The sequence below is a fragment of the Pteronotus mesoamericanus genome, unplaced genomic scaffold, assembly GCF_021234165.1.
Source record: "Pteronotus mesoamericanus isolate MK-2021 breed Mesoamerican mustached bat unplaced genomic scaffold, CSHL_Meso_final scaffold_36, whole genome shotgun sequence".
Taxonomy (NCBI): Eukaryota; Metazoa; Chordata; class Mammalia; order Chiroptera; family Mormoopidae; genus Pteronotus; species Pteronotus mesoamericanus.
The window spans coordinates 21,269,681-21,781,937 of NW_026555313.1; the positions used below are offsets into that span (position 1 = coordinate 21,269,681).

General features: G+C 39.6%; 8 protein-coding genes and 3 pseudogenes across 15 annotated transcripts; 2 read left to right on the forward strand and 9 right to left on the reverse strand.

Annotated features, from left to right (window-relative positions):
- Nucleotides 1-23,070: 23,070 nt before the first annotated feature.
- On the reverse strand, nt 23,071-54,948 carry BUD13 (BUD13 homolog). Its single transcript, XM_054592287.1, has 10 exons — nt 54,763-54,948; nt 52,517-52,610; nt 49,105-49,189; nt 44,365-45,129; nt 42,579-42,883; nt 40,210-40,315; nt 39,720-39,858; nt 39,219-39,403; nt 38,896-38,977; nt 23,071-23,452 (listed from the first exon to the last, which is right to left on the reverse strand). The coding sequence occupies exons 1-10, from the start codon at nt 54,903-54,905 to the stop codon at nt 23,359-23,361; spliced, it is 1,998 nt and encodes a 665-aa protein (XP_054448262.1). The 5' UTR covers nt 54,906-54,948; the 3' UTR covers nt 23,071-23,358.
- Nucleotides 54,949-59,137: 4,189 nt separating this feature from the next.
- ZPR1 (ZPR1 zinc finger) lies at nt 59,138-70,093 on the reverse strand. Of its 2 annotated transcripts, XM_054592288.1 has the most exons (14): nt 69,879-70,093; nt 69,536-69,697; nt 69,029-69,119; nt 66,382-66,452; nt 65,469-65,555; nt 65,199-65,321; nt 64,825-64,872; nt 64,575-64,641; nt 64,103-64,173; nt 63,343-63,432; nt 62,758-62,868; nt 62,005-62,091; nt 60,422-60,487; nt 59,138-59,748 (listed from the first exon to the last, which is right to left on the reverse strand). In XM_054592288.1, the coding sequence occupies exons 1-14, from the start codon at nt 70,047-70,049 to the stop codon at nt 59,614-59,616; spliced, it is 1,380 nt and encodes a 459-aa protein (XP_054448263.1). In that variant the 5' UTR covers nt 70,050-70,093; the 3' UTR covers nt 59,138-59,613. The 2 variants fall into 2 exon arrangements, with proteins under 2 accessions (XP_054448263.1, XP_054448264.1); XM_054592289.1 differs by lacking the exon at nt 62,005-62,091.
- Nucleotides 70,094-71,253: 1,160 nt separating this feature from the next.
- Nucleotides 71,254-74,285, reverse strand: APOA5 (apolipoprotein A5). Its single transcript, XM_054592301.1, has 3 exons — nt 73,725-74,285; nt 73,503-73,614; nt 71,254-72,977 (listed from the first exon to the last, which is right to left on the reverse strand). The coding sequence occupies exons 1-3, from the start codon at nt 73,762-73,764 to the stop codon at nt 72,023-72,025; spliced, it is 1,107 nt and encodes a 368-aa protein (XP_054448276.1). The 5' UTR covers nt 73,765-74,285; the 3' UTR covers nt 71,254-72,022.
- Nucleotides 74,286-77,284: 2,999 nt separating this feature from the next.
- LOC129086149 (emopamil-binding protein-like) lies at nt 77,285-81,313 on the reverse strand (annotated as a pseudogene).
- Nucleotides 81,314-99,436: 18,123 nt separating this feature from the next.
- Nucleotides 99,437-102,126, reverse strand: APOA4 (apolipoprotein A4). The gene is made up of 3 exons (XM_054592559.1): nt 101,888-102,126; nt 101,430-101,556; nt 99,437-100,567 (listed from the first exon to the last, which is right to left on the reverse strand). Exons 1-3 carry the CDS (start codon nt 102,072-102,074, stop codon nt 99,595-99,597), a joined length of 1,287 nt encoding a protein of 428 aa, XP_054448534.1. The 5' UTR covers nt 102,075-102,126; the 3' UTR covers nt 99,437-99,594.
- Nucleotides 102,127-111,915: 9,789 nt separating this feature from the next.
- APOA1 (apolipoprotein A1) lies at nt 111,916-113,967 on the reverse strand. The gene is made up of 4 exons (XM_054592545.1): nt 113,814-113,967; nt 113,559-113,611; nt 113,213-113,366; nt 111,916-112,587 (listed from the first exon to the last, which is right to left on the reverse strand). The coding sequence occupies exons 2-4, from the start codon at nt 113,599-113,601 to the stop codon at nt 112,011-112,013; spliced, it is 774 nt and encodes a 257-aa protein (XP_054448520.1). The 5' UTR covers nt 113,602-113,611; nt 113,814-113,967; the 3' UTR covers nt 111,916-112,010.
- A 6,412-nt stretch (nt 113,968-120,379) lies between these two features.
- SIK3 (SIK family kinase 3) lies at nt 120,380-393,028 on the reverse strand. 7 transcript variants are annotated; one of them, XM_054592293.1, is made up of 26 exons: nt 392,720-393,028; nt 255,134-255,250; nt 251,767-251,830; nt 206,900-207,061; nt 177,452-177,576; nt 176,812-176,935; nt 152,657-152,775; nt 151,987-152,097; nt 151,284-151,427; nt 150,772-150,849; nt 150,534-150,643; nt 149,035-149,188; nt 148,618-148,773; nt 145,696-145,766; nt 143,322-143,465; nt 139,466-139,616; nt 138,698-138,823; nt 138,349-138,434; nt 137,776-137,885; nt 136,437-136,776; nt 134,923-135,623; nt 134,576-134,635; nt 124,086-124,249; nt 123,033-123,165; nt 122,063-122,229; nt 120,380-120,792 (listed from the first exon to the last, which is right to left on the reverse strand). In XM_054592293.1, the coding sequence occupies exons 1-25, from the start codon at nt 392,990-392,992 to the stop codon at nt 122,075-122,077; spliced, it is 3,978 nt and encodes a 1,325-aa protein (XP_054448268.1). In that variant the 5' UTR covers nt 392,993-393,028; the 3' UTR covers nt 120,380-120,792; nt 122,063-122,074. The 7 variants fall into 7 exon arrangements, 6 of the variants coding, with proteins under 6 accessions (XP_054448268.1, XP_054448266.1, XP_054448270.1 ...); XM_054592291.1 differs by having other exon boundaries at nt 134,923-135,803; XM_054592295.1 differs by lacking the exon at nt 134,576-134,635.
- LOC129086080 (40S ribosomal protein S24-like) lies at nt 185,538-186,013 on the forward strand (annotated as a pseudogene).
- LOC129085907 (peptidyl-prolyl cis-trans isomerase A-like) lies at nt 261,539-262,033 on the reverse strand (annotated as a pseudogene).
- A 47,699-nt stretch (nt 393,029-440,727) lies between the features above and the next one.
- Nucleotides 440,728-441,862, reverse strand: LOC129085847 (transformer-2 protein homolog beta-like). Its single transcript, XM_054592209.1, is given in 2 exon segments — nt 440,728-441,587; nt 441,589-441,862. Coding segments are annotated over 2 exon segments (864 nt in total). The 5' UTR covers nt 441,819-441,862; the 3' UTR covers nt 440,728-440,953.
- A 53,887-nt stretch (nt 441,863-495,749) lies between these two features.
- On the forward strand, nt 495,750-497,899 carry LOC129086150 (prothymosin alpha-like). Its single transcript, XM_054592618.1, has 2 exons — nt 495,750-495,770; nt 497,627-497,899. The coding sequence occupies exons 1-2, from the start codon at nt 495,750-495,752 to the stop codon at nt 497,897-497,899; spliced, it is 294 nt and encodes a 97-aa protein (XP_054448593.1).
- Nucleotides 497,900-512,257: the final 14,358 nt, after the last annotated feature.

Below are 512,257 nucleotides of genomic sequence, written 5' to 3' on the forward strand. Positions count from 1 at the left end.
GAGTGGCCTTCTTCCCCATGGTTGTAGCACAGAAGAGAGGCAACAGCAACCAAGTCCATACTTGGGTCATATGTGGGTACTCTCTGTCTCACAGGATCTTGTGGGGGAGGTGATGGAAAGGAAGACACAATTGAGTAGCAAAAGCACAAATCTCATAAAGTCCTGCTACAAGCACACACGCAGTACACATATCCACTAACCAAAAGGTCCAAAGGTGGAAAGTCAGAGTCAAGCTCCAGGAAAGGGCCAGTAGCTTTTTCAAGATCTGGATATGGTCAGAGGGAGACGGAAAAAAGACAAGACACATAAAGGCCTGAACTAGAGAATGTTCAGCATCAACTAGGAGGTATTCAGTACCTACTATATGCCAAGTGACTCCACTCAGTTAAGCCTTCATCCCCTAGGCATGTCCCTAGGCAAAGTCATCATCTCTCCTTCCCCATATGCCTCTTCTCAGGGAACAGCACACCTCCATCCCAGAAATCTGGGTGTCATCCTAGACCCCACCCTCTCCCTCACCCCTCATGGGCTCTCACAGGCCAGACCCTGCCTTTTCTTCCTCATGACGAACCTCTCACCTCCTATTGTGGTTCTTGGGCCAAACACCACAACCACAGTGCAACACCTTTCATGCAGATTGCTGCAACAGCTTCTGGGCTGGAACCCTTCTCATGTCCACACTGCTGTCGAAATGGTCCTTCTCAAACATAATTGTAATCATTTAAGCCTGCATCCTCCTTAAAGCCCTTTCAGGTCTCCTTGGAACACACAAAATGATATCAAAATTCCATGGAATAAAAGGCCCGTCAGCCTTATGGCCCCCCAACCCAATCTCTCTTCCAGGCATCCCAAACTCCTTGCCAGTCGCTAAACTTCTATTCCTCTCCCTCCTCTGGGTCTCTGCACAGGTTGTTCCCTTGTCTATCTCCCATGAGTCCTTGAGACTGCAGCTTAGCATCCCCAGCACTTGGTACAAAGAAGTGCCATCTCATTTGAATGAATAGATGGAAGACTATGGGAAAGGATAAGCTAAAAATTTCATGAGGCTGCAGTATTTTCCCCATTATAACAAGGAAACCATGTGAAGCCACTTGCCAAGGTCACATTGAATCAGTGCTCATCGCTGGAAGACCCAAGACAAGACAAAGAATGGAACAAGAACACAAGATGAGTTTAGGGCAACACAGGGCAGGAGTGAGTAGTGGTCAAAGACAGTTAGGTGGGGAATGAGGACTGTGGAAGGTAAGTGTCTATGGTTAAATAGCTCACAAAAGGCAGAGGCTTCAGAAACTGAGAGGTTTCAGGCAGATATCACTGAGGTACTAGTAGGGAAAAAATCCACCTCCTCTAGAAATCAGAAGGGGACTAGAGAAAACCCTGGGGCTAGAGAGAAGACAGTACACCACAACAGGGGAACACTAGGCTGTGCTGGGTATGACGACAAGGCTGTGTGCAGGTTATGAAGCCTGGACTAATGGGGTGAGTCCTGGAACAGAAGTAACTCTTCTTCATTCCCAAACCCCTATCATGGAGCAAATATAACTGTGTCCCATTCTCAGGAAGAAAAATTGGGGACACACAGGCTGGACCTTTGTCCTATGGAAACCTCAACTTCTTAGCCCTTGGTGGTAGTGCTATTAGGAAACCCAAGATCCTTGTGGAAAAGAAAATGGCTTGAATAACCTACTGTTCCTATTCCCCACTCCTATCCTCTTTTCTGAGTCACCCTACCTCCACCCTTCCCAGAAGCCTTTCCCGTTTCCAGCACTACTGGCTCCTTCGAATTGCAGCTTCTTCTGTGGTCTCTAGCTGCGTAAAACCACCCCCCTAACCCATTGTGAGTGGGAAGAGTCGCCTCAACCTAGGCCTGGCCCTGGCCCTACGTGTGCCTGGTCAGGTCTCCAGGGCCTACTAGAGGCAGCTATGCCCTCCAGCAGATGGGCTCCAGGATCACCACACGCCCTGGGAAGCAAGAATGGTGCTGCTGGGCCAGAGGAGCCGGGCCATCTCTGTTCCCAGCCTGGGGCAACTAAGTCAACTCGAGTCAAAGCAGCTCCTAAGCATGCCCTCTCTGGGGGAAGCTCGGACTCGGGTTGGACATGGAGAAGGCAAGTCACTCAGCTCAGGACATTGACTGAGTTCTTCTCTGCCCCCTCCCCTCCCAAAGTCAGGGAAAACTTGGAACCAGGGTAACAACATGTGTCCGCCCTCTCTGCGAATTTCCAGCACTGTAGTACGCCCCTTGTGTCCCTTCACTAGATCTGAGGAATGAGTGGCTGAACCAGGATGTGCCCACCAGTGCCCCACCCAGAGACCTCCTCCTCCTCATCACCCTTGGCCCAGTGGAAGACAACAGAGATTTGCACGTCACCCATCCCTTTGGGGAGGCTGGCCTGCCTTTCCCCTCCACTCCTGCTCAGTCAGCCCAGCCTGGGCCACCCACACCCCACCCCCTGGCAGCATTGGGCCCCATCATCAAGTGCTAATTAAATCCCCTAATGAGGAAATAAGGATGCAGAAACAGCTCCACCATGGCCTCCCCAGCCCACCGCCCTCGTCTCTCCATTGGACTTATCACTCGTCACAGGATGTTTACAATAATTTTTAATTTGTGCAATTATTAATCACTTTTCTATCTGCCTTATTTGCATAATAATTAGTCATCTCACTGTTTGGCATTCCTGTGAATGACAGTGTTTTAAATTGAATTAAGGTTTTAATATTCTATTTTCCTGCTTTCTTCCCCTTCTACACGCTAATCAAAGTCAGATTTGGCAGCCAGTGGGAGGGTGCAGAGGAGGCTGGCAGGCACTGGACCTGGCCTGCTCTGTGCTCCTGAAAACTGTGCTGGGACGGGGGCCTCTGTGGAGGAGGAAAGAGCAACCCCCCACCACCACCCAAAACCTGGTACTTGAGGGGTTACCCAGCTTTGCATAATGAGTAGAAGAGATGAGTGAGGAAGGGGCAAAGAACTGGGGCAGGGGTGACCATAGTAGCTCAGTGGGCCAGAGATCAAGAAAAGCATTTCTGTTTTTGTTTTTTGTTTTCCCCCAAACAAGCTGCTTTTTGCAAGAGGAAGTTGGAAAACACATTGCAGGCCAGCAATTGATCACTGGTAACTAGTCTAGGTTAACTTTGATGGCTCAGTGGTCCCAGGCAGGGAAGCAGGCTGGTGTAGTCTAAAACCCATGGACATTCTTCAGACAGACCAAGAAAACAAATCTGCCCCCCTCTTGAGACACCACCTCTCCACACACCAGCAAACCCTCTACCCAGGCTAGGGTCCTCACAGACCCTGCCAGAATACAGGACATGTTGCCCTCTATCAGGATAGCGGCAAGTTTCTGTCTCCCTTCCCTACCCTCAAGCCCCTCTCTGACCAGTACAGGAATCAGCTCTAGCCTGGAAGAGGTAGTGCTGCATCCCGGCCTTTCCACCTCTATTGCTTGCCTCTGTGTTGCCATGGCAATCCCAGTGACTGCCCTGGATACTCAGTGCTGCTCCAGAATTCTCTTCATAGGCAGGGCAGCTCTTTCTGCAGCCTGCTTAGAACATTTCCCCTTTTATGATCATCAACCCGTGCTCTGCAAAGTCAGATACTGGCCTCTCCCATGACATGAGTAGGGAGAGAAAGGGTGGGAGGGAGACTGGTGAGAGCCAGCTGCCCTGGGCCAGTTGGGGGCAGAGGAACCAGACTCCACTCTGCACCACAGGGTCTCCCCAGGGAAGGACCCCATCCTACCACAGAAATCCCTTCCTCCCAAAGAGAGCAAGGTCTCCCAGCTGTGCACTTAGGGGTCAAGGAGGGAAGTCTGCTGCATGAGAAAGAAAGAAATGAGGTCTGGCTGCCAGAGTTAGAGTAGGTGAGAGGAGAGCCTTTCTCCTTTACAGGACCCCATGCCTGCTCTGCATTCCCCACCTGCCAGTCAGTCAGCAAGGTCAGGCAGAGATGGTTCCAGGCATTCCTGGTGTCCACTCTGGCCCCAGGGTGTCCCTGGGCTGACCCACGAGCCCTTCGCCCAGCTAGGCAGGTATCAGCCTCCGGAGCTGACAGGACCAGGAACCCACTTGCCAGTCTTTGCCTGAAGGGGCAGGACAGAAATTGCCAGGATTCAGGAAAAGCACAGTTCAAGCCAGGAATTATAGGGATCATTTGTGAAACTGGGCCCCAGGGCTTTGGGCTGTGTCCCCAACCCCAACGAGAGGGAGCACACAGCCTTCTTCTCACATAGTAAACCAGGCCCAGGTGAGCTGACTTGACTTCTCTTACCTCCTCGCTCAGGGGACCCCAACCCTTACCACACCCAGCTTCACCCACCACATCCAGCTCTCTGCTCCCAGGCCTCTGAATGGCAAAGGGAGCTCTTCAGACAGTGAGACCTGCATACATAGCTAGTGTCACAGCAGCCTCTGCTGGCCACCTGAGCCTTCCATGCCTCACCTAGGGATGAAGGGGAGGCCAGCAGACCCTCAGAATTATGATCACCAGGAGTTTCAGTAACTGACCTGGGTCATTCCTGGTTTACACCTGTTGTCTCAGCATAATTACTAACAAATAGCCCACACAGTTGTATGCACACACCATTCATTCTCAAAAGTGTCCTGGTCTGGGGTAGTAAGTTAAATGGTATCCTCATGATCCCAGAGAAACCAGGGAGAAGTGGGAGAAACTCCAAGCATGGAGACAGGCCTTTCCCATGGGGAAAAATACTTAACAGAAGCAACAGAAAGAAGATAGAAGAGCAGACCCAGCAAAAGGGTAAGAAGCCTAAAGGGAATAAAGTGCTACCTCTACATATGTCCAGCAGATGGCAAAACAGAGCACTCCTTCTGGACTCAGGCCCATTGCCCCAAAACAGCCCCACACCGCTGGTTGTCTTGTGTGGCTCTGGGTGTGACCTCGGTCCTTGCACAAAACCCACCTCGTCTACAAAGCTTCTCTCTTCCCTTTACCCAACCCTTCACTCACTTTTGCCCAGCTGGCTTCCTAGCCTAGGTCGCAAAATCAATAAATTAAGACATTTCATTACCATTTAATACCATTATTAAAAAATACATTTTTTAAAAAAAAAGACATTTCAAAAGCTCCACCTTCCTCCCCATCTCCCACCCTACCTGAAGGCAGAAAAAAGAGGTCAGAGCAATCAGACCCAGGGTAGTGGGGCTCTTGTATCCCTTCTTTGCACGCTGTAGCCTGGTTAGGGAACCCCTTTATCTCCACCCATGTGGGCTGGAATCCCTCAATACAAAGGTATAGAGACCACTGTATTTCTTTGTGTGATGGAAATGAAGCCATAGAAATCAGGGAATATCTATATATTCTGTCATCTTGAGAAGTGAATGCAAATTAGCTGCCAAGTAATATACAAATGCACACTGTCTACATCAAATACCAGTAACTGGTATTTTGGGGGACTCAGACAGCAGTAACAGTCCCACTCCACAGACCCTCGTCAGATGAGTGGGAAGAGAGAATCCGAGCTGGTACATACAAGTTTCCTGCACTGCCTTCCCACTCCCAAGGGCCCCTCTCAGGTGAAGCGTGCAGCCAGGCCCTGCTGGAGGCAGAGGAAGTCATGCCCCTCACTGAAGCAGCTTGGGATCTGGCTGGTCGGCCCTTGGGCCTCAGTCCCATGCCTCCCCCATTTTCCCTCCAGCCTAATGCCAAGACTTCCTAGGCATGTGGCTGGGGCCAAAATGGGGTTTTTATTCCCATTTTCTCCCATGCAGGAGAGGATTCTTGTGAAAAGGAAAAATAAGTATCACGAAATCCTTAGAAAAATGTCAAAGATGCCCTCTCTACACTTGCACATCACTTGCTGAGTTCTGTAAGTTCACACTTGCCCAGTTCTTACCTGAAATGAGTTCTTACCTCAACCTAGCATTTAGGTGAATTCAACAAATATTTATTGAGTATCTCCTAGAGCCCAGGCTTTGTGTCAGGTACTTGAGATTGTGGTCTCTGCCTTTATTAAGTTCAAAGTTGGACGGAATGAGTGTACACACCACAAATTACTATAATATAAAGAAATTTATACTACAGTCAGGTATGTACAAGTATTACGGGAGCAAGCTCAAAGAGGAAGCATTTAATTCTGCCATTCTACAGGTAGCAAGGGAGCCAGGGAAAACTGCACAAAGGAAACATTTGAGTGGGGCCCTGAAGGATGAGTAAGGCTCTGCTAGGGAGAGGAAGAACAAAGTAGAAGCAACAGTTTAGAAAACTGGAGGCCTGAACCAGTGGCATTTGACTAAGGGAAGTGAGAAGTCCTGAGGGTGCTGGGAAGGGGCCGGCTGGTCAAGTCAAAAGGGACCCAGAGGGAATGTTGAGGTGATCTGACACATACTGTACACAGGGCTTCATCTTCCATCTGCCTCCTACATGCCCGTGGAGGATGGTCCTGTCCTCATTCTCCCCTGTCAATACTGGGATAATCATGCTTCCTCACTTTCTTCCCATGAGGACTGGGTTGGCTGGCAGAGCCACTCCATGAATACCTAAGGGGCAGTCCATGTGTTAATGAAGCATTCACCTCATTGGGGCATTGTGGCCACGACGATCAGTCCAGCTGATTAGAGATCTCCATCAAGATGCTTTGGGGGGCATCATGAAGACACTGAACCCACCTGAGCCTCCTCTCATCCAAAGTAATCCCCTCAAAAATCATAGGCTTTGGTAGCTCTGGTCTTTAGCCACAGTTTTCTCACCTGCAAAATGGAAATATTAGCATCAAATTTGTTGGGGTTTTATGAGATTGATGTATGGAGAGTGCCTGACCCATAGCAACTCTCAATAAATGACAGCTATTAGTTCTGCTGTGTAATGAATGCCTCGGGCGAGGAGCTGGGGACTTGAAAATGAACAGGAGACCTGAATGAGAAAATAGTAAGAATAAGAAAATAAGAGTCCTGGTCATAGGACCTCACAATCCACAAAATAGCATGATGAATATCGAGTGCAAAGTGCCATGAAAACGCAGACAGGCTTAACTGAAAACAGAACCCACACGGAGAGAAGTAGCACAGGTCTGCATTCTGAGCTCTTGAGTTCCGGAAGGGCACGCAGGCCCTTCTAGCCCCTGCCACACAACCTGGGGTCTCCCAGCACCTCAGGTGGCTGCTCTAGTTTCTCCTTGCCAACACTTTCTCTTCAGTCAATATCCAAAGACTTTCCAAACTGTGACTCAGAAGTGAAGTCCTCTCCAGCATGAGACCACTAATAGGAACTTCAGGAACAGGAATGGGTCCCGAGAATCCCCACTCCAGTCCCCTCCTCTCCTGCACCTACAAAAACCACACCTCCCACCACCCTCATGTTGAGAAAACATAGAACAAGAAAGTGGGGTCTCTAGAGGCTGAAGGTAATTATATTGGGTCCAAAACACTCTACTACACAAGTAGGCAATGGAGGCAGTGGGGCTCCACTTGCTCCATTTCCTCCTACAATATGTGTAAAAGAGCCACGGAAACTTCTGACGTTAGTTCAGTGGACACAAATGGTGGGATGTGGTCACCATGAAAGGTAATCCAATCTGAAATATTTTGTTTACAATATAATATCTAGATGGAGGCAAGTGATAGTTCTATTGTACTCTGATCAGAATGTCCTGCGTGTTAGGACCCAAGGCAGGTGCTATACTTTAAAACTGGCAGCAGCAAACTGGAATCAGTTCAGAGAAGATAGTATGGGACTCAAAATGATACATTCAAAAGATGGTTGAAGGAACTGGAAAAATGTCAGATGGGCTCAACAGTTTTCTTCTAATGTCAATATAACTGTGACACTACTGCCTGATCATAAAGGAAATGCCACCATTAAGGGGTGAAATGTCTTTCTGTTGGCTACTCAAGCACAATGAATCCCCGAGATCATTCCCTCAGTCCCTGCTTTCAGGTTGCAGTGTATCCCAACCCACACTGCACCTGCAGGACAGTAGAGTTCAGGAATAGCTCCTGCAGCCTATTCACTGTCCTTGAGCTTTATTTGTGATTCTGAGACCACCCTCCAAGATTCACTTATGGGCATGCCTCCAGACCCTCTCCGCTGACCATCTTGGTCATCTCCTATGGTCCTTCATCCTTTCTCTCACCTTGTCCTCTCATGTCAGAACCCAGCTGGGCATGCTTGGTTCTGTCGCTGCATAGGGAGTGGAGGAGAGGAATGAGACCCTATGTGAATTGTCTATAAACACAATTGAACCCTCTATGTCTGAAGATTAATTTCCTACTACCTTATTATGCAAAAACTGTCCACTTACGTTCTAGTCTAAAAGTTTCAGTACAAAAGTCTCCTCCTGTTACCTTAACTTTGTGACTTCAGGAATGGAAGAAAGTAGGGCATGGGGGGGAAAAAAGTATCCCAACACATCCAAAATGTTGTCAGGTAAAAGAGGGATCACTAGTCTGTTTTTATAAGTTCCAAGATGGATAGTTCAGGCAAATGTTAAAGCCAAAGGAAAACAACTAAAAATAGCTACTGTTGGCCAAAAGTGGAATACATATGTCTCAGGAGGTAGTGAGAGGGTAGAAAGTGTTCAAGCATGGGTGGGAGCTGCACTTCCTGGAAATGAGACTTGCCGGGGGATCTGGCACTGGTGTAGGTATGAGGATTAGATCTCTTTAAGACCCTGTCCAACTTTGATTCCAAGGTTAATTTAATTAGCACTGAAGGTTAGGGCAGCAGTTCAGCTAGAAAACTGATGGAAAATACTTTAGAATTAACTGGTGTGGGAAAAGCGTAGTGAATTGAAGTCCTTTAAGGTATCTGCCAGCTGAGATTCCTGTTCTGTGATTTGAGGTTCTGAAAGTGCGTCAGCTACTAGCAAACCTATACAGCTGACAAGATGTAGCTCAACCTCGTGTCTCCATACAAAATCTGGTGTCTGTGCGAGCGCATGTGCGCGTGTGTGTATGTGTTGAGTGGAGATAAGGGCAGGAAAAGACAGACATCTGAAGGGCCAGGGCTTGGGCTCACACACACACGCATGCGCACTTCTCACAGGCACAGTGAAGATCCAGGGTTAACCTTGATGCCTGAGCAATTCCACAGTCACCCTCACCTAGCTTAGCTGGTCACAGAAGTCTGCCGTGAGGGACACAGCTGCCTCCACCTCCTCTCCCAAAGCCAGGGAGTAGCTTTCACATTCAGTGAGGAAGACCATGGTAACCTAAGTCACCAGATCTCAGAACCAATGCCAATATGCCAAAGCACAGGCACCCAGTCAGAAGCTGGGGGATGGAGGATGGGGCCGAGCAGCTACTGCCAACATGACCCTGACTGCCAGTGGGCCAAAGTGCCCACCTTCAGCCATCTCTGTGGGCTCTGTGACTTTGGGTGAGTGTTCTCTACTCACCCCACTGCGTGGCATCCCGCTTCTTACTCTCCTACCTGTCCCCGAAGCCTCCATTCTCTGCTTCTATCCCTCTAATGCAGGTTGACAGGCAGAGGACACAGGAAACTTCCTGTCCTGGGTACTGCTCCAGATCCGGGTGTGCTCGGCCCTCAGTGGTTCAAAGACAGTCCTCTCCATAGAGATCTCATCACCCTCTCCTCAGTATAGCTGCAGCCTCCCAAAATCAACTGTAGATACAATGGCCCTTGACAGCTGCTTTCTCCATCCTGTAGGACACCACAGCCCCTACCCTGACTCCTCTACTTTATACTGGCCAGTCAAAAATCTCCTTTCTTCACCAGCCAAAAAGCTGCTTCCTAAAGGGCAGCAGCCCATCCTTTTCCAGTCCCCCACCCCTGAACCTCAAATGCTGAATCTAAGCTTGGCCAGTGCAGGAAGCCATCCCTCCTCCCTCTCCCTGAGGCACTGCAACAGCTTCCACAGGTCCCATGGGTTTGTCCTGGCAACTCAGGGAACAGAGGCCCTGGCTATTCTCTAGCCCTTTTCTGCTCCTAGAGCCAACTCTTTCCTCTGCCCCTTAGGAAACACAGACCCCAGAGCAACTGCTCCAAACCCTCGGCCTTTCTATCAGTGAGTATACAACCATCCTCACTGTAAGTCACTCCTTCAACTGATACTACTTTTAAGGCAAAAAAAAAAACAAAAACAAAAACAAAAAACAAAAAAAAAAAACCACAATTACTGTTTTTATTTAAGTATATTTTATTATGCATTTACAGTTGTCCCATTTGTTTTCTCCCTTTTTCCCCTTTGCCTGTACCTACCCTCCCACCAGCATTTTCCCCTCCGTTAGTTCATGTCCATGGCCATACATATAAGTTCTTTGGCTTCTCCATTTCCTATATACTATTCTTTACCTTCACCTGTCTATTTTGAGCCTACCATTTATGCTTCTTATTCTCTGTACCTTTTCCCCCATTCTCCCCACTCCCCCTCCCCACTGATAACCCTCCATGTGATCTCCATTTCTGTGATTCTGTTTCTATTCTAGTTCTTTGCTGTTTTTTTGTTTTAAGTTCAGATGTTGATATTTGCAAGTTTGTTGTCATTTTATTGTTCATAGTTTTGATCTTTTTCTTAGATAAGTCCCTTTAACATTTCATATAATAAGCGCTTGATGATGACAAACTACTTTAACTTGATCTTAACTGGGAGGCACTGCATATGCCCTTCCATCCTAAATGACAGCGTTGCTGGACAGAGGAATCTTGAATGTAGGTCCTTGCTTGTCATGACTTTGAATACTTCTTGCCAGCCCCTTTTTGCTTGAAAGGTTTCTTTTGAGAAATCAGCTGATAGTCTAATGGGAATGCCTTTGTAGGTAACTCTCTGCTTTTCTTTTGCTGCTTTTAAGAGTCTCTCATCTTTAATCTTGGGTAATGTAATTATGATGTGCCTTGGTGTGTGATTCCTTGGGTCCAACTTCTTTAGGACTCTCTGAGCTTCCTGGAGCTCCTGAAAGTCTATTTCCTTGGCCAGATTGGAGTTCTCCTTCCTTATTTGTTCAAGTAAGTTTCCAACTTCTTGATCTTCCTCTTCTCCTTCTGGCATCTCTATTTTTCGGATATTGGAATGTTTAAAGTTGTCTGGGAGATTCCTAGGCCTCTCCTCACTTTTTTGAATTTTTGTTTCTTTGTTCTGTTCCGATTGAATGTTAATTTCTTCCTTCTACTCCAAATAGTTGATATGAGTCTTGGTTTCCTTCCCTTCACTGTTGGTCCCCTGTATATTTTTATTTCACTTTACATAGCCTTCACTTTTTCCTCTATTTTGTGACTATACTCAACCATTTCTGTGGACATTCTGATCACCCAGTGTTTTGAACTCTGCATCTGATAGGTTGGCTATCTCTTCATCACTTAGTTATATTTTTCTGGAGCTTTGATCTGTTGTCATATTTGTCTTGGTGCACCTGTTATGTTATAAGGGGTGGAGCCTTAGGTATTCACCAGGGCAGGGCAACCCACTTTGCTGTGTTGTGGCACTGTATGTGGGGGAGGTCTCACAGAGGGAACAGTGCCTCTTGCTCGGCTCTTAGCTACCTTTCATTCACTTCCCCCATTATCCACAAGCAAATTGTCCCTTCTGGTGCTGATTCCCAGGTGGGCGTGTTTGTGTATATCCTAGGACCCTGTGGGTCTCTCCAGTGAACTCTCCTGTGAGGTTGGAAGTTTCTCCCACTGCCGCAACCCCCACAGGTTTAACTACCAGAGGTTTTGAGGCTTTCTTTCCCCACGCTAGGTTGTGTGGACTTTCTCACTCCGCTTTGCTCCTCCTGGTTTGTCCACACACAAATGTGGGACCACCAGCCACCTTGCAGTGACTCCTCGCTGCCCTGACTGCCCATCTCCGCCCCTCCTACTGATCTGAATGAATGCTTCTTCTTTAATTCCTTGGTTGTCAGACTTCCATGTAGTTCGATTTTCTGGCTGTTCTGGTTGTTTTCTGTTTTTAAATCTGTTGTTGTCCTTCTTTTGGTTGTGTGAGGCGGCAAAGCATATCTACCTACACCTCCATCTTGACCGGCAGTCCTAATACCTGCTTTTGAAATGCCCTTAAATTCAAAGAAAGCCTCCCTACCCCCAGCCAGTTCTTACTGACCCAAATAACCTCAATTTGTGTTCTATCTGGACTGCACCACCTCCAATAACATCCCACATCCCCTCTTTATAAGGGAATGGGCTGCCATAAGGTGGATGGAGAAGAATCACTGAACAAACCAATCACTACTCTTCCCACTGTTCTAGACAACCCCTCTCCTGGGGATAGGAGTCCCAACCCACTTATCTACCCTTCTTCGAATAGCACAGCACTCAATCCCACCCAGCATGAGACACTCGCTCTCCAAACACAGTCAGAGAACAGCATTCCTAGTGTTCAGGTAAGGTCCAGAGTGAGGATAGAGTGGAATCAACAGTGACACATGACATCGATGCAGCAGACAAGCTCTTAAAACATCTTAACATTTTAAGAGAATATACTATTTATTAAGCACCTACTCATGCCAGATACTAGGCTACATACTTCATTTCAAATGCTCTCAATAACCCAGTAAGCAATGTATTATCCAGAATTTTAAGTACATGGTGGCTCAGAGAAATTACGTAATTTGCTAGAATGTAGCATCTGCCTAATTTTTGATGACCTCTCACTCTAGGAGACTGACCTCCACTGACTCTCCCTATTAGGAAGGGGAAGATAAGAAGAACTGCTCTGCACAAAGGGGCAAAAGTGAACGTCCCACTATGGGGAAGCAGCACAGGGGGTTGCTTTGCAGGAGCCTGGAGCCTCTTCCCAAGGCTCCACTCTCTATACAGCCCTCTAACTACTTCAGCCAGCACCGCAGAACTCAATGGCTCCCTTTCAATACAACACAGGAAGAGCGTTACAAGCCCTGAAGATAGAGACTGTGACATACCATGGGGAGAGGTCATCGCATTCAGGTGAGACTGAGCCCGGTGGGGTGCAGGGTAATGGAATCGAGTAGAACTCTACATAAAACAGGGACTAAACCTTCTGTTCCCAACCCACCCACTTCACCCTACCCAGAGGCACTCCTGTCCCCCAGGAAGATCCCAGGGGTGGGAAACCCAGGCATGGTTTTCTCCAACACAGGAGAAAACAATAAGCAGCAAAGCCCAGGCACGGTCTATTTAAGAGCACTTCGGGCAACGTTTGGCTACCTGGTAGCCCAGGATCCCTCCGGGAAGACATCATACCAACAACCCCATCCCAGCCTGCCCTCCTCCTTGTTTGGGCTGCATCAGCTGTCAGCCTTGTAGTCTAGGTTTTCAGTGCTGAGATGATCCAAAAGTGGTTGGGAGGCCATACAGGGATTCCAAACCAAGGACCCTTTAGTTCTGGTCTCAGGGAGACAACTCTGAAGGTCAGAGTGGTAGAAGAGGCAATGCTGATATATTTTGGGTGTGCTGTTCCCATTATAAAAGGCTTGGTTGAGTAGAGGCAGCCACACAGGAGCAAAGGCCAGGGTCCTAACACACACCTTTAATCTCATGACTTTCCCACAAAAAGGTGGCTCTCTGCATCCTTTCTTGCTACACTTAGGAGAGCATGACCTGACCACTATTCATCAAATTTCCTTCCAGAACCCTCTTCTTGGTCAACTGATGTTCCCAGTTCATGTTCAGGGCAGAAAAATAGCACCAGTAGTGTATCTGGGCTACACGGAGTACATGAGCCAGTATCAGAGTGACTTCCAAGCACTAGGGTTGAGTCAAGTCCTCAACCTGACCAGGAGAAGAGCAGCCAGAAGATAAGTGAGTAACCAGAGCTGTTGGCAAAATGCCACGTAGCCATGGGCCAAGGGGCCAGAAGGGCCCCATTCCCCAGTGTAGTAACTTCAGAACTCAGTCCCATTCATTTCAGAGTCATAGCTATAGAAGGTAACAGAGCAAAGGGCTAATTGTTTTAGAATCCTGGACCTCCATCTAGTTCAGATTTACTTAGTCCTCTCATCACACCTACGTTTTAATCAAGGACAGACTACATGTACCCTGGCTGGTGTGGCTCAGTGGATTGAGCACCAGCCTGTGAACTGATTGAGCACCAGTTTGATTCCCAGGCAGGATACATGCCTTGGTTGCAGGCCAGGTACCCAGTTAGGGGCGTGAGAGAGGCAACCAATTGACGTTTTTTTCCCTCTTTCACCCCCGCCCCTTTCCCCTCTGTTCTCTAAAAATAAACAAATAAAATCTTTTAAAAAAGACAAGACTACATGCTTTTCCATCAGCCTCTTCCCCTGTGCATCCCTGGGAGACATAACTCTAATTGCAAGCCAGGAGGTAAAGGAACCAGGTTTCTCTAGAACCAGGCATTCCACTTGCCTGTTCTTATCCTGGCTTCTCCCGTTTTAAAGTCTGCTTCCCTTGGGGCTCAGAATGGCCCTCTACATCCCTCTATATCCGGCTGACTACTCATCCCTGAAAGGTTGAGGCCCAGCTCAAACCCAAAGCCATTCATATGTGCACAATGTTACAGAAACCACAGTCCTACTCCAAAGTGGTAGATGAAAAAAACACCTTCACCCCTAAATGATCAGGGACAACAGCCTGGCAACAAGATCAGCTCTTCTCCCCCCAGCAAATATATGTCCAAGCTCATGTTTTCCAAGACCACCTTCTTTGGGCTATAGCCTCAAGCTGCTTAACAGGGTGTTTGAGAAATGCTCTCCTTTGCCCTAGCCTTTGGCTGCAGGTGTTGCATCCTTTCCACTGGGTCTTAGCATGATAACTGGGGAGTGTGAAAAGAAACAGAGATAAAGTAAATTAAAATTTCATTTTCAGAGAAAAATAAAAACATTTTCATTTGAAATTACCTGAAAATATACTCTCTAGTTTAAGCAGATACACAAATGAAAGGCAAAGCAAGCATGCAGATGGCAGAGTGCCCTTCTCCCTGGCATGCCTCAGTGGCTCACAGGTACAGATTCCAATTTGTAGAAATATTTTTACATTGTGCAGCAAATATATATCCAGAAGGTGCAGGACACTGCCCCTGGCTGGCAGCCCATTACCTATCAGCACCAGAAGCCAAGCTGGCCAAAGCAGATGACCACCCTGGGCAGGAAGAGCACTGCCAAGTTTGAGGGAGACACAGTGACCAAGGTGAAGTGCCCAAGCTTTCTGTCTAGATAGGTAATCAGTATGGAGGTCCTAACGACTTCCTCCAATCAAAATGGTGGAGGCAGGGAACAAGAGAAAGATTACCTTGACAGGACACTCCTACTCCACTTTTCTTGGGAAATCTAGAAATCTGGCTTTCCCAAATCTGCAGCCACTTACAGACTCTCATGTCTCCCTGACCACAGAGGTGAGGTACGTAAGCATTTAACATATGTTTGACACATAGTAAGCAGGTAACAAAAAATAGCAATTAAAAATCATTATTATTATTTCCGCAGACACACATTCCTCTCTTCGCAGATTCTACCTCCTCCCAAGTCCCTGGTAAAGAGTCAAAGGTAAGTGCCTCTCAGGCATACTCAGGGTCTTGAAAGCCAAGTTCCAAACTGAAACTCCCAGCAAGCTATTCTTCCAGGACTGCAGAACTCAGGCCTGCATACACTATGGAGACTCTCATTACAGAGGCTGTGAGAAGACCTGGAAAGAACTCCCGCTGAGGCAGGGGGCAGTCTCCTGGGCTCTTGCTTTACTTCTCACCTTGCCACCAGGGTGAGGATGGGTGGAGAAGAACTGCAGGGAGAGAAGTCTGTTTAAATCCTGGCTCTTTTCCAACTCAGAACAATTCTGAGCAAGTTGCATAAATGTTTGCCAAAAGACAAAGACAAGAAAGAAAAGGGGCCCTGCTTACTAAGCTCTAGTTTACCTGTGCCTCCTTGTAATTCCTTAGCTGACAGAGGGTGCCAAAGGCAATGTGCAGGAAAGGGAAGATTTACTCCTGTTTCATCTGATGACTCTTGACCCCCTTTCAGGGTTTGTGTTCACAGGCACCAGTTGAGGCTCAAACTACCGTCAGACCACCTACATGCCCTTTTTTTCCTGAAAGGGTGAAACTGTAAGTCCAAGGTCAACAGCATCGAATGTGAGGCAAAAACAATTTGTCTACTGAGCTAAGGGAAATATTCAAGTACAAAGGAGAGATTTAGTCATTCCCAGGTACAATAACATATATAGCAATTAAAGCCAGTGTCATAGAAGAGAGATGACTCAGCTCCAGCCTGGCCCATAATCTCTCTGCCCATTCGTACAGGCCAGTCCAGCTGCCTGAAAGCAAGCTCCAAAAGTACTTATTCCAACAACAGGACTCAAAACTCAAAACTCAAAAAAAAAAAAAAAAAAAATCAGGAGAAACAGATCAAATGATCTACACAAAAATGTACAGGTCAGGACATACATCTCCTAACCAACTCAATCTTAAAACCCAGTTTTCCAGATAGCTACTTCACAGCCCAGACTCAGCTTTCTTACTGGATTTCCCAACCACACTCTGATCCTTAATCCAGCCCTTCGACTGAGTAATGGTAAGTAACCTCTTTAGAAAGGAGCGATGCACTCTGTGTCCTGCAAACCTAAAGTTAAAAAGGTCAGAGTATTTCCCTTTTACTAAAGAGTCAATGGCAAAACATTAAGGCTTCTCACGTCAGTACCATCAATTAATTATATTCGATTTGAGCAACATGTCTGCTTACTGCTGCTTTTTTCCTTTACATTTTAAATTGAGATATAATCCACATACCACAAAACTCATCCTTTAAAAGTGTACAATTCAGTAGTTTTTAGTATTACTCACTGCTTTGTTAAGTCTAAATTTCAGAGTGGAGAAGGCATAGGAAAGGAAGGGGAGCAAGAGCATCTGAATTTGATTGAAAGGACAAAAAGAAAAAAGGTCTTCTATGCAGAGAGGTTTCCAAGGCCCAAGTAAGGAGGATTATACTCAAAATATAAGTACCAGGTCTGTCTTGAAAATTGTTGCCATATGGATGGCAGAATTATGTTTCTGGATATAAAGGAGGGATAAGAAATGGAGAAATACACAACTAAATTTAGTCACCTATATTCTTGAGAAATTCCGTCTTATTACTTTGAAAAATGTGCCTAGACCCTAGGCCCTTTTTTGCTCAATCCAGAAAAAGAATATCACATTGCCCTCTAGTAGCCAGCCTAGGAAATAACAGCTACCAGCTGAAGAGGCTTGGAGGTATCTGCCCTACAGGGTAGGCTAGGCTCACACACATAAAAGCAGAGAAATCAGAGGAAAGAGAAATTTATAAATTTTTCACCAATGACTACTAAACACAGAGCTCACCTGGAATAGGCTCTGTTTTCCCTCCACCACAGCCTCTGCTTGTAAATATATAATACATTCCTTTGTTAAAAGAAACAACTGTGGTTTACAATTTCCAAACCCTCTGGGCCTCTGTCTTCTTAGTCTGCTTGGGCTGCTATAACAAAAATACCACAGGCTGGGTGACTTAAACACCAAATATTTCTCACTGTTCTGGAGGCTGGAAAGTCCAAGATCAAGGCACCAGCAGATTTGGTGTCTGGTGACAGCCAACTTCCTGGTTCACAAATGGCCAACTTCTAGCTGTCCTCACATGACAGAAAGAGCAAGAGAGGTCTCTGGGTCTCTTTTATTAGGGCACTAATCCCATTCATCAGGGCTCCATCATGAAGTCCAAATTACTCCCAAAGGCCTCACCTCCTAATACCATCACAGTGGGGGCTGGATTTCAACATATGAACTTTGAGGGGATACAACATTCAGTCTGTAACAGCCTCTTAAAGCGAGTTGTTCCTATGAAACAGAGTGGTGCCCACAAAAATGAAGTTAAAAGCTGCACCCACATGAAAATGAAACCCAGCTTTGTTCAAGAGGTGTGACAATGGACCAGCAGTCAAATGTACTCACTGCCACCTCTGGCTAGGGAAAGGATATAGCTTACAAAATAACTTACAAAAGCATAAACTCAAAGGCAATAACTTAGAGTGGAATCCAGTGTCTATAGTCTATATTCCCTGGAGACTTTAAGTTAGTTTTTTATTTTGGAAAAATTTTAGATGTATATAAAGTCAGGAAGACAATACAGAGAGTCTCATTACTCTTCACCCAAATTCCTCATCTGTTAACTCTAAGAACATAACTATGGTGCATTTGTTAAAACCAAGAAATTAACATTGGCATATTTCTATAAACTAAACTCCAGACTTTATTCTAATTTCATCAGTTTTGGGCCATTTTAAAAGTTTACAGCAATGAGCCAAGGGGCAAGACAAATAGTGTGGAACCCAGTAGCACACTGGGTTTTAGTCCCATCTCTGGCACATGCTGATGCACAACCTTACAATTTATTTTCTGAGCTTGTTTCCTCACTAAAAATACCTCCATTTCACACGTGCTGATTCTAGATGTGATTCTAGTTTACCCTTTATCTCTCTGCCTAAGCTCCTCTCTGACAGCAGCTAGCCAAAGCTGGGGAACAGGCATCCCTGTCTTGGTAGTGACTCCAGCTGAGAATCTCCCCGTAGAGAATGGAGTACCTCTGGAATTTCCAGATCTCAAAATTATTTCAAAACCCATGTAAGTCTCAAATGGCTGGAAATCTAACTGCATTCTGCAGCAGAGAAGATAGTTTCTTCCTGGGTGTGCATTACATTTCTCAGGCTTACCTGAATTAAGGGCAGCCATGCAACAGAAAGTGAGTAGAACTGTGTGCCACTTCTACAGCTGGCCTGTAACACCTGCCAAACCTCCAAGCTCTGCTCAATTCACTAAAATGGCAATGCCCAAAGCAACCTTGGAGGCCATGTTAATGCTGGCATCAGCTTGGTCTCTAAATGACTACACAGAGCAGAATATCCCCCTCCCCCTACTACCCCAACATGAAACTACCCTGGACATTACATGAGTAAGGAAGGAGAAAAAAAAAAAAACTTTTTGTAGTAAACCAGTCCACTGGGAGGCTCTCATAGCACTTTAGTCCACCCTAACTAATAAAGGTACCAAATTTCAATTCCACTAGTACAAGATCTTTTTTTAGAGCTGTGCTTAGGGACTCAGGGGTTGAGAGCTGAGTTTATCATGTGCCTGAGGTCAGGACATACTATCATATTCATCCATGCAATGCCACTCTCTCGTTTCCCTTTCTCTTCTTTCCCGTTCTAGTCCCATTCTCTTCCTTCCCACAGACCCTAGTCTAGTGTGTGAGATACATGTATATCCTCCTTAAAAAATAATGCTGTTCTCATTATTTACAACAGCCAAGATATAGAAGGAACCCAAGTGCTCATCAATAGACAAGTGGATAAAAAAGCTGTGGGGGAGACATATATATAGAGATACATAAAATCATGGAATATTTGGCCATAAAAAAGAACAAAATCTTACCATTTGCAAAGGCATGGATGGATCTAGAAGGTATTATGCTAAGTGAAATAAATCAGAGAAAGACAAATACCATACAATTTCACTTATGTGGAATCTAAATAATAAACAAAATAGAAACAGACTCATAGATACAGAGATCAGACTGATGGTTGGCAGCGGGGAGTTGGGACACAGGTGAAAAAGGTGAAGGGATGCAGAGCTACGAATTGGTAGTCACAGTATAGCCACAGGGATGTAAAACACAGCATAGGAAATATAGTCAATAATATCGTAATAACTATATATGGTGCCAGGTGGGTACTGGAAATATCAGAGGGAACACTTTGTAAGGAATATGACTGTCTAGGCAGTATGCTGCACACCTGAAACTAAGACAAGATAATGCTGAATGTAAAGTGTAATTGAAAATAAAAATAAAAATAAATAAATAAATAAATGCTGCTCTGTGTGTTTAATTTACTTAGCTAGTTTTGCTGTAAATTTGTTATTTACCTCACCTGGCGTCTTTCATGTCACTAATCCTTAACTGCTTGCTTCTGACTGCTTCCTACAATATAATGTTCTATCATAGACATACACCACATTTTATTTATCATTTCCTGTAAAGACAAACATCTAACTTGTTTCCAATATCTTGCTACCCAAATTAGACACAGATAAACATCTTTACATGTAACTCCTTGTGGATTTGTAGAAATTCTCTGAAGGATATAGCCAGGATGGAACTGCTTTGAAGTAAGGTATGTACATACATAATACATCAGTTGTCTATTGCTGTATAACAAATTACATCAGATCAGCAGCTTAAAACAGTAAACCCACAAAATGAGAGAAAATATTTACAAATCATGTATCAGATTAGACTTACAACCTAGATTATATAAAGGATTCTACATAAATGTGTATAGGTCAAATAACCCAACTGAAAAGAGGAAAGGATTTGAATAAACATTTCTCTAAAGAAAATACATAAAAATAGTGAATATGATTTATCTTTAGGGAAATGTAAATCAAAACCACAATGAGACACCATTTCACACCCACCAGGATGACTATAATCAATAAGAGATAATAGCAAGTGTTAGCAAGGATGTGAAGAAACTGGAACTCTCATACACTGGTTTGGAAGTTTGGTAGTTCCTCAAAAAGTTAAATGTGGAGTTACCATATGACCCAGAGGCAATTCTACTCCAAGAAAAATAAAAACATATGTCCATACAAAAACTTGTCCATAAATGTTCATAGCAGCAGTATTCACAATAGGCAAAAAGGGGAACCACCTCAAACATCCATCAACTGACACAGGAATAAAATGTGGTATATCCATACAAGGGAATATTAATCAGCCATAAAAAGAAATGAAGTGCTGATACATACTACGACATGGATGAACCCTGAAAACATTATACTAAGTCAAAGTAGCCATACACAAAAGGCTATCTATCGTGTGACAGTCCTGTTCACATATTATATGAAATGTCTAGAATAGGTAAATCTATACAGACAAAGTAAATTAGTGGTTGCCTATGACTAGGGGAGTTAGGGACAGGTGGAGAGTGACTGCTAATGAAAACAAAGTTTCTTGTATCTACAGGGTAATCAAAATGGTTCAAAATTAATTGTGGTGATGGTTGCACAACTCTGTGATACCTTAAAACCACTGAACTGTATGTTTTAAAAGGATAAAATCTATAGTATATGAATTGTATCTCAATAAAGCTGTTTTTAACAAAATAATAAACACCTATAATCTCACAGTTTCTTTGGGTTAAGAATTTGGAACTGGGTGATTCTGACTCGGGACCTCTCATCAGGTTGTTATCACACAGTTGATCGGGGCCGCATGCATCTTCAAGCTTGAATGGAGCTAGAAGATCCACTTCCGAGGTAGTTCACTTACAGGGCTGGGAACATGGTGCTCTCAACTGGTGAGAGGCCTCAGTTCTTCTCTACATGGGCCTCTCCAGAGGGATGGCTTGAGTGTCCTAAAGGCAAATGTCTTTTATGACCTAGTCTCAGAAGTCATACATCCTATCAGTTACGTACCATAGTGAAAGGGGACTACACAGGGCTTGAGTACCAGGAATCAGGGGTCACTGGGGGCCACCTTGGAAGATGCCTAGGAATACTTGAAAAGGAAGACATGATAATAAACACTAACAATTCTGTGACACATACTATGTGCCAGGCACTGTTTTAAGCTCACAATAGACCTATGAGTTAAGTACTATTATCTCCATTTCACTGATGAAGAAACTAAGGCACAGAGAAATTAAGTGGCTCATCATGGTCATGCACTTAGAAAAAGCATAGCTGGGATTCAAACTCAAGCAGTATAGTGCCAAAGCACACTCTTTAAAACTACACAATACTGCATCCCAAATATTACTTATTTCAATTAAGTGTTGCCCATTTATCTCCAGAATGGATGAACCCAGTTGAAACCCCCATGAGTTTTCATTCCCTGTGAGAGTTCAGTCTTGTTTACTTTAGCCAAACAAATAAAATAAAAACTCATTAATGTTTTCATTTGCATTTCTCTAGTTACTGATGAGGCAACATATTTATTAGCCACTCTGTTCTTCCCTTTAGAGTTTACCTATTCATATTCTTTGTGCATTTTTATTTTTTCTTCCCAATTTGCAATGATTATTTCTATATTCAATCCCTATATAATGTAATTTCCTGTCAGTTTCAGACACTGCAAATATTTTCTTCTAAATTATGTCCATCTGTAGCCTTGACTACAGGATGCTTTGCTGACTAGAAATCTTTCATTCTGAAGTAGTCAAAGCTATCAAATCTTAAGGATTGTGCTTTGGGGATCTTAACAAATATATCCTTACCACAAGGTCACAAAGACATTCTCTGTTTTCTCTTACTGGCTTTAGCACTTTACCTTTCATTTTGGTCTTTAACCACTGTAGAATTTGTTTTTATATGTTTTGAGGTAGGGATTCAACTTTATTTTGTCCATATAATAAGCCAATTTTCTGAGCACCATTATCCATCTCTTCCCCACTAATTTCTAATACTCCCTTTATCGTATCTCCAAATAGCCATGTCTATTCCTAAGTCCAGTCTAGCACTAACTCTTATTTTCTAAGTGAAAAATGCTACCACTATGAACGTTCTCACTGACACAGCACCCCTCCCTCCATCTGCAGGGAATGCATTCCAGCACCCCCAATGGACACCTGATATCACAGATAGTACTAAATCCCATATATACCATATTTTTCCCTATACATACATACCTTTCACTTAAAAAAAGCATTTTACAACTTCTGTTTAGCATGTCCAAACTGCCAGCATTACTACTCCTGTGCTTTGGTGCCATTAGTAAAATACGGGTTAGTTGAACACAATCACTCCAATACCATGGCAGTTGATCCGATAACCGAGATGGCTATGAGGTGACTCACAGATGGGTAACACATACAGCACAGAGACGCTGGACAAAGGAATGATTCACATCATGGGCAAGATGGAGTGGGACAGAGCAAGATTTCATTATGCTACTCAAATGCTGGGCAATTTAAAACTTATTTCTGGAATTTTCCACTTAGTATTTTCAGACACACTGACTACATGTAACTGAAACCACAGAAAAGTGAAACCCGAGATAAGATGGGGAAACTAGTATATTGCTTTCTATAGTAATACAAAAATCCAAATCTAGTCATTATCCTCTGTGATCCCTGGGGGTTCAATATTATTAGCTTGTATTCTTACCCAAAACAGAATACCCAATTAAGGAAGTGATGTTAGAAAAATAAATTGTACGTTTATTAAAAAAATCTAACCAAGAACAAACCCTGGGACACTAAGAAATCAATGTTTCTTCTGAAAGCCAGCAACAACAGCCAGTGTCAGCACACTTGAGAAATTACAGGTGCTTCAGTCCAAACATGAGGTCTCAAATATTCTTCCTCTCAAATGCTAGTGGTCAAAACTAGCATTCAAAGAGCTGCTGGTTGTGTGGGCCTTACTATTAGCGTGGACAACTGTTACAGCTGGATACCTTGCTGTCCTATGACTACTACAAGCCACAGCCAGGCCCACAGCCTCAGAAAAGTTACATATCCTCAACACTCCACTTGTAGGCAAGTTCCTCCACCGCCTTCTTGCTGGCAAGCCTGGCAAAGCGCTTCTGTTCAAATCCATTGGATCTGCAATCAAGAGATACTAATTAGCCAGAACCTGAATCAGATATTCATTTTTGAAAAAAAGAAAAGAGTTCACAATGCAATGAATTATAAAATAAGGCATGCGAAAATATTTAAGGCATATACTATAGAATCAGAAGGGGAAAATATACAATTCATCCTTTTATTAGTACTTGTTCAGATCATTTTCCCAGTATTTGACAACTGTTTCAAACACTTACCACTCTCTAAAGGCCCAATTCACTCTCAGCTGATTCCTACACCTTATACTTTTTTCATTCATTACATAAACATTTAGTGAATTCTTTACATACTAGGCACTGTGTCATGAAAATGAGTATGACACAGCACCTGTCCTGATCAACTCAGATTAGTGGAGGATATTGACATTTAAACAAATAATTAAAATAAAAAGCATAAACTATGGTAGATGTATATATTGTGTATCACAGAAACAGAATGGAGATCTTACCCAACTTGGGAGGGAGATGGACAAGAATAGTCAGGAAAGGCTGCTTGGAGGTGGCCCCTAAGCTAAGTCTAAAAGAGAGAATTAACCAGAAGGTTGGAGGTGGGGAGAGACAGAAGTATCAGAAGGGCATTTCCAGACAGAGCAAAGCATGAGCAACAAGAGCAAAGGCACAAAAATAAGAAATAGCCTGCTGTAGGCAGGGAATCAAAGGCAAACTGGTATGGCTAGAGCCTAAAGTATGACAGACAGAGTAGCACAAGACAAAGTTAGAAAGGTAGGCAGAGGCAAAATCATAATGAGCTTCGTAGGCCATAGTAAAAAGCTTAGATTTAACCAGTAAGGAATTAAAGCAGGAGTATAAACTGCATTTCAAAGAGAACACTCTGGAAGAGATCAGAAGCAGAAAAGTTACTGCAGTGGTACAGACAACAGATGATGAAAGCAATGACAAAGAAGAGGGAGAGAGAGACAGAAGACATAGCAGGACTTAGTTACTGACTAGGTATATAAAAACAAAGGAGAGAGAGGCAAGTTTGATCCCTAGGCTAATAATTTTAGTGACTAGATGAATGGGGCTACTACTAACCAGAAGAGAATACAAGAGTTGGAGCAGGTTTAGAGTAGGGAGAGCTGATGAGTTGTTTTGAATACATTCTGTTTAAGGTGCTTTAAGTACATATCAATAGAGAAATATAAAATGCAGTGAGATATACTAGAATGAGCTGCAAATACATATTTGAGAGGTACATAATGAAGGTGTGACTTGATAAGATTCAGCCAGAGAGGGCACATAAAGTGAGGACAGCTAAGGGTTATGGATGGAACCCTGAGAAACATGTAAGGGACGCACAGAGGAAAAGAAAACTCTTAAAGGTGGCCAGAAGAAATGGTAAAAGACTGAGAGGTAAGGTGTTACAAAAGACAAATTCAGGAGTGAGTTTCAAGGAGCGGACGTCAGCTCCCTTCTAATATTATGCATCTCTCTGTTGTATATAAACTTCTTAAAAGACCCTGTATTCACTGTCTGTACTTCCTCACTTTTCATTCACTCCTTAACACATTAGAACCTAGCTTGGTTTCATTATGCCACAGTTACTTCTCTTTAAGGTCATCAGTGATTTCCCTTATTGCCAAATCCAGTGATTTCTCCCTCTCCACAAACCAGTCACCAAGTCCTGCCATCTTCTCCCCTAAACACGTCTCTACATCCTCCTCTTCTCCATTCTTAATATCACTGCCACAGTACAAACCTTCATCCCTGTAGCTTGATCTACTGCAACAACCTTGTATCTTGTCTTTCTGCTTTCCAGCTGTGCCTTTCAAATGTTTCAGATTACTGCCATAATGATTTGTTCATCTAAAATAGTGAAATGGCCCTGGCTTGTGTGGCTCAGTGGACTGAGCGCCAGCCTGCAAACCAAAGGGTCGCTAGTTTGACTCCCAGTCAGGGCACATGCCTGGGTTGCAGGCCACATCCCTAGCTGGGGACATGCAAGAGGCAACTGATTGATGTCTCTCTCACAAATCGATGCTTCTCTCCCTCTCCTTCTCCCTCCGTTCCCCTCTCTAAAAATAAATTAAAATAAAAAAATAAGATAAAGTAAAGTAGAGGAATGCTGTTAATCCTTCAATGGCTCCCCTTTGTCTCTAATGGGATGACCAAGCTCCTCAGAAATGTTCCCATGGCCTTCTGTGACCAGGCCCTGCTTACCTTTACAGTCCATCTCATAAGACTCCATTCCACATTTAATGCTATCCCCCCATAACACTATGACATTCCATATGCTTAGATATAATCCTCTTCCTAAACATCCTTCCTTTCCTTCTTATCTTGGCTAGTAACTAACATCACTAACGGCTAAGCCATACTCTCCCAAGGCTGAATTCAACGTGCTCCCAAAGCATATGGAAAATTCTCTTTTCATACTTATCAAGTAGCACTGAATTTATTTACTCTTTGTCTTCCCCTCTAGATAGAAAATGAATTACTGGGCTCAGGGACCATCTCTCACTAATTGTAAGACCCTGGCATCTAGCATGTAGCTAGCATGTAGTTATAACATGTATGCTAAGTGTTAGTGAACTAATTGGTATAACAGGCTTCCCTCTTTCCTAAGGCCTTCCCTAAGGGATAAGTAGGATGAGTAATAGAACGATTTAGGAAGAAGGGAAGCTTATTATGAATGGCACCATCTGCATCCTTAGAAGCATGCGTGGTATTCTGGAGCACCAAAGAAACTACTGTTCTTTGCCTTGGGGAGTAAGTACTTAGGAACATCAACAATAATATGATCATAGACACAAAGGACATATGAATAACAAACAAAACTCTAAGCAAAATTTTAAAAAGCAAATTGCAAGAGAACTCACAATAGGAAGAGCTTTGGATTAGAGAATTAGGAGCCCAGAGTTCTAATTCCAGCTTTATCAGGTGAGGTGAATGATTCTAGGTAAGTTGTTAAATCATCTGGGCCTCAGTTTCTCTTTTAAATAATGGGAATTAGACTAATTAACCTTATGGGTTTTTCCAACTGTAACATACTATAGATCTGTTCTAGAAATATTCTTTTTCAGTGGGCCAAAAACTAGAAAAGATGATGAAAGAATAATCAGAAAGAAAGGATGAGAAAGGGAACTAAAAGGAAAAATCTAAGAGAAAACAAGAATGAGAAGTGTAGAAAAATTCCTGGGAGAGATGTAGACAAATCAGACAGCAGTACAAAACTAGGTCAGGGAGAGTTCTACCTTTTGGGTCCAGAAATTTAGAAAAGAGAAAAAACAAGACTCAGTATAGCAGGAAACATCTTTAGGGTTGTGGCTACAAAAATTCTACTTCTGGCTATACAGCAAATTAGCATTTGGGAAAATCCTCCTGCTATCAAACAAAGGGCCAGTACAAAGTAAGCTTCAAACCAAAGTAGTAAGCTAGCCTGAAACCATGGCCACCCTAAGGATACCTGTGAATATGAGGAACTACAGCCTTGAACTTTGATGGCAACTTCAAGAACAGTAAATAATGACTTAGGCCCATATAAGGTAGAGTGCTATTTTCTAGTTATAGCAAAGGAGCTTGGGTAGACTAACCTACCATGAGATAGCAATTACTAAAAATAGGTAAAATATAAAAACACAAGTATCTGAACATGTTTAAAGGCATGAGAGAGTGACCAAAAGCAGGTAGAATCAGGATGGGAGTTTATGTGTGAAGAGAGATTTGTGAGGCTTTTTCCAGATGGTACTTCCCAATCTGCACAGCTCATAGAGAAAGAAAAAACTACAAGCTTATTGGCTTGAGGTGTCAGTGTAAAGTGTGCAGAGCAGCTGAAAATCCTGAAAGAGGGAAGCTGCAAAAGGGATAAGCCCCAAAATCTACATATAAACTGCCCCCAAATCCTTGGCTAACAGCTAAGTTTTGCTTGTACAAGGGAAATCCCACTGGACTCAATGAAAAAGCAGCAGGTAGAAATTTAAAAAACTGAGCAGAAATTTTAGCTGCTGCCCACCGTGAAGGAGACAGTTTGTAGTTCAAAAATAGTCAAGTTAACTGTCTGTTAAAATAAAAAATCAACACACATCAGTGGAATATAACAGAACTGAAAGTCTCTATAATGTTTCTTTCATAACATCCAGAATATGAAAGAAAAGAGAGACTTCCAAAAAAGATGGCAGCAATAAGTAAATGTGGTACTTGAATCCTCCCACAACCACATCCAAATTACAACTAAACTGCAAAACCATCATCATTCAGAACCACCTAAAATATGGCTAAATAGAAGTCCTACAACTAAGGAATTAAAGCAGCAGCCATATCCAGACTGATAGGAGGCGCGGAGACGTGCAACAGGGTGGTCTCACACCCACATGTGGCGGATAAAAATCGGGAAGGGCACTGGGTAGTATTACTCGGTTGATTGGAGTGTCATCCTATAAACCAAAAGGTCTCAGGTTCAATTCCAAGACAGAGTACATACCTAGGTCACAGAATCCATCCTTGGTTGCGGTGCGTGAGAGAGGCAACCAATCGATGTCTCTTTCTACCATCCATGTTTCTCTCCCTTCTCTCTCCCTCCCTTCCCCCTCTTTAAATCAATAGGCACGTCCTCGGGTGAGGATTTAAAAAAAAAAAATCAGGAGGGATATCTTAACTGCGGAGGTATTCCCTGAAGAGTAAGGGGTCCCAGCTCCACACCAGGCCCCCAAGCTCATTCCAGTGTCAGGGAGAAAAGTCCCCATAACTTCTGGCTGTAAAAACCAGCAGGGATTGAGGCTGAGGGAGATGGAGGGCTACTAGAGGCCCAGGCAGTTCCTCTTAAAGGGCCCATGCACAGACTTACTCCCCACTCCCTCTGAGCTCCACCACTGGGGAAAAAGCTTGAAAGGCCACAGAGACATATGAGGACACACTGAATTGCCTGGCATCAGGGCAAGAGCTAGGAGAGCAGCTATCTCCTAGATAGAAGTGACGATAGACGCCACTGTTCTTTCTCTGAGCACTCCCTGCACAGCGCCAGCAGGCAGGTGCCATATATGAGACTCCATCAACCTGGCTCACACTTTTTGCCCCACCCTGCCACACCCAAATTTGAAGTCCAAGCCATTTTCAGTGGCTTTTCCATACAAAAGGCCTATCTTATATCATCCTTCAGATTTTCCTAAAATCTCTCAAACAAGCAGCATCTGACCTCGGCATGCCCCATACCTCTTGCTAAGTGGCCCCAGGGATGGCACTAGTGGCAGCCAGCCTTGGTTCACAGCTTGGCCTCAAGTGGGCACCTCCAAGTTCAGCACAAGTAGTAGCCATCTGCAGACTGATCTGTAGGTCATGCAGGGTGGCCCCAGCTAGAACACATGTGGCAGCTGACCTTGGCCTGCATTTGTTCCCAAAGCCAGCACTTCCATTTAACAGCTTTAGACCACACTGAAGCATCACCACCCAACCACCTCCACAAGCAATACATTCAAGGGGCAGACTGAGCAGGCACCAGAGCCCCACTGAAGTCAGTCCTGCTCCATGAGGTGGGCCCCTGCACAGCTGATTCTCAACGATGATTGGTGGTCAGTGGTCACATGTAGTCCTTGCAGCTGATTAGCCTGGGAGTAAATCCCTCCCATTGATGTGCCAACAGCAATCAAGGCTCAATTACAATAGGAGGGTATACACAGCCCACACAGGGGGCTCACCTGGAGGGCCCAACTTGGGTGACTGGTGAAGCTGTGCCACTGAACCCTTATAGGATGCCTATTACATAAGGCCATTCTACCAAGCCCAGAAGACACAGCAGCTCTACCTAATACACAGAAAGAAATACAGGAAGGAAGCCAAAATGAGGACACAAACATGTCCCAAATGAAATAGAACTCGAGAATAAGAACAAAATGGAGACAAGCAATCTACTAGATGCAGAGTTCAAAACACTGCTTATAAGAATGATCAATGAACTTAGTGAGAAACTCAACCGCATAAAAAAGGACTAGTCATAAATGAAAAATACAATAACTAGAATGAATAATTTACAGGCAATCGACAGTAGAGTAGATGAAGCTAAGAATCAAAACAGCAATTTGAAATATAAGGAAGCAAAAAAAACACCTAATCAAAACAGCAAAAAGAAAAAAGAATCCAAAAAAAATGAAAATGATGTAAGAAGCCTCTGGGACAACCTCAAGCATACCAACATTCACATCATGAGGGTGCCAGAAAGAAAAAAGGAGAGCAAGAAATTGAAAACCTATTTGGAAAAACAATGACAGAAAACTTGCCTAACTTAGTGAAAGAAATGGACACACAAGTCCAGGAAATGCAGAGTCCCCAATCAGCCGAACGCAAAGAGGCCACACCAAGAAATATAACAAATACAATGCCATAGGTTAAAGACAAAGAGAATGAGTTAGTTATCTACATGGGCATTCCCATAAGACTGTCATATGATTTCTCAACAGAAACCTTGCAGTACAGAAAGAGGGTGAAAGAAATATTCAAAGTGATGAAAAGCTGAGACCTACAGCCAAGATTACTCTATCCAGCAAAGGTATCATTTAGAATCAAAGGACATACAAAGAGTTTCCCAGACTAGAAAAAGCTGAAGGACTTCATCATCACCAGACCAGGATAATATGAAATGTTAAAGGGTCTTCTTTAAGAAGGAGAAAAAAAGATTAAAAAATATGAACATTAAATGGTAATAAATACATATCTATCAATTGAACATAAAAAACAAAATAAATGAACAAGCAGAACAAAAACACACTCATCTATACAGAGAACATTTTGACAACTGCAAGATGGCATACGGATTGGGAAATGGAGAAAAAGGTGAAGGGATTAAGAAGTACAAATTGGTAGTTACAGAACAGTCATGGGGATGTAAAGTACAGTATAGGGAATAGTGTCAGTAATATCCTAATAACTATGTATAGTTTGATGAGTGGGAGATTTATCAGGATGATCACTTATTAAGTTATGTAATGTCTATTCACTGAGATGCACACCTGAAACTAATGTAATAAGACATGTCAACAATAAATGAAAATAAAAATGATTAAAACGGGGGGAAAATTAAAAATAAAAAAATGATTTCTCAGCAGAGAAATATAAACTGTCAAATGGAAATTCTAGAGTTGAAAATACAATGAACTAGCTTATATGAAAAATTCATTGTATAGGCCTAACAGAGTAGAGATGGCAGATGAAAGCGTAAATGAACATGAAAATGGATCAAGAGAAATTATCCCATATTAAGAATAGAGAAAAATGATAAAGACTTCAGAGATCCATTGGAGACTATTAAGTGGTAAAAAAAAAAAAAAAAAAAAAAAAAAACAGTATAATTGGAGGAGAAAAAAGAGTGGTTCAAGAAAAATAATAACTAAAAAAAAAAAAGCCAAATATTTCCAAATGTGAAAAATATAAACTCAGATCCAGAAAGTTTAACAAACCCAAATCAGGATAAACACAAAGAAAACTACACCTAGATACATCATAGTCAAATTGTTGAAAACCAAAGACAAGAAAATTTTGAAAGCTGACAGAAAAAATATATATTACAATATGCGTGTGTTAATAATAAAAGAAATGAGGACTGAGGGTTGACTTCTAATCAGAAAAAATGGAGGCTAGAAAATGATAAAAACATCTTTAAAGCGCTGACAAAACTGTCAGAACTTGTACTGCCAACCAAGTTCTATGTATGAGACTGCAACCTAAGAAGTTCCCAAGGTGAAACTTGAAATTGGCCCCTGTATGCAGAGGGCAAGCAGAGACCACAGAAAAAGGCAGACCACTCCAGATTAGAGTATTAACAAACAAGGAACATTACATTGTAAGGCTTGTCTTAGGCACCTGCCCACCAGGATTTTAGATGTTTATAGAGAGGCTTTAACTTTCAGTCATATATTCAGTAGAGATGATCTCAACATGTTACTCTCTAAAGAATACATGCTTCCAATTGGCTGCCAGCATGGGATAAGCATGTGGGACATACACTCCAAGGACAGGGCAGGGGATAAGGAGCTTCTGATTGCCCTGGTAGAGCTCATGGGTCAACAGACAGTCATGTCAGTGAAACTATCTTTCAGAAATGAAGGCAAGAAAAAGGTTACTAATTTAATTAATAGAATTGTGCCAATGTCGATTTCCTTATTTTGATAATGTACTGTGGTTACATATCATCACTGGGGGAAGTTGGGTAAAGGGATACACTGTGACACACTGCAATATTTTTTCAACTTCTTGTGAGCCTATAATTACTTCCTAAGTCACACTTTAAAAATATAAAGATGACACAGACATTTTCCTATCAACAAAAATTGAGAAAATTTGTTGCCACTAGACCTGCACTGAAGAAATGTTAAAAGAAGTTCTTTAGGAAACAAGGAAGAACACCAGAAATGATAAATATGTGAGTAAATATTAACACCTAAAGAGTATTTCCTTTTGTTTTCTTAGTTTCTTTAAAAAATGTAACTGAAAAGTAAAAATTGTAGAACCGTATTATGGTACTTTATACCATTTTTTAATATAATAGCTATGACAACAGTAGCATAAGAACAGAGGGTAAGAACTACAATGTTGTAGGATTCTTGTATTTTATGTGTAATAGTACAATTATAACCCTCAGTAGACTTGATAAGTTACATCTTGTAACTTACATTGTCCATAAGATATGTATTGTGATCCTTAGAGCAAACACCAAAACCAAAATGCAGAGAGGTAAAACTAAAAAGATAATAGAGCAATTAAAATTGAATACTAACTTACACACCTAAAATCCAAAACACTGGCAATACTAATGATGGCAAGGATATGGATAATAGGAATCCCCATTCTTTGCTGTAAAGCCACTTTTGAGGACATGTGGCAGTTTCTTATACAGTTAAACATTGTCTCACCATACAATCCTGCAATTGCTGAGTATTTATGAGTAAACTGAAAACTATGTCTACATAAAAACCTACACACAAATGTTTATTGCAACTTTATTCACAATCGCTAAAAATTAGGAGTAACCAAGATATCTGTAATATGTCCATACAATGGAATACCGCTCAAGGGTAAAAAGGAATAAAGCACTGATCCATGCAAGAACATTAATAAATCTTAAATGCATTTTGCAGGAAGTTAGACTAATAGGCTACATGTTGTTTGATTCCATTCACATGACATTCTGGAAAAGAAAAAACCATAGGCACAGAAAAAGAGCAATGATTACAAGGGACTGGTGGAAGGGGTACAGCTGACTAAAAGGGACTTACATGAAAAATTTTAGGATGATGGATCTGTTCGATATAGTACTGGAGTACTAGATGAATGACTCTGCATTTGTCAAACCTCAAAGAACTATACACCATCATAAAGAGTAAACATCAATATAAGCAAACTACAAAAGAACAAAAATCACCCAGAATGTCAGGAGACACCAGGAAGAGAATGAAGGCTATGACAAATGAATCTACCTATATTACAAATGTATGGCATAACAGCAGTGGAGGGAGCAGGGAACAGGGAGATGACCCTTTATGTTGAAAATGGTATTTTGACTAAACTATAAGGGAAATAACAAAAGGAAATGCACACAAATGGCGTACTCCAGTTGGTAAATTTGTTTCTCATTTCTGAATTTTTAAATTCTGAAACTATTTTACAGGTATTTTGGGACGAGCAAAATGAAGGGTAGATGGGGAGTGCCAGATTTCTAAATGTTGGAGAGGGAACTTCTGGATAAGCAAGAAGGAAAGGTATTACTTGATTCGAGTTAGTTAAATCAGTATGAACTCATAGAGAGAGAGAGAGAGAGAGAGAGAGGGAGGGAGAGAGAGAGTGTATGTACACACAGATACATACAGATGGATAGATACAGAAATAGAGATATATGGGTATATGAAGATTACTATACATGCATTACCTAGCTTTGTCTGCTAAGAGGGCCTAGAAGCAATGACAACCAGCAACATCAAGCACTTCTAGCAGTCAGATCTTGGTTTCTTACACTGCTCTCCACAAAAGCAGCCAGGGCTCCTTGGAGAAATGGCTGATTCTAGGGTTGGGACTGGGAAAATAGAAGATGAGCCTGGAGCATCTTACATTATCAAAAACAAAGTACTCAAAAATAAAATGGAGGCATGTGAAAGGGACACCTCAAAGAATTCCCAATTCTTAGTGGCTAAAGAATGGAACAATTTAAATTAAAAAATAAATTAACGTACTACTGGATTACAATCCAAAGTATAAAATATACATGAGCCCATATCAATATAAATAAATGATTGTATAAATGGGAAAATGAAAACTCTGCCTTACAGAAAAAGTCCAAATAATGTAAGTAGCTATCACCCCACTGGTCCTCTTTGGAATGTAAGCTGAACTCAAGTTACTCACTTCCACAGAACAGAGTACAGAAGGGGGAAAGTCGTAACTTTAAAGTGGAGAAACCCAGCAAACATTACCTTAACCATGTGACTGAGGTTAACATCACTATTGATGTGATATACCCACTAAAATAATGTGATGAAAAGGGTACTCCACCACCATGGTATTTTTCCAAAACCCCATAACCTCAGTCTAACCATGAGAAAAACATCAGAAAAACCCAATTTGAGGGACATTCTACAAAATACCTGACCACACTCCAAAAACTAAGAAGGTTACAATAAGCAAAGACTGAGAAGAAGATCGATGAGAGGAGACTAAAGAGACCTGATAACTAAATGCAATGTGGTATCCTGGACTGGATCCTTAGACAGAAAAAAGATATTTATGGAAAACCTGGTGAAATCCAAATAAAATCGGGTACATTAATAACAACATACCAATGTTGGTTTCTTAGTCTTGATAAACGCACCATGGTGATGAAATGAATGGTAATGAAATTAAGCGAATGTATGGGAATTCTTAATGCAAATTTTCCATAAATGTAAAATTATTCCAAAACAAACATTTTATTTAAAAAAAAAAAAGTTTTCAAAACACTGCGCAAAAGAACTGCAGAATACACATCCTTTAAGCGCAAATGGACTACTCACCAAGGTAAAGTGTTTTTGGGCCATAAAACATGTCTTAACAAATTTCAAAAGATCAAAATACTACAGAGCATATTCTCCGACCTTAGTGGAATTAAATCAGAACTCAGTAACAGTGAGATATCTAGAAAAGTTTGAATATTTCGAATTAAACATGCCCTCCTAAGTAACTCATAAATCAAAGAATGAACCAAAAGAAAAACTAGAAGTTGTTTTAAACAAAATCCAACCTACATTCCTGAAAAAAAGCCTCAGCAAACTAGGAATAGAAAGGAACTTTCTTAACTCAATAAAGGGAACCAATAAAAAAGCTACAACTTAAAATATATTTAATAGTAAAAAATGGAATGTTCTCCTTTTAAGATTAGGAACAATGCAATATTTTTTTCTAAGATTAGGAACAAGGATCTTACTACTTTTATTCTACATCTGCACTGGAAGTTCTAGCTAGTGCAGTAAGACAAGAAAGAGAAACAAAAAGGATAAGTGTTGGGAAGGAAGATGTAAAACTATTCACACAGGACATGATCCTGTTAGTACAAAATTTTATGGAATCTACATAAAAGCTATTGTGCTTTTCTTCAAACACAAAAACTTGATAATGTTGCCAATGATAAATTTGAACTTTCAAGTGTAAATAAGAATTTTGAAAAATCTGTATTTGCCACCATGAACTATTTAGCTTTCTATTATTTAAAGATTTTTGTGATGAAATCAGAGGCAATGTTAACAAATGATTATTTGATATTGTATAATGATGTATGCCAATATTTGGAAGGTCTGAAAAACCAGCAAAAGTATTTTCCAAATGACCAGTGCACGATGTTATAAAATCATGGAGGGGTGAAATCTCCATCCCAAAGTTAGCGTGGAGGGAACCCTAATGGATTTTAATTTAACAGTATTAAAGTTTTTTTGATATAGTTTTAATTTTTTTTTTAGGATTTTATTTACTTAATTTTTAGAGAGAGGGGTAGGGAGGGAAAAATAGAGGGAGAGAAACATCAACATGTGGTTGCCTCTCACGGGCCCCCTAACTGGGGACCTGGCCTGCAACCCAGGCTTGTGCCCTGACTGGGACTCCAACAGGCAACCCTTTGGTTCACAGGCCGGCACTCAATCCACTGAACCACACCAGCCAGAGTTATAGTTTTAAATTTTTTAAAGATTTAAAAAGACTTCCGGCCAAGATGGAGGCATAGGTAGATACACTTTGCTTCCTCGCACAACCAAAAGAACAAATTTAAAACAACAGATAACCAGAACTGCCAGAAAATCGAACAGTATGGAAGTCTGACAACCAAGGAGTTAAAGGAGAAACATTCATCCAGGCTGGTAGGAAGGGCAGAGACAGGCAGCCAGGGCGGAGTGGACACAAGGCAAAGCAGCAGCTGACAAACAAAGTGGTCCCAATTTGCATACGGATAAACCAGGGGAACACCTGGGGAGCAAGACAGACTGCGCAATTAGGGTTCCAGTGCAGGAAAAGAAAGCCTCAAAACCTCTGGAGGTAAAAAGCTGTGGGGGTTGTGGTGGCAGGAGAAACTCCCAGCCTCACAGGAGAGTCCATTGGAGAGACCCACAGGGTCCTAGAATGTACGCAAACCCCCCGCCTGGGAATAAGCACCAGAAGGGCCCAATTTGCTTGTGGGGGAAGTGACTGAAAGCCAGTGGAACAGAGCACGTGGCACTGTTTCCTCTTGTACCCCTCCCCCAAAGACAGCGGGTACAACTCAGCAACCTGGGTTGCCCCCGCTCTCACAAATACCTAAGGCTCCACCCATTCCAATGTAACAGGCGCACAGAGACAAAGAAATATGGCCTAAATGAAAGGACAGATCAAAGCTCCAAAAATAGAACTAGGGGAAAAAGAGATAGCCAACCTATCAGATGCACAGTTGAAAACACTGGTAATCTGGATGCTCATGGAATTGGTTGCATATGGTCACAAAACAGAGGAAAAAGTGAAGGCTACGCGAAGTGAAATAAAGGAAAATATACAGGGAACCAACAATACAGGGAAGGAAATGAGGACTCAAATCAATGAGTGGGACAAGGAAGAGATAAACATTCAAAGAGAACAGAATGAAGAAACAAGAATTCAAAAAAGTGAAGGGAGGCTTAGGAACCTCTGGGACAAATTTAAACGTACCAACATCCAAATCATAGGGGTGCCAAAAGAAAAGGAAGAGCAAGAAATTGAAAACTTATTTTAACAAATAATGAAGGAGAACTTCCCCAATCTGGCTAAGGAAATAGACTTCCAGGAGATCCAGGAAGCCCAGAGAGTCCCAAAGAAGTTGGACCCAAGGAAGCACACACCAAGGCACATCATCATTAAGTTACCCAAGATTAAAGTAAGGAGAGACTCTTAAAAGCAGCAAGAGCAAAGGAGACAGTTACCTACAAAGAAGTTCCCCATAAGACTAACAGCCAATTTCTCAAAAGAAACCTTGCAGGCAAAAAGGGGCTGGCTAGTTTTCAAAGTCATGAAAAGCAAGGACTTACATCCAAGATTCCTCTATCCAGCAAAGCTCTCATTAAGAATGGAGGGGCAGATAAAGTGCTTCCCAGATAAGGTCAAGTTAAAGGAGTTCATCATCACCAAGCCCTTATTATATGAAATGTTAAAGGGACTTATCTAAGAAAAAGAAAAAGATCAAAAACTATGAACAGTAAAACAGGGGTGGGGGGAGAAAGGGGGAAAGGTACAGGGAATAAGAAGCATAAATAGTAGGTACCAAATAGGCAGGGGGTAGTTAAGAATAGTATAGGAAATGGAGAAGCCAAAGAACTTATACGTATAACCCATGGACATGAACTAAGAGGGGGAGGGAGGGAATGTTGGGGGGTGGGGTAGTGCAGGTGGAGGGGAATAAAGGAGAGGAAAACATGGGACAACTGTAATAGCGTAATCAATAAAATATATATTAAAACCAAAATAAATATAATTTTTTAAAGATTTATTTATTTATTTTGGAAGAGAGGGGGAGGCGGAGAGGGAGAAAGAGAGGGAAAGAAACATCAATGTGTGAGAGAAATATCAATCAGTTGTCTCTTACACGCACCCCAAACAGGGACCTGGCCTTCAACCCAAGCATGTGCTTCAACCAGGAACTGAACACGTAACCTTTCATTGTGTGGGATGATGCCCAACCAACTAAGCCACACCAGTAAGGGCTTGATATAGTTTTAAATTTCACATTACAAATAACCTTTGAGAAACTGAGGTTTTTGTGCAGTATCAAAAAATATAACACACTCTCGTTTTCTAACTACCTCTGTATAAGGCTCTATTTTCTTCCTATTCTTCAACTAAAGATATTGCAACAGACTAAATACAGAATCCGGTCTACTATTAAGCCACAGGTGAATGAGATTTTCAAAATGTAAACCAATTCCTTGCCCTGACTGGTGCAGCTCAGTTGACTGGGCGTCATCCTGCAAAGTGAGGGGTTGCTGGTTGTTCAATTCCCAGTCAGGGCACATGCCTGCATTGAGGGTTTGGTCCCAGGTGGGAGCACACGCAAGAGGCAACAAATCAACGTTTCCCTCTCACACTGATGTTTCTCTCCTCTCTCTCTCCCTCCCTTCCCCTCTCTCTAGAAATAAAAAAAAAAATCATTTTTAAAAATCTAAACTAATCCCATTCTTCTATTTTTTGTTTGAAAAATATAATTATTTTTCTTTGCAAATAATGTAATGGCCTCATTATTTTTTAGTGAATAAATGCTTTTTAAATTTCTCAGTTTAATTTTTTAATGTGGTAAATATTAAAATATTAATAGATATAACCAACACAAACAAAAGTTTTTCGAGGTCTTCAATAATTTTTAAGAGTGTAAAAAGGGTCTTGGGATCAAAAAGTTTGAGAATCATTGTATTGGATGGTTGAACAACAATGTCTTTTAGTAGAAAAAAGGAGACAAGGATCCAACACTTAAGTAGAGGGACTGATTTGGATAGGAGCACACAGAGTTCATCCATGGTAACAGACAGGAAGTTAGCACATATGGGTTCAGATGCAGGCAGGTGAAAAGATAAGGTGGTAGGCGTCACTGAGGTATTACAAGCAACTCACTCCTAAGACAGTGAAGAGATGGTTCAAGGTCTACATTTTAGATACAACATACAGAAGGCTCCGGACTACCACCCGTGACTCATCCCCTAAACCTTAGAAAATATTATTAAAAGTGACCAATTTCAAAAACAAAGGGTAATATCTGGACCACCTGAGTTCTCTGTCCAGAGCTTTTTAAGCTTTGAAAAGGAATACAGGAGGAGGAGTGTTCTAAGCATGGGAAATGGGATTTGAGGACCTCAGAAATAGAAGCAGGCAAACTGCAAATCATTAACCTTGCCATTAGAGCAGAGGATGAGGCAGAGTGTAGTGATTTGCAGTTAGAGGTTAGAGTCAGATGGAAGAAAAAACAAAAGTATAGGAAATATTCAGGCTTACCTATCCACTCCATCCCAGCGATATCCAGGCCAGATATTGAATCTGTTGGGAGGAGGTGCTGGGCCACTGTAGCGAGGTCTCACTAATGAGAGAAGAAAGAGAAAACAAGTCGGTTATCTATGCAATTCAATTCAGAGGTAGATGCCAGTGGGGGAAAATAATATTACACAGAAATCTCTATTAAGTTGAACCTGAACTCCCAAAGACAAGGAATCTAGGATTCAATGGGAAAGCCTTCTTTGCACATAGCTATGTATCATCACCCTAATGATTCTCTCATCACCTAAGTCATCTCCATCCCTGATGATTTCCAGATGGCTCACCTTTCTTATTCTTGTTCTCCTTGGCCTTATTCTTCTTGATAAAGTTGGCCATGGGGTCCCCCTCTCTTTCTTGTTCTCTCAGCATCCGATCCAGATCTTCATCATCAATATAGCGAGCCAGAGGCTTTTGCATTTCCTTTATTGCATCCTCCACATTTTGTTGCTGCTGCCGGCTCTGGACAAGCCTGGGCAAAAAGAACCAAGAGTATCTGCTATAGAGTTTAGCATTTCTACTTTTACACTAACATGAGCCACACCACTACATTTGGAGAACCTCCTCTTTCTAGCAGCCTGGGCCAAATATTGAAAAGGGTAAATAATTCCTAGAATACCAACTAGCAGTGGAGAGTGTATCAGTATTTAGAAAGGAGACTGAACACCATGAGTTTCCAATTCCTGAAAACAGTGTTAAAGACAACATACACTAACTGGTCAGAAGAGTAGAGAAATACCTCCCTCCAGTCACTGAAGCCTTGTTTTACCTTTCAGTGGTTTCCTTACCCTTTTCCCCATTGGGCGTACAGCTCGTCTCTCTCTGAGTCCTTCTCTGCTTTTCTCCTTTGCTCTAAACGTTCCAGTTTCAAATCCCTCTTACGACCAGACTTATCTCGAAATACGGTTTCAGCATGTTGGAATTCAGCTGCAAAGGAAAATTATGCTTTTAAAGATAAACATCAGGTATCAAAATCAGAAATAATATTTTAATAACTGTAATCAACCAGTTGGGATTCTGATACTAAATAAGAACTGCTGCAGCTACAAGTAGTTCCTAGTAATACCTAAGTGCACGTTGGTGATGATGCTGAAAACTAATATATTTCAAGGAAAAGAACCACTTGGACCCACTGAGAAGTTAAAATAATGCATAAAACCAGAGCTGAAATTTGATAGCGATTAAAAGCTTAAAATATCAAGTACAATGAGCTGCATTTAAAAAAGAAAAGCAAAGCTACATGAACCTCAATTGATCTCTGCACTTTCACAGTTTTACCTTCAAATGCCATGGTTTCTTGGTCCCGTTTCTTGAGTTCCTGCTGCTCTCGCTGTATGTCAGTTAACACCAACCCAGTTTTAGCCCCAGAATACATGTGTGCAGCCTATGCAATGGAAAAGGGAGCATCCAACATTAATGAGACAAGGCAGCAGTAGGCTCTATGGATACATGCAGTTAAGTGCATTTTTGTCTGAAGATTAGCAATAACCAAATCAAAAACTCTAACTTTGTATTCTTATTATTAGCCACAGGATTCACAAAATAGAAAAGAAATAAAATTGAATTTGATGGAAAATTAATAGTACTATCAAATTTAGGAGTAAACAAACACACAAACTAAGAAGATATGAAAGAGCAGGCTAAGCATCTGTATTTCTGATTTTTCAGCATATAAACTGCACACATGAGGACTCACTCTCAGGCCACTTGACCAGAAACCTGTATCAAGCTCCACACCCTCCAGTAGAGACCCACACTGATAAAATATTCCATTTTAAATACGAACTCAAACCTAACGGCCTGCCGGTCCCATGTGGCCCAGGATGGCTATGAATGCAGCCCAACACAAAATCGTAAATTTACTTAAAACCTTTTTTTTTTTTTTTTTTGCTCATCAGTTTTCATTAGTGTTTGCGTATTTATGTGTGGCCCAAGACAACTCTTCTTCTTCCAGTGTGGCCCAGAGACACAAAGGCTGGACACCCATTAGGCTAAGCCCTCCAGTAAAAACCCACACTGATAAAATACTCCATTTAAAATACAAACTCAAACCTAAGATCCTTAAATTGTGGATATATTTCAGGATAATGAAAAGATATGACCAAATAAAAACTTTTTACCTAACTCCACCTTGTATCTAGATAATAAACCAACCTACAAATAGAACGTAAGAGTATATCCAGATATACTTGAGCCATGCCCTAAATCTTGATCAATAATAAACTGTCCATGGACTAAATAGATACATAAAATGTCAAGGGGTCCAGCAGAAACATAGCCCTTTTACTTTGTGATCCTCAAGAGAGGAAGCCCACTTCCTGGGTTAGGAACAGGCTAGTCTATCCCGCCAGGCAGGACCTCATGGGCTACAGGGGACACTTATATAAAAAAGTCTCTGTTGGAGGAGGATGTACACTTCACAGGTTCTGTCATTCTCTTTCTTCACCAACTCACTAGAATAAGATTCTTCTACTAGTACTAGTGCTCTTTACAACACAATTACTCAGGGTTCACGTGGATTTTTTTCCCCCTAACTCAGTCTTCATCATAGACATCAAATAAAACAAAACACTGACTTACCAGATGATATGATTTCTCAAAGTAGTTTTATATTTTAAGTGCCACTCTTTAAGCTCTGAATACAGTGACCTGCACTCCAATTTATAACAATAAGAACAATAATAAGCTTGCACGGAATGCTTACTTTGTCCCAGGCACTGTGCTGAAAGTTTCACTTACACCAACTCATTTAATTTTCACAAAAACCTTATGAAGTACATACTATTATCCACATTTTACCAATGAAGAAGCTGAGGCTTACAGAGATGATGTATCTTGCTCAAATTCCAGAGATAAAGTGGAAAAAGGATTCGATTATGTGCTACGTTTGACACAAGCTTTGCGTCCCTAACTCCACTCTGTAAACTACAGTTCTCAGTTGATGCCTAAGAAAATAGAAAGTTTTCCTAGACCTATTAAAATGGAATACTATGCAGCAGAAAGAGAGAAGGAGCTCCTATCCTTCGCAACAGCATGGATGGAACTGCAGAGCATTATGCTAAGTGAAATAAGCCAGGTGGTGAAAGACAGGTACCATATGATCTCACCTATAAGTGGAACCTAATCAACAAAACAAGCAAGCAAGAAAAATATAACCAGAGATATTGAAATAAAGAACAAACTGACAGTAGTAACAAGAGGGGAGGGAGGAGGGGGATAATGGGGAAAGAAGGGAAGCATCAAGGAACATATATAAAGGGCACATGGACAAAGCCAAAGGTGGGTAGGGTTAAGGGGCTGGGTGGGTACGGTGGGGGAAAGTGGTGACAGGAAAATGGAGACGACGGTACTTGAACAATTAAAAAACAAGAAAACAGAAAAGAAATAAAGTGAGATTTATGGAAATAAGATGAGCCAAAGGCAGAAGCTACTTAGGGACTCTAGTATCTGCAAGTTCATCTGGACTGGGTTATAGGTAGTCCTGCCTTCAGAGAAAAAGAAAGATCCTTAGAGGTTCTTTGAACTAGATTTACTATATACCACCAAGATCTACCTTCTCCTCCTCTGGCTTGGATCTCTGGGGCTTGTATAGAGCTGGAAGATAGGAGTCACTGTAAGAGGAAAATATGGGTCCTGAAAATTCCTACCTTTGTTCCCAAAGGCTGAGTCCTGCGAGGTGGAGAGAGATCGGAATCAGAAGATTTGGCCCTCTGTTTCCTCCTTGGTGGAGAGAGGTCAGAATCAGAGCTCTGGTGTCTAGGTCTATTACGTGGAGGTGACAGATCTGAATCGGAATCCTGCTGCCCTGACCTTTGTTTATTCCGTGGAGGAGAAAGATCTGAATCAGAGGCTTTCCGACTGTCACTTGGGTAGGAAGAAGAGTCCAACGTGTGACTCTGATGTCTTCTAGGTGAAGAGCTTGTATGAAACTTTCTATGGCTGGGTGAAAAGCCTAGGAATTAAAGAACAAAGACTTTAATCTGCTTGTCAGAATCTTAAAAAAGAACTTACCAGATTAATGTTCAACATTCATTTAGTCCTCCTGTATCACTAACCTAAACACAAGTACAGATGACATCGGAGAAAAGCAAAGTCAGAGACAATTTTTAAAACCAATAGGCAGAATATGAGGTTCTATTCCCAAATTACTAGTGACTGTGATTAGTGTATGAGATGGCAACGTATTCATCTTTGTATATTCATCCACACACAGAATAGGCAAAATAACCTGTACTGAGATATTAGTGGTGTGGTAAAAGTTAAAACTACCTATAATATATTCTGAAGTCCTCAGACTAAAGGATAACAATGTATTTGAATTTAAAAATTAAAATAGTAACTAGGGACAAAAGATATAGTAAAAAAAATTTCACCACACAGGCCCAAAATGTAGACATAAAAATCACAAATTACCTCCCAAAAAAGCCATCGGCAGTATGTACCAGTGATCATTAAACACACAACCCTCTATTCTGGTAAATCAATTTCTATTTAGTTTCTTAGGAAACATATTTCATTTCCAAGAAATCTATCTAGTAGTAGAGAAGGAAATAATCGAGAATGGACAACAGTTTATGTACACAGATGTTCATTATAGTACTAAAGCAAAATTTAGAAATAACCTAAAATATGCAGTATTAGGAAAATGGTTATGTAAAATTATGTAATACACCACCAATAAAAATTATGTTAACAAAGAGATGTTTTTTATGACATGGAGAAGAAAGTGAAAAAAACAGGCAAGATGATACATGTAATATATAGATAATACATAGAGAGAGAGCTCAACAACATCAAAATGAATAGAGAAAAGACTAAAAGAACCCTGGCTACAACATTAACAGAGATTGCTTCTGAATGACATAATTTTGTGTGACCTTTTCTCTGCTTCTTTATATATTTCTAGACATTCTGAAGCTTCTACAACAAACATAGTACTTTTACATGGGGTGGGGAGGATAAACAAAGGATATATAAAAATTTCTTCCTGCCCTGGCCCGGTGGCTCAGTTGCTTGGAACATCATCCCATACACCAAAAGGCTGAGGATTCAATCCCAGGTCAGGGCACATACCTAGGTTGGAGGTTTGATCCCCATTTGGGGCAAGTATGGGAGGCAACCAACTGATGTCTGTCTGTCCGTCTTTCCCTCCTCCCCCCGCCCCCCATCTTCCTCTCTCTCTAAAAAAATCAATAAATACATTCTCGGGTAAGGATTAAAAAACAAAACAAAAAAAAACTCTTTCCCTCCTACTGTAAATATTTACCTCTCACTCCCTATGAGTCCACTCCTTAACATTTCCCTATAATTTTTAAAACATGCCCAAAGAAACTCCATTTTCATTTCTAAAGACATAAATACCTAACAAAGCAAGTAAGATCCAAAATAAAGCACCTGGAGAGTAAGTTGCTCACATGGATAATCAATGCTCACCTTTAGAATCATGCTCTTTATTTCTGAAATGGAATTTTGCTTGCTTTTTTCGTGGAGGAGAGAGGTCCAAGTCATATTCATATTTGCTGTTCTTCAGGACTGAGGGATGAGAGGGTCCTGGCCCTTTCCAATGTGGAGAGCTTTTGCTAGAGGCTTTTTCTAGGGCTTTACTGCTTTTGGTTCTAGGCAGTGAATGAGGAACATCAGGTGCCAAATCAGGGTTGTCATGATGGGCCCTCCTAAGCTGCGATGAATCCAAGGAATCAAGAGTCCTTTTAGGTTGAGAAGTGTCAGGGGAACTGTTGCAGGCCCTTCTGCGGGGAGAGAGATCTGAGGAACCGTAATGGACCCTCCTAGGAGATACACCTGAAGGACGATAATGCTTCCTGAGAGCAGAGGGATCCGGTGAACCATGCCGGGGCCTTCGAGGGGGAGAAGAATCTGGAGTATCATGACGAACCCTCCTAGGAGGAGAAGGATCCGGGGTGTCCTGTCGGACCCTTCTAGGAGGAGAAGGATCTGGGGTGTCGTGACGGACCCTCCTAGGAGGAGAAGGATCCGGGGTGTCGTGACGGACCCTCCTAGGAGGAGAAGGATCCGGGGTGTCGTGACAGACCCTCCTAGGAGGAGAAGGATCTGGGGTGTCGTGACGGACCCTCCTAGGAGGAGAAGGATCCGGGGTGTCATGACGGACCCTCCTTGGAGGAGATGAATCTGGGCAGTCATGATGGAAATGTCTGAGTGAAGGCAGATCCTCATTTTGGCCTAAACACAAATGGCAGAGTCAGATTCCCACAATGCTGTGTTCGCCATCCGTACATAAAGTTTCAAAAGATGCCCAGGCAGCCTACATCTCGAAACTACTCAGAAAGCCCAAAGCTACTTTGCATAGCTCCTTTTCTTAGGGGCAGCAAACCAGCACCTAGAAATATCTTAAAAATAATCCCTTTTATTTGCCTAACAAGTCACAAATTTGCAAAGCATTTTAAATACATTTCTCATATTATACCTTGTAAGGCAAGCAGGGCAGGCATCTTGGTTTACAATCATGAAAATAGAGGTTCCAAGGAGCTGAATGGTTTTTACCTAAGATCACAGCTCCAAGATGAAGAGACAGACTAGAACCCCAGTCTTCTGACTCCCAACCTAACACACTTCCCAAAACTTTATTTGTGCAGAGTTCCCAGTCAGAAGCTCCTACTGAAATTTAGCCTAGGTAACTTACAGTTTGTATTCACTCTCCTTTGAAAAGACAAGTTAATTAAACCTGTGCCACAGCAAAATGAATACTGTCCACTATTTAATCCATGCCACTGTGATCCTTATTAGAGGTGGAGAGATCACAAGAAAAAAAGGATCAGCATTTACTGATGCCCTACTGCATGCCAATATTTTATATAGATTACCTCATTTCATTCTCACAAGCCTAGGAGATAAATATTATCCCCATGTTATAGATAAGAAAGTTGATACCCAGAAAGATTAAGTAATTTGCCAGTCATACTGCTAATAACTGGTGGAGTATATATCCAATCCCAGATCCATTGGACTTGAGTTCATATGTACTCTTTAAAGATATATAGTTGAATACTCTAGAACAGAAGCTAGGATGGTAGAAGCAGAGTATAGGAGGGGAAAAGTGGGAAATTGGAGGTCATAGGCAACAGGATGCCAAACTGTGTAGGGACTCAAGGCATTGTGAGGACTTAGTGAGAAGGGAAGCTATTGAAAGGTTTTGAGGAAAGAAGTGAGATGATTTGACTACTACTTTTAAAGAATCACTTTAGCTTCTATTTTGACAATAGATTGTAGGGGAGCAAAAGAAGGGTGACTTAGGAGGCTGCTGCAATCCTCCAAGTGAGAAATGGTGGGGGTGGCTAAGGGAAAGTGCAAGCCAGGAGTGAGGTATCTATATATATTCAGATAAGATGGTACACAGGGTGTGAAGTAATTGATGTAGGGGGTTGGAAAAAGAAGAGAGCTAGGGAGACTCCAGGATTTTGGCCTGAGCCATTTAAAGAATGGAGTTGCCATTTACTAAAATGGGAAAGACTGTAAAGAATGGGAAGAGATAAATTTAATTTTGGAGATGTTAAGTGTGAAATGCCTATTAAATTAACACATGGAATATCAAGAAGACAGGTATATGAGCCTGGAATTCAGATTTAAAGTCAGATTAAAGGCTGGATATATAAATTTGGGAGACATCAGCACAGAGAGAGTATTTAATGCCATGAGATCACCTAGATATTCAATGTATATGGAAATTTTAAAAAGTTATATAAGAATCCTTGGAACACTCAAGCATTTAGGGATTGAGATGGTAATGAAACAGAGACAGAGAGAGCAGCCACTGAAATAAGAGGAAACCAGGAAAGGAAATCAGGAGAAGCAACCAATTCAATTGACAAAGGGCTACAAGCGACCACTGGCCGTAACCCTGGAGCAGTGAGAATGAAAGCCTTATTGGAATGGGTTCAAAAAAGAATGGTGAGATCAGCAATGGAGAGAGGGGAGACAGGTAATTTGGAGAAGGAATTTGGTTTTAAGAGTGGGGTGGCATTAAAGTAGAGTGATGCTTTGGGGTCATGAGAGTAATTTTTAAATTATTTCATCCATAAATATAGTATTTCTACAAGTTAACATTTCTTTCATAAATATAACCTCAATACCACTACCTCACATAAAAAATTAACAGTAATTCTAAAAAACTAAAAGTCATCATCTCTCCTATCCTGTCCATCTTCATTATTTCCCTAATTGTCTCATTTATTTCTGCTACCAGATTGACATAATTCAAATAACATACAACTCACTCATTTAAAGTACACAACTTAATAAATTTCTAGTATCATCAAAAAAAAAATGTAGTTGAAGAAAGAGTTTGAAACTTTCAATTTTCAAAAGCACAGGAGAAAGAATGTAGCAACTAAGGACATTTCCAAAATCTAGTTTCTCCTTTCCCTCTGGTTACTTATCATTGAGATCTACGGCCCAAATACAAATAAAAGCAGGGTAGGACCCAATGAATACTTGTTAAATGGATGAATTAAACCAATTCAATTCCTTTACTTTGGAGAATAGGTCTAATTAGAATCCACCCCCTCAGAGAACAGTACTGATAACTGTAGGAGACCTGACAGTATTCTAATCCACAAGGTTGATAAATTCCAAGATTTTATTAAAAAGAAAGAAAGGGTCAGAGATCAGTAAGGATATTTCCAGCAACAAATGAGGATGGAGCAGTAAGAATGAGGCAAAACAAAAAGAATTACTTGCGTGTGTGTGTGTGTGTGTGTGTGTGTGTACATGTTTTGTGTGTTTTACTTCCTAGACCTACACATATGGAGACCAAAAGACTGTCTCTAAAAAAGGGATCATGGAAAAGACCAAAACACTACTACAGGATAAGGCAGGAAATGATGATTAAAACAGTCTAACCACCATGTTGTACACCTGAAACAAATATAATATTGAATGTCAGCTGTAATTGAAAAATTTTTTAAAAATAGAGTAAAACAGGATTCTAATGAAAGAATACTAGTAAAGTTTTCATTCATAAAACATAAAAATAATACACTGAAAATTAACTGAGAAAATAATAATCACTAACCTACAGTCAACTATCACTTTTGCTGTTCAATATTTTTCAAATCAGAACTGCAGGATAATTAACCTGAAGGCACAGTGTATAACACATCCTGTTTAGCAGTTAACTCTTCAATCATTCATGTGTGAAAAAGGAATTAGCATTAAGGATAAACTAGAGTTAAACAACTATCAAGGAGCAAGATACTCATTTATGAAGGAATGAACACAAGGGATAAAAAGACAACACACTTCCACTGGCCACAGAGAGCTCGAACGACTGCTGCATCCAGGGCTGTGGCTCACTGGGGCTATTTCTTAGTCTGTGTCCCACAGTTTAAAAAAAGAAACAAAAAACGGCTACTATGTTGTTAAAAAAGAGGAAATGATTTCTAAGACTCAAGTGATGATTTACCAAGGACCAGTAGGCTACAAGAATCAAATACCTTTTAGCAATTCAACAAGTCAACAAATATTTATCAATGGCACTTCCTTATGCCAGGCTAGAGGAATAGCAAGGTAAATAAGACTTGGTCTCATCTCTGCTCAGGCATGACAGACAAATGCCCTTTGTCTAACTCCAGAGCTAAAAATTTTGTTAAATAGGGAATTAAATTATTGGCTTAGGGAGATGGTGTAGAATGGGCATGTGGAGGATAATGCACTGAAAATTCCAATATTTAAGAGAAGAACAAATAAAGCTTTACTAATACAAAGGACAGAAAACATTGGTCCTTGATCCATACATGAGTTGCTTCATTCAGAGAGATGACAGAAGTTGTTAAAGTCTTCAAACTCTGTTCCTCAGATACTTGTCAACTCCTCCAAAGTCTTGCCTGTATACTCAGTGCTCACCTATTCTGGGCCAGAGAAGAATGGGTGCTGAAAGGCTCTCAAAATGATTCACTTCCTCACCTCAGTAAACCTCATACCAAAATATAAGAAAAAGTGGGATACCTGCTCTTTCAGTTCCCATGTCTTACTACCTCTGAAAAAGTTCTGAATTCTACTTTGTACTGTATTTTTCAGGATCAATGACAAATTAAAACAAACTATGCATTCCTCAATAAAAAGTATAGAAAAGAAAAATGGCTTCCCCTATGGGAAATTTCCCAGATGGGAAATTTAGATTTATCTACTATTTGAACCCACCTCCCAGAAGCTTCCATTTGGCACTGGAACGAAAGGTTTCCATCTGCTTTACCTCTTCTGGTCTTTCATCCACAAATTCAGCCACCTGTGGCAGTGAGGACACTATGTTGAGGAAACACACAGGATACAGCCAAGGCGCACTGTTGTCTCAAGGATCTGAAGTTATAACCATTCCCATTCCTAATGCACATGGCACATAGAGACCCAAAACAGCCATGAAGAGAGATGTAGTGGTCCTCAGTTATGTTTACTCCATAAACATCTGACTGTCACTGGATCGTTTAATTCTAGATCTTTGTCTGACTAATCAATTTCCCTCCAAAGGTTAATTTCATTCACTACAAGCCTTTTTATCAACTTGCCAGGGACATTACTGCCACTTTCAAGATAAAAACTAAATTTCCTTTACCATTTTACTTTTACCTCTTTATCATATTGCATTCAAAGTGAAAACACTAGCAGGCTCCTTGTGATGCCTCTCACTCATCAAGGGCTTTGGGTTCCTTATAAAACTTTTCTTGTTATAGGTAGTCACAATGATAGGTATTCTTTAACCCAACCAAAATAAGTCATGAAGATGTACACGGAATCATAGAATCTTCAAGAGAGAAAACCACATTTCATATCATCCAAACTCCCAAACAGATGTGGAATCTTCTTTATAGTATCCTTGATAAATGACTACTTACCCAGTCCCTCCCTGTCAGGGAATCAATTCACTAACAAGGAACTCATTATGTTAAAAGGCAGCCCACTACATTTTGAGGGCAGTGCTACAAAGTTCTTAGTTTCATTGGACCGGTATCTACCTTCCTGTAATTTCTTTTCATTGACCATAGTTCTGACGTCTGACAACTGATCCTCCTTCCACATAACAGACTTTCAAAGATGGCTGGTGTTAATAAATTCTAGTCAGAGTGGCAACTATGTGCAAGGCACTGTGTTTTGGACTTTACTATCTCACTCAATCCTCACCATAGCCCTGCAAAAAAAAAGTTCAACACTACTAAAGGGCAGCTATGACTCTCATAAATTATGTAACTTTATCAGTGTCACAAAGTAGCAAGTGGCAGAACTGGAAATCAAACCCAGGCCATAATTCCTTTCTATTTATCTTCTCCCAAGAGCCTACCATCATTCCTCATATAGCCTAGTTTTGAGACATCTCAGTGGACATTAAAGACACAGGCTTTCAAGCAAGGTGAACACGGTGAACTGAGATCTAAATCCACCGCTGTACCAGTTGGTATTTGTCTAATCTTTGGCAAGTTATTTTCTCTAAGCTTCAATTTCCTCATTTGTAAAAGTAGGTTTCAAAGGACTGCTATCAGGACTCAATGAGATAATCCATATGAGCGTAGCAGTACTTGTACATGGTAAATGCTCAGTAAATTATACCTATTATTCTTTTCTGCTACTGCCATTGTGGTTGTCCTAGTTATTTTGTCATTATTACTGGTGGTGGTGATGGTTCTGCAGTAATAAAAATGCATTCAATGACTAAGATCTGTTTTAATCAGTGTAGAGGGCAGTGGGGCTAAAGCCTCTCTTATTTTGGTTTTGGGGCCATCATAGGAGCAAAAGACAGTATTATAAAGAAAAATTAATAGAGGACCACGTAAAAATTACAATTTTTAAATGCCAAAACTATTACAAATAAAAAGGCAAATGATAAAATATACCTATGACACATAAAACAGACAATATACTTACTGTATAAATATCTAATCAATGGAAAAAATTGAAATCCCCATTAAAAATGGACAAAATACAAAGAAATTCATAAACTAGATGCCCAACAAACACATGAAAACTTATTTATTTCACTATTTTTCAGACACTGGATACCATTGTTCACCTGCCAAGCTGGCATAGGTTTGCCATGGGTTTTGTTGTTGTTAATAACTTCAAGTATTGATGAAGAAATGGAAAAACTGACATTCTGATACCAGTTTTTACACTGAGGTGGTTACCAGGAGTATAAACTGGTACCACCTTTTGAAAAGCAATATGGGACTATCGCTCAAAAGGACCATAATTTCACTTCATGGGAATAAAGAAATAATGGATTCCTACAATGATTTATGTACAAGATTTTATCAAAGCATTTTGATATTTTAGGTCAGGAAACAATCCAACGATTAAAACATTTTAAATTAATATGTATACTGAACTACTACACAACCATTAAAAATCACATTCTCAAAGAATATTTTGAAGTCGTACAAAAGTATTCACAATGTATTATTAAGTGAAAGAGCAGGCTCAAAAACTATTTCTACAGTACTGTTGGGAAACGCCCAGCCTGGTTTCAGGAGCTGTAACCCTGACAACATTTTTGAAAAGAATAAATACAATAAAAGTATGTAAAATTTATGAATTAAAAAGATATCCATCCAAATGTTAGGAGTTGTTACCTCTGGATAGTCACAGTGTGACTATTATACTCTTTTTAAAACTTTAAAGTTTCTTAAAATTCCTAAATATTCTATAAGAATACTGCTTTACATTTGTTATACTGCTTTAAAACAAATGTTGTAAACATTAATTTGGTTTAAGTGATTCTGACTGAAACTAACTGGTTCCTTATGATCACTATTTTCCTTTTAATTACCAACAAACCATCCTTTAAATAATCAAGTGCAGAATATGCTGGGGATTAACCTATACTCACCTGGAATTCATCTTTACAACTTTACCATAATATAGCCTATCAACAGCTCTCCTTTTCACCTGTTTCTCATTTGTTCTCAGCAAAGATTCCATGACTATACCAATGCTAGACTATTTGCCTATACTTTAGCCTACCTGGCTTTTTATCCTTCAAAACTCATGTCAGATATTTACATCCTTCATGGGATTTACCAAGGGAATAAAAGGTGTGCTACTTTCCCTATGCTTTAATAGCACTTGATACATAATATAGCTCCAATATTTATCATATTGCTGAAATAATTTGAAATTCAGTCTGCCATTTTAGGGTATGGCCTCCAGAATACAGATACGATGCTCTATTAATCAACATATCTCTATCACTTAGACAAGAGTATACAAATTTTAAAGTTTAGTTGAATCAATGAATAAAAGAAACAAAGAGAAAGTTCCCTACAATTGAACCTAATCATCGTTTTTAATATAGCTTCCAAAAAATCGAATCTGGCTAAGTCTAATCATAGCTCTGTCACTGATGTTGGTGACTCCTGCCTCTCTCTACGATTAGTTCCCTTTTCTATTTTGATGGGCCCCTTCAAAACAAAGAAGATAGTGTATAGGCATCATCAAAGAAGACTATTTTAAAAGAGCTCTTTGAAAGTATTCTGTGTCCTCAATTTACCCTCTTACTAATCTACCCTGCAGTGGAAGACTGAAAGGCTTGAATTTCAAAGTCCTCACAGCCTCAAAAGATACATACCACAGGCAAATCTCCATCATCTTCCTCTTCCTCTTTTTCTGGCTTAGTGGTGGAGATAGATGTCCAGCTCACATCATCATCCACAATGCGCATTCTAAATATGAAAAAAAAAGATCAAAAAGGATTTATATTCTTATTTGTTTAAGATTTTATTTACTTTTAGAGAGGGGGGAAGGGAGGGAGAGAAACAGTGATGTGTGAGAGAAACATCAATCAGCTGCCTCTTATATGCCAACTGGGGATCTGGCTCGCAACTCAGGCACATGCCCTGACTGTGAGTTGAACCCTTGACATTTCGGTTTGCAGGCCAGCGCTCAGCCCACTGAGCCACACCGGCCAGGGCAACATTCTTAGATGACAGCTTATGAACACTTATCTATTGGTTTTAGGATAAAACTCAAAATCCCACAAATCCTACATGGTCTACCACATCAGTTTTCACATACTCAGCTCCTTCCCCTCTGCCTAACTTACTCTTCTCATTCTCTACTGGGAAACTCTTACTCACTCTTAGGATCCTAGCATACACACATATCTAACTTCCATGAGCACACCTTCCTAACTACTCTTCCTTAACTCCCCCATCTAAGAACCCCTGTTATACATTCTTGGAATACTTTCACTGCACGTATCACAAAGGACATAAATTAATTAGTTGAATAATTAGCTGTTTAAAGCTTGTATCCTCATTAAACTATAAGCCCATCAGAGTAGGGTATGTGACTTTCTCATTCAGTGGTATCGTCAATACCCTGCAGTAACTGGCATAAGAAGTATTCAATAAATGTTTGTTATATAGATAAACGATGAATGATTGTAAATAACTGCCATGATGTGAAGTTATTATCTGAAAAGCCAACATCACTTTATACATCTCTAATCACAACCACCACCATTTAATATGTGACATCACTCAGTATTACTCTCTTTATAAAGAAAACTAAGGCTTAGACGATAAAAATATCTTGCCCAAAGTCACACGGATCATAAAGTGGCATAGCTAGGACTCAAACTCTGATCAGTGATGCTCCAAAGCTCCAGATATGTTCACTACATGGCCCTGCTTCCAAAGAATCCACACAAGTCAGAGGGGCAGGAAGACACAGGGCAAGAATAAGGCAAGAACCTAACCAGGAAAGAAAATGGATCACTTTGGAATATTTTACTTTACTGAGTAAATTAGTTTCCTAGGGCAAAGAGAGTGGCTTAAAACAACAGAAATGTCTCTCACAGTTCTGGAGGCTTGAAGTCCGAAATTGCAAAATATCTGTAAGGCAATTGCCCACTGAGCTCTAGAGTACAACCTTTCCTTAATTCTTTCAACTTCTGGCAGCCCCAGGCATACCTTGCAGCCAGTCTAATCTCAGCCTCCACCTTCACAAAGCTGTTTTCCCTCTATGGCAGTTTCTGTATCCAAATTTCTCTCTTCTTAAAAGGACACCAGTCATATTCGATTTCGTGTCCATTCTAATCCACTATGCCCTCATACACTTACTTCAAGCGTCGGTAGTAGTGTAAAGTTTAAATAAGTCATGTCTAAAATACCTAGAATAGTGCCAAGCATATGACAAGAACTGTATAGATGTTAGTTACTGTTAGCAGTAGTAGTAGTAGTAAGTAGTAGTAGTAGTAGTACTAAGTAACCTGAAGTGAAATAGGAACCAGTTAGTTTACAGCTTTTACCCTGTATCTTTAGGGTAATCTTTAGGGTATAGCTGTTGATAGGCTATATTATGGTAAAGTTGTAAAGATGAATTCCAGGTAAGTATATGTTAATCCCCAGCATATTCTACACTTGATTATTTAAAGGATGGTTTGTTGGTAATTAAAAGGAAAATAGTGATCATAAGGAACCAGTTGGTTTACACCTTTTACCCTGACTCAAGACCAGAGTCCTGGGGACAGAACCCCACAGGCAGGTTCTGTGCCCTAAATACCCAGACACAGAGGCTTTCAATTAGCTCCACCATTATTCTCAACACAATGTTCATTCTCTACGGGAGCAAACTAAAGGCTGCAAAGGCGAGAAACGAGTAATGCAGGTTACAGCCTAGCTTGAACAGAAGACGACAGTGCCCAGGAGCGCGAGCGCGGTCTGCACGGGGTCTGTGCAGGGTCTGGGCTCCAGCAGGCTCCAACGAGCCCGCAGGAGAGCGAGGCCGAACCGTGTGTATGAGGAAGAGCCGAGGGCCGAGGGAGGCGTTGGAGAGGTGAGGGGGGACGAGCCGCCGCCAGGCCCAACTCACCCCTTGCCGCCGGCACCGCCAGGCTTAAGCCGCTTTTTGCGACGCTTGAGCATGGACTCGGAGCCCCCGTGGACGCCGGCATCTGCCCTAGACAAGTAACGCTTCAGATACTCGGCCTTGGAGAGTGGCGGAGCTGCCGCCATGGCAGCGGCAAGGGCGGAGCGACGGCTCCGCGCTGGGGACAAAATTCTCTACAGTTGCGGTGGGAGAGGTGGGGCCAGAACCGGAAGTTGGCGGGTGGCGTTTGAAACTGCGGAGGCTGACAAATAAGCGCATTCACAGGCTTGAGAATGTGCGTGCTTCCGGGGCCTACTTTACAACCTTCCGTGGGCGCAATCACATTTCTTCCGTTTGTCCATCGATCTACTAATTCAACACATTATGCAGCAAGCGCTGTTGTGACCATGAGGCTACAGCCACGGCCCAAACAAGATCTTTGCCCCCAGCACCTTCAGGAGGACCATAGTGCAGTGGTTAGAAATAGGCTCCCAATGTAAGTTTGAGTTCTGGTCCCATAACTTCCTAGCTCTACGACCTTGGGCAAATTATTTAACAAATTGGAGATAATAAAGGCACCTAATTAATTGGTTGTGAGGACTGAGAATATTACTGTGTAATGTGCTTGGAATTGTGTCTGGCACATAGTACTACTTTTATTAGTGTAAGTATGTCTAGGTGGAGAGGAGTCTGCTCTAATCAGCTTCCAAGTACCACTCGAGACAGGAAATTAAGAATTCCAAACCAAATATAATTATGAAAAAATGTAGAGGCTTCTAACCTGTGTAATTTCCCCACGTTTGATATTGATAGTCCCCAGCTATCTCTTTTAGAGAACCTTTCCAGTGAAAAGGACCTGGATCTATTTCAGCATAGCAAATGAGGGGAAGCTACAGAGATTGAATCCTAACACTGAAGTTTTGGGGAAAAGGGCTTTCCTTCTTTTGGTCATTAAAAGTTTTACTTGGATTATCTCGTTTAACCCTCACAATCCTCAAATAGTCTTATTAGCCTTATTTCTACAGAAGAGAAACCTGAAGTTTGGCGACATTAAGGAAGTTGTCCAACTTCACACAGCTGGTCCTTGGGAGCAGAAATTAGCGAAGAGGGGTGCAAGAGGTAACCCAATATGTTTGAAATAAATATATTTTTATTATATAATTTTTGTCACTGTTTTAAAGTATGTTAGTCAAAAAGGTATTGTTATACTTTAAAAATACACATCTTAGGATACATGTTCAAAAATATACAAAACAGGTTTGAAGATCACTGCACTGAAACATGAACTTTTAACCACTGGGCTATAGTGAGTGGTCAGGGCACAGGCCCAGGGAGAAAGCAGGCTTGTGAGAAAGGAACACTGGACCAATATAGGACTTCACTAGCCAGAGGGCACCAAAGGTACCCCATACGCAACCATGCATTGGCTACTAGTCCACTTTGGTATATCTAAAATTGAACTTCAGTTTGGAAAGCCTCGCATTTCTGCTCCAGTGAACATCAGCAGTATAGTCCTCTCAGCCCTATCAGCCTATTTCTATGATTAGTTCCACCGCTATTCAGTACCCAACCTTTGCTAGGTAAGACCCAAGCTCATGCCCCAACCCTGTCTACCTCACAGGGCAGTGAAGCAGGATCAAATGAATTTATGTGCAGTGGCATGATTATGGGCTTTGCCCTCTCCCTGCTTGCATCTAATAAAGCAAATGCAGTGACTGTGGACTTGGCTTCCAAATGCTCAGATGTCTGACTGGCTTGGGTTTGAAGCCTGCCTCTTAGAAGCTTTGCTTCTTTCAACAAAGTACCTAACCTCTCTGAGGCTGTTTCTTCACCTGTAAAACGGGGGTAATTTTATTTATAGGTGCTTTTAACCAGAAAGGGTTTAAAGCAGAAAGAGACACTTAATACATCTAAAAGCACTTCACAATTACTAACTCACTAATCCTTACAAAAACCCTATGAAGTAGATGCTTTTATTACCCCATTTTACAGACTAGGAAACTGAAACATTAGAGGTGCCAGCACTACAGGGCTTGCTGATCCTAACCTGGGCACACAGAACCAACACTAGCTCTTCTCTGTTCACAGTTGAAAACACTTGCATTTTTCTGTAAAGAGAAGTGTGCAAACATTTTTTAAAATAATAAAGCCAAGTGTCTTAAACACCACTGCCCTAAATGTAAGGAGTGACCACTCCCTGAAATGTGCTACAGGTAACTGACATGCCACAGATATACAAAGGAAACATACTGAAAATGTCATAACGTCTTACTGAATCCACCAATACTTTCATCTAGCAGTCCATTATCTTTCATATTTATCCCACGTTCACCTTATCATGACACAGACGTACACTCTACCTTTGTGTTCACAGCTCTAATGGCTAAATATGACTATTTAATATGCTTGAAATATGTAGAAGTACCCTCACAAATGAACTCCTTTCCCCTTTTAATATAATCACAAAACTTAAGTTTATCCAGATGGTTGTGAAACTGAATCTACATGTTCTTGGGCTGGCACTTTGACTGTTTCACCTCCCCTGGCCTTAGAGCATGACCCTTCTCATACCTGTTATCCCTGTGCTACCTCCAGCACCCCCACAAGGCTCAATCCAGGATGGAAGATTTGTGAGCATCTGCTGAGGATTATCATGTAACAGATTTTATTAACAATATGCCAAATGCTAGAGGCTGTAGGAGAGGCCACTGTTAGATGTAAGCACCCACCTCCATCAGGCTGTATGAAGTGAAACAGGAGTTGAGTGTGAAACTGAAGGCTGCCATTCCTTGGCCCTGTCAAAGGAGGAAGTACCTTGGCTGGGTTATCGCAGTCTGACACCTCCTCCTCACTCATTCTTTACAAGTTCAGAAACTCAGGTTATTATTTCCCAATAACTGATTGGAATCCAGGAGATTGCCTCATCCCAAACTCACAAGACTCGGTAATGAACCAGAGTGCCATTTTCCCCCCTTCACACTGGGAAATGAAGCTGACATCAGGATCCATCTTCCAAACACAACCATCCCATAGGGAGAATCATTCAAGACACCAAATGATCAATTAGGTGGCCTGGTGAACTCTGATCCCCAAGTCATTTGGAAATACATCTGTGGGCAATCTATTAGGGCAGAACACTTGCTTAGAAGACTATTCAAAGTACTGTAACTTTAGTTTGTAAGTCATTGCTACCTTTAGTCTCCAAATTCTTAAAACACCTTACTCTTGCCCTCGCTTACAGAAATTTGAGATAAAGGTATGGGAGTCAGTCCCACATCATAGTAGTAAGGTGCAAAAGAATTCAATATGGAGAAGTGTCTGAAAACAGAACCTTTGGAAACAAGTACATTTAAGAAAGAGGGAGGAGGGAGAGATTCCACATAAGGAATATTCAAAGTAAAGGGGAAGGAAGGGATGCAGTATCACAGAAGCCAAGAGAAGGAGAGAGAGAAATCGTCCACTGTCAAATGTGACAGAAATAAAGACAATGAGAACATTTTCCAAGTGGAAAACCCCATTTGTGTGACCTTTGAGAACAGTTTAATAGAGCAGTGAAAATAGATGAGTGTGATTACTAAGTTATCTCTAACTAGGCAATTCTTCAAAGTTAAGTTTGCAGCACAAACCACTAAGGTTTGCCATTGCACCTCAACCAGCAGATCTTCATTGAACAAATTACCTCACAGCAGCCATGGCAGAAATCATCAAGGGTTAATGCAGTGCAAAGAGCACTAGCTGGGTAATTCAGGCCGCAGGCTGCGCAGTGCTGACTCATATAACTGTAAGCAGCCCCCTCCCTCTCCGGTTGAACCTGTTTATCCATTTGTAATTGAGAGTGGGACTAAAGGATCTCAAATACCCTCAACTGGCTCTAACATTTTCCAATCTCAGAGCTTTTGCATTTGCAGTTTCCTCTGCCTAGAAATCTCTTCTCTCAGGTATTCACATGGCTTACGCCCTTGCCGCCTCCTCAGCTTTGCCTAAATGTCAAACTGTCACCCTCTTGTTAAGACCTTCCCTGACTACTCTATTTGAAACACCTGTCCCCACCTTCCCTGGCACTATCCATATCCCTTCCCTCCTTTTACATGCTTCCATAACACTAACCACCATCTTACAGTTTTACTTACGGTTCATTTTCAATCCCACCCCGATTCCCACCATCACTTTCCCCACAAGACTTCACAAAAGCAGAGCTCTGTTTTGTCCACTGTTCAGTAGTGTGCCTGGCACAAAGCACTCACACAGCTATGCAGGAATGAATGAAATGCCAGCTCCAATCTCCAAATTACAGTGGCCATGCTGAAGAAAAACAACTTCAGGAGGTTGAATTCTGCTAGCATATCAAACAAGGACAGTGAATTGAGGCCAGTGCTGTTTGAAAGCCATCATTTTAATGAGAACTTCTCCACCTGTGCAGGACTCCCTCCCCTCAGAAGACTCCTTTCATGTTGAAAGTCAGTATTTTTTATACCCCAAAATCAATACCTAAACTCCAGCTGTAGCTGTCTTCCACCTTCCTCACCCTCGGAGTTCCAACTCTAGAGGAGAGAGCACTGTGTAGACTGAGGGTAAAGACTTGTTGGAAGAAAGTGCTCGTGACATTCCTCGAGGTCTGCTTCTGGGTCTCTTCCCAAGCTGATTTGCAACCTCCACAGTAAGGTCAAATAGCCCAACAGGTTGGCACTTGCATCACAAACAGTTTAGAAAGTGTGCCAACATCTCTGATTTGGACCAGGTGCCCTCCCACATGAGCAAGGCCTGGTAGGGAGGACACTCACAGCCTTTTCAAATAGTAACAAATAACCCCGTGGTCTGAGTAGTGCTGGAGGTTGGCCAGGAAACAATCCACTGCTACCGCTGAGGGGCCAGGCCTGCCTCATAGCCCTCGGTCCTCATGTCATTGAGCCCTAGCTCCTCATTTTGTTCAAACGTGCGCTCATAACGTTCCACCTTCATCTCGGGATCATCTTCAGGTGCATATACATTCTGAAAGGCCAAGGAGACAAGATCAGTGCCTATACCATCCTGCTATCCTCCCACTTTCTCAAAAACTCAATGAGTTCTTTACTCTCTAAACACCACCAATTCCCTATGACTAGGCTCAACTAGTGGGAAGCACAGAGATCACATGGGTCAGGAGTTAAGACCAATAAGCCCCAAGCAGAATTAGGAAACAATCCACCTAAACTTTCTATCTGCACCTTCTTATAAACAGCATAGCAATAGTCTCAATCATGGACAGACCTTAGGACAGTTTTGCCTGACCCTTAATGACTGCTCAATAAATGCTATTATCAATCACCAGAATATCTCCCCAGTCAGCCTAAAGCCTTTCAGTTTTCCTATCTTGGCCTTTGGACAAGGCATCATTTCTCCCCACTTCACAATCAGATTTGAAGAATGAAAATTTCATTGCTGAACTCAGAGCTGGGGACAAGAACTACACTGTAGGAAGAAGGAGCCTAGGACTATCCTTTTTCCCTCTTGATACACACAATCCTTCCCATCTTCCTCTTTCTCTCTTATATTCTACTTCTGCTAAGAGGTTCCTTCATAAAGAGCAGTTCATTTGGAACCAGGTCTGTGTTTCTAAAGAAATGATACTGAAGAAAGCTGAGAAAATATATTCCCATGAAATATCAGGGAAGGTCTACTATACCTGCAAGTAGCTGTTTCCTGCTGGATCGTTCATAATAAAGTGGGCCTTCATTTTACCCTCGATGATCTAAAGGAGAATATAGTATGTAAATTTTACATAGTAGGAAGAAGCTATCTCTGCCAGATGAGAAATCAAGCCAATTTACATTGCAATATGCCCAAATTTCATGAACTGGTGAGAAGAATCTAAAATAAGAACTGTTTGAAATTATTTAAGAAATAATTTTACATCCCCAATTTCATCTCCCACTCCAAAGAGCCAAACAACTGTCCTTTCTCTACCCCAGCAAGAGGGCTGAAGGATTCTGTGAAGTTACCACAACACACTATGGACTGGGTCCACTGACCCCAGTTGAGGATGGAAGGAAGAGAATCAAGACAGGAGATTAAATGAATATACTCTATTGGAAACAGACATACACACACCCCAGTCCTCTTCCCACACTCACCTCTCACCAGCCTAAGAAGAAACACCTAAAGACTCTTGCACTGGTGCTACCTCAATAAAATGGCCAAGCTAAATCTGCCTACAATGAGCCTAATGTCAGTAAGACTCACCCCAACTCAGGTTTTTTAGCTGTCTACTTTTAAATAGACAATCAATGATTATCAGACATCTGAGCAAAGCCCCTAACACAAAAATACAGAAAATTAAATGCAAAAAACAAAGAACAACCCAGAGGAAATGGAAACAATGCAAGGAAAATAAAGCACGAAAAAAAACCCCAGAACATTAATATTCTCAAGAGGAAGAAATAACAACAGGATGCTATTTTTTAAAAAAAGGCAGGGGGAGAATATTCAAAGACCAAAAAAGCTCTTGGAAAATAAAACTACGTTAGTGGAAATGAAAACCTCAACTGAAGGGCTGGGAAAAAAGTTGAGATCATCTAAAGTAGAACATACACAAAGAAACTAAAAACTGGACAAATAATAAGTAAATTACGGAAGACCAGAAAGTTAGCCTAATAGTCCAAACACGGGGTTTTCAGAGAGAGAGAACAGAAAGGAAGCAACTCTCAACAGAATAATTTTTAAAAGCTTCCTGTAACTGAGCCTCATGAGTTTCCAGATTCAAAGGACCCACCAAGTGCTTAGCACAGTGGTTTAAAATTGACCCCACACCAAAGCACATCCTGAAATTTCACATCACAAGGGACAAAAGTATCACAATAGGTCACAAAACATGAGGAATCAAAATGCCTTAAGACTTTTTGATAGCCAAAATGGAGCGTGGAAGACACTTGTGCAATATCTTTGAAATTCTGATGAAAAATTATTTTCATCCTAGAATTCTATTCCCAGCCATTAATCAATCTCTTATGAGGGCAGAGCAAAGAAATTTCCAGCACGTAAGGCCCCAGAAGTCTTACTTCCCATGCATTTTCTCAGGAAGCTACTGGAGAACATGCTCCAACAATATTAAGGGAAGAAACCGAGAAGGAAGATGACATGGGATATAGGAAGCGAGGAGAATCCCCAACATGATGGTTAAGTGTTTAAAAGGTAGCAAGACAGGAGATGTATTCTCTTGTTCACTGGAGACCAGGACCACACAGGTACTGACCAGCCAGATCCTCTCACCTGGTCCAACTTCTGGCTAAATTCCTGCAGTTTGTTCATCTGGCCAGGATTGGAACTGTCACCCAGTGTAAAAGGGTTCTTGGTCACCTGCAACAAATGTCATCCAAACTGCTAGTATGCTGGCTCTATGTTTGATAGGTTTGACCATAAACCTGGCAGGGGTGGAAGTTAATCCAACTCCTGGCTAAACTCCTGCAGTTTGTCCAGTTGGGAAAGCTTGATCTTCACTTATCCCATACGACCTGTCTGACCTAGGCAGCCACTCCTAAGGGTGTATGGATTAATCTGCCAAGATGACAACTGGCAATATGAAACAAACTATAAAAATACTCTTAAAATATGAGCTCTAGTCCTAATTTGAAGAAGAAATGTGGAGTATAATTTACAAAGACATAATGCCTAATAACTGAGAATTATGTGAAATGATTCATCAAGAGAATAAATATATGGGCTAAGTCAACACACATGTATCTATGTTGGGGAGTTTTAGGTGCTAAAAGGGCCCTTATCCCTCATTTTACATTGAAAATGAAAACCACACAATATTTCTACAGTGTTTCAGAGTTATGGCCTGGGAATTTCTACTCAGAATTTCCCATATACTTTCTTCACAATCCAACATAATATTTAAGTCTCTTAACTCAGTTTTAGGGCAAAGAAACCCCATTATCCGCCCCCAAAACTAGGGCATTTGAGGCCTGCTTGCCCCTTCCCCATAGCTGCACTGTTGAAGCAACCATGCACTATGCTCACCAGTTCCCGGATGTCTTTCAGCAGCCCCTCCAGTGTGGTAAACTTGCCCCCGAGGACAGCCATTCCCAGTTCAAATTCCAGCTCTGGGATTTCCACGCTGCATGTCTCAGACTGAGATGAGAGATCAACTTAAGCTTTGTATCAGGAGCCACTAGAGAAAGCTAACCAGAGTCCTTCTGCCAAATTAATACTACCATTGACAGTTTGGGGGCAAAGTCAACTATCCAAATTTTCTAACTTTCTAGTTAAAGCTAGACTCGCTACTATCCATATGAACCATAGGAATGGAACCAAGCGAATAAAGGGATCCCGAGCCATGACTCCAAGCTATCAGGTATCCTAACATCAGAGGCCAGAGCCAAGAGCCCTAACAGATATTGCAGGTAAAAAGCTGCCAAGTCATCAGAAAGAGCTTACGGGTTGCCCTCTAAATCTGTACTTCCTACCATGGATAAACTCTGCTCAGGAAGCCTCAAACCCACAGAAGTAAGGAGGTACCACACAGTCCCAGGACATAATTTAAAAAGACAATTTCCCCTACAAGTCATGTGAGGAAGACAGTCACATTCCCAAGCAAGTTGTTACCTTGAGCAGGTCTCTGGTCATATCGGAGGGATCTGTAATATGAAGACTGATCCTGGTGCCCAGGGGCTCTACTGCCCCTCCAGACTTCACCTGTGCAAACAGCAGTCAGGAGCAGCAGCAAAGACCTGATCCTCACCTGGTGCCCAGGAGACCTCAGGGGGTAGGCTTGGACCTCCAATCAGGCCCACTAATGACTCCCATGCACAGAGTCTTCTAAATCAATAGTAGCAGCAGTCACTCAAACCAAAACCAAGAGCTGGCCAGCAGCAAAGTGCCCAGCACCAGTAGCCTTCCCAAACTTACCCCAACTTGCCAAGAAACTCTGAATTTACCTTTTAAAAAAGTGATTATTGGGACTGAAAGGGGCTTTCAACTGCATCCAACATGTAGGTCCCCTTTATAATATTCTGGTTTAAGAGTTTAAAAGCTTATGCTTGAATACACTCAAGGAAAGGGAATTTACAACCCTCCAAGGTGGCCCATTTATTTTAACAGACCCCTTTGAGGGATGAATCAAAAAGTGGGTCTCCCTCCCCCTTAAAACCAAACTTTAAAATGTGTTAAACAAGTTAGGACATCTCTAACTTTTCTTCTCTATGCCAATTCCCAGTTCCTTCAATGGCTCCTTAGCCTACACTAAACTTAAGAGAAACACCCAACCCCAATGTGGCTCCCTCATCCCAAAGCAGATTTAGGGAGGACGAGAGTCAGACAGAGGTTACCCTCAAGCTAGTCTTCCCAAACAATGGAGACCACTCACCTCGTTGGTCCGATGGCCACAGTACTCGCAGTTGGTGGCCATAATGATAACCTCCTTAAAGTGAGGGATTTCTGAAGATGGAGTTAAGGGAATCTGCTTCCACAATAGCAAGACCACCCTCTGTCTGGGAAAGAACAAATCCAAACCCCAAACACAATCGCTGGTCCCAGGACTGCAGGAAATAAGATCACAAGAAGCAAGCTAACTAGTCTTCCAGAAGAGGGCAAAGTCGCAACCCATGGTGATCCCTGTTCATAAGTGTTGGCACCCATGGCTCAATCTACACACAGGAGCCTAGAGACTATAGCCTAATTCTCCCTGTAAACCCAAAAGCCAAGGTGCAATCTCATCAAAAGCTTATCACTAAGAATAAAACCTGGGCTGTCCATGAAGGGAGCAGTATTCTCCAGACTGAAGATAATCTTCACACCTGAGTCAGATGTGAGCAACCCAACTGCCTGACAAAAGATACGAACTAGCTTCATGTTGGTCTGAGCTGGAGCGTTGCATTCCGGGCAGTTTGTGTTGAACTGTAGCACCTGGAACACAACATGGGGATGAGGGAGTGAGCCCTCCCATGCAGGTGAGTGCTGTCAAGCTAAAGACATTCAGCTGGTATGCTGGTGGTCACCCATGTTGGTGGAGAGGAAGAGAGCCACCAAACAGCTTCAGTCTCGGCCCACAACTCTGCTCATTCCTCTACAGTAGCCAACATGACTCACTTCATTTCTGAGATCTTCCTCTTCCGGCTTCTCTTCTGGTGCCTCTGCCTGAAGTAAAAGAGATGCAAATCACATGTTGGCTCATATATCTCAGCCTCCCAAAACCCTGCCCTGAAGTGAGGGAAAATGCGGTGACTTGCTTTTGTCAGCTGCCACCCCATGAGTTTAACAGAGAAGCCAGAAAGCCCCAATCAAGAGGAGAACAAAGCTTAAGATAAGGTCACAGCCAATGCCGTCCTTTATTGTAAAGTTTAGCCTAAGTCCTTGACATGAGCTGGATGAGAAACACAAACATGCTGATATAGTGTACACAGGGCAGCGGCAGCAAAGTAAGTTTCCCCTAACTCCTCTTCTGGCTTCTTCAGTCCACTTACCTGGAGCCCCAGCATCCCTTCCTGCTGTGGAGTCCGGTTATAATGTGTGATAACCAGGGCATCATCTTTCTGAGGAGCGTGTGGGTTTTCCACAAAGCTGTTCCCTGAGGGATCATCTATGATCTAACAGATGGGTGAAGAGTAATCCCAAGTCAGGTACAGTCCTCCACCTACCATGAGAACACTCAGGCACCACAGTGGGAAAATCCCAGAGTCTTGATGGTTTCTCCTCCCCTAAATCTAAGGCACCTAGATTCCCTCAATACTCACCAGCGTGAAAGGAGAGGCCACATGCTTCAGCTCTTTCAATTTGACAATGAACTCATCAATTCTTTCAGCTATGGCTTCTTCATTTGCCTGATGCAAACAGAGTAAAAGCATCAGCCCTGGTGATAGACCATATGCCTCCACTCATTGTCAGTCCCAAGTCATCTGCACCAGGAAATCAGCACCTTGGCATGACTGGGAACAGGGAGACTCAGACCTCACAACAAGATATAGCATAGAGTTTAACTTTTATGGGTGGCGCCAGGTGAGCTTCATTTTCTCACTCATTCAACCATTTAGCCCAGGCACTCATGTCAAGTTAAATATCAGCATCCCTTCGTGGGGCTCCCCAGCCAGTCAGGAAGACTGATGACTAAGTATGTAATTACATTATTTCTGTTATAGTAAGTATAATACAGGGTCTGGCACAAATAATGTCCCTTTTTTATTACAAAATCATAAGCATGTAATTCTGTAACATAACAATGTCACATTCAAGCACACCATGTGATATTTTAGATGAAATGTTCAAAGTGCTGTCAATCTCATGTGAGAAATTCACACACACACCCTACCAACCACACTCAAGCAAGCCTCACTTCTGCTGGACCCTGTAGATACTGGAACACTCAGAAAGCAGATAAATCCAGGGGAAATGGAAAGGCTCTTCAAAAGTAATGTTACATTGTATGTCAGAGATGAAACCTGAATATACATTGGCGAAAGGAAGTAGAGAGAACAGAGGCTATTCCACATGCAACATCCTGGAAGTTATAGCATCACCATATGCTTCCCCTAAAAGTCCTCCAACATTCAGCCAAGAGACATTTCACCTACATGGAAAGCTGAATACTCTATTCAGATGCATATAAGTAATTATTCCTTCAGCTGCTCCAATCAGAAAATCCCAGCTTACCCTTCGTGTGGGCTGGTCCTGCTCCAGGCCAGAGATAGCACGGCTGATCAATCCTTCAACAGTGGTCAGAGCTGGTGAATACAAACAAAAGACAGGTAACTCTGTAGGCTTTGCTATCAGGTACCTGTATGACCCTGGGTGATACCTGAACTACCGTATTTTGCTGTGTATAATATGTTCTCTTGTATAATGTGTACCCACGTTTTTGGCCCAAACTTTCAGGAAAAAATCTTTCATTTTAATTTTTTAATTCAATTTTTTATTTATTTATATTTAGAAACAAAATCAATTATCATATTCCAGGGTACTGTTTTGCAAACAGATAGCGTTATTGCTTTCTACAGTTATTCTTTTAATGCATAAACAGAAATAAAAGAATTAGGACTCCCGGCCAAGATGGAGTTGTAGATAGATACACTTTGCCTTCTCGCACAACCAAAAGGACAACAAACTTAAAAACAAAAAACAACCAGAACTGCCAGAAAATTGAACTGTATGGAGGACCAACAACCAAGGAGTTAAAGAAGAAACATTCATCTACACTAGTAGGAGGGGCGGAGAGAACACATGGCAAGGTGGTAGCTGGCAAACCAGGCATTCCCACATATGTATATGCAGATAAACCAGGAGGAACAACAGGAGAGTGAGACGGTGCAACCCAGGGTTCCACCACAGGAAAAGAAAGCCTCAAGACCTCTCGCTATAAAAACCTGTGGGGGTTGCAGCAGCAGGAGAAAACTCTCAGTCTCACAACGGAGTTCTTTGGAGAGACTCACAGTGTCCCAGAACATACCCTAACCCACCCACCCAGGAATTGGCACCAGAAGGGCCCAATTTGCTTGTGGGTAGCTGGGAAGAGACTGAAAGTGGGGCGAGAGCTGAGCAAGTGGCATTTGTCCCTCTCTGACCCCTCCAGCCACATATAGCACCACACCACAGCCAAGTGGGTTGCCCCACCCTGGTGAATTCCTAAGGCTCTGCCCCTTACAACATAACAGGTACGCCGAGACAAATATGGCCCAAATAAAAGAACAGATCAAAACTCCAGAAAAAATACAACTAAGTGATGAAGAGAAAACCAACCAATCAGATGCAGAGATCAAAACACTGTCATCAGGATGCTCACAGAAATGGTTGAGTATGGTCACAAAACTGAGGAAAAAGTGAAGGCTATGTAAAGTGAAGTAAATAAAAATATACAGGGAACCAACAGTAAAGGGAAGGAAACTGGGACTAAATCAGTGATTTGGAACAGCAGGAAGAAATAAACATTCAACTGGAACAAAATGAAGAAACAAGAATTCAAAAAAATGAGGAGAGGCTTAGGAACCTCTGTGACACTGTAAACGTCCCAACATCCAAATCATAGGGGTGCCAGAGGAGAAGAGGAAGAGCAAGAAATTGAAAACTTATTTAAGCGAATAATGAAGGAGAACATCCACAATCTGGCCAAGGAAATAAGACTTCCAGGAGATCCAGGAAGCTCAGAGAGTCCCAGAGAAGTTGGACCCAAGGAAGCACACACCAAGGCACATCATCATTAAGTTACCCAAGATTAAAGTAAGGAGAGAATCTTAAAAGCACCAAGAGAAAAGGAGACAGTTACCTACAAAGGAGTTCCCATAAGACTGTTAGCTGATTTATCAAAAGAAATCTTGCAGGCGAGAAGGGGCTGGCAAGAAGTATTCAAAGGCATGAAAGGCAAGGGCCTACATCCAAGATTACTCTGTCCAGCAAAGCTCTCATTTAGAATGGAAGGGCAGATAAAGTGCTTCCCAGCTGAGGTCAAGTTAAAGGGGTTCATCATCACCAAGCCCTATTACATGAAACGTTAAAGGGACTTATTTAAGAAAAAAAAGATCAAAACTATGAACAGTAAAATGACAACAAACTCACAACTATCAACAACTGAACCAAAAAACAAACTAAGCAAACAAGTAGAACAGGAACAGACTCACAGATCACATGGAGGGTTATCAGGAAGGAAAGGGAGATGGGAGAATGGGGGAAAAGGTATAGGGAATAAGCAGCGTAAAGAGTAGGTACAAAACAGGCAGAGGGAGGTTTAGAATAATATAGGAATTAGAGAAGCCAAAGAACTTATATGTATGACCCATGGGAATAAACTAAGGGGCAGGAATGTTGGAGGGAGGTGGGGGTGCAGGGCAGAGGAGAGAAAGGGGAGAAAAAAATGGGACAACTGTAACAGCAAAATCAATAAAATACACTTTAAAAAATAATTAAAAACATTTACATAGATAGGGAATTAGTACTACTGATGTATGATGCACATTCTTAATTTTCCCCTTAAAATTTTGGGCAAGAAAGGTGAGCATTATACACGACAAAATACAGTATATGGGTGTTGCATTCATCTGTAAAATGAGGCTGGGAACAAGGTTCCATTCAGCTCTGATAACAGTAATGATAAAATTCCAGGAATAAGCACATCAGTCTTCCTATCACTGTCCACTATCCCAAACGGTTTCATCTAAGTTCTCTGCTTATGTTAAAACAATGATGATCACAGTGTTTACATGGCCAAACCCATACACAGCCACTAGATTTGGCCCCAAGGATTTTACAAGAAAGTGAGTAAGATTCCAGCTAGGCATACACAGCTCAAATACCCTGACCTTAAACTTACCTCCCTTCTGGCTGAAGGCAGGAATTTCAAAATCTAACTCTGGGATCCTTGTGGTGGCAGAATCAGTCTTTACTACTTCTCTGTTCATGTCCTGGGCAGAAAAAAACACTTGCAGTCCAGAGAGGTCAGCAGTACAGCTTCTCCTCAGTAAATACCAGACTGCCCCCTCCATCAGACCCCAGCCCAGCTTCTCTCCTCCTCTCTCCTCTTAGGAGTCCAGGCTACCAGTGCAGAACAGTGCATGTGGTGTGAGCCAAGCTGCCCAAATGGTAAGAGTATCTTTCCTAACAGCTACTACTCATTTGATACCCTTTCACAAAATTTAAATTGCACTTCCACAAGTCTCACCTGATCAGTTAACAGGACCAACACCATTTTATAAAGGAGGAAGTGAGGCTTGGACACTTGGGGTATTTATTACAAGTCCAACCTCCTGAACCAGAGCTCTGGCTCCAACCCCCAAACCTTCTCTAGGACACTAAGGTACCTGCTCTGGACTCCTCTCACCTCCGGCGCCCTGACCGTCAAAGTGTAGCGTACTCCCTGGTCCTGGATCCTGCCTGCCGACTGGATCTCCGTATTGTTCCAGCCACAGTGCTCGCAGGAAAAGGAGCTCACGATTATTTCTCTGAAGAAGGGGATCTTGGTGAGCAGGAGGCGCGTCATGCCCTGGGAAAGGAGAACGCCAAGTCAAGAACCAATGAAACTCCAGTTCCTTGTCTAATGACCTCCGGGGGCGCCCCAACCCCGGGTCCCCAACCAGGCGCATTCAGGGGGGTGGCCAACCCCCACTCCTCTCGCCTCTTCAGCACAGGCCTACTCCCACCCAGAGGCCGCGCCCCCATCTCACGTTGCGGTAACAGTTCATGCACAGCGACTCAATCTCGGTGGGCTGCTGCTCCTCATCCTCGGCGCTAATAGGCCGGAACAAGCGTCCCGGCACGGGAGCCCGGCCTGGGGTGGGCGAGGGGGCGGCAGCAACCCCCGGGCGCCCCGGTTCCACGGCCCCACTGGCCGACATCGCCTCCACGCGCAGTTCTCCGCACGCGTTCCGGCTTCCTCTCCTCTCCTGGCCACACCCCTTCCTCCAGCACTTCCGCCTGCTGCCTCCCGGCCCTTTCTTAAAGAGGCCGCAGACTCTAGGCCCTTAACGGTGCTAAGTTGCAAATGATCCAAACTTCCACAGCCAGATTCAAGCTTTGCTTTGCCTCTACCTTAATTCAGGCGTCACTTCCCCGTGGACGTCCTCCCAGACCCAGGGCAGTGCCTTTGAGTTTCGCAATATCTCCATTGCACAGGGTTCTAACTATTGACCATAAGTCTGATTACAAGAGGCTTGACATCTAGAGGCCAGGTTTGCCCATTGGTATTCCTGGGGACGTGCGCTCCCACCTGGGCTTCCTTTGAGCCACTTTTGGACCAGACTCTGTTTCAAATCTAGTCCCTTAATCCCTCAATAATGTTCTCCCTTTCTGTTTTTCCCACTTCCTGTTTCTGTCCTCATAAACATCTGGCCAAATTCCAGCCTCAAGTACACAACCCTTGGTTTTATTTCCAACCCTTCACCCCCACCACCTCCAACCCCAGCTGACTCACATCTCCTAGATTCCTAACAACAGAAACACCTTTTTATTGGGGGAGGAGATTTCCTTTCCAGTATCTTCTCTCCCTGGGTACTTCTCTCCCAGTTCTGTTACTAAATCGAGGGTGTCAGGATAGAAATTCAGCCTGTGAGCACAATGAAGCCAGATTCATGTGGGGTCTGTGTTATGAGGGAGTGCAGAGGTGCTGAGAACCCTGTGCAGGGAGGGCTGAGCTAGGAGGAAAGGGTGCTGGACAAGATATTAGAAGAGTGGTGGAAAGGATGTGCTTACCCTTCCCACTCCCCCTCCTCCACTTCACTCACCTCCAATTTCAGAGTTCCCAGAGGATCTATAAGGAGCTTTATTGTCCCTAAGTGAATCTGTATATGGGGACTGGGGAGTTTAAGAGTTTGGGGGTCCTAAAAAGAGGGTCAGTGTCATAAAAAGGGACCATTCGAAATCTGGAACAGCAAGGGCAAAGGGGAGAGGCCAGCTCAGGAGCCTGCACTTCGTGCACACCATCCTGTGGTGAGTAGGCATTACAGTGAGGGACTGTGGTATCTGATGGGCATGATTTGCAGATATGGTGAGGGTACTGCTTTCAGACATGGCCCAAATGAGAGTCACACGAGGCAAATAAGCTTGCATTATAAGCATCTATTTTATTTGAGTCAGAAGTCTGGACTTCAGCCTGAGAGTCAGAAGAGAGGACCCAAAGATGGGGAGGGCACACAGTATGCTCCCCAGAGAGTTTAAGAAGCCTCCACAGTTCAGAGGGCTTGGTAAGCCGTTTAAATGTAGAGCTGTGTAAGAAATGCAAGCTCTGCTCTCTCCCATTAAAACTCCCACCATTTGTACCCTCCAGCTTCAGAGCCAGAAGGGATATACATACACATAATCCCATGCTCTCCTCATCACATTTTCCTCCTTTCTCCCTCTCTTCCCCCAACAGAAGCTGTCACAGCAGCCCTGGAGAAAAAAGAGCTGCTTTCTGTGGGCCGGCTGTAGGAGAGGCCACCAGGGGGCCAGAAGTGATCACAGTCAAGCCCAGGCTTGGAGAGGCACAGGCTTCCAGCTTCATGGGAACAAGCTTGCCCATAATTACCTGCTCATGATGTGCCTTTCTCCCTTCCCACTCCCGCCTTCACGGAATGGAGCAATTCATGAGGATTTCCAAATGAGCACGGGCAGCCGGGTTGCAAATCCTGGTGAGTGTAATGCATCCAGATTGGGGAATCACAGGAGGCTGGATATGCAGGGACAACAGCCCCTTCGGTGGCGTCACCTATCCTGTGCAGGGCCCTCCACCCTCTGCCCAATAGGCCACTGGCCAGGACTGAACCGTGCTTGGGGCTCAGGTCCTGGGCTCTCCAAATAAGGAGCTGGGAAGTGGGCCTAGGCAAATAGACCCTCAGGGCTCCCCTAGATGGCCGAGATCATGGTCACGAAGGCTGTAGTTTATGTCTTCCCACAGGTCGTCGAGACGGGCCTGCAGCTTGCTCCAGGCCTTGCTGCTGTCGTCCTGGAGGAATTCTGGGGCGAAAGCGCTGTGGCCAGGTGGGGGCGGCGCCAACTGCTGCTGGACCTCCTCAGTCTCCTGGTCAATCGCGCGGGTGAAGGCAGCGATCTCCTGGAAGGTGTCGTGGCGGAAAGCCTGGAGTCTCTGGCGCACCTCCTGGGACAGCAGCTGGGGGTCCGGGTGGGCCCCTTCCTGCGCGCGGTCCGCGCCCGTGCGGGCAAAGGTGCTGAGCTCTTCCCGCAGGTCGTCCAAGTTCTGTTGAATGCGCGCGTGCAGGGCCTTGGCCTTGAGCGTGAGCTTGCGCGAAAGCACCTGCACGCAGCGGCTGAGGCGTGCTGGGCTGGCGGCGGCGGTGTGCGGTGCCACGCTGCGGTGCAGCTCTTGCACGTGGTGCTGGATGCCGGTCACCAGGCGCTCGGCGTAGGGGTGGAACAACACCTTGACGCGGCCGGTGTGGTGCACCACGCGGTTCTGCAGTTCCTGCAGCAGGCCCTGCGCCTGGTCCACGCCCCCCATCAGCTGGGCCTTGGTATCCTCGCCGACCATGTGCAACTGCTCCTGTAACTCCTGTACCCGCAGGGCCACCTGCTCCATCAGGTCTGTGGTGTAGGGCTTCAGCTGCCGTCGCAGAGCCTCCAGGTTCCAGCCCACGCGCTGGTGCACCTCAGCCATGTAGGGCTCCAGGCGCGCCCTCACCTTCTCAAGTTCCTCCTGCAGCTGCTGCCGCATTCCCTCTGGGTTGGAGGGGATCCTGGGAGGCTCCTTCCCCTGCGCACTCAGAGAACCTAGCTTTTCCAGGAACTTATCCGTATTGTTGAGGTCTAGCTCCAGACTGTCTTTCAGGCGCCTGGGGAAGGAGTCACACATTCAGGCCGTCAGACTGCTAGCCCCCATCATCTGCTTTGCCCCCAGAGACATCGCTCACTGATCATCTGGGGACACCAAGGATGTAGGGGGGTGATCCCAGAGGGGATCTCTAGTCCTAGCCTCGGGCCAGACGCACGTCCTCACACACTAAGTACAAAAACATGGCACGTGCCAGTCCAGACCAACACCGTTCATGGAAGCACATATGCACCTGGACTGTCCCACAATCCTTTTATTCTGGGGGACGGAGTGGGGGTCCTCTGCACGGCTCTCAGGTCCCACGCCTCACGGCGAGCAGGGGTAGTGAAGTCAAAGGGGGTTGTGGGGATACTGCCGGTAGAGGGCACAGCACCGCCCAGGAAGGCCAGGAAAGCTGCAGAACCAGCACCGCTTGGTTCCTCTGCCTCGGTGCAGACCTCGGAGGATGAGGAGCCAGAGGCAGTGCAACACCTCACGGCCTGCGTACCTCCTCCCTTCCCCCGCACCCCTTGCCCTGGCCACTCACGCGTGCTCCCGTGCCATCTTCTGCTGCTGGACCTGCTCGACCCTGCCTTTGTCCCCACTGCTCTGGCTAAAGGCATCCCAGAAGCCTTTCCGTGCCTGGGCAGACGAGAATGCTGTGGGAAGGGATGGGGTGATTAGTGGCTGGGGACCCCCACAGGTGGACCGCCCCCTCAGTCTAGCCCCCACCCTCACCTCCACATTGAAGTCAGGATTAGAGACCCACCTGAGAGGAGAGCCAGAGCCCAGGTCAGAACTGCAGCCATGCCTGCTGTCACCTACTCAGAAGGAAGGCCAATGGAGGCCGAGGTAAGATGAAGAAGCCAAGGAGAGACTTGTCCCAGAGGACCCTGCTCCAGGGACAGCCTACCCAAAATCTGCGAACACTTCCTCGGGGTGTAGGGAGCACAGTGCTGTTGGGGCTCAAGAGCACTGACCTGGGGGAGTGTGGCTGTGAAGAAAAGGGTGTCTTCCTGGGATAGGAGGACTCCTTTTTCACCTTAATCACATAACATGGATTATGGAGCTCAAACTGCTTTGTGAAGGTTACCCCACCACCACCCTCCCCAGACCCCGAGGGAGCTCCCTAGGCCACATCTGCCCTCACTCCCTTGTTCCCCTCTCTTCCTGCCTCCCATTTCATGGCTGGGAAAACTGAAGTGCTCCCAAGGGGGAAGAAGCAACTCTGCCAAAGTGTTCCGCAAGGATGCTCTGAGCTCCCAGCCCAGTTCTCTGCTGAGCTCCCTGTCATCCCCTCCCTCAGGACTCCCTGTGCCCCAGCGGCTCACCTGCTCAGTCTGGGTACAGAGAGCAAGCATTCTGCTTTATACTCCAGGGGCCTGGGCCGCTGGCAACAATTGCTTTGAGTAAATACTATGTGGCCGTTCAAAGAAGGATGACCTCAGCTGCCTCCCAGTGCTCAACTCCTGCCCTTTCCTGGCACCCGCAGTGTTAATGAGTGCCCTCCTATCAGGAAGCTGTTCCAGTAGAAAAGGGCTTCCTGGAAAGTTTTACAAGGAGTGGGGCTGAACTCACCCAGTTCACTCCAAGCCCCATGACCTTCAACCTTCCCATTCACCTGATGGCTGGCCCACCGGTACAGACAAGCCTGTTTGTCTGCTGAGGGCCCCTCTCTTACTCAATGGCCCAGAGACACTGTGCTCCAACCAGATAGAGACAGCGTCCAGCTGCCTGCCTGAACCTGAGCAGCCCTTGACAGCTCCACTACAGGCAGAAAAGGAGAGTCAGCATTTACAGGGTTAAAGATTCTCCCACACCCCCCTATCAAATAATCCTGGGACAAGCAGGAAGTCAGATGAGGTGAAGAGAGATGGTGACAGGCAGAATCTGGACCAGGGTCTCCAGACCCCAAGAATTCGGGTAAGAGTAGGATTCTCCTCATGGAGAAAGGCTGAACAGGACCTCTGAGGAGGGGAAGCCAAAGAGCCCAGACCTTTCTCTGATGACATGCCCATTCCATATATTTAAACACAAACATTTATAAACTCCTGATTTTTGCTCCTAAATATATCTTCAATCAATCCCTTCTTCCTATTTCCACCACCGGTCACATCACAGCCCTACTTGTCTCTCACCTTGATCACCGTCATAGCTTCCAAAAAGAGGTCTCTCTGCTGCAGCCCTGCCTATTTGGTCCAGATTCTGCTATGGCTCATCCCAACTCACTTCCAGTTTCATCTCCCATCACACAAAACCCTTGACATTCCCTGAGCATACCGCCTCTTCAGAACTCTGAGCTTTTGTACATGCTGTTCCTATGTGAAATGTTCTATTCCTTGGTGAACTTATATTCGCTTTTTTAGACTTAGTTTATATTACTCAGGATTAGGCTCGGCTACAAGTGACAAAAAAGGGGGAGGGAAGTGGGAGAGAATAGCCTGAACAAAATGGAATTATATTCCTCATGTAAACTTAGTGCACTGTCGTCTATAACAAGAGGCTCATGTCCAAGTTTCAGCTGCTCCAGCTCCAGCCATCAAGTCTTATCTCCCAGGAAAAAGGAAAAGAAGGGCATGTTTATTCCTTTAACAGCACATCTCAGAAATTTTTCTTACCACTTTTACTGACATCCCATTGTCCAGAACCTAGTCATATGGATGCACTTAGCTGGAAAGGAGGCTGGAAAATTGTAGTCTTTATTCTCAAAGACTATATTCCCAGCTTGAAAAGAGCTATATTACTCCAGAAGAAGAGAGGAATGGATGCAGAGAGAATAAGAGGCTATTCTGCACAGTTCCAACATTACTCTGAATGTTCTCTACTACCTTCACCCTTCTCTGCTCTGGACACAGACTGATTCCGTATTAATCAGTCTTCTCTATAATTAGGTTGGGGCCACATGGCTACAATAATTATGTGAGCTTCCCATTTGCAGCCACTTACAAGTGAGCTTTTGAGAATGACCCCTTCAAGTACAAGCTGAGATCCCACTCCTCCAGCCCTTGCAACAGTTTTTATAAACATTTAATTTTCTTTTAAAGCCTTTCACTCTTGAAGTATATAGAGTGGCTTCTGTTCTTCTGACAGAACCAGGATTAAAAAAATAGGCAGATACAATACACACTCATGCTTCCCTAACTCATGATATCGTATTGTTTTAGGGTTTTTTGTTTTTAAATCACTTTTTATTCTTTCAATTAGTTGACATGAAATATTAGATTAGTTTCAGGTGTACACCCCAGTGATTAGACATACAATTTACTAAGAGATCATCCCAATAAAACTTATACCTATCTGACATCACACATAGTTATTAGTAAATTATTGACTATATTCCCTATATTGTATTTTACATCTGCATAACTATTCTGTAACTACCAATTTGTACTTCTTAATCCTTTCAGCTTTTTCACCCATCCCCCTAATCCTCCTCCCCTCTGGCAACTCTCAGTCTATTCTCTGTATCTATGAGTCTGTTTCTGTTCTGCTTGTTTTTTTATTTTGATTTTTAGATTCAATTGTTGATAGATATGTATTTCTTGCCACTTTATTCCTAATATTGTCTTATCTTCTTTTTCTTCTTTATCTTAAAGAAGACCCTTTAACATTTTATGTAATACTGGTTTGGTGGTGATAAACTCCTTTAGCTTCTTTTTTTGTCTGGGAAGCTCTTAGTATGTCTTTCAATTCTACATGATAGCTTTGCTGAGTAAGACAATCTTATTTGTAGGTCCTTGCTTTTCATGACTTTGAATATTTCTTGCCAATCCCTTCTTGCTTGCAGAGTTTCTGCTGAGAAATCAGCTGACAATCTTATGGAGCTCCATTGTAGGTAACTAATTACTTTTCTCTTGTTGCTTTTAAGATTCATATTGTCTTTAACCTTTGGCATTTTAATTATGATGTGTCTTTGTATAGGCCCTTTTTTAGTCATCTTGTTTGGGATTTTCTGCACTTCCTGGATTTGCATATCTATTTCCTTCACCAGGTTAGGGAAGTTTTCTGTCATTATTTTTTTAATTAATTAATTAATTAATTGTGCTCATTGGCTATATTAATATGGAACAATTAATCTTAGCCATAAAAATCATAATTAAATGTATGAGTATTACCAGTTAAAATTTATTCTTTGTTCCCTATATTGCCATTTAAGTAGAAAAATAAACCAAAAACAAAATCTTGCCACCTTACAGTCAATTCGAAGTAGGTTGTTCAGGAATAACAATATAAAAGAAAATGTAGACTGGAACGTATTTAGTTTTGGCCAAAAGGGTTTGATCCATTTTGGCTCATAAAGCAGAAAATAATGTTTATCGTTTTGAAAATTCACTGGAATTTTTTCCCTAAATTGGTTCCTTTGTGATACATTTTCTTCAGTTCTACCCTTAACTGCCACAGTAACAGTCCTGGGATCAGAACCAACATCCTATTGAAAAATACCAGAGACCCAAAACGAGAGCCAATTGTTGGTGTTGAGGTTGGGGCTTCATATAAGCCAGTCTAGGGAGTGGGTCATCCATCTGCCAAAAAATTCACACACACACAGAGTAATCTGTATGAAATGCCAATAATATTTCTCTTTGACTATGGCATAAATGAGGACCAATTCCAGAGATCCATCCAGGATAATAGTTGGAATTTCCAAAGACACGATAGTTGGGTCAAAATGAAGCCATCTTGCATCAGCTTTGCCATATTCTCTTCCAGTGTGAAGTGCACCAAAGCATCATAGAAGAGCCAGGTGAGCACCTCGCAGTCTACTGCCCCACCATCCATGGCCCAGGTGCAGACCCAGACCACAGCCCACACCCAGCAGAATAGTGCACAGCAGCAGTGAACCATCCACTGTGGCCCCCAGCTCCACCTTTGCTCCTATGCTTCCTTTTCCCAATGCCAGAGGCTTGTACAGCCGCCATCATCATTTTTTTAAAATATATTTTCAATTTCTTGCTCTCTCTTTTCTCCTTCCAGCACTACCATGATGTGAATGTTGGTACTTTGACATTGTCCCAGAGGCACCTTACACTATTCTCTCTCTCTCTCTTTTTTTTTTTTTTGGATTCTTTCTTCTTTTTCTGATCTAATTGGGTGTTGTTTGCTTCCTTATATTCCAAATTGCTGTTTTGATTCTCAGCTACATCTACTCTATTATTGATTCCCTGTAAGTTATTTTTCATTTCAGTTAGTGTATCCTTCATTTCTGACTGGTTCTTTTGTATGGTTTCCATGTTGTTGTTGTTGTTGTTTTTAATGCTGCTGATATTCTCTCTAAGTTCACCTATCTTCTAAGTTCATTAAACATTCTTATAGCCCCACCTACCAGTGTTTTAAACTCTGCATCTAGTAGATTGTCTCCATTTTGTTTAGATCTTTTTCTGGAGATTTGTTCTATTCTTTCATTTGGGACATATTTCTTTGTCTCCTCATTTTGGCAGCCTCCTTCTGTTTATTTCTATGTATTAGGCAGAGCTACTATGTCTCCCAGGCATGGTAGAGTAGTTTAATGTAGTAATGTAGTAGGTGTCCTGTAGGGTTCAGTAACACAGTCTCCCCATTCACCTGAGCTGGGCATTCCAGCCCCATCCCCTAAACCATGAACTGTGTACACCCTCCCATTGTAGTTGAGTCTTGATTGCTGTTGGCACACCAATGGTGAGGGGGTGGGAGATTTACCCCAAGGGCCATCAGCTGCAAGGACTGGCTGCAACCATGGTGTAGCATCAGCTGTGCAGGGGCCCACCCCATGGGGCAGGACTTACTTCACTGGGGCTCTGGTGCCTGCTCAGTGTGCCCCTTGAGTGTATTGTTTGTGGAGGAGGCTGGGTGGTGCTTAGATGAGGTCTAGAGCTGTCCACTGAGTGTTCTGGCTCTGGGGCCTCCAGAGAGGTGCAGGTCAAGGTCAGCCACTGACTGTCCCTGGGGCTACTCAGCATGAGCTACAGAGTGATCTGCAGACAGCTATTACTTGTGCTAGGCTTTGAAGTGCCCAGGAGAGGCCAAGCTGTGTACTAAGGCCAGCTGCTGCTAGTACTGGGTCTGGGGCTACTTAGCAAAAGGTACAGGGCATGCTGAGGTTAGATGCTGCTTGTTTGAGAGATTTTTAGGAAAGTCTGAATCATGAGCCAAATAGGCCATTCTTATGGAAAAGACACTGGAAACAGCTTGGGTGGGCCCACAAATTGGTGGGGCGGGGCTTCAGGGAATCACCAGGGCAGGGGAACAGTGTTAGCCAGGTTGATGGAGACTCAGATATGGCTCCCACCTGCCAGGTCTGTGGCTCTGTGAGGGGAGGGTTCAGAGAAATAACAGTGGCCTCTACCTACACTTTTGTCTGGCAGAAAGCTGCCCTCTAGCTCTTGCCCTGATGCCAGACACTTCAGTTTCACCCTGTATGTCTCTGAAACTTTTGAGCTGCTGCACCAGCACTGGAACTCAGAGGAGATGAGTCTGAGTAAGTGCATGTGCAGGCCCTTTAAGAGGGGTTGCCTGGGTCCCCAGAAGCTCTACATCTCCCTCAACCACAATCCCTGCTGGTTTTTACAACCAGAAGTTATGGGGACTTCTCTTCCTGGCACCGGAACCCTGGGCTGGGTGGCCTTATATGGGGTTGGGACCTCTGTTCTTCAGGCGAAACCTCCATAGTCAAGATCTCACTCACGATTTTTATCTGCCACACTTGGATGTGGGATGAGTCTGTTCCACGTCTCTGCCCCTCCTACCAGTGTCAATGTGGCTTCTTCTGTATATCCTTAGTTGTAGGACTTCATTCAGCCAGATTTCAAGCTCTTCTGAATGATGGATGTTCTGCAGTTTAGCTGTATGTTTTTATGTGTTTGTGGGAGGATGCAAGTACCACATTCACCTATGCTGCCATCTTGACCAGAAGCCCACTCTACTTTTAAAAAACATTAGTTTTTTAAATGTTTGAGTTGGTTGGCAGTATGTGTATATGTGTATATGTTATGTACTTTGTGTGTGGAACCATTTGAAATAACTGTAGACAGCATGACATTTCATCCTAAATACTTCAACATATATGTCCTAAGAATAAGGACACTTCTACATAAACACAATACTATTATCACACCTATGAAAATCAAGATAATTCTTTAAAATTATCTAATATGTACTACATATTCAAATTGCCCCAGTTTTCCCAAAATGCCTTTTATAGCTATTTTTTCTTCTTAAATTAAGTATCCAATATTTTACATCAGGTTGCCTCTGTTTCTCTTTTCAGTTAGAAGAGTACTCCTCAACCCTCAACCCTCCTCAACATTGACTTTTTTTGAAGAGTCCAGGGAAGATGTCTTGTAAAGTGTTCTGGATTTGACCATTTCCTCATCATTATATTCAGGATAAATATTTTTGACTCAAGTATTTGGACTGGAAAACAAAATCCCTAAAGGTTTGTATTTAACAGAAGAAATAAGCTTATACATGCAGATGGATTTTTTTTTAAATTACTATCTTGCAATCCTCAGGTCATATTTGATTCATGCTAGGATCATCAATGAATGATAAACCCATTAGGTGAATAATTATTAGGAAAGGATGCTTCAAAATATTACCCTCCAGATTACTTACCAGTTACTAAACTGAATAAATAAACAAACTGAGAATATAAACAATGGAGAAATCTGGTGGATCATTTGTTAAAATGATCAAACTTAACATCACCATCCCTGGCTCATGAGGCTCAGTTGGTTGTAGTGTTGTCCAGTAACTGAAGGGTTTCAGAGTTGATTCCCAGCCTGGACACATACCTAAGTTGCAGGTTTGATCCCCAGTCTGGGTGCAGGTGATCCTCAGTTCTTGTGTGTACATCCAGGTGTCTATGGGAAGCAACCAATCCATGTTTCTTTCACATCAATGTTTCTTTCCCTTCCTCTCTCTCTAAAAGCAATAGGAAAAAATGTTCTCAGGTGAGAATAAAAAAAAAACAACAACTTAGCCCTGGCTAGTGTGGCTCAGTGGATTGAGTGCTGGCCTATGAACTGAGGAGTTGCTTGTTCAACTCCCAGTCAGGGCACATGCCTGGGTTGTGGGCCAGATTTCTGGTTGCGGGTATGCAAGAGGCAACCAACTGATGTTTCTCTGCCTGCCTTCCTCTCTCTAAAAATAAATAAACACAATATTTAAAAAAATAAAATAAACTTAGAATCACCAAATAAAGGGGCAACTCAATATTTTGTACCTCCAGATATGATGCAATAAGAAGGGCCAGCTAGTACCTGCGAAGTACTTTGAGCCAGTAACATAACTTGTTGGGGCTTCCCTTTTCTTCACTAGATCTCTGTCACTTAGTATCATGGTATTCTCAGACAACTGCATGCTTAATAGAGTGTTACCCATTTAGGCTTTTTTTTTTTTAATCCAAGAATTGCTAATATAATCTGGATGTAGAGTAAAAAGAATTTTAATGTGTGTTTGTAAAGATTAAACGGTATCTTACTCTCTAATGAAAAGGTAGCAGTGGTTTTGCTTTAAACATATAAATTAAACAAGCACATGGACCTCAAATAAGAACTCAATATGCACCAAATGAGACGGGCTCATAGGCAGTCTTTCTCTTGTTGTAAATGTTCTTTAGAGGAACATTAGGGACTCCTCATTCTAAATAGTAAGTAAAACTTTTTGGAAATTCTTCTCTGTCAGTCTAACCTGCCAATAACTCTAGTGTAAATCATGATGCAGCAGTCTTCCCTCAGTGTGGCAACAGTTTCCATATTCCCTCTCAGGACATATCAGCAACAATGGTAGAATGTAGTCACTGGTTACTATGGACCTATTCTAGACGGCTTATATCAGCAGTCCTTAGTAGAAGTTCATTTGTTTTCTTTTCTTTTCTTTTTTTTTTTTTTGTTATTGTTCAGTTACAGTGGTCTCTATTTTTCTATTAAAAAATGTGTACATCTCAAATATATTTTAAAAAGAAAGGTATTTATACTTGACACAGCATTAAAATAGTGAAGCAAGTTAAGTAGTTACCTGTGTAATCATTTTTGTTTGTTTTTAAATGCAATCTGTTTACATTATTTGTCCCAAAAGATAATTAAATCAAAATCTAGAAGTGAAAAGTATAGTCATTAAAATAAAATAAAAACTCATTTAGCTACAGTTGGAGAGAGAATTAGTAAACTAGAAGGTCTATCTGAGAAAATCACCCAGAAAGAATCATAGAAATAAAGGGAAGGCAAGCATGAAATGGAAGGTAAGAGACATGGAAGATAGAATGGGAAGGTCTAATATATGCCTACTAGGATTTCACCAAAGAATGGAGAGACTTTGGAAGAGCAATAGTCAAAAGATGATGGGTGAGAAGTTTTGAAAATTGAAGAAAGATATGATCTGAATCCTCATTTGCAGGAAGCATCCTGAGTGTTGAGTAGGCTATATTAAAACAAACACAAATCAAGACACATCATCATGAATCTGCAGAACATCCAAGACAGAATATCTTAACTGAAGAGACTGATCATCTACATGTGAAAATAATTAAACTGACAGCTGACTTATCAGCAATATATCATTTTCAAAAGGCTGGAGGTAAATTAATGGCAAACCAAGAATTATATTCAGGTAAACTATTATTCAATAGTAACAAGTTAATTTTAAAGAAAGACTGAAAGAGTGTATCATTCTCAGATGCTCACTGAAAGAACTAAGGGTCTGAAAAGGAAACAGAACTCAGAGAAGAGTGGAATACAAATAGACTCAGAAGCAGCAAACAATAAAATTAGTGAATGTTTAGGTGAAATGAAAACACATTCATAATTTTATATGTATTTATGTAAATATGTGTATACATATTTAAATACACATATATTTAGACCATATGAGATTAGCTTTTTCATAACTAAAACTTAGTCAAACATTTGCAACTTCATATTATTCAACCTAACATAAAATATTTTTATATTTAATTTAGTCTGTCTTATTCACCCCTGTATTTCCAGTGCTTAAAACATTGCTTGTCATATGGCAAGGGGCCTCAGTAAATATATATTGATGAAGAGACTTCTTTGGAGGAAGTGTTATAAATAAGGAATTAAGATAGTAGATCAAAGTAGCATGGAAAATGGGAAAGGAGAGATTAAAATTAAAGCATTCTTCAGAATTTGCATTATTTGGGAAGGAGATAGGAATATTGATTATCTTTAGACTTCGGTAAGCCAAGCAAGACTATTCAAGATTTTAAGGATAACCTATTAAAAAAAATACAAAGAATGGATAACTTGCAAACTAGTATAGGGAGGAAAAGACTAAAGAACAATAGGTTGGCTTCTAGTAAAGGATGATGGGTTGATTGCATGCATTAACTTCTACTCGTTTCTGAAATCCCAATAAGATGACATTAAAGTGCAGTTTACTTAAAAAAGAAAAAAAACAACCCATAAAGAGAAGAGAAGAGGAGACAAAAGACATTGTGGAAGCTGGAAATATTTCTGTAGTAGCAACTGGACACACCAAAAAAGATTAATTTTGAAGCAACAATGGAGAAAGGCAAAAAAAACCCTAGTTTGTACTACTGAACTCCCTGAACTCTCCAAAAGCTCAGACATCAGCAGCGATTGATTCTTCTGGAAGTGTGGTTAACAGACTAAAAATGTGTCAATTGTTTCAACATCAGTTTGAGAAGCAGATGTCCCCTCCAGCTCCACTCAGCTGGATGACTGTCCTTCCTCCAAAACATCAGAAAACCAGAAGTTTATTCTCTGGAGAGGATAAAAAAGAAAAAAGGGTCTCTAGCCTGGGGGAAAACAAGATGTTGCTGAGGGCTATGGTTCTTGTACTCAGAAAATGAGGATTTAAGTAAAACTTTACATATTAAATTAGAAGACTCCTCTCTCCACACACCATCTTTTCCTTTGGCCAAAATGTTGGCCAGTTAGACTTTACCCTCCAGGAAAGTGACTGGAGCATTCTTCCTGAGAAATCTGACTAACCCATGAAAGTAGACCTAAAGAAACACTTTTAGGGTTTTTTTTGTGGTCGAGATAGCCCACCCTAAAGTGACTCATGGACTCAAGGCTTCACACCAACTTTTTTTCATCAAAATTTACTCCAAAAATTTTCAAACATACAGAAAAGTTGAAAGACCAGTGCCATGATCACCCTTGTGCTCAACATCTAGGTTCAATAACTGTTAATATTATTTTGCTATGTTTTCTTCCTCTCTCTGTATATGTGTTTTACATATTTGGAAGTTGCAGATAGCATGCATTTTTTCTCTAAATAACTTCAGTTTTATATTCTAAAAATTAAGGACACTCTTGTACAAAACCATAATACTCTTCTCATACCTAGGAAAGTCAAAAATAATTCAATAATGTCATTGCATATACAGTCAGTCCATGCTCAAATTTCTCCATTTATCCTTTAAAAAGCTTTTCATTATTGTTTCATTTTTTTTCTGTAAGATCCAGTAAAGTTCTGTGCATTACCCTGGTTTGTTAAGTACTCTTTCAACTCTACTAAACTGTTCCTATATATTTTTTAAAAAGATGTTAACATTTTTAAAAGACCAAAGCAGTTGTTTTGTACAATCTCCCATAACTCGTCTGATTGTGTCTTTGTAACATTATTCACCTTTTTCCTCTTGTCTTCTGTATTTCCCATAAACTGGAATCTAGGTCTAAAGGCTCAGTTATGTTCAGGTTATGTTTAAAGTATTTCTGGCAAAAAGTAAAGGTGAAGCACGAACTTCCTGTTACATCACATCAGGAGATGTGTAATGTCCAGTTGTCCCCTATTAGTGATCCTAAACTTATTCTCTTTGCAAGGTGGTAACTACCAGATCTCTTCTCTGTAAAGAGACATCATTTCTCTTTGTAAATAAATAAACTCCAAAAGTCTTATCAAAAATCTGGAACGCTATTTAATGCACTCTAAGAAACTGACATCTTTCTTAGTAAATCAACCTAATCTTCCAGCATTGAGATTCTCCATATGGGGAGAGGTTACTACACCTTCCAATACAAGTGCTCATCTCCCAGATTTCCCTTCACTCCTCACCTCCTGCAGTCTGGCTGTTAGATTCCTAAGAGATGTTGACTAGTGGAAGCCGTGGGAGGAGGTTTACAAGGGTAATGAGCTAGCCAGATTCTATAAACTAGGTTGTCTGGATCAGCAACCTGCCTGAGAATAATCAGCACCATGAAAGAGGGCTGCAGGAGAAACAAGGGAGCAGGCATCCTGAGCCAGAGCCAGGTTCCACTGAGGATCAGATTCCAGCGAAGCCTGGGAAGTGGAGGGAACACTCTAGGCAAGGCTGAAGGCACAGAGGCATTTGTTCCAGAGAGCAGTATGAAAATTGGGAGAAAATAGAATTTTGAGGTGTTGGGTAGGGAGAATAATCAAAGAACAATGCAGGAAATAGATTGGAGAGTTCACCTTGGCAGAGAGCATTATGTTTTGGGCTAGGAGCAGGAACGACAGAGATGTGAGGCATGGTGGGTTTAGAAGAGAAGTTAGCATTGCATCAGAAATACCCGAAGCCTTGATGAAGGCAGCAGTTGACACTGAAACCAACAAGATTGGGACCTGGAAGGGTGGGACCACTTACTGTATCCCAGACATCCCACCAGGTCCTAGAGAGGAAGTCAGCAACATTTAATACCCAACAAGATTACTCTGTGAGTCCAGGGACATTCCAAGTGCTATATAGCAAATAAGAGTTCTCCGGTGGCCAAGGGAAGAATCAGTATGCACAGCCTGAGGAAAGGTGTGGAGACAGGAAGCTATGCAATCCACACCATGTTGGGGAAACACCAAGGGGCAAAGTATGGCTAGGGTATGGTGGTAGGAAGCAACCTGGGAAGGTACATGGGCATACCTGCAAGTCTCTCTGCCTATTGGAGTCTGACCCAATAGGATTTTAAAAGACTGGTAACAATAACCCCTCTATTGGGCACCAACCATGTTCCCAGTATTTATCTTTATTGTCTGTGATGCTCTAGTTAATACTCCAAGGTAGGTACTGTTATCCTGTTATACTCATTTTACTTACAGAGAAACTGAGTCTCAGAGAGATGTGGTAACCTGCTCAGGGTCTTGCTCTGGGCTAGTCCTGAGTCTGTCTGATAGGACAACTTTGCTCCTCGGATCAGAACCAAGTAGAGCCCCTATACTCCTTACTGGCAGAAGCCAGGGACCTACAGTGCTCAGTAGAAAGCCAGGTCCTATTCCCCTCAAGCCAAAGCATTTATGATTTGGGAGAAAGGGGGCTATTGAAATGCAGGGAAGCCAGGGTCCTTCTGGGCACAGGAGCAGTAGTAGCGCAGGGCCAGATGCGGAAAGGCCAGCTGGCCATGGACAGCTGTTGAGTCATCATGGAGAATGGAGTCCACCTCTCCCTCCTAGTCCCATCCCACATTTAAATGTTACCCCCTCAGTTCTCCTCTCCTGTCCCCTTTAAAAGTAGAACCAAAGCTATGGCCAGAACATCACGTCCTTAGGCCTTTAGCCTTGTCACTGTGACTTGTTTACCCTCCACAGACCATGACCTATCATGTCTGAGAAATGCCCCACAGCTAGATGTTTGTGTCAGAAACACCTGCCGGTGGTGCAACAGCTAGGTGGGACTAGTGACGTTGGCGCTAATACCACGAAATGTACTGAGCACATTCTGTGTCAACAAAGATAAGGATTTTCATTGTTTATTTGTTTGGATTTTGTTTACATATACCATTCTTCATCGTTAAAGATTTGAGGCTCCCGTCAACAAAAACTGAAATGATAATGATGACAATGGTGATTATGAGAGAGGGAGAGACCCTCCGGAAAAATGAAAAGAATAGCAGAAAATCATGACCTGATAAAGCACAAGACCTGAAGGACAAATCACAGAGGCAATAAGAGAAGAGAAACTCGCAATAGTTGACTTTCACATTGGCTTTGGGTTTCCTGGAAGCCCATGAAGAGATAAATTCAGTCAGTTATATAATTGTCATAATTGGAAACAGAAAGTATACCAAACTCACAGGGAAAATAAAGCTTTTCCAAACATTGAACTGCAAAATAAATATCTCCATGAGACTTTATATACAAGGGCCTTTGAATTGTGTTAAAATCTTTGAGGGATGGCAATTTTGCTTAAGATCAAGCGGCGGTAGCCCAAGTATCTAAGCCTCTGGTGACCTGAAAAAGATCTATGAAAATAGAATTAAAAGTGCCTGATATTTTTGAGTAGGAAGTCCTGTCTATTAAAATATTTAATATTGATAAATAGCTTTTTATTTTGTTAATATTTAAAAGAGTACAATGCACAAAAAATATAAAATATAGACAAGCAAAAAATATATATAATTATAATTTTTCTACCATCATCATTTGTATATTCTTTCATTATTTTTGTCTAGGCATATGTTTACACAATTTCACATAATTTGTTTACAAATTTATTTTTATTGAGATCAACCTATTTGTTTAGAAACCTGATTTATCACTCAGAGTACATCATATGTGTACATCTATGTCAATAAATGTTCATCACAATATGATTTTTAATGGAGATTAACATGGACATATCGTAATTTAACAATCTCCTCTCATCGCACATTTTTTTTTGTTTGTTTTTTAATTGATTTTTAGAGAGAGAGAGAGGAAGGGGGAGGAGGAGAGAGAGACACATAAACACACATTGATTTGTTGTTCCACTTATTTATGCATTCATAAATTGGTTGATTCTTGTATGTGCCTTAACTGGGGATCAAAGCCACAACCTTGGTGCATCAGAACAACACTCTAACAAACTGAGCTACCAAGCCAGGGAATGTTGGTTTGTTTTTCATTTTAAAAATTACAACAGCACTGCAATGAACATCTCTATAGCTAAATGCATGCATTCCATGGTTATTAACATGAGTTTTTTAATGAAAGAATATTTTCTAGATGGTTTCATTACTATTCACAACCCCTTATAATAATAGTGAAGACCGCTAGGTGTATTGGCACCAGTGGCTTTGACTCTAGAGGAATGAATGTACCACAAGGCTTGAGTCTATGCTACTTTTGTGGACTTCCAGGTACCCATAACAAATTGAGTGCATATATCTAATTTCGCTTTTTTTCTGAAACCGCTCTCAAACTATAAGGAAGAGATCTTTTTCAAAAAGATGTAGACATATAGGGACAACAGGAATGGAAGAAAGACCAAAGGTAAATTTTGAAAACTAGAAAGCAGGACTTTCAGCCAAGATGGAGGTATAGGTAGTTACACTTTGCTTCCTCACACAACCAAAGAAGGACGACAACAAATTTAAAAATAGAAAACAACCACAACTGCCAGAAAATTCAACTGTATGGAAGACCAACAACCAAGAAGTTAAAGAAGAAACATTCATCCAGACTGGTAGGAGGGGCAGAGACGGGCAACCGGGGTGGAGAGGACACCTGGCAAGGTGGTTGACTGGGAGGGGGAGGCAGTTGGTGGACCCAGTGGTCCCACATTCACATGTGGATAAGTCAGAAGGAACAACTGGGGAGCAAGGCAGACCACACAACCCAGGGTTCCAGCACAAGCAAAGAAAGACTCAAAACCTCTGGCTGTAAAAACCTATGGGGGTTGCAGTGGTGGGAGAAACTCTCAGCCTCACAGGAGGGTTCACTGGAGAGACCATGGGGTTCTTGAACGTACACAAACCCACCCACCTGGGAATCAGCACCAGAAGGGCCCAATTTGCTGATGGGTAGCAAGGGAACTGACTGAAAGCCTGCCGAGGGCTAAGCAAGTGGCATTGATCCCTCCCTGACCCCTCCCTCACATACAGCATCACAACACACTGACATACCACCCTGGGGAATACCATAGCCTCTGCCTCTTACAACATAAAATGTGTGCCAAGGCAATGAAAGGACAGATCAAAACTCCAAAAATAGAACTAAGCAATGAGGAGATAGCCAACCTTTCGGGTGCAGAGTTCAAAACACTGGTAATCAGGATGCTCACAGAAATGGTGGCATACGGACACAAAATAGAGGAAAAAGTGAAGGCTATGCAAAGTCAAATAAAGAAAAATATACAGGGAACCAAGAGTGAAAAGAAGGGAACTGGGATTCAGATCAATGGTATGGAACAGAAGGAAGAAATAAACATTCGACCAGAACAGAATGATGGAACAAGAATTCAAAAAAATGAGGAGAGACCTAGGAACCTCTGGGACAACTTTAAACATTCCAACATCTGACTCATACTAATGCCAGAAGGAGAAGAGGAAGAGCAAGAAATTGAAAACTTATTTGAAAAAATAATGAAGGGGGCCCTGGCTGACATGGCTTAGTGGATTGAGCACCGGCCCATGAACCAAAAGATTGCTGGTTGGATTCCCAGTCAGGGTACACGGCTGGGTTACAGGCTAGGTCCCCAGTAGGGGGCATATGAGAGGCAACCACACATTGATGTTTTTCTTCCTCTCTTTCTCCCTCCCTTTCCCTCTCTAAAAATAAATAAATAAATCTTTTAAAAAAATAATAATGCAGGGAAACTTCTCCAGTCTGGTGAAGGAACTAGACATGCAAGTCCAGGAAGCTCAGAGAGTCCCAAAGGAGTTGGATCGAAGGAGAATCACACCCAGACACATCATAATTAAATTACCGAAGATTAAAGATAAGGAGAGAATCTTAAAAGCACCAAGAGAAAAGGAGACAGTTACCTACAAAGGAGTTCCCATAAGACTGTCAGCTGATTTATCAAAATAAACCTTAAAGGCAAGAAGGGGCTGGCAAGAAGTATTCAAAGGCATGAAAGACAAGGACCTACATCCAAGATTACTCTATCCAGCAAAGCTCTCATTTAGAATGGAAGGGCAGATAAAGTGCTTCCCAACTGAGGTCTAGTTAAAGGAGTTCATCATCACCAAGCCCATGTTATATGAAATGTTAAAGGCACTTATCTAAGAAAAAGAAGATCAAGACTATGAACAATAAAATGACAACAAACTCACAACTATCAACAACTGAAATGAAAAACAAACTAAACAAACAAGTAGAACAGGAACAGAATCACAGAAATGGAGATTGCATGGAGGGTTGTCAGTAGGGAAGGGAGGAGGAGAGAATGGGTGAAAAAATACAGAGAATAAGAAGCATAAATGGTAGGCATAAAATAGACAGGGGAAGGTTAATAATAGTGTAAGAAATGGAGAAGCCAAAAAACTTATATGTATGAGTCCATGGACATGAACTCAGGGGTGGGGAATGCTGATGGGAGGCAGGCTGGAGGGGAAAAAAGAGGAGGAAAAAAAGGAACAACTGTAATAGCATAATCAGAAAGAAAGAAAGGAAAGGAAGAAAGGAAGGAAGGAAGAAAGGAAGGAAGGAAGGAAGAAAGAAAGAAAGAAAGAAAGAAAGAAAGAAAGAAAGAAAGAAAGAAAGAAAGAAAGAAAGAAAGAAAGAAAGAAAGAAAGAAAGAAAGAAAGAAAGAAAGAAAGAAAGAAAGAAAGAAAGAAGAAAGAAAGAAGAAAGAAAGAAAGAAAGAAAGAAAGAAAGAAGAAAGAAAGAAAGAAAGAAGAAAGAAAGAAGAAAGAAAGAAAGAAAGAAAGAAAGAAAGAGAAAGAAAAAAGGAAGGAAAGAAAGAAGAAAGGAAGGAAGGAAGAGAGAGAGAGAAAGAGAGAGAGAGAAAAAGAAAGAGAGAGAGACAGGAAGGAAGGAAGGAAGGAAGGAAGGAAGGAAGGAAGGAAGGAAGGAAGAGAAAGAAAGAAAGAAAGAAAGAAAGAAAGAAAGAAAGAAAGAAAGAAAGAAAGAAAGAAGAAAGGAAGGAAAGAAAGAAAGAAGAAAGGAAGGAAGGAAGAGAGAGAAAAAGAAAGAGAGAGAGAAAGAAAGGAAGGAAGGAAATGGAAGGGAAAGGAAGGAAGGGAAGGGAAGGGAAGGGAAGGGAAGGGAAGGGAAGGGAAGGGAAGGGAAGAAAAACTAGAAAGCAGACAGACCAGTTGCAATTAATTTAGCAGGCCTGAGAATGCTAATTGTAAGTTGGCAGTGGGAAAAGATGAGCTCCAATCTCATTTACTGCACTGAACTTGCAAAAGGCTAATAACTGCAATAAACCTGGTGCTTGCCCACGTCACAACTGTGTATGACTTAGAAAGAGCTCCCCCTTTCTCAAAACCCTCTGCCAGAAGTTTGTTGTAAATAATACACAATTCTATAAAGTCTACAGGTGAGAAAGATTCCCTCAGAATTGTGTGCTGCACAGCCTGTGCATTCATATATAACCATTCTGACCTGGAAGCAGCAGGCACCCCTGAAAGTGGAGGTGAATGAGGAAGCTGCTGTAAACCATGAAAGACTCGTTGAAACTACTTTAAGAACAGGCCATGTTTTAGCTTCTGTTTCTCATCTTGGCAGAAGACTGGAGGTTTATTCTCTGAAAAGGGAAAGACCAAAGATCTGTGGAAGGAAAATGGTAGGCAAGTTGGGGATAGATATACTGTACTAGACACTGTGGAATTAAATCAGAGTCTGCCCTCTGAATGCTAAGTCCCACTCGGCCTTTTTTTATTATTATTGTATTATTTTATTTTGTTTAAAGAGAGGAAAGGAGGAAGAAGGAGAGAGGGAAAAACAGATCAGTTGCCTCTCACACACCTCTAACCAGAGACCTAGCCTGCAACCCAAGCATGTGCCCTGACTGGGAATCAAACCAGCAACCTTTTGGTTTGCAGGCTGGCGCTCAATTCACAGAGCCACACAAGCCAGGTCCCATCCTGCTTTTTCTACTTGGCCCCAAGAACACTGGTATTCAGGCTTCACCCTCCATCAGGGAGGTGGGAGAAACTGCTTAGGGAAACATGACCAGCTGAAAAGGGAAGACCTAAATATTTTTACTTCAGGCATTCCCCAACTAAACATTCCAGTGGATCACCCAACAGTGAAGCTCATAGTTAGCAACTACTATGCACGTACTGTGACCTTCCAATAGTCTTTAAAATCCACACTCTTAAATTTAAGCGGACAAGCAAAATTCATTGGAGAAAAGACACAAACATGCAAGACAGAAACCAAAACCAGCAAACACACTTTAAAAGGAACTTGAAGAAAACTGAGACTATACAGCAAAAACACTTAAAAATACCATTAATATCATCAGAGAGTTAAAGGAATATATAAACATATATAAAGGAATATATAAATATATATAACACTGATAAAATAAGAACAAGATACTGTAAAAAAAAATTCACAGAATTTTTTAAAAGCTCCTGCAAATTAAAAACATGTTTTAAAAGTAAAAAAACTAAATAGAGGATGAAGGCCTCTTTCAGAAAGAAAAGCATGCAAAGGTGGGAGAAATGAGAGAGCAAAATAAGAAAATTAGAAAACCTGTCCAGGAAGATCCTATTATTGAAAGAGATTAAGAAAAAATGGTGTAATCACTTGGGAAAACAATTCAGCATTGGCTGGTAAAGATGAACATACATTTACTGTACAACTGAGCAAGAAAAAAACATGTCAAGTTCATTTATTTTTTAAACAAATATTTATTGAGCACCTAAGATGTCCTAGTCATTGTGCTATGTGCTGATGATACAAAAATAAACAAGATATACAAGGCCTCTGCCTTCTCCGAAGCCACCTAGATTCTGCATCTGTGGCAGCTGTGAAGCATGGCACCTCCTGGGCTCAATTTTGTCCATAAGGTTTGGGGTTCCATACAGGGAGCCCCTGGGCACATTTCCTTCGGGCAGAATATATATAAAATAAATTATAATTATACTGTGGTTCAAAAGAGGAGTAAAAATAATACCAAAGCTATATTGAGAAAGAACCAGTTTAATTTTAATAATCTTTAACAGAATTGTCCAAAGATATAATCAATTATTTGAAGAGACGGTAAGTCACCTGTCAATGGAAGGGTTGAATACTAAGGAAGATTCATTCACTGAACAATTGAGTGGTGACCATTTGCCAGGCACCACATTAGAGGATGTGTATTGCTGCATAACAGACTGCCCCCAAATGTAGTGATCTCTCATAATTTCTATGGGTCACTGGCTTGGCTATGTGGTTCTGGCTCTAGGACTGTCATGAGGTTGCAAACAGGATATTGACCAGGGAGACAGTCATCTGAAAGCTTGACCGAAGCTGGAGAACCTGTTTCCAAGATGGCTCAACACATGGCTGGCAAGTTGGTGCTGCCTGTGGAGGAGGGGCTGCAGTTTGTCCACGTGTGGACCCCTCCACAGAGCTGCTTGAGTGTCCTCACAGCACAGTGTTTGTCTTGTTGGAAGCATCAATTACCCAAGCATTGATGAAGCATCAATGCTCGTCTTTCCTCAGCATTACTGATCCAAGAAAAAGCAAAGCAAAAGTCACAATGCCCTTTATATGACCTGTTCTTGCAAGTCACACACCATGACTTCCACAATAGCCTATTGACCACATCGGCCAGCCTCTTCGATGTGAGGTAGACTACACAAGGGTGTGAGTACTCAAAGTGAGGATCTATCTTGGAGCCATCTTGGAGGTTGGTTACCGCACTCTGTAAATGCAATGATGAAAGGACAAATGGGGTGCCTGACCTCAAGAGGTTATTAGTGTAGAGTTATGATCATTTGTTAAAGATGATGGCAAGAGAATTGGACTGAGAAACAGTCCCAATGTCCTACAATTTTTGTGTTTCTATGCCCTGGCTCTTTAGTCACTGTATCACCAAGCTACCACCTCAGACCCAGCAGCTCCAATCCTCATTCCTCTGACATGGGCAATGCTGGGGTCTCTAATTGGGCTCCCCCATAATTAGCTGCTTGTCATCTCACAGCAAAATAACCATGGTCCCACTCTTCCTGCTCTCAGACACAGAAATACTTAGATAATCCCACCCTTGTTTTCTCTCCAGAACATTCTTCCGCCTGGGCTCCACCTCCTGGGAGCATAGGGAGTCCTCTGATAATACCCAGAGGACACAGTGTCCCAATGCAGGAGGTGATTTTGACCCGGCTGGGACCAGCCTTCAACAGCAGCAAGGCCCTGTGGGTACAACAGAAGGTCGGGCCCCAGACCCTTCTTTTTGCCCTGTTGTGCTCTTCCCTCTCCCTAATCAGGATCATTTCATACACCACAGATATCAGAGGTAAAGACCCCACTCATTCTCAGAAGACTCTAACCTTGAGGCTTGAGGACTGGTGCAGGGGTGTGGTTAGCATTCAGGTCTGGCCCACACCCGTGCTGGTTGAGAGTCTCTTTGGGGCACTAACCCATGCCCACAAGAAGTTCGATATCTCTCGGTCACCTGAAAAGCCAAAGGTAACCCAAGAAGCTTCAGGACTGAAACTGTGCTGAGCTCTGGGGAAACCGTTGGGAGATATTGATGTGGGCTGCCCCGGAGTCCAGAAGAACGCCCTTCCCTCACACTTGTTGAGGATTCTAAGTGTGTGCTTCTCCTGTGTGCAAGTGCTTCAGTCTTGCCAGAGGGTAGTGACTAGATCTTGGAGAAACTCTGGTGAATATTTACTTACTTGTTCATTCATTTCTAGTTTTTAAAGTAATGCTGATAGAATGGCTAGTATTAAAAAAACAAAACAAAACAGGAAATACCAAGTGTTGAAGTGGATGGGGAGAAATGAATCCTTGTGCACTGTTGGTGGGAATTGTAAAATGGTGCAGCTGCTATAAAAAATAATATGGTGATTTTTCAAAAAATTAAACATAAAATGACCATCCAATCCAGCAATCCTGCTCCTGAATATCTACACAGAAGAATGGAAAGCAGGGGCCTGAGGAGATATCTCTACACCAATATGCATAGCACCAGTATTCACAACAGCCCAAAGGTGTAAGCAACCCAAGTGCCTGTGGACAGATGAATGAAAAAACAGAATGTGGTATACACACACAATGGAATATTATTCAGCCTTTAACAGGGGTGTCCAACCTGCGGCCTGTGGGCCACATGCGGCCCAGGATGGCTATGAATTCAGCCCAATACAAAATTGTAAATTTTAAAACGTTATGTTTTTTGTGATTACATGTCACAGTGAATTTAATGTGTGGCTCAAGATAACTCTTCTTCCAGTGTGGCTCAGAGATGCCCAAATGTTGGGCACACCTGCTAAAAGGAAGGAAATTCTGAAACATCATGAAACATGGATAAAACTTAATAACATGCTAACTGAAAGAAGCCAGACACAAAAAACAAAACAAAACAAACAACTCTTACCTGAACTGTGTAGAAGTGGCAAACTCATGGAGACAGAAAGTAGATTAGAGATTAAAAGAGGTTGGAGTCGAGCAGTGATAATGGGGAATCACTTAATGGATACACAGTTTCTATTTGGCACCATGAAGAAATTTAGGAAATAGTAATAATGGTCATACAACATTGTGAATGTAATTAATTGTCACCATATTGTACACTTAAACATTCTTAAAATGGCAAATTTTATATTACATATGTTTTCCCATGGTAAAAAGTAGTATTAAATATTATCTTAAAGTCTCTATCCATGTAAACAAGATACTGGGATACAAATGTGTTTGGGCAGAACCCACCTGACCTTCTGTGGTGGGCATTCCTCCTTCTCTTAGGGGGTCTTTTCAGGGCTCACACTTCTCATTAAGCTGGGCTCACCCTAGAGGCACCACAGCCTGGTAGCTGAAGTTCTACCAGGCTGGATGGCCCAGGTTCCAACCTTAATTCCGCTACTTGTTAGATAATGTACCTCACCAAGGGGAACTGCCTTCCTCTCACTCACTGCATCTTTGATGTCACAGTGTGTTGTGAGGATTACATGAGAAGATATGGTACATATACCATAGTTTTTTAAAAAGCACTTATCATAAAGTGTCAGCTTTATTGCCTGTCCTACATTTGAAAGTTCTACAACATTCTGCCCTGGCTGGCATGACTCAGCTGACTGAGTGCCAGCCTGCAAAACAAAAGGTTGCCAGTTCAATTCCCTGTTAGGGCACATGCCCGGGTTGCATGCTGAGTCCCCAGTGGTGGGTGCGCGAGAGGTAACCGCACATTGATGTTTCCCTCCCTCTCTTTCTCCTTCCCTTCCTCTCTCTAAAAATAAATTTTTTTAAAAAATCTTTTTTAAAAAAAGCTCTACAAACTTCTGCCACTAGACGGTTTTTGTTGGCCATCATTTGGTGGTGGGTGGGGGGCAATACTTAAGCCTGCTCTCTTATTTCCTGTTTTCCCTTCTGTGACCTCCCCTCACTCCCCACTATGTGTTACCACTCAGGGGAAGCACAGAGCAGTGGCAACCATCTCTGTTTCACAGACTCCTTCCAGCCAGTCCCTCAGGGTCTCCACTTCAGCAGCTAGCATGGACTGCCAGCACAGTTCTGTCTCCAGGTGGAACTCTAGGTCTGCTGACTTTTCACCTCCTAAACATTCTCATACAAATAAGCAGGTGTGTTTCTTAATGGGGTTGTATAATGCATAGTATTCAGGACCTTGCTTTTCTTCATCGTTTAAGATATGTTGGACATCTCATAAATAGGTTCTCCAATTTTTTTAAATATTTTTTTATTAATTTAGAAAGAAAGAAGACGGGAGAGAGAGAGAGAGAGATAAAAACACCGATTTGTTGTTCCACTCATTCACGCACTCATTAGTTGATTCTAGTATGTGCCCTAACTGGTGATTGAAACCCCGACCTCGGTGCATCAGGACAATGATCTAACGACCTGAGCTCCCAGGCCAGGGCCTAGAGCATTTTTCTTGAACTCAGGTCCTTAGGGGAGACCTCAGCGCAGTTGCCAGAGCACCTCTAGGAAGGGTGAACAGATCTGGCTGACCAAGCTGAGCACAACACAGTCATTTCCACATCTCAGCTGTCCACTTTTGTTAGGTGCTAGAGACGTCCCCTGTGTCAACTGACACACAGGAGACACAGCCCAAAGAATAGCTTAGGAAAAAAGAGAAGACTGACTTCCCTGAAGGATGGAACCAGCCCTAATGAAGACTAATAAGTATAACTCAGACCAATCAACAGGACTGACTGGAACAGGTAAGGGATGGGGTGCAACTTCCAAAGGCCACAGCAGGAGAGCCCACCGCAAGAGAGAAGGGGCACGTCAAGGCTCTGAACTTCTAGCCACAGAAGCCTATTCTGGAAGGTACAAGCAAAAAACAAAAAAAAACAACAAAAAAAACCAGTTTATTCAAGTATTTCTGGAAATTTTGAGAAAAGTTGGAGTACTTGGTTTAAAAAATAGACAAGAATAAGGGAAGCTAAAGGAGAAACATGGCCATGTTCACTCTATAAAACTAGACCTGTGGGGACCACACTGCTGCCACCAGTGAGTCAGGAGAGCCCTGGACTGAGCCTCTGGCCCGCTGCAAACTGGCTGCTGTTGTGCCGCTGTCCTGCCCGACCCAGGAAGAACTCTGCATGCTCTGTTTCTGTGCACCATCTCCTCATTCATGGTCTGGGGCATTCTGTCCGGTCTGCTGAGCCAAGGCCTGAGGCCACATCTAGAGGAAGGGAGGCTAGGAAGCAAGAGGCTGGCACTTTTGTGTTTCTCATGGGTGGCAGACTTTGACACCCATCAAGAATCCTAAGTAGGAAGTTCCACAAATAAACCAAGGGAGGTTCAGAGGCTGGACAGCCAGAAGTGATACAAGTGCCTGCGGACTCCTGCCAGCTCAGAGCCCAGGACACTGGAGACCAGGGAGGAAATCTTGGTGTAGGGAAGAGAAGGCAGTCTTCATCCAGTGGGACAAGGGTCATGGTAGGATCCTCGCAAGACCGCAAGAGGGCTCTTATGGGGGAAACTATCAAAGACTCATACTCTGGACCAGGCTCTGGGAGACACTGAGGCACCAGAGATCCTGGAAGTAGGGCTCAACCTGATGTTCCTCAGGTGAGGTCTGAGAACATCTCTGAAGCTTCCAGGCCCACTCAGAAACCTGCTTACCCTCTGTCCCACTTCCTTTTAGTGCCTTATTCTGTTTGGTCTTTTCCTAAAGCCAGCCAGTAGACCTCCAGTTGCCTAGTGGTTTGTCAAGGTGTTTTCACAGGTAGGTTCCTGCCGTCCTAGTGGGTCTAGTGGGCAGGTGGCAGCAGCAGCCTTACTGACCCAAAGTGTGGGAGTGACAGCAGCCAGAGCTAGGAAGGCCCAGGGGTCTGCCCTTGGCCAGCTCTAGTGACCTTATGTGACCTGGCGCCAGTGGGGCATAAGGAATATGTAAATAAAATCACACTTATTGGGCATCTATCTGCTATAGCAGTGGCAGCATCAACATGGAAACCGTTAATGCATGCTTACTCTGCCCGATATTGTGCTAAGCTCTTCACATGCACCATCCCAACAAACCCTCACAGCAATTCTGTGAGCTGAGCATTACCAGTCCTATCTTCCAAAAGAGGCCAGGTATTCTGCCTCAAATCACCCTGCAGTCAGCGGAAAAGCCAGGATTCAAAATCAGGTTTGCCTGACTCTCAAGTGGAATGCCTCCCAATAAGCAGATGCTCAGGCTGGCAGCAGGGCCAGAGCAGGATAGGTGTGGGCCAGACCCTGCTTGTGGGGCCACTGGCCTGAGAGCACCTTGAGGGGAGGGCTGGAGAGAGGTGACCCCAGAAAACTCTCCCAGGACCCTGCCCGCAGGGTGTGTTCTGTGTGTCTTTGTGAACAGCCCTGAAAGGCCTGTACTCCACTCTGGGGAGGAAACGGGTGTCGCGCTGGACTTGCAGACCTGGGGTCAGAGGTAACAGCCAGGCTGTAAGTCATCTGGGACAAAGGCATGGATGGTTCTTCTCTGAGGCTCCAAGGGAAAGCCCACTCCAGAGGCTGCACCTGCCCACAAATGGCTGTGCTGACGAGACTGCCTGAGGCCCAACTCAGTTCCCCTGACCTCCACCCCACGGCTGGCACACCCTGCCCCTGAGGCAGGCCCCTGTGCAGGAGGCACCGGGGCCAAGCACAGGAGGACCACAGGCCCCAGGCACCTGCTCCACCCCACCCCCAAGGATTCATCCATATCTCTAGGCCTCATTCCTCAACCCTGGAGACCATGGGTTAATCAGTCAAGAAATTTCTGAAGTAAGCACGAATTGATTTTATAACGGGAGCACGTAAGTTAAAGGCATAGAAGAACTAATGCAAGGACGGGCAGTCTCCCCCAGTGTGTCGTGAGCGCTCCAAAGTCAGGGACCATGTCCTGCTTACGTCGGTGGACCCCTTAGAGTGAGGCACGGTGTCAGACTCACACTCCACAAAGCTGTTTTTCTCATTGTCAGAGACCTAAAACACTGACTGGCACATCGCAGGCACTAAATACGTATTTGTTGGCTAAGGGACTAGAAGTGGATTGCCTATTTCATCTTTAGGTAATGCGAGACATCTTTTTCCACTTTTCCCTTAGTGCACTCTCCACATCCTGCCCTCTCGCCTTCCACAGTCTCCTCTCCCCAGCCCTGGTATCCCCCAAAGTATCCCCAGCCGCACCTGCTAAGCTTTGGCGAGCAGTGGTCTCGTCCCCACCTCAGGCCCAGCAACACCAAGAAATCACACTGCGACCACACTGGGTTAGTTTTTTAGCACTTTTATTGAGTAACGAGAGAGAGTGTCACTTTCCACAGGACATGTGTCCTCAAGCTCGTAGAAGAATTGCTTTGGGACAGACAGACAGACAGGTGGCAGGGCAGGGCAGGTGGCAGTGGTGGGGTGTGAGCACCAGGGGCAGCTCAGCTCTCCAGAGGGGCCACTGTCGGCTCCCGCTCCGGGAGGGCCAGGGGCTTGTCCTGGCTCTCTTCCTCCTTGAGGGTGCTGAAGAAGGAGTTGACCTTGTCCCTCAGATCCTTCTCCAGAAAGCTCAAGTGGTCTTCCACGTCCCCCGCTTGGGGGCCCAGCTTCTGCTTGAGCTCCTGCACCTGCTGCACCAAGGCTTTGTTGAAGTTCTCACCATAGGACCCCACGGCGCGGCGGAACTCCTCCACCTGCCGATCCAAGTGGCCGCTCAGCTGGGCCAGCGACTTCTGCACCCCCTCGGTGTTGCCGCTCAGCTTACCACGCAGGTCCTCGGCCACCGGCGCCAGCCTCCGCCGCAGCTCCTCGACGTCGGCCGACATCTTGGCCTTCAGCCCCTCTGCGTTCTTCTTCATCTGAAAGGCCAGGCCCTCCAGCTGGTGGTTGAGGTTGTCCTGGACGTCCTGTGCATAGGGTGCCAGGCTGCGGCGGAGCTCCTCCATGTTCTGGTCGATCTTGACCTTGAGTTCGTCAGCGTAGGGTGTGAGGTGCCCCTTGAGCTCCTCCATGTTCTGGTCAATCTTGACCTTGAACTCATCAACAAAGGGCGTCAGCGAGGCTGGCAGGTCGCCTACGTTCTCACGTAGCACCCTCTCCATGCGCTGCGCGTAGGGAGTCAGCTGGCTCCGCAGGTGCTCGGCCTGCGTGTTGACCTTGGCGCGCAGCTCATCCCCGTAGGGCCCCAGACGCTGCTGCAGCTCGCGGACGTTGTCCCCGATCTTCTGGCTCACCTCGTTGGCGTGGGGCAGCAGCCGGGCCCGCAGCTCCTCCAGCTCCTTCCGAATCTCCTCCTTCAGCTTCTCAGAATCCTTGGCCAGGCGTTCGTGCAGCTCCGTGGCAAAGGGCACCAGCTTCTTCTGCAGGTCAGCGGCATAGTCATTCACTTCCCCAACTTTGTCCTGGAAGAGGGAGCTGCCGGGGTAGATTGCAAGGGGGCTACGGTTACATTTGGCATTACACCCTAGGACCTTGTTTCCTGATACAGCACTCACCTTATACACACCTGCCTAGGACAGGCGAGTGTTCAGGGCTACCGGGTTCACCCATCTTTTCCCTGTGGTTTTTCCTATGGTGGTGGGTCATGATTTGAGAGAAGGGATGTAGAAGACCAAGTTACTACATTGAATCTGTGCCTCTGAATCTCCCCTGAGTCTGTCATAGAATCACGTGACCTTGAGCAGCTTGCTTTCCTTTCCTTGTCTGTAAAGTGTGGACTTTGAGGTCCTTCCCCACTGAGGTGTTCTCTGACATAGATTGCATTCTCTAATAGAATGTTATGTTCTGGACTTCTTCCAGTGTCTTTCAGTGACATAAGGTGCTGGTTTCCTTGCATCTGCCCACCCTCAGAGCTTCCCAAATATCCTGACCTCCCTTCCTATGACTTCCCAGGAACCTTCCCAGGAAGCTGTCTAGTGCATTAGAACCCAGCTCACATGACATTTCCCCCCTTCCCTTTCTTCCATGAGCCTTGGTGTTAAGAGGTGGCCATTTGTCACATTCTGAAAGTTCAATCAGGAAGACACCTTAGGGATTATTCAGTTCAACCTTCCTGTTTCTATATGTGGATACCAGCTCCAGAGACCTCAGGGTCACCCAATGAGTTATGGCCTACGTTCTCACGCAGCACCCTCTCCATACGCTGCGCGTAGGGAGTCAGCTGGTCCACCTGACCACCTCAGGGTCACCCAATGAGTTATGGCAGAGCAGCTCAGCCCTTACCAACACATTGCATGGTCTTTAGGCAGCCCTGCCCTGCAAGCTGTGCCCCTCTTACTTGAGCTGCTGGGTGAGCTCAGACTTCTGGAGATGTTCCACAGCCTCCTTGGCATTGTTGCCCAACTGGCTGAAATAGTTCCACACCACAGTGGCCACCTGGTCGGGATTGACCTCAGCCTGAGTACCTGGGCAAGAAACAGAGAACAAGTCATAAGAATCAGTCTCTTTCTTTGTCCTTCCACACTAGCCCTGTGCTGCAGACTGGATGATAGTGGGGGAGCCAAGTTCCCTCTCCGCTTGGCTGGAGACCACAGGGGCATGTGGAATTGGTGTAGCACCAATGCCAGTGGGCCTACAGCTGCAAATGGGCCAGCTCTCCTGTGAGCCAGGTGGCAACTGGGCAGCCCTCACATCTAGCTGGGGGCCGACAGGCACTTGGAACTGTCCTCTTGCCTGGGCCTCAGACTTTTCCCCCTGCCCCACTTGATGCAGCATCCGAAGGCAGCTCCTACTCACCAGTGATGGCCACCAGGGCCAGGGTCAGGACCACAGCCCTCAGGGACATCCTGGGCTCCCTGCTGGGCTGGAGGAGTCTCGCACCACACAGGACCCTTCCCGGAATCAGGGAGCCAGAAGAGAGGTTCTCAGGTGGCTCACCTGTGCTGGTGTTCGAACTGACTGAAGCTTGGAGCCAGCCAGACATTTAAACCCCTACCAGGCTACCCTCCCCATGTCCCCTCCCAGTGTGACTCCACGCTGGAAGCTGACACATTCCCAGGAGGCCTCTTGGACTTTTGTGACCCTATGACGATGTGGAAGCTGACAGCAGACTGGGACTTGTGCCCCTCCCAGTATGGAAGGGAAGGCGAGTGAACTTTGAGCTGCAGAAGAAATGAAGCCCAGGTAATGCCTGAGCCCAAAACTGATGCCCCAGAGGCCCTGCTGGCAGCTCTGGGTCTGTGCCAGGTTTGGGACAAAGTTCACACTCCTCTGTCTACCTCTACCCCAGGGGAGAGAGCACCCCATTTCCAAACCCCTCATTTCTGACTCCATCTCAGAGCACTAGGCACTGGACCAGGACACCCAGGGACACAGACCAGGGCAGCGAGCTGAGATCCAGGGCTCTGGGCAAGGTAAACTGATGGGGATGGGCCCTTGAGAGGCTTTGGGCAGGACCCTGTATTGAAGGGATTAAGTGTAAATTTGTTTCCTGTCCCACTGCTGCCAGTATGTGTCACCTTGGTCCAGTGATTCAACTTGGCCTGGCTCTGAGCCTGTTTCTCCTTTGAAAAATGGGGTTGTTGGGTATATTAAATGAGCTGTTTCTTGTGAAGTGAATAGTACAGTGCCTGGCACAGAGTAAGCACTAAAAAATTGTTGTTGTTGTTGTTAAAAATATTGTTTTCCTGACTTGGACCAAAAAAGGGAGTACGGTAAAATGCTCCCCCATCCAGTGAGTGTGGCAGAGTCAGGCTCGGCCCTCTGCTGGTTGCCAGGGTGGTTACAATGCAAGGTGATGGGGGAGCGGCTCCAAGGCCTGATTCCTGTCCACCTGCCCCTGCTACACTCCTTGGACGGGAGTGGTCAGCTTAGGGTGAATCTCAGACCTGGGGTTCTCGGGGGTTTCTCACCAGGAGGTGGCAGGATGGTGCGGATGCCCAAGAGGTCTTCTACTTGGACTTCTAACATTCTCTCCCAATGAGGTCACATGCACAAACACAAAAAGGTGGACCATGCCACCTTGAGTGCCTAGGAGACAGAATCCATTGTACTGCATTGTTGGCTTCCCTCCATGAGCACAGTGCCCGGCATGTAGGTGGCTCCCGGTTACCTGCCATTAGAATAAACGGATCCTGATTTACCATGTCTCCATTTTTCATATTCCAGAAGTGGCTTATGTCCCATGAGATGAAGGCAGCTAAAAGGCCTTTTGTTGCTCATACCCCTTCTGCAGGGTGCCCACATGGTCACCTCCAATGTCAGGAAGTTTCTCCTCCTTGAAGCAGCCCATGCACTGTTATACTAGTTGTTAAGGGTTCAGATTCTGGAATCAGACTCCCTGGTTATATAGCTGGGCTCCCCACTTACTGTGTGTGTGACCTCGGGCAAGTCTTTTAACCTCTCTGAGCCTCAGCTGCCTCCTGGGCTGTGAGGATTCCATGAGGTAGTCTGTGTGATACTGGGAACAGTGCCTGGTATGTAGTCAGTGCCCATCAGGCATTAGCCACACGTTACCCCTGAAAGGCTGATTTCCTGCAACACTGACCCTTCGGCCCTGGTCCTGCTCCTGGGTCAGTGCTGAGTACCCCTATCCTATTCCCCCACCCCTCCCCAGGCCAGAGATTAGGAGGGCAGTGAGTCATGAAGGACACCTCAGCTGCAGTTTGACCTCCTGGATTTACAGTCCAAGCAGCAGGTGCCCTCAGCCTGTAACAGGTTCAAAGTTTGTCCATCCCCTTCACCCGGGCAGACACACACTGGGAGCATCTGTGCCTGTTTGAACATGTCTGAGCATGTCTGCCAGGATGTATACGGATTCACATAAGTGTGCAGACATATTAGCCATCTATGGAACAAAGCTAAGGCCTGGAGCATAGGGACTGGCACAGACTGCCACGTGCACCCGCAGTCATGGAAGGCTGTGCTGCCTCCTGACCTGTGAAGTGTTCCCGGGACGCCGTTCATGTGCATGTGTCTCCCGCAGTTGTGGGCATGTCGTAGCCGTGTGTGAGTGGAGTGGTGCTGGGGCGGGGGGGGAGGGGGCAGGATGAGAGCTCCATGCCCAGTTTTAGAGGGTGCAAGTGCTGCTGGACTGGGAAGAGTCTGCCTCTGCTGGGCCTCTGTTTCTCTTTGGATCTGGCCTTATGAATCAGGGGGTGGCCACCCTGGTGGGCGCAAAGGGGCCTGTGTAATGTCAGGAAAATCTCATTCTCCTCTGAGCTTCAATCTTCCTTGTCTGTACAATAGACAGACAAGTTTGGTGAGGTGATCAGGCTGATAGTCTAGCATTACCTATACCTACCCCCAGTCTACCCACTGGAGTCAAACCAGGAGTCAGCTCAGACACAGGAGTCAGTAGGGGATGTCTCAGGCCCAGTCAGACACAGGCTTCAGCCAGGGACAGGCCGAGCCAGCAACAGGCAAAGTCACATGGACATGTGTGCCCACATATGCTCCTCATTGGCCCTTGTCTCAGGGCAGAACTGAGACAAGACAGATAGATTCTGTTGTAATAGGAAGGACCTGGGTGAGATACTAAGAGGAACTTCCAGCGTGGAGAGGCATGGTGAACCAGGGCCTCTGGCTGGCAGGCTGAATCAAGGCTGCCCAGTCCAGCCTAGTGGCAGGGGCAAGGATCACAGAGGCTCATGTATGAAGCCTCAGTTGGACACAAGTGGAAGCAGAGAGAGCCCTACACCAGAGGACCATTAATGGTCCCAAATGGTCAAGCCTACTTCCTGAACCGCGCCCCACCCCCGCCTCCACACACACATGGGTTACTCCCCAGAGCTGGTCTGTGGGCCAAGCCCAAATTAGTCTCTTGTTCTGGGGGAACCAGGTGTGAGAGAGAGGGACCCAAAGGGAGAGAGAGGCAGCTTAGGCTGGCTGCTGAGAGGGCCCCGGCCGAGATAGCCCCTGTGCCTACAGAGGTCCCAGCTAGGGCTGCTTAAAGCATGCAGACACTCACAGACACCAAGCCCTTTAAAAAGATAGGCCCCAGGTTTCGGGGCAGGCCGTGACAAGCTGCATGGGCCCATACACCTGGCTTGTCTGCCCAGCTCAGCACTACCCTGCTGGGTCTCTCTGCCTGCACCTTCCCATCTGCCTAGGCTCAGTGGGCCCACTGATATGCAGGAGAGGGAATAGCCGCCTCCAGACCTCCAGACATGTGGGAAGGGAGTGAGAGGACCCGGGGCTAAGGGATCCAGCCATCCCATTCTAGCTTACCCAGGGGTGAGGATGTTGTACCCCAGCCCAGCCTGGACTCCGGATTTCAACTGTGGCTCTCACCTTCTGGGACGAGAAACAGGCCAGGACAGAAAGGGGAAGTGGGCAAAGTTGCCCTCCACCTTCCCCGATGCCCAAATCCTTCAGTGACCTTCTAATCATCTTTCTTCCCTCCCTACTCCGTCACCAAAATCTGTGCTCAGAAAGAGATCTAAAATGGATTTACTCTGAGGTATGAGTGATTGGTAAACCTCAAGGGCCTCATCTCTCCAAGCTGTTTGGTGCCAGTGTGGATGTTCGAAGCGCAGGATTCTGCTTCCCAGCTCTACCACTGATAGGCCCCATGCACTTCAGTACATCTCTAACCATTTGAGCCTTAGGTTTCTTACTATAAAATGGGATTAATAATGTCTACTTCATGGGAATCTGAATAATTGCATTTTAACAGAAAACGAGGTGTAAGCCAAAGGAGTGAGTCTCTAACAGAGGAATTTCAAGCCTCAGCCATGCATAAAGAATTCTGATGGTAGGGCCAGGCCATTTCTCAGGCTTCTGATTTCACACCGTGGGGTAGTTACTTCTTCCTAAGAGGATGGCTGCCTGCCAAAAGCCCAGTTTCTACATTGGAAGCACTCCCGCTTCTAGACTCTTCTGTCAGGGGAAGGGCAAAGTGTTTGGAGGAAGGGAGAGAGACTTACTGAGTCCGTTCATGGATCAGCTGCTTTGTATACATCTCCCGTACTTTTCACTATAGCTCAGGCATATCAGTGTTCTATCCCCATTTTACAGAGGAGAAATTTGAGTCTCTGAGACGTTAGATCTCTGACCCTGGGTCATATGCGTAAATGCCAAAGGCATCATTTAAACCTAGGATTCCTTAGTTCCAAAGTCTTAGCATACAGAACTCAAAAACCTCCCAATTTTGCCATCCATGCCACGGTTCCCACACATGGGCCCAGGGGACACTCCCCTGACAAGGGCCTGAGGTCTCTCCCTAGACAGCCAACTGCGCCTACAGAGCTTCCCTATGCCTTCTCCCCACCAGAATGGCCACTCCACAGCCTTGGCTTCTTTCAGTTGCCCACCCAGCCAGCACTGCTATTTCCAAGCTGAGGAATCTGCGGTAAGAGGTACTCCGAGCTCTGAATTGAACCCAGCCACCACAGTTTGGGCAGGGCCCAGCTCTTGCCCCAAGGAATGTTATCAGTGGGTCTAGAGGGCAAGGTGAGGAGAGAGGAGGAGGGGCAGGGCAAAGGCCTTGGGCTCCGAGTGGCCTTGGCCCTTCTCCCACCAGCCCCTGCCCTAGGCGAGCTCAGAGAAGCTTCTGGGTAAGCAGCGCTGGGACTGAAGCCAAAGATGGAGATGCTGGCGAGAGAGGCTTGGTGAGCTCAACTCCCACCCTCTCCACACAAGCCTCTGCCCATAGGTCTTCAGTAACTTCCTCCAGGCACACCCATCCCAATGCCCTGAGTTATTTCCAAGTATGAAACTTCTTCAGAAGCCCATAATCCTCTCACGCCCTCCCTACACCCCAGCCAGGCTATTTTCAGGGCTGAGGGGTCGGGGAGGGGGGACCAAGTGTGAAAGGCTAAGGTGGGCTCAGAGGCCCCTGGCTTATCCCCCAAGACTTTCTCCCGTCTCACCAGCCTCCCCCTGGGGAGCCAGGCGGCTAGGAAGGAATGGGGTCTTTCCAGGCTCCGTTCAGCCCTAGTTCCTGAATCCACCTGGGTAACAGGAGAGTGGTATGGCACCCACAGTCTTCTAGAGATTTCCCAAGTCTCCCGGCAGGCCGGGCTGCATCTGGCCATCCTGCCTTAGGCCCTGGTCTAGACTGGTCAGCAGGTGACCTTTGTCCAGCTCACCAGATCCTCAGTTCCCACTGCCCTAGGGACAATATAAAACAGGTCAGAACCCTCTTGTCTGCCTGCTCAATTCCTCCCAAGAAGCTGCTGCTCCACGTACTGCCCCTGGGGAGGAGGGTGTGGACAGGAGAGCAGGGTGAAGAGGGGCAGAGGACGGTCCCTGCCAGCCCAGCCAGCAAAGCCTGGAGAGGAGCTTGCTAGAGCCAAGGAAGACACAGGGCTCGATGAGTGGTCCCCCCTCCAATTGCACACTGGGGGAAACTGAGGCCCATGGAAAGGAGGTCACTTACCCAAAACTACAAAGAGTGTAGTGACAGAGCTGGGACTGGCAGTAGCTCCTGATCTGCTCACTTTCCCCTCATCCTGCACGTGTAGGACCAGGAGAAGCCTAAGACACTCCAGTCGTATCGCAGACAGAAAAACTGAGGCCTGGAGAGGGGCCGAAACCCATCTTGCGTCGCACAGTTTTCCAGAGGCAGGAGTCAGGCCAGGGCCCAGGGGTCCTGCTCCCTACCTAGTCTGGCAGGTTTTCTGCTGCAGCCTGCACCTCCCTCGCTCTGGGCTGTGGCGCCCTGAGTGTCCTATCCGAAAACCCTCCATCTCCCCATGTCAGCTGGTAGCATGGGAGCAGGCTCTCTCTCCGCCTGGCTGCACCCAGCTCCGGCGTCACCGCAGGGGCCACGCCACTTCCCCAGGGACCTGGAGGACACTTCCTAAGACACGACCCTGTAGGAACAAAGGTGCCAGGCAGCCCCAGATCCTCCTCGTGGCTGCCCTCCTGGCGCTTCTGGCCTCTGCCCTTAAGCAGTTTGTGGAGACTGGGCGAGGGACAGGTAGGGGTAGGTTTCTGCCTGGGGGACCCTTGGGAGGTGGCTTGGTGATCCCAGGTCATGATGAGTGGCTGGCCAGGAGCCAAGGGCGCCCCCCAGAGGCTGATCCACCCTCCTCAGCCCTGCTTTCTTTGCAGGAGCTGTGGAGGCGGAGGATGCCTCCCTTCTGGGCTTCATGTGTGACTATGTGCAGCAAGCTAGCGAGAGAGGCCAGGACGCGCTGACCAGTGTACAGGAGTCCCAGGCGACCCAGCAGGCCAGGTACACCCTCACTTCCTGTCCTGGGCGCCAGCTCCCTCGGCTCCTACCTGCCCCTGACTTGGTGACAGCCCTGGTAGTGCGGCTGTGGCTCTCCCGCGCCCGGCCAGGGCCTGCACCTCTGAGCCTCCGTGCCGTGGTCTACCAAACAGGGTCCCTCACAGGGCTGTTTCAGGTTGCTGGGGAGAGACAATGGACGCCTCTGTCCCTTCCTGGCCTCTTCTCCCTTTGCTGTCTCCCCTTTCTCCCTCAGGTGCCCTACATGGCTCCAAGGAAGGTCATTTGAGCCCTCACATCCATTTTCCTTTTCTGACAGCCTGGCCAGCCATTTGACTGGGACACTCCCCCAACCTCATTTCGGGGGTGTGTGTGTGTGTGTGTGTGTGTGTGTGTGTGTGTGTGTTTCTATCTAGCTCCAAGCGCTGGGCCAGTCCTTCCTCTACCACCTTGCCCTGCCCTCCAGTCCCCTCCTCGCACCTCCATGCCACCGGCGTTGGCTGGCATTTAGGTAGCAGAGGTATGTTCACAAACATTCTCTGTCCTCAGAGCCAGCTGTGGAGTAGGTATTGTTTTCTCCATTGTGAAGATGAGAAAATCGAGGCTCAGAGAGGTTAAGTGACCCTCCCCAGATCACATTGCTAATAAATCCTGTGATGACTTTGCAAATGAGACACTGTTTCCCCTCTGCCGCATCCTACTCAGAGCTACTGGGCTGTATAATGCTAGGGGGCAACATTTGCCTAGAACAGAATGGCAGACCTGACCTTACACAGCTTCCCGCCCAGTCGCTCCTCTCCAGCTTACCTCAGGACAATGGGGGCACAAGCATCTGTCCCAACTCGGAGAGCAAGCCTGGGGAGAGCTGTAGGGGATGCTGCCTGAGGTCTTAGGCGTGTTGCTGGGTGAGATTGAGAGGTTTGGGGAAGAGGTGGGGGGATCTATGGAGGCCCGCTTTCATCCTCACCTCTATTACTTCCCCTTAATGAGTTACCTGCCAGGGGCTGGATGACAGACAGCTTCAGCTCCTGAAAAGACTGACTAATGGAGCACACCTAGGGGTGAGTTCTCCAGCTTCTGGGATTCAACTCCTGCCACCACACCAACTCCAGCCCCTTAGGCCACTTGAGACCTCAGCACCCCAAGTCTGCGTGCCCACCCATGCTCCCGGCTCCTTGGGTCCTGCAGCCTCCAGGGCTGCCCCTGAAGTTCGCCTGAAAAGGACAGCATTCTCAGTGTCCTCCCATCCTGTCCCCCAGACCTGGCCCACCCCCAGGCATGCTGTCTTCCCAATAAAGCCAGACAAAAAGCCGCATGTGCCACGTATGTTTGGCTTGGGCACGGGCGGGCTGTTCTGTAGGTGGGCGCTGGGCTGAGCAGGCCTAGGGCTGGTATGCTTCTCACCTCGTAGCATCTGGGCCTGAGTTTCTTCATCTGTAAGGTAGGATTAACGCTACTTACACTGCCTGCCTTGATAGGTTTGTGTGGAGGAGCAAACAAGATAATAGGTTTGACGACACTTTGATAAACTAACTGTCAAATGCTGTGCAATGTGACTTGAATGTGTGCTCTATATCAAGTACTGTGCCTGGCATTTTTATGTCATCATCAGAGTTGAGACTGTGTATTCATCAAAATTAAGGAACTGACTTATGCTGTCTGGGCCACCTGGCCTCTAAACCACACTTCAGGGAAAGAGGCCACTGGGGCAGTAGTTGGAATAAGGTACAATTTGACTCTAATCTTGGCTCTGTCAAGCTATATCAGCCTCAGTTTCTTATCTGTAAAGTGGGCACAATAATACCGCTTCCACTGTAGGTTTTTTGAATGAATGAATGAAATGAGACAGTGCATGGCACCTGGCACATCAACAGTACCTGGTAAATGGTTGTTATTGTTGCTATAGGCAGAGCTGATTGTCCCCTTGGGACCACCCAAGGGGACAGCTTTTTGGAGTGGGAGGGCCAGGGTCCTAGGAACTAAGAAGTAATCCAAAGTCACCCACAGAGGGTGCTTTGTTTGTGTCCTCATCACCCAACAGATACTCTCATCAGAGAGTTCAAGAACCACATTCTACTTGAGCAGTGCTCCCCTCTCTTCCAGTGAAAAAATTGAGGCTGAGTAAATGTTGCAGAGCCAGCACGTGGTAGAGCCGGACCTCAAGCCCAGGTCAACTGTCCATATTCAGCTCAGCTGACACAGGAAGAAAAGCTTAGTTAGTCCCACGCCAGGTGTCGGAGGGCTTCCTGACAAATTTTTGTGGTGTCTGTACATCCAGCCCCACTTGGAGATAATCGGCTGTCTCTTTGAAAATCTACCTGGGCTTCTTTCCCAGCCCAACTGGGCCAGGCATCCTAGCACCCACACCTGAGAAATGTTCTCACCCAAATCTGGGTTTGATACCTATTGTTGTAGGTGGTTAGGAACTACAAAGCCTGCTGCTTTATCCAAGAGACAGAGGAGGGGCAATTATCCAGTGGCCTGTGCTAGGGGGGCAAAAAGGCCCTGAGGGGAGAAAGTAGGAAAGGCTCCATGAAGGCACTGCCCAGATCCTGGAAGGTCTATGAATCCTTGTGCGTGCACAGCAGGCTATGTGTGCCTGAGTGTGAAGAGGGGCAGGGTGTGAATAGGGATGTACGCACGAGAGCACATATACATGTATCTGCACCCAGATGAACTTGAGTGCCTGGCTGAGCACTTGCTTTTTCAAAATAGCCACGGATGCCCAGCGCAAATGGGTCTGAAAAGGGCAATCTCTCCCATCCTGCTCTTCAACCTTGGCCGGTGACTTCCCATCTCCAAGCTTCACTTTTCTCCTCTGTACCATGGATTTAATGGCTGTCTACCCAAACTTCAGGAAGGATGCAGTGAGATTATAGTTATGAAGGCATCTTGAAAATAAAAATGTGCTAACTCCCTGAAAAAGGTAGTGATTGTTTTTCTGACTCAGAGCTGGCAGAAAGATGGGGTGGCAATGCTTGGAGCCCCGTCAGTGGGCTGGCTGGCTTGCACTGCTGTGCCTGAGGACACAGTGGCTGCTTCGGGATAGGGCAGGAGTGAGGAGTGGCAGGCTGCCCTTGTGAAGAAAGAAAAGGGAAGCATTTGATTAAGTGTTGTTTAATTAAGAAAGGAGGAAGAAGCAAAGGCCAAGCTCTTCATTTGAACCTGCCCAAATCCTTCAAGCGCCCTCACGCTCCCAGAGCCAGAGAGCTGGGGAGAGGCTCCTGTCCTCCGACCAAGGACACAGGGCGCCCCCTTCTCCCGGCACAGTCAGTGCTGCCCCCGTTCCCTCCTCAGACTCAGCTGCAGTACTTATTGTTGAGGCTCTTTCGGGGCACTTAGCCTTGGATTTTTACCTGGGCCTCTACTTCCTTTCTGCTTGATCCTCCCTAGAAAAGGGACTCAAAGGACCTCGCTCCCAAGCAGCAGACACCTGGCAGTTCCTCCAACATTAAGGCCCTGAGAGGCTGAGGTTCCAGAGTTGATGAGCTCTGACTGTCCCTGGCCGCAGGCCCTGCCACAACTCCCCAGAGTCCCTTGCAGAGGCCCACACCCCCATCTTTACTCTCTCAAGAGAGAATATTTTGAGAACTTTTTATTATTTAAAAATCATAGTTGAATCTTCAAAAAGCATAAAACCCAGAACATGTGTCCCACTTTGTAAACGTTTATTCTAAGAAACTAAGCAACTGAAAGGGAAACCTGAGAAGAGGGGCCAGGAGGAGTCCCAGCAGCAACGGCATCTCACTGGGTGGTCAGCTTCTTGTTGGCATCATCAATGGCAGCCATGATGGTCGCAAGGTTGGTCTTCAAGTTATCCCATACGGGCAGCAGGGCCTCCTGGAGATCCTCCAGCACGGGCGTGGCCTTCTCACGGAGCTCTTGCAGCTGCTTGCTGGCCTTGCTTTGGAGCTCGGACAGGCTGGCGCTGCTCTCCTTGAGTGCCTCCAGCCTGGCGCTGAAGCGCTGGCGCAGCTGGTCATGGAAGGGCTCCAGCTTCTTGCGTAGGTCCTGGCTGAGCTCGGTCAGCTTCACTTGCAGCTCCTGCAGCTTCTGGCGCGTGGCCTCGCGGAACTCCTGGGCCAGTGGTGTCACCTTTTCGTAGTAAATGTCCACCTCCTGCTGCCACTTCTTCTCGAAGTCCTCCAGGTGGGGCTTCACCATCTGCTTCACATCCTCCAGATCCTTGTTCATCTCCTGTGCCAGCGCTGTTGTCATCTTTTCCAGGTCACCCCAGATCTCCAGGGTAACCGGGCTGAGCTTTTCACGCAGCTTGGTGGCTGTGGAGCCCAAACTGTCCCAATTCTCCAGGAGTTTCAGGCTGGAGGAGGGGAGAGAGAAGGTCTCAAGGGGGGACTTTCCAGGCACGCGGGACACCTCCAGAGCTGCAGGCCCAGTGCCCAAGCTTACTTGTGGTGAGACCTGGGTGATGCCTGTTCCTGAACGTACGGTAGTCGTGGGTCAGACCTGGGCCTGGCTTGTCCCATGCAGTGTCTCACCCAGCTCATTCCCACCTCCCCACCCCCCACCACATTCCATAGAGTGAAGAGCTAGTGGGAGACAGAGCTGAGTTTGTGTTCAGTCTTGTCTGCCTCCAAAGCTGGGCCTTTTGAGGACCTCATCTCTATACTTTGGACCATTCTCTTCTCTGGAGACAGCCATCCTTATTGCTGGGCGGGAGCAGATCTGCAAGATGCTTGTTGCACTTGCAGACAGGAGTGTGATGCTGTGATTACTAATCGGGCAGCACTGGTCTGTCCCTTGCTAGGAGGCTGTGACCCTGCTTGGGGATCCCATTCTCGTCTGTCCGTCCAGCTATGGAGCCCATCAAATAGTGGGTGGGGATTCAGCCAGTCTGGTTACATCTTCCCACAGGCCTGGCATCTGCCCCTCAGGACCAGCAGCCCCTGCCCCCCGCCCCCCCAAACCGCAGGCTGGGTCCTTACTTTAAGTGTTTTCCCAAGGCGGAGGCTTCAAACTGGGCCACATAGTCTCTGCTACTGTCTTTGACTGAGTCCACGTACACGGAGGCTAAATCCTTCACGCGATCCCATTGTGACTGGGGGTCATCTTGCTGCCACACATGCTGAGCCTGGCTCCCTGGGGTGGGAGAGGAGGCTCGCTCAGTTCAGGCCAGCTCCGGGCAGGGCCTGAGCTGGAAGACCAGGCTTGGGGGCAGGAGAGAAGGGTCTAGTGAGACATTTTGCTCCCTGTGCCCCAGAGGGTGGTCCACAGGGATTCAGGGAGAAGAGTCCTTCTGATGGGCGGCTTCATAAGTTGGGGGACACTTACCCGTGAGGAAGAACACGGCCAAGGTCAACACCACCACTTTCATCCTGGGTGACCTGGAGGAGAAGAGGGGCCTGGCTGCAGGTAGGCCTGTGGTGTAAGGAAGCTCTGTATCCCCCCAACCTGCTCCAGGCAGGAGAGGAGAAGGGGGTCACGAGTGGGAGAAGGCCTCAGGTATCCGGAGCCCCAGCACGGAGCAGAGCCTGAGCCTCAGGGCTGGGGAAGCCAGAGGAGCCTGGAGCATGTAGCAGCACTTACCTGGAGCGAGCACTTCAGCAGTCTCTGAGCAGCAGCTTTCCCTGGGCCTATTTATGTCTCCAGCAGGGGCTGGGCTGGGAGGCTGATAAGCTCAGCCCAGGCCTTGCCACTGCTCACTGGTCCCAGTGGAGATGTGGAACTTAGAGTTCAAGGATCAGCTCTGCCCCTGGAGCTGGGCAAATAGAGTGGGCAAACAGAGAGCTAGGGGGGCTGCAGGGCCAGGGATCAAGGGTTCAGGAGGGGGCGGTTGCAGGCTTGCAGGGGTGGGGTCAGCTCTACCCATCCCTTTCTCATTGGTAGGATATGTGTTCCCCACCACTGTCCGCTGTGCCAGCGCAGCAGGGGAGAGGAGGGAGAAAAGAAAATAGCAACTGGCTGGCCACGAACAGCAGGCACTCTCCTGAATTTCGAGGAGATGACACCCATCTCTGGCCCTCCCTCACCTTCACAAGGGCACAACAGCCCTCCCACTCGCACTCTCATGCCAGCAGGTTTGGCACACCTCTTTCCAGGCCCTCGTAGACCCCCTAAGCCCTTAACTGAAGGGAACTTGCGGTGCTAGCGATCGGCCTGGAGAGAGAGTGGAAAGTGTTCGGTGGATCCCAGACTTTGAGATTTCAGAGACCTCTAATATTTCCAAACAAATTCTAGAGACCCGCAATAGAGTTGCCGACTTTTAATTCTGTCATGTAAAAATCCGACCTACCACCCATCCCCCAAGCCCTACTGTGTACCATGACTAGCACTTGAAAAGAGAAAAGATTTTTAACATAAAATAAGGCATAATCTCAGAATAAAGGAAAATTATTTCAATTGAAAACATATGTCTTTGCATGGTTCATATTTATATTTGATCACACACTGGATGCTAGCCCTCCGGGATCACTGGTGTGGGAGAAAGACCTCTGGCCTTTCTCTGGTAGCAGAACTGCTTTCTCACTTAATTTGCCTTCAACTTGCAAAGGCCTGAAGGAGAATGCTGAACCAGTTAGGTGATCTCCTGAGCCTCAGTCTTCTACCGGTAAAATGCAGGCGAGAACGGTCGGGGTTATTGGAGGCCAGTGCGAATCCTGAAAATGTAAGGTGCTTGCAGTGCCGGTTTGTAAGTTTTCTCTTGGAAGGCTCAGGACCTCCAAGACCAGGTCACTGGCAGGATCTGAGTCATAGAACCTCTGAATGTCCAAGCTGAAAGGAACACTGAGACAATCTACTCCAGCCTCCCTCCACCTCCTGCCATCTTACAGACGAGAAAACTGGAGACAGTGAAAGAAATTTGCCCAGCGTCTCTGGTCTCCCAGGGAGTTGGAGGAAGGACTGGACTTAGAACTCCAGGCAGGAATGTGCCCTACAGCATTTGTCCAAGAAACTCCCTCATAGTCTAAACACCAGCCTGGTGCTGCTCTCTGCCAGATTCTGGAGGTGGGGGGCGGGGGGGCAGGGCTTGGAGCCTTTCCCACTGTAGCCATTCCCCTATCTTTCACCTCAGAGAGACAGGCTTTGGAGCTGGGCAAGGTTTGAAGCTCCTCTTAGGTTTGAATCTCAGCTATGCCACTTACTATCTGCGTGACCCTGGGCAAATTACAGAACCTTCCCACACATCAGTTTCTTAGACTAAGGCAAAATAATACACAATAATACCGCCCCCCCCCCGCCCCCACAAAGATGTCCATGTCCTGCTCTTTGGAACCTGTGACTGTTATCGCAAAAGGGGCTTGGTGCAGATGTAATTATAAGGCCCCGGAGGATGGCGTGGTTATCCTGGATAATCTAGGTGAGTTCCATGTCATCACAGCCATCCTTAAATATACAAGAGGGAGGCAGGAGAGATGGAATCAGAGTAGGAGATGGGAGGATGGGAGCAGAGGTCAGTGACGCACTGTGATTGATGGTAGGGTACATGAACCAAGGAACTTGGGTAGCCTCCAGAAGCTGGAAGAGGCAAAGAAATGGATGTCCCCCTGGAGCCTTCCGAAGAAATACAGTTCTGCTGGCACCATGGTTTTAGCCTCATGTGACCCATTTTGGACTTTTGACCTGCAGAACTGTACTGTCAGGTAATAAATTTGTGTTGTTTTAAGCACTAAATTTGAACGTGTATGGCAAAACTGAAAGGCACCTGGCATATAGTAAACAGTAACTATATGGTGTTCCAGAATCCCAATTTCTGGCATCTTTCCCCCTTGCTCTCACTGATCACCCTTGATCACAGTCAGACCAGAGCTAAGGCCTTGGCTTCAGGCAGCAGAGGTGGGGGGAAGTCAGGGAATCTCATTTTCTCCGTGTGGTCCTGACTTGCAGAAGCTGCGATGTGGGGTCTCCATTCCGACTGACCCAGCGCCAGAGGCCTGTGGGAGTATAGCCTCAGGGACCAGCCGCCTGGACTGCCAGCTGGCCAGCCCAGCTTTCTGCCTGTTTGGGGAGGGGAAGGCAGGGGTAGGCTGTGGGCTGGGTCAGCTCACAGGTAGTTGTCTCAGGCCAAGAGAGGTTATTCTCTTTCTGGAGGGGAGAGTTCATCCCAGCCAGCACATGAGAGCTCTCAGAATCTTACAGGTTGGGCTCCAAGCTACTTGTCACTGTTTTACCCTCCTCTTTGGTTTATTACTGAAATGATTATTATGGCTAAACCCAGTATCCAACATTTGCGTAGTTCTTTAGTGGCCAAAGCACTTTCACGATTAACTTAGCAAGTAACTGTGAGGCTGGCAGGCCAGATGTTCTCGTTAGCTTGTCTGTGAGAAGACTGCAGCTCAGAGCTGCCAAGAGCTGCCCTGCCTCCTTGAGCCATTAGCATTTGGTGTTGGCAGGCCTGAGTACCAGGAGGCCTGGCTTTTACTTCCTTGGTGGCTGCCTGTTGGCCAGCAGCAGCAGCAGCAGCAACAGGGCCCCAGATCCCCACAGTCCCGGTGCTCTGTGCAGGAACTCTAAGGCCTGGCTTGGGGACTTCAAGACCCTGGGCTGGAGAGTGCTTTCAACAGCATCTTCCTGAGCATGGAGATTCCTTTTTTACTGAACTTATTCAGTAGTGTATCTACTCCATTTCACCGTAAGACTTTAGGCTTAAACTAGCCCAAGCCCCTCATTACTAATATTTTGGAGGAAGGAATCTTTCTGGATAGAGGCCAATGGGAACCGCCACCACGAATCTCACTTGGGGGCCAGCCAGCCATTGTTAGGGGCATCAAGTGGAATAGACAAGCTGTTTAGTGGGTGCAGGGCTCACCAATACAGGCCCTTCGTACTACCACGCTTTTCTCCTGATCTTGGGAGTCTTCAGAGTGACTGTTTCTGAAGTGGGTCACCAAATGGCTGGCCCTGGATCCTCTGACGCATGTGTGAGTTCTGCTAGCTGGCTACAGAAGTGGATTTTGCTCATTTCACAATTTATGACCTAGTGTCACACTGGTCAGTCTACATGGGGAGGACTCTGGCCCTTCCTAGGCCTGGCACATAACAAGACACTCAAACAATATTTGTTCATTGAATGGCACTAGTGCACTAAAGGAAGCATCACCAGGATGATAAAGGGTCAGTTAAAGGAAAAGGCCTTGGGAGGAGACTCAAGGAACTCTTGATACAGCCCTGTATCATGGACTCTGTTCAGAACATTTAACTGGAGAGCATGTGGTGGATCAAGATGGGGTTTAGAGTTTGTACTGAGCAGTGGAGAGAGGAACACCCCTGCAAATATTTCCTGTAGGGCAATTCTGTTGCAGCTTTTGGTGACAGAACCTCAATTTAGACCCTAGGGCAGGGCATTGTAACCAACCACATGCAAGCTCCTCTTGGGTCTTGCTGCTTAGGGGATGAGGGGAGGAGGGGACGATGGCATTGGTATGACCAGCATGAGTGGAGGTCTGGCTCCTTGGAAGGCACCCAGGCCTTCCCAATTCTTGATCTTTGCAGTTGGAGCGGAGTGGGGACTCTGACAAAGTCAGAAAGATCAGTAAGGCTCTGTGAGCATGGCTTCTGTTCTCTAGAGCTCAGATCTTTGGATCTACATCCAGAAGGCTATGCCCCAACTCCTCTGCGTTCACCCAAGTCGCCCTGGTTGACTTTAGGAAGGACTGGCACCCATTTCAAAAGGTTGTGACAAGTTGTTGGAAGGCATCTAGGGTAAATCACTGGCTTCAGAGACACTCGCCCAGCTTTCCATGGGAGTGTGCACAGACTTGGGTGACTGCTGGAAGACCCTCCTTCAGAAGGCACTCTTCTATTCTAAACAGTCCCACTGCAATTTTCTAGTCCACCAGGCATTTGAAAGCTTTTGTTAAGTTCCTTTCTCTCACCCTTCTTCCCACACTCAGTCAATGGTTCCCACTTCAGTGACCTTTCTCCATAGAAGAACTTCAATCAGCTCTTGGCCAAACCTGGGGCTTTGCTGGAAATACTGTCCTGCCCTTGGGAGTCCAGGTGTGGAAAATGGGGAAAATTAGAGAAGTCCCCTGTTGTCCTAATGCTGGGCTGACTGGAATCACCTCATAAAGGCCCAGCCTTGAGACCCTAGGATCTGGCCTTCCTGCTATTCCTTCTCAAGTACCCTCTGAAGGAATCCGTTTTCCACCTGATTCAGCAAATTCAAATACTCCCCTCTGAGGTGTCAGAGTGCAAGCTGAATGCAGGGGGCCACAGTGTGGAGCCACGTTCAGAATTCTAGAGAATGCTGGTTTTACAAGGTGGAGTGAGATAATGCGTTGCTCAAAGCTCCACCCTAGGCTTGGTAGACTTTTTCTGCTTCCACCCACCTGGATGCTTCTCCCAACTAGACTCTGAACCACAGGGTAAATAATATATCAATATAAGATGACAATCAGTTCTTTATTTTCACAATCCCCTACTGTCCAATTAAGTTACTAAGTTGTAAGTGCCCACAAAAAAGGGGCTAATGGGCTTACTGAAACTTGAGTCTGGAGACTTTTAAAATCCTTTTTAAGTTCAACATAAATGAGGAAGAAAAAAAATACTTCTGACATTTTCAAAGAACAGATATAGGAAAGTATATTAATATACATTCAACATATACTGCGCACATTGGTTACTATAATACAAAGCGATGATTTTTAAAAAGTGTAGTTCGCAAGATGGCACGGTTCATAGGCTCACGGGCCTCCACTGGGTGGTCACTGGAGGGTGGCAGCCTGCTCTCCCGTCAGCTCAGTTCCATGTAAACAGAACAGAGAAGTCAAACAGCAGCTGTTTGGCCTTTCATGGTGGCCTCCTTCTGGTGAGTAGCTGGTGGCCCCACCAAATGGAGGGGCGATTGGGGACCATGAAAACAGTGTAGTGCTGAGAAAGGCTCTGTACTACAGAAATCCATCGAGGACTCCTGGGTTCAGGAGCGGAGCTGCTGATACTAGAAGAACAAGCTTCATGGGGACCCTGACAGCAACATCAGGAGGGCCATGTTGGACACACACTTTCTTCTGTGCAAATTCAGGATGAAAGACTAGTGGGGGACTGGGGACTATTTACTCTCCTAGAAAAAAAGGATCAAGAGTCAGAATCGTTAATATTTCTTTCTTGTTTTGAAGATCAAAGGAGACAACCCAGATCCTCTGTCAGTCCCCAGGCAGCATAAGAGACTTTGGTTTCTAACAGTGAAGAGAAATAAAGATAATGACACAAACAATAGCTATTGTATATGCACTGCTTCAAATGGGGACATCTGTCACTGGCACAAGTAAGAACTGTTCACAATTACAATGTCTAAATAAAATACTTTGAACAAAAGGTGCAAGTCACAAGTCAAATAGAACAGAATCTGGTTAAACATTTCTCTTTTAAACAAAAATTCCTTTTGTTTTTATTAATAACGATAATAATATCAACATTTCCCAAACAATTCCTACATGATCAAGAATTAAAATAGGGAATGAGGATGTCCAGGGAGAAGGTAAGGAAAGAGGGAGGGCCCAAGAGAGCCCCCTAGTCTTCTTGCCTGTGACAAACAGGCTGAAAGAGAAAAGTATGTGTGTGTGCGTGCGTGCGTGTGTGTACGTACATATGGAATATGGAGAAACAGTCCTCTTTCTAGCACAATATAAAATGAGAATGTAAGATGACACAAAAACATAGGTACCACTGTAGGGTGTTTAGTCCATGGGTAGAGCCAGCAGGATGGTCAGGGCAACCAACTTTCCAGGTTATAAGAGGGAAACCGAGTTATACACCAAAGAAAAGTCTCATACTGGGGCATTTTAACCAGCATTCCATCAACACCAAGTCACTCCCAGCCTCCATGCTAACATTCTAATATGATTTTGGCTGTACCAGACATGTTTTTCAGCAGATCACAGCAGTAAAGGTGTCCCCAGGTTCCAGGACGGGAGTCTCTCTTTTCGCTCTCCACATGCCAAAGGCCATCACTCCCTCTCTCCCCTTTTTGCAGCCACTAAGATTCCAAAAGATGTTATCCTTTAGTTTTTGCTCCTGTGGAAGAGCAATGCAGAGCACTGAAGGGTGCTCTGAGCATGCAGGAGAGCAAAGGAGTGGCTCTGGGTCCCCTGTCCTCTAACTACTTTGCTCTTCTGTCTCAAAAAAAGAGGCGGCAGGGCGGGGGTGGGGGGGTGGGAAGGAAAAGCAAAATTAAAAAAAGAAGAAGAGGAAGAAGAAGAAGAAGAAGAAGAAGAAGAAGAAGAAGAAGAAGAAGAAGAAGAAGAAGAAGAAGAAGAAGAAGAAGATCAGCTCCAAAAGAAAACATACCAAAAAACCAAAACCAAACCCACAACTGCAATACATCAAATACACTTTCACAAAAGGTGGCAAATGTGGATTTCCTGTTTATTTCCTGGGTGACTTGGTCATACAAGCAAATGTGGCAAAACCCCCTCAAAACCCCATAGAACAACACATGGATAAACTAAATGCGAGGAAAGGAGCCACGACATTCTGGCTGGAGAGAAACACAATGGCAATTTGGTGCAATGCTGCTAGATACTGTTGGTTTAAAGTCCATTATTTTATTCCCGAGCTGTACACAAACCTGCAACAGAGCAGACACAGGGGAATTAGTTTGAAAAGAGAAAGCCTCAAATATTCAACTGAGAACTTAAAAAAAAATTCAACTGCGTAGCATAAGCATGATTCTTTTTTTCTTTTTGTAATGCAAGTACTTGACTTAAACTTTGACTATCCAGGCATCCAATTCAATGAAAGCCAATCCTGAGTAAACACACTGGCGGCCAGGAGACTAAGTAAGGAGCCAGGCCTCCTCCCTCCACTGAAGCCACTTTTTGTTTTAGAGATCTTGGTTGATTTCAGTAACTGACCATTTGGGATCCTTATTTTCACTTTCCACATTTTAAATTCCTGCTCTTACATGTTTTAAATCCACCAACAAAGAGTGAGCCCACAAAACCCCAGGGCCCCACCCTGAACCCCAGTAAAAGCAGAGCACCAGGCCTATTTTCTAATCGCCCACCCACCCCTGCCCCCCCGCCCCTCAAGAGCTTGCTTTGTGGCCCTAGGTGTGCCGTGTAATTTGTGTAATTTCCAGGTCTTGTAAATAATAAATCTCCGTCTTTTCTGGGTTTCCCCATGGTTACTGCTGAAGGGCGCCTCACAGCCATAGTAAGAACCACAAGAATGGTCCAGCAACAACACTGGTTTTCAACAGGCTGAAATCAATAAAAAACAGACTGGTTCACCTTACCTCCGGTTTCTAAAGAGGTCTGCCACATTGAGGCTCTAATGTGGATTTGCCGCATGGCTTAACTTTCATCAAATCTTTTCTATCAGAGTTTTCAAAGAACCAATACTACCTACTATGTTAGTTTACGCATTACTACAACCAGGCCAATTTATCCCTTTTCTACCACTGGTCTCTGATCACCTATTGCCTCCATCTAGAATATGCTGCCACTTGCAGTGCAGCCTAAAATATTAAGGCTGGATGTGTTTTCTTGCTGGGCTTCATCTGTCAGGACCGAGTGTAAGGACCACCTCCTTTCCTTATTACCCTGTACAGAGGTGCCCTGTCCTCCACAGCTGCAGCTCACTCACTGTCTCTGTGAAGGCTGCTACAGCACTTGCAGTTACCACCTGTGTCTTATCCCCATAAGGCTGGACTATGGCCAGCATTTCTTCTGTCTGTACCTAGCCACACCACAAAACTAGCACAGTGCTTAATGACAGACCAGGAGGGAAAGAGCGGTATTGTGGAGTTTATGTGGAAGGACTCTCCTCTCCTGACAGGATCAGGAGCTTGCACTGGGCCAAAGGGCGGGTTTGGCCCTGGCCCAGGTGATACTCACTCTTGGTTCCTGTTACACGCCTGCCTGTTCCATGCTGAAGGAGACCTCGGGGTGCTTATAGCTGAGTAGTATGTCTGTTATACATGTTGATGGATAGCAAGAGTTCAAATGCTGGCTGCCATCAGTTAGGTCTAGGTGCTCATGATCTCCTAGACTCTCCTCGCATTCTGAAGACCAGAAAGAACATGTGAGATGTGCTGGAAGCAGTAAGTGGGGGTAGGTGGACAGCCGGGTGAGAGAAGAGGAAGAGAAGCCTGAGTACCCACAGCCTGACTCCAAACCTGAGCCCTAGCTCATAGCAGGCCATCACTGTGTTTAGTGACTCAGGATTCTTCTAAGTGTTACTGCTCCTTCAGAAAGACTTCCCTCTTCAAGGGAGAAGGCAATTTTACTGCTAGTAGACACTGATTACTGAGAACTCTCTACGCTCTAGGAATAATTCTAAGCATTTTAAATTCACTAGGACAGTTGATGCTCACAGCACAATCTAGGATACATGCTCTATTGCTTCTGCCACTTTACAGAGGATGCTGGGGCTGAGAAAGGCAGAAAGGCAGAGCCCCTTGCCGATGTAGCCTGTAAAGGGCAGCCAGGACTTCTTCCTGCAGACCTGTCCATTCCAAGGCCTGTACTTTATTATGATACCTTCCCTTTACTGATTCTAATGGGAGGCAGACATATTCTATTCTATTAGAGTGCCCTCTAATCAGAACCAGAAAAAGTTATTAAAGGAGCATCTTAACAAAGCATTAAAAACAGAAATGTGGTACTTCTGCACTCAACCAGAAGACGTGCTCCTTTACACAGGCACGCTCAGTAAAAGAGAAATGGAAAAGAATTATGCACCCAGAACCCCTCAGGGATGCTGTGGCATTGCAGGAACTCTTTATACTGAAGAGTCACTGGTGAAGATGGAAGGGGAGAGTTCTAGGAGTTTCTCTTGGAGCAACCCATGTGTAAGGCTCCTTACCCTCATTTTCCCCATCTTGAAACTGCTGGCTCCCCATAAGTGAGGACTGACTGAGGACAGCATCTGACATCCGGGCAGAACTAAGTGCTTTCCCAGCCACGAGACTCATTCCTGGCAAGTTATCCAGCTGTACCTGCAGAAAAAAAATTAAGCCAATAGACAGACACCAAACAATATGCAACATATAGATGACCCTTAGAGATAGCTGTTCCCTCTGAAAGAGCTCAGGCACCACTCCCAAGAAGTACTCCCAGACATCCCTTCTCTGCAGTGCCATCCAAAGGGCCTGCAACAGGGACAGTGTGGGAAGCTGCTGTAGCTTCTGCCCCTGGAGTGGATGAGGTGGGGGAGGGCACGGCGAACCTCAGCTGGTGGACAGATGCCCCTGACACCTACAGGACCTTCCAAACCAGGTTTCTGACCTATCCCGATCACCATGAAGGGTCTAATGGAACTCCCTGTGAGGATGGAAATGTCCTACTGTGTTGTCTAATATGGAATCACGAGCCACAAGAGGCTACTGAACATTTGAAATGTGACTAGAGTGACTGAGGAACTACATTTTTAACTTAATTACATCTAAATTTGAATAGCTGATTATGGCTACTTGCTACAGCATTTATCAGTCCTGCTCTAGAAGCCTGCCCCAGGAAAACAAAGTCTTGCTGAGCAAGGTTAGCTCCCTCTATCTGAGGAAGTTCAATGTATTTGCCAGAAAACCAACCAAGAGCCTAAGTGTTCATTTGCTAGGGCCTGACTTTAGACTATTTGGCCAGAAGTTTGATAACTAAGACTAGAGGGAACAAATGGCAACTACTCTTGATTCCCCAGTCTAAAATTTGAGTGTAGATCCCACTGAGATTCTACTGGAGTTAAAGGCTAGTCCGTCCAGGTGATTCAAAGACACGCTTCCTTAGTTCACAGGGTGAACTTAGGTGCTGGACTCTGGTTGAGAAGGCTGCAGGAGTTCATGCTACCCAACATTACTAAATTCTGTTTCCAAGGTTGGATTGGTACGATCCCACTTCTGAGAAGCAGGAGGGACCAACATACATAAGCATCGTCGCTATTCTGGATTGTGTGGTGTCTCTGGAGGGTCCGAGGCCTGTGGTGCTCACTGACTGAGGGGCGAGCTGGGTACCCAAGTCCATTATGATCTGGCAGCTCCATTGCTTGTCCTGGAGAACTTCTATCCAGGCAATTCCCTATGACAGATTCTGAGGAGAAAGAGCAAAGTAAGGTTGGTCAGCAGACCTAGAGTTCCTCTCAACACTGTCAATACCCATCAAAGAAATGTCCTGCAAAGGACAATCAACAATGGCGAGGATCACATGTGCACTACTTACTAATCCTCAACTGGCTGGTGATAGTGCTTAGAGGAGCCTGGACCAGCCTTCTAACCCTATGTCCTATAGTAAACACGAGCCTCTTTATGGAGGGACCATACCCTTAGGAGAAAAACCCCACATACTAGTGCATGATCACATGGAACATTTTCTTTTTTCCTTCATCTCTCTGTTGACTTGACAGTGCTGTGTTCTCAAATCCAGATGCACATAAGAACCATTCTTGAGGCTTTTGGGAACCAACTGCCTGGGAGGACGGCCTCCATTCTATGGACATCTTCTCTCTCCTTTCTTGACTTCCACCTCAGTGTACCACCCCAGTCCTCTCTTCTGTTTATCAAACTGCTGTTTCCAACTCTGTCCATAGCTCCTCCACTCTTTACATTTCTATCCTTTACCTCCCTCTTTCCCTACACTCACTTTGGCAATATCATCTGTTTTCACGGCTTCAACTATATTGCCTCTATGTAAAGAACTACTGTAATGCTCTTTTAAGCTCCAGGTCCATAGCTCCAACTACTTATTAGGTATCTTTTTCTGGATATTTAACATGCCTAATTCCAAACTCATTAACTTCCCCCAAAACCAGCTCCTCTCTCAGAAATCCTTGTTTTGGTGCCTGTTTTCCTATCTGGGTGTGAGTTCGTAAGGTACCTTACTCCTTACTTCCTTACTCCTGGTTCCACATCAGTTTAAGTGTAAAGAATCTACCTCTGCAATATTGGTCACTCCAGCCCTTTTCTTTCCAATCTCACTGTTTCCATTGCAGCCCTATTGCCTCTATGCCTGGATTACTACAATAGCCTCTTAACCATCCCCCTGCCACTAGCCTACAAAGACTAATCTTTCTCCTGGGTAGGCCAAACACCTCCCAGCCTATCTTCCAATGAAGATTACTCACTATTTTCCCCTACATCCTACACTCTGGGCAAATGGGACCACTTAACTCTTCCCTACCCATTCACAACTCTATGTAAATATTTGCTCTCGCTGTTCCCTCTCCCTGGAAATGCTTGCTTCTTCTTCCATTCCTGCCAATCCAAATCAACTCATCCTTCTAGGTCCATCTCAAATGTGAACATCTTTATGAAAATTTCCCTTTCAAACAAAAATAGATCTTTTCTTCCTTTAAGTGTCAGAAGACTTTATTGAACTCTAATTACTCTACCATTAATCCTGGCACCATGTTCAATTGTGTACTTGTCTTAATCATTCCTCTAAGACTAAGTTCTCTGAGGAGAATTGTATCTTATGCATGTCTGTGAGCCTTTTGTACTCTAGAACACTGTCCTATATCCAGTATTTGGTAATTCCCTCCTTAACTGATATTAATATTGGTTCAGAGAATCATTTGTTCTCTTAACATCCTGTCAGTCATGCAACCCTAAGAACTAAATTTTGTAAAGAAAGAGTAGTTCAACGGGAATGAATTATTTCTTCTTGACTAGCATGGTCAAGAACACCAGGGCCACAGGGAAGTTGCTGGATCCTCCTGGTTGCACTTTTGGCTCCATTCCTTAAGAGCCTGGCATTTGAACATGTTTTGTTTGCTTGGCTGTTTTCTTGGGGGTGTTAAAGCTTGTTGGCAAATATTGGGCCTATCCCCTGATGAACTATACCTTGCCGAGACCAGGTTTTTAAAAAGTTTTTAACAGGAAACATAGCCCTAATGCCAATAGTTACTTGAATAATCAAAAGAAAACATATTGGCCAAGTGCTGGATAAATAAAGGGTTTCAGGTCTCTATATTGAAATGGTCCCCTATAACCATCAAGATTAGGCCTGGGCTTGGGGGCTGAGGGCAAAATGGGAAGGGAGGGGAGCTGACTGACATGCATATATTACTGGTGATATAAAACATTCTGGAGAAAAAAAGAGGAGGGAGGAGCTTCCCAACTACCAAAGATTAAAGAGAGAAACCTTTTGAAAGTTCTGTGAGCAAAAGAGGTCAAAGGAACAGCCTTAAGTCAACTCTTTTGCTATTACTGAAAGCTAAAAGCCAGCAGAGAGAGGAAGATAAAAGGAAGCTTACTTGCTCAGTGGGATTAGCTCACCCATCGTACCTATCCAGCCCAATTCCTCTCAGTGGGCACAGCTCATGTGCTAGCCCCGGGCCCAAACAAAAACCACTAGCAGGAAGTGGTGCAACAATGGCTTTGTGGAGTGCGGAACTGGCTCTCTGGTCTCCACTGCCAAGAAACAACATAAAAGCTGCTTCTTTTCCAAAGTATTTTCTAATGCCTATATTCTCTTCTTTGAAAGCTGGCACCATCCTTTTCAATTCCTTGAGGTGTTTTTTTCTCCCTGGATTATAGAATTGGACGCAAATCTCATCAGTTGCACCTCCTTGCTCCCCCAAAGACAAACACAAGAGCTCTCCTGTTTTAAGATTTTTAAAGGATCATTATCGAACATGAGGAAATGGCAAAACAAACAAAACATGTAAGGCCTGGTTCTTGATAGTTCTTTCTTAACTCTTCTAGTGGCCTCAATGTGTGTGTTTAATATGTATGTTGTCTCCTTTCTCTCCCTCCCCCTTTTTAAATTTATTTTTATTCCTAAAAATGAGATTTCTCCAAACCCAAACACTCACCATCCTTTTGGCCCTGCCTTTAGGGAGGTCACACGGACACTGTCCTCCTTCTCCACTCTCTTCCTGGGCTTCAGATCTGGTGCCAACATACCTGAGTGCTACCAGGACAGAGCAAGCTACTGCTTGACAAACCATATGATGGGCCTGATTGACTCCCCCGCCCAGAGATCATAAGCACATCTCGGGGGTCAGGAAGACGTGGGCTTGAATGTCGGCTTCAGAAGGATTTCTGGGAGTGGGCAAGTTACCTGACTTCATGGGGTCTTGGTTTCTTTGTAATATAGGACTTACTCCACAGGTACGCAAAGTGCTTATTAGGGCTCGGTGCAGTGTAAAGACTGGTATTACTCATATTCATTTCAGAGATGTTAGTTCTGAGGGGACAAGGACCTACTGAGCCAGCTAAAAAAGCTGTTTTTATCAAAAAGGACCTTACTTCTAGAATTATGGAGATAATTTCCCTATATTGAACCAATGAATTAATGATATTTTACTTTTCAGAGAAGAAGCCTCTGATTTAGGAAAGAAAAATATAAGTTAAAAACTAGATGAAAGAGGAATTAGGTAACAAACCAGGGTTTTGACTGCCCAAGTTACAATATAATCCAGAGGTCAAAGATCTGTAAGGGCTAGCAGCTATTGCCTGACAGATATGTTTGAGATGTATAGAATTGAAGGTGAGAAGGCGTAATGGAAGGAATATTAGGCTAGGGAATCAGAAAACTTGAAGTCAGGATCTAACTCAATCACCAACAGAATGCACAAAATTCGGTAAGCCATTTAATCTCAGTTCTCTATCTCGAAAATGACAGTTGCTTGAGGGCTCAAAAGATAACACATGTGAAAGGTTTAATAAATTATTAAGGACTGCACAAACATGAATTTTAGAAAGAACACTGAATCCTGAGTCTAGAAGTCCTTTGTGACATTCTAAGATGAGACCTACTGACCAGTTGGGGGTGGGGTGAAGTGTACATAGAATAACCCACTAACCAAGGGACATGAAATTTAGGTTAAAATCTTTGGCATCCTTTATGCCAATTATGCAACAAGAGTAACTGTCAAGCTCACCAAAGGGCATAATCAATAGTAGGGGAAAGAGAACTTCTAAGAGCAGCATTCTCACGCATTTACCAAAGTAAAGCCCTCAGTACAGAGGAGAGAATGACTGTCTGATTGTGCAAGGTAAAGAATACACAAATGGACACAATGCACACCACCCACCTGCTCGGGGAACTTTGGGGCAGCTTGCACAACTCTCTATTGAATCTGTCAATGTTGACTTGTCCTTACTCATTTACTAGGTTTTCAGAAAAATGAAATGACATGTGCACATATTCTTCTTAAAGGTTCTGAGGGGAACCCTCCACGTCTGTCATTTGACCTCACTCTGAGGCCTGACGTCCATTAATATTGCCGACACTGACTAGGCTCAGGGAAGAGGATGTGGTTTTCTTTGTGAGTTCAAGTTGGTAACCTCAGAGTTATGATGCTGTACTTATTTATTTGCAAAGTACGGAAAAAAAATCAAGTAGAGAAATAACCCTTAATTCTACTTCTACAGTGACAGTTAGGGGGATCACAGGTAGCACGGGGCACGTATTGCCCTGAAACTTCTACACATCTCAAACAAACCTTTAGCATGCTGCCTGCTCAGTGCCCTGACAGCACCTGGCTTCATACTGAGTGGTAGCAAAGAGCCATAAAGGAAATAGGTAACCACAAACAATGATATGATGGCATCTAATTTTCCTTGGTTAACACCAGCGATCCCTGTTCATCTTCACTTAAGAAGTTTCAGAAAGACCACACTAGATCTGCTTTTTATAATCATAGTCTTGCATTGCTTAACGGGAATACATCTGAGAAATTTGTCGTTAGGTGATTTTGTCATGCGAACATCCCAGAGTGTACTTACACAAACCATAGATAGTACGGCCTATTCTACACCTGGGCTGTATGTTGTAGCCTATTGCTTGTGGGTACACACCTGTACAGCATGTTACCGTACAGAATACTGCAGGCAATTGTAAGGCATTATGCTAAGCCACTATGACAGCTATGACATGACTAGGCAATAGGAATTTTCCAGCTCCATTATAATCTTGTGAAACCACCATCATATATGCAGTCCATCATTGACCAAAACATCCTCATGCAGTACATGACTGCATACCTCTTTTAACAGCACTTGAAGGTGGCACTTCAGGTTAAAGCTGTTCATGACCTTGCCTTCCTTTCCCCCTATAGCTATAAGCTCCCCAAGGGCCGGTTCTTTAGCTCTTCATCCCTACATTCCACATAGTACCTACAACAGAGTCTGTGACACATAGTCATTCAATAAATTTTGTTGAATTTGCTCTTCCATGGATATAACAAGCAAGTGTTTTGGGAAGAGTGTGTAACAACAGAGGTTGAGGTATCGTTAAAGGAAACATCAAGCATCTTCCCCATCGAGAAAGAGCTAAGTGTGAGCTTCCCCAACTGGCCTGCAGGGTGGTGGAAGTAGAACACCTGCAATTCCTTCTTAAAAGTGACAGCAGATTATCTGATTCTTGGTAATGTAAAACTCTTGGTAATGTGAGCTCTCAGGTTTTTAAAAGAATAGAAAGAATCATGTCAGGTTGAAGAAGGGAGATAGTGGAGTCGGTTTCTACTGTGAAAGGGATCATATAACATATTCATCCCAAGATGGTTGTGAAAAGAAATGAGTAACTGAGTTGAAAGCAGCATGCATGGAGCAGACTTACTACAAACATTAATTCCATCCTCCTTCTCTTAGAGGCATTTAGCTTAACATCCGTAAGTACACAGATGAAAAAAAGGAGAAGATAGAGCCAGGCCCACTGTCAGGCCTTCTGTCAGAATAAGCTACTGTTGTTTATGTAAGAACAATGGGGACTCCCAGGATAAGAAATCATTTTAAACACACAGATATGTATCTTCAAAGGGATTTTAACTCTTGAGCAGCATCAGGGTTCCTTAGACCATTAGTTTCTCTATTGCATTACTTCACTATACGGTATTCTAAATACACATAGTTTGTGGCTTTATTCATTAAAGATAATTGTATGTGTGTTTCCGAAAGTCATTAGGAAAAGGTAAGCAGTATTCAACTGAGAACGGGCATAGTCTGTAGCTAAGTTAAAGAGTAAGCTTAGAGTAAACTGGGTAGAAAGAAGGAAGAATAATCTCTATGATATGTTGACAGGAGCTAAGACTACAGCTTCTAGAAAAGCTCATACCAAAGATAAAAGAAAAAATATTTAAGAAAAAAAAGGGCTTAAGAAAAAAAAGCACAAAGCTAATAATGACGCAACAAAGACAGGGAGTGTTGAGCTGACCTTCAGAAATACACTTACTCTGGTTTCTTCCAAAAAGCAGAAGAGATATTTGCAAGGGATAATGGTGGTGATGGAGGTAGATGTAAGAAGACAGGGAAAAAGAGGGAGGAGAGAGGTAATGATAGTAACTCAGCTAGAGAAAGGAGAGACTTGTCAGAAGAACTATAACCATGAAGTTCTGGCCTGAAATCAAGGCCTTAAATTTACAAGAGGTATAACTGACAGAATTGTGTATTGATTTAAAACTGGCAGGAAAATTGAGTACTGTGCCACTACTGTCCTGGCACATTGTAGCTGTACCTACACCATGCTCTAGACTTTAGAAAAGCTCTCCCTTAACTTATACTAGTTCCTTCATGTACACTGCTCTTCAAACCAACCAAGTCTGCTTGTTATCCCCTCAAAACATCCCCGATATATTCTTACCCACTGGTCTTTTCTCATACTTCTCCCCAGAATCCAAACAGTGAAATCATCTTCATTCATTACACCCAGTTCAAATGCCACTGACTGCTGGCTAAGAACTAATTCTTCTGATTGAGAACTAATGTCTCCCACCTTTGGTACGCCCACACTTGTATCAAACTCATTCTGTCTTAGTTTAGGTACCAAGTAGATTGGCAAGCCCACTGAAAGGTTTCTCTGACGGTTACAGGATACAGGTGAATTTAAGCCCTCCAGCCTTTCTGTAGAGAAGAGTCAGGCCAGAGGGGGGAAATGAAGAGGAATTAGAATAATTTCTGAACAAAAACATTTCAAAAATTGTTTTAATACATGGCAATCCAGGGTGGGGGAATGGGGAGTGTGCACTATTTGCTCCAACTTTGCTCTTTCCTTGGTGTCCTGCACACCAAGGATATGCTCAGCAGGCATCCGCCAGAGTGAACTGAATGACCCTTGCATTCAGATGCCACTTACTAGCTGTGGACCTTGGGAGCAAATTACTCTGCGCCTCAGTTGTCTCACTGGTAAGATTGGGATAGTAAGAGCTATTGCCACATAGCGTTGTTAGGAAGATTAAATAAATTTATATATGAATAGCATTTGGTGCCCAGCACTCGGAAAACCCTATACAAAAGTTCATTTTTTACAATTATAGTATGCTAAGCTCATGAAAGCTTTCATTCACACAAGGAGTTCTCCCACAGCATCTCTATTACCACCATCTTGACTCTGCTAGAACAGACAAAAGTTCCCAGGCTCCTCAAGCAGCCTATGCTAGAATCGTTTTTTCCCCCTTTAAATATATTTTATTGACTATGCTACCACAGTTGTACCCATTTTTCTCCCCTTTGCCCTCCTCCGCCAGGTACCCTCATTCTTTCCAGCAATCCCCTCCTTCGTTCATGTCCGTGAGTCACGTAAGTTCTTTGGCTACTCCATTACCTACACTGCTCTTAACATCCCCCTATTTTGTGCTTCTTAATCCCTGCAAACCCCCCCACCCCCAATTTCCCCCTTCTTCCTCCCAACTGATAACCCTCAGAATGATCTGCATATCTATGATTCTGTTCTTGTTCTGGTTGTTTGCTTAGTGTGTTATTTGGGTTCAATTATTGATAGTTGTGAATTTATTGCCATTTTAATGTTTATAGTTTTGATCTTCTTTTTCTTGTATACTTCCCCTTAGCATTTCATATAGTAATGGCTTAGTGATGATCAACTCCTTTAATTTTACCTTGTCTGGGAAGCCCTTTATCTGCCCTTCCATTCTAAATGATAGCTTTGCTGGATACAGTAATCCGGGATGTAGGTCCTTGCTTTTCATCACTTTGAATACTTCTTGCCAGTCCCTTCTTGCCTGCAAGGTTTCTTTTGAGAAATCAGCCAACGGTCTTACGGAAATGCCTTTGTGGTAACTATCTGCTTTTCTCTTCCTGCTTTTAAGATTATCTTTAACGTCTGGCATTTTAATTATGAGGTGTCTTGGTGTGGTCCTGTTTGGGTCCATCTTGTTTGGGACTCTGTGCTTCCTGGACTTGTATGTCTCCTTCTTTCACCCAATTAGGGAAGTTTCCTTTCCTTTTTTTCAAGTAAGTTTTCAATTTTTTGCTCTTCCTCTTCTCCTTCTGGCACTTCCATGATTTGGATGTTGGTACATTTAGAGATGTCCCAGGGGTTCCTAAGCCTACCCTCATTTTCTCGAATTCTTTTTTCTTCCTGTGGTACTGATTCAATGATTTTTCCTTGTTTTCCAAATCATTGATTTGATACTCGACTTCATCCCCTCCACTTGGTTCCCTGTAGGTTTTTCTTTACTTCACTTAATGAAGGCTTCATTTCTGCCTGGGTCTTTTTCATGCTGTTGCAGTGCCCCGTGAGTTCCTGGAGCACCCTGATATCCAGTGTTTGGAACTGTGCATCTGATAGGTTGCTTATCTCCATTTCATTTTGTTATTTTTCTGGAGTTTTGTTCTTTCATTTGGGCCATATTTCTTTGACTCCTCATTTGGGCATCTTCCCTTTGTTTGTTTCTGTGTATTAGGTAGAGCTGCTTTGACCCCATCTTAGAAGCTTGGCCTATTGTGGAAAAGCACACCTGTTACGTTGTATGGGGCAGAGCCTTAGCTAACCCGAGCCACCACTCTGTTGCTCTGTGTGGGGGAGGGCTCGCAGAGGTGACAATGCCGCTATGTGGCCTCTGGCGTTTTGCCCAAGAGGAAGCTGTCTCCTGGCACCTGCACTTCACTTTCTCCCCGTATGTCACTGGTACCTTTCCAGCTGTTGCTCTGGTGCTGAATCCAAGAGGGGGTGGATCTGCTTGAGTCCTGAGACCGTTGTGGGCCCTGTAAGAGGAGTCTCTTGAGAATCCCTCAGTGTCTTCCACTGCCCCAACCCTCACTGGTTTTTACAGCTAGAAGTTATGGAGACTTATCTTCCTGACACTGGAGCCCTGGGCTGAGGGGGGTCTCGACTGGGGCTGGGATCCCTTGTCTCCAAGGTAACCCTCTCGTATTTTATCCACTACACGTGGATGTGGGGCTGCCCATTCTGTCTCCATACCTCTCTGTGCCATTCCACTTTCTCTGCCCTTTCCACCTATCTGGATGAATGTGGTTTCTTATACCCTTGGTTTTTGGACTTTGACACAGCTCAATTTTCTGACAAATCTGGGTGATACTTTTTTTTTGTAGTCTAGTTGCATTTTTTGCTACAGTTGTCGTAGAGATGTTTACCTACACCTCCATCTTGACTGGAAGTCTAGGATCGCTCTTTTTATAAAAGTATTTAGGGAGTTGATATATGCTGCTATTTCTCTTCTGATCTTGGTTCTGCTCAAAATAAGAACTCAGAAAAGTCAAATCCATTCTTCCATCTAAGTGGTATGATGATTCTCCTTAGTTTACTTTCCCCAATACAAAACATCCCCAGGTCTGTCAGCCATTCCACATATGACTTGATTCTGAAACTTCTCACAACACACCGGACTGGTGCACATCTCTAACTGGGATGGCTTCCCACTGTTAAAAAACCCAGGAATTAACAGGTGTTCTATGCAACCAGATGTCTCTCCCTGTCAGTGCATAGTGAGCACAACCTTAAAGCACCAAGTCTTTCTCACATAAACTGATTTAGAGCAAAGCTTTCTGTGCTGCCCTGCACCATGGGACTTAGCAGCTGAGTTCTGTGTGTTGACTTTAAAAGACAGAGCAGGAGGTGCAGGTAGCTCTAAGAAGGGAAGGATATAAGAAATGCTCAGTTTCAGGGTTGTACATTTATGGACACACTCGTTTTTCAAGATCTGTGAAAATGGGATAGATATTAGTCCATGTTTTGTTTAGGATGAATGTTATGATGTTAATGGAACACATTTTCTGAGTATAACCTACTGATGGTAATATTAATCTCTCTCAGAAGGAAAATGAATGTACTCACTTATTATAAAGACAAAATGAAATGGCATGGGGCCCCTTACGATGCTGTAATAGTTTGCACTTAGTTTATTAATGAAGTGATCAGAGTAATAATAATAATAGTACCTCACATTTATAATTTCAGATTACACTTCTTCCTCTTTTACTCTCATACACACATACACATACATTACATACAGAGACAAACACATATATGCATGCTTTAATCTTCCCAGATATTCTGCAAAGCACCATCACTCCTCCTGCCTCTTTTTCACAGGTGAGGAAAATAAGAACCTGAAGGTTTAAGTGACAAGGTTATCGCATTCATGACAGAGTCAAGTTCAGAACTGAGATGCTTTGACTTTTTGTCCAATGCTATTTATTCTAAATTATATTTCCTTACCATTGGTTGACTTTTTTCTATTGCAGAAGTTAAAGTTGGCTATTCTGATGTCAAGAAATTCTGTATTGTAAAAAACATGGTATGAATAAGGGAAATAGATAATACATCTTACTGACTGTATTTTCTAAGTGTTAATTTTCTATCACTAGCTTTTAATTTTGAAAACAGACCCCTTACCCACCAATACCCACTTCCTACATGCTTCTCCCTCAAAAGGTCCTGAAGGTCTTCTCGGGAATTCTTTTTCTCTTAGGAACACAAAGTACTAGCTGAAAAAAGATAACATTACTAAGTTAATTGAATTGGGGCAGACTGGCCCAGGACTTTTACTGTGAAGGGACTCTTACCTCGGCTGGACACCTTATTTCTATTGAATGCAGCAGGTGGCTGATGTCGGTATGGATGTATCCCCAATTCCTGTGCATGACTCACAGTTCCTAGTAAAGATTCAGGGTCCCCAGGTCTGCCAGTACTCAGGAGTAGGGGACTGTCATGGCAACCTTTGGTCAATGCATTTGAACTCTTCCTGTCTGGAAAGCCATCCTTGGCCCCCTCGCATGAGCACTCCTCTTCCATGCTCTCCGAAGGCAGGAGTGCCGGCTGGTGAGCATAACCATGGGTCGGGCTGGGTGAGGAAACCTGTGAGATACATTCTTGTGCTCTGATTTGTAGAAGATGCTGGGGGCTGGTGTGGTGGTGGTGGTATGAGTCAGTATTTTGATATGGTAAAGCCTGGTGCTCTGTCATACTCTGTCCCCCAAGATTGGGAGCCAGACTCCCAGCATCTCCCTGGTTCATATGCCTAAACAATTCTTGGTACTCTTGCTGCTGCTGCTGTTGTCGCTGCTGCTGTTGCCTTTTAATGAGCTGTGCAAACTCTGCTGGGGGCAGTCGAATGTCCGAGTGGCCGGTGAGCGAATGCCGGGGAGAAAGCAGTCCTTGGAGGATGTGGGGTACCTGCTGGTGTCTTGTATAGTCTGGCGGCGTGGGAGACAGCAGGGCCTGCTGCAGTGCTGACGTGGTATAGTGAGGTGGCTGCTGATGTGCACTGGGAGGGAAGGTGGGGAATTGGTCAAGTGGAGGGACTTTCAGGGCTTGGGTTGGAGGGAACCCCACTCCTGTTGAAGGGCTGTAGCTGCTGGGGGAACCCCGGGACTGGTCCGAAAACAGGTAGGGGTGTAAATGCGCCTGGTCGTAGTTAGCAGGGGAGAACCGATTCACGTTCAAGCTGCAGACACAAAAGGGAGTGAGTACCAGGCATCCACGTAACAAGTGCACTGTGCTCCCCTGGAGAATAGCTGCTACTCCTCTTTCTCAGTAGGGAGCTCCAGTGATACAGAGAACTGTGGTGTGACAGGGAAGATGGATGTATGCATCATCCCAACTCATCCCTGCACTCACCTACCCAGTAACGTCTAAGGGATTTAGGGCACTGTGTGTAACAGACCCAGCTCTAGGTTAAAGGTAGCAACTATCTTACAGCATCATTTAAGCCACTAAGAAGCACCAATTTCTTGGAATACAAGTGACAAGAGAGGGAAAGAATCCTCAAAGAATACACAAGGGAAACTGGCAATTTTACCAGCTTCTCTAATAGGCCATTTTCTTCTTTGCAGAAAAATAGTAGGATAGCTTTGTAATTTTCCTCTCCTGTCTCATTAGCATTTTTATCCCTTATTTGGTCAATAAATAGGTTTCATGTTCACCCCGAACCTACCACTCCGATTTAGAAAGGGTCAAACAAGCATAGCTCAGTCAAACCCATTCTTCTTCCCTCCTCCTTTCTTGCCCTGCTAAGAGGCTTCCTCCCTCCCAGATCGCCTGGCTGGCTGGCGGGCCGGCTGGCTTTAAGTAGCCTTACCTGTGGGCCTCTGCACTGTCAGCACTCAGCTGCTTGGACAAGGGCCGGTGGCCGTAGCTGAAGGTGGCCATCAGGTTGGCACGGTGCTGCATCTGAATCTGACTGGCAGTGGGGCTCACGGAGACGCCCCGCCCAGCAGAGCCCGCAGCTGTCCCCGGCATGTTGCTAAGCATGTCAACAGGCTCCTGTACTTGGATGGTCACCTGCTGTGACTGGGCAGGCTGCTGTATGCCCAAGCAGGTCAGTGCCACGTTGGGAGGAGGAGAACAGTTCTCAGGTGGCTGCTGGAAGATTGCACTGCGGGAGGGTAAGCCTTGAAACTGGGAGGGAGATGCTGCACCTAGAGAGAAAGGCACCTCAGAGTGACTGAATGCTCACAGTACCTGGCAGCTGGAGGTAATGGGAGCCAATGAGGATAACAAACCAAGTACCACCTAGAGCAGTGCTTCTCACACATTTCTTAGTGTGCATAAGGCTCATGTGGAGGACTTGTCAAAACACACATTCCTGGGCACTACCCACAGAATTCTGATTCAGTAGGTAAGGCTAGGGCCCCATGGATTTGCAATTCTAAGAAGTTGCCATGAAAGTTGGTCCATGGATTATTCCATGACTTGGAACAGTGTTTTTCAAACTCTACTGTGCATACAAATGGCCTGGGGATACTGCTAAAATGCAGATTTTGATTTAACAGGTCTGAGATTCTAATTTTCCTGCTCACGTTGTTGGTCAGGGAACCCTACCTTGAGTAGGAAAAATACAGAGACCAATTCAGACCGTCCAGGGGATCTAGACTGTGTGGCGTTATGTAAGAGATTACCAGTTTTTGAATGCTAAGTCCTCATACTGCTGGTCTCGAAAGACCCACACTAATTAGAGTATACTCATCTTCACCTTCATCTGAACACCCACAAGAGAGGATCCACATGCACAATGGATAACCAAACAGAGGCGCGACAATAAGGAAGGTTCTGGTAGCAGCTTTTTATTTGATAGAGTTGGAGGATGTTTTATTAAAAATATTAATAGATAACTTTTATTGAGAACTATTGGGTGCCAGAGACTGTTTCAAGTGCATATATTTATTCATTAAATACTATTATTATCCCTATTTTACATTTGAGAAAGCTGAGGTGAACTGAAATTAAGTAGGTAATTCGAGGTTCAGAGTTAAGGAGTTGGTAGAAACAGGATTCAAACCAAGGCAGTCTAAACTAAAGCCCACACCCTTAAATACTATATTATTCTGCCATTCAAATCAATTGCCTGTGGCATTCAAAGCGATGACTCATTTTTTTCATGTGGCATACTATGGATCAGCCTAAACCTCTCCACTCACCGTGAGACTGGATCATGGCACTGTTCATGGGCGGAGGACTGTTACTGGGTTGTCTGAAGAGATGGTTGTTGGGGTGGTTGGGGGGTGGGCTTGAAGGCTGAATCCTTAACCTTCAAAAACAACAAAACCAGATAAATAAATTTCCTGAGGCAACATTATAGCCTTGAAATTAGCTTCAGCCATTTGATACACATAAGCAGCAGCTATTTTTTTCAGTTTTGATAAGCCTCCAGGCTAGGAAAACATACATAATCCACTCACCACCGTCTACTTAAAATCCATTCACATATTATTTTACTGGAATTTCCCAAAGAGGCAGAGGTCGTTGTGGGCCAGTATCTGACCTTCTGTATTAGATGTCAGATTACTTTATTCATGTGGCTAAGAAAATGAAGTGGCATAGGAAGTCAGGATTTCAAGGGAGGCTGCTGAAATTTAAATTGGTTTCTCTACTTTTCAAGTAAGTTTTCCAAGATGAAAGCTAAAGTTAGTCAGTATCTCCCACAGGAGTCAGGCCAAGGACACCAAACTATAAAGACAATGGCTTAGGCACAAAACAAAATGACTCATTACCTCTGGAGCTGGTGAGTGAGGAGGGCAGGCTGATTTTCACATGCAGCCTGAAGAGGCGGAGAAGGCTGAGGAGGACAGATAGAATCCTAAAACATATGGGGGAAAGGAGAAAAGTAATTGTGAGCTTGAAGATTAACACGAGTTATTCTCAGGAAGGGAAAGAATGGAAAGAACTGTCACTGAGATGTATGCTTTTGTCGTTCATCAAAAAAAGTCTACCTTTACCTGAACATGTCAACCATAAACATAACTCCAATTGGTCTCACATGATCTCCTCCAAAAATCACAGGCAAATTGGCCTGAAAGCAAACTCCAAACAAGTTGGGGAGAGCAAAGAACGAAGGCCTACTTGAATCTGTTGCTGGAGAATTTGATGGTGTTGCTCCTGCTGGTATAACATATGCTGCTGCTGGGTCTTCTCCAGGGTTCTTTCATCAATCTGCCCCCCATACATCTTCTGCAGCTGCTCACACTCCTGAAGGGAAAGCAGTTAATACAGATGGGATGCAGCCAGGCCCACCCCATGCCGTGATGTCGGCAGATGCAGATCTGCCCCGAGGTTTCATGGAGATAAAGAGCCAACACAGTATCCTCGATGAGCAACTCATCCACTTATATAGGTATTTATGTATTAAGTACATATTCACACTCTGTTTTGCATGAACTAATGGGAAACACCAAGGATGGTCTGTGTACAAGTGAAAATGTCCAGTGTGAAGTCTGGATACAAAGAATATGCCACCTGAAACTTGGTCATCAGGAAGGCAGAAAGGAAGCTGGTTTAGAAGACTGACGGTACACATCCTTCCTCTGGGAGCACCATTCCATACCAACTGGTGAGTATGCCAGGTGGTAGCAATGCACAGCAAGCTCCCACAAGACCCACTGCCCATTCTGAGAGCAATGCCAGGGTTGCTTACAAGTACCTTTCCTGGTGCTTCCCACTGAAAGCCAAGCACAGAAATTCCTCTCTAATGAACTACAGAGACAGGAGGAAAACTTAGTCCCTTCATGGGGTTAGCATTAGATGGCTGTATGGCTTTGAATCTGTAAAACTGCCATACTGCTGATGTGAAGGGGATGGAAGTGGTCTCTGTTACCCATGCTTCTCCATTACCTGCTGCAACTGTTTGATGCTGCTGTTGTTGCCCATTTTTTCCAGGTGAGCTTTGAAGGCCTGGATGCTTGCAGCCCCATCTGAGAACCGGCGCACAGGAGAGAAACGCTCTGTAGGGAGGTGCAGGGTGTTGGAGTCCTTGTAAGTAGAGCTGCATATATGGGAAGAGAAGGTTAGGGGCTGGGACTCAGGGGTTTTGACCACATCACCTAAGAAGTGCTATTCCAGATGGACACAAAGATGGGTGGCTGCCCCCTGTGCCCCTGCATATGATGCCATGTCCATGCCATCTCCAGAAGCCAGTTGTTTCCCTAGCCTGCTCCCCTGTTAGAGGGCTCCAGGTACACAGCTTCCTTTTCTACTTACCTTAGGTTGTCTTAATTGCCAAACCTGGTGAGGTCCTGTCCTGGGATCAAATATATCCAGTTCTTACAAATATACCAGGTCGGAGAGAAGAGCTTCTAGATATCCCTCAGGCCAAGCTGTTATAAAAAACTTCTTTTTTCTTCTTTTTTTACTCATCATGTCTCTATCTAGTGCCTTTTGAAATCTAAATTCACTGTTTGACTCAAAGTTTTCCTTGAGCAGTAAGCACGTATGACCAGGAGGAAGCTACAGTTAGCTTTGTGGTCAACGGTCTGGCCTGGAATTAACAGGTTCTGTGCTAGAAAATGAAGGGCAAGGGGGACTTCTAATCCCCAGACAGAGAGAGCACATTCTTAAGGAATGTGGGCCTCAAAACTGTGCAACACAGATAAGGATACCTACTGTGAAATCTGGCCAGTGCAAACAAGGCTACCTACTATGAAAATTAACCTCCAACGTCCTCATGAAAGATCATTCGTGTGAATTACCATCCAAAACCCCACTGATCAATCAGAACACAGCCAGTCAGTATCTTACAGAAAGAAAGAACAAGTTATTGGTAAAGAATGCCTGAGATAGCATCAGGGTTAGAAGCTAACACCTATACCTGTGACATCATCAGACACAGATGTTTGTGGGTTAAGCAGATAAAAGACTGCCAAAGAAGCATCCCAGAAGCTGATGGAAAGCATCAGGGTTTTGTGTCCAGGCAGAGGTGATATCACAGTGAACTATGGATGAAATGAGGTGCCACCTTGCCAATTACTCATTCTGGACTGAAGCAGAACCAAGGCTAAGGAAGCAAGCGAACAAGCAAGTGATAATGCAGACAGGGAGGGAGAAGAGTCTGATGACTGTGCAGAGGCCAAAAGAGTGCTCTGGCAGCAGGAGAAAAGCCCTTTATGCCCTCCCTTCTAATGACGACTTTTGTTTCAGACTCTACCTGAAGCTTGACAGAGTAGTGAGCTAATGAAATGAGCATGAACATATATGTATTTGTTTCAGTAACACAAAAGACAAATGATTTTGGCAGACACACTCCAGACACAGTGATCATGAAAGCTGCTTTTAGAGGCATTTCCTCAATATTTCTTACTTCTGCTTTAACTTGAAGTTAAAGCAAGCATATATTGTTTTCTCTTCGAATCTGATTCTTATACTTTTAATTTTTCCTGATAACAGACACATTTCTGATTCACTCAGAAAGCTGTGTTCTTCAAGTAGTTAATGGAGTCTATCTGCACAAAACCCATTCTCTCCCATCAGAGCAATACTCCCAGGCCCAGGTAGTTCATGACTTTTCCAGAAGCTCAGGTCATGAACAGACTGCCACCCAGGTCAGCCCAGCACAGTAACTTCGGGGGAATAGTTCTGATGCAGTTGCTCATTTTGGAAGCACTGACAGTATCAACCGTTTTTATTTTTATTAGGAATCATATTTAAACTCAAGAGAGCTTCATATTAGGCTGATATTCCCACTATACTTTTCAAACAGGGATTGGGTCCCCACCTAGATTAGATCCATCCTATGTTAGATTTTTTTTTTTTTTAAATCACACTTAAAATCTTTAAAAATTTCACACTACACACTTCCAAGATTAAAAAGGTTGATCAGACTCCTCTCTTGTCTCAATGCTGGTGTTCATCTATTATTCTCCAGAAGAATATATATATTTGCTGTTGTTGAGTCATTTCCTCTGGAAGATAAAAGAAATTCAATAATCTCTCTAGGCCACCAATTTTCAGTGTTTTACAGCCTTGGAAAGTATCTTTTTTCCACTGCAGACTATCTTCAGTCTCGTGTTGCCATATGTGCTGGGTTTGCATAAATGTCCCACCTTACACAATCTGACACTCATAAAGCATTTATTTCAATTCAAACTTTCTTGACCACAGGAAAACAGACAGCAGACAGATTTCTAGCAGGCAAGGCCCTGACAATGACTGTGGGCAGGGTGGAAACCACATACACACAGTTAAGAGCCAACGTAGTTTTCCTTTAGTAACAAATGTAAACAGGATATAGAGTCTGTGAAAAAGGCTAACTGTGGAGATGTGCCGATCTTCATGTTTCTCTGATAACAATACCTCCTGAGGAACACTTTGAATTAAGCAAGGATACCCAAAGGTTTTCAGCTAAACAACAGATCCTGACAACGGCTGAAAAATTAAGTGCCAGGTTGTAGAGGACAGAAAGATCAAAACAAGGAGAAATAAAATGGTCAAGGGTCTATTAGGTAATAATGTAAAGCTTAGAGTTATTAAGAAATCATAGAAAACTTATGGGGTAGAAAGGCAGTTTCTAATAATCAAAGTACCTTTTGATGCAGTACCCTAACAATGTGGGTGCTGAGGGATTTTCCTTAGAAAAATACTCTTTGTGCCATCAGAATTTTATTTGAGAATCATCATTCCTCACAGTAACAGACCATTTTTTACTGAGTTATTCATGGTCATTTATAAAAGCTTATCTTCCTTCTTTCGGAGTTCCAACGTGGCATTAATTATGTCTCAGTCTGCTCAGAGTTCACCTCTCTCTGCTGATTACATCAATGCCCAATGGGTAACCAGTCACAATAAAAAACACTGTCAAGCTTGCCAGTGTGAGCTCGTCGCAAGATTTAACAAGAGTACATTTATAAACTTAATTTTCTTGAAATCTGACTGCTCTTCAACATTCTTAAGTAAGAATGCTCTTCATTGTCCTCCAAAAAAGATTAAAATAAAATAAGCTCTAGCAATCGGTGGTGGCTTTGAAAGTGTGACCCATGAGCTTGGGGATGTTTTCAGAATGGAGAGAGCTAAGATTTGTAGTCATCAAGGTATTCACAGAAGATAACCATCTTAATCTAGCGAAGTGTCACTCCTCTTTGCTTCTAGGTTTACTGGGATTCAATTTTGTGAAGTTTCGCTTGCCAGGTATGGTTACATTTTTTATTTCTTCAAGAGAATGAAGTATAAATGTGACAGAGTCCTAGTTAAAGAATTTGCCATCAGAATATTGCAAGAATGACTTTTCAAGCACAACATTCAAGAAGATGCAGTATCTCTGCTCTACCATTCACAAAGAGATGTATCTTCCTCTATATCCTAGCTCATTGTTCAGTGGTAACATGATAAAAAAATGCTCATTCTTTTGAAGGTGATGGGTTATTAAAGGTCAAGTCTACTAATATGGCCAGAAATCCTCTTATTTCCAGTTGGCCCTTTGAGAGCTTCACTTCCTTGCAGGTTTCAAGTTCGATTTCATCTATGAGTCGACATCTAGAATCACGAGAATCAAGTGCAGAAAATAAACATGCCTACGAACTAATGCGAAAGAAGAATCTTAAACTGCTCTGTGTACAGCTTAGTGCAAGGAGCTGAGAAGATATAAGTTCAGGATGCGAGTTAAAGGCTTGATGCTGGTCACCATCACTGTTAAGACTAGCCAGAGGAGTGCCTGTCTGATGAACCTCAAGGAGCTCACATAGCTCATGTGGCTACTCACCGATGCTGATCAGGTACCAGGTGAGGAGGCCAGACCCGGGAACGGAAAGGCTGCTGTCCTAGCTGCCGTTGTAGGTCCGGTGGGATCTCGGCTGTAGGGTTGGTCATGGCCAGTGTATGTCTTTTGGACCTATTTGCCAAGTACCTGCAACAAGCAGGAGCACATTTCATAGTAAAAAAGACAGACAAGAATATTCCTCAGCAAGAAGCATTAGAAGTTCATCTAAAGCACTCAGAATGAAACAGTGCCAGAGCTCAAAAAGGGCTCTGTGGCAAACAGATCCCTGACTGGATGAGAGTGAAGCCTATTCAACTGGCCAACAGAAGCTGGCTTACCACTGAAGTGGCTAAATTTTGGACCTAAGAGCAGCCACTGAAGACAAGAGGGAAAACAGATGTAGTTAATAAAGACTGATTTTCCTTACTTCAGTCCAACTAACAGAAGAATTTATTTCCTACCTGTTAATTTTATTCTTCTCTTTTCTCTCCAAATATCAAAAAATATTAAGTTGGAGAAAATGAGCCCTAAGGATTATTCCTAGAGATGAGCCAAGGGAGATATTAAGAAGGGTTCCACCTATGTCTCTGGACCCCACTGGTCCCCAGGTTTTGAGCATGTCCTCACTACAAGTCTCAGAAAAACAGATCCTGCCATTCAGGGATAGTAAATTCCAAAATCACCCTTTCCCTCATGCCCCAGATTGTAACTCAATCATCAGAGAAGACAAAATGATACTGTTCCGTGGCAACCAACATTGTCTAGAAGATGAACAAATGAAACCACATGAAATGTTTAGAATTGTTTTTAAGGGGGGAAAAAAGCCAAGGCAACAACAAGGTACAAGTTTCAGAAGCTGAAGAGTAGACAAGCTGATGCCTTTAATCTGAAGATCTTTCATATCTGCCATGTGGTCAATACCACTGAGAAGACACTGGACGCCTTTCATCTTGTTGATTCTTTCCTCCACCACTGCTGCTCTACTTGAGCATGCATGAAACAAGCACTATTCCTCTTCACTGCCACAAAACTAACGGGCATTGTTTTACTCTTTAAATGCTGGTCTAAAGAAGAAAGAAGATGGAGCTCAAGGAAGTAAAGTCCAAGACAAAGAAGATAATATGAAATATTGCTGTCTAATTAAAGTAGGGAGGCAGTTTTCTAATTTCTCTTCATTTGCAACTTCACATACCTTGTTACCAGCAAACTATAGAAAAAACCAGCATCAAAAGAAAAAGTCACCACAATTTTTCTTCTACCAGCTAAGCTATAGGAGCTGACCCACCTGCCAACATCCCTGTTTTCCACTCTTCTTTCCACTTGGGATCAGCTTCTCTTTGAACAGTAGCTCTCATACAGAGCTACTGGGGGTAGGAAGAGAGCTGGCTAGCAACCATTAGGTTCTTAAAAAGTGGTCTTGTTTCATTCATAACTACTTTGCCCCTTTAAGCTAAAAGTTATCAGACTCTAGAGTAATTAATGGTATATAAACTTGAAAAAGAGTAAACCATTAGCACTTTAATATCCATCTGATTAAGACACTCAAAGTTTCCCCAAGAGCCCATGAAAACCATTTTATTTCAACTCCCCTCAAGATATAAGAAAAACATATATCTTAATGAACACCTGTATTTCTGGGAAAGTACATGCTGGATTCCGGTCAAACACCCCTCCCCAGAAAATAAGAATGACTACTCCACAGGGGCCATGCATAGAGCTGAGGACCACAGCTAATGGAACTGAGGTGAAATGAATAGTATGCCAAGCCTGGTGGTCACTGCTGTTTTCTGTGTAATCAGGCATTGCTCAATGAGGTCCTGCAAACCATGGATATCTGTATCCGCCCCGAGCCCAAATCCCATATTCTTTGTCAGTATCTCTTTGTTGGTACAAGTACAGGGGGATGCAAGAAGCACAGAGCAAACAGTACAAAAGGTATTCATTCTTCTGGAAAGGAAGAGTCCATGCCAGAGGTCCATGGCCAGACTAGCTAGGATCACTGTCATATACCAAACCTCCAATTTCTTTTCAGTAAGCAGTTCTTGGTAGGTAGGAGTGGGCTTTGTGCCTTGTGAATACTATCAGAGTTGCAATATGAAGGCAGGGGGCAAGAAAGGTAGGAGGGAGGAGAGAAAAGTTTCTTATGGTTAATGCTGTCACACAGGGGACTTCCAATGGCGCTTACAGAAATGAAATTTTCTGGGTAGTCTTCTGTTACTTCCATGTAGGGAGGAACATGCCATCTGCCTTGGGCAAAGAGACCACACAAATGTTGTAGCTGCACCGTACCACCTCCTTGGGCAGACGTGACCTTTCGTTGGTTGCAGAAGGAGCCTGCCCAAGAACACTCTGCAAGCACTGCCAGATGCCACATTACCTCTGCACAGCTTCCTGATCAGGCTCCCCATCCGAGCTTTCCTCGTCCACAGGGGTAACTGCTGGCACTGCCTGAAAAGGGACAGAAGGAAAAAGCTCAAGGTGGTGCTTTCTTTGGAAACTGGACTTGGTGCAGGTCTTTCTGTTAATTTTTTTATTTATAAAACTATTCTTAGGACCCCTGAGCTATAGAGAACTTTCATACACCTTTCTATTTTTCCATTTTTACCTTGTTCAGGTTATTTTAAATTTTTAATTGGATTTCTTCCTCTGATTCATCTTCATTCGTTCATTTATCAACAAATAGCTGAATACCTACTGTGTTCCGGGATAAAATGTGAGTTAACAGATGTAGTTCTTACCCTTATTTTACAGTGTAGTGCAGGATAGAGACAAGTAAACAGACAATTTAAAAACAGCATAACCAAGTCCTCTATAGGTCACATGGGAATCAAGGAAGGCACCTTGGAAGAGGTGACACCTATCCTGAGACCTGAAAAATAAACAGGAGCTAGCAAAGATAAGAGGAAAAGGGGCCATAAGCCTTTGAGGTTTCCAGGCTGAGGGAAAAGGCCTGCAGGTATTTGAGGACCTGAAAATAAAGCAGAGGCCTGTTTACCTGAACTGTCTAGAAGTGACCTGTTTTTGCATATTAATGCTATTTCCAGAGTTCAGCTGTCTTTAACTCCAGAAAGTCAGGATAGTTTTTTAAAAGTATACAATATATAATTGTGCAGTTGCAATTCAATGCTTTAAAATTGCTGTTACCCACCTATACATGTAAATGAAGTGAGAACCACCACAATGCATGCATTAATGTGACTCTTCCTACTGCTTATGCCCTGGAATGCTCTGCATTCTCGACAGCTACTCACAGCCTCATGGCTCACATAATCACCATGCTTCAGGCACCAGAGCAAAAATCGTACTTCCATGATTTTGAAAGAGCATTTTTTAAATGGATAACAATTATAAAACAAAAAACTTTTTGGACTAATTTATTGTTCCAATGTTTCTAGGATTTCCAGATCCCTTACTACAATTCTGTAAGGCCTGGCGTAAACAGGATTAGGCAGAAAGAGGCTATAAATGATGCAGGAGAGGAGCACTGTGGCCAGTTATAAATGGCCTTTCATTTCACATTAATAGCTTTATTTTGAGGAAGGGGCAGTGGTAAACCACTGAAGGATTTCAAGCAGGGGCATGGTGATACAAGATTTATATTTTAGAAAGCAAGCTTACTCTAGCTGCAGAGTGAAAAGTATTGGTGGATGGCCATTAGGAGGTCATCGCATTAATCTAGGCAAAGGATGACAGTGGCTTAAGGAAGGGCAGTGAAGATGGGCTTTATAGGCATTGGGTGAATAATTTGATATGGGGAATAAGGGGGAGAGAATAGTTAAAGATAAAATCCGCATTCCCAGCTTGTGTAACCAGGAGAATGACAGTGCTATTCACTGTCACTCTAGAAGAGAAACAGGTTTCATCAAGTCAAGATAAGCTCATTTTGGACCACGCTGAATTAAAATTGTGAGTACTTGTGGGATAACCAACTAAATCTGTGGGATATCTGTCTGTCTGTCTATCTATCTATCTATCTATCTATCTATCTATCTATCTATCTCCCAGAAGAGCGTGCTATGCTGCAGAATCTCCTGGTAACTTAAATTATGAGTAGACAAGGTCGCCCAAAGAATGTAAAAAGAGATGGAAATAGGGCCTAAGATAAAAATTCTGGGTTTCACCAACTTCAAGAACACGCAGAAAGGGAACATGAAGAGAACAAAAGAAAATATTTCAAAGAGACAATGGTCAACAGTGACTGATACAGTTGGGAGGTCCAAAATGACAAAGATTAAAAATGTCCACTGGGTTTATCAATAAAAGCTTGTTACTGACCTTGGCAAAAACAGTTACAGTGGGCAGAGTAAGTCACTCCACCTCCTATAAAAGTGTTCCTGAGCCTTTGTAACCTGCACTGATCTGGCTGTTCCCTGAATGCTTCTGCCACCTACTTACTAGTCCATGGTATTCACTCTGGCACTTAACTGCACATGGCCTTTTGCTATTATTCCAATATTTCACATATGTTGATCTTGTCTTCCCATACCATAAACTCAGTGAGGCTAAGAACTACAAATCCAATTCTTTCCTTTTTCTGATAGCAATGCTACAGAAGGCATGGCCCATGGACCTGAGCCAATCCACAAACTGTTGCATTACTAATCCATTATAAGGTTAAGTACATAAATAGAGTAAGATTTTAAAAATCTTAAAAAATAGAAAGATTTTAAAGAGCTATAGATACAGGTACTACCCGATCTTAGTGTACTATGAGATTGAATGAACAAACGAATAAATGAATGACTTTACCTATGACAGGAAAATAACCAGAAATAAACAGAGCCCAGGGGCAGGGGTTTGAGTGTAACCACCACATAAAAAAGACAGCATTGAGAGACACCAACTGACAAGGTTAGAACTTATGAAAGTCAATCATGTGATCCAGGTTGTACCAAAAATGCAAGGTAGTGTTAATCAAAGGAGAAAGGGGTGATGAGAAGGTAACTTTGGAAACCAATCTAAAAAGTAATTTATTACAGAGAAAACTGTTAGATTCCACTGCCCTGAGGCAGGGTGGCAGAGATACTTAACAAAGGTATAAATGGCCCACTGAGGATGAGGATATTCTGGAGCAGGCTTCAGTGTAGAAATTATTTGGTTAAGAAAAGTAGTCAGTCAAAAATAAAGACTGGAAAATTCTTCTAGCCTGCGGAAAATGGGGATACACTCAGCACCTTAGGTTTAGAGAAAAACAAAATTCACACATTTAAGTTGGAGATTCTGGTTTACCAAATGTGGGCCCACAACTTCTTCATCCAAAGCCTCTGAGAAAATACGTTGGCTCTGTGCTGCTACTCACTGGTGTCATGGTGACGAGTGGAGAGGGTCCCCGTGGGCGCTTCAGCAGCTGCTGAGCATGGAGCTGGATGTTGGCTCCTCCATCTGATGCCCTCCGGCCAAGGGGGCCCATTCCATTCAGCAGCTGTAGTGGGGGCGGCTGTAACAGGGACTGCTCCTGTCAAGAACGCAGTGGTGAAGAATAGACTCGTGAGGTGGTGGCAAGGAGGAGAGAAAACAGCAGGACTCTTATCTACTGAAATAAAGGGATCTTTTGATTGTGACAGAGACTGATCCTCCCTCTTATCCAAGATGCTTTGCAAGAGAAATTGTCCTTCTCTACAAGGAAACACGTAAATCCTGGGGATGGTCTCTCAGTCTCTCAAAGGAAGTTCAAATGTGTTTCCTCTGGGGCAAGCCTTCTCCCATATTGAGGTACCTTGTACTCAAGCTGCCCAGCTGGTTGCAAATTTTGCATGGGCAACAGGTTGTGCATGAAGTTCACGTTAGGGGCCACCTGTAGGAAAGGAGCCTGTGGGTTGACTCCAGGAAAGCCAGGTAGGAGCTTCTGCAGATCATCCATAACTTCCGTGCTGATAAGAAACAGGATGAGACAGAAGTTTCATTAATATCCTTACTCAAAAGTACTATATCCCAAAACTGATAAAACTGGTAAGTTCAGGACAATTTATTTTATTACATATTTTTTACTTTCCTCCTAAATTTCCCAAAGCAATAGAAGCCTCACGTGTGGCATCTGGCTCTCTGCCACTTTACTATTTGGACCTGGGGGATGCTATTCTTTACTGGCCACTCACATAAAACCGACAGATCTGAGCCAAGAGGAAATACTGGCACCAGGCCAGTTCAGGTCTGCAGAGTCTAGAGCAGAAGAACAGCAAGTTTCTGGAGCACAGAGGCCACCCACTAAAGCAATGGCTGCCTGAAGCAGCAACTGATTCACCAGGCAAAGAATGCAATTACTCCTGCCAGTGCTGATAGGACTGATAAGTAAGTAGTGGATGGGCAGGGCTGTCCTACTACGACAGTAGGATTTACAGCATACTTTAAAACAAGAGATCTTTCCACTAGCAGAGCAACACTGCTGACATAGTCTTTGGAGCCAGAATGTTTCCTTACTGCCTGTTTGAACGTAGGCCAAGAATGAGAAACATAAAGCAAGCAAATCAGCAGGCCTGAGGAAGGTTTTTGGAAATCACTCAGAGAAAAGAGGTATTTGTTAGAAAACCAGCTTTGCCCCTAGTTGAACTCCCAAGAGAACTCTTGACACAACTTCTTCTTTCAATAAAGGAAACGTTCAGAAAAGAGGTAAGGACATTTTTAACATTGAGAGTCTTCAAGTGTAAAATGAAAAAAGGAAAAGCTGGCTTTCAGGACATTTCCCCAGTGTGAGGGCATCAGGAATATACTAAAGGATTATTTTGGGAAAATACTCTTCAACTTCTTCAGTTTGTTTTTCAAGTCTTGTTTACTTAATTTAATTTGTAAATCACATTGCATCATTTGTCCTCATTTCCTAGATAAGTCTTCCATTAGAGCATGTAGCAAACATCTCTAGAAACTGTCAAAGTCAGATGAATTTTGAATTTTAAGGGGTACTTTCATGTGACTTAATATGAGGAGACCTCAATCTTTGTGGGCAGAGACTATCATACTCCTCACCAAAGGACTGTGATTAATTGGCATGATTTTGGCTACCGGTCCACTATCCATTAGGGAGAGCTCTGTAATTTTTTTACAAATCTAGTCTGCTCTAACCAGGGACTCTGGACTGGGTTAAAAACATGTCTTGGCCACTGGATTAGATTTCATCTGGAAGACACAATGAAGTAGGAAAAATGTACCATGGCAGGAACTCATAGTCAGATGGGAATTCTTTGCTCGGGTGTTAATTAGGGCTGCTGGCCAGATACTCACCGTGGGTCAGCCACACCCACTGTGTGCCTCCTCATTGACAAATAACGAACCAATGCTTCAGGGGAAGGCTCTTCACCTTCATCACTGTCCAAGTTCACTGTCCCATCCGGCTGAGATGCAGGAAAACACAATTAAATTAGAAATGGGAAGTAATCAAAAATAAGAAATAAGGAAAGGAAGCAAAGATATGGTAAAGAAAGTGATTTCAGCTGAAAACTATTCAGAGGTTGCTACTTGCCTCCACAATTTGATTCTCTGGGTTGATCAGCTGCACCTGCGGAACGCTGATGTTCATGGTGGTACCAGCCTGCTCTGACTGGAAAGCAGTACATACAGATACACACATTACTTAAACACTAGAGGGAGACGATAGTCTTTCAAAGAATTCTTGATTGCTAAAGTCTATGTTTCTACCTCTGAGTCTTTGGTTCCTCTGCCCTTAAAAGCAGTATTAAAAAAGCATTTTTTAGAGATGACAGTCTTTCTCAATGATTTGTTGTTTCTTCAAAACAAAAACAAAACAAAGACTGTAACTACTGTCCACCTCAAGTACTTGAATACCCTTCCATCCACTGTAAGAAAAGCTCAGATCTTTGCTTGATCTGACAAAGGAAAAGAGGATAGGTGGATGGGACAGAGGTAAGGAAGAACAAGAAACTCTTAAGAGTTTGTGAGCAATGGCTAACCACCTTCTGCCCCCTTCCCCCAATATTATTTGTCCCAAATCCAGTCACTAGAGTTATTGCCCACCTGGATATTGATTGGTGCTTGAAATGCCATGGCTCGAGGCATGCTAGAAGGCGCTCCGACACGCAGGGTTTTATGTCTCTTGTGTCGATCACACAGCAGACTGTAGATTGCACTATAGTGATCATAGGCATCTGATCTTAATGACTTCCAACAGAAAAAAAGGGAAAGAGTAAAAAACCCTGGTGAAACAGCATGTCAATGACCAAATGACAGTAGAAGACCAAAGCACGTTCTTTCTAAGGCCCAGACAGGGGTATGAGGAAGAACTGGAGGCAAATAAAAAGACCCAAGTTCCTGATGGTGGCCAGATGCGATGGGGGCTGGGGAGGATGGGTGAAAAAGGTGAAGGGATTTAGAAGTACAAATTGTCAGATACAGAACAGTCACAGGGATGTAAAATACAGCATAGAGAATTTAGTTGGTAATATTGTAATAACTATGTATGGTGTCAGCTGGGTATTAGACTTATTGGGGTGATCACTTTGTAAGTTATATAAATGTCTAAACTCTATGTTGTACACCTGAAACTAATATACTATTGTATGTCAACTATAATTGAAAAATTAAAAAATTATTTTAAAATTACTAAAATTATTTTTTTATTTAAATAAAAAAAGCCCCAAGATCCCAGAAAGGAAAAATGAGAAAAGGCTGGATACAGGGAGTATGACTACATCTTTGTTCTCCATTCCTTTAGAGATACCTGTAGTGTCCGCTCTTTGTCCAGTCCCATGTCTTCCATGGCCAAAAGGACATCCTCATTCAAAGAATCTGTCTGTCTTTCTTCCTTTAGCTGTTGGCATTCAGCTATTAACTGTAACATTTAAAAAAAAAAAGTAAGCTATCAAATCCCTAATTAGCCACATTAAGAAGACATCACATATGTATATCATCACATATCAAGCTGTTCCATGTCCCCTAGCTTGGGATATTTTCTGGCCTCAGACAAAGCCTAAGCAACAAAGTCATGGGTACTCAGCTGTGGACAGACAAGATTCTAATTTTCCTGAGCGACTCTGGGGGTACCAAAGATGGCCGCAATGGTTTAAATAAAGGTATGCTATCAGTGCCACTGAATAAGCACACTAAGTAAGACAAGAGGAAGGAGACGTCTCCATGGTGGGTAAGCTGCAGAATTGCAGGTACTGTCTCAAAAGCCAAGAAGAGATTGATTTGGGGATAAGTAGTAGGGAACTGGTAGCACTATTCTCCAACAACTCTGCTGGTTCAAAATTCCTACTTTCACTCCTTCCTTAAGTATCACACAAGAGTTTGTTCCCAGTGCTGCCTGTTCACATCCTGGTCTGATCACAATCTCATCCAAAAGAGATTCCAGTCATTCTGAGGAGAGCTCCCTAAAGCTCCCTGCTCACCCTGTCAAAGTTGGGATCGGTGTCCCCCAGCTTCATCCATTTGTGCTTGCAGATCTGCTCCATGGAGAGGCGCTTACTCGGGTCCAACACCAGCATGTGACGGATCAAGTGCTCACACTCTGCAACAGACAAAGAGCCCACCCTTCATCTTGGGGAGGGAGATGCAAGCGGTGCCTCTAGTGAGGCAAGGTGAGCAGGGAGACTTTCTAGGTCCTTGCTTCTCATTTGTCTGTCCTGTTCCTTGATCCTTACCTATGTCACTGCTTGCCCCAGATGGGACTGGGCAAAGGCAGAAAGAGATGAAGAAAAGAGAAATTCAAATCTGGTAGTCTGGTTAATACCTTTACTAACAGTCTGATTAGAAAAAGTTGGGATAATCCTTAGATTTCATTTATTTATATTACATATGGCCCTATTTAACACAACAGATGAAGAACTCAATGTCCTCAGAAGAGATTCAGTATCTTATAAGGACCTCAGAACGGTGAGTTCTTTCCTCCTAAATGTATTACTATGTGCACACTAATACTTTTGGCTTAGGTGACCAAAAGCTCTCTTAAAAATTCAGGGAATTAACATTTCTAATGGTTCAAGGTCAAGGGAGAGTGGCACAAGCACAAGATGCCTCCCTACCACACACTGAGACTCTCTGACAGCCTTATTTTTTATTTTCTCAGTGTTGTTTAAACATTCACAGGTGCATACAACTGGACTCTGAGCTAGAGATTCAGATCAATAGATATTTCTCTCTAGGAGCTCATACCATATAATATATTGCTGAAAGAATAATGGATTCAAAATTAAGAGGCTTATATTTTGATTTTAAAACCACTCTCTATGTTCTCTGTAAATTGAGGGTATTGAGGATGATGTCAGAGTAGTGAGTGCTTGTGATAAAGGTGGTGGTGATGACGATAAAAACAGCATTATTAAGACTCCTCTGAGCACTTTACAATTATGATTATCTCATTTGATCCGGATAGCAATCCTAGGAGAAGGGTACTATCATCATTCTCATCTCAGAAATGGCAAAAATTAGGCGCAGAGAAGTCACAAAGCTTGTCCAAGTCCACATGGTAAGTCAGATTTCAAACCAGACACTCTGACTCTGGCTGGTGCTCTTCGGCCCGTGCTATTCTGCCTCTGTAATGCACACAGCTGTGGGCAGAATCCAAACTTCTGAACCATTCTTGCAAAATCTTCACCCAAGCCACCTTCATCTGTCACTTAGACGATTGCACAAATCTCCTAAATGTTTTTCCTGCTTCCACTCTTGCCCAACAGAGAAGCAAACGGGCTATTTCTAAAACATAAATCTGACCATAAACTACCTTGCCTACAATTCTCCAAACTTCTCACAGCCCTCAGAATAAACTCCGAAGTCCTGGGCCTACACTCTCGAGCCTCCATCTCTGACCTCATCTCCAACCCCTCTCCCCTTGGCTCGCTGAGCTCCATCCAGCCGCACTGGCATTCTTCCTAGCCTGTGCACATGTGTTACACACTCCCACCGAAGGCCTTTACACTTTCTGTTTCCTTTAGTTGCAATGGCTGCTCCTCTGACCTTCTTCACATGGTTAGCTCCTTGTCATTCCAGTAACAGCTTAAATGTCATTTTCTGAGAAAGCTGTTCCCTGGCCACCTCAAGTAGGCCTCCTGTCACTCTCTTTTATATCACACACTAACTAGTTTTCTTAACACTAATGATTTCTCTGTGAAATCATATTATTTATTTATTTACTTGTTATCATCTAACTCCCCGACCACAATTTAAGGTCCATGTCTTTCCTACTGCTGTTTCCAGTACCAAACCTCCAAAAGCAAAGATGGTTATTATACCTGTAGGAGCAGAATAAATATCTACTGACTATATGAACAAATAAATACTTATTGAACACTTACTCCAACCAAACAAGATTGTATTTGTTAAAATGCTTTTTAAAACTATAAAATTCTGTAAGATATAGGTTTAAAATCTTTCTGTTTCTATTTCATAAAAGCTGTCCTCAAAACTGGTCAGTAATAACAATAAATTATTACTAATTTTAAAAAGCTTTATATACAAGGCATAGTGATTACCAACTTTATTTCATTTAATCTTCACAACAACTTTAAACTAGATACTATTATCAGCACCACTTATAAAAGAAGAAACAAGTTAACAAACTCAACATTTCAAAGTAATCCCAGAGCTGAGACTTGAGAGCTATGCTCTTGTCTACCCTGTTATACATCTTCACATGGACATAAGTTCTGCTTGATCTATTTTTCCAGAGTGAATTCAACTGTGTAACTCCACAATTTATGCATCATTTGGCAAACACTATTCTACATTGTCATCTTGAAAGGAATACTAAGAATAATTAAGGCAAATTACTCTTAAGTTTTAATTTATTCTGACTTAGGAAATACAACAAAACAAAGTCCCTATATTAAAATGATTTTTAGGAGGCATTAAGTTGGTCTTGCTTTACAGCTCAAAGCATATTCAAATGCAGCATATATCCCAAAGTCTTAAATTCCTATCTCCCTTAAAAACAGAGGAAATGCTATCTAAACTTTAAGCATCTATTAAAATCATGTTTCCAGAGTAGCCAGAATAGACCCCACACTTGTAGCACCTGAATAGGCTATAAATATCACTGACACACACCTTTATGGTCTGCAATTACCTGAGGAGAAAAATATTCTTAATTTAGAAAGTTACTAAAGCTAAAGACCCCTGTGTAGGGAGCAGGCCTGGGCCTGATTCCAAAGATGTGGAATTGTCATTAGGACCCCTAGATGGCACTCTTCTGTTTTCTTTTGCTTTCCATATATCCTCGGGGGGAGGGGTGGGAGGGAGCCAATTAGTCCTGATTCAAATAAGGTCGAATGACATTCAGTTTACAGGCCTGATTTAAAACAGAGATTTTTAAAGAAATTGCCTTAAATACAAAATAAATCAACACCACCATAATATATTATGATTAGAAAACATATCTAGTTCAATTTCAGGATCTTGAAACTCCTATCTAGTCATTTGTAACCATTTTTTAGTCTCAGATGCCTTGAAAAATCTCCAGAAAAATGCCAACAAGAATTTATACACACAAATTTGCATGCAATTTTAGGCTGTTTAAGGAGCCACAAAGCATGCCAAAGATCCCCTAGGTGTTCTACAAGTTCCAGGTTAAGAATTCCCGGCGCAGTGTCAGTACCTAAAGACGGCAAGCAGCTCTCACCTTGTGTGCCCTCCATAATTTCCAGCAGACAAAGGGACAGAAATCTTCATATGTTGCACAGATGGTAAAACACAACAAAATGCAGAAAGCCAGAGTACTATCATCCACTCTTACTTCCTAAGTGCCATATTTAGCTCATGAAATTAAATTCAAACTAGATTTGAATACACCATTCTACACAAGATATGGAAAGAGGGTGAAAACAAAGGGAATAAAATGCTCTCAAACCTAACAGAATCAACCACAGAACAGTCAACTCAAATGAGTAAAAAGAAGATGGGGCTTTAGATCAACTGTTCCAGACACCAAGACATACTGCATTCTCATGTCAAAAATGGCTCTATCATTTATTTCCCCCCAAAAGGCAGTCTTTGATGATGAATGAAACTGAAGCACTTTAGGCAATGCAGGAATCTGCTGCTCTGCCCTTCACAGGCCGCTTCCATTTGCTTGGTGCCCATACCACGCCAAGTGGTCTCTGGTATGGGCAGGGAAAAGTCACTGTGGGCCTGTGAAACTTGATCCAACAGCAGCATGTTAACTAGAGGATGTACAGCTCAGGGCCTGCCCTGTGATGCTGACAGACATCTGGTTGACTGTGGAGAGAGATGCTGTGTGGGCAGGGAACTAAAATGGGAATTAAGTTGAGGCTGCCAGTATAATTCCATCTAAGAAAGCCAGGTCTTCAGTATCTTTTTTTCTTTTTTGACCTTGATAATAAACAACTCTTTCTAAGAGGCTGAAAATATTTGGACTCGGTGGTAAAAAATAAAGGATAGGGAAAGGGAATTAAAAATCAACCTCAAATTCACCAGAGAGAGAAGTTCTGTCTTTAGTTTCCAAGCTGGAAGAAGAAATAGAATAACTTAAAAAAAAAATTTCCTGACTAAAGCTTTAAAAACATGTCCCCTGAAGAAAGGTTAAAGGTTAGAGGCTGATTTATCTTGGAGAAGGGAAGGTGTAGGCAGGAAGGAGCATACTGGTTATTCAAGTATCAAAGGAGTTTTATAAAAGACAAAGTAAATTTATACTGTGCTGCTCCAGGGGCCTGAATTTGGAAAAATCAGAAAGTAACAAGTTCAATTTAGGAAAAATCTTTCTAATTATTAGAGTTGATCCAAATTATTAGGCTAGGGTCCTAAGTGAGTGGGGCCTCTTAAGGAAGGAGAGGGGGCAGTCAACTGGGCAGGGCCACACCTGGAGCACAGCTAATTTTATCTATTTTACAGACTAGTGTTCTGAGCAAGATTTCATGTAAAAAATTGAGTCAAGGAATAACTGGATATTCCTTGGTCCCCTCCAACTCTGTAAACTGTGTTAAAAAGGAATGACTTGTCCTGTGAAACAGTGCACTTATTATCACTAGGAATGTCTAACCAGAGGCTGGCATTTGTTGCTAGAAGGGCTTCTAGGAGTAGGTGTGAGGAAAACTGGGGGTCCTTACAAGAGGGAGACTGTTTTACTTTGTTGCAGATCCCCGGTGCCCACTATGACATCTGATACGTAACAGGCCCTTAATAACGCCAGGGTAAAGAAATACTGGACTGGATGACTGCTACAGTCCCTTCAAATAACTTTAATAATCAGATTCCACGCCACAATTTAGTAAGCATTCCCCAGACAACTATCATTTTACAGAAGATTTGAGATGTGGCACTGTTTTAGGATGAAAGTCTGGATCAGAATTTTTCAAGCCTTCCCCATGTAACTTTAGAATTGTCTCACACAGGGTACTTCCTTACTGATCTTTTCTCAGGCTATACAGAATAATCTGTGAATCAGATCGCCACTTGAGGAGACAGCTACATGTAGGCATAGCCATAGCATCAAGGTCATGACATAACAAACAAAAACAACTCTTGGCAAGTAATTCTCCTGTGGATTTAACTGAAAGTGTTAATAGTATATCTTTAACATGTTCGGAGAGTAAGAATGAAAAACACACAGAAAAAAATAAAAAGCAACATAGAGAAGGAGGGGCTGAAAGATTAAAAGAACAATTCTTCAAAAATATTGTTTAATAATTACTAAATTTATTGAGCACTTATATGCTAGACAGAGTGCTAAACTCTTTTAAGTTCATTTAATTTAAAACATTTAACTTATACACCAACTCCTTTAACTTATTAAATCAATTTTATAGCAAAAGAAATTCAAAAATCAGAGAAGTGAAGAAACTTGACCAGATAGTAAGAGGCAAAGCCAGGCTACAAATTCTGGTCAGTCTTACTCCAAAGCCAGAGTTCTTAACTCATACAGTACCTAAAAAAATTAATTATTGATGTTTTGAGTAGTAGCCAGCATATCTTAATAAAAACAAGTCAAATCAATTTCATTCATCTTTTGACAGATTAAATGCCAGGTAATTGGCATAGGTTTCATCATGACAGAGTCCCCTGCAAGCCAAATTCATAAAAAATGGACCAAGTAAATTCATGGTCAGAAGACTGTGAAAGAGTTGGAAAACAATGTCAAGAGAGAGCAGCAAGTTGGATTAAAATGAATCGAGAAGGTTTAGGAAAATGGTGAGGATTAAATGCACTACAGAAGAGAGAAGTTAAGTTTTTATACTGTGCTTGTTGCATGGTGATAAAGATTGTGATGGAAGGTTAGAAACAACAGGCTTCCCCAATCAAAGAATCATGGAAAAGGAGAAGGGAGGGATAAGTGAAAATTTAGGGACGAGGGTCCTCAGAATCTTCAGGCTGATCCTATAATGAGGAGAATGCCAACTATCCCCTACACTCTTCATGTGATGGCAAAGTATGGGACATGACAAAGCAGTCATTTTCAGCAACAAGGGCAGAGCAGTGGTCTGAAAGAAATTGAGTCACAGATTCTTTCTGACCACATAAAACTGCTGGGGAAACAGAAGACATCTGTGTGCCAGAAGACATGGGAAGAATGCAAAGAAGCAGCAATTACCCAGGAAATTCATGTTTCTTACAGGTACCTGGAAGAAGAGTATGGTCTGGTTTCTCACATACTAATTTTAATAAGTACTAGGTGTTCAAAAGTAATTTCAAAGCACTTAGCCCAAGAGTTATCTCCAATACTTTAAACAAAATTCTTAATAATAATTAATTCTCGAGAACAATTCAAATTTCAAAGAGGGCTCTATTTTTCTGAAATCTCAAAATCCAAAAAGGGAACAAAACAAATTGGTTATTAAATCTCTAAAACATGTTTTCCTGGAAAATGAATAATTTTTTAAAAAAGTTAAATGGCACTGAGGTCTTAAGCTTCTCAGAACAAGGATATTGCCTGAATCTGTCATCCATTCACTTTGTCCAGCTCAGGTACCAGTCTTGCGGACAACTGATGCTAGTCTAGCAGACAAATAGAACGAGACGGATACATGGTCTATGATGACAGTCTCTGGAAAAAGCAACATAGCTTTTTTAACAGTCTGTGCCTTACTTTATGTGTTCTAGATTTACAAATGTTTGTGACCCAGAGCTCCTCTTTAATACTATCCTGCTTTTATCAAAAAAGAAAAACCACGCACAAAACATACTGTTTTTCCTAATGAAAAGAAAATCTGCCATAATGTTCTGATCCTGTCATAAACATAGTTAAAATAGTGTGACTATCTTGCTATGTCATGACCCCTACAGAAATAATTAAAAAGTAAATCATTAAGAAATCATAGGTGTTTCTGCCAAGATACTTCCTTTTGGTAAGAAGCTGACAAGAGTTAGAATCCTTACTCTGCTTGTGGACTAAACCCTTGAAATGACAGCTTTTAATATGCCCAAGGAAATCCTGTCATTGTCAGCTGTCAGCTGAGGTCAAACCTATTTTACATAGTGACTATTTTAAAATCTAAACAACGCAGACAAATGGTCTTGAAATAAAATATTTCTACATATAAATAACATACACTGAATCTGCTACCCTGTAGATGAATTTGGAGATTGCGTAAATGTTAAATACAAAAATACACAAAGTAATGTTTTTTTGTTGTTGTTGTTCCAACAAAATTTTGTTATATTAGATATTGTTAGAATGACAGTGCAGTAAGGATTGGAAGATTTTTACTCAATAAATTACACTTTGATAACATTATTGTCACAATAGAACCATATAAAGCATTTCTAACTTGCAAGGTAAAGAGACTTTACTTGCAGTAACAGTCAATACCACAGCTTTACCCAACTCAAGAAAATACATAATCTTGGAATTAATCATAATGGAACTTAATCTATAATAGTGTTGGTTATAATAAGATTTGGCTCACAGAAAATAAGCACTGAGATCAGGTCCTCTAACACAATGGTACTGAGGAATAAAATTCTTTATTTTGAAACCATTTGCTTTCAGTACTTTTGGGGAAACAAAAATAGGAGTCCTAGGAATGAAGTAGCGAAATTCCCAGAAGGATAATCTGACAACAAGAGATCAGACAAGAAAGTGGAGAGTTCTTAATTTAAATACAAATCCTAACACTACTGTTTCTGCAAATTATTATCAGAATGTTCTGGAATAGAAATAAAGGTACTTATAACTACATCCTGTGAGACACTCTCTGTGGTTGAACAGAGGCCAAAGGGGGATGGCTTGGAACAATTTAGCAAGTAAAGATAGAGCTGGTAAGAAAAGCTTCTATGTGAATCAATAAATACACTGAGAGGCTTTCCTCTTTGATTGTAACAATTTATCAGCTTGAGACAGACTGAGGAGAAAACAAATGTTTGACTCATATATCTCCCTTTATTAGGAAATAACACCTATTCTTGAACTTTCCTTATTTTCTAGGTGGCTGTGATGCTGCTCAAATTAAGATTCAGAATTAGGAGATGCTGGCTTAAAGGCTGGCGATGCCCACAATTACCTCTAGCCTGAGCTACACTGTTATACTAGAGGCTGTCTAATTTGCAGTTTACATTTTTTTAAATATAAGTTTGTTGCTTATACTATCACAATATTATTCAACTATATTTTAAGTCAATATCAATCACTATGGGACAAAATTATGGCTCAGTTTTACTTGATACTGATTCTTTTCTCAATAAATAATCCAGCTGTAGATGGGCAAAATGTCTATTCCAGGACTCTCTCAAGATACTTGAAATGACTTGGCAGATACGGATTGATTTAAAATTAAATTATAATCAAAGACAGATAGTTTCTGAAACCAGACTATCAGGATTCAAATTTTACCCCTGCCACTTAGTAGCTGTGTGATTCTGTTTTATGTTATTTAACCTTACGTTGCCTCAATTATCTTGTCTATCACATGGCAACAGTGGCCTGCCTCATAGGTTTGTTTTGGATAAAAAATAAGTTAATGCAACAGTCTATGGTATGTAGACAGTGTTTAATGAATGTGAGCTAGTACCCAAATCTCTGGAGTCCTTCCAGTTAAGTTTCTTCCTTTTCTCTGTTTAGTCAGAAAACAATTTGCTTCAAAGGGATAATAACAAACAGTTCAGTAGCAGTATTCATCCATTGGTTTCCATAGGTAAAATGATGGAGATGGTCAGGAAGGCCTGCCTAACTCTGAATTACAAAGATCTAGCCTCTTTGCTAACATCATCTGTTATTTCTGCATTCCCTAACACAAAAGCACTACACAGGTTTTCTCCCTGTGGTACAGTATGCCTTAGAAAGGTATGAGAGAAATGCTTTGAGGACTCTGAGCCCCTTAGGATATAGAGACTGATGGGTGAGCTACTTATTTTAACCTCCCATCCCATTTCCACTAACAAAATGCTTTTAGCCAAGCAAGATTCTGTGAGGTTCTTGATGAGTGAGCCAATCAGAGCAGAGTTGTTTGAGTCTAAGTAGAAGCTTTTTGGCAGGAGCTGCACAGTACAATTTCCATCAGAAGCATTATGTAAGTCTAGGTCTTCCATTCCCAGCAATAAAATGCTTATGCAGTATTACAGTTAATTAAATCACAATCAAGTCTAATCAATAAGGACTCAAAAATACTGTCCCACAAGAGATCTCTATGTACTCACTGTCACTGCAGTTTTTTTCACTGTAAATTAATGTTCCTTCAGTTAAATCAATGACTGATCTTAATACATCCTCTAGCAGTTAGTATGAATGGTAAATAGGACAAATCAGGCTTTAAGAAGTAGGCCTCTGATGATTTTCAAATACATATTTATTAGTAGTAAACTTCTGGTCAAGATAGCAACGTAAGTAAATGTGGTACTCAAATCCTCCCACAAACACATAAAAATTACAACTAAATTACAGAACAACCATCACTCAGAACCACCTGAAATCTAGCTTAATATAACCAAGGATATAAAGAAGAAGCCACATGGGGACGGATAGGAGGATCAGAAACACAGAACAGGCTTGTCGCACACCCACGTGTGGCAGATAAAAACTGAGAGGGGTATCTTGCTATAGAGGTCCCAACTGAGGAGCGAGGGGTCCCAGCCCCACACCGGTCTCCCCAGCCCAGAGTTCAGGTGTCAGGAAGAGAAGTCCCCGTAAGTTCTGAGTATAAAAACCAGCAGGGATTGTGGCTGAGGGAGATAGAGAGCTTTCGGAGACCCCGGCAGTTCCTCTTAAAGGGCCTGCGCATGGACTCACTGAGCCTTATTTCCCTCTGAGTTCCAGCGCTGGGGCAGCAATGCAAAAGGTGCCAGAGACAGAGACTTAAGGAGAGAAAATAAATTGTCTGGCATCAGGGAGAGAGCTGGGGAAAGAGTTTTCTCCCAGACAAGTGCTGGCAGGGGCCACTTGTTCCTACATTGAGCCCTCCCCCCACGTATGTGCTCACAGGCTGGTGCCATATCTGAGTCTCCATCAACCTGGCTATCACTGTTCCCCTGCCCTGGTGATTCCTTGAGGCCTCAACCCATCCAACTTGCAGCCCGACCTGCCATTTCCAGTGGCTTTTCCATATGAATGGCCTGTCCTGGCTCATGCTTGACTTTCCTAAAATCCCCCTAACAAGCAGAACCTGGCCTCAGTGTGCCCCAGACCTAGCACTACCAGCAGCAGCCTTGGTTCACAGCTTGGCCTCACCTGGGCACCTTCAAGCCCAGCACAAGTAGCAACCATGTGCAGATTGCTCTGTAGCTCATAGCTCATGCTAGTGGACACAGGCACAACACAGATGGTGGCTGACCTTGGCCTGCACCTCCCAGGAGGCCCCAGTGCTAGTGCACTCCGTGGACAGCTTTAGACCACCTCTAAGCACCACCCCACCACCTCCACAAGCAACACACTCAAGGGACAGACTGAGCAGGCACCAGAGCCCCACTGAAGTTAAGTCCTGCTCCATGGGGTGGGCCCATGCACAGCTGATGCTCCATGGTGGTTGGAGGTCAGCAGTCACTGCCAGTCCTTACAGCTGATCAGCTTGGTGGGGTAAATCTCTCCCACTGAGGTGCCAACAGCAATTAAGGCTCAACTACAATAGGGGGGGTGTACACAGCCCACATGAGAGGTGTACCTCAAGTGCCCAGCTTGGGTGATTGGGGAGGCTGTGTTACTGGACCCTATGGAACACCTAAACATTAAGGCACTCTAAAAGCCTGAGAAACATAGAAGACCTACCTAATACAGAGAAACAAACACAGGGAGGCTACCAAAATGAGGAGACAAAGAAATATGTCCCACATGAAAAAACAGAACAAATCTCAAGAAGAAGAACTAAGAAAAATGGAGACAAGCAATCTACTAGATGCAGAGTTCAAAACACTGGTTATAAGGATGCTCAATGATTTTAGGGGAAGACAAGTGAACTTAGAACTTCAACAAAGAGATAGAAAACATGGCAAAGGACAGAAAACATAACAAACCAGCCAGAAATAAAGAACACATGAACTGAAATGAAGACTACATTACAGGAAATCAACAGTGGAAGAGATAACACTAAGGATCAAATCACAGATTTGGAAAATAAGGAAGCAAAAAAACAAAAAAACAAAAAAAAAACCAACAACAACCAAAAACCAAAAAATGAAAACAAAACCCCAATCAGAAAAGCAAAAAGAAAAAAAGAATCCCCCCCCAAAAAAATGAGGATAGTGTAAGGAGTCTCTGGGACAACATCAAGCGTACCAACATTTGTATCATGGGGGTGCTGAAAAGGAGGAGAGAAAGAGCAAAATGAAAACTTATTTGGAAAAAAAGAAAAAGAAAAAGAAAAGTTCCCTAATTTGGTAAAGGAAATAGATATTCAAGTCCAGGAAGCAGAGAGAGTCCTAAACAAGATAAACCCAAAAATGCCCACACCAAGACACCCCATAATTAAAATGCAAAAGCTTAGCCCTGGCCAGGTTGCTCAGTTGGTTGGAGTGCATTGTTCCATACTCCAAAAAGGTTGCAGGTTTGATCACTGGTTAGGGAACATAAGGGAGAAAACTGATTAATGTTTCTCTCTCACATCAATGTTTCTATCTCCCTGCTTGTTTTCTTAAAAAAAAAAAAAAAAACAACAACAAAAAAGAATCAATAGCTGTATTGTCGGGTAAGGATTTTTTTAAAAAGGCAAAAGGTTAAAGACAAAGAGAATTTTAAAAGTAGCAAGAAAAAAAACAGTTAACTACAATGGAGCTCCTTTAAGACTGTCAGTTGATTTCTCAAAAGAAACTTTGCAGGCCAGAAGGGAGTAGCAAGAAAAATTCAAAGTGATGAAAAACAAGGACCTACAGCCAACATTACTTGACTCAACAAAACTATCATGTTTTAGATGTAGTCATTCTTCAGTCTGATGATCACAGAAACACAATCTTCATGAGTTTTTTTGGTTAAATTACTAATTACCTGATTAAAATCAGTTACCTTACACTTTCTGGTCCAAAGCTGAAGGTGCAGATACTTTAAAATTTGCATATTTGAATTCATTTGCTAATTGGAATGGTTGAATCTCTCCACCTCTAGTCTGAATATACCCTTTAGGCTATAATTAAATTTAAAAAATCTGATGATTTCTGGAGACTTTTATAGGCTTGATGGTGGTGGTGGTGGTAAAAATAAGAAAGAATTACAGTAAAATCCTGCCTAGTGAGCCAGCGGTCACCATGATTTGTGGCATAAATCACTGTGGGAAACAGTTTTTGTGAGGAAAAAAGCAGCCCTTCAATACTTCTGTTACTATCAGAAATATATAATAAAAATTAAGGTTGTCTGATTGGAACATGAAACAACTCATGTCTCTACTAGTAACATCATAAAATAGTTACATTAATGTGCTGTGCTGTTAGGAAATAGTTATGTTGATTTTTATCAGACTTTTAATGTTTTGATTTGTGGCTGTTTCCAATTTTTCTTTTTCTTTTTAGTATGTTTATTGATTTTAGAGAGAGAAGGAGGGAGGAGAAAGGGAGGGGGAGGAGAGAGACAGACATCGATTGGTTGCCTCCCATACACACCCCAACTGGGGATCGAACCTACAATCTAGGCACATACCCTGACTGGAAATGAAACCCGCAGCCTTTTGGTGTACAGGACGACACTCCAACCAACTAAGCCACATTGGCCACAGCTGCTACTGATTTGTCATTTCTGGAAACATAACTACCTCTTGTTGGAAAGAACATTTAAAATTAAATAAATTTTAATGAAAAAAAGAAAAAAAGAATCTAGGGCCAGATAAAGAGCTTCCCAGAAAAGAAAAAGCTAAAAGAAAAAAAAGAGTCCATCACCAGCAAACCAGTATTATACAAAATGTGAAATGGTCTTCTTTAAGGAGGAGGAGAAAAAAAAAGACCAAAATATGAACAATAAAATGGCAATAAATACATACCTGTCAACAACTGAATCTAAAAAACCAACAAACAAGCAGAACAGAAACAGACTCATAGATACAGAGAACATTTCGACGATTGCCAGATTGCGGGGCGGGGCGGGGGGAAATGGGTAAAAAAGGTAAAGGATTAAGAAGTACAAATTGGTAGTACCAGAATAGTCATGATGATATACAGTACAGAATAGGGGATATAGTCAATAGTATTCTATTAACTATGTATGCTGTCAGATGAGTCCAAGATTTATCAGGATGATCACTTAGTAAGTTATGTGATGTCTAATCACATAACTAGTATGATAATGCTAGTATGATAACTAGTATGAAACTAGTATGATAATGCATATCAACTGTACTTGAAAAATTAAAAAAAAAACGATTCAAATATATTAGTAGTGAATGAGTCTGGTGCTCAAAAAATTTAAGTTTTTGGCTTTCCTTAGTGGGAGGGGGGAGTTAGAGAAAGCATCTGCTAACACATGTGGCCAGGCCAAGTCTCATCTTCTGCAACAGCTCAAAAAACCAGCGAGCTTCAACTTTTAATCCTCCTATAATTTAGGCTCAGGGTTTTACCTAACTGCTCTCTGAGATGCTCTGAGAAGTTTTATCCAAAAATACTGGGCTAGATCAAACTTATTTTGCTTGAGGCATAGTTGACTTTACATGTCTCAAGCAAAATAAGTTTATAGTAGATCAAAAAGAAAGTCTATAGTAGATATAGTTTTTTAATCTAGTTTTTAAAACTAGATGTCACTTAACCTGGTCAGTTACATAACTACCCACATAACAAATGTACATAAAACAACTAAGATAATTCAGCTCATCAGTGAGTTACCTAACAAAATAATAAAACAACACAAGGCTGATGTAAAAGTCTATAGGTGATTGATGATGATTCAGTTTGTCATGAAAAATTGTTTTCTGAGTGTTTATACCATACCAGCTGCTGTCAGGTTTTATGGAAAATGATGATCTGTGAAACACAGCTCTGATATAAAGGAGTTACATTCTAGGAGAGAAAGGAGGAAGACATATACATAATTATAAAACTAGGTATAAAATCAATTCAGCCTTGAATAAATCCTCTTGTAAATTTATTCTATTGTTCCAACTTGAAGTTATGTCTTCAGTTTATGTCAGGATGCTCACGAAGGGAAGTTTGTTATCAAACAAATGAGAACCCAGCATAGAAATATTCACTAAGTGAGAGGATACTTCATTCCACACATTACTGACAACAAATAAGACGCGCAGAATTCTTGAACTAACTATATCCATTTGCATTGGATGGCCTCCTACACAGCTGTAGATACTGGAATTCAACTTGGTTAGAAGTCACATTATAAGGCCTTCCCCACTTTGCCTCCCAAATGCTAATTTAGAAAACTGTACCAGCTCTGCTGGAGTTTCTAGATCCTTTTAGCAAAAAAATGGATAAACTCAGCTCAAGTCTATGACAACAGCCTGAGAAAGGAAAGGATCTCGTTCTTCAGGACTTTCTTCAACCACATTACCTTCTGTAGTACAGTGATAATGGACTTAACAGGAAGGAAAGGAGCTGGCCCTGGCCTCCACATAAAGAACTGACTCTAGGTCTAGTGAAGTGCAACTGTGTCCTGAAATTAGATGTATATGCAGAAAAAGGACTCTAAGGACAGACTCTAGGTTTCCTTCACATAAACCTGAAACTTTATGTATTTGAAAGATGTCTGAGCTAAGGAAAGACTAAACCAACTTATGAATTTTGTCCTATGCCTTTTCCTTTTGACAGCATTCTTTGGGCTTCAGGCCTACAATGTTAGGCAAGGTCCAGCACATGTATATCCCTGAGGGCAGGAGAGATCATACTGGTAACATAGCAGGCATCTGCTCATTTCCTAGACTGGGTTGTTTCTTATTTTCTGTACTTAATTACAAATTTTTTTATTCCTGTTTAGGGAATACTTGTCTGGGATTTAAAAATGACCACATTTAGGATAATTACGTTGGTGTTCTGAGTTTTTAAACTTTCATGTTAAACTTCTATCATATTATAAATACTAATTTTTTTCTAAATAGTTAAATGCTACAGAGTTTATTTCTAAGCACTAACAGAGAATGTGGCTGACAGCATGATTAGCTATTTTACCGGCATCTGCTACCTGAAGCCAGCAGCTCTACGAAGGCTTGAGTCTTCTGCCATGATGCAAAGGGGTGGGGGTGCAGGGTGGAGGGGACCCAAGTTGCTCACAGGAGATAACTGTGGGCACTGGAAAAGCAGAGGAAGTGGTCTGTTTATCTTGTCCTTTCTACTACAGTTTGGTGTAGTAGAACAAACACTGAAATGAGTACCAACTTAGGAGGCATTTTATTACCTGTGTGGCTTTAGGCATATAAACTAATTTCTTTAAACTTCAGCTTCTTAACCCTGCAGAGGTTGTCGCTGATTTGAGAGATACAAACAAACTCTTTACTTAAATATTGTTACATATATCAGTGCCTAGGTCCAAGGTCATGACTAGCTTAAATGTTATGGCTTAACATTAATCATGTACAAACTGCCTATGTACCCAATATATGTAACAATATTCAGGAGTTTGCTGTATTTTTCAAAGCAGCTGTGACCTCAGCTGAGTTAAACTTCATTAGCAAAATGATAAAATAACAGGTGTCAATACCAATTCCATGGTATGGTTATATAGCTCGAATTAGATCAAGTATAGGAAATACTGTGTCAACTCAAAAGCCATAAAGATGTTATTAATATTATTATTCAAATACAAGTGTACACTCTGGAGGAGTTTTGGTAGTTAGCACTTTAACAAACCTATGCAGCATGCATTCATTTAACAAATATTTTGTCCTAAGCCTTGGGTATATGGCAATAAACAAAACCAAAATGCTATTACAGTCCGGAGATAGTGGGGATGGAGTGTGGGGACACAATAAACAAACAATGTCAGATAATGGAAAGTGCTATAAAAAACAATAAAGCCAAGTTATGGAGAAAGGGAGGTGGGGGTAGCCAGGAAAGGCCTCTCTGAGGGACACTTAACTAGAAACCTCAAGGACGGCCAGGAAGCAAGCCATGCAGATATCTGAGGGAACAGCAGTGTGTGCCTGGCAAGTCCAAGAATCAGCAAGGGTACTTGTGTGAGCGGAGCTCACAATCTAAGGTGAAGAGCAGTAGGAAATGAGATTTGGCGGGGGAAGGGCAGGCCATAGTTGTGCCTTGTGGGCCATAATGATAATAACTTTTTGAATTTTATTCTAAGTGTAAATGAAAGCCACTGGAGGGCTTAAAGCTGTATTCCATTTACTCTCTACTTATTATTTGCTAAGTCCTGCCACCTGCCAGACACTGTGCTAGGCTATAGACAACTGTGAAAAACACCCCTACCATCTTTTCTTTCTCTAAGCTCAGTCTAGTGTGAAAGATACATAATCAAAGAAATAATTACAATAAAAAGTTTGGTAAGTCCCATGATAAAAGGCCAGACACCCGAAGAATGGTAGAAATTATCTAGATTCTTATTCCTACCACATCTAACTTCTTATTTTAGAATACAGGAGTGGGTGGGGTGGTGTAGGGTAGGGGAAGGGAGAGGTAGTCTAGGCAGAGCAAATTATTCCAGATAATATCCCTTGTTCAGGGAACCAGAAGGAAATTAGGGTGACTAGATGTAGGATGGGAGCTGGGGTTGAAGAGATAGGAGTCAGATCATAAAGGTATTTCTCTGCCACTGTTTTGTTAAATAGTAGTCATGAGATCAATTTAATTAAGTTATAATAAGCATTTTTAATGTAACAGAATAAAATATATACTGTACATAGTAAGGGTAAGTTTTGCTTTTTAAAAAACTTTTGTTCAATTGTGTATGTAGGGGATGTCTTCAGTCACAGTATACCACAAATTTTTTACTATGGTCATGATCAAAAATGTTTGAAAGTTGAGTGAACGTCAGCCTACAACCAATGGTAAACCACTGAAAAGTTTAAGTGGGAAAATGATATGATCAGATTTGTACGTGTGTGTCATTTTTATATATGTGCTTTAGAAAGATTACTCATGCAGCAGCATGGAGAACAGATTAGAGAGGGACAAGACTTGGAGCCACAAATTCATTTAATTGGCTATCATTTAATCTAGGTTAGAGCCACTACAGAAGGTGTTGCAGGATTTGGTAATCTATTGGCTGTGGTAACGGTGAAAGAGGAGGAGAAATCTGCCTTGGTCAGACGGTGATGTCAGTAATTAAAATAGGGAACACAAAATGGGACAAATTTGGGCAGGTGGAGGACATTAAATTCACTTTTGAATTTTTCCATTGATGTGACTTCAAGGCATGAAAGTGAAGCTGATCACTAGCTACTGGGATCAGCAGCTACTGGGTGGATATACAGCTTCTTCATTCTGGAGGAGAGGACTGGGCAAGAGAGTTAGTTGAGTGTGAATTAGGGACTGAACACCACAGAGACCACTGAAGCCATGGCAGTAAGCTCAGAAAGATGGTGTAAATAAGACAAGAGTTAATGGATGAACAGAGAAAGAGGAATCTGGTAGAGAAGACTGAGACACCCAGAGAGACAGTAGGAAAACTGGAGAATGTGGTATCTGAGTAGCAATGAGAAAAAAAAGTTTTAAAAGAGTGACTCAACAATAAGAAAACAGACAATTTGATTAAAACATGGGCAAAATACTTGGATTGGCACATGATCAAAGAAGATACATTGATGGTAAATGTGCATGTAAAAATGCTCATCATCATCACCCATCATTATGGAATTGCAAATAAAATAAGATACCACTACACACATTAAAATGGCAAAGTCCAAAGCACTGATAACATCAAATGCTGATAAGGACGTGGAACAGGAACTCTCAGTGCTGGTGGAAATATTGCTTTCTCAGTGACATTTCACTTATTTAACCACACTTTTACAAATAACCTCCCACTCACCGTCCCCAAACTTCCTTTGCTATTTATTTTTGTCATGGCACTTATCATTATCTGACATACTATTTATTAAGGCATTAACTCTAAGAAGACTTCAAGTTAGTTATTCTACAATGCAATTTCCATGTGCCCATATTTTGTTGCCAATCCAGGTGGACATACACTCCATATTTGTTCCTTAAAATGAAAACATGATTAAGCAAAATAAAAATTTGCTTACTGCATTATCTCTAAATGTTATTTGCTTAGTGTGCATATTAATGGTGACAAAATGCTATAGATTCTGGACAGGTGGTATTTCTTTCCAGTGGTAAATTTTTCTGAGAGCTGCTTATCCTACCCAAGCGCTCATTTAAAAAACGAAAAAATTGTGTCTAAGGGATAAAAAGTAGGAAATGTATTAGATTGGCCAAAAAGTCTGTTTAGCTTTTTTTCCATAAAATAAAAGACACATTTTTTACTTTTTACCAATAACTTTCTTGATTTGGATATTTTGAGTATGTCAACTATCTTCCACATGGTAAAACACTGATTGTTCTCAATTAATGTCACGATTTGATCGCTGTGAACTTCAACTGGTGACCTGACCATGGAGTATCGTCCAGCAAGAAAAACTTCACAAACCACTTCTGACATGTTCAATCAGTCACAGTACGTTTTCCATACACTGCACTAATCTTTTTTTGCATTTTTACCTTCCTTGAAAAAAGCATAAGATGCCGAAAAATGTTGCATATTTTCTTCCATCTTCAATATTAAACTGGCTACACAAAAACTCTTCAATCTTGGTAAATTTAAATTCTTTTTTTAAATTTAATCTGTATTGTATTTTCCCCATTATAATCAGCCCCGTTTTACCTCCCTGCCCCCAGCAATCCCCACACTGTTGTCCATATCCATGAATCCTTTTGCCTTTGTGCTCAATCCCTCCACCCTCTAACCTCCTCCCCACCACTAGCTGTCATCCAGCTCTCCATCTATGAGTCTGTCCCCATTGTGCCAGTTCAATTTGTTCATTAGATTCCACATGTAAGTGAAATCATATGGCATTTGTCTTTCTCTGACTGGCTTATTTCACTTAGCATAATGTTCTCCAGGTCCATCCATACTGTCGCAAAGGGTAAAATTTTCTTTTTTATGGCTGAATAGCATTCCATTGTGTAAATGTCCCACAGTTGTTTTATCCACTCACCTACTGATAGACACTTGGGCAGCTTCCATATCTTGGCCAATTGTAAATGATGCTGCAATGAACATAGGGGGTGCTTATATTCCTTCAAATTAGTGTTCTGGGTTCCTTTGGATATGTTCCCAGAAGTGGTATAGCTGGCTGAAAGATCTGTTTTTAATATTTGGAGGTATCTCCATACTGCTTTCCACAGCAGCTGTACCAGTCTGCATTCCTACCAACAGTGCAAAAGAGTTCCCCTTTCTCCACATCCTCATCACCATTTGTTGTTTATTGACCTATTGATCGCCATTCTGACAGATATGAGATGATACCTCACTGTAGTTTTATTTTATCCTTTATTGATTATGTGATTTCAGTTGTCCTGATTTTTCCCCTTTTGCACCCCTCTACCCTGCACCCCCTACTCCCTCGGGCAATGTCCCAAGCACTATTCATGCCCACGGGTCACGCGTGCAAGCTCTTTGGTTATTGCATTTCCTATAATGTATGTTACATCCCCATGGCTATTCTGTAGCTGCCTATTTGTACTTCTCAATCCCCTAGCCTTTTCACCCATTCCCCTACACCTCCTCCCATCTAGCAACCATCAAAGTGCCCTCTGTATCCATGATTCTTTGTCTTCTTGTTTGCTTAGTTTGTTTTTAGATTCAATGGTGATAGATTTTTATTTATTGCCATTTTATTGTTCCTAGTTTTCATCTTCTTCTTTTTCTTAAATAAGTCCCTTTGACATTTCATATAATAATGGTTTGGTGATGATGAACTCCTTTAGTCTTTTCTTGTCTGGGAAGCTCTTTATCTGTCCTTCGATTCTAAATAATAGCTTTGCTGGGTAGAGCAATCTTGGCTATAGGTCCCTGCTTTTCATGACTGTGAGTACTTCTTTCCAATCCCCTCTAGCCTGCTAAGTTTCTTTTGAGAAATCAGCCGACAGTATTATGGGAACTCCTCTGTAGGTAATACTGCTTTTCTCTTGCTGCTTTTAAGATTCTCTCTTGAGCTTTACCCTTTGGCATTTTAATTATGACGTGTCTTGGAGTGGTCCTCTGTACATCAGTCTTGTTTGGAACTCTTTGTGCTTCCTGGACTTGCATGTCTATTTCTTTCACCAAATTAGGGAAGTTTTCTTTCATTATTTTTTCAAATAGATTTCCAATTTCTTGCTCTTTCTCTTCTTCTTCTGGCACCCCTATGATGTGAATGTTGGAAAGCCTGCAGTTGTCCCAGAGGCTGTTTACACTGTCCTCATTTTTTTTGATATTCTTTCTCCTTCCTGTTCTGATAGGTTTTTTGTTTCCTTATGTTCCAAATAATTGATTGGATGCATGACGTCAACCACTACACTACTGTTTCCCTATAAATTGTTCTTTATTTCAAGTAGTGTATCCTTCATTTCTGACTGGATCTTTTTTATGCTACTGAGGTCCTCACTAAGTTCCTTGAGCATCCTTATAACTAGTGTTTTGAACTCTCCATCTGACAGATTGCTTATCTCCATTTCATCTAGCTCTTTTTCTGGAGTTTTGATCTGTTCTTTCATTTGGGCCATACTGCTTTGTCTCCTAGTTTTGGCAGCCTCCCTGTGTTTGTTTCTATGTATTAGGTACAGCTGCTCTGACACTGTGTCTTGGTAATGTGGCCTACTGTAGTTAAGCGTCCTGTAGGGTCTGGTGGTACATCCTCCCCTATCACCCAAGCAGAGTACTCTAAGTGTGCCCTTCATGTGGGCTGAGTACACCTTCCTCTTGTAGTTGAGCCTTGGTTGCTGGTGATAGGTCAATGGGAGAAATTTATCCAGACCAATCAGTTGCAAGAATTGGCTACAACCACGTACCACCAACCTCCAACCTCCATCCTCTGTGGTGGATCAGCTGTGCAGGGGCAGGGTGGTGGTGCTCCAACATGGTCTGTAGCCGGCTAATGGTTATACTGGCTCTGGGTTTTCCCAGGTGTTGCAGGCCAAGGTCAGCCCCCATCTGTGTTTTGCCCGGGTCACCCTTCCTGAGCTATAAAGCAATCTGAGATAGCTGCTACTTCTGCAGGACTTGGAGATTCCCAGGTGAAGCAAAGCTGTAAAACTAGGCTGGTTGCTCCCAGTGGAGGGTCAAGGGTTCACTAAGGCCAGCTGTGGCTTGTTTGATGGGATTTAGGAAGTTGTGAAGTGTGAGCCAAGACTAGTCATTCATATGGAAAAGAAGCTTGGGTGGGCCAGTAAGCTGGGTGGCAGGCCAGAGTCTGGGGATCTTCAAAGCTTGTCAAACAGCATTAGCCAGGTTGACCGAGTCTCAGGTAAGGCACCAGCTGGTAGTCTCCGTGGGCGGAAAGTTTAGAAAATGGACAATGGCTTCTGCTCACCTTCATCTCCGACAGTTCAGTTTCTCCATGTATACCACTGGTGCTTTTCAAGCTGCTACCTGGGTGCTGGAGCTCAGAGGGAGTGAGTCTGAGTAGGTGAGTCCATTTGTGGGTTCTTTAAGAAGAACTGCTTGGGCTTCAAAAGTTTCTTCCACCGACTCAATTCCCATTGGTGTTTGCAGCCAGAATTTGTGAGGACTTATTTTCCTGGTTCTGGAACCCCGGGCTGTGGTACCCAGCAAGGGGGGGGTACCCCCCCCCACAAGAAGTGGGGGGTACCGAGCAAGGGGCTGGGACTCCCCACTTCTGATATATCCCTCCCAAATTTTTATCCACCTCCTGTGGGTGAGGTTTCTTTAATTCTGTGATTGTCAAACATCCACTCAACTCTATTTCTGAGGGTCCTGAGTGATGGCTGTTCTATATTTTAGTTGTAACTTTGCTGTGGTTGTGTGAAGAGGCCAGCCATGCCTGCCTATGCCTCCATCTTGACCACAAGTCCCTCACTGGGGTTTTAATTTGCATTTCTCTGATGATTAGTGACATTGAGCATCTTAAAATATGTCTATTGGCCATTTGTATGTCCTCTTTGGAGAAGTGTCTATGCAGGTCATTTGCTCATTTTTTTATTTGGGTTGTTTGTTTCTTTGTTGTCGGTTTGTAAGTTCTTCATAAATTTTGGGTATTAACCCTTTATCAGGTTTATCAGTGAATATGTTCTCCTATTCCGTGGGCTTTTTATTTTGTTGATGATTTCCTTTGCTGTGCAAGATCTTTTTAGTTTTATTTAGTCCCATTTGTTTATTCTTCCTTTTTCTCCCCCTTGCCTGGGGAGGTATTCTGATAAAATATTGCTATAAGCAGTGTCCATGATTTTTCTTCTATGTTTCTCTCTGTTTTCTCCTATCATTTTTACGGTTTTGGGTCTAACATTTAAGTCTTTGTTCCATTTTGAATTTATTCTTGTGTGTGGTGTAACAAAGTGGTCCAGTTTCATTTTTCTGTATGTTATCTGTCCAATTTTCCCAGCACCATTTACTGAATGAACTATCTTTAGGCCATTGTATGTGATTGCTTCCTCTGTGTAACATTAATTGACTATGAAGGTGTGGGTTTAACTTCTGGGCTCTTTAGTCTGTTCCACTGATCTACGTGTGTTTTCATGACAGTACTACGTTGTTTTGATTACTATGGCCTTATAGTATAGTTTGATATTAAGCAGCGTCATTCCTTCAACAACCTTTCTCAAGATCGGTGTTGCTATTCAGGGCCTTTTGTGGTTCCACATAAATTTTTGAAATATTTGTTCTAGTTCTATGAAATATGTCATTGGAATCTTGATAGGAGTTGTGTTAAATCTATAGATTGCTTTAGGAAGTATGGACATTTTAATGTTAATTCTTCCTATCCATAAACACAGTATATGCTTCCACTTATTTGCAGCTTCTTCTGTCTCTTTCTCCGGTGTCTTAAAATTTTCTGAGTACAGGTCTTTTACATCTTTGGTTAGGTTTATTCATAGGTATTTTATTCTTTTTGAAGCAACTGTGAATGGGACTGCTTTCTTAGTTTCCCTTTGTGTTAGTTCTTTATTGATATATAAAAATGCAACTGATTTCTGGATATTAATTTTGTATCCTGCTACTTTGCTGAATTCATTTATCAGTTCTAGTAGTTTCTTAGTGGAATCTTTGGCATTCTCTATGTATATAGTATCATGTCATCTGCAAATAATGACAGTTTTACTTCTTCCTTTTCAGTTTGGATGCCTTTTATTATTTCTTCATGTCTGATTGCTGTGGCTATCTTCAGCAATACTACATCTTCAATATTAAAATGGTTACAGAAAAATTAATACATTTTGATTATTTTTAAATGCACGCTGATATGACACCTGTCACAATGTAATCTTACAAAATTGTTTCGAATGAAGTTCAAGACAACTAAGGACTACTCGAGCCATCCTACGGAAAAATCCAAATGAACTTTTTGGCCAACCCAATAGTAGCAGCAATACTAAGATGCAAATACTGCTTTATTCTTGGCATGTATTACCAGATTTCACTGGGCCCCAGGAAATGGAAATATTATCCTGAAAAAGGGTGAAAGAGATGGTGAAAGATGCGATGAAACAGGAATATTTATTGCCTTGCTACTATGTGATGTGCTTACTGACTTTTTACAATATATTATTTAGTTTAGTCCTCATAGTAACAATCCTCACAAAATTGCCAACCATTTATTGATGAAGAAACTAAAGCTCAGACAGACAGTAATGTGGCACACAATGCTAGCTGCTAGGTGCACAGCCCAGAGCCAAATTCAGACAAACTCTGTAGTGCCTTCTGACACCAAAGCCTGCATGTACACTGTTCCTACAGAACCCTGCCTCCGGAGGTACACATTCAGCAAACTGGAGCTAGGAAAGGCTGTTAGCCCTGGCTGGGTCACTCGGTTGGTTGGAGCATTGTCCCATAAGCCAAAAGGCTGCAGGTTTGATCCCTGGTTGGGGCGCATATGGGGGGCGACCGATCAATGTTTCTCTTACACTGATGTTTCTCTCTCCCTAAAAATCAGTAAACATATCCTTGGGTAAGGATTTAAAGAAAAAGAAAGAAAGGTTGTTAAATGGGCCATTTATACTTCATCACTTAACTCCTAGGATAACTTAACATGTCTAACTTTCCATGAACCCAGTCACAGCTGTGTGCTGACAACACTCTTACCTGTGGACATAAAAAATGGGATGCGGAACTTTCCACTCAACACCCGGGCCCGCAGATTCTGCAGTGTGCTCCCATCAAATGGCAGGGCACCACACACAAGCACGTAGAGGACAACTCCAAGGCTCTGCATCCCAAGCAGAGAGTACATACAATTAATCACATCAGAGGAAACAAAAGAGGCCATTATAGTATGCACCTGAAGATGATGTGAGTCATGCACAAGATAATGGAACAGACTTTTTCTTCTTTTTTTTAAATGAGAAATAATACGGGACATCATCAAGGCCAATCATCTTTAGAATAGTGAACATTCTTCTCTGCTTCCACATATTAATTTTGGGGAACAGATCTAGAATTTCTCCCAGTAGTCATCCTCTAGGAAGAAGGCAACAACAGAAAATAATCTGTTCTTGACAAGGGCATCACCCAAGCTTGCCCTTAGTGTTTTCTTTCTGCACGTGGCAAAGCGGGAGTTTGAAATCTGTGTCTCAATCTGTAAGACAAATGCTGGGGGAAAGACTGCACAAAAAACTGGAAATTCAAAGAACAGGTGAGCGAGATCTCAATTCACAAGAGCATACTGGGTTGTTCAGGATGAGGTGACTACTTCTATGAGGCCTGAGAGAAGGCAGTCGCATACCCAGATGTCCACTTTGGGCCCATCATACTCCTTTCCTTCAAAGAGCTCAGGGGCAGCATAGGGAGGACTGCCGCACCACGTCTTCAGCAGCTGTCCAGGAGTGAAATGGTTGCTGAAGCCAAAATCTAGAAAGGAAATGGACAGAACTCACGTTAGCTTACCTTAGCAAATACTTGTTTGTAGTCACAAGAATAAAGGTTCTGGGTCATTAAGTTTGAATATCCAATGGGAAAAGACAACATTTGGACAGTATACAATCAGCTCCTTAAACTTAAAATAATAGTGAAACACAGATATAGATGAGCTGGAATGCAAAAGACATCTGGTTAAGTAAAAGTAAACATAATTGGTCTATGTTAGCAAAATAAGCACTGTTCCTTTCGAAAACCTAGGCTTAGTGAGGCAAGTGGTACTTGTTCCTTGTAAGAAAAATAAAATTGGATAATGACTGATGTTAAGACCACATCAGAATCATAAATACATATAAGCCTACTCAACTGGACCCAAATTTTCATATTACTCTTATTTCTTATGGTAAATGTATTAATGACACTGACTAAAAAAAAATCAAAGTGACATTATTACCATTAAGGTTGTTTATTCAAAATAAATAGAGTTGCTGATTTACTGGTATTTTTATGTGTATAAATATTTATATGAACTCATATGTACGACAGGCTGGAACTCCCTCCTGCCCCAGATCTACCACATTCCCTGTGTATGTTATAGCATCTGAAAATACTCAGCACCTCCCTACTGTCTGAAATTCTTTTCTCCCATTCCCAGTTTTACTCTTATTGACAACTGTCTCCTTTTTCTATTTGCTTTTCTTCTTTCTACGATCTACAGAAGGTGTTTTCTAGTAAGGCTGTGCTGATTTTCACTGTCTCCTTGCTTCTAGTCCCACTATCATTTGCTTGGTTATAATTCTACAAATTTCTATCTCTCACTCTAGTCCCAGCTGTTAAGTTCTTGACATGAAATTCTAATACTTGTCTGGAAAGGAACACCTCAAACTCACCATTTTCCAAAATCAAACCTGCTCTTCCAGTGATAGTCCCATGGTCATTAATGGCATCACCATCTCAGTTACTAGAAACATCTAAGAGTCATCTTTCCTGTACTCCTCACTTCCCATTTCCAACTGGTGAAACTTTACTGCTTCTACCCTGTCAATGTGCCCTGCAACTATCTCCTCCTTTCTCTTTATATTCCTACCATCTCAGTTCATACTCTTACCGTCTCTGACATAGGCTGATGCTATTGCTTATTACCCGTACCTATTATTTCTCTCTGAGCCATCCATTCATTGCCTAGTGAATGTTACACAAATTGCATTGTGTTACCACCTTGCTCAAAAACATCTGGGGGCTCCCTTCTGCTTACAGAACAGTCTAAACCTCTTAGCACTGTCATTTACAGTCCCTCATAACTCAGCTCCACCCTACCTTTCCAACTTATCCCTGGCCACTCTAGCATTACTGGACTACTCATATCCTGTATGTATGTGCCTGACTGATGCTATTTCCTTTCTGGGCCATGCCCTCTCCTTTCTTCTCCACATATGAAACACCACTCTGTTTCAAAGACTAAGTCAAATATTACTTCCTGTATGAAACCTAAACTGATTTCCATCACAAAATACCATGTCAATGGTTTCCTCCTCTGTGCTTCCACAGTCCTTTGTTTATACCTCTACATCCTGATCAGCACTCTGCCTTATATTATACTTAGTTATATTATGTGTTTATTCCCTCTACTAGTCAATAAATGGGAGGAACATAATTTTATTTATCCTAACCTCCACACAATATTCCCAAACATAGCAAGAACTCAAGAAAGCGTCACTGAATTAAAACTATAATAAAATCACTGGGCCAATCCTCTCATCACCTCCTGGTTACTGGAACCTTCCTCATACTGACAATGGCAGCTGGCCAGCTACTAGAGCCTCTACCTCCTAACCATCATTCCTTAGGTTCTAAAATTAATGGTCATGAGAGGCTTAGAGGTCAGGACCATCATTAGAATCTCATAATAGCTACTTTGAGAAATCAATGTTGTCATTCCTCAATGGAAAATATATGCCTCTTCTGTCGAGGAGGGGCCAAACAATGAATTAAAACCAGCTGACTTTAAATATTCCTAATAAGCAACTTAAAATATATAGGAAGTTTCTCATTTTGAATCACAAATGCTCTATCTACAATTAAGAACCTTTATAACTTTTTATGCTGCTGGGGAGGGGACAGCACAAAGTTAAAGACTAGCCAAATCATGACTAGTCAAAGCATGAGCCTGTTTATTCTATCTACCCAACAGGAAATCTTTACAAAGAAAACATTATCAAAAGGATCTATCATCAGCTATGGCTACAGGCTCAGACTGCCATTAGGTGTTTATATGAGAAATGCGTATGCAAGAATGAATGATATGAGTAGGGCCTGACAATTAAGAGAGAGCCATATCTGGGAAGCACCTGCTTTCACAGCATGTCACAGCCAAACACTTGGCTTCCACAACTAGACCCAATGGAATGACCAACAGCAAAATTTCAATTTCATAAGTTTCAACGACAAAACTCCTATCCCCTTTGCTCTTATTTCCTATTACATACCAAGCAAAAATAATCTAATCCTGCAAACCTGTCCACGGGTCTCCTATAATCATTCCAAGTATTGTTCTTACTCCTGACTCTAAAGTTGTTGCACATATAAGCAAAATTTGTTTCTCCCTGCCTACTACGATATTTTTTTCATTAAAGCAAGCTTCCTCCAATGAATGATCCTGGGATATCCCAATTCATTCTTTAACGTACTAAACCTAAGAGGATCTTACCCTACCCTCCTGCTTCAATATACCTATTACTATGAATTGACAATGTCATTAAAAGCATACTCCTCTTTTATCTTTACTACTACTGCCTCTTCACCAGTATTTCACATTTATTTTCAATATTTCTGTGCAAGGCTTGTTAAAATTCTGGCTAAATCATTGTCAATTCAGCTACAACATAATTTATTTCCTCAAAATTTAAATTATGGATGTAGGAGAAACCTCAAGTTATTAACACATACTAAATCTGGAATTCATTTTGCAAGTTCAGCTCCTTCTAATCAACACTCTGAGGACTGAATAACCAGGATGGGAAGAATATCTCCTTTTTATCCTCTCAACCTCCTTGCACTCGGGATCATTTTGCTACACACTTTAAAAAGACTGGAAGGAAAAATATAAGCAGTTAAAAGTCACACCAGGATATTTTGGGTTTTGTTGGTACTTTAGGGAAGTACTAGGGGAATGCTGCCAGGATACGTGGTAGGAAGTGAGGTGGAATGGAGCAAGCGGGGAATAGACAGACGTGGAACAGAATTATTAAGACTTTTGTTGGTTTTTAGTTATCTACACATATAGACAACTGAAATAACTGCAAGATGACCCAACTTGGAAGAGAAAATGATTACAAAAAAATTTAAAGCAATGAGTAAAATGAATAAGGAAGAATTCTTGCTGGCTTGGATCAGAAATGCCAAAGCAGCAGGAAAACAAGAGCTTTTAGAACTGATGTTTGCTCAGTTACCTTGAACCTAGAACACCATAATTCTATTCATCTTATTTTGGCTCTGGAGCTATTCTTATTCATAAAGTCTTTCATTACCTACTAAAGCTTTTTATTCCTAATGTCTATTTTATAATCCCTTAACAGGTTCCTCCCTTTCCTTCACTCAATATAAAACATGTATATATGGAAGCATTCCAATTGACATAGCAATATGTTGATTTCTATGAAAGAACCAAAGGCAGAAAATATATGTTCCTATGGGAGGACTCAAAAAGGAAGTAGAACTTAATTGAATAACTAGGATTTGAGAAGGCGGGGTGGGGGGAAAGAGAAAACCGTATTCTGAACAATGGCTAGGGGACAGCACCACAAAGGCTATCACTTGGAACTACTGTGCTAACTTCAAGCAACAATAACTAGGCTGCCCTGGGTATGATGTGGGGTTTGCAGAGGTTTGTATGTGACAAGAAATAAGATTACATAGTAGCATCAACCAGACAAACTACAGCTTTAAATTACGGAACAAGAGCCTTAGACTTCATTCTGTGAACCACTGTTTTTCTTTCTTTCTGTTTCTTCTTTATTTCAAAAAATTCAAAAATTTTATTATAGACTGGTGTAAATTTTATTACACCCTGACTGGTGTGGCTCAGGGGGTTGGGAGTTGTCCCGCAAATGGAAAGGTTTCTAGTTCGGTTCCCAGTCAGGACACATGCGTGGGTTGTGGGCTGGGTTCCCAGTTGGGGGCATGTGAGAGGCAACAGATCGATGGTCCTCTTGCACATTGATGTTTCTGTTCCTCTTTCCCTTCCTTACCCTCTCTCTAAAAAAATAAATAAATAAAATAAATCTTAAAAAAATTTTTATTAGACTTCAGATACAAAAACTGATTATGAATGATCATCTTTGGTTCATGACACAGCCTCACCATTGCTTTACTCATGGCCTGCTTTTTATTTAGATTTTTTTTTTCCTACGGCCTTATTGACATACATTTCACATCCCATAAAATTCACCCATTTAAAGTACACGGTTCAGTGGTGTTTAGTATATTCGTAGAGTTCTACAACAATTACCACAATTATTTTTAGAACATTTTCCTCACCCCCGCAAAAAACTCCAAACCAATTAGCAGTCACTATTTTCCCTTCTCAACTTTTCCACAAATGCCCAGCCCTCGGCAATCACTAGTTAACTTTCTGTCTCTATGAATTTCTCTATTTTGAACATTTCATATACAAGAAATTATACGTGATCTTTTGTGATTGGCTTCTTTCACTTAGCATGTTTCCACTACATTGTAGCATGTATCGGTATTACATTTTTATTGCTGAATAATATTCCATGATATGGATATACCACTTTTTTTAATCCATTCATCAGCTGATGAACATTTAGATTGTTTCCACTTTTCAATATTATGAGTAATGCTGCTATGAACATTCATGTAAGTTTTTTTGTGGATATATGTTTTAAATTCTCAGGTATATATCTCGGAGTGAAACTGCTGGATCATATGGTACGGTACTCCATCTTTAACTATTTGAGGAACTGCCAAAACCGTTAGCCACAGTGCGTGTGCCACTTTACACTCCCACTAACAATGTACAAAGGTTCCAGTTCCTCCTTTGTTTGGTGGCTAACGATATTATTGGTTGTTTGTTTTTTTTTAAATTATAGTCATCTTAACAGGGTAATGTGGTATCTTACTATGGATTTGATTTGCATTCTCTGATGGTTAATGATGTTGATCATCAATGAATGTGCTCACTGGCCATTTGTATATCTTCTTCAGATAAATGTTTATTCAAATATTTTGTCATTTAAAAACTGGGTTGCCTTATCATTGAGTTGTAATTCCTTATATATTTTGGATACAGGTCTATTGATACCATTTGCAAATATTTTCTCCTATTCTGTGGATTATTTTTTCACTTTCTTGTTGGTGTCCTTTGATATACAGAAGCTTTTAATTTTGATAAAGTTCCATTTAGTTAGATATTCTTTCATCATTTATGCTTTTGGTGTCATATCTAAGAAACCACTACCTAAACCAAGGTTACAAAGATCCACCCCTATGTCTTCTTCTAGTAGTTATTTCTTAGTAATGCAATAAGCATTCCTGAACTTACCACCTAAATAAAAAAACAAAAAACAAAAAAAACTACTATTCTGATAACTACTTACATCTAATCATTAGTACCACCCATCCCATCCCCTTGTTCTCTCTCCAACCATTGATTTTTCAACCCTGTCTGTACATCAGAATCACTGGGGTCATTTGAAAAATGAGTTTAGAATGATCCACAAACCACTGAACTACTGAATCTCCTGCAAATAATTTCTTTCTAAATAATGCTCACTTTTTTTTTTCTTTTTAATCCTCACTCAAGGATATGCTTACTGATTTGAGAGAGAGAAAAGGGGTAGGGGAGAGAGAGAGAGAGAGAGAGAGAGAGAGAGAAACATTGATGTGAGACAGAAATATCAACTGGTTGCCTCCCATATGATCCCTGACTGGGGATCAAACCTGCAACCCAGGTATGTGCCCTGACTGGGAATCAAATTCACAACTTTTTGATGTACAAAACAATGCTCCAACCAACTGAGCCACCTGGCCAGGGCTCCTGGAAATAATTTAGACGTGAATATAAAAAAGCAAACAGGACATAATTCTTTCTGAAGAGGTTTGAGAACCACTCTTACAGGCAATGAGGAGCCGTCAAACCTTTCAGAGAATGCAGGTGATGTAGTAAAATTAACCTGAAAGCAAGACTAGATTACATGTGCAGTGAAGTTGAAGGCCTGTGATAAAGTTGGGATAATTAAAATGAGAAAGACAATTTGAAGAAAGATCAAACAATACATGAGGACAGACTGAACACATGGGATGGAAAAAAGGGGACAGGGAGTATGACGACGCAGGTCTACATATATGAAAGACTCAGGAAGGCAGAAGTTGGTTTGGAAAGGAAAAAAGAATTGTTATGCCTTGAATTGAAGAAAATAAGAAGAAATTCAAGTGAAGATATTCTGTGGAGCTGAATAATGAATAAATAAAAAAATTTATTTTGAAAAAATTAAGAAGAGAAAAAGAAATGGCTGGGACTTAAGGCTTCGCAAACACCCGTAGGTACTTCCTATTTCACAGGTGCAGGAATAGAAAGAGAATGTGGCAAAAAAGGAGAAAGACAGGGTGATTTTCTTCTTAAAGAAAGAAAATCAGAAAAATATAATTATCATAAGGAAAGTAAGGGAAGAGAAAAGCATTTCAAAGAAGGAAAAGATGGTCTGCAATAGTCACAGAATGTTATCCAAGTACAATACTATACAACTTTTATCTCGGGTAAAATTATGATATAATTAACTCTAGATGAGAAATGGTGTAATTTCCCCCTATAATTTTTGTTAATTTGCTATAAAAACATGATAAGTCATAGGAATGGACTATGAACATAATCCAGATTTATTCTGATTCATGTAGAATGTAAACACTGTGATAAAACTAGGCATTTCCTACCATGTCTGATGACACCCAATAAATAATAATTCTGAAGCATTAGTAAACTCATTCAAGGCACTTAGAAATGAACAACATGGTTATGTAGCTGAGTAGCAAGAATGCTGAAGGGAGCCAGGTATTCTGGTAGGACCAAGAAATGGATTATCCTTGATTCATCTCTATCAGTGCAGCAATGTTCCCATCTGTGCAGTACTTTGAATGTCTATTTACTGTTCTTGCATGCCTTTCTCTGTTTTCTTTAGGTCTTCTTCTCATACAGGTCATATCTTGCAAGTCTCTGTTTGGGTTCATTTTTCTTGGCATAATCCAAGGAATCATATCATGCCAAAGCCAGTGCAATACAGTAAATAGACATTCAAGTGCTGTGTTTTTGTACTTTGTATGTATTACCTCATTGAGATACACATTGTTTTTATTTTATATCTGGAAAAAGTGAGGTTCATTAAGTAATATGCACAATATGATTTTAAAAATATGACTAAGAGCAAAGTCCAGCCTATAATGTCAGCCTGGATGCTCTGAAGGCCATATCCATACTGCGGTTTTAGCATCATGTATGTGTTTATAATGAGGTAAGGGTAGATCCCGTAACTAATTTTATACAACTTCTAAATTCCTGAATTATTATAGTCTACTGTTTTTCATTTTGTTCTTGACTGTGAACCTTCTGTCCTGCTTATGTAATTCCCAAAGGCATATAGTATTTGAGGGATACTATGTGTTTACATGTTTCTTTAAAAACAGTGCATTGAGAAGAATGGTAAGCACTGTATATCAGTGGGAAAAGAATAAATTTTTTAAGAAATGGCATAGGGGCAACTGGTTTTCCACAGGAAAAAAATTAAATAGGACACATTCCTCACATTATACCCTAAAATCAATTCCAGGTAGATCACAGACTTAATGTAAAAGGTGAAACTATAAAGTTTTCATAAAATAGTAAATGAGAGTCTTTATAGCCTCAAGGGATGGAAGGAATTCTTAAACAAGAAATGCAAGGCACTGCTATTTTCCTCCCTCGCTGCCTGAAGATCAGCCACCATGATGAATTACACAGTAATTATCTGGACCAGGAAGTTCATGACCAACAGACTACTTCAGTGGAAACAAATGGTCATTGATATCCTTCACCCTGAGAAGGCAACAATACCGAAGTCAGAAAATCATGAAAAACTATCCAAAATATATAAGACCACACCAGATGTCATCTTTGTGTTTGGATTCAGAACCCATTTTGGTGGTGGCAAGACAACTGGCTTTGGCATGATATGATTCCTTGGATTATGCCAAGAAAAATGAACCCAAACAGAGACTTGCAAGACATGACCTGTATGAGAAGAAGACCTCAAGAAAACAGAGAAAGGCATGCAAGAACAAAAGGAAGAAAGTACAGGGGACAGCAAAGGAAAATGTTGTGCTAGCAAAAAGAAAGGAAGTATCTGGAGACTGCCTAACATCAGACAGGGTCAACATCTGATATCATCAGAGGCAGATCCAGAAAGAAAAAACAGCAGTCTCCTACCATAGAACTTCACTCTGCAGTCAGGAAATCAAGACAGATCAATCTAAGAAGCAGAAGCAAAACACAAGAGTCTCACAAATAATAAGAAGACAAAGAAACACCCCTCTAGTCGAAGGGAAAGGAGGAATCCCCACAAAGAGAACTAAATGAAAGAGAGGCAAGTAAATTATCAGATACTGAATTCAAAACAACAGTTCTAAGGAAGCTCAATGAGCTCAGTGAGCTCAGAAAGAATTACAATAAACTACAGGGAAACTATGAGGAACTTACTGCAAACTATATCAGCATGAAAAAGGACATAGAATTATCAATAAGAGGCAATAGGAAATGAAGGATACAATTTCTGAACTGAAGAACACAGTAGAAAGTATCCAAAGCAGGCTAGATTAGCAGAGGATCAAATCAGTGAGCTGGAAGATAGGGTAGAAAAAAGCTCCCAGAAAGGGCAAGAAAATGAAAAAAGACTCCAAAAGCACGAAGAAGCATTGAGGGAAATGCAGGACAACATGAAACTTAATAATATCCATATAATAGGAATACCAGAAGGAGAAGAGGAGCAAGGGATAGAAAACCTGTTTGAAAAAGTAATGAGGGAAAACTTCCCCAATTGGAGGAAAGAAAAAGTCATTCAAGTCCAGGAAGCACAGAGGATCCCATTCAAAAGGAACCCAATGAGGCCCACACCAAGGCACATCATCATTAAAATGGCAAATATCTCAGACAATCAGAGAATCCTAAAGGAAGCAAGGGAGAAAGAGATAGTAACATATAAGGGAGCTCCAGGACGGCTGGCAGCTGACTTCTCAGCAGAAACACTACAAGCCAGGAGGTAATGGCAAGAAGTATTACAAGTCATGAAAAGCAAAAGCCTGCAACCAAGACTGCTCTACCCTGCAAGGCTCTCAATTAAAATGGAAGGCAAAATAAGGAGTTTCCCAGACAAAAGAAGGCTAAAAGAATTCACCTCCACCAAACCAGCACTGCAAGATATGCTAAAGGGACTGCTTTAAGAAGATGAAGAAAAAGAGCCTATGAATACTCAGTTCCTTTCACAGTCACCAATCCTTGATATTACCAATATTTTTAATACTTATTAATCTCATTGTGACAATGATGTTATTTTGTTACTTTATTATCTGTTGAAACTAAACCTGTTTTTGTACATTTCTTGCCTATTTCTATTATTTTTAAAAAGCCTTGCATGACTTTTTGGTATTCTTTATCCATTTTTTGATTAAATGTTTACAGAATCTTTTCCCTTAAAAAAAAAGAAAACCTACTAACCCTTTTTTAGATGTGTTGCAAATACTTTCCTATTCTGTTACTTGTCCTTTAACTTTTTTCATATGTATATTACTATATAGTCTTAAGTGTTTAATACAGTCATATTGTCAATATTTTACTTTATAGCTTCTGGGTTTGAATATTTGACTTCAGGATAGGAAAAATATTATTTTGTATTTTCTCCTAAAACTCCTTCAATTTTTACATATTGATCTTTAACTCACTGGAATATTTTTTGTATAATGTGTGAAGTAGGGCTCTATATTGGTTTTATTTCAAGTTTACAGTGGTCCATGCGCCTTATTTGTTGAATAAGCTTTATTTTTCCCATTGATTTGAATTATCAATTTAATAATATATTACATTGTTAGATATATATGTTTGTTTCTAGAATGCTCATTTTATTTCATTGATTTACTTGATTATTTCTCTGCTGGTGTCATGTTGTTTTAATTGTGGAGACTTTATAATGGATTTAAATTTTTTAGTATTTTATTATGGATTTTGACATTAAAAAAGATAAATAAGTCAATCTGCACTTTAAAAAAAAAAAAGAAGAAATAAAGAAGGAACTCCTACTTTTTGTGACAACATAGATGGAACTGGAAAATATTATGCTAAGTGAAATAAGCCAGTCGGTGAAAGACAAATATCGTATGATCTCACCTATTAAGTGGAATCTATTCAACAAAATAAACCACAGGCATGGAAACATGGAGCAGACTGAAAGTGACCACAGGGTATGAGAAGGAGGACAATGGTGGAAAGGAGAAGGGACTAAACAAAGAACATGTATGAATGACCCATGGACATGGACAACAGTGTGGAAATTTACTGTGTAAGCGGGGGGTAAGGAAGGAAGGCAAAGGGGGAAAAATTGAGACAACTGTAATAGAATAAACATGATTAAAAAATGATGATAAAAAAAAAAAGAAATGAAGTGTCTGGCAATGACCTGAAGATTGACCAACAGAAGGAGTAAAATTCTTCATAGACTTGATCTGTGGTGGTTATACAGATTTTTCATGAAAGGATTAATAAGCTAAGAACTTTAAAAGAATGCAAAGCACTAACTATAAAGAAAAAGTGGTAACTTTGGCTACATTAAACTTACACCAAAATGTCTATTCATTTAAAGACATTTTTTTCATTTCATTTAGAGAGAGGGGAAGGGAAAGAAAGAGACATTGATGAGAATGAGAAGCACTGACTGGCTGCTTCCCATATGCACCTGGACTGGGGACTGAACCCACAACCCAGGTATGTGTCCTGACCGGGAATCAAACCCTCAACTTTTCGGTTACAGGATGATGCTCCAACGAATTCAGTCACACTGGTCAGTACCATTTAAAGACATTTCAAAAGTGTGAAATGAGAAACCACAATCAGAGAAATATTTATATACTTAAATCAAAAGATTCATATCTTTACTATTAAAACAAAACTCCTATAAATCAGCAAGACATACAAAAGAGTAGGAAAACAGGCAAAAGACTTATTTAAGCAGACACTTCACACAAAAAAAGGCCAACAGGCATGAAAAGCTCATCAACCTCATTATTAAAGAGAATAAGAGAAAAACTAAACCACAGTAAGATAACCATTACAAACTCACCAGATTGACAAAAATCCCAAAGTATAATAATACACAGCACTGGGGAAGACATGCAGAAATGGGAACACAGGCCAGACACTAGGTTTGGAATTCTCAAGTAAAAGCTGAAAACAGACATTACAGTATGAACCGCAAATTTACTCCTAGGTTTACACTCTTAAATGTTTAAGAATCAATATTAATGTTCAAGAATGTAACAGGATAAACACTTAAGAATGTTCTGCAGCTGTCTGCGAGAGCTCCAAACTGAAAGCAATCCAAACAGCCATCAACAGAGACAATGAATAAATAACTTGTGGTATATTCGTATCATGGAATAGTATATAGAATTAAAAGTGAATAAATCAGTTACACAAACATGGATAAAGCTCACATAGTGCTGTCTGAAATAAGACACAAAATAATATATTTAGCATGATTTCATTCATATATAGTTCAAAAACAAACTATATTAAATATGGGCCACTGCACATTATGTTCAATATAAATGGCAATCTTTGGAACACTCCTGAGGGATGCATTAGACAGGTGGTAAAACTATTTTTAAAAAACCCCTTTAGGTAAGGCAAGTAAGTAATTAATATGAAAACCAAGACAGTGATTACCTCTTGGGAGAAGGATGAAGTTGTGATTGGGGTGCAGCTGCAGTCTGGGCTGATGAAATTACTATCTATTTCCTGATGTAAGTGGTAACTGCACAGGTGCTTGCCCTATAGCCATTCACTAAAGTATGCATATACAGTTAAAGTACATTTCTGTGTATATACATTATATCCCATAATAAGCGATGGCAGAAAGCAAAAAGAATAGGTTTCTTTTTCTCTCCCCTTCCTTCTATTTCTTGCTGTTCTGAAACATTCACTGAGATCTAAGCCTCATTATCATACAGATTGGAAGGGCAGGTATCAGGCTGTTTCTCTCATCACTGACTTCCTAATGCTTAGAAAAATGCTTTGTAGACGAGAAGGCATTCAATAGGTATCTTACAAATGACTCACTGATTAAAAACAGAAAAAGAGGCAGAAAAAGAGAAAAGACAGGTGAGTATTTCCAAAAAGGAAATAAATGTATGAGAACTCAGAGCAGCCCTTAGTGAACAGTTAAGAGGGTAGGAACTAGGAGCTTCTTGCTAAAACAGGGGTCCCCCTGAACTTTTAGTTGAAAACAGCAAAAATTCTATTAAAAAACAACAAACTAAAGATGTTATATACAATGATAAAGTCTACTTTTAAATTGTAAGTAAATTATAATTAAAAGAAGAGGTATATATTTTAATGATGTATAAGTACTGTCTAATGTAATGGCAATTATTTATAAATCATAAATAGTTCACATCATTAGAAATATTAATATTATTCTCATAATAAAATGACCATGTCTTAATAACTCATATTAAGGACACAGACAGCATATATTATGTTATGGTCTGAATGTCTGTATCCCCCCCAAATTCATATGTTGAAATCCTAGTACCCAAAATGATATTAGAAGATGGGACCTTTGGCAGGCACTTAGGTCAAGAGAGTGTAGCTCTCACAAATTAAATTTAGTGCCCTTATAGAAGTGCCTCTAGAGAGATCTCTAGTTTTTTTCTACTGTATGAGGCCACAGTAAGCAGGTGCTGGCCATGAACCAGGAAGACAGCCCTAACCAGAAGGCAAGTATGCTGGAGTCATAATCTTGAAATTCCCAGCCTCTAGAACTGTAAGCAATAAATTTCTGCTGTTTATAAGCTACCCAGTCTGTGGTATTTTGTTATAGCAGCCTAACTGGACTGAGACACATTACTTTAAGTAATTTAATAAGTTAATTTTTGTGTATAATGTCACTGTCTCCCCTAGTTGAACAAAAGCTGCTAACAAAAAAATTTAGATTTCCCTTCCTCTTTAGTATGTCCATCTTAAGATAAATAGGCTTGATAAACTAGCATATCAAAAAACATGGATGGCAAGAAAAAGGAGGAAAAATATCCAAATCCTGGATAGTAAAACAACAACAACAACAACAACAAACCTGGGTAACTAACAGTTGATACAATTTTGGTAAACTTTTCAAATAAATAATATTAACTCTACCCTAACTTCTTATAAGACATTTTTATTATATCTTTTGATTATTTGAATCTGATAGGTAACAAGCCAGTGAATGAACAAAGCCTAATCAATTCTTTAAAACCTTAAACACTTTGTATTCAATAACTACTACCTTTTAGTTTTCCAGAGCTAATATCATCCAAAGGAATACTAGAATGCCGTGTTACATCAGCTCATGTCAACCAGGGATCATTCTAATTACGGGACACAAGTTAAACAAACTACATGATCATAAGCTAAAGTTTAAGTTCACAGGGATCACAATGAAGAACACTATTAGGCTGGACACTGGTGCAATATAAAAGATAAAACAGAACAGTGACAACTTCAGCGTAAGTAAAAAACAAGGAAAAACTCCAGAAACTTACGGCAAAGAACAGATTCAGTGTATGTTCAAAAGGTTAAATAAATATACTTTGTAGTTCTAAAGTGCATTAATAAATGTCAAAGAAAAGAGGGGAGAGTTGATAACACCAAAGCCCTATAAAGACGTTTCTGTGTTCTTATAACATTATGTTGTATCTGATAAGGAGTTAATATCCAAAAAAATTATAAAAAGCTTATACAACTCAACATCAAAACAACAATCCAACAAAAAGATGGGCAGAGGACCTAAAGAGACATTTCTCCAAAGAGGACATACAGATGGCCAATAGCCATATGAAAAGATGCTCAACATCACTAGACATCAGAGAGATGCAAATTAAAACAACAATGAGATATCATCTCACACCTGTCAGAATTGCTACCATTAATAAATCAACAAACAAGTGCTGGCAGGGATGTGGAGAAAAGGCAACACTCATGCAACTGTTGTTGGGAATGCAGAGGGGTGCAAAACTGTCGAAAACAGTATGGAGGTTCCTGAAAAAATTAAAAATCAAACTGCCTTATGACCTAGCAATTCCACTTCTGGGAATGTATCTGAAGAAACACAAAAAACTAATTCGAAAGAATATATGCATCCCTCTGTTCATTGCAACATTATTTACAACAGTCAAGATACGGAAGCAACCCAGTGACCATCAACAGACGAACAACTGGATAAAAAAGCTGGGTTACCTGTATACAATGAAATAGTGTTCAACCATAAAAAAAGAAAGAATGGAATCTTACCATTTGCAACAGCATGGATGAACCTAGAGGGTATTATGCTAAGTGAACTAACTAAGAGAAAAACAAATACCATATGATTTCACTTATATGTGAAATCTAAAGGACAAAGTCAATGAACAAACAAATTAGAAACAGACTCGTATTTACAGAGAACAGAGTGAGAGTTGTTAGAGTGTGGGAGGGTGAGGTTTAGGGACTGATGAAAGAGGTAAAAGGAATCCTGGCTGGTGTAGTTCAGTGGGTTGTGTGTCATCCTGCAAAGCAAGAAGGTCACTGGTTTGATTCCTGGTCAGGGCCCATGCCTGGTTTGTATGCCAGGTCCCAGTTGGTGGCATGTGAGAGGCAGATGATCAATGCTTCTCTCACACATAGATGTTTCTCTCCCCCCTTTTCTCCCTTCCTTCCTCTCTCTCTAAAAAGTAAATAGAATTAATACAATCTTAAAAAAAAAGGTGAAAGGACTGAGAAGTACAGATTGGTAATTACAAAACAGTCACAGAATATAAATACAGGACAGGGAATAGAGTCAATATATTTTAATAATTATGTATAGTGCCAGGTTGGTAACTTGAAATGTTGAGAGGATCACTTTGAAAAGTATATGATTATCTAACCATTCTGTAATAAACCTGAAATTAATACAAAATAATATTGAATATAAACTATCTGAAAAATAAAAAAGTCATTAGGGTGTAAAGTACAGGATAGGAAATATCGTCAATAATAATGTAATGAACTATATATGGTGTCGGATGGGTACTAGACTTATCAGGGTAATCACTCCAAAAGGTATATAAAGGTCTAATTACTATGTTGTACACCTGAAACTAATATTGTAGTCAACTATACATGAAAAATAAATTTAAAAAACCATGGGATACAAAGTAAATTATAGCATATCTACTTGATATGCAATCATTAAAAATAATTATATGGAGCAGCATGGGGGAAATATTTGATATAATATAAAAAATAAAAACTGCACATAAAATTATATATATACTGACAAGAATTACGGGAAACTACAAAAAAAAAAGAAATGCATTCAAAATGATTAAATTTTGGATGTGAGATTCCAGTTTGAATATTTTGTTTAAATTTCCTATTCTATGTTTATGTTATTCTATAATTAAAATTTTAATTTAAAGACATTAAAATACCATCTCAAATAAAAAGAACTAAAATACTGTGCAGTTAGTTTCAGAAAATTCTCAGGTAGGAAGATGCCCAAAAAGATACTTTATATCCCTTATTGTTTATTTATTTTCAAAGGAAAGATTTATGACCTACAGATTCAACAAGAAATGATGAATATTCTAAAGCTTACAGGAAAAAAAAGGAGAAACAACAGAACTGGTTAAGATGGATAGTCACACCCATACTACAGAAGCCAGATGGGTGGAATTGTTCTCTTTGTGAGGCTTATGGTCATTTATTTCTCCACTCATAATTGGCTCCTCCCTTTTCCAGCCCCCATTACTATGGTTGGTTGCTTAGCATTCATCTACAGGCTGAAACGGTATCTTATACCCGTTTTCTCTTAATATAGAGCAGCAGACTCTAATTTGAACCACATGTCTGTCTTCTAGTGACAGTTTAAATATCAGAGCTTTACTATCAATTTTGAGAGTTGGAATTCCTTGCTCTAAGCAAGATCAGGAGTCTGAGGCTAGACAGGGTAGTGAGTGATACTGTATCTCTGAAAGAAAGTATATCACCAATTGGGCACATGCATGTGGTCAGGGGAAACAGAAGGGTGTGTGGCACTAATTTAAAAATCAGGACAATTGCAACAGGACGTTTTCTTATTTGCCCCACCACTTCAGAGTGGTACCCCTGACTTCTTTTTGGCTGACCAAGAAGCAATCCAAAACAGATGGAAAAAGATTACGCACAGCCTGAAGCCAATTCCAACATTCACAGTATCTGTGTTACAGATACAAATGGTGGCTAATCCCTCAAGAGTAATTTATGCGTCACTTCATTGTTGTTACAAGTAAAGACCTTGTAAGTAGGGGAGCAGAAGAAAAACGTGAAGTGGAAAAATATTTCTGTATTGTAAACAAACAAACTCACCAGAAAACACTGTGACAAGATCCTTCACATTTTAAAATCTGGAAACTTCTGATTTTAAATAACTGCAGTTGCAATTAGACAAAGACGAACATCCAGCCAAGATGAAGGCAGAGGTAGATATATTTTGCCTCCTCGCACAACCAAGAAAAGGACAACAAATTTAAAAACAAAAAATAACCAGATTGCCAGAAAATTGAACTGTATAGAAGTCCCACAACCAAGGATCTAAAGAAGAAACATTCACCCAGACCAGTAGGAGGGACAGAAAGGGGCAGCTGCAGTGGAGAGGACTCACAGAAAGCTGGTGGCTGGTGGTCTGGGCAGTCCCACATTTGCCTGTGGATAAACTGGAGGAACAGCTGGGGAGCGAGACAGACCGCGCAATCCACGGTTCCAGTACAGGAAAAGAAAGCCTCAAAATCTCAGGCTGCAAACACTTGTGGGGGATGTGTCAGCAGGAGAAGCTCCCAGCCTCACAGGAGAGTTTCTTGGAGAGACTCACAGGGTCCTAGAATGTACACAAACCACCCACCTGGGAATCAGCACCCAAAGGGCTCAATTTGATTGCGGGTATCAGGGGAAGTGACTGAAAGCCAGCCAGGAGCCTCGCAAGCAGCATTGTTCCCTCTTGGACCCCACCCCCACATACGGCGCCACAACACAGACAAATGGGTTACCCTGTCCTGGTGAATACCTAAGGCACCACCCCTTCCAATGTAACAGGCACTCTGAGATAAAGAAATTGGCGCAAATGAAAACAGATCAAAGCTCCAAAAACAGAACTAAGAGATGAAGAGATAGCCAACCTATCAGATGCACAGTTCAAAACACTGGTAATCTGGATGCTCACAGAAATGGTTGAGTATGGTCACAAAATGGAGGAAAAAGTGAAGGCTATGCAAAGTGAAAGAAAGAAAAATAGACAGGGAAACAACTGTAAAGGGAAGGAAACCGGGACTCCAATCAAAGATTGGGAGCAGAAGGAAGAGATGAACATTCAACCAGATCAGGATGAAGAAACAAGAATTCAAAAAATCGAGGAGAGGCTCAGGAACCTTTGGGACAACTTTAAATGTTCCAACATCTGAAAAATAAGGGTGCCAGAAGGAGAAGAGGAAGAGCAAGAAATTGAAAACTTATTTGAACAAATAATGAAGGAGAACTTCCCCAATCTGGCAAAGGAAATAGACTTCCAAGAAGTCCAGGAAGCTCACAGAGTCCCAAAGAAGCTGGACCCAAGGAAGCACACACCAAAGCACATCGTAATTACATTACCCAAGATTAAAGATAAGGAAAGAATCTTAAAAGCAGCAAGAGAAAAGGAGAGAGTTACCTACGAAGGAGTTCCCATAAGACTATCAGCTGATTTCTTAAAAGAAACCTTGCCGGCAGGAAGGGGCTGGAAAGAAATCTTCAAAGTCATGAAAGCCAAGTACCTACATCCAAGATTGCTCTATCCAGCAAAGCTATCCTTTAGAATGGAAGGACAGATAAAGCACTTCCCAGATAAGGTCAAGTTAAAGGAGTTCCTCATCACCAAGCCCTTATTATATGAAATGAGAGAGGGACTTATCTAAGAAAAAAAGGAGGATCAGAAACTATGAACAGTAAAGTGATAACAAACTCACAACTATCAACAACTGAACATAAAAAACAAAAACAAACACAAAAACAAAGTAAGCAAACAAGTAGAACAGGAACAGAATCACAGAAATGGAGACCAAAGGGGAATGGGAGAGGGGAGAATGGGGAAAATGGTACAGGGAATAAGAAACATAAAAAGTAGGTACAAAATAGACAGGGGGAGATTAAGAACAGTTTAGGAAATGGAGAAGCCAAAGAGCTTACATGTACGACCCATGGACATGAACTAAGAGGGGAGGGGAGAATGCTGGGCGGGGGTGGGGAGTGGTGCAGGGCAGAGAAGAAGAAAGGGGAGAAAAAATGGGACAACTGTAATAGCATAATCAATAAAATATATATTTAAAAAAAGAGACAAAGATCAAGAACAGAAATAATTTTGGCCATTGATTAATTTTTCAGTAGACTAAGTGTTGGGGTGGGGGGGGGGGGAGACAAGCTGTCAGGTGTTCTTGCTAGAAATGACTGAAAGAAGCAAAAATTGACATCCATGTAAGAACACTATATAAATAGAATTTAAATTGTTATAGGGGATTCTTAAAATGTAATATGACAAAGATAAGGAACTAATCTTCCTTTTCTTATACAATATTATCAGTCTTGAAATCATGTAATCCAAAAGCTTTATTTTGAATTGTACAAAACAAGAGTCTACTGTGTGGGTCTCAAGATTATGCTAGCAATGACGGACGAATTTCAAACTTCCCAGGAGTCACTGCGTTAGTTCACTCTTAAAAATGGGTCTAACAAAGTCCTCAGCATTTAGCAATCACTTCAACCCCTGGCTGAATTTCCTGCTAGGAGCTAATAGAGCAGTAATGCTAAAAACTACTGACTCATAGCCTGAGCATTTATACACAAGAGAAAATTCCTTTGGGAGGAAAATAATCAAGTAATCAGCGTATTTGATGGGGGTGGGGGGGGCGGGAGGGGAGGTATTTGGTGTAGTTTAAGAAACCAGGGGAGGTCAGTTTGGAGGAGGGGAGAGGGTAATATTTATGAAACTGAAAGGATATTACTACCTTTTTGGAAAGGTACGTCAAGAAGTATTATACTACTATTTTCTTGCTGCTTTTACACCATATATGGGGCTGCTCCACATCTGTCACTTAATGTTAGCAATCTGACCCTCTCCAACACCCAAGCACTATATATCTATGTAGTATGATCACTGTTTCTGTGGAAAATAAAAGTTTAAAAACAAAAATGCTGGATCAGCATTACACTGGCATTTCAATAAATGACGTGTTTTCTCCCAAAGCTTTAAAAAAATACTTTAGCAGTTAAGATCACTGAATTCAGCTATTTTTAACTGAGGTAATAAACCCATTCCTTCCACTCTACTACAGACAGCACTACTCAAACGCTTCTCATAGAAATAAAAAACTCCCCAACACAGGATCTTTTCATCAAACTCACTATTGAGTAAATGTATAGGGAAATGGTTGTAATGACGTATTTCCTGTAACACCTGCAAACAATATTCATTGGAATTCTTGAAAACATTATAGTCATGATTCTAAATCTTATCAGAGCAATAAAATTCAATCATTCAATCATGTCAATTTCTAATATTGATGTGACAGTACTATATAAAATTTTTCAGCACCTCTTTAGACCATGATAAATCAAAGTCCCCTTAAATTCTCAATAGAAATTGAAGATAACAAATAGAAATATAGTATATAGGTATAATACCAATAGTTTCCAAATTAAAAATTGATACTTACAGTCTTAGGACATAACCTGCTTATCAAAAAGTAAGCAGAGCCTACTTTTGGATCAAAGAAGGTATGATTACCGTGTATGAAGTTCTAAGGTATCACCCAGAAATTAAAAGCAGCTAAGAAAACAAAAGCCTCTTAGGTTAAAGCTAATAAAATAAACATAACTCAAATGAGAGCTAACAGTGAAAAGTAATCTACCTAAAAGGTCAACTGTAAATGTAGTAATAGGAGTAAGTACTCCCTAAGTATTTGAGGTATCATTAATGCGTTCTTAGCACGAAGTGAACTAGACACACGTGGTCCCTGCTCCCACGGAGCAGTCCGTCCCATGGGGACACAATCACACACCTAACTATATAATTACAAGCATTGAATGAGTTTTAGAGAAGTTTGGGGCAACAGGTATAGAACAGAGGGGCTTTCCTGAAGAAGAATCTACCAAGAGCTGGAGAATTTCTCAGTCAAGGCTATATTTGAACCAGAATGTAAAGAAACTATAACCTATTTAATTGTACTAACCTCCCCAAAAGGAAATTTTTAAAATAATTTTATTCTTGCATGATTTATGATAAAGATGTAACTTTAAGATTTTATTTTACATTAGTATGTTGTTAAAGATTGACTTAAAAGTGTTATAAACATTTAAGAAAAATTCATTTTTCCCACTTTACAAGTGACTCACTAATTTATTTAAATTACGTAAGAAAAAGTATTAATTTAAAATTGATATGTCATGTTTAGTTTGGAAGCCACATATATATTAAGATTATAATACCTAAAATAGCCAAAAACTTTTCATAACCTGGTATTTGGAATGCTTACATTTTTAAATTAAAAAAACTGTTTATCTAAATTATTTTCATGTTCTCTTTTTAAATGATGTATGGATAAGCAAGTTTACTTTGCAAACATTACACTAGAAGTGTAGACAGACTTTATTCCCAATATAGCAAACTGGACTTCATATGTGCACGTGTGTGTGTGTATAAAATTTTGGTTTCTGAAGCCCTGGAAACATCAAATGCAGGTAAATCATGGATTTCGTAAAGCTTGTTTTGAGGCATTGTAGAACCATGATTTTTACCTCATTAACTTGAATTTTAACATCAGTTTTCCTTATGCTTTTTGTTGTCCAATGATCTATTAATGATGTAAATTTAACAAAATATGGTGAAAAACTGCATACTGGTTGATACTATCATTGTAACAAACTACTCCAACTGAGCAATAAGTAGAATGATTCCGTCCTGTGCATGCTTATTAGCTCCCTGCTAGTAGGTGGACTCTCTTGATTTACACGCAGAGGCTCTCACACTATTCGATTCAAGTTCATTACTTCATTTGCTGACTTCTACAAAATAGAAAAGGTGAGCAAGGTCATCACTTCTTATGACATCAATCTCCTAAAATAGCAATTTTCAACCAGTGTGCCACAAGAAGCACACTGGTGTGCTACAAAGACTTCAAAAACATGCAATATCTGACTATTTAGTCAGGGGCACTGACCTCTTTTCCCGTGGATTATAAAAAAAAAAAAAAAAAAAAAATGACAACAGCCAACACAACAATAGCTGTCTGGTGTCACACCCATCAAAATTATACCTTTTTTTATTTTTTGTCATACCGGCCAAAAACATATTTTTTGGTGTGCTGCGGAATTTTAGTAATTAGTTTATGCGTGCCAAGGGATCAAAAAGGTTGAAAATCGCTTTCCTAAAACACAGAAAACTTCTAATTATTCAGAAATCACTGGCTGGGAAAAGAGACTATTAACTATTTTAGGTGTTAAATTAAGAGCGGTCTGTGTGAAGCCTGAGCAAGAAGTAGTCAAAGATCACACATAACAGGATGTTTTCAAAAGACTAGATGAAATACTTCTTAGGATCCTGCAACTCCTTTTGTTTTGAGTCTTTGCCTACTACCAGCTAAATGAGTTTTTTTCCTCTTATGACTTTAAGAGAACTGATAAAAGTTAAGTCTCAGGATTTATAAAAATGAGAACTAAATTCTGGACTAATGGGGCCTCTTACTAATTCTGTCACCTAGGGAAGACCTGCCTAAGAAATGAGTCTTGGCTGTGGTGATCATTTTGCAATATATACAAATACCAAATCATTATGCTGTATGCCTGAAACTAGTATGTTGCATGTCAATATATGTCAAAATCCAAAAAAAGGAAAAAAAGGAAAAAAATTTTTGATATACTCAAAAAGAAACCAGTCTCACTCTTTTTGACATCTCCTTCATCTTAACAGTTTCTATCACACTTTACAGAACACAACAGACACTTCTTCAGAGTCTGAGTGAAAAAGTACCCTAGTGATTTGTTTGTCCCTCCCCAACATCAACTAGCAACTGAAGAGCTTTAACACCCTTTAGAAAAATGGAGTTGGGGAAATTTGGCCTTAGGCACACTTATGAAAGTTCTTAAAGTTTTTATCTGTCCATTAATAAAATTTAAAACACTCTAAGTAGAATATCAATTTCCTTTAAAAACATCTTAAAATAGAAACCACTGGAAGGTCTGCACCTAATTTCCTTCTGCCATCCCTTGCTTGCTAGAGATCTTTCAAAACTGTCATTTTTTGCAGCTTCAATAAGATATTGGTAAATTAATTTTTCTTGTCCCGGGTATTATATAGATTAAGATGTGGCTTTTGTTTTTAATGATCACTTACCCACATTTTATCAAACACTGTGCCCAATATGGTCCCAAAGACAAAGAGCAATTTGACATTTTGAGATGCTCTGGTAGTCCAAAACATATGCCCTCAGGCCCTCTCTCACTCAGCTCAGCTCCTGTCTCCCAGCAGATGGAGGAGGCAAGCTTTGAGGCTCAGGTTTCCTTTCCCTCAGTTTCTCTTCTTTTCCCCCAGGCCTCAAAGCAAGAGCTTCTATTTCTTTTCTGCCTCCTGTTCCCTCTGATTTTCTATTGTCAACCTCCAACTCCTCCCCCCTACCCAAATTATCCCCCAAATAAATGATCTGCAATTAATAGAGACCTACAGGGAAACCCTTGAGTTGAAAAGAAGTAAAGAGAAGTCAATGTGCACAATCTAGGTTTTTGTGTAAGAGAAATCTATGGTTGGGGGAAGAAATTCTTTATTCTCAGTTTCTCTGATGTATGTTTACATATCTTCAGGCATAATGCTGCAGTGTGCCAAGAGTTATGTGAAACTATAGGCTAAATAAAATGCAACAATTTTTTCTACGTTAAAGTTGAATAATTTTAATAATAAAACATATAGACATGACATTGAGGAGAACACAAAATGTGCATGAATTTGAAAGATAAAGCATGTTATTAAAAATGTATTTAAAGTGAGCCATTTCAGACTATGTGATCAACCCTCTTCTCTCTGACCTTGTGTGAGTTCATCCCATGTGTTAGGGGAACTGAAGTGGGAAAGGCTGAGAAGCAATGCTTCTGTACTGGTAGCACAGCTACTCCAAGCAAGGTCCTAGAGATAGAAAATTGTTCTTGATCCTAGCAAGGTACTATGGTTTTTCAAGAGAAATAAGGCCTCACTTGTAACACAGAATCATGAATGGCAATAAATCTGCTCATTTGAATTGAAGGTACATTGAATTTTCATTTGTAAAACTCCAGTCTTAGGAATAGCATTTAACAAGGAATTTTACAAATTATATTTTCCCAAGGCTCAACATAGATTAACTTTTCTTAGCACCTTCTAATTGAAGGTCATATACCATTTCAGGGCAAGAACCCATGTTGAGGCATTGTGATTCATAGACTCTATTATGACCTGAATTCAGGAAAGTCAGATGGTCTCTGTGGGTCTCAATTTACTGATTTGTCGATGAGGAAGTGTACTGAGTGATTCCCTAAATGAAAGGTGTTAGGATCATGACATTAAATTTGGGATTCATATGATAAATATTGCATAACTACTTTCTTGACCAGTCAGAGATATTCTCAATCACCACATTGTAGAAGGATTCTCAGAAATCCAAGGTTTCCAACCTTTTTTTTCCTTAAATAATTACATCTCATTATATTGATTCTGGTGGTCAAAAGACAAAATATTTTAGCTTCTCACTTTGAAAAAATGAAATAGTCTAAAATCTCTAGAGTTCACCACATTAATGTCAAAAATTTCCACAGTACCTTAAGTATATGCACTCTGGAAATTCTTTCCAAAATATTGCCTTTGCTGTAGTTGTACTTTGGATCTTTGCTGTCTACAGATTGCCAACTAAAACAATAACACCGGAGTGGAAACTCTCACGGAGACCATTCTGGGAGTCGACACTTAAAGAGAAAAGTTTCCAACTTCCTTAGGTTGAAAGAGAAAAGTTTCCATAATTTTCAATACATTCTCATAACATCTTAGTATTTCAAATAACTTTGCTTTAGGGAATAAGACAACTAGTGTAAGTTTTTTTCTTGAGCAATCTTTAAATTATAGAAATTTCTCCATTTAATCTTTGGGGACAAGAATTAAAGTTACTTTCAAAGAGAATGCATTAATTAAAAATAAGACACCACTAGTTTTCTTCGATGGCTTACTATTCCATCAATAAGAAAACCTGACTTCTCTATTTCTAAACATATCTTTAGAAGTCCTTCTTTATCTCCCCCGTCCCTGCCCCATCCATATCCACATCTCGCCCCCACCTCTCCCCACACCCACCGCCCTTGACTTTTTCTTCCTTTCCAGGTCTACTACCATACCCTTATGCGGGATTTTACCATTTCACAGCCTTTTAACTGGTCTTTCTATTGCCTTTCTGTCCCTTCTCCCATTCCCATCATTTCTTCTTATCTACCTTGTATCTGATTTATTAAGCCTAGCATTCAAATAATTTTACAATCTAGTATTGATATAGACCTCTCTCGCCTCCTCAGACATGACTCTCCCACTTAAGCCTCTCTTCCAGCCAAGCTGTTTTACCTTTTCTGCAAATATGCCATATGCATTCTACTGCTGCTCATGCTTCATCAATGCAGCTTCCCATTGTAATCAAAATAAAACCCAAATCCTCACCATGTGCATAAGGACCCACATAAACCGACTCTGGCCGGTTCTCTCACCCCACCTCCTTCCACTTCTCCCCCTTATTTATTATCTCCAGCCATGTTAACCTTTCTCCAACCATCTGAAATATGCTAAATTCATCTCTGTCAGGCCCTTACATTGCTCTTCCTTCTGTCTGAAAGGCTCTGACTATCCTGGTGAAAAACAATGTCTCTCCTACAAGTGATTCTATCACTTTACTCAATTTTATCATCTTCTTTTGAGAGCTTACTTATGTGTTTTACTATCTCCCCTCATCAGAGTATTAGCTCTATGGGACTATTTTATCGGCTGCCATATCCCCAGAGCCTCCAATAGTATTTGCACAAAGCAGATGCTTTCTTAACATTTGCTGACTGACCTCCTACTAGAACTCTCTCCTCTATACCTACAGCTTAAAGAATCCTACTTATCCTTTAAAACTCACCCACAATGTTATGTCCTCAACAGGATGTGTAAGTCCTTATCACCAATGTCTAAGGTTCAGATCAATGAAGTTACCGAGTACCTGCTATAGGACACATAGGTACTAGGATAGTGGTGGTAAAACAATCAGCAGGATATGGTTACAGACCCTGTGGCATTTACAATCTAATGGAATTTTATAAACTGAAGCAGTTTCTGCATCCGCTAAACTCCTGTAGTAATTAGACTGTACAATTAATGTGATAATGAATCACGATGTGCCTTGTAGCATTTATGCTATCCTATCAAACCATAATTTGGTAGCTGTTGAACATGCTGTCACCCAGGAATGCAGACTGTATTATGCTGAGAGAGCCATGTTGTGCCTCCCCAGTCCTTCATGTGCTCCTCTGTGGATCCTCACACATTTGAGGCATAAAAAGTAAGAGGCTAGAGGCCAAGAATCCAAGAGTGAATTCTACATGAAAGACATTTACATGAATGTCTTTTATTTAAAAAAAAAAAAAATCTAAGTTTTAGAAAGTTAAAGGTGTGTATTTTGATAACTCTAATGTTTTCTGAATAAGCTACATCTGCATGCTAAGTATGATGAAATTAAATGATATATGTGAAAACACTTAGCAAAGTTCTTTATACATGTAAAACATGATTTCAGTGTTATTTGACTTTTCAAAGGTCTAAGCATTTGCTGCCCAAAGAGACTGTAAAGTTCTGAGGATAGCAGTAATACCTCACACTTCTTTTTTCTCTTCCATGACACCTGAGAAAAGAAACTTTACCTTTAAGAAATAAAAGTTTTTATTCTGAAAATGATCAATGCTTATTCTGGATTGCTAATGCTGGAAACATCTTTTAAATAATTGTACAGAGGTCAGATTTGCTACTGCCATTAAGAAGAATTTTTTTATCCTAAAACCAGAAGGAAAACAAAGTTATTTATCTATGTTTTATTCTCTCCAGAAATAACAATGGAACAAAGATTCATATATAAGAATTTAAGCACAAAAACTCTTAAATCATAGAGTGATCTTGGATTTTTTAATACCTGTAACTCAAGTTTACTTCTCATGTCCAGAAAACACCTATTCTCTTGGATAGTTTTTAATAATATCGAGTATTGAATGTAAATTGCCACATTATTCATAGAAAAATAAAAATAAATTAATGTAAACACAAGCATTCCCAGAAGAACTTATTCATCTTCTGCATTTGAACAGGATGCATAATCTTTTCATCCAAACCACTTAGGTAAACACTGGCATAAGGAAAACATGAATTCCTTAAATTTCCTAATCTGAATTTTTATTAATTTAAAATTTGCTACTGTTAACATAAGTAAAACAAAAAAACCTCTTCTCGCTTATGTGTTTCTTTCATAGGTTCCTTCCCACTGAGATTTATAATAATTCATCAGTAAGCTCACTGACAAGATCAGGGATCTTAAAGTTATTTTTGGCTTTTAGAATAAAAAGTTGATTTCATTACTTATCTAACCATATCCTATCAGAACCATCCAACCTAGCTCTCTCCAAAATCATTTATGCTGTAGTCAGCTTCAATTAAAAATGTTTCTTCTACTGGTCCATTAAGTTCAAAGAAGACTTGGCAGACGACAATAAGAATTCTGTCTAATACAAGTGTAGGAAAGGAAGTTCACACAACAATTTAAAGACTGAATGATGGTGGTATGTAGGAAAGAACGCATAAGCAAAGACAATGTTAGGTATTATAGTAGGGCACAAAACTAGGGGTGTTCATTTATTTTTTCCTTTTCTCTAAAAACAATAAAAATACAGACTTTGGATTAATGAATTTAAAAATCTTACCAAAGTATATGTGTTAACACAGAGTAATGAGCCCAAGGCTGGCTGCCAACACCCCAGGAGTCTGTAACTACACATCAGTAGGTATAAACTTATTGTGACGTCAAGGGTTTGTTTTAACTATTAACAGAGAAAAGCACTGAAAAATCTCCTTACCCAAATATTTTTCAGTAGAATTTCTAATTTCGATTACCGCTGGCCAGTGCTTTTACATTTGCTTTCTCAATGCAAAACCTAAAAGCTATACAAATTTCCTGAACCAAATCAAGATGACTCTAAATCCAAAATCAAGAACCAAGAAAGCATTAAAACATTCTTAACCTTTGGTCATTGGAGGCAGAACAGAACTGTAGAAGAAACAGAGGGCCTTCTTTTAACTCACTATCCTAATCAATAGTCTGAAGAACCCAACACTAACATCTGTAGTAGGCTAATAGCACCCCTTGTCCGCCCTCACCAAGACATCCATGTTCTAATCCATGGAACTTGTGAATGAATGTGTTCCCAAAGTAGTAAAAGAGACTTCTGCAGACATGTTAGGTTAAGGATCTTAAGATGGGGAGAAGGCCCTGGATTATTCAGGAGGGCCCAATGTAATCATGAGAGACCTCCTAAGAGTAAAGTAGGAGGGTATTATGAGTGGGAAACGTGACATTGGAAGCAAGAGGTGGAGTGATGTGAGGAAGAGCTAAAGGTAAGGAATGCAGAAGCCGGTAAGAGCTAAAAAAGCAAAAAGGTGGATTCTCTAGAACCTCCAGAATGAACCAGTTCTCTAACTAGTATCTTAATTTTAGCCTCATAAGACTCATTTCAGATTTCTGACCTCCAGAACTGTAAGAAAATAAAGTTGTATTGTTTCAAGCCATTAAGTTTGTGGTAATCTGTTATAGCAACAATAGGAAATTAAATAATAACAAAGTTGGAGATTGGTAACCTGTCCATGCTCCCCTCTTCTGTGGGAACTGCCAGCATCTACAGAGTTGTGGAGAATACAAAACCGACAGAAAAGCAAAGAAAACACGTGATTTTATGTAAGATCAGAAAGAATCAATACCTACCTACTATATACTGAGCAAGTGCAGGGCTCAAAGAGCTTAGAATTCTGTAAAAGTTTTAAACAAGAGTGAGTGCATCCGCCAACCTGACTTAAAGAAATAAAAAGCAAAAATAATGTTCCAAGAGTGTAAAAGTAGAGCCAGGAGAGGGAACAGACTTTTCCACACAAAAATAACTGACAGAAGGATCACCAGCCTGCAAGGGTACATGTAGGTACTTTGACCTGTAATATAATATAAACTGAACTCTCACTTCCTGCTCTCTTAAGGAGGGAATTCAAAATCGCTTTTCACCTTGGCTTTTCAAGGCAATTATAGTCTAGCTATATGTCAGTACTCTATATGAGACTACCTCCATTTTTATCTGGGAGAAGGGAGACATGCAATGCAATACTAAAATCCATCAGACAACAAAAATGGTTTCTCTTCTTTAAATGGCACCTATTTTTATTTTGTTTTTTCTTTACTTTTACTCTTGACACTTTTACAGATATCCCCACTTCCCCTCCCAAAAGTGGTTTATTTTCATATTTATAGTTTCAATATTGTCTGCAGTTACTTCCTAAATTATCATAAAACTGAAGTCTTTAGAATAAGCATGCTCTCCATTAACAGTGAAATAAATCAACCATCTCAAGTGAAGCTGAGAGGGTATACAATTTTGGCAGTTTTTCTTACTCCTTTTTCTACATCTTATTCCTTATCATTTAAAAGACACCTGTCAACCAAAATGAGAACTTTAAATATCATCCTTTTCCTTCTTTCCTCCCAGCCAATAACATAAGTGTATTTTGAAGATTTATCAGTTTTTCAAGCCACACACATACAAAACCTTTATTTTCACGTATTTCATTCTAAATAGATAGAAACAGGCAATCCCTTGCTGTAAGAACCTTGAAGGAAAAGCTCTTTCATTCTTATTTCACATCCTCAACATGCCTCTCACCTGCTATTTTGATATTCAGATTGGCGTCCAGAAGCAAATTTTCAGCTTTTAGATCACGATGAACAATGTTCCGGCAGTGACAAAAAAAGACAGCTGCAACAATCTGTTTGAACTTCCTACGGGCCTCCTTTTCTGCCATTCTACCATGAGCCACCAGGTGGTCTGTGATAAAGAAGAACACAGTCAGTTCTCATTTTGGATGCTGGTATAATTTCAAATGGTAGATGTAAGGAGGGATGCAAGGGGACCCATCAAATGAATGAATTAAAAGACATGAAATAAAAAATAGAAAAACACAATTACAGTCCTGGTTTGAATCAATAAAAATTCATTAGCAATCAGTACCCAGATTACGTTAAGTAGAAATCCTGTTACACATACATATGCATACACTTGCCCTTCCACAATTAAAAAAAAAAAAAAAAAAGTTCTGAGGGACACAGTGGTATTTTTCAAGGATTATAACACTTAACACCTTCCTTTTCATATTTCCATTGCAAAAGTTTACACTTGAAGTATCAGCAAATTTTCCTGTGCTAAAGAGTGAGTCAAGAAGCAGTGCCACAATAAACTTTAGGCTAATATCTCTTCTGCTTTCTCAAAGCTTTATAATTTGACATAAAGTGGTAGTGGGAAGGTGGAGACAAATGTTTTTGAACAAAAAATTAATTAATTTAAAAAAATTAAAATTAAAAGTTTAAAAAATTTATTTGGTGACTATTCTCTGTAATACATAATAATATGCCTATATCTTTACATCTGCGTTTGCTGTGCTTACCATATCTTTTTATAACTATATTATTAATTTTTATAGATAACAATAGAAAACCAGGTGAATTCTCTACTACTTTAAATGATGTAATTTCATTGGCTATTTTGCTAACTAAGGTATACAGCAAAAGAATTTACACATTATAAACTTTGTAATACTATGAATCAAGCTATCTTCTATACTTAAAAATGAAATGTTTCACCCATAATCAATACCATTAAGTTCTTTATGTACTTTTTTTCCTAACAGTGGCGGTAGGTTTATACTGAAGCAACAACATACATATCCTTAACCCAGTTCTTCATATAACCAACAAGTTAGATAAAGGTCACGACAGCTGATGGGGTTAGAAATGATGCCATTTTCTCTGTTTGCAATTTCTAATAGTTTCATTAGCATTATCCTTAAACCAGCTGCTTTAGCTGGGAAAAGGACACATTTGCCATCACAAGCATCCTGAGAGAGTGGAAAAGTAAAAAATTAGAACACTAGAAATAAATGTATTATTGTATAACAATAGCTGTTTTAGTATTACTACCCAATTGTTTTGGTGCCATCTCAATCATCAATAGGACCAGTCAGGTACATTTTTTCTTCATCACAAAGAGAAGTCTGGGATAAAACATTATGTACTAGTGATAACTGCTCAGACTAAAAGCTCAGGACAATGAAATAGAAGGGGGCACATAAAGAAGAGGAACTAAATGGAAAAAAATCCATCTTCACAGTGGATTTTCAAATCATTTAAACTAAATTCTGACCACAAAGAACATAACGTTTTTGAGACCAAAAATATAGTAATTTTAATTACAATGTCTTATAAGTAGATAATTTAAATTATTAAGAAAAACCTCTCAAAGGAATTGTTATCATTGTTAGGGTTATCAACAACCCACACACAAGACCTTTGAAACATTTCCCGCAAAAACAATCATTATTATGGCCAAGATTACCAATCTAGTAATGAAAAAAGAATATATGAAGCCTTTACCTTAGAATTTAAGAGGGATAGAATACAGCTTTTTATGGGAGTGTAGAGGGGGTGATAAATGAGCTCACACTCTGGTGTGTTTAGACTTCTGGTGAGATCTGTCATATGAACATTTAAACAACAAAAAGTCCTAACTAGGGCCAGTAACAATATAAGCTATAACTGGACATCCATCAGATGTACAACACTATGCTTTATTTCAAAAGACCATTTTCTAACAGTACCTGCTCCTTTGACTCCCCTATTTCTCTTAACCCAAGGCCTAATTATTCTAATAATATGTTTTAGCTGCTAAACTTTGTCTAATTAAAGAGCTTTGAAGAGACAGCTATTCTTGAGAAACATAAAAATAAACCCTTATGAAGGTTTACCATCAGAAGCTCATTTGGCCGAGCCAACCATTAATTAAAATGTCCAAGAGACATTTGTCTGGCAGTAAATACTAATTACCACAACACATCAAAGAACATCTAAATACAACAAAATGATTAATTTAGTAATTTGCAAAATAAGTGATTTTCATTTATTAAAAAAACTTTTTATTTTCTAAGTTCTTTGTTTTCTTAAAATGATTGGAAAGTTCTCAAAATTGTACACAGGCCAGAAGCTGGTGGAATGTAGCCCAATTCTGTTTTATCTCTACAATGACACACTGGTTGTCCTTGGACAAATCATTTATACTTGATCTGCCCAAAAGAAAAAATCTGTTATGTGCTATAACAAAGAAAAAATAGTGTATTGGGACAAAAACTTGTATTATGATTAAGAGTTATCACATATAACATAACTTGAAAGACTTAAAAAGCTATTTTTTTCAAGGTCTACTCAATATTATACAGAGAATACTTAAGAATTTTGGTTAATAGATCATAAGGTTTTTCAGGATTCTGAAGCTCTTGAAAAGTGATTATTATATAAATCACTTGTCACTGTGACATGATTCTGGTTAAAAGGTATTTATGATAGCATAGTGGGTAAAGAGCTTCAAGTATATAGTATTTTTTCTAAAGGTACCTACAGAATCCCTAGTTATAAAAATAAAGAAAATAATACAAATCACTTTTTAAAAAGTGTTGGCTGCAAACAAATGTTTTCTCCTAGCCATTGTATTTGATTATTTAAGTTTTCTCCTCTTTGGGAGAACTATGCTCCTTTCCAAACACAGGACCATCTTAAACTTTAGGCTCTGCTTTTATTTTTTCCCATCTTATAACCACTCCCTCCCTCACCCCCTATCCTGTTAGTTTGCTTCCAGTGTAAATCTACAGTCTTGTGGGTGTGCCCGGAGGCCAGCAGCCTGCAGTGGTTTTCAGTCTCTCCTGAAATTGCCTTCCAGCTGTCTGTAGACAAATGGCTGTTTTATGTTCATGTGTATGCTACAGGCAGTGAGCAAAAATTCTTCAAGCTCAAATGTGGTATTTTACTTTCAGTGAAAATACCCAGCGCTGTAGCCCAGACTGGACTTAACACCAAGTCACAGCATTTGAATAAATACTGGGGGTCTCAGAAAGGCAAATGAAACAAAATGGTTTCTGAACCACTCAATATTTAAAGGAAAATATATTCTGAAATTTTGTCAGAATAAACTCCAGCTGCAAGTATTCTAAAGAATTTTTCTGCTTCTTATAGGCAATTCAATGAGCTAGCTCTCCTCAATGCTGGGCAAGGTGCCACCCACATCTTCAGTCCCAAACAACCCACACTGTACTGAGGACCCTAGCTTCCTGTGTGCCCATATTCCTCCCTACCCCAGTCTAGACAATCTTCAATTACCCCCTGCTGCATAAACTCCCTCACGGTTAAGTTCTTTTTCACTATCAATTAGATACTTGCCTATTTAGTTGCCAGTGTATGTCTTAGGCAAACTGTAAGTTTTTCTGTCACAACTTCAGTACAGCCATTTCACCTGAGATGAGGATGAGGTAACTCTCAGTTAAAAGGAGAAAATGGTTTCGTTGTTTCAAGCTCTTATCTAAAGTAAGGAGTCTAAGTTCTCTTTCTCGTTTTCCAATTATCATAAACCACTTGGCACTAAATTTATTTATTCTTTTTGATCTGCTTTTCCTCACAAAATAAAAAAAGTTAGTAACACTAAGGTATTTCTGTATCTCATGAGGAATACTATTAGAAGTGGAGAAAATGAATTCTTAAGTTTCAAAACTAATAAGAGCACCAGCATGTATAAAGTCTGCTTCAGAATTCACTGTTTGTAACTTTGTCCCAATCTGGCTCAGGAAGAAACAGCTTGTGATACATTTAGATTCTAACCTCTCAAAGAGTGAAAATATACCTCACAGGCAGTCTTAACTTCCCTAGCCCAGTTTCACTGGAGTGTCAGAGACATGCCACTAATGGGAAAGAAGTAGGGAGCCAACATTTCTTTAAGTCAGTCTTCCACTATAAACAGACAGCATCTCCATTTGTCTGCGAAGTCTACAACTCCTAACTGATTCAAAAACACTAGTATAAAACGAAAATACCCTGACAGGAGGTCAAGCAACAGGGCAGAAACTTTTCATTTTTCACCATGAAGAAACAACCTAGTCTAGACTAGGGAAAGGTGGCATATGTGCTAAACTCAAGTTCAAGATAATCACAGCCAGTGGTTCTTTGCTTTGCCACTCTGTTCTATCATTTCTTCTTTCTACACCTTTGGAGATGAAATTTCTGTTTATCAAACAAATGCTTCTTTCCAAAAGAGCCAGAACAAGACCAAGATAACTAAGCTGCCCAGGAACAAGTCAAAAAGAGTTGCACTCACTTCAATATCATACTGTCCCTAACTCTTATAGGCCCCAAGATGCTAGACTACAGTAAGAGGGTTTGTTATTTTGTTTCCCTTGCCAAGAATCCAACTACCTCACATACCAACCTTCTACTTGTTGCTGTTTCTTGTTACTACCTATTTTCTTCATTCTCTAGGTGTCCAGGAGAAAATCTTGGTATAATCATTCTCTCTCTCACACATCACACATCCAATCACTTCAGCAAATTTTATTAACTCTCAAAACATCCAGATTTCAACTATTCCTTACCCCATCCCCATCCCACTGTTGTGCTCCCCACACATCTAGTCCAAGAGCCATTATTTTTCCTCCTGCATTATTGTTAATCGCCTCCTAGTATTACTAACTAGTATCCCTGTTCCTGCCCTTCGACTCATGTAATCTATTCTCAAAACAACAGCCACTACTAGTAATAATCCTTTTTAAAAAATCTTGTATTTTGATATAATTACAGATTCATAGGAAGTTGCAAACATAATGCAGAGATACCATGTAACCTTCACCCAATTTCTCCCAATAGTTAAATCTTACATAATTATCAAACAATTATTAGCCCTGACCTGTTTGACTCAGTTGATTGGGCATCGTCCCACACAGCGCAAGGTCACTGGTTCAATTCCCAGTCAGAGCATTGCAGGCAGGGTCCCCGGTTGGGGTGTGCAAGAGGCAACAGATTGACGTTTCTCTCACACATCAGTGTTTCTCTCCCTCTTTTTCTCCTTCCATCCCCCTCACTCTAAGAATAAATCAATAAAACCTTTAAAAAAATCAAAACCTAGAATTTAGTATGGTACAATGTGTGAATTTGTATGTCATTTTATCACATGTATACATCTGTGGAACAACCACTGCAATCAAGATACAGAATTATTTGGAATTACTCATTACTGAGTTTTCCTGCAGCTATTTTTTTTAAAAAAGATTTTACTGATTTATTTTTAGAGTGAGGGGGAGGGAGGGAGAAAGAGAGGGAGAGAAACATCAATGTGCGGTTGTCTCTCATGTGCTCTCTACCAGGGACCTGGCCTCCAACCCAAGCATGTGTCCTGACTGGGAATCGAACCGGCAACGCTTTGGGTCACAGGCCTGACTCAATCCCCACTCAACCACACCAGCCAGGGCCCTATAGGTATTAAACTCTCTCTCTCTCTCTCTCTCTCTCTCTCCCCCCCCCTTCCTCCCTCTTCCCCTCCCTCCTATTTTCTTGTTTATTCCAAAAAATTTAACCTTTCCCCTTAAGGGTTTTGAGGAAACACAATTTCTTTGTTAAATACTTACAGTAACAAAATATGCTTTAGTTCTGAAAATTTTTAACTGGAACTATTGCTATTTTTTCCTATGTTTCCTACTGCATGCAGAAGAGAGCTCTGCATATGACTGATGCTTAATTACAGATTAACTAAAGGAGTATCAATCAGAGAAAAGACTATAAACTTTTACAAAAACATTTTTTATTTATTTTTCCACTAAACAAAGTTTCTAAACTAAGCACTGCTTGTGTTATCTTCACTAAAAACCATGCTATTCTTTTAAAGTTCATTCCTAAATATATGTAATAATATTAGTATTGCTTTGAACCAATCTTGCCCTCATTCTCTCATAGTAAGTATGTAATTATGGTGATGTCACTTGGAACCACAATTTTCAGCTAGAGGAAAAAAACAGAAATACAGGGTGGGGCAAAAGTAGGTTTGCAATTGTGAGTATGCAAAACAGTTTATTCTTCTATTATTAATTATTGTATTACTTTCCATACAAACAACTATAAACTTACCTTTTTCCCACCCTGTATATAATATTGAGTAGGTAATTAAAAGCACTGGAATCTTAAATTTCAATTGGGATGTTAGTTCAAACTCATCTTTTATTTTTATTTTTTTAATTTTTATTTTTAAGGATTTTACTTATTTATATTTAGAGAGGGAAAGGGAAGGAGAAGGAGAGGGAGAGAAACATCAGTGTATGGTTGCCTCTCATGTACGCCCTGCTGGGGACCTGGCCTGCAACCCAGGCATGTGCCCTGACTAGGAATCAAACTGGCAACCCTTTGATTCACAGGCCTACACCCAATCCACTGAACCACACCAGCCACGGCTACAATTCTCTAGATAAAAAACACATTTCCTACCTCTGTGCCTTGAAAAGGCCTCTGAGTGATGACAACCCAGGAGCAAAAATGAGCATCCATAAGGCTTCTAAATACTGTTTTCCACTTGAAGGAAACAAATACTAGGAGAAATGTTTGATGCTAGGTCTGGGACAGGGATGTTCAAGATCGCCTGGGACATCTCACCTAAAAGCAAGGAAGCTATCAAAGACTTGTGACCATGTGGAAAGGACACAGGAGCCAACTTGAAAAGGCTCCCACTAGCTAAGTGAGCATCAAAATAATTTGAGCATCAAAAGAATAATGACTCAGTTGACTGAAACACATCAAATGTACTAAATTCATTAAGTTCATAATGATATTGCAAAATAAGCAAATAAAATCAACTTAACTGGTCACAACTAGAGACTGATAGGGTGACAATTTATTATTCTGAAATTAATAAATGAAGGAAAATAATCAAGTATTTATTTTGCCTCTACTATAGTTTCTACATAGTTTATAGGCAAAGTTCTTTACAGAGGAATTATAACTAATAAATGTAGGAAAAATGAGAGAATTAGAAAACTGCCATTTTGCAACTTGTAATGAAATAATGTATCTAGGAAACTAAATAATAAAAATGGCTAAAAAATTAGATCGAAGGTTGTTGGGAAACTTTGTTAAGAACCTTATAAAACTTTTTTTTAAAAGATTTTATTTATTTACTTTTAGAGAGAGGGGAAGAAAGGGAGAAAGAAAGGGAGAGAAACATCAATGTGTGAGAGATACATTGATCAGTTGCCTCTCGTATACCCCCAACTGGGGACCTGGCCTGCAACCCAGGCATATGCCCTGACTGGGAATTGAACCAGTGACCTTTCAGTTCACAGGCTGGTGCTCAGTCCTCTGAGCCACACCAGCCAGTGCAAAACTTTGTACATCACTGAAAGTGGAGAAATCAGACATCATACAACTCCTAAAAGCATGTAATAAGAAGGTTGTGAAATATTCCTGCCCTCGCTCTGCCAAAACTGACCTGTATTTAACCAAACCACTTCACAAAAAAGTTAGCTAGAGAAACATGTTAAATGATACAATAAGGACATAAACGTAGAATGTGAAAAATATGTTAGATAACCCAGTTTCTCTAACAAATAAATGCCATAGAAAAGAGGTGTGTTTGCAGAAGGAAGGAGTTATTGCGATTTATTAAAAAACTTAAGCCCCGAATCAACTCAATGGAAATATGTGCTCTGCTGCATCATGATTTAAACTAAAAAGGTGTTTTTGGACAACTGGAGAAGGCTTAAACATGCTTTGTCTTTTTTGTTTTTGTTTTTGTTCTAGATTTCATGTATTTATTTTCAGAGAGCGGAGAAGGGAGGGAGAAAGGGAGAGGGAGAAAATCGATGTGTGAGAAAAACGGTTGCCTCTCGCATGCCCCAACTGGGGGACATGGCCCCGCACCCCAGGCATGTGCCCTGACAGGGAATTGAACTGGCGACCTTTCAGTTTGCAGACTAGCACTCAATCCACTGAGCTACACCAGCCAAAGCTGTCCTATCTTTTAGTAAAAAAAAAAGTTGTTAATTTTGTAGGGTGTAAGAATGGTATTGTTAACTTTAATTTTAATTATGAAACAGTAACTGATACTGGATTTACTCTCCCACTTTAATCAACTATAAAAGTTGGACTGTTTGCAGACAATGGACAATAACCAACAAAAGGCTTGATTCTTCAGAGAAAGAAAGCATGAGAGGTGAGGCCCGTATGAGCCCCAACCACAACCTAGGGAAACAGAGTTCCACCAAAAAGAAGTAGGTCAAGGAAGAGGAAACAGATTAGAATTAGGGGTTACAAAGAAAGGTAGACTTTGGGTGGCAAGATTGCAGAGGAGAAAGAAGCAGAAAAGGAACAGCAAAAATTAACAGAAATTCCACTTGGGTCCTTGGCCAACCCCACAGTGAACATGTACAAAGCAAGACTATGGGAGGCTTAGAAGAAAAGATATCTGGGAGAATGGAAGCTACAAAGAAGTTTTTAGAAGTTACCCAGTACTCACGAGACGGTGAAGGTCAGAGTCATCTTACAAGGAAAGACCTTGGTGAATATTCTAGGCACTCAAATGAGACCCCAAAAGACAAGACGCGAGGAATGAGGGCTGTGCCACTGGAATAAGGGCAAAACTAAAATAAAATCCCCCTTATAATAAAGCCTAAAAATCAAGCCTCAGTATAATCAAGTCAACCCAAAACAATCTCAGTACTAAAGAAAATGGCATAATCCAGAATCTCTACAACATATCACACTGAATATCCAGCATGTAATGAAAAATTACGAGATGTGGGAAGAAGCAGGACAGGGGACGAATTATCTAGAGATTAAAGTCAACAGAAGCAGAACCAGAAATGACTCTGATAGTAGAGTTAGCAAGCATGGATTTCAAAATGATTATGACTAGTATGTTAAAGAAAACACAGGAAAAAATGTACAAAAAGGATGAAAAGATAGAATATGTCAAAGAAGAATCAGAATCTCTGAATTATGTGATCTATAAATGTGTATTCTAAAATGACAAAACACCTGAATTTGAGAATTTATTGGGTAGATTTAACAGGTGACAGAGGAATAGATAGAACTAATGACCCTGAGATACATATTATGGTTAAGTTTTTTAAAAAATCCTTATATATGAGAAGAAATTGTAAGTATGTGTAAGTAAAATGATATGATTTTGTAAATGTGCCTTAAAATACTTTTAAAACAGGAAAGTTGGATGGAAGGATAAGACCAAAACAGTAAAATGTTGGTAATTATTAAAACTTGGTGATGAATATCATCAGAGTTCATTATGCTATTTTCTTTCCTTATACATATTTGAAAAAGCCTGTAATAAAGTTTTAAAAAATGAAATTTGTCATTTGTACACCAACATTCATAACATCAGTATGTGCAATAGCCGAAATGTGGAGACAAACCATGTGTCCATCTACAGATGAATAAAAATATGGTATATACCTAAAATGGAATATTAGCCTTAAACAGGCAAGAAAATTTGACACACGAAACATGGATAGGCCCTGGCTGGTGCGGCTCAGTGGACTGAGTGCTGGCCTGCGAACCAAAGGGTCACCGGTTCGATTCCCAGTCAGGGCACATGCCTGGGTTGTGGGCCAGGTCCCCAGTCGGGGGCAAGCGAGAGGCAACCACACATTGATTGATATTTCTCTCCCTTTCTCCCTCCCATCCTCTCTCTCGAAAAATAAATAAAGTCTTTCAGAAAAGGGAAAAAAAAAAAAAAGGAAACAACATGGATAATCCTTGAGGACATTATGCTAAGTGCAATAAGCCAGTCACAAAAGGATGAATACTATATGATTCCACTTAAATGAAGTACCTAGAGTAGTCAAATTCATAGAGCCAAAAAGGCAGAATGGTGGTTGCCAAGGTATAGGAAAGAGGTAAATTGGGAGTTTTCATTTAATAGGTACAGAGTTTCAGTTTTGCAAGATGAAAAGAGTTCTGTGGATGGATGGTAATGATGGCAGCACAATAATGTGAATGGAATTCATGTCACTAGACTATATACTTAAAAATGATTAAGAGAGTGCATTTTATGTTATGTATATTTCACCATAACGTATTTAGAAAAATAGAATCAATCAATTCCCCCCCACCCCCTCATACACACACACACACACACCAACACCAGTCCAGGAAATATCTTTAGGACATCTAAGTTTGAAGGCACACTGAAATAGAATGCACAAATTCCAAATGTCAGTTAAAATCTCTACATAAATATTTATAAATATTATGATCAAAATATCTTACTTTTATTTTCTTTTTTTAAGCCATTGTATTGTGTCACGGAATCTATGTTTTCCAGAGAGGGTTAAAAAAAGTTCAGGAAAAAAATTACTGTAAGAGTCAGTCAAAAATATCCCTTTGGGACTCATATATACTCAATGTAGCAAAACTATTTTACTTTTTCTCTGGGGCATTTATTTTTCTGTCATGGTAGAACTAGCAGGGTGGTCAGACATCTATGAATGGATGTTTAGCAATACACTGAGATCATCAAACTATCTTTTTAAGCACTAGGCACAGATGGTTTCCTCACACCTGTTGAGCAGGTTGCAAATATAAATGTCAAGTTATACCTGACATTAAGAATATAAAACAAAAGAATGAAGAATAATGAATGGGAAATTAATTGGGGGAGATGAAAAGTTAATTGTTTTGATTTCAAAGCCACTAAATGAATTCAATAATATGGTTATTTGCTTCTGTTAGTAAAGCCTTAGAAAGCAGCTAGTTTTTATAGCCAAAAGTAGTAAATAATTTAGTAGAAAAATAGTATTTTAGTTGTAAAGATATGTAGGATGTTGAGGATATTAAGAAAAACGTTATTTTTAAAAAATATTTTTTAAAAATATTGTTTATGCTATTACAGTTGTCCCAGTTTTTCACCCTTCGCCCCCCTCCACCCAGCCCGCCCCCGACTCCCACTGTCAGTCCCCTCACCATTGCCCATGTCCATGGGTCATTCATGTACGTTCTTTGTCTAATCCCTTCACCACCTTTCAACCAGTTCCCTCTTAGAGCTTTAAATCTGTTCCATGTTTCTACGCCTCTGATTCTTTATCATTAAATTTTGTTCATTAAATTCCACTTATAAGTGAGATTGTATGTTATTTGTCTAAGAAAAATGTTTTAAAAAAATACACCTAGCACATAGTAGTGTATTCAAATAAACCAACGTGATAGTGTTCTCAAACATCTAGAAGGATGTAAGATAAAATATATGAAGCACTTAACAAAATATCTGGTACAGAATGGTCATGCAATTCAGTCTTTCCCACTTTCTCTCTTACTAGTCACTGAGTATCTCATAGCACAAATAAATGACTCTGAAAGAAGTTCTGGGTTCCATTGATGTTGGTTGGCACCATTAGGAAATATTATTTTCAATATACTGAGGATGTCCATAATAAATCATACACATTTCAACAAACTAGTGTTAACTTAGTAATTTATTTTAAATGCCCATGAGTTCTGCCTGGTATTCAGGAAACTTTTCTTGATAAAGTGCTGGATTTATGACTTCATGGTCTCAAATAGGAAGTTTGAGGATGTACAATTAAATGAATCATACTGTGGATGTTTTAAATTATGAGTTTAGTGGTTTACAAAACTAACCAGTCTCTCAAATCTGTTTGTAAAATTAAACATGCCCATATTGTCATGGTTGACCCTTTATGATATAGTGCTAACCAGTATGCAATAATCATCTCAATAAATCAGCAAAATGAGTAACAAACACTCATTCATAATCTTCAATCTGTCTTGCTCTGAAGTTATCCAGAAAACAAGTGGGTGTCCCTCTACATATCAAAAACTCACTTGACTAAAATGTTATGGAATAACATAAAAATTTCATGCTTTACTTGGTTAATTTTACTGTGACACAATGAAATATTAATAAATTTACTCAGTGCCTCCCATGTTAGACAACTGCATTAAAAAATGAAAACACAGGTGAATAAGATTTAAATGTGACAATCTGCAATCCAGTGACATTCTTTCACTTACTCCTTCATTCTACTGATCAATATATATTTACTGAGCATGCATTAACTGTGAGAACTAGTCTAAGTATATACTAGACAAAATTTAGCAAGACTCTAAAACAAACAACTCCTTACTTTCTTGATGCTTATATTTTAGTGAGGTGAGACAACAGCAAATAAATAAATGGTACTAAGAACCAAGAAAAAAGTAGTGGGAAAGTAGGAAGAGTAAGATTTTATTTTTTAATTTAAAAAATATATATATAAACATATACATATACACGTATATATACATGTACACATAAGTACATATATACATATATATAAATGTATATATTTTAGATGAAAAGGGAAAGGAAAAGAAAGAGAGCAAGGGAAATGTTGAAGCAAGAGAGAAACATCGATTGGCTGCCTTTTGGATGTGCCCTGACAAGGGACCGAACATGCAACCTAGGCTTATGTCCTGACTTGGAATTGAAATGGCCATCTTTGCTGGACAATGCCCAACCAACTACATCACATCGGTAAGGATAGAAGAGTGGAATTTTAGACAGCATGTCTACAAAGACCTCCCTAATAAGATAACATTGATAAAGGACCTGAAAGGAATGGGAAAGGGAGCCATGTAAATATCTCGAAAAAGAATATTTCAGGAAGAAGAAATGGTATATATAGAGGCCTGAAAATGGGACTGTGTTGGAGACTTAAGAAAGAGATGCCAATGTAAAAATGGGGGGAGAACTCAGAACTGAGGTCACAGATACAGCTAGATAGAGTTTTACAGATCACAGAAAGGACCATACATTTATTTCAAACACCTGGGGACCTCCAGTCAGGATGGCAGCACAGATAAACATGGTTTGCCTCCCCATACAACCACAATAAAATTACAACTAAAATATAGAACCACCATCACTCAGAACTGTCAGAAATCGAGTTGAATGAAAGTTTGACAACTACAGAATTAAAGAAACCACATCCATCCATACTGGAAGGAGGGTCTGAGAGGTGGAACAGGCTGGTCCCACATCCATGTGTGGTGGATTAAAATTCAGGAGGGATGTCTCAGAGTGAGGAGTCCCAACCTCACACCAGGTCCCCCATCCCAGCGTTCTAGTGCCAAGGAATTAAGTCCCCACAAGTTCTGGCTGCAAAAAGGAGTGAGGGCTGAGTCTGTGGAAGAAACTTCTGGAGCTCCAAGCAGTTCCTCCTACATAACCCACACACAGACTTATTCAGACTCAGTCCCTCTGAGCACCAGTGTAGCAGGTTGAAAGGCACCAGTGGCATACAGCAAGAAACTGAAGAGCATGGTATCAAGGCAAGGGCTAGGGGACAGCTTTCTCCCAGACAGGAAGGCAGGTGGAGGCCGCTGTCCCTTTTCTGAACCCTCCCCCCACAGACCAAAGACCCACAGAGACAGCAGGTTGGTGCCATATCTGAGACTCCATCAACATGGCTAACACTATTTGCCCCACCCTATAGATTCCCAGAGACTCAGCCCCATTCAACTTACAGGCCCACCCAAGCTGCTTTTCCATATGAATGGCTGGTCTTGGCTAATGAAGGGGCCAAACTTTAACACTAGGTCAAGCCTGGGCCGAAACAAGAAACTAGAACAAACAATACCCCAAGATGAAGGGAAGAATTAGAGCCCCCCCCTTAGTAACAAGATAGGACAACGGCTGAGCCTTGACTCAGACAAATAGCCCATAAAAGCAGGGTCAGAGCTGAGGATAAGGGAGAAACAAATACCAAGAAAAACATATCAGGGTGCAGCCCCCATGCAGCTGGGCCAGAGTCGACAAGAATGAGGAGGAGGCATAGGGCGAGGGTTGAGCCTTGCCTCAGATACCACATCCTGACCAGAGAAAGAGTAGGGGGCCCAGTAACAGCCTTGAACCTAATCAGCAAAAAAAAAAAAGAAAGAAAGAAGCTGCCTATTGCTAACTGCCACTTCTCGCCCTTGTATCTTGCTTGCTTGCTCTGCTTATAAAAACCCGTGTACCCTTACAGCGGTGCGCCTTTTTCCTTTCGAGGGAAAGGTGGCCCCTGCGCAGGTAAAACTTGGCCAAATAATAAAGAGTGTGTGATCAAACTCTAATTTCTGAGCTCATACTTGTGGGGATCGTAACAGCTAATGCTTCACAACTTACTAAATCCTCACAAATAAGGAACAGTTAGCCTCAGTGAACCCCCAGTCCCTGTACTTCTTACTAAATGGCCACAGGCCTGGCACTAGCAACAGTGAGTCTAAAGTCACAGCTTGGCTTCACCTGGGACCAAGCTCAGCACAAGTAGAAGCCATATCAAATTGCTTATGGCTCAGGTAGGGTGGTCCCAGGCAGAACACAGGTACCTTGGCCTGCACCACTCAGGGAACACCAAAGCCTACACACTCAGGGGACAGGTAATGACCGCATAGGAGCACTACCAGTCTTCCCTGGCACAGCTGATCCTCTATGAATGGTGGAGGTTGGTGGACAGTGGTCACAGCTCATCCTTGTAGCTGACTGGCCTGGGTAAATCCCTCCCACTGACCTGCCAACAGCAATCATGCTCAACTATAAGAGGAGGGTATATTAGGCTCACATGAAGGGCATACCTCAAGTACCCAACCTGAGTGACAGGGGAGGCTGTACCATTGGACCCTATAAGACACCTACTATATAGTAGCCCATGCCACCAAGAAACAGAGTCATAGCAGCTCTACCTAATACATAGAAACAAACACAGGGAAGCTGCCAAAACGAGGAGACAAAGACATGTGGCCCAAATGAAAGAACAGACCAAAACTCCAGAGAAAGAGCTAAACAAAATGGAGATAAGCAATCTGTCAGATGCAGAGTTCAAAATATTGGTTATAAGGATGCTCGAGGAACTTATTGAGGACCTCTTATTGAGCAGCATGAGAAAGACCCAGTCAGAAATGAAGGATACGCTCACTGAAATAAAGAACAATTTACAGGGCAACAACAGTAGAGTGGATGATGTCACACACCAAATCAATGATCTGGAACATAAGGAAGCAAAAAACAACCAATGAGAACAAGATAAGAAAAAAAAATTTTTTTTAAACAAAAAAAACAAAAAACAAGGATAGTGTAAGCAACCTCTGGGACAACTTCAAGCATTCCAACATTCACATCACAGGGGTGCCAGAAGAAGAGAAAGAGCAAGAAATTGGAAATCTATTTGAAAAAATGAAAGAAAACTTCCGTAAATTCATGAAGGACACAGACATGCAAGTCCGGGAAGCTCAGGGAGTCCCAGACAAGATGGATGCAAAGAGGCCCATGCCAAGACACATCATATTTAAAATGCCAAAGGTTAAAGATAAAGAGAAAATCTTAAAAGAAGCAAAAGTGAAGACATTAGTTACCTACAGGGGAGTTTCCACAAGACTATCAGCTGATTTCTCAAAAAAAACCTTTGCAGGCTGGAGGGGATTGGAAAGAAGTATTCAAAGTCATGAAAAGCAGGGACCTACAGCCAAGCTTGCTCTATCCAGCATAAAATATCATTGAGAATCAAAGGGCAGATAAAGAGCCTCCCAGACAAGAAAAGACTAAAGTAGTTCATCATCACCAAACCATTATTCTGTGAAATGATAAAGGGACTTATTTAAGAAAAAGACGAACATCAAAACTAGGAATGATAAAATGGCAATAAACACATATCTATCAACAACTGAATCTAAAAAACAAACTAAGCAAACAAGAAGGACCGATACAGAATCATGGATATGGAGAGCACTTTGATGGTTGCCAAAGGGGTGTGGGGGGGGATGGGTGAAGAGGTTAGGAGATTAAGAAGTACAAATAGGTAGTTATAGAATAACCACGTGGATGTAAAATACAGTATAGTAAATGGAGTAGCCAAAGAACCTATACACATGACCCATGGACATGAACAATGGTGTGGGAACTGCCTGAGGGAGTGGGGGTTACTGGGTGGAGGAGGGCAAAGGGGAAAAATTGGGACAACTGTAGTAGCATAATTGATTAAATATAATTGAAAAAAAATAAATAAAATCTTTTTTAAAAGAAATCCAAATAGATGAGAAAGCCAGTAGAAGTATTAAATAGTGATATTCCACCTTAATTAAAAAAAAAAAAAAAAAAAGGACTATCACTCTAGCTGCAACAGGGGAATTGAGGCAGATTCAAAAAGACTGGCTAAAGGCTACTGCAGTAATCATAGCAAGAGATGACTGTGACTTAGACTTGGTTAATACTGGTAGAGGTGTTGATAAGTGATTGAATTCAGCATATATTCTGAAAATTGAGTCACCAAGAGTAAAAGAAAAATTAAGTATGACTGTGGAAGTTTTTGGTGTGAGCAACTATATCCATGGAGCTGCCATACTTCAGATAGGGATGGCTGGTGAAGAAAGTTGGTAAGTGGAAATCAAGACTTCAGTTTGCGTAAGTTAAGACTGAGATATCTATCAGGTATCCACACAGATGTCAAGGAAACAGCTGGAAATATAAATCTAGAGTTCAGATGACAAGTGAGGCTTGAGATTTAAAATTTGGGAGCCTAGAACTTAATATATGTAACCAACTAGGGAGCAGATATGCACAGAAAAGAGGTCCAAGGACTGAACTGAGGAGCAATCCAAAATTTACATGTCAGGAAGATGAGGAGGATCTGGCAATAGAACCACCAGAAGAAAAGGGATAGGTCCACAAACTGTTTTCTAAATTATCTAGTCTAGTATCAGTAAACAACAAAGAAATACAAAAAAATAAATAAGTAAATGAAGAAGAAAGAAAAAAAGAAAATACTACAATAGTGCAATAGTATAGACATGCTCAAGGAAAAAAGGAAAAAGGCAATTGATAACTCTTTGGCAAAATCAGGGCACATATGCACAGAAAGCATAATATTTGAGAAGGGTTATAAAGGTTAAGGAGCAACTAACAGGGCAAAAAGAATAGAAGGGCTTTTGTATCTGATGTCCTGATACCTACCGATAATCACTCTTCCAACCAATTCCTCTGAGACTAACAATTCCCTTCTTAAGCCTCTTCAGGAACAGGAAGACAGTGATCCAAAAGTGAATAGGAAATAATGTAAAGTCTCTAAGTCCCTGCTAGCTTCCCACTACAATGGTACATGCTAGGGAATCTGATAAACTCCTTTCTGCCTTTCTTGCCTTCATATTTATCAAAGACACTAAAATGCAGTTAATAGTCTACTGCTCCACCCAGATTCTGCCAGTTACTTATGCAATATCAACATCCATAAGGTTAATCTATTTGACAATTTAACCTCATAATTCCTTGAACCTTCTTTTATCTCTATTGAGTGTCCTATAACCACCAAATTTCGGCAACTATTCATAAGGCCACATCTTGAACTTATCTTTGCTTGTTATTTTTCTGCCTTTGAAATTCTAAACTCTATTTTACTCCCCTCTCTCTTAACATAATCTTCTGGATGAGGAATGATGAATAGAAATAAGATATGAGCTATTTATATAATTTAATATTTTCTAGGAGACACATTAAAAAGTAAAACAACAATTCGTATGTACAGAGAACATTTTGATACTTCCCAGATGGAAGGAAGGTGGAGGGGACAGGTGAAAAAGGGGAAGGGATTAAGAAATACAAATTGGCAGTTAGGGAATATAGTCAGTATTGTATAACTATGTATCATGTCAGATGGGTATAAGACTTATTGGGTGATTACTTCATAAGTTATATAAATGTCTGACCACTGCTGTATACCAGAAATTAATAAAATATTGTATGTCAACTCTAAATGAAAAATAAAGAAAATTAAAATGAATGAATGAATGAGGGGAGTAAAAAGATCACTCATTTTCAAATTAATTTTATTTATTCTTTTTGCTAAGAGATTTAATTGTGAATTAACCATAAATTTTCATTATAATAATTTATTAATTATTAAATGCAGGCTGATCATCTTTAAGGTCTCAAAAAGTCAAATACAAATAAAGCACAGAAAATAAATTCAATTGAAAAAAGTACTGATATAAAATTCTTCTACATGTTATGTGAAATCCTAGGAAAAATCATTGCAATTATCTGAAGTAAAATTAAAGATAACACAAGAGATGTTTAGTCTTAAATGTAAATTTAAATATGTAGTGTCTACAATACTGTATCAGAGCAAAAGAATATTTGCAATTTCTAATAGAAAAAATAAGTTAGTTTACATATATTGTTAATTTTCAATGAAATAAGAAAGCAGATGAAGGATAAAATGTTGGAAAGTCTTATCAACCAGGCCACCTTTAATTAATTATTAAATGTTTTGAAGATAAACAAACTTTAAAGATAATTTTTCAGGGCAGCTAAAATGAGCAACAACTATATAACTATAGTTATATAGTTATATATTGTTATATATATTGTTATAGAACTATGTAACTAAATAACATATATCTAAATCTGTTATGCTAGAGCCAGTACAGGTGAGCCTTCAACAATGCAGGGGTTAGGGGTTTCAGCCCACTGAGCAGTTGAAAATCCACATATGATTTTATTTGGCCTAATGCATTCACGGATTCCCAACCTCTGAAATTAACTTCTCTGATAAATTTTATTTAATGCATTACGACAAAAATATAATCAATGAAATGTAATTAACCTAAATATTAACAATGAGATACATTTTTTCATGCTAAATCTTCAAACCACAGAGCATATTTTACACTTACAGCATCACATTTCAGACATTAAATTGTCTGTAGTTAAGACAAAATGTAACTTTACCAAAATGTGTTGTATTTAATGGAAAAATATTTTACATTGCAAGTAATAAAGAATTTGGTCTTGCCTGAAGTGAACTGATGTCTGGCCTTTGCCCTACCTTCTGTGAGGTAATTTGTGGTCCCCTGGCATATTATACACCTTATGAAAGTGTTTGTCTGGAAGTTTCGGGTAATGTCTGGTAATCTAATATAATTTAGCATGGGACTGGCCGGCCATACCCTTATGGTCTTAGGATAAAAGTCTGGCCACATTAGAAAGATCAACAATGTGACTTAGAGTAAGAGCTTTGGGTTATGTACTATCAGCTCACCTGGAGACACAGATCAACAATGTGGGAAATCAATCAATTAGTTAATTAATCAAGCCTATGTAAAATAAGAACTCTGAACAGAGTATGAGCTGAGGCTCAATACTGGTAATACTTTGTCACACATCAATACCAGGAGGTAAATACATCCTGATTCCACAGGGAAAGAAAATAAAAAGTTGGTGTTTGGCACTTCTCATTAAACTCTGCGTTTCTTCCCTTGGATGATTTTAATCTGCATTCTTTCCCCGTAAAAAAGTGTAACCATGAGCTTTATAGCTTTCAGTGAATTCGGTGAATCCTTTTTAGCAAATTATCAAAGATGGGGTGATTTTGAGAATTTTTCTAAATTATACTTGGTGTCAAAAGTAAGGGTGGTCTTGGAGACTGTGCTCTAACTTTGCAGTTCACTAACTCTCTCAGCTGGCCTAAAACTCTTGTACACTGCCTCAGGTTTAAAATAAAAATATATATACTTCTGGCCAAGATGCAGGTATAGGTAGATACACTTTGCCTCCTGGCACAACCAAAAGAAGGACAACAAATTTAAAAACAAAAAATAACCAGACCTGCCAGAAAATCGGAACGTACAACAACCAAGGAGTTAGAGAAACATTCATACAGACCAGTAGGAGGGGCAGAGAGGGGCGGAGATGGGCAGCTGGGGCTGAGAGGATGCGCAGAAGGGCAGTGGATGGCGGACCCGGTGGTCCCACATTTGCGTGCAGATAAACCAGGAGGAATAGCTGGAAAGCAAGACAGACAGAGCAACCTAGGATTCCTTCAGTGTGGAAAAAGAAAACCTCAAAAGCTCTGGCTGTAGAAACCTTTGAGGGATGCGGCAGCAGGAGAAACTCCCAGCCTCTCAGGAGAGTTCATTGGAGAGACCCACAGGGTCCTAGAATGTACACAAACCCACCCACCCAGAAATCAGCACCAAAAGGATTCAATTTGCTTGTGGGTAGCAGGGGAGGAGACTGAAATCCTGCCAAGAGCCAAGCAAGTGTCACTGATTCCTTTCAGACCCCTCTACACATACAGCATCACAACCCAGCAACCTGGGTTGCCCCACCCTGGCAAATACCTGAGGCTCCACCCGTTCCAATGTAATAGGCGCCCTGAGACAAAGAAATAATGCCCAAGTGAAAGAAGAGGTCAAAGCTCCAAAACTAGAACTAAAAAATAAACAGAGAGCCAACCTATCAGATGCACAGTTCAAAACACTGGTAGTCAGGGTACCCAGAGAATTCATTGAATATGGTCGCAAAATGGAGGAAAAAGTGAAGGCCATGCAAAAGTGAAATAAAGAAAAATATACAAAAACCAACAGTAAAGGGAAGGAAACTGGGACTCAAATCAATGATGTGGAGGAAAAGGAAGAGATACATATTCAACCAAAATAGAATGAAGAAACAAGAATTCCAAAAAATGAGGAGAGGCTGAGGAACCTCTGGGACAACTTTAAATGTCCCAACATCTGAATCATAGGGGTGCCAGAAGGAGAAGAGAAAGACCAAGAAACTGAAAATTTATTCTGAAAAAATAACAAAGGAGGATCAGAGGCAGATCCAGAAAGAAAAAACAGCTGTCTCCTATCACAGAAGTTTACACCACAAAGTCAGGAAATCAAGACAGATCCATTTAAGAAGCAGAAACAAAAAACAGGAGTCTCACAAATAATGAGAAGACAAAGAAACACCCTCCAATCAAAGGGAAAGGAGGAATCCACACAAAGAGAACTAAGTAAAAGACAGGCAAGTAAACTACCAGATATTGAGTTCAAAACAACAGTTCTAAGGAAGCTCAATGAGCAAAGTGAGCTCAGAAAGAATTACAATAAACTACAGGGAAACTACGAGGAACTTATTGCAAACTATATCAGCATGAAAAAGGACATAGAAACGATCAATTAGAGGCAAGAGGAAATGAATAATACAGTTTCTGAATTGAAGAACACAGTAGAAGGAATCAAAAGCAGGCTAGATGAACCAGAGGATCAAATCAGCAAGCCGGAAGATAGGGTAGAAAAAAGCTCCCAGAAAGAGCAAGAAAATGAAAAAAGACTTCAAAAGCATGAAGAAGCATTGAGGGAAATGCCGGACAACATGAAACTTAATAATATCCATATAATAGGGATACCAGAAGGAGAAGAGGATGAGGAAGGTAGAGAACTTGTTTGAAAAAGTAATGAGGGAAAACGTCCCTAATTGGTGGAGAGAAAATGTCATTCAAGTCCAGGAAGCACAGAGGATCCCATTCAAGAGGAACCCAATGAGGCCCACACCAAGGCACATCATCATTAAAATGGCAAATATCTCAGACAAACAGAGAATCCTAAAGGAAGCAAGGGAGAAAGAGATAGTAACATATAAGGGAGCCCCAGGACAGCTAGCAGCTGACTTCTCAGCAGAAACACTACAAGCCAGGAGGTAATGGCAAGAAGTATTACAAGTCATGAAAAGCAAAAGCCTGCAACCAAGACTGCTCTACCCTGCAAGGCTCTCAATTAAAATGGAAGGCAAAATAAGGAGTTTCCCAGACAAAAGAAGGCTAAAAGAATTCACCTCCACCAAACCAGCACTGCAAGATATGCTAAAGGGACTGCTTTAAGAAGATGAAGAAAAAGAGCCTATGAATACTCAGTTCCTTTCACAGTCACCAATCCTTGATATTACCAATATTTTTAATACTTATTAATCTCATTGTGACAATGATGTTATTTTAATTACTTTATTATTTGTTGAAACTAAACCTGTTTTTGTACATTTCTTGCCTATTTCTATTATTTTTAAAAAGCCTTGCATGACTTTTTGGTATTCTTTATCCATTTTTTGATTAAATGTTTATAGAATCTTTTCCCTTAAAAACAAAAAACCTACTAACCCTTTTTTAGATGTGTTGGAATTCTTTCCTATTCTATTACTTGTCCTTTAACTTTTTTCCTATGTATACTACTGTATAGTCTTAAGTGTTTAATATAGTCATATTGTCAATATTTTACTTTATAGCTTCTGGGTTTGAATATTTGACTTCAGGGTAAGAAAAATATTATTTTGTATTTTCTCCTAAAACTCCTTCGATTTTTACATATTGATCTTTAACTCACTGGAATATTTTTTGTATAATGTGTGAACTAGGGTTCTATATTGGTTTTATTTCAAGTTTACAGTGGTCCATGCGCCTTATTTGTTGAATAAGCCTTATTTTCCCCATTGATTTGAAATATCAATTTAATCATATATTACATTGTTAGATATATGCATTTGTTTTTAGAATGCTCATTTTATTTTATTGATCTACTTAAAATCCCCTACTATGAGTACATTTGTTGATCTCTCCCTTTATGTCCATGAAGATTAGGTTTACACATTAGGATGGTCCTCTGGTGCAGAATATTTAGTAAGGTTATATCCTCTTTTTGGATTGTTCCCCTTGTCATTATGTAGTGTACTTCTTTGTCTCTTACTATAGCCTTGCTTTTAAAGTCTATTTTGTGAGATGTAAATATTGCTACCCTACTTTTTTCCCTTCCATGTACATGAAATATCTTTCCCTATCCCTTTAATTTCAGTCTGTGTGTATCTTTCATTCTTTGGTGGGTCTCTTGGAGGTAGCATATATATGGTCCACTCAGCTACCATATGTCTTTTGACTGGAGCATTTAAGCTGTTTACATTTAACGTGATTATTGATAGATATGTACGTACTGTCATTTTATTTTTAAACTATTTTCCTCAGTTCCTCCCCCTCCTCCACCCCCTCTCCTTCTCCTCCTTCTTAATGCAAGCCCTTTAACATTTGTTACAATTCTGGTTTAGTGTTCACAAACACCTTTAGCTTTTTCTTCTCTGGGAAGCTCTTTTCTTTCCATTTTATTTTTATTTTTTAAAGATTTTTATTTATTTTTTTAGAGAGAGGAAGTGAGGGAGAGAAATACTAGATGCACCTATCCAGAGACCTGGCCTGCAAACCAGGTATGTGCCCTGACTGGGAACTGAACAAGCAACCTTTTAGTTTGCAGGCTCATGCTCAAACCACTGAGTCACAGCAGACAGGGCTCTCTTTCAATTTTAAATGATAGCTTTACTGGGCAAAGGAGCCTTGGTTGTAGGTCCTTGCTTTTCATCATCTTGAATATTTCAGGCAAATCCCTTTTGGCCTGAAATGTTTTTGTTGAGAAATCAGATGGCAGTCTAATGTGAGCTCCCTTGGAGGTAACCAACTGCTTTTTCCTTGAAGCAATTAAGAGCCTCTCCTTTTTAAGCTTTGCCATTTTAATTATGATATATCTTGGTGTAGGCCTCTCTGGGTCCATCTTGTTTGGGACCCTCTGCTCTTCCAGAACTTGTGTGTCTTTTTCCTTTACCAGGTTAGGAAAGTTTTCTGTTATTATTTCTTCAATTAGTTTCTTAACCTCTCGCCTACTTTCTTCTCCTGGCATTCCCATGTTGTCACATTTCATGTTGTCTCAAAGGTTTCTTAAACTCTCATTTTATAAAAATTCCTTTTTCCTTGTGCTGCTCTGCTTGGGGTTTATTTTCCCCTTGTCTTCCAAGTTGCTGTTTCAATCCTCTCCTTACTCTTTCCAGTGTATTACTTATTTCAGATACCGCATTCTTTATTTCTGACTGATTTTTTTTTTTATGGTTTCTGTCTTTCTGCATGCTGTTGAGCATCCTTATAACCATTATTCTAAATTACATTTGATATATTGGTTACCTCTATTTCATTTACTTCTTCTGGTGAATTCTCTTGTTCTTTCATTTAGGGCCTGTTTATTTCTCCTTCCATTTTGGCTGCCACTTTGTGTTTGTTCCTATGTATTACGTAGATCTGCAGAGACTCTGCTGCAGTCCTATGTCAAACACTAGTGACTGGCCCAGGGCAACCTGTCTGGAGCCCAGTGGTCCACAGTGATCCACAGCTTGTGGCTCTGTGTGCAGAAAGAACCAAGGTATACACTAAGATCAGCTTTTACCAGCACCAGGCCTGGGGAGGGTCAGCTAAGCTTCAGAGCTCCCAGAGATCCACCTTTGCCTGGAGGCGTTCTGTTAGGCTTAATTACTGAAATATCCTCCAGATGTACTCCTCAGCAATTCAGTCTAAACTCCATAGGATGGGGAGAGAGGTTCTTGGGAGTGTGGCTACTGCTTCCATCCAGGTTGGTGCCACATGAAGGGGAGTGCTCTACCTGAGAAAGATGGCTTCTGCAGTATGGGGAATGACTCAACACGAGGATCCTGGCAGCTGTACCCTCAGCTCTCTCCCCAGAACCAACAACCCCAGATTCTCCTCACATGGCCCTAGTCCACCATGTCATCGGACAAGCCCAGGGTAAGTTACTACAAACAAAATTTGTGTACTGGCCCTTTGAGAGGCTCTCTGCATCTTTAGCTGTCTCTCCTTGGTGGACAGAAACCCTGCTGTTTTTCAAAGTTGGATCTTATTTGGGTTCCTTTCCCAGTTCTGGTTTTCTAGGCTGGTGAGCCCACCTTGCTGTTAGATCACACATCTCTCAGGGGGAATCACCCCAGCCACTGAACTACCCTTTCAGGACTTCAGCTGCTGCACATGAGAGCCCAGCCAGTGTTCTCATGCCTCCTCACTTCCTACCAGTCTCACTGTGGTGATATGGTTTCTTCTGTAAGTCCTTGGTGATAACGTTTTTCTCCAGCTACGGTGCAGTTGGTTATTCAGAATGATTTTTCTGTACTTTAATTGTAATTTCAGGTTGGTCCTGGCTGGAAGTCAGTGTAGCTTCTACCTACTCTCTCACCACCTTGGATCCCTTCCTTATTGTTTTGACTGCTCTCTGACTGCTCTTTTAACACTGATTTTTCTATCACCTCTCTTTTTCTTTATACTTTTATTTGAATTATACATACACTCCCAATTTTAAAGGCCACCTATATGTTAGTAATTCCAAAGTTTTAAGTTCAGCCTAAACTAGCCAGACTCCAGTATTTCCTATATATCACTAGCTGGATTTCCCACAGGCACTTAATATGCTTTATGCTATTCTCGTTCCCCAATCACACTCCCCACCTAAATAATTCATTCTCCCTCTTTAAAAACAGGTGTTTCTCCTTTATTTCCCTATCTATATTGGCACCACTATGATCAATCCAATAAGCAATTCAGAAAATTGATCAAACACGGGTAAACTACACCCATGGGGCAAACCCGGCTTACTGACTGATGACTTTTTAAGAACACCTTTTAGATAACTCACATGCCAGAAAATTCACTGTTTTAAAAAAGTAGAATTCAGTAGTTTTAGTATATTAACAGTATTGCCTGTTTTCATAAATAAATTTTGCTGTCACAGAGCCACACCATTTGTTTCCCTGTTGTGCAGGGCTGCTTTCAGTGCAATACTACATCAAAGTTACGCAGCTTTGCACAGAGATCACATGGCCTGTAAAGCCTAAAATATTTACTGTCTTGGCCTCTGGCAAAAAAATGCCTACGAATATCTATCCTGAATTGCTTAATCTCTCTTAGCTCCCATATTCAATCTAATACTAAATCCTGTAGTGTTATACTTCCTAAATTATAGTGATAGCTACTGTAAACTGCCTAAATACTTCCTAATAGGAAGAGCTACCTCTGAGAGCTTATTATAAGCATTTTTATTTTTTAAAAAACTTAACATATTGAGACATAAGGAACATGGCTTGAAATTAACTATTTTAAAGCATACATTTCCATGGTTTCAATGTATTCACTATGTTGTGCAATTATCACCACTACCTAATTCTAGAGTATTTCCAAAAAGAAACTGTGTACCAATAAACAGTTTTCCTTGTTCTCCCCAACCCCCATTCCGTGGTAACCAAAAATCTACCTTCCATCTCTGTAGATATATCTTTCCTGGATATTTCATGTAAATGGAATCACAAATTGTGACTTTTCTGTCTGGCTTCTTTCACATAACACAGTGTTCTCTAGGTTCATCCATGCTGTAGCATGTATCAATAACTTCATCCCTTTTTACCACAAAATAATATTCCATTGCAAGGATATACCCATTTTGTTTATCAACTTATCAGTTGAGAGACATTCCACTCAACAAACTTATCATATTTGAAAACTCTGTTCAAACACTACTTCCCTTTAGAAAGCCTTCTCTCTAACCCACTCCTTACTTTAACAATTGCAACTAATTATCATCATGTTTAACGTGCTCCTACTGTTGATGTCCTTTGTACAATACACTACTCAAAACTGAAGTTAAGCCCTGGCCATTGGCTCAGCTGGTTGGAGTGTTGTCCCATACACCAAAAGGCTGCAGGTCTGATTCCCAATTAGGGCACATAACTAGATTGTGGGTTCAATCCCTGGTTGGGTGGCATACAGAATGCAACCAATCAATGTTTCTCTCACAAGAATGTCTCTATCTCACCCTCTCCCCCGCCCCACCCCCTTCCTCTCTCACTCTAAATCAATTTTAAAAAACAAAAACTCTGAAGGTAATATTCCAGAAACAGTGTGACTGCCACAAAGGGAAAGGCTGCAACAACTATCTCAGCAAATCTGAAACTGAACTTAGCATCAAGCAGCCAACTAATAACCAAAGCAGTTTTGTGCCTTAATCTGCCAATAACACTAAGATAAAGTTCCCAGCTAGTCACCTTTACACCTAGAGGAAAAACTTGCAAGCACCAGAATTCATCACTACAATCAACCTTACAAAACTCCTGATCAAACCTACCATCTATGTTCTTCACTCCTACAACCCAACTGTCAAGTACTGCTAACAACCAACCCAAAAAATGAGGTGCAGGTGAAGTGCCAACAAAGTTAAGATCTCCAACAATTGCTAGCTTATCACTGCTACCTATCATTCCTTTAACCTATTCTGTATGATCAAATTTTCATTTCCTTTACTTCCTATTGCAAAATCTCATCTCAGCAACAAATTCTTTTCCTAATTCTCAAAAATTAGTGTTAGGTAGTCAGACTCTCAACTTTAATCCTACAAACATCAATCTCATGCAAATACTTCTGTAAACTTGCCAGCCTTCAAATATATCTCTACCACCTTCCTTTCTACCTCACTTAAGACTAATCCCTCTCCACCTGTGCACTATAATGTATGAAGTCGAACACATAATAAAAAATCATAAATTCAAACAATTCCCCTTCTACTTATCCCTTACCATGTCAGTCAAGTTTTTTAAGAGTCATTTATACCACTGACCTTCAAGGCAGGGGGCTAATTTTTATCTCAGTGATTGCTCTACAGATTATAATATACATTTTAATTTACCACATTCAACTTCAAATTAGTACTTTTTTCTCTGGTAAGATACAGCAACTTTATTCCAACAAATCTCCATTTCCCCAACATTCCTTTATGTACTTATATTACATCACTATATGTTAGAAATCCAGAAATAAAGTGCCACAATTACTTCTTTAAGCCATTTTATCTTTTCTAACGAAATTAAGAGGAAAAAAGGGGAAAATATGCTTATGTAGTCTTATTTCTTACGTGTTCATCTGTTTTGATTTTCTTCATTTCCTCCTGTGGATATGAGATATCACTCACTGTCATTCCCGTTCAGCTTGAGCACTTATTTTAGAATGTCTTATGTAGCAGGTCTGGTGATAAGAAATTCTCTCAGTCTTTGGTTAACTTGGAATTTTTTTTTCCTTTATTTTGAAGGACAAGTTTGCTAGATACAGAATTTATGGTTCATTGTTGTGTTTTTTTAATTTTAGGATTTTAACTATGTTGATCCACTGTCTTCTGGTCACCACCTTATTTCTGATAAAAACTCAACTACAAATCCTGTGTAGAAAGCCTGTGTAGATCTTTTGTCCTGAGGTGGGTCTCTTGTAGGCAGCATATGTGCGGGTCATGTTTTCTTATCCATTCAGCTACGCTGTGTCCTTTGATTAGAGCATATAACCCATTTAAATTTAAGGTTATTACCGATAGGTACTTATTCATTGCCATCCCCCTTTGTATCTGTGTTCCTCTTTCTCTTTCACTATACTTCTTCATCTTCTTAAAGCAGTCCCTTTAGCATATCTTGCTGTGCTGGTTTGTTGGAGGTGTATCCTTTCAGCCTTTTTTTGTCTGGGAAACTCCTTTTTTCACCTTCCATCTTAATTGAGAGGCTTGCTGGGTAGAGCAGTCTTGGTTGCAGGTCTTGGCTTTTCATGACTTGCAGTATTTCTTGCCATTCGCTCCTGGCTTGCCCCATTTCTGTTAAGAAGTCAGCTGCCAGGCTTATGCGCACTCCCTTATATGTTACTTCCTGTTTCTCCCTTGCTTCCTTTAAGATTCTCTCTTTGTCTTTGAATTTTGCCATTTTAATGATGATGTGTCTTGGAGTGGGCCTCATTGGGTTCCTCTTGAATGGGACCCTCTGTGCTTCCTGGACTTGTGTGACTTTTTCTCTCCTCCAATTAGGAAAGTTTTCCATCATTACTTTTTCAAACAGGTTCTCTATCCTTTGCTCCTCTTCTTCTCCTTCTGGTATCCCTATTATATGGATATTATGTTTCAGGTTGTCCTGCATTTCCCTCAATGTCTCCTCATTCTTTTTGAGTCTTTTTTTCATTTTTCTACCTTATCCTCCAGCTCACTGTGTTGATCCTCTGCTTCATCTAGACTGCTTTTGATTCCTTCTACTGTGTTCTTCAATTCAGAAATTGTATTCTTCATTTCGTCTTGCCTCTTATTGGTAGGTTCTATGTCTTTTTTCATGATGATACAGTTTGCAGTAAGCTCCTCATAGTTTCCCTGTAGTTTTTGGTAATTCTCTCTGAGCTCACTGAGCTCATTGAGTTTCCTTAGAACTGTTGTTTTGAACATGATATCTGATCATTTACTTGCCTCTATTTCACTTAGTTCTCTTTGTGTGGATTCCTCCTTTCCCTTTGACTGGGAGATATTTCTTTGTCTTCTCATTATTTGTGAGACTCCTCTTTTTTGCTTCTGCTTCTTAAATGGATCTGTTTTCACTCCCTGACTTTGTGGTGTGAACTTCTATGGTAGAGACCTTTGGGATTTTGTGATGCATTCTACTCCTGAACTTGATGGTGTTGGGATTCCCTTTATGCCATTTATGTTGGTTTTCGGGATTTAACTGGGTTTTGATTGTTCTCGGTTCATTCTTTGGTGGGTTCTTCCCTCCAGCTGGTTGACTGAGAGTCATTCCACCCATGTCTGCATGCTGTTTTGCAGGTGCTGCCAGATTAAAACCACAAAGCTCAGGAAACAAACCCATACCTGCAAAAATGCCCCCCCTCTCATCCCACTATCAATAGCAAGTGAACCAGTATTAATAAGGGTTTAAAGAGATTAGGACTATTTTAACAAAGGAGAGTAAATATGAGAATACCTTCTGAAAGAAAAATGATTTTGATACTGTAGAGGGAAGAGCACTAATAAGGGTGGGGAGTTGGAGCAGTGCGAAGAAAGTCATATTTACATCATGAATAAAAAAGGGAATGAAAAAGGTGAAATATGTACAAACTTGATGGACAAGAAATGAGTATTTAAAAGGTATGCAGTTAAGAAAACATCGCAAATCATGGAGAAGACCACAGTAGATTTTGTCTGGGTAGCTGTCAGTATTTACCATTGTTTTTTTCTTTCTGGGTCCACCCCTGTTTATGTCAGATATTTACTCCATCTGACCTTACACAACCTGTTCCAGACTTCCAGGGATCTGTGGCTATCTCCCTCAGTTGTTAATTTAGTCACCCTGCACTCAGCAGTCAGGCTTAAGTACCATAGAGCTGGGGCAGAGTCCCTTTTTGGGTCGGGGCTATTGTTTCCACTCAGGCTGCTGCAACTCAGAGGGGAGTGGTCTGCCTGAGATAGATGGCTACTACCATATGGGGGATGACTCAGCACCATGATCCTGGAATCTACTCTCTCAGTTCTCTCCCCAAAGCTTCTGTCCCCAGTCTCTCCTCAGGCATCTCTAGCCCACTCTGTCTACTCCCTCTCCCTTGCCGGAGCCCAGGATAAGTGGCTACAAATGAAAATTTGTGTGTTGGCCCTTTAAGTGGCTCTTTGTACCTCCAGACATCTGTCTCTGGCATAAAGCAACCCTGATGCTTTTTGCTCCTGGTTGTTATCTGTGTAATTTTTGGGCTCTGGTGTTCTAGGCTGGGGATCCCAGATAAGGGTTTAGACCCCACTCTTCCCAGGGGGAGCCAACCTACTTAATTATCTCTCCAGCACTACTGTCTGTGGGTGCCTAGCCAGACTTTTTGAGTCTCCATCGCACTCTTTACCAGCGAGGTTGTGCTAAAGCTAATTCTTCTGTTCAAGGTTATAAGGCTTCTCTCGGTATTGTTCAGTTGTTTGTTCTAGGTGATTTCTCCATAATTTAATTCTAATCCCAGACTGGTCCTGGGAGGAGGTTAGTGTGACTTCCATTCACTCCTACCCATCACTTTCTTCAGGTTTTCTTCTGCCACCTCCAATTTGCTATTGAAGTCATCTAGTGATTATTTTTTTCATATTAGTTAATCCTCTTTTCAACTCTATAATTTCCATTTTGTTCTTTTTTATACAGTCTCAATTTAATTCAGTGTCATCATATTTTGTTAGTTATTTAGACACAATTTCTTTTAATTATTTGATCAAACTTACAGTAATTGCCATGAAGTTTTTGCTACAAATAACATCTAGGCCTACTCAGAGAAAGTTTTATTAATTTTCTTCCTTAGTATAGATAGCACATTCCTGAATTTCTTTCTTTAACATCCTGCAGTAATCTTTTGATAAAGCTGGGTATTATAGATAATATGTTTAACCGATTCTAGATTATGAATTTTCCCCCTGAGGACCGTTGTTGTTGCTGTTTTGTTGTTTTTTAGCAACCCTCTTGGAAATAATTTAAGAATGTGTCTCCCTGTGCTATGTAGCCACTGATTTCACTGCTCAATGGTTTTAAAAAGTCTTATTTTTATTTCTTAGCCTGGCTTACTTAGGTCATCCTTATGTCTACATCAATTAATGGTCAAGAAAATAGCCTTTTCATCCTCTGCTGACAAATCTGTTGGTGAGTTGAGAAGTGCATTCAAAGTTCAGAAAGTTTCAAAGTCAGCCTCACATCATACTCTTTGCTGGGCTCTCTCTCTCAGGACTTCCTAGTGGATGCCAGCTCCCAGTAAGGCAGAAATGAATAGAGAACTTAGCTTATTCTATTGTAGTTCTCTCATTTACACAATCTCCCTTCAAAGTTTCTGTCTAGTTAACCATTCCATTGCTTGTCTCTTCCAAGACCACAACTTCTAGTTACCAAGGCTTTGAGCCTTCTACATAAGTTTCCTACCAAACTTGCTACCAATCTGACTTGTATAACTGGGAATGGTTTTATGTATTTTTCTTTTTCTTTTGTTTTTTTTGTTTGTTTGTTTTTCTTTTCATCTTTCCTTCCAAATCAAGTCAGCTGCCTTTGGCTACAAAGATGCTGGTTTCAGGCAGCCAATCTCGATTACATTATGGTTATGGTAGGGGAGGTAAGGCAAAGGGTACAGGAGCTCAGGCAAGGAGGCCAGAGACTTCCTCCCACTGCTCTCATCACATGATCAAAGATTTTCATCAATTAAAGCTTCCTAATTTCGTATTTGCCACTGGTTCATTTTCAGAGCCCTAAATAGTTGTTTTAAGTAGTTTTTTTCCAGTTCTGTATTTGCTCTTTAGAAAGAAGATTTGCCAACATCTTTACTCTTTCATTGCCAGAAGTCCCATCACTTCTATTGAACTTACTTTCAATTTCTGTAACTGTAAATATTTTAGAATGCAGTTATTATATTCTAGGCAGATAATATTTATGGTTACATACATATGTGGACAAAATAAACAACTTTAAAGTGTTATTAATGCGTGATATGATCAAGTTTAGAAAAGACTGGTAAAAACTCTCAGTATCCTCTTCCTTACTCTGTACTCATACTTCACTCCATTTCAGTCTGTTCTCTTTTAAAATTTTTATTTATTGATTTTTAGAGTGAGAGGAAAACCATCAGCTTGTTGTTCCACTTATTTATGCATTCATTGGTTGTTTCTTACATGTGCCCTAACCAGGATCGAACCCACAACCTTGGCATAGTGAGATGATGCTCTAACCAATCGAGCTACTCAGCCAAGGCCACTTGGTTCTATTTTTGTTACACTAGTAAAACCGTTGTCTTTAACTGCTCTGAGAACATCTTTGTCACAAAAACGGGGCTTCATTTCAGTCCTTTTTGTTATTTGACTTTTCTGTAGCACTAAACATTGCTCCTTTTTGAAATTCCCATTTTCCTTTATCACAATCTTATTTCATTAACAGCAGCTTTTTCATATACTTCATTACCTCACTTTCAACTTGAATAGTTATGGTGCCAATAGTTAAAGTTTCACCCTTAAACCTACTTTCTGCATTATCCCATTTGATTACCACATACCATCTATCTATTGATGGAAACAATATTCTTAGGTTCCATCTTATCCCTGATTTCAAGGCTAATTTCATATCCAGTTACTTAATGGACAACTTTCACCTAACTTGTGTCTCAAACTCAGTATGTCTCAAATAATACAGTTCATCCAATCTGTTCATAATCCTGGTATTCTCTCTCAGTAAATGGTACCCACACCAATTAACAGGGTCAGACAACTGAAGTATCATATTAACACCCTCTTACTCATTTTCTCCTTTAACCAGTACTGCAACTTTCAGAAAGTTTAGTAAACCATTGATACGATTAATTAATCTACAATTTTAGGAATACTGGCTATTTCTTTTCCACAATGATGACATGGAAAAAGCTGGAGTCATTATTATAAAGTACAAGAAATGGTAATTTATAGCTAATCGTTCTGTATTCTCACAGTAAAAATATTCTTCTAAGAAAATCCACCTCACCCTCTCTTTCAATGGGGATTTAATAATAGAAAGGTAAAAAATGCTCCATATTAAGATTGTTTCACTACTATATCTGTGACCTAAATATTTGACTTATGTTTATAATTAAAAGTCCTCCCACAGACACTTACGTGAAGTCTTTTTATATGGAAGAACAGATTCTTCAACCTACTGAATGGGAAAGAACATGTGCTCTGGAATTGGACAGTCCTTGTGATAAATCTCAGCTCTATCACTGATTTATTACATGACCTGAGGCAGATTATTTAGCCTCCTTGAACCTCAGTTTCTTTGTCTATAAAATGGTAAAAATATCTACATTACAAGGTTACTATGAAGTTAAAATGAAATAGATGAAGGTACTACCTTACTTAAATACCTCATCATTATCTTGGGGTAGCAAATACACAATACAATATATAGAGAATGTATTATAGAATTGTACACCTGAAACCTATATAATTTTACTAAGCAATGTCAATCTCAATAAATTCAATAAAAAAAGAGCCTGAACAAACAAAAAACTTAACCATTATCATATATAACTAGACAGTTTCCTAACTGGTCTTGGTATGTTCCATACCAATTCTTCCTCATAAGGTAATGCTTCGAGATAAAAAAAAGTCAAATTCTTTTACACAGTTGGTTCACTCATTTATTAAGTAAACAGTTACTGATCATATACACAGTATTATTTGAGTCCAACTGCATAAACTGAAGAGCAAGAAGAGATACAAGAATACAATGGTGAGCAGAAACAAACATGGCCCCTCAACTTGTTGATTTTGTTGTCTGGAAGGACAGAGAAACCATTACATAATTACAAAAATAAATGTAAAACCACAACTGATATAAGTACTGCTAAGAAAGGATATAGTGCAATGAGAGGATGTAATAGGGAATTTGCCAAAGTCAGAGAACTCACACAAAGCCCTTCACTATTAAGCCTTTCCTATCTCACCAGCCTCATTTCCTGACATTTACTCACATACAGCCTACATTTAAACCACACTAAGCAAATTAAGAAATATGAAATGTACCATACTCCCTCTCATTTTCAAATCTTTTAAACACGCCACATTTCCTTGCACATGTCTACTTAATTCCAGCAAATGTCCCAAGATTGCACTTCTTGCATTACTTTTTTAAAGCTTTCACCACACATAATGTTAATAATAATGACCGATTCATGCTGGTGTCTGACAATTCCTGTACCTGGTAGTTGATTTTCACCCTTATAAAAGATTACTATTTCATGGGGAGGTATTCTAAGGTGATGCCAAAATCCTGTCCTCATCTGTATTAGTTTCACAGGAGTGCGCAAATAAATGCCACAAAGTAGGTAGCTTAAGACACCTGTAATTTAGTCACTCGCTCACAGTTCTGAAATCACGAAGTCCAAAATTAAGCTATAGGCAGGGCCCCAATTCATCTACAGAACCTAGGGGAGAAACTTTGCTACACTTCTTCCAGCCTCTGGTGTTTATTAGCTTTTCCTTGACATGTAGCCGCATCACTAAAGTATTTAGTTCTTTTTCAGGATTGTTTTGGCTATTCTGAACCCCTTATAATTCCGTATGAATTTTAGAATCAGGTATTTAATCTCTACAAAAAGTGTCATCTTAGATGCTGATGGAATTGCTTTGAAACTATGTGTTGGTTTGATTAGTGTTATCTTTTACTAAGGTTAACATTTACAATCTATGAATATGAGATGTTTTTCAGTCATTTATACCTTCTTAAATTTCTCTCAACATTGTTTTGTACTTTTCAGGGTGTAAGATTTCCACTGCTTTTGTTAAATTTATTCCTAGGTATTTTATTCTTATTCATTTTATTGTAAACTGAATTGTTTTACTTTTTTCATTCTCAGATTATTCATTGTGAGGGTATAGAAATACAAATGACTTGAATACATTGCTTCTATATCCTGCAGCCTTGCTAAAATCTTATACAGGGTGGGGCAGAAATAGGTTTACAGTTCAAATGGAAAATAATACAATAATTAATAGTAATACAGGAATAATAAACAGTGTTTCGCTTCCTAACAACAGTAAATGTACCTTTGCCTCCACTCTCTATAGTTCTCATAGTTTTTTAGTGGATTTTTTAGGATTTTCTATATACAAAATCGTGTTATCTGTAAATATAGTTTTATTTCTTTTTTTCCTCTAAGCACTGCTTTAGCTGCATCCCATAGGTTTTGGTATGATGTTTCTTTATTTTCATTCATCTCAAAATGTTTTCTGAGTTTGCTTTTGATTTCTTTGACCCTTTGCTTATTTAAAAATATATTATTTCGCCCTGGCTGGTGTGGCTCAGTGAACTGAGTGCCAGCCTGTGAATCAAAAGGTCACAGGTTTGATTCCTGGTCAGGGCACATGCCTGGATTGCAGGCCAGGTCCCTGGCTGGGGGACATGTGAGAGGCAACCAATCGATGTTTCTCTCACACATAAATGTTTCTCTTCATCTCTTCCCCTCTCTCTAGAATTAATAAAATCTTATAAATAAATAAATAAATAAATAAAACCTATTGTATCATTTTCACATATCTGAGTTCCCCTAATATTTTCCTGTTATTCATTTCTAATTTCATTCTATTGTGGTTGTGAAACACCCTTTGTATTACTGCTAACTTTTAAAATTTATTCAGGCTTAGTTAGAATACGGTGTTATCAATAATGCCTGTGTTTAACTGAAAAGCATGTATATTGTGTTTTTAGGTGGAGTGTTCTACAGATGTCCATTAGGTCTGGTTGGTTTACAGTGTTGTTGAAGTCTTATCTTCCCCTGTTGATCTTCTAGTTTATCTATCCATTATTGTGAGGGGTGTAACTGAAGCCTCCAAATATTGCCAGTCTATTTTTCCCTTCATTTCTATTAGGTTTTGTTTCATGTATTTTGGTCCTTTGTGATTAGAAATGTTTGTAACTGTTATATTTCCCTTCTGTATTGACCATTTTATCATTATAAAATGTTCCTCTTTATCTCTAGTAAGTAATGACAAAGTCTTTATTTTTTGTTTTAAAGTCTATTTTGTATGATATCAGCAGTCACTCCAGTTTTCATGTAGTTACTATTTTTATGATATATCTTTTTCAATTTCAGTCTTTTGTATCTTTGATTTTAAAGAATGTCTCCTGTAGACAACATACACTTGGATCATGTCTATTTATTTAGCCTAACAATAATTGCCTCTTTATCAGATTATTGCATTCATTTACACTTAAATACTGACATAGCCAGATTCATGTCTGCAATCTTACTTTTTGTTTTCTATAAATTTCATGCCTTTTCTGTTGTTCTGTTTTGCTATTACAGCTTTCTGTTGCATTATGTGAATATTTTCTCATGAAGCATTTCAATTTATTTAAATTTACATTATTTTTAATTTACATTCTCAGTCTCAGGTGTACATTGCAGTGATTAGATATTACATAACTTACTTAAGTGATCATCCTGATAAATCTTGCACCCATCTGACGCCATATATAGTCATTGAAAAAGTGCTGACTATATTGCCTATGCTGTATTTTATATCTCCATGACTATTCTGTAATTACCAATTTGTACTTCTTAATCCCTTTACCTTTTTCACCCACTCCCCCAACACCCCTCTCATCTGGAAACCATCAAAATGTTTTCTATATCTGTGAGTCTTGCTTATGTTCTACTTGTTCATTTATTTTGTTTTTTAAATTCAATTGTTGATAGGCAATTGATGTATTTGTTGACAGTTTATTGATCACATTTTTGATCTTATTTTCTTCTTAAAGATGATCCTTTAACATTTCATATAATACTGATTTGGTGGTGATAAATTCCTTTATTTTTTTGTCTGTCTTTCTTTTAATTTTTAAAGCAGTTTAAAAATGTTACCCTATTGCCTCTGGCCTTCACTGTTTCTGCTGAAAAATCCACTGTTAATGGATTCCCTTTAAGTGACACATCATTTTTCTCTTGATGCTTTCAATATTTTCTCCTTGCTTTTGACTTTCATTATTCATACTACAATGTATCATTTGTCAATCTCGCTGTTTAAGCCTACTTGGATTTTGCTGAGGTTCCTGGACATGCAGGTTATTGTTTTTCAGTAAACTTGACAAGTTTACAACCATTATTTCCTTGTGTATTTTCTTCCTTCTCTTTCTCTTTCTCTCCTCTCTCTCTCTCTTTCTGCCCCTGCCCCTTTTCTGGTATTCCCATTATACATATGTTGTGTCCCACATTTCTCCAAGGCTCTGTTCACTGTTCTTAACTTTTTTTCTCTCTGATCTGCAGTTTGCATAATGTCTATCAGTCTATGTACAAATTCACCTCTTTTGCCAGCTCAAATCTAAAGTTAATACTCTTTGATGAATCATTTTACTACTTTACCTTTCAATTCTTTAATTGACATTTGTTTCTTTTTAAAATAATTTCCATCTCTTCATTGATATTCTCTGTTTGATGTGATATTGACATCATATCTTCTTTTACTACTTTAACTGTGAGATCCTGTTTCTGCGAATGTCATAATGGCTACTTTAAAGTCTTATGAGAAATCTGACATCTGGTCTCTCCTCACAGGAAGTTTCTGTGGCCTGCTTTTTTCCCAGTGTATGGATCACACTTTTCTGTTTCTTTTCATGACTGGTAGTTTTTCCCTGTTGTTGGAAACTAGATATTTCAGATAATACATTGTAGCACGTCTCAGTACTAGTACACCTCGAACCTTCTGGACCATGCTATAGCTCTTGCTTGTTTATTTGCTTACTGACTGGCTGGAATGTTTTAGAGTACTTTATTCCCCCATACATAGTGTTCATCTTATGATGCTGTTCCTCAGGGAGGCACAGCTTTTGCATATCCACAGTTACCCTCAGATCACTGAATCACCATGGTTTGGGTAGTTGGATAGGGCTCTTGTCCTTTTCCCCTTGAACCCTCCAACCTCTTCCTCCTCCCCCAACCCCATTAAACTCCAATAATTGCTGGCTGGCTGCTCTATTGCTTTCAACAATGCCCTGGGGCATAAACTGTTCTACAAACAATCCAATCAAAGTCTGGTTGCTTTGAAGCAATAGTGTCTGAGATCAGTGTTTGATCTGTGTTCTGACAAGGCTCTTGGGTTTATTCTCCGGTTCTCTCCTGCAAACTGGCTGACCTACAGTTTAGCCCACCTCTTAAATCTCCTCAGAGATGCCTTTACCACAGCCTCCAATGGTCTTTTGAGGGTCTTCAGGCCTGTACTTCATTCTCTCTAACAAATAAAATTAGTTCCTTTGGGAAGAAATTAAGAGCTGTTTTACAATCCTAATTCTCTAGGCAAATCTCTGAGCCAGGGTTCTGAAGCTACATGTGGGGGACAATGGCAAATTTCCCTCTGAGTGACACTCTCGTTCTAGGAGCTAAGAGCTCAATGGAGGGAGAGGGTATGCAGTCTGAGATCATCTCACCTTGCCTCTCTTAGAATGGAAATAACAACTTACAACTTGAGACAAGAGTGATCTAGGCTCCAGTATTTTGGCCTACCACACTCAAACTTCATAAATGGGGGCTGGGTGGAAAAAGGGGATCTCCACTCTTCAACTGCACTCACCTAGGACTTCGCAGCAGCAATAGGTAGCTGAGAGAAGGATGAGAAATGCTGACATCCTGTTCCTCCAGGAAGAAAACTGTTAAGCCTAGGTTGGGGGGTGGAGGGGTATGGGGAAATTGTATTTGGACTAGAGTAGTCTTGAGTGACATCTCTATCTTTCTCAGCTGGCAAGAGGGAAAAAGGAAGCAATTAAAAACCCCAGACTCTCTCACTGCTTACCGAATTTTTATAGATGTTCTTGAATAAATGTTCATTTGCTGTCAGGAACTTAGGATCATTTCCAGAGATTTTAAATGGTTGGTTTTGGGTTTTTAAAAAACACATTTTCACTGGGGGACACATCAGTGGAGTTCCTCTTGCTTTCAGCCAGAAATCGGCCATTTGTTCTCAACATGAAGGTTTAGGAAGCAAAGTACTAGGGCTCCATATATTCCATATCATTTAACCTTCACAACTGTGAGACAGATATTACAAATCTTATTTCTATAGGAAATGTTACTGAGTCCCAGAATCATTTAGTAATATGCTCTAAGTAAAGCAGCAAAGGGTGGCAAAGATCTGATTCAAAAGTAGGTCTAGTTGCCTCCCAAGCTCATTATTTGATTAAGCCCATCATTTCATCATTTATACAGATATTTTTAAACATCAGAGTTCATCAGACAGTTATATCCCTATTACGCTGACAATGATTTCTTAAGGTAATAATTTAATTTCTCATTTAAATCTTTTAAAATGATACTATGAAAAGTACTATTCTGTTTCCTTATGCCTTGAGCTACATTTCCACAAAGAATGTATGACCAAAAGATTACATTTTCTGTATTTTTAAAATCTGTTTTCCTCATGACCCACGCATATGTAGTTTACAAGAGACCCACCTCAGGACAAAAGATCTACACAGGCTGAAAGTGAAGGGTTGGAAGAAAAATATTCCAAGCCCATGGTCACGGGAAAAAAAACTGGGGTAGCAATACTCCTATCAGAAAAACAGATTTCAGAATAAAGGCCATAAAAAAGAGACAGAGAAGGACACTTCATAATATTCAAGGGTAGAATCCATCAAGAAGACGTAAACACTGTAAACCTGTATGCACCCAACATAGGAGCACCCAAATATACAAGGAAAATCTTCAAGGACTTGAAGAAAGATACAGACAGCAACTCACAATAGTAGGGGATTTTAATACCCCACAGTCAACAATGGAAAGATCTTCCAAAAGAAAAGAATCAACAAGGATATTCTGGCACTGACCATACTCCAGGTCAAATGCACTTAACTGGCATATATAGAACCTTTCCTCCCAAAGAAGCAAAATATATATTCTTTTCAAATACACATGGAGCATTTTCAAAGATAAGAGCACATAACAGGACACAAAACAAGCTTCAACAAATTTACGAAAACTGAAATCTTATCAAGCATTTTCTCGGATCACAATGACTTGAAACTAGAAACCAACCTCAAGGAAGAAACTCAAAAACACTCAAACTCATGGAGACTGAATAGCATGTTATTAGACAATGAATGGGTCAATAATGAGATCAAGGAAGAAATCAAAAAATTTCTGGGAACCAATTAAAATGAACACACAATAGCCTAAAACCTATGGGACACAGTGCAGGCATTCCTGAGAGGAAAGATCCTTGCAATAGAGGCCTATCGAAAAAGATAGAAAAATTTCAAATAAACAACCTAACCCTGCATCTACTAGAACTGGAGGGATAACAACAAAGCCTCGAGCAAGTACAAGGAAGGAAATAATCAAGATCAGAGCATAATTACATAACACAGAGACTAAAAGAATACTTCAGAGCATCGATAAACCCAGGAGCTGGTTCTGTTTAAAAGATAAACACAATTGACAAGCCTTTAACCTTCAGACTCACTCAGAAAGAGAGGGGACCCAAATAAATAAAATGAGAAATGAAAGAGGAGAAATTACAACCGATACCATAGAACTACAAAGGATCGTAAGAAATTTCTACAAACAACTATATGCCAAGAAGTTTGAAAACCTGGGTGAAATGGACAAATTTCTAGAGATGTATAATCCTCCAAAACTGAGTCAAGAAGAAGCGGTAAGCCTGAATAGACCAATCAGATCTGGCGAGATTGAAGCAGTAATCAAAAAGCTCCCAGCACACAAAAGCCCTGGACTGGACTGTTTCACAGGAGAATTTTACAAAACATTTAAGGAAGAGTTAAGTCCCTATCCTTCTCAAACTATTCCAAAAAATCCAAGAAGAGGGAAGACTCCCAAACTCTTTTTATGAGGCCAGCATCATCCTAACCCTAAAACCAGATAAAGACACAACAAAGAAAGAAAACTACAGGCCAATATCGCTGATGAACACAGACGCTAAAATCCTCAACAAAATATTGGCAAACTGCATCCAGCAATACATTAAAAAGATCATCCACCATGATCAAGTGGGATTCATCCCAGGGACGCAAGGATGGTCCAATATTCGCAAATCAATAAACGTAATCCATCACATAAACAAAAATGAAAAGACACAAATCATAGGGTCACATCAATAGACGCTGAATACAGCACCCATTTATGATAAAAAACAAAACAAAACAAAACATTCAGCAAAGTGGGAGTAGAGGGAGCATACCTCAACAGAATAAAGGCCATATACAAGAAACCTACAACCAACATCATACTCAATGGGCAAAAACTAAAAGCTTTCCCACTAAGATCAGGAACAAGACAAGGGTGTCCGCTTTCACCACCTCTATTCAACATAGTACTGGAAAACTGTCATTGTCTGCAGATGACTTGATAGTGTACACAGAACACCCTATTGACTCCACTGAAAAATTACCTGATGTAATAAGTGAATTTGGCAAAACAGCAGGATACAAAGTCAATATTTAGAGATCGAAGGTATTTTTGCACACCAACAATGGAATATCGAACAAATCAGGAAATAAATCTCATTTGCTATAGCAACAAGAAATAAATGTACCTGTAAATAAACCTTACCAAGGAGGTAAATGACCTGTACTCAGAAAACTACACAACACTGAAGAAAGAAACTAAGGAAGGCAGAAATAAATGGAAGCATATACCATGTTTATGGATTGAAAGAATTAATATCATCAGAATGCTCATATTACTCAAAGCAATTTATAGAATCAACACTATCCCTATTAAAATATCGATGACATATTTCAAAGATGTAGAATAAACATTTCAAGAAATTATATGGAACCATAAACAAATTGAATAACCACAGCAATTCTGAGAAAGAAGAACAAAGTAGTAGAGATCACAATACCTGACATCAAATTATATTACAAAGCCACTGTAATCAAAACAGTCTGGTTCTGGCCTAAGAACAGACATATAGATCAATGGAACAGAACTGACAGCCCAGAAATAAACCCATATCTCTATGCTCAATTAATATTCAACAAAGGGGGCAGAAGCATGAAATGGAGTAAAAATAGCCTCTTCAACAAGTGGTGTTGGGACATCTGGACAGCTACATGCAAAAAAACAAAATTTGACCACCAACTTACACCATACGCAAAAATAAACTCAAGATGGATAAATATAAGTCATGACACCATAAAAGTCCTAGAGGAAAACAGGCAGAAAAATTTGAGATATCCCATGCAGCAATATTTTCACCAATACGTGTCCTAGGGCAAGGAATGTAAAGGAAAGAATAAACAAATGGGACTGTATCAAATTAGAAAGCTTCTGCACGGCTAAAGAAATCATCAATAAAATGGAAAGGGAACCAACTGTATGGGGAAACGTATTTGCCACTGACACGTCAGACAAGGGTTTGATTTCCAAAATAGGTAAAGAACTCACAGGACTCCACACCAAGAACTGAAACAATCCAATAAAAAAAACGGGCAGAGGACCTGAATAGACACTTTTCTACGGAAGACGTACACAGGGCCCAGAGACATATGACAGGACATTTAGCATCACTAGCCATCAGAGAGATGCAAACTGAAACGAAGAGATACCTCATCTCACGAATCAGAATGGCCATCGTAAACAAATCATAAAACAAATGTTGGCAATGTTGAGGAAAGGGAATCCTTGTGCACTGCTGGTGGGAATGCAGACTGGTGCAGCCACTGTGGAAAACAGTCTGGAATTTCCCCAAAAGACTAAAAATGAAACTGTCTTTTGAATCGGAAGTTCCAGTGCTGAGTTTATACCCTAAGAATCCTGAAACACCAATTCAAAAGAACCTGTGCACCCCAATGTTCACAGCAGCATTATTTACAATAGGCAAGTGCTGGAAGCAGCCTATATGATCATTAGTAAATGAGTGGAACAAAAAACTGGAACATTTACACAATGGAATACTGTGCAGCAGAAAGAAAGGAACTCCTGATTTTGGGGACAGTACAGACAGAAATGGAGAGTATTATGCTAAGTGAAATAAGCCAGTTAATGAAAGACAAATACAATATGATCTCACCTATAAGTGGAACTTAATCAACAAAATAAACAAGTAAGCAAGAGAACCAGAGGCTTGGAAATGAAAAACAAACTGACAATGACCAGAGGGGAGCAGGGAGGGCTATAACGTGGGGGGGGAGGGGTGCGGAAGGGCCAAGTCAAGGAACACATATAAAGGACCCACGGACATGGGCTATGGGGTTGGGGACTGATTATGGGAGTGGGGGGTGGGCAGGGCAGGGGAGAGAAATGGGGGGAAAATTGGGACAACTGTAACTGAACAACAATAAAAAAAGTGCCCTGGGCTGGTGTGGCTCAGTGGATTGAGCACCAGCCTGCAAACCAAAATGTCACCAATTCAGTTCCCAGTATATGGCACATGCCTGGGTTGTAGGCCAGGTCTCCAGCAGGGGCACATAAAATGTAACCACACATTGATGTTTCTCTCCCTCTTTCCCTAAAATTATTTTTTAAAAATCTTAAAAATAAAAATTAAAAAAATAAAAATAATCATAATAATCATAATCTGCTTTCCTGAAGAGCAAGGTAGATTTGATGTGTACTGAGTTAAGTTTTTATTATTATTATTATTATTATTATTATAAACATTAAGATGCCATGGTCTCTTTTCTCCCATGATTAACATTGTGCAAAAACACATATAGAAAGTCAATTAAAAATATTAGTAAGAAATTATGACACCTCCTTTAAAAAGGGCTCACATTTATCCTGAACATTCTTGGACACAAAAATCATAAGATGTCTGGGGAAAGTTTAACACCAGAAATTCCACAGTCACAACTGATCCATCATTTATAAGAAGATTCCACTTTAAAAGTGATTTCATGTTTTTAAATATATTTTAAATTAGTAAGCACCAATATCTTACCATCCATATTTAAACCAGGAAATAATAAAGTAAAGAAACCAAAATTACATAAGAACCTTTCTTGTAGTTATTTGCCAAAAGGAAAAAATTAAAAATAAAAAGATGTCAATCTAGATTTCAAACTTTAGACTTCACCTCTACTTAGCTCCATTTATCACTGCTATAAAAAAATATTTTCTTTTGATAGTTTTTACCACCTTGAAAAGTCAGATTTCCTAGTGACATATTCTCTTGCTTAATTCTGATCCCGATCCTGTGCTAAGTGTGTCAGAGAAAATAAAAAAAAGCTACTGAAGACAGAACCTCCAAAATTACAAGAATCATCAAGGGAACTGTTGAACACATATATGGTAAGAAATATAGTTATGTGTTATATTTAAACAAAGCTTAAAAACTGAATTAGGGTGATATTGCTTGCTGCAACTGGCTCTTTCTCACACAAGTGAGGCCCCCCCAACACTGTGGGAGTTCTGGCACACTTGGTTACCCCAGTTAGAATATGGCAATAGGAAAGACCCTCAAGTCACATGTTCAGAAGGAATGTTTGTTCCTGGAGACTTTTAATCTCAACTGTCAATATCTGACTGAAATTAACAAACCACATTTGCTAAAGAGATGGCGATGGTGAAGAGACTTAAATAGGTGAATCAAAAATAATCAGAATTATTCTGTTGATAGAAAATGATGGCACTCAAGGACAGCATCCAGTGACAGCTGCTCAAGTGACGAAGTCATCAAACAGCTGTTTTAGGTTTGCCACAGTTTGCTCAATAGCTGCTTAGAGAATGCAATAAATGTACTTACCAAATATTTCCCCTCCACTAGCATATTCTGTCACCAAATAAATCATCCGTTCTGTCTCCATAACCTGGTACAAAAGCAGGAAAGTTATAGATAGTGACACAAATGAGAGACTGACATTCTAGGAAGAGAAACTAATGACTCCTCCTTTTGTCATTTGAAATCTTAATAATCATTACTGCTTAAAGGAAACTTAAAACATTAGTGGGAGTGAACAGATATAAATGTTATTAAGAAAGGAGGAAAACAGGTATTTCTCTAAGTTCTTAAAAGTAGGAAATACGTGCTACATGAGAGACAGTCCTTTTGTTATTCCATGAGGCTTCTGTAATCTCTTAAACAAAACTGAGAAGCAGAGAAGCTAACAAGAACCCAAAAGTTCAAATTTAACATTGGTCACTTGAAGCTCAAAATGTTCTCTCCAAAACCTAACAAAGCGAAAACAAAAAAGCCTTAGAGAAAAAATGAAAATCACTCAAAAATTGCACAGAAATCACATATGGCTGTGTTTTTTTAAAAAAGAGAAATGGTAACTTTCCACTAACCATTTAACAAAACTAAGAATAATAATGTAAATATTCAACACTTCCAGTAACATAAACTACACATTTGTATTTTTCTTGGTCTCTATTTTCCTCATATATATTTATATATAGGTTTTATATATTTACACATTTATTATAATTACATTAACATGTAATATATAAATATAATTATTATATGTATTTTGCTAATATTTGGTAACTTTTAAATTAGTTGTAGTGTTATCAGTTCTTTCTTCCTTTTTACCTTTTCATTAAGTATTTTTAAAGTAATATATGAGTATTTTCACCCATTATAAACATTTTAAATACCTATTATATAAGCAAAGACCAAAAGTTTTCCTCTTCCCAACCCCCTCCATTTTATTCCCTAGAGGAAACACTCTTAAGTTATTCTATATCATCCTAGAGAAGTGCTGTCCAACAGAAACACAATACGAGACTTATATGACTTAACTTCCCTAGTGACTACATTGAACAGCTTTTTAAAAAGGTAAAATTAATTCTCATAACATATTTTATCTACTCCAATATGTTCAACATCATTTCAAAAAGTTTTTTAAACTATAAACTGCTTCAGATTTTAAATTCAAATTAATTTAAATAAAATTAAAAATTCACTTCCACCCTGACCATTGTGGCTCAGTGGACTGAGTGCTGGTCTGAGAACCAAAAGGTTTCCAGTTCAATTCCTAGTCAGGGCACATGCCTGAATTGCAGGCCAGGTCCCCAGGTAAGGTTTTGTGAGAGGCAACTGAGCACTGTATTTCTCGCACGTCGGTGTTTCACTCTCTCCCTTCCCTTCTCTCTAAAAATAAATAAATAAAATCTCTACCTCCCCCCAAAATGCATTTTGTCATTTGTTCTAGCCACATTTTGATACCAACAGCCATGTGTGGCAAGTGGCTATCATATTGAGGCATTCTAGACTTTCACTATGCTTCACAGTTAATGATTTGGTTAAATTGTTTCCCAGTTACTTTATCTTTGACATCTTTATACATTAGTACCATATAACAGTATTAGGCATTATATTATAAAAGATTTATCTCTCCTTTTTCAATGGTTTCATGGTACTGCACTGTATAAATGCACATCAACTTAATTTTCTATTCTAATAACTGTCATTGTTTTTTAATTTTTAAAAACCCTATATATACTGATGATATCCCACTGCTTGTTATAGGTATTGTTTGTAAGCACTCTCTCTATGATGATTTATGGAACAAAAAGGAAGGGCTCTAACTATATGCAGGTCTTTAGAAAAAAAGGAAAGAAAAAAATGTTACATTGTGTATGCACTCCTTTTACCCCCAGACTGCTACTCTTCTTTTATTGTTACACTTTTCAAGAGCTCACCTGTATTTGGGCTCCCTCTATAAACTTGAGGAGAATGAAGCTTTGGCAAATGACCCAGAAACTACCTTGATACTTTATGAAGACAATTGGACATTCACCCTGGCTGCCCAGACTCTCCCATTAACAATACTAGCTGCCAGAGAGCAAAATTAAAGCTTAAAAGAGAGCACTGTTCAGAAGCCAAGGCTGAAAGAAGAGGAATTCTTTTGGGCAAATGAAGTCTTGGGTAAGAAAGGTAATCTTGCAGAATTCCATTATAAGGTTAATATGTATAAGTTAACTTCTTGAGAAAGGTCAGACTAAGAACCCCTATGATTACTTAAAGATGACATTTTAAAAAGTATGGTCAAGAAGTTCACTCAGTCTATCAGGATAGGAAGCAAACAGAGATCAGACACCTCTGAGTGTGCAGATACAGGCCTTCAGGCAACACCAGAAAGCTTTCACAGGTTTACTTCTGAGGCACAACGTAGGTGTAGGTTCAACATAATTTAATCTGATAAATTTTAACAAGTCAGCTCTGCTGATCTAGTTCAGTTTCGTTATGTGAGTAGCCGATGCCAGAGTAAAACCGTAAAGCTATAGTCTTAACCACACATAGTAATATCATGACATGATTTCTTCTGGGCCGGTAATCTACTGCAGGCTAACAGCAGCAAATGAACAGAGTGGGAGGCCACTTCCTGCAGAACTAGGGGATGGCTGTTCTAGTAGAAGGCACAGGTAGAGCTTGTGGCAGCCAACACAATGCAATTTCACAAGCACGCCAAAGCACCACCTTTTTCAAAATATCACTTCCACCAGTCTGCTAAGGCAAGATTCCCCCCTCCTACCTGGCTTGAAATTCCAGCAATTAGATTTACTGCTTCTGCAGTACAGCTAGGTAGGGAATGATTTTTGATGATAGCATGGAATATGCATGTTTCTTGGGAAGGTAAGAAAACTAAACTAGAAGGCCCTTCCATTATACACACTCAATCTCTTGGTTATCAAAATAAGCAAATGCTACCTTGGAAAACTAAAAACTAAGTCTGGACCCTACGAGACTATACAGGAGGTAGGTTCTGTCTGATACAGGAAGCTATACTTAAAATACCCTTTGCCATCATAATTCATAACATTAACACAGAAATTGGTATTTAGATAATGTTATAAAAACAATGTTATATTCATCTCTAGCTTTTCATCTTTCAAAACTGTCTGTTCCTTTTGAGTTTCCCATTGTTTTAGGATTCTGACTTAAGTTCTCATCATCTTCTGAATAACCCTTTTGTGTAATTTTCACTAAGAATGGCATGAGTACCGAGCAGGGGGATAAAAGGGTAGGGAAAATAGTAGGATGAACATGTGAGCACAGGAACAAAGTCACAGATGTTCACCCAACCAACCTTTTTTTTTTAAGGCTGTTTTTGTGTTTTTGTTAGTTTCGGGGGTTTTTGCTGTCATGTAATAAGCCACTAGACTCCTACCTGGTAAAGCCTGATGATATGGGGGTGGCAAAGCATCTTCATAATTTGAACTTCCCGGAAAATCTTCTTCAAGTTTTCTTCGTCTAGCTGCGTCTTGTCTATGATCTTGATAGCAACCTTATAACAAAGGAAGAAAATTTACTTCAATGCATTATTAAAAGCAGTTTACTAAGGAAAATTAAATCTATTTTAAAACATTATATTCTACAAAACACAAGCTGCCAGTATTCTGTTTACAGAATGTCAATGAAGAAATGAATTTACTCTTCTTAAAAAGACAGGAAATGGATTTTTAGCAAGTCTGTCACAGAGGAACAGACTCAAACGCTAATGAGTCTTCTGCCATTTCTTAAATTGTTTCTATAGTAAAACTCCATGACAAAGTACTTCATTACTCCACAGATGTGGTTATAGTCTGGGCAAATCATGCTTTGATGCAAAGTATGATATGCAGGGCCTTTTATTAGAACAATAAACTTATAGCTGCTGATGATTTAATGTTCAACCAGAAATCCCAAAGGTGTGTCCCACATCTCACTAGGTGCTTGTATAGCTCAATAATAGTGGTGATGGTGGTGGTGGTGGCAGCAAGCAGTAACCATATATTGAACATTTGTGTACTAGGCATAATTCTTAGTGCTTTTCAAGTACTAACTCATTTAAAACCCACGACACCCCATATGTTAACCTTTTTCTACAAATTTGGAAACTGAGACATACAGAGATTAAGTAATTTACATTTATATGTGGTAGATCCAGGATTGAAGCCCAGGTAGCTTATCTTTAGAGTCAAATTCTTAGTGGTAACACTATAGAAATATGAAGATCTTTCTGTACTAGACATACACTGTATTAGCATAAAACATCTTTTTTATTTTGCTCATTATTTTTAACATACCCAGCAGCACAAAAATTGTAAAACAATGAAAAATAAAAAAAATTTTTATTTAGTTTTAGAGAGAGGGGAAAGGAGCAAGAAAGAGAAGAAGAGAAACATCAATGTGTGGTTGCCTCTCATACGCCCACAAGTGAGGACGTGACCTGCAACCAAATCATGTGTCCTGACTGGGACTGAACCAGCGACCCTCTGGTTCTCAGGCTGGCGTTCAATCCACTGAACCACATCAGCCAGGGCAAAAGATAAACTTTTTAAAAATCTACTATATCTAAACTTTCTCTTAGTGAAATTCTCAAAATACTGTGGTGCCCCAAAATATCTGTGTGTCAGTTTCAATTACTCAATCAGTTTGTAAGCATCAAAGGACCTAGGCAAATTCTAGTCCCTTTCAATTCTTAAAATTCTATGATTCTAAACACTGCAAGAGGTAAAGAAAACATACTTACTTAAGAAAAAAAGAAACAGCAGGAAAACAAACTATCAACACTAAAAATGGTTAGCCCAGAAAAATAAAGACTGTGTGGAACTACACTTGACAGATCATTAAAATGTTTGATGACCAGCATAAAAGTAACTTAGTTTGGAGTGTTTCAGAGGTTAGAATGCGGACTAAAGGGAGACAAATTTCAGCTTGACTCAAAGAGCATTTAAACCCTTCCTAACGATGGAATGTAATAAAATGATCTGGATGTAGTTTAAGCCTCAAAGATTAATCAGACACAGTCTTAACTTCAAGGAATTCACAATTTAGTAAGGAAAGAAATATGTGAAACACACAACAGTGCAGTGTTACAAGTACAATCACTAAAGCTTTGTACACGGTATAATGATAGAACAGATAGAGTATGGCCTTCACCTGGGAGAAAAGACGTAGACACAGGGAAAGACTTCACAACGAAGGCCTAACTTGAGATAGGCAGAAAGGAGGGTAGAAAAATTTTATAAGGATAAACAGCAGAATCATTAACAAATCTCACCAGCTGTTTAATCTCTTATAAGAAGCCTTGAAGCATATGACTCCTTATCACTAGCATTTCTATTTGTCCTCATTACTGTGCCAAATCACATACAAGACCTTAAATCCCGCAATTGGCCTGGCATCTGCATTTAGTTCTCTAAAAACAGTTCCTAAAACAAACCAAAAAATCACGGTACATAATGTCCTTTTATAGAATAAATACCTGGGTCTTAATAGTAATTATTAATAAAATCTTACACATGAATAGCACAGTATAGTTTACAGAGTACTTCCATATACATAATAAGCTTAGAAACTCACAGACATGATGGAAAATGAGTTACAGGTATGAACACCTCCAGTCTCAAAGAACCTCATTTGTTTACCTCAGAGAAATATTACCATGTTCTGTGTGTGTCACTATGCACACAGGGTTGGAAAGCACACTAGGATTTGTTAATCATTAACTGTCCAAAGACTGGGCCTGAAATCCCTTATTCTGCCATGCCTACAAATGGATAACAGGGAGAAAATAACAGGATGGGGGAGGAGGTGTGGAATGAGAGTCTTCAATGCATCTGACAATATTTTCGCACTTCTTCACCCCCAACAAAATACTGGGTCACACGGCAACTAGGAGAGTTACACAGTTGGGCCTCCTGGTTCTCACTGGATTCATTCTTAATTTCATTTGCATTCTGAGGCCATGGGATTTTCATAAGGTAAACAGAAAACCAAACCTAATTATCTGAGAACAAAGTTGGCCATTAAGAGCTTATAACACACACTATGCACTTACAACTATTTTTAATTTAAGAAGATAGTGGTATACTATGGATGTAGTTTGGTTTCATAACAAGTACATCTGACTTCACATAAAGGGACTATGGTAATACACCCTGAAATGTAATCTTATCTCTTTAGGGAAAATTGCATTAAGTATATAATCTGTTTTAGAAGATGGACACAGAGAGGTTTTAAAAAATTAAAACATCAGATTCCTGTCTACTCTTTAGTAAGAATCAAAATTCAACAAGACAGAGAGGTGAAGCTCTGCCTAGCAGCTGAATATAGCGTCAAAAGTAAGGACTCTGGAACTGTCCCTTAACATATCATCTTGAGCAAGTTATTTAATTTTTCTTATTTATACAATGAGGGCAACAGTAGAACCTGCATTAAAGTTGCTGGGGATTAACTAAGCTAATGCATGCAGTCTGTTTAGTATAATGCCTGGCATGAGGTAAACACAAAATTTACATTAATTACAAGTTCTATTATTCATTGACTTTTCTGGAATAGAGCCTTAAATTTTAGGCATTCCTTGGCAAAGTTAAATTTGCATCACTAAGCAACATAATCCAGGATCCAAATACAGCAGCTTCTTACTCAAGAGGCTGGATGGGGGGCCAAGAAGCAAAAAAGCTAATAATTTGTCGGCAGCATTCAGAATCAACTGGCTTCTTCCAGCCGACGTGGGAAGAATACGGAAGAAATGGAGCTGGGGGAAAAATGCATTCCATTCAGGAAAGTCACATCAAGCCACAGGATGGAACCCACAGCAAAACCTAATCCTAAGGGCTGTCCCAGTGAGAGAATGGTCTGCTTCTGCATGGCAGGGCATGGCAGGCCAGGCCCCCTTCTGTAACAGGGTACAGCTAGGCCTCCCCAAGGGGATTTGTAATGGGGTCCAGAAATTGGGGTGTCCAAGAAAAATACAGGATATTCTCATCCCCACCCCACCCCCCAGGGCAGGCAGCCAGGAGGGATGGGAGACCTGGAGCTCGGTCACTTAGTTACTTTGCATATCAATAACAGGCCAGCTTCATATCAGATAAGAAGCAGGGCCATTGAGAATTACTTTGCAAGTCAATAAACAACTGGATAGCTTCATTCCTCATACGCAAAGATGGTTATTTTGAATATCGACAAGGCTAACCAGAAAAGTTGGCAGTTTAACCCAGGATGTACCTGGGCAGGCAGCTCCCCTGATGGCAGGGCCTGCTGGGGGAGTCGGAATGGGGTTACTGGGGAGGATTCCCGCCTGGGCTGGGACCTAGGCACAGTGGCCATATTAGAGACTCTTGACCGTTCGGCTGAGGAAGCAGGGAAGCGAGATGTAGCAGCTATGCAGGCTTGTCGGGGTCCTCCCGCCGCCCCCCGCCATCCCGTGTGTACAGGAGAGTTCGGAGACAGTTTGCTCCACGCCGCAAGGGAACAGTAAGACCATGCGGGAAGGGGAGAAAGGACTCTTGCTAGTGGGCCATGAGAAGGTTCACACATGGTTCTGAATTGAGAACTGGAGATCGCGGCAACGCAGCAGACTGCTGCTGGGAACAAAGAGAGGCCTGCCTAGCCGAGCTCCGGACTACTTCTTTTTCTGAAGGACAGTACCCCTGACTGGCCTGGCTAGGCAAAGGGGGGAAGGTAGGACTGTGTGTGTGTTAGTGGGTGTTTTCAAAGGGATTTTGAAATTTAAGGGCAACATTTAGCCATTAATCAAAACTTGTATAACTTTTGAATAAATACTTCCTTTTTCACCAGGCTCTGCCATTAAGAGATAATTTCAAGGGGCGACGGCAAATGAACCTAGACCAGAAGGGGGGGCGGGGCGTTGTTCCGATAACAGTGTCTGGCGCTCCTCCCACAACAGATCCATTGTTCAGTAACATTTCCGTCCTCCATCCATACTAAGTAACTAACACCAGAGAAGAGGACACATAATGCCACTTAGCATACATGTATGGCACTTAATGGAGAAGGCAACTTCCTAAAGCTCTTACTTTAGGTACAAACTGGAAAGTGACGGTTATCTAAAAAGCAGAAAAATACCGATGAGGCAGAAACTCCATGTCAGAGGACAGGTAGCTGACAAGCAGATAGTATTTTGAGGATCATAAAGTTTTACTGCTACAGATTATTGAAGGCTATACTGTAAAGATTTTATTTTAAATTACACACCAGTTGCTTGAAAAATTAAATTTGTCTACAGAAAAAGGTAAGTTAGGCAAATAAAAGATAAATCTTCAAAGAATATTTTTAGATTGGTGCTGAAAATCTTTGAATCACATACTTGCACTACATAAAAAAACACAAGTAAAAAAGGAAACTTCTAACACATTACCAAGAGACCAAATATTACTTAAGTGTGTCTACATAGAATTTTTATCTTGTAAAGAGCATGATTTTGTGAATTCACACCAATATTAAACATGGCATTGTATCAAATAACGTTGCTAAATAGATAAAGGTTGTGGGAGTCCTTAAAAATTTCCCTACCCAATATATTTTTCAGTCAACAAATTCTTTTTACATTGGCATGTAATACAAAAAAAAAAAAATTAAATTCAGACTATGCCAAATTTAAAGTCACAGTGCTTTATTATTCATTCTAGCATGACAAAAATATTTCCCGTTTTAATTCTCACTTCTAAACCACAGTTTCTTTAACTCTTACCTAATTTTTGCAAGCTCAGTAATACTCATAGAGAATAAAGTTGAAAAAAAAAAGTGGTTTCTTCACAATGGCAATAATTCACTTGCATATCCTGACACCATATTCACAAGCAAAATAAGGTGACAAAATAAAAACCAATGAGCCAAGGAAAAGTTCAGTACTAAGATCAAAACAGGCCACTCTTCTTCCTCACCTATCAGAAATAAGTATGTCTCTTCATTCAGGGATATGCTATGACAAATGGACTGTACTACTTAGGAGGACAATGCAATAGACCTCAAGGGCTAAAATTCCTCCAAAAAGGAAAAAAGTGCTCCCTTATACTAGTACAAAGATAAATGATTAATAATTTCACAGAATACTGTAAAGACAAAATGCTTCTAAAAAAGGGAAGAGAAAACATTATGACAGGGAGGGAAAGATCTAATTCTCACTGAAATGTACTGAAACTTAGGCAGGTATCAAACTTCTGCCATTGTGAATTATTTTCAATGGGGCTGTTTTCATATTAACTTCTGCAGCTAAATTTTTATTTTTACTTCAATTCTATTGCAAAGTTTACGTAGTCTAGATCATTCTCGGCTCAGATCTACAATGTTATGGTCTAGATTTGTGCTGTTCACCACAGTAGACACCAGCTACATGTGAGTGACTATTGAGCATGTGAAATGTGGCTTGTCCAGACTCGGGCTATAAACTTAAAATATATACCAGATTCCAAAGACTTAATATCAAAAGAGAATGTATACTATCTCACTGATAAATTTTATATTGATTACATGCAGAAATAATATTTTTGGCCATTTAAAATATATTATTAAAAATAATTTCAACAAAAAGGCAACCTATGGAATGGGAGAAAATATTTGCAAACCACTTATATGATAAGGGTTTTTTCTGTTTGGTTTTTATTTCATAATCATCAACTCTTCAAACCAGCTAGATTTGGAAGGGGTAAGGAAAAAATGAAACCCAATGAACTGCAGCTAGAGCATGAAAATTATACAAATTCCAAGCAGACGGGGGTAAAGGGGTGCTCTCTGGAGCTACAGAAGGAATGGTCTGATGGTCAATATAAAACACAAGTCAAATTTATTAGAGTTGTCCACAGTCAGCAATGGTGACCCTCTTGCCAGTCTTGCCATTCCTGGACCCACAGCGCTCCATGGCTGTCACAACATCGATGCATCTTTCACCTGGCCAAAGAGCAGGTGCTTGCCATCTAGCCACTCAGTCTTGACAGTGCAAATGAAAAACTGGGAACCGTTTGTGTTGGGTCCAGCACCTGTCATGGACAAGATGCCAGGACCTGTGTGCTTCAGGATGAAATTCTCATCAAATTTCTCCCCATAGAGGGACTTGCCGCCTGTGCCATTGTGGCATGTCATCACCCTGGCATACAAATCCCGTAATAATTCTGCGAAAGCAGGAACCTTGATAACCAAGTCCTTTCTCCTCAGTGCTCAGATCATGAACGCTTCCTCCTGTCTTTGAAACTCTGTCTGCAAACAGCTCGAAGGAAACGCAGCCCAAGGGCACACTGTCCGCAGCAATGTCAAAGAACAAGGTGGGGTTGACCATGGCTGGGCGAGGAAAGATCCAGGGTGGCAGCGGCATCTGCAAGGCCTTATAGTGAGTTAATATCCATAATATACAGAGAATTCATACAACTCAAAACAAACAAACAAAAAAAACAAATTCAAATAACCCAATAAAAAACTGGGCAAATGATCTAAATCCAAAGAAGACATAAAAAGCGCCAACGGGTACATGAAAAAGCGCTCAACACCACTAATCATCAGAGAAATGCAAATTATAACCATAATGAGATTATCACCTCACACCAATTAGGATGCCTATATCAAAAGACAAGAGATACAGATGCTGGCAAAGAAATAAAGAAAGCAGCCCTGACCATTGCGGCTCAGTTGGTTGGGTGTCATCCCACAAAGCCCGTAGGGATCACCAGTTGATTCCTAGTAAGGGCACATGCAGTGGTGGTGGGCAATGTTTTTTTTTCCCTCCCTCTCTCTAACAATGAGTAGATAAAACTGTTAAAAAAAAGAAAAGAAAAGAAATGGAGAAAGTGGGAATATGAACTGGTACAGCCACTACAGAAACAGTATGGAGGTTCCTCAAGGAATCACAAATACAACTATCATGTGATCCAGCAATTCCATTTCTGGGTATATATACAAAAAAATAAAATCATTATGTCAAAGAGAATATCTGTACTCCCAGGATCATAGTAGCGTTATTCACAACAGCCAAAGTTAAATGTCCATCAATAAGGGAGTGAATAAAGAAAATGTGATATACAGATACATACACACCAAAAGAATGAGGGAGAAGGACAGAAACAGGCAGATGGGGTTGGGTGGATAGTATTCAGCCTTTAAAAAGAAGGAAATCTTGTCATTTGTTGTATTACACAGATGAACCTAGAGGGCACTGTGCTAAGTGAAATAAGCCAGACAGAGAAAGAGGAATACCACATTAACTCAAGATAGCATTTACATGTGGAATCTTTATTTTAAAAAAAAAAATCAAACTAATAGAAATAAGGTAGAGAAGCGATTGCCAGGGGCTGGGAGTGGAGAAATTGGGAGAAGTTGGTAAGAGAGTGCAACCTTTCAGTTGTAAGGTGAATAAGGTCTGAAGATGTAACATAAAAAACATCGTGGCTACTTTTGATAACATTGTATTGTATAGTTGAGATTTGCTAACAGAGTAGGTAGAACTTAAATGTCCTCACCAACAAAACAAAACAAAAAAACAAAAGGAAAGGTAAATATGTAAAATGAAGAATGTGTTAATTAACATGACAGGGACAATCCTTTCACAATGTATACCCATTATCAAATCATCAAATTTTACACTTTAACTACCTTATAATTTTTTAAATTGTACCTCAGTAAAGCTGGGGGAACACAATTGATTTCACCTTAACTTTTTACTTTTTAAAATAAAATTTTTAATAATGTACGTGGCCCTCATTTTATAGGACAGCACTGGCCTAGATGATGCCAATAATCAACCAGTTAAAGCAGGTATTCAATTAAAAAAAAAAATCTTCTGAAATACGTGACTCAATATTGAGAATTGAAGAAACCTGGCAATTTGCAAGGCACTCAATGCTCATATGCTGCCTTGGGAGAGAATCTCAAGGTCTCAAAAACTGCATTCCAAGAACTCAATTTAATTCATTAAAAAATGTTTCTTGGACAAGTGACTGGTTTAAGGCAATGCCCTAGCCACTCACGTTCAGTCACTCTCAATGGGTTCTGTGAGGGAACTAAGATTTACACTCTTAAGACAGCAGCAGTTCTCAAACATTTTGGTCTGAGGATTCCTCCTCTTAAAAACTGAGAACCTTCAAAGAAGTTTTATTTACATGGGTAATATCCATCAAAATTGAATGAATACTCAAACAGAAATTGGATTGAAATTGAAACAAAATTTTAAAACATAATACATGAACTCATATTTAATCAGCAATCAGAGTAAGTATATCATCATACATCATGCAGTCTCTCAAAATTTCACTTCTAATTGTAAAAGAATGAGATGACATATGAAAATAATGTTTGAATAAGTTATAAAATAATTCTCACCTCAGGCACTCACTTAAAGAGTTTTAAAGACTCTACTGTCCCTCAAACTTTCAGAACAATTGCCCTAAGGCATCATTATGTGTAATAAATTAACTTCTCTCCTATGTATCGAGGATGGTGCTAACTTTGGGAAAACTGAGAAAATAGTCACTTAAATTTTTTTTCTGTAAGACTTAATTCTGTATGGATTATTTCATTCCAAGTTGAGACTGGCTTCTAGAAAAGGAATTCAAATGCCTTTGTAATCAGCCTTGATGAAAGAACTTTTTTCTTTTAAACTTACTAGAAAATAGAACTGTCAACACAAAACAGGTTTAAAGAAACCCCAAACAACAAGGTACACAAACTAGACTATAACGCTAAACTTTCCAGGAACTAAATGGCCATGATTAATGCTGTGCCACAAGACACTGGGCAGCAGGCAGGCTGGCCATATTCTGGCAAGATCCTGACCTCTGCACTGGAACGAACCAAGAAGGAGTCCACACATCAGTTTGCAACAAATAGTCAAACAAAGCAGTAAGAGAAAAACAAACACATCTATTTGGGAAGAACCAATTATTCTATCCATTTTACACATCAATCACAACTGTTTCTGGGAAAATATACAGCTGTCAAGCCTAAGGAATGACTGACATGTTAGGATTCCAGCCAACTCCAGACAAGAGGATTCAACAAGACTGAGGCAGGAGATAGTCAGGAAGGAGGAAACTCCAGAGGTGTCCCAGGAGATAAAGAATAAAGAACATGGATAAAGGGCGGAGACCCTGTCCTAAGTCTGGTAGTTTCTGCATCTGGAGAAGCTTTGAATCCTAGTGAATCAGGACTGCCCCTGTGCAGAAGATGCTACCTGACCCCTACTTCATTATAATGAATTAGCACTGTGGGACCCTCTTCCCAGTAGCCAGTCAAGGAAAGGAAGGCCCACCCTAAGGAATAAAAGTCCTCTAGCCCCTGAGTTCCTCCCTTTTTTTTTCTTGCCCTGCTCCAGCTGCCCCTGCTGCTTGCTGCTGCTGCTGCTGTTAGGCTCTTTTCCTTTCTTCTCTGATCCACTCTGCTCAGAGTTGGCCTGTTCCCATGTTCTGTGTGGCTTAATAAATCTGCTTTTCCTCACTTTCTGCTATAAACTCTGTGTGTTCGGTTCAATTTTTTGTCTGTGATCACCGAGAACCTGGTTACCTGTGCCCACCTATGACAAGACCACCGAAGATCAATGAATCCCATAAAAAACAGGTTATAATATCCACCAGGCCTTTAGCTGATATTTTTCTGTATTTCTTTATTTGGGCTGTACTAAATGATGAAAATAAAATAGCTATGTATTTATAATGTTCGGGGGATAGGGAACTAAAATCTTGCTGAAGAGAGAAAATATCCCATGAAACACACATTATTCTTGGAAATATTTCTAATATGGAATGTGGTATAGTGCACACAATTAATAAACAGAAACTTTCTGGTGATTACTTGAAATTCAAGGTACACAAGTAAAATATTGTAAGACAAAAACAAGCTAATTTTTCAGATGCAGTAATTCCCATTTGGTTAACATTTACCTTCTCAGCAAACAAAATTCCTAGGAGTGTCTCCAATATAATGTGCAACTATCTCAGCCAAATTGACATTATTATTATCATTGTTGTTTTAGTTATTTTAGCATTTACACAATGCCAACAAAATTTATATGCTTTACAAAACATTAAATCAATTGCTGGCCTGTAAGTTTACCACTTAAATGAATTGAACAAAAAGCTATTTAAAAGTGGGGGATCGGGGAATCAGGGTGGAGGTAGTTGGAGGAAGAGAAAGAAGTTGAACAATGAAGGTATGGTAAGAATTATTTACAAAATATCAGTACCCATTCCATTTCAGCTATTTATTTTAGATTAAATCTCAAAAGTTTAAAAGACTCAGAATAAGACTGATGGCTTAATTCTAAGGTTATCGTGTTCTTTAAAAGAATGCCCTGAATCCCTTAGAGGAAAGGTAGGAGAGAGAAGAACACGAAAGAGGAAAAGAGCCCAGAAAGAGTGTAAGAAAACAGATGGTTTTCTTTTTTTTTTCCCAACATACTCTACTTCTTTTTATTCTTTTTTTATGGAATTTATTAATGTGACATTGATTAATAAAATTATATAGGTTTCAGGTGCACAATTCTATAATACATCACCTGTCTACTGCATTGTGTGTTCACCACCCCAAGTCAGGTATCCTTCCACCATCATTTATGCCCCCTATAACTTCTTCTACGAACCCCCACCTCCCCTTCTCCTCTGGTAATTACCATGCTCTTGTCTGTGTCTATTGAGTTTTGGGTGTTCGGTTGGTTTTTGCTTAAGTTCTTCATATTTTTCACCCAGCTTCACAACCTCCATCACCTCTGACAGCTGTCAGTCGGTTCTCTGAGTCTGTTTCTACTTTGCTTGTTAGTTTCCATATCTGGGTATGGAATCCATTAGATTCCATTAGATTTCATACCCAGATGTTTTATTGCCTATGTCGTCTTCTAGGATTTTTATGGTTTCCAGTCTAACATTTAAGTCTTTAATCCATTTTGAGTTTATTCTCATGTATAGTGTAAGAAGGTGATCTAGTTTCATCTTTTATGTGAAATCGTGACACTTGTTTTCCTCTGACTGGCTTATTTCACTTACCATAATGCTCTCCAGGTCCAACCATGCTGTCACAAAGGGTAAGATTTTCTTTTTTTTTATGGACAAGTAGTTTTCCATTGTGTAAACGTACCACCGCTTTTTTATCCACTCATTCACTAATGAGCACTTGGGTTGCTTCCATAACTTGGCCATTGTAAAATATGCAGCAATGAACATAGGGGTGCATATATGCTTCTGTTTTTGTGTTTTGGGTTACTTCAATCAAATATATTCCCACAAGTGGAATTGCTGGGCCACAAGGCAGTTCCATTTTTAATTTTTTGACATATCTCCATATTGCTTTCTACAGTGGCTGCACCAATCTGCATTCCCACCAAGAGTACAAAAAGATTCCCCTTTCTCCACATTCTTCCCAGCACTTGTTTGTTGATATACTGATGATAGCCATTCTGCCAGGTGTGAGGTGCCTCCTCATTCTGGCTTTAAGTTATATCTCTCTGATGATTAGTGATGTTTGGTGTTTACTGGCCATCTGTATGTTCTCTTTGAAAACGTCTCTCTTCAGGCCCTTCACCCAATTTTTTAACGGAATTTTTTTTCTTCATGTTTATTTAAGTTTTCTATAAATCTTGGATATTAACCCTAATCAAATGTATCATTGATGAATACGTTCTCCAATTCAGTGGGTTGTTTTTCATTTTGTTAATAGTTTCCTTTGCTGTACAAAACTTTTTAATTTGATGCAGTCCCATTTGTTTACTTATTTATTTTTGTTTTTCTTACCCAAGGAGACACACAAAACAATATGTGGCTATCAGAAACGTCAGACACTTTATTGTCTATGTTTTCTTCTAGGATTTTTATGGTTTTGAGTCTAACATTTAAGTCTTTAATCCATTTTGAATTTATTCTCATGTATAGTGTAAGAAGGTGGTCTACTTTCATTTTTATGTATAGATCTGTCCAATTTTCCCAACATCATTTATTCAACGCTTTACCCAACTGTATGTTTTTGCCTCCTGTATCCAATATTAGTAGGCTCTAACAGCGTGGGTTTATTTCTAGGTTCTCTATTCTGTTACATTGATCTTTATGTCTGTTTTCATGCCAGTACCATGCTGTTCTGATTACTATGGCCTTGTAGTACAGTTTGATATCAAGTAGTGACATTCCTCCAACTTTGTTCCTGTTTCTCAAGATTGCTGTGGCTATTCAAGGATCTTTTGTGGTTCCACATAAATTTTTGGAATATTAGCTCTATTTCTGCGAAATATGCCATTGGTATCTTGATAGGAATAGTGAATTTATAGATTGCTTTGGGTAGTATGTATGTTTAATGACATTAATTATTCCTATCTATGAATACAATATAGTCTTCCACTTACCTGTATCTTCCTCAATTTCTTCCTTCAGTGAATTTGGCAAAACAGCAGGATACAAAGTCAATATTTAGAGATCGAAGGCATTTTTGGACACCAACCATGGAATATCAAACAAATAAGGAAATAAATCTCATTTGCTATAGCAACAAGAAAAATAAAGTACCTAGCCATAATCTTAACCAAAAAGGCAAAAGACCTTTAATCAGAAAACCACACAATACTGAGTAAAGAAATTATGGAAAGCACAAATAAATAAAACTATATACCGTGTTCATGGATTAGAAGAATTAATATCATCAAAATGTCCATACTACCCAAAGCAATGTATAGATTCAACGCAATCCTTATTAAAATATCAATGACATATTTCACAGATATAGAACATTTCAAAATATTTATATGGAACCATAAATAACCCTGAATAGCTGCAGCAATTTTGAGAAAGACAAAATAGAAGAGATCACAATACCTGACATCAAACTGTATTACAAGGTGACTGTAATCAAAACAGTCTGGTACTGGCATAAGAACAGACATATAGATCAATGGAACAGAATATTGAGGCCAGAAATAAAGCCAGGTCTCTAAGGTCAATTAATATTCAACAAAGGGGGCAGAAGCATAAAATGGAGTAAAGATAGCCTCTTCAAGAAATAGTGTTGGCAGAGCTGGACAGCTACATGCAAAAACTGAAATCTGACCACCAACTCACACCATACAAAAAATAAACTCAAGATGGATAAAAGACTTCAATATAACTCGCAACAGATTAAAAATCCTAGAGGAGAACATAGGCAGCAAACTCTCAGATATTCCACACTGCAATATTTTCACCGATATGTCCCCTTAGAGGAAGGACCGTAAGGGAAAGAATAAACAAATGGGACTTCATCAAAATACAAAGCTTCTGCATGGCTGAAGTAAACATCAGCAAAATGAAAAGGGAGCCAACTGTATGAGAAAACGTATTTGCCAAAGCTACCTTCGACAAGGTTTTGATCTCCAAAATACGTAAAGAATTCACACAACTCCACTCTAGGAAAACAAACAATCCAATTAAACAATGGGCAAAGGACCTGAACAGACACTTCTCCTAAACAGGGCCCAAAGACATATGAAAGGATGCTCAGCATCACTAGCCATCAGAGAAACGCAAATGAAAACCACAATGAGATACCACTTCACACTGATCAGAATGGCCATCAATAACAAATCAACAAACAAATGCTGGCGAGGTTGTGGAGAAAAGGGAATTCTAGTACACTGCTGGTGGGAATGCAGACTGGTGCAGTCATTGTGGAAAACAGTTTGTAACTTCCCCAAAAAGCTAAAAATGGAATTGCCTTTTGACCCAGCAATTCCACTGCAGGGACTGTACCCTAAGAATCCTGAAACATCACTTCAAAAGAATCTATGCACCCCAATGTTCATAGCAGCACTATTTACAATAGCCAAGTATTGGAAGCAGCCTAAGTGCCAATCAATAAATGAATGGATGAAAAAACTGGCACATTTACCCAATGGAATACTAATACTATGCAACAGAAAGAAAGAAGGAACTCCTAACCTTCATGACAGCATGGATGGAACTGGAGAGCATTATGCTAAGTGAAATAAGCCTGGGGGTGAAAGACAAATACCATATGATCTCACCTGTAAGTGAAACCTGATCAACAAAACAAAAAAGCCAGAAAGATATAACCAGCAACATTGAAAGAAAAAACAAACTAACAATAACCAGAGGGGAGGGGGAGGAGGGGTGTGCGGAAGAGAGGGGGAAGGGTTGGGTCAGGGAACATGTTGGATGACCCATGGACAAGGCCAGAGTGGGGAAGCATGGAGTGTGGGAGGTGGGGGTGGCTGGGGCAGGGGACAGTGGTGGTGGGGAAATGGATACAACTGTACTTGAACAATAAATTTTTTTTAAAAAAGGCAAAATAGATCAGATGGATTGAATTAATATCTTCAGAGCATTTCATCCCAAAGCAGCAGAACATACATTCTTTTCAAGTGCACATGGAACATATTGTAAAACAGACCACATGTTAGGAGATGGTTTGAAAAGAAAGGAGGGATTGGGCAGAAAAGCATTAGCCAGATGGGGAAGAAAAAGGTATGAGCTAAATGGTTTAATAAGGAAGCTCAAAATAGCTACAAAATAAGATAATCTCTAAGAAAATGGTACAATGGAAAAACAGTAACTGTACAGAAATATTTTAAAAAGAAAAAAGAAAAAAGAAAAAAAGCAGCAGCAGTTAGTCCAAGAAAAAATTTTAAGTTATGGTGGGAAATTAAGCTGTGAAAGATGAAATATCCATCACAGAGGAGGTAGACCGGTAGATAAAGAACTTTGCACTGGCTTTAATTGTGAGGTTAGAAGAAGGCAGATAGCTAAATGAATTTCAAGATGAATTTTCTTAATGAAGTATATGCTACTCTTTCCTGCAGTGTCAACTCATAGGTAAAAAGAACACAGCTCACAGAACAATTGTAGCCTTCCAAAAAAACAGCATTTATCAAGGAGCCTGTGTACTGTTAAGCATACTTAGATGTAGCACCTAGACACTCAAAGCATTTTTAATGCACCAGCTGAAAACCAAGCTAAAATCAACTGGCACAGCACAACTTTCTTAAACTTCCCAAGTGGAGATGGATTGCATTGAGTATCTTGTTAACAGAACAATGGTAGTGTTGTTTTTGGTCAACTAAGTCAGCAACAGTTAATATTTTAAATTGTTTTAAACTATATTAACATGTCCCAATGTTATATAACATAGCCTGCAGTAACAGGAGGTTGAGTAAACCAAAGAAGCACAATCACAATTGAAAAACTATCCTAAATTCCTCATCTCCCAATTATTTGGTAATGGAAACAAAGGAAAAACAGGAAGCAATCTCCATTATCAGACAGCTTCTTACCACTCCCATTTCTAAACTCCTATCCTTAGATGCCAATAGTGTGAGCTAATTGTTTGTGAAGACATACATCTTGTCAAACCTTATTCATATCTAGTTTGAATGGTTATGACACAGGGCTGTCATCTCTTTGGCAGCCCTGAGTTAAAAAGCTCAATGCCCCTATCAGGACCATTGCACCAAGTACATTCTGAGGGGCTTTTCTATTCACCATCAGTGCTGGCAGAAAAAGTCCCCTCCAGGATTCCATCAAAATGGGAATATTTTGTGTGATGCATTTTGCATTTATTCTGAATTCAGTAAGTTCCTTATATTTAGTAGTTATCATATTTTTAAATGGAACAGATTTTATTTCCACGAGTGTTTCATGTGCTAAATAGTAAAGCTTAAGTAACTTAAATCACTCCCCTCGAAAGCCCAATCATAAACATTAATTCTCAAACTTCTTTTTTTAATATATTTTATTGATGATGCTATTACAGTTGTCCCAATATTTGTCACTATGCCCCCCTCCCCTGTCCTCCAGCAGTCCCCCCCTTAGTTCATGTCCATGGGTCATGTACGTAAGTTCTTTGGCTTCTCCATTTACTATTCTATTCTTGACATCCCCCCACCACCACTGCCTTCCAGTCTGTTCTGTACCTACCAACTATGCTTCTTAATGCCTGCACCTTTTCCCTCATTCGCCTCCTTCCCCTCCCAGCTGATAATCCTTCACATGATCTCCATGTCTGATTCTATTCCTGTTCTGGTTGTTTGCTTACTTTGTTTTTGTAGATTCAGCTGCTCATAGTGGTGAATTTGTTACCATTTTAGTGTTCATAGTTTTGATTTTCTTTTACTTAAATAAGTCCCTTTAACATTTCAGATAATAATGGCTTGATGACGATGAACTCCTTTAGCTTTACCTTGTCTGGGATGCACTTTATCTGCCCTTCCATTCTAAATCATAGCTTCGCTGGACAGAATAATCTTGGTTGTAGGTCCTTGCTTTTCATGACTTTGAACACTTCTTCCCAGCCCCTTCTTGCCTGCAAAATTTCTTTTGAGAAATCAGCTAACAGCCTTAAGGGAGCTCCTTTGTAGGTAACTCTCTGCTTTTCTCTTGCTGCTTTTAAGATGCTCTATCTTTAACCTTTGGCATTTTAATTATGATGTGTCTTGGGGTGGTCCTCTTGGGTTCAACTTGTTTGGGACTCTGTGTTTCTTGGACTTGTATGTCTATTTCCTCTGCCACATTAGGGAAGTTTTCTTTCATTATTTTTTCAAATAAGTTTTCAATTTCTTGCTCTTCTTCTTCTCCTTCTGGCACACCTATGATTTGGATGTTGGTACATTTAAAGATGTCCCAGAGGTTCCTAAGCCTATCCTCATTTTCTTGAATTCTTTTTTCTTCCTGCGGTTCTGATTGAATGTGTTTTCCTTCCTTGTGTTCCAAATCATTGGTTTGATTCTTGGCTTCCTCCTTTCCACAGTTGGTTCCCTGTAGATTTTTCTATATTTCACTTAGTGCAACTTTCATTTCTTTCCTTATGTTTTTGCCATACTTAATGAGTTCTTTGAGTGTCCTGATCATCAGTGTTTCGAACTCTGCATCTGAGAGGTTGGTTATCTCCATTTCCTTTAGTTCTTCTTCTAGGGTTTTGTTCTATTCTTCCATTTGGGCCATATGTCTTAGTCTCCTCTATTCAGCAGCCTCCCTCTGTTTGTTTCTGTGTATTAGGTACAGCTGCTTTGAGTCCCTGTAAAAGATACCTGTCTGAATTAATGTGGCTTCTTTAAATCCTTGGTTGTCAGACTTCCATAGAGCTCGATTTTTCTGACAGTTTTGGTTGTCATTTATTTTGAGAAATAGTTGTAATTCTCTCTGTGGTTGCGCAAGGAGGCAAAGCATGTCTACCTATACCTCCATCTTGACACACATCCTCAAATTTCAGATATTTATTTTTAAGGTAGGAATGAAACAATTGACAAACCACACTGCTATGGGAAAAAATGAAAACTGTTCCATTAAAGTATATTATATGGATTATTACATATATGTATGTTAATATTACTCAAAATAAATGTTAAAAACACAACTACATGAAGTATGTGCTTACTATAACAGAGTTAACATTTAGTAAGATTCTCTGTCCTTGTCCTTACCAGGATTACATGCATCTTAAATTCTGACCTGAATTGTTCTAAATTGACATTACTGTACAAGTCTACAATTTTGAAAAGGTGAGAAAGTAGAGCCAAACATTTAATTTCATTTTTAACCATTAAAATCATTTTAATCTTAAATTTAATAATTTAATTTATGATTTTATTAAGCCCAAACCAACCTATCACATTGCCTATTGAGCCCTCTTTTGCTCTAATGACAATACTACTTTTAAGCAAATTAATATAACCCCTAATTAACTGCCAGAGACCCAAAAGACTCTTCAGACGTCAGCTAGTTTCATCTGAAATATCCTTATTAGCATAAATCTTTTTAGAAATATAGTAGCCCGAGAAACTCCACCTAGAAAATTCCAAGCATGAGATTTATGAGATGAAAAAATGAACAGAGAATGCAAACAACTAGAGGGAAATAAAATTTTAATTGATAATAACTTCTTACTAAAAATAATTACCCCTACAACATTTTAAAATCCTTGGGAATTTTCCTAAGGTCTCTGGGTCACAGATTTCTACAGAGATCCAGTCACATTCTTTGAAACAAAGTCAAAGAAAACTCCTCCAATAAATCAAATGTACTTTTCTGAATAGACTATGGCACAGAATAAAGAGCTCAATGTAGGAAAGACACAAACTAACATATGCAGTAGCAGAATCTTTTTCTCTCTGAACAAAATCTCATATAAACCTTAATACATAAGGCTGGAGGAGAAAAAGAAGCTATTCCTGTTAACCATGGGTAAAAGGTTCAAAGACAGACCAAATTGTTTAGAATGCTAGGGTTCAGGAGAACAATTTAGAAATCACTGGGACAGCAAAAGGATCACTGGACTGAGAGGTGGGATCTAGAGTTCAATTCTCAACTCCATTTCTAAGAAATGTTTCTGACCTTTGGCAAATTACCTTACCTCTAACAATCCTCGGTGTCCTCACCTATTAAATAGAAGGTGTATCTATCTGTAGACGACTTGAAAGCAGAGTTATCAAAACAAGGTTCTCACCTGTCCTAATTCCAAATTAGAACTCTGAGAGATTTGAGTTTGCTTTGTTTAAAGTTTGTTTTATTTTTTTAAGTTCTCAGGTTCATCCACATAAAATAAATCCGAATCACCAGTAAGATAACTGCCTATCTTAAACAATTAAAATAGTCAATCCATCTAATTTTACAGTGCTATACAATGTAGGAACATATGATAAGCAGAAAGATACATTTACCACATTTAAGATACCTTGGTGAATAATCTCTGAAGTATTAATTACCTTTATTACTTATATTAAATGGCAATTCATACATTAAGTTGAAGTATAACACCACTGTTTATCTACAAAAGCCCTGGCTTTTGCTGCCAATATTTTCGCTATTGGTAAAATCAATGTCTCCTACCACTAATACCAGTAACACTAAATATTGGTATTAATTTCCATCTCACCGACAGAAAATACAATGGTAAACTAAATTAAATGAAATGTGAAAAAACTGCAATTAAGTCAAATAAATTAAACTATAAATTACAACTTAACTAGAAAGAAGCTAACACAAAAATTGCAATCCAACTCTAAGCATCCTGTATATGTTATCCAAATTTGATAGTATCCATATGTAAGAAGAATCTTAGAAATTAGAACACCGAAAAGTCAGGTTTAGTTCATTCTATATTTTTTCTTTGTGTTTTAGACAAGTTAATTCCACTATATTAAAAAGAAACATAATAAAAGAGATAAAATAAATTGAGCATTTAATATGTGCCAAGGTGTTGGTACTTCTTTTACTTTTTATTATGAAAAATTTCAAATATATAAAAAAGTAGACAGAGTAATGTAAATACACCATCAATCAGCATTAACAATTGTTTACTCATGGCCGATTTTGCTTCATCTATACCTCTAATGATTTCCTCCAAAATCCTAATTACCTTAATCACCCCATCTGTAAATATATCCATATATACCTCAAAAATGATGCACTCTATTTTTAATACATAACCATGGAACCATTATCACACTTGAAAAAAATAAATAATAATTATAAGCATTAGCTCTTAATCCTCACAATAACCCTATGAAGGAGATACTATTATTCCCATTTTAAACTGATACACACACCAATGGAGTAATTTGCACAAGTCATACTGTACTAACGAGCAGAGGCAGTATTCCAAACCAGGCAGATGAACTCTAGGACCTGAAACCTTTGCTGCCCCTCAAAACAGATTTCAAGTAATGAGTTCTTAAATATAAATGCAGAAAACTCACTAATAAAGGAATAAAAAATAACATCAGAACAGGGAAACTATATTACCATACCTCACCTCTACTTCAACTTCTTTCTTCTTTTTCTATTGGTATACTCCATGAACACCTCTACCTTCCTTCATTTAAAATAATGTAAATTATTATAAGGTTTCTTCTTCTCACTACAATGAACTCTATCTGGTCAAACTGGTATTTCGGATGTACTCCATGGCTAACTTTTTCATCAAAAGAGACTCACTGGATGCAGTCCTACTAAAAATTAAATATTCTTTATGGAAGTCATATATTATGTAGCAGACAGCCTGTAAGGTGACCAACCTCCAATGATTCCACACACACATAATGAAAAACATATTCAAGAAACTGTAGACAACCTCTCTAGAACCTAATGACGGCCTCCAGGCAACAAAAAGTCAGTCAAGGCCACAAGAAGATAATCTCTACCAATAGCCCGAATAATCTCATAAATAAGTTATTTCCCATGTGGATCTCCAGATGAGAAGCAATCCACCCAATACTTTTTTTTTTAAATTTATTCATTTTAGAGGAGAGAGAGGGAGAGGAGAGGAGAGGAGGGGAGGGGAGGGGACGGCAGGGGAAGACAGGGGAGGAGAAGGGTGTAAGGGAGGGAGAGGGGGAGAGAGAGAAGGAAAGAGAGAGACAGACAGACAGACAGACAGACAGAATTGATGTCTATCAATTCATTGTTCCACTTATGTATGCATTCACTGGTTAATTTTTGTATGTGCCCTCACTGGGGGTTGAACCTGCAACCTCAACATGTTGCGACAACACTCTGGCCAACGGAGCTACCCAGCCAGAGCTTCCACCCAATACCTTGATTGCAGCTTTATGAGTCCTGAGCAATGGACTCCAGGGAGCTGTGCCAGGACTCCTGACCCACAGAAAGAGTGAGATAAATGTCTGACGTTTATAGGAAACTAATACCTTATGATTCATCATGACGTAGGTGACTCTCATCTCTAAGAAATTATACGCCAAGGAAATCACTTTCACAATTTATAGTACAGAAATTAAAGAGTTTCAGAAAAGAGTTCAAGCATGAGAACAGAACTAAAGCCCTTTTTTGAGAAGAAATTTTGGCCCTACTTAGAGGTAGTCCAGAAAACCCCTTCCATGTAAATATATGTAAGCTCTCCATTGGGAAAAGTAAGCATACCATATGAAGTAGTGTTCAAAACCGTTTCTTTTGTCAACAGCAAAACAAATGGTATCAAAGCATGTGTATCTAATGACTTCCTTCCACAGAGGACAATAGGATTGGGCAGGGGATAACTTTCAGTGCAGAAACCTGACAAATAGGACCTTGGCCAGGTGCTCAAGGTCAATATCGAGTGATAAATCACACTGATAGTATATACCATTGATAAGGTGTGATCTCCCACCCTTAAGATCCATAACTGAATCATAACAAAAACATTAGGCAAATTCCAATAGAGGGAAACTGATCTCCTCAAAACTGTCACGGTCATGAAAAGAGAAGTATGGGAAAACTGTCAGAGCCAAGAGGAGCCTAAGGAGATATGATAACTAAATGTAATGTTGTATCCAAATTGAATCCTAACACAGAAAAAAAGACATTATATAAAAACTGAGGAAATCGGAATAAACCATGGACTTTAGTTAATAATAAAGTATTAATATTGGTTCATTAATTATGATAAATGTACCAAACTAACATATGGCATTAATAATAGGGAAACTGGGTTTGGGATAGTTGAACACTCTGTACTATATTAATGACTTTTCTGTAAACCTAAAAGTATTCTAAAATTAAAAAGTTTATTAAATTTTTAAAACAAGCACAGGCATCTCATTTTGAACTTCATAATGAAATACTCTGCTCTTCTGGCACTACATCCAAGTTAGTCTCAAACTGTTTTGTTAGATAACTTCCACTTAATGCCAGACACACCAGACCAAGTAACAGTCCTCTACTCTTTCCTCAAGTCAGATAACCACAGAGCTCAATAAACTTAACGTTTTACACTAGACATGTATCCAGGATCAAAATGAATTTCCACGTGAAGAATATTTTAGTATTATATTTTAAATTTACTATTAAGTCATCCTTGTTCTTTGTTTTAATTCATAGTTTCCTGAACCTGCTAGGAAGTCATGAACAATTAAATTCTGCCTTACAGGGAAGTGCCGCAGAGTGCTGGGGAATGAGTTTTCTCAATTCACCATGGTTTTTTTGCTTGCTTTTAAGGACATAAAGTCAAAACTTAGTGAACTGCCCTAGCTGGTAGGTCTCAGCTGGTTGAAGTATTGTCATACACCAAAAGGTCATGGGTTCAGTAACCAGTCAGGGCACATACCCAGTTTGCAGGTTTAATCCCAGGTCAGGGCATGTATGAGAAGAAAATCTCTGTTTCTCTCTCTCTCACTCTCTCTCTCTCTTTCTCTTTCTCTCTCTCTCTCTAAAAGCAATGAAAAAATGTCCTCAGGTGAAGATTTACATAAAAAACAAATAAATAAACCTAAGTGAACTGTAATAGCTATAGTTAGCCTAAGTTTTTGGGTAAAATTATATCCATCTCCCTTTTCCCCTACACTATTTGGCTCTTAATTCTTTTATAGGTCTTTTACTAAACATAACCTGAAATTCTATCTAAAAGTAGACTTAAAAAAAAATTTGTAAATACTATTTAGCCAGAACAAGAACAAGGAATTAACACAAATAATCACATCAGTATTTCCCCTTAAGCAAAGGTTTCTGTTTCCTTATATAAAAAAGTTTTGTTGAGATAGTATTTATATATCATAAATCATCATTTAACGTGTATGTATATTTACATGTCTTCTTAGTATACACACAGGGCAGTGCAACCATCACAGTAATCTATGAATAATTTTAAACATTTGTCCCCCTAAAAGAAACACTGTATCACTACCCACTCCTCATTCAACTCCTCACCAGCCCTAAGCAACCACTGCCCTACTTTCTGCCTCTATAAATTTGCCTATACTGAACATTTCAGAAAAGTAAAGCTATACAATATGTGGTCTTTTGTGACTCACTTCCTTCGTTTAGCAGAACGGTTTTAAGGGGCATGGCATCCACGTTTGCAGTGTGTATCAATACTTCATCACTTTGTATTGCCAAATATTATTCCACTGTATGAATATACCACATTTTAATTATTTATTCATTAGTTGATGGACACCTGGGTTGATTCCACATTTTGGCTTTTAGGAATGTTACTATAAACATATAAAATTTTTGTGTAACTATGTTTTCATTTCTCGTGGATTTATACCTAAGAGTGGAATCCTGGGCCATATAAAATTGTTTTTGAAATTTTAAGGAAATGACAAAGTAGCTACATCATTTTACCAGCAATGCAAGAGAAGGTTCTAATTTCTCCACGTCCTCACTAACACTTACTGTCCACCTTTTTTATTACAGCCATCATAATGGCTGTGAAGAAGTATTTCATTGTGGTTTTGATTTTCACTTTCCTAATGATGTTGAACATTATTTATGTGCTTACTGGCCAGCTGTACACCTCCTTTGTTAATTTTTAATTAGGTTTTCTTTTTATTGAGTTGTGAGAGTTCGCTATATAATTCAAATACAAATAATTTATCAGATATATAAATTTGCAAAATTTTCTCCCATTCTGTGGGTTGTCTTTCACTTTTTTTGATAGCATTGTCTGCAGTAGTAAAGTTTTCAATTTCGACATAGTACAATTTATCTATTTTTTTTTCCTTCTGTCCCTTGTGCTTTTGGCATCATACCCAAGAAATCCTTGTCTATCTCACAAGCACAAATATTTACTCCTATGTTTCCTTCCAAGAGTTTTATATTTTAGCTCTTACATTTATATCTATGATCCATTTTGAGTTAATTTTTGTTCACGGTGTAAAGCAGCAGTTCAACTTCACTCTTTTGCATGTGAATATCCAGTTGTCCCAGCACCATTTTTTGGAAAAAAAAAACATTCTTTCTCCTTTCAATTTTATTGGTGGCCTTGTCAGAAGTCAAATGACCATAAGTATAAGGGTTATTTCTGGGCTCTTGAATCTACTCATCATTGATTTATATGTCTCCTAGTTCTTGATAGTCCAGATATGGACATTCACCTTACTCTGATAAGGATAGTGTTTATTACACAAAAACAATGGGTTTAGTAAAGTTTCAAGCACCCAATTAGGACCCAGTATCCAGAGCCCAGTTATGATTTATGAGCCAAACCAAAAAGATTTTTGCTGGGGGTTTAGGGGAAACTTTCTAAATTATTACTATTATTTTTAAATCAACAGATAAAACAAAGATTAAAAAACTAGGATGAAATAATCTACCAACTTAGCAAAATAAAGACAGAGAAACAGAATTACGACAACTGAAATAACAAGTTACTAGGCAACCGCAGCAATAACTAAATGGAACAACTAGTGCAAACTATTATGAAAATGATTCATTCATCAGCATAAGTGTGTATGTTTAGATCCCAACTACTTCTTTAAAAAGTGGCTGTGTTTACAAAATCATATATATAAAAATAATACAATTAAAAATAAAAGCAAACCAATGGATTCTTTTATCCTTATTTTCTCAAAGCCATCAAGCCCTCAGGAAATGGCCAAACATTTCCAGATCAGCACACGCAAAGGATTCACCAGCATCAAGTCCATTGGTCTAGAAGCAACATATACATGGGGAAATTTCTAATGTATGGATAGTAACAGAATGTGTTATAGTCCTCAAAGGAAAATAAATACAGGAAGTTCTGGTCCTCACCTCGCCAAATCTGTTTTTTTAAAAACAACAACAAAAAAAAAAAAAAGAAGAAAGCTAGGGTTTCTTTGTCCTTTGGTTCCTCCAAAGTCAGCCAAATCTGTGTATAATTGAGTTTCACATTCCTTCAGAAAGGGAAGAGGTGTCAATGCATAAAGATTCTTAATAAATAGCCCTAAGCAACCACTTAACAGTAAGAACAGTGCCACAGTTGGATACAATCATTTTGAAAATAATTTGGCTTTACTTAATGATTCCTAAGTAACCCTAGTGAAAGTCGTGCAACTCATTGCCCAGGAGACATATATAAGAATACTCTTAAAGTACTGTTCTTAATAGCTAAAGATATAAACAGTTCAGATGTCTTAGCAACTGCAAAGCAATAAATAAAAAAAAATGGAAGCAAGTGAGTACCTCTGCTGCTAAACAAAATAAAATAATTAAATAAAAGAATAGACTTTTGCTTTTAACAATAGTAAGTTGATTTTAAGACAGAATAAGAGGCCTGATTTCTTATTGTAAGGCCACAGCCACTAAACTTGAACTGTGGATAAATTCTCCCAGTTTCATCTTCTTAGGCATGTTCCCTAATTTACAAGACTGACATAAAGAAACTGTGAAAATTGAATTCAAAATATATCTACTGGAGGATTGTATGTGCAAGAACATCTACCAAAAGTTTAATTAAGAACTAATATTTCCATTACCAAAGTTCTTTCCTTAGATAACGAATCATTGCAGGGTCCCTTTCAACAATATCCTCATCAAAATTTTTACTGTGAAATACGTCATACAAACCATAGTTCCTTATGTGCTCTTCCATTCCACCACCACACCTCAAGATATCCATTATCCTAAAATTTGTTATCATTCCTTCGCTTTTCTTTAAATCTTACCACGTAAGTATCACCAAACAGCATATTATTTAGGTTTGCTTATTCTTAAACTTTATGAAAATAGGATAATTTGTATTTTAACTGATCCTTATATTTCTAATATTCCTCCATAGAGATGAATGTAGTGAAACCTAATTTGCTTTATACTAAATAGTAATCCTTTTATAAATACACCAAATTTATTTATTGCTTTGCAGTTGCTAAGACATCTGAACTGTTTATATCTTTAGCTATTAAGAACAGTACTTTAAGAGTATTCTTATATATGTCTCCTGGGCAATGAGTTGCACGACTTTCACTAGGGTTACTTAGGAATCATTAAGTAAAGCCAAATTATTTTCAAAATGATTGTATCCAACTGTGGCACTGTTCTTACTGTTCCATATCATCTCCAATAATTGCTGTTTTTTATTTTTCCTAGTCTGGTAGGGGTGAGGGACAAATAATTCCTCACTGTTTTAACTTGCATTTCCTTGATTACTGAAAAGGCTGAGAATCTTCTTACATGTTCACAGAACATTTGTTTCTGCCTCTGTGAAATAAACTTATTCATAAGTTTCCTATTTCCTTTTTTTAATCTTTTTTTTTTTTAATTTGAAGAGTTCTTTTATATTCTGGATAACAAACTTGGTCAGTACATCTTCTCTTATGTCTGGCTTGTCTTTTCACTATCTTTATGGAGTTATTTTTTTTTAGTAAATTTTTTATTGAACTATAACCTATATACAGAAATGTGACGAAATTATAAGTGTAACCCACATACACAGAAGCAACTTGGGGTTCTCAATAATTTTGAAGAATGTAAGGGAAAAATCAAAAAGTCTGAGAACTGCTAAATTGGAAGTATGCTATCTTTTTCTTTTCTTTTTTCTTCTTTTAGGTTTTAGTTCTTTTTAGAGAGTGGAAGAGAAGGAGAAAGAGAGAGAGAGAGAGAGAGAGAGAGAGAGAGAGAGAAACATCAATGTGGGCTGCCTCTTGAGCACTCCCTACTGGAGACCTGAACCACAACCCAGGCATGTGCCCTGATTGAGAATCAAACCAGGGGCGACCTTTTGGCTCACAGGCCAGCAGCACTCAATCCACTGAGCCACACCAGCCACGGCAGTATGTGGCATCTTACTATCCTCTATGTCACTAAACCTCCTATGTCCCATCTTTTCTTTCTCTGTACTAAATTCTGGAAATTGTCTGTACCTCCCAGCTCACTCTTCAACTATCCAATCTGTATCATCTTTCCATTGTGTTTTTCATTTATAGTTTTTTTTCCTAGAAGTTCTACTGAGACTAAGATCATCTTTAACATTTTCCATATCAATTTTGAGGTTCTCTTCATCATATATTTTAACCTCCTCTATTTCTTTAAACATCTATAGTCTTTACAGACTAATAGTTACTGCTGATAGTTTGAGTTCTCTAACACTATGTAACAAACCACTCCATAACTTAGTGCATTAAAACAACAATCACTTATTTTGCTCACAAATTTGCAATTTGTCCAGGCCTCAGAAAGGACAGCTTGTCTTCCTTCCATGTAGCATCACCTAGGGCAGCTTGACAGGAGGTTAGAGAATCCACTTTCAAGATGGATTATTTATAAGTCTGGCAAGTTAGTACTCATTGTCAGATGGGAGGCTTAGTTGGTACCATGGACCTGAGACCTCAGTTCCTCTCCATGTGGTTTCTCCATGAACTGTAGGGATTACTCACAACATGGTAATGGATTCTAAGAACAACCGGCCCAGGTAAATACAAAAGAAATGTGTAGCATTTGTACGGCTTAGCCTCAGAAATCACATAATATCATTTCTGTCATATTATTTTGGCCAAAGCAGTCACAGAGGCCTGTCCAGATTTATTGGGAACAGGACAGGGACACTATTTCTTGATGACACAAGAGCACAGTTCTAGAAGAGCACATGGGTTGGGAAATATGGTTGCAGCCATCTTTGGAAAACACAATCTGCTACATCTATAACTCAGCTACTTACTTTCTTGTGCAAATTCACATTTCTTGCAATTTTATCTATAAAGATTCCGTCAGGCCTGTCTATAAAGTGTGTTTCAATTCAGAGATTTGAATTTGATTCTCGCAGACACTGAGAATCACAACCAACTGTGAGTACTTTCAATTAAGTTACCATCTTACAGATTTTCAGACATCACAGGTAATATGAAATCTGGCTGCAAATCCATGTTTGAGTACAGGCATCTGCACAGGCTGTTTCATGGGAAGACTTTTTCCCTACCTCTTCCTCCAGATCCAAGATATTAACAAACAAGTGTCTGTATGCAGGGAATCTTTTATCCTACTCATCCACTGAGGAAGTCAGCTTTCTGGGGCCAGTTTTATATAGGGCAGTCTCCAATATGGCCTCCCACTCTGCTTGGACACTTCTTTTATTCTTGTCCCTCTCTTTTGCTCTAATCGTGTAAGAAACCCTCAACATAAATACCACGTTCTGTACTTACTCTACCCTATGAATCACACTTTCTAGTCCTTTCAAGGCCTTCAATTGTTTTTTTAACATGAGCTCCAGCATTTTACATATATTTTACATGTACTCACATATTTTCCTTGCATTTAAAAATGTTCTGACCAGAAAGAGCTTCTCTGTACATCTAATCTACCATATTACTAAAAAAGAATTACTCATCATTTATATTAAGCTATTTCTCTTATATAAACTATAATTTCAGTAATATACCTATATTTTCAAAAGGCAGTTAGCCCTAGCTGGTGTGGCTCAGTGGATTGAGTGCCAGCCTACAAACCAAAGAGTTGCCAATTCGATCCCCAGTGCAGGCCACTCGCCTGGGTTGCAGGCCAGGTCCCCTGCAGGGGGTATGGGAAATGCAACCACACACTGATGTTTCTCTCCCTCCCTTTCCCTCTCTAAAAATAAATAAATAAATAATCTTTTTAAAAAATTAAAAAGGCAGTTAAATAGCATATATCACTTGGATGAAAATAATTTGGAAAATGTGTCTAAACGCCACTTCCTATAAAGCAAATAAATCTGCGAGGACATAAACTTATTAGACACACTAACTTCAGCCCTACACTCTTCATATCTTTTAAATCCCATTGAGGTCTATACCCCTGTACATATTTTATACATGGTTTAAAACTGTACCACAACCTAATAAAAAAGTTTTATTGATTTAAAGAAAAAGCAAAGGAAAAAAAAAACAACTATTTCTAGGGCCAATGTCTTAAGGTTAAAAAAAAAAGATGGGGGCCACTATCTTGTAAGATGAGATCAATTCACATTCTCTTCGGCAAAAGGAAAATGAATTAAGTGGATTTAATATTCACATGGATTTTTGAAACAGATACTCTTACTGTAAGTTACAGTCAAGACTCAAAAGCAGAAGCAGCTCACAGAAAAAAAAGAGGTATAAGCCACTCAGATAAGAGCCTTTCAATGTTAGATTTCCCCACCATGCTGAGAGCTGTGGCTACAAATTATCATATTCTCAAAAAGATGACAGCCAAATTTATATCCCAGGAGAAATGACTATTACAACTATTAGTCAGCGTAAGTCGGAGACTTAACAGGAAGTCATTGAACAGACCACTTATTGTTGTTCATCTTATGCAATATGACCTTTCCAGCTCGGCCTTCTAAACATCACAGTGGTCCATGAGAAGAAAATCCACAGGGAAGCAAATTCCAAAAGGTAATTTACCCTATAAACAGCATGCATTTCCAGATTCTTCATCTTTGCTCTACTCCTCTCTGGGTCATAACAGAACTTGACAGAGGTTGGAATTTACTATGCGTAAACTCTGGAGCCCAGATTAGAAAGCTCAGCAAAGTATGCATTTGGCAGCAGCAAAATGGTTCCTTTGTGCACTGATTTGGGTTTGCTAACTTAGGATACCTACAGTTTCAGAAATGTGTCAAAGACTGTTGAGATTAAAAAACTGGAAAAAAGGCACGTGTCACACACATCCTAAACACATACTTACAAGTCTTCTGAGCTCACTCTCTTCATACCAACAAAATACCAAGGCCATTATGCAATCTGTGGTTTTTTTCATAATTGAAGAAATTCATACCTTTGGATATAAAACTCAGATAGCTTTACTCTGAGGTACTGTCCTAGCTTGGATCTCTGTGTATAGAATCTAAAAGAATCAGTTACTAGATTCCCAAATTGGGACCTACAAAGTTCTTTTCCTTCACTAGCAATCTTTCTTCATAGGACAACTTCAAAAATATCTTTTGTAACCATTTTACTTATGAAAAGAGTATGCAACAGACCCAACCATTATTGTATAGTACTTTGCATATGCCATGTTGCTAGAATTCATCTATACTCTATTTTATATTATACCTTATTGATAGGTCTTTTCCTAACATTAAAATAAAAGAATTAGGCATCATAACAAGGTAGACAGTGAGTACACAGGCTACATTTAGCATATGAAATATTATGAAGTTTAAAAAGGTTAAACCTGGAAGAGGGAAATGCTCAGTCTGCATTATAAGTAACCTAACATATGTAGATCTGGGGGCAAAGTTACATTCTACAGTTTCAGGCAGTATTAATCTAATCCATAATACAGTAATGAATTCTCCCATCAGAATAATAAGGATAAGTGATATAAATTATAGCCTAGAAATTAAATACTTGATCTTACTATATGAGTACCCTTAAAAATTAATAAGGCTCTGCTTGTCCATTGGACATTAAAATGCTAGTCAGTACAAAGATTCAGTTATAACTTAATCTGTTTTGATTTGCTTTACATAAACTCTTTGGCCTCCCTCCATTTGCCCACCTATATCTTTGAAAGTACCTTCATGTATGTCAAACAGAAATAAACAAGAAACTTAAGCTTAAATGCCCTATCTGGTGTGGCTCAGTGAATTGAGCACTGGCCCACAAACCAAAGGATCGCCAGTTCAATCCCCACTGTAGGGCACATGCCTCAGTTGCAGGCCAAGTCTCCAGCAGGGGGCATGCAAGATGCAACCACACATTGATGTTTCTCTCCCTCTCTTTCTCCCTCCCTTCCCTCTCTAAAAATAAATAAAATCTTAAAAAAAGAAACTTAAACAGAACCACTAAACGTTAAGCTGGAAAGATCCTTGTAAATATCTTATTCTAACTGAAACATTGGGGGGATAAGTAAAGACTATGTGCAAAACTTTCTAATACACCAACGTTAATATATAAGACGATGTAACTTTCTTATATACCAACATTAATATATAGTGTGTGATGATAATGATTTTTAAAAGAACACATTCATAATAGCCACAAACTAGCCGAAGCCTTGGGGGAAGGAATTACAAAACTGTGTGAAATTTTATGGAGAAAACTATAAACATTAGTAAAAGAACAACAAAAAAAAAGGTGTATGCCTTGTCCATTGATAGAAATACCTGACGGCGAAAAGACCTTGCCCTGGCAGGGTAGCTCAGTTGGTTAGAGTATCACCTGGATATGCCAAGGTGGTAGGTCCAACTCTGGTCAGGACACATACAAGAATCAACCAATGAATACATAAATAAGTGGAAAAATAAATTTATGTTTCTCCCCCCACCCCCAAAGGTCAATAAAAATTTAAAAAGCTCTGGCCAGGTAGTTCAGTTGGTTACAGCATCATCCCAATATGCCAAAGTTGTGATTTCTGGTCCCCAGTCAGGGTACAAACAAGTATCATCTAATGAATATATAAATAAATAAAACAACAAATTGATGCCTGTCTGCCTCTTCAATCAGGAAAAAAAGAATTTAATGTATTTTTAAGAAGACCTCAAGTCTTCCTCCTTGTCCCTAAATAATCCACACTCCATAGTTGCTCTTCCAAATAAAACTAAAATTAAAAAAAAAAAAGAATACTATATATTGTGGTTAATAATGGCAAGGAGACACGGTTGGGGTAGGGGTGGGGAGGAGATAGGAGGATAAACCAGGAAAACATGTCATCTTACCCATGCAATTTACCACATAAATATAGATGTCTAGTCTATAATGCCCAGCCAAAAGCACCTTTTCCTTCATTATTTTTGCAAATTCAAATGTCCCTCAGAATATCAGTATTTCCATGCAATTCTCTATATTTACTTTTAAGATCAGTAAGGGCTTTTAAAATGCAAAGTGAACTTTGGAAACAATGTGGACAGGCCAGAAACTAATTTAACATTGTAAATTTATAGCTCACTATACACTTATTTAGAGGCTGCACAAATATGCAACTTGGTATTCTGCCACTATGCTTCCTGAAAACAAGAAAGGTGTTGCTTGTTCAATACCAATACAAACTATCCCAAGTCCCTAAAGATTAAACAGAGCAAGGTCAGTTCTCTGAGACCTCCAGGACCAAAAAGATACAGTATCATAGAGTCCTAATAAAAGTTATAAATTAAAAAACTAAAGGCAACCCAATTTTTCAATTAGTATCCTGGGAAAGGGACTGTAAATTAAAATGAAAAATTAGACTTGACCCTTTGGAATTGTTAAATTCCTACTACTGTGGGCTTTCAAATTAAAATTCCATGTATTCTGACACATGAAGTAGGAGATAGAAGGACAATTAGCAACTATAAATCTTTAACCTGAGCAAGAGTTTCTTGACAATTTAACTCAAAAATGTAACTGAAAATACACATAAGCCTTAAGGTTTAAACTCTACTATAAAAACTGAGAAGCAATAAAAATTTATAAGAGTAATTTCTGAGTCTCTTAATATTTTATTACATCAGATACAATGGAGCTGAAATTTAAAATTCAGTTAGAAGACAGTGGCAAAAGACTTTTTTTCTCCTTCTGTGGAGAAATAATTGGAAAAAGCAGACTTTCTGAGAGAAGGCAGTAAGAGTTCATATTTTAATGGTGCAACAATGAAAAGAAAAGGCTATGACTGACTGAACACATTAACTATCCAAGTTTCGTGATAGCAATACAACATGGTACTTACCAATACTAATTATTATAGCAATCCTGACTAGCCAATTACCAGCAAATCTGCACAAAGTCTACAATTCAGAGGTGAGAACTTTCCTGAAAAAAAAAAACAAAACCTACTATAGAGACGAAGTGTCTAGACATGAGAAGGAGGAAATCTACCAACATCAGAGAGCATCCAAAGTTGAGAGAATGAACACCACCCCACCACACCCCCAAAATTTCAGAGAGAACTGGAAAAAGGGCTATGAATGAGGCCCAATGGTCAGAAGGCTAACCAAACTTATATAGATCCCATACACATTAGAGAGTAAAACAACAAATCTAAACTCACAGGCCTTCAGAATACATAGTCTAATAACTTAGTATAACAGTGCAGACTATTTTATTGGCAGTACATAAAAAAGTACACTTTTCAAAAAGACATTATTTTCCCTTCGTCCCTAGTTTCTTTGAGAATATAGGAAAAAGACCAGTTAACTACGACCTGAGTCAAATTAGGGACAATCTCTTTGACAGCATCCCAATTCTTAAACATTAGTTTTTCTTTAAGGCTCTCTCTTCTTAGGCCATTACTTAGTCACTCTTCCCAAACCCAGGTAAGTCCCATCAGATAGTACAGTAACTCCCACGTCTGTATCTCTAGGGCTTTGTATTTCCAACCATCACCTCCTCAATCCCCTCCCTCATGTGCTCTGATACTTTAAAGTCAGCCCATCCATAATTAACTGATTATATTTTCTTATTTATTTATTTTTTCAAATACATTTGTCTCTGCCTACCCCCACCACTTTCCCTTGCCTCTTTCCTCCCTCCCTCCTTCCCTCCCTGACTATATTTTCTCATCCCCTGTCACAACTTCTCCTCTACCCTGAATGCCCTGGTCACCTAAAACCATTTTCTGGATAAAGCAGTAATTAATCAATTTCCTTCCTAATAATCTACTTACCAAAGGTCACCCATTCCACTTCCCAAAACCATTAATTCCTCACATTCCAAAATTCTTCTTCTGTAATGAAAGCACTATCACAAAATAATCAGTTACTGTTTATTAGGTAACTTTTCTGTTTGAGCTAAGCATTATTATGCCTGTTTCACACATGAATTAAACCAAGCTTAAGGCTTATCTGAAGTCAGAGACACAGCTAGGAAGTGGAAGACTAGGAGTTCATTATCAGATACTAACTCTTAATCACTATATAAAATTGACTAATTACAAAATGCTTTTTTAAAAATTGAGGGAAGGAGGAAACCAGGTATAATCTGATCATCCTAACAACTAAGTTATTAATTCATTATCTATCATACAGTTTCAGCAATGAAGTATACATAATTTTATGAGATACTCTCAAACACTAATCTGATGTAAAAGACCAAATCAAAAATATATTTTGGTGGTTGCCTATTGCTTAAATGATATAGTCAAACAGTATTTCACAATCTGCCTCCACAATATCCCCTCACAAAATCCTCTAACTTTTTGGTTCTAGGCACTGTGCACAAAGAGCCATTGTCATTCATTCTCCTAAAGCTAGGTTTGTGTTCAATATTTTTTAAGTAATTTTATTGATTATGCACTTACAGTTGTCCTTTTTTTCTTCCCCTTTAGTCGTCCCCTCCACCCTGCATCTCCCCCCCACCAGCATTCTCCCCCTTAGTTCATGTCCATGGATCATACATGTAAGTTCTTTGGTTTCTCCATTCCTATACTAATCTTAACCCGCGCCCCTGCTTATTTTGTACGTACCCTTTATGCTTCTTATTCCCTGTACCCTTTTTCCCCCTTCTCGCCCCCCCTCCTGATAACTCTCCATGTGATCTCCATTTCTGTGAGTCTGCTTCTGTTCTCCTTGTTTGCTTAGTTTGCTTTTGTGTTTTTGTTTTTAGGTCCAGTTGTTAACAGTTTTGAGTATGTTGTCTTTCACTGTTCATAGTTTTCATCTTCTTATTTTTCTTAGATAAGTCCCTTTAACATTTCATATAATAATAAAGGCTTGGAGATGATGAACTCCTTTAACTGGACCTTATGTGGGAAGCACTTTATCTTCTCTTCCAGCCTAAATGACAGCTTTGCTGGATAGAGTTATCATGGATTTAGGGTCCTTGCCTTTCACACCTTTGAATACTCACCAGCCCCTTCTTGCCTTTAAGGTTTCTTTTGAGAAATCACTTATAATCTTATGGGAGATCCTTTGTAGGTAACTCTCTCCTTTTGCTGCTTTTAAGATTCTCTCCTTGCCTTGGCTGGTGTGGCTCAGTGGACTGCGTGTCGGGCTGTGAACCAAAAGGTCATGGGTTCAAGTCCCAGTCAGGGCACATGCCTGGGTTGCAGGCCAAGTCCCCAGTAGGGGGCACTTGAGATGCAACCAAACAGTGATGTTTCTCTCCCTCCCTTCCCCCTCTCTGAAAATAAATAAGTAAAATATTTTTTTAAAAAAAGATTCTCTCCTTTATCTTTAATCTTGGGTAACTTAATTATGATGTGCCTTGGTGTGTGCTTCCTTGGGTCCAACTTCTTTGGGACTCTCTGAGCTTCCTGGATCTCCTGGAAGTCTATTTCCTTGGCCAGATTGGGGAAGTTCTCCTTCATTATTTTGTCAAATAAGTTTTCAATGTCTTGCTGTTCCTCTTCTCCTTCTGGCACCCCTATGATTTGGACGTTGGATCATTTAAAGTTGTCCCAGAGGTTCCTAAGGCTCTCCTCACTTTTTTGAATTTGTTTCTTCATTCTGTTCTGGTTGAATGTTTATTTTTTCCTTCTGCTTCAAATCCTTGATTCAAGTCCCAGTTTTCTTCCCTTCACTGTACGTTCCCTGTGTATTTTTTATTTCACTCTGCATAGCCTTCAACTTTTTCCTTCATCTTGCAACCACAGTCAACCATTTCTGTGAGCATCCTGATGACCAGTGTTTTGAACTCTGCATCTGATAGGTTGGCTATCTCTTCATCACGTAGTTTTATTTTTTCTGGAGTTTTGATCTGTTCTTTTATTTGGGCCATATTTCTTTGTCTCAGCGCAACTTTTATGTTGTAAGGGGTGGAATCTTAGGTATTCGCCAGGACAGGGCAACCCACCTGGTTGCGTTGTGATGCTGTATGTGAAGAAGGGGATAGAGAAGGAAATATGCCACTTGCTCAGCTCTCACCCTGATTTCAGTCACTTTCCCTGCTACTCACAAGCAAATTGGACCCTTCTGGTGCTGATACCCAGGTGGGTGGGTTTGTGTACATTCTGGGACCCCGTGGGCCTCTCCAATGAACTCTCCTATGAGGTTGGAAGTTTCTCCTGCCACCGCAGCCCCCACAGGTTTTTACAGCCAGGGGTATTGAGGCTTTCTTTTCCCATGCTGGAACCCTGGTGTTGTGAGGTCTGTCTCGCTCCTCAGTTGTTCCTCCTAGCTTATTCTCACACAAGTGGTGGAGCACCTCGCCTGTCCAGTCCTCCAGCCGCTGCCTTGCCATACATCCTCTCCGCTCCAGCTGCCCCCCTCTCCACCCCTCTTATCAGTCTGGGTGAATGTTTCTTCAACCTCTTGGTTGTCAGACTTCCATACAGTTTGATTTTCTGGTAGTTCCGGTTGTTTTTTGTTTTTAAATTTGTCCTCCTTTTTGTTGTGCAAGGAGGCAAAGTGTATCTACCTACAACTCCTTCTTGGCCTTAAGTCCCTGTGTTCAATTTTGTTAATGTAGCCTTCCCCAACCTTTTTAGGCAAAATTAAATCCTCCATCTTCCTGGTTCTACATTATATATTCATTCCTAAGTTATAACACACACCATCTACGTGCATAAATACATATATACTCATACATATACTACCAAATTTATTACAAAATCCGAAAAAGGAAGTCATCTTTTATTTTCATATACAGATGGCCCTCAACTTATAATGGTTCAACTTATGATGTTTTGACTTTACAATAGTGTGAAGACAATGCATATTCAGTAGGAACCGTACTTCAGATTCTGAATTTTGATCTTTTCCTGGGCTGGTGATATGTGGTACCATGCTCTTTCACGGTGCTGGGCAGCTCCCAGTCAGCCATCAATCATAGGAGTAAACAGGCAATACTCTATGGCGCTGTGTTGCCAATGTTTTTGGGATATGGTGTTCTGAACATATTCAAGGTAGGCTAGGTTAAGCTATGACATTTAGTAGGTTAGGTGCATTAAATGCATTTTCAACTTAGGATATTTTCATCTTATCATGGGTCTACTGGGTCTAACCCCCTCATAAGTCAAGGAATATCTGTATTTAGACACACATACAGAAACCTCATATATTTGTGTACCTATAGGGGAAGGCATTTGTGTAGCAATTCTTACTATTTCTATTCTTATCTCATCCCTTCCTTATCTACATTCTATACACTCCACAGCACTTAGGCCAAATAAAGTATTTCCAAATGTAATGGCATGGCAACTATACTACAGTTAGGATCATCCATGTATCACCCAAGTATATTAACTATACAAATTGTTTCCTTTGTTTTTAAAGAAGTAGAGATTTTCACTGTGCTTTAGGTAGTAAAAATGGACACCTCTGCCCAAGACTGACGTTAACAGGGTCAAGGAATTGGGATTCAAAAAATACCACTAAGTGACCAAATGTGAACAACAGATAAAACTTTACATCTTTACTTCCTTTCTCCTCCCCAAATAACCAGAAATGTTTTCCATAGACACAACTGATTTTTAAAAAGACAAATTATAGCACAACCCAATAACAACAAAACTAGGCACACCATTTTCAAACTTTCTCTCTGCAACACTACACATTCCTAAATATTTTAATTATAAAATCTCTAGTTTAACTGGAAAATGTTTTTGTTATTACTGTTTAACAAAAAAAAAAAAGAAAGAAAGAAAGAAATGCACCATGGACAGCAGAGTAAGTTTAGCTTTTTATGCTGAAACCCTGAAACCCAAATATACAGGTTACTTAGCTCTTAAAATTAATTTTTCTCCTTTTAATACATTCTGAGACGTATACGGGAACAGAGATTTACGGAAACATGTTTATTCTTCTAGTGCAGTCCTAAAGCCGGAAGGGGAAATACCCTCAAGTATCAGGAGGGGTAGAGGAGAAGAAGAGGGGCTACAAAGACATCAGCAGACTGCTAGGCAAAGCCAGGTTGCCAAAGAAACCAAACAATAAAGAGTAAGAGAAAAAAAACATTAGTGGGAAAACCTCTGAAATGTGTTTATAGGAGCTCAATCCCTTGTCCTAAAAGACACACAGGTAAGAGACCACCAATTGTCATGAATGACAAAGGGAACCTGGAGCACATCAACTGCCAAGTAACTAACTGCCTTTCCTAAATTACACTGTATACATATATCAATTAGAATGACCTCAAATGAATTAGAAATTCACAGAGTTGAATTTGAATCAAAAGATTATGAATCTTTTGACTACTGAAACACCAAATCTGTGGGGGGGGGTGTGTTATTTTTAAAAGAGCTTCTGTCAGCTTAGCATTTAAATAGATATAAATGGTGCAGTATATTTAACCAGATATAAGTTTTTTTAAAACCATACTGTTTATAATATGACTCAAGTAAAGAAACTGAGCAAACCAGAATCATTTATGAAATTAGCTAGTCTCCCTTCCTCCAGTCTTAAACTCAGCTGAAAGTCATTTTGAATCGCCAGTTTAGGAGGAAAAAATTAAAATTACAAAGTATCATTTATAAGTTATCAGTAGTCACTACTTTTGAAGAGTTTGAAATGAACAAGCCTCTTTGAAATTCCCAAGCCAAACCTTTGTTCTAAAGCCACTAAACGATGTTGGAGATAAGGAGACAGGGAATTAGTAAGGAAAAAAAAATTACACAGATAAAAAGAATGTAAATTTTATTTTCTCTGGGTAACAATATTTTAGAGCAAAGTGCTTAACACCCTGGTTTCTGAAGGCAGGCAGACTGCTCTATGCCTTATTAGCTTGTGACCTAAAGAAAGTTGCGTCATCTTCCTATGCTTTAGCTTCCTTACCTGTTAAAGACAGTAATATTACCTGACTCACAGGGTAACTGTGAGGTTTAAATGAAATAATAACTAAAGACCTTAGAACAAAAAGTGATTGGTAATAGTTAAATAAATCAACACAAAATCCCTTCAGATTACCTACTTAACCTCCTCATCTTGACCACTGCAAACTATCCCCTGTAACATCATTGTTGTACTAAACTTTCCATAAAGACTCTTTTCATAGTCTGTCAGGAACCTGTGTTTACTCACACCAAACACAAACTTCTGGGTCTGGCTTTCAAGGTACTCTAAAAACTGCCCCCACACAACCTCTCCAATTACTGCTCCCAGTCAGTTTTAATCATGCTACTTTTCACTCACCTTCACACAAAACATGCATTTTAGTTTCTGCCTCTACAGCAACTACAGTGTTTTTAAAAGGCCCTCTTTATAGGCACCTCTTACCCCTACGTTCTACCTGTGCAAATATTATCTACCCTTCCAGAAAACAACTCAGAATCTTTTAAGACTCCAATATTTTGATCCATAGTGATCGTTCCTAATCCTCTCAACAACCTAGCTGTAGAGGACAAACACACTGTTCTCTAATTGCGCTAGTTCTAATATACAAGGTAATAATCTCCTTCAGGGCAGAAACTGTATCTTTCCTAACATTATCCACAGTATCTAGCAAAATGTGCACTTTGATTAGCCTTTCATGCATGTTTTCAAAGTTAAAAATAAGGAACAAAATTTTATACAATAAACTATAAATTGTTCAACTCTGTATTATAACTTGACTAAGGAGGGTGGAAATAAGAAAATATTCTCTTAAATACAGCTGTAATTTTATGACCAGAAAAATATCATTAACATATAAATATGTCCAAATCCACTGACATTAGAAAGAGCAGATCCAAAAGGATGAAATTACAGCATTTCTCTATCCTTGATATAAAAAGAATAAACAGGGAGCTATTTCACTATTCTTCATTAGGTTGTTAATGGAAGCATGCAGACTTAAAACTGGCAGGTCTATGTTCTCTTACTAGTGTTACATTCATCCACAACAATATCACAGAGGACTTTTTCACTTCATTCAATTATCAAAAAAGAATTCTCAAATCTACCTTCAATGCAAGCAATTTTACATCTCTCTGAAGTTAATGTGAAGAAAGAAGATTCAGAGAACCACTGGACATTATTATTAGATTATATCTTTTCAGATATCTTCACTGCCAGTCAGTCTTCCTTCATTTTGCCATGCACTTGACTCCTTGGCAACTAGTCTGGTAGCAGGCATAAATTCATGCTGACAAGTGGAGGTGTGCTGAACCAAACACTGGTTTTATATATATATATACTCAGCCAGTCTGTCGGGATCTGACAGGTCAGACAGTCTACTAGACAGGCAAATCAGGCACAGACATGTTTAAAATTCCAAAGAGCAGACTATCTCATATGTGCACCAATCATTCATTCAACAAACATGCAGGGCACTAAATGCTTATCTACATCAATGCACTATATACTTGCACTTTGCTCAGTATTGTAGGATAAAGAGGCAAATATATCATTCATTCATTCGTTCATTTATTTATATTTTGCTTTGATTCAAGAAATGTTTAAGGTAGCCTACATAAATACATACTGTGATAAAATATAAAATAACGAAGAAAAAGAAAGATAAAAAGAAAATGAGATTAGAATATTAGATAAAGAAAAGAAAGTATAATAAAATAAGAACATTAAAATCTTTAATATTCTTTTTCCCCATATGAACAAAGGTACAATGTAAAGAAACAGACAAAATCCTATGAATTTGGAGAAGCAAGAACCAGGGCAGTCAGGGAAGAGTGGGACCCAAAAGAGCACAATGGTGCCATTGTTGACAAAGAATGTTGATTCCATTTTTAAATAACAAAGCAAAGTTGAGAAGTGTATGCAAAACATGTCTAGACAACTACCAATTGATCATTTCATCTATATCCTCGAGTATTTTATGTATCTTTACTCCTCTCTGATCTTTGTAACACCAAAGCCTAAAGCAGCGTACCAAGCACACAGCAGGTATTTAATAAATGCCTGTTGAATCAACTTAACAACTCAATTATTTTCATGATTCCTGTAACCTCTGCAGTCAATTAAAAGTTTTTTCCCCTTTTACCATTTTTAGAAATGCCTAGGAGCCATAGAATAAATGAAGACAGTGGCACCTCATTAATGTACCAGAGTAGTACCCATATGAGAATACTATACATTAATCCAAAAATAAGCTATTCAGGGGCTCAAGGGAAGGAAAATAAATAAAAGCCTGACAACTGCTGTTTGAAAAATATCTGAAATTCATCTTCCTCTTACATAGGATGGATTTTTGGATATAAATAGAAACAAATGTTTAAAATCTCAGTTTCACCATGAGGAGAGCCAGGGACTTTAAACATGATCTCACAGATAAAGAAACAAAAGGGCAGGACAAAGATATGGTGTTCATCATTTCCTCAAAAACTTTAGCACTATATACTCTACAAAGCACCAGCCTGGCACAGAGAGATCTCACTGATCTAGTGCTTTGTTTTTTCTACAACTGCAAGATCACTGAAAATTTTCAGGAATAGCCACAGAATCATAAACCTTTATGTATGTAGTTATATTAACTTTTTGCTTGATAAATACAGTAAAAGCATAAATTACTGCCCATTACAAAAAGAGAAATTTAGCCACAATCCCAAACTAATCCAAACTAAATCAAACTAACATGTTCACTTAGAGAACTAATTTTACTAAATGATCCATTCTGAATGAATCAAAGAGAAAACTGACAACTGTAGATACACTACCCTCGAGAGCAAAAGTATATGAAATCAAGGCACATTTCAAATCAGATCCCAGTCTTACACTACTAATGAGAATTCTTGGCTTTTACTTTAAAAGATTTGTGAAAGAAAATACATTTTCACAAACAAGGAAACCAAACTTGCCTAGAGTTTGACCATACAGTTAAGAATGTTAGAACAGTTCTGGAATCAGATTCAAATCCAAAGTGTAAACCATTCTCCCTTTTTTCTTACTTGGTAGGTACAGTTTACTTTTAGGTCCATGACCTCTTCATACCAAGTTGTAATAACAGAGCAAGTAATTGATAATTAAGCCACAAATAAATGTTTGTACTCAATTACAGTTCCAAAACTCAAATGTCTGTGACATTCCTGAAACTACAACTTCAATTCCTCTAAAATTCTTTAAATTTGTGATTTCTTTAAACTCAGGATAGACCGGCAATGGCAAATAAACTACAATCCTAACTGCTATCAATCCAGATGAACACTCATTTTACATCAGTCTGAATTCAACTTACTTGTATGTCTTAACAGATCAGTAAGAGTATAATCTTGTGAGACACCTGAGGCAGTTAAATCTCTAAGGCCTTTATCTGAAAAATATTCTTGATATATAGAAGCAATTCAGGAAAAATGCCTCCCTTTTCTATGATCCAGCAATCTGACTTTAAATACAAATCATCTTTCCATACTTTGCTTTAATGTAATATCTTCACAAAAGAACCCCGTAAACTGGCCATAGGTAAGGGTACAAAAATTAGGAAAACCAATAATCATTTTCATCCTTACATCATATGCAATTAACTAACCTATTTGCTAATTAAAGTTCATAACATAAACTCTTCTGACAACTTACTGAAAGCTGAGCACCCAATCACTTCTTTTCATTTTTTAAAATAAAGTATTTTTAATTACAAAGTGATGCATATTTATTGTAGAAAATTCAGAAAATACAAATCAAAAAAAGAAGAAAAAAATCACTAAGGCTACCACTCATGGAATGCAATCATTGACATTTTAGTGAACAGTAGCCTATCTTTTGTGACCTGACTTAATGGTTTCCACCTCAACCTCAGCTCCATCATCATCCCAACCTCTTTCTTCCAGGTGCACCCACACTACCTACTCAACACTTCCTCCTAAATTCCTTGGCTATGCCTGTGGTTTTTTCCTATTGTATTTATCTATTAACATAAAAACAATATTGTGCACACATACCATATGAAATGATTTTTCTACTTAGGACACATAGTGTTTGTCTCTCAATCTTTTTAAGTAGTTTTCTACAGCATTCTGAGGGTGTCATAATTTAAAATTAACCTCCCAAGATTGGACTTTTAGGTTTCTTGTTTTTTGGAATTTTTTGTTTCTATTCTAACCACTGCTACAGTAAATATTCTTATGGCTACATTCTTGTCTATGATTATTTCTGATACGACAAACTCCTAAAACTAAAACCAGTAAGTCTAAGAGTATATACTTTAAAGCTCTTGATACATACCACTGAAGTTGTGCCTACCTAGTTCTCTACCCCCACAGCCACACTAAGTATGGTCTTTTTTAAAATAAAACTTTATCATTTTAGCAAGTAAAAAAGAATGTCATTGTAATTGACATTTGACTGTTGGTGACATGTATATAAGATATATCTAATATTAGATGTGTATATTAAATAATTGTGTATTTTTTTCATTATCACTAAAAATGTCTAAGCTCACACTTGTAGCTCAAAAGCTCTCTTGCCCAACCTCTGAATTTTAGCAGGCTTCTATATTGGGAAATAGCATAATATAACAGCATTAAAAAACACTATTCTGCTCTCCCTGTCTTGGAAACTACTTCCTCAAACTTAATGTTAGGCAAGATAACATCTCCATTACCTGTGCTCCAATATAGAAAGTATACACACAGGAGCACTGGCACAATACCTTGAATAATAAAATCTACCTGCAGTTAGCTACACACTGTTGCAGTTTACATGTCAGATCAACCCACTTGGGATTTGTTTTTTAACTACTTTCTTAGACATGCCTTTTAAAATCTTAAGTGCATTTTAATACATAGCTCTGTCATGAAGCCAAGAAATAATACAACAGGAATATCGGTTTTCTTTAATGCTGTCAGATTACTAAAACATTAATGACAAAGCATCATATTAAAGTGATATATCTTATAAAAAGTAATATCAGATCCCATTAAATTACAACTGATTCATCTCTTGTTACCTTGCCCAAACCAACCTGGAAGTTGAAGTAGCTTTCAGGTTCAATTTTCTCTAACTTGCCCAACTCATTCAGTCACTGCCAAGGCCGGCACCAAAGTGATTACCTAGTTTTTAATGAATGCATTTCCTAAAGACTATTAATGTACTTATCAGTGCCAGCATAGCTGGAGGGGAGACAACTAGTCCAATAAGAGCATTAGTCATTGACATCAGATTAGAGTAACACTAGGAAATGACAACAGGTTGCTTAGCAGCAGTGTTCCAAATGCATTCACGTGAAAAATAAAACAGTACTGTTAGCAAATGAGTACGACTAAAAAAGTCCACCTTCTTGGTGAATTTTTCTCATATATAGAAACTAGAATGTGTGACCATTATTCCCTCTCCCCAAAGTTCTCCCGCCTGAAGGATGGTTGGAGGAGAGAGCGAGCTGGGACACCTTCCTCTGCTTAGAGGTTCATGTTACTCAACTACACGGCAATCCAAGTCAATGTCATAACTCATTCCCGGTCACCTTTCAATGTTTAGAGAATACTTTGGTGTCTTCATCCTAGTTATAACCATCATCCTAAGAAATGTCCCTTAACTATGACCTTACTGCCAAGGACCTTTACCTCCACTCCACTTCGTTACCCCAATCCCACTCCTGGATTGGTTATAATCCGTAAGTACTCCAGTCTTGAAATCCTTAAGTCCAATATCTGCACTAAGCTAGATGGATTTTTTAAAATTTTCAATGAAAACAATACCTGTCCTGCAAAATTATGAGAAACAACAAACATTCAAACATTCCAAAATAATGTTAATCCTCCTCCCCCAACTCACTGTTCCCCTCACAGCAACACATCAGCAGATAACACTTCAGCCTCATTAGAACCTTCATTAGTTTGACCTTTCCCCTTACCTTTCTCACAAATGCTCTGTATCGCCTTATAGTCAAGTTTCTGTGAGTAGTCGTTAATCACAACGGCTACCTCCTTACCTAACGTTCCTCAATTTTCTGATTCTCTGGAATTTGCCTTCCACCTCTATTACTCCACTTAGTGAAACTCTTCTCACTACTAAGATCACACCAACCCACTAACACCAAATTCAATACGTAGTTCTCAATCTTAATAACTTTCCAGCGGAGTATGGCAGAACTGACCACTCCCTTCTTTAAACACTTCCTTCTGCTTCCCCCCCCAAAAAACCTCCCTCACCTCTCTGGCACCCCCTTATCATCTGCTCTATTCCTCCTCCTCGCCCAACCCTCCACACAGCTGCCAGAGGGATTTTTCTAAAAGTCTAATTTGATCATGACACTCTTCAGCTTAAACCAGTTCACTCGCTCTTAAGCAAACTCCTTCACGTGGTTTTATAAGGTAACTGTTTAACACCCCTGGCCTCATTTCTTTGAACCCACTTTCTTGTTCTCCACAATCAGGCCTCACTAAATGATATGTAGTTCCCTCAACAAACCAGAGTTTTTCTCTCACCTTCTCTAGCCATTTTCAAATACTATTTCCTCAACTGAACACTTGTGTTTCCAATACCCCAAGCCTCACCCCTGCCTACACCTTGCACAACTTTACTTACTTCTACTTATGCTCTCCTAAAAGACTTCCTGCCTCTTCAGACTCAGTTAAGGCCTATATGCTATCATAAATGACATTACAGTACATGACAATTGTAATTGCCTGTTATTTGTCAAATCCCCCACTAAGCTCTAAGTTCCCTGAAAGCAAAAATTGAATCCTGTTTAACTGTTAACCCAATGTGTGACTAACTCTGTGTCTGACACATGACAGAAACTTAATACTTCTCAAATAATGAATGAATGAATGACATGCACCCTTTCTCTATACTCTTTAGAACAATTTCCTAACTCATCATTGTTTCTTGCTTAAATTATTACTATTAGTATCCTATTAATGGTTATGATGAATAATATTGTCTCTACACCTTCAACCCACCCTCCACATTGACACATGAGTATGTAAAACCAAACTTGACTCTCTGTTCCCTTCTTAAAAGATATTACAAGTTTCCCAATAATTTACAGGAACAAATCCAGACTTTTTGCTTAGAACACAAAGCTCCTTCACGGTCTGATCCCTTATCTCCCGCCACTTCCCCACACTGTCCTCGTCCTTTGGCTTATGACACCATTTACAGTTTCCTGAACTTACTATGCTTTTTAAATTTGGTCTTTGTATCTACCCTAAATTTCCTTCCCCATTTTCTAAAGCCTACATTTTGAAGATTATAGTATCATCTAGAAAACATCCTGATTCTGGAGTAGACTAATCATAAGTTGCAAATATTGGGATAAAGTATTAGTCTCCAAAGGGGGAAAAATAAATAACATTCATCGTAGACTGTTTTTCCAAAAATGGGGCAGAATCTATTTACATACTTAAGTTACTTTCACTGGGCCGATATGGGAAACAACTTCTCCTTCCTCACAATACACTTGTATCTTAGTCCATTACTGAGAAAGAAAAAAAATACCACATTCCAGAAGAAAGGGGGGGGACATTTCATAATAAATACACTTTAACCTAAAACAGTATCAAGCAGAATTCTTAATATAATAAAATGCTTGTCACTAGCAATTCTTTTATGGAGAACGTGTAGGAGGAAGGCTTGTCATCTGACAACATCTACCAGGTTAGTATTATGCAAGTATCGTAAACCACAAGCAAAAAGTAACAGTTACTGTCACCAAAAAGTCTGTATCCCTACATGACCTGTACTGTGAAATGAGGTGGGAGGTGTGTTTTTCCTGCTCTAAAATCTAACGTGCTCACATTCCTTGCAGGGAGCCAGTACTGGGAAAGCACAGACTTGCTAGCATGAAAAGCAGTCAGTGTTCTGCAGCAAGTATACATGACTTGTCGAGTAAATGCAGCCTTTGTAGCCATTTCTAGAGCAATAACCAACAACCACCACTAAAGGCGAAAAAACAGTCTGTCTACCACATTAACATCGCCTTTCCTATGATACTGATTTTTACTACGTTGAGCATCTTGAAATGATGAGAAATTCCTTTTGTCTTTATCAGGTCTACACTATTCAGAATCTGACAGCATTTATGTAGAATTAATCAAGCTAAATGTTCGAACGCTCACTCATTTCTATTTGGTGAGTCTTTAGTGAACAATAACATAAAAGAACATAAAAGAAAGGCTTTGACTCTGGCAAATCTGTTTGGAATTCAAGATCCACAGCCTACCAGTTTTGCATTTTGTAAAATTTGCTTAATTTCTAAGCATATCTTCTGATGTAAAATGGCAATAACAGAAGTACCTAGCTCATAAGATTGTTCTTGGGATTAAATAATATATTCAATCCACTGCCAGGTACACAGCAAATACTCTGTAAACAAAAGCTGTCCTTACTGTTACTTTGATTTTGCTGCTGTAGATAGCTATTCTATTTGTTTTAGGTAGGGTCAGTATCATAAAGGGTTATAAATTCCACACAAAAAAATAAACAATTCAAGATGAGAATTTAAAGGCCAGGCAGCCTAGTTATTTGGGGCGGGGGGGGGGGGCGCGGGGAGATGGGTTCTCTTTTCACATGCAAAGCATTGCTGGAAACTAGCTTTAATAAGAAATGCTCCAAATGATGAATCCTGGTTATTTGTGGGCTATATTGCCTTCATCTGGGCATCTACAGAAACTAGAGAAAGAAAGCAAAAGAAGTAAGAAATCAGACTAAGGTATTTATTAAATAGCAGAATGCCACCATAGAAACTGTATTCATAAATAAAGTGTGAACAAAGGATGAAGCACTGGAAACAAATAAAAAATACTAATAGATAACATTTATTGAGAGCTTACTATGTGCCAAGGACTCTGTGAAGCACTTAGGTGCATTATCTCCTTTAATCCTCATAACAACCCTACAGGTAGGTGCAATTATTAGCATCCTTTAACAGATAAGGTAATTGATGCACATAGAGGTTAAATGACTTGCCTAAAGTCACACAGCTAATAAATGGTGAATCTATATAAATAGAGTTTAGTCTGACCCCGGAGACTATGCCTAAGTACCAAAGAAAAAACAAAAAGACATCAACAGAAAAGCAATTTATCTAGTCATATCCATAAAATTTCCTTTTTCCAAAGACACTATATCGGGGCCTCTATTTTTATCTTACAGGGTTTCTGAACAGGATTCAGTGCTTCCTTGTAATCCTACAAAATCTAGTAAAACCTAGATCTGGTCTGTATCTCGCTTTGACAGAGCTGCTATGATCAAAAACTTAGCCAGAGCACAGCACTGCTCTGCTGTCAGGCTACTAGTCCAACCTTAATTTCAAGAATGAAGCCCAAATGAGGATCCTCCTTATTAAAACAAACAAATAAAAAGAAACTACAAACTACTATATACGTCCACATTTTCACTTTCTTACTTTCCTCTGTTCTATGTGCCTTTCTTTCATTGGTGTGCTCCTTGACCAACAAATACAATGGCTGGTAGAAAACAGCAATAACTGTGTCTACTTCTTTGGGTCCTCTTCAGCTCACAGGAGAAGCTTGTTCAACTCAACGAAATCTCCTTTAAAAGTGGAAATTTTCAGAATGGCAGCCATGGCCACAGCCCAACTCCAAGGAATTCAGCCCACCACACACTAACCTTCGTGGACCAATACTGGAGTCCCAGAGAACTGCAACTCTGGCCAAGCTATATAATGAAGTGGGTTTCAAATTTAAAATGTCCTTTGAAATGAGATGCAAGTATCCAATGAAAAAGCTCAAGCCTGCGAGGAAGAAGATATGATGAAAGTGACTACCAACCACCCTCGCCATTATGAAAATGTGTTCCTTAAACTGGCTTAAAGATCCTATTTTACAGTTCCATTAAATCAGTGACTTTGAAACCTCATGAAGATATTACTTCCTCAAGAAAATTCAGTGCATACAAGGTGAAATATAGATATTTCACAGAAGCATAAGACCTATGCTCAATAAAAACAGGGTGAGATCTTCTCAAGACAACAGGAAGAATGAGAAATATTTGAAAGAAGTTAGGGAAACCTTCATTCAGAAAGAGTAAGCTTAAAATAAATGAGATAAAATTGAGTTTTAAAATTTTATCACTTTCCTATCTATAAAAGTGCTCTTGCATATAGGAACAGAACCAGAATTAAAGGAATTTTGAGAGGTTATTTAGACCTATTTTTAGAAAGAGTCACACTTAGACCACTCCTGACAAATAACCTGCTGAAAATATTTCAAATACCCCCAACAACCTCTCTACATACTTAAGGTTACACAAATAAACTGAATCAGCTATGCTTTCTTTCACTATTATTTCTATAGGATCTCTTAGATATTTACACTTATAGGGAATTTCATGTTTCTACAATAACCTTATAATCTGTTGAGTGTGTTTTCTAGTTTTCCGTTTTTCTTACCACTTCTCTAACATAGTAAACCTCAATAATGAGACTTTTTTTCAAACTATGAATGTCTACCACATCACTGGCCCCAGTTCTGTTATACTAATATTAAGAACAATTGCCAATACTGTAACTTGTAAATGAGAGAATCAGGCACCAAGTGGTTCAGAAATGAATCCTAAATTACACAGGACAAGAAGGAACCCTGTGTGGGCCAGAAACTGAACATTTCTTAGAAACAGACAGTGACTGGTTCACTGGGTCAGAATCTTAAAGACTGGATAGAGGTCAATATATTGCTTTTGAAATCTAGTCCACCTGGGTCTGAATCCAGCAATATCCCATATCAACCTTGGAACTTCAGGTATAACCATGCTCTTAAATCTCCACACCCTTCCCCACCCTTTTTTTACTTATCTCTGAAATGGGAATAACAACATCTACTTCACAAACTGAGTAATAAGCTAGAAAATATAATTCATATGGCACATACCAAAAATCTTATTTTTATCACCATATTTTGCTGCTTTTGATAATATAAAACATCACAACCCCAAGAACATACTTATATAAGTAGAAAATCAAAATGACCCAGGAAAGGTGCTTGATCAGAAAGAGGCAGGCTATCTGGCATGTTATACATTCCATTTAGCCAAGGTAAATGTCTGTACTGAAAATGCAAGTACTGCTGTCTCTGGTGAACCAATGAATCTCCATTGTGGGGCTAGGGTGCAGCACTGGAGAAATGAAAATAAATCCAACAAGAGTCATGAAGCCATGTTAAAGTTGGCATCAAAGAAGACAGGAGAGCAGAAAGCAGGGGCTTATTAAGGAATGCAGTGCTCCTTGAACTTTGCTCGAGCTACAGGAATTAGAGTTAACTACTAACAACAACAACAACAAAAAAAGCAGAGGACAAATGAGTTAGAATACAGAGCCCTCTCTTGGTCTTTGGCACAACCGTGTTAGCACCTGTAAAAATACAATCTAAAAAGTACAATCACCAGAACAAGAAACTAACACATAAACTAACTAAACTTTATTAAATGAAAGTAAAGAAGGTTAAATGAATGTTTTCTTACAGACTGTAGCTTTGCTCTTAAACAGGCAGAGATTCCATATCCAGTTGAAAGAATCCACCACGAAAACTCAATGACCAACTGTTGTGGTCAACCTCAGGGCAAGGATTTATTTGAAATCTCCCCTAAGTGCTCAACTCAAAGTGTATCTGAGACAAAGGCACTTTATACTAAACAATGAAAGGAGAAAGGGAATGAAAGCGGAAAGCAGTAAGGGAAAACAGATTTAAAAGAACAGAAATTAGCACCTTCACAATGTGAAATGGTTAAATATACAAAGTAATGGGTGGAGGTCTGTTGTTTCTGCAAATACAGGTATTTCTGTTCAGGCTATCTTAACCCTTTACTTTACCTAGGGACTGGATAAAAGAAATGCATAGTTGGCATTCCACTTTATTTTTCGCAAACCACACAATCTGACTTTTTTCTTCACATAAACCACCCTCTTTCCACTCCCCAAGGACTGTGCCTATTACCTACCACACCAGAGTTGTCTCAGCTTACTGTGGGACTCTTTTTCTCTTCTCTGTTGGCTTACTAGGTCATATGCGAATCAAGCTCCTACTCCCTGTCCCCAAGTCCACTGTCCTCTTTAACATTTCCTTCAAGTGTTTAAATGTTATTACTATGAAGGAAGCCCAAGGTAGATACCCTCCCTTCATTAAATTACATTAAAAGTCAACCAAAAAACAGTTACTATGCTTTCTAAAGAAACACATCTATAATAGTTTAGAAGTTTAGAAGTTTAGATTAAGAAACACTGTCAGAGATGAAATCTGAAATCTACACACACACACACATACACACACACACACACACACACACACACCCCTTTCCTTTTTCTTTACACCAAATCAAAGCTGCTAAAGTTTTGTACTAAAAATGCTGATATGTTGCAAATAGATAAGTCAGGCTAAACCACAAAAGGGCGAGGAACAATAAAAAGGAAGGCAGAAGAGGACTGTCTAAAGCATGTATATATGAGCGTTTATGGGTGTATTATGATTACATTCTTAATTCCAAGACATGGTTTTGGGTGAGTCATTGTTTTGTATCATCTAGAGAAAAATTTCTCTCCACTGTTACACATAAACGACAGTAGACTATTCTTAAGTGGTTTTTTCCTACAAAAATTAAACAGAGAAACTTATTTCCTAGAACCATAAATTGTTAAGATTAGTGAGAGTCACAAAGAATTCAACACCACACTCATCACCCATTTTTTAGCACTGAGAGAAGCGTCTTGGGATTTACTGAGAATTCATTCATACATAAAATTTGGAAAGGTATAGCTGGAAAAACTACCATAAAACAAGGTTTCCTGCTTCATAGTTTGGCTGTCAATAGAACCCCAATCTGGTTATCTCTCAAATAAAATTTAATTTTAACATTTCAACTGCCAGACAGTACCATTATATTAGAGCATAGAGGACATCCTAAAATCAATGGCCTCTACACAGGCATATAGAAGAACTAGAATCCTCACTACATAATCGGACTTGTAATGGTTAATTTTTCAAAGCTCTCTGTGCTTGGCTTATGTTTGAAGGCCTTTTATACTCCAACCTCAAACTACTTTTTCATCATCTTCTAATGCTAAACTGACTAATTTGCCATCCCTAAAAATGGTTTGTACTCTTATCTTTCTTTAATTGCTCTTTCTGAAATTCCCTCTCCATGTCTCTCCCCCCACATATATAAACAGCACCCTACTCACAAGCTCAACCACAGCTCATCCTGGTAACCCTCCTCCTCTGACTATCCCTGTCAACCACAGGTTCTTAGTCTCTACTGGCAAACTTTGCAACAGTCGTCTCGATGACTCATTTCGGTACTTAGTAAGATAAAGCAGTATATATTATTTTTTCATTATACTTTGGAATTAGAAAAGCCTTTAAAGATCATTACACTAGTAGGTACCCAACTTTTTCATGACAAAGGACACTTTTGGTATTTAACGCCTTCCCACTATCCTTATTAGTCACTCTTTGGTCTATTCATTGAAGTCTGAAAGCTATGTTTTTAAAAATTGTCTACTAAACTAAAATTATCAGTAAACAAAGTTTTAGTCTCACAGAGAGACTAAACACAGAGACAGACTGTGTGTGCACGCGCATGCACACACATATATCCATATCCAGAAAAAGTCAAGCCACTGTAAATATAATAAGAACAGTTTGTGCAACATCAATGTAACCTGGCAGCCAAGGAGAGTGGACTGGAATGCACATGCATGAACAATGACAACTTCACTGAACCAGTGAGTGGGGGTGGTAGACACCACTGAATGAGCATGTGTACTGTATGGCCTCCACATTCAAAATGATTGAACAAGTAGAGCAACGAATCTGCATCAAATTTTGTGATAAACATGAACATTTATCCACAGAAACTATTTGGATGATTAAGAAGGCTTTCGGGGACAACGCAATTAAGTGCAGCACAAATAAAGTATGGCACAAATGCTTCAAAGGTGGTTGAGAACCTGTTGAAAGTGATCCACATTCTGGAATGCCTGCAACAAGCAGAACACCTGAGAATGTTCGAAGTGTACAGGCTGCAATCAACAAAGATTGGCGACCAACAGTGTAACAACTAGAAGCTGATCTGGGGATTCCAAAAACTACTGTCAAGATATTCACGCAAGATCTTGGCATAAAATGTGTCATGGCAAAATTCATTCTGCAGCTCCTGCTACCAGAGCAGAAGGAACATCATGTTGCCATTGCTAGTGATTTGATTCAAACTGCTACCAATGAACCAGATTTGGTGTCCTATGACTTCTGGCTTTTCCCAAAACTAAAATCACCTTTGAAAGGAAAGAGATTTCAGACCATCGGGATTCAGGAAAATACCACAGGGCAGCTGATGGCAATTCCAAAAAAGGATTTTGCAGGGCGTTTTGAAAAGCAGCAGAGATGCTGGGAGAACTCTATGAGGTCTCAAGGTGCCTACTCTGAAGGAGACTGAGTCATCACAGTCCTCTGTATAATGTTTCTTGTATGTTTTATTTTCTAATAAATGTCTCTATTTTACATAGTCTATGGCTGGATACTTTCTGAACAGACCATCTTGTATGTTAATGTTCCTACCAGCAAATTCATAATAACTACAAACTGGAAACAACCTCTTATGTCCACTAACAGAATAGACTATGACTATGACAAATAGACAAATAGACTATGGTGTTTCCTGAAATGGAATACTATACAATGAAAAACAACAAACTATTGCTATATGTAACAAGATAGACAAAACCTAATGCTGGGTGAAAAAATGTACATATTGTGTAATTCCTATATAAAGCCCCAAACTAGGCAAATTATATTGTTTAAAGATGTACATTTAGGAAGCAAAACCATGAAGAAAAGCAAAAAATTCAGTATCAAAATTATTATGTTGATTGGAAGCAGTACTGAAGAAGCTGGCTCTTAGGCATGCTAGGAATGTTCTGTTTCTCGATCAGTGTGTTGTATATGTGAGTATTTGTATTATAATAATGCATTAAGCTGTATATTAATTTATTATGCTCTTTTCAGCATGTGTATTTTCTTTCCCCTCAAAATAGGTTTTTAAAAGGGCAAAGCACAGACCTAGTACATAGTAAACACTCAATAAAATATATTATAAGCTATTTTAAATTTCTTTAAATGTTTATTGATTTGAGAGAGAGAGAGAGAGAGAGAGAGAGAAAGGGGGAAGACAGACAGACAGACGGACATCAATGTGATAGAGAAAAAATCAACTGGTTGCCTCCCACACATGCCCTGACCAGGGATCAAACCCACAATCTACCTATGTGCCCTGACCAGGAATCGAATCCCCAACTTTCCCATGCACAGGATGGAACTCCAATCACGTGAGCCACACCAACCAGGGCTATAAGCTTTTTTTTTTTAAGGCAAGATACAATTGAACTGGTGTGACATATATTGGGAGAACAAAATACTTGTGAGTATGAAGAGTCACATATGAAACAAAAGTTGTTTGACTCACTGAATGAATGTATCATAATCCTGAGGGAAAACAAATAACTCATTTACAGGTAAAGGAGGCAACATCTGTTAAATACTATGTATGAGAAAGCACCCTGTTCTTGGAAGCAGACAATGCAGATTTCCATGTTACCTATTCAGCCTTGAACAAATTACTTAAATGTCTCTAAGTCTATTTCATCATCTGTCAAACTAAGAAAATATCTACCTCTCTAGATGGTTTACCATGAGGCTCAAATAAAATAATGTTTGTAAAAACACTTCACAAGTGGTAAAGCACCAAATGAATGGTATTATTAAATTATTCCACAATATTACTTCAGGTATAGGTAAATCAAGCATAAATAAAAAAACACCATGGAAAATGAAAACATAAACTTCATATCCTTTCATTTAGGATGTAGGACGACATGATGCCCCTGAATTGTCATAAAATCTGAGAGGAAGAGTAAAAAGGGTGAAATCACAGATAATGTAAAATGGAATAACACGTGACGGGAATACCTACAACTAGTATCAAAAGACAAGAGTATTTGCTAATTCTTACCAAATGGCAGTTTCAAAAGAGAACACCACTCATCAAATACCATTGACCTACTCCTAAATTTTAGTACCTTTGAGGACTGGAACTGATCTTAATCATCCTTATAAGAAGTTTTGGGTAAAACACAAATGAAACAACAGGAAAAACAGAGCCCCATGACAGTCCAATCAACTCTAATGTTCTTCAAGTGGACAATGTGGCTGGGAAGAATGCAAGAAGAAAAAAATGCTATGCCCATATAACTCAAAGAAGAGCAATTCTGAATATGTAAAAGATTGAAATATCTAGCATTTTAAAAGGAACAGGTAGATCACAGATTTTCAGAAATGGAATGTACACTAGACACCATCAGTCCTAATATTACAAACAAAAAAATGTGAAGGCTCAAGACAACAAGACAAATCACAGACATATTTGCAAAGAAAATATTTGCAAAGACTTCTGATAAAGGCCTTATAGAAAAACTCTTAAAACTCAACAATAAGAAAATAAACAATCAGTTAAAAAATAGGACAAAAACCTTAACAAGTACCTACTAAATTTCATCAGGAAAATTCAAATTAAAACAACTAGCCTTGGCCGGTAGCTCAGTTGGTCAGAGTATCATCTGGACATGCCAAGGTTGCGGGTTCGATCCCCAATCAAGGTACATACAAGATTCAACCAATGAATGCATAAATAAGTGGAACAACAAATTAACGTTTCCTGTTCTCGCTCTTTCCCTTACCCCTCTCCTCCCTTCCTCTCTCTCAAATCAAACAATCGATAAAAATAAAATAAAAATCAGATACCACTACACACCTATTAAAATGACAAAAAAATCCAGAATACTGACAACTCCAAATGCTGGCCAAAATGTGGAATAACGGGAACTCTGATTCATTTCTGGTGCCAATGGAAAATGATACAGCTACACTGGAAGACAGTTTGATGGTTTCTTACAAAACTAAAGATACTCTTAGCATACAATCTAATAATCATGTTCCTTGGTATTTACCCAAATGAACTGAAAACTTAGGTCCACACAGACACCTACATATGGGTGTTTATATAAGAATTAGTTATAATTGCCAAAACATGGAAGTAAGCAAGATGCCTGTCACTGGACAATAATGATTAAATAAACTCTGACAGATCCAGACAGTAGATCATTATTCAGTTATAAAAAGAAATGAGATAACGCAAGGGTAGGAGTTTAATATGACCCAACGTGGAGCTCTGCTAGTTTCAAGCTTGTATTACTAAGGAAAAATTATTCTACCAGAGACACTGAGAGTTGAGATCACCAAATGGCTCAGATTTTTAAACCAGCAGTAAGGAAGACAATTATACCAACTGTGTTACCTGATCCAGATTACCAAGAAGAAATAGGATTGCTGCTATCCAGTGGAGACAAAAAAAAAAGAATGTCTGAAATGATAAAATAATATGTGCAAAGTCCTAAAGGAAAATGACAACTAGAAATTTTATACCAGCATAAAAATCCTTGATGTCCTTCAAAATTAAGACAAAATACAGACTTTTTTTCAGAAAACCAAAAACAAACAAAAAAGACCTGCAGAGAGACTCAAGATGGCGGAGGACTGAGTGGAAATTACACTGACCTCCTCCCAGGACCAATTTGGAATTACAAGTAAATTGTGGACAAATCACCTGGAACAAACAACTGAACAATAGTGAGAGAGGAGCCTTATAACCTCAGACAGACAGAGGAATCAGCTTTAGCACAAACCTAACTGGTAAGGAATGCAGTCGAGACTAAAGAAAGTGGGAGGGGAGCCCAAGTAAGACAGCACCAGAAGGATACTGAAACAGCCAGTTGGGATCCCCTTGAGAAGAGTGGAGTCTAAACCATAAGCGGAGATCTCCAGCCTATAGCACAAGAGTCCAAAAAATAAACAGATAACAGCCAGCTGTGAAAAGCGGCAGGGATGCTCAATGCCAGAGACACAGGCAGCTGGAGACGCAAAGAGCTCTTTAAAGGACCAACAAATAAATTTTTATTTGCAGCCACTTACTCTGGACTCTGGCAAAGAGGGCGCAGAGTGATCTAGAGATGCTTGAGGAGAGACTGAAGACGGAGGTTAAGGGGAGAGAACGGAGAGAACAGCTGGCGGGATCCCAGTGCTGACTCATCCCCCATATGGCAGCAGCTATCTGGCTCAGGCAGACCACTCCTCTGAGCAGCAGCAGCATGAGAGGACTTAATAATCCTGCCAGAAGGAGGGACTCTGCCCCACCTGTACTGTCTAAACCAGCCTGCTGAGTGCAGAGTAACTAGATTAACAGTTGAAGACAGCCAAAGACAATAGATTCCTGGAAACCTTGAACAGCCTGCCTAAGGTCACACAGGGTCAACATCTGACATCATCCGAGGCAGATCCAGAAAGTAAACACAGCAGTCTCCAACCATAGAAGTTCACACCACAAAGTCAGGAAATGAAGACAGATCAATCTAAGAAGCAGAAGCGAAAAACAAGAGTCTCACAAATAATGGGAAGACAAAGAAATACCCCACAGTTGAAGGGAAAGGAGGAATCCCCACAAAGAGAACTAAATGAAATAGAGGCAAGTAAACTATCAGATATTGACTTCCAAACAACAATTGTAAGGAAGCTCAGTAAGTGCAGAGAGAATTACAATAAACTACAGGGAAATGACGAGGAACTTACTGCAAACTGTATCAGCATGAAAAAGGACACAGAAACTATCCATAAGAGACAAGAGGAAATGAAAAATACAATTTCTGAATTGAAGAACACAGTAGAAGGAATCAAAATCAGGCTAGATGAACCAGAGGATTAAAGCAGTGAGCTGGAGGACAAGGTGGAAAAAAGCTCCCAGAAGGAGCAAGAAAATGAAAAAAGACTCAAAAAGAATGAATATGTGTTTAGGGAAATGCAGGATAACCTGAAATGTAAAAATATCCATATAATAAAGATACCAGAAGGAGAAGAAGAAAAGCAAGAGATAGAGAACCTGTTTGAAAAAGTAATGATGGAAAGCTTCCCTAACTGAAGGAGAGAAAAAGGCACAGGAGTCCAGGAAGCACAGAGGGTCCCATTCAAGAGGAACACAATGAGGCCCACTCCAAGACACATCATCATTAAAATGGCAAATGTCAAAGACAAACAGAGAATCCTAAGGGCAGCCAGGGAGAAAGAGGTAGTAACATATAAGGGAGCCCCAATATGGCTAGCAGCTGACTTCTCAACAGAAGTACTACAAGCCAGAAAGGAATGGCAAGAAATATTCCACATCATCAAAAGCAAAGGCCTGCAACCAAGACTGCTCTACCTAATTAAAGTCCTTAATTAAAATGGAAGGTGAAATAAAAAGTTTCCCAGACAAAAGGAGGCTAAAAGAATACACTTCCACCAAACCAGCACTGCAAGATATGCTAAAGGGACTGCTTTAAGAAGATGAAGAAAAAGACTCTATGAATCCCCAGTTCCTTTCAGTCATCAATACTTGATATTACCAATATATTTAATACTTATTAACCTGACTGGGACAATGATGTGTTATTTTAATTGTTACTTTATTATTTTTGAAACCAAACCTGTTTTTGTACATTTCTTGCCTATTTCTATTATTTTTAAAAAGCTCTACATGACTTTTTGGTATTCTTTATCCATTTTTTGATTGAATGTTTGTACAATTTTTTCCCTAAAAAAGAACAAACTATTAACTGTTTTTTAGATGTGTTGCAAATACTTTCCTATTCTATTACTTGTCCTTTAACTTTTTTCATATGTATATTACTGTATAGTCTTAAATGTTTAATATAGTCATATTGTCAATATTTTACTTTATAGCTTCGGGGTTTAAATATTTGACTTCAGGGTAAGAAAAATATTATTTTGTATTTTCTTCTAAAACTCCTTCAATTTTACATATTGATCTTTAACTCACTGGAATATTTTTTGTATAATGTGTGAAATAGGGCTCTATATTCATTTTATTTCAAGTAACAGTGGTCCATATACTTTATTTGTTGAATAAACCTTATTTTCCCCATTGATTTGAAATATCAATTTAAATCAAATATTACACTGTTAGACAGATATATGTTTGTTTCTAGAACGCTCATTTTATTTCACTGATCTACTTGATTATTTCTGTGCTGGTGTCATGTTGTTTTAAGTTGCTGAGACCTTATAATATTTTTAAGTTTTTTAATATTTTATAATGGATTTTGACATTAAAGAAAAAAATAAAGTCAATCTGCATTTTAAAAACAAAAAGAAAGAAAGAAGGAACTCCTACCTTTTGAGACAACATGGATGGAACTGGAGAATATTACGCTAAGTGAAATAAGCCAATTGGTGAAAGACAAATACCATATGATCTCACCTCTAAGTGGAATCTATTCAACAAAATAAACTAACGAACAAAATAAACCACTGGCATGGAAACAAGGAGCAGACTGAAAGTGATCAGAGGGGATGGGGAAAGAGGACAATGGTGGAAAGAGGAGGAAGGGAGACTATACAAAGAACATGTACGAATGACCCATAGACATGGACAACAGAGTGGGAATTGACTGTAGGAGAGGGGGGCGGGGGGCGGGGGGTGGTTGGAAGAGGGCAAAGGAGAAAAAACTGAGACAACTGTAATAGAATAAACATGACTTAAAAATTAAAAATTTTTTTAAAGAATGAGCTATCAAGTCATGAAAAGACATGGAGGAAACTTACATACATATTGCTAAGTGAAAGAAGCCAACCTCAATTGCCTGTGATTCCAACTATATGACATTCTAGAAAAGGCACAACTATCAAAACAGTGAAATAATCAGTGGTTGGTAGAGGTTAGGGGTGGTGGTGAGAGCAATGAATACACAGATCTCTATTAATCTGAAACTATACTACTAATAGAACTTCAGGCTTAGCAGAATGGAGGGCTGATATTGTTTCTCCCTTAATATGAAATAAAAATAATTTTTTGAAAATTGTACATGTATAATACTGATAATAAAAACTATGTTCAATATTAGAAAAAAAGACATCTCAAAAAAACCCCATTGTTATGTAATATCAGTCAGGGTCACAAAACTAAATCACTTTCGGTCCCTATATTTTCCTTAATGAAAGAAGTAGATATAAAAAATATTTACTGATACTACTGAGCCATAAAGGGCTACAGTATTTCTACTTGAAAGGGAAGGGAAATTCAAAGTGGTACCCTACCCAAAGAAAAGCCCCACCTCAACCACATCAATTACTACTAACTTAAACAAAAACAAATACACAAAAAGAAACAACCACCTCCCAAACCATATAGTTTCTACATGCGCGAGAAGAAACTATATATTAGTTTGTTCAGAAAAATTAAGTGTAACAGCCAACTTGCACAGTTCCCACAAAGCACACACCCTTGAGAAGAGCCTGAGTTACTCCCAATCATTCAGACAGTTTCTAAGGAGAGCAAGCATGTGTAGTGAAATATGAACATTAAACCTCCAGAACTATTTGCCTACACACGAAAAAGGAGTGAGAAGGTGGGCTGGGAAGGAATGGTGCTTATCAAAAGTCACCTCAGTACAAATTTGTTCATTCCCCTCAGAAAGAGCACATGGACAGAACCCCACTCTACAAAGAATTTACCAAACATTCTTTGGTAAACCAAAGATTGCCAAACATTGCCCATAGCAGCCTAGTGAGGTAAATGATGTTTACAAAGAGGGACATGTATTCTTGTGATACAGAAATTGAAGATCTGGCTCCAGACAACGAATGTTCTCTCTGCCTTTTACGTGCTATAGAGACTACTCAAAGAGACTGCTTGATGCCTGTTTACCATTTTAGTATAGAAAGCAGCTCTCAATTCCAAACCAAGAGACTATGTTTTAAGATGCAAAGTCTATACCAAAAGTTAGCAGGGCTGCTTTCCTTACCACTATCTTTGTCGATTACAATCACGAATTCCATTAATTAGTTAAGGGAGCAGCTTCTGAGCACTATTTTTGCCTATACATTCAGTCTTGTCTTCAAAAAAGTTATGTTTTGTTTTACTTTGTATCATTCATACAACCAGGTGCTACAGAAACAAAAGTCCAAGGGAAGTCTACATCTACCACAGTAAGACAAAAACCCAGCTGAAAAACCTTGGTCTTTTTTCCTTCACCCTGTATTTCCAACTTCCATGCACTAATTAATCCTTAAGGAATCAAACAGCCATGGCGCTTTCACAGTCCCACCAAGTAGAAAGGAGAGGGTCTCAGAACAGTGCGTACACTTTGCATCTGCCTATGAGCGTGTAATTAAAACCCAACTAAAACTCAACTAAAGAGTTGTCTCAATTGATGTGTTACAGGTAACACAACACAAACCATCCCTGTGTGAAAGGCATCATCAAAAAAGTCACAGACAGGCTGACTTCTGGGACAGGCAGCTGGAGACGGGCTAGATGGGACTGGGATGAGTAAAGAACTCCAGGATGTTGGGACTTCCAGTCAAGATGGAGGCATAGGTAAACACACCTCGCCTCCGTGCCCAACTCTAAAAAAAAATACAACTAAACTACAAAAGAAGTATCACCCACAATTGTCAGAAAACTGAGCTGTGTGGAAGTCTGATGACCAACGATTTAAAGAAGGTACATCCATCCAGATGGGCAGGAGAGACTCGGAGTGGTGTGAAGATGCGGAATGGCAGAAGATGGGAATAGGCAGTCCCAAACCAATATACGGTGAATAAAAAATGAGAGGGATACCAAGGGAGCGAGGGATCCCAGCCCCAGTCCAGACCACCCAGCCCAGGGTTCCAGGGCCAGAAAGGTAAGTCCCCATAACTTCAGGCTGCAAAAATCGGTGGGGGTTGGGGCTGCGGAAGAAACTGCAGGATTCTCAAGACTCCTCTTAAAGGGCCACCATCAGACTTAGGACTCACGCAAGATACCCCCCACCCGCGGAATTTAGCACTAGGGCAACAGCTGGAATGGCACCAGTGGCATATGGGGAGAAAGTGAAGTGCGAGTGCCAGGAGACTGCAACGAGTATTCAAAGTGATGAAAAGCAAGGACCTACAACTTCCTCTATCCAGCAAAGCTATCATTTAGAATTGAAGGGCAGATAAAGTGCTTCCCAGACAAGGTAAAGCTAAAGGAGTTCATCATCACCAAGTCCTTAGTATATGAAATGCTAAAAGGAATTACATACAAAGACAAATATCAAAAAATGAACATTAAAATGGCAACAAATTCACCACTATCAACAACAGAATCTAAAAAAACAAAGTAGGCAAACAACCAGAACAGGAACAGAATCATAGACATGGAAATCATTTGGAGGGTTATCAGATGGGAGGGAGAAGGGGTAAAATGGGAGGAAAGGTACAGGGATTAAGAAGCACAAATTGGTAGCTACAAAATACACAGTGGGATGTTAAGAACAGTATACGTAATGGAGTAGCCAAAGAACTTACATGCATGACCCATGGACATAAACTAAGGGGACAGGGATTGCTAGAGGTAATGGGGGTACCGGATGGAGGGGGACAAAGGGGGGAAAACTGGGACAAGTATAATAGCATAATCAATAAAACATTTAAAATAAAAATAAATAAAATCTTAAAGGAAAAGAGTTACAGATATCACATATATATCTCCTCTGAGGCAGAGTAAGAGAATAAATTAAAATTTTTACTGATAACCACATGGTCCTAATTAGTCTCCTAATTGTCAATGAGATAAATGCTTATCAGATTACGGGAGGCAAGTGAGAAACGCAAAGTGGTATAAAAGTAAATAATGTGCCCTGGCTGGTGTGGCTTAGTGGATTAAGCAGCAACCTGAGATCCAACAGGCTTCTGGTTCAATTCCCAGTTGGGGCACATGCCTAGGTTGCAGGCCTGGTCCCTAGTTGGCGGCGTACAAGAGGAAACCAATCAATTTATATCGCACACACTAATGTTTCTCTCCCTCTCTTTCTCCCTTCCTTCCCCTCTCTCTAAAAGTAAATAAAATCTTTTTAAAAATTTTAGAAATATGAATAATGCATGTTACAAATGAAAATTGGTACTTTCATCTATGCATAGCTGTAATTTTTTTTATTAGGGTTAGGATTTGGCTTAGGGTTAGGGTAAGGGCTTAGGTTTAGGGTTAGTGTAGGGTTAGGGTTAGAATTAGGGATAGGGTTAGAGTTAAGAGTTAGGTTTATGGGTTAGGTTAGAGTTAGAGCCAGTGTTAGGGTTAGGTTTAGATCAGATTTTTCTTTTTTTAATTAAATATATTAGGGTAACATTGGTTAATAAAATTATGTAAGTTTAAAGTATACAATTCTATAATATATCAACTGTGTATTACATTGTATATTTACCACCCAAAGTCAAATTTCTATCCATTATAAAAGCTTAAATAATATTTGAGTGAAAAACAGGCCTATTTTGTTCAAAAGTGAATATATAAGTGGATCTCTGTTTCAGGGCTAAATAAAAACACTGGAAGATAGAAAAAGGAGCTCCTTCTCAATAGAAATACCAGGTTTAACTGCTTGCAGACTGTAAAAAACAGAAATGACATCCAAGATTACTAGTGTAGTCTAACATACAAAATGTTTATTTTTTTAACTCCAGTGTCCCTCCAAAGTTGGTCATTTTTACCAGCTGTTCTTAAAAAAAAAAAAAATGCATTACCAACATTGAACACATAAACATGCTCATTTCTGACATTTTGCTTCTTTTCACCTAAAGACTGCTAAATATAACCACTTTTGCCCATAAAAATAGACTCTCTTCAAAGATTAAACAGCGTCTCATAACACTAAACTGACGTTAAGGTTCTAATATCTATGAAGTCCCCACAGGCCCATCTGGGAACACTACCCAAGTATAGTTGCAACATTTTTCAGACTCCTAGGATGAAACATGGCCTTAGAAATCATCTAATGTGGTTTCCTTCAAACTTTTAAAAGAAGCTATAGAATCCTTCCTCCTTTAAAAAAAGTTTGTATGAGATGTCTATCCACCTTCTTTCAGCCCATCACACTGAAGGGACACAAAAGCATCCATGGATAATAACAAATGCAGAAAGAGAAAAGATCCAAAGATCATTTGGAAATGTGCAATATCACCTCAAACCCTTACACCCAACTCTGGTGCCCAGTCCACAGTCCTTTTCCCATATCTCTACCCTTACTCACAAGCAGACCCACAGGCTAGTCTACAGAATTCTAGGATTCTGGGTAAATGTAGCTTGGAAACTGCTAATCTGATCCATCCCCGCCATCCCATTTTACAATTAAAAGTAAAATATAAGGCAGTATGGTATAACTGAAAATAAAACAGTAGAGTAAAAGTCAATCCTGATTCTAGCCCTTGCAAGGTATATGGAACAAATCTCTTAAACTCTTTGAGATTTAGTTTCCTCATCACAAAATGGGAATTTTATCCTATCTATGCCAATGTACTTTCTTAAAAAAGTCCTTTGTAAATGGCAGAGCACTGCATAAATTAAGGTGCTACCATGATTATTGTTAGGTTATTATTTGCCAAGGTGACATGGTGAGTTAAATGCACAGCTAGACATGGAACTCAAGTTTTCTGACTGCTTCTCCTCTTCTAAAGTAGAAGGCTTTCTCTACTACTTCATACAAATGTTGTGTTCATTGTTAAGCAATTGTTATCAACTTCTCAAATTTGGGTTTTATAATAACCATTTTTATCAGGAAAACAAAATGGTGTCATGCATAAAACAAAGTCTTTAACATTACATAAATAAATATAAATGCAAGGAATTTATAGTTTATGCAAGCAAAAAGGGGAGGCTTATAGATAAAGATTATACCTACATGCTATAAGATGATATATTGTGAATGCTCATTAAGGCACTAATGAAACAATTTTGACCATTCTGAACTGCCGTGTGCTGGTGATGTGCTGAAGAAAACAGAAAAGCATATAATGTGGCTGAGTAATAACTTAAGGGTATACACAAAGATCAGAACCCATGATTTTTAACAATTAAAAATGTCTCAAAGCAACACATGGTGAACCTCCAGGTCAAATGTAAATACAATTAAATGAAGTTATCTAACCCACAAATTATAAATCAATTAAATGAAGTTATCTAACCCACAAATTATAAATTAATAAAAGACTGAATGGGCACATCTCTGCCCATTGTCCATGGGCATGGACAATAAAAAAAGTGGACTGGGTGCTGGCCATTTAATGTCCCTGTGTCTACCCAGCTCTCCAGCTGCTGAATTCCCCCACTCAAAAGTCTAAAATGAGTCACCATTTCATTTGTCTAAAGGGTGAGAAGGAAACAGTGAAATTAAGAAAAAATCAAGCTAGACATGTCATTAAAATGTAGCATGTGATGAAATATCTACACACACACACTCTCTCTCTTTTCAATGAATTTCTAAGACTAATGGAAAGCTTCCTCCCACAAAAAGCTTGGAAAATACAACCAGTGTAATTTATTTAAGAACACAAGATTCTTTTATAAAGTTGTGTTTGTAAGTTCATACATATTCATAAAGTGATTCATTTGGTAAAAACATACAGTCATCTGAAAACAGTGAAAAGGCTACAGTTTTAAGTGCTTTAAGTGCTCAATCTAGATATCAAGACTTAAAGGTTATAGTAGCATTTCTTGAAAATGTATTACTCATCACTGCTCTAATTATACATCTTTGCAGAAAACATGGAAAAAATAGACTAAGTAGTACACAAGTTTGTCACTGACAACTGTGGTTACAAAAATCAAACCACATTAGAACTCTGTTAGTATCTGCACACTTCATCATCCTGGAAATTTCACATCATAGACCAGAGGCATTATGGACTACTCTCAAGGAAGTCTGTTTTATGAAAACTGACTCATCCTGATCCATCTTCAGTATCTAAGCATGTGATGAGACAAAGCAAGAATAAAGCAATGGGTTGATAATGCAACCAAAATATAGCTGAGCAGGGTAAACTGATCTTGCAATTGATGGGTATGTCTACCCAAAGTTCTTAGTAATTCTTTTATTTCAGTTAAGGCACTGCACTGCATATGTGTGGCCTGAACATACAGGATTTTTTTTATTACTATAACATTTACTAGAACTTACAGAGTATGAATTGTTGCAAAAGCACTTGTATTACTACTATCCCCATTTTTCAAAAGAACTGAAGCTCAGAGAAGGGAAATCACTTTCCTAAAATTATACACACACTAAGAAATGATGGTACAACTCAGACTCAATTCTTATGACTCCAAATTCTATGATTTTCCCTGAGGCTAAACTTTTTTCCATTGGTCAGCATACAACTCTTCATTCATAAAAACTTTGATCCATTCATTTATTTATCTAGTCAAGAAATATTTATTAAACATCTACTGTATGTTACGCATTATTATTTTGCCTTGAGAAAACAAGAGTACACAATTCCTGCTTTAGGTGGTAGAGAGGGTACATTACAATCTAATATAACAGTCTGGGAAAGATTAAGCAAAAAAGAGTTTACCAATGTGAGAATGGCAAACAGAAATGGGTGTCACAAGAAAAATGCACAAGAGGAAGCCCTTAACTCTAACTATGGAGGCCAAGAAAGCCCAAAAGGTGTAAGTTACTAGAACCTTGGAACATGGCACAAATCTGGCAAGTGGACAGAAGATGGAGGGGCATGTCAGGAAGGAAAAAACAATGGGCAAAGGCATAAAGGACAGAAAAAAATATGTAACATATTGAAGAAACTAGCTCAGCATAACAGGCAGCTATATCTGGCAAAAAACTGGGGAAAAAAGGCAGAGGCCATGGCAATCAGAACCAGGCTGATGGATGCCTGCTAAGGAAAATGAGTCAGAGGACAGACAGGAAAGGTGAGTTAACATGATGAAATGCTATAAAAAGATCAAACTGACTTTAGTGTGGAGGATGGAACAAAGGATAAAAGCCAGAAATAGGCATATTAGTTAAGATTCTACTGCAGTAGTACAAAAATATGAGTGTCTAAATTAAGGTAATGAAAAAGAATAAAGAGCAGGTAACAGATTACAGAGCTATTTTGGAAGCAGAATCTTAAAACTTATTCACTGACAAGTGATAGGCAAGATCAAAGTAATCTAGGCCAATTCTCAGACTTCTGGCTTATCCCACTGGGTGGAGACGGAGAAACTGTTTTCTTTAGATAAATAATGAGTTTGGTTTTAGATAACTGAGTTAAGTTTGTGAGATCTATGTAACATAAGTCAAAGATGTCCAATATGCAGTTAGAAACTGGGCCCCAAGACTTAGAAGAGACATGGGATTTAGAGTCAGCAAGGTGTAAGCTGTAGTTGGAAGACACGGGCCCAGTCCTGGGTCTCCCAGGAAGAATATAAATAGAGAGGGGAGACTGAGAATAGAATCTTAGGGAATTCAAATATTGAAGGGGTAAAAAGAAACAATGTCCAAATACTGAGAAGAGGACAGCATTTTAGTGGAGAGCCAAGACAGAGTGTTTGGAAACCTAGAGAAAAGAAAAATTCAAGAAAGAGCAAAAGCTACAAATTAAAAAATGTTTGTGATTGAGGGAGCAATACTTCTGCAAACTATTCTGTACTTAGAGTTTCTCAAGCCCTCTAACATGTCCACATCAAAAGTCACAATAATTCCATATCTAAGAATCTATTCTAAATAAGGAATCAGAAATCCTGACAGTGGTTTACATACAAAAATATCTGTTACAGGATTATTTATAATGACAACAAAATGAAAATATTTTAAATGTATAAGAGAGGAATAGTTGAATAAATTATAGTATATCCATAAAATAAGTGTTAGAAACCATTTAAAAATTATATTCATAGATAATTTTAAGTGATATGGAAAAATACTCATGATGTTTGTTTTAAAAAAGGCACAGCCATGTATATTAACTATGTAAAATAAAAATACATAGAATAAAAAAAGAAAAAGGTGCAAAGGTTGGGTGGCTCAGTTGCTTGGAGCATTATCCCTTACACCAAAAGGCTGGGGGTTTGATCCCCAGTCAGGGCACATACCTAGGTTGCGGGGTTGGTTCCTAAGCAGGGTTCCTAAGCAGGGCAAGTACGGGAAGTAACCAACTGATGTTGCTCTCTGACATTGATATTTCTGACACTGATGTTCCTTTCTCTCACTTTCCTTCTCCCTGCCTTCTCCCCACTTCCCCCCCGCACCCCCCAAGATCAATGAACATATCCTCAGGTGAGGATAAAAGAGAAGAGCCCTGGCTGGTGTAGCTTAGTGGATTGAGTGCCAACCTGTGAATGAAAGGGTTTCTGGTTCGATTCCCAGTCAGGGTTACAGGCCAGGTCCCCAGTAGGGGGTGGATGAGAGGCAACCACACACTGATGTTTCTCTCCCTCTCCTTCTCCCTCCCCTTCCCTCTCTCTAAAAACAAATTAAAACTTTTTTAAAAATAGAAGAAAAAGGTATAAAATACACCAAATGTTAGTTTACATAGGTAGTGGAACTGTTCTTTTTTTCCTTCTTTAGACTTTTTTGCACAGACCAAATTTAATAATGTTCATGTATTTTTTTTTCCTTTAATACTGAACTTTTTATTTTGAGATTCACATTGTACAATAGTTTGAATTTGCCATTCCCAAATGGCTAATGATGTTGAACACCTCTTCATATGCTTATGTGCCATCTGCATATCCTGTTCAGTGAAATGTCTCTTTATGTCTTTTGCCATTTTCTAATGTTATTTAGTTTTTCACTATTGAGTTTTAGATTTCTTTATATATTCTATATACTGGTCTTTTGTTGGGTATGTGATTCACAAATATTTTCTCCCAGGTGGGAGTCTGCCTTTTTACTATTTTAACATGGTCCTTAGCAGGGCAAAAGTTTTTAGTTTTTATGAATTCAATTTACTAATTTTTCCTTTTATGAGTTAGCTTTTTAATGTCATATTTGAGAACTCTGCCTACTTCTAGATTCCCAAAGTTCTGTCCTACTGTTTTCCCTAAAAGATTTATAGTTTTATGTTTTGCATTTAAGTCTGTGGCCTATTTTGAGTTAATTTTGGAATAATATGTGAAGTTTAGGTCAAAGTTCATTTTTTTGCCTATGGATGTCCATATGTTCTGCCACCATTATTAAAAAGGCTATTTTTCCTCTATTCAACTGTTTTTTCATTTTTGTCAAAAATCAAGTTTGTCATTTGAGTAACGGGTATGGAATGACTTTTTAAGGTGATGACAATGTTCTAGAATTAGGTAGCAGTAAGTGTTGTATAATTTTGTAAATATACTAAAAACCACTGCACTTTAAAAGAATAAATTTTATGGTGTGTCTCAATGAAAAAAAAAAAGAACCCATGGACATGAACTCAGGTGGTGGGGGGACTGCTGGAGGACACTGGGTAGTGGGTGCTGGGGGCACAAAGGTGGAAAACTTGGGACAACTAAAACAACATAATCAATAAAGTTTATTTTTTTAAAAGCATTCACTCTATATATGTCCATATAATCAAAAGCAATTAATGTCTGTCATCTCAAGCAGAATGGAAGTTATAAGTTCCCACCCTAGTCCAAATACTGGTAACTGTTCCCTTATAAATTTGATTTTTTTAGGCCTAGACCTACACTTCGTAAATCAATGGGCCTACTTTAGTCATTAGCCATGACCAAAACAAAACAAAAACAAATATAAAGCTATTTTACTCCGCTAGCCTTGTCTTCTAACTAGAACATGACCAAAATCCAGAAGGTAAACTAAAAAGAGGAAAAGGGACCAAAAGAACAGCCCTCAGGGCTCTGAGCAGCCAAAATATATCAGAAGTTTCATGCACTAACGCTCATGTATTACGTTGAAAATAAGGGCCTCTCAGGTCCTTACTAAAATCTCATTTTATATCAAAATCATTAGTAAGTTTCATTTCCAGGCCTCAGCATATTAAAAAGAAAAAAAAGGAAGGGGGGGAGGAACCAGGGTAGAAGAAAATCGTTGAAGCAGCAACAAAGGAGAATTATTACAAAACAGAATTCAATAAAACATTTGACTCATTGAATTCACGGTAAAAGAACCTAATACACATTTTACAAAAAATAAAGTTCATAATAATGACTTTAAGTCATGCTACACATTTAAATTATACTTATATGCTCTGTTTAAGATGACAAGAAAACATTTAATACATTAAATTATAAATACCCAAGAAAGTGTCACTATTTGACTTTGTAGTCAAATAGATCTTTCGGTTGAAACCTGGACTGGCTCTATGACCTTGGACAAGTTAATTTATATTCTCTAAGACCCAGTTTCATTATATGTAAAATGGAAATAATAAAACCTATCCCTGGATGGATGTTCTCTGGGACATAAGAGCTTAATAACTAGTCATTTTTATTACTACTGCTACCACTGTTATTCATTTAATTTCTATTTTTATTCAGGTATAACCACATGTAATAAAACATATATTAGTGTACTATTTGATGAATTTTGACAAATGTATGTACTACCCACATAACTATTACTCGAGTTAAGATTATAGAACACTTCCACCAGAAAGTTCCCGCCTACTCTTTTGCAGTCGATTCCATTCATCTACCCAGAAAAAACTGCTGTTCTAATTTCCATTACTATCACTTACTTTTACCTGTTCTACTATTCATACAAATGGAATCATATAGCATATATACCTTTTGTGTCTGGCTACTTTTATTCACCATAATATTTTTGAGATTCATTTCATTTTCTTTTTATTTGAGTAGTATTTCACTGTATAAATATGCTACCATTTATTTATCTGTTGATTGTCTCCAGTTTGAGGTGGGCTATAATCCAAATATTTTTAAAACAATTTATGGTATATCATTAAGATTCATTTATCAGTAGTAGTAACAATATGAAAAAATCTTACCATTAATAGTATTAGTAAAGAAAGCATTGATATATAAAGTATATATACTTCAAAGCCTATATAGAGGGTGCTTTAATAATAGTCCATTCTTCTCACATACCAATCAATATATAATTGAGATTTCATCTACTCATTAAGCAATCTTTTATCATATCTGATGAATACTTTTACCTGAAGAGGATAAAGAAAATCCTCAACACTATTAACTAAATTAAAATACTGTAGTAAACTCAGGTTCATTGAAAACTTCACCATAACAGTCCTATATCATATTCAAGAACCTGTACAGATGCCTAAAGATTTTCCAACTAAAAGAGGACAATTCTCATCCATGCCCAGTAATACTGAGTTCACTCATGTATTTTTGGCCTATGTCCTTTAATTCTGGTTTACTTCACAAAGCGCTATTTCGTGGGATGGGGAATAAGGCACAAGTTTAAAGAATTCATCTGTTTAGTCATTCTTAATTAACAAACATATGCCGCCAAAACCCATGCTCTGGCAGATGATGATAATGCAACTTCTCACAAGACAATACATTCTAAGTCAAACTACATCATGGCAGAGATTCTGCATCATTAGGAAGACCCTATTCTCCCTTAATTCAGACTATGCCTGTGTTTGGAACTGGTTACCTAGGAACAATGATCTTCGAACTGTGCCCCAAAAACACTGGGGCTTTTACAAATATTTATGTTACTTTCACTTTTTTAAATAAACCTTATTGTTAAGACTTCAATAACAAAGATGCAGACAGATGTGTTATATGCCAATTAATAAATGGAGACAAGCTCCAGGCAATTACATCTACCAGGTTAATTTGCTTTCGTGCAGCTATTTACATCCATTTGCTGAATGTGGAATTCTAATAAAAGGGTCCTTGATTAGGAGATTAACTGTTCACTGGTGTTTCTTCTATTTCTTCTTACTCAGAACGGTATTTATTGACCTACAAAAAATGATAAAAACACACACACTCCATTAAGTGTCAGACAACACTGCTTCAGCACATACATTAGGTGACACACTCTGTCAGCATGATTGTCACAAAATAAACGAAGCAACAGCAGGAAAGTTTGGGTCCTTCTTGCCCTCCTTTTATGATAGCATTATTATAAACTTTCTTTTTAATTATACTGATTATATTATTAACCAGTTGTCCCAAGTTTTCCCCTTTGCCCCCCCCACCCAGCACCCTCCACTCCCTCAGGCAGTCCCCACACCATTGTTCATGCCCATGGGTCATGTGTGTAAGTTCTATGGCTACTCCATTTCCTATACTGTACCTTACATCACCATGGCTGTTCTGTAACTACCTATTTGTATTTCTTAATCCCCTCATCTCTTCACCCATTCCCCAACACCTCCCTCCCTTCTGGCAACATCAAAACACTCTCTGTATTCATGGTTCTGTCTCTGTTCTTGTATGCTCAGTTTGTTCTTTAGATTCAATTGTTGATAGATATGTATTTATTGCCATTTTATTGTTTCTAGTTTTGATCTTCTCCTTTTTCTTAAATAAATTCCTTTAACATTTCATATGGTAGTGGTTTGGTGATGATGAACTCCTTTAGTTTTTCCTTGTCTGGGGAGCTCTTTAGCTTCCCTTTGATTCAAAATATCTTTGCTGGGTAGAGCAATCTTGGCTGTAGGTCCCTGCTTATCATGACTTTGAGTATTTCTTGCCAATCCCTTCTAGCCTACAAAGTTTCTTTTAGGAAATCAGCTGACAGTCTTATGGGAACTCTCTTGTAGGTAACTAACTGCTTTATTCTTGCTGCTTTTAAGAGTCTCTATCTTTAACCTTTGGCATTTTAAATATGATATGTCTTGGCATGGGCCTCTTTGCAACCATCTCATTTGGAACTCTCTCTGCTTCTTGGACTTGCATGCCTATTTCCTTCACAAAACTACGGAAGTTTTCCTTCATTATTTTTTCAAGTAGATTTCCAATTTCTTGCTCTTTCTCTTCTTCTTCTGGCACCCCTATGATGTGAATGTTGGAACGCTTGAAGTTGTCCCAGAGGCTGCTTGCACTATCCTTTTTTTTTTTGGCGGGGGGGGGGGGGGGTTCTTTTTTCTTCTTGTTGTTCTGATTGGTTATTTTTGTTTCCTTATATTCCAAATCATTGATTTGATTCTCAGCTCCATCCACTCTGGTGTTTATTCTCTGTAATTGTTCTTTATTTTAATTAGTGTATTCTTCATTTCTAACTGGATCCTTTTTATGCTCTTCAGGTCCTCACTAAGTTCCTTGAGCACCCTTATAACCAGTGTTTTGAACTCTGCATCTGGGAGATTGCTTATCTCCACTTTGTTTAGTTCTTTTTCGGGAGTTTTGATCTGTTCTTTCATTTGGGCCATGTTCTTTGTCTCTGCATTTTGGCAACCTTCCTGTTTGTTTCTTTGTATTGGGTAGAACTGCTATGACTTCCTCTCTCAGTAGCATGGCCTAATGTAGTATGTGTCCTATAGGGTCCAAAGGCACAGCCTCCCCTATCACCCAAGCTCAGTACTTGAGGTACACCCTCTGTGTGGGCTGAGTACACCCTCCTCTTATAGTCAAGGCTTCACTGGTGTTGGAAGGTCAATGGGAGGGATTTATCCACGCCAGTCAGCTTCAAGGACTGACCATGACCACTGTCCAACAACCTCCATCCTCTGTGGAGGATTAGCTGTGCAGGGGCAGGGTGGTGGTGCTCCACAGTGGTCTGTAGCTGTCCACTGGGTGTACAGGCTCTGGGGTTTCCCAGGTGGTGCAGGCCAAGGTCAGCCCCCGACCTGTGTTCTGCCCAGGGCCAGCCTGCATGAGCTATAAAGGAATCAAAGACAGCTGCTACTTGTGCTGGGCTTGGAGAGTCCCAGGTTAAGCCAAGCTGAGAATCCAGGCTGGCTGTTGTTAGTGCCCAGCGTGGAGTCACTTAGCAGGAAGGACAGGAGCTTGGGGCTCACTGAGACTGACAGCTGCTTGAGAGGATTTAGGAAATTGTGAAACAGCAGCCAAAACCAGCCATTCATATGGACAAGTCAGAGTTAACAGCTTTAGTGGGCCCATTAGCTGGGTGGGACGGTGCCTCAGGGGATCTCCAGGGCTAAGCAAAACAGTGTTAGCCAGGTTGATGGAGTCTCAGATAGGACACCATCCTGCTTGCTCTTAGGCTTTTTGGTAGGACAGCTCAGAAAAGGGACACTGGCCTCTGCAAACCTTTCTGTATGGGAGAGAGCTGTCCCCCAGTCTCTTGCCTTGATTCCAGACACTTCGGTTCCTCCCTGTATGCCACTGGTGCCTTCCAATCTGCTACACTGGTGCTGGAGCTCAGAGGAAGTGAGTCTGAGTAAGGCTGTGTGAGTTCTTTAGGAGGAACTGCTTGGGACTCCTGAGTTTCTTCCACTGACTCAATCCCCACTGGTTTTTACAGCCAGAACTTGTGAGGACTTACCTTCCTGGCTTTAGAACCCTAGACTCGGAGGCCTGGTGTGGAGCTGGGACTCTGCTCCTGAGATATCCCTCCTGAATTTTCATCCACCACACATGGATGTGGGACCAGCCTGTTCCATGTCTCTGACCCTCCTACCAGTCTGGATGGATGTGGTTTCTTTAAATCCGTAGTTGTTAGACTTTCCTTCAATTCACTTTCTCATGGTTCTGAGTGATGGTTGTTCTATATTTTAGTTGTTATTTTGATGTGGTTGTGTGAGGAAGCAAACCCTGTTTACCTCTGCCACCATCTTGACTGGAAGTCCATAAACTTTCAATACTTCTTCAGTAACTTACATGTTTATGTAAGGTAAAATGATTACCCTCTATGAACTGTATCAAAGTATGGTTAAAATTCTGAGATTTAAGAAAACTATCTGACAATGGATATAACAAAATTAATCAGCCTCAAGGCAAAATAACAATTAGTATTCTAAACTAATACCAAACAGTTCTTCAATCATTATCAAACAGAAATAATAGTACATGAAATGAAAGAATCTCATAAATAATAGCTATTTGTCACTGGAGGTCACTTTATAAGGCAAAGAAATATATAACTCAACTTCCTGAATATGTTTAATGAAATCTTAGATTTATGAATGCTGTCAAATTATGAAATTATTTGGGGGAGGGGACAGTAAGCCTAAAGAGAAAGCCTAAGGTTATGGGGAAGGGAGGAGTATTCCAAATAATTTAAATCTGACAAAAATACCATATCATTCATTATTCAAGGTAATTACTGCACGGAACATGAAGAACTAATATACACTGTGGAGGAAAAACTTATTAATTCCTATACTACTAACACTGTAAACAAGTTTATTGGATGAATACACTATTACTTAAATATAATTAGAACTTTTATTTGAAAAAAGAGACTAGAGAAAAGCATCTACAATACCTGAATAATATATGAAAGGCTAAAATTATGCGAAATCTTTACACTTTAGGCAAGGTCATAAATGATGCAAATCTCATGTTTGTTAATGATTATGTCCATGCATGTAAAAATAAGAAAGGTTTATTTATAAAACATCATGCACAATTGGAAGGGGGAAAATTAAATAATATTTAGATTACTTTTTAGGATACCCTTAAATAAGCTGGTCAAAACATAATGAGATCTGTACTAGCGGTAATAAACCAGAACAGGAAAAACTGCAGAAGTACTGGCTCTAAATAAAAGTTATTAGCTAAATGCTGTGTAAGTATGACATGCTCCAGGAGAACACAAGCTGTGAAGAAGATGCCAGAATGATTCAAATTATCAATTTTATTAAGGCATGGTGTTTAAATTTCAGACTTCACAGAGTTATCTGTAATTATGTATATGATGAGTTCCAGAATTTCCTCTTGTGAAACTGTTGGCTATCTAAACAAGTTCTATTAAAAGTAGTTGAAATAAAACAAAATGAGCCAAAAAAAACTTGCCTTTTTTTTTTTTTTTAACTTTTGGTTATCAAGAAACTCCTTTAGTGTCTTTCACCTATATAACATGACTGCACCAACTGGTGCATTCTCATAATTTAAATAATTTTGCAGTGCAAAATACTGTTAAAACAAAATTTGAATGGAATGTACAAAACATGTTGGGTTTTTTTTTAATTCTGAGTATTTTTTAAATGACTTTGAGGTCTTCAAACACACAATGAAGATTTAATTAGCCAAGAAACTTATTCAACAATCATTCCAAACTGAACAAGTATAAATTAACAAATATTAGTGATTATATCTGGAAATTAAAATTTCCTGCTACTTCATTTTTAAACTTCTAAACCAGATTAACTGAAACGTTTTCAGAGCAATGCAAATACTGCACAAAGGTTAAAGGCACCAGATTTGAGCCTAGTGCTGTCTCCTACTATCTGTAAAATTTTTATTAGTTACCTTAACTCACTATGCCTCATTTTTTTCATTTGTAAAATAGTCATAAAAAAATAATAAATATCTACCTGTTTGGCTTTTTGTGTAAATAATACACATAAAGCTCTTATCAAGAGCCTGGTACTTAACTGCTCAAAAATGTTTGATGCCTTTATTATTATTGTTGTTAGGCATGGTGTTTTTTCAATTTGTTGCCATTTACTACCATTTACAAGAACTTTCCTATGTAAACAAGAATTTCTTTCTACTGTACAATCAAAGCAAAACACAAACATAACCTAGCACTCCCTAGAGCTTATCCAACATGACTGACTTTTTAAAAATTTGATAAATTCATAAAACAAATTTATACTAAAATTCTACTTTTACAGTTTCACAGTTATTAGGGCTCCAGATAAAATTCCACTAGCAAAACCTCAGATTAGGTCAAAGAGCTCAAGAAACAAATCTTGGCTTTAAAATGTTATTTCAGGAATCAACGTAATCAGAAGTGGTCTTACCTTCAATTTTTAAAAAATCTAAATATAGATAACAGTGCAAATTCATCCAAGCTCAAAATATTTCAAATGTTTTGGAAAAAAAGACAATGAATTCTTTTCCTCTCTGAATAACAAGATAATCCTAGTGAGAAAAATCTATGAGGCTCAGAAATGAGAACTGTTTTTAGTGAGAGAACAGAAACAGTAAAGAAAAAAGAAGGAGAATTAAAAGAGAAAAAGATTAAAACTATTTTATCACAATTTTTTAAATTATTAAATTAAGGCAAAATAAATTATTTTCCATGACACCATTCATATCATATATCTTAATTTCCCTAAAATCCAAGAGCCATTCTTTTTGGGCAACATAGAAATACGAAATAGGATTTTTGAAAATAATAATGTAAGCAATAAATTGTTTCTTATAATAACACAAAGAATATGTTGTGTTTTCCTGATTAAGATACTGTGGTATGAGATATTTTGCAAAAGGTCCTCATAAAAACATAACTGTTAACAAAAGAGAATATGGATGCTATGGGGACAATTTTTGGGTTAAGGGGTTCATACAAAACTTTAGAAGACGCACTCTGACTCTACCTAGAGTCAGCATTCTGACTATGGTTTTAGAAGAGTCAGAGCTCCTGAATAAAGAAGCTTTTAAAGCTAAAGTATTAGTATTTCATGTGAAATATATTAGGAAATAACTCAAGGTTTATATTTTCCCCACAATTTGTTAATGGGGTGGAGTGAAATGAAGATCTAAAAATATCCCAAAAGCTCAGAACAGCTCCTCTAAAGTGAAATTTTAGACATTTCCCCCCCAAACAAAATAACATATTTATTGTCATTATTCCATCACAGGCAACTTTTATGAACATATTATTAGTTCCACCAGAATTGTTACATGCAAAGTCAGTATGGAAAATAAATTAAACAACTCTTTGGAAAAACAGGGCTTGCAACAGAGCAATGAAAAACATAAAATAACTCTGATGAAAGTTGGGATATAATATGAAAATATGTAGATCCCTTTTCAATTTTAAACCCCTAATTCATTAAGTAAACCTTTAAAGAAAACTCAGAGTACCATATCAATCAGGTCATTCATTTCTAAGTTAAAGAGTAAGTGCAGCAAAATTAGTATGTGGAGGGTTTTTTTCCTGTATTTTCATTATTGACACTATTACAGTTGTCCCCACCACCCTCCTCTGGCCCGCCCCCACCCAGCCCCCGCCCTCCCTTCCCTCTGGCCATCACCGTACTGTTGTCCGTGTCCATGGGTTATACAAATACATTTTCTGGCTAATCCCTGCCCCTTCTTTCACTCAGTCCCTCTCTTCCCCCTCTGACAAGTTGTCAGTCTGTCCTTGCCTCCTGTTCTATTTTATTTGTCAATCTAATTCACATTAGATTCCACATACAAGTGAGGTCATGTAGTATCTGTCTGTCTTAGAATGTGTTTTATACAATACTAATTAGTCATGTAAGATCTTGATTTTAAATGTTTGCTTGTTTACCTGCCATCCCCCTCCCCCCCAGCTAAGTACTGTACATCATTTGTCTCCATCTTTAAAATATTTGGTGGTGAAAAGTGAGCCTAAGTAAAAGAAGAGTTATTTTCTCTCTCAAAAAAACAAAACAAAACAAAAAAACCCTCAAGTATTAATCTAGGAAGACTATGGTGCTTGGTCCTTACCCAGCATTTTGGTTGTCTCTGTTGCAAGGGAAAAACTGCTTTTATCAAAGCCACCAGTAAACACACTGTGGCCTGAAAAGTCTAAAAAACTCTGAGAGTTCTTATGAATTGTTCTTAAGGATCCCCCAGTCATTTGCAAAACAAGAAAACTTCCCAAGGAAAAATCAAGAGTCACTGTAAAACGTATACAGAATGATAAATTAACAACAGCCCTTGTCCTCAAACAGCTTAAAACTAACAATAAATGACAGCTACAAAAAATACCACAAAGCAAAACAAGATTGATTACTACAGGACCTACAGACAATTAGGTTATCTGAGCTTGAAGGAGGGAATGATCACCTGGGCCAGAATAAACTGAGAAAGCTCCCTAAGGCTGAGAAGCACTGAAGTGATTCTACAGTACTCAGAATGAGAAAGAACGGTCGGTCAGGCCCTATACTTGTACGCCAGTCCTCACAGTCCCTACGATGCTGAAGAAAGCTCCTTTGGAAGAAACATGTGGACCCGACAACTTTGATGAGCACTAAGGACTAGTATGAATAAGGACAGAAAATAAATGTAACCAAATTCTAGGTTCCTGCCACTCCCAAACAATTAAGCAAGCAAGCATCAAGATCTAAACTAGATAAAACAAACCTCTATTGTCACCAGACAGGGTCCTGGGCCTGAGTGGGTCTGCCTATGGCCAATCAGTAGTGTGTGAGTTCTTGACTTCATGTAGGAAAGATCTCAAAACAGGAGTCCAGGTGGACTATGAGGGTATGCTTATTAAAGCTGGGGACAGTGAAACAAGGAAGAGCCTAATATAGAAGAGGCAACAGGAAAGCCCAGGCTAGACTGCCTTAACTTACTGGGAAGTCAACTTCTGGAAAAGATGGAGGTATAGGTAGATACACTTTGCCTCCTCGCACAACAAAAAGAAGGACAGCAACAAATTTAAAAACAAAAAATAACCAGAACTGCCAAAATATCAAACTGCATGGAAGTCTGATAGCCAAGAAATTAAAGAAGAAACATTCATCCAGACTACCAAGAGGGGCGGAAATGGGCAGACGGCAAGGAGAGGACCAGGCAGGCGAGGTGGCGGCTGGCAGACGCGGTGGTCCCACATTTGCATGTAGATAAACCGGGAGAAACAGCTCAGGAGCAAGACAGACTTCGCAATCCAGGGTCCCAGTGCTGGAAAAGAAAGCATCAAAACCTCTGGAGGTAAAAACCTGTGGGGGCTGCGGTGGCAGGAGAAACTCCCAGCCTCACAGGAGAGTTTGTAGGAGAAACCCACAGGGTCCTAGAATGTGTACAAACCCACCCACCAAGGAATCAGCACCAGAAGGGTCCAATTTGCTTGTGGGTAGCAGGGGAAGTGATTGAAAGCTGCCTGAGAGTCGAGCAAGCTGCACTGTTCCCTCTGAGCCCTCCCCCACAGATAGCGGGCACAACTCAGTGACCTGGGTTGCCCCGCCCTGGCGAATACCTAAGGCTATAACAGGCACTCTGAGACAAAGAAATATGGCCCAAATGAAAGAACAGATTAAAGCTCCAAAAACAGAACTAAGCAATGAAGAGATAGCCAACCTATCAGATGCATAGTTCAAAACACTGGTAATCAGGATGCTCACTGAATTGGTTGAGTATGGTTGCAAAATGAAGGAAAAGGCAAAGGCTATACAAAGTGAAATAAAGATATACAGGGAACCAACTGTAAAGGGAAAGAAACCGGGTTTCAAATCATAGGGGTGCCAGAAGGAGAAGAGGAACACCAAGACACTGAAAACTTATTTGACAAAATAATGAAGGAGAACTTCCCCAATTTGGCCAAGGAAATAGACTTCCAGGAGATCCAGGAAGCTCAGAGAGTCCCAAAGAAGTTGGACCCAGGGAAGCACACATTGAAGCACATCATAATTACATCACCCAAGATTAAAGATAAGGAGAGAATTTTAAAAGCAGCAAGAGAAAAGGAGACAGTTACCTACAAAGGAGTTCCCATAAGACTATAAGCTGATTTCTCAAAAGAAACCTTGCAGGCAAGAAGGGGCTGGAAAGAAGTTTTCAAAGTCATGAAAAGCAAGGACTTACATCGAAGATTACTCCATCCAGCAAAGCTATCATTTAGAATGGAAGGGCAAATGAAGTGCTTCCCAGATAAGGTCCAGTTAAAGGAGTTCACCATCACCAAACCCCTATTATGTGAAATGTTAAGAAAAAGAAGATCAAAAACTATGAACAGTAAAACAGGGGAGGGGGAAAAGGAAGAATAGGGGAAAAGGTACAGGGAATAAGTGGCAAAAATAGTAGGCACAAAATAGACAGGGGGAGGTTAAGAGTAGTAGAAGAAATGGAGAAACCAAAGAACTTGTATGTATGACCCATGGACATGAACTAAGGGGGCTGGAAAGCTGGTGGGAGGGGGGTGCAGGGTAGAGGGGAACAAAGGGGAGAAAAAATGGGACAACTGTTATAGCATAATCAAAAAATATACATTTAAAAAAAACTTAATGGGAAGTCAGCAAAAAGGAGGCCTTGGAAACATGTTCAGGGGATTAGCGTAGGGGGAGCTGCTGCTGCCCATTGCTCCCCTGACTGCAAGTCTCAGGGGTCCCTTAGAGTTTAGGAGATGTATGCCTGTGGGGGAAGAAGAGGGGAAAGAGAATGGAGCTCGCTGGCCCCTTTGTCTTAAGGCTTTTCTCTCTCTGGCAGTGGAGGAATCTTAAGGTGTGTCTCAAGGGAGGGTTTCAGCAGACGATTCATCAGCTCTCCGGGTGGGCTCTTTCAGGGTCGTGGTCTCCACTGATTGGTCAGTGACAGGGCAGGGGGTACTTTAGTCACTGCAGCTGGTCCAGGCGTCACCCATCTGGTTTTGTTTCTTCTCTGGGCCTGGAGCTGAAACACGACTGAGGCCTAGATGTTATCTTAGGGAGGTGCCTCCTGTATCCCAATATCTTCTGTAAATTGCTCAGCCATCTTGTTCAGCTATCTGTCTCAGTTTCCCTATTCTACTTGCCAAGGAATTTTTCTAGCTTCTTACTACTGCCTTATTATTTTTTTTTTTTTGGTCATTTAGACATATTTTTATTTTTATCGGCATAGTTTCTAATAATTATCTTTTAATTGTTTATGTTATTGCAGTTGTCCCAATTTTTTCCCCCTTTGCCCCCTTCCCTCCATCCTGCCTTACTGACTAAGCTAAGGATCAGCTGTAAATTAAAATTCTCGTTAAAGAAAACAGAATACTTGCTTTGAATTTGCCTCTTGTGTTAAGTAGAGTAATTATCCTAAATAAAGAGACATATTCCAAGGCAGAACTGTAAGAGATGACAAATGAGCAGAAGGAGGAAAAAAATGCACGAAAAACAACAGAACCATCATAGAGCCAGTGATTCAAATGCTGCCTGATTTCCCTGCCAAAAAACAAGTTATTTCTATGCTAAACACCTTTCCTCTGTTTTCACATGTTTTTTCAAATGGTGAATGTATCAAGAAATCATACCACGTGAGAAGTTCTGAAAAGTCTAATTTCTCTTTTCTGATGTGTGCAGAGAGAGTCTGTTTTGTCTTATTTCTGAATCAAACGAAAGCAGAAACCTTAGCCAGAATAATTTATACCAGATATGTGAATTTACATACCAGATAATATTTTTAAAAGAAGCAACATCCTGTTTGAGGACTTTTGACCTGTCCTGGCCTAAAGACATGTTCTCCCCTTCCAAGCACAACCTTCCTGTTTTCTCAGCCTCATCTGAACCTGCTCAACCAAAGAACCACCAAAAGAAAATTTCTCAAAATATCAACTCTAATAATTTAGAGCCATATCAACACACTCCTGGCTCTAGTCTAGGATAAATTACTACAAGATTCTTTATTTGCAATGACTTTCCACTGCTCTTATCTTTGGTAATAATCTATTTCTTCCCTATAGATGAATCAAAGCTAAGATTTTTCAAAGTATCCCACATTCACTCAGAAGCTCTCAGATCAGAATCACCTCAGCTCTCCATGGAGACTAGAGCAATACTCAGCACAGAAAAGTAGGAATTTGATTCTTAGGGGTACCATTTTTTAAAAAGCAAAATTAGTGAAATAAACCTTATTTGATTAAAAAAAAAAGATACTGTCTTCATATTACAAACACCAAGAGAATAAAGCTCAACAATGAGAAAATATTCAGAACAAACTCAGTTTATAACAGGCTTGCAATTAATATGATGGTTATAGCACAGAGAGAGCACAATGGACACTAGAATTCTTACTACATATCATATAGAGAAATGTTTTCTATTTTCCTTATAAAATAGTTTAATTTAGGGAATGTTTATTTGAAGGTAATATTTTTACTTAAAAATAATCCATTTAGTATTTGTTTCAAAATGTAACAAAAGGCAGTAAAGAGTAAGAGTTTTATGTTTATGAAAAGAGGCAATAAAAACACTGAAAATCCCTGATCAGTGACTAGAGCCACCAGCTGAGTAACACAGCCAACATCCCACAGAAAATGAACTGACAGAATACGAAAAATGTTGGAACCTAGTATTTGGGGCTTCTAATCTAGTGCTCACTTATTTGCCATGAAATAGAAAACAAACTGAATGTTGGATTACCATCGTCTCCAATTAGAAGATAAAAGTAAGGTGAAGTGGTAGGGAAAAGGGAAAAATCCTAAAAAAACAGATCCATGTAATACTTTAACTGATTAAAATCTGACGATCCAAGTTCAAAAGGCATTATCTTTTTTAAAAGAGATAAACAGCTGATTTTCATTAAGTAGAACCTGTTGTACTATAAGTAACATTTGTTGAGCGTTTAATATGTACTAGGCACTATGCTAAGTGCTTTCCATGATAATGAGGTTTAATGCTCACAAAGACACTAATGAAGTAGCTACTGTTATTTCACAGAGGAGAAAAATAGAGGTTTAGAACTGTTAACTTGCTCAAACTGCTAATAAATGAAGAAGCTGAAATTCCCATCCAGTTTTCTCAGACTCCAAAGCCTGGACTCACCAGTATTGTCTCAACAAGGAAAACGGCAGTTTCAGGCACAGCAGTGAACCTGACTATACAAAATATCCTGTATCTCCCCACACACTTCATTTCTACCACTCACTCCCTCCCACGACCCACCTGAATTCTTGCTAATAATGTTCTTAGTCATTTAGACCTTATTACATAGCTAGATAAATGTCAGCTTCAAAAAGGTGAAAAGAAAAGTAACAACCTTGAGCCACAGCAGTCAGTCTCTTTTCCAAAGCGTCCCCTGTTCATTCAACTGAGCACCTACTACAGGAGGCAGTACTGTGCAATGATTAAGAGCACCAGGGCGCTTCGGTTCAAATTCTGGCTCCTTCGCTAAGTATGTTAACTCTGAGTTACTCTACCTCTTACTGCCTTCGTTTCCTCATCTATAAAATAGGGATACCCACAGTACTGTAGTAAAGGCTAATCATGTAAAGAACGTAGAGCAGTGCCTGGCACTTGGTAAACAATAAACATTACTTGTGTTACTGCTCTGCAATAGGGAATAATTAAGCTAAGAGCTTTGGGTGATACGGCATGGTATGCCCTCTCTTCTCAAGCCTGCAATCTAAGACATGTGCATAAATAACCACAAATCAATCTGTGAATATCACTACAGGTGTTAGTAAATAAAAGCTTTAGATTTGCCAAGGACGAAGGGAGTACTTCTAGCTAAACAGATCAGAGGAGATCTAAGAAGAGGTGACACAAGCTAGACCTTAATATAAACGTAGAGAACATTCCAAGTAGAGAATATAATCATGGGATAGTAAAAAAAGAATTGAGTTCAAGTGAAGAATTATGGGAGAGTAGTAGTAAATAAACCTGAAAATGTAGGCAAGATTAGGGGTCAGGTGATCAAGAAACATGAAGGTTCAAGTAAGGAGTCCAGATAAATACTACAATCATCATTTAAAAAAAATGTGAACCAGTATTAATATTTCCCCCAAGTGGAAATACAGAAATTACAGAACAGAGAATTCCCCCAATTTTGGAGGGGGGTCAGGGGGGTAGGTAAAAAATAGCAAAGCAACTAAATTTGAGAAAAGCTATAAGCTCCACCTCCATTTGTCTCTTCAAGGATTCACAAGGCACGCTGGTATTTTAAGAGTACTCATATACGTATGTCCTATAGTAAAGAAATTCATTAGTCTTACTTATTCTTTTTTGTTTTGGAATTTTAACAGTTTGCAAACTTACTTAATGATCCTTTTCCTTCAAGAACATATATTTAAACACTGAGGGACACTATGGTTCTACAAAGCTCACTCTGGGAAACTCTGATACTAAAATCTCTGAAAAAAATGGGTAGTGACTCACATGACAGGCGATATCTTTTAGTGCAATAATCATCTTTTAGAAATAGTTTTCCAAGATCATGACTACTCTGGAAATCTTCCCATCCCCCCCTTTTTTTTTTAACCCTCAGTGGCAAATAAACCAACTGAAGAAGTCCAGTGAGTTATCATACTTTGTTTTCTACTTTAAGAACAACAAAAACTTTAAGACTATACCCTGACAACAATACAACCTGAAATAACTTCTAATTTCCTTTCCCAAAGTAGTCCAAGTATTTTACCGATGCATTTTCCTTTCCTAATCAAAAAAGAGAGACTGGTAACACCTGTTTATCCTTGTTCTTTTTTCATGTCTTTTTAACCTTTTTCCTTCCAATTTATCATTCTCTGTTCTTCTATCTATATGTGATTTTTCTTTTATTGGCCTGCTTTTGTCCTATGTACCTCTGTCCTCTTTATTTCTCCCACCATGCTGTTCAAATTATTATCTTGAGCCTATGGAGTCTATTATAACCAGAGAACATGTTCAACTGCTAATTAAGTGACACCAGGGGGCACATATTACAGTTGCCCCATTGTGACCTACAGTAGATACTGCCCACCAACCAAAACACCTTCCTACTAAAACCACAGTGCTCTCCACAGCTAGTTCCAATCTCCTGAAGTGAAACCTGTTTACAGGCATGTTCTCTATGCTCCCATTTGCATTCTTTAGATTCTACTGGCTGAAATGTGAAATATACGAGCAAACACAACTTACAGGTTAGAAAGGAAACACATATGGTCTTGGAGACTGGAGTGGACTCTTGTTGAACACTGAAAAGTGTCCAGCTTTTAAAAGTCGGTACCTGCATCCAAAGTTCTTGAGATATAAAACAGGCCCTTGCCAAAGTATCAGTACCACAACCAGAAACCTCTGTACAGTTAGCATACATAAGGATGTATAAAAACAATGACACACTTGAAAACAATCTTGAACTATGTACCTTCTAGGTTGCTTTCCTCCATACTGACTTTCCTAAATGTTTTCATTAAGTAATTTCATTGTGCTTTCTTCCTGAGTTGGATTTCCTCTAAATATGAGTAACCATCCTGATTAAGGAAAATTGGCCAAAATGCTGTAAAACCAAGCCCTCTTTTAAAATATTACTCTCTTTCTGTTTAACCAAACATGTAGCATACAGCAGCTTGAAGAAAATACAAGAATTAATGTAATAATGGTACATAACCAAGCTAATTAGGTAAAAATATTATTTACTTAATAGCTGCCAAATTCTATAAGAAAGTAATTGTTGGTGTAATAATGCAGTTTTGTATCTGATTAGCTACTATAATGGAAGATTGTATACTGTGCAACAATAGTATTTGTTGAACCAGTAAAATCTAAAGCTACCATCATAAAGTTATTTATATATCCCCTTAGAACAGTAAGTCAATTTTTCCCTTTTAAAACTAAAATATACCCACAGGAGTTCCCCCCAAACAGCCTCTATATTGAAATTACAAATTATTTACTTGATCAGTATCTTTAACTTATGAAACTGAAGAAAACATTAGTGTTTGATTCAGCTAAAAGCATCGCACCCTACCCTCACCCCCAGCCAGAAACCATGTAACAACTCTAGAAACCAAGGAAAGGGAAAGGTTAGTAACTAAAAGAAAAATAGAACAAAGAAACAGAACAATTTCTGAAGTGCAACTTCTACTTTTTCCATTTCAACATTAAATCCATATCTATGCTGTATATAATAAAACCACACAAAAATAAAAAAATAAAGTGAAACTCATCAACAGTTCCTGAGCACTCAGACTGTCCCCTTGACACAATGAGATTCAGACAAAATAAAAAAATACTGAAATTCATCTGATACTCAATTCACATAAATAAGCAGCAAAAGCACTACTACCACTTACAAAACCATATCCAGATGACATTTCTGTATGACTTCTACCAAAATACTTTCATAATCCTGCTCAATACATTAACTGTGCCTTAACAGAGCTTGAACATAACAAAGCTTATTCTGTATCATGCCACTACTAGGGTGACCACTGAACTAATAAGCATTGTCAAGCACAGGGCCCACGTCTTAATGTTCAGCCATATCTCGGCCTCCAAATCTAATTTCCATTTTCCCTAGTTTATACTGTATATTTTTTACAGTATTATTGTATTTACTTCCTGTCAACTACTTCAAACCCTTTGTGGAACAAATCACACCTCAATAATGTTTTATTCACCTTTGGATCCTAAGCATTTAGTGCAATGCCTGACATGTAAGTCCTTAATTCATGTTTACTGTCTTAAGAGGCTTTTGCCCCAGTGAGTTCTAGCTCAATAAAATATGTCAAATACCTATAGCAAACCTTAGCAATATTAATTATTGACATGGACCAGAAGCTACATGAGTTGATGTTCCTTACAGTATTTTTGTCAATGAACAAAGGAATGCCAAAACTGTTTTCAAAACTGTTCTAGTCATTGTATCTTTTCAAAGAAAATAAAGTAATCATTTCACTTTTACATAACAGATATAAAAATCAAGTAGATGAAAGGGATTTCCAGATTTCTTTTTATTTACTTCTCTGTTTATTTTTACTTTCTAGACTTTTTTTTTTCCAAAGCAAGCTATGAAAATTCTTCCAAGTTTAGTATTTATAAAAAACCTCTCTCACTGATCACAGAAGATCTGTACCATTCTAATTCTATACATGGTCAGGCATGGTATGTCTAAGTTACTATAAGTCTTGTTTAGACAAGATTATGAATCCCAGTGACTATATTTTAATTATGACTCATTCAGGCAAGCCAAGACATACTACTAAACAAAAAGTGAACTGCTGACTTAAAGATTTGATGATACAAAACACAATAAAGTCTGCCAGGAAATAGTGTTTCCCTCTTTGGCATCAAAGGCAACACGCCAGGTTACTTTAAAAATAGACCTCTTAATGGTAATGGAAGGAGACCTGACTTGTGGTGGTAAACACACAATACAGTGTATGTACAAATGATGTGTTACAGAATGGTACAACTGAAACCTATATAATTTTTTAACAAATGTCACCTCCAAAAAGTCCAATTAAAATTTTTTAATTAAAAAAATATTCTCTTCAAACTATGCAGAAAAATTATAAAGTAAATCAAGCACTTATTTTTAAGAACAAAAATAAATAATTAAGCCTCTTCACCTCACATTGCATAGTGCCAAAAAAAAAAAAAAGTTAAAAACTTTAGGGTACAATCTAAGTATCTAAATAAATGAGGCAAATCAAACTATCCAACAATATTGAAGATAATAAATAAAGGACAATAACATCTGCGAATCAGCCATAAAGAATTTATTCATTATCTTCTTGGCCACAATGGAATCAATATTCAAGAACAAACATAAGAGATGAAGACTGATGACAGCAGTTAAATATATAATATTTGTATATGTTAAAATGATACATATACCACCAGCTAATTCTGCACACTTCAATATTCTTTTTAGCCTCCAAAGGCATGAAACAGAAGCAGCTTCTTCTATTCTAAAAACTGTTTAGAGAGGATTTGTCAAAATATATCCAAATATCTGCTTACTGATAAATCTGATTACTGGTGAATCTCTGTTCAGCAGCCAAGAGACTTGGAAGAATGAAAACTGCATACAGCATCTATCCTCTATGGCCTTCTAATTCCACATCAGTTTACAGTTATTCTTGTACTACAAGAGTATCAGTTTCAGAATGTAAGCCTCATAAACCCTCAGGAAAGCCATTCTAGTGGAACTGTTCCAGAGAGTTTCACTTTAGTTCCATAAAGAGCCTAAATAAGAGGCCCAGTCCATAAAAAGAATGAATACTGCTCTACTGGTTTCTGACCTCTGACCTATAAAGTGCAAAGCCTGGAGTTGTCTATAATCCATAATCCATTTTGATATTCTGCTGGAACACTGCAAAAATGTGGGTTTCACCAAAGGCACTGGCATGAAGCTATAACTGGAATTCTCAAATACTAATCCTGTGTAGAATTTGTTCTAATTCTCAAAAAAGTAAAGGAAAACCTTGTGGTTTTCTTTTTAATTAAAAGGGTAGTGGTGATGAGACCCACTCTGACAGATTGTCTCAATCATACTTCAGATAAATAATGAGTAGTAAGCTGTTCTTCTCACAACGTTACACTAAGCAAATAATATGTTCTGTTATTTTGGCATTTACTTCTTAAAGTTTGCTACAGCCATCACTTCTAAAACTAATGCACTACATGAAAAGTTATGAATTCAACTGATGGATCCTAAATTTCAAAGCTAGAAGACCATCCAGTTTAAACTTTTTTTATATGAGGAAAACAAGAGCTCGAATGTGTTGAGTGATTTGGCCATGGTCCTATGGCCTATGCTAGAGTCAGGACAAGAACTAGGGTCTCCTGACTCCCATTCTCATGTTTCTTACAACCACAGGAACTAGACAGCAAGAGAAAACCCTACTATTCATCAGTGGTAAGTGCAGTGGGCACTTTTTCTATCCATCTTTTAAAAGATACAATCCCTCTCAGTTCTGCACAATTAGCCAATGTAAAAACTGAGCACATATGAGCTAAACCACTACTTACTGACCATTTTAACAAGCATGACACAACACTGAGGAACAATGTCCACATTAAATAAACAGAAAATACGACCCAGTAGAAGTTTTATTTAAGCCAAGTTATGTGTATATGCCCTACTCCTATTCAACTATGAAGCTCCTTGAGGGCAGAAAGTGAGTCTTCTTAATCTCTGTGTCCTTTAGAACCTTATTCTTCAAAAAGTTTTACTCATATATACCCTCTAAAACAAAACTGGGAGGACAAACGCACTTCCATGAATATTTTTAAGTTAGTATCTAAAATTTTTCATCAGAAGTTTAAATCACTCCAAAGACTGTTAATAAATGCCAATTTAAAATAGACATGTAAAAAACACAAAACAATTATATCACTAATTTAAATGTATCCAATGAAATCTAAATGCCTGAGCAATTTGATACCCATCATTCTCCCTTTGAAAACTGTAAGAATTTAATCTTCATTTCCTATATGAAATTTTGTACTATTTTTTCTTGACATTATAGTTTTCCATAATATTTTATTTTAATATAATTTCTTTACCATATTTAAACATAATATGCATATTAATTATTTGTTATAATTAATGTATTTCTTTTGGATTGAGTTCCTGTTACTGTCATTTGTAGTATTCAATTGATTAAAACAATGCAAATATATTCTAAATTTTATAACTAAACATAAGAAATAATTCCTTTTTTGGAGATGCAGTTCTCAATAAGATGTACATACACTGTAGTAAAGGGGCGTTTCACACTTGACACCAAAGTTTTGACTATCCCTTTGTTGTAACCCTGGGGGTTTTTATACCTCACAGAAAAACATGTACTGGGTTGGCCAAAAAGTCCTTATGGTTTTTTCCATAAAATAAAAGACACATTTTTCATTTTTACCAATAACTTTATTGATTTGGATATTTTAAGTATGTCAGCTATCTCCTGCATGGTAGAATGTTGACTGTTCTCAACTAATGTCTCAGTTTGATGGCTATCAACATCAACTGGTCTACCAAACTGTGAAACATCATCCAGCAAGAAAATTCCAGCATGAAACTTTGCACACCACTGTTGACACATTCGATCAGTCACAGCACCTCTCAATATACTACATACATCTTTTTATGCAGTTCAGTTGCCTTTTTACCTCTCTTGAAATAATAAAGCATAATATGCCAAAAATGTTGCGTATTTTCTTCCATCTTCAATATTAAAATAGCTACACAAAAATTCACCAATTTGTAAGTTTTTTTAAAATGCATGCTGATATGACAGCTGTCACAATATAATTAAATTGTTTTGAATGAAGTTAAAGACAGCTGAGCACTACTAGAGTCATCTTACAGAAAAAAACAAACTTTTTGGCCAACCCAACACAATGATGAGATTCAAAATAAGTGAAAAGTATGACTCTTATTTTTTTCAACTGTAAGAGGCAAAACTAAAGAGAGGGTAGGAAAGGAGAACCAGCATTATGCCAATGTTGTCTATTACAGAGGTATGTTAAGAGATGTTTTGAGACTAATAACAGCACATCATATTTATGAAGTACCTAAGTATGCAGAGGATTATTCAAAGCATTTTTCCTGTATTAATTCACTTAATCCTAACCCTAAAACTAATATTACCCTCTTTTTATAGATCAGAAAATGGAGGCAAAGATAGGTTAAACAGTTTTATCCCAGTTCTACAGCTATGTTATTTAACCAAGGCAGTCTAGCTCCTAACTCTCGGTGAAGGGCCAATTAATGTTGCCTGGAAGGACAGTTAAGGATAAAGAGAAGAGAGTAGGTAACATTTTTTGAGACCTACAACTTAAAGATGACCAGGAATTCACCAGACAGACAAGGCATTTTGAGAGGAGTTAGGTTCTTATTTGCAGAGAGTGACTTAGGAGGCAGCAGTCTAAGCAAAAAGAATGCAGCAGCAGCAACAACAAGAGAGGGACAAAGGCATGAGAGTTTAGAATGTGTGTGGTGCAATCAGAATAGTCAGTAGTGTAACCTACTCACAAATGTAGGACTCCTAAGTCTCATGAACAAGAGATGAGGTTATGAAAAGATGACTGGTGTTATGGGCTTTGCAGGCTTTCTATTTTAGGTCAGAGGGACACATTTAAGGCTTTTACCACTGAGTGATATGAGCAGGTATGTCTTCGATAAAGACAATTCAGGATGAAGGGTGAAAGATGGCCCTGAGGCCAAGAGACCAATTAGGAGGTTACATAGTAATTCTGTCAAGTAACGATGAGGAATGGAATGCAAACAAATGTTTGTGAAGTAAAATCAACAGTACTTAGTGACTAATTGCATGTGGAACATTAAGAAAACAGACCAGAAAAGTATTGGTGAAACTCTCGTTTTGGGCAAAAAGAAGATTGATTTTACGATGAATAATAATAATATCCCTATATTTCTTCTTTTAAATCCTAACCTGAGGACCTGTTTGTTTATGAGAGAGAGAGAGAGAGAGAGAGAGACAGAGAAAGAAAGAGAGAGAGAGAAACATCAATGTGAGATCGATCAGTTGCCTCCCATACGTGCCCCAACCAGGGATCAAAGCCACAGCCTATATTCCTACATTTCTTAGGCTATTATCACATACCTGCACTATGCCAAAAACTCTTACAAGAATTACTTCATTTCATATTAATAAGGTAAGTCCTATTATTATCACCCTTTCAAGAATGAAGAAATTGAAGCTTAAAGAAAATAAGTATTTTATTTGAGGCCGCAGTCACTAGGCATTGAAGCCACAGAAACACTTAGAAGTCAGATAGAGTTTAAGGTATCTGGGAGGTATGCAAATGATTTGGTAGGCAGTTAAATATCTTTGTGTGGACTTTAGGAAAGCTGAGAATCTTAGAGATATAAAGTATTTATTACTATTCCAACTACTACTATTTATTACATGCTTTCTATAAATGGGACACTTTAAATATTTTACATGAAATTACTTCATCTAATCCACACAATCATGAGGTAGGTACCGCAATTCTCACTCTTTGACAGAAAGAAACAAAAAGATGAAGTATCTCATTCATATCTCTCAGAAAATAATGAAATCAGATTCAAATGCAGGTCTTTTTGATCTAGAAGAAGGAAGAGAAGAGAAAGTGGGACTGAAGATGGGTTGGGGGGAAGGGTTCTCCAAGGACTGAATTTAGAAGAATATAATCACTTACAAAGCAGTAAGACAAACAGAGTAGCAAAGGGGTTTAAAAAGTAGTAGTACCCTGGCTGGGTAGCTCACTTGGCTGGAGGATCCACGGGAAACCACAGGGTTGGTTTGATCCTCAGTCAGGGCAAATACAAGCTGCAACCACTGAATACATAAATAAGTAGAACAAATTGATGGGGTTTTTTTCTCTCTATATATATGTATTTTTTAAAAATCAATTTAAAAGAATTATTTTAAAATAGTAGTAGTGGGTCAGTTAAGTAAGAGAAAAAACAGACGGTACTCCTGTTTAGAAAATTAAAGGAAAGGAAATTTTTAAAAACAGAATAATTAGTGTCACATGATACAAAGAGCTCAGAACAAGAGTTTAAATTACATAACTAGGACAGATACAGGGTAATGCAAAAGTAGGTTTACAGTCGTGAGTACACAAAACAGTTTTCTTTTGTATTATTATTTATTAATTACTGTATTATTTTCAATACAAACAACAGCAAATCTACTTTTGCCCAACTCTGTATAAGATTACCATAGGTGGAGGGAAGAAAAGAAAGTGAAGGAGTAGAAATTTGGTAGTAAAAAACATTACTAGCAGGGTTCAGTAAACTTTTTCTCTAAGTTTTGTGTGTCATACATGTCCCATATATGGTTTTTTTTGTAACAACATTTTAAAGATGTAAAAAGCATTTTAGCTGGGTTATACAAAAATAAGGCTGCAGGGCAGATCTGAGCAGCTGATAGTAGCTTCCCAACCCGTTCTTAGAGCTCGGTGGGTCAAGAGCACGGACTCTGGAACCAGCCTGACAGGATTAATATTCACCTACTCACTATCTAGGTGTCCTTGCGCAAGTCACTTAACTTCCTTGTGTCTGGGTCTCCTTACCCGTAAAAGGAGATAGTAAGAGCTACCTCCTGGGTTGCTTTATGAAGTAAATACAAGTAAAGCACTTAGCTAGAGAAAAAGCCTTATCATTGGGAAAACTTGTTAGATGACAGGCAGACAAAAGACAGCCAACAGAGGAGATGTATTAAATGGAATAGGAATGAGTAATTTTTTTTTTAAAGTAGCAAAGAAATGAAGGAATAGGATCACAACAATGTGGGTGAATACAGATAGAACAGACTCTATCCCAACTGCTAATGAAAGTATAAACTGGTTTGTAAACAAGCCTGCCAATTTTGACTGAAATTTCAAATAGGCACATCTTTCGAGCCTTTCACCTCTTCTAAAACTTGGCTGTGCATATACACTCAAACAAGTATAAAGCTATGAATTCAGTGTTGACAAAAATGAAAATAAATGGAAATAAAAGTCCATTAAGAGTGGAAAGGTGAAAATAAAGTAATGCACACCTAAATGACGTAATCTTACATAGCCATTTAGAATGTATAAATATGCTAACATGGAAAGATTTTTATAATTTAATTGTTTAACTAAACTTTTATTTTGTGATAATTATAGTCATATGTAGTTAGGAGAAATAAAGCAGGAATCCCATGTAACCTTTCTATAGTTTCCCTCAATGACATTTTGCAAATCTATAAATTAATTTTTAACATAAAAACAGAATAGCATGCATACTATATAGACTCCCTTTTGTGTACTTTAAACGTCCGCAGTTTGTACATGTACACAAGATATATGAGGACCCCAAAAAATGAAACTTATTAAAAATTGTATTTATTCTTACATGTTTAATCTTCAGTCACCACCAAAGTACTCTCCATCTGATGCAATACGCCTGTCCAGACGTTTTTTTCCACTGCTCCAAAGAGTAAAATATTTGAACTCGTTGATTTTGAAACCTTTGAGTGCCTCTGCCATTTTTTGTTTCAACATCCATGTCTCTTCGACATCCACAAAACATTTCCCTTTGAGGACTTTTTGCATCCCAAAACAAACAAACAACAAAATTTGCTTGGGGCAAGATCAGATGAATACAGAGTGTAGGTCAAGGGGGTCAAGCCGTTTTGGAGCAAAAACTATTATTGAACACTCAGAGCAGTGTGCGAAGGTGTGCTTGTAAATCACCCATCATAAAATGGGCAAACAGTTTGAAAGAGTCTTCCAAAAAATTAACTTACTGTCCCTTCCTTTCAATCATTGAAACTGACCTCCCTGTGAAGAGGTGGGGATGATAAAATAAGATGAGAAGACCCTATGGAGCTCTAATCAATTAGCCTAAGGGGAACTACCAACCACCAGAAGGAAAAAAACAACCTCTAACAGGCTGATAATTTAGGTTGGGGTGACCTCAGAGCATTAAAAAAAACCTCCAAGTGACTATAAATTTAGACCTACCAGTCGAAACAATATCATTTATTGACCCAAAATTTTTGATCAATGGAACAAGTTACCCTAGAGATAACAGCAGAATCCTACTTAGGAGACCTTACTGAAGGCTAACGCAGCCTCTCACAGCACGAGCTGGTACACCGATACTGATGGATTCCTAGAATACTCACCTAGCTGGGGAAGTCTGTAGTATAAGGGGCCTACTCTCCAGAAGATAATTTTGGTTTTTTGGGGTCCCCCTGTAACATGGTACATATTCCCTGAAAATAGCAGAGCATATTCCCCACAAGCCTTGAACAGGGGAAGGGGGAAGTGGCTAATATGGCTTAAGATACTTTGCATAATCGTGTCAAGTTAATAGCCATGTCTTTCCTGAAGGGAAGAGGACTGCAACCCAGAGCAAAAGGTGTACATGATTTTAGGAGCCTCTAGTGACTCGTGACATAGTCAAGGGAGGCAGATGCCCACCTCAGATGCCCCTGTGTCACTGGGAACTCTTGCCCTGACTAAAGAGAGCACCTGAAAGAAGGTAAAAGATACAGAAGAACTCGCAAAAATGGTGAATGCTAACATATCACAGGAGAGGCTGGATATGAGGTCACACAGGAAGTTCCAGGCCAAGCATTAAAATGAGGGCAGGCTGAAAAAGAAGGGAGTCCACCACAAGGTCTGGTGTATAAGGGGGAAACCACACGGTTTGGAGTAAGAGCATGCCACAAGATCTGGAGTAAGAAAGAGGAGGTCCACAGGGTAGCCTTCCTGCAGAAGACAGCAGCAAAGCTGATGGAGCTGTTTAAGAACCTGCCTAACCAAACATGGATTCATGGAAGATGGCTGGAGCTGAACTGTGCCCGGGGAAAGCTGAGTTACAGACTTCTGCTTCTCTGAAGGACGTAGAGAGACGCCACTCTCTTGGGACATGTGCCTCCCTGGACTCCACCAGGATCAGTGTAACACAGCACATGTTTTCCTGAACCACTACATGGAGGCTGAGAATAGCACACCCCACATCCTGAAGGAGAGAGCTGCTGCGAGACTACAGCAACTCTGAAACCCACAAGTTCACATTCCAAAGAAAAAAGAGATCTGTTTGCAGGACTGGCTTAAGGACAAATAAGGATAGGGGGAACTTCTGGGCATGGTTTTAGCTTGTAGCCTTTTGGGGAGCAAGGAAAGTACAAGGTCTTGTGGGAGAGAAGGGCTCTGAGCAGGCGTGCTCTTGCCACCCCCTGACCCACCCATCCCCGAGACTGGAACCCTGTTAATAAAAACTTGTTTCCTTCAACACTAATTGTTGGGTCACATGTCAAAGCGCCATGTGGCCGAGCCCCAGTTTGCTGGGTTACATCCTCTTGTACATTTAACTGCTGGTAGCTAATACCTCTAGAAAGGTTAAGGAAGGAATAAAAGAGAAGAGGACATTTACTTTCTGTACAGTTACACTTTTTTAAATAAAATGCATATTATTTTTAGGTTATAAATGGTAGAGGGGTTAAATTTTGAAATAAATAGAGGCACCTATTCTTTCAATCAAGGGAATCTAATGTTTGGAAGCAGAGGGGAAGATGACTGAGGAAGATCACACTGAGGGCTTCTATTTACTCAATTAAGTGATTTACTCTGTTACAGCCTACTACTGCTCACTGCCAGTCTATGTACTACACATAGGAGAATAAAAAATTAACTACACAGGTACAATCTCTCAACTCAAGGAACTTAGAGCCTACCAAGGAAGGTGAACATTAACCAAAAATTACACAATTAAAATTACCATTAGAGTATAGCACAGCAGTTTAAACCTAACTGCCTGGGTTCAAATCCCAATACTGCTACCAAATGGCTATGTGACTTTGGACAAGTGACTTAACACTCTTCGCTTCAGTTTCCGCATCTGCATTTATAAATTACATAGAACAGTGCCTGGCACACAATAAACTGTTGTTATTGCTTTCATTATTAATTACTTCAGGGGGAATCTCTATGTTCAGTCAAATGGAAAGTCAGGAAAAGCTTCTCTGAGAAAGTAACACACAAGTTAAGTCCTAAAGATGAATACAAATTAAACACCAAAACAGAAAAACTGTCTGGCAGAAGAAAAGACCCTATGCTAGAATGAGCTTGGCATAATAAGGACATGGAAAAAAAGACCAGTGAAGCTCTGAGAGGACAGAGATGAGTCTGGAAAAATAAGAAGGGTGGAATAAACTTAAGAATTTTATCTTTATCTGAAAACCAAAAGGTATGATACAAGAAATAACATTAGGAATTTGTTAGGGTTTTTTTTATTTCTTCATTTTATTTATTGATTGATTTGATAGAGAGAGAGAATTTGTTGCTCCACTTATTTAAGCATTCATTGATTGTTTATTGTTAGTGCCCTCACCGGGGATCAAACCTACAACCTTGGCATAACCATCTGGGCTACCCAACTAGGGCCTAGTTGGTTTTCTTCTAAAAATCACTTTCCTGGAATATGAGGTCTTCTGTGATGAAGAGAAATGAGCCTGAGCTTATCAGAAATGGGTAAATATTTAGAAAGAAGAGTCATTCTTGTGAAGGAGAAAGGAAATCAACTACAGACAAGAAGGCTACTAAAGAGGGTACTAAGCAAAGATGAGGATAGAACTCATGAAGCCATAACAGAATTTATATGATTCAATCATTTCTTCAGGCCCCAGAGCAGGAACACAGGAAACAAAGGTAATCCACAGCTGGAGATGTGCATAGCATGTGGGAGACAAGAAAAAGGTGCAGAACTGAAGATACTCTTGACTGACAGTGACCAACCATGGTGTCCATATGGCATAAAGTCATGCCTGGAAAAAAGATATAAATTTGAAGGCCAGGAAGATTTAACAGGCTGTAAACCTCAGTTGAGGTCTGAGAATAAATTCAACAAATTGCAAAACTGAAAAGATGGGAAATTGTGTTCAGAGAGCAAAATTTCCAAATTTATGATTTCAGAGGTGGAAGTCTGAATGGCCACAGGAATAGACTGCTACAGACAAGCGGAGGAACAGATACCATGAAAAATGTGCTTTTAAGTGTATGGATTAAAACAGATGTCTGGCTAAAAGCAAATCGTAACTTATTCATTTAGTCAAATAATCTTCAAGGATTTCCCTGAAGCCATTTCTGACAAAAGCTCTTAGACAAATAGAGAAGGAAATTGTGTGTGTGTGTGTGTGTGTGTGTGTGTGTATGTGTGTGTACTATTGATTATGCTATTACAGTTGTCCCATTTTTTTCTCCCCTTTATTCCCCTCCACCCTGCGGCCCCCCTACCACCAGTATCCCCCCCCCTTGGTTCATGTCCATGGGTCATACATGTAAGTTCTTTGGCTTCTCCATTTTCCTATACTACTCTTACCCTCCCCCTGTCTATTTTGTACCTACTATTTATGCTTCTTATTTCCTGTACCTTTTCCCCTATTCTTCCTACTCCCCCTTCCCTCTGATCTCCATTTCTGTGATTCTGTTCCTGTTCTAGTTCTTTGCTTAGCTTGTTTTTGCTTTTATTTGTAGGTTCAGTTGATAGCTGTGAGTCTGTTGTCATTGTACTGTTCATAGTTTTCATCTTCTTTTTCTTAGATAAGTCCCTTTAACATTTCATATAATAAGGGCTTGGTGATGGTGGACTCCTTTAACTGGACCTTATCTAGGAAGCACTTTATCTGCCCTTCCATTCTAAAGAATAGCTTTGCTGGATAGAGTTATTGTGGATGCAAGTCCTTGCCTTTCATGACTTTGAATACTTCTTTCCAGCCCATAAGGTTTCTTTTGAAAAATCAGCTGATTGTCTTATGGGAACTCCTTTGGAGGTAACTGTCTCCTTTTCTCTTGCTGCTTTTAAGGTTCCCTCCTTATCTGTAATCTTGGGTGGTGTAATTATGATGTGCTTCAATGTGTGCTTCCCTGGGTCCAACTTCTTTGGGACTCTCTGAGCTTCCTGGATCTCCTGGAAATCTATTTCCTTGGCCGGACTGGGGAAGTTCTCCTTCATTATTTTGCCAAACAAGTTTTCAATGTCTTACTCTTTCTCTTTTCCTTCTGGCACCACTATGATTCAGATGTTGGATCATTTAAAGTTGTGCCAGGGGTTCCTAAGCCTCTCCTCATTTTTTCTGAATTCTTGTTTCTTCATTCTGTTCCAGTTGAATATTTATTTCTTCCTTCTCTTCCAAGTCACTGATTTGAGTCCCGGTTTTCTTCCCTTTACTGCTGGGCCCCTGGCTATTTCTCTTTATTTCACTCTGCACAGCCTTCATTTTTTCCTCCATTTTGAGACCATACTCAACCATTTCTGTGAGAATCCTGATTACCAGTGTTTTGAACTATGCATCTGATAGGCTGGCTATCTGTTCATCACTTAGTTCTATTTTTGGAGCTTTGATCTGTCCTTTCATTTGGGCCATATTTCTTTGTCTCAGAGTGCCTGTTACGTTGGAAGGGGTAGAGCCTTAGGTATTCACCAGGGCTGCGCAACCCAGGTGACTGGGTTGTGATGCTCTATGTGGGAGAGGGGTCCAAGATGGATCAGTGATGCTTGCTTCACTCTCTGCAGGATTCCAGTAACTTCCTCTGCTACCCCAAGCAAATTGGACCCTTCTGGTGCTGATTCCCAGGTGGCTGGGTTTATGTACATTCTAAGACCCTGTGGGTCTCTCCAATGGACCCTCCTGTGAGGCTGGGAGTTTCTCCCGCTGCCACATCCTTCAAGGGTTTTTATAGGCAGAGGTTCTGAGGCTTTCTTCTTCTGCACTGGAACCCTAGGTTGTTCTGTCTCGCTCCCCAGCTGTTCCTCCCAGTTTATCTACAGGCAAATGTGGGACTGCCCAAACTACCAGCCACCATCTTACCCCGAGACCTCGCCACCCCGGCTACCTGTCTCTGCCCTTCCTACTGGTCTGAATGAATGTTTCTTCATTAAAGAACTTGTTTGTTGGAAATCCATTCAGTTCAATTTTCTGGCAGTTTTGGTTATTTTTTGTTATTAAATTTGCTGTTGTCCCTCTTTTGATTGTGTGAGGAGGCAAAGTGTATCTACCTATGCCTCCATCTTGGCTGGAAGTTGGAAATTTTCTTAACTTGATTATTTTTCACAACTGGAGAGCAAGCATCCTGGTAACGGTAAAAACTAAAGCACGGAACATGCCAAAAACTGAAAGAAAATCTTTACAAAACATTTATCTAATGAAGGGCTGGTATCCAACATACACAAGGAACTCTGAAAACTCAACAATAAGAAAACAAAGAGACCCAATTAAAAATGGTCAAGAGATCTCAATGTCACCAAAGAATATACACAGACAGCAAATAAGCATATGAAAAGATGCTCAACATCATGTCATTAGAGAACTGCAAATTAAAAACAAGATACCACAAGGTATACCTTTTAGAATGGCAAAAACCCAAAATGCTGAACAAAAATGTGGAACAACAGAATTCTCATTCATTGCTGGTGGTAACACAAAATGGCACAGGCACTTTAGAAGGCAGTTTGGCAATTTCTTATAAAACTAAACACACTCTTACCATATTGTTTTTTTTACCACAGATGCACCCACACTTCTGTATTTACCCAAATGAGTAAAAACTTGTCTACACAAAAATCTGCATCAGGATGTTTATGGCAGCTTTATTCATGATTGTCAAAACCTGGAAGTGATCAAAATGTCCCTCAGTAGGTGAGTGGATAATTAAATGGTAAATAATATCCTATAGTACATCCTGACTATAGGATGTTATTCAGTTATAAAAAGAAATGAGCTATCAAGGCACAAAATGACATGGAGAAACCTTAAATACATACTGCTTAGTGAAAGAAGCCAATCTGAAAAGGTTACACACTGTACAAATCCAACTATATGACATCTAGAAAAGTTAAAATTATAGTCAGTATAAAGGTCAGTTTTTGACAGCATGTGGGGGAGGGAGGAGATGAACAGACGGAGCACGGGAAATTTTTAAGTCAGTGAAAGTACTCTTGTGTGATTATATAATGGTAGATATATGACATTATACATTTGTCTAAACCAATATAACTGTGCAAGATAAAATGTGGACCCTTAATGTAAACTATGGACTTAGTTAATAATAATGTATCAATACTATTTCATCAATTATAACAAAGGTACCACACCAATGAAAATTGTAAGGGAAGAGAGGGGGAGGTAAAGAAGTATATGGGAATTCTCTGTACTTTCTGATCAATTTTTCTGTAAATCTAAAATTGCTCCAAAAAATAGTGTCTATTAATTTAAAACAAAAACTAAAGACACTATTACCACTGAGTCACACAGAGAAATTAATGTCCATATTAGTGAGGAAATATATTCAAAGGGGGTAAAGTTGCAAAATCTGGTTCTTCCACTTACCAGCTGTGTCACTTTGGAAAAAGTTATAAACTCTGCTAAGTCTCAGTTTCTTCATTGGTAAATTGGGGGTAATAATCATTGTGGAGTTAAGACGATTAAATGAGTTCATACATATAAAGCACTTAGAACAGTGGCTAGAGCAAATTAAGTATTCAATAAATATTTACTCCCTGTTACTCTAGGTAAGTCTATGAGCCTATAAGTTTACATTACCTGGGAGCTTGTCAGAAATGCAGACTCTCAGGGCCACCTACAGAATCTGCATTTTAACAAGATTCCCCCAGGTAATTTCTGTGCTTTATATAAAGTTGAGAAGCACTGTGGTGGTATTATAATCAAAGCTATTCTTCAACACTGTCACTAAAAAAGCAGCATAAATACTGGAAGAGTCCAAATTATTATTTGCTGATGATTATAATATGCTTTTAAAAAGAGAATCAACTGTAATATTAGGTAATGAAATTTTGAAACATACTTTAAAGTGACAATGTACATGTAGAATAGGCACACAAATAAGTACCCTTTATTAAGAGTATATGAAAAAGGAAAAAGGACTCATGGACATGGACAACCGTGTGGTGACTGCTGGTGGGAGGGACTAAATGGTAAAGGAAAAAATATACTAAAGATTAAATTTAAAGAAAAAGAATATACATTAACAAGACCAATTCAAGTAAGTAGCTAAGTAATAAACTATTAGGACAAATGGCTATCAGTTTTTTAAATCAGATCCGTATCTCACATTACACTGAAAATGTATTCCAAGTGGATTAAAAATCTAAATATTAAAAAGAAATTTACACAGTACTAGAAGAAAATATAGAATATTTTAAATGTTTTGGTGGGGACCTGCCTTCCTGAACATACCGTAAGAAACAGAAGTCATATTGGAATGATAGTTTTAAAGAAAAAAAAACACAACATTTTATATGACAGAAGATGCCACAAAAGTTAAAAGCTAAGACAAATGATAATGTGGAAACAAAACACTTACACTATACATAACAAAAAGTCTAATAACCATAACATAATTTTTTAAAGGTCCTTTACATGAATAAGAAGGCAAAGGAGATTTATCTGTATATACTCAGATGCAGAGAGACTGAGTTACTAAATCTGCAGTAGAACAAAATAAAATACCCTCTCCCACACCCCCTCACCCCTGCCAATCTACCTACAAAAATTTGCACGTGTACAGAAAAAGGTATGGAAGAACATACACCGAACTGTTAAAAGACTTTGGGGTTTTTTCCTTTTTTTTTAAACTGACTGTAGAGACAGAAAGGAAGGGGGTGAAAGAGAAGGAGGGAGGAAAAGAGGGAGGGAGGGACATCAATTTATCATTCCACTTATTTATGCATTCACTGGTTGCTTCTTGTATGCACCCTGACCAGGTATCAAACCCAGAACTTTGGAGCCTCAGGATGACACTCTAACCAACCAAGCTATCTGGACAGGGCTCACTTTTTTCTTTACAAATTTCTATATAAACTGAACTTTTCACAATGAACACGGTTTTTTCTTTATTTACTTTTGTTTAATTATAAAAGAAAAATACTGAATGATAGTTTTAGCTCTTTAAATGGCTAATATTTTCATTTAAAAATCACAAGCTTCCTGATTTTCTGACAATTACTTAACCTCAAAATCTTCTGACAATTGGAAAATATATTTTCACATTATCAAAATTCTCCTAAGAATTCGTGAAAATATTCCAAGTTTGGTCCCCCCCAAAATGGGCCACTATATTCAATTTCCAGTGGCCCTCTGTTCAAAGCCAGTTCCAACCTAATTTCAAAAATAAAATGTCTGAACCAGACAAGAAATTTAGCAACATTATATAAAATTGAATTGGAGCCCACATGTACAAAACATGCCTACCAATAACAGCTAACAACTGTTTAAGAGTCACTGCGAGTAATTCCATATTCACTTCTATTTTGATCTGAATCATTTCTGGGTCACTAACCTGGAAAAAAATTGTCACCTCTGACTAAATACAAACTGCAGCCCCCAAATAGCTAAATGTGGGAGAAGTGCATGCCCTCAGGAAGACTGCCAATGGAAGGGATTTTCCAGAGAAGTGGTTCACAAACATGGCAGGGATATATTGCATAGGTACTCGGCTACCACTTTAATTCCCTCAACCACTTTGGAAACTACTGGAAGTAAATGACTACAAAGTAAAACATGAGAAGTTTTTCTTTTTAAGTCTTACATACTGAAATCACATAAAGTGGTCCAAGTCTATTTGGGTTTTTTTAGTTGCCTTCTGCTTAAGTTAGAGGATTGAATTATTTTATTTTGCTCTGGATGAATTCGATATTAGCTTTACTGGCTTCTTATAATGCACTTAGAAATTTTCAGCTGCTACAATAAATTATATGACTACTTAGAGAGTTTTTTTAATTACTTAAACTTATCAAAATGTATACACGTAGATATGCCTAATACTAATTAATTTTCACATCGTAAGACCTGAACTTATTAAAGTGATAAAAACTGCTAGTTGTAGGAATAAAAACACCCTTCCCTTTCCCTAAAGCTGTCATTCAAAGAACTTTAAGCTAAAAAATTAGTCCACATGTCTCAGAGGATGTAATTATGAAACCATAAATTAATGAGGTAATCCCCCCACCAAAGGAAAGAAAAGATTCATTGCCTGATATCATATACATAACAGGCATAGTATCTTGCTTTCTAGAACATTCATACTTAGAACCATTAAGCATGGCAGCATCCTCTAATCAACTGAAATTCAGCTGCCAGGATACTTGCAATCAAAACAAACTCTAGGACCTAGTTTCTCTTGTTCAAGAAGTAAACAATCCCTCTGCCCTTATTTACCAATAAAGATATGAGAAGGAAAGAAAGAAGGGAGGGGAGAGAGGGAGGGATGAAAAAAAGAAACCATCAAGGGGAGACTGTACCCAGGCTTTAAGTTCTTGGTGAAGTTCCTTGTCTTAAAAGAGAAAGATAAATCTTTAACTAGTAATGTTAGAAACTGCACACTCCATGTGTCATATTGTTAGGGAAAAAAAAACAAAACAAAAAACAGCTCTTCAGGTGCCCTGATAACCTTATCATTTGCCAATTAGCATAATATCAAAAAGATCTAGGAAAAATATATCTGTAAGAGTACAGCATTAAGAATTCAAAGAAATCAATTCAAAAGAGCTTAAGCACCCCATAGCAGTGCTATTTACAAAAGCCAAGTGCTGGAAACAGCCTAAGTGTCCATCCGTAAATGAGTGAATCAAAAAAACGGGTACATTTACACAATGAAAAACTATGCAGCAGAAAGGAAGAACTCATACCCTTGAGGACAGCATGGATGGAACTGGAGAGTATTGTGCTAAGTGGAATAAGCCAGTTGGTGAAAGACAAATGCCGTATGATCCCACAGGTAAGAAGAATCTAATGAACAAAATAAACTATTGAGCAAAATACCAGAGACATGGAAACATGGAACAGACTGACAGCAGCCAGAAGGCAGGGCGGGGGCAGGGGGGTTGGGCGGGCAGGGGGCACAGATAGTGGTGGAAAGAAGGAGAAAGGACGAGTCAAAGAACATAAATGAATGATCCATGGACGTGGACAATGGTGAGGGGATTGACTGTGGGAGCAGGGAGGCTGGGGCTGGGCTGGGTGCAGGAGGGCAAAGGGGGAAAAACTGAGACAACTGTACCAGAATAACAATTAAAAAATAAATAAAAAATAAATAAAATAAAAATTTTTTAAAAAAGATTTCCTAGAGAGAATAACTAGTAAAGAGAAAAACAGGCTCAATACTAAGGTCAAAAATCCTTCAGTATTTCCAATGTTGAAATTATTCCTGTACTGAGACTTAAGATTGTTCCCAAGTGTAATCTGTCAGTAATTGCCAATAAAAATTTTAAAACAACTTAGAGTGTTTGTTTTATCCAATTTATAACTACCTCATCAAAGAAAACTACAAAAATCTTATAACCCTGTAACTGTGTAATTATCTCAAACAGTATTTTAAATGTAAAAAGCATACTATTTATTGCCTCCTATTCTGAACTCCTTTTTCCTTTATTCCTTGAGATTACTGACTCTCAAAATTAGATAATAAAGACTGGCTCGCCTTTCCACCAATTCATCTACAAGGCATTTTACTTTCACTGGTAGTTTTAGTAGCATAGCTCACATTTCTTTTCTAGTGAGAAACAATGTCACAAATTAGGATTAACAACATGATCTAGCATGTTATCTCATCAGACTTCACAATTATCAGCTGCTACTCAGACCTTGCTTTTTCAACTTACACCTATAACAGCCCCTCTGAAAAAGGCACCTTAAAACAGAACTTCAACTTCAGTTCTTTCCACAAAAAAAGGCAGAGTAATTAGTAACCAAATGGCTGACAAACTGAGTTCTCTTGAAACACTTAAAATATCACTTAAAGTTAAGTAATATATCTAAACTGTGTCTGACTTTTAATTACTAAAAATCTTGTGCTATAGAAAATTCAGGAATGGACCCCATAAAAAATAATTTGTCTCTAGTGATTCTTACCCAACGTAAAATGGAATGACTTGACTTCTTGCCCAGCTCTGAGAAATCCCAAACTATTTTATTACATTAATAAAGGAAAGATGGTGAAGAGTAAGTTCTGAATTTTAACAATGAACTATTCAAAACATTAAAATTTTAAAAATCATACTAACACATCTCATTAATGAAAAAATGAGTTTTCCATTCTTTTAAAGAATTTATTTATTAATTTTTAGAGAGTGGAGAAGGAAATGAGAGAGGGAGGAAAGAAACATCAATCGGTTGCCTCTTGTGTGCACACCAAGAAAGGACAGAACCCACAACCCAGGCACATGCCCTACACAGTAATTGAACCAGCCACCTTTCACTTTGCTGGATGATGCCCAATCAACTAAGTGAGCCATACCAGTCAGGGCAAATTTTTCATTTTTTTACAGCAAATGAAACAACCCATTAACTTTTGAAAGTAATCCATGAAAACAAATGTTAAATCTATTTCATTTGACATGATAGAAACTTAAGTATGTCATGACAAAATATTCTATATAAAGGATATATAAAGGATTAATGTGTGATAACTATAACTAGCTATTTTCACACGAATGTAGCACCTTTCTTCAATATCGCCAATTTTTTTTAAGTCTTCATAAACTGATTTTAACAAAGTTTATTCCCAGAATTAAGATTTTTTTTTTCTACAATCAAAGATTCCTGACATCTTACCAAGGAGACCAATCTTTGCTAAATACATGTGTTGTTGTTGTTTTTTTGTATCAAACTATGTTAGATATGGATGGGTATTATCCCACATAAATTATCTTTCTTTCAAATATTGTTAAAACCTGATCATTACTAAAGAAAGCACTGCAGTAGTCCCAGGTACTTGAAAAAACTAGCTGGAAAACATTTTTTTTATTTTCTTGAGTTAGGGGTTAGAGACAAGGAATTTTTAGATATGATACCAAAAGCACACTTCAGCCATGGCCAATGTGTTTCAGTTGGTTGGAGCATCGTCCCAAAACCAAAAGGTTGAGGGTTCAATTCTTAGTCAGGGCACATAACTAGGTTATAGGTTAAATCCCCGGTATGGGTACGTACAGGAGGTAATCAATTGATGCTTCTCCCTTGCATCAGTGTCTCTCTCTCCCTGCCTCTCTACCTTCCTCTCTCTCTTTTAGCTTTTAGCAATGAAAAAATGTCCTTGGGTGAGGGTTAAAAATAAAAAAATTAAAAGCATACTTCATGAGAGAACAGATAGATAGACTGGAATTCAGAATACAAACTCTCACTCTCAAAAAGACACTTGAGAGAATGAAAACGTAGGCCATGGAATGGAAGAACATCTTTGCAAAAAATATTTATCTTATAAAGGACTTGCTTCCAGAACATACAAAAAATTCTCAAAACTCAACATTAAGAAAACAAACAACCCAATTTTTTAAAGATTTGAACAAGTACTTCACCAAAGGACACAGACAGCTAGCAAATAAGTACATAAGAAGATATCAGTATCATTGGTCACTAAGAAAATGTAAATTAAGCCCTAGTTGGTGTGCTGGTCTGTGAACCAAAGCGTTGCTGCTTAGATTCCCAGTCAGGGCACATGCCTGGGTTGCAGGCCAGGCTCCCAGTAGGAGGTGCACGAGATACAACCACACATTAGTGTTTCTCTCCTTTCTTTCTCCCTCCCTTCCCTTCACTAAAAATAAATACAAACTTTATTTTAAAAAAGAAAAAGAAAATGTAAATTAAAACCACAAGATAACACTATACAACTATTAGAATGGCCAAAATGTTATCATACTAGAATTGGTGAATATATGGAGCAACTGGAACTCTAATACACTGACAGAATATAAAATAGTACAGCCATTTTTGGAAGACTATTTGGCAGTTTCTTATAAAGTTAAACACACACCTTCCACTTATATGATCAGCCATTCCATTCCAACATGTTTACCCAAGAGAAATGAAAACAAAGTCTACCCACACTACCGTATCAAGTTCTAGAAGCTTTATTCACAACAGCCAAAAACTAGAAATAGCTCAATAGATGATTGGGTAAACAAATCCTATTGTATTCATACAATGTTAACACTACTAAGTACACTTTTCAGCAAAAAAAAAAAAAGTAACTACTGATAAAGCATCAACAAAGAATGAATCTTAAATAATGGATGCTGATGATAGAAAAGTATATCCTGAATAAGGCTATTTACATGAAATTCCAGAAAAGACAAAGCTGACCTACAGTGAAAGCAAATTAGTGGTCTTCTGAGGGTGGAGGAGGGAGGGAATGAATACAAAGGGCACTAAAGGAACTTAGGGGGATAAGGGAAAAGTTCAATATTTTAGTCATGTGGTCATTACATAGGAGTATATATTTGCCAAAATGAAAATCATATATTTAAAATGGTTCGATTTACCAAAGGGTCACCAGTTCGATTCCCCGTATAGGGCACATGTCCGGGTTGCAGGCCAGGTCCCCAACAGGGGGCACACCAAATGCCACCACACACTGATGTTTCTCTCCCTCTCTTTCTCCCTCTCTTCCCCTCTATAAAAATAAATAAATTTTTAAAAAATTTTTTAAAAAATAAAAAAAATGGTTCAATATTAAGGAATGCAAATTATACCTCAATCAAGTTGATTACAAATACTAAAATATTTTGAGGGGAAATCTATAAAATTATGTTTCCTAAGATGTTTATAGTACCTTCCCCTAATACTTTCTTACAAAGAATCTCAAAAAAGGCTGACATCATCATCCCATTTCGTAAATTGCAGGGGGAGCAGAATACACAGTGGCAGCAGTCAGAAGCATGAGTTGGGGGCATACATTACATTTGAACATATTTATCCAATAACAATGAACAACTGACAGGACAAAATAAACAGAAGTGCTGGGTCCTGACCTGCTGGAAAAAAACTGGCTAGAACCACATAAAACAATAAAGGACAAAGAAAAATACGTATTTCCAGAAAGAAGGTATGATGAGAAAAGCAGGAAATGCCTAGGATCAACATTACCTGTATGTACCACGTATCACAAGTATTAAAGAAAACCAGTCATATGCAAAACAATTAATTACCTCTAAAAGAAGTGAGAAGGAGCTCAGAACCCAAGATATCTAATCTGAATCCAGATCTGCCATTGAGTCACTCACACTTTATTAAGGTCAATAACTGAGTGTAGCCTCAGTGTCACTCCCCTTTTTAAAATAAAAATATTAGCCCTTGTTGATGTGGCTCAGTGGACTGAGTGCTGGCCTGCAACTGATAGGTCACCGGTTCAATTCCTAGTCAAGGCACATGCCTGGATTACAGTCCAGGCACCAGTTGGAGGCATGCAAGAGGCAACCTCCACACATTGGAATCACACATTAATATTTCTCTCCTTCTCTTTCTCCTTCATGTCCCCAGTCTCCAAAGATAAATAAATAAAATCTTTAAAAAAAAATTAAAAAAGTAAAATATTAATCCTGGTCCCTAATAGCCCCTTTCAGACCCTGCAAAATAAAAACTTTACGTGAAAAAGAACCTAAGAGTGACACTGTCAAGTTATTACTTTCCATGCAAAAGCATGCAACTAAGGATATACATTATCAAATCAGATTAATAAATAATAATAAGGTATATTAAAAGTAAAAAATGACTCACTAGCCCCAAAATGGCTCCCTATTGCCTATAATATCAAGCCCAATGTCTCAGCTAAAAATTCATATCCTACATTACCTGACCCCATCCCATCTATCTAAAATATGTCAATCCAAATTCATCTACTCTCCCCAAAACATAGTGCTTTCCCTCCCCGGACATGCTGTCCTCAAACTACCACCAGCAATCCAATGCCTGTACTTTTTTTAAAGGTAATCCCAGCTGGGCTCCCTCTGGAGCACACCCACACCTTTCTTTCCTCTCAGGTGTGCATCTTTACTTTTCTCTCCTAACCTCTAACTCCACGAGACTTGCGACCAAGGTAACAGTACGCAGTAGCAGCAGCTTGTCCAGGTTTACCCCCTGAACCTGTCCCCAAGGCCCCATTTTTTATTACTTTTCAGTGAGCTAAAGCAGCCCCGGCCATGACTCATTTCTTTCCTATAACGTTTCTAGGGAGCCAAAGCCGAGCACCACCTAGCCTCTCTCCTCTTGCTTCTTCTGAGCTAAGCCATTCCTCTGTTTCACGGGCCCCAGCTTGAATGAATGTACTCTCAAAATCAAAAATAAATAAATAAAGGTGATCCAAAGTCCACTGGATTAATAAAAACTCTGCTTATCCCTAACCCAAAATGTTCTTTCCTTTCTCTGAATTTCTAGTACTTAATCAGCACTATAAAATAGGACATTTAAATTTGAACCATAGTTTCCTATTCTCTATGTTTTGCTTTGTAAATCTTATTTTTTCACCTACAAAAAGAAAGAGGCTTAAAGATGGAAGTATGACTTCTGCCCCCCTTGTTACCTATCACACTGTTAGGAAGACAGTTAACTAGGGTTTGTTGTCCTCTCAGTGATGCCATAGTACACCCTTGAGAGGGTAGAAATCTGAATTGCATTCCATTTTGGCAACATCAGTAAAAATCTATGGTTTTACTTGCACCATCTGGAGTTAAGTTAGAAGAAGGTACGTTTGACAGTTCTATATCCAGGTTGTTGGGCTTTTGGTTTTTGTGGGGTTTGGGTTTTTTTCAGTTTTTACTGTGAAAACTTCCAAACATACAGATGAGTAGAAAGAAAAAGTATAATGTACTTCCTGTACCCATCAGCCAGCTATAGTTATAAACACATGCAAATGGCCATTTGTATCTACAGTCCAGAAGACTTCTCCCAGCAGATCCCAGACATTGTATTATGCCATCCATATGTACTTCAGTGTATAGTTCTAACATGTAAGTACTTCCCCACCTAAAAAAGATAATAATGCCCTGGCTGGTGTGGCTGAGTTTGTTGGGTGTTGTCCCGCAAAGCGAAAGGTCGCCAGTTCAATTCCCGGTCAGGACACATGCCTGGGCTGTGGGCCCGGTACCCAGGTGAGGCATGTGCGAGGCAACCAATTGACGTTTCTCTCACACATCAATGCTTCTCTCTCCATTCTCCTTTCTCTAAAAATAAAGAAAATCTTTAAAAACAAAAAAATGATTTTTTAAAAAAAGATAGTAACTCCTTAACATCGAATATCCTGTCAATGTTCAAATCTCCCTACTGTCATATAATTTTTTAACAATTGCTTTGTTCCAGGTCAGGATCTAAGATTACTTCAGGAGGAAATACGGTTTCCTTCTCTCCTGTTCTGCTCCATGACTTTTTACTCCTTCAATTTCATACACTTACAATACTTTCTTAATTTTTGCATGTAGGCAGAAGAGCATTGCCTCTTCCCAGTACCCTCTACTTTCCTTCTTAATAAAGGAAATATCCCCTCTTACTCCCAGCACCAAAGTCTGCCTTTAACTCAGAGCTTTTACACATTCAGAAAAATGTTTAATTCCATGGCATAGCCTCCTTTCTTCCCAGTTAAGTTGCCATATTTCATTTACTACTCAGGAAGAGTTTTAAACTGCAACATCACATAAATGTAAATAATACAGGCCCCATTAAAAGATTATTTTCTATTCCTATTAATCTTTCTAATGAGCTCAATTTAAAGGAAATTTTTTTTTTATCCGCACCCAAGGACATTACTTTTTTCATTGCTTTTAGAGAAAGAGAAACATTGATTGGCTGCCTCCCATATGCACCTGGACCAGGGAACCGACCCACAACTTAGGCATGTGCCCTGACCAGGAATCAAACCTGCAACCCTCTGGTTGCAGGATGACACTCCCACCAACTGGGCCACACTGGCCAGGGCAGGAGCTCAATTTTAAGTTATTATACTGTCAACTTCCTGTTTTAAGAGAGTTAATATCTGGTGGGACATTTAACCCTAAAAGATTACAGGCACAATGCTAAGAGATCAACACTAGGTTATCTCTATTCCTTAGCCATGAAATTCATCTCTCATGAGTCACAATTGGAACCAGATTAGGAGGTATGCAACAATCAGCTCAAATGCAGATTCTGAATCAGTGGGGTCATTTTCATTCATTTTCAGCACAGATTAACAGAAGCAGGTAGCAAATGTTAGGGAAACAACTTGGATGAATTTCTTAAAAAGTATTATCTGCACAACTACTTCAAAACCCCTAGAGCTAGTAACTTGGACATTCGGCAGAGCACAGGCTGAATCAAAAACCTTTTATTACTCGCTTGCGTGGGTCAGCATTATGGAGGACAAAAAATAACACGGCAGTCTCTGCCTTTAAGAAACATACACTCTATGAATTAAAACGCTGTGGTACATTTATACAACAGACTACTACTTGGCCATAAAAAATGAAGGAAATCTTACCTTTTGCAACAGCATGGATGGAGCTGGAGAGCATTAAGCTAAGAAAAATAAACTACTGAGAGAAAGACAAATACCATATGATTTCACTCATATGGGAAATCTACTGAACTAACGAGCAAAACAGTGACAGACTCATAAATAGTGAGCAGGATGACAGCAGTTGGCAAGGGTAGCAGGGGCTGGAGGAACTGAGCAAAAAAGAAAAAAAGAGACAGAACTCATGGACACGAACGACAGTGTGGTGATGTGGGGAGAGGGGTGGTTGACAGAGGGAGCTGGAGGAGGATGTAAGGGGATAAATGGTGATAGACACAGAATACAGTGCACAGATGTACAGTAGAATTGTGCACCTGAAACCTGCATAATTTTGTTAACCAGTGTCACCCCAATAATGTCAATAAAAAGGACAAAAAGAAAGGGGTCTAGGAATAAAAAAAAAGGAAACATACATTCTAGCTGGTAGGAGAGACTAAGACACTTCAACAATTAACCCCACAGTATGAGACCTATCAATAAGCACTAAACTCTGTGAATCAGATTTTTAAACTAGTGTAGCTCATAGCAGGGATGGGTCAGCAAGGACTAAAGAAGTCAAAGAGAATGGTGCGAGGCTGAAGAGCTGAACTTTGAAGGCAGGGCAGGATAGGAATCAGTAACATGTCTCTCTCTTGTTCACCACTCTATCCCAATGCCTGGCATAGTGTCTGGAACACAGTACACACTCAAATATTTGTGGGTGACTAAAAGGAGAAATAGAAAGAGGGGAAAAAGGAAGGGAAAGGGGGAAGGAAAAACAGGTATTCCAGAAAACAGATTTTTTTTAATGAAAGATTAAACATAGCAGTTTTGTGAAACAGTGAGGAAACACAGAGAATGGTGAGAAATTAGGTAAAACAGATGGCATGAACCCAAACCATGCATGCTTTTAAAAGTCAACCAAAAGAAATACAAACTGATCCAATATTAAGTACTAAAATGAGTATGTCCATAAAGTACATTCCGTTGTGCGTGCATGTTTTTTAAAAAGATTTTATTTGTTTTAGAGAGAGCGGAAGGGAGAGAGAAAAAGAGGGAGAGAAACATTAACGTGTGGTTGCCACTCACGTGCCCCCTACTGGGGACCTGGCCCTCAACCCAGGCATGTGCCCTAGACTGGGAATCGAACCCACGACCCTCTGATTTGCAGGCCAGCCCTCAATCCACTGCGCCACACTGGCCAGGGTATGTTTGCACTTTTTTAGACTACTAACTAAAGGTGTAAATGGCTATTTTTTTTCCTAAGATGGAAATTTATCTTTGTAATGTTATTGGGCATAACCTGGAAAGTGTATTAACATTCCTCCAGAAGCAAACTAACACTAGTGGCCAATACAGATGAATGATTTTAACCCCTTTTAGTAAAAAAGGGGTAAAACAATGTTTACCCCTTTTAGTTAAAAAAAAAAAAAAGAATATTTTTACTATCTAGAAATGTGACTGAGTTATCAGGAAGGTATCTTTGGTGGCTGTGTAATCAAATGCCTGAGACTCACCACAAGTAAGGCAAAAGACAGGTGAGTATGACCTAGCAGAAAAGCCTGTGACTAATGCTCAATCACAGCTTCTAAGTCATTATTTCACCAAAACGTCAACCTCCCATATTAACAGTCTTCTACAATGGTCATTGGAAGTACACCAAAAATATTACCAAATTAAGTGTTCTCCAATATTTTGCAGGATAATTTTAAAGGATTGGGTACAATACAATCTAGTTGGGTCTAATTATTTTTTTGTTTGTTTTTTATTGATTTTAGAGAGCAAGAAGAAAGGAGAGAAAGGGAGAAGGAGGGAAAGGAAGAGAGTGAGAGACAGGCAAACACTGATTTGTTGTTTCACTTATTTATGCATTCATTGGCTGATTCTTGTGTGTGCACTGACTGGGGATCAAACACGCAAACTTGGCATATCGGGACGGTGCTCTAACCAACTGAGCTATACGGCCAGGGCTAGTCGGGTCTAACGTTTATAAACCAAAATTTAAGTCAAGGAGATTCTTACCTCCTTGTCTTAACAAATAGGAGGAGCATTCATGATTATGATAGTCTTGGTGTATATGGATTCCCCAGATATTCTCCCCCAAAAAAGTTCCAGGTCCTAGCTACCACCAGCTAGGCTCTTCAGTGGCAGCTATATAGCTTCTATATATAAGGAATTTAGGAACTGGAATCTGATAGGGGAAAAGGACACTGGAGAATTTATCTTAAAGCCACATAAGCATGGCAAGTGTGTTATTTTAATTTAAATTACCATATATGCATATTCAGAGTGAGTCTGGTCTGCTCTTAGCATTTCCAATGGTTATTTTCCTTAGCATTCCTTTTACTCTTTCAGCACAAATCATCCTAACAGACAAGCTGTCTGGTTACATATTAACACTATATTACAATGGCAGTAGAATTCCACTGTTCAATTTTGGTGCTTAGCAGCTGGTATACAGAAAGAACAATAGTCTTTTATAGTCATACAGACCTACTTATAAATTTCAGCTTTACCACTTAAAGGTTTGTGACCTTGGCACTGACCGCTGTGGCTCAGTTGGTTGCATGCATGTTTGGTCTCAGGCCAGGGTGCATACAAGAGGCAACCAACTGATGTTTCTTTCTCTCACATCAATGTTTCTCCCTCTCTCTTTGTCCCTCCATTCCCCTTCTCAAATAAATAGCTGTTGTGTTTTTTTAACAAAAAAAGTTTGTGACCTCGGACAAGCTACTTAATTGAACTTCAGTTTCCTCAAAGAAAAACATGTATAACAACAGATAACTGACAAAATTGTTGAGAGGTTAGCACTGAGGCAGAATAGAAAGAAGTTAGAGAAAGCTCCCTACAAGTGGAATGAGGAAGTAGAAATGGACATCACAGGCCAATAAGACCCTAGGTCCTCTCACCAGAGCTCCCAACTTCAAACATGATCAAAGGGAAACAGTTTATGGCAAGAAATTACTGCAGTGGTTGCAAAAGTCAACAAGAACTGGCTAAAACCAGATCAATCCAAGATGGAAGAAAAAGTCACTGGAAACATGACTCCAAAGCTCACCATACCATTATTATTATAATGAAAATGGACACTGCAAGTAAGGGTGAGAGGGCCTGAGAAGGACAAAGACCATGACACTTCCAGAATGAACTATATTAGGAACAAGAACCTGTTTCCAACCAGAAGGCTTAGACATCCACTCCACAAAGTTCAGGAACAACCCACCTCTAGAAACACAGAAAAACCCAAGAACTGGCTGACCATGGCACACAAATCACTGGCAAGCTGGCCCATGTCCACTTGTACACTTTTGCTTCTTTCAAAGCAGCACCTTGTCCACAGTGGCTTGTCCCAGGCTCACCCCATGATCCTGTTTCCAGGAGTCTGCGACTTGGACTGTTTCTCTCAACCTAAATAAAACCGGCTTCCACTTTCATTCAGATTCGTCTTGAATTCTTTCCAGCAAAGTGAATAACCTGCAGGTCACAGAGTGCTTAGGGGCTCCATTTTGGGTCCACATCTGATGATGGCATGAATTACATATAGTATCCAAAACATAGTAGGCATTTAGCCGATGGTCATTACAATGGAAGGCTAATAACCAGGCCTATTTTCAGGTTTCCAAATAGTGTTTATATAATGAAAGCATGAATCAGCCCCTAGTCCAGTTGCGAGATGACTTACCTATCCTTTTATATATAGTTTTACCTGGTCTCCAGAGGAAGAGGCCCTCTCCCAATATTCAGGCTGAAATTAACACTGCAGCTGTATCTTTGTCATAAGCATGCTATCACCCTTCCCCCAACTCTGAGGCCTCTAGAAAAGCCAGTGTTTTCACTTTTGCCTGTTTCTGTTTTAAAATGGCCTAGGCCAAAAGCAGTCCCTTCACAGATCTTGACTACTGTTTGTCCCCAGTCTATTCTAGGGAACTCTGAAAATCTCCAGTTTCTCGAGAACCATGTTTTGGCTTACCATACATACGGCTGTATTCCAAGATAGCAGTCAACCCATGATGCTCTGCAAATGCCTATTTGTATTTATGTAAGTCTCTGTCACAGGTGTATAGCCAACTGTTTTCTACACTGGCAAATGGGATCCTAATTTCTAGAATGACAGGTATATCTCTTTGTTTCTCAAGTTTGCCTCGCCCAGATTTATTTCAATTTATTTTCCTACCACCACTTCCCTACATCCCCACAACGGTATCTACATTTTGGATAAAGTGCAAAGATACTCAAATAGGAGTTAGAAAACCTTAGTTCTTCCACTCTACCTCTACCTACGCCACTCAAACTAGTTCTGAAGGGATATCTACTTACTTCTGTGTAAAATGCTGTGCTCACCTCACAGGACTGCAGTTAAGACTTGACTAAGACATCTGTGAGCATGTTATACAGATCTAAGATGTTCTTATAACCAGAACAAGTTTCCATTTGACTTGACATTTACTTCTGAATATAAAACTCTGACATATTTTTAAATCCTCTAGCATTATTTATATTAGCAAAAGATTGGAAATAAATAGCGATCTATAAGAGAATTTTTTAATATGATAAATTCTTTCATGGAAATAATGCACCACATTTTTTTAAATTATTAAGCTCCTTCTACAGTTATCTGTAATAACCTTTGAGATACAATAGTGAAAAAAAGATGCAGACTAATGTGTAGAATTTACAACTTGTTTTAAGAGGGGTTACAGGAAACAGTTATACACATTTACTTGCATACACATAAAATATCTCAGGATATATAAGACACTGATAATATCAACTGCCTATGGAAAGAGACTCTGGATGGCTATGTGGTATTGTGAACAGGATCTGTATTTCACACTTTTAAAATTTGGAAACCCTACTTCCCTACATGGGGTAGGAAATTCATCTCTTCATACACCTATAACATGAAAAATTATATGAACCATTAATAAGGACAACAGCATATTTGACAACTCATTTCCTCAGCCAGCCTCAACATCACAATTACACTACCTAAAACAACCTATGTTCCCTTCCATGATCTCATTGCATCAAATGACTAGAGTTAATTTTTCCGTCTAGTCACACTTTCTGACTTGCTATTTATGTGCCTATGTGCTATGCATTTCACATTCAATGTTATGTGTAAACTCTTGAAACTTATTGTCTTTAAGGTTCTAGAAGAGCCCTCTGAACTGTAACATTTCTCACCTTCAGGGCTAGTCAGGGATCCATTCCAATGCTAACTTTTCTGAACCAAAGACTGAGTTCTGTCTCTTAATCACTCAAGATTCATCACAGGACCCAAGCAAATCACTAATTTGAGCCTCAACTATTAGATAGCTATAATGCAGAACATCCGCATTTTTAGAGAAGAATAAATTATGTTAATTTCCCCCAACCTGATAGAAAACTATCCCTTCCAAACCTGGAACCTTGCAAAATAACTCTTTCATAGGGGAAAGTAAAATTTACCAAGGCAACATTCTCCCAAACCTACATTTTAAATAATATGGCCTTAAATGTACAAGACTTTAATCATGCTAGAGTGACATAACAGGACCTAAAACACTGCTAAAAACAAAAAGCTCTCAAAAATGCTTCCTCCATTCTTCCTTTCCTGTAACAAACAGGTTATTTTTGGACGAAGCCTATGAAGTAGTACTTTGTTGACTATGAGCTTCATTCTCTGAATATTCCTTTCACATTCAACCTTGGTTCTTGCTTTCTGGCACAAAGCTACAAAACCTAAATGGAATACATAATGAAATGCTGGGTTACTTTAGTGCAAAAAGGTCAAGCCTACAAAAGCTTTCTAAGTGGGAAATCTCTTCAATGAAAGCACATAGAAATTTGCTGACTCATTTTACCTTTTCTCTTTTTCCAACAGCTATTCCACATTTGCTTTCTTTGGAACAAATTCTCAAATACGAAAGCCATCCACCAAGCAAAGCTCAAATACTGACAGGTGCTTTTGCAAGCACAATAAATCTCAAGAGTAACTAATTAACAGAAGATAACATCTACTAACAAGAAGCTTATTGGTGTGCTGAGTCAGTTTACTGTCTAAAAATCTCTCAGTTAAGACTAGCTTTGAAAAAAAGAAAGAATACAATTAAAAGTAGGCCAATTTTCCACCAACAAAAAAACCTGCAAAATGAAGATTTATGGAAGTCAATTAGTCTTGTCACACAAAAGCTTTTTATCCCAGGGTTATTTTCAGTGGTACTTAATTCCAAGGTGGAGAAGGGTCCCAAACAAATCTATTTAAGCATTTTTCTACTTTAATCCTTCTAAAATCCATGATTAGGCTTATTAAGGAAAAGCTTGTAAGAGCCTTACGAAACAGATTTTTTTTTTTAAGAATATAAGTAATCATCTGAAAAAACACTCAATTTATTGGGTTAGCCAAAAAGTCCATTACATTTTTTCCATAACATAAAAGACATTTTTCATTTTCACCAATGACTTTATTGATTTGGACATTATGAGTATGTCGCCTATCTCCTGCTATTGGCTTCTAGTGGGTAGATGCCAGGAGTCCAGCTAAAAATCTTCCAATGCACAGGACAGCCCCCACAGCAAAGAATTATTTGGTCAATAGTACCAACAGACTTCACAAAACAACTTTTGACACATTCGATCAGTCACAGCACCTTTTCCATATACTGCACAGTCTTTTTTTGCCTTTCAGTTGTTTTACCTTTCTTGAAATAACAAAGCATAATTCGCCAAAAATATTGCATATCTTCTTCCATCTTGAATATTAAAATGACTGCACAAAAACTCACCAAATTGGTAATTTCTTTTTAATGCATGCTGATATGACAGCTGTCACAATACAATCTAACAAAATTGTTTTGAAGTTAAAGATAACTGAGCACTACTAGAACCACTGAACGGAAAAAAACTAAATGAACTTTTAGGCCAACCCAATAGAAGTTATTTAGAAACACTCCAATGTTCCAATTGAAAAGAAAACAAGCACTTTATCACAACAGGTCTGCCTTGCTCCATTAGATCTGTTCCATAGATATTAAATTTCTCTACTCTAAACTTCTCTTATATTCACAAGACCCTAAAGTTGGTTCCTTCATAAGAAAGACACAACAGTAAACCTCAGGAAAATGCTCTATTTCAGATATAAGAATTTCTAATATTTTACAGAGAAAAGGAGGCCGCACTAAAGAAAAAGAAAACTATTTAGCAATGTTACCTGAACTTCACCCAAGTTAGAGCCAATGAATTGATCTAATACTGCATGCCACAGGAAGGAAACATGCCATGCACAAGGTCAGAAATCAAGATCACTAAACTGAATCCTGTATACCACTTTTAAGTAATATCTTTTCTACTATGTGCTTTGATGTCAGCTGGGTGCCAACACAACTTCTTGATGCCTTTTCTGCCATCTACCCTCTCTGTGTGTTCTGCATTAAAAGACTGTGAGAAAAAAAATGTTTTTCCAGAGGTACCAAGATGACAAAACTGGAGTTTTTAAGAGACACTTAGGATGTAAAGCCAGAACTAAGTATTTTATATCCCAGAAAAGCCTTCCAGCAAGTAACACCTCAAAATCACTTCTACTTTGTAGGCTGACTCTCACAACGGATTAAATGTTTAATCAGTAAGTTAAATGAATGTTTCCTAAGGGATAGTAAGTTTCACTAAAGGAGATTACAATGCTTCCCCAACTGGTATAATATATTTAAGAATGTCTGAGGATAGCCTTCCAAATATGCCATAAGTAGTATAAAGCTATAATAATTAAAGCTGTAGTGTACCGTATCAAAGCAAAGACAGTACAATCAATTAATTAAAAGAGTTCAAAAATGTATCCAACTATCTGGAGAATTTGTAGATAAAGCAAGAGGAAAAATATGGATTATTCAATGAATTGCACTGGGACCGCAAGAGAGACTGCTGGAGAAAAAGATTCATTTATTCAATAGATGAAGGAAGGGCCTTCTCTGAGGTTAGCACTGTGCTAGACCCTGAAAATAAGACAAGGAAAAAAATTCACAATTCATCACCCTCCAGGAGCCTATACTCAAGTGGTAGAAGAAAGCCATTAATAACCACAAAAAGAAATGTAAAATTACAACTCCAATAAATTCCACAACTAGTCCCTTTCGCATATTGTTTAAACCAAAAGGCATTCTATATGAAGCAAAGATCTAAATTTTAAAACAAAACCATAAAAGTACTTGAAGAAAACACATGTAAAAAATTTTAAAATTAGAATGAAAAACGAAAATGAGAAACTATACGTAAAAAAAAATCTGACTACATAAAGTTTACATTTTATATATTTTTTATTTTTTTTAAATACACACACACACACACACACACACACACACACACACACAGTCAAAAGACAAAGAAACAGACCTGTAGCATTTTAAGGGTAACTAATTTCCCTAATATTCAGAAAGCTGTTATATATTAATCTTTTTTAAAAAGGCCCAACAGAAAAGTAAACAAAGGACACAGACAATTCCAAGACAAAACACAAATAGCCACGACAATGATTTTCAAATTCACTAATAAATAACATTTATAACACTAAAATGACATTTTTATTTACCTGTTAGATTGACTCACTTAAAAGATGGCTGCTTGCCAGTGTTGAAGGGAACAGAAGGAGCATTCTTACACTCTTGTGTGACCTAGCCTGGCCTTCGTGGAGGGCAATTTGGCAACATTTATAAAATCTTAAGCACTTTGACTCAGACATTCTACCTCTAGTTATTATTAAAATGGATAAAATGAAAATCCTAGCTTCCAAAGAAGATCTTAACATTGTTTATATCAATAAAAGGAAAGAATATAACTTCTGGTAAATTTAGGTTGGACCTAATAAAACTCCAGTATTTTTTAAAAATTAAATTAAGTTTATGACATAAGTCTTCTGAACAGTAAGGAGTAAAACAGTAAATGGAAAATACAAGCACAAGTGTGCACATTAACATGTAACCATGAGGAAACATTGACTAACATACAATTTGTAATTTTTAAAAAGCTGGAAATGCCCTAGTCAAGTGGGTCACTTGGTTGGAACGTCATCCGGAACACCAAAAGGTTGCAGGTTCGATTCCTAGTCTGGGCATATACAGGAAGCCAACCAATTCATGTTTCTCTCATATAGATGTTTCTTTCTCTTTCACTCCCCTGCCCCCTCGCCTCCTTCCTCTCTCTCTAAAATCAATAAACATATCTTTGGGCAAGGATATTTTTAAATAGCTGGAAACAACCTTAAAATCTATCAGGGTACTAGTTAAATAAATTATAGTATAATCCATAAACTGGAATAATCTACAGCCAATTAAAAACAAAAAGACTAGGACAAAAAGTACTGACATGAAAGAATGCTGGAGATATATTATTCAATTAAAAAACAAGTAACAAACTCAGTATGTGGTATGATCACTTTTTCATAAAAGAATATAAATACTTCCTATGGTACATATTTTGTAAAGTTTGATTATAAGACATATATATCAGACAGAAAGATATATATAGAAAGATGTTTTTAAAGAGACTTTGATGCTATGAAATGCCCTGAAAAGGAAAAACTATCTGAAAGTGGGAGAAAGGTACACAATGAGTACAGAAGAAACTATTCACAATAGAGCACATAATTTCAGAGTTAAAATAAATTAGGGTATTTTATTTTTTTCATTATTTCTTATTTGATTAATAAAAACAGTGCTTCCGTGTTTTGATTTTTTCCATTGTTAAAATGAATATTTTATCACAGATTTGTGACTTGATTATATTTCTTCTTTTGTGAACTGATAGTGTAAACAAAGCTTCTGATGATATTTCTTCTTGTTACTGACTCACAAATCATAACATATAATAAATTTTCTGCTTAAGTTCTTAAAAAACCTAGGAAATAAAAATTAAAAATGTTAGTGCTGCAAACAAAACCATCACGGAAGTGAAAAGACTACCCACAAACTACAGAATTTCTGTAAGTCATATATCTGATAAAGGAATTGTATTCACAATATATAAAGAATTCTTATAACTCAAAAATAAAGACAAATAACCCAGCTAAAAACTGGATTAAAAAAAAGGGGGGGGGTCTAAATAGACACTTCAAAGATCTACCAATGGTCAGTTAGTACATGAGAAGATGCTCAATAACCATTAATCATTAGGAAACTGCAAATCAAAACCACAATTATAGACACTTGTATGGCGAGATCAAAAAGAAAGAAAATAAAGATTTGGTGAGGATATAGAAAAATTAGAATCCTAATACAGTGATTTTCAAACTTTTTCATCTCATGGCACATATAAACTAATTACTAAACTTCTGCAGCACACCAAAAAAAATGTATTTTTTGCCAATCTAGCAAAAAATAGGTATTTACTATAATTTTGATCAATTCACACCAGACAGCTATTGTTGTGTTGGCTGTTGTCATTTTTTTATTTGACAAACTAAAGGAAAAGAGGTCAGTGCTCCTGACTAAATAGTCAGGTATTGCATGTTTTAAAAATTCTTACGGCACACTGTTTGAAAATTGCTGCCCTAATACAGTATTGGTGGGAATGTAAACTGGTACAGACATTTTGGAAAACAATCTGGCAATTATTCACACAGTTAAACATGGAGTTACTAAATGATCCAACAATTTCACTCCTAGGTAAATATCCAAGATAAATGAAAACATACATCCACACAAAAACTTATACACAAACATTCATAACAGAATTTTTCATGATATCCAAAAAAGTGGAAACAATGCAAAAGTCCACTGATTCATGAGTGGATAAACAAATGCAGTATATCCAAACAATGGAATATTATCCAGCCATAAAAAGGCATGAAATTCTAACATATGCCACAACACAGATGAATCCTGAAGACATATACCAAGTGAAAGAAGCCAGACACAAAAGACCATATAATTTACTTACATGTAATCTCATTTACATGTAATTTCCAGAACAGTAAAATCCATAGAGACTTATTAGTGGTTCTCAGGGCTGGGAGAGGGAGGTTGGGGAAACAGACAGTGACTGTTAATGAGTATGCCATTTCTTTTAAAGGGAATGAAAAAGATCTAAAATTGATTATGGTGATGGCTGAACAACTCCATGAACATGCTAAAAACACTGAACTGAGTGAACTGTATGATACATGAATTATATGTCAATAAAGCTGATATGCAAATATACAGGGTCCAGCAGAAGTAAAGCATGCTTGAGTGTGGTTGATAGGGTAATAATATGGGTATAATAATTTATAGTTTTAATTTGAAAATTTCACCTCAAATGTCATATGGTGTGCTTGAATGTGATATTGCTTTGTTAAGAGTTAATGCTTATGATTTTGTAATAAAAGATTTTATAATAAAAAAGAGGCATTATTTGTGCCAGACCCTGTATAATAAATGACAAAGAAATGGGAAGCTCCATGAGGTTAAGTAATTTGCCAAAGAAAATTGCTAGACTAGTAAAACAATCTAGAATCATGGGGCATAACTCCCATACCAATGCTCAGTCCAGTTCATTACGACAGACTGCTTCAGGCAATTGAGATGGGCCAAAAAGGTTCCCCAAAGAGTGGGAAAAGGAGAAAACGGTGGTACTAGCATAAAAAAGGGAAGAGAAATTTAGGTAACACAAACTGAAACATGATTGTCAAAATGTAATGTCACTCCAAAGTGGATTCTTGGCCTAAAAAAAAAATCTAACCATCACTGATGTAAGACATTGTGACTAGTGTAACAGTGCCCCTTCTATTAAGAGCTTAATTAGAGCAGGGCACTGGATGCAGCTGCTAACTGAAAAGGAAAAAAGAAAATGAGATCAGAAGGGGCAGCAGGCTGAAATCACTGGCTACTCTTCTGCATACATCCAAGAGGCCAATAAGTAACATGCGTCAAACATGTTATTCTTGAGGACTGTAAACTCCTTTAAAGAGATACAAAAGTATTATCCCAAGATTTAATTACCTCCTAGAATTACTACACACACATAAGATATTTAAATATAGTATTTGATAGTGGTATCTCTGCAGCTGACTTGGACACAAAGACCACTGCTGGAATACAGCTGCCACACTTAACTAGAATAACAGTATCACTGCTGATGTAGAAATAAAAAGTAAGCCAAGGGCTTACAATCACTAAAAACATTATTTCGAGAGTTTAAAAAAACAAAATCAACGACTGAAAAAACTTACCTATTGTCAGAACACTATTTATGCAACATTAGAACATTTTGACAGAAGCAAAGGGCAACAAGAAGCTGGAAGGAGAAAAGCAGCCCTGCAGATGCCCAACTTATCCCTCTAAAAACACAATTCTGCTCCTGCCTTCCACAATAAAAACAACTGTTTCTTGTGGCATGTGAACAAAGATTTCTTTTGCCAGTAACAGAAAACAACTTACTACATGAAAATGTCAACTTGCTCTATGTAATGCTACAATGGCAGTGAGCAGATATAAACCTTTTAAACAAGAGCGTTTTGGCTGTTCCTTCATCGAACCTTTAAAATCATTGGCCTTTTATCAAATTCTGCTCAGTTCACGCAAACACTAACATAGTGGACAAAAATACCACCCTGAAGTATACACCACAAATAAAAGATTATATAAAATATCTTGTCCTCCAACTTCTAACAACTTTAGCGTTTGGTGTATTTGTAATTTTTTTTAATTTATTGATTTGAGAGAGAGAGGTACGGAAAAAAAAAGAGAGAAACACTGATTTGTTTTTCCACTTATTTATGTATTCACTGGTTGATTCTTCTATGTGCCCTGATCAGGGATCAAACCAGGAACCTTGGCATATTAGGATGAAGCTCTAACCAACCAGTGAGTGCCTTTATAATTTTAAGTTAATGTAGAAGCTCTCCTAACCCATGCTCCCTCACCCAACTTGCCAAAATAATCAATACTTTCCCTTCTCTCTGTAAAACAACGGGCACCCCCAGCATGCAAACTGGCTCCCAATTCACAGCTACAGTTATTCCTAGATACTTCTGCTCCCCCACCCATTAAATTGCATGCTAACCAAGAATTGTTTTTTCCCAAGCTATTTATACCAGTTGCTCTTGTTATTATAGCTATATAATTAGGTAGGTAAACTGATAAGAAATCAGGGAGAACATAAAGACGTGTTTCTATGAAAACTAAGTTGAAACCTTAAAAAGATGTGGTAAAGTCAAGTTAGATGTGGATGAGACAAGTGTAAAAACTGCGCGGGGTGGGGGGATCATAAAACCCAAGAGGGATTCTGTACTCGTAAAGCTTCACAAATGCCTTTAAATTCCTACTCTTCTTTTAAAAAGCAAATCAAAACTGGAAATCTTAGATGATTAATACGAGTATGTTTAATGCAAACAAGAGGAAGGAACCCCAACTCCACTCAGTATACAAAGGCCTTGGCCCTACATAAAAAGATCAGCAATTTGTTCTTAAACAAATTGCAAAGAAAAAGAGGAGGGGAAACCTAAAGAATAAAACAAACAAAATTTTAAGAAAACATTTAGGGGACCTCAATTATAATGTATAAACTTTTACTTAGACCCTGATTCAAAAAAAATAGGTAGTTTAAAAGAAAAAAATACACACACACACTCACACACATATAAATATAAAAAATCAGGGAAATTTTAACACTGTCTTGACATTTAATGACATTAAGGAATTATTGTTAAATGTTTTAAGTAGGATTATGGTACTGTGGTTATGTTTATTTGGAAAAGAATCCTCCTCTACTTAAGAGATACATGCCAAAATATTTACAAACAAAATGACAGGATTCTGGGATTTGCTTCAAAATAAACTAGGAGAAAGGAGAAACAGGAAGGAGCATAGATGAAAGTTTGGCCATGAGGTGTTAACTGCTCAAACTGGGTGGTACATCTGTGTGTGTGTGTGTGTGTGGCAGGGGGTCATTATGCTATTCTCTTTACTTTTGTTTGTCTGAAATTTTCCGTAAACACCTTTATAAGGATTAGTGAATGAATGCTTATATATTTTTTAAATTAAAATAAAATATTAAAAGTATATATGCATCAGTATTTTTTATTTCCCTTTCTTCATTGTTTCCCCCAAACTACTAAGCAAATCACCACCCAAACACACTGTATAAGAGGTCGTCTATTGGAGATTAAAGAAAACAGCATTAACATCAGATGCCCAAAATAAACATTAGTAACCCCAAAACATTCTACAAACAATACACCCATATGACCTACCGTATTTTGCCATGTATAATATGCATTCGTTTGCCCAAATTTTTCAGGGAAAATAAGGATGTGCATTATACATGGGTAGCACTAATTCTGTATCTATATAAATGGTTCTAATTCTTGTATTTATGCTTATGCAGTAACAGTGTAACTCTAGAAAGCAGTAACAATATTCATATGCAATATAATACCCCGGAATATGATAATCGGTTTTGTTTCTAAATATAAGTAAATAAGTAATTGAATAAAAAATTAAAACGAAGATTTTTTCCCCCCTGAAAGTCTGGGCCAAAAACATGCATGCACATTATACTTGGAAAAATATGGTAATTACCCTAGACAATCTCTTCAGTAATGCATACAGTGCATAAGGCAAATTCAAACACAAAAGGGCTGTGGCATCACCGTATTTATTACAGAATTATGTACCTTACAGTCTCCTTCACCATTTTTCACCATTAAAAAGAGGGAGAAGAAATTTACAATCTTCATTAATATCTGTAATTCTCACTCAAGTTTACCAAACTTTAAAAAAATCAAAGGTTCCGGTAATCCGAGTCTTATTTCTCATTGACCTTTACTTCTTTCCTTCATCAGTTTCTCCAATACAGGTTTATGTCTCTTTGCAAAAGATCAACAGAGAATGATGAGTCGAAAATGAACAACTGAAAGGTTAGATTCACAACTACTCTTTTCTCCTCCAGGTTTGGGAGAGAAGGATTAGGCAACTGCTCTAACCCTCTTTTAAACTATCCTTTATTGATCATCACCCTAGATGTAAAGATGCAGCAAAGACTTAAAAGCCCCACTCCACCCCATGATCCCAAGCTAAGAAAGGCAGAAGGGGAGGCAAGATAAAGAAAAAACGCTATCTCATATACTGCTGAGGAGGCTAACCCTTGCATAACCTCTCTGGAAAACCATGTGGCAATACATATATCAGGTGCCTTAAAAACATGGTGTCCTTGGCCCAGTAATTTCACTTTGAACAATCTATTCTGAGCAAAAGTCAGAATGCATCAAGTATTTGTGCACAAAAATGGTCACAGCAAATCTGTAACAGTGAAAAATGGGAAAGAACCTTAAAATTAAGAGAAACCTTCAAAAAATAACAGTAGTCATATAATGATAAAGTAGACATCTATTAAAATTGATGTTTACAAAATAGTTTCTAATCATAGGAAAATGCTTTTAATCAATGTTAAGGGAGGAAGGGAGTAAAATAGTATCAATATGATCTCAATTATGTACTTTACAATATTAACAACTGTTGCTTCTGAATAGTAGGATTATAGGTAATTTTTTTCTTCGATTCTTTATAATTTTCTGAATTTTGCCAAATTTTTTGCATGAGCACAAACTTTATTTTTTTAAGACTTTATTTATGTCTATTTATTTATTTATTTTTCAAGAGAGGGGAAGGGAGAAAGAGAGGGAGAGAAACATCAATGTGTGAGAGATACAGCGATCGGGTGCCTCTCACACGTCCCCACCTGGGGACCTGGCTGGCAACCCAGGCATGTGCCCTGACTGGAAATCAAACTGGCAACTGCTCGGTTCTCAGCCCAGCAGTCAATCCACTGAGCCACACCAGCCAGGGCATTTTACTTTGATAATCAGAAAAAAGTAGGGAAGGTGGTAGAAGAGGGCCAATAATAATGAGCAACTGACTTGAAGTAAAAGAATTTATGCTTAATACCTTCCTCCTCTATCAGGTTCAAGCCACAAGTATTCAACTGCTCCTTTAACTTAATCCATTTTCTCCCCACCATAAAGAGAATAAATTTATCTTCTTGTCTTCTAGGACCAGTAGCTGCTATTTTTTGCACACAAATGATACAACAAAATCTATTTGAATTAATCCACTAAAGGTAGGAACCATTAGAAGTAACCCATTAAAATAATGGGTTATTACCCATTAAAATAATGGGTCCTGACTGGTGTGGCTCAGTGGGGTTGGGTGTCGTCCTGCAAAGCAAAAGGTCACCAGTTCAATTCCCAATCAGAGCACATGCCTGGGGTGCAGATTCAGTCCCAGGTAGGGACACATCCAAGAGGCAAACAATAGATGTTTCTCATATCAATGATTCTCTTACACATCAATGTTTGTCTCCCTCTCTTCCTCTCCCTCTTCCTCTCTCTCTAAAAATAAATAAATAAAACCTTTCTTAAAAAAAATGAAGGGTCAGTGACAAGAAAGTTGTTTTGTTTCTGTTTTAAATCAGCTCGCTTAATATAAAGAACAGAACAAAGGTTAACTCAACAAATAGTCTGAGGTTATTTCAGGAAGTGCCAGCAGCCCAAGACCCTTTGGTGGATCTGCAAAGAAAGGCTCCAAGGCAGAAGAAAAAAGGAAGCACTGGCTAACTACCTGTGGGCCTGGACATGGAAGAATCCTCTATTTTTAAAGGGACTTGAATTTAATTAGCAGGGTTTACTTCAGATATACTAAACTTCTTAGTGAATAAACATTTCAAGTATGCCAAAAATAAATTACTTGCCCAGAAAGGTTGTGAAATCTCCTTAGGTAGAGATTTCACAAATAGGTAGAAAATTACTTTTTTTAACACCTTAACTAGAGATAAGAAATTTCAGCCCTGGCTGGTATGGCTCAGTGGGTTGGGTGTTGTACTATAAACTGAAAGGTCACTGGTTCGATTCCCAGTTAAGGTACGTGCCTAGGTTGCAGGTCCTCTGTTAGGGGCGTGCGAGAGGCAAACGATTAATGTTTCTCTTGCATATCAATGTTTCTCTCCCTCTCTCTAAAAGTAAATAAAATCTTTTAAGAAAAAGAAATTTTAATAGTAAAATTCTAAAATAAGCTGAGCTCCCATTTTTTAATCCCTATATTCATTCATTACATCAATATTTAAAGTCATTGTAGTAGGCACTGGGAATATAGCCGCAAACAACAGATTAAAATCCCCACCCTCATGGAGATTACATTAATGTATCACACTATGCCTCCTAACAAGCATTAAAAGTGAAAAATTTTTTTTTTAAAGTAAAATGATGTTTAAAAATTTCAAGCATGTCAAAGCACTGCCAGAAAATAAACAGCATCCAGCTTTGGACTGATCCAGAAAAGCCCTAAATAAATATCTGTGAAACAAAAGTAAAAAATTGTGTAGTTGAGATCTTGGAGTGGCAGGCAGACTTAATTTTACTATGTACAAATCTGTAGTTTTCGAATTTTGTGCCATACAGCAATCTCTAGTTTTTGATAAATATTTTTTCAAAAGTTTACTGGATGGTTGGTTGGTTGGAATGAATGAATGAAAAATTTCTTCTTCAAAAATTTCTGTCTCAAGAAGTACGGTTAGCTAACCTAAATTTTCAGATGCAATTCTTCTGGAAGAAGCAATGAGAAGTAAAACATATTGCTGGTAAGAACATACTAGAGCTGAAACTAGTCCGGAATTTAATAATTTCTCAGAACTTCCTAAGCAAAACCTAACTATAGTTTAAGATAACTGGCCATAAGTATCCAACTAAAAATGAGTCTAGCCTACACAAACACACTTTACCAGGTAACGGGTTTGCCTCTCCCTTCCTTTTCAGCTTCTGGGAAATGAAGCTGAGTATTCTCAATCTGGTTCCTACCTCTCTAACAATCAAAATTCTGACATGAAATAGCAATACTATTAAGTGGCCAGAAGCTCCTCATCTACAGTGAATTGCACACCTCCTAAACAGAAATGCAGAGTGGGGGGGAAAGTAGGTTTACACTTGTGAGTATGTGATACATGAATTTCTTCTTCTATTATTATTATTATATTATTTTCCACATGAACAACTGTAAACTTTCTTTTGCCCCACCCTATATGTTTTAACATAATTTCGTGATGGCTCATCCAACCGTTTTGTACTAACTGATAGAACTTTATTGTGACTAGATCCAAAAGAAGCTCTTTGAAACTGATTCATACAAGACTGTCAAGGCTTCTCAAAAACACTGTCTCAGCCACTTACTTAACAATTATGTATTACATCAGGACAAAAGTCCAAAATAATGCATATAATTTTCATCCTTTGGATGGTATCGGTCATCCCCAGGACACTATGACTGTCGTGTATTATGTAAAATGCCAGAAGGGACCAACCCACTCACTATTAGAATGGATCAGGGACTCACCTGATGGGTGAGGTCACTCACCAAGGAAAAAGGTGTAGCTGTCAGGCCAAAAACTAGAACCACATAAGAGAAGCCCTTAGATAAGTTGTTCTCTTGGCACTCACCTGTGTCAACAAGGTATGTATCTTGGTGATACATTCTCTTAATGTATTATAAGATGGCACCATCCCCTGAAAACTGGCAGTGATCTGGTAAGTGAGAAGTCCATCTAAGAAAGGTACCTTCAGCTCCAGCTGGGTGGTTCAATTGGCTGAAGCATCATCTCATACACCAAAAGGCTGCAGGTTCGATCTCCAGTCAGGGCACATACCTAGGTTGCTAGTTCGATCCCCAGTTGGGGAACATAGGGAAGGCAACAGATCAATGTTCCTCTCTCACATCTATGTTTCTCTCTCTCAAAATAAAAAAATTAAAAAAGGAAAGAAGGAAATCAATAAACATATCCTCAGGTGAGGAGTAAAAAAAATAAAAAAGAAAAGTACCTTCAAAGCTAGACCAGACCAACCCAAGAGCAAAAGTATAATTACTCATATTCACTGGGAGTATGCTAGATTTAGTGGCAAAAGAAAACTACGTAAGGCCAACAGTGTTTATGGTCATTGCCTTTTTTTCCCCTTTTAACTTCCTTCGTATTTTGAGAGGCTTTTTTGACACCTTAGTCATGTCAAAGGGGCACCAAAGGGTATTTGAGTAGGAGATTGAAAAGCAAAGCAATGGATCCATGGAGGACTGCTGTTAAGTGGCAGGGGTGACAAACTGAAATAATGCCAAAGGACAAGTGAAATACAATGTCGGTATATACTCTTCCTCCTACTTGGAAATTTTTCCTCTCATCATGACACCTCATTTTTGGAGTTTGACTTAATAAAGAGGATAAATATCTTAGACTTTCATTAGTAGGTCTATCTGGTTTCTCTAACAAAAGATCAAGTGCTCAGAAGGCAAGGGCAATGTTTTCTTTGACTGAAGGAGTCAGTGAAAACACCTTCTAGTGAAGTTAACTAGAAGAGATGCCTGGATTCTAATTCCAGCTCCCACACTAACTAGCTATAGGGTTCTGGGCAAATGGAGGGGGGTGGGGAAGACACCAAGGGAGTCATGAATCTAATGGGTAATTGGTGTAAACTCCTTTACTAGCCCCTAAAGGCGTGAGATTCTAAACTCCATTAGGTCCATCTTTCAAGACTCTGGATAAGAAAGCATTGGAATAGAAGATTTCTAAGATCCCTTTTGTGTTTAAAAATCTACAAATACTTGCTGACTGATCATGTTTATGTGCAAAACATATGCCATTGTTAGTGTGTGAAAGAATTTAAGTTGTTAAAATTGAATACCTCCTCTGACAATGCATCAGAAAAAGCTTTTTTACCCTTAACCATAAAATAACCAGCGTGATTTCTTAAAAACGTAAATCAGCTGTCAGAACGCTACTTTGATATCTTCTGATACGAATGCTTTGTTTCATACCCAATTCCATAAAATGGACTATAAACCTACATGATCCGGTCCCTGTTTATCTTCCTGATTTCATCCCGTATCATCCTCCCTCTTGTTCACTAAGCTCCAGGCCACCATGACCTTGGGTCTAATTTTTGGAAAAACCAAGATCTTTTCTACCCCAAGACTTTTGTACTTGCTATTCCTTCTGCACTGACTATTCTGTCTTCCAGATCTCCCCAGGCGTACGCTCTGATGCTCTTTCTCATCATTCAGGTGTCAGCTCAAACATCACCACCTTGGAAGGCCTTCCCCAACTCCTCTATCTGAAGAAGCATTCTTCCTCAGACACTCCATCCCATTTATTTTCTTCATAGTATTCATCACTATATGAAGTTATTTGTTTACATGTTTCTTATGTGTCCCATCTCATTAGAAAGTAAGCTCCAAGAAGAAGAGAGCTTTTCATCTTTCTTGTTTATCAGTGTACAAGAGTCCACAACAGAACCTGACACAAAATCTGGATTCAATAAATTCATACTGAATGAATGAATAGGTGACAGAAGGATTTCATCCCTGTGCAGAGATGTTTTAAGTGTTTTTTAGAATTACAGAGGCTCTAAAGAGAGAATTTCTCTTTTCAAAGCATCCATTTTGTTCTCTTTTATGCTGTAAACTTGAAAACATTAGCCAGGGTGATGCCAAGAGAATGAAAACAGCACTTCTGGCACAAAAATAACTAGTCTGGGCACCTCTGGCTTGAGCCAGATCTGTGACTTTCTAGGGAGCTGGCACCAAAGTCAGAATGTTAAAATAAACAGCTCTGATGTTGAAAATGGAATACTGGTATTTTGATTCTGGAGAGGCTAGATTAGTCCAAATCAATCTTAACTCTTCACAAAGTATCATTTGTATCAAAATGAGGTTAGTCATCTTGCAATAGGCATTTCTGTATTATCTAGGAGTGGAACTAACCCCTCAAATGTAATGTAAATCTGTTTTCAATTTCTTTTCAACATAATTCTCTTTTCTATTTACCAATGAATCTTGTTTTCAGCCTTCTGATGAGCACAAGTATCATGTCATCCACTTTATTAAAATCTTCCTTAGTAGTAGTAGAAGTAATTATAATACTATTGGGCGACTCTGAGTTTTTCTGCTTATGTAAATGAGTTTGCACTAAACCACATAGTTCACAGATGTGTCCTGGCTGGTCAATGTTTGGAATGGGGTCATAGAGCAAAATGTTTTCTCTATGAAATACCTTGACCTTGGCCTTCTAAGCAGCACCCAAATGCAAATGTGTTCTTACGTCTTGTAAGAATATTTCTTCACATTCTCAGCCAACTTTAAGTGAATCTCTGGAGAAAAGACTGCACTCAAACTCTGTTCCAATGTGACAAAGAGTAGTAACACAAACACATAGAATATTCAAAGCAGCCCAAATAAAAGCCAGCATTAGTCACAGTTTTCATTAGACAAGTCTCATATCTATTTAAAAAGTTTAACTAATGGAAAATTATGTTTTAAAATGCCAATTCATGAAATTAGCCCATAGACCACAGGAGTTAAACCCAACTCTCTCAAAGTGACACCTGACATAATAACAAACAACTTTTTTTTTTTTTTTTTACCCTGGAAACATATCATCAGAATGATATCTACCTACACAAAATGAATGGCATATGCATTCATGAACTGTTCCAAAGGGGTGAGAGGTCAAAAAAGGAGACTATGTCTTATTCATCTTTGTTACTATAGCATCTGATGATGATGATAATGTTAACACTAACTATATGCCTACTATGTGCCAAGTACTGCTCAAAGAGCTTCACGTGTATAATATTATTTAATCCCCATAATACCCAAACTTGGGGGGTGGAGGGGAGTACTATTGTCATCTCACTTTACAGATGAGAGAGTCCAAACACAGAGAAGTTAAATAATTTACCCAAGAGCACCCAGCTATTAAGCAGCAGAGGACCCAAACCCAAGCAGCCTTATCCAAAGCTCAAGCTCTTACCACAAGCTAGTAATGGGCAAGTGATCCATATCTGTTAAATACACTTTAAAAGTATCTGACCACCCTCGCTGGGTGGCTCAGTTAGTTGGAACATCATCCCGTGTACCAAAAAGTTGCAGGTTCAATTCCCAGTCGGGGCATGAACCTGAGGCAACCAATCGAGGGTTCTCTCTCACTTCAATGTTTCTTTCTTTCTCTTTCTCTTTCTCTCTCTCTCCCCCTTCCTCTCTCTAAAAATCAATAAATTTAAAAATTTTTTAAACTATTTAAACAATGGCTTTTATAGTCATGTATACTTAAAAAAATATATACAAAATATTATCTCATCTTTGTTCTTATCTATCCAACCAGTGAAAGTATAATTAGGCACAGGCAACAGACTACAAGCATTTGAGAACAGAAAACCCTTTTTTTTTTTAATTGCTTTAATACTTCATAGTGTCCTGCCAAAGAATACAGCCAAAGAATCTCAGACTAAGGCTCCCCCCACCCCACCGCCCAAAAAATAACAATTACAGATTGCAGGATAGAGACAGACAGAGCTGACCAAGGTATGTCAGAGATGAATATTCTCTCCTGCTAACTGTTCTGCAGTGATGCTCTAAGCACTGCAGTGCTGCCAACATTAACTCTGAGCTCATGAATGCCATGCTGCAAAAGTCACCAACAACCAAATGTGAAAATATTTCCTTTTCTCTACTGATTTTATTCATACCAGGGTCCTTGTCTAGGAGGTTTGAGAGTTAACGGATTCTGGGAAAGGGCCAGTTTTACCACTTATTGTTGGATGAAGTGCAATAGCTTAGTCAATAAATTAAGTTTACTTTAGCCTCTTAGTCCTTGGAATGGGCAGTACATATAAGAAAGGGTAATCATAAATATTTCTTTGATATTCAGAAACACCTAATACCTAACTTCCTTCAGCCAACACAAATATCATCTGAATTACCTGAGTCTGACTGTTATATATGGTTATAAGAAAAACCCAGACCATTCAGTGTCCTGTAGGGATAAAAGGAGAAAGATGAAATCATATACCTTTAAAGGATATAACAAAAAAATAATACATTCTGAAAAGAGATGGAAAAAAAAAATAGCTCTCTTTGGTTCCAAGTGACCTGATTGCAGAAGTAAGATAAACACTGCAGTGCATGGGAAGAAAAATCTACCTGAATGACTGAAGCATCAGCTTCTGCAATTGCTGGTAACCTAGGCACCTTCCTAGCCATTATATAACCAAGCCATGGCCTTATTAAAAAAATAAGGCCACCATACTGTAGGTCAACAGCTGTTAGGCACATCTAAGCTAGGCAGTGCATTTGAGAAACCCTTCCAAAGTGGATTCAGATTAAGCATGGGGCAGGCCAAAATATGCTCATCGTTCACTCAGAGCACATGACAACTCCTTGTGAATTAAGCTTCACTCATGTCCTCAGAGTAATTTAAGCAGCAAAAGATAGGGTGCTTGTAACTGTAATTAGGAAATTGTACACTGCTACAGAAATACAAATGAGTGCTGGTATGGTCCCATTACACATGCAACTCATTGAACTCATTGTCCAAGCCATCCATTTCAGTCTCATTCAAGATTTTGAATATTTCCATACATAAGAATTGCATAACTCCACACCACAAATGATCAAAGTTAAAACCAACATAAACAGTGGTACCCGATTATAAGCAAGCCGATATTTAAAATGCTGCAATCCTAAAGGATACCAAGGCCTCAGAGAAAAACTAAGAAACACACATACATAGGAAAATTAGAAAATGGGCAGACCAGCCATAATTAGCCACTGGCTTTGCTGACTACTTAAGACAGAAATGTCTTTTATATATAAAGCCAAAAACCAACTGTTCGCAATTACATTTCGATAAACATTCACAAATGTTTTTATCAATATTTTGGTGTATCCACGGGCTGGAAATTGGAAAATTCTTTAAGTCATATATACCATAAACCAGGCAACCAATTAAGTTCATGGAGTCCATCCCCCAAGGTCAGAGCAAAATAATCACAGGAATGCAATGTGATTGCTTTCGGGGGGCAGGGGCACAAAAGTAAACTCTGAAACAAGGAACAAGGCTCCAACAATTAGAGTTGTTTGTAAACATAATTTTGGTTTGGCTAACAGTAAACAAAATTGGAAACACTTTGTGAGGTTGGGAGGTGAGAAGGTGGAGATGCACCAGAGTCTTGACTCCATCTACTCCTCCTCAGGGTTGGAGTAGATGGTAACATGGGGAACCTTGGACCTTGTTATCTTCTGCAGCTAAGACCTGCAGAATTGAGGACCTCTGATAAAAACTGACAGGCTGAAGAGTACCCCCTCCCCAGAGAAAGTGAAACTGACCAATTTTCCACAGGCATCCACCCTGCCACACACTACAAGGGCCCCTTGTAGTCTCTGACAGAAAGGAGAAAAGGAACTTCAGATTGTAAGTGAGCAGGACAGAAGGCCTTGATAAGTCCCTGGTTCTGAAAACAAACGACTGCCATAAGAGCAAAAACAAGGTAGGTGGTGACAACCAGAGGCTAGGCTGAGGAGGTGAGGGGAATTGATGTGGCTTTTATAGGAAGCAGCAGCAGTAGCTGTGAGGGCTCTTCATTATTCAGGCTGAGGGAAACAAACTGCAGTTTTAAATATGGTGCATATCTACATTGAAAGTGTTCATTCAATTAAGAGATTGAACAAAGAAAAAAATCCGTAGTACAAATGGGCTTTATGGGTCCAACTGAAACCAAACGATTCTACCTGATGTCTTAGATTTCAATACTCCCAATGAAAAAGGCTACAGAAAAGTGCTACCCCTATTTCCTCCAAAAAGAATTTTACATGTAAAAATTTATATATACACATGCATGGCTTCCTAACTGACCTTGGCAAACTTCATTACAACAACTCCACAAATCCCATGAGAACCAAAGGGCCCAATGAGTGTAACCTTCCAGTGTCAGGATTCCTCATAGACCTCTTCAATCATCAGCCTTTGCCCTAACCACCGACAGCCCACCCTGGGTTCTACAAAGCCCACAATTCCAGAACCTCGAACAACTAAAATTAACAACCCAGCTCTCCCAAAGTGTTTAACCCTGATTATCTATGCCACCATAAACCTGCCCCTCTTACTATGTTCCCTGAGCCCATTCCTGCAGAAAAGCAACGTTTCCCCATTTTCTTCGTCTCCTCCTTCAGTGATCTTGACTGCCCTCACTCTTACCATTCCTATCATCTATCAGTACTAAACGATCCAATGTTGACTGGTATCTCTATCATAAGGTACCAGATCCCTCCTATCTCCCAGTACCCTGTACTCACCACACACCCCTAAAACATGCCCCAGCCGTCCGATTTACCCTTGTCTTCCCCCATCCTCCTGGTCCACATTTCCTATGGCCCTGACCTCATTCCCTTAGGATTTGCTAATTGCTGATTCCAGAGTCGTCTTAGCGTAGTCTCATGGTTCCGTCAGAGTTCCAAACCTCTTTCCTATCATCTCTTCTACACACTTGGTACAGCGCTGGGAACCCCCTTCCCCATTCCCAGCTCCTCAGTTCCCCAGGTCCCGGTGCATAATGCCCGACCCCTCGCGCCTCCTCGCCGTGGAGTTTCCCTCTCTCGGGTCCCTCGGTGTCTCCTACCTTCTCACCGTCTCCTCACTTCCCCCGACAACCCCCGTAACCGTTCTCCCCGTCCCCAAGGCTCTCCAATGTCCCTAGCTCCGCTCGCTGCGCCGACCCCTCAGCCTCGGTGTCGCGGGTCCTTCCTGCCCCCGCTACAGTTGGACCGCGGACCCGGGCTGCTCGGTCCCCGATTGCGCAACCCCGCAGCCGCCCTGTCTCTCCGCGCCACTACCTTGGCCTTGGTGACGAGGTGCGTGGCCCGCTTGACCACGGCGAAGTTGCCCTTGCCGATGGTGCGGTCGATCTCGTAGTAGCCGATGCGGGCAGGCACCGGCCCGCGGGAGGCCGGAGCTGGGGGACGCGGCGAGCTAGCCGCCGGGGCCACAGCAGCGGGGGCAGCCGGGGGTCCCGGGGCGGGAAGAGGCAGCAGGCGGCCCGCCGGCCCGGCTCCTCCCGCTCCGGCCCCAGCAGCCCCGCCAGCTCCGCTCGCCGCCGCCGCCGCCATCTTGTTGTGCAGTGAAACCTCCGGGACCGCGGGGAGCCGGCGGGGAGGAGGGGGAGAGGGCGGGGGCGGGAGGAGGGGGCGATGACGTCACTCCGGGGGCGGAGCGCCCGCACCGCCTGGGCCGCAGCGCCCGCGCCGCCGGGGCCCAGCGTCATGGCAACCGCTCGTCACGTGCCGACGCGCGTCACTGCCCAGAGCCATGGCAACCGTGACCTCACCCGCTAGCTCGACCTTCCCGCTTGGACCCAGTTCCTCTGGCGCTGGCTCCTGAGTGCCCTCCTCCGGGGATTAGTCCGGGCACCGCAAGTGTGCCAGTTAGTTCCAAACCGCTGCAGCGTTTCCCAGTCGGACGTGCTTTAAGCCCGACCCAAAGCCAGCATCTCTGGAATCGCGAAAGTGATCCCTAGTGTGACCTCTATACCAGTTCAGCAAACCCCAGCTTCCCTTAAAACAAAATATTGCCTCATCAAAAATACCAGCCCTTGTTCCACTTTAGCCCTTGAGGCCCCAAGGCAGGAATAGCTACAGTATTGAAGCAACTATAAAAGTTGGTAACGAGGCAGCAGAATTCTTCAGTAAAATTCCTTCCTCTTACAAAAGTCAACTCACCCGGTACAACCAACTTAATTGTCACCAAAATAGGGGAGTGGAGAAACTAGGATTTGCGTGTTCGCGGGCGGGGAAACGAGAAACACAGATACCAGTTATTGGGTGGGTGAGGGCCAGAGAAGATACGTCATTTTCCTTCCTCCCACCTCGTCTCTGAACAATTCTGTAACTACGTGATTGTCCTATTTCTGTCACTTGTGTAACCCTGAGGGAGCAGTGGTGCACATTGTCCGGTGAGCCACATCACAGTTAAAGATGTACGGTCTGTTAGGCAAAATAAATAATAAAATAAAAATTCCATCCTTACTAGAGACTCTTCAAGGACATTGAAGATGATCAAATTTATCTTTATTTTACGCGATCAAATTTATCTTTATTTTACGCTTCTCTGTTACCTGACATTCCACACCCTCCAGAGCCCCTCACTCGCTCCCAAGTTTCCCCCATCTCTTTCTCCCCTTCCGTTTATTAAGTAAATTAGCTGCTTTGGGTGGGAATTGGTAACAAGATAGGGGTTGGGGGGAAGAGGAAAGATTGTGAACATTTCTGTGCTAAAATGTATCCCTTCAGTCCAGTCCTGGTCCATCCACACTTGTCACGACTGTATCATCAGGTCACTGCATGTACAATATTAAAAACTGACAACCAAGTCACTGTAAATGTGTGAGAAGGAGAGTGCATATTTACTCTCTCTGACCACAAGATATTTACAAGCGCTCTGATTCCATCTGACTATGAGTAATGGCTGGGACTAGAATGGGACAAAGAGGTCATTATGCAATTGTCTTGGATCAATTCCCTGGTTGCTGTTCCAAATTGCCAACACAATTAACACTAATTGGCTCCTTTACTAGCAAATAAGGATAAGGATGAAGTAAACCTCAGTTTCTTGCATTAGTTAAACCCTATTATTGGTTGAGATTAATCAATCCCCGATAAATGATGTGGCCAGCTTCTCTTACCATTCATGACCCCATTCACCTGCCTTTAGCAGGGACTGTACACTAACTTTGGTTCTGGGCCCCAAGGCAAGGAAAAATATCTTTTACTCTGGATGCAGGAGCACCACTGACACCATTCTCATACTGACTTTATAGCTTCTCATCCACTCATAGAGATTATTGGAACATCAAGCACGACAACTTCTCCTGCTCTCTGGAAAGTGTCGAAAACAAAAAAGCCTCTAGAGAGAAACTAGAAAATGTAGCAGTGGTCTAACCTTCAAAGAGAAGAGGCACATCACACTTGCCGCTAATAATGACCAGAACGAGTATGTTGTGTGTTATATCGTTTATGCTCCCTGCCTATATGTATTGAGGCCAGTAGATGGAATGTCCTATTGAGACTAGGACAAAGACATTCTGGAGATCTCCCTGAAGAGTTCTCTTTGGTGAGAAGATTATAGAAAATTGAGGAGGGCATTGAAGAACAAAAACTATCAGAGAATAAGGAAAACAGTGTAGATGTATATATTTGATAAGGATTTATTGAGTACCAAGGACTCGGGTTTAGGGAGGAACTCAAAGTCAATAATAACAATTTGCCCGGCTTCATGCTAAGCAGTTTACAGACATGAACTCAATCCTCAACCCTATGAGACAAATTCTGTCATTATCCCCATTTTGCAGATAAGGAAAATGAGGCACAGAGGGATTAAGATAATTGGCCAAATTAGAACTAGAACTAGAAAGTGGTAGAACTAGTATGCAAACAAAGCTTACTTACCTCTGGAGCCTGAGATCTTTCCTCACTGGAACCCTCTCAAAGTAGGAGCTAATAGGAAAAGTTGTTCCTCCAGAAGCCCAGAGCAACTGAGCTCAGTTTAGACACAAGGAAATAAAAGGCTTTGAGAGTTCTTGAGAGCAGGACAGAGCAGGACCAAGCTAACATTATAGGAACATTCAGTTGATACAGAAGCATACTCAGCAATCCTGTATGCCAAAAGGCAACATCATAGAATGTTTACATGCCACTTATTCCCAAACAAGGAAGTCATTAGCCAGTTATAAATTCTGCCATCACACAGACTTTGTCCGAACACTCAATGTGCCCTGGTTCTCCAGGTGAGCTTAATGTGTTTTTTCTTTCTTGGTACTGCATTTGGCATTACCAGCTCAGCTGTGTGGCTGTTGCCTTTCTTCCTCCTATCCCAGACCAACCTCGTCATATCCAAATACTTCCCCTCAGTAACCAGAAACAGGCCAGAGCAGTCAAAATAAGTACATAGTCTCCTGCTATAAAATATCTTGAGGAGGGGGCTAAAAAGAAGCTAACTAAGCTTTAGTCAAAGATTCTCTGTTCAGTTTGCCCACATTTTTCTTTTTAATGGAATCTTTCAGGCTATTACACAAAACAAAAATTTCCCTTACTGCTTTTCACATTTTCTAGGACATCATTACCCTTTAAATCATCCAAAACATCTTTAAGTATGTTTTTCTGAAAGATTTTCTGCATTCTTAGATGTGACTATATTATCATTTGGGATCAATGTTTTCCCTGGGCAAATATACCTCTGGTTTTATAATGAAAATCAATGAGAAAACACATTCAGAAGACAAAAAAATTCATCCAGGGAAACTTTACTTCACAAAAGTATATGCTCCTAAGGTAACATATACTCAGTTACCCTGTGATCGACTCCCAAATATTTACACGAACAAAAAAATTTTTTTCTTATACTCTCTTTCTCCTAAATGAAAAGTCTGATACTCAACAAATATTAATTGATATTTTGGCATATTTGGATCCTTTTATTTTGCTTGAATATACAAGTGTATATAAAATTCTAGAATTTATAACTCCATAAAAAATAAAGGCACACTTCGACGTCCACCTCAAATGGAAGTTCTTCATTCCCCGGTTCAGAACCTACAGAACCGTTAATTTCCTCTTTTCCCTTCATTCTCACATCTCTCCTGGCTAAAGACCCATCACCTCTGCTAAACCTGCCTTGGGAACAGCCTCTCAGTTTGAAGGGCTCATCTTCAAACAGCGTCCCATGTTTTGGAAGACGGCAAAGAGACTGCTTTACAGGAGCTTCCTTGCATTAAGATTGGGGTTTGCTGAGGTTTTCTACTAGCTTTTGGCTAAGAAAAATTTGTACAATTGGGATTAATTTCTGCACGTAGCTTTGTTTCAGTACTGTCACAATTTTCCTCAATTCAACTAGAAAATCCATCTTCCACCTCGGTCAAAAGGAACCTTCTCCCTTGCCTGCAGAGACACCTGCTGGTCAAAGTTTTGAACTACAGGATGCCCAGTAGTGCTTTCCGCACGCCACGCCCCCGCCCCTCCCCCTCCCCTGCGGGGGGGTCCCCCCCCACCCCCCGCTCTATTCCACTAAGACCTTCCAGTCCTTTCTATTTAAAGCGCAGGCAGTTGAAAACCACAAACCCACATCGGGAGCCAGAAAGCTACAATCCAAATGGAACCTGGCTCCAGGAAGCTGGATTTCTTTGTGGCCAAATAAAAAGTAAGGCGAGCTAAAATTACAGTGGTGCCTAAAGCTTAGGTAGCAGTTCACAACTGTGGTTTTGTGCCACCCAAGGGTACCTTCAGTTATTCCCATAGTTCTTGTAGCATTTTAAAAAGAATTCTTAAGGATGAAATTCATTTTCACTTATTTTTATTTTTAAAATAATTTCATGCTTTTGGCATTTTAAATAGAGCAGCCTGGCATTATGAATAAAAAGAGTAAGGGTCTTACAGTTGGACCAAGGCTTTTTAGTGGACTTTTCCATTTAGGAGTTCATTTCTGAGCCTCAGGTGTTTTGTTGTTTTGTTTTTCTGGAAAATCACTCCTGCTTCACGGGTTCTGAGGAGAATAAACTGTCATAAATATGTGGAGGAGCCTAGATTACAGTCTAGTACATAGTATGTACTCAAGTATTAATTTCCTCGTTCTAAATGACAAAAGCATATAAACAATAACATGCTGCTTTTCAAATCGCTTTCAAAAGATTAAGAATGAGTGAGAACAGAATTGTGGCTGTGAAAACTAACTTCAGAGTTAAAGTGAGAAAATTATAGTTTTGTTTTTTGGTTGTTTTTTTTTAAATTAATTTATTTATTTTTTCAAATACATTTGTCTCTGCCTACCCCCCACCACTTTCCCTTGCGAAAATTATAGTTTTGAATATTTTGGTTTGATCTACTAAATATGTAGTTTGATCTATGGGAGTGGGACACTTTTTTAAAAGACTTTCTTAACTTATTTATTTTTAGAGAGAGGGGAGGGAGGGAGAAAGAAGGAGGAGAGAAACATCAATGTGTGATTGCTTCTCAAGTGCCACCTACTGGGGACCTAGTCAGCAACCCAGCCATGTGCCCTGATTGGGAATCAAACTGGCAACCTTTTGATTCACAGGCCAGTGCTCAATTCACTGAGCCACACCAGCCAGAGTGAAAGTTGGACATTTTTATGATGCAACTCTACGTGTCCAATGAAAACATTCTCACTCTCACAGCTTTATAAAATACTTATTATTCCTATTTCCCAGATGGTCAAGTTACTGGACCTATCTTATGATTGGCTCACACAGCCAGTTAAAAGTGGTGAATTTGAGAAACAAATCCAGGGTTTTCAATCTCCAAAATTAGTTGTCTTTCCAAACTTCAGTATATACCAATGTTTGTGGCTTGCAAAAAATTAAAAAAAAAAAAAAGTACCAGTGGTTTCTTTTCATAAAAAATTTACTTAAAGTATATATGTCCTTGGCTAGGTAGCTCAGTTAGTTAGAGTCATCATGATCTGCCAAGTCTGGGGGTTCAATCCCTGGTCAAGGCACATATGAGAATCAACAGATGAATGCATAAATAACTGGGACAACAAATTGACTTATCTGTCTCTCCCTTCTTCTCTCTGTCTAAAACCAATAAATTTAAAAAAATGTACATGTAAGAAAAATGCTAAAATATTTATATCATTTCAATGCAATAGTCTGCTTAAGAAATGTACACATTCCCAGACTTTCTGCAGAAATCAAGTGTCCTGTGAGAACTTATAGGGGCTCTATGAGAAAAAAAAGAGTCAACCCTGGTGGTATTTTTTTCCTTCTAAAATTCATTCAAAATAGTATATGTAAAAAATTACTAGTTATATTTATACTAATATATTTATTTTATGCAATAATCTGCTTTTACGAAATTATATACCCATATATGATCTTTAACCTTATTTTTCAAAATAATAGTAAAATGCCTTAATTTATGTGTATTCTTAATTAAGTTAGTATTATAACATTGAGCTAACATTTAAGTTAAAAAAAGAGGCAAGATACAATGAGGTAGTGTAATAGGATTTAAGCTCTGCCAGGCCCACCCCAACTGTGAACCCTGAGACCACATTTCAATAAAAGCTGTATGTGGAAACCAAAGTAGGTATCAAATAGTCTACCCTTCCACTTCACACCAACATTAATAACAGTTTTTCTTTTTTCCAGAAATTTTCTTTTGATAACTTCCAAGCACCAGGAATTATAAATTCTTTGGTAAGCCTAAACTCCCAGAGGAGAGGACTCAAATTCCTTTGCAACCTGGCCCCAACCCTTTTCAGCTTCTCAAGTTTTATCTGTTTTCCCACCCCACCATTCCCCACTCAGAACTGCTGCAGGCTCCTTTACGATCAAAGTGAATTCTGTACTTTACCTTTGCTCTTTGCTTTTCCTTGTGTTTAAAATACCATTCAAGCTCACTCATCTTTTATCTGAGATTCTACTACTCCTTTAGGTACAGCTCAGCTCAGGATTTTTACAATCCCTATAAAAACTAGTCACAGTTTTTTCTGGGTCTCCCAAACAGTTTGTCTGTTCAGAGCACAGGCTTTGGAGCCAGATTAACTAGGTTCGAATCCTGCCTCCAAAATTTATTAGCTGTGTGACTCAAGTAGTGACCTTGAGGAAATTCGTTAACCTCTCTGGATCTCAGTTCTTCAGCTATAAAATAGGTATTATTTTAGCATCTATTTCACAATAGTTTGGAGAGGATTGAAAAAAATACTACAGACTTCCAGTCAAGATGGGTGAGTAGGAAAATACTTCACCTTCACCCATAATCACATCAAAATTATAATTATTAAACAACTACCCTTGAGAACTACCTGAAGACTAACTGAACAGAATTTCTATAACAAAGGATATAAAGAAGAAGCCACTTCAAGACTGATAGAAGGGGCAGAGACTTGAAATGAGCTAGCCCCACACCCACATGTGGTGGTGGTAAGGAATTGGGAGGGATACCTCAGCTGCAGAGGCCCCCACTTAGCATTGAGGGGACACACCACCACATTGGGCTCCCCAGCCCAGAGCACTAGTGCTGGGCAAAGGAGTCCCCACAACATCTTGCTATGAAAATCAATGGGGATTTAATCCTGGTGACACAGAGGGTTGCTGCAGACCCAGGCCTCCTCTTAAAGGGCCGAAGCATAGACTCACTCACAAACATTCACCCTAAGGTCTTGCAGAGGGACAGCAGCTAAAAAAGTGCCAGGGACATATGGAATAACTGGATTGTCTGACTTTAGGGCAAGGATTGGGGCGGGGGCGGGGGGATTGCGGGGGAGGGGTCAGCTCTCTCCTGAACAGAAGAGATGCCAGGAGCCATTGTTTATTTGTTGAGCCCTCCGCTCCAAACAGCCAGCACGTGCAGGCATGCATCAAACCTGAACCTCCATTAACCTAATCAACACCACTCACCCTACCCTGGTGATTCCCTGAGACCCAGCCCCACCCAACTCACAGACCTGGACCAAATCTTCTTTAACAACAGTTCTACACAAGTGGCCAGCCTTGGCCTACACTGCAGACCTTCCTAAAATCTCTCAAATGTCCACAAACTCCAAACAAGCAGTGGCTGGCCTTGGCATGCCTTGGACCTCTCGCTAAGTGACCCCAAGCCCAGCACTAATGGCAACCAGTCTTGGTTCACAGCATAGCCTCTCCCAGGCATCTTTAAGGCCAGCACAAGCAGCTACTAACCACAGATCACTTTGTAGCTCCTATTAGGTGGCTCTAGGCCAAGCACAGGTAACACTTGAACTGGGCCTGCACTGAGCTCCTCCTAAGAGGTCCTAGAACGAGCACACGCAATGGCCAGCTTCAGCCCACACCATAGCACCACCCAATTAGCTCCACAAATGACACATACAAAAGACGAGCTCAGCAGGCACCAGAACCCTGCTAAATAGAATCCTACTCCATGGGGTCAGGCCCACACAACAGCTCATTGGCTGTAGTCATAACTAGTCTTCACACTCAGTTAGCTTGAAGGTCAATCCATCAACAGTTGTGCCAACAGCCACCAGGCTCAATAACAATAGGAGGGTACCCACAACCCACACAAGGGACACTCTTGGAGCACCTGACTTAGGTGACCAGGAAGCTTCTACTACTGGACCCAAGGGCAGCGGTCCCCAGCCTTTTTGGCACGAGGGACTAGTTTCATAGAAGACAATTTTTCCACAGACTGGGGTGGGGTAGGGAGCAGGAGGCAGAGCTCAGTCAGTAATACGAACAAAGCTTCTTCACTCACTCGCCACCATTCAAGCCCTGCTGTGCAGCCTGGTTCCTAACAGGCTACAGACTGGTACCAGTCTACAGTGTGGGGGTTGGAGACCCCTGCCACATAGGGTACCTACTACACAAGGCCACTCTGCCAAGACTTGGAAACATAGCAGATCTACCCAATATATGGAAACAATCACAGGGAGGCCAAAATGATGACACAAAGAAACATGTCCACAATGAAAGAACAGGATAAAATTCCAGAAAAAGAAAAAAAATGAAATGGAGGCAAGCAATCTACCAGATACAGAGTTAAAAACAATGCTTAAAAAGATACTCAATGAATGTAGGGGAAGAATAGATGAACTCAGTGAAACTTACATAAAAAGATAGAAACTGTAAAAAAGAACCAGACAGAAATGAAAAATATACTAACTGAACTGAAAAAAACCAAAACACATTAGATGGAATCAATAACAGATTAGATGAAACAGAGGACTGAATCAGTGATTTGAAAGACAAGATAGTGGGAAATACCTATTCTAAATAGCAAAAGAAAAAATAGTAATAAGTTTTTTAATTTATTGATTTTTAGAGAGAGAGAGAGAGAGAAAGAGAGAAACATCAATTTGCTGTTTCACTTATTCATACCTACATTGGTTGATACTTGTATGTGCCCTGACTGGGGCTCAAACCTGCAACCTTGGCGAATCAAGATGTACTCTAACAAACTGAGCTACCCATCCAGGGCCAGAAAAAAATACTTAAAAATTAGGATAATTTAAAGAACCTCTAGGACAATATCAAGTGTAACATCATTTGCATCATAGGGCTACCAGAAAGAGAAGAGAAAGAACAAGGGATTTAAAACCTATCTGAAGGAAAAAAAACAGCAGGAAAATTCTCTAATCTAGCAAAGGAAATACACATACAATCCGGGAAGCGCCAAGAGTCCTAAACAAGATGAACCCAAAGAGGCCCACACCAAGACACATCATAATTAAAATGCTAAAGAGAGAATCTCAAAAGCAGCAAGAGAAAAGCAGTTAGTTACCTATAAGAGAGCCTCCGTGAGACTTGTCAGCTGATTCCTCAACCAAAACTTTGTAGTCCAAAAGGAATTGTCAAGAAATATTCAACATGATAAAAAGCAAGGATCTGAGATCCAAGATGGTAACAGAGTAGATGGAAGGTACAATCATCTTCTCCCAAGACCAAAGCAGAATTATAACTAAAATAGAGAAAAATCAACTTGAATAACGAAATGAAGACTAGATGAACAGAAGTCATAACCAAGGATTTACAGAGAAACCACATTAAGACTGGTAGGAAGGGCAGAGATACAAAAAGGGCTGGCCTTGTTCCCACAGGAGGCAGCTGAGATTCTGGAGGGATGTCTCAGCCGCAAAGGTTCCCCTTTAGGTGTGTAGGGTCTCAACTCCATACCAGGCTCCCCAGCTCAGAGCCCCAGAGCCAGGAAGAGGCACCCACATAACACCTGGCTGTGAAAATCAACAACAACTTTGTCCACTAGGGAGAGACAAAGTCTGCTAGAGAAATAGGTGCCCTCTTAAAGGGACAATGCACAAAATTTCATTCACAGCCACTCACCCTGAACTTTGGAAGAAGGAGGGTGGAACAGACTAGAGTCATGAGAGGAGAGACTGGGATTTGTGGCTCTGGGGAGAGAATTGAAGAGACAGCTGCCAGGATCCCTATGCTGAGTTTCTTTCCCATGCTGCAAATGCCATCTTTCTTGAGTGGAGCACTCCCTTCCTTAGGGCATCATCCTGGGAAATACAATAGTCCCACCCTCTACCCTCCCTATTGCCCCTCCTGCGGGGATCCTGTCCTGCTGAAGAGTCAGGTGTTTGGGCCAGGGTGTAGAGGTCTGGGCAGACTCAGGGGGTATCAGTAACTGAGTTGTGTGTCTTTGAGGTGGGGTCTATTCCCCCCCACCCCGCCACTTTCCCATGAGCCTGATAGACACCTCCCCCTCAGGAGAGATCTGCTAGCCCCACCCTCCTGATTCCTGGTGGCCCCGTCCTACCAAGCACAGACTCCCCAGAAGGTCTGGGGAGAATCTGAGACATACTAAGTTGTGTGGCTCTAGGGTGGAGACCACTCCCCCCACCTTCACCGAAGCATGAAGACACTTCCCCCTATGGAAGACCCATTAGCCCCACCCTCTCAACTCCCAGAGGGCCCACCTTGCTGACTTTAAGCTCCCAGCAGAATCTGGACCAGTCTAGGTTGTATGGTTCTACTATGGGGGCAATTTTTCCCTCACAAGCCCAACCAGTACAGTGCTTTCCCTTTATGTGGTCAAATCTTAGCCTGTTGGGGCCTGATAAACTCTGCTAGCCTTACCCTGATGGCTTCCTGAGACCCTGCCCCAACACAAAGGTCTGCAGGTACCTGGTTGGGGGCAGCTGGATTTGGTGTATGTACCCTGGAACTTCTGCTGAGCGGCCTCAGACCCAGCACTGGCGCCAAGTTTGAACTTTTGTCAAACTGGTGAGCACCATTTGCCCCTACCTGGAGCACTGAGTACCTATCTCATGCAACACAAGTACAACCAGAGGTTCTTTCAGTGACTGAGACTAATGGGCATCAGGCAGGTAGAGGCAGCCAGGCAGCTCTTAGAGGGAAATATTCATGGAACAGTCTTCCAACTCTTGCCAAGGACCTCCCCCATAACTATCATTATTCGCATGTGTGTGTATGTGCGTGTGTGTGTGTGTGTGTGTGAGAGAGAGAGAGAGAGAGAGAGAGAGAGAGTACACTTGTTCATTGCAAAAAAGAGAGAAAACCAAGCAAACTGCCTGATTCCCAATCTCTCAGTTCTGCCTTCTCCTCAGCAGACATTTACCAATTTCTTGCATCTCCTTCCATGGATGTGTCACCTGCACATGAGCACATGCCTGTGTCTAACTGTAAATCCTATCTTTTGAGTTTTTACTTTTATTTACTTGAATTATTAGGTTGTTGGGTTACTCCAGTAAGTTATCTGAAAGAAAATCCCATATCTACGCATATAGACCTAAAAAGTGTAACTGTATCACAAAGTCCAAACCAGGATATTTTTGTTCATGAAATGGGGTATTGTCAATTATGCAGGACAAGGGACGTATACTAACATTGCCCTAAACGACGAGAAAATGAAGTCCTCCTGTATTGACGCTATATCAAAATCCAATTAATGAGCCTCGGCTGGATGGCTGAGTTAGTTGGAATGTCGTCTCATACAGCAAAAAGTTTGTGTGTTCAATTTCCAATCAGGGCACATACCTAGGTTGCAGGTTTGATTCCCAGTCGGGGTGTGTATGGGAGTCAACCAATCCATATTTCTCTCTCACACTGATGTTTCTCTCTCTCTCTCTCTTTCTCTCTCTCTCTCTCTCTCTCCCCCTTCCTCTCACTTTGAAATCAATAAAACATATCCTCAGGTGAGGATTACAGAAATTCAATTAATAAAACTACCTTCACTTATATAACCAATGCCATACTAATAGATTTTTAGAATTCTTTCAGGTTTTTGCTATTACAATGAATATCCTTGAGCACACATCCTAGTGCCTGACACATATGAAATAATTTAACCTACAATATCCCTATAATGTACCTATGGAGTAGGTTTTAACATTTTCCCGATGTGACAGGTAGGTATCTGAAAAGGTCCACATAGAAAGAATGGTTATTTGGAGGACTGTTGCCAGTTATTGCTTTGGTTGGACTGAGAGGACAGAGAATGATCCAATGGCCCTGTCAGCCTAAGATGACCAAATGTCCTGCTTTGCCTGCGCCAACCCTGGTTTATGCCTGTTAGCTGAGATAATTATTGATAGCACCTCCTTTTATGAAAAGTATTTCAGTGGGCAATAAATTATATCATCAGTAGCCAGAAGGGGAGGGACTTGAAGACAAGGGTTACGATTTTCAGACACCTTATTCTGTTCCTCTTTTCCAGCGAGCAAGCAGTGTCAAGGTGATGGTGAAGCAGACAGGAAAGGGGGCCTGGACACTCTCAATGGACTCCTACTGTCCCATTTGGAAGATAAAAATGGAGATCAAGAGGATGACTGGCCTCAGCAGGCAGCAGTGTCTCTCCTTTCAGGAGCTAAGAGGAAAAGAGCCACTACTCAGCAGCCAGTGGACCCTGGAAAATTACAAGATCTTTTCTAAAGTGAGTGCTTTCCAATCCCTCTCGAGATGCACATCTTCATGAAGGACAGAGCAAGCCTTACACCATCCTCCTGAAGGACTCCATCTGACTTGAACGAGAAGATTGAGAAGGCTGGAAGACCATACGTAGAGGATCAGATATTAAAGTTCTAGGATTCTAGGGTTTTGAACCTGTGGAATCATCTCAGCCTCTCAACCCTGCAGACTGAGGATTGTGACATCATCATGCTCATTAGGAGAGACCAGAATCCCCCATGAGTGCCCATGGCCCTGTCCCCACATCCCACCCCTTTCTACTCAGACCACTGTACTCTTCTGAATCATAAACAGGAATGTACTCCTCCCCCGTTAAAAATCTTCCAATGACTTCTTTACTTAAAGAATAAAGTTCATGTTCTTGTGCTTGTCATTCAGGGTCTTTGACAATTTGCCCCTTACCGCCTTAATTCCCTTGCCACTCTGAAAACATAACAGATGTGCCTAAATGTAAGGGGGTGTTGAGCTAGAGGTCCCCGAAAGGAGGAAGTCCCCCACTAACATGGCTGGGGGAAAGAGACGCAGAGCAGGGCCATTGAGATTTATTTTCCATAGCTAAAAAAGTTGGCTAGTGTTTTAGCAATGCTAATAGCTGTGCCTGTGGCACCTGGAGCCAGAGAATGGGCATGACTCTAACCCCTCTAACCCATGAGGCAGCTGAGAGGCACTCCCCCTGCCCCCACCCCTAGAATTACTGTGCCTTTTTGGAGGAAATTGCCCTCTGCCATGTGGCCAAGCCTGCCTGGACTAACAATGGCAGCGAGAAAGGCAGAAGAGACCAGAATAGGGGCAGATGTAACCCTTTGTGGGATGAGTCAGAAATGGGGTTACAGAGGAAGATCTGCCCTGAAGATTTAAACCATTCTGTCTGGGCCACAAGGTTTGAAAGGATACAGAAGGACCCCCACTGGCCCAGCATGAGGAGAGGCCATGCAATTTGGATTAAGAGTGGCAGCTTAGCCAAGCATGGATTACTGAGAGAAGCCGGGAATGCTGAACTGAGGCTGGGGAATTCTGAGCTGTGGACTTGCTTTTTTTTCCTGAAAAATGGTACATCTGACTGGCATATTCTGAAAACTATCCTGACTTAACAAAAGGGAAGCAGGACTCTGTGTTTTGGTTTGCTTCTTTTTTTAATTTTAAAGGGAGTGGGATTTAATGGCAGAATTCCACCATTGTTCTGAATCTGTCTAACTTTTGAATAAATACTTCCTTTCCTTTTCATAGGACTCTGGCATTAGGAGCCGTGTTTTGTTTTGTTTTGTTTTGTTGGCAGTGGGCAATAAAACCCAGTGGTTATGTTTCATAAGCACATGTAATTATAGAACATAGAATGCCAGGTCACACATAACTCCATGACTTCAGCTCAACTCTCCTGCCCACCACATGTTTTCACCTTTAAATACTCAAACCTCTAAGTCATCAATTCTCAAAAAGTATGGACCCCAGACCAGCAGAACCAGCATCACCTGGGAACTTCTTAGAAATGAAAATTCTCAGCATCTGTTGGCAGACAAACCTGAGTTTGGTTCTCTGGTGGTCAGACTGAGCAATCTGTGTCTCACCAAGAGTTTTAAGTCATTCTGATGCACGCTCAGTTTGAGAAGCACTGCTGTAAGCCTGATACCCTTGATCGAGTCACCTGAGCCTACCTCATCCTACATCCAGGTCAGACTTCTGTGAAAGCACTGGGATCCCCATTTTGTTCCTTTGTTGAATTATCTCTTCTCCTGGTCTAATGAGACTTCACAAGAAATGTGTGTCTCATTGTGTCCCCATGGTCAAGAATGGTGCCTGCTTACCATGAATGCTTAGCATATGCTTATATAAACAAACCAATGAATGACTTTTAAATCTTTACTATTATCTTAATGAGAGTCTCAATTCAATGCCATTTTGGAGTCCACTTTATTTAGGTTGCCCCCCTATGCTATTTTTCACTCACTGAAAATGTCCACATTCATCTACACAAGCCTGTTGGGAAACGCCCTGCCTGGTTTCAGGAACTGTAACCCTGCTGAGAGGCAAGGAGATCCCCAAGGCTGGAAATAATCAGGGAGGTCTTGGAGAAACAGGCCTCTGAGGAGACAAAACCTGTCCCCCTGGTTAGCGTGCAGCCCTGCCCCTCCCCCACCCCCCACAGCACCCTGCTTGACCCTGTGATGGTCAGTGAACCATGACGGGTAAGTTTTTTCTCACGAGGAGAAAACAGCCTAAGACAGACATTGGCCAGCATGGGCAGCAGACATGGGAATGGGGGACACAGAGAAAGGGCAAAAAGGCCCGCACCCCTCAGCTTGGCTTGGACTTGGCCAGAGTCCTCATTCTATCCAAAAGAAATCTCCTTGTCTCTTGACAGCTCCCTCCCGCTGCCTGGCTCAGGCTCGAAACAATACCGGAGACAGTCCTAAACCAGATCTGGCAGTCCCCAGGGAAATCAGGCCTAAAAGTAAATTCTTTAAAGTATGCTTCGTTTTCCCCTCAGAAGCTCTAGGGAGCTCATGCTGGGAAGGAAATTTACATTATTCACAGACCCTAACCCTATACCCTTAAGCTCTCTTATGTTTACTACGCTCTCATGGTTAGTCTTCTCTCTTGTTTACTAGTCTCCTCTTGGACCCATGTAAATCAGTGTGTTCTTGCCATTTGTTTTCTTTAAAATATCATCTATTCTCTGTAAACATTAACACACTGATGTAATGAGATAACCTCTGCATTCCTGTTACCTGGCCCTACTGATAACCCTTTCAAATGAAAGCCTTTGAACAAAGGGGCTTGGGTGCCATCTTCACTAGAGAGAAGAGCCATGTCCCCTCTCCTGGCAGACAGAGAAGTGTTTGTGACAGCTCGTGTTTATTCCCCCCATTCATAACACCCTCCAGATGGGCTCTGCAGGATTCAGAGCCCGCGGTTCCATCTCAGCTGGCCCTGGACGGTAACCCTCAGATCCCGGAGCGCCGCACTCCCCGCGACATGCTCTGTCCTCCCTCGGCAGTTGTCGCCCCACCCAAATCAACACATTAGCAGAGCAAGACCCTCTGCACGGACAATGGAGCCACATAAAAGCAAGAGACAAGAGTCACACAGCCTGAGGTAGAGAAGCTGCAAAATGGTGTTAAGCCTGCCCTTTGTTTCTGTCATATTCTCCGTAAACTTCCATCAATCTAAAATGAAAGCAGTCACTCAATGAAAGAATCAGAATGGGTTGGGTGTTCTTCCTGCCCCAAGAACCTTGGCCAAGACAGGCTTCAGTAGCTCAATAGAATCCTTATTTTCTAGCCATCAGTAAATTAATAATTTTAGGCATCCACATAGCAGTTGCACCAGGATTCTACATAGAAATTGCCATTTGATTCCTATCCTCACAGTTGCTCCAAAAGTTAGATGGACCAGTTGAATTCACACCCTCTCCCCTTTTTACAAATGAGAATACTGAAGTTTAGAGGATAGACTCTGACATTTAGAGTACAACTTCTATGGAAGAGGAACAAAAACTACCTCAGCAGGGACATCATGGACCTTTCATAGGTCATCTAGAAAAAATGCCTTTCTCACCTTCTCTGGGCCTCACCTACAGACACATTGCCTGAACTCCAGCCTCATTATTTTACTACCTTCTCCAATCCCTTCAATAATATTGTCCCCATTAACAACAGCTGAGTGGATGAGGGATAACCATATCACCCAGCTGATTGGACTGCTGCACTCCAGTCTGTATACTTTTGATGTGTAAGGTATATCTCAATAGAACAACCAAGGAAAAGAAATGGCACTCAGATTTTTAGCCACTTCTGGTGGATGGTATACTCTGCATTTCTTGCTATTCACACTCATTAGCAATTATGATTTGAGACAGGTCTCCCCCATTACAATAGTAACTCACAAGTATTGGGCACCATCTATGTATCAGACACGGGAGTGACTGTTTTGCATCCATTTCACTGGAGCATCATAGTAGTCCTAGAATGTAAGTGTTGTTATAATCCCCCTTTTACAGGTGGGAACACTGAGGCACAGATAATTAAACTGACTTGTGCATTCACATGACTACTAAGGTTTGAACCCAGGCATACTAGCTCCAAAGCTGTGCTTGCACCTGTTTAGTTATGTTGTAATTTCAGCAAGAATGGAGGACTCTGTCTTTGTACCACTCTTCTCAGTAATAGCATAGGAGCTGACACATAATAGGTGCTCAGTAAATGTGTGCTAAGTGAATGGATGAATCTAGTAGGAATTAAATAAAATCTTGGCCGAGTGGCTTAGTTAGTTAGAGCCTTGTCCTGATATTCCAAGTTTGCAGGTTCAATCTCTAGTCAGGGCACATGCAAGAATTAACCAATAAATCCATAAATAAGTAAAACAACAAACCGATGTTTCTCTCTCTCTCTCTCTCTCTCCCCCCCCCATAAAAATCAATCAATAAATAGAAATAAAGTCTTGAATGAGGACTGAAATGATGAAACTGTTCACCCAGTATGTGGTACATAATAAGTACTCAATGTATTAGCTATTATTAGTTTCTTTCCCTGTCCCTTCCAAGTTCTCCTTTCATATCTTAGGATAAAGGTAGCAGCATTTCTAAAGAGCTGTATCCTCTCTGGTCATGGCAGTTCCTTCACTCTTAGTCCTATGCCTGGGACCAAAATGACAAAAAAAGAGAATTAATGTTCTCTGCCCCACTCCCACACCACCATTTTCTTTCTCCTTTCCTTCTATAGCAACACATTTTTTTAAAAAAACTAACCACAATTTGTGACATTTTTAAAAGATTTTATTTATTTATTTTTAGAAAGAGGGAAAGGGAGAGAGGAGGAGAGGGAGAAAAACATTGATGTGTGAAAGATACATTGACTGGTTGCCTCTTGCTTGTCCCCACCTGGGGATCTGGCCCACAACCCGTACGTATCCTGACCAGGAATCAAACTGGTGACCTTTTGGTTTGCAGGCCAGCACTCAATCAACTGAGCCACACCAGCCAGGACATGTAGTAATAACATTTTTAGTTAGGCACATTGTCAAAGTCTGAAGAATACATTTCCCAGTCTCCCCTGTATCCGGGTGTGGCTGTGTGATTAAGTTATTACCAATGTAGTTCATTTGTATTTTAGGCATGAATTTGCACCTTCATCTTCTACATCCTTGATTTGTCTACTGGGTCCAGTATCTCCAGAAGCTGTCTTCTTCCTGCTTGATATCTAGGACATGGGGTTGAGAACATACTGTGATATTAGGCTTTCAGTAACATTTTTGTGGAAGTTTCTATCTTTTGAGTGAGTTTAAGATTGGATGTAGCTTTCTTCCCTGGTACCTCAGATATCACAAGGAGAAAACTCCCAAGAGCCACAAGCCCAAAAAGCTCTGTCTTACCTAAATACAAGATGAAACCAGCCCCAAAGATTGTATACTCTATTAATCCATTAACAACAGGCAAAATAATGTATGTTGATAGAAGTAAAAATGATAGTTACTTCAAGGAGTAGATATTAAATGGAAAGGGGACAAAAGTATCTTCTGAAATGTTGGAAATACTCTACAACTGATCTGTAGGTGGCTTAATAGGTATAAGTATATAAACTTTATTTATTTGTATATTAAAGATTTGTACATATGTTTTTGTAGCCTATCCTGTATATTTTCTTTGTTATAGTGGGGACAAGAGTCTCCAGCAACTTCCTAGAAACTAACCACCGTAAGAGATTCCCTCTGTCTCTTAGTCTGTAGTCTGTATTTCCTGTTTTTGTATCTTGCTACTTCATGACAGATATTTTCTTCTAACCTATCTTCCATTTCATTGATTCTCTCAAGCTTTGTCAAATGTGCCCTATATGCATCTTTTGAATTACTTCAGATGCTGTTTTCCTGTTTTTCAGTTTTAGAATTTTCAAATTGGTTCTTTTACATAATTTCCTGTTAAGATTCTTTTTTAAATTTTACCTTTTGGAATATAGGAGACCAGTTATTTTACACTATGTGCTGACAGCTCACATAATATGAACCCCTGTGGTTGTAGTTCTGTTGTCTCATTTTCCTCAGTTTGGTCTTCTTATATTTGGTTATATTGTATTGAGTACTCTATATTGTACATTATAAATCTTAGAACAAGATTGATGTCAAAGAAGTCATCCTGCAGAGAGGCTTTATGTTTACTTCTGGCTGATGACATTGGGGACATTAACATTCCAGATGTGTCTTTGCTCCTGGAAGTTTTGCCTCAGCTCCTCCAAGCTCCCCCTAGGCTGTGTCCTTTAAGGACTTAAGCCAACAACAACCCTCCATGCAATACTAGACACCAGTTTTCCCTCAATATAGGTCCACAAATTTGTCAGAATACATCCTCAGCTTCTCAGTCACTCAGTTGACTCTTCTGGCCTTTTCTGGAATGTGTGGCACAAATCAATCCCAGATACCAGAGTCTATCTCTCTATAGATTTCCTTCAGCTGAATATTGGTACTATTTCATTCTGTGCCTTGCCATCTCTTCAGTGTTATTCAACACTTTTTTCTAATATTTTGTTCAGCTTTCTAAACTGTACTCAATGGGAGGTTTGATATATATTACTTATCCATTAAGAGTCAGGAACTTCATTTTTCTTAGGTTATATATTGTACTGCTACTTTGGCCAAATCTATTCCTGAAACACTTTTAATTAGTCCCTCCAACACCTACTCAGTAATGTGAAACTTAGGTACCGTGATACATTATCTCTAAGGCTTTGGGAAAGTAAGGCTTTCTCCTAGAAATATTGAATATTCAGCTTCCTACTCCTAATTTATAAAGTGCTGGTAGGCTAATAAAATCAGTGCCCCACTAAACAATATTGCCATTTATCTTAGAAAAGCATTTATTTTTTTTTCTAATGAGTAAAATAAGAAGTCTAGCACCAGCATATGTTTTAAAAATATTTAACAAGACCAAATTTAATGATTTTTAACATGCATATCTTTATTGAATTTTAAGAAGACAAATCTAGAAGTTATCAGGTAGTGTTATGAATAAATGACATTTGTATTGAGTTTATAAGAAATATTCAGACCTAGCTGGTGTGGCTCCGTGGATTGAACAACGGCCTGTGAACCAAAGTGTAGCTGGTTCCATTTATAGTGAAGGCACATGCCTGGGTTGTGGGCCAGGTCCCCAGTAAGGGGTGCACGAAAGGCAACCACAGGATGTTTCTCTTCCTCTCTTTCGCCTTCCCTTCCCCTCTCTCTAAAAATAAATAAAATATTTATAAGAAGAATTATATAAAAAATAAATATTCAAAAAGTTTTTAATAACTACTTTGAATTTGTTCCTCCCAAATTATTTTTGTAGCTCTCTAGAAATGTATTATCATACATCAAACTCTTGCTTCAGAAAAGAACATGTTGCATTAACTTGTTCTTAACTATGGACACATCTCCTGTACTGTATTTATCATTATTGGCAGTACTGCAAGTAAGGTGTTACCTGGATTACAATATATCTTTAAAATGACTTTTGTTTTAATTTTATTATAAGGCTGATTTAAATTGCAAATTTAAATCGCTTAACTTACAATCAAAGTAATTATATTGTTTTCAAACATACTCTTTCTGGTATATTTGAAGCTAGTTTTCTCTCTTTCCCTTTTCCCCTTGCCTCCAAATACTGCTGAAGAAGACAAGAAAACAAAGTTTTACATAAGAATCCTGAGTATATTTAAAGACAGTTTTAAGTACAAAGAAAAAAATGTGTCTGTTTTCAGGAAAAACATAACTTCATTTAAACAACTCATTCAAAACTCTTTTCTGATTGTGGTACAGCTAATGTAATTAACATCACACTTGGAACATACACAGGAGAACAAACTGAACAGAAATGCTAATAAAACTCCTAATTTACTTTGTTTTTTGAAAAAAAGTGTTCTTAAACTGCCAACTTTTAAATCATATTGTTTTCCTTATTACAGCTCTACCAAAACCACAAATTCCCACCCCAGTACAAAGAATAAACAATACTTTATGTATACAGGTTATTTCTTTCATACAAAGTACTAGACACAACACCCCACTTAATTTTGTCTTTTGGTTTTTTATTATGCTTTAAAATTAAAATGTTTCAAAAATAAAGTAGATATCACTTTCCAAATAGAATTTACCTCTTCATAGATCTATTCACCATATTACTAATGCACATCCTTTACAAGTAGTAGAGTAGCATTGCTAGGAGTGCAGTGTTTGGGCACATTCAATGATAAGTCATTGTAACATATTTGAAAGGTAAATTGCAAGACAAAATCCTCACTATCAGTGCACCTGTCTGGAAAATAGAAGTCTCATGTTAAGTCAGTGGTAGTATCGAAAATAGCATTTATTACTCTGAATCGCCTCCATGTCCAATTAACAATGATTAAAATTTAAAATTATGTATCTAGGAAAATATTTCAGATGTACAGCTTCAAAAGGCAAAAAATAAATTTACAAATTGTAATTTTTCAATATTACATCAGGCTTTCTTCTGTAGTCAAAGGTAAAAAAGACAGTTTGACAAGGAATAACATGGTTGAATACTCCGGCCCACAAGGTAAGCCAGTTTATGGGCATTGTGACAAGGAGCAGGAACTCAGATGACAACTGTAGGGGAACTCACTGAAATGCAACATGGCTCCAGCAGCAAAGGTATCTGGGAAATGTTGAGCTCTTAACTCTCTGTAGCCTCAGGCTCGGCTGACTATAGAGAAAACCAGATGCCTGCGTCTCCACCCCGCCCCCCCCACAAAGATAAACATCATGCCCCTGGGAAGTAGGTTAATAAATGTACAGAGTGTGATAACTGCCTAATACATTATTCTCTCTGGTGGTCTAAGTGACTGCCCACCATAAGGTTTTACTGTTAAATCCCTATTGAAAAAAAAGACCCCATCCTGGGAGGGGTGTGCATTCTTCCCTGAAGGAGTTGCCTTGCCTTTGTATGTAAGTTTCTCCTATTAAAGCTCTTAGGAATTGAATAAGGCTGCATGCCAATTCTTTGGAATTAATCCTGCATTTAGACTTTTGAGGCTTTCTCCCAACAACACCCTTTAGTGGAAAGAACAAAAAAGTTTTTTAACTTTATATCTACTTTCCCCAAATTGAAATTTTTGTAGATATCCATACAAAGGCTCAAAAAGTAAAGATTTAATTAACAATTTTAAAGACCTGAAGGAAAATCTGTACAAAAAATACTTACTGGCAAATTAAAAATACTTGTGGCATAGTCTGTAAATTAGACATTGTACTGTATCTGGGCTCAGGTGAACTGTCATGGATGGCATTATAATGAGTGGGAGTGACAGCACCATCTTTCACAGACTGACTTACAATAAAAAAAAATCATACCTGGAATTACAGATTTTGTGTGTATCAGCTTATTTGAGAAGAAGAAGAGTGTAGCCAACTAGTATCTAAAGTGACATTAATTTACAGAAATCTATTCTACAGAGTTTCCTTTGTATTTAAAAGGCTAGCTAACTACTGAGGAAATCTACAAAGGATAGTGAAATCATTAATACAAATAATAACTTTCATGGGATTTAGGCTTAAAAGCATATGTACTGACGCCTAGAGGCAGAAATGTATAATTAGCACATTTGATGTGATCAAAAGTGACTCTATTCAGAGATCTAAGCATAGACACTTTCCGCCTGTCCCTAAGAGTCACCAGAATATATTACAGCTCCGTCTGTGATATAACGGGAACACAAACCCTGGAGATGGGGGCGGGGCTTGAGCTGCAAGTGGGTGCGTCGCCCTGGCAACTGAGACAACGCTGGCGAGTGGAGTCATTTATTGAGAGAAGGAGAGAGACAGATAGACTGACAGACAGATAGAGACAGAGACAGACAGAGACAGAGACAGACAAGAGACAGAGAGAAGCGCATAAATACGTGGCTCCTCCTTTTGATCTCTTTTTGCCCAGTCCCGAACATTAGGGATAGTAAGAGGGGAGACGAAGAGGCTCTGACCTGTTAACGTTAGCAGCAGACCGCTGGCCTCAAAATTTACAACGCAGTGGGGACCTGTCAAGGACTGCAGGCTCTGCGCCTCTCCCCTGGTAGGGGCCTGTCTGCGGTTTCCAGGGAGCAGAGGTAGAAACAGGACAGACACTCGGGGTAGGAGGCCTGGATGCACAGACTCCAAAAGATGCCTGAAGTTAGACAGCAACTAGAGACCAGCTAAGCCATCTACGGTTTAAGATACTTTTGGGTGGGAGAAGAGATTCCTGGCACGACACTGAACTGAGCTGGCAGAGGGTGAAAGGGTGATTTTTCTTTAGGTGTCTTGGAGGAAACAGACTTTGAGGCAAAAACTTGGCATTATTTCAAATTATAAGATGGTTACAAATATTTAAATAGCTATTTTGTCCCCCCTCATTACCTTAGTTATGATTGTTAAATAAAAAATACCTGCCATGGCCGGGCCCCTTAGTTGGCTAGGGTATCAACCCAATACACCAAGGTTCTGAGTTCGATCCTGGTCAGGACACATAGAAGAATCAACCAATGAATGCATAAATAGATGGAACAAATTGATCTTTCTCTTTCTCTCTCTCCACCACTCTCTCTCTGTCTTCAGCCCCCCTCCCTCAAATCAAATAAAAAATAAAAGGATCCTTTCTTTTCCACTGAACTCTGTCTTTAGAGATTTACCTGGTAGGCAATAAGTGGTAGGACTCTCCACCGCCACCCCTCCTTACTGACTGGGTTTAGTAACAGTAAAATTAAGCAATTTATTGTAAATTTTGAGTTTGTTTTCATAGGTATCATCCTTTGTTATGTTTTGTGGTTATTATACTTTTTGTTTGCTTTTTTCTTTACTCCTTTCTTGTCTTCTGCTAGATTGATCAATGCTTCTGTCTTTCTTTAGTTTTACTTCATTTTCCCTATCTATTGGTATGAATGTCATGTTTTATTTTCTTGGTGGTTTTGGGTAATTTTCTTATTTGCATAATTGACTTGACGAGTGTAAAGTTAACCAGATGTTCTACCATACTACTTAACAACTAAAGAACTTTAGTATATTTTTTAAATTCCATGAGGAAAAAAAATGATTGAAAACCAAAAAAACCCCTATAATCCAATGTATTCATTCATAAAATTTTTTAACACTCCTTAGGTCAATTCTTCCTTTCTCCTCCAAATCATGCAAACCTTTCAAATTCTGTTACTATTTGAAAAAAAGGGAATCTTTAAAGTAAAGATGGCCTACCATTCCCTCCTGGTCAACTGTACTGTTCCTGGAAGTGCACTTTGAAGTCAAGTTTGAGACTTATCAAAAAACCTGGTGTTTATTTGTTTCTTTGAGGCAGGATAGTAAGAAGCTAGGAATATTCCTGGGCAAGTAGAATGGGGAAACTGAGACAAAATGTAAAAAAGAGGTTTGGCTGGATTGGGGGACAGAAGGGCGTGGGGACCCCAGGAACAATGCTAGAGGCTGCACATCCCCTGGAGATGGGGAATGGGGTTGGGAAATGCAGAGGACTGAGCTGAGCAGTTGCCATGGCAACCAGGCTTCAGGATGTGAGAGAGGGAAATACCCTCCTTGGGCTTCCGCTGGCCAGAGGGTTTTGGACTGGGCAATATAAAGTGGAGAGATGGAACCACTCTCTTTGTTCTCCCTTCTTTCCCGGGTGCCAGGGGGCTCGAATTCCTGGGCTAGCAGGCCCTGGAGGCCACATGGTAGTGGAACTTTCCTGGCATCCCTCCCAAGCACTGTGTGCGCCTATGTGTCCAGGAGTCTAGCAGGTGTTAGGCTGGTTGAGCAGGAGGAGAGGATGCCCAGACCAGTGGGCCTTAGAAGGCTTGTGGCCCAGCAACAAGCTCCTTCCCCGCTTGGGGAGCCTGATGGTGCTGGCAACTGGAGCTGTGCTGCACCCATCCTTCCTGGGCAGGCACACAGATGCACTGGAGGACACTGCACAGTGAGTAGGACACTCAGATGCACCGACTTCAAAAGATGCCTGATGCCAGACAGTGACTGAAAACCAACTAAGCCACCTGTGTTTCTTAAAGGACAGTACTTTTGGGTGAGAGAAAAGGATTCTGGCGCAGCCTTGAACTGAGCTGGCAGAGGGTAGCAGGGTGATTTTTTTTTAGATGTCTTACAGGAGATTGGCTTTGAGATAGAATCCTGCCATTATTTCAAACTATATAGCCTTTGCATAAAAGATTCCTTTCCCTATCCACCAAAATCTGTCCCCAGAATTTTTGCCTACTGCAGACAAACGGTAAGAATCCACTTGTCTGGTCACAAAGATACTTAAACAAGGCCACACAATTTGACCAATCTAACCAGCTAGATAATTTCAAGACCTTATTTTTCCCAACCAAGCACACTTGAGAGCAAATGGTTTATACCTCTCTTCCCTAACCAGAGAAGGAATAACTTAAATCACCCTTGTCGGGGATATAGTGGACGAAGACCCCATTAATGCCATTTGTGCCAGCCAAACCCAAGGAAGGATAAAGTCAAGGGAACAAATAACAAAAACCCAATTAGAGCCAGACAGACCCAAGATAAAAGTAAAACGGTAAAGTTGACCAAAGAATAATCTCATACTCTCCTATATGCTCATTTTGACGCCTTAGCATTTTAAAAATGCACCTGGAAAGCTGACGAATATTCTGCTGAAACCCTCCCATAAGATTCTTGCCTGCAAAAGAGAGATTAAAACCCTCAAGAAAAAGACCCAGTGCAGGCTTGCTCTAGAGCACACCTATGTTCCTTCGCGGGCATCAACTTTTACACTTTCCTTCTCCTAAACTCTAAGGAAACTTGCAACCAGGGAAGCAGGGAGCAGCAGCAGCTCACCCTGGGTGTTATCCCCTGAACCTGTCTCCAAGGCCACCTTTTCTCTGATTTTTCCAGTGAGCTAACAGCTGTCCCACTTTGGCTCTCCTTCCTATAACATTTCTAAGGAACCAAAGCAGAGCACCACCAAGGCTCTCTCCTGTTTCTTCCTCTACCTTAAACCCTTCCTTTGTCTCACTGTCCCCAGCTTTAATAAATGTACTCTTAAAAAATCAATGGGAATCAATCATGCTGTAAAATCTTTACTGCACAAAGTCAAGAACCCACACCCTACAGGCCAGCCTGAGGCAGACCCCTTCCAGGCCCAGTCCCCACCTGGTAACATCTTCACCACAATTAAAGTCAGTTTGAAATTATGATCACTGTCACTATGTTTACTCAGTGTCATCTCAGAAGCATTCAGTGCTGACATACCACATACATAGGAACCATTGAAAAGAATCTGCAGATGGCAGCTCTCTGTACACCTCAATTTTACTGCCTTAGTTCCACTGCCTAATTCAAGCAGTAAAAGAGGAGGTTTCTATTCATAGCCACTCAAATCTTAGGGGATGGGTCTCTTCCTCAGAGGGTCAACATCACTTCCACTGTCTACCTCTGTCACAGGGCTTCACTAATAAACAGATGAGGCCAGCAGAGGCATCTGGGAAGCATCACCAACCCTGCAACCCACAAAACTCCAGGATAAAAGGGTTGGATACTTACAAACCATTGACAAGAACAATTCTGAGGTGTCCTAAATTACAGCAAATTGGAGGATAAGAGGAAGAGACAGGGGAAGTTAATCAGCTGCCACAGGCTGAAACCAACAGAAGATTAACCACATTTCTGAAACTATGTTGAAATTTTGAATCAACTTCCAGGCAGCTAGAATAGCTGAACACCAGGCACCACATCCTGCTTATCCATGAACTTTGCAACAAGTGTTTCTTCCTAAGACTATACCTATTTCAGAGATTTCCATGTCACCCTCCCTGCCCTGTTTATTAACCAATTAAAATTCTTTCAAAAAAACTTATATCTTTCTTTCCCAAACTCATTGTATAAAAGAGCCCCCAACTACCCCAGGAAGGCACATATGTTTGTCCTCTCCATATAGCCCTGTGGTTTAGACTCTGCCCAGGACCTGGTCCTTTTCTGGCTACCATATGTCTCAATAAACCCTTTTTTTTTTTTTCAGTACAACATTCAGTCTCCAGGGTTTCTGTTTAATACCATTGCCAGGCTGTGTTTATGGATTTTAATGAATATCTGAGGTTAGCAAGGTGTAATCATGCATTTTGGTTATTTTACAAGTATGGCATGTGTTCCGATGAAAAATTGGTCATAAAATGATATGTAATTAATAACAGGATAACAAAATAGTGGGAAAATGGTAGGAAATTAACCAACACAAAAAAGAGCTGAGGAAGATTGAGAAAGTAAATTAGCATTGTATTGAACTATTTTTTTTTATCAGTCTCTTTAGAAAGAGATTTTTTCATTGTAATCTTTTAAATTCTCATTACACCTAAATAGTATTGGGTTGGCCAAAAAGTCTCCATTTAGTGTTCACAACAGCACTAAGATAGAAACTTTTTAATCTCCATTTTATGGCTGAAGAAAGTAAGGCATAAAGGTTACATCCTATGTGTAACTACCCCATATCTTGAATAGGTAGTATATAATTGAGAGTAGGATTCCCTGTTTCTGCCTTCCACAGCCTCCCTCCAGTGGCCTACAATGATGTACTAAACAAATTATAAAATTGGGACATACTGTTGGAAATACCACTGAAAATTTAGTGTAATGGGAAAACAATATAAGGAGAAGTTTGAATCTGTGAACATGTATCTTGGGTCGGATGTTGAAAATTGAAGCTATAACTTTGAAAAGTTAATGCCATTACTAGTAGAGCCCAACAATGTGTTTTATTTTTAGTCATACACCACAATACAGGTTTTTCATATTTGAAAATGTTTTATTGTCTTACATTGTACTTTTTTTAAAAAAAGATCTTATTTATTTATTTATTTATTTATTTTGAAAGAGGGGAAGGGAGAGAGGAGAAGCGGGAGAAAAACATCGATGTGCACATTGCCCCTGACAGGGGACCTGGCCCACAACCCAGGCACGTGCCCCGACTGGATAATGAACCAATGACCTTTCAGTTTGTGGGAATAATGCCCAACCCACTGAGCCACACTAGTCAAGGCCTTATGTTGTACTTTAGATGCCTGAGAGTTAGCATGATTTAATAAGTAAGGTAACCTCTGTAAACCTGGCACTGTCCTAGGTGCTAGAGATAAAGCCAGAGTTTGTTATTCAAGGAGTAACATCTGAGAGGACAAAGATAGGCTAAATACATACAGATACATAATATAGTATAATTTTGTGTATTAATAATTGCTCTTAAGATAAAAATAATGTTAAAGTAAAGATGGGTGAAGCATAGAGGACTGTATTAAAACAGAGTACATGGGAATACCTATTCAGATTAGTGACCTTTGAAGTGAGTCTTGAATGACGAGTTGTAGACATTCGTAAGAGTTAAAGGAAGAGTATTCTAAGCAAAAGGGATTGTAAGTACCAAGGCCCTGAGCTGGGTTTCATCTTGGTTTCAAGAGGCAGGAAAAAAAAAATCCAGAGTCCTTGATGAAATTTAATGAATGACTAGAGATTATGGGAGATTATGTCACAGGCTGATCATTTAGGACCTTGTACACCATTTTGGGTGAGTAGGAAGTCATAGATAATTTTAAGCAAGTCATTAGTAATCCTGAGCAAGAGAAAGACTTGATCTGGTTTATGTTTCAGGATAGAGGTTGACAAACATTCCACGATAGGTCAGATAATAAATATTTTAGGCTTTGCAGACCATAAAATCTCTGTCACACATTCAGCTCTGCTATTGTAGTGTGAAAGCAGCCATAGAAAATATGTAAATACATGAGTATGGCTGCATTATAATAAAACTTTATTTTTGACAATGATATTTGAATTTTATGTAATTATCACATGTCATGAAATATTATTATTTTTATTTTTTAAAATGTTAAAACCATTTTTAGCTTGTGGGTGTTACACAAACAGGGAGCAGGCTGTGGTATGTTGATGCCTGATCTTTCCCAGTAGAGGACAGTGGTAATTTGCATCCTCAAAAAGAACAACTTTACACAATTGAATGAATAGTCATCAGATAATATATTTATTGTCAACTAAGTTGCCAATGACAGGGAAACTGGGAGGAGAGGCAGCTGGAAGTGTTGACTCTCAGTTTTCCTTTTCTCACTGAATGATGAGCAATTGTAGCCAATTGAACCTTTGTTTTAATTCTGACTTTGGCTGGATGAAATTTATTGACCCGACTTGGACACCAGGGAACATTTGCCAGTGACTATAGTTGCTGTTTTAAAAGTATGATAATAAAATATATATTTTTAATTTTTTTTCACATAGGACAGAGGAAAAATACAACTGTGTGTACTACTTAATTACTAAAGAGTGAATTTTTCAGATCTACAGATCTACAGCTTGTTGTCCTACTTACTTGTAATTGGAATAATATGATCACACTAGCAATAGAATTCTAATGTGTGAAAATGAGAGTCTGAGTAACACCTATATAAGCCAGTTCCTTCTTAGCAGCTAAAAAATATAATGATTGGGTTAAAAAAATAGCATGACAGCTCACTCATCTCTAAGGTGTTTTTCATACAAAGCAGTGAACTTATTTGAAAGTTTTCTAATGCATGGACTTCTCTTCCTGGGAAAACAAATGATAACCAAAAGTGTATATTCAATGTAAAAACTTCTTTTAGACTAATGAACTAATTACTGTTTTTTTGTTTTAATTTTCAAATCATTTTTATTCTATGACAGTTGTCTCTATTTTTCCCCCTTTGCCCTCCTCCACCCATCCCACTCCACCCCCCGCTCCCACAGTCAGTTCCCACTCTGTTGTCCATGTCCATGGGTCATTCATATATGTCCTTTGTTTAGTTCCTTCTCCTTCTTTTCACCATTTCCTTCCCCATTCCCTCTGGTCACTTTCAGTCTGCTCCATGTTTCCATGCCTGTGGTTTATTTTGTTCATTAGTTTATTTTGTTGAATAAATTCCACTTATAGGTGAGACATTACAGTATTTGTCTTTCACTAATGGACTTATTTCACGTAGCATAATATTCTCCAGTTCCATCCATGCTGTTGCAAAAGATAGGAGTTCCTTCTTTCTTTCTTTTTTTAAAATGCCAATTGATTTTATTTATTTATTTATTAATGTCAAAATCTATTATAAAATATTAAAAAATTTAAATCTATTATACACTCTCAGCAATTAAAACAACATGACACCAGCACAGAAATAATCAAGTAGATCAATGAAATAAAATGAGCATTCTAGAAACAAAAGTATATATCTAACAATGTAATATATGATTAAGTTGATATTTCAAATCAATGGGTAAAATAAGGCTTATTCAACAAAGAAGGTGCATGGACCACTGTTATTTGAAATAAAACAAATATAGAGCCCTATTTCACACATTATACAAAAACTATTCAGGTGAGTTAAAAATAAGTATGTAAAATTGAAGGAGTTTTAGGAGAAAATACAAAATAATATTTTTCTTACCCTTAAGTCAAATATTCAAACCCAGAAGCTATAAAGTAAAATATTGACAATATGACTATATTAAACATTTAAGACTTTATAGTAATATATATATAAAGAAAGTTAAAAGACAAGTAATTGAATAGGAAAGTATTAGCAATATGTCTAAAAAATAGTTAATAGGGCTTTTTTTTTAGGGAAAACAATTCAACAAACATTTAGTCAAAAAATGGATAAAGAGCACCAAAAAGTCATTTAAAGCTTTTTAAAAATAATAGAAATAGGCAAGAAATATACAAAAGCAAGTTTAGTTTCAACAAATAATAAAGTAACAATTAAAATAACATATCATTATCAAAATCATAATAATAGGTAATAAAAATATTGGTAATATCAACTATTCGGTGACTGTGAAAGGATTCATAGACTCTTTTTCTTCATCTTCTTAAAGCAGTCCCTTTAGCATATCTTGCAGTGCTGGTTTGGTGGAAGTGTAATCTTTTAGCCTTCTTTTGTCTGGGAAACTCCTTATTCCACCTTCCATTTTAATTGACAGCCTTGCTGGGTAGAGAAGTCTTGGTTGCAGCCCTTTGCTTTTCATGACTTGGAATATTTCTTGCCATTCCCTCCTGGCTTGTAGTGTTTCTGTTGAGAAGTCAGCTGCTAGCCGTACCGGGGCTCCCTTATATGTTACTACCTCTTTCTCCCTTGCTGCCTTTAGGATTCTCTAGTTGTCTTTGATATTTGCCATTTTAATGATGATGTGTCTTGGAGTGGGCTGCATTGGGTTCCTCTTGAGATTGACCCTCTGTACTTCCTGGACTTGTGCGCCTTTTTCTCTCCTCAAATTATGGAAGTTTTCCCTCATTACTTTTTCAAACAAGTTCTCTATCCCTTCCTCATCCTCTTCTCCTTCGGTATCCCTATTATACGGATATTATTACGTTTCAGGTTGCCCTGCATTTCCCTCAATGCCTCTTCATCTTTTTGAGTCTTTTTCATTTTCTTGCTCTTTCTGGGAGCTTTTTTTCTACCTTATCCTCCAACTTGCTGATTTGATCCTCTGCTTCATCTAGCCTGCTTTAGATTCCTTCTAACTTCAATTCAGAAATTATATTCTTCATTTCCTCTTGTCTCTTATTGATAGTTTCTATGTCATTTTTCATGCTGATATAGTCTACAGTAAGTTCCTTGTAGGTTCCCTGTAGTTTCTGGTAATTCTCTCTGAGCTCACTGAGCTCATTGCGCTTCCTTAGAACCGTTGTTTTGAATTCAATATCTGATAGCTTACTTGCCTCTACTTCATTTAGTTCTTTTTCTGGGGATTCCTCCTTTCCCTTCAACTTGGGGTTTTTTCTTTGTCTTCCCCTTATTTGTGAGACCCTTCTCTTTTGCTTCTGCTTCTTAGATTGATCTGTCTTGATTTCCTGACTTTGTGGTGTGAACTTCTTTGGTAGGAGAGCGCCATTTTTCCCTTCTGGATCTGCCTCTGATGATGTCAGATGTTGACCCTGTGTGACCTAGGCAGTCTGTTCGAGACTTCCAGGAATCTACTGTCCGTGGCTCGCTCCTTCAGCTGTTAATCTAGTCACCCTGCACTCAGCAGTCTAGCTTAGACAGCATAGGGTGGGGCAGGGTCCCTCCTGGGGGCAGGGTTATTGGGTCCTCTCATGCTGCTGCTGCTCAGGGGAGTCATTTGCCTGAACAAGATGGCTGCTGCCGCATGGGGGATAAGTCAGCACCAGGATCCTGCTGACTACTCTCTCAGTTGTCTCCCCAATCCCTCCTTCCTCAGTCTCTCTTCAGTCGCCTCTAGCCCATTCTGCCCCCGCCTTTGCTGGAGACCAGGGTAAGTGGCTACAAAGAAAAATTTATGCATTGGCTCTTTAAATGGCTCTTTGCGTCTCCAGCCGCCCCTCTCTGGCAGAGAGCAACCCTGCTTCTTTTCACAGCAGGCTGTTATCTGTATACTTTTTGGGTTCTGGTGCTGTAGGCTGGAGATCTCCGCTTATGGTTTAGATCGCACTTTTCTCAGGGGGATCCAACTGGCTGCTTCAATATCCTTCTGGTGCTGCCACCTGTGGGGGCCCTGCCCGCCTTTTGAAGTCTCTACCACACTCCTTACCAGTTAGGTTGTGCTAAAGCTGATTCTTCTGTCTGTCCAAGATTATAAGTCTTCGCTCTCACTATTCTTCAGTTGTTTGTTCCAGGTGATTTCTCCACAGTTTAGTTGTAATTCCAGATCAGTCCTGGGAGGAGGTCAGTGTGACTTTCACTCACTCCTCTGCCATCTTGATTCTCCAAGAATTAATTACTGTTAACTGACCATTTAAACATGTTTGCTTTAGTAAATTCCAATTTAACTCATCCAGTTCCAATTTAAAATAATCTAGTCTTATTGGAATTTAATTAAAAAGTTTGGTATCAAATACTTTAAGAAAAAATTTTGGTTCAGGTAAAAATTATTTTAGGAGATATACAACTAAGTCCTTTTTGGTAATTTTGAGTTTATGTACAACTTAAAAATAACCTATTAAAATGCTAGTTGCAGGTAAGAGGATAATTAAAATCCTTGTTATAGACATTATGAAGTAGAGTGGAGAAATATACAGAGGTCTCTCTGGAAAAAGTACAGCCATTGTTAATATAATGAGAATGGTTTGCATGGCATCTATGTAACCTGGCAGCCAAGGAGAGTGAACTGTCATGTGCATGCATGAACAATGATGACTTCTCTGTATTAGTCAGTGGGGGTAGTAAATGTTGTTGAATGAGCATGTGTACTGTGTGGATGCCACATTCAAAATGACTGAATGAGTAGAGCAATGAATCTGCATCAAATTTTGCATTAAGCTTGAACATTTTTCCATGGAAACTATTTGGATGATTCAGGAGGGTTTCAGGGACAATGCAATGAGTGAAATGCAAATAAAAGTGTGGCATAAATGTTTCAAAGATGGTCAAGAATCTGTTGAAAGTGACCCATGTTCTGGAAGGCCTTCAACAAGCAGAATACCTGAAAATGTCAAACATGTATGGGCTGCAATCAACATAGATCGGTGACTGACAGTGCAAGAATTAGAAACTGATCTAAGGATTGTAAAAACTACTGTGTTCGAGATTTTGATACAGGATCTTGGCATGAAATGTGTTGTGGCAAAATTTGTTCCACAGCTTCTGCTACCAGAGCAGAGGGAACATCATGCTGTGGTTGCTAATGACTTAATTCAAACTGCTACCAGTGAACCTCAAGAAGGTCATAAGTGGAGATGAATCATGGGTCTACAGCTCTGATCCAGAAATGAAGGCCCAGTTGTCCCAATGGAAGTCACCTAGTTCTCCACACCCAAAGAAGTCACAGCAAAGTCGCAGAGATCACAGTCCGGATTTGGTGCCCTGTGACTTCTGGCTTTCCCAAAACTAAAATCGCCTTTGAAAGGGAAGAGATTTCAGACCATTGATGAGATTCTGGAGAATATGACTGGGCAGCTGACGATGATTCCAGCAAAAGGCTTTGCAGAGCATTTTAAACAGTGAAGGAGATGCTGGGAGAACTGTGTGAGGTCCCAAGGTGTCTACTTTGAAGGGGACTGAGGTGTCATTGTCATATGTACAATGTTTCTTGTATCTTGTATATTCTTCAATAAATGTCTGTATTTTTCACAGTGCATGGCTGGATACTTTCTCAACAGACTTGGTATATTTTACCCCTTAAATTCTACCTGTAACTATTTCATTTTTAAAAATCATCCTTTACTCAAGATTTCTCTAATTACGTCAAGAAGTAGTGGTAGAGATGAGGAAGTCAGACTGAACAAAAATAGAATAAACTACCCTGCTCTATTACTAAGTGGATATGGATGACAAATTATTGGTGCCTCTACAAAGTTCATGTGCCAGTTGGGAGGAAAGTCAATTAGCTATGGAACTGCCTAATCTCACTGTATTTTATACTTAGGAGTTACTTTTGAACAGGGTGAGATCGTTCCTACTCCTGAAACAGCTCCTTTTAGACTCACTGGAGATACTGTAGAAGGGAAGGACATTAGTGGTATTCAAGATGTCTTCAGAAGGTAAGTGATATAAGGTAAGGTAGGGAAGTTAATTTTTCATGACAAAATTATTTGGATTATGGATTTCTATAGATTGTAGTGTTCATTGCTAGCATTACATATCAGTGTTTTGACAGCACTAAGGAAAATACCTTGAGTGAAAATCATAACAGTTTCCCCTTCTTTCAGATTGCCAAGGACCTCAGTCACAGTATATTATACATACTGTCGTTCCTAACCTCCTCTGGAAGCAGCTCACCTTTTCCATTTATTTAATTAAATATTTTATTGTTATTTTATTACTGTTGTCCCAATTTTTCCCACTTTGCTCTCCTCCACCCAGCCCACCCCCAACTCCCACAGCCAATCCCCATCCTATTGTCCATGTCCATGGTTCATTCACACATGTTCCTTGACTAGTCCCTTTCCCTTCTTTCCACCCTTACCCCCCTCCTCAACTTCTCTGGTTGCTGTCAGTCTCTTCCTGGTTTCTATGCCTCTGGTTCCATTTTGCTTGTTTGCTTGTTTTGTTGATTAGGTTCCTCTTATAGGTGAGATCAAATGTTATTTGTCTTTCAGTGCCTGCCTTTTTTCACTTAGCATAATACTCTCCAGTTCCATCCATGCTGTAGCAAAGGGCAGGAGAGTTTCTTCTTTCTTTCTGATGTGTAGTATTCCATTGTGTAAATATACCACAGTTTTTTGATTCACTCATTTACTGATGGGCACTTAGCCTGTTTCCACCACTTGGCTATTGTAAATAATGCTGCTATGAACACAGTGGTGCAGATGTTCTTTTGAATCAGTGTTTCAGAATTCTTAGGGTATAATCCCAGAAGTGGGATTGCTGGGTCAAAAGGCAGTTCCCTTTTTAGTTTTTTGAGGCCACCTTTACCTTTAATGCTTCTGTGCTAGCTAACTCTTTTCACTTCTCAGAATTCCTGCTGGGAGTTCGTTTTTGGGCTTATATACTTTCCGAAAGGAGCTTGTGATCCAGTTCCAGTGCCTGCTAAAAGAAATGTCCAGTTCTCTGTAGTGTAAGTCTATGTATTCAACTTTTAATGGGGCAGATTCTTGTCAATGTAAACTAATAATTACCATAGTAATTAAGAACTGAACTAAATTCTTTATAGTATTGTATTATTTTTGTATTCACATATATATTATAGTTAACATACCATATTATATTAGTTTCAGGGGTACAACATAGAGATTCGACATTTATGTACCTTATTATTTGATCACCATGCTAAATCTAGCACTGTATATCACCATACAATATTATTATGATATTATTGACTATATTCCTTGTGTTGTATATTTTATCCAGGTGACATTTATTTCGTAACTGGAAGTCTGTATCTCTTAATCCCTTTCAGCTTTTCATTCATCCCTTTCCTCCACCCAAGCAACCACCAGTCTGTTCTCTGTATCTATGAGTTTGTTTCTGGTTTGTTTTCTTGATTTTTTTTTATGAGATTCCACACATAGGTTATTTGTCTTTCTTTCTCTGACTTATTTCATTGGTATAATATTCTCTAGGTCTACCTGACAGCTCTTGTTGCTGTTGCTTAGGAAGACATGTCTGAAAAAAATATTGCTTGGACTGATGTCAAAGAGATTACTGCCTATGTTTTATTTATGGTTCTGAGTCATACATTTAAGTCTTTTAATCCATTTTGAGTTTATTTTTATATGTGGTATAAGAGTGTGATCCAGTTGTATTTTTTGCATTGTTGCAAATGGTAAGATTTCATTCCTATTTATTGCTGAGTAATATTCTTGTGTGTGTGTGTGTGTGTGTGTGTGTGTGTGTAAAACATCTTTTTTATCCACTCATCTACTGATGGACAGCCAGGTTGCTTCCGTATCTTGGCTATTGTAAATAATACTGCAGTGAACAAGGCGGGGGCATATACCTTTTCAAATTAATGTTTTCATCTTATTTAGATAAATACCCAGAAGTTGAATTGCTGAGTATGGTAGTTCTATTTTAATTTTTGAGGCACCTCCATACTGCTCTCTGTGGTGGGTATATCAATTTACAATCCTACCAACAGTGCCTGAGGGTTTCCTTTTTTCTTGACATCCTTGCCAACACTTGTTTGTTGACTTTTTGGTAATAGCCATTCTGAAAGGTGTGAGGTATTATCTTCTTGAGAATTTTTTTTAAAAATTGTATTTATTTGTTTTTAGAGAGAGGGGAAGGGAGGGAGAAAGAGAGGGAGAGAAATATCGATGTGTGAGCGAAAAATTAATCCATTGCCTCTCGCATGCCGCCAACTGACACCCAGCCCATAATTCAGGCATGTACCCCAACTGGGAATCCAATTGGCCACCTTTCGGTTTGTAGGTCAACGCCCAACCCGCTGAGCCACAGCAGTCAGGGCTCAGTATGGTCTTGATTTGCATTTTCCTGCTGATGTAATGTTGAACATCTGTACATATGTTTTTTGGTCATCTGTATGGGGTGAGGCAAAAGTAGGTTTATAATTGTGGGTATGAGAAACAGAGTTGATTCTTGTATTATTATTTATTAGTTATTGTATTAGTTTTCATACAAACAACTGTAACCTACTTTTGCCCCCACCCCGTACAGATGACCTTTTTCCTTGGGGAAATGTCTATTCAGATCTTCCACGCATTTTTTAATTGGATTGCTTGTTTTCTGATGTTGAATTGTTTGAATTCTTTACATATTTTGGACATTAAACTCTTGTGAGGTATATAACTAGTAGGTTGTCTTTTCATTTTGTTGATGGTTTCCTTTACTTTGCAAAAGCTTTTTAGTTTGATAATGCTTTTGTTGCCGGTGCCTGGAGAGACACATTCTAAAAATATATTGCTAAGATCCATATCTAAGAGTTTACTGCCTATATTTTACTCTAGAGGCTTTATAGTTTTTAGGTCTTACATTTAAGTCATTAATCCATTTTGAGTTAATTTTTTGTATGGTGTAAGAAAATTGTCCATTTTCTTTTATTTTGTTTTTGGTTTTTGTTTGCAAGTATCAGTCCAGTTTCCCCAAGACCAGTTTATTGAAGAGGCTGTCTTTTCTCCATTGTGTACTCTTGCCTCTTTGTTCATGGATGAAGGGACCATGTAAGTGTGGGTTCATTTCTGGATTCTCTGTTCTATTCCATTTAGATATATATTTGTATTCATTTTAGAAACATCTACTGAAAGCCCACTCTGCCAAGTACTATGCTCTTTGAGATGTTAACTTGGAAATTATTAACAAAGATAGTCTCTGTATACTACACACGATAGATAGATAGATAGTGAAACATTGGTGTGTAACAAAACCCATATTTATAATGTGTTGTAAATGCTGTGAGAAAACCATGGAGGTTATGAGAAACTCTTATGAAACCCTGTTAACCAGTGTAGAGGTAAAGTATATTATAAGGAAATCTTTATTCCTCTCCCTGATAGATGGTATCTCGTCAACAAGTCACTGATTTGAGGATCAGTGTTTCATTTTAATGTGGTGGGATGATGCTGGCAGCAGGAGGGGTGGGGGCTGCACACACTGGTAAGTAGTGGCTTAGAATGCCTCCAGTCCCCTCCAGTTTCTTATAGTGCTATAGCATAATAAGCACTGTCTAGTCTTTAATACATAAGTCAGCATTTCCGCATCTTAGATATCTCTTTTGCTATTCATTGTTTTCAGAATGGATTCCACTGCAGGATTAAGAGAAATCAAGTTATCTTCTTTTCCACTGCCAGGTTCAGAACCATTTAGTCAGACACACGGTGATCAGAGTCAGCATTGTTGGTGGAAGAACATGGCTGGGGAGTGAGGGCCACATTGGCTTGCTGCAGGGGCTCCCTCAGGGCCTCTCTGAGGTCTTATTCATGGGACAGCCACTGAGTGGTGGCGTGGGCCTGCAGAGCACCCACACTGCATTAGGCCCACGGCCTTGTATCAAACCGGGCAAAAAGGGAAGAAAGTCAAGCACATTTCCTGCGCTTATGCCCTTGGCTTTACCCAGCAAGAACTATGTCCTCAGGCTGTCATTCACACCCTGGGAAAGGTGTGTGCAGGAAGAGGTGAGGAATCTTCCTCTCAGGGACAGGAAGGAGTTAGAGTATAAGCATGCCTCACTTACTTTCTTCTTGTTCCTTCAATTTGGTGGTGCTAGACATGACTGGACTTTAGTGCCACCTGCACTGCTTTTTTAAAATATTGATGCTGTCCAAATTCAAACCAAACTTCCAGAGATGGGACAAGAACATTTTTATTTTTTAAAAGCTCTCCCACTGTGCAAACAGGGTTGAGAATCACTATTTTTAATTCATTGGCATTAACGATTAAGCCTCTGATCAGATAACAAAGGTGGGGCCCTATCCTGTGTAGGGTGAAATTAACAGTGTATTCGTATGGTCCTGTGTCTACCTTTATGAACCAAAAGCCTCTTTATAAATCTTTGGAGTGCTGGTGGCAGTATAGATTTTTGCTACAAAGGGGTGCTGAAATGGATCGCAATAGTATGTTGACAATTTAAATAGAAGGCTATCCTGTTCCCAAGGCTGAATGAAAGTCCATTCCCTTTTCTTTTTTCCATTTAAAATTGTGTTCTTACATGTCATTTATTACAGTTTGCCATTGGTTCAGCAGTAAGAGTACATAATAACCCAGATGCCTCCATGATGTAGAAATTAAAATTTAAAATCAAATTTTCTTTTTTTGTGTTTAAGACAAAAAGTCCCAACTTTTCACATTAATTTAAGATCCAAAGAAGTTTAACATGTTCCCCAGTATTTGCTCAGTATGAGGCAGAAGGGTTTTCCCTGCCTGGGTAGATTTGGGCTTCCTTCAGGAGCTGTGTGCGGAGCGGACACTTGCTGGAAGAGGGCCGTTTCTTCAAGGCCTCAGTCATTTATCAGTAAAACGCCAGAGTGTTTATGAGCCTCTTTCTTTAGATAGAGGTAGGAAATCAAGTGAGAGAAGTAACAGTAGCCAGATCACCAAGGGATCCCTACACCACTGTAAGGACTTTAGATTTTGCTGAGAGGGATGGAAACTATGGGAGGGTTTTGAGCCTGAGAGGTGACTTGCATCTCCACCTGCAGTAACTGTCACTGACAAGATCACCCTCTCATGCTTTGTGTAATTTACACTAATGTACCCACTCTTCCCTCTGTGAATCTGTTCAGATTTCCCGACATCATTTCAGGTGGTTGTTCCAGTCTTTCAGAGCAGTTCGTCAATTGAAGACTCCATCTTCGGCTTTAGGAAGGTGCTTCTCGGTGGCCGCATGGATCCCAGTCCTCCGGATGCCATTCCAGGCCCCTCTCTTTACTCATTGCTTTTTCTCTCTTAGGTTTCATTGAGCCACAGTCAGTTTCTGATGTAACATCAGTGAAAACATCTCCTCACTTCCCGAATCCCTCCTTAAGAGCACTTTGACTCGGGTGCATTTCCCTTTCCCTCTCAGCTTATTTGCCTCTCCTGGCCTTTGCAATCGCTTTTTCTTCAAACCAATCCTTCTGTCCTCCAAGCTTTTAATCAGGTCTACTAAGGAAATCTCTCCCTATAACACAATAGCTCTTAGCAAAGGGCAGTTTTGTTTCCTAGAGGATAGCTGGCAATGTCTGAAGACACTTCTGGTTGTCATAATGGGGCAGGGGTGTGAATAGGACATGCTCAACATTCAGCTTGTTTCATCCAGGAAGGCCCGTAAACATCCTGTGCACAGAACAGCCCTCACAACGATGAAGGAACAGCCCCAAACTGTCCACAGTGCCAACATTGAGAAACCCTGCCCAAGCTTAATCAGTCTATATATCTTTATTGTTATCATTCAACCATTTCTTGATTCCAGAATTTGCAAAGCCCTTGGGTTTGAAATAATTTGTGTCGTTTTTCTACTTAGACGCCAAAAGACCATATAGTCTCTTTATAATTAAGGCTTTCATTTCTTTTTATTATTTCATTAATAAAATATACCTCCGTTATGTGGGTGAAACTGGCTTGGATCTCTGAAATCTAAAGCCATGTCAGTGCTGAACTTGAAGCCACATAGGGACCCTGAACTTATGGACAGACCACTTATATTCAAAGTCAGTCCCTCCTCAGTTTAATGGCCCCGGAGGACACTCAGAACAGTGTAAACAGATTACCAGATTTTGGTACTGCTGATCCAGTACATTAAATATGTAATGCTAAAGGCATTTTACAGTCCCAGCCAGCAAACCTGCTGAGAAGCACAGTAAAGCCATCAGTAAAAAAGTGTTCTAACTTTAAAATGCTGGAACATCCTGCAATCTCACTCATATCTGGAATTGTGTCTCCACTTATTATTAAGACCTGTAGGGTAAGCACTTGCTAAGGCCAATTAAAAATAATATTTCTGCTATAAACACCAGAGATAGTTAGCTGTTCTGAATTGAGGAGGTCAGAAATCACTCATGACTTCACTTAGTCAAATTTAAGACATAAAGCCACTTGCTCTGCCCATGTGTTCTTTTGTTATTCAACTCCTACTCCTTGTATATCATAAGATGCCAACCACAGCACTACACCTTGGGTTTTGAGGAGCTTCCAATAAATTACACCTTTTTTCTCCGCTCAGATTTGGAACTGATTGAGAGGAAAAGAAGCTTAGGAATAGGATAGAGATCAAAATGTCAGGTTATTACTGATAAAACTATTGGAGAACATGGCTTAGGAGTGAGGTCCAAATAGGCTTTCTAGCACTGTCTAACTCTTACAACCTAACCTGTCACCCTGAGGGAGAATTGGGCCTGCAAAGCAAATGCCCTTACTCAGGACAGGGAAAGAGAAGGAAAGGAAGTCTCTAGTGCTAATTTCCTTTTAATAGATTAGTTTCACTCTGTAAGGAAATATGGGTCAAGGGATGTCACTGCCCCTGCCCGTGTGGAAGAATGAATTCATTCAGAATGGGATAAGAGGAGCAGAGCATCATGCTAGCATAGTTTCCTCCACAGGGAAACAAGAAGCCTGTGCACTGTTAGACCCTTCCCCCAGTCAACTACCATATGACTGGCCTCTGTTATTTCTATAATACTGGTTCTACTGTTACTAAATACATCAACAAAACGCACATTGTTCTTTTAACACATGTGTTCTCTCTAGGTTCTCCTGTATGATCCTCTCTGTGACTGGGCCATGAACCCTTTGAAAAGTTGGTATTTATAGCAGAGGCTGGGAGATGAAACTGAGCTCCACTCCACTCTGAATGCTGATGACCAGGAATGCAAACGAAATCTCAGGTGAGTAGTATTTTAGGAAGGACCTTTAGTCAGTTCAGATTTTCCCATTCCCAAGACCCTTTGAACTGTTCCACTTCATTAATACCTTTGTGTTTTTGTCATTAGTGAAACTGACTATAGTTTCAACAAAGTAGCTGATATGTCTTCATGAGAGTGCGAGAGAAACTCAAAGCACTGGAGGAAGGAACTGTGCTCAGTGTGGATGGACAAGTGAATTTGCTCCTACAACAGGCCATGGACCCCCCAAACTTCAGTCGACTTTTCCCAGGATGGAAAGCTTGGGTGTGATATTCAGCATATGAATCACCGTTGAATTCAACCTTCAGAAATTACATGTTGGCCTTTGTTTTTAACTCACCCACATACTTTGAATATATGGTATTAATATTTAACTCAGCAAACTACTTACTGTGGTTTTTAAAAATGTTGAATATTTGCTTCAGTCACTTGAAGATAATTTTTTTTATTTTTATTATTGACATGATTACAGATGTTCCCTTTTCCCAACTCCGCCGACCTCCATCCAGCCCCTGCTCCCGCTTCTCTGGCCATTGCCACACTGTTGTCTCTGTCCATGAGTTATGCATACATGTTCTTTGGCTAACTTTTCTCCCCTTCCTACATTCAGACCCCCTGTCCCCTTCCCTCCAACAGTTGTCAGTCTGTTCCATGTATCCATGCTTCTGGTTCTATTTTGTTTGTCAATTTATTTTGTTCATTAGATTCCACATATGAGTGAGATTAGATGATATTTGTCTTTCTCTGACTGGCTTATTTCGCTTAGCATAATCTCCAGGTCCATTCATGGTGTTGCAAAAGGTAAGAGTTTCCTCTTTTTTACAGCCACGTAGTATTCCATTATGTAAATGTACCACAGCTTTTTTATCTACTCATCTACTGATGAGTGTTTGGGCTGTTTCCAGATCTTGGCTATTGTAATAACACTGCTATTAACATAGAGATGCATACAAATATATTCTTTCTGATTAGTGTTTTGGGATTCTGAGGATATATTCCTAGAAGCGGGATCACTTTGTCAAAAGGCAGCTCTATTTTTTACTTTTTTGAGAAACTTCATACTGTTTTCTACAGTGGCTACTCAAGTCTGCATTTCTGCCAACAGTGCATGAGGGTTCCCTTTTCTCCACATCCTCACCTTGTTATTTATTGATTTATTGATGGTAGCCATCCTGGAAGGTGTGAGATGATATCTTATTGTGGTTTTAATTTGTATCTCTCTGATTAGTGATGATGAGCATTTTTTTCATATGTCTATTGGCTATCTGTATTTTCTCTAAGGAGAAGTGTGTGTTCAGGTACTTGGTACATTTTTTAATTTGGTTGTTTGTCTTTCTGGTGTTGAGTTGTATAAATTCTTTATATATTTTGGAAATTAACCCCCTTTTAGATGTATCATTGGCAAATATGTTCCCCCATGCAGTGGGTTTCCTTTTCATTTTGCTGATGGTTTCTTTTGCTGTTTAGGAGCTTTTTAGTTTGACATAGTCCAATTTGTATATATTTTTCTTTCCCTAGCAGATATATCAGCAAAAATATTGCTACAAGGATGTCTTATATTTTTCTGCCTGTGTGTTCTTCTAGGATTTTTATGGTTTCTTGACTTACATTTAAGTCTTGTATTTATTTAAATTTTTCCTTGTGTATGGTGTAAGTTGGTGATCTAGTTTTATTTTTTTGCATGTACATGTCAAATTTTCCCAACACCGTTTATTGAAGAGGTTTTCTTCACTCCATTATATGCTCTTGTCTCCTTTGTCAAAGATTAATTGACCATAAAGACATGGGTTGATTTTTGGGTTCTGTGTTCTGTTCCATATGCCTGTTCATATTCCAGTACCAGGTTGTTTTGATTACAGTGGCCTCATAGTATTGTTTGATATCAAGTATGATGATACCTCCAACTTCGCTCTTCTTTCTCAAGTTTGCTGAGGCTATTTTGGGTCTTTTTATACTTCTATATAAATTTTTGGAATTTTTTTAGAGCTGTGAAATATACCATTGGTATTTTAATAGACATTCCATTGAATCTATAGATTGCTTTAGTAAGTATGGACATTTTGATGATATTAATTCATCCATTCCATGAATATGTTATATCTTCCCACTTATTTGTATAGTCCTCAATTTCTTTTTACAATGTCCTGTAGTTTTCCAAGTAGAGGTCTTTTACCTTTTTGGATAAATTTATTTCTAGGTATCTTATTTTCTGTTGTTCTTATAATAGTAAGTGGGATTGTTTTCTTAGTTTCTCTTTTTGATAGTTCATTATTGGTGTATAAAAATGCCACTGATTTCTGAATATTAATTTTGTATCTTGTGTTTCCAAATTTATTTAGTAGATCTTGTAGTTTTTTGGTGGAGTCTTTAGGCTTTTCTATGAACACTATCATGTCATCTGTGAATAATGACAGTTTTACTCCCATCATTTCAGTTTGGTTGCCTTTTATTTCTTCTTGTCTGATTGCTGTGGCTAGGACTTTCAGTACTATGTTGAATAAGAGTGGTGAAAACAGACATTTTTTTCTTGTTCCCGATCTTAAGAGAAACACTTGTATTTTTCTGCCCATTGAGTATGATGTTGGCTATAGGTTTTTCATATAGGACCTTTGTTATGTTGAGGTATAATTCCTCTATTCTCACGTTGCAGAGAGTTTTTATCATAAATGGGTGTTGGATTTTACCAAAACCTTTTTCTGCATCTATTGATAGGATCGTATCATTTTAATCTTTCATTTTGTTTATGTAATGTATCACATTTATTGATTTGCAAATGTTGTACCAAACTTGCATCCCCAGAATAAATCCCTCTTGATCATGGTGTATGATCTTTTTAATATATTGCTGGGTCTGATTTGCTAATATTTTGTTGAGGATTTTAGCATCTATGTTCATCAGGGATATTCACCTGTAATTTTCTTTGTTGTGTATTTCTCTGGTTTTGGAATTAGGACAATACTGGCCTTGTAAAAAGAGCATGGGAGTCTTTCTTCCTCTTGGATTTTTTGGAATAATCTGAGGAGGATAGGCGTTAGTTCTTCTTTGTCTGTTTGATAAAATTTGCTTGTGAAGCCATCTGGTCCAGGACTTTTGTTTCCTGGGAGATTTTTGATTACTGTTTAAATTTCATTAGTTGTTATTGGTCTGTTTAGTTTTTCTGATTCTCCCTGATTTGGTTTTGGAAAATGGTATGTTTCTAAGAATTTGTCCATTCTGCCAAAGTTGTCCGATTTGTTGGCATATTGTTGTTTTTGTATTTTTTTTTTTACAATCCTTTGTGTTTCTGTGATGTCAGTTGATAGTTCTTCTCTTTGATTTCTGATTTTATTTATTTGGGCCCTGTTTCTTTTTTTCTTCATGAGCCTGGTTAAATTTTCAACAATCTTTTTTACCTTTTCAAAGAATCATTTCTTGGTTTCATTGATCTCTTGCATTGTTTTTTAAGCTCTATGTCATTTATTTTGCTCTAATCTTTATTATTTCCTTTCTTCTACTTACTCTGGACTTTGTTGTTCTTTTTCTAGTTCTTTTAGGTGTAGAGTTAGATTGTTTATTTGAGATTTCAGATTTTTCTTGCTTTTTGAGTTGCCCTGTAATGCTATAAACTTCCCTCTCTGTACTGCTTTTGCTTTGTCCCACAGATTTTGGATTGTTGTGTGTTCATTTTCATTTGTTTCCAGGTAATTTTTTATTTCTTTTTTGATTCCCTGCTATGATTGTATATCTGTTTATCTCTCCCTTAAAGTCCACCAAGGTTTTCTTTTAATATTTTGGTGCTCCTATACTGGGCGCATACATTTTTACAGGGGTTATAGCCTCTTGTTGGATTGATACCTTTATTATTATGTAGTGACCTTCTTTGTGTTGTATTATGACCTTTGTTTTGAAATTTATTTTGTCAGATGTAAATTTTGCTCAACCAGCTTTTTTTTTTCTCGTTTCCATTTGATTTGCATGGAATATTTTTTCCATCTTTTCACTTTCAGCCTGTGTGAATCTTTTGTTCTGCAGTGGGTCTCTTGTAGACAGCGTACATGTGGGTCATGTTTTCTTACCCATCCAGTTGCCCTATCTCTTTTGATTGAACCATTTACTCCATTTACATTTAAGGTTTTAATTGATTGGTACTTACTTTTTGCTATTTTTTTCTTTATGTCCATCCCTCTCTGTTTCTTCTTCTTGAAGTAGTTTCTTTAACATTTCTTGCAATACTGGTTTGGTGGTAATAAACTCCATTAGTTTTTTGTTTGTTTTTTGTTTTTTGTTTTTTTGTCAGGGAAGTTATTTTACCTTCAACTTTAAATGATAGTCTTGCTAGATAGAGTAGTCTTAGTTGCAGGTTCTTGCTTCTTATTACTTGGAATACTCTATGTTAATTCCTCCTGGCCTGAGTGTTTCTGTCGTGAAATTAGCTGATAGCCATATAGGAATTCCCCTTTCAGTAGCCATCTCTCTCTTGCTGCCTTTAAGAGTCTTTCTTTGGCTTTTACCTTTGCCCTATTAATTTTGACGTGTCTTGGTGTGGGTCTCTTTGGTTTCATCTTGATCAGAACCTTCTGTGCTTCCTGAACTTGTGTGACTTTTTTCTTCATCAGGTTAGGGAAGTTTTCTGCCATTATTTCTTCAGTTTCTCTAGTCCTTTCTCACTCTCTTCTCCCTCTGCTACCCTTATGAAGCAGATGTTGTTATGTTTTATGTTGCCCCAAGGTTAAGTCTTTTTTCTTTAGCTGCTCTATTTGGGTGTTGTTGTTTTTTTATCTTGTCTTCTAAATTACTGATTTGATCCTTTGCTTAATCCAACATACTTTTTATTCCTTCAAGTGTATTCTTCATGTTAGATATGTTATCCTCTGTTTTACATTACTTTATCCTTCTATGATGCCTTCATATCTGTCTTCTAGTCCGTGAACTATTTTGTCAGCTCTTTGTATAATCTCCTTTTAAAATTATTCGTTGGGTTTCTTCTTTCAAAAATTGCTTTTAATTTTTAGCTATGTGTCATTCTTCAGATCTGCATATGGTTTCATGATGTCTAGCCTTTTTTTAAATTTTCAGTTCCTTTTATGTTACTAATCAATTTAAACATCTCTATTTTATCGTCTTTTTAATAGCTCAATTAAATCAAGTTCCTGTTGTTTGTATGTGCTGATTCTTATATTTGGTAGATTGTTTACCCAAGTATTTTGTAATTTTGAAAGGTGAGGTTTTTTTCAGCAGGGCTTTCTCTGTATGAATCTTGAGTGAGCTTTGTTAAGATTAATTCCTTCCAGATAAGTTTTATGTCTCCTTGTGTCATATTCCCATGGCTATTACTGACAAAGGATCAGTATTATTTTAATTTCTTGGCTTCAGTGTTTTCAGACCTGAAAAGTAGTGTGAATTACTGAGAAGATTCCCAGGCCAAGACAGACACTTTTCTTCATCATCTTCCTATGTGAGTGGCACAATGTTTTCTTGACTCCCTTTCACAGAGGGGTCATCCTCCATGTGTCGCACCTTTATGGTGGGCTTGAGGGGAAGGGCATTTAAATGCATAGCAGAGCTTATAAGAAAGTAAGGGGAAATCCTGAGGGCCCAAAAATAAAGAGAACTGAAAACTAGGAAGATAAATTATGAGCTGATATTCTAGCTGTCATGGCACAATTTGCCAACCCCATTAATCCATGGGTTTCAACTTTAACCTCTATAAGGAAAGTGATGAAACCTTGGACTTACACAAGGCAGCAGGTAGGAAATTAATAGATTTTTCCTTACATCTTATCCAGCATTTCTGTGTTTGGTCAGAGAGGAGGGTTTAGGTGTCGAGTTTGCTATATAACTAGAAATGGAACACTTTTCTGTCCCCATACTGTCATCAGATAAACAAGTAAAACTACTGACTTGTCTATTGGTCAATATAATTCCTCTTCCATCTTTACAGAAGTTTTCATCTCTGCTACAGAGAATTAAGAAATGGGTGGTTGAACTTTCCTCTCATTTGTTGAGGTAACAGTTTATGTATACACTTTTTTCTTTTGAAGGGTGACCATTTCTGTCTCTTGCCAATGACAAGTACTCACTCAGATCTGAGCTCCCTCCTAAGATAATCTCTCAAACTTTGCGGACTATAAATTTCTTGGTTCTCTTTATGGAGAACTGTTTGTAAAATTATTTTGCATTTCAAATCACAGACATCTTGGTTTGTCATCTTCTTACAGGCTGCCTTTATTAGTAATAAAACTACCAATATGTACCAAATACTAGTAAATCAAGGGAATGTAATAAACTTAGAATGTATTTAAGAAAGCCTTAAAATCTTCATGTATGAATAAAAAATGATCAGTTAGATTACAGTATAGGTAAATGAATTTGTAACTAATTCTTCCTAGTTGATGTATCCAATGAGCTTTGAATAACATCATGAATCCACTCTTCAACATTGAGTCATGTGCCATAAGGCTCCTGTCTTGTTCAAATATTCTTTTTTTTCATCATTTAGAGAATACTTTATTTATTTATTTATTTATTTATTTATTTTGTTAGAAAGAAAAGTAAAAATCAAACTTTATTGTTGCTTTTTGCCATTTGGTAGCATTTTACACACAGGCTTCGATCTTTAGAATACCCTGGATTCAGTAGAAAAACCTTTTAAATGAAGTTTTGTACAATAGAAACTTCTCAGCAGTCAAAATTTAGACTGTAAAAAAATACATGCAAAACATATTTTTCTGAAAACACTTAACTTTGAACAAAGCACCGGAATGCACAAATGCAGAATGAGAACAGCATTTCAACTCCACCAAAAGTAGTCATCATAAAAGGTGTAAAAGTCACCTAACTTCACTAGGCACTGTTCACTTTTTAAACAGGAGACAATAAAAAATATTGTCCACAAACAATATCCAAACTCTAGGGGAGGTTTCAGGAAGTCTTCCACTTCATGCTTTAATAGCGACAAGGCCAGTATGATCGAGATCTGGAACGCGATCTATATCCTCCACGACTATAGTAAGGAGAAGGTGACTGCCTTCTATGAATCTGATCCCTGTCTTGAGCAGCTCTCCATCCTCCTCCTCCACCCCCTCCTCCTCTGTATGATCTGCTATAGTAGTTCTTATCATCATAGCCTCGATTGTATCCTCTGTCATAGTAATCACGACACCGTGAGCTGCCATAGGTAGGTCTCCCCATGTAAATTCCTGGTGTTGGGGTATGTGGTCTTTTTGTTATAGAGAAATCAACTCTGATTCTATGTCCATCAAGCTCCATTCCATTGGCTCGATCTTTTGCTTCCTTGTCATCATCTACATTTTCAAAATATACAAAGGCAAATCCTCTTGAAGGTCTAGACTGCTGGTCGTATACAATAGACACATCAGCAATGGGGCCATATTTAGAGAATACTTCTCTTAGATCTCTTTCTGTAGTGTACAAGCTCAATCCAAATACTCCAAGACAACAGTTGGGATCAGGATTTGCCCGGTTCCCGACATGACGCCTGCGAGTAGACATGGGAGAATGACTGTGGCTATGACGTCTGCGATAATCTCGACTGTAAGACCTGCTACGGGATCGTCTGAGAGCGAGACAGAGATTGTGACCTTGTATAATGCCTTCGAGAACTTCTTCTGGATCTAGACCTAGATTCAGATCTGGACCTGGACTTTGATCTGGAACGCCTAGAATCTTCGTTGGAGCGAGCCCTTGCAGGGGTACACCTTGCAGATTTCCCAGATCCATGAGCATTTCCACTTCTGGAAGCAGAACGGGATTCCCGCTCGCCGTAGTTCTGCTCGCCGCTGTCGCTCATGACTCTCAGCTGCAGCCGCCGCTTGGTTCGAAGTGCTTCAATCGAAGATGCCAACCTCTTGGTTCTTCTTTATGGAGGCTCCACTGCAGCCTGCCAGAACGCACTACTTCCCACGCCTCTAGGAACCGAACTGCTCTGCACCACTGCCACACGGGATCTATCGAGAATACTTTATTAGTTTCTGTAATCTAACCCAAATATTCTTATTAATGGTTTTGAAAAGTTTACCAAATTTGCAGATAACAAACCTAGGAGAATAACAAATTTACAGGTAATAAAATTAGAATTCTAAAAGATTTTGACAAGCTGGAACACTGCCTGGAAATGAATAGGATAGAACTTTGTCTGGAACAAATAAGCAGTAGTTAAGTTTCTAAAATATTAATCATAGAATATGTGTCATATGCCGACTATCTGACACACACTATATGCAGCATCTTTTGCAAGATTAATGATGTTTTTCCAATTTATACCTGGAGAAATTGAAGATTAGAGAAATAAGATAAATATGTTAAGGCCACAATATAGTAAATCAAACGTACAAATGTATAGACAGTCCTTAACCTGAAAAGCATCTAGGTTTCACCAGTTAGTTGCTCACAAAGTCAGTGAAAACCAAGTAGAGAAGCTACTAGAAAAGCTAATAAATTATAGACTGAATAGTTGTGTCCATGTTAAGAGAGATCATAGCCCTCTCACCGTCCTGTGAGCCAGTCATACCACCCCAAAGTACCCTTAGTCAGCAGGTGAATAAATTCATGGTCATTATAGTAAACACTTAAAATATGTATACTTAGAAATGCTAAAATTTAAATATGGTCTAAAGCAAATAAAAGAAGAAAAACTTTGGACATAGTAGAGAATTAAACTAGTCTTTAAAAAATGTAGAAAGCTAGCATACTGGCTTGAAATAGTAGAGAGATGTGCCATGTTGAGTATTTTAATTGCACTTTAATGAAATTATATAATTTTATATAGATTTTTTAGTGCAATTGAATGTATTTCTTTACTATACTGTTACCTGTTTCTGAATAAATAATTCTAAAACAAAATGCATGCTAAGGCTCATTCACTTTATTCAAGTTTGTGAGTGTTCTGTGTGCTGGTTACTGGGGAACCGGCAGTGAACAAGGCAGGCACAGTGAGCTCTTACAGAGCTCAGTCTGGGTCAGATGGGCAACTTAAAATGTGGTGTGAACTGGGAAGCCAGCTACACAAAACCAGCCTGGTATGCTGCATCTCAGTCTAAGTTGTTTGGTAGTTTTTCTTAATTACCCCATGACAAAGGCACATGATTGTCTTTGGGCCTAGAGAGTGATCTAGTTGACATTTCTAAAGTCTAAAAACTATACATTGGAATAAGACAAATACAAAGATCCTGGTATCTTGAATGTGAAGTTTGTATACGATGTTTATTTCTTTTTTTTCTTTTTCTGTTCCCTTTTTTAAAAAATTGAATTTTTTCATGTGATATTGGTTAATAAAACCATACAGAGTTCAAGTGTACAACTCTTTAACACCTCATCTGCATACTGCATTGTGTGTTCACCCCCCAAAGTCAGAACACTTTCTGCCACCATTTATCCCTCCTTTGCTCTCTTCCACTTCCCCCAGCCCCCTTTTCCTCCAGCAATAACAAAACTGGTCTGTGTATGTTTTTTTCTTAATCCTTTTATTTTTTTCATCCAGACCCCCAAACACCTCCCCTCTGACAGCTATCAGTGTGTTCTACATATTTATGAGTCTGTCTCTATTTCGTTTGTTAGTTCGTTTTGTTCATTAGATTCCACATGTAAGTGAAATCATATGGTATTTTTCTTTCTCCAACTGGCTTATTTCACTTAGCATAACACTCTTCAGGTCCATCCATGCTGTCATACAAGGTAAGATCTCCCTCATTTTTACAGCCAAGTAGTATTCCATTATGTAAATATACCACAGCTTTTTTATCCCCTCATCTACTGATGGGCATTTGGGCTGCTTTCAAATCTTGGCTATTTTAAGTAACTCTGCATTAAACTTAGAGGTGCATATATTCTTAAGAATGAGCATTGTGGCAGTGGAGGGGCGGGGGGGGGGGTTGTTGAGCTATATTCCCAGGAGTGGAATTGCTGGGTCATAAATCCGTTCTATTTTTTATTTTTTTGAGAAAACTCCATAATGTTTTCCACAATGGCTTCACCAATCTGCATTTTAACCAAAAGTACACAACAGTTCCCTTTTCTCCACATCCTCACCAATGCTTGTTTGTTGATTTATTGATGATAGTTATTCTGACAAGTGTGAGGTAGTATCTCAATGTGGTTTTCATTTTCATTTCTCTGATGATTAGTGATGTTGAATATCTTTTCATATGTCTTTGGCCATCTGCATGTCCTTTTTGATAAGTATCTATTCAGGTACTTTGCCAGTTTTTTAAATGGATTATTTGTTTTTTTGGTGTTGAGTTGTATAAGTTCTTTATAAATTTTGGATATTAACTTCTTATCAGATACATCATTGGTGAATATGTTCTCCCATTCAATGGTTGTCTTTTCATTTTGTTGGTGGTTTCTTTTATTGTGCCAAAGGTTTTTAGTTTGATGTAGTCCATTTGTTTATTTTTTTCTTTTGTTTCCCTCCCCAAGGATATATATCAGAAAAATATTGTTGGATGGATGTCTTAGATTTTACTGCCTATGTTTTCTTCTAGATATGGTTCTGTGACTTACTTTTCTCTTCAATCTATTCTGAGTTTATTCTTATGTATGGTGTAAAAAGGTGGTTTAGATTAATTTTTTGCATATATCTGTCCAATTTCCCCAACACCACTTGTTGAATAGACTGTCTTTACCCGATTATGTCTTTGCCAAATAGTAATTGACCATAAATGAATGGGTTTATCTCTGGGCTCTCTGTTCTGTTGATCTATATGCCTGTTTTTATGCCAGTACCATGCTGTTTTGATTAGTATGGCCTTTTAGTATAATTTGATATCTGGTAGCATGAGTCTTCCAACTTTGTTTCTCTTTCTCAAGATTGCTATGTCTGTTTGGGGTCTTTTGTGGTTCTATATACACTGTTTGAATATTTGTTCTAGTTCTGTGAGATATGCCATTGGTATTTTAATAAGAATTTCATTGAATCTATATATTGCTTTGGGTAGTATGGACATTTTAATGTCAGTTCTTCCTGTCTATGAACATAGTGTATGCTTTCACTTATTTGTATCTTCCTTAGTTTCTTTCCTCAGTTTACTATAATTTTTTTAGTATAGGTCTTTTACCTCCTTGGTTAAATTTATTTATTTACTAATTTTAATATATTTTATTGATTATGCTATTACAGTTGTCCCAATTTTCCTCTTTGCCCCCCTCCACCCGGTACTTCCCATTCCCTCTGGCAATTCTCCCCCCCCCTGTTCATGTCCATGCGTCATGCATATAAGTTCTTTGGCTACACCATTTCCTATAGTGTTCCTAACATCTCCCTGTCTATTCTGTACCTACCAATTTGTACTTCTTAATCCCTCAACCTTTTCCCTCAGTCTCCCCCTTCCCCTTCCCAACCGATATACCTCCAAATGATCTCCACATATATGATTCTGTTTCTGTTCTGCTTGTTTGCTTAGTTTGTTTTTTTTTTTGTTTCAATTGTTGATAGTTGTGAATTTATTGCCATTTTAATGTTCATAGTCTACATTTTGCTGCTGATGTATCTCTCCACACCAAGCCCCTCTCCTCTCTTGAGAGTGAATAAAAACTTTATTCTCTGCACTTTCTTCTCTTTGTGAATTCTTTCACAGCCCACATCACTGACCACCCTAACATTCATGGTATTCTAACACAGGCAACAAAGCCATGAGTAAGAATCAGAGAAATCCACTGACCTTGGGATATTTCAGTTAACTTCAATAATCATTCATTCAGCAAATATCCAGGAGTCAATGATGACCGAGTTGTGAGCAAGAGAATCTGGTCTGTCTTTTTTTAATGAATTTTGCAAATTTTGCCTTCAATAAGGAGCCTTGCAGACTGTAAACTCAAGTTGAGGTCCAGTTCTTTGTAGCAGACAGTAGTGATGACTGTATGATGCATGGGGGCAGGGACAATGACTGACTGTGAGAAAGTGTAAAGTTTCATGGAGGATCCCAAAAGACAAATGGGATTCAGCACGTGGAAAGGGGGTGGAATAGTAAATGCATTAAAAGAAAATCTAAAGACTGCAATATTTCGGGGAGTGGCAGTGAGGATGGAAACATAAGGGGAGTAGTGAGAAAGAAGGCAGACTGAAATCAGAGATGCATCGGTCCATAGTCACATTAAGAACACTAAACTTTAACCACAGACACAGGGGCGGGAGACCACTACAGGAAGTAAAAAGCAGAATGATAGGATTCTCCGATGAACTCTTCTTCATCTATAGCACACCTTAATAGGAACTAATTAAAATCTTTCCATATCCCTTTCCTATTTGGACTTTAATTTATAGAATCAAAATATTGATGAGGATGTGACATAAAGTCTAACTAATTTTGGACTCATAAGAGTCTGACATGCCTAAGATAGAAATCATAAAAATTAATTTTTTTTGTCATTCAGACATTACCAAAAAAATGAAAAAGAGAGCAATGTAGAGAAAATTTAACAAATCATATATCTAACAAGAAACTTATACTAGAATATAAAAAGTATTATTACAATTCAATTATGAAATTCAATGGGCAAATGAGCTAAATAGTTCTTCAAAGGAAATAGAGGAATTGCCATGAAGTCCATAAAAAGATGCTGACCATAATTAGCTATCTGGAAGAAACAAATCAAAACCACAACCAAAATCACTTCACATATTTAAGATAACTATAATCAATAAGACAGATAACTGTTAGCAAGGATGTGAAAAAATTGGAACCCTTATATACTGACTGGAATATAAAATGGTATAGCAACTTTCTCTGTTAGTAAGTACTCAAATAATAAAACCTTTACCATGTGACCCAGTAATTCCACTCCAGTTATACATACAACAAAGACAAATGAAAACATTCTGTCTCAGCTCCCAGTCCTACCAGGGCTGAGGGACTGTAGCTTCCACATCCAGAGAGAAAGCCCCATTTCCACATTAGGACCCATTCACCTGGCCCCCACTGTGTCACACTGAGGAATACAGGAGTGCCAAGGAGGAAGGTGATGCCCAAGCAGGAACCCAGCAACCTTTTTCCCAGGGAGACTTTGTTACTCACTTCATATAAATGAGATAAAGAGGCTGAAGCACTTATCCAGTACCAGGCATCTGATGCTGCACTAAAATAGCATGTGCTATTGTTATGATTTTTGTTCTTGATTAAACATGGGCATCGATAGCAGTGGTCTCCAAGCAGTTTTGTGGAAAAGTACAGTTGATAAAGGGCTTGTGATCAAGCTGGGAACCAAGTAGGTTGATTCTTTAGAAAGAAATTATTACTAACAAATTACTACTTACATAATGTACTGCCTATATATGCCTGGCACTATGCTGAGTGCTTTACATACATCATCGCCTGGAATTCTCTCAACAATCCTGAAATTTGGAAGCTCAGTGAATTAGAGCTTTGGAAGCCTTAACAAATAATAATAATAACAATAATATAAAATAAATGAGAATGGAAGCCCCTACAGTAATATGAGTAGGCAGGAACCCTAGTTGAGCGTTAATACAGGACAAAGTTCAGAGACTATTAATCCCATATTTCTAGATCTTAATTCTCATTGCATTGAGCTGCTTCTTTCTGGAAAATAGGAAGCTGGAAAAGTATTGAATGATTGATCTTGCTACAGATGGGATGCTTCATTTTTTTAAAAAAATGAAACTTTTAATTTTGAGACAGTTGTAATTTTGCATACAGTTGTAAGAAACAACACAAAGAAACCCATATATCCTGTGCCCAGATTTCCCCAATGGTAACATCTTGCGGAACAATAGCAGGAGACACTGACATTGATAGTCAAGATACAAAACAAATCCATCACCACAAGGATCTCTCACCTTACCTTTTGATAACCACACCCATCAGCCTCTCATTTGTTTCAAGCATATTCTTAATTGCTCCTTTAAACATGTTTACGACTGGCTGCCTTAAAACCTTCGTACAATATTTTGAACACCTCTGTCATCTCAGGGTTGGCATCTATTGATTTTTTTTAAGTCCATTTGAGATCTTCCTGGTTCTTGGTTTAATGAATAATATTTTATCAAAAACTGGACACTTGGGGTATGAAGTGAGAGACTCTGGGTCATATTTAAATGTTCCGTTTTAGCTGAACACTCTGACACTGCCCAAGTGGTAAAGGTCCTGCCAAATTATTGTCTGGTCATTGTGGACATCCAAGTTCCCCACTTAGCCTTTATTAACCCTTGAGCGGTGAGGTTCTCCTTAGTAATGGAGGAGTAGATGAAGTTCCAGCTCCCCATCAGGGATCCAGTGACACCTTGATGGCAGGGACCAGTACTGAGAAAGACTGAACCTCTCTTAAGTAACAATGCTGTTCACCATCACCCCCTCCCTTTGAGCCTCTCTACATAAGGTTAAAGTTTCTCTTCAGGCACTACCCAAGAGCTTTGCTCAGTGCATGCGCTAGTAAACACTTGGCCAAAAAAGCTAAGGGTTCCAGAAAAGGAGAGCTCCACTCTTCCCATTCACTGGTTGACACCTGACAGGTAAAAGAAACGGGTCCCCAAAGCAGAGCTCCATCTCTGCTAATGCACGAATCCCCTGAAAGCAGAGCTCCTCTTTGTACAGGTGCTGGTCCACACCTGTAGGAGGGTGGGGCAGTGGAGGGTCGTAGGGGGTCGTGGGTGGGGTGGGGACGGCAAGCAAAGGGTCCTAGAAACCAGACCTCTGTTTTGGGCATGCGCTGGTCCACTCCTGCAGGGGAAAGCAAAGAATTACCTAAAGGCAGAGGTCCACTCTGCCCAGGCGCTGATGGACAACTGCCACGAAAACAAAGGGTTTCTGCAAAGCGGAGCTCTGGCATGCGCATGCGCTGATCCATCTACACCTCCCCAGCTAGCAAACATTTCCTGAAAGTAAAGAGTTCTTTTCTGCACCTATGAGGTAGATAACAATCCATGGCAGAAACCGGAAAGCAAAAACGGAACCTAAAAAGCGACGAGCTCCATGCTTCCGTGGGGGTTCATGATATCAGCTCCCAGACAGAAACTATCAAGCAAAGAAATCTATTCTGAGCCTGTATTGAAGAAACGAGACCTACATAAACCACACCGTGGCAGCATTTCAAGGATCTACATTCTTTGTTAATGTATACTCCCTTGATGCTTGATGTATCAAGCTCTCTCCTTTTGTCTTTTCCTACCATTCCTTCTTTTGTATCTGTTTTGCCTCTCTTGATTTTTGTCTCCAGGGTGGAGGAGGGCCACAAATTTTATATCAGAAGTGTCCCGCATTTTGGTGACTCTGCCTCACACTGGAAGAAGAGTTGTCTTGGGCCACACATTAAATACATTGCAACGCGTAATCACAAAAAAAAGTCTCATAATGTTTTAAGTAAATTTACGATTTTGTGTTGGGTTACATCGACAGCCATCATGGGGGGCATGCGGCCTGTGGGAGGCAGGTTGAACATCCCTGCTTTTATGCTGGTAACAGCATGAGTGCATCATTAGTGCTTCCATGGGGCATCACTGACATCATGGGTAGGGAGAAGGTCTCCTTACACCTGTGTGGTGAAGGAAGCCTCCTCCGACACCACTCCTGTGAAAAGAGGGTAGGCCTGCTAAGTAGAGGTTGGAAATTCAGGCTCTTTCCAAGATCGACTGACACCAGAGAGTGGAGGACTGATTTCCTCAGTATCTGGCAGGGATCCATGTCCTGGCTCCCCACTCAGCTCTCTGACATCACCACCCACTGCCTAGCCAGAAAGGGGTTGAGGTGCCTCGTTACAGCCTGGCAATGGTGGAAGTCAAGACTCTTTACTGGGCCTTTGCTGGTGTGAGTGGGTGATTTTTTTAAAAATAAATAATCTGTGGCTTCTAGATTGTGCCTGGCTGGACTGCCCTGAACCTATGATACGGGTGAGAAACTGAACAGCTGGCTTCTTGAAATGAGGACAGAGACTCATTGTCTGAGTTTAAGGGGAAAGGTCAGAAGGGAGAAACAGGGCTTCTGAACTAGATTAAAGCTTTAATTAGTCTCTATTAATGAGGAAACTGAATAACATGTACTGGCAAGGCAGCAGAGGATAACAGTTGTGAACAGGAACTTTGGAATCAGACAGCTCTGGGTGCAAATTAGAAGTTACTGAACTTCTCTGAACCTCATCTATAAATACGAGAATTGTTCATTTATGATTCTTTGAGCCCCCACTCTGTGTAAATAACTGTTTGCTTTTTTTTTTTTTTTTTAATGACTACTTAATCACTTACCATTGCTCTTCCTAATATCTCTGCTAGGGACATTGTGGCAGATTGCAAAAGTGCCTGCAAATTACATTGCTCCCTCTAGGCCTCCCACACTGACTCCAGCCTTGACCATGTGACTTACTCTGGCTACTGGGATATTGGCACACATTACACACATATGGAAACTTGAAAAGTACTAGAGGTTGCTCTCTTTTGCTACACTTAGATCCCAGCTACCATGTCAGAAATCCCGGGCTCTCCTTCTGGATGATGAGAGTCTCATGGTCCAGTAGCACCTCATCCCTCCAGCCAGCAGCCACCAATCACCAGACATGTGAGTGAGGACATCTTAGATCATCCAGCCATGAGACGACCTTCCAGCTGACCACAGATGCAAAGCAAACACACAGCCAAGCCAGCCCCCAAAGAGGTGAGCTAAATAATGTATGTTGTTTTAAACCACTAATACTATGGAGTGGTTTGTTATATGGCAGTAGATAAATGATACACAGCCTTTGCCTCCCACTCTATGGATGAAGAAATTGAAGCTCAGAGAAGCTTACCCGAGGCCACGGAGCCATGGCTCAGTGTCTTTCCCTACATGTTGTAATAACGCACCTTCTGTCATCCACAGCCCTCTGATGAAGGGACAGTTATTGATAAGATAGCTGACAGGATGAGAGCTGGTCTCTCACTGCCTCAATTCATTGGCCAGCTGGAAGATCCGGGCCATGCCCTTAGCCACATTAGCCTAGTGAAAATGTAGTTGGCTGTAGTAAAGATAGGTCCAGCCTGAAACATGGAATGGAGACTCACACAGTGAGCTAGAGGATGCAGGCTCTTTGAGAACTTACCATTCACTGGAGGACCTCCAAATGTTCATCAGTTGCCTCTGTGTCCTGGCCACCTACTCTGCATATTTGACAGACAGTATAGAGGGGCACAGATGTATGAAGTTTCTAAAGTTTGTGTGAATGAAAAATACTTACCTTGGACAAAGTGGAATAATAATGGCAAAAAATCCACAGTATCCTCCACAGAGCATGCCCTGCATGGCAGACCCTGGGTTTGGCACTGTACATGCATCACCCAATTTCCTTCTCTCCAGTTTGGCTCTCAAAGCCAGCCACCAGCTTATCCTGCCCAGTCATCACATTTTGTCCATCCACTTTTCCAAAAACCTAATCTTCTCCCCACGGCCACAGGTTCTCCAAACTTAGTATATACAATTTCAATGAATGGCAGAATCTTATTTTTGCCATTAACAAAAAGAGGCAAATCTTTCTGGAATTTTATTGAAAGGGTTGGGATTAGATTTGCTTGTAACTCACATCACTGATCTTGTAGCAACTGTCTATCCCTTTGAGGCAGGAGGTAGAATAGGAAACCCTGAGACACTGCAGCTGTCATCAGTCAGCACCCTGATTTTCGAGAGCACCTTGTGACACCTGATAATAATTAGCATTGTCGTTTCCTCCCCGAGTGGGCAATCAAGGAGGATTGTAGGAAATTGCATGTGTAGAGGCTTGAATAAAAACCCTATAAAACCTGTAGCTGTTCCATAGAAGAGTGCCACTCCCTGGCCAGAGATGGACTGCTCCCATGCCTTGGGAAGTGTACTGTCCTTAACAAGTTTCCAGCTTGCTTTGCTTTATAATATCAGTGTGGTCTGTCCCAATTCTTTTTGTTCATGACTGCCAAGAGCATGGACCCCGTCTCCACCCCCAGCACCTTGGGATCATTGGGTTGAACAAGTTACCCTCATGCAAGCCTTTGTCTCATGCTCTGCTTTTAGGAAAACTCAAGCTAAGGCAACACCCAACTTTATGACATAGGAGGGAAGCTGGGAACTGCAGGACCAAAGGAAGAGCAATAGAAAGGTAAGGATCTGGATCAATGTAATGGCCTATTTTCTCCTCTAATATTATGTAATATACATATGACTTGAAGGAAAGAAGAAGTATAGCACGGTCTCAGAGGGTGGCATTCAAGTCCTGTAAAGGTAACATATATGACAACAATAATGGGGAAGGTAAAATAACCTGTTTGATTGTCAGGCTTCACATTTCACTTAACTGATAAAATATTAACTCTGATTAGTTACTCAGTGTTTTTCCCAAAACAACCAAAAAAATAATTAAAATTTACTCAGTACAAGTTGGACGACTTCAAGAGTCCTTTATCTAGTATTTGTAGATAAAATAGCTAAAAGATTTGCATACAGGTTTTTGTAAGAACGTAACTTTTATTTCTATTGGTTAATTGACTAGAATTGGAATTGTAGAGTCATATGTTACATATCCTCCCCATCAAAGAAAGCCTGTGATGGCTGCCACTTCAGATGTCACCCCAGAGGATCTGAGTGGTATGACCACTTTTGATGTTAGCAGCTCTTCCCCTATCCTTCCCTACCAGTGTCCCAGGGAAAAGGGCAGGAGGACTCACAGGTGCTGATGCAAAAGCTGCCACCTATGTGTGGGCAGCTGGGCCAGGAACCCTGCTCCCAGGAGGTCTTTCCAATTTGACAGAACCCCTTCCCTCTTTAGGGATGCACAGTTACTTCTGCTAGGGCTGCAGGGCCCACCAGGGAAACAGGGGCCTCTGTTTGTCAATATGTTCATGGCACTTCATTGAGAGGGGTGGGATGAGGGCGGCTTGAAACTTATAACCCTGAATTTATAGCAGCTATTTTTTTGCACATTCTGGGGATGAGCATTAGAAACATAGTCTTAAAGGATGTGGCTACATCTCAAAGGCAATTCAGAATTATTTAGGCTTTTCTTGAGTGTACCATTATGAGACTCTAAAATAGGAGCCAGCAGGAGGTAGAAAACGCTGCAGCTCACTTGTGATGTGTTAACCACCTCAATCCCCCCCCCCCCCCGTCACCATGTGGGCCTAATTGTTGAATGGGACTTCTTGCTGCCCAAGAACTTTTTCCTGAATTCTCCTGATGCCCACAACTCCCTGAAGGATCCCCAACACTCAGCAGAATGCATGGCACTTAGGAAAATTTTCATAAAAATGTGTTGGTTAAACAAATGCAGTCCACCTCTTGACTACGGCTGAAGATGTTTTTTGGTCCTTGAGAGTCTTGCACAGCAAGATTCTTAACGTGGGACCCTGGAAGCCCCTAAAATTGCACATAAAATAAAGGCATGAATATGCTTTTCTGGAAAAAGGCTCATAGCAAATACTCATCATATTCTCTAGAGTGTACAAGACTCCCATAGGTTAAGAAACACTGGAGGTGAAGAAGCAAGCATCCTGGAAACAATGATACCCAACAGCCCCCGTTCCTTGGAATGAGAGCATTGCAGAAACAGAGGGGCTCTGGGGATGGCCCAAAGATGGGAATCCTTAATAGATGCCTTGATGGAACAAAAGATGGGTCACAGGACATGCCCTGTCCTCCACCCTCTGTCCCTTTTATAGACTACAAAAGAGTCACAAAACTCAAGTGTTTATTCTTGCTATGCAGCCTGGTGCAGTTCTTTTGTTTACTCTACCAACATTAACTGTGAGGCCCCACTATATGCCATGCTCTTTTCCTAGACACTAGGAACACATAGGCCCTGTCTTTAAGATTTCCAGTGGAGAGAACAGATAACACACCACCCATAGAATGGGGTCTGTCTTATTTATCTTTGTATTTTCCCAGCCACATTCAGTGCCCAGCTCAGAGCAGGAGCTCAATAATCAGCAACTGCCTTGGGCAGCAGGACACTGTGGTGGGCAAGTTTCTGCATTTGGAATCCAGAAAACCCAAGATCGAATTATTGCCTTCACTTTTGGGCTGTTTGAGCAGGTCAAATCATTGAACAGGTCACCTCATCTCTCCAAGACTCAATTTCCTTTTGTGTAGGATGTGACTTATATCACAAGATCCTATGGGGGGGTTTACTGGCACATGCTGAGTACTTGACAAGTTATAGCTAGTTATTGGAGTTAATATCATCACCATAATGTCAATGAGCTCTGGTAAACATTGCAGTCTACGTTCACCTTCTGGAAAGTGAGAAGGAATAACCACACACTCTTTTTCTTCTAAGTTAGGAACCTAGGAATTATAAATACTGTCTATTTTAAGTGGATGTAGAGCACCACCTAGCAGAGGAAAAGGAAAATTTCAAAAATATCACTGTGACGTACTAAATAGATATCAGCTGTCCCAATCTGTATAAATATACATATGCACACATCAAAAAAATGCCTCAATACAAGGTGAGCCCAAATCTGTCAGTGTTTCCAAGTGGGCTAATAATATTTCCCAGTGAGAAAATAAGTATTTAGGGGGATTCTCTTGCTTATATAGACTTTACAGATATGAAATATGCACTTAAAGGTTTATTTGTATAGATGCAGCTATATATTTTTTATGTTATATGAGTAATAGATGTGTTGCTCTTTTCAATTTTTACATTTCAAAAAATTTTTGAAAACTCAAACTCTTCATAAGCAGCTCCAAAATCAGTGTATTTCTTGTCTCCAGGGACCTTTTTTAGCCTTCTACACTGGCTTTCCAAATGGGAGACAGGCCTTTTTGAATATTGACATTCTTGACAAGCCACAGTGATGCATTCATGTGGCATTAGGCTATTTTAAAAATACATCCTGTAGATGGATATTTGTGACCTTCACAATATCCATGGGAGATTCCTATTTTAAATGACTGTTAAAATACTTGTGTACACCATCACCCATATGAGCAAAATGTAAGGTCCTCTTCAAGAATAATTGCTCATTCTGAGTTTAAATTCTCTACTAGTTTTACTGATGTCAGAGGGTCACCTTTTTAGGCCTCCAAAACTCACTTTAATTAAGATCTTTTAAGGTCATTCCATCTTTCCCAAATTGTTTTTTGGTGTTCAAAATAAGGTCCTTGAGAGCACCACCTGTGAAAAATTTTAATGACTTTGTCTTTCATGTGCATTATTGGGGATGAAGGAGAAGTGGAATATAAAAACAAAACATGGGTGTATAAAAAAAATCAAGGGTGCATTTGCCTTTGCTCTTAGGAAAAAAGAGCTCAATCCAACCCAGGTCCCAGTCTCAGGCTTGGCTCCCAATCCCAGGCCTCTGCAGAGCACCTCCTGACCCCTGGCACAAACATGATCCATTCCTATAAAGGATGGGGTCTTCTCTCCAAGCCACAGGAAATATGGCATGGGGGAGACCACTCCAGGACACTGGGAAATACTTAGACTTAGAACCTGTGGGGAGAAGCATGGGGGTGCTCATCCCCATCTCCCTGCCATTTTCCTGGCAGCCTTATACAGAAAAAGAAAATCAGCTCTGCAAAGTCAGTGTGAGTTTCTAAACATTACATGAGCAAGGAGGAAGGATCTGGCAGACTTCTGAGCTTATGGTTGCCAGGGAGGGGCTAGCATTAACAGGGCTGGTCTGAAGCAGGGATTTTTTTTTCCAAGAGGCAGCCTGATCCTTCAGAGATGGAGCTGTTCGGGAACTGCATGAGACTCCAGTGGAGTCTGGATGCCTTCGTGGAACAGAGCGTGTAGCCTCAGTGTGACTGGGAGGAGGAAGTGTAGGATGCCTGGCAGAGAAGCCCGAGGTTCCTGAGGGACCAGTGCGTCTGTGATAAGCTGGTTGGAGACCAAGAAATCAGGGTGCTGGAGGTGGTGAAGGTGAGAATATGCAGACTCTGTGTGACCTTGGGGTGGTCATTTCATTTCTTCCTGCCTCAGTCTTTCCACTTTTAATCTGGATTTGTTATAAGGAATAAATGAAATAAAGTGTCGAAAAGTGTGTTTAAACAATCAGTTATTCTACATATCTGAGGAATGATGATTATTATCCTAATTGGCAAGAAAGAAGTGTTTCATATTAAATTACTGTGTCCAAAGAGTAAGAAAGACAGGAATAATTAAGCCATTAATATAAGTGGGCCAGTTAACAAAAGACTGCTCACATTTCTCAATGTATGTTGGAGCTGATTCCACATCCAGGCATATGCACGAACTTTCAGGACTGTTGCCTCTAACTAGTCAAAAGTATTTCTAATTTACAGACCATGCTCATATCATAGAACTGCCCCCACTTCACCTTTTCCCTCCCCTCTTATCCATAGCTAATGTAAGTTCTGTCAAAACAACTTACATCTATCTTCCCAAGGACACAATGTATAAAAATGCTTGTCACCCTGCCCATGTGCCTCAGTTGGTTGGAGTGTCCTTCAGTGCACCAAAAGGTTCTGTGTTCGATTCCCAGTCAGGGCACACACCTGTGCTGGGGGTTCAATCCCCAGTCAGGGTGCGTATGGGAGGCAACCAATCAATATCTTTCTGTCTCTAAAAACAAAACAAAACAAAAAATACTTGTCAATTCCAGAACTGTGGACACGCAGTCCTTTTTCACCTAAGTCTGCTGCTGCTGGTTTAGACTTCATGCCCTAAGATGTGGTTTTTCTTTGGCTAAGGTATAGCTCAATAAACAATTCCTTAAAATATTTATCATCTAGGACTTCCAGCCAAGATGGGGGTATAGATAGATACACTTTGCTTCCTTGCACAACCAAAAGGAGAATGACAACAAATTTAAAAACAAACAACCTGAACTGCCAGAAACTCAAACTGCGTGGAAGTCCAACAATCAGGCAATTAAAGAAGAAACATTCATCCAGGCTGGTAGAAAAGGCAGAGCGAGGCAGCTGGGGCAGAGAGGACGCATGGCAAGGCAGCAGCTGCCGGACCAGGCAGTCCCACATTTGAATGCAGTTAAACCAGACAGAAGAACTGGGGAGTAAGACAGACCACCCAAACCAGGGTTCCAACACAAGGAAGCTAAAGGCGCCAAACCTCTAGCAGGAAAAAACCTGAGGGGGTTGCAGCAGCAGGAGAAACTCCCAGCCTCACAGGAGAGTTCACTGGAGAGACCCATGGGGTCCTAGAACATACATAAACCCACCCACCTGGGAATCAGCACCAAAAGGGCCCAATTTGCTTGTGGGTAGCAGGGGAAGTGACTGAAAGCTGGCCAAGAGCCAAGCAAGCAGCACTGTTCCCTCTCTGACCCCTCCCCAACATACAGCACAACATTGCAGCCAAATGGGTTGCCCTGCCCTGGCAAATACCTAAGGCTCCACCCCTTACAGCATTACAGGTGTGCCAAGACAAAGAATTTGGCCCAAATTAAAGAACAGATCAGAACTCCAGAAAAAGAACTAAATGATGTGAAGAGAGCCAACGTATCAGATGCAGAGTTCAAAACATTGGTCATCAGGATGATCACAGAAATGATTGAGTATGGGTGTAAAATAAAAGAAGTGAAAATTATGCAAAGTGAAATAAAAATATAGAGGGAACCAACAGAGAAGAGAAGGAAACTGGGACTCAAATGAAGGATTTGGAATGGAAAGAAGAAATAAACATTCAACCAGAACAAAATGAAGAAACAAGAATTCAAAAAATTGAGGAGAGGCTTAGGAACCTCCGGGACAACTTTAAACTTTCCAACATCCAAATCATAGGGATGCCAGAGGGAGAAGAAGAAGAGCAAGAAATTGAAAGCTTATTTGAAAAAATAATGAAGGAAAACTTCCACAATCTGGCTAAGGAAATAGACTTCCAGGAAGCCCAGGAAGCTCAGAGTCCCAAAGACCCAAGGAGGAACACACCAAGGCAAACTATAATTAAATTACCCAAGATTAAACATAAGGAGAGAATCATAAAAGCAGCAAAGGAAAAGGAGACAGTTATCTACAAAGGAGTTCCCATAAGACTATCAGCTGATTTCTCAAAAGAAACTTTATAGACAAGAAGGGGCTGGCAAGAAGTATTCAAAGTCATGAAAGCCAAGGACCTACATCCAAGATAACTATCCAGCAAAGCTATCATTTAGAATGGAAGGGCAGATAAAGTGCTTCCTGGATAAGGTCCAGTTAAAGGAGTTCATCATCACCAAGCCCTTATTATATGAAATGTTAAATGAGACTTACCTAAGAAAAAGAAGAAGATCAAAAACCATGAACAGTAAAATGACAACAAACTCATAACTATCAACAACTTAACCTACAAACAAAAACAAAAACAAACTAAGTAAAGAACTAGAACAGGAACAGAATCACAGAAATGGAGATCACATGGAGTGTTGTCAGCAGGGAGGGGTGGGGGCGGAATGTGGGAAAGGGTACAGGGAATAAGAAGCATAAATGATAGGTACAAAATAGACAGGGGGAGGTTAAGAATATAATAGGAAATGGAGAAACCAAAGAACTGATATGTACAACCCATTGACACAAACTAAATGGGGGGAATTCTGATGGGGGTGCAGGGCAAAGGGTCATAAAAGGGAGAAAAGAAAATGGGACAAATGTAACAGCATAATCAATAAAATATACTTAAAAATAGAATATTTATCATCTGTTTATACTCTTCGCATTTTATTTCTCTAAGTTCACAGAGATATGTGGGATTCCACTAACCAAATGTGTGGTTTACTTGTATTTTTCTAAATTTCCTATTTCCATTTTGGGAAGATATTCCTTTTGCACAAAAAATAAACAGAATACTTTCCAAGAAATAAAAAAAGGCTTCAGCCTTGGAAGTTAAGTTTGTTTTTCTACATAATCATATTTTATTTTTATATTATCATGACTGTTACTACTACTTTTACTACTTCTACTACTACTGCTACTATTACTGTTACCCAGCAAATTGGGGTGGCGCCTTTACTTTTGACCCAACAATTAGTGTTTAAAGGAAATAGGTTTTTATTAACAGGATTCTAATCTTGAGGAGCGGGGTGGCAAGAGTACTACTGCTCAGAGCCCTTCTTCCCCATGAGACTCGGAGCCTCCCTTGCTTTCCAAAAGGCTACAAGCCAATACTATGCCCAGAAGTTCCCCATATCCTTATCTGTCCTAAAGCCAGTCCTGCAAACAGATCTCCATCCCCTCTAGAATGTGCAGTCGTGGGTTTCAGAGTCACCATCCTCTCATGCAGCTTGCTCCTTCAGGATCTGGGGTGTGCTGTTCTCAGCCTTCATGTAGTGGTTCAGGAAAGCATGTGCCACGTTACCTTGGATCATCGTGGAGTCCAGGGAGGCACAGGTTCCAACAGTGTCATCTTTGTACATTCTTCAGAGAAGCAGAAATACCTCCTTTCTCACTCCAGACCAAATGGCTTCTCCCTATTTCACTCAAGACCTCTCAGCAGACCTCCTCTCTCACTCACTCGAGACATTGTGGTAGATTCCCACTTCTCTTTCAGCCCCTCCTCATTTAAATGCTCAGCCTGGAACTTCCTGGGTGATCTTGTATCCAGCCCCTCCTATGATGTGTCAGCATCACCCTTTTTGCCAGTTCCCTTATATCTTTTACCTTCTTTTGGCTTCCATCTTTAGTCAAGGCAAAAGTTCCTAGCAAGGCATAGACATTTGGGTGGGCATACGCCCCCTGCCTCTCATGCTGCTGCTATATAAGCACCCCCCACAACCTCCAGCTATGTCATGAGTCACTGTATGATCTTATAGTCATATACACAATTCACCCTGGGCAGCAGCCCTCTTCCCTTCAGGAAGGCATGGCTATTAATTTGCCCTTTGTCAGGTAATGTGTCTTAAATATTGTACTTCCTGCTTATCCCTGTACACACCCTGCCCCCAATCCTGCCTGAAGACAGGATTATGGAGGTTTTCTCTCTATTATTAGGGAAACCATGCTCTGTACCCTGTTATGCTACTACTAGGGATCCAGTTCTCTGAGTGCCAGGGAGACAGGTAGAATATGGATAGTAGGTCTCTATAAAATTTATGCTTTTGTTTTTTAAGAAAATATGCTTTACCCCCAAAATCATAAAGATAATCTATATTTTTTCTAAAATAGCACTATATCATATAGTTTTATTAGAAACTACTCAGCAATTACGTAGTACCAGAGAGTACTTCAAGGATTAAATGGATTTTTAGGGCTTGACTGTGAAATTCAATAACCATTTATAGAGCATGATTTCTCCTGGATAAGTACTAACTTTCAACTCAACTTTTCACACATCACCATAAATCAGAAGTGTCTTGACTATAAGTCTAGGTTTTTCTTGTTTTGTTAGAATATAAGGCATCTAACATTAGCTTAAGTGATTCAGGCTTTACTTGAGGGTGGTAATGACTGCCAATGTTAAGACTGAAAAGGAAGGACGTGAAGCTTTAATGGATCTTTAAAGACTTGAAACCAAAAATTCAGGGGTGTTATCAACAAATCATATGTTTCTGAACATGTTCAAAAAATTCAAGTTCCTGTAGTTCCTTAAAAGATACAACTTTGCACTTCTGGGTTCTGACTCTTCCACATATCTGAATTTCCTGTAGAAATTGCAAACTCTGCTGTCTGCTCTAGAGCTTCATCAGTATCTTGACTTTCAGGACCTAACGCCAAAACAAACAAACAAACAAACAAACAAACAAAACCATCAGGACCAGAAATGGTTTGCATATTTTTTTAAGAATGGGTTTGAAAGTGTTCAAGTATTTTAACATGTTCTAAATAATGGATTCGAGTGTGTTGTTTGCACTGGAGATATGCCATGCATATTACTCCAAATACCTGGATCTTGAAGTTCCCATTCCCACCTTCACAGGTATGTGTCAAATGGAGATTTTTTTGTCTGTAGAAGAAAAGAATATTATATTCTCTTTCCTCTTGTTCTCTCAACAATCTCTATTTTCAATAGTTTAGACACTCCTAGAATGCTATCGCCAACTATTTTGATCCACATGGAAAATGGGTAGAACAAAGTACTTAGGGAGTTAAACACATTATTTGGACAAATGTTGGTTAAACAAGCAATGACAAAAAAAAAGGCACATGTTCATTAATTTCCATTTCTGTATAAGGAAGAAAAGCAAAGGTACATTGCACATAGTTCAACATTTCTTTTCATTCTGTCTTTCTCAATCTTGTTAAACAGTAGGTATTTTGAGTTGCACCTCATTTTCCTAGTTTCATCCATTTATATTGTGGTGAGAGGGCTGTATTTTTCTCGTTAAACGTACTTATTTCACTTGATTTCCTACCATGAGTGGGCTGGAGAATCTTATGAGACCAGTAGTAACTTTTGCAAAATCATCTCTTGCTGTGCGTAGTCACTGCTGCCTTCTGATGCCCATGTTCATCCTTTTTCTAATATTGTTTCCTCAGGTCAAGACACCCAAGGCCAAAATTAAGGTTACATAAAAAGCTGGCAAAATTGTTTTATGATTTTTTAATTACTTGAGTAATATGTTTAATCAAAAAAATATAGAAAAATACAAAAAATATAAAATGAGTGATCTTACTATGCATGGATAAGCACTATTAACATTGTAGTACACTATGATCACATTTTATGTGTTTATAAATAACTAGAAAACATTTTGTTTCATATGTATTTCTAAATACATCTATTTTGAAACAGATCGTAAACTTCTGGTGTTGGCCCAGATGGAGTAAGTTTCTTACAAACTCTCTGTCTTACAATTTAAACTCTTGGGAGACATCAAAAAGCAAATGGTTGAGAACTCTGAGGAGTAATCAATATCAGGCAGACTGGGGACTGAAGTCAAAACTTGAACAAACCTCTAACAAGGGTGATTATGGTGGAGCAAATTATTAATACATGCAAAACATGGATGGATGTCAAAAGCATTGTGCTGAATGAAGAAAGAAAGCCAATGTCAAAACTTCATATACCAGGTAATTCCACTTCTTTAATTCTCGAAATGACAAAATTGTACAGATTGGAAACAAGTGAGTGGTTTCCAGATTTTTTAGGGATTGTGGAGGGGAGGGAGGAGGGTGTGACTGTAAAAGAGTAGAATGAGGAAGTAGAGTGGAATAGCTCTGTATCTTGGTTTCAATGGTAATGACAGAAATCCACACATATGCTAAAATGTCATAGAACTAAACACATTGCATCAATGTTGACTTCCTGGCTTGGATATTCTATATTTCTATAATATGTGGCCATGGAAAGAGGGAGCCTGAATAAAGAGTATACCAGACCTTCTCAACTATCTTTACATCTTCCTGTGAACTATAATTATTTCAGGATAAAAAAATCTAAAAATGTGTGTTTGTGCACACACACCCAAAATATGTGTACAAAATATATGTACAAAAATATGTTTGTCACCGTGACTGGCATGGCTCAGAGGGTTGGGTGTCATCCCACAAACCATAAGGTCACTGGTTCGACATCCATTCAGGGCATGTGCTTGGACCAAGTCCCCAGTTGGAGGCATGCAAGAGGCAACCAATTGATGTTTCTCTTGCACATCAATGTTTCTTTCCCTCTGTCTCCCCCTCCCTTCCCCTCTCTAAAGAATAAATAAATAATATCTTCTAAAAAATGTTTGTGTAGGCCAGAACTATTCAACAGAACTTTCTCCAATGATGGAAATCATATATACTATCATATATACTGTCTGTTATAATCAGGTGGCCATTGAGCACTTGAAATGAGGCTAGTGTGACTGATATTTTTATTTTAATTGAGTTTAAATAGCCACATGTGGCTCTTGGCTACTGTGCTGGAGAGCATAGGTGGAGACATCACACATTTATGGAATGATATATGAAAAGCTGGTAACTGTGGTTCCCTCTGGAGAAAGGTTTTAGGGTCTGGGGTGCAATAAAGTTGTGTATTTCATTGGATTTCATTTTATTTATTTTACTTTATTATTTTATTTTTCTTAAGCCTCACCTCAAGGACATGCTCACTGACCCTAGAGAGAGGGGAAAGAAGAGAGAAATAGGCAGAGAAACATTGATGCAAGAGAGAAACACTAACTGGTTGCTTTACCTATGCACTCTGACTGGGGGACTGAACCCGCAACCAGGCATGTGCCCTGAGAGTGGATGGAATCTGCAACCCTGTGGTGTGTGGGATGACCAAACTAACTGAGCCTCACTGGCCAGCGCTTGATATTCTTTAAACTATGTACCATGTGCTTAATTGTTTTAATCAATGAAAAGATATAATACTCACAGAAAGGCCCCCATATTTGATGGAGACCAAGAGCTCCTTTTAAAACCTCTGTAAACAACCTAACAAGAGTGTCTATGACTTCCCCCCTGCCCCAACCTCGAAGCATCAGGCATCAGGGGATGTAAAGCTCAACACTGATATTCTTCCCAAGGTGGCTCCTCTGGGAAAGGACGAAGCTGAACTACAGTACTGGCATAGATTTTGTCCCATTCCTGAGTTGCTTCTCCAGGTTCCAAAACCAGGCAGAGCTCCATAGGTCCATCATCAGCATCACTGAGGAGAAATTGGATCACTGTAGTAGGAGCCTGACCTACAATATCATTGTGGCTCAGCACAGAGAAAGAACCAGGGCCCCATGCTTCTTGTCCTTCCAGGTCCAGGACAGAAGGAGCAGTAAAGTCATCAGAGTGAATGGGCTCCTAGCTTTAAATGTTCTCAGTAAAGAGAGCAGTGGTGTAGGTCCAGAGAAACTAGTCAGAGGCTTAGGAGGTTTAGGAAAGTGGAAACCAATGGGGTGAGAATGCAGTTTGCTCTTTTGGGGGTGAATGAGACTGGAGCTGTACTTTGAAGATTAAGTTATCTCATAAATGAATGTGTTACCATGTCTGAGGGAAAGAGAACTTCTCCCAGATAATGGATGCCTACAGAACCCAAGGAAGAAGTTCTTCTCTGACCCTCTGGAAAACACCCATGCAAGCAAGCACTTCAAAGTCTTTGGAGCCTGAACTGATTGGAATCATTTCAAAGCAGGACTCTTAATGTTGAACTTTGGCTTGAAGACTTACTAATAGTGTGACCTTGGGCAAGTTGTTATATTTAAAACCTTCAAGACTCAGTACACTAACCTGTTAAATGGGATAATAAAATTAAGTTTAACCATAGGAAATAGACCGTATTTGACCATGTTTAACCAACAAAAAATAGCACTTTTTAATGGGCCCACTTTATTTTTCCTACTTTGTAGAGATGTTCTGAGGATTCCATGAGCTAGTCCAGTACCTGGCACATGGTATGATTTTGGCCAATTCAGGTATTTAAAATTTTGTGATTTTTGTGTGGGCTCCCAAACCCCCTATGCCTCCATGTTTCTGGTTATAAAATGGGGAAAATGACGTAATAAGCATATTATGAAATCATGTCTGCACACTCTGTACAGTAGTCCTTTCCCCAATCTCCTCAGCTCAGAGTGTAGATTTTTTCTGACCAGGTATGTTTTGCTCCCAGGAAATTCTTTTCTGTAGTCTAAATAAGTACCAGGAATCTATGAATACTTAATAACCAACCCTGAGCTGTGTGGCGCAAAGCAAAAGGTGACTAGTTTGATTCCCTAACCAGGCACATGCCTGGGTTATGGGTTCAGTCCCCCTCAGGATATGTCTGAGAGGCAACCAATCAATGTTTCTCTCTTATCAAGTTTCTCTTCCTCTCTGTCTCCATCCATCCCCCTCTCTCTAAAAATACAAAATAAATAAATAAAATATTTTTTAAATCAGCAATTTGGAAGACAGGTGGCAGAAAAACCCAATCGGAGCAGGAAAAATTGTATTAAAGAAGTGAACATAGCCCTGGTTGGTGTAGCTCAGTGGATTGAGTGCCAGCCTGTGAACCAATGGGTCGCTGGTTCGATTCCTGGTCTAGTCTCATGCTTGAGTTGCAGGCCAGGTCCCCAGTGTGGAGCACACAAGAGGCAACCACACACTGATGTTTCTTTCCCTCTCTTCCTCCCTTCCCCTCTCTAAAAGTAAATAAATAAAATCTTTTTAAAAAATAAAAGAAATGAGCATAGTTTAAGGGGCCTTTGGGACAATGTGAAGTGTAACAACATCCACATCATAGGGGTACCAGAAGGAGAAAAGAACAAGAGAGACCTGTTTGAATAAATAATGGCCAAAAACATCCCTAACCTGGTGAAGTAAAAATACACACAAGTGAAGGAAGCACAGAGAGACTTGAACAAGATGAATCCAAAGAGGCCCACAGCAAGACACTTAATAATTAAAATGCCAAAGGTAAAACAGAGAGAATTATTTTTTAAAGATTTATTTATCCCTTCCCCTCTCTCTAAAAATCAATGAGCATGTCCTTGGGTGAGAATAAAAAAAAAGTAACAGAGGAATATAGTTAAAAGAAAAAAATGGCTATAAATACTTACCTATCAATACTCATTTTAAATATAAATGGCTTAAATGCTCCAATCTAAAGACATAGAGTAGCTGAACGGATTAAAAAAATAAGACCTATATAAATGCTATGTGTAAGAGACACACCTCAAAAGAAAACATACACACAGAGTAAAAGTGGAGGGATGGAGAATCAAGATGGTGGAGGAGTGAGTAGAAGTAACACTGACCTCCTCCCAGGACCAACCTGGAATTACAACTAAATTGTGGAGAAATCACCTGGAAAAAACAACTGAATAAGAGCAAGAGAGGAGCCTTGTAACCTCGGAGATAGAAGAATCAGCTTTAGCACAACCTAGCTGGTAAGGAGTGCAGTAGAGACCTGAGAAGACGGAATGGGCACCCATGGGTGGCAGCACCAGAAGGATATTGAAACGGCCAGTTAGATCCCCCTGAGAAGAGCGGGGTCTGAACCAAAAGTGGGGATCTCTAGCCTACAACACCAGAGTCCAAAAAATACACAGATAAGAGCCAGCTGCGAAAAGCAGCAGGGTTGCTCTCTGCCAGAGACAGGCGGCTGGAGATAAAAAGAACTGTTTAAAGGGCCAACGCATAAATTTTTATCTGCAGCCATTTACCCTGGTCTCTGTCAAAGGTGGGGGCACAGTGGGCTGGAGGCACCTGAGGAGAGATTGGAGAAGGAGGCTTTGGGGAGAGAACTGAGGGAGTAGACAGCGGGATATTGGTGCTGACTCATCCCCCATGCGGCAGCAGCCATCTTGTTCAGGGAGAGACCATGCCCCTGAGGGGCACCAGCGTCAAAGGACCCAATAGCCCCGCCCCCAGGTGGGATTCCACCCTGCCCTGTGCTGTCTACGCTGCCTGTTGAGTGCAGAGTGGCAGCCACAGACAGTAGATCCCTGGCTAAAGGCGGTGCAGAGAGGTCTGGAGACACTTGAGGAGAGACTGGGGACAGAGGCTTTGGAGAGAGAATGAGAGAGTAGCTGGTGGGATCCCAGTGCGGACTCCTCCTCCATATGGCAGCAGCGTGAGTAGACCCAATAACCCTGCTCCCAGGAGGGACTCCGCCCCACCCTGAGCTGTCTAAGGTGGCCTGCTGAGTACAGAGTGAACAGATTAACAGCTGAAGGAGACAGCCACAAACAGTAGATTCCTGGAAGTCTCAAACAGACTGCCCAAGGTCAGAAAGGGTCAACATCTGACATCATTAGAGGCAGATCAAGAAAGTAAAAACAGCGGTCTCCAACCATAGAAGTTCACACCACAAAGTAAGGAAATCAAGACAGATCAATCTAAGAAGCAGAAGCAAAAGAGAAGGGTCTCACAAATAAGGAGAAGACAAAGAAATATGCCGCACTTGAAGATAAAGGAGGAATCTCCACAAAGAGAACTAAAAGAAATAGAGGCAAGTAAACTATTAGATATTGAGTTCCAAACAACGGTTCTAAGGAAGCTCAATGAGCTCAGTGAGCTCAGAGAAAATTATCAAAAACTACAGGGAAACTATGAGGAACTTACTGCGAACTATATCAGCAGGAAAAATGACGTGAGAACTATCCATAAGAGACAAGAGTAAATGAAGAATACAATTTCTGAATTGAAGAACACAGTAGAAGGAATCAAAAGCAGGCTAGATGAAGCTGAGGACTGAATCAGCAAGCTAGAGGACAAGGTAGAAAAAAGCTCCCAGAAAGAGCAAGAAAATGAAAAAAGACTAAAAAAGAATGAAGAGGCATTGAGGGAAATGCAGGACAACCTGAAACGTAATAATATCCGTATAACAGGGATACCAAAGGAGAAGAGGATGAGGAAGGGATAGAGAACTTGTTTGAAAAAGTAATGAGAGAAAACTTCCATAATTTGAGGAGAGAAAAAGGCGCACAAGTCCAGGAAGTACAGAGGGTCAATCTCAAGAGGAACCCAATGAGGCCCACTCCAAGACACATCATCATTAAAATGGCAAATATCAAAGACAAACAGAGAAACCTAAAGCAAGCAAGGGAGAAAGAGGTAATAACATATAAGGGAGCCCCAATATGGCTAGCAGCTGACTTCTCAACAAAAACACTGCAAGCCAGAAGGGACTGGCAAGAAATATTCCAAGTCATGAAAAGCAAAGGTCTGCAACCGATTGCTCTAACCAGCAAGGCTGTCAATTAAAATGGAAGGCAAAATAAGGAGTTTCCCAAACAAAAGAAGGCTAAAAGACTACACCTCCACCAAACAAGCACTGCAAGATATGCTAAAGGGACTGCTTTAAGATGAAGAAAAAGTTTCTATGAATACCCAGTTACTTTCAGAGTTGCCAATACTTGAGATTACCAATATTTTCAATACTCATTAATCTGATTGTGACAATGATGTTATTTTAATTGTTCCTTTACTATTTGTTGAAACTAAACCTGTTTTAGTATATTTCTTGCCTTTTCTATTATTAACAAAAAAAATCTTTAAATAACTTTAGTAGTCTTTATCCATTTATTGGTTAACAGTTTGTAGAACTTTTTTCCAAAAAAACAAACAAACAAAAAAACTTATTAACCATGTTTTAGATGTGTTGCTAATACTTTTCTATTCTATTCCTTGTCCTTTAACTTTTTTTATATGTATATTACTATAGAGTTAAATGTTTAATATAGTCATATTGTTAATATTTACTTTATAGGTTCTGGGTTTGAATATTTTACTTCAGGTTATGAAAAATATTAGTTCTATTTTCTTGTAAAACTCCTTAAATTCTACATATTGATTTTTAACACCTCAATATTTCTTGTATAATGTGTGAAATAGGGCTCTGTATTTGTTTTATTTCAAGTAATAGTGGTCCATGCACTTTATTTGTTGAATAAACCTTATTTTACCCATTGATTTGAAATATCAATTTAATCATATATTGTTAGACAGATATATATGTTTGTCTCTAGAATGCTCATATGTTTCATTGATCTACCTGATTATTTCTTTGCTGGTGTCATGTTGGTTTAATTGCTGAGACTTTATAGTGGTTTTTAATTTTTTTAATATTTTATAATTAACTTTGACATTTAAAAAAATAAATAAAATCAATCAACATTTAAGAAAGAAAGAAAGAGAGAAAGATGGAACTGCTACTTTTTGTGACAACATGGATGGAACTGGAGAATATTAAGCTAAGTGAAATAAGCCAGTTGGTGAAAGACAAATACTGTATGATCTCACCTATAAGTGGACTCTATTCAACAAAATTAACTAACGAACAAAATAAACCACAGGCATAGAAACATGGAGCAGACTGAAAGTGACCAGAGGGGATGGGGAAGGAGGACAATGGTGGAAAGAAGGGGAAGGGACTAGACAAAGAACATGTATGAATGACCCATGGACATGGACAATAAAGTGGGAATGGACTGTGGGAGTGGGGGTTGGGGGTGGGATGGGTGGAGGGAGGTAAAGGGGTGAAAATTGAGACAACTGTAATAGAATAAACATGATTTATAAATTTAAAAAAATTAATTTTTAAAAAGTGGAGGGATGGAAAAAGATATTTCACGCAAATGTAAATGAAAGGAAAGCTGGAGTAGCAATACTTATATCTGATAAAATAGACTTTAAAACAAAGCCCAATGTGAGTAGAAGGAAGGAAATAATAAAAATCAGAGCAGAAAAAAATGAAATGGAGCCTAAAAAAGCAATATAAAAGATAAATGAAACGAAGAACTAGTTCTTTGAGAAGATAAACAAGATTGAGGAACTTTTAACCTGACTCATCAAGAAAAAAAGAGAGAGGATACAAATAAATAAAATCAAAAATGAAAGAGGAGAAATAACTGACACCAAAAAAATACAAAGGATGGTAAGAAAATATTACAAGGAACTGTATGCAAACAAATCGGACAATCTGAAAGAAATGGATAAATTGCTAGAAACATACATCTTCCAAAATTGAATCAGAAATAATCAGAGAATCTGAATAGACAGGTTAGAGCTAATGAAATTGAAGTAATAAAAAAAAAAAAATCAAAGCAAAAAAAAAACTTCCCAAAACACAATACTCATGGACAAGATGGCTTCACAGGTTAATTTTACCAAACTTTTAGAGAACATCTTTCCTTCTCTAAGTGTTCCATAAAACTGAAGAGTAGAGAAGACTCCAAGCTCATTTTATAAGGCCAGGATTATCCTACTCCCAAAACCAGATAAAGACACAACAACAAAAAAATTATAGGCCAGTATCACTGATAAACATAGATGCTAAAATCCTCAACAAGATACTTGCAAACTGAATCCAACAATAGATTAAAAAGATCACACACCATCATCAAGTGGGATTTATTCCAGGGATGCAAGGATGGTACAATACTTGTAAATCGATAAATGTGATAACACTACATAAACAAAATGAAGGCTAAAAACCACATGATCCTCTCAGTAGGCTCAGAAAAAGCATTTGATAAAATCTAGCACCCATTTATGTTAAAAACTCACAGCAAAGAGGGAACATACCTCAATGTAATAAAGGCCATATATGACAAACCCACAGCCAACAATACTCTATAGGCAAAAACTATAATCGTTCCCTGTAGGACTGGGAACAAGACAGGGATGTTCACTTTCACCACTCTTGTTCAACATAGTGCTAGAAGTCCTAGCCATGGCAATTAGACAATAAGAAGAAATAAAAGGCATCCGAATTGGAAAGGAAGAAGTAAAACTGACATTATTTGCAGTTGACATGATACTGTATATAGAGAACCCAAAAATTCCATTAAAAAACTCCTAGAATTGATTAACATATTCAATAAAGTAGCAAGATACAAAATAAATATCCAGGAGTCAGATTTTTATATACCAATAATGAACTGTCATAAAGGAAAACTAAGAAAACAATACCATTCAAGGAAAAAATTTAACCAATAATGTAAAGACCTGTTCTCAGAAAATTATGACACTGAAGAAAGAAATTGGAGAACATACAAATAAGTGGAATCATATACCCTGTTCATGGATAATAAGAATTAACATAATTAAAATGTCCATAGTACCCAAAGTAATCTATATATTCAACTCAATTCCTATCAAGATACCAATGGCATATTTCATAGAATGAGAACAAATATTCCAAAACTTTATATGGAACCACAAAAGACCCTGAATAGCCACAGCAATCCTGAGAAAGAAGAACAAAGTTGAAGGAATCACACTACCTGCTACCAAACTACACTATTGTACAAGGCATAGTTATCAAAACAGCATGGTACTGGCATAAAAACATTTAGATCAATGGAACAGAATAGTGAGCCCAGAAATATATCCACACCTTCATAGTCAATTAATATTTGACAAAGGAGGCAAAAGCATACAATAGGCTAACGATAGCCTATTCAATAAATGCTGTTTGGGAAATGGGACAGATACATGCAAAAAGATAAAACTAGACCACCTTCTTACACTACACACAAGAATAAACTCAAAATGGAGTAAAGAATTAATACTAGATTTGAAAACTTAAAAATCCCAGAAGAAAATATAGGCAGTAAAATCTTGGACAGTTCTCATAGCAACATTTTTTCTGATATAGCTGCTCGGACAAGGGAAACAAGAAAAAATAAACAAAGGGGACTATATCAAACTAAAAAGTTTTTACACAGCAAAGGAAACCATCAACAAAATGAAAAGACAATCTACTGAATGGGAGAACATACTCACTAATACATCTAATAAGGAGTTAATATCCAAAATTTATAAATAACTTATAAAACTTAACACCAAAAAATATTTAAAAATTCAATTAAAAATGGACAAAGAACCTGAATAGACCCTTCTCCAAAGAGGACATACAGATGGCCAATAGACATAAAATAAGATGCTCAAAGTCACTAATCATGGAAATACAAATTAAAATCACAATGAGATATCACCTCACACCTGTCAGAATGGCTGTCATCAGTAAATCACCAAACGAGTGTAGGTGGGATGTGAGGGAACCCTCATGCACTGTTGGTGGGAATGCAAACTGGTGCAGCCACTGTGGAAAGAAGTATGGAGCTTCGTAAAAAAATTTAAAATGGAACTGCCTTATGACCCAACAATTTCACTTCTGGGGATTTACCTGAAGAAACCTGAGAGAGTAATTCGAAAGAATATACGCACCCCTATTTTCTTTGCAGCATTATTTATAATAGCCAAGATTTGTGCATAATAGCTCAAGTGTCCATCAGTAGATGACTGAGTAAAACAGCTATAACATATTTACACAATGGAATACAGCTGTAAAAAAGAAAAATTTACTCTCTGCAACAGCATGGATGGACCTGGAGAACATTATGCTAAGTAAAAGACAAGTACCATATGATTTCACTCATATGTGGAATTGAATAAACTGAACTAACAAGCAAAATGGAGACAAACTCATAAATAGAGAGCAGGCTGACTGCTCTAGGGGGTGTGCCAGGGGTAGAGGGACTGAACAAAAAAAAAAAAGAACTCATGAACAAGGACAACAGTGTGGTGATTGTGGGGTGGAGGGGATAGATGGAGGGTATGGGGGGTAAATGGTGATGAAAGATGAAAAATAAATGTTTAAAATTATACCTTTTTTGTCAGATTGACAGAAAATATATTTTTTAGAGTGCTACAGAATTTAAGTAATTAGTTTATGTGTGCCATGAGATGAAAAATGTTGAAAACACTGTCATCGAGTAACTCAAGAAGTACCACAATTGCAAAGGTGATAACTAGGCAAGCAAGGATAGTGGTTTGTCACAACTCCTTGGTGGCTAAATGTTGAGAGTGAAGCTTAACAGGTCAGAGCAATACAATTTATTATTTACAACACAACAAACAGCAAGGGTATCAGCCTAATTGTGCTTATTTCCCTTACCATTAGGTTCCACAGGATGACATAATAGATCTAGATGGATGCTGCACATGCTATGGGTTGTGCCACGCTGCTGAGAATAGTGGGGCTCAAGGTTCAGCATCTTTTATTGTAAGCAGCAAACTAGAACCCCTCCCCCAGGATAAAGAAGACAGTAATCACAGCACAGTCACCTTGATCTACTTAGTTGCTCACATGAGTAACTATTGAAACTGCAATGTATCGGGGGATATTCAGTTTTACATTTTGGTTCCCTCTACAGGGATGTCCAGGGCCCATAGCAGACTGCCTCTCCGAAAAGGAGGGCCTAATTGACAATGACGGACATAAACAGAGATAAGGGACATGAGGGGATTAGTTGTAATGGATTCAAGATAGACAGAAGTTCAAATCTGTTGAGTGTTGTTGGGATGTAGGGAGTGGTGAATATCTAGATATCCTTTTTTTACCCTAGTTAATGGAAGAAGTCTAGGGATGCAAGTTCTCTGTCCCAGCTCATGTGCCTCTCTTATCTAATAATGTAGGTAGAAGGCCTCAGGGAGAGGAGAGGTCATGATCAGGTTCCTGGGTGTTCAGAGTCAATCTTTTTTTTTTTTAATCCTCATCCCAAGATATGTTTATTGATTTGAGAGAGAGATGTTAAGAGAAAAACATTGATCGATTACCCTCTGTACACGTCCTGACCAGGGATTGAACCTGCAGCATAGGTATGTGCCATGACCAAGAATCGAATCCACAACCTGTTAGGCATACAGGCCTTAATGCTTCAACCAACTAAGTTACCTGGCCAGGGCTCAACATGGCCATTTTTGTGAGAGTGGAGAGTTTAATCTCAAAAACAATGTTCCTTTTAAGGCTCTTCGATACAGAAATTGCTGTCATGACTGATAAAATATCTTTAGTGTTATAAGACTTATACGGTAAACATAAAACTCCTTATACAACACTTACTCAGTAGTATACACTCAATGGAAAACAAAAAGGAACTAATAAAATCTTCTTCTTTTAAGAAGATATATAGGTAACTGCAATGAACACTGAGGTACTAAAGTAAGTTGATGACACAGTTAACACAACTTAATTGGCATTCATTTTTGGGGTAGGAAGTTAAACTCATCACAAAACTGCTTTCAATGCATAGTGTTATATATGAGCTGCCATGTCACAAAAATAGGCTTGCTGCAGATCTACTTTGATACCTATTGAAGGAGTTGAGTTTTCTCAGGAAACCAGAGTTTAGCTGAGGGTGGAGACCCCCTTTTTGATCCTGACTGTGTGGATAGAAGACTTGAAAGATACGTGGCCTTTGTTTAGTGCATGAGTCAGTGCACAGGCTGCCTCTTCTCTCATGATGGTTGGATAAGAGAACTCAAGGAAACAAAGTGCACTGGTTTACTCTGATTCCTGTTGAAGAAGAGCAAACTTATTTAAATGTTTCTTGTCTTTGTCTCTCTCCCTTTTAAATTATGGTAAAACATGTATAACATTAAATTGCCACTTTAATTATTTTTAAGTGTACAGTTCTGTGGCATTAAGTGCAACCATCATGATCATCCATCTTCAGAACTTTTTCATCTTCCCCAACTGAAATTCTATACCCAGTAAACACTAACTCCCCATTCTCCCTTTTTTCCAGCCCCTGGCAACCACCATTCTACTTTCTGTCTCTACAAATTTGACTACTCATTAAGTGAGATCATATAGTATTTGTCTTTTTATGACTACCTTATTGCATTTCGCATATTGCCTTTGGGTTATTCTATGTCATGTCACTTGTCAAAATATTTCCTTCCTTTTTAAGGCTGAATAATATTACCCGGCATGTCAATACCACTTTGTGTTTATCCATTTATCCATCAGTGGATACTTGGGTAGCCTTTGACTGTTTTGATTAAAATTTGTAGGGAAGAGAGAGGCCCCTTTTTTATCCTAATAATGGAGACAAATAAGTCCATACAATTTGATCATAATCATAACTCAATTTTTGGTTCATATATACTACTAACATTGGTCCATGTGTGATTCTTAATTAATTAATTAATTAAGATAAGTTAATAACCTCACCACCTAATTTACAAAATGGAACTCTGCCAAAAACTTATATTTTTTGATTTAGTTTTCTCTTATCCTATTTTCTTGCTCACCCTCAAAAGTTATTTTTGTACATTTTATCATGCTGTTTACACTTGAAAAATATTTTGTTTGTGACACTATTTTTCAAAACCAGTAAGTTACAGAACAAAAAGTGAACTTTAATATATGCAAATGTATAAAAAAATCAACAAGGAAGAGAGGAGATCCTAAGATTTGTCCCAATAAAAACTGTGCCAAAATTATCTAACTTTATTATAAATGATATAATTTTACTGAAGTGGGTAGCAGAAAAGAGACATAGGCCCAAGTAACTTTGGAAACTCTGGAAACTGTAAGACTAAAGACAAAAGGGGAGATCCAAGATGGCGGAAGAGTAAGTGGAAGCTACACTAACCTCCTCCCAGGACCAATCCGGAATTACAACTAAATTGCAGAGAAATCATCCTGAATAACCCACTGAACACTAGTGGAGAGAAGCCTTATGACCATGGACCGACGGAGGAAAACATTTCACCACAATGTGACTGGTAGGGAATGCAGAGGAGACATGAGAGGACTGGCTGGGCTTCTACAGGTGACAGATGAAGTGATGGAGAGATATTTCAGCAACCAGGGGGTTCCCCCTGAGAAGTGTGGGGTCTAAACCCCAAATTAGGCTACCAACCTACAGCACCAGAGCCAGAAAGGAACCCAGATAACATCCAGCTATGAAAAACAGCAGGAGTTCTGTTGGTCAGGGAGAAAACTGTTACCAAACAAAAGGACCCGTGGGGGCTGGGGCGTGCCCAGATGCTATTACCAAAACAACGACACCCTCTTTCCCCGGGACCCCTCAGTTGTGAGTCCTTAGCCCGCCACCCTTGGAATTATGGCTCTGAATGGCAGAATTTGGTGAAAAGGAAAAGAACTATTTATTCAAAAGTTTTATACAGGTTTGATTAATGGCTGGATATCACCCTTAAACCTCAAAATCCCTTCAAAACAATCACCAGCACACACACCGTCCTGCCTTCCCCCCTTTGCCCAGTTAGGCCAGTCAGGCCAGTCAGCGGTACTGTCCTTCAGAAGAAAAAGAACAGAAGTCCGGGGCTCGGCTAGGCAGGCCTCTCGTGGTTCTCAGCACCATCTGCTGCGTTGCTGTGATCTCCAGCTCTTATCCATAACCATGTGGCCCCTTCTCCTGGCCCGCTAGCAAGAGTCCTTTCTCCCCTCTTTCTTCCCGTGTGGTCTTCACACCGTTCCCCAGAGTCTGTATCCCTTTGTCTCTCCTGCGGCCCCCATCTCTCCTCTTTCTCTCTCAGCTACATTCTGTATTAAGTCTTTTAAACCTTCCTGATTAGCTTTGGTGATATGCAAAGTAATCCTCTTTGCAAATGAGGAACGAAGCTATCCTGTTATTTGGTGGCTCTGCAAAAGGAACTGAGGGAACAGCTGCCAGGACCCATGTGCTGAGTCATCCCCCACACTGTGGGAGCCATCTCTCTCAGGGAGAGCACTCCTCTCTGAATGGCATCAGCCTGATGGAAACAATAGCCCTGCCCACAAAAATTACCCTGCTCCACCCTGTGTTTCTTAAGCCTGATTGCTGATTACAGATAGATTAGATCCATAACTGATCAGTTTGATGGCTGATTAGTTTAACATCTAAGGCAGTAAATATAAAGAAGCAGCCAAAATGGGAAAACAAAGAAACTCCAAATGAAAGAACAAGGGAATTTTCCAGAAGAATTAGGTGAAATAGAGATAACCAATTTATCAGAGAGTTTAAAGTACTGATTATAAGGATACTCAACAGGATGAAAAAAGACATAGAAACCATGAAAAAGGACCAGTCAGAAATAAAGAAAGCAATATCTGAGATAAATAATATACTGGAAGGAATAAACAGTAAGCTAGATGAAGCAGAGGATTGAATCAGTGTTTTGGTATTCAAGGTAGAAAAAAAACAATCAGACAGAGCAGGATAAAAAGAATTTTAAAAAATGAGGAGAGCTTAAGAAACATCTTGAACAACATGAAATGTAACAAAATCCACATCGTGGGAATACCAGAAGGAGAAGAGAGTGAGCAAGGGATCGAGAACCTATTTGAAGAAATAATGACAGAAAACTCCCCTACTCTGGTGAAGGAAAAAGATACACAAGTCCAGGAAGCTCAGAGAGTCCCAAACAAGTTGGACCCAAAGAGGCCTACAGTAAGACACATCATAATTAAAATGACCAGGCTTAAAGATAAGGAGAGAATCCTAAAAGCTACAAGAGAAAAGCAAGTAGTTACCTACAAGGGAGTACCAATTAAACTGTCATCTGATTAATCATCAGAAACATTTCAGGCCAGAAGAGAGTGGCATGAAATATTCAAGATGATGAAACGCAAGGACCTATAACCAAGGCTGTGTTACCCAGTAAGGCTATTATTGAAAATGGAAGGAGAAATCAGAAGCTTCCCAGACAAGAAAAAGCTAAAAGAGTTTGTTAACACCAAACCAGTACTAAGACAAATGTTACAGGGCTTGATTTAAGAAGAAGAAAAAGAAAAAGGGAAAGGAAAAAATAGAGGAAAACAGTCTAACAATAAAATGACACTATGTATGTATCCATCAGTAGTGACATTAAGTGTAAATGGCTTGTACGCTCCAACCAAAAGATAGAGCATACCTGAATGGATAAGAAAACAAGACCCATATATATGCTGCCTCCAAGAGACCCACCTCAGATTGAAAGATACACACAGACTAAAAGTAAAGGGTTGGAAAAAGATATTTCATGAAAATGGAAAAGAGAAAAAAGCTCGAGTAGCAGTACCTATATCTGACAATACAGACTCTAAAACCAAGGCTATAGTAAGAGACAGAGAAGAACACTACATAAATGGAACAATCCAACAAGAGGATAAAACCCTAGTAAACATTTACACACCCAACATAGGAGAACCTAGGTATGTAAAGCAAATTTTGACAAACACAAAAGGAGAGATGGACAGAAATAGTTGGGGATTTTAACACCCCGTTAACTTCAATAGATAGATCTTCCAGGCAGAAAAACAAGGAGACAGCAGCTCCTCTAGTGTGTAAATAACACTCTAGATCAAATAGATTTAATTCATAATTTCGGAGCATTTCACCACAAAGCAGTAGAATATACATACTTTTCAAGTGCATGTGGAATGTTTTCTAGGACAGAACACATGCTAGGACACAAAACAAGTCTCAATAAACTTAAGTAAATTGAAATCATATCAAGCATCTTCTCTGACCACAATGCTATGAAACTAGAAATCAAACCCAAGAAGAACACTGAAAAACACACAAAGACATGGAAGCTTAATAACATGTTATTAAACAATGAATGGGTCAACAACGAGATCAAAGAAGAAATCAAAGGATACCTTGAAACAAATGAAAATGAGGACACAACAGTCCAAAATCTGTGGGACACTGGGAAAGTTATCCTAAGAGGGAAATTCATGGCATTACAGGCCTATCTCAAGAAATAAGAAAAAGCTCGAATAAACAATCTAACTTCGCACTTAAAGAAACTTGAAAAAGAACAACAAACAAAGCCCAGAGTGAGTAGAAGGAAGGAAATATCGTATTTTGCCATATATAATGAGCACTTTTTTGCCCAAATTTTTGAGGGAAAAATAAGGGTGCGCATTATACATAGGTATAATGATTACATACTATGGGTATAATAATCTCATGTATAATGTGCACAAAAACATGGGTGAGCATTATATACAGCAAAATACAGTAATGAAATCAGAGCAGCAATAAATGAAATAGTCTAAAAAAAGCAATAAAAAAGATCAATGAATCCAAGAGCTGGTTCTTTGAAAAGATAAACAAGATTGACAAACCTTTAACCAGACCCGTCAAGGAAAAAAAGAGGGTCTGAATAAAAAAATAAATAAAATCAGAAATGAAAGAGGAAAAATAACAACTGACACCAAAAATACAAAGAATTGTAAGAAAATATTATGAACAATTATGTACCGATAAACTGGACAAATGAAATGGATAAATTCCTAGAAACATACAATCTTCCAAAAATAAATCAGGAAGAATCAGAGAATCTGAATAGAGAGATTACACCTAATAAAATTGAAGCACCAATCAAAAAATTCCGAACAAACAAAAGTCCTGGACCAGATAGCTTCACAGGTGAATTTTACCAAACATTCTGAGAAGAAATAACACCTCCCCTTCTCAAACTATTTCATAAAATTCAAGAGGAGGGAAGGCTCTCAAACTCATTTTATGAGGCCAGCATTATCCTAATTCCAAAATCAGGTGAAGATATAAGAAAGGAAGAAACTTACAGGCCAATATCCCTGATGAATATAAATGTTAAAATCCTCAACAAAATATTAGCAAACCAAATACAGCAATGCATCAAAATGACCATATACCATGATCAACTAGGATTTATTCCAGGATTTTAAGGATGGTACAACATTCACAAATCAATACATTTGATTCAACACATAAACAAAACGAAAGTTAAAAATCACATGATTATATCAATTGATGCAAAAAAAGCTTTTGAAAAAATCCAGAACCCATTTATGATTAAAAAAAATTCAACAAAGTGGGAATATATTATATATAATAATATAATATTATATTATTATATATACTATATTATATATAATGCTATATATTATATATTGTAACATACTATTATAATATAATATAATATAATATAATATAATATAATATAATATATTAAGTGGGACATAAATATAATAAAGGCCATATAGGAAAAAACCACCACCAGCATCATACTCAATGGGCAAAAACTACAAGTGTCCCCCTTAAGATCAGGAACAAGATAAGGATGTCCACTTTCACCTCTCTTATTCTACATAGCACTGGAACTCCTACACACAGCAATCAGGCACGAAGAAAAATAAAAGGGATCCAAATTGGAAAGGAAGGAGTAGAACTGTCTTTTTTTTTTGGAGATGATATGACACTGTACATAGAGAACCCCAAAGATTCCACCAAGAAACAACTGGAACTGATAAATGAATTCAGCAAAGTGACAGCATACAATGTTAATACTCAGAAGTCAGTTGCATATCCATAGGCCAATAATGAACTAACAGAAACTGAAATTAAGAAAACAATCCCATTCACAATTACTTCCAAAAGAATAAAATACCTAGGAATAAACCTAACCAAGGATGTAAAAATCTTGTACTCAGAAAATTATAAGACACTGAGGAAAGAGATAGAAGAAGATATAAATAAGTGGAAACATATACTGTGTTCATGGATAGGAATAATTAACATCATTAAAATGTCCATACTACCCAAGCAATCTATAGATTCAATGCAATTCCTACCAAGATTCCAATGACATATTTCACAGAACTAGAACAAATATTTCAAAAATTTATATGGAACAATAAAAGGCCCTACATACCAACAGCAATCCTGAGAAAGAAGAACTAAGTTGGAGGAGTCATGCTACCTAATATCAAACTATACTACAAGGCCATAGTAATCAAAACAGCCTCATATTGGCATAAAAACAGACACATAGATCAATGGAACAGAATAGAGAGCCCAGAAATCAACCCACACCTTTATAGTCAATTAATATTCAACAGAAAGTAAGCACATACAATGGGCTGAAGATAGTTTATTCAATAAATGGTTGGAAAAATTGGACAGATACATGCAGAAAAATGTAACTAGACCACCTTCTTACAGCACACACAAGAATAAATTCAAATGGATGAAAGACTTAAATGCTAGGCCTGAAACCATGAAAATCATAGAAAAAAAAACATAGGCAGCAAAATCTTGGGCATTGATTGTAGAAATATTTTATTGGATATGTCTCCCCAGGCAAGAGAAACAAAAGAAAATATTTAAAAAATGAGGTTTCATCAAACTAAACATTTTTGCAAAGCAGAGGAAATCGTCAACAAAATAAAAAAGCAGCCCACAGAATGGGAGAATATATTCGCTGACACATCTGATAAGGGGTCAATATCCAAATTTTATAAAGTACTTGCAAAACTCAACACCAAAAAAATAAACAACCCTATTAAGAATCAGAAAGGACCTGAACAGATATTTCTCCAAAGAGGACATACAGATGGCTATAGACATATGAAAAGATGCTCAATGTCACTAATCATCAGAGAAATGCAAAAACCACAATGAGATACCATCTCACACCTGTCAGAATGGCTCTCATCAATAAATCAACAAAAAACAAGTGCTGGTGAGGAAGTTGAAAAAAGGGAATCCTTTTGTACTGTTGGTGGGAATGCAGACTGGTGCAGCCACTGTGGAAAGCAGTGTGGAGATAACTCCAAAAATTAAAAATGGAGCTGCCTTTTGACCCATCGATCCCACTTTTGGGAATATTCTGAAGGAACCCAAAACACTAATTCAAAAGAACATAAACACCCCTAAGTTCATTGCAGAATTATTTACAACTGCCAAGATATGGAAGCAGCCAAAGTGTCCGTCAATAGATGAGTGGATAAAACAACCATAGGACATTTACAAATGGAATTGTACTTGGGCATAGAAAAGAAGAAAATTTTACCCTTTGCAACAGCATGGATAGGCCTGGAGAATATTATGCTAAGTGAAATGAGTCAGTCAGAGAGAGACAAATACCATATGATTTCACTCATATGAGGAATCTAATGATCAAACTGAACTAACAAGTAAAACAGACTCATAGTCGGAGAACAGATGACAGCTAGTGGTGGGTAGGAGGTTAATAGGTGGAGGTATTGAGCACAAAGACAAAAAGACTTATGGGCATGGACAACAGTGTGGTGATTGCTGGGGGAGGAGGTATAAGAGGACTAAATGATAATGGGAAAAATATAATAAAGATTAAATTTTAAAAATCAGGAAAAAATGAAGACAGAAGGAACTTTACATAAGCACTCTTCTCTAGTTGGTAAAGTCTCTTTCCTTTGGAGGTGTGTGTTAACAATTATAAAACCTTCCCTTCTCAAACTATTCCAAAAACTTCAAGGGGAGGGGAGATTTCAAAATTCTTTTGCAAGGCCAGTATTACCCTAATTGTGAAACCAGATAAAGACACAACGAAGAAAAAAAAATTGTAGGTCTGTATTGCTGATGAACATAGATGCCAAAATCCTCTACAAAATATTAGCAAACTGAATCCAGCAATACATTAAAAATATCATGCACCACGATGAAATGGGATTTATTCTGGGGATGCAAGGTTGGTACAATATTTGCAAATCAATAAATGTGATACATCACATAAACAAATTGAAAGATAAAAATCACATGATCATATCAGTAGATGAGGGGAAAGCATTTGATAAAATCCAGCAACTATTTGTGATAAAAACTCTCAGCAAAGTAGGACTAGAAGGCTCATACCTCAATGTAACAAAGGCCACACATGAAAAAACGACAGCCAATATCATAGACAATGGGCAAAACCTAAAAGCATTTCCCTTAAGTTCAGAAATAAAATAGGCATATCTGCTTTTACCACTCTTATTCAACATAGTCCTGGAAGTCCTAGCCACAGCAATTATATAAGAAGAAGAAATAAAAGACATCCAATTGGAAAGGAGGAAGTAAAACTGTCATTGATCACAGACAACACGATGTTGTACACAGGAAACCCTATAGCTCTACCAAAACACTACTACCCTAAGAAGTGAATTTGGCAACGTAGCAGAATACAAAATCAATACTCAGAAATTGACGGCATTTTTTTAGGTTTTATTTTTATTTCTTTTTAGAGAGGGGGAAGGGAGGGAGAAAGAGAGGGAAAAACATCAATGGGTTGTCTCTCACATCTCCCCAACTGGGGACCAAAGCCGCAAACCAGGCATGTACCCTGACTGAGAATAGAACAAGTGACCTCTCAGTTCTCAGGCAGGTGCTCAATCCACTGAACAACAACAACCAGGGCAGAAGTTGATGGCATTGTTATACACCGGTAATGAAGTATAAGAAACAGAAGCTAATAAAACATTCTATTTCTATTACAACAACAAAAAGATAAGGTAGCTATAAATAAATTTAACCAAAAAAAGATGTACTCAGAAAACTATAGGTTACTGAAGAAAGAAAATGAGGAGGATACAAATAAGTGGAAACATACTACACTGTGTTCCTGGACTGGAAGAAATAATATTATTAAAATATCTGTACTACCCAAAGCAATCTATACATTCAACACAATTCCCATTAAAATACCAATGGCATATTTCACAGATCTAGAACAAATATTCAAAAATTTTATCTGGAAACAAGAAAGACCCTGATTAGCCTCAGAAACCTGGAGAAAGAAGAACAAAGTTGGAGGTGTCACAATACCTGATATCAAATCATACTGTAAGTCCACTGTTAGAAAAACAGTCTGATAGTGGTATTAGAACAGGCATATAGATCAATGGAACAGAGCAGAGTTCAGAAATAAAGCCACAACGTTTTTGTCAATTAATATTGAACAAAGGAAATAAAAGCATACAATGCAGTAAAGAAAATCTCTTCAATAAATGGCATTGAGAAAAATGGACTAGTACATGCAAAATATGAAACTAGACCACCAACTTAAGCCATAAAAAAATGGATAAAAACTTAAATATAAATCACAAAATCATAAAAATTCTAGAAGAAAACAGGGGCATTGAAATTTCAGGTATCTCGCATAGTAATACTTTTGCTAATATATCTTCAAGGGCAAGGAAAACAAAGACCAAAAAAATGGGACTACATCAAACTAAAAAGTGTCTGTACAACTAAAGAAATCCTTATCAAAATGAAAAACGGAAACCCACTCTATGGGAGAACCTGTTTGCCAATGATAAATCTGATAAGAGTTTAATTTTCAAAATATTTAAAGAACTTACACAACTGAACACCAGGAAAACAAACAATCCAATTAAAAAATGGGCAAAAGAGACTTCCAGCCAAGATAGTAGTGTAGGTAGATACACTTTGCTATCTCACACAACTAAAATAAGGACAACAACATATTTTTTTAAAAAAACAAAACAACAATTACTGCCAGAAAATCGAACTGAAAGGAAGTCCGACAACCAAGGAGTTAGAGAAGAAACATTCAGCCAGACAAGTAGGAGAGGTGGAGACGGGCAGTTGGGGCAGAGAGGACTCACAGCAAGGCGGCAGCCGGAGGACTGGGCGGTCCCACATTTGTGCGGGGATAAACCAGTAGGAACAGCTAGGGAATGACACAGACTGTGCAACCTAGGGGTCCAGTGTGGGAAAAGAAAGCCTCAAAACCTCTGGCTGTAAAAATCTGTGGAGGACATGGCAGCAGGAGAAACTTCCAGCCTCACAGGAGAGTTTGTTGGAGAGGCCCAGGGGGTCCTAGAATGCACACAAACCCACCCACCTGGGAATCAGCACCAGAAGGCCCCATTTTGCTTGTGGGTAGCGCGGCGAAGTGACTGAAAGTGGGGCAAGAGCTGAGCAAGTGGCATAGTTTCCTCTCTGACCCCTCCCCAACACTCAGCATCACAACACAGTGACCTGGGTTGCCCTGCCCTGATGAATACCTAAGGCTCCGTCCCTTGCAATGAAACAAGAGTGCTGAGGCAAAAAATATGGCCCAAATGAAAGAACAGATCAAAACTCCAGAAAAAAAAAAATACAACTAAGTGATGAAGAGATAGCCAACCTATCAGATGCAGAGTTCAAAATCTGGTCATCAGGGTGCTCACAGAAATGGTTGAGTATGGTCGTAAAATGGAAGAAAAAGTGATGGCTGTGCAAAGTGAAATAAAGAAAAATATACAGGGAACCAACTGTAAAAGGAAGGAAACCGGAACTCAAATCCATGATTTGGAGCAGATGGAAGAAATAAACATTCAACCAGAACAGAATGAAGAAACAAGAATTCAGAAAAATGAGGAGAGGCTTAGGAACCTCTGGGACAACTTTAAACGTCCCAACATCCAAATCATAACGATGCCAGACGGAGAAGGGGAAGGGCAAGAAATTGAAAGCTTATATGAAAAAATAATGAGGGAAAACTTCCCCAATCTGGCAAAGGAAATAGACTTCCAGGAAGTCCAGGAAGTTCAGAGTCCCAAAGAAGTTGGACCCAAGGAAGCACACACCAAGGCACATCACAATTAAATTACCCAAGATTAAAGATAAGGAGAGAACCTTAAAAGCAGCAAGAGGAAAGGAGACAGTTACCTTCAAAGCAGTTCCCATAAGATTATCAGCTGATTTCTCAAAAGAAACCTTACAGGCAAGAAAGGGCTGGCAAGAAGTGTTCAAAGTCATGAAAGGCAAGGACTTGCATCCAAAATAACTCTATCCAGCAAAGCTATCCTTTGGGATGGAAGGGCAGATAAAGTACTTCCCAGATAAGGTCCGGTTAAAGGAGTTCATCATCACCAAGCCCTTATTATATGAAATGTTAAATGGGACTTACCTAAGAAAAAGAAGAAGATCAAACTTTGATCTTCTGTTTACTGTTTACTATGAACAGTAAAATGACAAGAAACTCACAACTATCAACAACGGAACCTAAAAAAACAAAGCAAATTGAGCAAACAACTGGAACAGGAACAGAATCACAGAAATGGAGATCACAGGGAGGGTAATCAGCTGAGAGGGGTGGGTGGAGAATGGGGGAAAAGGAATAGGGAATAAGGAGCATAATTGGTAGGTACAAAATAGGCATAGTGAGGTTAAGACTAGACTAGGAAATGGAGAAACCAAAGAACTTACATGTACAATCCATGGACATGGGCTAAGTGGGGACGGCTAGGGAGCGGGATGCTGGTGGCAAGGGTGGTGCAGGGTGGAGAGGAATAAAGGGGAGAAAAAAATGGGATAACTGTAATAGCATAATCAATGAAATATATATATATTTTAAAAAGTACAAATAGGTAGTTACAGAATAGCCATAGTGATGTAAAGTACAATACAGGAAATGGAGCAACCAAAGAATTTATAAATATTACCATGAAAAATGGTGGGAGCATTGCTTGAGAGATTGTGGGTGCTGGGTGGAGGGGTGCAAAGGGGGAAAAGCTGGAGCAGCTATAATAGTAGAAATAATAAAATATAATTTAAAAAGTAAATAAATATACAAAAATTCAAGAAGAGGGAGACTTCCAAACTCTTTTATGAGGCCCAGATTATCCTAATTCCAAAACCAGGTAAAGATACAACAAGGAAAGTAAATAATATACTAATATCTCTGATGAACATAGATGCTAAAATCCTCAGTAAAATATTAGCAAACCAGATCCATCAATACAATAAAAAAGTCATACACCATGATCAAGTGGGTTTTACTCCAGAGATTCAAGGATGGTACAATATCTGCAAATCAATAAATGGGATACACCACATAAACAAAATGAAAGACAAAACTCACGTGATCATATCAATATGCAGAAAAAGCATTTGATAAAACCCAGGACACTTTATAATAAAAACAGTTTATAATAAAAACACTTAACAAAGTGGAAATAGAGGGAGCATACCTCAACATAATAAAGGCCATATATGAAAAATCTACTGCCAAGATCATACTCAATGAGCAAAAACTAAAAGCATTTTCCATAAGATCAGGAGCAAAACAGGGATTGTCTGTTATCACCACTCTCATGCAATACAGAGCTGGAGGTCCTAGCCACAGTGATAAGACAGGAAAAGAAATGAACGTCATGGCAATTGGAAAAGAGTAAGTAAAGCTGTCATTATTCAAAAACAACATGATTTTGTATATAGAAAACTTTATAGCCTCCATGAAAAAACTACTCGACCTAATAAATGATTTCTGCAAAGCAGTGGTATACAAAGTAATATTTTGTATACTTTGTATAAGCAGTGGTATTGAGAAATCAATGGTGTTTTTAAACATAGAACACCACCTTACACCATACACTAGAATAAACTCAAAATGGATAAAAGATTTAAATATGTCATGATACCAATAATTAACTATCCAAAAGAGAAACTAATAAAAACAATCCCATTTACTACTGCAATAACAAAAATAAAGAGCCTAGTGCTGCCTGGTGTGGCTCAGTGGATTGAGTACCAGCCTGTGAACCAAAGGGTGTTATTTGATTTCCAGTCAGGGCACTTGCCTGGGTTGCAGCCCAGGTCCCCATCGGGGGAAACACATTGATGTTTCTCTCCCTCTCTTTCTCCCTCCCTTCCCCTCTCTCTAAAAATAAATAAATAAAATCTTTAAAAACCATATGAAGAATCTAGAAATAAATTTAAGCAAGGAGGTAAAAGACTTGTACTTGGAAAACTATGGGACATTGAAGAAAGAAATTGAGAAAGATACAAATAAGTGGAAGCATATGCTGTGTTCATTAATTGGAAGAATTAAATAATTAAAATGCCCATAATACCCAAATCTATGTATAGATTGAATGCAATTCCTATTAAAATCCAATGGCATATTTCACAGATCTAGAGCAAACATTCCAAAAATTTATATGGAACCATAAACAACACCGAATAGCCTCAGCAATTTTGAGAAAGAAGAACAAAGTAGAAGGGATTGCAATACCTGATATCAAACTATATTACACAGCCATTATAATCAAAACAGTCTGGTACTGGCATAAGAACGGACACATAGACCAATGGAACAGAATAGAGAGCCCAGAAATAAACCATGTCAGTACAGTAAGTTAATATTTGACGAAGTGGGCAGGAACATAAAATGTAGTAAAAATAGCCCCTTCAATAAATGGTGTTGGGAGATCTGGAAAAGTACATGCAAAAAAATGAAACTAGACCACAAACTCCCACCATACACCAAAATACAAAATGAATAAAAGATTTAAATATAGATCATTATACTATAAAAATCCTAGAGGAAAACACAGGGAATAACATTTCAGATATCTCACATAGCAACATTTTTGCCTATACAACTCCTGGGACATGGGAAACAAAGGGAAAAAAAATAAACAAATGGCACTATATCAAATTAAAAAGCTTTTGCACCACTAGAGAAACTATCATCAAAATGAAAAGGAAACCCAGAGTATGTGAGAATATATTTGCCTCTGTACATTGGACAGGTGTTTAATTTCCAAAATATATAAAGCACTTATACAATGCAACACCAGGAAGACAAGTAATCCAATTTAAAAAATGGGCAAAAGATGAATAGAAACTTCTCCAAAGAGGACATACAGATGGCTAGAGACATATGAAAAAATTCTCTACATCACCAGCCGTCAGAGAGATGCATTTTAAAACCACCATGAGATATCACCTCACAATTGTCAGAATGGCCATCATTAACAAATCAACAAACAGCAAGGGCTGGTGAGTATGTGGAGAAAAGGGAACCCTAGTACACTGTTGGTGGGAATGCAGACTGGTGCAGCCACTGTGGAAAACAGTATGGAACTTCCTCAAAAAACTAAAAATGGAACTGCCTTTTGACTCATAATTCCACTGCTGGGAATATACGTGAAGAATCCCAAAACACCAATTCAAAATTATGCTCTCCCATGTTCATAGCAGCATTATTACAATAGCCAAGATTCTGAAACAGCCTAAGTGCCCATCAGTATATGAGTGGATAAAAAAACTGTGGAACATTTTACACAATGAAATACTATGCAGCGCAAAGAAAGAAGGAATTTCTACCTTTTGCAACAGCATGGATTGATCTACAGATTATTATGCTAAGAAAAATAAGCCAGTTGGTGAAAGACAAATACCATATGATCTCACATGTAAGTGAAACCTATTGAACAAAATAAACTAATGAGCAAAATAGAACCAGAGGCATAGAATCAAAGAATAGTCTGATCACTGTAAGAGAGGGTGGCGGAGGTGGGGACTGAGTGAAAGAAGGTGAATGGATTAGTCAAAGAACATATGTGCATGACCCATGGACATGGACAATGGTGAGAGAACTGAATGGAGGAAGGTGAGGAGGGGAATAGTGGGCAACTTTAATAGCGTAAATGACAAAATATTTTTTAAAAAGGAAATAAACATTAATAATGACACATATATACACACATACTCTAATTATCTCTCTACATCTTTCAGGGTCTAAATTAAGTTAAACATGAGTTCATTCTGGTATTTCCCACTATAATTCAGCAGGGTCTAAATTAAGTTAAACATGAGTTCATTCTGGTATTTCCCACTATAATTCAGCATTACACAGTTCATCCTAGCTTTCCTTCTTTTCCTATCTGTAACCTCTCACTCCAACACTGAGAAACCTGGCTCCCACCATCTGTCATCCATGCACTTATTTGTTCTTTTTTAAATTATATTTTAGTGTTTATGCTATTACACTTATGCCAATATTTCCTCCTTTGACCACCTCCACCCAGTCCCTACCCACTCCCTCAGGCAATCTCCATACTTTGTCCACATCCACAGGCCCTGTATATACCATCTTTGGCTACTCCCTTCATCTTCTTTCTTCCAGTGTGCCTCCTCCAACCCCTCCAACAGCTGTCGTCAGTATGTTCTATGTATCTATGTTTCTGTTTCTATTTTCCTCATTAGTTTATTTTGTTCATTAGATTCCATATATAAATGAGATTGTATGATATTTGTCTTTCACTGACTGGCTTATTTCACTTAGCATAATAGTCGCCTGGTCAATCCATGCTGTCACAAAAGGTAAGAGTTCCTTTTTTTACTGTTGCATAGTATTCCATAGTGTAAATGTACTGCAGCATTTTTATCCACTTATCTATGGATGGGCAAGTGGGCTGTTTTCAGATCTTGGCTATTGTAAATAACTCTGCTATATATTTTTTGAGTTGTTGTTTCAGCATTCTTATGATATATTTCCAGAAGTGCACTCGCTGGGTCAAAAGGCAGTTCCATTTTTAATTTTTTGAGGAAACTCCATACTGCTTTCCACAGTGGCTGCACCATTTTGCATTCTGACCAACAGTGCACTAGAGTTCTCTTTTCTCCACATCCTCTCAGGCACTTGCTGTTTGTTGATTTGTTGATGGTAGCCATTCTGGCAGGTGTGAGGTTATAGCTCATTGTGGTTTTAATTTACATTTCTCTGATAATTCATGACACTGAGCATTTTTTCATATGTTTATAGCCATCTGTGTGTCCTCTTTGGAGAAGTGTCTGTTCAAATCCTTTGCCCATTTTTTTCCTCTACTGTACTTTATTATTTTTTTGGTATATTTTATTGATTACAGTATTAATTGTCTCATTTTTTTTCTCCCCTTAATTCCCCTCCACCCTGCAACCCCCCTCCCTCTAGCATTCCTCCCTTGGTTCATGTCCATGCGTTGTACATGTAAGTTCTTTGGTTTCTCCATTTCCTAGTCTAGTCTTAACCTCACTATGCCTATTTTGTACCTACCAATTATGCTCCTTATTCCCTATTCCTTTTCCCCCATTCTCCACCCACCCCTCTCAGCTGATTACCCTCCCTGTGATCTCCATTTCTGTGATTCTGTTCCTGTTCCAGTTGTTTGCTCAATTTGCTTTGTTTTTTTAGGTTCCGTTGTTGATAGTTGTGAGTTTCTTGACATTTTACTGTTCATAGTAAACAGTAAACAGAAGATCAAAGTTTGATCTTCTTCTTTTTCTTAGGTAAGTCCCATTTAACATTTCATATAATAAGGGCTTGGTGATGATGAACTCCTTTAACCGGACCTTATCTGGGAAGTACTTTATCTGCCCTTCCATCCCAAAGGATAGCTTTGCTGGATAGAGTTATTTTGGATGCAAGTCCTTGCCTTTCATGACTTTGAACACTTCTTGCCAGCCCTTTCTTGCCTGTAAGGTTTCTTTTGAGAAATCAGCTGATAATCTTATGGGAACTGCTTTGAAGGTAACTGTCTCCTTTCCTCTTGCTGCTTTTAAGGTTCTCTCCTTATCTTTAATCTTGGGTAATTTAATTGTGATGTGCCTTGGTGTGTGCTTCCTTGGGTCCAACTTCTTTGGGACTCTGAACTTCCTGGACTTCCTGGAAGTCTATTTCCTTTGCCAGATTGGGGAAGTTTTCCCTCATTATTTTTTCATATAAGCTTTCAATTTCTTGCCCTTCCCCTTCTCCGTCTGGCATCGTTATGATTTGGATGTTGGGACGTTTAAAGTTGTCCCAGAGGTTCCTAAGCCTCTCCTCATTTTTCTGAATTCTTGTTTCTTCATTCTGTTCTGGTTGAATGTTTATTTCTTCCATCTGCTCCAAATCATGGATTTGAGTTCCGGTTTCCTTCCTTTTACAGTTGGTTCCCTGTATATTTTTCTTTATTTCACTTTGCACAGCCATCACTTTTTCTTCCATTTTACGACCATACTCAACCATTTCTGTGAGCACCCTGATGACCAGATTTTGAACTCTGCATCTGATAGGTTGGCTATCTCTTCATCACTTAGTTGTATTTTTTTTTTTCTGGAGTTTTGATCTGTTCTTTCATTTGGGCCATATTTTTTGCCTCAGCACTCTTGTTTCATTGCAAGGGACGGAGCCTTAGGTATTCATCAGGGCAGGGCAACCCAGGTCACTGTGTTGTGATGCTGAGTGTTGGGGAGGGGTCAGAGAGGAAACTATGCCACTTGCTCAGCTCTTGCCCCACTTTCAGTCACTTCGCCGCGCTACCCACAAGCAAAATGGGGCCTTCTGGTGCTGATTCCCAGGTGGGTGGGTTTGTGTGCATTCTAGGACCCCCTGGGCCTCTCCAACAAACTCTCCTGTGAGGCTGGAAGTTTCTCCTGCTGCCATGTCCTCCACAGATTTTTACAGCCAGAGGTTTTGAGGCTTTCTTTTCCCACACTGGACCCCTAGGTTGCACAGTCTGTGTCATTCCCTAGCTGTTCCTACTGGTTTATCCCCGCACAAATGTGGGACCGCCCAGTCCTCCGGCTGCCGCCTTGCTGTGAGTCCTCTCTGCCCCAACTGCCCGTCTCCACCTCTCCTACTTGTCTGGCTGAATGTTTCTTCTCTAACTCCTTGGTTGTCGGACTTCCTTTCAGTTCGATTTTCTGGCAGTAATTGTTGTTTTGTTTTTTTAAAAAAATATGTTGTTGTCCTTATTTTAGTTGTGCGAGAAAGCAAAGTGTATCTACCTATGCCTCCATCTTGGCCAGAAGTACTACCCATTTGTTCTTAATCCCCTCACCTCTTCATCCATTTCCACACTCACCTGTCATCTGGCAGCCATCATATTCATGATTCTGTATCTTTTCTAAGTTTGTTTTTTTAGATCAACTGTTGACAGATATGTATTTATTGCCATTTTATTGTCATAGTTTTGATCTTTTTTTAAATAAGGCCCTTTAACATTTCATATAATAATGGTTTGGTGATGATGAACTCCTTTAGTTTTTTCTTGTCTGGGAAGCTCTTCATCTGCCCTCTGATTCTAAATCATAGCTTTGCTGGGTAGAGAAATTTTGGCTGTATGTCCCTGCTTTTCACGACTTTAAATATTTCTTGCCAATCCCATCTAGTCTGCAAAGTTTCTTTTGAGAAATCCACTGACAATCTTATGGGAACTCCACTGTAGGTAACAAATTTCTTCTCTCTTGCTTCTTTTAAGATTCTCTCTTTATCTTTAATCTTTGGCATTTTAATTATGAAGTGTCTTGGAGTAGGCCTCTTTGCATTCATCTTGTTTGGGACTATTTCTGCTTCCTGGACTTGCATGTCTAATTCCTTCGCCAAATTAGGGATGTTTTCTTTCATTCTTTTTTTCAAATAGATTTCCAACTTGTGGCTCTTTCTCTTCTCCTTCTGGCAACCATTTGCTATGAATGTTGGAATGCTTGAAACTGTCCCAGAAGCTGGTCACACCATCCTTTTATTTATTTATTTATTCTTTTTCTCCTTGTTGTTCTGATTGATAGCTTGCTTTCTTATGTTCCAAATCATTGATTTGATTCTTGGCTTCATCCACTCTACTGTTGTTTCCATGTAAATTGTTCTTTATTTCAATTAGTATATTTTTTTGTTTCTGACTGGATGTTTTTAATGGTGCTGAGGTCCTCACTAGGATGCTTGAGCATCCTTGTAACCAGTGTTGTAAACTCTGCTTCTGGTAGATTGCTTATCTCCCTTTTGTTTAGCTCAGGGTTGTCCAATCTTTGGCGTCTCTGGACCACACTGGAAGAAGAAGAGCTGCCTTGGGCCACACATTAAATACACAAACACTAACAAAAACTGATGAGCCAAAAAAAAAAAAAAAGATCTGCGCATAATTTTCATCATATCCGCCACCACAGATAAGCAAAAATGTCCTCACATAATAACCCTAATTATGCAGTGGTCCTTTCAATAATATTAAAATCATCAGGCAGTTCCCAAGTTTGTGGTCACTAACATAGAAAATGTACATATCTAAGTAATAAAACTGAGTAATATATTAAGTAAATGTATGATTTCCTGTTGGGCTGCATTCATAGCCATCCTGGGCTACACATGGCCTGTGGGCCATGGGTGGGACACTTCTGGTTTTGCTCTTTTTCTGGAGTTCTGGTCTGTTCTTTAACTTGAGCCATGTTTCTTTGTCTCCTAGTTTTGGCAGCCTTCCTGTGTTTGTTTCTGTGTATTAGGTAGGGCTGCTATGACTCTCTATTTGGTAGTGTGGCCTAATATAGTGTCCTGTAGGATCCAGTGGCACAGCCTCTGCGATCATCCAACCTGGGTACTCGAGGTGTACCCTTCATGTTGGCTGTGTACACCCTCCTCTTGTAGTTGAGCTTTGGTTGCTGTTGGCAGATCAATGGGAGTGATTTACCCAGGCCAGTAAACTTCAAGGATTGTCTTTGACCACTTACCACTAACCTCTGCCCTCTGTGGAGGATTGGCTGTGCAGGGGCAGGGTGATGGTGCTCCATCATGGTCTGTAGTTGTCCACTGGGTATGCAGGCTCTTGTATTTCCCAGGTGGTGCAGGCCAGTGTCAGCCCCGACTCTGTTCTGCCTGGAGCCACCCTGCATGCACTGTAGAGCAGTCTGATATATCTGCTACTCGTACTGGGATTGGAGATTCTCAGGGAAAGCCAAGCTATGAACCTAGGCTGGATGCTGCTAGTGCTGGGCCTGGGGCTCACTGAAGCCAGCTGTTGCTTGTTTGAGAGGATTTACGAAGTTGTACAGCTTGAGCCAAGGCCAGCCATTCGTATGGAAAAGCAGCTTGGGTGGGTTCATAAGTTGTGTGGGACAGAGTCTCTGGGGATCTCTAAGTCAGGTCAAACAGTATATACAGGTTTATAGAGTCTCAGATATGGCACCAGCTTGCCGGCCCTGTGTAGGGAGGCTTTAGAAAAGGGACAACGGCCTCTGCTTGTTTTAATGCCGGGCACTTAGTTTCTCCCTATATGCCACTTGTGCCTTTCAAGCTACTACCCCGGTGCTGGAGCTCAGAGGGAATGAGTCTGAGTAGGTGAGTCTGTGTGTGGGTTCTTCAAGAGAAATTGCTTGGGACTCCAGAAGTTTCTTTTACTGACTCAATCCCTGCTATATTTTGCAGCCAGAGGTTGTGGGGACTTATTTTCCCAGCACTAGAACCCTGGGAGGCCTGGTATGATTCTGGGACTCCCTGTTCCTGAAATATTCCTCCCAAATTTTTATCCACCACATGTGGGTGAGGGACCAACCCATCCTGCGTCTGCAACCCTCCTACCAGTCTGGATGGATGTGGTTTCTTTAATTCCATAGTTGTCAGACTTCCATTCAACTTGATTTTTGATGTTTCTGAGTGATGGTTGTTCTATATTTTAGTTGTAATTTTGATGTGCTTCTGACAAGAAGCAAGCTGTGTCTGCCTACACCGTCATTTTGACTAGAAGTCCCTACTGCCATTTTTGGACCTAGCTTTGTAAGTTCTGCCAAATCAATAACTCTGATTATTTTTTAGTCTTCTTCCTGTCCTGGTAGATTTTTGTTCTTTTAACAATACCTTCTCTTAAAAATTTTTAATTAGAAATACCTGTACTGCAGTTACAGTAGTGATTTGAGAGGGAGTGAAATTAGATGTGTGTTCAGTTTGCCATCTTAATCCAGAACTGTCTTATCTTCAGTCTTGTTTGCATCAAATTCAATTTACAAGCCCCTACCTTACTTCTTATCAGAACTAAAAGTGGTATCAGGGATTTAAACACCCTTGCTGCAGAGGGCAACCAGTCATTCAGGTCAGTGTTAATGAAGGCAAGGACAAACCTGTCTTCATCTAGGCCAACAATGGAGATACAAGAAGGACTTAGGGGTAAGTCCTTCACACTATGACAGTGCTAATAATCAGTTAGTTGGAAATAGAACCTAATGAGGAGGACCCAGAGATGGGGCTTAATCCACAGAAAGGGTAGTCTAGGAAGAACAGTACAGTTTGCCACTCAAGTCAATTGTAAAGGTCTGCACAGGCCTCCAGTTTCAGTGAGAACAAAAGGACTAATCCAGAAGTCACTTATAACAAGAGCTGGAGTGATAGGTTCCACTTCAAAGGACTCACATTTGGACAAGAGTAATGTGATAGAGACTGAATATATTCTCAAGGTGTGTTTAGGTTCTTGCTACTAAGAGTATGGTTCAAGGACAAACAGCCAGGATATCACCTGGTAGCTTGTTAGAACCACATAATCTCAGGCTCTACACTAAGCCTTTTGTGTCAGAACATACATTTTAATAAGATCCCCAGTTGACATAAATACGTCCACAGTTTAGGGGTCTTCCATATCTACCATAGGGTCAGAGTGAGAGTAACAGAAACCACAATTAGTTATACTCTTACAGAATTGCAAAAATTAAATCAAATTGAACTTATGCTACTTTATTCATGATGAATAAATGGATTTTTCAGTGCTTGATTTGCTCATATAAAAGTCAAGTATACCATTATGACAGGACTTAAGAAGGCCAATAAAATTTGTGGGATGGTTGTATTTGTTCAATTAAAACAGCAGAACCCCATCATACTCTTAGTTATTAAGTTCTTACTAAAAATAAGGTAAAGAAACATATGTCTTATATTGGAATAATTCATAAAAGTTTAAAAAAATAAATCAAGAATAAACACCAGGACCCTTGGGAGCCTGGAAAATGGAATGTAGAAACAGTATAGCCTCATATTCTTGGTATAGTAGAAACATAAGATACTTAGAGTCAAAGACTTGATTTGATTTTGGCTCCAGTACTTACTGGCTAACAGTTGGCCAAGTTATTCAGCCTCTGGAAATTGAGTTTTCTCATCTAAAAATGAGGAATAATAATATCAAATCATAGGGCTATGGTAGCATTAAATAAGATGGTGAAGAATACTTTAAAATTGTGAGATACCATGCAAATGTGACTTTTCTTGTTATTAAGCCCTAGGTTCAATTACAATTCTATAAAGTAAAGCTAGGACAAAACTATGACTGGAAAGTCTAGGGGATTAGACAATTAACTACATGTTTGGAGAAAGGAAGGAAAGAAGGAAAGAAAACAGAAAATTACAAGCATTGACAAGGATGTGGGGAAATTGAGACTCTTGTAAATGGCTGGTGGGAATGTGAAATGATCGTCAGTGTGGAAAAAGTATGTTAATTCCATGAAAAAAATTGAACAAGCTTACAACCCAGCAATTCCACTTCTGGGTATATACTCAAAAGAATGACAAGCAGTGACTGGAACAGCTTTTTGTACACCCATGTTCATAACAGCATTTATCATAATAGCCAAAGGTGGAAACAATATAAATGTCCGTTGATGAATGAATGGGTAAACAAAATGTGGTATATGTGTACAATGGAATATTATTCAGCCTTAAAAATTAAGGAAATTCTCATATATAGTACAACATGATAATCCTTAAAGATACTATGTTGAGTGAAATAAACCAGCTCCCAAAGTACAAGTACTCTATGATTCCACTTATATGAGGTAGAGTAGTCAAGTTCATAGAGACAGAAAGTATAATGGCATTATCAGGGGCTATGGGAGAGGGGTAAATGAGAAGTTATTATTATTTAATGGATGTAGAGTTTCAGTTTGAGAAGATGAAAAAGTTCTGGATACGGACGGTAGTAACGGTTGCACAACAATATAAATGTACTTAATGCCACTGAATAGTATACCTATGAGGTCTGTCCAGAAAAAGTCCAGCCATTGTTAATATAACAAGAATGGCTTGCGTGACATTGATGTAATCTGGCAGCCAAGGAGAGTGGACTGGAATGAACATGTGAACAATGATGACTTCACTGTACTAGTCAGTGGGGGTGGTAGACGCTATTGAGTGAGCATGTGTGCTGTGTGGCCATCACATTCAAAATGACTGAGTGAGTAGAGCTATAAACTTGCATCAAATTTTGCATTAGGCTCGAAAATTCCTCCCGGGAAACGATTTGGATGATTCAGAGGCCGCCCCTATGGGTAACTGGTGACTGGCAGTTTCATCACAACAAGGCACCCACTCGTGCATCACATCTTGTGCAGAGTTTTTTGGCAAAACATCAAATCACCCAGGTGACTCAGCCCCCTTACAGCCCTGATTTGGAGCCCTGCGACTTCTGGCTTTTCCCAACCTATAATCACTGTTGAAAGGGAAGAGATTTCAGACCATTGGTGAGATTCAGGGAAATAAAATGGGGCAGCTGATGGTGGCTGGGAGAACTGTGTGAGGTCCCAAGATGCCCACTTTGAAGGGGACTGACATCATTGTCCTATGTTCAATGCTTCTTGTATCTTGTATTTTCTTCAATAAATGTCTTTATTTTTCATATACATGACTGGATATATTATATACATTTTACAAAAAACAAAAGTTTATATTATGTATATTTTACAAAAAATAAAAAAAAGCCAAAATTAGATCTTCTTACTCCCTTCTTTAAAATCCTTTAATGACTTCCCTTTGCACTTAGCATGGACTGTATGACCCTGCATTACAGGGTTGATACTTTGTAAACCTCATTTCATGAAGGAAAGAGGAAGTAAGGAGGGGGCAGATGAAGTGTGGGCTGGTGGGTGGGAAATGAAGTTGAAGAGGCAGTTTGGGACCTAACAGGGTAGGGAGAACTAAAAGCCATAGTAAGGCAATTGCACTTTTAAGGGAAAAAGAGGGCAAGTCCCTGCAGTGTAGAACTAGAACTAAGCAGCCCCTGGAGTTTATGGTAGACAGAAAGGGGAAGGGCAGCGATCCTGGGCCCAGTGTCTGGAACCTTAAGGAGTAAGGAAGGGAAGAGACAAGTAGGGGAAAGAAACAGAAAGGTCTCTTCCTGGCCTATGCTCAGACAAGAAAACAAAGAAGAGGGACCAGAGGCAGATGTTAAGCAACTATGATATTGGTCAGTGAACTGTAAAGAATGTAGTTTGAATCTGAAATCAAGAGATCTTAAATTTTGGCAACATCAATTGTCTCTGCAGAGGTGTGAAAGTCCCCCTCTTGCTAGGACTTAAAGAAGAAGGAAGTTGTGGAAGAGGCACAGAATGGAAGAGATGCACTTGCTAATGGCAATGTCAATGAGGAAAACGGGGAGCAGGGGACTGACAATGACGTAGATGAAGAAGAGGAAAAAGGAGGGGAGGAGGAGGAAGGTGATGGTAAGGAAGAGGGTGGAGATGAAGATGAGGAGGCTGAGGCAGTTACAGGCAAAGGGGCAGCTGAAGATGATGAGGATAATGATGTTGACACTGAGAAGCAGAAGACCAATGAGGATGACTAGACAGCAAAAAAAGAAAAGTTAAACTTAAAAAAAAACCCAGGCTACTGTGACCTATTCATCCTCCACTTCCCGTCTCAGTCTAAACGTGGTCACCTTCGAATAGAGAGTCCAGCCTGCCTGCAGCACCTCCCACAGGTGATGTGCTTTTCACCACCAATCAAAACCACAACGTGAATTTGCAACAGGGAAGGGAAAAAAACCTCAAAACTTCCAAGGCCCTGCTTTTTTTCTTAAAAGAACTTTTTTAAAAAAGATTTTATTTATTTATTTTTTAGAGAGAGGGAAAGGGAGGGAGGAAGAGGAGAGAAACAGCAATGTGTGGTTGCCTCTTGTGCGCCACCTACTGGGGACCTGACCCACAACCCAGTCATGTGCCCTGACTGGGAATCGAACCAGCACCCTTTGCCTCACAGTTTGGCGCTCAATCCACTGAGCCACAACAGCCAGGACTAAAAGTACTTTTAAAAGGAAAATTTGTTTGTATTTTTTATTTACATTTTGTATTCTTGTATTGTACAACAAAACACAACCATCCTCAAATCGCTACCAGCCTGGTCTGAGCCACCATCAAATCTGCCAGGACCACTTCAATAACCTCCAACCCCCTCTCTTGCCCTACAGTCAATTCTCGGCCCAGACACACTTGGAATCCTTTTAAAATTAAAGTGGGATCATACTTCTCAAAATTCTACAATGGACCCCATTGTCCTCAGGATAACAGTCAAAGTCCAGCCTCTGGTCTGCAAGGCCCCTGCTACTTATCCATCCCTGTTTTCTACCATATTCACTCTACTCTAGCCACCCTATCTCCTTGCTGCTTCTCAAATATGCCTGGGCCTTTTCAGTGGCTGTTCTGCCTGGAAGGCTGCTATTAAGTTATGTGCACAAATAGCTTTCTCACTTTTTTTAAGTCTTCTCTCAATGCTGTCTTCTCAAACAAGGGCTCCCCTGAGCACTGTTTAAAAAGATAACCCACACTACCTCGACCGCCTGGCCATTCCCAGCACTCCCTACCACTTTACAGCTATTTTTTTCATTTCTGTAGTATGTACTTATCTTTTAACATACTGTATACTTGTCTGATGTTTTATTATTATGATGTTTAATGTTTGTTATCTCTTCTGACTAGAATGTAGGCTCCAGAAGGTCAGAATCTTTGTAGCCCAAGCCCCTAGAAAGTGACTAGCACAAGGAAGCATCAGTAAGTATTTGTGGAAGAATGAATGAATGAAAATGTATAGATTCTTTTTAAACTTTTTTTAAGTTTATTTATTTTAAAGAGAGAGAGAGAGACATTGATTTGTTTTTCCACTTATTTATATGTGTATTGGTTGCTTCCTTTATGTGTCCTGACCGGGAATCAAACCTGCAACCTTTGGGTGTATGGGAGGACACTCCAATCAATGGAGCCACCTGGCCAGGGCCTGTTTTGGTTTTTTTATTAAAGAAATACAAAGTACGTTTACCAAAGAACTATTGGCCAATTAAGGCTGACAAATAATGGAATGTGTTGCTTTAAGAGAAGTAAGTTTCCTGTGGAGTGATTACTTAAATTTGAATATGAGTAAATATCTGTAACTGTGCTATAAATAGATTTCTACATGACTTCGAACCTGAGATTCCCTCAAACTTTAAAGTTTCCTGATAAGGGTTATGTTATTGTTTCAACCTAAGGACTTAGGCTTTCTATTGCCTGCCTAACTAACACAATTTCCTTTTTTAAAAAATCCTGGTTAAAGCTGGTTCCTTGAAAAGATGAACAAAATCAACAAGCCTTTAACTAGACTCATCAAGGAAAAAAAGCGAGAGGACCCAAATAAATAAAATCAGAAACGAAAGAAGTGAAATTACAACCGATACCACAGAAATACAAAAAGGATCATGAGAAATTACTGTGAACAACTATATGCCAAGAAATTTGAAAACCTGGGTAAAATGGACAAATTTCTAGAAACATAATCATCCAAAACTGAGTCAAAAAGAAGCAGAAAGCCTGAGTAGGCTGATATTAACTAGTGAAATTGAAGCGGTAATCAAAAAACTCCAGGCACACAAAAGCCGTGGGCTAGATGACTTCACAGGAGAATTTTACCAAACATTTAGAGAAGAGCTAACCCAGCTTCTTCTGAAACTATTCCAAAAGCCCCAAAACAGAGAGCACTACCAAACTCTTTTTATGAAACCAGTATTATCCTAATTCCAAAACTAGGTAAAGGCATCACAAAGAGAGAAAACTACAGATCAATATTGCTGATGAACATAGATGCTAAAATCTTCAACAAACTGGATCCAGCAATACATTAAAAAGATTATACACCATGATCAAATGGTTTCATCCCAGGGATGCAAGGATGGTGCAATATACACAAATCAATAAATGTGATACACCATAGAAAAAATATGAAAGACAAAAACCACATGACCATATTAATAGATGCCAAAAAAGCATTTAATAAAGTACAGCATCCATTTATGATAAAAACACTCAGCAAAATGGGAATAAGGGGAGCATACCTCAACATAATATATGCCATATATTAGAAACATACAGCCAACATCATACTCAACAGGCAAAAACTAAAAGCTTTCCCACTAAGATCAGGAACAAGACAAGAGTTTCCATTTTCACCACTTCTACTCAACATAGTATTGGAAGTTCTAGCCACAGCAATCAGACAAGAAAAAGAAATAAAAGGATCCAAATTGGAAAGGAGGAACTAAAGCTGTCACTGTTTGCAGATGACATAATAATGTACATAGAAAACCCTATATACTCCACCAAAACACTACTCGGCCTAATAAGTGAATTTGGCAAAACAGTGGGATACAAAGTCTACATTCAGAAATTAAAGGTATTTTTGAACACCAGCAATGAAATATCAGAAATAGAAATTAGGAAAAAATCCCATTTACTATAGCAAAAGAAAAATAAAATACTTAGGAATAAACTTAACCAAGGAGATAAGAGACCTATACTCAGAAAATCACACAACACTGAAAAGAGAAATTAAGGAAGACACAAATAAATGGAAGCATATTCTGTGTTCATGGATTAGAAGAATTAAATCATTAAAATGCCCATGATACCCAAAGCAATCTATAGAATGAATGCAGTCACTATAAAAATACCAATGATATATTTCACAGATCTAGAACAAATATTTCAAAAATGTATATGGAATCATAAATGACCCCAAATAGCTCAGCAATTTTGAGAAAGAAGAACAAAATATGAGGGATCACAATACCTGATATCAAACTATATTACATGGCCACTGTAATCAGAACAGTCTGGTACTGGCATAAGAACAGACACATAGATCAATGGAACAGAATAGAGAGCCCAGAAATAAACCCATGTCAGTATGGTCAGTTAATACTTGACAAAGTGGGCAGGAACATAAAATGTAGTAAAAATAGCCTCTTCAATAAATGGTGTTGGGAGATCTGGAAAAGTACATACAAAAAAATGAAACTAGACAACCACCTTACACTGTTACATCAAAATAAACTCAAAATGAGTAGAAGACTTAAATATAAATCATGACACCATAAAGGTCCTAGAAGAAAACATAAGCAGGAAAATTTCAGGTATCACACACAGCAGTATTTTCATCGGTATATCCCCTAGGGCAGGGGATATAAAGGAAAGGATAAACAAATGGGACTGTGTCACTAAAAAAATCAACAAAATGGAAAGGGAACCAATCATATGGGAAAACATATTTGCCAATGATACCTCTAACAAAGGTTTGATCTTCAAAACGTATGAAGAACTGACACAACTCCACACCAGGAAGACCAACAATCCAATTAAAAAATGGGCAATGGACTTGAACAGACACGTCTCCAAGGAGGACATACACAGGGCCCATAGATACATGAAAAAATGCTCAATATCAGTAGCAATTAGAGAGATGCAAATTAAAACCACAAGGACTACACTTCACACGAGTAAGAATGGCCATCATTAATAAATCAACAAGCAACAAGTGGTGGCAAGGTTGTGGGGAAAAGGGAACTCTAACACACTGTTGGTAGGAATGCAGACTGGTGCAACCACTGTGGAAAACAGTATGGAATTTCCTCAAAAAACCAAAGATCCAGCAATCCCACTGCTGAGACTATACCTTAAGAATCCTGAATCACCAATTCAAAAGAACATATGAACGCCAATGTTCATAGCCTCATTATTTATAATAGCCAAGTGCTGGAAACAGCCTAAGTGCCCATCAGTAAATGAGTGGATCAAAAAACTGGTACATTTACACAATGGAATACTACACAGCAGAGAAAAAGAAGGAACTCCTACCCTTTGCAACAGCATGGATGGACTGGAGAGCATTAGGCTAAGTGAAATAAGCCAGACAGTGAGAGACAAATACCATATAGTATTACCTATAAGTGGAATCTAATCAACAAAACAAATGAGCAAAATAGAACCAGAGGCATGGAAATAAAGAACAAACTGACAGTGACCAGAGGGGAGGTGGGAGGGAGATAATGGGAGAAAAAAGGGGAAGGGGCGAGCACAGCAACATGAATACAGGATTCATGGGCACAGACAATGGGGCAGGAATGGCTGTGGGAGTAGGGGAGGGGCATAGGGATGAGCAAAGGGGAGAAAGGCGGGACAACTATAACTGAACAACAATTAAAAAAAAAGAATTTTCAAAAATCCTGTTTACTTTGATCCCCCTCTGTTTTTCCCTAGTACTTTTGAAAAGCTTTTCTCATTCCACACAAAGGCCAGACTATTCTACTTCAGTGGTTTGTAGCTTAAATAACATAAGTTTTGGATTCAGAAAGAACTGGCTCTGAATTCCAGACCCATCACTTGCTGTGTGGCTTTTGGTAAGTTATATGACTCCTTTCTTTCAGCTTTAGTTTTTTTCATTAAATCATTAAATGAAGATTATGATGATGATGAAGGAGAGGGCACAGGAGGAGGCGAAGAGGAAGAGCGAAGGTTTGTGTGTGTTTGAGAATTAATAAATATCATATGGATGTTCCTGGGATTGTATGTAATACTAAATCCTGTCACCTTTCTACTATATGGCTATTTTCTGCTTCTGTCAGGACCATACTATTTAGTGCCCGGTTGCTTTTGAATTGCTTTGCATATTTTCATTTTGTCTTTACTACTAGATTGTTATGGAACCATGGAGTCTCCAGGCAGGGGCAAAAAGGTTTAGACCCTTACCTGTAATGTTTGCCAATAAACGAGAGAGCTGAACCAACTAATGCTTTTAGCTACAAATGCTATCCTTTCAACATGCCTTTTGTATCCCTGAGGTGGCTAGCACAGTCTGACACATATGGTGTTTAATAACTATTTGTTAACTGAATGACTAAAGTCTCTTTATTATAATTTCTGTATTCTCTATTTGCAGCAGTGATACACAATATAATAGTATTTTATCAGGATCAACAAGGATAACGTATATGAAAGTAATTTAAAATTCTGAAGTTATAATTATGTGTGCGTATTTATAACCACAACTATATGTACACTATATATGTGTATGCATGGATATATATTCTAGAGGCCTTTGATAAAGACAGACAGTGGGCAGGGGGAACACTATTAGGGAGGCTCACTCTTCAAGGAAAAAAAAAACAAATGCAAAAGGCTATGAGGTTCCCAAGACTGCTGCAAAGGTAGTCAGAAACTGCAGGTCAGGTACTGCTATTATATATATTTTACATATTATACGCTATGTAGTACTGATAAGAAGACCAGTAATATGATCATCCATGATTTGAGGTAGTTCTAATGTATTCACTAATGTGGGTGTGAGGCTGGGTTTATGTGACCTCAGGCCCAACTTATTCTTGTCCCGGATGATTCTCTGAAAGCAAAGAGGTCCCATGTTACTAAGAAATTATTATGTATTAGTTTTTGCCTGGGTTTGGGGAGAGAGGGCAGAGCACAGAGTTTTTAGGGCAGTAAAAATAATCTGTCATACTATAATGATGGATACATGTCATTATACATTTGTCCAAACCCATACAGTGTACAATTTCAAAAGTGAACCCTAATATACTTATAGACTTTGAGTAATTATGATGTATTAATGCAGGTTCATCAGTTGTAACAAATGTATCACTCTGGTGGCTATGCATGTGTGTGTGGCAGGGGGAGGTATATAGGAAATCTCTTTAGTTTCCTCTCATTTTGCCAGTGAAACCAAAACTTCTGTGAAAAAATTAAGTCTTTTAAAAAAGAAAAAAGATTCAGCCCATGCATCATTTTCTCTTAAAAGTCTTTTCTGACCACCCACATCTAAACTGGGTTAAAAAGTCCTTTCAATTTTCAGAATACTGTACTCAATGCTCTCCTCTATTGTTACATATTATATGAGAATCATTTACTTTTGTGTCTGTATCCACCATTAGATTGTGAGTTCCTTTAGGAAAGGAATGTTACCTTAATCATCTTTTCCCCCGGCACAGAGTAATAATTCAATAAATATCTACTAAAATGAAAAGATATTTAATGGGCCTAAGTTCATTTTGTCAATTACTTGGACATTGCCTTTAAGAATATCCAGCTTTGGAAAAAAGTATGAAGTTTCCTCAAAAAATTAAAAATGTAACTGCCTTTTGATCCAGCAATCCCACTTCTGGGAATATATCCTAACAATCTCAAAACACTAATTTGAAAGAATATATGCACTCCTATGTTCATTGCAGCATTGTTTACAATAGCCAAGATCTGGAAACAGCCCAAGTGCCCATTAGTAGTAGATGAGTGGATTAATAAGCTGTAGTACACTTATACAATGGAATGCTACTTGGTTATAAAAAAGAAGGAATTCTTACTCTTTGTGACAGCATGGTTGGACCTGGAGAACATGATACTAAGTGAAATAAGCCAGTCAGAGGGAGACAAATACCATATGCTCTCATTTATATATGGAATTTAGTGAACAAAATAAACTGACAAGCAAAATAGAAACAGAGGCACGGACACATGAAACAGACTGACAGCTGTCAGAGGGAATGTTGGAGTGGGGGGTGGGGGTACTGGATGAAAGAAGGAGAAGGTGTTAGCCAAAGAACATGTACTCATGACACACAGACATAGACATGGGTGGTGATGACCAGAAGGAAGGGGGTGGGGGCTGGGTGGAGGTGGAAAAGGGGGTGGAAGGGGGACATCTGTATTAGTGTTAACAATAAAAATAAAGTTACCAAAAAAAAAAAAAAAAGGAAGAAGAATATGCAGCTTTTTAAAGCAGGCAGGAAGATACAACAAACCATTTGCCAGAATTAGGTTGGACTATCCCAGGTTATCTTGAGTTCCAGCTTCCTACTGTATTGCTGATTTCTGTTCTTGACTTAAATTCCAGCATCTGCTCCCTTCAGGTTTCCTGGTCTTCTTTCTTGAAACCTAAAAATTGACCTTGAGTTTATTCATCTATCAAACATTTACCAAAAAAATTTATTATGCCAGGCACTTCATGGCACTGTGGTTATAAGACAAGATTCCTGCCCTAGAAGAACTCATATTTAGTCAGGGAAAGAGACATGTAAACAAATGATTAAAAGAGACACTACAACAGAAACATCCATGGACTCTTGGCATTCAGAATTCAGGGTTTTATCTTGAGAGAGACCCTGAAAATCCATGATATTAATATTTGTAACTTTAGTGGGATGGAAAGTTGAATGAAACTACCTTTAAGGTTGGCGGGCAATGAAAGCAAAGCACTTAGCCAGTTAGTGAGGCCAGATGCTTAGACAGAGTGTGTGTTCTGGTCTGGGACTGGGGTTCTTTACTCTTCCTCAAACACACTGTTATACTCACTACAGATATCAAGTGATTGCTTACATTTTTCAGGTATATTTTATTAGAAAATTATATGCTATTGTGAGGTTATCAAAAATAGATGAGTTCTTGAAAACCTCAAGAAAATATTTCGTGAAAATCAAGGATATATCATATTTACAGTTAAGGATAGGTTTATCAAATATATAGTCTGTACAATGAAAGCTACAATATGTTGTTGAGAGAAATTAAAGAAGATCTAAAATAATGGCACAATAAACAATATTCATGAATCAGAAGATTCAATATTGTTAAGATGTCAGTTCTTCCCAAACTGATTTACTGATTCAATGCATCCCAATCAAAATGTTAAAAGGTCTTTTGTAGATACTGACAAGTTATTCTACACATTGTATGGACATGCAAAGGACCTCAAATAGTCAAAACAATTCTGAAAAAGAAGATAGCTAAAGAATTTACACTATCTGATTTAAAGAGTAACTATATAGTTACAGTAATTAAGACCGTTTAGTATTGGTGTAAAGATAGAGAGCAATAAAACAGAATAAAGAAATTGAAATTGACCCACACATATATAGTCAATTGTATTTCAACAAGCAGGCCAACATAATTCAATGGAGAAAAGAAAAATCTTTTTCTTGCTAGAAAAATATTGCTAGAACAATTGGACATCCATATGCAAAAGCATTAACTTTGTCCTTTACTTCACACCACACACAAAAGTTACTTTAAAAAGGATTACTTTCCCTGGCTGGTGTGGCTCCAAGAATTGAGCACTGGCCTGTGAACCAAAGGGTTGCTGGTTCAATTCCCAGTCAGGGTACATGCCTGGGTTGCAGGCCCACTCCCCAGTAGGGGGTGCATGAGAGGCAACTGTACATTGATGTTTCTCTTCCTTTCTTTCTCCCTCCCTTCCCCTCTCTTTAAAAATAAATAAATAAATAAAATCTTTTTTAAAAAAGGATTACTAATGGAAATATAAAAGCTTAAGTTATAAAACTCCTTAAAGAAAATATAAGAGAAATTCACTGTACCTAAAGGTAGGCAAAGATTTCTTAAATAGGACACAAAAATCACAAAACAAAAATTTTTTAAAAAGATAAACTGTACTTTATCAAAGTCGAAAACTTCTGTTCTTCAAAAGATACTGTAAATAATTTAAAAATACAAACCACACATTGAAAGAAGGTATTTGAAATACATGTATTTGCAAAAAGCTTTCGTTTAGACTATTAAAAAAATTTTACAATTCAGCAATTGGAAGAAAACAACCTAATATTTTTTAATCAGCAGAAGTGTTGAACAGGTATCTTTGCACAAGGAGATATATAGATGGCCAAAAAGAACATGAAAGGATGCTTAATAGTATTAATCATCAGAGAAATGCAAATTAAAACCACAGTGAGACATTACTACACACCCACTAGAATAGCTACAATTAAAAAGACTGACAATTCTATGTGTTATTGAGGATGCAAAGCAACTGGAAGTGTAACACAATGTTTATGGGGGTGTAAAATGATAAATCACTTTGGAAAACATTTGGGTAATTTATTATAACACTAAACATATACTTGACATATGACTCAGCAGTTCTATTCCTGTTAGATATATACCCAAGAGAAATGAAAACACATATCTAAACGAAGACTTCAACATGAACTTTCACCTTAGTTTTATTTATAATAAGCAAAACTAGAAACAACCCAAAGGTTCATCAACAGTTGACTGGACAAACAAATCCAGTCCACAGACATACATATATGTACAATAGAATATCCTTATAAGAGAACACCACTTGGCAATAAAAAGGAATGAACCACTGATACACACAATAACATAGATGAATCTCAAAAATATTATGTTAAACAGAAGAATCCAGAAACAAGAAAGTACCTACTGCATGATTCCATTTATATGAAATTATAAAAAAAGCAAACTGAAGTGGCAGAAAGCAGAAGAATATTTGATCATGTCAAAATGACTTAGGAGCCAACTTGAATAGGGTCTCACTAACCAAAGATGGGACAATCTGGTTATCAATAAACTTAGTAATTCCAATGGAATGAAACTCATGGAGTTTCAACCCATGAGTCCTTTTTTTTTTTTTTAAAGATTTTATTTATTTATTTTTAGAGAGGGGAAGGGAGGGAGAAAGATTGGGAGAGGAACATCAATGTGTGGTTGCATTTCACGTGCCCCCTGCTGGGGACCTGGCCTGCAACCCAGGCATGTGCCCTACACTGAAAATTGAACCAGCCACCATGTGGTTCTCAGGCTGGCTCTCAATCCACTAAGCCACACCAGCAAGGGCTCAACCCATGAGTTCTTAATGATACAAAAACACACACACATGTAGTTAACAAAGTAAGAATATGATAAATTAGCAATTGTGTAGGCAATGGAGGCAGTCTGGCTTCCTCACCCAGGTGTCTGGGTAACTAAGGGAAGCAGTTTCTCACAATGTGGAATTGGCCTGATAAAGTAGTGTTCTCATAGCCTTGAGTCTGGGTCCAATAAATGGTTCCTATAACATGAAATGGGCTTGCATGGGCAGAATCACACTATGTTATATAATACTTTGGCTTTTTGTTGAATTTGTTGTCTCTAGTACTTAAGGGGATAGGGGCTGCTCACTGCACGTGCAGACACAGACACACAGCTGGCAGCATGCATGGCTCACCCACCCATGAATAAAAGCATGTCAGGGATCCCCACGGCTCCACGCATTTTCTTCCGTCTGCCCAAATCTCGAGTGGACCTGCCAGGACTTGAGCAGCCACAATACAAATTGTTAGTGTGGAAACAAAAATGTTGTTATAATGTTTTTTACTATATTTCTAACAGTATCTCAGACTGACCCCAAAAGTATTAAAATTGAGAAATAAAATATTTATTGAATGTACAGCTATTGAATGCAAGGAACTGAGGTAAATAAAAATGTGTTAATTTGTAAGGATGTAAGTGATTTTTTTCTGTTTAAACATTTTTTACTACTGTTTGAGCAATAAACAAAACTCTGAAACTTTTTCTGTAAACCATGACCTTGCATTGTATCCACAGAAATGTACTGAATTCAAACTATGCGTTATTTCTCACTTTACGTGGCTTTTCTTTCCTCCTTCCATCCCTAAGATGCCAAGTCCTCTGAAATCTCCCAATTTTATTAATGTAAGTAGTGAAATACCAAGTAATCTAAATTCCAGGCCACATGGGTAGGATTTTGACACCATTCTCAAAATGCTAGGTTTACTCTAGGTCATTTAAGGACTCCAATTGGCCCACAGGCATTTTTGTCAGGGCTTATATATTTTCTTCCTTCAGGTTGTCATTTAGTCCCAAGGGAAACCAGACTAAAACATCTGGATGGATTCATAAAACCTGTCATCATTAATTAAAAAACAACTTGAAGGGCAAGCTCTCCTGATAATTTTCAATTTGCCTCATAGTCATCAGAAGACAGTTTCTTTTACCTATCACCAACTAGGAAGTATGGAAAATACAGACTCTGAATGGGGTCCTGGGGGAAGGAAGGTTGTGTGCGGGAAATGAGAAGAAAGTGTGTGTGCCATCAGAATTATGTTCGTGCATTTAACTGAGGGAAGGGTGGAAGTTTAGAGTTAGAAAGGACCTTAGCAATAATCTAGACCATCACTTTTTTTTATCTTGCATACTAAGAAACAAAGGCTGCAAGAAGTTAAGTGAGTAGTGGCTCTCAGGCAAGAACCTAAGGCACCTTGAAGCCTAGTTTAGAATCCTTTCCACTATACCACCTCATATTTTTGAAAATGAATTATTTATAAGTTAAAACAGAAAAATCAGGAGACAAGCTCTAAACAAATTTCAGGGTTCAGTGACATTGGGATTTTGCCAAAACACTAAAATCTGTCTAAGTCATAAATATATTTAAATATTTTCCAAGGCTTGACTGGTGTGGCTTAGGGGATTGGCATCACTCTGCAAACCAAAAGGTCACCTGTTCGATTCCCGATCCAGGCACAGGCCTAGGTTGTGGACCCAAGCAACAGACTGGCACACATCAGTATTTCTCTTTCTGCCTCCCTTCTCCTCTGTAAAAATAAATACAATCTTTTAAATATTTGCAGAAGCTACTTTAACTAGGTGTAGTTTCCCTAGGGACACACTTCTCTTATTTCTCAATTTAAAAATGGAAAAAAACAAGGAAGTATATAGTCTATGGGTTCCATACAGCACACATTAAACACCTGATTATTCAACAGTATTTAATGTGTCTACTATGGATCAGGCACCAGGCCAGGTACTAGGAATCCACAGGACTAAGTCCTTGCTAGCTCGGAACTTACAAGGGAAGACAGGTGGGTAGGGAGGGAGGAAGTGGTGTGGGGAAAATGGAGACAACTGTACTTGAACAACAATAAAAATAAATAAATAAATTGGGGAAACGCTGTTTCCTTTCTATTATTAATATATTTCTGGGCTACCTCTTTGTACCATCACTTGAGTTCCCCAAACACAAACTCTTTTCAATAAAACACTTAAAACAACAAACATTTCCTGAGTACCTACTGGTGTGCCATATATGATGGGAATTTCTGCAAGAAAATTCCAAAGTAAACTAGCAATGTAAAAATCATTTTATATAAGGGCAGAATTATTTTGGATTATACAAGTTCTGTCAAGAAGATATCTAGCCATGTAATATGAAAAACAGACATTTATTGAAGAAGATACAAGATACAAGAAACATTGTGCATAGGACAATGATGCCTCAGTCCCCTTCAAAGTAGGCACCTTGAGACCTCACACAGTTCTACCAATTGCCAGCAGCTGCCCTGTTGTATGTTCCTGAATCTCATCAATGGTCTGAAATCTCTTCCCTTTCAACAGTGATTATAGTTTTGGGAAAAGCCAGAAATCGCAGGGCTCCAAATCAGGGCTGTAAGGGGGCTGAATTACCTGGGTGATTTTATGTTTTGCCAAAAAACTCTGCACAAGATGTGATGCACGAGTGGGTGCATTGTTGTGATGAAACTGCCAGTCACCAGTTACCCATAGAGGTGGCCTCTGAACCATCAAAAATAGTTTCTCGGGAGGAATTTTTGAGCCTAATGCAAAATTTGATACAGGTTTGTAGCTCTACTCACTCATTTTAAATGCAGCAGTCACATATTACACATGCTCATTCAACAGTGTCTACCTCCCCCACTGACTAGTACAGTGAAATTGTCATTGTTCACTCATGCTCATTCCAGTCCACTCTCCTTGGCTGTCAGATTACACTGATGTTGTGCAAACCATTCATTATGTTAATTATGGCTGGACTTCTTCCAGACAGACCTCATATATGCCTGATAAATTTAGTACTTGACAAACCCAGGTGATCTTAAAAAATAATTTGACATATCTTGAAACTTTAGGCTCCCAGGTTTTTATAGTATTCTTCACAGATTTTCTCAGCAAAATCAAAACCCCTAATCATTTTCTGAGTGCTGGAAGGCTCTCCTAGTTTCCAGGTACAAGTCTGAATCAAGGCGACACTCCACAAACAGCCCATTCCCTCTCTACCCTTCACAGATCCTGCATTTATATAGTATTTAGCATATATTCTTTTCAATATTGACTTTGCATGTGTATGTCTTCCCACTGTGGACAAAAAGGGGGTCACATATTAAACCCGATAAGCTCAGGGGAGGCCTGCATGGCAGTCTTACAAACTCAAAGACCAAAGGAACCACAAAGGATGGTCTGAAATCAAAACTTTTTAACTAAAAGCAGTTTATGGCAGGTAAGCATGTCCTAAGGTGGTATTTTTCCCAAATGAAGATCATTCTTTGCCTTAACTGAGCCTGTCCCTTGCCTTTTTGCATCTAAGATAACATTCCTTCGGAATATCAAAGTAATTTCCTTCCCTCCCCACAAAACAAACAAACAAAAAACCCTCAAAGCACAACCACCACACCAGAGCAAAGACCACAAATCCCCTCATTGTTATTGTTGACTGTTATTGTTAATTGTTGACTGTTAACTATTCTATCCCCACAAATGAAAAAGTGTCTGTTCTTTTTACTTTTTATCCAATTTTGGAGATTTTCCTGTTTGTTTTCTCCTGCCTCCCTAGTCGATCAACAATGGATTTCATGTAACTCCCTTAGGGCCCTCTCTTTTGATTGTAATGTATAAGGTGCCAAACTGCCATTTTCCAAGCATTTTCTCAATCCATTGTGATTTTGCTTCCCAGCAATTATCGTCAGTTTGGCCCAACCAAACTCATGAAAATTCTTACAGGTTTGGGCATTTCTTATGTTAACATCCTGAACTGGACGGATCATTAAAGAAAGACTATGACTCGCCATTCCCTATGGTATTACCTTAAGAGACAGTCCCCCAAAGTACGTACATTCATCATAGAAACAGAAATTCCACTTATAACGTACAGGATCGTCTCATTAACCTTGCACCTGTACTCCCTTCCCACACTTAGCAACCTGGTTTATTCCGTGTGGTGGAGAAGGAAGCTAGGTTGGCTGGATGGGAAGGGAATGGCGTCAGCGTGAGGTCACGCCACATTGTCCCGAATTTCA

What these genes read in the sequence shown, in the direction of transcription:
- APOA4 (XM_054592559.1), bottom strand. Translation starts at nt 102,074, where the DNA reads ATGTCTGGCTGGCTCCAAGCTTCAGTCAGTTCGAACACCAGCACAGGT. An exon ending in GGCCCTGGTGGCCATCACTG is followed by an intron (nt 101,557 to 101,887) that starts GTGAGTAGGAGC and finishes TTTCTTGCCCAG; the next exon opens with GTACTCAGGCTGAGGTCAAT. An exon ending in GAGCTCACCCAGCAGCTCAA is followed by an intron (nt 100,568 to 101,429) that starts GTAAGAGGGGCA and finishes CTACCCCGGCAG; the next exon opens with CTCCCTCTTCCAGGACAAAG.
- APOA1 (XM_054592545.1), bottom strand. Translation starts at nt 113,601, where the DNA reads ATGAAAGTGGTGGTGTTGACCTTGGCCGTGTTCTTCCTCACGG. An exon ending in GGCCGTGTTCTTCCTCACGG is followed by an intron (nt 113,367 to 113,558) that starts GTAAGTGTCCCC and finishes CTCCCACCCCAG; the next exon opens with GGAGCCAGGCTCAGCATGTG. An exon ending in GCCTTGGGAAAACACTTAAA is followed by an intron (nt 112,588 to 113,212) that starts GTAAGGACCCAG and finishes CCCCTCCTCCAG; the next exon opens with CCTGAAACTCCTGGAGAATT.
- BUD13 (XM_054592287.1), bottom strand. Translation starts at nt 54,905, where the DNA reads ATGGCGGCAGCTCCGCCACTCTCCAAGGCCGAGTATCTGAAGCGTTAC. An exon ending in GGCGGTGCCGGCGGCAAGGG is followed by an intron (nt 52,611 to 54,762) that starts GTGAGTTGGGCC and finishes TTTCATATTTAG; the next exon opens with AATGCGCATTGTGGATGATG. An exon ending in TAAAGAGCATGATTCTAAAG is followed by an intron (nt 42,884 to 44,364) that starts GTGAGCATTGAT and finishes TTTAATTCCTAG; the next exon opens with GCTTTTCACCCAGCCATAGA.
- APOA5 (XM_054592301.1), bottom strand. Translation starts at nt 73,764, where the DNA reads ATGGCTGCAGTTCTGACCTGGGCTCTGGCTCTCCTCTCAG. An exon ending in GGCTCTGGCTCTCCTCTCAG is followed by an intron (nt 73,615 to 73,724) that starts GTGGGTCTCTAA and finishes CCCTTCCCACAG; the next exon opens with CATTCTCGTCTGCCCAGGCA. An exon ending in AAGATGGCACGGGAGCACGC is followed by an intron (nt 72,978 to 73,502) that starts GTGAGTGGCCAG and finishes CTCCTTCCCCAG; the next exon opens with GCGCCTGAAAGACAGTCTGG.
- LOC129086150 (XM_054592618.1), top strand. Translation starts at nt 495,750, where the DNA reads ATGATCGTCAGTGTGGAAAAA. An exon ending in TGATCGTCAGTGTGGAAAAA is followed by an intron (nt 495,771 to 497,626) that starts GTATGTTAATTC and finishes CCCTCTTGCTAG; the next exon opens with GACTTAAAGAAGAAGGAAGT.
- SIK3 (XM_054592291.1), bottom strand. Translation starts at nt 392,992, where the DNA reads ATGGCGGCGGCGGCGGCGAGCGGAGCTGGCGGGGCTGCTGGGGCCGGA. An exon ending in CTGGTACCTGATCAGCATCG is followed by an intron (nt 139,617 to 143,321) that starts GTGAGTAGCCAC and finishes CCATATATGCAG; the next exon opens with CTCTACTTACAAGGACTCCA. An exon ending in GCATCAAACAGTTGCAGCAG is followed by an intron (nt 138,824 to 139,465) that starts GTAATGGAGAAG and finishes CTTTCCCTTCAG; the next exon opens with GAGTGTGAGCAGCTGCAGAA.
- ZPR1 (XM_054592288.1), bottom strand. Translation starts at nt 70,049, where the DNA reads ATGTCGGCCAGTGGGGCCGTGGAACCGGGGCGCCCGGGGGTTGCTGCC. An exon ending in TGACGGTCAGGGCGCCGGAG is followed by an intron (nt 69,120 to 69,535) that starts GTGAGAGGAGTC and finishes TTTTCTGCCCAG; the next exon opens with GACATGAACAGAGAAGTAGT. An exon ending in AGGACCAGCCCACACGAAGG is followed by an intron (nt 65,556 to 66,381) that starts GTAAGCTGGGAT and finishes TGTTTGCATCAG; the next exon opens with GCAAATGAAGAAGCCATAGC.